Raw genomic sequence first — 540,000 nt, 5'->3', positions numbered from 1 at the left:
GAGAGAGAGAGAGAGGAAGAGAGCGAGAGAGAGGGGGAGGGAGAGAGACAGGGAAAGGGAGAGAGAGAGAGAGAGAGGGAAAGAGCGAACACAGAGCAGAAAGACAGAGGGAGAGATCACCCAGAGTAGAACGACAGAAAGAGACAGAGAGAGAGTGAGACTGAGCGAAAGAGCACACAGAGTGGGAGAGAGAGAGAGAGGGGTACAGGGACAGGGAGAGCGTGAGAGTGGGAGATAGAGAGGGAGAGAGCGAGAAAGAGAGAGGGAGAGGGAGAGATAGAGAGAGGGAGAGAGAGAGGGGGAGAGAGAGGGAGAGGGAGTAGGAGAGGGAGAGGAGAGAGAGAGGGAGAGGAGAGGGAGGGCGAGAGAGAGAGGGGGAGGGAGAGAGACAGGGAAAGGGAGAGAGAGAGAGAGAGAGGGAGACGAGTGAGAGAGGGAGGGAGAGGGAGGGAGAGATAGGGAGAGCGAGAGAGAGGGAGGGAGAGGGACAGGGAGAGGGAGAGATAGAGAGGGAAAGAGCGAGACAGCGAGAGAGAGACAGGGAGGGAGAGGGACAGGAAGAGGGAGGGAGAGACAGAGAGAGAGACAGAGAGAGAGAGAGAGAACAGAGAGCAGAAATACAGAGGGAGAGATCACCCAGAGTAGAACGACAGAGAGAGAGAGAGAGAGGGCGAGAGAGCCCACAGAGAGGGAGGGAGAGAGAGAGGGGAGAGGGAGAGGGAGAGCATGGGAGAGGGAGATAGAGAGGGAGAGAGAGAGAGAGGGGGGAGAGAGAAAGGGAGAGGGAGTAGGAGAGTGAGAGGAGAGAGAGGAAGAGAGCGAGAGAGCGAGAGCGAGAGAGGGAGAGAGAGAGAGAGGGAGACGGGTGAGAGAGGGAGAGGGAGGGAGGGAGAGCGAGAAAGAGAGAGATAGAGAGAGAGGGAGAGGGAGAAGGATAGGGAGAAGGTGAGAGAGGGAAAGGGAGAGAGAGCGAGAGGGAGAGAGGGAGGGTGGGAGAGAGGGAGGGTCGGAGGGAGAGAGAGAGCGAGAGAGAGAGGGAGAGAGCACACACAGAGCAGAAAGACAGAGAGAGAGCCAAGACAGAGTACACAAAGATAGAGAACAAAGCTAAAGAAGTCACCCAGTCCCTTGCAGAAACTTTGAGCTAATGAAGTCACCCAGTCCCTTGCAGTCACTTTGAGCTTACGAAGTCACCCAGTCCCTTGCAGTCACTTTGCCCCCAGGCAGTCTGTTGGGCCATCAGACAATCTACCCAACCCCCAGCAGTCACCCCAGCACCATGCAATCACTGTGGCACTCCAGGCAATTATTACGCCCCAAAGCAGTCACCCAGACACCAGGCAATCGCTTTGAGTCCCAGAACTCCCCCCACCCCACCCTCACAGTCACTGTTGTCCTTAGGTGGTCACTATGGCAGTTAAGCAGTCAATCAAAACCCAGAGGTAATCCCGGACCCCCAGCAGTCACCCCAACACCAGGTACCCCTCATCTCTACTTACCAGAAGCTTGGTTGACCTTTAGGATCTGAGCTGAGGGTTCGGGGTCTTCCTCCACAGAGTCGAGGTCAGCCTGCTCGTCGGGCTCTCCTCCTATCAAAACAGGATCTGATCATGTGACTTAGACATTAAGAAATGAAACAGTGACCCCGCCCCCGGCCCCACCCCCGCTTAGCGCACCCAGGTCTAGCTGGAATACTTACCAAGGTGGTGCTGGGTCTCCAAGGGTCCAGCCAGCCATCCCTGGCGAAGGCGCCAAGTGTGCACCTGGAAAAGAGGAGAGGGCCAGACTTTTGACTGTTAGGTGGCGCCATAAGCCCTGCCTATAAGCCGAAACTATTGACCCGGGCAGTGAATATATTATAGAAATTGGATGTGAGGAGTGAGTCTTGTTTGGCATTTTACCTGACCAGAGCCATGCTAGCCCCGATGCCCGTTCCCACCCACTACCTACCCCTCCCGTCCCAAACAATCATTCCTGGAACCTTCGCGCCACCAAGGGATGCCAGTGTTATTTCTAAGCAGTGTTCTGAAAAGATTCATTACAGTTGCAAGGCAGCTCCAGGTATAGTTAAAATTTCCCTTCAGTCACTTGATTTATAAGCAGTAGGTGTATTCTTACATCTGCTCCTTGCACTGACTTCTTGTTAAAAACAAGCATTGACAAAGTCATTAGTTTTGGCACTTGCATAGGCATTTCCGAGGCAATGCCATGATATGCCCAGGTGCTTGCACCATTCACCAGCTGTTGCCGTCTTACGCCAGGTTGCACAGTTATAATGGTCCTTATCACGTGCCTGTGAAAGAGACACAACTGTTAGCTTTGCCAATGCTTGTTTTGAAGAGTGTACACCTCAAACGGTGTCACTGCCAGGGGCTTACAATTTGGCAGCCAAGGCACAGTGATGTCAAATTATATACCCTGATCACACGCTTTAGAATCGTTGTGAAGTTGGGTTCTGAGCATAGCCTACAGTTTGGGGCCTTGAGAACGTCTTCCCAGGCGTACTCGGTACAGGTATGTGTCAGTGTTTGGCTTCCCAGGGCTAAAAGTAAAACAGTGCTTTATAGAGATGACTTGAAAAGTGCACAAATCACTTAACAATAAAATCTGACAAAACATATATCATTATAGTTCATTTTGAGGCAAAACGAAGACGCCCTGAAGGCAAAAATACACACAAGGAAAGGCCATTAATGAAAAGATAACTTGCTTGTAACCACTGCTTCACACAGCATGTGGGTTCAGGTACCCCTCCCGTTTCTAATCACCTAACCTTCACACTTCTGAATATGCGTCATAACCAGACCTGCTTATCTAACCAAGGCTGTAGCCATGGAGTGTCAAACACCTGCTAAAGGGACTGCTGATAAAGGGGCACCTGTTTCTTTCTTTAACTTGAAATGTACCTTTTCAGGCAGCACCCGCCCGTCTCACCTGCCCCAGGAAACAGCCCTGTCAAGACTCTCCCGCTGTACTATATAATCTCTGTAAAGCGCCTAACTGCACTATCACCAGCGCAGCACTATACTGTAATATTCACACACACGCAACTCAACACAGGAAATTTCAAAAACCTCCGGAATTTATAATGAATTTTTCACTTGTGCAGACAATGCAGCACTTTTTACAACTTTAAAAAGAATTCTACAATTCTACATAATTATGGGAAACATTGCAAACAAATCAAGACATATGGAAACAATTTTGCACATTTCACAAAAAATATAAAACATCGTTCTGCAATGTATAAAAATCTGGGATTCTCAGAGATTCTGTACATGCCTTTTTAATTATCCAGAAATCCTGACCCCATACTGTAACCGGAATCTGCACCCATGCTTGGAAAATCAAAAACAGGAGAGCAGGCCAGAAAAATGACAGCTGTGAGAAAAAGATGTTTTTCGGTGCACAAGAAATTAATGTGCTCTTTATAGCTCAGTGGGTCAATGCAATTTCTGCAGAGATCAACAAAAACTGCAGGCCAACACAGCCTTTCATCCATCTGAGACCGGTAAAAGGAGTACCAGCGAGGCAAATAGGATATTTTATGGCAACCGATAATCTAATGAGATTCTGAAGTTGATCAAATCGACACTTTTAAGTTGGATAATGGGACAACAGTCGTTTGCAGTGCTAGGAAGCTACAATACATTGATTGGAAGCGCTATGTAAAATTAAATGACTGTTATAAGTGCTGAACTATATTGGGACGTGGGTGGGCTGGTTTTCCTTTTTTATTTGCCGCCCTCGATGAAATTACCCGAGTCTCTAAGCAGCAGCTGGATCTGGGTCCCAGGTCTCTAAACAGCAGCTGGATCTGGGTCCCAGGTCTCTAAACAGCAGCTGGATCTGGGTCCGAGGTCTCTAAACAGCAGCTGGATCTGGGTCCCAGGTCTCTAGACAGCAGCTGGATCTGGGTCCCAAGTGTCTAAACAGCAGCTGGATCTGGGTCCCAGGTCTCTAAACAGCAGCTGGATCTGGGTCCCACGTCTCTAGATAGCAGCTGGATCTGGGTCCCGGGTCTCAAGTGTCTAAACAGGAGCTGGATCTGGGTCCCAAATCTCTAGACAGCAGCTGGATCTGGGTCCCAAGTGTCTAAACAGCAGCTGGATCTGGGTCCCGAGTGTCTAAACAGCAGCTGGATCTGGGTCCCAAGTCTCTAGACAGCAGCTGGATCTGGGTCCCAAGTGTCTAAACAGCAGCTGGATCTGGGTCCCGAGTGTCTAAACAGCAGCTGGATCTGGGACCCAAGTCTCTAGACAGCATCTGGATCTAGGTCCCAAAACTCTAAACAGCAGCTGAATTTGGGCCCCAAGTCTCTAAACAGCAGCTGGATCTGGGTCCCACGTCTCTAAACAGCAGCTGGATCTGGGTCCCAAGTCTCTAAACAGCAGCTGGATCTGGGTCCCAAGACTCTAGATAGCAGCTGGATCTGGGTCCCGGGTCTCAAGTGTCTAAACAGGAGCTGGATCTGGGTCCCAAATCTCTAGACAGCAGCTGGATCTGGGTCCCAAGTGTCTAAACAGCAGCTGGATCTGGGTCCCGAGTGTCTAAACAGCAGCTGGATCTGGGTCCCAAGTCTCTAGACAGCAGCTGGATCTGGGTCCCAAGTGTCTAAACAGCAGCTGGATCTGGGTCCCGAGTGTCTAAACAGCAGCTGGATCTGGGACCCAAGTCTCTAGACAGCATCTGGATCTAGGTCCCAAAACTCTAAACAGCAGCTGAATTTGGGCCCCAAGTCTCTAAACAGCAGCTGGATCTGGGTCCCACGTCTCTAAACAGCAGCTGGATCTGGGTCCCAAGTCTCTAAACAGCAGCTGCATTGGGTCCCAAGTCTCTAAACAGCAACTTGATCTGGGTCCCAAGTCTCTAAACAGCAGCTGGATCTGGGTTCCAAGTCTCTAAACAGCAGCTGGATCTGGGTCCCAAGTCTCTAAACAGCAGCTGCATCTAGGGCCCAAGTATCTAACCAGAAGCTGGATCTGGGTCCCAGGTCTCTAGACAGCAGCTGGATCTGGGTCCCAAGTCTCTAAACAGCAGCTGCATCTGGGTCCAGAGTCACTAAACAGCAACTGGATCTGGGTCGCTGCCTTGGCATTGTGTTTGATGACACGCTGTTCCATGTTCCTGATTCCCCCATCACCCCCTAGACTTCTTCCCTGCCACGCCCCATTCATCGTTTAATGTGCAGAGCTATCCTTACCCTGAGTCCTTACGCCCTAATTTAGTAACCGCTGCCCAGACGTTTTATCCTCACATCAAAATCCTGAGACTGTCTCTATGAATGCATGTGGTTTATGGTTACAAACACTTTAATGCTAGGGTGGGGTTGTGTAAAATGAATTGCGCCTCAAACCCAGTGCGCACTATGCACTTAGACAAGCGTTTAACCCTTATCACAAATCTATTTGTCAAATATAAAGATGTGTGGTCATTTTTAAGTTCCCGAAGATTTTATGCAAAGCAGCCACAAACCTTCATTGCTTCTATTTGTATTTGTATTTTATTTATATTTTATTTAGCACCTTAAGGCAAAGCGCTTTTCTTAGGATACAAACGGTTACAAAATACATGGAAAAACAATCACATCCAGAGAAAAATCACTCAAATGTTTTGAAGCAGATGCGATTTCAGAGAACCACGAAACAAGGAGTAGGTAGAAATAGAGCGAAGAGAAAACGGGAGAGCGTTCCAATGGAGAGGAGCAAGACGCTCAAAGGAACGAAAATGGACTGAGCACATGGGGGACGAGGATCCAAGAGTAAAAAGTGAACTAAGAGATTGTGTAGGGATATAGAAAGATATTAGTGCAACAAGATACCCAAGAGCAAGACCATGAAGGGATTTAAGTACAAGACACAGAAAGTTACATTTAATTTGAGAATGAAAATATAACCAACCAAATGTTTTAAGAGATGCAGCAATAGAGTCCCGCCATGAGAGAAGACACAAAAGACGAATAGAAGAGTAGAAGACTGATTTAAGTCGGGTAAAATGAGAGTTAGGGAGGCCAAATAGGACCTGATAAGCAATAGAAAAGTCGAGAAAAAATTAAAGAAGAGATTAGTAGTTTGGATGCCTGAAAAGTACAAAATGGACGAGCCTTATGAATATTGTAGAGGTGAAAGGGACGAGAACAGGCCGTTAGTGAGATGTGGTGAGAACAGGAGTGATTTGTATCAAATTAGAGCCCAAGATTACGAGCTGTAGATGAAATTGGAAGCTTAGAAGATGGAAAGGAAATAAAGGAGGGTGTAAAATGAGGAGAAAGATTGTTTGCAGGGAAAACAGTACCTCAGTCTTTGTAGCATTAAGGGTGAGATAATGGGAGCACATCCAAGATTTGATTGCAGCCAGACAAGCGGATAGATTAGGCTGGATTTCAGGAGAGAAAGAGGAGAAGGAAAGAAATAGTTGGGTGTTGTCTGCATAGAAGCGGTGGGACAGCCCAAAGCAGGAAATAACAGCTGCAAGATGTGATGTGTAGAGCGAGAATAGAAAAGGGCGCAGACCTGATCCTGGAGCCACACCGTGGGCAAGCGAGAATAATTCAGAAGACTTGCCCACCCAAGAGACCGAGAATGTTTTGTTAGGCAGAACTGGACCTGAGAGGCCAAAAGCAGAAAGTGAAGTTAGAAGTAGGGAATGGTCGACCATATCGAGAGCCGCCGATAGATCTAGAAGAATAAGAAACGATGAGTGATTAGAGTAACGTGCCGAAAGGAGAGAGTTCAACACCGAAAGGAAAGCACTTTCTGTGGAATGAAAAGGACGGAAACCAGACTGAATTTTGGGAGAACAGAAGAATCAGAAACATAGATGGAGATCAGAGAATAGACAAGCCTTTCGAGAAGTTTGGAGAGATAGGGAAATAGAGAAATAGGAGTGAAATTTGAGACAAGCAGAGGATCAGCACTAGGTTTCTTCAGAATTGGAATAATGGAAGCGTGCGTAAATGAATTGGGAAAAGCGGAGGTAGAGAGACAGATGTTGAAGAAAGAGGCAAGATCGGGTACAAGAAAAAGGAAGACCTTAGGGATGAGCGTAGAGGGAATAGGGTCAGTAGGGGAGGCAGTAGGGTCCTCAGCATTGGAGACAGGGGTAAAGCGAGCGAGCAGGAGAAGCGAGGGACCGCTGCAGTGGATTAGATGATGCAGTGTCATGAGGAAGAGACAGCACTTTTGAAGGAAGTCTCCTCTTCCTCATAGAATGATTGTGAGCGAGTGCAATAGGACTGCACCAGAGCGTCCATCTTGCAATGGAAGCCTTCTATCAGAAAATGCTCGATGGTTACTCTAGGGTTTGCAAATGTGCTTTGCTCAGTTTACAGAATATACCGGAAGTGATCTTTAGAAATCAACATTGTGCAATTTTAAAAGGAGCCAGTTTACAATGTTAGTAAAATTAAATAAATGCCTTTTTTTGAGGTTTCAAGATATCTGTTTTTTGTTCACTCTTACACATAAGCTGTCAGCAACGGCTGGGGTGCGTCGAATACACGCACACATAACAAAGTAACCCCCGCCCTGTGTGAGAGGAAGAGGGGGGCAGAGAGGGAGAGGAATAAAACAAAGAGAGAGAAAAGAGAGAAAAGGAGAGAGTGTTGGAGATCAGTGTTTGAAATGAGAGAGAGGGAGAAAAGGAGAGAGTGTGAGAGGTCGGTTTTTGAAATGTGTAAGAGAGAGGGAGAGCATGAAAGGGGGAGGGAGAGACAGTTCTTTAAGTGGTGTGAGAAATCGAGGGCTGCTGCAAGGGGGGAGGGTGGGCTAAATGATGGGGGTGGCCTGAAGGGTCCCCAGGACAGGACAATAAAAAAGAAGAGTCGGGTACTTTTTTTTGTTTAAGTGTGCCTACTGGGGATTGGAACTCAAACCCGAGCCCTGGCAGTGACACAGCAGTGTCGCACGGCACTGTGCTATTTGTAGGTGCAATTGCATTTGATGTATTCAATAGACTGCTTGATACAGTGGGGGGAGAGCATTACAAGTGAACTCATTAAATCATTCATCCAATGTGATGAGTGCCCTGAGAGTCTCAGACAGTATTTGCATGTTCTGAATCCAGCTGGCTCACAATGCCCCAGAGTGCCATGAAGGCGGCATGTTGGCGCTATACATATGAACATCTTACAGAGGTCCTCGCAGCATTCTATCCGTTAAGCTCACTACTCACCTGCCCAGCGCGTTCCCGCAGCGGGACGGCATAGAGGGTGGCCGGCAGCGCCGAGAGGAGGACGCTTAGGAGCAGGAGCTTCATAGTGCCTGGAGGAGCAGCTGGATTCCGAGGCACTTCAGGAGTGCTGCTCTTTATACCCTCGATCAGAGGCGGGCACAGGCAGTAGCAGTCCTTGGGCAACTCTGTGGCTAAACAGATTGGCCCATCTGCGGCTGCTAACCGTCGGGAGCGCCGCGGGGGTCAGCAGGGAGGGGAGATATTATCCAATGTGTTGGCATTCAATGTATCAAACTCCAACGTTTGAACTTCTGGGTTCCCAGCTTGTGTGTGCGGGTTACACACAGAACGGGAGGGCAAGTGAATGCTATCCTGGCAGCTACTCATACAGCATAGCGCTTCATGAAGGACTACTCCAGTTTCAAAGCACTGTAAGACCAGGTGTCATTGTTACCCTTTTTTAATGGTGCTCAGTTTATCACGCTCTGACGGATGAAAGGTGGAGTCAGGACACGCCTCGGGATTCAGACTTGCATGGACAAGTATTGACAAGGCCAATGGTTTTTGGCTTTTGTATAGTGAACATTTTGAGGGTCATTACGAGTTGGGTGGTATACAGTAAAAAGGGCCGTAATGCCGTTTACCAGCGCTTTTACTGGACCGGCAAGTACCAGTTTGCTGGAACCAAGTGTTAGGGGGAATTCTGGGATCGGCAGAGCCGTACCTAGGGTCCGCGGACCTCCAGCTCACGGAGGGCCCTAACTCCTTTCAATGTCCCATAGAAGTCAAGGTCCACACAAGGAGCAAAGGTTAACTGCCGTTTTTATGATATCAAACGAGCAGGGACAACATACGCGGCATCAAACTTCATCCAAGCACACCTCTCGACAATTTCAGGCTTGCAGGCCCTTTTGTACACTTGTGACGTCACAATTGTCGTCACTTTCCAAAATTCTTCCCCGGACCTAATGCCACCTTGGGTTGGCTCCCAGAGACATATGGGGTGCCTCGTTATTGGCGGGCACGCTATCAGGTTGCGTACTTGGTCCATCCCTAAAAGTTGCTTCCTGACAATTGTTACATTAGAACCCTTGATGATTGGCTGGAGATTCTGGCCGCCAACCCCTGTGCCCCAGTGTACTGATTGGTCAGGCTGCGGGCCCCCAGTGTACTGATTGGTCAGGCTGCGGGCCCCTAGTGTACTGATTGGTCAGGCTGCGGGCCCCCAGTGTACTGATTGGTCAGGCTGCGGGCCCCCAAGCCTGCGACCAATGTCGTTGCCAGCCCGCGAGACACCTGCTCTCGTATTCTGTGTATGAACAAGATGTGACTATGTGACAGTGTGTAACAATGAGCTCTTTGCTAAGGCCATGAGAGCAGTCCAGTCCCCGGCGCATATTGTAGATGGATTGTTGCAATTTATGTGGCAAGGTTCAGTCTCAGACGTAAGACGGCTGCATCTTCCCAGCTTCCAGGTTTTGGCATCATGTCAGGTCGGCTGGATCACGTGTGAGGAGACCGCTAGAGACGTCGAATTACTTTGATTTGTATTTTAGCTTGAGGTGTCCTGCCTTGTTGCCGGCTCATCGTGGCACCATGAGTCAGGAATGTCAAGTTGCAACATTATGATCTTGGTGGTGGCAGTCCCTTCCAGGGCGATTCTGCTCGCTCAGCAGTTTGCAGCATCGAGATCTATTCAAAAGGAGTTTCGTGGGCTAGATTGATCCGAGGCCTACCTAAATTTTGGTTATTCTTCTAATATGGTTGCTCAGGTTTAAAAACATGCAATGAATGGTCAGGTCCTCTGAGTGCTCCTGTCCATCCATAGAGTAATTAGCGAGTAGCATCTGCAAGCATATACACAAGCTCTTCTGGCATCTTGCGTTTCTGCGGTGAGATAGCGGGTCTATATGAAAAATAACAAACGTGCAGACAGAGTGTGTGTCACTGTCCTCTATCTCATAAAACTGTACGCGTATGTTCTTCATGTGGATTGGTGTATGAGTGGCCTGATTGCGCCGACTGCACATGTGCTTCTTGTCTAACGTGGCTATGTCGTCATGGAGTCTCTAACGACCTGCAACATGGTTTGTGGGGACATCAATCGAGTTGGTCCATATAGTCGCCTCCAGCTCGGTCTTGGTTGTCCTTGGTTGTGTTGGCTAAGGCTCGTGCCATCATGGGATTGATCGGGCGGATGGATGGATGTCTGTCATGATGTGAGCTTGCGTTGGGAGCAGTGGGTCTGGGTGCAGTCTCTGATAGTCGATAGTTGTTCTGTCGGGAGTGCTTATTCCGGTTAGGGGCCCCATCAGGAGGGAAGGGACACTCGGATTTTCCCTCTTCACAAGTTTGCCGTAATTACTGACGCAAGTATCAATTCATCCAGAATTACTGCGCCAGTAATGCCGGCAACAGAAATTCCAGATGGGCCGGAAACCTGCAGCGGTAATTCCGGCACAATGGTATCAGCGGCACGTTATGAGATTGGATTTGCTGGTAATACCAGCAAAAGCAAGACAGAGATAACTACACCTGAAAGCAGGCGGTAAATGCATACAGGTGTGGGAAAGGAACAAGTTACTTACCTGTAACTGTTGTTCTCCAGCATGGGTCTGGCATGGATTCACATGCTCATGAATATTCCCCGTCGTCAGGCTGGGAATCCTCGGTAAAGAAAAAATCAGTATCAGTTTCGTTTCTGATCTGTCTTTCTTAGTAGTAACCAATCACTGATCTCTGGGTCATACTGCCCCCAGCCAATAACTGCCCTCTCCCTAAGCCCCACCCCTGGCAGCCATCCTCAGATTTGGTAGCACGTAAAGTGGCCGTATGACCAAGTGAAGAGCCGCAGAGGGGAAGGAGGGAGGGTTTGCATGTGAATCCATGCCAGACCCATGCTGGAGAACAACAGTTACAGGTAAGTAACTTGTTCCTTCTCCAGCATGGGGTCTGGCATGGATTCACATGCTCATGAATATAAGAATACATAGCAGTCTACACATGCACAACCACGGGAGGTGGCAACAGGCTCAACATTAAGCAATACAACAACTCAACATTAAGCATCTCTTACCTCCTCACCAGGCTCACCTTAAGCGAACAGGTTGCGCAGCACTGCTTGGCCGACCCTGGACTCCTCCCTGGAGTCCCGATCGACGCAGTAGAATCTTGTGAAGGTGTGCGTCGACCTCCATGTAGCAGCCATGCAGATGTCCAGCAGGGGCACACCAGACAGGAACGCTGTGGTAGCAGCGATCGCTCTGGTCGAATGGGCTCTCGGACGGCCAGGCAGCGGTCAGTTTGCCAACCGGTGACAGTGCATGATGCAGCCGGAGAGCCATCTGGAAATGGAAGCCTTCGAGAGGGCCTTCCCTTGATTCACAGGTCCAAAGTTCACAAACAGCTGTGATGTCTTCCGAAAACTCTTCGTGCGGCCCACGTAGAACTTCAGCGCTCCAGCTACTTCCAGCAAGTGCAGAGTCCTCTCGGCCTGCGACTAAGGCGACGGGAAGAAAACTGGCAACACCAAGGGCTCGTTGAGGTGGAAGTCCGACGGCACCTTGGGCATAAAGGAGGGGTGCGGCCTCAGCACCACCCTTGTGTCGTTAAAAAGTCAAGCATGGAGGCTTGCAAGATAGGGCCTGGATCTCTCCCACTCGTCGTGCGGAGGTGATGGCCACGAGAAATGCTGTCTTCCACGACAGGAACTTCAACAGCGCCGAATGCATAGGCTCAAATGGGACCCCCATGAGCCTGGTCAGCACCACGTTGAGCTCCCACGCCAGGGCAGGGGCCTCCACTGGCGGGAATGATCAGAATAGTCCCTTCATAAATTCCTTCACCAGGCGATGAGACCACAAGGATGCCGTCCTGTAGTTCTGGTGTATGGGGTGATGGCAGCCAGATGTATCTTGATGGAGGCGTGAGCCAGTCCAGCTCTGGCCAGTGACCGTAGGTACGGCAATACTTGAGGGGCCGTAATCCGCAGAGGGTTAATCTTCTGTGGACGGCACCAGACAGAGAACCTCTTCCACCGATGTCCATAGCACTTGAGAGTTGAGGACGCCCTAGCTTTTGCAAGAACCTCTCTGCAGTCAGCCGGGATACCGTATCCTCCAAGCTCTAGTGCTGCAGGAGCCAAGCCTGCAAGTTGAGCGACTCTGGGTCGTGATGAAGAATGGCGCCTCCTTCTCTGGAGAGAAGATCCGTGTCCGTCGCTAGCTTGATAGGTGGGGACGTTGACAAGTCCAGAAGGTCCGGGAACCAGATCTGTCTCAGCCACACCGGTGCGACGAGGATCATCCTGCACCAGGACCTCTTGAGCTGGTTGATGAGCTGGTTGATGAGACGGAGCAGCAACGGCAACGGAGGGAACGCATACAGGAACAGGCCGTCCCAAGGGAATGAGAAAGCATCGCCCATGCTCCTCGGCTGTGTGAACCTGCTGGCGAACCTCTGGCACTTGTGGTTCATCACCGTCGGAAAAAGGTCGATCTGGTGTTTGCCCCATCGTTGAAAGAGCCGATCCACCTGGTCCTGGCGTAGTTCCCACTCATGGCACGAGCGCAGCTCCCTGCTGAGTGAGTCGGCGATGGTGTTTTTTATTCCTGCCAAGTGGAAGGGAACCAGAAATATCCCCTGGGTGACGGCCCAGTGCCACAGATCCTGGGCCTCCTTGGATAGGGCTGGGGATCTGGTGCCTCCCTGCTTCCGGATGTAGAACATCGTGGTGGTGTTGTCAGTGAAGATCCATCACTTTGTCCTTGAGGGATGGAAGGAACGATTTGAGCACCCAGAACACGGCTCGTAGCTCCAGGATGTTGATGTGGAGAGACCTCTACTCCTCCTCCGGGAGCCAAAGGCCTCTTGCTTGGAGATCTCCGGTGTGGGCCCCCCATCCCTCCAGGGAGGCGTCCGTCGTCACCGTCTCTTGATACGCCGGGGTCTGAAAGTCCGTGCCTGCCGTGAGGTGCGCACGGGTACCCCACCATAGTCACGCGGGATCCTGTGTTCGAAGCTGCCCGCCACTTGAATCCAGCAGGCGTCGAGGAACTCTTGTAGCGGACGCATCCAAAGTCTGCAAGGTACGAACCAGAGTGCTGGCTCGCAGTTGATCGTGCCAGGGAAGTCGCGCCCTGCTTGCCAGCCGAAGAGCCCGACCTTTCGGCGCTCCCGGTGCTCGCGGACTCGTGGTGCTCGGCCTTCTGTTGGGCCCCCGTCGCCGGGGCACCCTCACAGGACTTAGAAGACCACTTAGACCTTTTCTTCGCCTTCTCACCTGCTGTGCCCTTCTCCAGCCAGGGAACGACGATCTTGCTTGGTCCATTCTGACAGGTTCTTGCAGAACGCACAGTCGTTTTCCACGTGCGTCTTGTCCTCATGAAGGCAGTAGAGACATCTCGAATGCTCGTCCTCCTTGAAAACATTTTGCAATCTGCATCCCGGGCAGCTCCTGAACAGCTTGGATCCGGGAGTCAAGCTTCCATTGTCCTGGGCCATGTCCGTTGAGGTAGGCCTCAGATCTTCTGGAACCTCGACGAAAACTTTACCCTTGAGGGGTGTAGAAGAATTCCGAAATGGGTCCCCGTTATCGGAAGTGGAAACGGTGGAGCTTGAGGCTCGATTAAACCGAAAAAATGAGAAAATCTCCTGAAAAAGCACGAAAACGCAGTAAAGGCTCGAGAGCTAAAGCACGAGGACTCCCAACACATGCCTTTAATACCATAGAAACTTTGGCCAAAATTAGAAGGGCAGTTCTGGAAGGCGGTTCTGTCTCTTCCACAATCAACATCCATGGCTGCAATACGGCGAGAATTTAGCCTTCTATTGCTTATGGAAACAGTAAACATCAATGCTTTACACTTATACTGAAAATGCATTACTGAAGAAGGCAAAGAACTCTACGGTCTGCTAAACAAAGAATTACAAGCAGACAAAGAGAAAATGCTATCAGTTTGAAAATTGGCCAACAGGGCCTTACTGGAGTCGGTCGCCTGCTCCGAAGATGACCTCATCACCAATCCAACAAGAGTGACCAAAAAATGGAAAGATCTAGACTGGATCCAAACACAAGAGACAGCCACAAAAAACAAATTACTCAACCGTGCAGCAATTTAAATGATCCAATGAGATTTCTAAACCAATTTCCAAGCAGGGTGGCTCGTAACTCTCTACTAAGGATAAGGCTCAACTTATTGGACACAAATGAAATCCGTTCCATTAGTGGGCTCTCAAAAACAAACAAATGCCGCCTGTGTGACAACAGCATTGAATCAATTCGTCATCTTCTTATGTCGTGCCCTGAAAATCAACATCTCCAAGTACCTCAATCACCTTCGAGCTGAAGAACGCGGGTGGGACGAAGAAAAATGGTGGCTCAGACTGATAGGAGGAGACCGAACAACCTGGCTATTAGCAACAGTAAAAATCCTGGAGCACACAATGAAACTGCTAACATAACCAGGATCCCACCCTGCTCAGCTATTTGTAATCACAAACACATACTTCTTCTTTTTGTAAAGTTCCTTTGGGGGACACACAAATAAATTAAAATTAATAAATAAATAAATACATGCATATCTCGTGGATTTGACTTGCCATCTTCATTACTCAATAGTTAACTCAGGGATCAATACATGCATATCTCGTGGATTTGGCTTGACATCTTCATTAATTTATAGTTAACTCAGGGATCGATACATGCATATCTCGTGGATTTGGCTTGCCATCTTCATTGCTCTATAGTTAACTCAGGGATCAATACATGCATATCTTGTGGATTTGGTTTGCCATTTTCATTACTCTATAGTTAACTCAGGGATCGATATACACATATCTCGTGGATTTGGCTGGCCATTTTCCTTAATCTGTAGTTATCTCAGTGATCGATACACGCATATCTCATGGCTTTGGCTTGCTATCTTCATTACTCTACTGTTATCTCAGGGATCGATACACGCGTATCTCATGGATTTGGCTTGCCATCTTGATTACTCTATATTTAACTCAGGCATCGATACATGCATATCTCATGGATTTGGCTTGCCATCATCATCACTCTATAGTACACTCAGGGATCAATACATCCATATCTCGTGGATTTGGATTGCCATCTTCATTACTCTATAGTTAACTCAGGGATCGATACACACATATCTCGTGAATTTAGCTTGCTATCTTCATTACTCTATAGATAACTCAGGGATCGATTCACACACATATCTCGTGGATTATACTTGCCATCTTCATTACTCTACAGTTAACTCGGGGATCGATGCACGCATATCTTGTGGATTTGGCTTGCCATCTTCATTACTCTATAGTTAATTTAGGGATCGATACATGCATATCTTGTGGATTTGGCTTGACATCTTCATTAATTTATAGTTAACTCAAGGATTGATACAAGCATACCTCGTGGATTTGGCTTTCTATCTTCATTACTCTATATTTAACTCAGGGGTCAATAAACGCATATCTCGTGGATTTGGCTTGCCATCTTCATTACTCTATAGTTAACTCAGGGATGGATACACGCACATCTCATTGATTTGGCTTGCCATCTTCATTACTCTATAGTTAACTCAGGGATCGATACAGGCATGTTTTGTGGATTTGGCTTGGTGTCCTTCATTAATGTTCAGAGTTCTTCCACATTCAGTGGTCTCCACTTTCTTTGGGCGATGGTGACTTGTCCTTTGTGGGTTGGCAGCCTGACAGCTGGTGTGTTGATAACATACGGTTCTTGCTCCAAAGAACGTGGATGGGAGGGGCTGGAGTAGCCAGTCCTTTGTCTGGTGTGGTCCCAGCTGAGAATGCTACTCAATTTACCATTTGTCTAAGGTGAAAAGTGGACCTTTTTTATCAATCCACATATGGAAATCCGCAAGAATGATTAGGTGCTGGTGTCCCACCACGAGGTGGGCCACTATATCCATATGATTTTCTTTGAAGGTGGGATTGTACGAGGGCGGCCTTTACATGAGCTGGAATTAGAGGTGGGTTGGGTGGTTTGTGGTAAGATGGATGAGGGATATCCATAGGCAGCGCTGTTGGGATTGTACGAAGGCGGCCTTTACATGAGCTGGAAGTAGAGGTGGGTTGGGTCGTTTTGGGTAAGATCAATGAGGGATTCCATAGGTGTTGGGATTGTGAGGTGTTCCCATATGGCGCGGCTGCCCCTCCCCCTCTTTCACCTCCTCGGTTGGCTTTGAGGTTGCTCTGGATCACCTCATCTGCTATCACTTTGCAGTCGTCTGCTGACCATGTTTCAATAATGTTTTAATTTCATCAAAATATTATTGTTTGCGCTTTCTTTCAACCTTTTATATATTAAAGGTTGAAAGAAAGCGCAAGCAATAATATTTTGATGAAATTAAAACAAAAGAAGGTAGCTTCTGCAAGGAGCAAGGAGTGAGCACTGGGTTCACAGGGTGGATCCCACTCTGTGCTTTCGGTTTCGCTAGATTAGATATAGCCCTGGTATAAATGGGCTATTGTTTAACCTGGGAGCTCAATGTATAAACATAAGTCTATGAAAGTGACAGATGATTGATGCAAAAGAAAAATTCAACAGTGCAACAAAGTGGTGCCCACCTCTCTTCTATTTTTTCATGTTTCAATAATGAGCAGAATGTCGGCGCCTCCTTTGCTGAGGATGTTGTGGGTCTCCGCTCTGTGCTTAGACAGGAAGCGAGCATTCACTAGGGTCCAGTGTTTCTTAGGTTCATCCTCTGGGTCCCATTTTGGTGTAATTTGCAGACCTGTGGTCGTTCCGTCGTTGGGGTTTTTCTTCTAATCTGTTTTGGCGGAATCCGGATTTGCAAAGGTTGTGGGGGGGGGCTATGCATAAAATGAATATGGCTACTACAATCGCGCGCCCTGTGCATACGAATTAAACTGGAAACAGCCATGAGTACAGCGGCGCATGCAATCGGGCAATGCCAGCATAATACATCTGCAGTAATTATGTAACGGTGCATAAGATCAAACTGGCAGGAGCAATCAGCCCTGCTCTGTGTGAAAGTCGAGCTGTGCCGTACGCTCGAGTAGCAGCACTGATACTTCTGGTACTGGGAAGCAGCGTAGGATGCAGTAACCATGGCAACAGATAGCCAATGGCGGCAATACCAGAGTTCCAGAGCATATCGTGCCAATAAGTGGCGTGTGCTGGCAATACCAGGCAAGTGGTGCGAGCACCTGGGCACATGATGCCAATACCTGGCAAGATAGAACATATTTCCATCAGTGATGTCATTTAGGGTTTGCCAGGGGTCGCACTTGTGACCCCTGAGGTCTCCCTTGCTACCCCTGAAGAAATTGAAGCTCCTGGGCTGTCGCCAATGCCATGTGGCTCTTTGTTTCTGGAGTGGCTGGCGTTCTTGTTCAGGCTTCTTAAAAAAAACAGGGGGTTCCACAAGTGTACCACTTTGATCAGTGACCCCAAATAAGAAAGAATATGAATAACAAATAATTTGTGTTCTGGAATTCTATACAATAATTGCTAGACTCATTAAAGGTTTATTTCAGGCACACTTCAGGGGGTGAGTCACTGATTTAGTCTGTTCTTAAACACCTCAAATTCATAATGAAGACAAAATCCTCCAAAAAGCATTTCGAGAATAATAAGCACCCATTTCAGACTATGTATGTTGCTTTTCGCAATTTGCAGTTATAACATGTTTTTTTCTGCCGATACATATGGTTATCCATTCTTGTATGAAGTGTATATCACGTTACCATATTTTTCATAGTGTACTTAAGAACAATGCTATGTGTGACCACTTTCTGTTTTGTCAAGGTGTAAACGGTTGTGTTCCATCTCTTGCGGTGATGTCACTTCTGGGTGGGGTCAAATTACATCACTTCCTGCGATGTCATCAGAGGTCAAGGGTCATGTGATGTCACTTCTGCTACCCCTGCAATTTTGGTGACATTCCGTCCCTGATTTCCATCATGCGAAAGCCCAAATGACTGTCTTTGCCAATGCTTGCTCTATGTAACGAGGGCTTCTGACTTTGCTCAAGAGGAAGCTCATTATTGCGAAATCAAAGCCTAAGAAACTCCCCTGGGCTGCAGCACAGGGCAGGCAGTTTGAAGAAGGCCAGAGTCATGCTGTGGGGGAAGAGGGCCCTGAAGCGAGGCCCGGCAGTTACACTTTCACAACACCTTCTAGGAACTATTTATTTTATTTTTATTGCATTCATTTTATGCCCAAACCCGGAGGTACCACAGCGCAGATTACAGAATACTTAGTCTTGGTTTTTACATTACATCAATAAAGCCGTAGAGTTAGCAATTGAACACATTGGGGGTCATTACATGATAGGAGGTAACCATGCTGCTATTAGCAGCATGGCTACCCCCTTACTGGGTACCGGGTCCGGGTTCCTTGAATGAGGAATTACCGGGCCATTCCGATCTTGGAGGGCCCGGTAATTCCTCATTCAAGAAACCCAGACCTTGAACATCCCCATTCCCATTCGAGCCCCCAACGGCTCAATGGGAATGGGGAGCATGCTAATAACGGGCCTGTTAATATGCTGGTCTCCTCGTGGGACCCGCTAAGAACGCCTGGTTTTACCAGACGTCCTTACCGAGTCCCGCGAGGAGACCTCGTAATAGGGCGGTAAGGGGTTTGACGGCTCCGGCACCTTTACCAACACCATTAAGCCCTTACTGCCTACCTCGTAATAACCCCCATAGTCTTGGTCATTACATTTACATCCATAGAACAGTAAGGCTTACAGTTTGGTTTTGTGCTAAACTTATGACAGTCACGGAGGCGTATATAGCACGTATACAGACATATAAAGTAGCCATCTATACACAAGGCAGGTAAATAGGTAGGGAGCAGTGGGTCCATTAGCAGTTGTAATTATTAGAAAGGACAGGGGTCAGGCATCAGGTTAGTATTTATCGAAAAGCCAGGTTTTGATGAGTTTCTTGAATTTGTTCAATGAGGGTTCATTTGTGATGTTGGCTGGGAGTGTGTTCCAGATTCTAGGGGCTGCTACAGGGAAGCTGGATCTGCCTGATCTAGTGTTCTTGAATTGTGGGATGAACAGATGTTTGTGGGCATTTGATCTAAGTGTTCTGGTGGTGTTTTTCTGGCTTAAACTTTGGTTGAGGTAGCTGGGTGCAGTGCCTGCAATGCATTTATGGGTTAGGGTGAGAGTTTTGTGAATTATTCTTGCTTCGATGGGAAGCCCGTGTGCTTCCCTTCTATGTTGTGATATGTGATCTCTTTTCTTCATGCCTAGTGCTGCTCTCAAGGCTTTATTTTGGATAAGTTGCATTTTATTAAGGTTTTTTTTTGAGGTGCCTAATAGCAGTATATTACAATAGTCTACCTTAGATGGTATAAGGGCTCTGGCCACAGTAATACAACTTTGTTGTGTGAGAAATGGTCTACTTAGAGTGATACGTTTAGCCGTGTACACTGAGGAGCAAGCAAGGGTGTTTATGTGTTTACCCATGGTGAGGCTGGAGTCCAGATAGAATCCTAAGGTTTTTACTTGTTTAGAGATGGTGATGGGGGTACCATCAATATTAATTTCAGTGTATTGTGGGGGAGCGTTGCTAGTTGGGTTGGAAAGCCTACAATAAGGATCTCTGTTTTTTCTCAATTTAAGCAAAGCCTATTTGCTGCCATCCAGTTCTGGATGATGGAATACATTTTATTTACCTCAATGGTATCCTGTTCAAGGTTTCCTGATCTGGGAATGAGTATTTGCGTATCGTCCACAAAGTTTGTATAGATTACTCCCATTGCGTCTAATGCTGCAAAGAGTAATTTAGTGTATGCATTATAAAGTGTTGGGGAGAGGCAGGAGCCTTGGGGAACTCCGAGTGGGACTGGGATGGGGTCTGCTGCTACATCACCTCTGGCTACTCTGCAGGTGCGGTCCAAGAGGAATGAGTTGATCCAGGTAGTGGCAGCTTCAGAAAAGCTGAAGTTTCTTGCGAGCGTTTGACAGAGTTTTTGATGGTCTACTAAGTCAAATGCTGCGGACAGGTCAAGTAGTAGCAGTATGCATAGTTGACCTGATTCCCTGACAGCGTCCATCTGATTTTTGAGATCTAGTAATGCTGTCTCAGTGCTATGGCCTGGGTGGAAGCCCGACTGTCTTTCTCCTAGCAAATGCTTATTTTCAAGGTGGGATTGTACTTGAGAATATGCAATTTTGTCTATGATTTTGAGGAGGAAGGGGACAGTGGTGATGGGTTGGTAATTGGTGGGGATGGTGGGGTCTAGTGTGGGTTTTTTAAGGAGAGGGTTGACCCACGCTTCTTTGATATTAGGAGGGATGGTGTTGCACTTGATCAAAATTACAACCTAGGCGGTAAGTTCCCTACTTTACCACCATGGTGTAAACTCCGTTTACACCATGGTGGATGGCGGATTTACCGCCCCATTCCAAGGTGAGTGGGGCGGTAAATCCCCATTCCCTATTTACCCTTCCCCATTCCCATTTTTGCCCCATAGGGCATAATGGGAGTGGGGAAGGCGCTAATTACGGCACCGTAAATTACGGTGCCGTAATTAGCACCAAGGCGGGTTAGCGCCTTGCATTTTAACGCCTGCTAAAAGCAGGCGTTAAAATGGTAATCAGGCGTTAAGGGTTAACGGCGCCGACGGCGCCGTTAAACCCTTAACGCCTGGGTTGTAATGAGGCCCCTTGACTAGTTTGCAGGGAATGCGTCTCCTTTGCAATTAGAAGGTTTTAATGAGGCTATAGTTTTGAGTACTTGCTCTGTGGTGACCGTAGTGAAGTGGAATTTGGGAATGTCTGAGTTGGTATCTGCTGTGGGCAGGGCAGATGGCTCCACAGTGATAGCTAGTATTTCTTTTTGTGAGTTGATTTTATTTTGCAGGGATGTTATTTTGGTGGCCAACGCATCCTGAATGTTGGTACACCAAGCTTTATTAACTTTGGTTACACTCGGAAGGGGGATGGGGGTTTCTAGTTCCTTAATGATTGCAAGATTGGTGATGCGCATGCTTAAGGAATTTGCTTTTTGGGTGCATACTTCATCCTTGTATAATTTGGAGATACGCTGAACTTCGTTTAAGTTGTCACTGGTGTTTTTTTTCTGTAGAGATGTTCTAGTTCTCTTTTTGTTTTTCTGATTTCTCTAAGGTTATCGTTAAACCAGGTTTTATTTATTTTGGGCTTGTGTTGTTTAGGTTTGAGTAGGTCCATTTCATTTATAGCTGTCTTTAGGCAGGTATGGTAGTGCAGGGAGATGGCCTCTGGATTAACGTCTGCTGGTTGCTGCATGTTGATTAGTTTAATCAGTAGTGGCGTAAGGTTTTCCTGCGTTAGTTTCCTTGAGTCATGCATTAATGAGGGTAGAGCGATGGTGGCAAGTGGGGTGGGATCTTTACGTATGATGACATTACATCTGATAAGCCAGTGATTAGTCCAGGTCATGTCTTCTATAAGTATTTTGGAATTTAGTGTCAGGATCCTGCCTTTAGAATGTGTGGGAGCATGGACCATTTGTTTGAATTGCATTTCGAGGAAAGCATTGTGGAAGGCTGAGGCTTTAAGGTCAGTTTGGTAATTAAATCCTAAATTGATGTCTCCTAACAGTATAAACTTAGTGTTCGGTTTCAGTATTGGAGCGTTGAGCAGAGGTAATTCTAGGTCTGGATGGTTGGTGGAACTGGGTGCTCTATATACTACTAGAAAATTGAACGTGGTTTTTGGGTCGGTGGTAAGCTTGGGGCTGAGAAGGTCATAGCCTGCTAGGCTTTCTGTGATGCATTCTCTAAATTGGAGGGAGGATTTAGCTATGATAGCGACTCCACTTCTGGTGGTCTCCTGACGATCTGATCTGAGTGATGTATAATTAGGTGGTAGCGCTAGTGTGATTAGTGGGCCTGATGCTGTGTGGAGCCATGTTTCAGTTAGAGCTAGGAAGTCTAATTTATGCTCCAGAATGAGGTCATGTATATCAATGGCGTGGGCACCTAATGACCTCACATTGAGTAGGGTGCCTCTTAATGATTCTGTAGTTGGCTGGGAGCAACTAGTGGGAATGATAGAAGCTGGCTGGGGTGGCAGGTAGTGGGTTTTCTGATGTTTATATTTGATATTGGTTTCCTTGTGGTTGTTTTGGGGTTTGTGGAGTGGTGGGTGAGTGGGTCTAGGGCTGGGGTGAGTGTTGTGTTCTTGGTCCTTGGCTATGAGTCTGTAGGTGGTGGTGTGTGTCGTGTTTTTGGTGGTGCGGCAGATAATCTAGAATTTCTGGCAATACCTTGGATGGGTCTCGTGGCTCTGGTGGACTTATACATTCTAGAGGAGAGTCTGAGGTATTGGGCTGTGCCTGTCAAGAGGCAGGTGGTGTGGATTATGGCGGCTGTGGCTTGTGCCATGCTGAAGGCTGGAGTGCTGGGTAGGAATGGTGTGGGACATGGTAGTGGGTGATGTCTAGGGCAACATAGTCGAGCTAGACCTCCTTCTACCTGAATGAATGTTCCTTTGGAGCAAGATAAGGAGGCTGGGTTGACGTTCTGTATTGGTTGGGCCAGGGTAGTTGGTTGAAACTGCTGAGTGGCTAACGTAATATTAATAGTAAGGATTTGCTTTTGGTTAGGCAAAGGTATTGTTAGTGGCTATCGGGTTGTAATGATTCCCTGGCCTTCTTCCACCTGCCGTTGCTGGGGATGTGACCAAAAGCTGGAGGTTGCCTAGCAACCAGAAGCGGCCTCGCTTCAGTGCCACGATGCGCCCGCCATTTTGGAACAGGCGGCGCTCGCTTTCCATAAGGTACATCGGATACGATATAGCAAATCTCGCAAAAGGGTAAGACAGATATGATCTTACTTGCGAAGTATTTCAACGAAGAATAAAAGTGAAATTTACCAGGGGCATCAGCCATGGAACTTCAATGGCGTCGTGGTGGGGGCCATTCAAAGCAGCTGGCGTTGAAGCTATGTAAGGGAGCAGTGGGCCCAGGGGCCCCAGGACTCGACATCAGGCGCTCAGGGCCTATCTGAGGCTTGTTTGTCCAGGCATACTGATATTGATATTTTTGTTTCCATGAAACATGGAGGTCAGCGCCATGCACACGTGTGTACAGGAGTGTGCGAGAGCTGCACAGACAGGGCCTGTGGGAGGACAGGGTCTGTTTGCTTATTACTGCCCAAGGCAAGCGCAGGTCTTGCGCCACAGCCTGCCTCAAGGGATCTGTCACGTGGTTTCATCATAACCTGCCTCACAAGGTCCCTGTGAAACGTTAGGCCGCACTGGTCACGTGACGGTGCAGCGCTTGCCTTTCTTCAAATATAAACAGCGACCCTTCACAGCCAAACTAAGTGTACCTTTTAGACGTGTTCTTCAGCGTCTCGATTGTGTCCTTCGCCTCTGTCTAGCGCCCTGTGCACGCGGCCCAGTATGCAGAGGGCGAAGTGTAAAATAAAAAGTAGTGGAACTATGTCCCGGTGAGTCCCGCTTTGCCCGCAGTTCTCCCAGCCCTTCGGATTACTGCAGTGTTTTCTCTCTGTGGAAGTGTGGACTACGTCGCCCAGAAGGTGAAGAGAGTGAAGTGGACTGATTAAGAGGACTTTTAAAGTTCAGGGTGTGTATTTATATTATTATTTTCATCCTTGTAGGCACACTAACGCTTTTGTGGGCGTTGTTATAAAAACGTGCAGCTACACACACCGTGCGCGCACCCGTGTAGTCCCGGTGAGTCCCGCTTTGCCGCTTCGCCATGGCGTCGTGGCGGTGGGGCTCCCAGGGACTAGCATACCAAGCTCTAAGAAGGAGTGGGAGAAAGAACTTTATAGAACACAATGCGTCTAACTTTAAAATCGGGCATGCCGCCCCGCAATCCGCTCAGCAATCTGAATTCGGGGGGGACCCCGTAAAACTGTCAATCCCTCGCATACATGTTCCACGCCAAGAAGGGGAAGCCCAAAGGATAGTGTACTCGGAAATGGGGATATTCGAAAATTTTGTAACGGGTCTTTATCTGCATTCCGGGCTAAATCTGGGAGTACGCCGCAAAATATTGTGGATAAGGATGTACCTGAAACAGAAAATGAACTGGGGGTGTTCAAAAAAATGGATGATAGCACCACCAATCCTCAAAATTTGAGCACCCGAGGAGTCGACCACTGGAGGGCTCGTCAAGGGATGGTTCCATCTCAGACACAGCGCTTCTGGAATCAGTCCTAGTCACAGGTGCTCCAGTTCAAGGTTATTCTAAACCCACTGAACGAAAGGGGGATAAAGCTGATATTGCTGTGATTGATCTTGATGCAAATGACTCTGTCTTTTCCGATAAGCTCCTTCTGGAAAATGTATCTGCTTCTCCGGTAATGTTCTCAGAGAGCTCGATAACCCATTCTCACTCGATCAATGATGAGTGGGAAAGGGCAAAAGTCCTAGAGAGCTCAATATGTGTACCTCATGCTTTGAAAGATGGGCGGGAATTGGGAAAAGTGGCTATGTGTAACCAAAGTATGAATACATCGGTGGTGCTACAGCAGGCGGATAATGGTTGGGGAATTGCCTTGCATGCGATGAACCTAGTGCTAGCCACAATGTCTAGATCTCTGCTAGCATGTGAACAGAAACTAAGCTTGCAGACCGAATGTATGTCCAAAATCATGGAAGGGCAAGTGGCAAATCTAGAGTCTCTAGCCAAAACTTTGGATATATGTGGGTTAACAAGGGTCACCAAATCCCACATGATGACGATCACTGTCCAAACTGAGAAAGATGACGAAGGTAATCACACATTGGGTCGGGACACTAATGAAAATGTAAAACTAAATGCTGTTGAATCTGCGATCCCGTGTTTTGTAGATGTTATTTATGAAACTTCGAGAGGGGGTGGTGGACATTCGGCTGTGGGGGATGATAGTTTAAAGGTCGTGCATGCCAGCGAGGATGATTCATCTGTCGCATGTCTAAAGGACAAACATAAAAAGAGAACAGGTAAACCCGCTGCTAATGTAGCGGCCAAAAAGCTCCAGAAGAATCAATTGACTCCCAAGAAGATAGGTAAATCTTCTGTTAAACATTCTTTTAAGGCAACCGTAGTACCCAAACGTACTACTAGTGCTGCTTCTGATGCCCTTGAGCGCAGGAAAGGGGTTTTGAACTTTTGCCCACTCCATGCCTTGGAATATCCACCATTAGATACGCTGGTGGATGAGTTGCCAAAGGCTGATAATGGCGTGGGTCAAAATGGCAATCTCCCAGGTAAATAATCTGGCAAAAAAAACCTATAAAATCGAAGCCGGATTTGGGGGGCAACGACCCTGCTTTGAAGGCTCAACGTGCTGAGATCAGGAAAGCAGTGGATGAGTACATGGCGATTGTTACGCCAACGCTACTTCTTCCACCAGATAAACTGAGTGGCCATGGAGACCCAGATAAGGTACATATGGGGCAAAATGGTTGGGTTCTGGAAAGAGCAGTCAGAGCTAAGCCATTCTGGCCTAGTACACTGACTTCAAACAAATCAAGTCAGCCAATGGCCGAATGCAGAGAGCCTACAAAGACTGTGGAAGTGAATGCCACCCAAAATGGTGGCGTGGTTAATCAACCACAAGGGGTCGTGGCCATCGGGGACCTTGCCCATATATCGGGATCGATTATCTCCCTAATTGAGAGTGCGCTGAGGAAAATGCAGGCTTCTGTAGTTCCAGCAGATGAGATGCCCCCTATAATCTGGGGAAATCAGACCAAGAGTACATCGTATAGGCCCCCTTTGAGACGTAACCTTGCATCATTCCCTCTAGTTCTTTCTTGTAGGAGACCGCCTCGTATACAATACGATTTAAATAGGCGGGCGGTGATGGCGATCTTTTCCGATATTCCGCAATTACAGGATGTGGTCTCTTCAGATATGTCCTTAGTGGAATTCACTGTTAAAATCAATTAAACTCAGTAATATTGTGGTTTAAGTCTAGAGTGGTTCAAAACGTAATTAGGCAGGCCAAGGACGAGCTGTTCGCCTTGGGGTTTGTCATAGAGCCGTTATCTGACAAAACCATAAAGCAACCCTCTACGAGTGTGTATACGAATGGTGTAAGGAAAGGCATGGACGGTAATATGCATGAGCAGTTCCACCACGTTGCCTCAACGTCCGGTAATAGAGGCAGTGCTCCTATCCAGAAGTAATGGGAAGGTCAGGGGCGGGAAGAGCGGATCTCCATGTTCAGTTGGAATACCAGGGGGTTCTCTCACCTCATAAACAGTGACCAGAATGAATTGAGTAAATATGATATTGTGTTCTTCCAGGAGACATGGCTCACTAATATCCCAATTTGGGATGGTCACGAATTACATTTTAATCCGGCCATTAAACCTGTGGTAGGTCGCCCGATGTCAGGGCTGGTTCTAGCTGTCAAAATGGGCAGAGGCTTGAGTTCCGAGCTATGGGCGATACCGAATAGTTATATGTTGTTGGCAAAATGAAAGGCCGGTACCGACGTTTATGCCCCATTAAACATCTACTGGAACCCAATAGCCATGTTGGATGATTCTTTCTTTAGGGATATCAATAATACTCTAGACCTGGTAGTTCTGGAGCAGAATGTAAGAGGAATTGTAGTAGCGGGGGATCTAAATTTAAACTGTTTAAGTGAAGTGGGGTGTAAAAACAAAATGAGATGGAGAAGATGGGATGCACTTGTAAAAGCGAGAGGGTTTATAATGCTCAATGGTGCATTTAGTACTGATATCCCCCCTGCCCGACATGGCAATTGGGTGACAGTAAGTCGGTCATTGATTACATCTATGTAAATGTGGAGTTATGGGTGGCGGTAGAGAACTTCTGTGTGTTAAAATCAGAAGCCTGTGATCATAACAAGCTAGAAGCGCAATGGCGGTGTGATTTGAGTGTTGGAGGAAAGAAGTTGAAATATATGGAAACAACTTGTGCAGTGTTTGTGGGTGGAAAAAAACTCAGATGGTCGGAGAAAGAGGTACTGAACCTTAACCGACATTTAGATATCGGTCAACCGGACTATACCCTGTTGGTAAGGAATGATCCTACAAAAAGGCCCGATCTAATACAACTCAGCCATTATCCAGGTAGCAAGATTAAGCAACCTACATTTCACCTCCATGTTCTCAACAAAGAGGTAAAAGAAAAGAAAGCAAAATTGTGCGCTGATCTTAGAGCGATTCAAAACGCACCTTCATTGAGCAGGACCACTCTTGCCTCTAGATTGAAAACTGTATATAGAAACTGGGTTAGTCGTCAGCGTGCAATTCTGTTCCAAGAGGATGGTGCATGCATGTTGAAATATCTAGCCGGTAAGAATATAGCGAAAATGTGGGCGTCTATAAATCATTCTACTACAGGCTCTCAGATAAGTCTCCAGGTGAATGCAGTTCAAACTCAGAAGTGGATTGACCACTTCCCACGGCTTTATGCCCGTCCACCTCTCATGGCACTCTGTGAATAATCTAGACCTCTGGTGCATTTCCATTTAGAATTTGATTGTGAGGATATTCTACCTTTGATTAATTCTGCCTCTAATTCAAAGGCCAGAGGGCCTGATGGACTGTCCAAATTCCCTGAAGCATGGGCATCAGTCCTGTACAAAATATTTTGGTTAGTAAATGTTACCCAGGCACTCCCATGCTCGTGGACGCAAGCGATCACTATCCCTATCTATAAAAAAGGTGATAGACAAGACCCAAGCAGCTTTGTGAATTTGTGGATTGTATGGGCGATCCTCCCAGAATTGGTGTACAACAGATCGCCTACTTGTCCTGTTGTCTCAGACTCTGCAAGGTCTAAAGCGTATGTTCATACGACTCGGGGAGTATGCAGCAGAAAACAGACTGATTATTAATGTTGGTAAATCACAAGTAATAGCATGCACTCCCTCCTTGGTAACCAGGCAATCGTATCCCCTGCATTCGTGGTCGATCCAAGGTATTAATCTGGAAAAGGTGGCCCACTACAAATATTTGGAGATTGAAATCACTAATACACATAGCATGGGGGATATGAGTCTAATGAGGCATTCTAAGTTACTCCAATTGATTTCCCAGTCCACAATATTGATCAAAAAATTCGTCAAATTCTCCTTAAAACATATCGTCAATTTTTATAAAATGAAAGTGGTACCGATTTTATTGTATGGTATTGTGGGCATGGTTTTAGACAAAACCCATTCTTGGGAAGCCTTGGAATCAAAGTACTGGAAGGAGATATTAAGCCTGCCCAAAGCGGTCCCGATAGCGTTGATACGATATGGACTGGGCCTATTGTCGCTGCAGGCACAGGCTAGTTGGAGACAATGCGCCCTGTTGCGCAAGTGCATGTTAGGGGTAAATACTGGTACAGTTTTAGATGTTCTAGCCTCGGCTTTGCTAAAATCAAGAAACACATTCCCGAGGTTATGGTTGAAACATGTATTGAATTACATAGTGGATGTAAATGTAACACTTGAACTGTTGCTTCAGGATTCAGATCGCGCTAAACTGAAGAGCTATCAGGCTGATTGGGCTGGGACCTTATCTAAGTGTATACACTATAAAGATTTTAAAATCTGGGCTCATGGTGTAAAACCTTATGGAGTATTGGCCCCTTATTTGGTGAAATCACCATCACCGGTTATCCGGGCGGAGTTCCTAAGATTCAGGCTTAATTTGTGGGGTACGTGCAATATTCTGGCTAGCTGCAAAGTGATTACTCTAGACCTGAATTATTGTAGACATTGTAAAGATGTACAGCAAAAAGAAACGCTTCAACACCTGTTAGTCGAATGCCTGTCCCTAAGGTTGGTACGGGTAAAATGCTTTCAGAATGTACTGGCATGCCACACTCATTGCTCTGGAGAGTTTAAATGGCAAGTCATGTTTTCAACGTCAAGAGAAAGAGTAGGGATTGCAATAGTTCAGTTCTTGAGATTCGTCCTCCCAAGGGCCGAATACGATTATTAGGATAAATACCCCGTATGACGCTAAGGTTAAAATGAAGATCCGGTACTGATTGATGATCTGTGACTCAAGCTAATGTCAAAGCTCCCCTTGGGTGCTTCTCTGTACCATGTTTTATTCTTGTACAGGTTGCCTGAGATTCGGTTCATTTTAATTGACCGGAGCGGTTTTATTATGGGAGTGTATTGATTTAAAAATCATTTGAGATGTAAATGTAAATTGAAATTGTCCTTTTTTATGTGTTTTTAAGGGTTTGTTGAAATCTCTTAATTTGTTTTGTATTTAGTCTATAAAAAGATTTGAAAAGTTGTGTATCAACTAAATCAAATTAATAATTAAAAAAAGGAACTATGTTCCCTCTGCCCCACCCCCTTTTCTGCCCATTGCCCCCATACTCAAAGTCACGCCTACTGTCATTCCTTTCCTCCACTCCACGCTGCAACATTGGGCCTCATTCCGACCCTGGCGTTAACCAAGGCGCTATTAGCGCCTTGGTTGACGCCGTTATTTTTCCGACTCCGCCATGGTGAATGGCGGAATTACCACCCTATTCCAAGGTTGGCGGGGGCGGTAATTCCCCATTCACCATGGGCCCTTCCCCATTCCCATTTTTGCCCCATAGGGCTCAATGGGAATGGGGAAGGCGCTAATTACGGCACCGTAAATTACGGTGCCGTAATTAGCTACTAGGTCCCTTTGCGGGTTGGTTTTTTAACGCCTGCAAAAAGCAGGCGTTAAGTACCAACCCGCAAAGGGAACTCGGAATAGGGCGGTAAGGGTTTAACGGCACCAGTCTCGTTACCGGTGACCGTTAACCCTTACCGCCCTACTCGGAATGACCCCCTTGTGTTTTCCAACAGTTCTAGCAAAAGTGAAGAAAACACAATGAAAAGAAATGCATTTAAATCCCACTCCAGTGGCACCTTCATGCAGCCCCCGTCGCACCTCTTGAATAACATGGTCAGCCACAGACTCTCCCCCACATCCCCCATTACCTGGTAACAAGTCTGAGTCTGCAGCCATTCGCACACAGGTGTTTTGGCTGCTTGGGAATGAGTTTTGCAGCCCATTGAAATAAATACTGTCCTTCCAGCGCCTGAGAGCTAGTGCAGTGCAATGTTGCACTGACTTGATATCAGCAGCGCTCAGGTTCGAGTCCCCAATAGGGATAAACTATGAAAACTGTATTTTTTTAAAAAGGTTGCCGTCCTGGAACGGTATTCTGGGTCGCATAAAGTAAGGGAACGTCGTACCCTTTCGTCACCCCCACCCACACTGTGACCCCTGCCTGTATGCACGCCCACTCGCAGGCTGAAGTGTAAGCATGTATAGGCCCTCTTGATAACATTGTACATAGCTGATGTCACTATTGCCGACCTCAGTGGGATTCCTGTAATCCACTGCGCAAGAATGAAAGGCCGAACGGGTCTGGCTAGAATTCAAGGTTCTGCAGGCAGACTCCGCATAGATCAACATGCATGTGAAACTGGCCCCATGGAATGGACCCTCTGAAATAAAGGCCTTCCCCTCTTCCCAACTCTCCCCTTCCTTCTCTCCATGTATTCCCCCCTCTGTGTGCAGCGCTCCATTGTTGCCTGGTGGTTAGCGTGATGCAGTCCCCATCCTTACCAGGGGGACTGACATTAGGATGGGTAAAAGGGACAAGGGCTGCCCCGAGCCAGTGGGTGTTGGACCCAGACAATATCTATGGGCAATCCCCAGACCACTGCATCTGGGTCCCCACCCTAAGGCAAGGGGCAGTCACAGAAGCATGCCAAGCCCTCTGAACTGCAATGCCCACCCACACAAGCACCTATCGTGCAACTATGATGTTATTTACAACGCACTTCTAAGCGCAGAACTGTGTCGTCTTGTTTCCAAGGCGAGCACGTTGCCCCTGAGCCATCCTCCCGAGACTATGGTTATGTCCCAACCCTTGAAGATCCACCCAATCATAATGTTGGTATAGTTATAGAGCCACTCCACCCCCTAGCCAGACCCAAACACCCAGCGTAGGAATGACTGTCTTACCCTTTAAGGGAACAACGTTGCAACATTCTGAATGCACCAACAAACGAGAAAAAGCATGTCTTTCTTAACCACTGCTGGGTCTAAATCACCTGAAACCTCAATGTATGTGATGAGCAGGAGGGAAAAATAGACACAGTTCATCAACTACAGCGAGCATCACAGGGCTTACATTGCTGCCATGTGCCCACAATAGGAGAGTTACATTCACAGTGAATAGCTTCCATACTTAGCTACCAAAGGCTTTTCTGACTTCAGATTTGCATGCAGGGGAAACAGAGCGACCCAGAACAAAGCAGATAATGTCCATAGGAATCCAAAGGGGGGGGGAGGCGAGGAATGAGGCATCCAACATGTTCAGGATAGTTCTGGAATCCAAGATCATGCATGCCTTAAGGAAAGCCCAGGCCAACCTCCTATCAACCCACGTGAGCACTGACGCATGGCTCAAACGCATTGCAGCCCGGTCCACAACACTCAAGTGCAAACCATGTCCCTAAGCACCATCCACGAGGAAGAAAGGGCAGAGTAGTAAAGAGAGCTGGCGCACTCAGAGTGTGTGGTGTTCCCGAAGGAGCAGGAAAAGGGAGTTTGCAGGAGATGGGTAAGCTAGGAGAGAGAGAGAGAGAGAGAGAGAGAGAGAGAGAGAGAGAGAGAGAGACTTGTCATTGAGTGGACTGGAGGGAGAATACTGAGGAGAATGGGAACCAGCTGGAGAGAGCTATTGAGGAGTCCTTCTGGGTAGGACTAGACAGATCTGCACATGGATATTTCTTCTCTTGTGAGCTAAAAAAAACCTGTCCGAGTGAGAAACATCTCATGGAACAGCTTGCTATGTGGCCGTGTTTGTTCTCAGTAGAGAGGCTGCCACATGTTTGCACAGCTCTCTACTCATGCGCTGTCGGTCCTGGCATTGTTAGGTTATTGCAGTCATTTTGCATTCATGCACATCTCATTAATGCAGGACCGAAAGCACCAGAATGCACTGTGATGTGACCTGAAAGGCAAGACAAATTGATTTACCCCGGCCATGGGGCAACCTGAGACCCTGCTGAATGAGTTACGCCACTTCCAAGATTTAACACCCCACAAAAGATAACGTCGCATGCCCCTTGTGGTTCACACAGGCATGCAGCTTGTTCTTTAGGATATTGGCAGAGCCACAAAAAAGTGAAACGTGTTTGGCATCACACCTGAACATTTGAACCCTCAACATTTGTCAGGAAAAGCTGATTGGCCTTTGGAACAGCAAGTGTGGGCCTAACTCCTCGGGATAGACTCCTGTATGCTCCACTTGTCCTTACACATATACATATGATTCCTGTTGGACATGTGCAGGCACTGACTGGCCCCAGTGCGGTTCCCGCTCTCCTCCTTCAGTGGCCATGGGTCTCCAGTCTTTCAACCTCCGGCCCTGCTGTTTCTCAGCATGAGTAAAGCCCTGGAAACCTTGCTCACTGTTCTTAGAGAGGCACAGCTCCACCTCACTGATGAGGCCCAACCAGGCCGAAACACAAGTCTGGGGTTGCTGTTGGTACTCTTGTTCAGAAGAGAATTGCCAGGCAGTTCGGTGCTGGACTGCCCTTGGGCAGGACAAAGGCTGATATGTAGTGGACATTTCTCTTCTGTGAAAGGATGGTGAGCTAAATATTCTCATTGAGACTCTAACCCAGGATATAGGCCGGTAGTAGAGAAACTCCCAAAACCCACTTGTTTTTGCATATTAAGTAGCTTCGGGTTTTCACCCTAAGTTACTAGGGTAATCCAGATGTGGAACCCTTGCTCACTTTTCTTAGAGAGGCACAGCTCCACCTCACTGACAAGGCCCAACTAGGCCGAAACACATGTCTGGGGTTGCTGTTGGTACTCGTGTTCAGAAGAGAATTGCCAGGCATTTCGGAGCTGGACTGCCCTTGGGCAGGACAAAGACTGATATGTAGTGGACATTTCTCTTCTGTGAAAGGATGGTGAGCTAAAGACTCTGGTTGAGACTCAAACCCGGTAGCTGAGAAACTCCCAGAACACCCGTGTTCTCCTCCCTCCTCCTGGGCCATGGGTCTCCATTCTTTCACCATCCGGCCCTGTTGTTTCCCAGCTTTAGTAAAGCCCTGGTCTTCTCATTCCTCCTCCTGGGCCTCCAGTCTTTCACCATCCGCCCCTGCTGTTTCCCAGCTCTGGTAAAGCCATGGTGTTCTCCTCCCTCCTCCTGAGCCATGGGTCTCCAATCTTTCACCATCCATCCCTGTTGTTTCCCAGCTTGAGCAAAGCCTTGGTGTTCTCTTCCCCCCTCCTGGGCCATGGGTCTCAAATCTTTCACCATCCGGCCCTGCTGTTTCCCAGCTTTAGTAAAGCCCTGGTGTTCTCGCCTCCCTCCTCCTGGGCCATGGGTCTCCAGTCTTTCACCATCTGTCCCTGTTGTTTCACAGCTTTAGAAAAGCCCTGGTGTTCTCCTCCCTCCTCTTGGCCATGGGCCTCCAGTCTTTCATGCACTTGTCCTGCTGTTTCCTAGCTTTAGTAAAGCCCTGGTGTTCTCCTCCCTCCTCCTGGCCATGGGACTCCAGTCTTTCATACACTGGCCCTGCTGTTTCCCAGCTTTAGTAAAGCCCTGGTGTTCTCCTCCCTCCTCCTGGCTACGGACCGCCAGTCTTTCATGCACTGGCCCTGCTGTTTCCCAGCTTTAGTAAAGCCCTGGTGTTCTTCTCCCTCCTCCTGGGCCATGGGTCTCCAGTCTTTCACCATCTGTCCCTGTTGTTTCCCAGCTTTATTAAAGCCCTGGTTTTCTCCTCCCTCCTCCTGGGCCAGGGGTCTCCAGTGTTTCAACATCCAGCCCTGCTGTTTCCCATCTTAAGTAAAGCCCTGGTGTTCTCCTCCCTAGTCCTGGCCATGGGCCTCCAGTCTTTCACCATCCGGCCCTGTTGTTTCTGAGCTTTAGTAAAACCCTGGTTTTCTCCTCCCTACTCCTGGGCCATGGGTCTCCAGTGTTTCAACAGCTAGCTATGCTGTTTTCCAGCTTTGGTAAAGCTCTGGTGTTCTCCTCCCTCCCCCTGGGCCATGGGTTTCCAAGCTTTTACCATCCGTCCCTGTTGTTTCCCAGCTTTAGTAAAGCCCTGGTTTTCTCCTCCCTCCTCCTGGGCCATAGGTCTCCAGTGTTTCAACATCCAGCCCTGCTGTTTCCCATCTTAAGTAAAGCCCTGGTGTTCTCCTCCCTAGTCCTGGCCATGGGCCTCCAGTCTTTCACCATCCGGCCCTGTTGTTTCCCAGCTTTAGTAAAACCCTGGTTTTCTCCTCCCTACTCCTGGGCCATGGGTCTCCAGTGTTTCAACAGCTAGCCATGCTGTTTTCCAGCTTTAGTAAAACCCTTGTGTTCTCCTTCCTCCTCCTGGGCCATGGGTCTCCAGTGTTTCAACATCGCCCTGCTGTTTCCCAGCTTGAGTAAAGCTCTGGTGTTCTTCTTCCTCCTCCTGGGCCTCCAGTCTTTCACCATCCGCCCCTGCTGTTTCCCAGCTTTGGTAAAGCCCTGGTGTTCTCCTCCCTCCCCCTGAGCCACAGGTCTCCAATCTTTCATCCTCCAGCCCTGTTGTTTCCTAGCATGAGTGAAGCCTTGGATTTCTCCTCCCTCCTCCATGGCCATGGTTTTCCAGTCTTTTTTCCATCCGTCCCTGTTGTTTCCCAGCTTGAGTAAAGCCCTGCTGTTCTCCTCCTGGGCCATGGGTCTCCAATCTTTCACCATCCGGCCCTGCTGTTTCCCAGCTTTAGTAAAGCCCTGGTGTTCTCCTCCCTCCTCCTGGGCCATGGGTCTCCAGTCTTTCACCATCCGTCCCTGTTGTTTCCCAGCTTTAGTAAAGCCCTGGTGTTCTCCTTCCTCCTCTTGACCATGGGCCTCCAGTCTTTCATGCACTGGCCCTGCTGTTTCCCAGCTTTAGTAAAGCCCAGGTGTTCTTCTCCCTCTCCCCGGGCCTTCGGTCTCCAGTCTTTCACCATCCATCCCTGTTGTTTCCCAGCTTTAGTAAAGCCCGGGTGTTCTCCTCCCTCCTCCTGGGCCATGGGTCTCCAGTCTTTCACCATCCGTCCCTGTTGTTTCCCAGCTTTAGTAAAGCCCTGGTGTTCTCCTCCCTCCTTTTGGCCATGGGCCTCCAGTCTTTCATGCACTGGCCCTGCTGTTTCCCAGCTTTAGTAAAGCCCTGGTGTTCTTCTCCCTCCTCCTGGCCATGGGTCTCCAGTCTTTCACCATCCATCCCTGTTGTTTCCCAGCTTTAGTAAAGCCCTGGTTTTCTCCTCCCTCCTCCTGGGCCATGGGTCTCCAGTCTTTCACCATCCAGCCCTGTTGTTTCCCAGCTTGAGTAAAGCCCTGGTGTTCTCCTCCCTCCTCCTGGGCCATGGGGCTCCAATCTTTCACCACCCGGCCCTGCTGTTTCTCAGCTTTAGTAAAGCCCTGGTGTTCTCCTCCCTCCTCTTGGCCATGGGCCTCCAGTCTTTCATGCACTGGCCCTGCTGTTTCTCAGCTTTAGTAAAGCCCTGGTGTTCTCCTCCCTCCTCCTTGCCATGGGCCTCCAGTCTTTCACCATCTGGCCCTGTTGTTTCCCAGCTTGATGAAAGCCCTGGTGTTCTCCCTCCTCCTTGGCCATGGGTCTCCAGTCTTTCACCATCCGGCCCTGCTGTTTCCCAGCTTTAGTAAAGCCCTGGTGTTCTCCTCCCTCCTCCTAGGCCATGGGTCTCCAGTCTTTCACCATCCGACCATGTTGTTTCCCAGCTAGAGTAAAGCCCTGGTGTTTCACTCCCTCCTCCTGGGCCATGGGTCTCCAGTCTTTCACCACCCGTCCCTGTTGTTTCCCAGCTTTAGAAAAACCCAGGTGTTCTCCTTCCTCCTCCTGGGCCATGCGTCTCCAGTGTTTCAACATCGGCCCTGCTGTTTCCCAGCTTGAGTAAAGCTCTGGTGTTCTTCTTCCTCCTCCTTGGCCTCCAGTCTTTCACCATCCGCCCCTGCTGTTTCCCAGCTTTGGTAAAACCCTGGTGTTCTCCTCCCTCCCCCTGAGCCACGGGTCTCCAATCTTTCACCCTCCAGCCCTGTTGTTTCCCAGCATGAGTAAAGCCTTGGATTTCTCCTCCCTCCTCCATGGCCATGGTTTTCCAGTCTTTTACAATCTGTCCCTGTTGTTTCCCAGCTTGAGTAAAGCCCTGCTGTTCTCCTCCCTCCTCCTGGGCCATGGGTCTCCAATCTTTCACCATCCGGCCCTGCTGTTTCCCAGCTTTAGTAAAGCCCTGGTGTTCTCCTCCCTCCTCCTGGGCCGTGGGTCTCCAGTCTTTCACCATCCGTCCCTGTTGTTTCCCAGCTTTAGTAAAGCCCTGGTGTTCTCCTCCCTCCTCTTGGCCATGGGCCTCCAGTCTTTCATGCACTGGCCCTGCTGTTTCCCAGCTTTAGTAAAGCCCTGGTGTTCTGCTCCCTCCTCCTGGGCCATGGGCCTCCAGTCTTTCACCATCCGTCCCTGTTGTTTCCCAGCTTTAGTAAAGCCCTGGTCTTCTCATTCCTCCTCCTGGGCCTCCAGTCTTTCACCATCCGCCCCTGCTGTTTACCAGCTCTGGTAAAGCCCTGGTGTTCTCCTCCCTCCTCCTGAGCCATGGGTCTCCAATCTTTCACCATTCGGCCCTGTTGTTTCCCATCTTTAGTAAAGCCCTGGTCTTCTCATTCCTCCTCCTGGGCCTCCAGTCTTTCACCATCCGCCCCTGCTGTTTCCCAGCTCTGTTAAAGCCCTGGTGTTCTCCTCCCTCCTCCTGAGCCATGGGTCTCCAATCGTTCACCATCCATCCCTGTTGTTTCCCAGCTTTAGCAAAGCCTTTGTGTTCTCCTCCCCCCTCCTGGGCCATGGGTCTCCAATCTTTCACCATCCGGCCCTGCTGTTTCCCAGCTTTAGTCAAGCCCTGGTGTTCTCCTCCCTCCTCCTGGGCCATGGGTCTCCAGTCTTTCACCATCCGTCCCTGTTGTTTCCCAGCTTTAGAAAAGCCCTGGTGTTCTCCTCCCTCCTCTTGGCCATGGGCCTCCAGTCTTTCATGCACTGGTCCTGCTGTTTCCCAGCTTTAGTAAAGCCCTGGTGTTCTCCTCCCTCCTCCTGGCCATGGGCCTCCAGTCTTTCATACACTGGCCCTGCTGTTTCCCAGCTTTAGTAAAGCCCTGGTGTTCTCCTCCCTCCTCCTGGCTACGGACCTCCAGTCTTTCATGCACTGGCCCTGCTGTTTCCCAGCTTTAGTAAAGCCCTGGTGTTCTTCTCCCTCCTCCTGGGCCATGGGTCTCCAGTCTTTCACCATCCGTCCCTGTTGTTTCCCAGCTTTAGTAAAGCCCTGGTTTTCTCCTCCCTCCTCATGGGCCATGGGTCTCCAGTGTTTCAACATCCAGCCCTGCTGTTTCCCATCTTAAGTAAAGCCCTGGTGTTCTCCTCCCTAGTCCTGGCCATGGGCCTCCAGTCTTTCACCATCCGGCCCTGTTGTTTCCCAGCTTTAGTAAAACCCTGGTTTTCTCCTCCCTACTCCTGGGCCATGGGTCTCCAGTGTTTCAACAGCTAGCTATGCTGTTTTCCAGCTTTAGTAAAACCCTGGTGTTCTCCTTCCTCCTCCTGGGCGATGGGTCTCCAGTGTTTCATCATCGGCCCTGCTGTTTCCCAGCTTGAGTAAAGCCCTGGTGTTCTTCTTCCTCCTCCTGGGCCTCCAGTCTTTCATCATCTGCCCCTGCTGTTTCCCAGCTTTGGTAAAGCCCTGGTGTTCTCCTCCCTCCCCCTGGGCCATGGGTCTCCAGTCTTTTACCATCCGTCCCTGTTGTTTCCCAGCTTTAGTAAAGCCCAGGTTTTCTCCTCCCTCCTCCTGGGCCATAGGTCTCCAGTGTTTCAACATCCAGCCCTGCTGTTTCCCATCTTAAGTAAAGCCCTGGTGTTCTCCTCCCTAGTCCTGGCCATGGGCCTCCAGTCTTTCAGCATCCGGCCCTGTTGTTTCCCAGCTTTAGTAAAACCCTGGTTTTCTCCTCCCTACTCCTGGGCCATGGGTCTCCAGTGTTTCAACAGCTAGCCATGCTGTTTTTCAGCTTTAGTAAAACCCTGGTGTTCTTCTTCCTCCTCCTGGGCCTCCAGTCTTTCACCATCTGCTCCTGCTGTTTCCCAGCTTTGGTAAAGCCCTGGTGTTCTCCTCCCTCCCCCTGAGCCACGGGTCTCCAATCTTTCACCCTCCAGCCCTGTTGTTTCCTAGCATGAGTAAAGCCTTGGATTTCTCCTCCCTCCTCCATGGCCATGGTTTTCCAGTCTTTCACCATCTGTCCCTGTTGTTTCCCAGCTTGAGTAAAGCCCTGCTGTTCTCCCTCCTCCTGGGCCATGGGTCTCTAATCTTTCACCATCCGGCCCTGCTGTTTCCCAGCTTTAGTAAAGCCCTGGTGTTCTCCTCCCTCCTCCTGGGCCATGGGTCTCCAGTCTTTCAACATCCGTCCCTGTTGTTTACCAGCTTTAGTAAAGCCCTGGTGTTCTCCTCCCTCCTCTTGACCATGGGCCTCCAGTCTTTCATGCACTGGCCCTGCTGTTTCCCAGCTTTAGTAAAGCCCTGGTGTTCTTCTCCCTCCTCCTGGGCCATGGGTCTCCAGTCTTTCACCATCCATCCCTGTTGTTTCCCAGCTTTAGTAAAGCCCTGGTGTTCTCCTACCTCCTCCTGGGCCATGGGTCTCCAGTCTTTCACCATCCGTCCCTGTTGTTTCCCAGCTTTAGTAAAGCCCTGGTGTTCTCCTCCCTCCTCTTGGCCATGGGCCTCCAGTCTTTCATGCACTGGCCCTGCTGTTTCCCAGCTTTAGTAAAGCCCTGGTGTTCTTCTCCCTCCTCCTGGCCATGGGTCTCCAGCCTTTCACCATCCATCCCTGTTGTTTCCCAGCTTTAGTAAAGCCCTGGTTTTCTCCTCCCTCCTCCTGGGCCATGGGTCTCCAGTCTTTCACCATCCAGCCCTGTTGTTTCCCAGCTTGAGTAAAGCCCTGGTGTTCTCCTCCCTCCTCCTGGGCCATGGGGCTCCAATCCTTCACCATCCGGCCCTGCTGTTTCTCAGCTTTAGTAAAGCCCTGGTGTTCTCCTCCCTCCTCTTGGCCATGGGCCTCCAGTCTTTCATGCACTGGCCCTGCTGTTTCTCAGCTTTAGTAAAGCCCTGGTGTTCTCCTCCCTCCTCCTTGCCATGGGCCTCCAGTCTTTCACCATCTGGCCCTGTTGTTTCCCAGCTTGAGGAAAGCCCTGGTGTTCTCCCTCCTCCTTGGCCATGGGTCTCCAGTCTTTCTCCATCCGGCCCTGCTGTTTCCCAGCTTTAGTAAAGCCCTGGTGTTCTCCTCCCTCCTCCTAGGCCATGGGTCTCCAGTCTTTCACCATCCGACCATGTTGTTTCCCAGCTAGAGTAAAGCCCCGGTGTTCTCCTCCCTCCTCCTGGGCCATGGGTCTCCAGTCTTTCACCACCCGTACCTGTTGTTTCCCAGCTTTAGAAAAACCCAGGTGTTCTCCTTCCTCCTCCTGGGCCATGGGTCTCCAGTGTTTCAACATCGGCCCTGCTGTTTCCCAGCTTGAGTAAAGCTCTGGTGTTCTTCTTCCTCCTCCTGGGACTCCAGTCTTTCACCATCCGCCCCTGCTGTTTCCCAGCTTTGGTAAAACCCTGGTGTTCTCCTCCCTCCCCCTGAGCCACGGGTCTCCAATCTTTCACCCTCCAGCCTTGTTGTTTCCCAGCATGAGTAAAGCCTTGGATTTCTCCTCCCTCCTCCATGGCCATGGTTTTCCAGTCTTTCACCATCTGTCCCTGTTGTTTCCCAGCTTGAGTAAAGCCCTGCTGTTCTCCTCCCTCCTCCTGGGCCATGGGTCTCCAATCTTTCACCATCTGTCCCTGTTGTTTCCCAGCTTTAGTAAAGCCCTGGTGTTCTCCTCCCTCCTCTTGGCCATGGGCCTCCAGTCTTTCATGCACTGGCCCTGCTCTTTCCCAGCTTTAGTAAAGCCCTGGTGTTCTGCTCCCTCCTCCTGGGCCATGGGTCTCCAGTCTTTCACCATCCGTCCCTGTTGTTTCCCAGCTTTAGTAAAGCCCTGGTGTTCTCCTCCCTCCTCCTGGGCCATGGGTCTGCAGTCTTTCACCATCCGTCCCTGTTGTTTCCCAGCTTTAGTAAAGCCCTGGTGTTCTCCTCCCTCCTCCTGGCCATGGGCCTCCAGTCTTTCATGCACTGGCCCTGCTGTTTCCCAGCTTTAGTAAAGCCCTGGTGTTCTTCTCCCTCCTCCTGGCCATGGGTCTCCAGTCTTTCACCATCCGTCCCTGTTGTTTCCCAGCTTTAGTAAAGCACTGGTTTTCTCCTCCCTCCTCCTGGGCCATGGGTCTCCAGTCTTTCACCATCCAGCCCTGTTGTTTCCCAGCTTGATTAAAGCCCTGGTGTTCTCCTCCCGGGCCATGGGGCTCCAATCTTTCACCACCCGGCCCTGCTGTTTCTCAGCTTTAGTAAAGCCCTGGTGTTCTCCTCCCTCCTCTTGGCCATGGGCCTCCAGTCTTTCATGCACTGGCCCTGCTGTTTCTCAGCTTTAGTAAAGCCCTGGTGTTCTCCTCCCTCCTCCTTGCCATCAGCCTCCAGTCTTTCACCATCTGGCCCTGTTGTTTCCCAGCTTGAGGAAAGCCCTGGTGTTCTCCCTCCTCCTTGGCCATGGGTCTCCAGTCTTTCACCTTCAGGCCCTGCTGTTTCCCAGCTTTAGTAAAGCCCTGGTGTTCTCCTCCCTCCTCCTAGGCCATGGGTCTCCAGTCTTTCACCATCCGACCATGTTGTTTCCCAGCTAGAGTAAAGCCCTGGTGTTCTCCTCCCTCCTCCTGGGCCATGGGTCTCCAGTCTTTCACCACCCGTCCCTGTTGTTTCCCAGCTTTAGAAAAACCCAGGTGTTCTCTCACCTCCTATTGGCCATGGGACTCCAGTCTTTCATGCACTGGTCCTGCTGTTTACTAGCTTTTGTAAAGCCCTGGTGTTCTCCTCCCTCCTCCTGGCCATGGGCCTCCAGTCTTTCACCACCCAGCCCTGCTGTTTCCAGGCTTGAGTAAAGCCCTGGTGTTCTCCTCCCTCCTTTTGGCCGTGGGCCTCCAGTCTTTCATGCACTGGCCCTGCTGTTTCCCAGCTTTAGTAAAGCCCTCGTGTTCTCCTCCCTCTTCCTGGGCCATGGGTCTCCAGTCTTTCACCATCCGTCCCTGTTGTTTCCCAGCTTTAGTAGAGCCCTGGTTTTCTTCTCCCTCCTCCTGGGCCATGGGTCTTGTCGTCATATATATAGCGCTTTATAAGAACAAATAGCGCTTTACTAAGTGTGATGGCATTTTTTTGTTGTTGCCAGCAATAATGTGGCACACACATATAGTTATTTTCGTGTTGCCAATATAACATGTGAATATGTTGTTGGTGGCATGCAAGGTACAGAATTCATAACACAGCAAAAGCCCAATGTGAAACTGCAGAGAATAAAGTGCACCATTTTTTTTTCTCTTGAATACCTCATGCATAGAAGACTACATTATTTATATAACTGACTAACTTTAATTAACATTTACTAAACACTAACTCTAACTCCCTTAACATTATAATGCAGTCTCATGTTCAAAATGAGGTGAAAATACATATTTTGGAATTTGTTTTTAAATGTGCATTGGCATTTTTTTTCCTTTTCTCTTTCTGTGTTAGTGCAGAAAGCAGAGAGGAAGGCAACAGGAAACCAAAGAGATACAGTTATTATGCTCTGAAGCTCTCATTGTTTGGGACATGAGGGTGGTAGCAGAACACATTTTCTGCTAATATAATTGGAAGAAAGTGTCTGCAGATATGCCACATCAAATGTGGGAAGGCTCTGAGTTTTTCTAATGGGAAAACTTACAGAGAGAAGGCAGATCGTGTTGACTGGGCTCTGAAGACAGAAGTTCATGGTGTCACTGAGAACTGGCTTGAGAATTTCTCGCCGCGCATTCCAGACACCCAATATTACAGGAGTAGTTTGTGCCGACTGGGCCTGTCTTTCTGAGACGAGCGATGCAAGGTCGTGTGGGAGCATTTCAAACACTTTTGGTAAGCAGATATGTTAAGAGAGGTCAATGTGTACGGTCGCATGGATGACTAAATTAGAATGTTGTGAAGGCAGGATAGCAAAGGAAATCCCCTGCATTTTACTTCGTCAGGTTTAGAATGTTAAAAATCAATTCATGATTTTAAAAGGCTTGCTTGCTCTGTTTCTTGTTCTTTTGTTACAGATGATGGTGCAATGTTCATGGTAAGAACTGATAATTGTGAATTATTTGTATATAATATAATCAGAATATAAAAACAAATTGTTATTGTCATTTTTGCATTTGGGACTTTATATGAGGACACAGGGGAGGTTCATTCTCTTTGGTAGTACATTTGTCAATTTGCCCATGCAGATAGAATAACAACCCAGAATAAGCTGATCATATTCAGTGATAAAACAGGTGTGTGTGTGTGTGTGTGTGTCCTCCTTGCATGTTGTTTGGAGGGAATCTAATATAATATATAGATTGCTGGAGGTCCATGAGCCAGTAATGCCTACGGGTGCATAGATCGCTGGTGTAGATGAACCAGTGATACCGGCCACAAACTGTAGGTGGCGCTCTATATACAATTGTTGGGTTTCCATCATATGCATAAATCCAAGGCTCTCTATAGATCACTGGTAGATATTCTAACAGAAAGGAAGGTTTTGTTTATGATGGGGTCATAATATAGGGAAGAAAACTATGCTCACCACTAAATACCACAAACCACATACCACCACAAAATACCACAAGAATAGATTCTCCAGTTTAATATAGCAAGGTAAGGTCACTAGAATGATATGAGGCCAAACCCAATCTAAATGCAAGGATAATTTACCACCAAACTTCTGCTCATATCTTGGCGGTAGGAAAATACCGCCAAACTCCAAATTTACACAAAATATCCTACATATATGGCGGGTCGGCCGGGAAAGTGGCTGTAGAGTACCTACTGGACGTGGCAAGTGTGTCTCACACCACCATACGTGCATTAGACGGAACCCATTTTATGAGAGCAGTGTGACACTAGAAGTGTATTTCAGAATGTCTCAAATGGAGGCCACATTCCCAGAGCTAGTGCAATATCTAGAGGCAAAGCTATATGCACATGGGACATGGTCATCAAATAATGCCACAGAATGACATGACCGCATCTATGGTGAAGTACAGAAAGAAACATTAGACAGCATTTTTGCATAAGGCAGCATAATTCAGGTCTGCCTTTTGAGACTACTAAATGCAGCTGATAAACATGCAGAGAAAGATTGTCTGATACGGCTATGCGCCAAGACATGGTTTATCCTGAATAGATCCCTGCGAATGCAAGAAAATGATACCAAGCCGATTAGCAGGTTAAAAGCTGATCTGGATGTAGCAAGTGAAAAGAGGAAAAGGTAAGAGCAGAATTGGAGGTATGTCAAAAGGACATGCAGTCAAAATATAAAAATCTCGACACTCAATTGTCTCTGAAAGCAAGAAACAGTTTGAGGATAGTGAGCAAGAATTAAAACACTTGAAAGCGTTGATAGATCATATTAGACAAGATAAAGATGAAGTTGTTTTGGAAATGCAGGTTTTGCAAAAAGAACATTTTGAGAAAGAAAGCAATCTCCAAAATGCCAAACAGGAAATGGTTAAAATGTTTCAAGAAAGAGACAAGAGAAACAAAGAATTCAATAAATGTCAAATGCAAATGAGCGTTATGCAAGAGGTAATTAATAAGATGGGTGATGAAAACAATTATTTGCATAAGGAGGCAGATGGGCTCCTTAAAAAGTGCAAGGATTTGGAACAGCAAATATGCATTTCCAGGTCCCAGGACAGTCAACAGGGCACCACATTCAATGGAGTTCAGGTGAATTCTATTTCTACCCAAAGAGCTAGTGCCCCAGTGACTGGGCCGGTGAGTGAACGTGGTTGCAGTGCTCTTGGGGATTTGTTACACCCATTGGGGGCCGCCACCAATCCCATACACCTGGAATCGGGGTTGAATCACAAAGTAGTGCAATTCCACACATAGCAACGAGTAGCCCCATAAAAATAATGAAATCAATCAAGGCTCTGTTCAAACCATTTAAAAAAGGAGGGGAGTGCTGTATAGAGGACCACTTAGAAGCGATGCACGATATATTTAGAGCCCTCCAGATACCTAAGGAACAATACAGACAATACTTTCACTTAACTCCGGACGCTCCAACAGCCAGTATCATTAGAGGATTAAATGAACAGCAGAACAAGACATGGGCAGAGTTTCAAAAAGAGATTAGATGTCATTTTTCTCCTTTCCAATCATTACAAGAGGCAAAAAAGGTGGCATATACGATTACTGCTGGGCCTAATACGTCCCCTCGCCAATTTTTGCAAGAATTAAAAAGAGCTTTTCTCGCTTTGATGTATCTTTTGACCCCAATTCCAATGAGTTTAAAACTGCCTATTTCTATGGGCTACAGAAAGACATCATATCACAGTTAGTCCATGAATTTGACCGTGACAAGTCCCTTGAATGGACTGTACACCAAAGTACAAAACTATATGAAGTACTCTATTGTCAGGGTAGAGAAAGTGATAAAATCAAAGACACTAGACCAAAATCTAAAGAATCCTCAGCAACAGTGATGGAACTGAGGTCAGCCAAAATGTCATTTGTGTCTGCTCAAAGTCCAGGTAAAAACAATGTGACACATGAACAAAGGGGCAATCAACAGAGATTGCCACTCCCTGCACCAATGTTTCAATCACATGACCCTAGTAGTAGGGAGAGCTACATTAGCCCTAGGTACTTAGGAGACAGGCCCCGGGCAGGATATCGGCCTGATATGTCAGGTATGAACAATAATCAGAGACAAGGCCAGGATACAATAAATAATGGTGCCTACCAGACATTGGGGACACAGAGCAGATTTGACCCTAACACCATGATATATGTCAATCAGGACAGATGCCGGTATGTGGATCGATTTACTGAAAATGGGAATCAGCATAGGGGACAATACTTACAAAATAAGAGACAGGACATGAGGCAGAATATGAATTATGCCCCATGTCAATACAATGAATCACCACCACCAGGGGACTACAACCAAAGGATGAGTGCACCCCGCTATCCTCCACATACAAATCAAGAGTTCAGAAACAATCCCAATAGAAATCACTCTCCTGAGAGATATCAGAATAGATTCAATCAGGGGGAAAACAACAAATTTCGACCGAGGCCACAGAGAGAAGATTCTAGAGAAATGGAAAGATTCCAGTGTCTCGAGGCCCAAGTGAAAATGTTGACTGAACAAATAAGAAAACTATGTACGGCACAAAAACAGTCATCAAAGGAGGGGGCAGAAGGCCATAGCAATGACCGGGTGCTTTCCGATAATAAGTGACTAAATCTTAATGACACCTGCAATGCTAAGAAAACAGAGTGCCCTGATTTGATTTTGCATAATGACTCTGAGATGTCTAATGATTTAAAAATGAAAATACCAGCAAATAAACATGTGACAGAAATTGCAAATACATCTAAAAAAGAAGTCCGGTTTATCCTAGAGTTAAATCAAACGTTGGAGATTTGTACAAATAAAAAAGGAAAACCTGAAATTCAAAAAGAACAAAGGGACAGATTTAAGAAAGATAAATCATGCATGGGTAATACAATTGAACAAGGAGTAAGTAGGGATGCTAGAACGCTTTCCCTAGACAATCAAAACACTAACCAAATAAAGGCAGAGAAAATAAATACTCAAAATGAGGGTACAGATCAATCACCTGAAAAGTTCTTTGAGCCACAGATGTTTGAGGAAGTTCAAAAGATTGGTATTATGCCAAATATACACAAATGGCCAGAATTAGAAAATGACAAATCACCAAGTAATGTTTCTACGCATATTCAGTTGGAGGATTGTAGTGTGAACTCTGATGATCGACGGATGGAAGGGCGAACAGTGGCCACACTCCAAAGGACCCCTGAATATGGGGAAATTAGTAAGATTTCTCACACACAAATGGACAGAAAGGAGGAAAAAATATCTTTCCATTTACCAATGTGCTTAGCCAAAAGTGAAAAAGGTGAATCCTGAAATCAGTAAGAATTCACACTTTTTGTGTGTATTAGAGGAAGTTGAAGACAGGTAGTATGCTCCTATCACTGTGGAAGAAAAATGCAGTACGTTCGTAATGATTGACACAGGCGCACAGGCCCCAATTATGTCCAAAGAGTTGGTAGAAAGTATCAATGAAGGGAGATCTCCACAGAATCAGATCACATTGAGGCAGAGTGAAGGCCCAGTACATAATTTTAATGGTGAGGAGGTACCAATTGTGGTTGTCACTGAGGTTGACATAAACATAGGAAAACATAGGATGAAACAGGAAGTATTGATCACATCTATTTGTGAAATTCCATTTATGATGGGGATAGATTACCTGAAAAGATTGTCTCCTCTCATAGATGGGGTGAATTGAGTACTGTGGTCCTTAACCAAAAAAGCATTGAGACCTAAGAAAATAAAATCACAAACCAGCAGTATAAATGAATGCCAGATGTGTATCTAGCGTTACTGTCATTTTGATGTGTCAGGATAAAATGCAAAAGGAAAAAGAAAAAACAATCTGTGCAGATTTATTTGGATCCTAGGAAGAAATGCCAAACTGAAATAGATGAGCACACATTGCACTTCTATTTAAAAGAGAAGAAATGCAAACAGAATACTATTCCTAATACAGACACAGAAAAACACATTACCACTCTTGCTGAAAAACACATGGAAGATGAGCAACCATGGGTTCACATTGGTATAAATGACCATTCTAAAGTGATAAAAGCCACCTTAGCGCTTGAAAAGGAAAGGAGCTTTATTAATGAGAAATTACTGCAGAAAATAATAGAGAGGGAGGAGATCCCACAATTTAGAATTAAAAACCAATATGTCGCTGGTTTGGACAATTCAGACTTTGAAAACCGAATTACAGGAAGATGCATGGTGAAGATTAATATTGGGCAGAAAACCATCTACCATAATGTGTGGATAGTGAGTGGAACATAAAATGATTTTTACATGGGCAATTGAATTACAGGTGAGGAAGGATACTACTATTCCTGCATTCACCAAGCAGGTTGCAATAACGCTAAAGTGCAAGAATGGACAGTAAATGAAAGATTCTGATGCATTTGTGTGCTTAAATGAGTCCATGAAGCAACAAGACCTTGATTATGAATACACCCCATTGATTGATGTTGGAGAAGGATCTGTCAAAATTATGGTGAATAATGAAGGCCATCAGGATATTCATTTAGAGGAAAATTCTTCATTAGGAATGGCCATACAAAATCCCATTATACCGCAGATTTCAATAACATGGTAATTGGAAATATTCTTGAGAGATATGTAGATGCACAGGGTGTGTTGCCAGAATATCTGGATTAGCAGCCCAAAGGGATCTTTAAAATTCAATCTGTGTACCCTTATGATTTAAATGAGACAGTGTGCTGTCACCAAGAGAATTGTATAGTATTTGACTTAAATGAAAATGAAATAGAAAATCAGCACATTCAAATGGAGGCTGATATGCCAAAATATTTAAATGTAGCAGCTTTACAGAGAGACACAGCCACAAAGTTGGAAGAAAGCACAGAGCTTCCTCCACTGGAGGATTTCCCAGAATTCTAAAGCATGGTAGAAGGGCAGATTTTGTTAGCAGATGCATGTGATAGCGACGAGGATAAAAATGAATTGAGGAAAATATTTATGGAATTTAAAGATGTTTTTTGCTAAAGATGCGTATGATTGCGGCCTAACTAATTTACATGGTGCCACATTACCGGAGGGGTGTGGTAGAAACCATTATTTGTGTGCCAATATAGATTACCGCTGGCATGTTTAGAGTCATTGGCAGAAATAATCAAAAACTTGGAGTCTCTGGGAATTATCAGGCCCATTCATAGTACATCCAACACTCCTATTTTGGGTGTGTTAAAGCCAAATGGTCAATGGCGTCTGTGTGCAGACTTGAGAGAGTTAAATAAAAGAGTGCCAGTGTCCAGATGGAAACTGCCATTCATTGATCAAGGCCTTGCTCAGGTACATGGTGTTTAATACATTTGATCTCACATCTGGATATTGGCGTGTGCCACTGGCAGAGGATATTCAGAATTTGTTTTCATTTTCATTTTATAAGATGCAATACACATGGGCTAGAACACCATTCGGGTACGTCAATAGTGGGAGTGAATTTGGCATATTTTTGAGAAAGGCTATGCCTGATGCAGCGGAAAGAGGAACTATAGTTTATGTGGATGATGTCCTAATAAAAAACGAAAACATAAAAAGCCATTTTGATGAAATTAGATATGTTCTTGGCCAATTGCAACAGGCGGGTGCCAAAGTATCTTTACAGAAAGCACAATGGTGCAAGAAAAAGGTGAATGTCAGAAGAAATCCTAGAAGCCTATGGAGACACTGGAAGATGCATAATCTGCGATATTCTCAGTGGAATCCAAGATGGCGCCTGCTTGACAGTGTTACCACTTACTAACATTTCAGGTCTAGTCTAAGTGCTTCCGAGAAGCACGCTGTTTACCATTCATTCATACTTAAGCCCCAAGAACTGACAGGTAACTGCATTGCTACTCTACTGCTACGTTTAGCATTGCTCCGCTAGCTACGCTCCCTCTTTAACCTTTCCAAAGGTTTTCCTTACTCATTTGTTGCTTTTCGCTGTTAACCTTGCTCACGGCGTCTCTGCCTCCGGAGACTTGCCCGTTCTGCTGCTTTCAGCTCCCTTCTACTTTCGGCTTCGTGCCGCTTGCTCCGCCCTCGGCTCCCTTCTACTTTTCGGTGTTCTGCCGCTTTCGACTCATTTCTAACTATCAGCTATTTTTCATTCTACACTTTTTCTCCTCGCACTCTGCACGGAGATCGTCTCCCCTACCTTCCTTCTGGCTGCATTTCTTCGCCGATCTTGGCTCTCCGTGCTACCTCACGCTTGCCTTCTTTTCTCATCTCCACTCTCCTTCCTACCTGACGTTTATCCACTTACCTTACCATTTCTCTGTCCAGTCCTGTATTTTCCTCTTCCATTGGACTCCTCAATTCCGAATAACCCTGCTGCCAATCTTCGTTCCTCCACGTGAAGATCGATAACCTTTTCCATTGGCCTCCTATTCTACTGGATACCCTTGCTGCTAATCTTTGCTACTTCACGTGGAAGATTGATATTCTTCTTGATTGGACTTCCTTCTCACATCTGAATCTGGGTTTTCTTCCCCACAAGGGTTTCCCAGGGGGTAGCCCCCTGGTCACACAGAGCACAGTTTTATGGTCTCTGGACTTCCGGGGGGACACCTCTTACCTCTCCAAGACTACCATTGAACCCGAAGACCCGTGAGTACCATCAAGGCGAAGGCAAGATTGTGGTGTTTGTAAGAGTGAATTTTCTAGGCCATGAAGTGACTGAACATGGACTTAACCCACAAAAGAAAAAGGTGGAGGCCATACAGAAATTAAAAGACCCTAGAAATGTGAAAGGTTTAAAAAGTTTATTAGGAATGACAGAATATAACAGGAAATGTATTGAAAATGATGCTGAAATTTCTCAACCATTAACTAAACTATTGAAGTTGAACACACCCTTGAAATGGGAAAAGGAGCAAGCAGAGTCAGTTGCTAAATTAAAGGAATGTTGCATAAAGGCACCATGTGTAGCATACCCCATAGAAAACAGGGATTTATTTATAGAGATAGGTTTCACTGAACAATGTATGTCAGCAGTGTTATCTCAACAACATGATTTGAATCACAAAATCATTAATTATGCAAGTAAGGCATTTTCTCAAGTTGAAATTAAATTCAGTGAATGTGAAAAGGCCCTTTTGACCACTGTGTGGGTGTTACAGCATTTCCGCCCCATTGTTCTGGGAGAAAAGGTAATCATTGAGACAAACCATCAACCATTGCAGTTTTTAGAGAGTAAAAGGATTAGGTCAGGCAACCTAGCACAGTCCAGAATTACTTCATGGACATTGGCATTGCAAGGCCTTCCTGTAGAAGTGAGGTATGGCCAAAATAAAAAAGAGCTCAGTTGCTCAAGGATTGGCAGATCTACATGACTCTGCAGCTGGACATGTATCAAACGAAGTAGAGGTGGAATCTAGCTTGGAGGAGTTTGAACAATCACCACACAAAGCTTTTGATGAAAAGACATGCAAGAATTTGCCAACTGTATATGTTGACGGTTGTGCCTTTCACATTGAAAATGACAGTAATAAACAATTGGTATCAGGAATAGGAAATGTCTGGTTGAAATGTGAAGACATTCCTAGTATAGGGATGAGAAAAAGGGGTTCTAGTAGTCAGGTATCGGAATTGGCTAGCATTTATAAAGCAATTACGACTGCAGTTGATAATGAATTCAGTGAAATTGTCCTGGTGACTGATTCTGATTATGCACGAAATAGCTTTGTGGAGTATTTGCCTGGCTGGAAAGCAAGACGCATGATTACGTACAATAAAAAGCCACTTAAACATGGACAATCGATACAAGCCATAGACAAATTAGTGTCAGAGAATGATTTAACAATATATTGGAGGAAAATTCGTGGACATTTAAAAACGCCAGGAGAAGATAAGGAGGGAAATGATAAAGCAGACAATTTAGCCAAAATTGGGGCTGGGATGGGAGAATTGCTCCCTATTAAACACTTAATTGGTGAAATACAGATTGATGCAGTTACACGGTCTAAGGCTCCGAAAGAGGTAGAACAACCAGCAGTACAATGGATTTATGATACACCAGATCAAGATCTGATTAAGACGCAAAAAGATGATCCAATATTGGGGATCTATTATAATCATTTAATGGACCCCGAACAAAATCCTTTAACTGAAAATGATTGTACGGGAAAAGAAGAGTTGAGGGTGCTATTAAAGAATAAAAAACGAATCAGACTACAGGATGGACTCATGATTAGAGAGTCCATAACAGGACAAATACAGTGGGTGGTGCCCCTTTCATTCAGAGGGTTAATGCTGCACCATGCACATGATGCCATAACTGCAGGTCACAGAGGTTCACAGAAGACATTGGAAATACTAAAAGATTATGCTTACTGGCCACATATGTCCCAAGATGTGGAATTATATAGTATGGGATGTCTAGTATGTGCCCAATTTAAACCCGCTTCACCAATGCATAGAGCCCCACTGATGAAAAAGGCATAACCCTTCCATGGTCAGATTTGCAAATATACTATGTAGGGCCTGTAAAAAGGTCGAGCAGGGGGAACCGTTATATTTTGAGCGTGGTTTGTTTGATGTCAAAATGGATTGAGTGTATTCCTACACCAGATTGTAGTGCGCAAACCGCAGCTACATTACTGGTAAATCATATATCTTCAAGATTTGGGTTGCCACAAAGAATAGAATCAGGTAGAGGAAGTCATTTTACAAGCGCTTTAATGAGTAAGGTATGGCAGATACTGGGCGTGAAAAGAAAACTGCATATTGCATAAAGACACGCCTCTTCTGGGAATATTGAATGTTGCAACAGGTCTGTTGTGGAGATATTAAAGAGGTTTGTAGCAGAGGCAGGTTCCTGCTGGGATTTACATTTACCCCTGGTTTTGATGGCAATCAGATCAATTCCTGCCAAAGCAACAGGTATATAAATTTCATTTTGGAAAAGGTAAACAGAAAAATTCTAAATTTCTGGCGGCCTGGCAAGGGCCTTTTCAAATTGTACATGCGTTGTCTCCAGTGGTGTACAAACTATTGAAGACAGAGGGTGAAACGGTAACAGAGCAGTTTTTTCATGTTAACCAAATTAAGCCCTATCATCCCAAACATGAAGTAAGGAGGCTTGAGCAAGTAGAAACAGCTTAAGTATCCTGGAGACAAGGAAGGGAAGACACGGGGACTGTGTTCATAGTACCCCACATCATAAAAAAATATACATAGTTATGGAATTATTAGTAGTAAAAGTAGATGAAAATACCATATATGGTAAACATTGACAAAAGGGGCTGGAGCAGATGGAATTATTTTAATACAATGTTGAAATATATTTAATGTATAATGATGTTTTGTGTATACGTTTGTTTTCTCTCTAACATGTGCTTAGTTTCAGAAACGAAAAGAAAAAGGGTGAAATGTTTTGGACTATATATATTTTTTTTTTTGGCAAAAAGGGTGAAGTTGGTATTGTGCTATGCACTTAATGTCTCTTTTCTATTTGATTTAGAATGACTAATAGACATTTTGGGTTGGAGGTCGCAGGACTGGAGGACACGAGAGATGATGGAGTCATGGAGTCCACAGGATGAAGATCAAGTAATGCCTTAGATCGAAATATGGAGGTGAAGACAAAGTAACCGGGACGCCAAAAGAGATGACTTCTCTGGAAAACCATCCAAGAGTGCCAGAATGAAAGAATTTCACCAAATGAACCAGATGATAAAGGCCAATGATCAGGACATCTTGACTCTGCAGCATTCTGAGTGGAGAAGATTATCCCCTATGTGACTGGAAGTATGGGCGATGGAGTACCAAAACTTTATTATTTTATTTAATAATTTTAATTAATTTTGTTAGTTCTTTGTTTTATTTATTTGTTTTATTTTATTATTGACTTCAAATATTGATTTCACAATTGAACAAAAACAATTGAACACATATACACTTCAGTTGGAAAGAAATGTGTACAATATGGTCGAAGAATGTATGGACTCATTTGAGATGATTTTTGATTTTATGGTGATTGAGCGGTGATTTATCATGAACAATTTAAATGTTCATTTTATGGAGTTGCTATGATGAAAAGAAAAAGAGAAGCACACATTTGGGTTTCCTCCAATTGTGGATTTGAGTACTGCCAAATTGTCAGAAAAGGAGGGAAGATGTAGTAATATATATATAGCGCTTTATAAGACTATATAGCACTTTACTAAGTGTGATGGCATTTTTTTGTTGTTGCCAGAAATAATGTGGCACACGCATATAGTTATTTTTGTGTTGCCAATATAACATGTGAATATGTTGTTGATGACATGCAAGGTACATAATTCATAACACAGCAAAAGCCCAATGTGAAACTGCAGAGAATAAAGTGCACCCTTTTTTTTTCTCTTGAATACCTCATACATAGAAGACTAAAATATTTATATAACTGACTAACTTTAATTAACATTTACTAAACACTAACTCTAACTCACTTAACATTATAATGTAGTCTCATGTTCAAAATGAGGTGAAAATACATATTTTGGAATTCGTTTTTAAATGTGCACTGGCATTTTTTTTTCCTTTTCTCTTTCTGTGTTAGTGCAGAAAGCAGAGAGGAAGGCAACAGGAAACCAAAGAGATACAGTTATTATGCTCTGAAGCTCTCATTGTTTGGAACATGAAGGTGGTAGTAGAACACATTTTCTGCTAATATAATTGGAAGAAAGTGGCTGCAGATATGCCACATCAAATGTGGGAAGGCTCTGAGTTTTTCTAATGGGAAAACTTACAGAGAGAAGGCAGTTTGTGTTGACTGGGCTCTGAAGACAGAAGTTCATGGTGTCACTGAGCGCTGGCTTGAGAATTTCTCGCTGCGCATTCCAGACACCCAAGATTACAGGAGTAGTTTGTGCCGACTGGGCCTGTCTTTCTGAGACGAGCGATGCAAGGTCGTGTGGGAGAACTTCAAACAAACACTTTTGGTAAGCAGATAAGTTAAGTGAGGTCACTGTGTACGGTCACATGGTTGATTGAATTAGAATGTTGTGTAGGCAGGATAGCAAAGGAAATCCCCTGCATTTTACTTTGTCAGGTTTAGAATGTTAAAAATCAATCCATGATTTTAAAAGGCTTGCTTGCTCTGTTTCTTGTTCTTTTGTTACATATGATGGTGCAATGTCCACGGTAAGAACTGATAATTGTGAATTATTTGTATATAATATAATAAGAATATAAAAACAAATTGTTGGTGTCATTTTTGTATTTTGGACTTTACATGAAAACACAGGGGAGATTCATTCTCTTTGGTAGTACATTTGTCAATTTGCCCATGCAGATAGAATAACAACCCAGAATAAGCTGATCATATTCAGTGATAAAACAGGTGTGTGTGTGTGTGTCCTCCTTGCATGTTGTTTGGAGGGAATCTAATATAATATATAGATTGCTGGAGGTCCATGTGCCAGTAATGCCTACGAGCGCATAGATCGCTGGTGTAGATAAGCCAGTGATACCGGCCACAAACTGTAGGTGGCGCTCTATATATAATTGTTGGCTTTCCATCATATGCATTGGTCCAAGGCTCTCTATAGATCAGTGGGAGATATTCTAATAGAAAGGAAGGTTTTGTTTATGATGGGGTCATAATATAGGGAAGAAAACTATGTTCACCACTAAATACTGCAAACAATATATCACCACTAAATACCGCAAATAATATATATTACTAGATTCCCCAATATAATATACCAAGGTATGGTCACTAGAATGATATGAGGCCAAACCCAATTTAAATCCAAGGATAATTTACCACCAAATAGCCACTCATATTTTGACAGTAAGAAAATACCACCAAACCCCACATTTACACAAAATATCCTACAGTTTCCAGTCTTTAACCATCTGGCCCTGCTGTTTCCCAGCTTTAGTAAAAGCCCTGGTTTTCTCCTCCCTCCTCTTGGCCATGGGCCTCCAGACTTACATGCACTGGCCCTGCTGTTTCCCAGCTTGAGTAAAGCCCTGGTGTTCTCCTCCCTCCTCCTGGCCATGGGCCTCCAGTCTTTCACCATCCGGCCCTGTTGTTTCCCAGCTTGAGTAAAGCCCTGGTTTTCTCCTCCCTCCTCCGGCTCTGATGGACCAGCCTTGGTGTCTATGCCACTTTAACCTTCTGACAATGGTCCCTACGCGGAGCTCACCAGCGAACCCCGGAAACCCCATGGACAGTCTGTGTTACTGCTTCCATACTCACTCTCTGCTTTCCGGTGCCCCTCTGCTGTGTTTTGTTCAAAGTGCTGACCCTTAGGGAGACTGATTGTCCTCTGCCTACAGATTACTGGTAGGTGCTGGAGACTAAGGGCAAGAGCACTATGGCAGGGCGACGTTGGCATCTGTTTGTGCCAATCTGGATGAGCTGGTGACCGTTGGCGAGGTTGAAGTCCATGCGAGTGGCACAGGTGTTGTGCGGGACTGTATCGAATGCTGCAGGGGTCGACCAGGGTGGGCCCTTGTGTCCAGGGTCTGTCATGTTAGCACGTTACTACAGTGCTCCTAATCAGGGCAGTGCCCCTCTGATATGCAGAGAAGGAGGCAATCCCTCTTACAGGCTGTCGCTCATATGCTACAAAGGGGCTTGCTTTAGGTAGTAGAAATGTAGCTCGGTTCTCTATGGCACACCGAGGCTTGCCCATCATAAGGACGATGGCTATCTGGGTGACCCGGGTGTCTGCTTAATATTTAACCCTGTTTGCTCAGGGCTGCACTGTTTTATGAACAGGAACTTTCTCTATGTGAGGCTTTCATCTTAGAGACATCAACTCTACAGCCTGTATTGAGGCATGTGTTGGCAACCATTGACTTTAAAAGCAAAACAGTCATTGAGGGTTCTGGGTCACCCCCTGAGCCACGTGTCGCATGTCCAGGCCAGTAAAATGATGGCTGGGGCAACTTCCTTTTCTAACTCTGAGTTTCCAATCTCAAGCAGCTGCTGATATTTGTGTTGTAAACTCACCTTTGGGCTTTATTTTTAAAATCCGGCCTTATTAATTTGAAATTACTTTAATGGACAGAATGGCACACAATGTGTGTTCATTCTGAGTTAGAATGAAAATAAATTGCCGTTCCCTTCTCTTAAGCGGGGAGGGGAAAAGACATCCCAAGTGTCTGGATGGCTTCTGCTCTGCGGGAGGGGCTGCCCGAACAAGACCAAGAGGGGAACGAAAAGGTAGCATCACCCGGGGGGAGGGGGGCTTCTGCAACCATAGGATCCGGAGAAACGGAACAAGCATCGGCCCCTCTTCTGATCCCCGTGGGAGGGGCATTTGATTAGCAAAGAAAAGAGGTGCTGAGTGACAGAGCCCTCCTGGAAATCCAATTCCATGTTGGTCTTGCTGGGTGGTCCTCTGGAGAATCAGGGTACGGGTAGAAATGGCACCGGCGACTGGGTCCCCTAGCGTCTCCGAGTGTGGGAGGGTGGAAAGCAGGGGTGTTGCTAGGTTTGGAAAAGATCCGGGGCTACGGTAATGTCGGGACTGTCGGACTCGGGGCAAGCTAGCCTTTTGGTTGCAGTCTCTGAGCTTCTATCCAGGACTACAACCAAGACCTTGGGCTATAGCCCCCTAAGATCCTCCCCACCCCTAGCAATGCCTCTGGTGGAAAGTAAATAGGAGGGTCGAGAGCCTCATCACATTATCATGAAGGGAGGGAACGGCATGGTGGGGAGCGCAGATTGCCAGGGTTTGAGTCCGGGGGTCGAGTACCACATTATTTCTATTTGGGCAGTGTTGGGTGTCCTGCTGAGATTCAGATTGTCCTTGTGCCCAGATTGTCGCCTGGGTCTGCTCCTACATACCTCTCGTTTTTGGTGGGGTGAGTTAGTAGGATGGTGAGTGTGATGCTGGAAATGCATCAGAGGGACAGTGCCTCTGAATCCTTGTCCTTTACTGCTTTTTATCGTGTGTTCTGTCATGTTTTCTGCCCAGGAGTCCATGTGGGACTCCTGGCAGTGCAGTTCTCTCTTTTGGTTTGGTGAACAGACCCATGGGATACCCTTATGGCACCCATGGGTAGGGGTACAACCCTGTGCCCCTAGTGTATGTTTTTGGGCACCTGTGGGTGGCCCACAGAGCAGGGTATGGGCTGGTGGCAGCTCCATGCTGAATTTGACAGGTGCTCTGGGTGTCCTCCATTTTGGGATACCCAGGCCCTGCCATTGGGATCAGTTGATTCCTGATAGAAAACAAGATGGCCCCTGTGGCCTCTTGCTTTCTATTGCCTGTTATCTTGTTTTCCCAAAGTCCTGGGAAGCCCTGCCTCTGTCCCTTCCCCCTGACTGGCTGTTGGGTGGAAGTTCCATATATGGTGTTGTTGTGAAGGCCCAGCTAGACTGACTGGAGCCTTCCCAGTGACTGTATGTTGTGGGTACCTCCTGTGGGTGGGACCTGGGTGAATGGAGTGTGTGACCAATATACACTCCTTGTTGTGGTTGTCTGGTTTCTGGCATGAGAGACAAAGACTGAGACAGCCCTGCCCGAAACTGGCCTGAATGCAGTGTGGTACTTGTCCCAATCCACATTCCTTGTTGTGAGTGTCTGAAAGGGAGGAGTGTGGCCTGAATGCACTGCGTGCCTGATTGGCTGACTGACTGCATGAATGCCCTTCTGTATGATTGGCTGCTGAGTGTGTGCCAGCAGTGTGGATGAGAGGCAGAATAGTATATCTGGGGACCTCTCACCACTGGTAGTTGTTCAGGAACGTTCAAAAGCGTTCAGAAGCGTTCTGGAGTTGAGTCTCCACTCTAAGAGTAACTGGAACTGCTGATCCTCGACGTCCAGCTGGAAGAAGAAGACTTGCTGTGGCATTTGCTTCGACTGATCCGAAGGCTGCCGAGATCGTCGAAGACTGACCCGAGAGAGGACCTGGTAAGGCGCCCTCTTCCCGTGCTCCCAGGGACCATCGAGCACCGCTCCATCTTCGCCGAAGCGCCCTGGAAGACAGACCCTTGAAAGGCTGCCGACCCGAGACGGGACCGCCGAGGAGATCGAAGTGAAGCACCCGGACATCGCCGCCGTCGAAGTCCATCGCCGTCGACCAGGGTTCGCAGGTTTGTGTAACCACTGGAGGCCCGTCGAAGTTGTGTTGCCCAGCCGTGGGAACCACTTGACGCCGTGCCGCCGACGACCGGAGCCGCCCGCTCCTTTGCCTAAGAACATTCGAATCGAAGGACTCCCTCGTCCGCACCGTCGACCGCTTTATCCGGCCGGAGAAAGTCGAGGACGACCAACGCGCCGAGGAGAAACCTGCCGGTGGGTTTCCCGCCACCCGAAGATCACAAAGACTCGAACGACTCGACGCCCTTGCTGGGCCTCCGTCTCCACAATCTTTGCGGTCCAGAACTATTGTCACCGAGGTGCCCCGCACGCCTCTGCCTTGCAGGACGCCGACGCTCCGACGCCGACGAGCACCGCTCGGACAAAGCTGCCGCCTCATCGACGCCGTTCTACCCTGTTTGTCGATGGACGTTCGACGCCCTTGTCTTCCGCTTGAAAGGGAAGGCATTCAAGAAGGGCCGTCGATTCCCCGTCGCCGAACGCCGAGTTCCTCGACGTTTCTCGACGCCTCTCGACGATCCGTGACTCCCGCTTGAAAGGGGGTCGCTCAAGAAGGATCTGTCGACGCCTCTTCGAAGGACTCGACTCCACCAGGTACATTGGGGGGGTAAAAACATTATAGGAGGGAATAAGACTTGCAGAACAATATATGGACTGGGCTTGTGCTATACCTTTATTTTACAGGTTGCCCAGGTGGGGGGATCTCCACACAGAACTGTGTCTAGTGGTAGGGGCCAGTATTCTGCCTATTGTTCAACCATCTTATTTTCTCTCCTCTCTCTATTGCTGGTTTCACTCTATTGATCTGTGTGACATTGTTACAGTATTGTTAATGCACTTTAATGAGATCTAATACAAAGGGTGGTACCACTTTAGAATTGTATATATTTGCCATTGTTGATTTTCCTGAGTACAAAGTGAGTTATTATGATAAGTGTACATAACCTTGAATATTGATTATATAAAGACTGTGTTCTAACCAATACAGTGTGTGGACATTCCTTTGTGGGGGCTTGGGGACTACACTGTACTTAAGAACCAGCCTGCATCACCTCCTGAGAAGCTAGGCCTTGATTGCTCGTCCATTGCTACCGTAATAGAGAATCTTGGCTGGGGTCCTCTGTGCCTCTCTTCTACCGTATAGAGAGCAGAAGTACAGACACCCCCCACCGGTCTTCTTTCACACTGGTGGCAGCGGTGGGATGCTTATGGTTTTAAGAATCAGTGTATAACCGTGCCACTTACAAAGGATATCTGCACTTTATTAAATTAAGGTTTAGTTGTGTACAAGATAACTGCATTACAAACAATGGAGTCTATTGCAAATGGCAAATTGACTCGGATGAGCTTGGAGGCTCTCCAGAGTGCTTGTGAAGCCAGGGAGTTAGACTTTGTGGATAAGTCTAGGGCTGAGCTGATAGCTGCCCTGGTGGACTACCAGACTGATGGTGAAACTCTTGATGAGGGGGGGAATGCAACCAATGAAGACTCTGCCCCTGGGGTTTCTGCTGAATCTGTTTCTGGGAATGCCGCCATTCCTGCTGCCTCTGTTCCAAACCCCAGCAATTCCTTGGAGCTTGAGTTATTAAGGATGAAATTGGCCTTTGAATACCGCAAGTTGGAAATAGATGCTGAACTTAAGAAAGAGGAGTTGGCTCAACAAGTGGAGCTCAAGAATAGGGATCTTGAACTCAGAAATAAGGACCTTGACCTCAAGAGCCAGGACACTGAATGTCAGAGAATCCAGCTAGAGAAAGCTAGAGTGGAGACTTCAGCTAAAACCAGTGAGAGTGTCAGGTCCCCAGCCACCAAGTTTATGAAAGATTTGGTTGGTGTATTTGTGGAGGGTTCAGATATCCTCCAATGGATTGAAGCGTTTGAAATGGCTTGTGCGATTCATGATGTTGATAAAAGAGATTGGGCTAAGTGTTTGTTAAGCAGAGTGCCTCAAACTGGATATGACTGTATTCTGAAGCTGAGTGCGGAAGAAAGGGGTCAGTATGAGTGTATGAAGTCTGCTTTGATTGCCAAGTTTGGCAAGACACCTACCCAATACCTTAGAAGGTTCAGGGATTTTAAGAAGAGAGAGAATGTGTCTTGGGTTGACTGGGTGAGTGCTGCGCACATGAACATGATGGGGTGGATCGATGGATACAAGGTTAAGACTTTTGTTGAATTGTCCCACCTCTTGTTTTTTGAGCATTTTTCTGAAGCCTGTTCACCAGAACTGCGTCAGTATGTGGCTGACCAGAACATTTTGGACCCCTTTAAGCTGGCTAGGTTGGCTGACAAGTGGGTCTCCCACCGGGTGTCTCCTAAGGACTCCAGTGGGAAGGACAAGGACAAGGAAAAGGGGGCCTCTCAGAAAGCTGAGGAGTCCCACAAGCAGTCACAGTCGGGTAAACCTAAACCTTCCTCTCCCAAGACCCAAAAATCTAGTGGGGATAAGTCATCTGGGGGTGGGAATAAGAGTAGTGGTCTAACTGCTGCAAAGCAGGCTCCCAGTGGTTCCAGTACTGTACCCCGCACTCCTGGCGCTTGTTGGGATTGTGGGGCTCTGGATCACAAAAGGGGTGACCCCAAGTGTAAAGGTAAGGCACTTGGAGAACAGGCTGTCAGCCTGACCTACCCTTACCCCGTGTCTGAGGTGGAGGCCACTGTCCTCCCCTCCTCTACCGGGATCACGTTCGGTGCCCCGGTAGAGATTTCCTTAGTGTCCCTTGGGGCCTGGGACCAGTATGCGGAAGTACTGGCGACTATCCCACAGAACACCCGTAGGTTTTTGAGAAGTGTCCTCTTGAATGGCCAGCCTTCTACTGGTTTGAGAGACACTGGGGCAAGCATGACAGTGGTGGACAGGACCCTGCTCAAGCCAGAGGACTATGTAGGTGCTCCTCTGAGAACCACCAGGTTAGCTGGTGGGCCTCCCAAATTATCGCCTGTAGCCTTAGTCACACTCATGATTGGAGACAAGACAGCAAAGCTTCCTGTCCTGGTTCAGGACAATGTCCCTGCTAACATTCTGTTAGGAAATGATCTAGTAGAGTTGGGGTTGATCTCGGATGGTCTTCCCATGACTGCTGCTGCAGTCACTAGGTCACAGGTGACACCGGGTCTGGCTGTGAGTCAGGTACCCGAGCCAAAGGCGAGGCCGAAGGCAAGAAGAAGGAAGACCAAGAAGGCCACCTCTGTGGAGGGAACACCTTCTCTTCCTGCTGTTCCGACAGCACCCATTGGGATCCATGCTCCGGACGGGCTGGGTCCAGTGGAAAACCCAAACTCAACTCCTGTGGGAGAAGAGACAGAAGACTCTCCTGTGGGAGAGGTTCTCAACCCGGAGGATCATCCCGACCTTCAATGCTTGTTAGCTGAAGGGGGACCCTCCCGGGCAGACTTCTGTAAGGGACAGAGAGTGTGCCACTCTCTCGAGGGACTTAGGAAACAGGCCCTGTCCCAGGCACAAGGAGAAGTGCCTAGGACATTCCGGATTTATTGGGAGGGTGAGCTCCTTGTTAGTGAGCCCACTAAGCCTGAACCTGGTGCCCTCAAGAGGTTGGTGGTACCCCAGGTTTACAGGCCCTTCCTACTACAGTTGGCGCATGAGGTGCCCTTGGCTGGTCATCTTGGGACCAAGAAGACTAAGCAGAGGCTCTCTGCCCATTTCTACTGGCCACGGATGGGAGTAGAGGTGGAGTCCCACTGCAGGACCTGCCCAACTTGTCAGTTGTCTGGCAAGACTGGAGGCAGTGTCATTGCCCCACTGCAGCCATTGCCAGTGGTTGGCACACCATTTGAGAGGGTGGGCATCGACATCGTCGGTCCCCTTGACCCTCCCACTTCAGGTGGACATCGGTTCATCCTGGTCTTGGTAGATCATGCCACCAGGTACCCTGAGGCGATACCCCTTCGGGCTGTTACTGCCAAGGTGGTTGCCAGGGCTCTCCTGGGCATTTTCACCCGTGTTGGATTCCCCAAGGAGGTTGTCTCTGACAGAGGATCCAACTTCATGTTTAGTTACATGAAAACCATGTGGAAAGAGTGCGGGGTAACCTACAAGTTCTCCACCTCTTACCACCCCCAGACCAATGGTCTGGTTGAGAGATTTAATAAAACTCTCTCTCAAGGGCATGCTAGGGGCTTTGGAAGAACCCCTAAGGAGGAAATGGGATCTCCTCCTGCCATGCCTGCTGTTTGCTTACAGAGAGGTACCTCAAGAGGGTGTTGGTTTCAGCCCCTTTGAGTTACTCTTTGGACATCCCGTGAGGGGGCCCCTCGCCTTGATCAGAGAAGGCTTGGAAGCCACCCCTCCAGGTCCCGCCAAGCAAGTGGGGGACTATGTGTTAGGCCTCAGACGGAGGATGACACAGATGATGGGCCAGGCAACAGCAAATCCCAAGGCCAGCCAGGAATTGAATAAGTACTGGCATGACCTTAAAGCCTCGCAAGTGGATTGGACTCCGGGACAGGAAATCCTTGTGATGGAGCCTACCAAGCCTAGAGCTTTGGCAGACAAGTGGACTGGACCCTTCAGGATCATCTCCAAGATGGGCGAAGTCAATTATCTGGTTGACATGGGAGCCTCTGGGCTAGCCCCTCAGATATTCCATGTCAACAGGCTCAAGCCTTTCCACCGGCGAGCAGACGTCTCATGTCTCTTGCTAGCTTCAGGGCAAGAAGAGGATGAGAGTGAGCCCCTTCCTGATTTGCTGCATAGCAACCCTCAGGATGGCTCAGTGGAGGGAGTACATCTCTCTCCAGATTTGACAAAAGAGCAACAGAGGGCCTGCAGGGCTTTGCTCCAACAGTATGCCTCTCTGTTTTCACTGACGCCAGGCCTTACACCGTGGTGTAGGCATGAAATTGACACTGGTGACAGTGTGCCTGTCAAAAGCAGGTGCTACCGTATGTCAGATACCGTCAAGAACCACATCCAGGCTGAGGTCGCCAAGATGTTGGATCTGGGTGTTATTGAACCCTCAACCAGTCCCTGGTCCAGTCCAGTGGTCCTTGTCCCCAAGGCAAGTTCCCAGGCGGGTACCAAGGATTGGAGGTTCTGTGTGGACTACCGAGGAGTCAATGCCATCACCAAAACTGACGCGCACCCATTGCCCAGGGCTGATGAGCTCGTGGACACCATAGGTGCTGCCAAATTTGTGAGCACCTTTGACCTTACCTCAGGCTATTGGCAAATAGCTCTGACGGACCATGCCAAGGAAAAGACGGCCTTCTCAACACCTGAGGGACTCTACCAGTTTAGGGTCATGCCTTTTGGGTTGAAGAATGCCCCTGTCACCTTCCAGAGATTGGTCAACCATGCGCTCAGTGGGCTGGAAGCCTTTTGTGTGGCTTACTTAGACGACATTGCCGTCTACAGTTCCACCTGGGAAGAGCATTTGACACATCTGGATAAGGTGTTGCAGGCCTTGAAAAGGGCTAACCTCACTATCAAGGCCACCAAGTGCCAGATAGCTCAGGGGAAAGTTACCTATCTTGGTCATGAGGTAGGAGGGGGTCAAATCCAACCTCTCTCCAGTAAAGTACAGGATGTACAGAACTGGGAGACTCCCACTACTCAAACCCAGGTGAGAGCCTTTTTGGGCCTCACTGGGTACTATCGCAATTTCATGGCAGACTATGGAACCATAGCTGCACCCCTGACAGCTCTAACTTCACCCAAACAGCCTAGGAAGGTTAATTGGACCAAAGACTGTCAGAGGGCCTTCGATGGCTTGAAAGAAAGTCTGTGTAGGGCACCTGTGTTGTGTGCGCCTGACTACAGCCGACCCTTTATCATCCAGACGGATGCCTGCGACATCGGAATTGGAGCTGTCTTGTCCCAGTTAGATGACAAAGGGAGAGAACATCCTATCATATTCATCAGTAGACAACTCAAGGGTAGAGAACTTAGGTGGGCTACTGTTGAAAAGGAGTGTTTTAGCATAGTTTGGAGCCTTAGGCGTTTTAGGCCCTACCTTACGGGGTCTACCTTCAAGGTCCAAACAGATCATAAGCCCCTGAAGTGGCTTATGCAGATGAAGGGTGAGAATCCGAAATTGCTCAGGTGGTCCATTAGCCTGCAAGGGCTAGACTTCACCATAGAGCACAGACCAGGGAAGAGTCACGATAATGCAGATGGCCTTTCCAGAAGGTATGTTGACCGTCTGGATGAGGGTGTCTATCCCGTGGGAGATTAGACACCCTCCACCTCAGTCTGGGGGGGGGCGACTGTGATGCTGGAAATGCATCAGAGGGACAGGGCCTCTGAATCCTTGTCCTTTACTGCTTTTTATCGTGTGTTCTGTCATGTTTTCTGCCCAGGAGTCCATGTGGGACTCCTGGCAGTGCAGCTCTCTCTTTTGGTTTGGTGAACAGACCCATGGGATACCCTTATGGCACCCATGGGTAGGGGTACAACCCTGTGCCCCTAGTGTATGTTTTTGGGCACCTGTGGGTGGCCCACAGAGCAGGGTATGGGCTGGTGGCAGCTCCATGCTGAATTTGACAGGTGCTCTGGGTGTCCTCCATTTTGGGATCCCCAGGCCCTGCCATTGGGATCAGTTGATTCCTGATAGAAAACAAGATGGCCCCTGTGGCCTCTTGCTTTCTATTGCCTGTTATCTTGTTTTCCCAAAGTCCTGGGAAGCCCTGCCTCTGTCCCTTCCCCCTGACTGGCTGTTGGGTGGAAGTTCCATATATGGTGTTGTTGTGAAGGCCCAGCTAGACTGACTGGAGCCTTCCCAGTGACTGTATGTTGTGGGTACCTCCTGTGGGTGGGACCTGGGTGAATGGAGTGTGTGACCAATATACACTCCTTGTTGTGGTTGTCTGGTTTCTGGCATGAGAGACAAAGACTGAGACAGCCCTGCCCGAAACTGGCCTGAATGCAGTGTGTAGTGTTGAATGGCTGGGTACTTGTCCCAATCCACATTCCTTGTTGTGAGTGTCTGAAAGGGAGGAGTGTGGCCTGAATGCACTGTGTGCCTGATTGGCTGACTGACTGCATGAATGCCCTTCTGTATGATTGGCTGCTGAGTGTGTGCCAGCAGTGTGGATGAGAGGCAGAATAGTATATCTGGGGACCTCTCACCACTGGTAGTTGTTCAGGAACGTTCAAAAGCGTTCAGAAGCGTTCTGGAGTTGAGTCTCCACTCTAAGAGTAACTGGAACTGCTGATCCTCGACGTCCAGCTGGAAGAAGAAGACTTGTTGTGGCATTTGCTTCGACTGATCCGAAGGCTGCCGAGATCGTCGAAGACTGACCCGAGAGAGGACCTGGTAAGGCGCCCTCTTCCCGTGCTCTGAGGGACCATCGAGCACCGCTCCATCTTCGCCGAAGCGCCCTGGAAGACAGACCCTCGAAAAGCTGCCGACCCGAGACGGGACCACCGAGGAGATCGAAGTGAAGCACCCAGACATCGCCTCCGTCAAAGTCCATCGCCGTCGACCAGGGTTCGAAGGTTTGTGTAACCACTGGAGGCCCGTCGAAGTTGTGTTGCCCAGCCGTGGGAACCACTTGACGCCGTGCCGCCGACGACCGGAGCCGCCCGCTCCTTTGCCTAAGAACATTCGAATCGAAGGACTCCCTCGTCCGCACCGTCGACCGCTTTATCCGGCTGGAGAAAGTCGAGGACGACCAACGCGCCGAGGAGAAACCTGCCGGTGGGTTTCCCGCCACCCGAAGATCACAAAGACTCGAACGACTCAACGCCCTTGCTGGGCCTCCGTCTCCACAATCTTTGCGGTTCAGAACTATTGTCACCGAGGTGCCCCGCATGCCTCTGCCTTGCAGGACGCCGACGCTCTGACGCCGACGAGCACCGCTCGGACAAAGCTGCCGCCTCATCGACGCCGTTCTACCCTGTTTGTTGACAGACGTTCGACGCCCCGTGTCTCCCGCTTGAAAGGGAAGGCATTCAAGAAGGGCCGTCGATTCCCCGTCGCCGAACGCCGAGTTCCTCGACGTTTCTCGACGCCTCTCGACGATCCGTGACTCCCGCTTGAAAGGGGGTCGCTCAAGAAGGATCTGTCGACGCCTCTTCGAAGGACTCGACTCCACCAGGTACATTGGGGGGTAAAAACATTATAGGAGGGAATAAGACTTGCAGAACAATATATGGACTGGGCTTGTGCTATACCTTTATTTTACAGGTTGCCCAGGTGGGGGGATCTCCACACAGAACTGTGTCTAGTGGTAGGGGCCAGTATTCTGCCCATTGTTCAACCATCTTATTTTCTCTCCTCTCTCTATTGCTGGTTTCACTCTATTGATCTGTGTGACATTGTTACAGTATTGTTAATGCACTTTAATGAGATCTAATACAAAGGGTGGTACCACTTTAGAATTGTATATATTTGCCATTGTTGATTTTCCTGAGTACAAAGTGAGTTATTATGATAAGTGTACATAACCTTGAATATTGATTATATAAAGACTGTGTTCTAACCAATACAGTGTGTGGACATTCCTTTGTGGGGGCTTGGGGACTACACTGTACTTAAGAACCAGCCTGCATCACCTCCTGAGAAGCTAGGCCTTGATTGCTCGTCCATTGCTACCGTAATAGAGAATCTTGGCTGGGGTCCTCTGTGCCTCTCTTCTACCGTATAGAGAGCAGAAGTACAGACACCCCCCACCGGTCTTCTTTCACAGTGAGGTGGATACATTTGGTACTTGTGGTGTTCATTTAAGAAACACATGTGGCGCAGTGACCTAACTCCATCGCATGTGAGATTTAATAAATAGGGCGTGTCCTGTGGTGCGCCAGAGCACGTGCTGAGCCCAGACAGAGAACGGTGTGCCCAGTGTCATCTGTGGGGACATGGGGCTCGAGGTGTGTATGACCTAATGTGGTCAATACAACATTGGCGACGAGGAGGTCGTCTGCTATTGCACGGACCCGCTGGGCCAGGTGGCAGTGATTCTGAGTTGTAGCTTGGGGAGGAGAACCTTCACCGGCCGCGGTGCCGATGCGTGCAGTGTAACTACCACCATCTTTGTTCTAGTCACGGACGTTGATGCTCCTTAGGGGAGTGCTGGTGCTCCTCCATGACTAATTTTTGAACCACCCATGAACACGTGGATAATTCTATGTTGTGGGTACATTTTTCCTTGACTTATTTCGTTTTGCCTAAAAGAGTGAAGAGGACACATGAGACAATACAAAAGGGCCTTACTTTTCGTTCTGGCACAAGTAAGAGACTGCTTCTTCATTGCGTCTGGAGGAAGGCCAGTGGGAAGATTTTTGATATTGGTGTTTTCTCCCGCATTATTTTCGGTGCCCCCATTTATTTCCCAGATTATCTGCGGTGTATGGAGGAAGGGCTGTCTTTTCAAGAGAACTCCAAGTGGCCAGTGAGGGAGGACGTTCCAATTTTTCTCCTGTGTGGGTTGCGGCTCCTAGACAGAGAGGGGTGCTCATGCACCTAAGTGCACAGTGAATCACACCTAGGAATAAGGTGTAGGCCAATCCACCCAACTTCCGTTGTTCGCAAGTGCCACCAACATGCTGAATGGTCAGGATAGTGGAGGCGCTGCTGGTGGAGTCGCACAGGTGGGAGCATGAGCGCTATGCCAACAGGGAGCTCTAGCCACGATGCCCGAGTTTGACGTCTCAGGGGCACCCTCCAGCCTGGGTCCAAGGAGGAACTCGTGGATTAACCGCATGGACAAGTACTTCAAGGCCACAGGGTAGACCGACAATGAAAGCAAGGTGGCGACTCTCATCTACTCAGCTGGTCCTGCGATGCACCACATTTTTAAGACGTTGCAGCCAGCGGACTGTTCCTACATTGCATCCAAGTATGTGCTGCGGGAACATTTCATGCCCCTCGCTAACATGGGTTATGAGAGATTTCTGATGTGCAATGCAAGGCAGAAAGATGATGAATCCCTAGACTCTTTTCATGGCCGTCTACGATGTATGGCGCCAACACGCACTTGGGAGAAGGAGCAAGGCATGATCAGTAAACAGTTAATCCAGGGGTGTGCATCTGGCAAGCTATGTTGTCAAGTGCTGCGGGAACCAGGCCTAACTCTGCCCTGAATCCTTGAACTTGTACAATCCCATGAGGTGGCGGAAACACGTGCTTCCAAGATGTATGCTGCGATACGCTAGCTCAAGATTGACAAGGTATGTGCAATAAGTCGTGGCCAAGGAGTGAGAGGGGCCCTGTAGGCCACAGCACAGCCGAAGAAAAGAGGAGCCAGATCACTGGAGTCATGACTGAAGTGTGGGTATGGCCTTCCACACCAAACGGAGTGCCCAGCAAAGGTCAAGGCATGTGGGAAGTGCAGGAATGTTGACCACTACGCACGTATGTGGTGGTCCAGAGAGGTCCCGTCAGAGCCAGATTTTTCAGGCAGCAACGCCCACCAAATTTAGCCCTCGCTGACCAGGAGGAGGAAGGAGGAAGCCAAGAAGTTGAAGAAGATGATGAAGAGAACTTTTTTTCATCTCTATCGTGAGTGTGCTGAACGTGAAGGCCAGAAGACAACTGAAGGGCATAGTGTGAGTAGATGAATCACCAGTTCCAGTGTTGGTGGACACAGGTGCCTCTGTCAACATCATAGCGAGAGCACACTATGACACAATGAAGGATCACTTGGTACTGAAGTGTCTGAAAGCATGAATTTTCAAATTTGGAGGAGACAAGCTGATCCCGCTAATGGGTGCATTCGTGTCACAGGTGGAACATGCACCAGTTCCATCAAGGCCAGGTTTTTCTTCATGGACTTGAGCGCCAACACCGTATTGAGCTGCGCTATAGCTGAGTCCCTGTGGATTATGGGTTTCGCATACAGTGTGTGCACAAGGTGCTTGAGAGGTTTGCAGAGGTATTCAATGGAATTGGACAGATGGTGGGTGAGCCGATCAGGCTACACATAGATGATTCCATCCGACCTGTTGGCCTGAAATATCGGAGGGTACCTTTTCACCTAAGGGAGTTGGTAGACAAAGGGCCTCATTACGACCCAGGCGGTAAGGGGTTTAAGGCAGCGTAAACAGCGCCGACCCTTACCGCCTGAGTACGAGGTCCCTTAGCGCCAAGGCGGATTTAACACCTGCTTTTAGCAGGTGTTAAAATCCATGGCGCTAAGGGACCATGGAGTTAATTACGCCACCGTAATTTACGGTGGCGTAATTAACGCCTTCCCCACTCCCATTATGCCCTATGGGGCAAAAATGGGAATGGGGAAGGGTAAATGGGGATTGGGGGCTTACCGCCCCGCCAAGGTCGGAATGGGGCGGTAAGTCCGCCAACCACCATGGCGTAAACGTAGTTTACGCCATGGTGCTAAAGTCACGGCCCAGGCGGTAACTTACCGCCTGGGTCGTAATGAGGCCCAAAGAGCTGGAGAATCTTATCAACTTTCATATCATCGAGAAGATCGAAAGTCAAACCCAGGGTGTCACCCATTGTCATTGTACGGAAACCCAAACAACCTGACTCCATCAGAATTTGCGTGGACATGCCGCTGCCCAACACACGATAAAGAGGGAGAGGCATCTAACCCCCATAATGGACAATGGGCCTCATTCCGAGTACGGCGCTAACCAATGGCGCTATTAACGCCTTGGTTGACGCCGTACCCGGACCGGCAGCGCCTTGGTGGTTGGCGGAATTACCGCCCCATTCCAAGGTTGGCGGGGCGGTAATTCCCCAATCCCCATTTACCCTTCCCCATTCCCATTCTTGCCCCATAGGGCATAATGGGAGTGGGGAAGGCGTCAATTACGCCACCGTAAATTACGGTGGCGTAATTAACATCAAGGTCCCTTAGCGCCATGGTATTTAACGCCTGCTAAAAGCAGGTGTTAAAAGCACCATGGCGCTAAGGGAACTCGGAGTATGGCGGTAAGGGATTACCGCCACCGCTCTCGTTAGCGGTGGCCGCTATCCCTTACCGCCATACTCGGAATGAGGCCCAATATCATAGCCAAGTTGCAAGGTGCAAGATTTTTCTCAAAGCTTGATCTGAGAGCTGGGCACCACCAGGTTGTGCTACACCGTGTATCCAGGTACATTGCTGCTTTCACGGCCTGTACAGACAGAAACGTCTCACCTTTAGTGTGTCATTGGCTGCCGAGGTGTTTCAAAACATCATCAGGGGCAATTTGATGACTTGGAGGGGGGTCATAAATATTGCCGATGATATCCTGGTGTTCGCAGGGTCGGAGATGGAAGACATGGCAGGATTAGTCAAGACTCTTGAACGCATCCAGGCACTAGACCTCACCCTCCACAAATAAATGTGCGAGTTTCTAAAAACCAGCATTGAATTCTTTGGCTTTGTGTTCAAGGAAGGAGGTGTGTCGCCAGATCCCTGCAAAGTTAAGGACATCATGGAGGCCAAACCTCCAGAGACAGTGACGGAGGTTCACAGTTTCTTGGGGATGGTAATGTATTGCAGGCGATTTATAAGGAACCTGGCCACATGATCAGAGCTATTGAGGGGCCCAATGAGAAAAGATTCCACCTCCCAGTGGTGTCCTCATGAACACGCCAAATTCGATGACGTGAAGATGGCCCTCAAGTCTGAAGACAGAATGGCATTCTTTGATCCATCCCTTCCATCAGAAATAGTGGTCAATGCAAGTCTGTTTGACCTTGCAGCAGTCCTGACACAGATGGACGGCAAGGCTGAGGTGAAGCCCATTGCGTTTACCAGCTGTGCCTTGTCTGATACAGAGCAAAGATATTCACAGATCGATCGCGTGGCTCTCGCTGTGCTCGGGGGGGTGCAGGCATTTTCAACCATATGTGGTGGCAGGCATGTGATGGTTGTGACAGATCACAAAACCCTGCTTGTAATCATGGAGTGGTTGTCTTCCAAGCCTCCGGCCAGGATTGAGCGGTGGATGTTGGTCCTCTTGGAATATGGAATTTCCTTGGTGTACTGACCGGGTGTGAACAATGCAGCTGACTATCTGTCCAGACACCCCCACAGGAGGGAGACTGATGGAGCGAGCATCGCGGAGGAGGCTGATGAACATGTGCAAGCAATCATTGAATTCACCACTCTGAATTCCATGCCTGTACAGGAGTTGGAGAAAGCGGCAGAATGCGATGAATGTTTAGTTTTCTCAGAGGATCCCTTCAAAAAGGGGAGTTGAAGACTGTTCTGGAAGGCCCTCACAAAAGGACTCAGGAGGCCCGCAGAATGTTGGAACAATTATAGAGGGTCCGAGATGAGTTTCCGTAGGTACATGTGGGGATTTCCCGATGTGCCATCAACATCTCCTGCACCCCTTTTTTCCAAACTAACTCATTTGCCTTGGACACTTGTATAGATTCCTTGATTTAGTGGTTGGTCCGTTCCACCAACCTGTTGGCTCTCGTGTTGTATAATGCTGTACAGTGATTCACAAAACTATGTTGTTCCAAATACTGCCACATCTCATTCGACACTAGCTGGACACCATTGCCAGATATGATAATCTTGTAGTAATCCTCTCGAATAAACAGTTTTTCTAGGTAATCAATCACTATACTAGTTGCCACACACTTAAGAAATTCCACCTCGAAACATCAAGGGGCATAATCCACTACAACTATAGCAAGCCTATTCTCTCACCCCAACATAGGCATGGGACCCATGAAGTCAATGGCAATTTTTTCCAATGCATTATCAGAAATGTCCACACTTTCAGTTTCAACTTTTAGAGTTTTGAGGGACTTGTCACTCATCGAACATGGGATGCACTGCCCTACTTCAATGTCTAGCATGGTGTCAAATCCTGGCCACCAACATCCTGATCGTACTCTTATTTTAGTTAAACTTTTTCCCATATGACATCTGTGTGCATGCTTAGTCAATTCACCCCGTAATGAAAAGGGCAGTTTCATTCTCTTCCCCCGGGCAAGTCCCCACTGTGAGCTACTGAATTCACCTCTAAATCTATAGTAAGGAGATTTAGACGATTCAACAGACTTCCATCCTTGTTCCATGTACACCATAGCCAACCACATCCCAAGGTCCTCACTGAGAGCATCCATCCAAACCTTTTTGGAGAAAACATTGCATACAGTATTACCTACTTGAGCTATCCACTCCTCTGATATGTCGTCTGTATGATCAACACTAACAAGGGGGGCCCTGGAAAGGCTGTCAGCAACAGGATTACACTTCCCTGGGACTTATTCAATGATGAAGCTGTAATTCTGCAGAGCTGCCAACCACCTGGCAATTCTGGGAGATGCCAACCCTGAACCTTTTGTGGTGAACAAATGAGCCAAGGGCTTATGATCACTCCTCACCTTGTAGGTTATGCCCCAAATGTAAGTCTTAAAATACAAGGAGGCCCAGTAGCATGCCAGCCTTTCCCGTTCAATGGTGGAATATCTGGATTCAATGTCTGTTAAAGATCTGGAAGCAAAAGCCACAGGTACTTCCTTACCCTTCCTAAACTGACTCAAGACAGCCCCAATACCAGACACACATGCATCAGATGATACTATGGTTTCAGCAGCCAGATCCAACATGTACAACGTGGGAGCATTGGCGATTTCCCCTTTAATGCTGTTAAATTAGGCTTCTTCTAGCAGCCCCCGCCTGAACGCCTTCCTGTCCTTTACCAAGACACGTAAAGGGTCACTTTTTACTGCCAGATTCTCCATAAACTTGGAATAAAATTCAATTAGCCCTAATAATGATTTTAGCTCTTCTTTGTTGGAAGGTGGATTAACATTTACAATAGTGTGCACCATTTCTGGAGTGGTACCATTCCCACCTTAGTGAGATTATGGCCCAAATAAGAAACTGGGTGTACTTTAAACGGGCATTTGGCTGACTTAACTGTCAATCCCGCCTTTTCCAATTTCCGTGAAACTTCATACACCTTGGCATTGTGTTTACTTTCACTCTTTGCCCCAATCAGGATATCGTCTTGGAAACACTGCACACCAGGTACATCCCTGTACAAATCTTCCATAACTCTTTGGAATACTGCAGATGCTGATGCTAACCAAAATGGCATCCTTTTAAAGTGATGAGGGATACTCCCTCATGGTCACGTGCATCTCATTGATCTTGGGTAGTGGATGTCTATTTACCCAAATCGACCTGTTGAAGTCTCTCAGGTCGACACATAATCTAATCCACCCATTAGAGTCGTAGAGTTACAATTGGGGATAACCACTCATGGCTCTCAATAGGCTCAATGACGCCCTACTCACATAACCCTCGTAATTCTTCTCTCACCTTCTCCCTCACTCTCCAAGGAAGATTCCTTACTTTGTGTACACAAGATCTGGCATGAGATGACAATTCAATCTTGTGGCAATATCCCTTCAATTTCCCAGTGCCATGCCCAAACACACTCTTGAATCTTGAACTCACATCCTTGGCAAACTTTTCCAACCTGTTCACCCCCACCAATCTCACTTTGAGTTCCTTGTCGAGATGCAATTCAATGGCCAACTTGCCTTGATGATGCCACCCCAGCAAACAATCCCCTTTACTAGCCACATCAATTTTTCCTCTTGGTGTCCTGTCCCCATAGGCAATATCTCCCCACATAAAACCAATAATGTCTATTTTCATGCCACCATGTGCGCATGGCCTTATATCAGTATTATGCAGCACATGACCTTTCTCACCCCAAATAATGGTGTAAGGAGACCCCGAGTCAGCTAGGGCTTTCATGGTACATCCTGCCATAATCATTTCCACTTCAGGGGGAACATATTCACCTTCGTCATCTTCTTCAATTACTCCCATGATATTGACAATCTTATTTGACCGCTCTCCCTTTTCCTCCCCCACAAACTGCACATTTCTGTTCCCTTCTAGGGATGTGTTGTTAAATCTACATAGCCTTGCGAAATGCCCCATGATTCCACAACATCTACATTTGACCCTCATTGCTGGACACTCTTTCGCGTTCATGGAGTGTTTTTTTAACACACACCTGGTACATTGCCCCCTTGTGCTTGTGGCGTGCACTAGTATTATTACCATTGGTATTAGAGGTCCATCCCCTTCCATTGTTACCCCTTGCGGGCTTGTATGCTTTTTTCATGGCACACACCAATGGTTCCTCTGCCGCACTATTGTTTCCACCTGCCTTCTTTACAATGGTTTGTGATAACTGCTTATTGTCTCTTGAATTTACTTCTGTAAGTGACATGCTAGTTAATGGCATTCCTTTGGCAATTGTCAATGCTCGATTAAGGGTGGATTCTTTGCCTACTACAACCGTTCCTGTATTTTAGGATTTGACGTATGCAACATTAACTGGTCTCGGATATACCCCTCCTCATTCCCTGTGAACTCGCATTATGACAATAACCCTAATGTCTGTCACAAAGGAGTCCACGGCTTCCCCCACTCCCTGCTTCCTTGAGAAGAACGTGTACCTTTCCAACACTATATTGGTTTGTTTTCCAAACTGTACCCGCAATGTGTTCATAGCTGTGCCACATACCCCTCACCATCCCCTCCACCCACCTCCACCTCCCCATCATCTACTACCTCTGGAAGTTCTTTGATAATCATCACTGCTTCTGCTCCCAGAAAACACATAAGGGTAGAAAATGTCTGCTCATCGGAATACCTTTCACCTGCAGATGCCACAAAGTACAATTTAAATAAATCTCTCCAATCTTCCCATGGGATTGGTGGTTTACCGGGTGTTGCTAAAGATGTGAGTGGTATCTCTAGGTTCTGCATGGTGTTCACTACTCAGAAGATCTGCCACCTGCCCCCCAATCTTCAGACAGGAGTACCCCTCACTGTCGCTTCCGGATTGAGTAAGGAAAGTCACACACAAAGTGCCACAGGTGGTAAGAGTTAATTCTGAGGTATGACACTAGATAAGATCAGCCAGCTGCCCCCACAATCTTCAGACAGGAGTACCTCCCACTGTCACTTCCAGATGGAGTGGGGACAGTCACATACAGAGTACCGCAGGTAGTGAGAGTTAATTTCAAGGTTTGTCACAATATACGATCTGCCTGCTGCCCCCACAATCTTCAGACAGGAGTACCTCCCACTGTCACTTCCAGATGGAGTAGGGACAGTCACATACAGAGTACCGCAGGTAGTGAGAGTTAATTTCAAGGTTTGTCACAATATACGATCTGCCTGCTGCCGCCACAATCTTCAGGCAGGCGTACCCCCCACTTTCGCTTCCGGATTGAATAAGGAAAGTCACACACAAAGTGCCACAGGTGGTAAGAGTTAATTCTGAGGTATGACACTAGATAAGATCAGCCAGCTGCCCCCACAATCTTCAGACAGGAGTACCTCCCACTGTCACTTCCAGATGGAGTGGGGACAGTCACATACAGAGTACCGCAGGTAGTGAGAGTTAATTTCAAGGTGTGTCACAATATAAGATCTGCCTGCTGCCCCCCAATCCTCAGGCAGGAGTACCTCCCAGTGTCACTTCCGGGTGGAGTTGGGGCAATCCCCACAGAGTACCATCAGAAATGCTGCTCAGCCCTATTGGTGATGGGTGACCTCCTCCCTGGCACACAGGGTGTGATCTCAAATGCTGGTGACGCAGTATACAGTTACTATGCCAGTTGGCACAAGAAAGCTGAAGGCGAGCGCGCCACCAAAGATCCCACACGCCTCTCAGCCTGAAGGGTGTGAGGTTATATCGGTATTTCCTGTCTGTATTCTGCACCAAATGGGCCTTACACTCGTGGAGCTGATCCCCAAAGCTGGACGTATCATCCAAAATGCCTGAATATAAATAATCGGGCTCTAGTACCCTTAAATAGCCACAGGATGGCGCAAAAGTGATTCCAGGCTGGAAGGAATATTGAAAGCTTCCACGGGATATTAAAGTCTCAAAGAAGCACCTCCTTCTTTCACGTAGATAACGTGATGCCAGATACGCGCCTTAGGGGGGACTTGGTGGGGCTGAATAATGTCCCACATCCACTCCTGGGAGGGCCGCATCCACTCCTGGGAGCGCCACATCCACTCCTGGGAGCGCTGTTGATGTCTGCTGCCCCCATGTGCCCGTAAGAAGATTAGATTTCTCTCCACACACTCTGTTGTGTCCGAACGCTGCCTCAGCAGTATCCTGCGGTGAGGTTCCCGCCACAGGACACACCTCCCCGCCACTGGGGTCTAGTCTCACCGAGTGATCCCTCCTATATTGTTTATTCGGTCACAAGGTAAGTCCAAAGGCATAAAAGACCCCAGTAAGCAGGGTGGGGTTGCCAAATGACAGTTCACAGCATCAGAGGATGTTGGCAACCGCTAACGCTTAGTTACGTCATGACCTTAGGTGCGCGAGGCGGACGCGATCTCCCTCGTGCACCCGAGACATGCAAAGGATACAACAGCGCACGAAACTGCAAAACGTGTTTCCAGGTGCAACAAGGCAAAAACGGGTGGGGAAGTGGCAGGGGGGATAACACCCCCCTTCATAAGCTCCTGGGACTGGGCCAGTGCAGGTCCACTGAGGGACTAGACCTGCAATGGCAACTGGGTCATAAACTACGGTGCTCCCTCTCTGCCCACAAACTGACCTCCTGGGATAGAATTGTGAGTGCCAGTCTACGTCAGCAGGTTGGGCTACACTGGTGTTTGCCCTGGTCTTGTTTTCTGCCATGTGGCCTGGTTTTTCCCTCTCTGCCCAGAGACTGACCTCCTGGGATAGAATTGTCTGAGTGCCAGCCTCCGTGGGCAGGTTGGGCTACACTGGTGTTTGCCCTGGTCTTGTTTTTTGCCATGTGGCCTGGTTGTTTCGTCTCTGCACAGAGTCTGGCCTCCGTGAACAGAATTGTCTTAGTACCAGCCCACGTCAGCAGGTTGGGCCAAGCTGGTGCTGGCCCTGGTCTTGTTTTCTGCCATGTGGCCTGGTTTTTCCCTCTCTGCCCAGAGACTGGCCTCCTGGGATAGAATTGTCTGAGGAGCAGGTCAAGTCAGCAGGTTGGGCCAAGCTGGTGCTGGCCCTGGTCTTGTTTTCTGCCATTTGGCCTGGTTTTTCCCACTCTGCCCAGAGTCTGGCCTCAGTGGACAGCATGAGCCTCCGTCAGCAGGGCGGTTGGGCCTCGCTGCTGATGGCACCGGTCTATTCTTCTGCAGCTGTGTTGTCGTGGGTTTAGGGTAAGGTGGTGGAGAGCCCCCCACCTACATGGCTTTTCTTAATGTTGATCTATTCGCCGTTTCTCACGGATCATAAATCTGGAAGGCTTAGTAAGAGCGTGCAGTACCTATAAGTGGTCGCCTGGTGGCAGCCGTGCGCTGTGAACATGTGTGATTCAGAGGGACAGCTCTGCTGGTTAAAGCCTGATCATGGAAGGTGCAAAATGTGTGATTCAACATGTGCGATTAAGAGTGGCAGTCCTGCTGTCTAAAGCCTGATCACATGTGGTGCAACATGTGTGATTTGGAGGGACAGCTCTGCTGTCAAAAGCCTGATCATGGAAGATGTAGCATGTGCGACTCAGAGGGACAGCTCTGCTGTCTAAAGACTGATCATGAAAAGTGCAGCATGTGCGATTCAGTGGGACAGCTCTGCTGTCTAAACCCTGATCACGTATGGTGCAACATGTGCGATTCAGGGGGAAAGCTCCGCTGTCTAAAGCCTGATCATGTAAGGTGCAGCATGTGCGATTCAGTGGGACAGCTCTGCTGTCTAAAGCCTGATCACGTGTGGTGCAACATGTGTGATTGAACATGTGCGATTCAGAGCGACAGCTCTGCTGTCTAAAGTCTGATCATGTAAGGTGAAACGTGTGGTTCAGGGGGGCAACTCTACTGTCTAAATCCTGATCACATGTGGTGCAACATGTATGATTCAGAGGCACAGCTCTGCTGTCTAAAGCCTGATCACATGTGGTGCAGCATGTGTGATTCAGAGGGACGGCTCTGCTGGTTAAAGCCTGATCATGGAAGGTGCAACATGTGTGATTCAACATGTGTGATTGAAAGGGACAGCTCTGCTGTCTGAAGCCTGATCATGGAAGGTACAACATGTGTGATTCAATATGTGCGATTCAGCGGGGCAGTCCTGCTGTCTAAAGCCTGATCACATGTGGTGCAACATGTGTGATTCGGAGGGACAGCTCTGCTGTCTAATGCCTGATCATATGTGGTGCAACATCTGCGATTCAGAGGGACAGCTCTGCTGTCTGAAGCCTGATCATGGAATGTGCAAAATGTGTGATTCAACATGTGCCTGATCACATGTGGTGCAACATGTGTGATTCAGAGGGACAGTTCTGCTGTATAAAGCCTGATCATGGAAGGGGCAGCATGTGCGATTCAGAGGTTCAGCTCTGCTGTCTAATGCCTGATCACATGTGGTGCAACATGTGTGATTCAGAGGGACAGTTCTGCTGTCTAAAACCTGTTCATGGAAGGTGCAACATGTGTGATTCAACATGTGCGATTCAGAGGGACAGCTCTGTTTTCTAAACTCTGATCATGGAAGGTACAACATGTGTGATTCAATATGTGCGATTCAGCGGGGCAGTCCTGATGTCTAAAGCCTGATCACATGTGGTGCAACATGTGTGATTCAGAGGGACAGCTCTGCTGTCTAAAGTCTGATCATGTAAAGTGAAACATGTGCGGTTCAGGGGGACAACTCTGCTGTCTAATGCCTGATCATGTAAGGTGCAACATGTGGGATTCAGGGGGACAACTCTGCTGTCTAAAGCCTGATCATGGAAGGTGCAACATGTTTGATTCAACATGTGCGATTCAGAGGGACAAATCTGCTGTCTAAAGTCTGATCATGTAAGGCGAAATATGTGCAGTTTAGGGGGACAACTCTGCTGTCTAATGCCTGATCATGTAAGGTGCGGCATGTGCGATTCAGGGGGGCAGCTCTGCTGTCTAAAGCCTGATCACATGTGGTGCAACATGAGCGATTCAGAGGGACAGCTCTGCTGTCTAAAGCCTGAACATGTAAGGCGCAGCATGTGTGATTCAGGGGGACAGCTCTGCTGTCTAAAGCCTGATCACATGTGGTGCAACATTTGTATTTCAGAGGGACAGTTCTGCTGTCTAAAGCCTGATCATGGAAGGTGCAACATGTGTGATTCAACATGTGCGATTCAGAGGGACAGCTCTGTTTTCTAAACTCTGATCATGTAAGGTGAAACATGTGTGGTTCAGGGGACAGCTCTGCTGTCTACAGCCTGATCACATGTGGTGAATCATGTGTGATTCAGAGGGACAGCTCTGCTGTCTAAAGCCTGATCATGGAAGGTGCAACATGTGTGATTCAGAGGGACATATCTGCTGTCTAAAGCCTGATCATGGAAGGTGCAACATGTGTGATTCAGAGGGACAGATCTGTTGTCTAAAGTCTGATCATGTAAGGTGAAACGTGCGGTTCAGGGGGGCAAATCTGATGTCTAAAGTCTGATCACATGTGGTGCAACATGTATGATTCAGAGGCACAGCTCTGCTGTCTAAAGCCTGATCACATGTGGTGCAGCATGAGTGATTCAGAGGGATGGCTCTGCTGGTTAAAGCGTGATCATGGAAGGTACAACATGTGTGATTCAACATGTGCAATTCAGCGGGGCAGTCCTGCTGTCTAAAGCCTGATCACATGTGATGCAACATGTGCGATTCGGAGGGACAGCCCTGCTGTCTAAAGCCTGATCATGGAAGGTGCAAAATGTCTGCTTCACCATGTGCGATTAAGAGGGGCAGTCCTGCTGCCTAAAGCCTGATCACATGTGGTGCAACATGTGTGATTCGGAGGGACAGCTCTGCTGTGAAAAGCCTGATCACATGTGGTGCAACATGTGTGATTCAGAGGGACAGCTCTGCTGTCTAAAGCCTGATCACATGTTGTGCAGCATGTGCGATTCAGAGGGACAGCTCTGCTGTCTAAAGTCTGATCATGTAAGGTGAAACATGTGTGGTTCAGGGGGACAACTCTGCTGTCTAATGCCTGATCATGTAAGGTGCAACATGTGCGATTCAGGGGGACAGCTCTGCTGTCTAAAGCCTGATCACATGTGGTGCAACATGAGCGATTCAGAGGGACAGCTCTTCTGTCTACAGCCTGATCACATGTGGTGCAACATGTGTATTTCATAGGGACAGTTCTGCTGTCTAAAGCCTGATCATGGAAGGTGCAACATGTGTGATTCAACATGTGCGATTCAGAGGGACAGCTCTGTTTTCTAAACTCTGATCATGTAAGGTGAAACATGTGTGGTTCAGGGGACAGCTCTGCCGTCTAAAGCCTGATCACATGTGGTGCATCATATGTGATTCAGAGGGACAGCTCTGCTGTCTAAAGCCTGATCATAGAAGGTGCAACATGTTTGATTCAACATGTGCGATTCAGAGGGACAGCTCTGCTGTCTAAAGCCTGATCACATGTGGTGCAACATGTGCGATTCAGAGGGACAGCTCTGCTGTCTAAAGCCTGATCACATGTGGTGAAACATGTGCGATTCAGGGGGACAGTTCTGCTGTCTAAAGCCTGATCACATGTGGTGCAACATGTGTATTTCAGAGGGACAGTTCTGCTGTCTAAAGCTTGATCATGGAAGGTGCAACATGTGCGACTCAGAGATACAGCTCAGCTGTCTAAAGCCTGATCATGGAAGATGTAGCATCTGCAACTCAGAGGGACAGCTCTGCTGTCTAAAGCCTGATCACATGTGGTGCAACATGTGCGATTCAGGGGCACGGCTCTGCTGTCTAAAGCCTGATCATGGAAGGTGCAACATGTGTGATTCAACATGTGCGATTCAGAGGGACAGCTCTGTTTTCTAAAATCTGATCACGTAAGGTGAAACATGTGCGGTTCAGGGGACAGCTCTGCTGTCTAAAGCCTGATGACATGTGGTGCAACATGTGTGATTCAGAGGGACAGCTCTGCTGTTTAAAGCCTGATCACATGTGGTGCAACATGTGTGATTCAGAGGGACAGCTCTGCTGTCTAATGCCTGATCATGTAAGGTGCAACATGTGCGATTCAGAGGGACAGCTCTGCTGTCTGAAGGCTGATCACGTGTGGTGCAACATGTGTGATTCAGAGGGACAGCTCTGCTGTCTAATGCCTGATCATGTAAGGTGCAACATGTGCGGTTCAGGGGACAGCTCTGCTGTCTAAAGCCTGATCACATGTGGTGCAACATGTGTGATTCATAGAGACATTTCTGCTGTCTAAAGACTGATCATGGAAGATGTAGCATGTGGGATTCATAGGGACAGCTCTGCTGTCTAAAGACTGATCACGTGTGGTGCAACATGTGCGATTCAGAAGGATAGTTCTGCTGTCTAAAACCGGGTCATGTAAGGTGCAACATGTGCGATTCAGAGGGACAGATTCGCTGTCTAAAGACTGATCATGAAAGGTGTAGCATGTGCAATTCAGGGGGACAGCTCTGCCAACTAAAGCCTGATCACGTGTGGTGCAACATGTGCGATTCAAGGGGACAGCTCTACTGTCTAAAGCCTGATCATGTAATGTGCAGGATGTGCGATACAGGGTGACAGCTCTGGTGTCTAATGCCTGATCACGTGTGGTGCGACCGGAGCGATTCAGGCGGACAGCACTGCCATCTAATGCCTGATTACGTGTGATGCAACATGTGCGATTCAGGGGGACACTTCTGCTTTCTATTGTCTGATCACGTATGGTGCAACATGTGCGATTGAGGGGGAAAACTCTGTTGTCTGATGCTTGATCACGAAAGGTGCAACATGGGCGAATCAGGGGACAGCTCTGCCGTCTAATGCCTGATCACGTGGGGTGCAACATTTGCGATTCAGGGGAACAGCTCTGCTGTCTAATGCCTGATCACATGTGGTGCAACATGTGCGATTCAGGGGAACAGCTCTGCTGTCTAATGCCTGATCACGTGTGGTGCAACATGTGCGATTTATGGGGACAGCTCTGTTGTCTAATGCCTGATCACGTGTGGTGCAACATGTGAGATTCAATGGGACAGCTCTGCTGTGTAATGCCTGATCACATATAGTGCAACATGTGCGATTCACAGGGACAACTCTGCCGTCTGAATCCTGATCACGTAAGGTGCAACATGTGCGATTCAGAGGGACAGCTCTGCTGTCTCAAGGCTGATCACGTAAGGTGCAACATGTGCGATTTAGGGAGACAGCTCTGCTGTCTAATGCCTCATCACGTGTGGTGCAACATGTGCGATTCAGGGTGACAGCTCTGCTGTCTAATGCCTGATCACCCGTGGTGGAACATGTGCGATTCATGGGGACAGCTCTGCTGTCTAATGCCTAATCACGTATGGTGCAACATGTGCGATTCACGTGGACAGCTCTGCTGTCTAAAGGCTGATCACGTAAGGTGCAACATGTGCGATTCAGGGGGACAGCTCTGCTGTCTAATGCCTGATCACGTGTAGTGCAACATGTGCGATTCAGAGGCACAGCTCTGCTGTCTGAAGGCTGACCACGTATGGTGCAAGATGTGCGATTCACAGGGACAGCTCTGCTGTCTGAAGGCCGATCACGTGCGGTGCAACATGTGCGATTCAAGGGGACAGCTCTGCTGTCTAATGCCTGATCACATATGGTGCAACATGTGCGATTCAGGGGGCCAGCTCTCCTGTGTAATGCCTGATCACGTATGGTGCAACATGTGCGATTCAATCGGACAGCTCTGCTGTGTAATGCCTGATCAGGTGTGGTGCAACATGTGCGGTTGTGAGGGACAGCTCTGATGTCTGAAGGCTGATCACATAAGGTGCAACATGTGTGATTTAGGGAGACAGCTCTGCTATCTAATGCCTCATCACGTGTGGTGCAAAATGTGCGATTCAGGGGGACAGCTCTGCTGTCTGAATTCTGATCACGTAAGGTGCAACATGTTCGATTCAGGGGGACAGCTCTGCTGTCTAAATCCTGATCATGTGTGGTGCAACATGTGCGATTCAGTGGGACAGCACTGCTGTCTAAAGCCTGATCATGTGTGGTGCAACATGTCCGATTCAGGGGGACAGCTCTGCTGTCTAATGCCTGATCACGTGTGGTGCAACATGTGCGATTCAGGGGTTCAGCTCTGCTGTCTAAAGCCTGATCATGTGAGGTGCAACATGTGCGATTCAGCGGGGCAGCTCTGCTGTCTAAAGCCTGATCATGTGTGGTGGAACATGTGCGATTCACGGGGACAGCTCTGCTGTCTAATGCCTGATCACGTGTGGTGCAACATGTGCGATTCAGGGGGACAGCTCTGCTGTCTAAAGCCTGATCATGTGAGGTGCAACATGTGCGATTCAGCGGGACAGCTCTGCTGTCTAAATCCTAATCACGTGTGGTGCAACATGTGCGATTCAGGGGGACAGCTCTGCTGTCTAAAGCCTGATCATGTGAGGTGCAACATGTGCGATTTAGCCAGACAGCTCTGCTGTCTAATGCCTCATCACATGTGGTGCAACATGTGCAATTCATGGGGACGGCTCTGCTGTCTAATGCCTCATCACATGTGGTGCAACAAGTGCGATTCAGGGTGACAGCTCTGCTGTCTAATGCCTGATCACGTATGGTGCAACATGTGTGATTTAAGGAGACAGCTCTGCTGTTTAATGCCTCATCACGTGTTGTGCAACATGTGCATTTAAGGGGGACGGCTCTTCTGTCTAATGCCTGATCATGTAAGGTGCAACATGTGCGATTCAGAGGGACAGCTCTGCGGTCTGAAGGCTGATCACGTGTGGAGCAGCATGTGTGATTCAGGGGAACAGCTCTGCCGTCTAAAGCCTGATCATGTAAGGTGCAGCATGTGCGATTCAAAGGGACAGCTCTGCTGTCTAATGCCTGATCACGTATGGTGCAACATGTGTGATTTAAGGAGACAGCTCTGCTGTTTAATGCCTCATCACGTGTTGTGCAACATGTGCATTTAAGGGGGACGGCTCTTCTGTCTAATGCCTGATCATGTAAGGTGCAACATGTGCGATTCAGAGGGACAGCTCTGCTGTCTGAACGCTGATCACGTGTGGTTCAACATGTGTGATTCAAGGGGACAGCTCTGCCTTCTAATGCCTGATCATGTATGATGCAGCATGTGCGATTCAAAGGGACAGCTCTGCTGTCTAATGCCTGATCATGTATGGTGCAACATGTGCGATTCAGGGTGACAGCTCTGCTGTCTAATGCCTGATCACGTATGGTGCAACATGTGCGATTCAGGGAGACAGCTCTGCTGTCACGTGTGGTGCAATATGTGCGATTCAGGGGGACAGCTCTGCTGTCTAAAGCCTGATCACGTGTGGTGGAACGCCTGATCACGCGTGGTGGAATATGTGCAATTCAGGTGGACAGCTCTGCTGTCTAAAGCCTGATCACGTGTGGTGCAACATGTGCGATTCAGGGGGACAGCTCTGCTGTCTAATGCCTGATCACATGGGGTGCAACATGTGCGATTCAGGGGGACAGCTCTGCTGTCTAATGCCTGATCATGTGTGGTGCAACATGTGCGATTCAGGAGGACGGCTCTGCTGTCTAATGCCTCATTACGTGTGGTGCAACATGTGCGATTCAGGGTGACAGCTCTGCTGTCTAATCCCTGATCACGTATGGTGCAACATGTGTGATTCACGGGGGCAACTCTGCAGTCTGGATCCTGATCACGTAAGGTGCAACATGTGCAATTCAGAGGGACAGCTCTGCTGTCTGAAAGCTGATCACGTAAGGTGCAACATGTGTGATTTAGGGAGACAGCTCTGCTGTTTAATGCCTCATCACATGTTGTTCAACATGTGCATTTAAGGGCGAAGGCTCTTCTGTCTAATGCCTGATCACGTATGGTGCAACATTTGCGATTCAGAGGGACAGCTCTGCGGTCTGAAGGCTGATCACGTGTGGTTCAACATGTGTGATTGAACAGGACACCTCTGCTGTCTAATGCCTGTTCACATGTGGTGCAACATGTGCGATTCAGGGAGACAGCTATGCTGTCTGAAGGCTTACCACGTATGGTGCAATATGTGCGATTCGCGGGGACAGCTCTGCTGTCTGAAGGCTGATCACATGTGGTGCAACATGTGCGATTCAAGGGGACAGCTCTGCTGTCTAATGTCTGATCACGTATGATGCAACATGTGCGATTCAGAGGGACAGCTCCGCTGTCTAATGCCTGATCACGTAAGGTGCAACATGTGCGATTCAGGGTGACAGCTCTGCTGTCTAAAGCCTGATCACGTGTGGTGGAACACCTGATCACGTGTGGTGGAACAGCTGCGATTTAGGGGTACAGCTCTGCTGTCTAAAGCCTGATCATGTGTGGTGCAACATGTGCGATTCAGGGGAACAGCTTTGCTCTCTAATGCCTGATCACATGTGGTGCAACATGTGCAATTCATGGGGACAGCTCTGCTGTCTAATGCCTAATCACGTGTGGTGGAACATGTGCTATTCCCGGGGACAGCTCTGCTGTCTAGAGCCTGATCATGTATGGTGCAAAATGTGCGGTCCAGGGGCGGCTCTGCTGTCTAAATCCTGATCACGTAAGGTGCAGCATGTGTGATTCAGAGGGACAGCTCTGCGGTCTGAAGGCTGATCACGTGTGGTGCAACATGTGTGATTCAGGGGAGCGGCTCTACTGTCTAAATCCTGATCACGTAAGGTGCAGCATGTGCAATTCAGGGGGACAGCTCTGCTGTCTAATGCCTGATCACGTGTGGTGCAACATGTGCGATTCAGGGGGACAGCTCTGCTGTCTAAAGCCTGATCACGTGTGGTGGAACGCCTGATCACGTGTGGTGGAACATGTGCGATTCAGGGGGACAGCTCTGCTGTCTAAAGCCTGATCACATGTGGTGGAACATGTGCGATTCATGGGGACAGCTCTGCTGTCTAATGCCTGATCACATGTGGTGCAACATGTGTGATTCAGGGTGACAGCTCTGCTGTCTAATGCCTGATCACGTATAGTGCAACATGTGCGATTCAGGGGGACATCTTTGCTGTCTAATGCCTGATCACGCGTGGTGGAACATGTGCGATTCAGGGGGACAGCTCTGCTGTCTAATGCCTGATCACGTATGGTGCAACATGTGCGGTAAGGGGGACAGCTTTGCTGTCTAATGCCTGATCACTTGTGGTGGAACATGTGTGATTCAGGGGGACAGCTCTGCTGTCTAAAGCCTGAACATGTAAGGCGCAGCATGTGCGATTCAGGGGGACAGCTTTGCTGTCTAAAGCCTGATCAGGTATGGTGCAACATGTGCGATTCAGGGGGACAGCTCTGCCATCTAAAGCCTGATCATGTAAGGTGCAGCATGTGCGATTCAGGGTGACAGCTCTGCTGTCTAAAGCCTGATCACGTGTGGTGCAACATGTGCGATTCAGGGGGCCAGCTCTCCCATCTAATGCCTGATCACGTGTGGTGCAACATGTGCGACTCAGGGGGACAGCTCTGCTGTCTAGTGCCTGATCATGTAAGGTACAACATGTGTGATTCAGGGGGAAAACTCTGCTGTCTGATGCTTGACCACGAAAGGTGCAACATGTGCGAATCAGGGGGACAACTCTGCTGTCTAAAGCCTGATCATGTATGGTGCAACATGTGCGATTCAGGGGAACAGCTCTGCTGTCTAATGCTTGATCACGTGTGGTGCAACATGAACGATTCAGGGGACAGCTCTGCCGTCTAATGCCTGATCACGTGGGGTGCAGTATGTGCGATTCATGGGGACAGCTCTGATGTCTAATGCCTGATCACGTGTGGTGCAACATGTGCGATTCAGGGGGACAGCTATGCTGTCTAATGCCTGATCACGTATGGTGCAACATGTGCGATTCAAAGGGACAACTCTGAAGTCTGAATCCTGATCACGTAAAGTGCAACATGTGCTATTTAGGGAGACAGCTCTGCTGTCTAAAACCTGAAAACGTGTGGTGCAACATGTGTGATTCAGGGGGACAGCTCTGCTATCTAAAACCTGAAAACGTGTGGTGCAACATGTGTGATTCAGTGGAACAGCTCTGCTATCTAATGCCTGATTACATGTGGTGCAACATGTGCAAATCAGGGAGACAGCTCTGCTGTCTAAGCCTGATCATGTGTGGTGGTACATGTGCGATTCAGGGGACAGCTCTGCTGTCTAAGCTTGATCACGTCTGGTGGAACATGTGCGATTCAGGGGGACAGCTTTGCTGTGTAAAGCCTGATCACGTATGCTGGAACGCCTGATCACGTGTGGTGGAACATGTGCGATTCATGGGGACAGCTCTGCTGTCTAAAGCCTGATCAAATGTGGTGGAACATGTGCGATTCACGGGGACAGCTCTGCTGTCTAGAGCCTGATCACGTATGGTGCAAAATGTGTGATTCAGGGTGACAGCTCTGCTGTCTAATGCCTGATCCCATGTGGTGCAACATGTGTGATTCAGGGGGACAGCTCTGCTGTCTAATGCCTGATCACGTATAGTGCAACATGTGCGATTCAGGGGGACATCTTTGCTGTCTAATACCTGCTCACGCGTGGTGGAACATGTGCGATTCAGGTGAACAGCTCTGCTGTCTAATGCCTGATCACGTATGGTGCAACATGTGCGATTCAGGGGGACAGCTTTGCTGTCTAATGCCTGATCACGCGTGGTGGAACATGTGCGATTCAGGGGGACAGCTCTGCTGTCTAATGCCTGATCACGTATGGTGCAACATGTGCGATTCAGGGGGACAGCTTTGCTGTCTAATGCCTGATCACGCGTGGTGGAACATGTGCGATTCAGGGGGACAGCTCTGCTGTCTAAAGCCTGATCATGTGAGGTGCAACATGTGCGATTCAGCGGGACAGCTCTGCTGTCTAAATCCTAATCACGTGTGGTGCAACATGTGCGATTCAGGGGGACAGCTCTGCTGTCTAAAGCCTGATCATGTGAGGTGCAACATGTGCGATTTAGCCAGACAGCTCTGCTGTCTAATGCCTCATCACATGTGGTGCAACATGTGCAATTCATGAGGACGGCTCTGCTGTCTAATGCCTCATCACATGTGGTGCAACAAGTGCGATTCAGGGTGACAGCTCTGCTGTCTAATGCCTGATCACGTATGGTGCAACATGTGTGATTTAAGGAGACAGCTCTGCTGTTTAATGCCTCATCACGTGTTGTGCAACATGTGCATTTAAGGGGGACGGCTCTTCTGTCTAATGCCTGATCATGTAAGGTGCAACATGTGCGATTCAGAGGGACAGCTCTGCGGTCTGAAGGCTGATCACGTGTGGAGCAGCATGTGTGATTCAGGGGAACAGCTCTGCTGTCTAAAGCCTGATCATGTAAGGTGCAGCATGTGCGATTCAAAGGGACAGCTCTGCTGTCTAATGCCTGATCACGTATGGTGCAACATGTGTGATTTAAGGAGACAGCTCTGCTGTTTAATGCCTCATCACGTGTTGTGCAACATGTGCATTTAAGGGGGACGGCTCTTCTGTCTAATGCCTGATCATGTAAGGTGCAACATGTGCGATTCAGAGGGACAGCTCTGCTGTCTGAACGCTGATCACGTGTGGTTCAACATGTGTGATTCAAGGGGACAGCTCTGCCTTCTAATGCCTGATCATGTATGATGCAGCATGTGCGATTCAAAGGGACAGCTCTGCTGTCTAATGCCTGATCATGTATGGTGCAACATGTGCGATTCAGGGTGACAGCTCTGCTGTCTAATGCCTGATCACGTATGGTGCAACATGTGCGATTCAGGGAGACAGCTCTGCTGTCACGTGTGGTGCAATATGTGCGATTCAGGGGGACAGCTCTGCTGTCTAAAGCCTGATCACGTGTGGTGGAACGCCTGATCACGCGTGGTGGAATATGTGCGATTCAGGTGGACAGCTCTGCTGTCTAAAGCCTGATCACGTGTGGTGCAACATGTGCGATTCAGGGGGACAGCTCTGCTGTCTAATGCCTGATCACATGGGGTGCAACATGTCGATTCAGGGGGACAGCTCTGCTGTCTAATGCCTGATCATGTGTGGTGCAACATGTGCGATTCAGGAGGACGGCTCTGCTGTCTAATGCCTCATTACGTGTGGTGCAACATGTGCGATTCAGGGTGACAGCTCTGCTGTCTAATCCCTGATCACGTATGGTGCAACATGTGTGATTCACGGGGGCAACTCTGCAGTCTGGATCCTGATCACGTAAGGTGCAACATGTGCAATTCAGAGGGACAGCTCTGCTGTCTGAAAGCTGATCACGTAAGGTGCAACATGTGTGATTTAGGGAGACAGCTCTGCTGTTTAATGCCTCATCACATGTTGTTCAACATGTGCATTTAAGGGCGAAGGCTCTTCTGTCTAATGCCTGATCACGTATGGTGCAACATTTGCGATTCAGAGGGACAGCTCTGCGGTCTGAAGGCTGATCACGTGTGGTTCAACATGTGTGATTGAACAGGACACCTCTGCTGTCTAATGCCTGTTCACATGTGGTGCAACATGTGCGATTCAGGGAGACAGCTATGCTGTCTGAAGGCTTACCACGTATGGTGCAATATGTGCGATTCGCGGGGACAGCTCTGCTGTCTGAAGGCTGATCACATGTGGTGCAACATGTGCGATTCAAGGGGACAGCTCTGCTGTCTAATGTCTGATCACGTATGATGCAACATGTGCGATTCAGAGGGACAGCTCCGCTGTCTAATGTCTGATCACGTAAGGTGCAACATGTGCGATTCAGGGTGACAGCTCTGCTGTCTAAAGCCTGATCACGTGTGGTGGAACACCTGATCACGTGTGGTGGAACAGCTGCGATTTAGGGGTACAGCTCTGCTGTCTAAAGCCTGATCATGTGTGGTGCAACATGTGCAATTCAGGGGAACAGCTTTGCTCTCTAATGCCTGATCACATGTGGTGCAACATGTGCAATTCATGGGGACAGCTCTGCTGTCTAATGCCTAATCACGTGTGGTGGAACATGTGCTATTCCCGGGGACAGCTCTGCTGTCTAGAGCCTGATCATGTATGGTGCAAAATGTGCGGTCCAGGGGCGGCTCTGCTGTCTAAATCCTGATCACGTAAGGTGCAGCATGTGTGATTCAGAGGGACAGCTCTGCGGTCTGAAGGCTGATCACGTGTGGTGCAACATGTGTGATTCAGGGGAGCGGCTCTACTGTCTAAATCCTGATCACGTAAGGTGCAGCATGTGCAATTCAGGGGGACAGCTCTGCTGTCTAATGCCTGATCACGTGTGGTGCAACATGTGCGATTCAGGGGGACAGCTCTGCTGTCTAAAGCCTGATCACGTGTGGTGGAACGCCTGATCACGTGTGGTGGAACATGTGCGATTCAGGGGGACAGCTCTGCTGTCTAAAGCCTGATCACATGTGGTGGAACATGTGCGATTCATGGGGACAGCTCTGCTGTCTAATGCCTGATCACATGTGGTGCAACATGTGTGATTCAGGGTGACAGCTCTGCTGTCTAATGCCTGATCACGTATAGTGCAACATGTGCGATTCAGGGGGACATCTTTGCTGTCTAATGCCTGATCACGCGTGGTGGAACATGTGCGATTCAGGGGGACAGCTCTGCTGTCTAATGCCTGATCACGTATGGTGCAACATGTGCGATAAGGGGGACAGCTTTGCTGTCTAATGCCTGATCACTTGTGGTGGAACATGTGTGATTCAGGGGGAGAGCTCTGCTGTCTAAAGCCTGAACATGTAAGGCGCAGCATGTGCGATTCAGGGGGACAGCTTTGCTGTCTAAAGCCTGATCAGGTATGGTGCAACATGTGCGATTCAGGGGGACAGCTCTGCCATCTAAAGCCTGATCATGTAAGGTGCAGCATGTGCGATTCAGGGTGACAGCTCTGCTGTCTAAAGCCTGATCACGTGTGGTGCAACATGTGCGATTCAGGGGGCCAGCTCTCCCATCTAATGCCTGATCACGTGTGGTGCAACATGTGCGACTCAGGGGGACAGCTCTGCTGTCTAGTGCCTGATCATGTAAGGTACAACATGTGTGATTCAGGGGGAAAACTCTGCTGTCTGATGCTTGACCACGAAAGGTGCAACATGTGCGAATCAGGGGAACAGCTCTGCTGTCTAATGCTTGATCACGTGTGGTGCAACATGAACGATTCAGGGGACAGCTCTGCCGTCTAATGCCTGATCACGTGGGGTGCAGCATGTGCGATTCATGGGGACAGCTCTGATGTCTAATGCCTGATCACGTGTGGTGCAACATGTGCGATTCAGGGGGACAGCTATGCTGTCTAATGCCTGATCACGTATGGTGCAACATGTGCGATTCAAAGGGACAGCTCTGAAGTCTGAATCCTGATCACGTAAAGTGCAACATGTGCTATTTAGGGAGACAGCTCTGCTGTCTAAAACCTGAAAACGTGTGGTGCAACATGTGTGATTCAGGGGGACAGCTCTGCTATCTAAAACCTGAAAACGTGTGGTGCAACATGTGTGATTCAGTGGAACAGCTCTGCTATCTAATGCCTGATTACATGTGGTGCAACATGTGCAAATCAGGGAGACAGCTCTGCTGTCTAAGCCTGATCATGTGTGGTGGTACATGTGCGATTCAGGGGACAGCTCTGCTGTCTAAGCTTGATCACGTCTGGTGGAACATGTGCGATTCAGGGGGACAGCTTTGCTGTGTAAAGCCTGATCACGTATGCTGGAACGCCTGATCACGTGTGGTGGAACATGTGCGATTCATGGGGACAGCTCTGCTGTCTAAAGCCTGATCAAATGTGGTGGAACATGTGCGATTCACGGGGACAGCTCTGCTGTCTAGAGCCTGATCACGTATGGTGCAAAATGTGTGATTCAGGGTGACAGCTCTGCTGTCTAATGCCTGATCCCATGTGGTGCAACATGTGTGATTCAGGGGGACAGCTCTGCTGTCTAATGCCTGATCACGTATAGTGCAACATGTGCGATTCAGGGGGACATCTTTGCTGTCTAATGCCTGCTCACGCGTGGTGGAACATGTGCGATTCAGGTGGACAGCTCTGCTGTCTAATGCCTGATCACGTATGGTGCAACATGTGCGATTCAGGGGGACAGCTTTGCTGTCTAATGCCTGATCACGCGTGGTGGAACATGTGCGATTCAGGGGGACAGCTCTGCTGTCTAATGCCTGATCACGTATGGTGCAACATGTGCGATTCAGGGGGACAGCTTTGCTGTCTAATGCCTGATCACGCGTGGTGGAACATGTGCGATTCAGGGGGACAGCTCTGCTGTCTAATGCCTGATCACGTATGGTGCAACATGTGCGATTCACGGGGACAGCGCTGCTGTATAAAGCCTGATCACGTGTGGTGGAACATGTGCGATTCAGGGGGAAGGCTCTGCTGTCTAAAGCCTGGTCACGTGTGGTGCAGCATGTGTGATTCAGGGGGACAGCTCTGCTGTCTAATGCCTGATCACGTATGGTGCAACATGTGTGATTCAGAGAGACAGATCCGCTGTCTAAAACCTGATCATGGAAGGTGCAACATGTGCGACTCAGAGATACAGCTCTGCTGTATACAGCCTGATCATGGAAGATGTAGGATGTGGGATTCATAGGGGCATCCCTGCTGTCTAAAACCTGATCATGGAAGGTGCAACATGTGTGATTCAACATGTGCGATTCAGAGGGGCAGTCCTGCTGTCTAAAGACTGATCACATGTTGTGCAACATGTGTGATTCAGAGGGACAGCTCTGCTGTCTAAAGTCTGATCACGTAAGGTGCAACATGTGCGATTCACGGGGACAGCTCTGCTGTCTAAAGCCTGATCAGATGTGGTGCAACATTTTTGATTCAACATGTGCGATTCAGAGGGACAGTTCTGCTGTCTAAAGCCTGATCATGGAAGGTGCAACATGTGCGATTAAGAGGGACAGCTCTGCTGTCTAAAGCCTGATCACATGTGGTGCAACATGTGTGATTCAGTGTGACAGCTCTGCTGTCTAAAATCTGATCATGTAAGGTGAAACATGAGCGGTTCAGAGGGACAGCTCTGCTAGCTATAGCCTCATAACATGTGGTGCAGCATGTGTGATTCAGAGGGACAGCTCTGCTGTCTGAAATCTGATCATGTAAGGTGAAACATGTGTGATTCAGGGTGACAGCTCTGCTGTCTAAAGCCTGATCACATGTGGTGCAACATGTGTGATTCAGTGTGACAGCTCTGCTGTCTAAAATCTGATCATGTAAGGTGAAACATGTGTGATTCAGAGAGACAGCTCTGCTGTCTAATGCCTGATCATGGAAGGTGCAACATGTGCGACTCAGAGATACAGCTCAGCTGTCTAAAGCCTGATCATGGAAGATGTAGAATGTGGGATTCAGAGGGACAACTTCGCTTTCTAAAGACTGATCATGAAAGGTGCAGCATGTGCGATTCAGTGGGACAGCTCTGCTGTCTAAAGCCTGATCACATCTGGTGCAACATGTGTGAATCAGGGGGACAGCTCTGCTGTCTAAAGGCGGATCACGTAAGGCGCAGCATGTGCAATTCAGGGGGACAGCTCTGCTGTCTAAAGCCTGATCAGGGTTGGTGCAACATGTGCGATTCAGGGGGACAGCTCTGCCATCTAAAGCCTGATCATGTAAGGTGCAGCATGTGCGATTCAGGGTGACAGCTCTGCTGTCTAAAGCCTGATCACGTGTCGTGCAACATGTGCGATTCAGGGGGCCAGCTCTCCCATCTAATGCCTGATCACGTGTGGTGCAACATGTGCGACTCAGGGGGATAGCTCTGCTGTCTAGTGCCTGATCATGTAAGGTACAACATGTGTGATTCAGGGGGAAAACTCTGCTGTCTAATGCTTGACCACGAAAGGTGCAACATGTGCAAATCAGGGGGACAACTCTGCTGTCTAAAGCCTGATCATTTATGGTGCAACATGTGCGATTCAGGGGAACAGCTCTGCTGTCTAATGCTTGATCACGTGTGGTGCAACATGAACGATTCAGGGGACAGCTCTGCCGTCTAATGCCTGATCACGTGGGGTGCAGCATGTTCGATTCATGGGGACAGCTCTGATGTCTAATTCCTGATCACGTGTGGTGCAACATGTGCGATTCAGGGGGACAGCTATGCTGTCTAATGCCTGAATACGTATGGTGCAACATGTGCGATTCAAAGGGACAACTCTGCAGTCTGAATCCTGATCACGTAAGGTGCCACATGTGCTATTTAGGGAGACAGCTCTGCTGTCTAATGCCTCATCACGTGTGGTGCAGCATGTGCGATTCAGGGTGACAGCTCTGCTGTCTAATGCCTGATCAGCCGTGGTGGAACATGTGCGATTCAGGGGGACAGCTCTGCTGTCTAATGCCTAATCACGTATGGTGCAACATGTGCGATTCAGGGGGACAGCTCTGCTGTCTGAAGGCTGACCACGTATGGTGCAAGATGTGCGATTCACAGTGACAGCTCTGCTGTCTGAAGGCTGATCACATGCGGTGCAACATGTGCGATTCAAGGGGACAGCTCTGCTGTCTAATGCCTGATCATGTGTGGTGCAACATGTGCGATTCAGGGTGACAGCTCTGCTGTCTAATGCCTGATCACGTATGGTGCAACATGTGCGATTCAGAGGGACAGCTCTGCTGTCTGAAGGCTGATCACGTAAGGTGCAACATGTGCAATTTAGGGAGACAGCTCTGCTGTCTAATGCCTCATCACGTGTGGTGCAACATGTGCGATTCAGGAGGACAGCTATGCTGTCTCATGCCTGATCACGTATGCTGCAACATGTGCGATTCACAGGGACAACTCTGCTGTCTGAATCCTGATCACGTAAGGTGCAACATGTGCTATTTAGGGAGACAGCTCTGCTGTCTAATGCCTCATCAAGTGTGGTGCAACAGTTGCGATTCAGGGGGACAGCTCTACTGTCTAAAGCCTGATCATGTAATGTGCAGCATGTGCGATTCAGGGTGACAGCTCTGCTGTCTAAAGCCTGATCACGTGTGGTGCAACATGTGCGATTCAGGGGGCCAGCTCTCCCATCTAATGCCTGATCACGTGTGGTGCAACATGTTTGACTTAGGGGGACAGCTCTGCTGTCTAGTGCCTGATCATGTAAGGTACAACATGTGCGATTCAGGGCGACAGCTCTGCCTTCTGAAGTCTGATCACGTAAGGTGCAACATGTTCGATTTAGGGAGACAGCTCTGCTGTCTAATGCCTGATCACGTGTGGTGCAACATGTGCGATTCATGGGGACAGCTCTGCTGTCTAAAGGCTGATCACATAAGGTGCAACATGTGTGGTTCACGGGGACAGCTCTGCTGTCTGAAGGCTGATTACATGTTGTGCAACATGTGCGATTCAGTGGGACAGCTCTGCTGTATAATGCCTGATCACATGTGGTGCAACATGTGCGATTCAGAGGGACAGCTCTGCTGTCTAATGCCTGATCACGTGTGGTGCAACATGTGTGATTCAGGGGTACCGATCTGCTGTCTGAAGTCTGATCACGTAAGGTGCAACCTGTTTGATTTAGGGAGACAGCTCTGCTGTCTAATGCCTGATCACGTGTGGTGCAACATGTGCGATTCATGGGGACAGCTCTGCTGTCTAAAGGCTGATCACGTATGGTGCAACATGTGCGATTCACGGGAACAGCTCTGCTGTCTAAAGGCTGATCACGTGTAGTGCAACATGTGCGATTCAGAGGCACAGCTCTGCTGTCTGAAGGCTGATCACATGTGGTGCAACATGTGCGATTCAGGGGGACAGCTCAGCTGTCTAATGCCTGATCATGTGTGGTGCAACATGTGCGATTCAGGGGGACAGCTCTGCTGTCTAATGCTTGATCACGTGTGGTGCAACATGTGCGATTCAAGGGTACAGCTCTGCTGTCTAATGCTTGATCACGTGTGGTGCAACATGTGCGATTCAGAGGGACAGCTCTGCTGTCTAATGCCTCGTCACGTGTGGTGCAACATGTGTAATTCAGGGGGACGGCTCTGCTGTCTAATGCCTCATCATGTGTGGTGCAACATGTGCGATACAGGGTGACAGCTATGCTATCTAATGCCTGATCACGTGTGGGGCAACATATGCGATTCAGAGGGACAGCTCTGCTGTCTGAAGGCTGATCACGAGTGGTGCAGCATGTTTGATTCAGGGGGACAGCTCTGCTGTCTGAAGGCTGATCACGTGTGGTGCAACATGTGTGATTCAACGGGACAGCTCTGCTGTCTAATGCCTGTTCACATGTGGTGCAACATGTGCGATTCATGGGGACAGCTCTGCTGTCTAAAGCCTGATCATGTGTGGTGGAACATCTGATCACGTGTGGTGGAACAGGTGTGATTTAGGGGGATAGCTCTGCTGTCTAAAGCCTGATCATGTGTGGTGCAACATGTGCAATTCATGGGGACAGCTCTGCTGTCTAATGCCTGATCACGTGTGGTGCAACATGTGCGCTTCAGGGGGACTGCTCTGCTGTCTAAACCCTGATCACGTGTGGTGGAACATGTGCTATTCCCAGGGACAGCTCTGCTGTCTAGAGCCTGATCACGTATGGTGCAAAAAGTGCGATTCAGGGGGCGGCTCTGCTGTCTAAATCCTGATCACGTAAGGTGCAGCATGTGTGAATCAAAGGGACAGCTCTGCTGTCTAATGCCTGATCACGTGTGATGGAACATGTGCGATTCAGGGGGACAGCTCTGCTGTCTAATTCCTGATCACGCATGGTGCAACATGGGTGATTCAGGGGGACAGCTCTGCTGTCTAATGCCTGATCACGCATTTTGGAACATGTGTGATTCAGGGGGACAGCTCTGCTGTGTAATGCCTGATCACGTATGGTGCGATATGCGCGCTTCACAGGGACAGTTCTGCTCTCTAAAGCCTGATCACGTATGGTGCAACATGTGCGATTCAGGGGGACAGCTCTGCTGTCTAATGCCTGATCACGTGTGGTGCAACATGTGCGATTCAGGGAGACAGCTCTGCTGTCGAATGCCTGATCACGTGTGGTGCAACATGTGCGATTCAAGGGGACAGCTTTGCTGTCTAAAGCCTGATCATGTGTGGTGGAACACCTGATCACGTGTGGTGGAACAAGTGCGATTCAGGGGGACAGCTGTGCTGTCTAAAGCCTGATCACGTGTGGTGCAACATGTGTGATTCAGGGGGACAGCTCTGCTGTCTAAAGCCTGATCACGTGTTGTGCAACATGTGCGATTCAGGGGGACAGCTCTGCTGTGTAATGCCTGATCACGTATGGTGCAATATGCGCGCTTCACAGGGACAGTTCTGCTCTCTAAAACCTGATCACGTATGGTGCAACATGTGCGATTCAGGGGGACAGCTCTGCTGTCTAATGCCTGATCACGTGTCGTGCAACATGTGCGATTCAGGGGGACAGCTCTGCTGTCGAATGCCTGATCACGTGTGGTGCAACATGTGCGATTCAGGGGGACAGCTCTGCTGTCTAAAGCCTGATCACGTGTTGTGCAACATGTGCGATTCAGGGGGACAGCTCTGCTGTCTAATGCCTGATCACGTGTGGTGGAACGCCTGATCATGTGTGGTGGAACATGTGCAATTCAGGGGAGAGCTCTGCTGTCTAAGCCTGATCATGTGTGGTGCAACATGTGCGATTCAGGCGACAGCTCTGCTGTCTAAAGCCTGATCACGTGCGGTGGAACATGTGCGATTCACGGGGACAGCTCTGCTGTCTAGAGCCTGATCACGTATGGTGCAAAATGTGCGATTGAGGGGGGTGGCTCTGCTGTCTAAATCCTGATCACGTAAGGTGCAGCATGTGCGATTCAAGGGGACAGCTCTGCCGTCTAATGCCTGATCACGCGTGGTGGAACATGTTCGATTCAGGGGGACAGCTCTGCTGTCTAATTCCTGATCATGTGTGGTGCAATATGTGCGATTCAAGGGGACAGCTCTGCTGTCTAAAGCCTGATCACATGTGGTGGAACATGTGAGATTCAGGGGGACAGCTCTGCTGTCTAATGCAGGATCACGTATGGTGCAACATGTACGATTCACAGGGACAGCTCTGCTGTCTAAAGCCTGATCATGTGTGGTGCAACATGTGCGATTCAGGGGGAAGGCTCTGCTGTCTAAAGCCTGATCATGGAATGTGCAACATGTGCGACTCAGAGATACAGCTCAGCTGTCTAAAGCATGATCATGGAAGATGTAGGATGTGGGATTCATAGGGGAATCTCTGCTGTCTTAAGACTGATCATGTAAGGTGCAACATATGAGATTCAGAGGGACAGTGCTGCTGTCTAAAGCCTGATCATGTAAGGTGCAACACAGGTGATTCAGAGGGACAACTTTGTTGTCTAAATCCTGATCATGTAAGGTGCAGCATGTGTGGTTCAGGTGAGAGATCTGCTGTCTAAATCCTGATCACATGTGTTGCAACATGAGTGATTCTGAGGGACAGCTCTGCTGTCTATAGCCTGATCACATGTGGTGCAACATGTCTGATTCAGGGGGACAGCTCTTCTGTCTAAACCCTGATCATGTAAGGTCCAACATGTGCGATTCAGGGGGACAGCTATGCTGTCTAAAGCCTGATCACATATGATGCAACATGTGCGATTCAGGGGGACAGCTCTGCCGTCTAAAGCCTGATCATGTATGGTGCAGCGATTCACGGGGACAGCTCTACTTTCTAAAGCCTGATCATGTAAGGTGCAACATGTGTGATTCAGAGGGACAGCTCTGATCACGTATGGGTCAACATGTGCGATTAAGAGGGACAGCTCAGCCGTCTAAAGCCTGATCACGTATGGGTCAACATGTGCAATTCAGAGGGACGGCTCTGCCATCTAAAGCCTGATCACATATGGGTCAACATGTGCGATTCAGAGGGACAGCTCTGCCATCTAATGCATGATTACGTGTGGTGCAACATGTGCATTTCAGGGGGACGGCTCTGCTGTCTAAAGCCTGATCACGTGTGGTGCAACATGTGCGATTCAGGTTGACAGCTCTGCTGTCTAATGCCTTATAATGTAAGGTGCAACATGTGCGATTCAGAGGGACAGTTCTGCTGTCTAAAGCCTGATCATGTAAGGTGCAACATGTGCGATTCAGGGGGACGGCTCCGCTGTCTAAAGCCTGATCACGTATGGGGCAACATGTGCGATTCAGGGGGACAGCTCTGCTGTCTAATGCCTGATCACGTATGGGGCAACATGTGTGATTCAGGGGGACGGCTCTGCTGTCTAATGCCTGATCATGTAAGGTGCAACATGTGTGATTCAGGGGGACAGCTCTGCTGTCTAATGCCTGATCATGTAAGGTGCAACATGTGCGATTCAAGGGGACAGCTCTGCTGTCTAATGCCTGATCACGTATGGGGCAACATGTGTGATTCAGGGGGACGGCTCTGCTGTCTAATGCCTGATCATGTAAGGTGCAACATGTGTGATTCAGGGGGACAGCTCTGCTGTCTAATGCCTGATCACGTGTGGTGCAACATGTGTGATTCAGGGGGACAGCTCTGCTGTCTAATGCCTGATCATGATGCTGGGACAGCACATATACATAACGAAGGGTTGAAAGGGCATTCCCAGTAGCTCAGCACCTGCCATGCAATACATAGTTTTAATGTTACCACCCTGGGGTGTGGAGCTGCCCACTCCAGCATTTCCCCAAAGGGGGTGAAAATCTCTAGCCCCTTGCATCAGACAGTGCCACCAGCAGAAAACACACCTCTAATCTATGTAGCAGGTGCATTAACCTGGTACAGTATCTTAGAATAACAAAAAGTTCACTCAGGGGTGGGCTGGCTGTAGGGAACTCTGGAGATTTTCCTAAAGGCCTCTGCGCCCTGGGCAGTGGTGGGCTGGCCTATAGGGAACTCTGGAGATTTCCCGGTGGGCCTCTGCACCCTGAACCTCTTTTGTGTGGCAACGTATTTAATTTCCACATTTTCACATAGGTAAAGTGTTGGATTTCCTGAAATAAGATGGTGCCTCTTTGCCAATTTTTTCCAGGGCCTCTTGTGGTTCCCAGTCCACCCCAGAGCTGCTTTCAGGCTAACTGCACCCACCCCATCCTCCGATTGTTGACTGGTGTGCAAGATGGCCCTCTGCTCATGTGCGATTCAAGGGGACAGCTCTGCTGTCTAAAGCCTGATCACCTAAGTTGCAAAATGTGCGATTCAGGGGGGCGGCTCTGCTGTCTAAATCCTGATTACGTGTGGTGCAGCATGTGCGATTCAAGGGGACAGCTCTGCCGTCTAATGCCTGATCACATGTGGTGGAACATGTGCGATTCAGGGGGACAGCTCTCCTGTCTAATGCAGGATCACGTATTGTGCAACATGTGCGAATCACAGGGATCAGCTCTGCTGTCTAAAGCCTGATCACGTGTGGTGCAACATGTGTGATTCAGGGGGACAGCTCTGCTGTCTAATGCCTGATCATGTAAGGTGCAACATGTGCGATTCAAGGGGACAGCTCTGCTGTCTAATGCCTGATCACGTATGGGGCAACATGTGTGATTCAGGGGGACGGCTCTGCTGTCTAATGCCTGATCATGTAAGGTGCAACATGTGCGATTCAGGGGGACAGCTCTGCCGTCTAAAGCCTGATCATGTATGGTGCAGCAATTCACGGGGACAGCTCTACTTTCTAAAGCCTGATCATGTAAGATGCAACATGTGTGATTCAGAGGGACAGCTCTGCTGTCTAAAGACTGATCACGTATGGGTCAACATGTGCGATTAAGAGGGACAGCTCTGCCGTCTAAAGCCTGATCACGTATGGGTCAACATGTGCAATTCAGAGGAACAGCTCTGCCATCTAAAGCCTGATCAAGTATGGGTCAACATGTGCGAATCAGAGGGACAGCTCTGCCGTCTAAAGCCTGATCACATATGGGTCAACATGTGCATTTCAGGGGGACGGCTCTGTTGTCTAAAGCCTGATCACGTGTGGTGCAACATGTGCGATTCAGGGTGACAGCTCTGCTGTCTAATGCCTTATAATGTAAGGTGCAACATGTGCGATTCAGGGGGACAGTTCTGCTGTCTGAAGGATGATCTCGTGTGGTGCAACATGTGCGATTCAGGGTGACAGCTCTGCTGTCTAATGCCTGATCACGTGTGGTGCAACATGTGTGATTCAGGGGGACAGCTCTTCTGTCGAATGCCTGATCACGTGTGGTGCAACATGTGCGATTCAAGAGGACAGCTCTGCTGTCTAATGACTGATCACATCTGGTGGAACACCTGATCACGTCTGGTGGAACATGTGCGATTCAGGGGGACAGCTCTGCTGTCTAAAGCCTGAAAACGTGTGGTGCAACATGCGTGATTCAGGGGAACAGCTCTGCTATCTAATGCCTGATTACATGTGGTGCAACATGTGCGATTCAGGGGGACAGCTTTGCTGTGTAAAGCCTGATCACGTGTGGTGGAATGCCTGATCATGTGTGGTGGAACATGTGCGATTCTCTGGACAGCTCTGCTGTCTAAGCCTGATCACGTGTTGTGCAACATGTGCTATTTAGGGGGACAGCTTTGCTGTGTAAAGCCTGATCACGTGTGGTGGAATGCCTGATCATGTGTGGTGGAACATGTGCGATTCAGGGGACAGCTCTGCTGTCTAAGCCTGATCACGTGTGGTGCAACATGTGCTATTTAGGGGGACAGCTTTGCTGGTTAAAGCCTGATCACGTGTGGTGGTATGCCTGATCATGTGTGGTGGAAAATGTGCGATTCAGGGGACAGCTCTGCTGTCTAAGACTGATCATGTGTGATGGAACATGTACGATTCAGGGGGACAGCTCTGCTGTCTAATGCCTGATCACGTATGGTGTAATATGTGCGATTCACAGGGAGAGCTCTGCTCTCTAAAGCCTGATCATGTATGGTGCAACATGTGCGATTCAGGGGGACAGCTCTGCTGTCTAATGCCTGATCACGTCTGGTGCAACATGTGCGATTCAGGGCACAGCTCTGCTGTCGAATGCCTTATCACGTGTGGTGCAACATGTGCGATTCAAGGGGACAGCTCTGCTGTCTAAAGCCTGATCACGTGTGGTGGAACACCTGATCACGTGTGGTGGAACATGTGCGATTCAGGGGGACAGCCCTGCTGTCTAAAGCCTGATCACGTGTGGTGCAACATGTGTGATTCAGGGGAACAGCTCTGCTGTCTAATGCCTGATCACGTGTTGTGCAATATTTGCGATTCAGAGGGACAGCTCTGCTGTCTAATGCCTGATCACGGATTGTGCAACATGTGCGATTCAGGGGGACAGCTCTGCTGTCTAATGCCTGATCACGTATTTTGCAACATGTGCGATTCAAGGGGACAGCTCTGCTGTCTAATGCCTGATCACGCGTGGTGGAACATGTGCGATTCAGGGGGACAGCTCTGCTGTCTAATGCCTGATCACCTATGGTGCAATATGTGCGATTCTCGGGGACAGCTCTGCTGTCTAAGCCTGATCACGTCTGGTGGAACATGTGCGATTCAGGGGGACAGCTTTGCTGTGTAAAGAATGATCACGTATGCTGGAACGCCTGATCACGTTTGGTGGAACATGTGCGATTCAGGGGGACAGCTCTGCTGTCTAAAGCCTGATCACATGTGGTGGAACATGTGCGATTCACAGGGACAGCTATGCTGTCTAGAGCCTGATCACGTATGGTGCAAAATGTGTGATTCAGGGTGACAGCTCTGCTGTCTAATGCCTGATCACATGTGGTGCAACATGTGTGATTCAGGGGGACAGCTCTGCTGTCTAATGCCTGATCACGTATAGTGCAACATGTGCGATTCAGGGGGACATCTTTGCTGTCTAATGCCTGTTCACATGTGGTGCAACATGTGCGATTCATGGTGACAGCTCTGCTGTCTACTGCCTGATCACGTGTGGTGCAACATATGCGATTCAGGGGGACAGCTCTGCTGTCGAATGCCTGATCACGTGTGGTGCAACATGTGCGATTCAAGGGGACAGCTCTGCTGTCTAAAGCCTGATCACGTGTGGTGGAACATCTGATCACGTGTGGTGGAACAAGTGCGATTTAGGGGGACAGCTCTGCTGTCTAATGCCGGATCACGCATGGTGCAACATGCGTGATTCAGGGGGACAGCTCTGCTGTCTAATGCCTAATCACGTATGGTGCAACATGTGCGATTCAGGGGGACAGCTCTGCTGTCTGAAGGCTGACCACTTATGGTGCAAGATGTGCGATTCACAGCGACAGCTCTGCTGTCTGAAGGCTGATCACATGAGGTGCAACATGTGCGATTCAAGGGGACAGCTCTGCTGTCTAATGCCTGATCATGTGTGGTGCAACATGTGCTATTTAGGGAGACAGCTCTGCTGTCTAATGCCTCATCACGTGTGGTGCAACATGTGCGATTCTGGGGGACAGCTCTACTGTCTAAAGCCTGATCACGTGTGGTGCAACATGTGCGATTCAGGGGGCCAGCTCTCCCATTTAATGCCTGATCACGTGTGGTGCAACATGTGTGACTCAGGGGGACAGCTCTGCTGTCTAGTGCCTGATCATGTAAGGAACAACATGTGTGATTCAGGGGGAAAGCTCTGCCGTCTAATGCCTGATCAGGTGGGGTGCAGCATGTGCGATTCATGGGGACAGCTCGGTTGTCTAATGCCTGATCACGTGTGGTGCAACATGTGCGATTCAGGGGGACAGCTATGCTGTCTAAAGCCTGATCATGTAAGGTGCAACATGTGCGATTCAGGGGGACAGCTCTGCTGTCTGAAGGCTGACCATGTATGGTGCAAGATGTGCGATTCACAGCGACAGCTCTGCTGTCTAATGCCTGATCATGTGTGGTGCAACATGTGCGATTCAGGGTGACAGCTCTGCTGTCTAATGCCTCATCACGTGTGGTGCAACATGTCCAATTCAGGGGGGACGGCTCTGCTGTCTGAAGTCTGATTACGTAAGTTGCAACATGTTTGATTTAGGGAGACAGCTCTGCTGTCTAATGCCTGATCACGTGTGGTGCAACATGTGCGATTCATGGAGACTGCTCTGCTGTCTAAAGGCTGATCACATAAGGTGCAACATGTGTGGTTCACGGGGACAGCTCTGCTGTCTGAAGGCTGATTACATATTGTGCAACATGTGCGATTCAGTGGGACAGCTCTGCTGTCTAATGCCTGATCACGTGTGGTGCAACATGTGTGAATCAGGGGTACGGATATGCTGTCTAATGCCTCATCACGTGTGGTGCAAAATGTGCAATTCAGGGCGACAGCTCTGCTGTCTGAAGTCTGATCACGTATGGTGCAAAATGTGCGATTCACGGGAACAGCTCTGCTGTCTAAAGTCTTATCACGTATGGTGCAACATGTGCGGTTCACAGGGACAGCTCTACTGTCTGAAGGCTGATCACATGTGCTGCAACATGTGCGATTCAGGGGGACAGCTCAGCTGTCTAATGCCTGATCACGTGTGGTGCAACATGTGCGATTCAGAGGGACAGCTCTGCTGTCTGAAGGGTGACCACGTAAGGTCCAACATGTGCGATTTAGGGAGACAGCTCTGCTGTCTAATGCCTCGTCACGTGTGATGCAACATGTGCAATTCAGGTGGACGGCTCTGCTGTCTAATGCCTCATCATGTGTGGTGCAACATGTGCGATTCAGGGTGACAGCTCTGCTATCTAATGCCTGATCACGTGTGGTGCAACATATGCGATTCAGAGTGACAGCTCTGCTGTCTGAAGGCTGATCACGTGTGGTGCAACATGTGTGATTCAGGGTGACAGCTCTGCTATCTAATGCCTGATCACGTGTGGGGCAACATATGCGATTCAGAGTGACAGCTCTGCTGTCTGAAGGCTGATCACGTGTGGTGCAACATGTGTGATTCAATGGGACAGCTCTGCTGTCTAATGCCTGTTCACATGTGGTGCAACATGTGCGATTCATGGTGACAGCTCTGCTGCCTAATGCCTGATCACGTGTGGTGCAACATATGCGATTCAGGGGGACAGCTCTGCTGTCGAATGCCTGATCACGTGTGGTGCAACATGTGCGATTCAAAGGGACAGCTCTGCTGTCTAAAGCCTGATCACGTGTGGTGGAACATCTGATCACGTGTGGTGGAACAGGTGCGATTCATGGAGACTGCTCTGCTGTCTAAAGGCTGATCACATAAGGTGCAACATGTGTGGTTCACGGTGACAGCTCTGCTGTATAATGCCTGATCACATGTGGTGCAACATGTGCGATTCAGAGGGACAGCTCTGCTGTCTAATGCCTGATCATGTGTGGTGCAACATGTGTGATTCAGGGGTACGGATATGCTGTCTAATGCCTCATCACGTGTGGTGCAACATGTGCGATTCAGGGGGACAGCTCTTCTGTCTGAAGTCTGATCACGTAAGGTGCAACCTGTTTGATTTAGTGAGACAGCTCTGCTGTCTAAAGGCTGATCACGTATGGTGCAAAATGTGCGATTCACGGGAACAGCTCTGCTGTCTAAAGGTTTATCACGTATGGTGCAACATGTGCGGTTCACAGGGACAGCTCTACTGTCTGAAGGCTGATCACATGTGCTGCAACATGTGCGATTCAGGGGGACAGCTCAGCTGTCTAATGCCTGATCACGTGTGGTGCAACATGTGCGATTCAGGGGGACAGCTCTGCTGTCTAATGCTTGATCACGTGTGGTGCAACATGTGCGATTCAGAGCGACAGCTCTGCTGTCTGAAGGGTGATCACGTAAGGTCCAACATGTGCGATTCAGGGAGACAGCTCTGCTGTCTAATGCCTCGTCACGTGTGGTGCAACATGTGCGATTCAGGGTGACAGCTCTGCTATCTAATGCCTCATCATGTGTGGGGCAACATATGCGATTCATGGTGACAGCTCTGCTGCCTAATGCCTGATCACGTGTGGTGCAACATATGCGATTCAGGGGGACAGCTCTGCTGTCGAATGCCTGATCACGTGTGGTGCAACATGTGCGATTCAAAGGGACAGCTCTGCTGTCTAAAGCCTGATCACGTGTGGTGGAACATGTGCGATTCAATGGGACAGCTCTGCTGTCTAATGCCTGTTCACATGTGGTGCAACATGTGCGATTCATGGTGACAGCTCTGCTGCCTAATGCCTGATCACGTGTGGTGCAACATATGCGATTCAGGGGGACAGCTCTGCTGTCGAATGCCTGATCACGTGTGGTGCAACATGTGCGATTCAAAGGGACAGCTCTGCTGTCTAAAGCCTGATCACGTGTGGTAGAACATCTGATCACGTGTGGTGGAACAGGTGCGATTTAGGGTTATAGCTCTGCTGTCTAAAGTCTGATCATGTGTGGTGCAACATGTGCGATTCAGGGGAACAGCTCTGCTGTCTAATGTCTGATCACATGTGGTGCAACATGTGCGCTTCAGGGGGACTGCTCTGCTGTCTAAAGCCTGATCACGTGTGGTGGAACATGTGCTATTCCCGGGGACAGCTCTGCTGTCTAGAGCCTGATCACGTATGGTGCAAAATGTGCGATTCAGGGGGCGGCTCTGCTGTCTATATCCTGATCACGTAAGGTGCAGCATGTGTGGTTCAAAGGGACAGCTCTGCTGTCTAATGCCTGATCACGTGTGATGGAACATGTGCGATTCAGGGGGACAGCTCTGCTGTCTAATGCCTGATCACGCATGGTGCAAAATGTGTGATTCAGGGGGACAGCTCTGCTGTCTAATGCCTGATCACGCATTGTGGAACATGTGTGATTCAGGGGGACAGCTCTGCTGTGTAATGCCTGATCACATATGGTGCAATATGCGCGATTCACAGGGACAGCTCTGCTGTCTAGAGCCTGATCACGTATGGTGCAAAATGTGCGATTCAGGGGGCGGCTCTGCTGTCTATATCCTGATCACGTAAGGTGCAGCATGTGTGGTTCAAAGGGACAGCTCTGCTGTCTAATGCCTGATCACGTGTGATGGAACATGTGCGATTCAGGGGGACAGCTCTGCTGTCTAATGCCTGATCACGTATGGTGCAATATGCGCGATTCACAGGGACAGTTCTGCTCTCTAAAGCCTGATCACGTATGGTGCAACATGTGCGATTCAGGGGGACAGCTCTGCTGTCTAAAGCCTGATCACATGTGTTGCAACATGAGTGATTCTGAGGGACAGCTCTGCTGTCTATAGCCTGATCATGTAACTTGCAGCATGTGTGATTCAGGGGGACAGCTCTGCTGTCTAAAGCCTGATCACATGTGGTGCAACATGTGTGATTCAGGGGGACAGCTCTTCTGTCTAAACCCTGATCATGTAAGGTGCAACATGTGCGATTCAGGGGACAGCTATGCTGTCTAAAGCCTGATCACATATGATGCAACATGTGCGATTCAGGGGGACAGCTCTGCCGTCTAAAGCCTGATCATGTATGGTGCAGCGATTCACGGGGACAGCTCTACTTTCTAAAGCCTGATCATGTAAGGTGCAACATGTGTGATTCAGAGGGACAGCTCTGCTGTCTAAAGCCTGATCACGTATGGGTCAACATGTGCGATTAAGAGGGACAGCTCTGCCGTCTAAAGCCTGATCACGTATGGGTCAACATGTGCAATTCAGAGGGACAGCTCTGCCGTCTAAAGCCTGATCACATATGTGTCAACATGTGCGATTCAGAGGGACAGCTCTGCCGTCTAAAGCCTGATTACATATGGGTCAACATGTGCGATTCAGAGGGACAGCTCTGCCATCTAATGCCTGATTACGTGTGGTCCAACATGTGCATTTCAGGGGGACGGCTCTGCTGTCTAAAGCCTGATCACGTGTGGTGCAACATGTGCGATTCAGAGGGACAGTTCTGCTGTCTGAAGGCTGATCACGTGTGGTGCAACATGTGCAATTCAGGGAGACAGCTCTGCTGTCTAATGCCTGATCACTTGTGGTGCAACATGTGTGATTCAGGGGGACAGCTTTGCTGTCGAATGCCTGATCACGTGTGGTGCAACATGTGCGATTCAAGGGGACAGCTCTGCTGTCTAAAGCCTGATCACATCTGGTGGAACACCTGATCACGTCTGGTGGAACATGTGCGATTCAGGGGGACAGCTCTGCTGTCTAAGCCTGATCACGTGTGGTGGAACATGTGCGATTCAGGGGGACAGCTCTGCTGTCTAAGCCTGATCATGTGCCGTGGAACATGTGCGATTCAGGGGACAGCTCTGCTGTCTAAGCCTGATCACGTGTGGTGGAACATGTGCGATTCAGGGGGACAGCTTTGCTGTGTAAAGCCTGATCACGTGGTGGTGGAACGCCTGATCATGTGTGGTGGAACATGTGCGATTCAGGGGACAGCTCTGCTGTCTAAGCCTGATCACGTGTGGTGCAACATGTGCTATTTAGGGGGACAGCTTTGCTGTGTGAAGCCTGATCACGTGTGGTGGAACGCCTGTTCATGTGTGGTGGAACATGTGCGATTCAGGGGACAGCTCTGCTGTCTAAGCCTGATCATGTGTGGTGCAACTTGTGCGATTCAGGTGGACAGCTCTGCTGTCTAATGCCTGATCACGCGTGATGGAACATGTACGATTCAGGGGGACAGCTCTGCTGTCTAAAGCCTGATCACGTGTGGTGCAACATGTGTGATTCAGGGTGACAGCTCTGCTGTCTAATGCCTTATAATGTAAGGTGCAAGATGTGCGATTCAAGGGGACAGCTCTGCTGTCTAAAGCCTGATCACGTGTGGTGGAACGCCTGATCACGTGTGGTGGAACATGTGCGATTCAGGGGGACAGCTTTGCTGTGTAAAGCCTGATCACGTGTGGTGGAACGCCTGATCATGTGTGGTGGAACATGTGCGATTCAGGGGACAGCTCTGCTGTCTAGGCCTGATCACGTGTCGTGCAACATGTGCTATTTAGGGGGACAGCTTTGCTGTGTAAAGCCTGATCACGTGTGGTGGAACGCCTGATCATGTGTGGTGGAACATGTGCGATTCAGGGGACAGCTCTGCTGTCTAAGCCTGATCATGTGTGGTGAAACATGTTCGTTTCAGGGGGACAGCTCTGCTGTCTAATGCCTGATCACAAGTGGTGCAACATGTGTGATTCAGAGGGACAGCTCTGCTGTCTAATTCCTGATCACGCGTGATGGAACATGTACGATTCAGTGGGACAGCTCTGCTGTCTAATGCCTGATCACGTATGGTGCAATATGTGCGATTCACGGGGACAGCACTGCTCTCTAAAGCCTGATCACGTATGGTGCAACATGTGCGATTCAGGGGGACAGCTCTGCTGTCTAATGCCTGATCACGTGTGGTGCATCATGTGCGATTCAGAGGGACAGCTCTGCTGTCGAATGCCTGATCACGTGTGGTGCAACATGTGCGATTAAAGGGGCAGCTCTGCTGTCTAAAGCCTGATCACGTGTGGTGGAACACCTGATCATGTGTGGTGGAACACGTGTGATTTAGGGGGACAGCCCTTCTGTCTAAAGCCTGATCACCTAAGTTGCAACATGTGCGATTCAGGGGGACAGCTCTGCTGTCTAAACCCTGATCACCTATGGGTCAACATGTCCGTTTAAGAGGGACAGCTCTGCCGTCTAAAGCCTGATCACGTATGGGTCAACATGTGCAATTCAGAGGGACAGCTTTGCCATCTAAAGCCTGATCACGTATGGGTCAACATGTGCAATTCAGGGCACAGCTCTGCCATCTAATGCCTGATCACGTATGGTGCAACATGTGCGATTCAGGGGGACAGCTCTGCTGTCTAAAGCCTGATCACGTGTGGTGCAACATGTGTGATTCAGGGGGACGGCTCTGCTGTCTAATGCCTGATCACGTGTGGTGCAACATGTGTGATTCAGGGGGACGGCTCTGCTGTCTAATGCCTGATCACGTGTGGTGCAACATGTGTGATTCAGGGGGACAGCTCTGCTGTCTAAAGCCTGATCACGTGTGGTGCAACATGTGTGATTCAGGGGGACAGCTCTGCTGTCTAATGCCTGATCATGATGCTGGGACAGCACATATACATAACGAAGGGTTGAAAGGGCATTCCCAGTAGCTCAGCACCTGCCATGCAATACATAGTTTTAAGGTTACCATCCTGGGGTGTGGAGCTGCCCACTCCAGCATTTCCCCAAAGGGGGTGAAAATCTCTAGCCCCTTGCATCAGACAGTGCCACCAGCAGAAAACACACCTCTAATCTATGTAGCAGGTGCATTAACCTGGTACAGTATCTTAGAATAACAAAAAGTTCACTCAGGGGTGGGCTGGCTGTAGGGAACTCTGGAGATTTTCCTAAAGGCCTCTGCGCCCTGGGAAGTGGTGGGCTGGCCTATACGGAACTCTGGAGATTTCCGTGTGGGCCTCTGCACCCTGAACCTCTTTTGTGTGGCAACGTATTTAATTTCCACATTTTCACATAGGTAAAGTGTTGGATTTCCTGAAATAAGATGGTGCCTCTTTGACAATTTTTTCCAGGGCCTCTTGTGGTTCCCAGTCCACCCCAGAGCTGCTTTCAGGCTAACTGCACCCACCCCATCCTCCGATTGTTGACCGGTGTGCAAGATGGCCCTCTGCTCATGTGCGATTCAAGGGGACAGCTCTGCTGTCTAAAGCCTGATCACGTATGGTGCAAAATGTGCGATTCAGGGGGGCGGCTCTGCTGTCTAAATCCTGATCACGTGTGGTGCAGCATGTGCGATTCAAGGGGACAGCTCTGCCGTCTAATGCCTGATCACGTGTGGTGGAACATGTGCGATTCAGGGGGACAGCTCTGCTGTCTAATGCAGAATCACGTATTATGCAACATGTGCGAACCACAGGGATCAGCTCTGCTGTCTAAAGCCTGATCACGTGTGGTGCAACATGTGCGATTCAGGGGGAAGGCTCTGCTGTCTAAAGCCTGATCATGGAAGGTGCAACATGTGCGACTCAGAGATACAGCTCATCTGTCTAAAGCCTGATCATGGAAGATGTAGGATGTGGGATTCATAGGGGCATCTCTGCTGTCTAAAGACTGATCATGTAAGGTGCAACATATGAGATTCAAAGGGACAGTGCTGCTGTCTAAAGCCTGATCATGTAAGGTGCAACACATGTGATTCAGAGGGACAACTCTGCTGTCTAAATCCTGATCATGCAAGGTGCAGCATGTGCGGTTCAGGTGAGAGCTCTGCTGTCTAAATACTGATCACATGTATTGCAACATGAGTGATTCGGAGGGACAGCTCTGCTGTCTATAGCCTGATCCTGTAACTTGCAGCATGTGCGATTCAGGGGGACAGCTCTGCTGTCTAAAGCCTGATCACATGTGGTGCAACATGTGTGATTCAGGGGGACAGCTATGCTGTCTAAAGCCTGATCACATATGATGCAACATGTGCGATTCAGGGGGACAGCTCTGCCGTCTAAAGCCTGATCATGTATGGTGCAGCAATTCACGGGGACAGCTCTACTTTCGTAAGCCTGATCATGTAAGGTGCAACATGTGTGATTCAGAGGGACAGCTCTGCTGTCTAAAGCCTGATCACGTATGGGTCAACATGTGCGATTAAGAGGGACAGCTCTGCCGTCTAAAGCCTGATTACGTATGGGTCAACATGTGCAATTCAGAGGAACAGCTCTGCCATCTAAAGCCTGATCAAGTATGGGTCAACATGTGCGAATCAGAGGGACAGCTCTGCCGTCTAAAGCCTGATCACATATGGGTCAACATGTGTGATTCAGAGGGACAGCTCTTCCATCTAAAGCATGATCAAGTATGGGTCAACATGTGCATTTCAGGGGGACGGCTCTGCTGTCTAAAGCCTGATCACGTGTGGTGCAACATGTGCGATTCAGAGGGACAGCTCTGCTGTCTAATGCCTTATAATGTAAGGTGCAACATGTGCGATTCAGGGTGACAGCTCTGCTGTCTAATGCCTCATCACGTGTGGTGCAACATGTCAAATTCAGGGGGGACGGCTCTGCTGTCTGAAGTCTGATTACGTAAGTTGCAACATGTTTGATTTAGGGAGACAGCTCTGCTGTCTAATGCCTGATCACGTGTGGTGCAACATGTGCGATTCATGGAGACTGCTCTGCTGTCTAAAGGCTGATCACATAAGGTGCAACATGTGTGGTTCACGGGGACAGCTCTGCTGTCTGAAGGCTGATTACATATTGTGCAACATGTGCGATTCAGTGGGACAGCTCTGCTGTATAATGCCTGATCACATGTGGTGCAACATGTGCGATTCAGAGGGACAGCTCTGCTGTCTAATGCCTGATCACGTGTGGTGCAACATGTGTGAATCAGGGGTACGGATATGCTGTCTAATGCCTCATCACGTGTGGTGCAAAATGTGCGATTCACGGGAACAGCTCTGCTGTCTAAAGTCTTATCACGTATGGTGCAACATGTGCGGTTCACAGGGACAGCTCTACTGTCTGAAGGCTGATCACATGTGCTGCAACATGTGCGATTCAGGGGGACAGCTCAGCTGTCTAATGCCTGATCACGTGTGGTGCAACATGTGCGATTCAGAGGGACAGCTCTGCTGTCTGAAGGGTGATCACGTAAGGTCCAACATGTGCGATTTAGGGAGACAGCTCTGCTGTCTAATGCCTCGTCACGTGTGATGCAACATGTGCAATTCAGGTGGACGGCTCTGCTGTCTAATGCCTCATCATGTGTGGTGCAACATGTGCGATTCAGGGTGACAGCTCTGCTATCTAATGCCTGATCACGTGTGGTGCAACATATGCGATTCAGAGTGACAGCTCTGCTGTCTGAAGGCTGATCACGTGTGGTGCAACATGTGTGATTCAGGGTGACAGCTCTGCTATCTAATGCCTGATCACGTGTGGGGCAACATATGCGATTCAGAGTGACAGCTCTGCTGTCTGAAGGCTGATCACGTGTGGTGCAACATGTGTGATTCAATGGGACAGCTCTGCTGTCTAATGCCTGTTCACATGTGGTGCAACATGTGCGATTCATGGTGACAGCTCTGCTGCCTAATGCCTGATCACGTGTGGTGCAACATATGCGATTCAGGGGGACAGCTCTGCTGTCGAATGCCTGATCACGTGTGGTGCAACATGTGCGATTCAAAGGGACAGCTCTGCTGTCTAAAGCCTGATCACGTGTGGTGGAACATCTGATCACGTGTGGTGGAACAGGTGCGATTCATGGAGACTGCTCTGCTGTCTAAAGGCTGATCACATAAGGTGCAACATGTGTGGTTCACGGGGACAGCTCTGCTGTATAATGCCTGATCACATGTGGTGCAACATGTGCGATTCAGAGGGACAGCTCTGCTGTCTAATGCCTGATCATGTGTGGTGCAACATGTGTGATTCAGGGGTACGGATATGCTGTCTAATGCCTCATCACGTGTGGTGCAACATGTGCGATTCAGGGGGACAGCTCTGCTGTCTGAAGTCTGATCACGTAAGGTGCAACCTGTTTGATTTAGGGAGACAGCTCTGCTGTCTAAAGGCTGATCACGTATGGTGCAAAATGTGCGATTCACGGGAACAGCTCTGCTGTCTAAAGGTTTATCACGTATGGTGCAACATGTGCGGTTCACAGGGACAGCTCTACTGTCTGAAGGCTGATCACATGTGCTGCAACATGTGCGATTCAGGGGGACAGCTCAGCTGTCTAATGCCTGATCACGTGTGGTGCAACATGTGCGATTCAGGGGGGCAGCTCTGCTGTCTAATGCTTGATCACGTGTGGTGCAACATGTGCGATTCAGAGCGACAGCTCTGCTGTCTGAAGGGTGATCACGTAAGGTCCAACATGTGCGATTTAGGGAGACAGCTCTGCTGTCTAATGCCTCGTCACGTGTGGTGCAACATGTGCGATTCAGGGTGACAGCTCTGCTATCTAATGCCTCATCATGTGTGGGGCAACATATGCGATTCATGGTGACAGCTCTGCTGCCTAATGCCTGATCACGTGTGGTGCAACATATGCGATTCAGGGGGACAGCTCTGCTGTCGAATGCCTGATCACGTGTGGTGCAACATGTGCGATTCAAAGGGACAGCTCTGCTGTCTAAAGCCTGATCACGTGTGGTGCAACATGTGTGATTCAATGGGACAGCTCTGCTGTCTAATGCCTGTTCACATGTGGTGCAACATGTGCGATTCATGGTGACAGCTCTGCTGCCTAATGCCTGATCACGTGTGGTGCAACATATGCGATTCAGGGGGACAGCTCTGCTGTCGAATGCCTGATCACGTGTGGTGCAACATGTGCGATTCAAAGGGACAGCTCTGCTGTCTAAAGCCTGATCACGTGTGGTAGAACATCTGATCACGTGTGGTGGAACAGGTGCGGTTTAGGGGGATAGCTCTGCTGTCTAAAGCCTGATCATGTGTGGTGCAACATGTGCGATTCAGGGGAACAGCTCTGCTGTCTAATGTCTGATCACATGTGGTGCAACATGTGCGCTTCAGGGGGACTGCTCTGCTGTCTAAAGCCTGATCACGTGTGGTGGAACATGTGCTATTCCCGGGGACAGCTCTGCTGTCTAGAGCCTGATCACGTATGGTGCAAAATGTGCGATTCAGGGGGCGGCTCTGCTGTCTATATCCTGATCACGTAAGGTGCAGCATGTGTGGTTCAAAGGGACAGCTCTGCTGTCTAATGCCTGATCACGTGTGATGGAACATGTGCGATTCAGGGGGACAGCTCTGCTGTCTAATGCCTGATCACGCATGGTGCAAAATGTGTGATTCAGGGGGACAGCTCTGCTGTCTAATGCCTGATCACGCATTGTGGAACATGTGTGATTCAGGGGGACAGCTCTGCTGTGTAATGCCTGATCACATATGGTGCAATATGCGCGATTCACAGGGACAGCTCTGCTGTCTAGAGCCTGATCACGTATGGTGCAAAATGTGCGATTCAGGGGGCGGCTCTGCTGTCTATATCCTGATCACGTAAGGTGCAGCATGTGTGGTTCAAAGGGACAGCTCTGCTGTCTAATGCCTGATCACGTGTGATGGAACATGTGCGATTCAGGAGGACAGCTCTGCTGTCTAATGCCTGATCACGTATGGTGCAATATGCGCGATTCACAGGGACAGTTCTGCTCTCTAAAGCCTGATCACGTATGGTGCAACATGTGCGATTCAGGGGGACAGCTCTGCTGTCTAAAGCCTGATCACATGTGTTGCAACATGAGTGATTCTGAGGGACAGCTCTGCTGTCTATAGCCTGATCATGTAACTTGCAGCATGTGTGATTCAGTGGGACAGCTCTGCTGTCTAAAGCCTGATCACATGTGGTGCAACATGTGTGATTCAGGGGGACAGCTCTTCTGTCTAAACCCTGATCATGTAAGGTGCAACATGTGCGATTCAGGGGACAGCTATGCTGTCTAAAGCCTGATCACATATGATGCAACATGTGCGATTCAGGGGGACAGCTCTGCCGTCTAAAGCCTGATCATGTATGGTGCAGCGATTCACGGGGACAGCTCTACTTTCTAAAGCCTGATCATGTAAGGTGCAACATGTGTGATTCAGAGGGACAGCTCTGCTGTCTAAAGCCTGATCACGTATGGGTCAACATGTGCGATTAAGAGGGACAGCTCTGCCGTCTAAAGCCTGATCACGTATGGGTCAACATGTGCAATTCAGAGGGACAGCTCTGCCGTCTAAAGCCTGATCACATATGGGTCAACATGTGCGATTCAGAGGGACAGCTCTGCCGTCTAAAGCCTGATTACATATGGGTCAACATGTGCGATTCAGAGGGACAGCTCTGCCATCTAATGCCTGATTACGTGTGGTCCAACATGTGCATTTCAGGGGGACGGCTCTGCTGTCTAAAGCCTGATCACGTGTGGTGCAACATGTGCGATTCAGAGGGACAGTTCTGCTGTCTGAAGGCTGATCACGTGTGGTGCAACATGTGCAATTCAGGGAGACAGCTCTGCTGTCTAATGCCTGATCACGTGTGGTGCAACATGTGTGATTCAGGGGGACAGCTTTGCTGTCGAATGCCTGATCACGTGTGGTGCAACATGTGCGATTCAAGGGGACAGCTCTGCTGTCTAAAGCCTGATCACATCTGGTGGAACACCTGATCACGTCTGGTGGAACATGTGCGATTCAGGGGGACAGCTCTGCTGTCTAAGCCTGATCACGTGTGGTGGAACATGTGCGATTCAGGGGGACAGCTCTGCTGTCTAAGCCTGATCATGTGCCGTGGAACATGTGCGATTCAGGGGACAGCTCTGCTGTCTAAGCCTGATCACGTGTGGTGGAACATGTGCGATTCAGGGGGACAGCTTTGCTGTGTAAAGCCTGATCACGTGGTGGTGGAACGCCTGATCATGTGTGGTGGAACATGTGCGATTCAGGGCACAGCTCTGCTGTCTAAGCCTGATCACGTGTGGTGCAACATGTGCTATTTAGGGGGACAGCTTTGCTGTGTGAAGCCTGATCACGTGTGGTGGAACGCCTGTTCATGTGTGGTGGAACATGTGCGATTCAGGGGACAGCTCTGCTGTCTAAGCCTGATCATGTGTGGTGCAACTTGTGCGATTCAGGGGGACAGCTCTGCTGTCTAATGCCTGATCACGCGTGATGGAACATGTACGATTCAGGGGGACAGCTCTGCTGTCTAAAGCCTGATCACGTGTGGTGCAACATGTGTGATTCAGGGTGACAGCTCTGCTGTCTAATGCCTTATAATGTAAGGTGCAAGATGTGCGATTCAAGGGGACAGCTCTGCTGTCTAAAGCCTGATCACGTGTGGTGGAACGCCTGATCACGTGTGGTGGAACATGTGCGATTCAGGGGGACAGCTTTGCTGTGTAAAGCCTGATCACGTGTGGTGGAACGCCTGATCATGTGTGGTGGAACATGTGCGATTCAGGGGACAGCTCTGCTGTCTAGGCCTGATCACGTGTCGTGCAACATGTGCTATTTAGGGGGACAGCTTTGCTGTGTAAAGCCTGATCACGTGTGGTGGAACGCCTGATCATGTGTGGTGGAACATGTGCGATTCAGGGGACAGCTCTGCTGTCTAAGCCTGATCATGTGTGGTGAAACATGTTCGTTTCAGGGGGACAGCTCTGCTGTCTAATGCCTGATCACAAGTGGTGCAACATGTGTGATTCAGAGGGACAGCTCTGCTGTCTAATTCCTGATCACGCGTGATGGAACATGTACGATTCAGTGGGACAGCTCTGCTGTCTAATGCCTGATCACGTATGGTGCAATATGTGCGATTCACGGGGACAGCACTGCTCTCTAAAGCCTGATCACGTATGGTGCAACATGTGCGATTCAGGGGGACAGCTCTGCTGTCTAATGCCTGATCACGTGTGGTGCATCATGTGCGATTCAGAGGGACAGCTCTGCTGTCGAATGCCTGATCACGTGTGGTGCAACATGTGCGATTAAAGGGGCAGCTCTGCTGTCTAAAGCCTGATCACGTGTGGTGGAACACCTGATCATGTGTGGTGGAACACGTGTGATTTAGGGGGACAGCCCTTCTGTCTAAAGCCTGATCACCTAAGTTGCAACATGTGCGATTCAGGGGGACAGCTCTGCTGTCTAAACCCTGATCACCTATGGGTCAACATGTGCGTTTAAGAGGGACAGCTCTGCCGTCTAAAGCCTGATCACGTATGGGTCAACATGTGCAATTCAGAGGGACAGCTTTGCCATCTAAAGCCTGATCACGTATGGGTCAACATGTGCAATTCAGGGCACAGCTCTGCCATCTAATGCCTGATCACGTATGGTGCAACATGTGCGATTCAGGGGGACAGCTCTGCTGTCTAAAGCCTGATCACGTGTGGTGCAACATGTGTGATTCAGGGGGACGGCTCTGCTGTCTAATGCCTGATCACGTGTGGTGCAACATGTGTGATTCAGGGGGACGGCTCTGCTGTCTAATGCCTGATCACGTGTGGTGCAACATGTGTGATTCAGGGGGACAGCTCTGCTGTCTAAAGCCTGATCACGTGTGGTGCAACATGTGTGATTCAGGGGGACAGCTCTGCTGTCTAATGCCTGATCATGATGCTGGGACAGCACATATACATAACGAAGGGTTGAAAGGGCATTCCCAGTAGCTCAGCACCTGCCATGCAATACATAGTTTTAAGGTTACCATCCTGGGGTGTGGAGCTGCCCACTCCAGCATTTCCCCAAAGGGGGTGAAAATCTCTAGCCCCTTGCATCAGACAGTGCCACCAGCAGAAAACACACCTCTAATCTATGTAGCAGGTGCATTAACCTGGTACAGTATCTAAGAATAACAAAAAGTTCACTCAGGGGTGGGCTGGCTGTAGGGAACTCTGGAGATTTTCCTAAAGGCCTCTGCGCCCTGGGAAGTGGTGGGCTGGCCTATACGGAACTCTGGAGATTTCCGTGTGGGCCTCTGCACCCTGAATCTCTTTTGTGTGGCAACGTATTTAATTTCCACATTTTCACATAGGTAAAGTGTTGGATTTCCTGAAATAAGATGGTGCCTCTTTGACAATTTTTTCCAGGGCCTCTTGTGGTTCCCAGTCCACCCCAGAGCTGCTTTCAGGCTAACTGCACCCACCCCATCCTCCGATTGTTGACCGGTGTGCAAGATGGCCCTCTGCTCATGTGCGATTCAAGGGGACAGCTCTGCTGTCTAAAGCCTGATCACGTATGGTGCAAAATGTGCGATTCAGGGGGGCGGCTCTGCTGTCTAAATCCTGATCACGTGTGGTGCAGCATGTGCGATTCAAGGGGACAGCTCTGCCGTCTAATGCCTGATCACGTGTGGTGGAACATGTGCGATTCAGGGGGACAGCTCTGCTGTCTAATGCAGAATCACGTATTATGCAACATGTGCGAACCACAGGGATCAGCTCTGCTGTCTAAAGCCTGATCACGTGTGGTGCAACATGTGCGATTCAGGGGGAAGGCTCTGCTGTCTAAAGCCTGATCATGGAAGGTGCAACATGTGCGACTCAGAGATACAGATCAGCTGTCTAAAGCCTGATCATGGAAGATGTAGGATGTGGGATTCATAGGGGCATCTCTGCTGTCTAAAGACTGATCATGTAAGGTGCAACATATGAGATTCAAAGGGACAGTGCTGCTGTCTAAAGCCTGATCATGTAAGGTGCAACACATGTGATTCAGAGGGACAACTCTGCTGTCTAAATCCTGATCATGCAAGGTGCAGCATGTGCGGTTCAGGTGAGAGCTCTGCTGTCTAAATACTGATCACATGTATTGCAACATGAGTGATTCGGAGGGACAGCTCTGCTGTCTATAGCCTGATCCTGTAACTTGCAGCATGTGCGATTCAGGGGGACAGCTCTGCTGTCTAAAGCCTGATCACATGTGGTGCAACATGTGTGATTCAGGGGGACAGCTATGCTGTCTAAAGCCTGATCACATATGATGCAACATGTGCGATTCAGGGGGACAGCTCTGCCGTCTAAAGCCTGATCATGTATGGTGCAGCAATTCACGGGGACAGCTCTACTTTCGTAAGCCTGATCATGTAAGGTGCAACATGTGTGATTCAGAGGGACAGCTCTGCTGTCTAAAGCCTGATCACGTATGGGTCAACATGTGCGATTAAGAGGGACAGCTCTGCCGTCTAAAGCCTGATTACGTATGGGTCAACATGTGCAATTCAGAGGAACAGCTCTGCCATCTAAAGCCTGATCAAGTATGGGTCAACATGTGCGAATCAGAGGGACAGCTCTGCCGTCTAAAGCCTGATCACATATGGGTCAACATGTGTGATTCAGAGGGACAGCTCTTCCATCTAAAGCATGATCAAGTATGGGTCAACATGTGCATTTCAGGGGGACGGCTCTGCTGTCTAAAGCCTGATCACGTGTGGTGCAACATGTGCGATTCAGAGGGACAGCTCTGCTGTCTAATGCCTTATAATGTAAGGTGCAACATGTGCGATTCAGGGTGACAGCTCTGCTGTCTAATGCCTCATCACGTGTGGTGCAACATGTCAAATTCAGGGGGGACGGCTCTGCTGTCTGAAGTCTGATTACGTAAGTTGCAACATGTTTGATTTAGGGAGACAGCTCTGCTGTCTAATGCCTGATCACGTGTGGTGCAACATGTGCGATTCATGGAGACTGCTCTGCTGTCTAAAGGCTGATCACATAAGGTGCAACATGTGTGGTTCACGGGGACAGCTCTGCTGTCTGAAGGCTGATTACATATTGTGCAACATGTGCGATTCAGTGGGACAGCTCTGCTGTATAATGCCTGATCACATGTGGTGCAACATGTGCGATTCAGAGGGACAGCTCTGCTGTCTAATGCCTGATCACGTGTGGTGCAACATGTGTGAATCAGGGGTACGGATATGCTGTCTAATGCCTCATCACGTGTGGTGCAAAATGTGCGATTCACGGGAACAGCTCTGCTGTCTAAAGTCTTATCACGTATGGTGCAACATGTGCGGTTCACAGGGACAGCTCTACTGTCTGAAGGCTGATCACATGTGCTGCAACATGTGCGATTCAGGGGGACAGCTCAGCTGTCTAATGCCTGATCACGTGTGGTGCAACATGTGCGATTCAGAGGGACAGCTCTGCTGTCTGAAGGGTGATCACGTAAGGTCCAACATGTGCGATTTAGGGAGACAGCTCTGCTGTCTAATGCCTCGTCACGTGTGATGCAACATGTGCAATTCAGGTGGACGGCTCTGCTGTCTAATGCCTCATCATGTGTGGTGCAACATGTGCGATTCAGGGTGACAGCTCTGCTATCTAATGCCTGATCACGTGTGGTGCAACATATGCGATTCAGAGTGACAGCTCTGCTGTCTGAAGGCTGATCACGTGTGGTGCAACATGTGTGATTCAGGGTGACAGCTCTGCTATCTAATGCCTGATCACGTGTGGGGCAACATATGCGATTCAGAGTGACAGCTCTGCTGTCTGAAGGCTGATCACGTGTGGTGCAACATGTGTGATTCAATGGGACAGCTCTGCTGTCTAATGCCTGTTCACATGTGGTGCAACATGTGCGATTCATGGTGACAGCTCTGCTGCCTAATGCCTGATCACGTGTGGTGCAACATATGCGATTCAGGGGGACAGCTCTGCTGTCGAATGCCTGATCACGTGTGGTGCAACATGTGCGATTCAAAGGGACAGCTCTGCTGTCTAAAGCCTGATCACGTGTGGTGGAACATCTGATCACGTGTGGTGGAACAGGTGCGATTCATGGAGACTGCTCTGCTGTCTAAAGGCTGATCACATAAGGTGCAACATGTGTGGTTCACGGGGACAGCTCTGCTGTATAATGCCTGATCACATGTGGTGCAACATGTGCGATTCAGAGGGACAGCTCTGCTGTCTAATGCCTGATCATGTGTGGTGCAACATGTGTGATTCAGGGGTACGGATATGCTGTCTAATGCCTCATCACGTGTGGTGCAACATGTGCGATTCAGGGGGACAGCTCTGCTGTCTGAAGTCTGATCACGTAAGGTGCAACCTGTTTGATTTAGGGAGACAGCTCTGCTGTCTAAAGGCTGATCACGTATGGTGCAAAATGTGCGATTCACGGGAACAGCTCTGCTGTCTAAAGGCTGATCACATAAGGTGCAACATGTGTGATTCAGGGGTACGGATATGCTGTCTAATGCCTCATCACGTGTGGTGCAACATGTGCGATTCAGGGGGACAGCTCTGCTGTCTGAAGTCTGATCACGTAAGGTGCAACCTGTTTGATTTAGGGAGACAGCTCTGCTGTCTAAAGGCTGATCACGTATGGTGCAAAATGTGCGATTCACGGGAACAGCTCTGCTGTCTAAAGGTTTATCACGTATGGTGCAACATGTGCGGTTCACAGGGACAGCTCTACTGTCTGAAGGCTGATCACATGTGCTGCAACATGTGCGATTCAGGGGGACAGCTCAGCTGTCTAATGCCTGATCACGTGTGGTGCAACATGTGCGATTCAGGGGGACAGCTCTGCTGTCTAATGCTTGATCACGTGTGGTGCAACATGTGCGATTCAGAGCGACAGCTCTGCTGTCTGAAGGGTGATCACGTAAGGTCCAACATGTGCGATTTAGGGAGACAGCTCTGCTGTCTAATGCCTCGTCACGTGTGGTGCAACATGTGCGATTCAGGGTGACAGCTCTGCTATCTAATGCCTCATCATGTGTGGGGCAACATATGCGATTCATGGTGACAGCTCTGCTGCCTAATGCCTGATCACGTGTGGTGCAACATATGCGATTCAGGGGGACAGCTCTGCTGTCGAATGCCTGATCACGTGTGGTGCCACATGTGCGATTCAAAGGGACAGCTCTGCTGTCTAAAGCCTGATCACGTGTGGTGCAACATGTGTGATTCAATGGGACAGCTCTGCTGTCTAATGCCTGTTCACATGTGGTGCAACATGTGCGATTCATGGTGACAGCTCTGCTGCCTAATGCCTGATCACGTGTGGTGCAACATATGCGATTCAGGGGGACAGCTCTGCTGTCGAATGCCTGATCACGTGTGGTGCAACATGTGCGATTCAAAGGGACAGCTCTGCTGTCTAAAGCCTGATCACGTGTGGTAGAACATCTGATCACGTGTGGTGGAACAGGTGCGATTTAGGGGGATAGCTCTGCTGTCTAAAGCCTGATCATGTGTGGTGCAACATGTGCGATTCAGGGGAACAGCTCTGCTGTCTAATGTCTGATCACATGTGGTGCAACATGTGCGCTTCAGGGGGACTGCTCTGCTGTCTAAAGCCTGATCACGTGTGGTGGAACATGTGCTATTCCCGGGGACAGCTCTGCTGTCTAGAGCCTGATCACGTATGGTGCAAAATGTGCGATTCAGGGGGCGGCTCTGCTGTCTATATCCTGATCACGTAAGGTGCAGCATGTGTGGTTCAAAGGGACAGCTCTGCTGTCTAATGCCTGATCACGTGTGATGGAACATGTGCGATTCAGGGGGACAGCTCTGCTGTCTAATGCCTGATCACGCATGGTGCAAAATGTGTGATTCAGGGGGACAGCTCTGCTGTCTAATGCCTGATCACGCATTGTGGAACATGTGTGATTCAGGGGGACAGCTCTGCTGTGTAATGCCTGATCACATATGGTGCAATATGCGCGATTCACAGGGACAGCTCTGCTGTCTAGAGCCTGATCACGTATGGTGCAAAATGTGCGATTCAGGGGGCGGCTCTGCTGTCTATATCCTGATCACGTAAGGTGCAGCATGTGTGGTTCAAAGGGACAGCTCTGCTGTCTAATGCCTGATCACGTGTGATGGAACATGTGCGATTCAGGGGGACAGCTCTGCTGTCTAATGCCTGATCACGTATGGTGCAATATGCGCGATTCACAGGGACAGTTCTGCTCTCTAAAGCCTGATCACGTATGGTGCAACATGTGCGATTCAGGGGGACAGCTCTGCTGTCTAAAGCCTGATCACATGTGTTGCAACATGAGTGATTCTGAGGGACAGCTCTGCTGTCTATAGCCTGATCATGTAACTTGCAGCATGTGTGATTCAGGGGGACAGCTCTGCTGTCTAAAGCCTGATCACATGTGGTGCAACATGTGTGATTCAGGGGGACAGCTCTTCTGTCTAAACCCTGATCATGTAAGGTGCAACATGTGCGATTCAGGGGACAGCTATGCTGTCTAAAGCCTGATCACATATGATGCAACATGTGCGATTCAGGGGGACAGCTCTGCCGTCTAAAGCCTGATCATGTATGGTGCAGCGATTCACGGGGACAGCTCTACTTTCTAAAGCCTGATCATGTAAGGTGCAACATGTGTGATTCAGAGGGACAGCTCTGCTGTCTAAAGCCTGATCACGTATGGGTCAACATGTGCGATTAAGAGGGACAGCTCTGCCGTCTAAAGCCTGATCACGTATGGGTCAACATGTGCAATTCAGAGGGACAGCTCTGCCGTCTAAAGCCTGATCACATATGGGTCAACATGTGCGATTCAGAGGGACAGCTCTGCCGTCTAAAGCCTGATTACATATGGGTCAACATGTGCGATTCAGAGGGACAGCTCTGCCATCTAATGCCTGATTACGTGTGGTCCAACATGTGCATTTCAGGGGGACGGCTCTGCTGTCTAAAGCCTGATCACGTGTGGTGCAACATGTGCGATTCAGAGGGACAGTTCTGCTGTCTGAAGGCTGATCACGTGTGGTGCAACATGTGCAATTCAGGGAGACAGCTCTGCTGTCTAATGCCTGATCACGTGTGGTGCAACATGTGTGATTCAGGGGGACAGCTTTGCTGTCGAATGCCTGATCACGTGTGGTGCAACATGTGCGATTCAAGGGGACAGCTCTGCTGTCTAAAGCCTGATCACATCTGGTGGAACACCTGATCACGTCTGGTGGAACATGTGCGATTCAGGGGGACAGCTCTGCTGTCTAAGCCTGATCACGTGTGGTGGAACATGTGCGATTCAGGGGGACAGCTCTGCTGTCTAAGCCTGATCATGTGCCGTGGAACATGTGCGATTCAGGGGACAGCTCTGCTGTCTAAGCCTGATCACGTGTGGTGGAACATGTGCGATTCAGGGGGACAGCTTTGCTGTGTAAAGCCTGATCACGTGGTGGTGGAACGCCTGATCATGTGTGGTGGAACATGTGCGATTCAGGGGACAGCTCTGCTGTCTAAGCCTGATCACGTGTGGTGCAACATGTGCTATTTAGGGGGACAGCTTTGCTGTGTGAAGCCTGATCACGTGTGGTGGAATGCCTGTTCATGTGTGGTGGAACATGTGCGATTCAGGGGACAGCTCTGCTGTCTAAGCCTGATCATGTGTGGTGCAACTTGTGCGATTCAGGGGGACAGCTCTGCTGTCTAATGCCTGATCACGCGTGATGGAACATGTACGATTCAGGGGGACAGCTCTGCTGTCTAAAGCCTGATCACGTGTGGTGCAACATGTGTGATTCAGGGTGACAGCTCTGCTGTCTAATGCCTTATAATGTAAGGTGCAAGATGTGCGATTCAAGGGGACAGCTCTGCTGTCTAAAGCCTGATCACGTGTGGTGGAACGCCTGATCACGTGTGGTGGAACATGTGCGATTCAGGGGGACAGCTTTGCTGTGTAAAGCCTGATCACGTGTGGTGGAACGCCTGATCATGTGTGGTGGAACATGTGCGATTCAGGGGACAGCTCTGCTGTCTAGGCCTGATCACGTGTCGTGCAACATGTGCTATTTAGGGGGACAGCTTTGCTGTGTAAAGCCTGATCACGTGTGGTGGAACGCCTGATCATGTGTGGTGGAACATGTGCGATTCAGGGGACAGCTCTGCTGTCTAAGCCTGATCATGTGTGGTGAAACATGTTCGTTTCAGGGGGAAAGCTCTGCTGTCTAATGCCTGATCACAAGTGGTGCAACATGTGTGATTCAGAGGGACAGCTCTGCTGTCTAATTCCTGATCACGCGTGATGGAACATGTACGATTCAGTGGGACAGCTCTGCTGTCTAATGCCTGATCACGTATGGTGCAATATGTGGGTGCGATTTCTCGCCGTCCATAACCAGTACAAGAGGGACCCTGCAATAACTCAGACAGAAAAGAGCCAAGTTAACATTACTTTATTAATGCACAAGCATTCGCGAATGGGCAGCAAGTTCAAACGTCTCGCAAAGCAAGTCGTCAAAGTGCCGCGCTTTGCCCTGCACATCGTGGTCCTTTTATACCCATCTGTTTTACATTGTCATACATTGCTGCACATAGATTATGTCCACCACAAGGCGGTTCCTCCCAGTCATGACTTTGCATCAAGGTCAACAGTTCAACATCTGCTATTGTGGTTTCCTGTTATCTGTTATTCGCTCTCTCTCGTGCCCCTCTGTGTATCTCTGTGCACGAGGCTGTGCTTACTCATTCCTTCCCCACCCGTAATCTGCAGATAGTTTTAGCAGGCTCAACATGCTTCGACATACAGTGACCAAACACAATTCTTCTGTTAAAAACAAGTTCTTGCCAGGTCAGCAGGTCTCTTTCTAGTTTGCAATTGCTATTCATATATGGCCATTAAACGCCACCGTATAAAAGAGAAGGCCTCTTCTTTTAGCAAAAAGTACATTCTTTTAACGCATATGATGATTAGTACAAACTCCAAGTGTGAGCACAACATTACATATGTATGCGTACCTTCAATCCACCCTTTGCTCACACTTGAGCATCAATCTAAACCTTCCTAGCATAAGCAGATGGCAGGAAAGCAACATCATCACATACTGTATGTACCATAATCTTCTCCAGGCCTCCCATGTCAAAAAATTCCTGTTGTACATGGCTTTTATCCATTGGATTTAGGCGCGTTATGCTGGAAGAACACATGGAAACACAGCACGACACACATACCGGGAAACATTGGATGCAGAGACAAATACCTACAACTATTGCCGCTAGAACCAGTATAGGCGTAAGAAGTTGCCATCCAATTTCTTTCAGGAGCTTCATCCACCAGCTATCTCCTGACCCTTCCTCCTGGTGGATGCTATCCGCCACTTTATGCAGTTTGTTTACTCCATCCAGGATTCCTGTACTCCCTTCTGGTATGTAAACACAGCATTGGGATCCCACCAAAAAACAGACTCCGCCCCTTTCTGCAGTGAGTATGTCTAAGACATACCTATTTTGGAGAGCCACTAGCCGAATTGCTTTCATTTCATAAGTGATGTTTTCCATTAGGTCTGCAGATTCTTCGATTACGAACTCAAGGGCCCTGCTTAGCTTTTGGATTTCTTGACTGTTCATAAAGATGCCCGCTGGAGGAACCAGGACCCCCATCAGATCTATAAACGTTTCCCATCCTGTAGGTTGATACGTAGGAATTTTTGGGTTTACTGCTCGTTTATTTCTGCTGTGTATTTCTTTATGCAGAGTAGACGGGGCATATACCATCACAGCCGGCATTATTCTGGCTATGTAACATACCCCAACAAAATCTTTGGCTAACCACAAATAAGCCCTCTTGTTACAGACGTAGGCATGTCCTTCAATCTGTAACAATCCCTTCGTGTAGTTATTTAGATTCACCATTTGACTGCACCCCGAGATCATTCTTTGATTACCTCTTGCGCTCCTCTTAAAACATATATTCTTTGGCCTAAACTCTTGTGTGATGGTGATAGGGGGAGGAGGTTCTCTTACTATCTGTACCATAGCAGGTGCAAGCCCGATTCCCTCAGTTTTGATTTTATAGCGTATCTTTTCCTTTAGAAGGGTTTTGTTCTCTCCTCTAACATAACAAGCGGTATTCGGTATCATATATTGCTGTGCTGACACTATTCTCATGTAAATTAATGTACACCCCGCATCCTCAGTAACTGGCGATGCGTACACTGGGATGCCTTCACTGCTATGTCGGGGCATGTGGGTGCAGATCCAGCAATCAGTTTTATTCACTACCCCATATGTTGTGTTTATTATCTTCACGTATTCATTTTTAGCATAGTCTTCCGGGTCGTGTTGGTCATAGGCATCTCGATTCCTGCTCTTGACCCAATCTGTTCTCCCTGTTTCATTTGACTCGGGCAACAGGTTCTTTAATTCATATCTAGATGGATGTTCCAGATACCAGAATATTATGGCAAATGCTATTAGTACTACTATCGTGCATACAGAAAACAAAATTTTGCCTCTTGTGGTACAAACTGGTATTTTCCTCTTACCTTCTGTGTTTGAGGAGCATACACTTATCCGTTCAGGGACTAAACCAGCATACACGGGTGTAGACATAGTTCAGTATATGGCTCAGTATACAGCGTATATCAGTTGCAACCTAGCGATATAGCAATATCCCCTATTTAAAGCACCAGTGTCCTTATTACTCTAGTAGTGGTAGGTCTCACTGAAAACCTTCATCCGATCTGTCCCACGTCTCGTAGTGCCTGTCCCAGGAGGGGAACGCCGAAGGCCCTTCAGGCTACAAGCCCGTCGTCTTCAGTAAGGCACAATTCTGCTAAAACCAACAAGAGAGTCCAAATGTTCATCTCCCTAATGATCAAAGTTCAAAACAGTGTCCTTACACGTTGCTTGGCACATACACGTCACGGGATCGGAGGCGATGGGCACACCTGTCACTGGCATCTGGCAGTACACTTGCAACCTGCGGTTTGTCGGTTCCCTTTTCTGGAGGAATCAATAGTGGCAGCGTCTTCTTGACGTGATTCACGTGGTACCAGTGCGGTTTGCCATCAACTTTTACCGCAGTTTGTGTTGCGAGGAGAACCTGAAACGGGCCCCTCCATCTGGGTTGCAGTCCGCTGGTGCGATCGAAGGCTTTTATAACAACCCAGTCACCGGGCTGCACGTCGTGACCTTCTCCTATCAGAGGAGATGGAGCTACTGCGTTCACCTGTGCATTAATAGAAATCAGTCTATTAGTTAACCCAATACAGTACTGTTGTAATGCAGGCCATGCTTGCTCAGACAATCTCTTAGGTGATATGGGGGTCCCAATACTTGGTGGACGCCCCATAACAATTTCGAAAGGAGATAAACCATGTGTACGCTTAGGCATAGTACGCATACTCAATAATGCAATAGACAATGCATCCGGCCATTTCAGTCAAGGGCATCCAGTGTTTCAATCTGCATTGTGCTGTGGAGGTGGCACTATTGTCCCGCAGGGGATATGCTTCCACCCATCCTGAGAACCCACATGTCATCACCAAACAGTAGGAATGTTTATTTACAGGCTCCAGCTGTATAAAGTCCATATACACCACCTCAAAAGGGCAGGTGGGTAACTTACTGTGGCCTGCCGGGGCTGGTACACCTTTCCCCACATTATATAAAACACATATTTCACATTGTTTTGCCCATTGGCGACAATACATTCCCAATCTTTTGTTGTACCACACAGTACTTAAAACTTCTTCCATAGTTCTTGCGTTAACGTGGGTTGGACCATGAGCCACGCTCACTATCACAGGTAAGTATGCGTCAGGTAGTACCCAAGTATTCGTATTGGTATGTGCCCATAGCCCATCTACCGTCTCCTCGTATTGATCATCCTTGTGCCAAGATAGTCTTTCTTCAATGGTTGCATCTGCTTGGATTTCCTTTACGCGCTCCTTCGTCCCTTCCATAGTCACATCCCTCCCCACTATGAGCTGTCGGGCTTCCCACCGAGTGTCCCTTGTGGCAGCTAGTTTAGCCATCTGGTCAGCCAAAGAATTTCCCTGCGTGACATAATCCAGTGTTTTTTTATGCGCTGAGCACTTCACTACGGCCACCATTTTGGGCAGCGTAAGGGCTTGCAATAATTCAGCAATCAATCGGGCATGTTTAATAGTATCACCTTGGGAGGTTAAAAACCCACGCTCTCCCCAGAGTTTACCAAAACTGGAAACCACCCCGTGCGCGTAGGCTGAATCAGTATAAATTGTCACTTTCATGCCGCTGCTTAACACTAATGCTCTAGTTAGCGCAATCAATTCTGCCGCCTGCGCCGATTTCTCACACACTTTCCCACTCTCAATCAACTGTTCCCCTGTAGTTACTGCATACCCTGCTGTTGTCTCCCCATTTGGCAGTTTGAAACAGGAACCATCACAGAATAATATACCCTCATTATCAACCAGCGGGGTGTCTTGCAGGTCTGCTCTACCCTTAGTGTGTTCTTCCATTTGAATCACACAATCATGCCTAATGTCATCAGGTGAGGTGGGCAAAGGAAGCAGTGTCGCTGGATTCAAAGTGTTACACCGTTCAATTTTTACATTACTGGCAAACAGGATCATCTCATACTGTGTGAGTCTAGCTGTAGTCAAATGCTGTGTATGCACTCTATTCAGAAGAACATCTACCGTATGTGGAACTTTTACTGTTACTTCACTCCCTAGGATGATACCTGCACTTTGTTTTAGGGCTGTCGCTGCTGCAGCTACTGCTCTCATGCATGGGGGTAGGCCTCGAGCTACTGAGTCCAGAGTGCTAGAAAAATATGCACATGGTCTCTGTTTACCCCCTTGTTCCTGTGTCAAGACTGACACAGCGCAACCTTCCTGTTCATCAACAAAAAGGCAAAATCTCTTAGTATAATCAGGTGTGCCTAAGGCCGGTGCGTGGCATAGAACATCTTTCATAGCTGTCAGGGCTTTTTCCATCTCAGGTGTCCATTCTAATGGGCCGTTTTCTTGTACTTCTTTTAAGGCTTTTAGCATGGGCTGGATCAATACAGAGAATTCAGGAATCCAGTGCCTACAGTAGGATAAAACACCAATTATCCTTCGGAGACCCTTTGCCGTGTCTGGACCTTTTATGGACTGTATCAAAGCAATGCGATCAGTAGACAGGGTTCGCCCCTCTTCGGACAGCTCAAAGCCTAAATAATGGACCTTTTGTTTTACATACTGCATTTTGGCTAGGGCTACCTTGTGCTTATTCTCTGCTAAGTGCATTAGCACCAATCTGGTCACATAATGGCATTCCTCTTCGGTGGCTGCACATAATAGCAAATCATCAACATATTGTATCAGAGCAGTGTTAGCGGGTAGGGCTAGGTTATCCATCTGTGTTTTTAGTGCTTGGCTGAATATGGCGGGACTTTCTGTATATCCCTGCGGGGCTCTAGTAAATCGATACTGTCTATCTCGAAGAGTAAAACTAAACAGGTACCTGCTTTCTTCGGCAATAGGAATGCTGAAGAAGGCATTTTTCAAATCAATTACCGTAAACCATTTTGCTGTTTTGGGAATTAAAGTGAGTACACTTGAAATATTAGGGACAACTGGATATCTGGGTTCTACTATTTTGTTTATTTCTCTTAAATCAATAATAAAACGATAGGGTACGGCTTCATCACCTTTCTTGTGTACTGGAAGGATCGGAGAGTTACAAGGGCTATCATTTGTTGGCTCTACCACCCCTAACCGTATCATGTCCTGTACTATTTGATATAGTGCCTGCTCTCCCTCGTGTGATATGCGATATTGTTTTATCCTGGGCAACCTGGCACCGGGCTTTAGTTTGATTACTACTGGGGAAACATCCAATACTCCTACATCATTCCCATGAGTGGCCCATAGTTCATTCGGGATGTCTTGGAGTTCCGGGGGCAGGGTTTGCATTACTCCTATCATACTCATAGGTTTGCTTATGGTCATTCTCACTCCCTGGGGGGAGCAATATATTGTGGCCCCTAGCGTTTTTAATGCATCAATACCTAACAAGTTTTCTGGGCAGTGATTGGTCAACAGCCACCCATTCTCCCATTTTACCCCATGAAGTTCCGCTTCTACTATTTCACTTACAGGAGTCTTTATTGGATTTCCCCCAAATCCAACTGATACCTTGCTTTTATCCGATAATGGGACAGCGGGGACGGCTCTGATATTCACGGAACTGTTTCCAGCTCCTGTGTCTACCAGACATCTCAAGTTTCGGTGGGGGCCGATCCTAATAGAGGCATAAGGCCCCCTTTGGTCTATAGGAACCTGCACCACTCCCGCTATCTCATTCCGGCATCCTCAGGACATATCGCTTGTGTTATCCTGAAAATCATCGCTATAGTATACCCCTTCTCCACATTCTTCACCCTGGCATACACCTTGTACTTGTGGTGTTTGTTGTGGCTGATACAGTAGATTGGGGGGAGGCGGGGCCGGCCAGGGAACATCCCCTCTTGCTTGTCCGTCAAAGGCATTGGGTTGAGGGGGTTTAAACATTCTATTGTCTTGGTTGCCGTACCCACCAGTCCTATTTCCTGGGGCAAATGTTGTCTGTGAAGGGGGCCGTACGCCCCTTCCTCTCCCACCACTCTGGGGACACTGGGATTTCCAGTGTCCGGGTCTCTTGCAGAAGGCACATACATCTTGGGGTAGCCCATCCCTCCTCCCATATAGCGCACCTTCTTGCACTGTACCTCTTCCTGTCCCTTGGCCCCCTATCATGTTGCTACTATAGCCCTGTGACGGGCCGTTATAATTGTAGTTATACCTGCCTTGGGGCCCTTGATGCAACTGTTGCATCAACACTTTGGTTTTTAAATCCTTCTCTTGTCGTGCCTTTTGTTGTCCCTTCACTCTTTCCCCTCTTTCGTAATACCTAGCCATTTCGAGGAGATCCCGGGGGTTCCTAGTCATCCATGTACTTTCTGCCCTCCTAATGTTCTCCTGAATTGGCCCGTGGAGCCCCTCTACAAAGTTTGTGGCAAAGTACCGTTGGCCCGTTTCAGACCCTATCTCTAGCCCACTGTGCGCTTTGAATGCTGCTTCATAACGCAGAAAGTACTGTGCTACCTCCTCACTTGCACCCTGTATCACAGCGGACAGTTTCTCCACATTCACATCAAATGGGGGTAACACCTTTTCTAGAGCCCTCAGGACTGCCATGCCATGCCCCCTTAGGGGTTCAGGATATTCCTCATGCAGTTTTCTATTTTTGCTCGCATCCATTACATCTTTCCATTTTATTGTTTCATTGTCTTTGGCACGAAAGGGGGTCCATATTTCTTCTGGGACAATGGCTAACAATATGTTATCTACATCCTCTACGGTAAATAACCCTGGTCTGAATAACTTTCCTACTTCTTTGTAGAATCCTGCCGGGTCTATACGGGGGTCGGGGATGGACTTAGTGATATGCATTAATTCAATTCGGGATAAAGGGACATACACATAGGTGCGCATCATGTTACCAGTGGCTGCCTCTATGGTGGGTTGGCACTCTCTCATTGGCATTAATAGTGACTTTTCTGTATTTGTTTGTTCACTCACAAGGGCCTGCACTGGTGATGAAGCAGAGGACTGGTGACTAAGAGTTTTCTCTTTTATTTTTTTATAATCTTTTAATAGTTTCTCCACCTTAGCCATCCTCCATTCTTCCGCCCCTGAATCATCCACTCTTATATTAGATAGCAGTTTCTTATCCAATTCCGTCCTAATCCTATTCCACTGGGACACATATCTAGGCTCCTTTTCCTCTTCTATATCATCCACCCTAATAAGAAGATATTTAATTACGTTTACTTGTATAGGCCAGCCAAGGCCCTCCATCAGACTCACCAGGGTGGACATGGACTGTGAGTGTATGGATGCTATCATACGATTAGCTACGTTTTGGCCCGCCTGGTCTGCATCTTTGAGTTTAGCCTCTCTTTCCCTCACCTCTCTTTCCCATGCCCTCTTTTCCTTCTCCCATTCAACACTGCCCCTTATGACTTCCTCTATTATGTCTGACATACATCCCCATAACTGAACACTGGACGCAGTCACTGGTAGTAACGCGACAGCGTCCTGATATGCTGAGGGCAGATCCGCAGTACTCTGTCCTCTCAATTTACAGTTACCCTCATGAAAGGTATATAGTTTAGTGGCCACTGTCCTAAATTCCAAAGGTGTCAAACACCCCAATTGGTCCCGTAGGCTGTCATTGAGGGGTGTGCCATACAGCCCGGTCATAAGGATTTGCAAGTCTCCATCTCTATCCTTTTCTACAGTAGTCGTTCTCCTATGGTCTATCAACCTATCTGGGTCCCCATACTTCATTGGGAATTCCACCCTTTCACCCTCACTGTCTGCCGGTGGAGCTGTAGCTCCTGGAAACAATAATTCAGTCGTTGTTTGTTCTGCTTCTAGCCCTATCACATCTTCATATCGAGGCACCGGCACGGCAGGATACATACCCCCACTGTTCTTAATCATCATATGTCTATCCAACTGATCTAGCCTCTCACCCTTCTCTTTTATCTCTAGATCATGTAATTTTTGATTTACCGTTCTCTTCTGCTCCTTTGCTTTTTGTTTATTCTGAGCATTGCGCCTGCGCATTGCTTCTACCCTCCATAGTCGTATAGCCTCAAACTGTGCGGGTCTAACCCGTCTTTTTACTAACTCTATTTCTACTTTGGATATGCGGTCCACATCAAAGGACCCGGTGTCTGGCCATTTATGCTCAATCAAATCTTTTGTGTATTCGGACCATTCTTTTAAGAACAATGTTGAATTCAATCCATGTTTAATCAACATATCAAATGCAGGGGTTCCTTCAAGAGGGGCATAGTGTCTCTTGCCTATACCACTCTTGCTGGAAGCCGCTTGACCCATTTTGTTGGTATACCACAATTGCCTAAAACACTCACCTTTCCCAAATATGCACCTATTGGCTAACAATAATAATACATCCTCCTGGCGTATCTAACATATCATATCATCATTTCAACATTACTTCTTCATAGACGGACTTACCACCGTCCTCTTCACAAACCCTGAATCATTATTTCCTTATTCCATCATGCATCCGTCCATACCACTTATCTTAAGGGTCCCGCCAGAGTGTTCCGGACCCGAAGGGCGACAGCCTGCTGTTCCACCGCCGACGGAGCCGGAAAAACAAGGATGACGCGTTGGTTGCAATCAAAGGTGCGGATTCAGTTGTTGGGGCCCCGTGATCAATTCCTTCTCCGGTTCCGCCGCGGCGTTCCTCACCCAGTGACGGACTGTCGCTCCTTCGCGTCCCACTTCTGACACCAAAATTGTGGGTGCGATTTCTCGCCGTCCATAACCAGTACAAGAGGGACCCTGCAATAACTCAGACAGAAAAGAGCCAAGTTAACATTACTTTATTAATGCACAAGCATTCGCGAATGGGCAGCAAGTTCAAACGTCTCGCAAAGCAAGTCGTCAAAGTGCCGCGCTTTGCCCTGCACATCGTGGTCCTTTTATACCCATCTGTTTTACATTGTCATACATTGCTGCACATAGATTATGTCCACCACAAGGCGGTTCCTCCCAGTCATGACTTTGCATCAAGGTCAACAGTTCAACATCTGCTATTGTGGTTTCCTGTTATCTGTTATTCGCTCTCTCTCGTGCCCCTCTGTGTATCTCTGTGCACGAGGCTGTGCTTACTCATTCCTTCCCCACCCGTAATCTGCAGATAGTTTTAGCAGGCTCAACATGCTTCGACATACAGTGACCAAACACAATTCTTCTGTTAAAAACAAGTTCTTGCCAGGTCAGCAGGTCTCTTTCTAGTTTGCAATTGCTATTCATATATGGCCATTAAACGCCACCGTATAAAAGAGAAGGCCTCTTCTTTTAGCAAAAAGTACATTCTTTTAACGCATATGATGATTAGTACAAACTCCAAGTGTGAGCACAACATTACATATGTATGCGTACCTTCAAATATGTGCGATTCACGGGGACAGCACTGCTCTCTAAAGCCTGATCACGTATGGTGCAACATGTGCGATTCAGGGGGACAGCTCTGCTGTCTAATGCCTGATCACGTGTGGTGCATCATGTGCGATTCAGAGGGACAGCTCTGCTGTCGAATGCCTGATCACGTGTGGTGCAACATGTGCGATTAAAGGGGCAGCTCTGCTGTCTAAAGCCTGATCACGTGTGGTGGAACACCTGATCATGTGTGGTGGAACACGTGTGATTTAGGGGGACAGCCCTTCTGTCTAAAGCCTGATCACCTAAGTTGCAACATGTGCGATTCAGGGGGACAGCTCTGCTGTCTAAACCCTGATCACCTATGGGTCAACATGTGCGTTTAAGAGGGACAGCTCTGCCGTCTAAAGCCTGATCACGTATGGGTCAACATGTGCAATTCAGAGGGACAGCTTTGCCATCTAAAGCCTGATCACGTATGGGTCAACATGTGCAATTCAGGGCACAGCTCTGCCATCTAATGCCTGATCACGTATGGTGCAACATGTGCGATTCAGGGGGACAGCTCTGCTGTCTAAAGCCTGATCACGTGTGGTGCAACATGTGTGATTCAGGGGGACGGCTCTGCTGTCTAATGCCTGATCACGTGTGGTGCAACATGTGTGATTCAGGGGGACGGCTCTGCTGTCTAATGCCTGATCACGTGTGGTGCAACATGTGTGATTCAGGGGGCCAGCTCTGCTGTCTAAAGCCTGATCACGTGTGGTGCAACATGTGTGATTCAGGGGGACAGCTCTGCTGTCTAATGCCTGATCATGATGCTGGGACAGCACATATACATAACGAAGGGTTGAAAGGGCATTCCCAGTAGCTCAGCACCTGCCATGCAATACATAGTTTTAAGGTTACCATCCTGGGGTGTGGAGCTGCCCACTCCAGCATTTCCCCAAAGGGGGTGAAAATCTCTAGCCCCTTGCATCAGACAGTGCCACCAGCAGAAAACACACCTCTAATCTATGTAGCAGGTGCATTAACCTGGTACAGTATCTTAGAATAACAAAAAGTTCACTCAGGGGTGGGCTGGCTGTAGGGAACTCTGGAGATTTTCCTAAAGGCCTCTGCGCCCTGGGAAGTGGTGGGCTGGCCTATACGGATCTCTGGAGATTTCCGTGTGGGCCTCTGCACCTTGAACCTCTTTTGTGTGGCAACGTATTTAATTTCCACATTTTCACATAGGTAAAGTGTTGGATTTCCTGAAATAAGATGGTGCCTCTTTGACAATTTTTTCCAGGGCCTCTTGTGGTTCCCAGTCCACCCCAAAGCTGCTTTCAGGCTAACTGCACCCACCCCATCCTCCGATTGTTGACCGGTGTGCAAGATGGCCCTCTGCTCATGTGCGATTCAAGGGGACAGCTCTGCTGTCTAAAGCCTGATCACGTATGGTGCAAAATGTGCGATTCAGGGGGGCGGCTCTGCTGTCTAAATCCTGATCACGTGTGGTGCAGCATGTGCGATTCAAGGGGACAGCTCTGCCGTCTAATGCCTGATCACGTGTGGTGGAACATGTGCGATTCAGGGGGACAGCTCTGCTGTCTAATGCAGAATCACGTATTATGCAACATGTGCGAACCACAGGGATCAGCTCTGCTGTCTAAAGCCTGATCACGTGTGGTGCAACATGTGCGATTCAGGGGGAAGGCTCTGCTGTCTAAAGCCTGATCATGGAAGGTGAAACATGTGCGACTCAGAGATACAGCTCAGCTGTCTAAAGCCTGATCATGGAAGATGTAGGATGTGGGATTCATAGGGGCATCTCTGCTGTCTAAAGACTGATCATGTAAGGTGCAACATATGAGATTCAAAGGGACAGTGCTGCTGTCTAAAGCCTGATCATGTAAGGTGCAACACATGTGATTCAGAGGGACAACTCTGCTGTCCAAATCCTGATCATGCAAGGTGCAGCATGTGCGGTTCAGGTGAGAGCTCTGCTGTCTAAATACTGATCACATGTATTGCAACATGAGTGATTCGGAGGGACAGCTCTGCTGTCTATAGCCTGATCCTGTAACTTGCAGCATGTGCGATTCAGGGGGACAGCTCTGCTGTCTAAAGCCTGATCACATGTGGTGCAACATGTGTGATTCAGGGGGACAGCTATGCTGTCTAAAGCCTGATCACATATGATGCAACATGTGCGATTCAGGGGGACAGCTCTGCCGTCTAAAGCCTGATCATGTATGGTGCAGCAATTCACGGGGACAGCTCTACTTTCGTAAGCCTGATCATGTAAGGTGCAACATGTGTGATTCAGAGGGACAGCTCTGCTGTCTAAAGCCTGATCACGTATGGGTCAACATGTGCGATTAAGAGGGACAGCTCTGCCGTCTAAAGCCTGATTACGTATGGGTCAACATGTGCAATTCAGAGGAACAGCTCTGCCATCTAAAGCCTAATCAAGTATGGGTCAACATGTGCGAATCAGAGGGACAGCTCTGCCGTCTAAAGCCTGATCACATATGGGTCAACATGTGTGATTCAGAGGGACAGCTCTTCCATCTAAAGCATGATCAAGTATGGGTCAACATGTGCATTTCAGGGGGACGGCTCTGCTGTCTAAAGCCTGATCACGTGTGGTGCAACATGTGCGATTCAGAGGGACAGCTCTGCTGTCTAATGCCTTATAATGTAAGGTGCAACATGTGCGATTCAGAGGGACAGTTCTGCTGTCTGAAGGGTGATCTCGTGTGGTGCACCATGTGCAGTTCAGGGAGACAGCTCTGCCGTCTAATGCCTGATCACGTATGGTGCAACATGTGCGATTCAGGGTGACAGCTCTGCTGTCTAATGCCGGATCACGTGTGGTGCAACATGTGTGATTCAGGGGGACAGCTCTGCTGTGGAATGCCTGATCACGTGTGGTGCAACATGTGCGATTCAAGGGGACAGCCCTGCTGTCTACTGACTGATCACATCTGGTGGAACACCTGATCACGTCTGGTGTAACATGTGCGATTCAGGGGGACAGCTCTGGTGTCTAAAGCCTGATTACATGTGGTGCAACATGTGCAATTCAGGGAGACAGCTCTGCTGTCTAAGCCTGATCATGTGTGGTGGAACATGTGTGATTCAGGGGACAGCTCTGCTGTCTAAGCCTGATCACGTGTGGTGGAACATGTGCGATTCAGGGGGACAGCTTTGCTGTGTAAAGCCTGATCACGTGTGGTGGAACGCCTGATCATGTGTGGTGGAACATGTGTGATTCAGGGGACAGCTCTGCTGTCTAAGCCTGATCACGTGTTGTGCAACATGTGCTATTTAGGGGGACAGCTTTGCTGTGTAATGCCTGATCACGTGTGGTGGAACGCCTGATCATGTGTGGTGGAAAATGTGCGATTCAGGGGACAGCTCTGCTGTCTAAGCCTGATCATGTGTGGTGCAACATGTGCGATTCAGGGGGACAGCTCTGCCATCTAATGCCTGATCACATGTGGTGCAACATGTGCGATTCAGGGGACAGCTCTGCTGTCTAATGCCTGATCACGCGTGATGGAACATTTACGATTCAGGGGGACAGCTCTGCTGTCTAATGCCTGATCACGTATGGTGCAACATGTGCGATTCAGGGGGACAGCTCTGCTGTCTAATGCCTGATCATGTGTGGTGCAACATGTGCGATTCAGGGGGACAGCTCTGCTGTCGAATGCCTGATCACGTGTGGTGCAACATGTGCGATTCAAGGGGACAGCTCTGCTGTCTAAAGCCTGATCACGTGTGGTGGAACACCTGATCACGTGTGGTGGAACATGTGCGATTCAGGGGGCAGCCCTGCTGTCTAAAGCCTGATCACGTGTGGTGCAACATGTGTGATTCAGGGTAACAGCTCTGCTGTCTAATGCCTGATCACGGATGGTGCAACATGTGCGATTCAGGTGGACAGCTCTGCTGTCTAATGCCTGATCACATATGGTGCAACATGTGCGATTCAAGGGGACAGCTCTGCTGTCTAATGCCTGATCACGCGTGGTGGAACATGTGCGATTCAGGTGGACAGCTCTTCTGTCTAATGCCTGATCACCTATGGTGCAATATGTGCGATTCACGGGGACAGCTCTGCTGTCTAAAGCCTGATCACGTGTGGTGGAACATGTGCGATTCAGGGGGACAGCTCTGCTGTCTAATGCCTGATCACGTATGGTGTAACATGTGCGATTCACGGGGACAGCTCTGCTGTATACAGCCTGATCATGCAACATGTAAGATGTGGGATTCATAGGGGCATCTCTGCTGTGTAAATCCTGATCATGTAAGGAGCAGCATGTGCGGTTCAGGTGAGAGCTCTGCTGTCTAAAGCCTGATCACATGTGGTGCAACATGTGTGATTCAGGAAGAGAGCTCCGCTGTCTAAAGCCTGATCATGTAACGTGCAGCATGTGCGATTCAGGGCGACAGCTCTGCTGTCTAAAGCCTGATCACATGTGGTGCAACATGTGTGATTCAGGGGGACAGCTCTTCATTCTAAACCCTGATCATGTAAGGTGCAACATGTGCGATTCAGGGAGACAGCTCTGCTGTCTAAAGTCTGATCATGTATGGTTTAGCGATTCACGGGGGCTAGCTCTACTTTCTAAAGCCTGATCATGTAAGGTGCAACATGTGTGATTCAGAGGGACAGCTCTGCTGTCTAAAGCCTGATCACGTATGGGTCAACATGTGCAATTCAGAGGGACAGCTCTGCCATCTGAAGCCTGATCACGTATGGGTCAACATGTGTGATTCAGAGCGACAGCTCTGCCATCTAATGCCTGATCACGTGTGGTGCAACATGTGCAATTCAGGGGGACAGCTCTGCTGTCTAAAGCCTGATCACATGTGGTGCAACATGTGCGAATCAGGGGGACAGCTCTGCTGTCTAAAGCCTGATCACATGTGGTGCAACATGTGTGATTCAGGGGGACAGCTCTTCATTCTAAACCCTGATCATGTAAGGTGCAACATGTGTGATTCAGAGGGACAGCTCTGCTGTCTAAAGCCTGATCACCTATGGGTCAACATGTGCGATTAAGAGGGACAGCTCAGCCGTCTAAAGCCTGATCACGTATGGATCAACATGTGCAATTCAGAGGGACAGCTCTGCCATCTAAAGCCTGATCACGTATGGATCAACATGTGTGATTCAGAGGGACAAGTCTGCTGTCTAAAGCCTGATCACCTATGGGTCAACATGTGCGATTCAGAGGGACAGCTCTGCCATCTAATGCCTGATTATGTATGATGCAACATGTGCAATTCCGGGGGACAGCTCTGCTGTCTAATGCCGGATCACGTAAGGTGCAACATGTGCAATTCAGGGGGACAGCTCTGCTGTCTAATGCCTGATCACGTGTGGGGCAACATGTGCGATTCAGGGGGACAGCTCTGCTGTCTAATGCCGGATCACGTAAGGTGCAACATGTGCAATTCAGGGGGACAGCTCTGCTGTCTAATGCCTGATCACGTGTGCGGCAACATGTGCGATTCAGGGGGACAGCTCTGCTGTCTAAAGCCTGATCATGTGTGGTGCAACATGTGCGATTCAGGGGGACAGCTCTGCTGTCTAATGCCTGATCACGTATGGGGCAACATGTGCGATTCAGGGGGACAGCTCTGCTGTCTAAAGCCTGATCACGTGTGGTGCAACATGTGTGATTCAGGGGGAGAGCTCTGCTGTCTAAAGCCTGATCATGTAAGGTACAGCATGTGCGATTCAGGGGGACAGCTCTGCTGTCTAAAGCCTGATCACATGTGGTGCAACATGTGCGATTCAGGGGGACAGCTCTGCCGTCTAAAGCCTGATCATGTATGGTGCAGCGATTCACGGGGACAGCTCTACTTTCTAAAGCCTGATCATGTAAGGTGCAACATGTGTGATTCAGAGGGACAGCTCTGCTGTCTAAAGCCTGATCACGTATGGGTAACATGTGCGATTAAGAGGGACAGCTCTGCCGTCTTAAGCCTGATCACGTATGGGTCAACATGTGCGATTAAGAGGGACAGCTCTGCCGTCTAAAGCCTGATCACGTATGGGTCAACATGTGCGATTCAGAGGGACAGCTCTGCTGTCTAAAGCCTGATCACGTATCATGCAACATGTGCGATTCAGGGGGACAGCTCTGCCGTCTAAAGCCTGATCATGTATCATGCAACATGTGCGATTCAGGGGGACAGCTCTGCCGTCTAAAGCCTGATCATGTAAGGTGCAACATGTGTGATTCAGAGGGACAGCTCTGCCGTCTTAAGCCTGATCACGTATGGGTCAACATGTGCAATTCAGAGGGACAGCTCTGCCATCTAAAGCCTGATCACGTATGGGTCAACATGTGCGATTCAGAGGGACAGCTCTGCCGTCTAAAGCCTGATCACATATGGGTCAACATGTGCGATTTAGAGGGACAGTTCTGGCATCTAATGCCTGTTCACATGTGGTGCAACATGTGCGATTCAGGGGGACAACTCTGCAGTCTGGATCCTGATCACGTAAGGTGCAACATGTGCGATTCAGAGGGACAGCTCTGCTGTCTAAAGCCTGATCACGTATGGTGCAACATGTGCGATTCAGGGGGACAACTCTGCAGTCTGGATCCTGATCACGTAAGGTGCAACATGTGCGATTCAGAGGCACAGCTCTGCTGTCTAAAGCCTGATCACGTATGGTGCAACATGTGCGATTCAGGGGGACAACTCTGCAGTCTGGATCATGATCACGTAAGGTGCAACATGTGCGATTCAGGGGGACAGCTCTGCTGTCTAAAGCCTGATCACGTATGGTGCAACATGTGCGATTCAGGGGGACAATTCTGCAGTCTGGATCCTGATCACGTAAGGTGCAACATGTGCGATTCAGGGGGACGGCTCTGCTGTCTAAAGCCTGATCACGTAAGGTGCAACAGGTGCGATTCAGGGGGACGGCTCTGCTGTCTAAAGCCTGATCACGTGTGGTGCAACATGTGTGATTCAGGGGGACGGCTCTGCTGTCTAAAGCCTGATCACGTGTGGTGCAACATGTGTGATTCAGGGGTACGGCTCTGCTGTCTAAAGCCTGATCACGTATGGTGCAACATGTGCGATTCAGGGGGACAGCTCTGCCGTCTAAAGCCTGATCACGTGTGGTGCAACATGTGTGATTCAGGGGGACAGCTCTGCTGTCTAATGCCTGATCATGATGCTGGGACAGCACATATACATAACGAAGGGTTGAAAGGGCATTCCCAGTAGCTCAGCACCTGCCATGCAATACATAGTTTTAATGTTACCACCCTGGGGTGTGGAGCTGCCCACTCCAGCATTTCCCCAAAGGGGGTGAAAATCTCTAGCCCCTTGCATCAGACAGTGCCACCAGCAGAAAACACACCTCTAATCTATGTAGCAGGTGCATTAACCTGGTACAGTATCTTAGAATAACAAAAAGTTCACTCAGGGGTGGGCTGGCTGTAGGGAACTCTGGAGATTTTCCTAAAGGCCTCTGCGCCCTGGGCAGTGGTGGGCTGGCCTATAGGGAACTCTGGAGATTTCCCGGTGGGCCTCTGCACCCTGAACCTCTTTTGTGTGGCAACGTATTTAATTTCCACATTTTCACATAGGTAAAGTGTTGGATTTCCTGAAATAAGATGGTGCCTCTTTGACAATTATTTCCGGGCCTCTTGTGGTTCCCAGTCCAGCCCAGAGCTGCTTTCAGGCTCACTGCACCCACCCCGCCCCCCGGTTGTTGACCAGTGTGCAAGATGGCCCTCTGCTCAGAGCTGCCCAGGGCCCGGGGCTAGCAAATGCACTGCTTTCATTCAGTCCCCTTCAGGGGGGGGGGGCTGGGAAGGAAGCAACAATATACTCTTGCTTTTGTGGTGACTAAGATTTACAGCCTCGAGTTGTGTCACTCCGCGGATGTGGTAAGCGCCCACAAAGAGGAAGAGGCGACAGAGCCTGGAGCCGCCCCCACCGTGGCCCAGGACCAGCCCGGCAGAGTGGAGCGCATATCGCAGGAGTACCCGCCGCCCCAGCCACCAACCGCCAGCATGGGGCCTCTCTGGATTTGGACAGGTGAGCTTTTTGGGAGTTGCCCCTAGTATTTGTTATTTTAGTTATATTCTCCTTATACTATCTCCAAGGGGGTAGAGATACAGGGAGGGGCGAGTCATAGACAGGACCATATCTTGGCCAGTCCTGATTCACGCTGGATTCCTGTTTTAGCAGCGCCTAGAGGCAGGGTTTTCATGCGGGGAGAAGGGGCCTGCTTTAAGGACCGCCCTGACAAGGATAATACTCGATGCTGGACACCCCCCAGTCCTGCTCCGAAGTGCAGAGGAACGTGTCTGGGGACGACCCCCCTTTTCTATACCAGTGAGATAAAAAAAGATCTTGAGGTGGTGTATGGCAGTTCATTTTTTTTTTTTAAACAAGCATTGGCAAAGCCAACAGTTTGGGGTTTTGCCAGGCGCTGCTCTAGTAGTATTAACGGCCCATCAATGTTACCATGTACCAGGTACAAAATGGTGCGAGTACAAGGTCTGGCAAATGCCTAATACTACACAAGCCAAAACTGTTGGCTTTGCCAATGTTCGTTTTTAATAGGAGCTTAGTAAAGGGCACGCCCAGTGCTTATAAATCGAGTGGCTAAAGGCCGACATGGTATAGACATTTTCATTCAAGGGTGATACCACGTTCAGGGTGATGGACAGACTCTTCGGTGAACATGCAGTCAACCTCCTCACGCACCGGGAGGATTGGCAATTGATGCCCCGACACCTGGGGGGGGGGGGTTTATGATACCCTCCTCAGAGGGCCGTAGTCAGTCCAATTCCTCGATGCCAGCCAGAGAGTCAAAGCGGTTTGAGGTGAAAATTGCCCCCTTGTCCGTCCACACACCTCTTGAACCCGTATTAGAAGGGAGTATTGGGCCACCCCTCCACCTTGCCATCTTCCATCCAGCCTGCTGAGAAGTTAAGGGATTGCAGTGCACAGGGTAGTGTGCGGCTGAGGGGAGGACCGTGCTTACGCTCATATTAATGCTGTTCCCCATCGTCTGTCCCGTGGGAGTCAGTGCAGTAGTCAGATAGTGCAGCATGGCCGGGGCCACTGCTGTGCCCATTACGCAATCCCCCTCTCCCCGTTTAGGGGTATTCTCTATCCAAGAGATGCTTCTGGACATCAAGATACCCCTTGGAATAATGGTGCCCGGTAGGCGAGGTGTTCATCCTTTGGGGCGTTTTATTTATTAGGGAGCTTGTGGTTTCTACCACCCCTTCCGCCAACCAGGGACACCCGTAATAACTCCCCCCAGAGAAGCAGCTTCAGGCGGGAGGTCAATAACAGGATTTTTGGGGCGTAGTATCGCACCGTTGCTCTGTGCAATAGATTCATGAGGGAGGGATGTCTTCGAGCCTTGGCCTCAAATGAATCGGTCACTTGTGTGTAGGCGCGTTATAAATGCCATGTCTTACCATATGATATGATATGGCATTTGTAACGCGCCTATACACAAGTGTTTCAAGGCGCGACGTGGCGGGAGTGGGGGGAACATGGCGAGACAGACAACGATCCTACTAGGCCAGGGGTCATTCAGATCGCGCAAGTGCATGGGTAGAGGGGAGAGGGAGAAGTGCAAGGGGAAAAGGGAGCGGGGAAAGTGCAGTACAGGGATAATAGCAGGGGCCAGCTAGTGGCAAGTGCGAGGTAAGTGCAGACAAGTGCTGGGAAGGGGGGCTGTAGGGATACAGGCACAGTCCCGCAGTGCAGGGGGTGCCAGGGAGGCAGTGCAGGGGAGAGTGGCTGGGCCAAGGACCGAGAACGGGGAGTGGCCCAGTTGCAGATTCAGTGCAGTTTCAGTAGTATTAGAAGGGGAGGGGGGGAGAGAAAGCGGAGGCAAAGAGGAAGGTTTTGAGGTGCTTCCGGAACCGGTGATCGTTCTCCTCAAGTTTCAGGGAGGCAGGAAGGCTGTTCCAGAGGGAGGCCCCTGCAGAGGAGAGAGATCTGCCCCCAAATCGTTGTTTGTTGTTCATATCATATCATGCTACTTCTCAGCCTAGTGTGGTGGGTGTGCATTGGGACTACTAGGGTGGCAGGTTGTGTATTCCTCTGGGCCTCATTCTGGGGTGCTAAGTGGATCAGATTTACGGGGCTTGGGGGCTTTAGCCCCTGAAGAGGCCGCACAGTTTTGGATACTGTTCGTTCAAGTTCCAGGACATCCTTTTTCATTCCCCTAATCAGATGGTCCACAATGGTGAGGGAGATACTGAGTGAGTCTTTAAGAGATCCGATGCCAGTGAGGACAGGGGTAGCTTCTCATCTAAGACTTCTCCAAGATCCTGAAAGCACTGGAAGTGGAGCTCATGGAATTATCGCCCTGTTCAAGTAATGGCTGGGTCAGTTCGCTACCCCCAGTGCCCGCTTCTGGTACACTATGTCCAGTCGTAACAGAGTCCATCGCGGGCCTGCAAGGGAGGTTTAGTCCCCCTGCCCCCACCAATTCACCTGAATTAATGTGGCCCAATGCAATAGTGGGGCTCGTGTTTGAGCATGATGAAGTACTGAAGTGCCCACCAAGGCACCTGTTTGTGAAAATGCACCCTCAATTGCCCTTTCAGTATTGAGGGTTCTCTCCTCAATGTTGCCCGCCATTTGTTTTAGATTGTCGTTCCAAAAGGTTGGGTGGGAAGTTTGAGCCCCCTTCAATTTTGGGCAGATGTGACTTGGTTTACTCTTCTTAGTTTTATTGATGGCCTGTGGGGGGTCTCTGACATGGTGAAACGCAAGACAGCTGCTTTGAAAAAACACGGGCAGGCACTTTGAGTGCAAAGTTTGATGGTAAGTCTTGAAAAAGTGAGCTCAAAGAGTTCCAACGTGGAGGTGTTTTGGGTGGGGAGGGGCAGGAATTGGGTGGGAAGGACCAAAGGGATTAGCATGGCCATGGACAGTCAATGGGTGGGCAAATAACCAAACAACACCTCCAAGCTGTGTGTCCCTCCTTATATGCCAAACTAGAAACAAATGGGTACGCTTTGGTTGGCACCACAGTCTGTCAACAGAAAAACACGTTAAAAACACGTTTTTTGGCACCCGTCATCTTTAATTTGTATATTTCAGATGTGACAACAAACTAAAATCTGGTAAGGGGATTCCCTCCGAAGATCAATGGGATCCCAGTACCAGGGATCATATATGCAGACGATCTGATCTTGATTGATAAAACCAATATAAGACTGCAAAGGTGCTCAGAGGCCCTCCATCTGTATATGAACCAGAATGACACGTGAGTCAATGATAAAAAATCAAAATTCATGGTTTTGAATAATAACAGGCGAAAGCAAAATCTGAAATTTAGATGGCGATTGTCGAGAGAACCGTTGAAATGCGTTGGCTCTATCAGATATCTGGGAGTCTGTGTTAACCAGAACATGTACGGATACCCCTTGGGCTAATCTATTACGATCAATAGTCAGAAACCTGTCTGCTCAGGGAATGATCCCACATTGACGATTAGGAAAATTTTCCATGATTCCACTACTCCCTATTCTCTCATACCGGGCCGAGGCGGGTTTCAATCTCCAGTGGCAAATATGGGGAATCCTAGAAGGGGCTTTTTGGAAGCAAGTCCTCCTGCTTCTGAGAAGCCTACCGATGGCCTGTTTTAGGTTTGAATTAGGCCTCTTGTCCCTCTATTCTGTTTCGCTTTGGAAGACCTTGGGCCTCATTAGGAGGCTGGCTCCTGTGGAATGAAGGGGGCCGGTAAGGGGCGGCCACTGTTCATTCCGGGCCGCCACATTACGGTCTTGCAGCAGGTCCCGCTCTGGACGCCTGGCAAGAACAGATGTGCAGAGCGCGACCCTCTAGCAGACCAGGATGCTAACAACAGGCCTGACATTAACAGCCCTTAGTTAGCATCCTCCCTTTGGGGGCTCAAAGGGGAATGGGGATGTACCGGGTACAGGTACCAAGAAAGGGAATTACTGGGCCTGCTAAAGTCGGCATGGCCCAGTAATTCCCTATTTTTGGGACCCAGTACCCGGTTTGGGGGTAGCCATGCCGGTAAGAACGGTATGGCTACCTCCAAACTCCTAATGAGGCCCCTTGACCTTGTTTTGGAAATCCCTGTTGGCTTATATTGCCCCCCAGCTGAACATCTTGGGAGATAGGGTGCTGGGGACAGGAGCAGGACCCTTTGCTCCTTGGAAAGAGAAGTGTGCTAGCTGTCTGACAGAATGAGCCACCTCCACGGACCTCCTGATATCCAATCCTGCGAGAGTGATAAAGAAACTCCAGCAACAGGATTGGGTATTGACCCAGGAGAACAGACACCAGATATCCCGGAGGAAAGACTATTCAGCCCAATGTCGGGCGTTAATAGTGACCCCCTAAGTACTCGAAGAGGTTTCTGTGCCCCTCATTCAGAGGGTACTTTATGGGAATGCCTGTGAACCTTTATCGCACTAAAGAGGTGCTGGTGGCACGGAAGCAAATTGCTAAGCGCCCTATTAGATGGAGGTTTTACCTCAAACTAGAGGAACCAGAAACATTGAAACATTTGATAACCTTGCGTGCAGGATTTACAGCACCCCAAACCTACTAGTTCAGCTGTTGTACTGGAGATGCTCCTACGCTAACAGTAGATGAGTGGTGAGTGCGGATTTTAGTGGGTGGGTGACAATTCCTCGTTAGTATTTGTAGTTGTGACGTTTTTAAAGAAACTTTTGAGCGAGGATTTGATGTGATTTAATCGGTCGCAGCAAAAATTGCTGTTTACACAAATAATTGCGGCAAAAGGTCTGTGGTTTTGCATCGCAATCCATGTAATGGATGCGGGGGGGCACCCACGCTACCCCGGCTCCCCTTAAATGGTATAATGGGGTTCACCTTGACTGGGTGAAATCACTGCATTTTTTCAGCGATTTTTTTGTGCAGACAACTTTTTTGCTGCGATTTTATTACTGCATAGCATTTAATCTGAGAGAGAAGGGTCCAGACAAAATGGGACGGGAAATGTTTGTGTCAAAGGGCTGTGACGGGTCATCAGGATGTGGATTATGGTGATGTCTGGATATTTGTTAAAGGTTTGTAATAAACTAATTAAAAAAAAAAAAACGTTAAAACAGATTTTCACTAAACATTGTTAGGTTGGGAGGATAGCTCAGGGGCAACGCAACTAAAGTAACCCAGGTTTAAATCCCGCTCTCGCGGTATTAAGCACGTTATAAAAGAACAATTATAATGTTAGGGTGTGGCCTGGGTCTGTAGCCAATCAGGCTGCGGGAATGTGGCCTTTTTCCCAGCTCCTATCCAGTGGATTCCTGCCCTCATTGTGCTCTCACTTCTGCACAGTCCTGGTCTGCAGCTTAGAGCCCCCCAGGCCCAGGCCTCAGCCTGAGCCCCACCTAAGCCTCTTCTCTCTGTTTCTTCTCAGGTCTTTCAGCCTTGGCGGTGCTTCAGTGCTGTGAGTACTCATTTTACTTTACTATCCAGTGGTGATGTGTGTGTCTGCCAGCTCCCCGTGCCATCAACAGATGGCGCAGCCAGGACGGCGGATGCACCGGGCATCCCGGCACCCCCCCTGCTACAGACACTGGGAAATGTCTGTTGAGCTCCATGTACCCAGAAACACTACATGCGCACAGCTGAAGGGGTGTATCAGGACATCCTACGTGCATATATCATTCTCCAGGATGTCTGTGTCGTGAGGGCTGGGCACGCTCACACCCGTCTGACCTTCTAAGCCTCTCCACTTCTAAAATTCTGCCTCACTTGAGCTCTCGCAGCCTTTTGATCAACACATCCCAATTCCGAGGCTCTCACAATGAGTATATATATAGTTCATGGTTACACATACTTTAATTTTAGACTGAGTGCTGTGAAAAAGAAAATGAGTGTAAAGCAGAGTACCCATTATGTACTTATTAACTCAGGCATCCAGACCTTTAATCAAGCACATATGTACCAACTTTAAAGGTCTTGGGTTATCGTAACGTTTGCAAAATGCTCTTTGATTTTTCTGCGTAGCGGCCAGAAGCCCTCATTGATGCTGTTTGTCTCCTTCCCCTTTCTCACAGCAGCATTTCTCAAAGTGCAACTTTGAGCAAATAATGTATACAGTCATTGTAGGTTTTGTCACTCATCTTAGTTCAGTAATGCAAGTGTAACATTCTGACTGTGACTACAGCATAGACTGGAAGTCATCATTAGACATCTACATTGTAAAAAGCCACTTTGCACTGTTATTACAATTAAATGATGTCCTTTTTTGATTTCTTCTTTTGTCGAGATATACATGATTTTGTCTGTCACAGATTCCTTCCTCCTGGAAAAGAAAACAATGTGCCGAGGCAATGTTTAATGGGCATGCTAGCCTCAGACTGAAAACAGACACGAATAATTATCAAACTTAGAAAATGAGAACAGCGTAGACCCTGCAGCCTGGTGCTGAAGTCCCTTACAAGGTCGGAAAGAACTCCAGCACCCCCACCTGGAGCCTGTCTGCATGCCTCCCACGTCTCCTGCCCCCATTGCGATGTAGAAATTCCTGAAGGACACACCGAATGACAATGTAGGTCTTCAAATACCAGGCCAGTCCCCCCCACAGGGGATGGCTCTGTGGCTGCTGCGCTCATTCTGCCCTTAATGATACCCCTTCAAGCTATCTGTGTGCTCTCTGGTTGTGCTATCAGCAATGACCAAACACGCACTTGACAACGTAACTGTGAAGCACAGAATGAGAGACATTGGGCCTCGTTATGAGTGTGCCGGTCCAGAAACAAGGATGCCGATATGCTTACCGGCAGCCTTCTTTTCGACCGCCACACTACAAGTCTGCCTGCTGGAGCCGCCACACCCGGCAGGTCTGACCCTAACAGGTGCAACAGCTCCGGTAGGCAGAGTTGTCATGGAAGCACCAGCCCCGTTAGCACTGTGTCGGTGCTTCAGAGTCCCGATTCCCATGGAGTTCTATGGGATTCCACGGGAATGGGGATTTACTGAATCCCCTGCCTGACTTCCCACTCCACCGGGACTTGTAATGTCGGATTTGGTGTTTTGCGGTCGGCGTCAACCCATGGGTAGCACCGGCAGGTTACCCCCGACCTCGTAATTAGGCTCATAGAGACAGAGAGGGAATAGTCACACACAGCTATATTGTTAGGTAAATGACTTACAATACTTCTACTGCCCCACCTTAGTGGCAACAAAATATCACACTGCCATTGTATAGTAGTAGTATAGAAGTGGGCCGTGCATAGGTATCAGACGACTGGGAATTCTAAATCTAATACTCGGCAGACAGCATCACCCAGTCAGCTTTTCCTAACAATTTAACGGAGAGGTCTGGCAGTCAGGCTCTATTATTGCAGGTCCCACTGATGTGCAGAAGAAAGGAGCAGCAATGAGGCTCTTGAGTTAACATAAGAAGCACATATAAGCACTGGCAAGGTCCAGCAGTGAGGATCATTGAGTTCATCCAAGACCCACTGATGAGTGCTAGAGAGGTCACACAGTGAGAGTCCTTGAGTTAAGTCAAGTCCTACTGATAAGTACTAGGGATGACCAGCAGTGAGGGCCTTTGAGTTCATCCAAGTGCCACTGATGAGTACTAGAGAGGACCAGCAGTGAGGGTCCTTGAATTAAGTCAAGTCCTACTGATGAGTACTAGAGAGGACCAGCAGTGAGGGTCCTTGAGTTAAGTCAATTTCCACTGATGAACACTGGTGAGGCCCAGCAGTGAGGGTTCTTGAGTTCATCCAAGACCCACTGATGAGCGCTAGAGAGGTCAAACAGTGAGGGTCTTTGAGTTAAGTCAAGTCCTACTGATGAGTATTAGAGAGGACCAGCAGTGAGGGTCTTTGAGTTCATCCAAGTGCCACTGATGAGTACTAGAGAGGACCAGCAGTGAGGGTCCTTGAGTTAAGTCAAGTCCTACTGATGAGTACTAGAGAGGACCAGCAGTGAGGGTCCTTGAGTTAAGTCAATATCCACTGATAAACACTGGCGAGGCCCAGCAGTGAGGGTCCTTGAGTTCATCTAAGACCCACTGATGAGTGATAGAGAGGTCAAACAGGGAGGGTCCTTGAGTTAAGTCAAGTCCTACTGATGAGTACTAGAGAGGACCAGCAGTGAGGGTCCTTGAGTTAAGTCAATATCCACTGATGCCCACTGGCGAGGCCCAGCAGTGAGGGTCCTTGAGTTCATCCAAGACCCACTGATGAGCGCTAGAGAGGTCAAACAGTGAGGGTCTTTGAGTTAAGTCAAGTCCTACTGATGAGTACTAGAGAGGACCAGCAGTGAGGGTCCTTGAATTCAACCAAGACTCACTGATGAGTGCTAGAGAGGTCAAACCATGAGGGTCTTTGAGTTAAGTCAAGTCCTACTGATGAGTACTAGAGAGGATCAGCAGTGAGGGTCCATGAGTTAAGTCAAGTGCCACTGATGAGTACTAGCGACGACCAGCAGTGAGGGTCCTTGAGTTAAGTCAAGACCCACTGAGGAATACCTGATAGGTCCGGCAGCGAGCACCTTCGTGATTAATCTTCTCCCGCTTGGGAGTACCTCAGAGGTCCTACAGCAAGGGTCTTTGACAAGAGCCAAATCCAACTGAAGGTTGCGTGAGAGATTCCACACCGAGGGTCCATGAGGTAAGCCAAATCTCACTGAATGCTGTGTAAAAGATTCCACAGCGAGGGTCCTCACGATAAGCCAAGTCTCACTGAAGGCTAGGTGAGAGACTCGACAGCAAGGCTCCTCAAGATAAGCCAAATCTCACTGAAGGCTGAGTGAGAGATTCTACAGCGAGGGTCCTCGAGATAAGCTAAATCTCACTGAAGGCTAGGTGAGACATTCTACAGCGAGGGTCCTCGAGATAAGCTAAATCTCACTGAAGACTATCTGAGACATTCCACAGCATGGGTCCTTGAGATGAGTCAAATCCAACTGATGGCTAGGTGAGAGGTTCCTCAGTGAGAGTCCATGAGATAAGCCAAATCTCATTGAAGGCTGAGTGAGAGATTCTACAGCGAGGGTCCTCGAGATAAGCTAAATCTCACTGAAGGCTAGGTGAGAGACTCCACAGAGAGGGTCATCGAGATAAACCAAATCTCACTGAAGGCTGGGTGAGAGTCTCTACAGTAACGGTCCTCAAGATGAGCCAAATCTCACTGAAGGCTAGGTAAAAGATTCCACAGCGAGGGTCCTCACGATAAGCCAAGTCTCACTGAAGGCTAGGTGAGAGACTCGAGAGCAAGGCTCCTCAAGATGAGCCAAATCTCACTGAAGGCTAGGTGAGAGATTCCTCAGTGAGAGTCCATGAGATAAGCCAAATCTCATTGAAGGCTGAGTGAGAGATTCTACAGCGAGGGTCCTCGAGATAAGCTAAATCTCACTGAAGACTAGCTGAGACATTACACAGCATGGGTCCTTGAGATGTTGTCAAATCCAACTGATGGCTAGGTGAGATGTTCCTCAGCGAGGGTGCATGAGGTAAGCCAAATGTCACTAAAGGCTGAGTAAGAGATTCTAGAGCGAGGGTCCTCGAGATAATCCCAATCTCACTGAAGGCTAGATGAGAAATTCCACAGTGCGGGTCCTCAAAATGAGCCAAATCTCACTAAAAGCTAGGTGACAAGTTCCTCAGCGAGGGTCCATGAGATAAGCCAAATCTCATTGATGGCTCAGTGAGAGATTCCACAGTGAGGGTCCCCGGTAAAAGCTAAATCTCACTGAATGCTGTGTAAAAGATTCCACAGCGAGGGTCCTCACGATAAGCCAAGTCTCACTGAAGGCTAGGTGAGAGATTCCACAGTGAGGTTCCTTGAGATAAGCCAAATCTCACTGAAGGCTGGGTGAGAGATCCACAGCGAGGGTCCTTGAGATAAGCCAAAACCAACTGAAGGCTGGGTGAGAGATTCCACAGCGAGGCTCCTCGATATAAGCCAAATCTCACTGAAGGCTGGGTGAGAGATCCACAGCGAGGGTCCTCGAGATAAGCCAAAACCAACTGAAGGCTGGGTAAGAGATTCCACAGAGAGGGTCATCGAGATAAACCAAATCTCACTGAAGGGTGGGTGAGAGACTCTACAGTGACGGTCCTCAAGATGAGCCAAATCTCACTGAAGGCTAGGTAAAAGATTCCACAGTGAGGGTCTTCAAGATAAGCCAAATCTCATTGAAGATTCGATGAGAGATTCCACGGCAAAAGTCCTCGAGATAAGCCAAATCTTACTGAAGGCTGGGTGAGAGATTCCACAGCAAGTGTCCTTGACATGAGCTAAATCCAACTGAAGGCTAGTTGAGAGATTCCTCAGTGAGGGTCCATGAGGTAAGCCAAATCTCATTGAAGATTGGGTGAGAGATTCCTCAGTGAGGGTCCATGAGGTAAGCCAAATCTCATTGAAGATTGGGTGAGAGATTCCTCAGTGAGGGTCCATGAGGTAAGCCAAATCTCACTGAAGGCTGGGTGAGAGACTCCACAGCAAGTGTCCTTGACATGAGCTAAATCCAACTGAAGGCTAGTTGAGAGATTCCTCAGTCAGGGTCCATGAGGTAAGCCAAATCTCATTGAAGATTGGGTGAGAGATTCCTCAGTGAGGGTCCATGAGGTAAGCCAAATCTCATTGAAGATTGGGTGAGAGATTCCTCAGTGAGGGTCCATGAGGTAAGCCAAATCTCACTGAAGGCTGGGTGAGAGACTCCACAGCAAGTGTCCTTGACATGAGCTAAATCCAACTGAAGGCTAGTTGAGAGATTCCTCAGTGAGGGTCCATGAGGTAAGCCAAATCTCATTGAAGATTGGGTGAGAGATTCCTCAGTGAGGGTCCATGAGGTAAGCCAAATCTCATTGAAGATTGGGTGAGAGATTCCTCAGTGAGGGTCCATGAGGTAAGCCAAATCTCACTGAAGGCTAGGTGAGAGACTCCACAGCAAGTGTCCTCAAGATAAGCCAAATACAACTGAAGGATGGGTGAGTGATTCCACAGAGAGGGTCCTGGAGATAAGCCAGATATTGCTGAAGGCTGGGGGAGATATTCCATAGCAAGGGTCCTTCGAGATAAACCAAATCTCAGTGAAGGCTGGGTGAGAGACTCCACAACGAGGGACATCGAGATAAACCGAATCTCACTGAAGGCCGGGTGAGAGATTCCACAGTGAGGGTTATGCCAAGTCTCACTGAAGGCTGTGTGAGAGGCTCCACAGCGAGGGTCATCGAGATAAGCCAAATCTCACTGAAGGCTGGGTAAGAGATTCCACAGCGAGGGTTCTCGAGATAAGCCCAACATTACTGAAGGCTGGGTGAGAGATTCCACACCGAGGGTCATCGAGATATGCCAAGTCTCACTGAAGGCTACGTGAGAGGCTCCACAGCGAGGGTCATCGAGATAAGCCAAATCTCACTGAAGGCTGGGTAAGAGATTCCGCAGCGAGGGTTCTCGAGATAAGCCCAACATTACTGAAGGCTGGGTGAGAGACTCCACAGCGAGGGTCATCGAGATATGCCAAGTCTCACTGAAGGCTACGTGAGAGGCTCCACAGCGAGGGTCATCGAGATAAACCGAATCTCACTGAAGGCCGGGTGAGAGATTCCACAGTGAGGGTTATGCCAAGTCTCACTGAAGGCTACATGAGAGACTCCACTGTGAGGGTTATTGAGATAAGCCAAATCTCACTGAAGGCTGGGTGAGAGATTCCTCAGCGATGGTCCTTGAGATAAGCCAAGTCTCACTGAAGGCTGGGTGAGAGACTCCACAGCGAGGGTCCTTGAGATCATCATTTTCTCACTGAGGAGCACCTGAGTGCGTTCTACAGCAAGTCCCTTGTGCAAATCTTCTCACACTTAGGAGAACCTGACAGTTCCTGCAGAGAGGGGGTTCATACTTACGAGCCCCCAAGAAGTCCTACAGCAGCAGTCTTTGTGACGCGCAGGAACATTGTCTCATTAAGGGGCAGGCTGCCATGGCATGCACGGTCTAAATTCTAAGACCACAATGCAGCATTTATTTTTCACTTTGCAAAACCGAAAGTCTTGTGCATGTTTCAGGCCACCATTATAATAATACTAAATCTTTATGTAGTGCACACCACAAACTGAACCTTCTCCTTGCCTTTTAATATTAGATGTGTGTGCCCAACTAAACAATGCCTTTTATCCACCTCAGAAGGATGGACAGCTGAGTCTTCCTTGTAGACATTGAAACGGGTCACTTGCAGGTAACACTAGTGTTACACTGTGCAGCAGGCGCTCAACCCATTCAGCTGCCTTGCTATTGGAGTTGCATTATTTTGTTTAAATATAATCGTGTCAAGGTTACACTGAGAGGGGCGGAGGCCCTGGAAGTGCCTATGTTTACTATAAGCCTGAACATATGTGACACTGTCTCCTCCCCTCTTGCGCCCCCTGTGGAGTGCTCCTGTGTGTAACTCTTTGCAGATGTCTGTGTTTTTTCCCTTTCTGTTCCTACAGGCTCTGCCACAAAGCTGATTTGCTACTACACCAACTGGTCTCAGTACCGGGCTGGGGTGGGCAGGTTCACCCTACAAAACATCGACCCTTCCCTATGCACCCACTTCATCTACAGCTTCGCCAACATCAGTAGCAGCCACCAGTTGGCAACCTTAGAATGGAACGACGAAGCCATCTACAGCGGGTTCAACAGGCTCAAACTCAAGTGAGTGCATTCCAGGGAGGAGAGAAATGGGGCTGGGCATTTACCCTAAAGGCACTCAAACTCAAGTGAGTGCACTCAATGTTAATGTTAAAGGATATTTGTACTGTGCACTATCACCACCGGAGTGGTCCCCTGGCGCTCTGGCAGAGCAGAAAAGGAAAGGGGGTGGGGGTGAGTTAGTGGGAGCGAGCGGGAAAAGTGCAAGAGAGCAGTGATGTGCTGTTGGCAGCTTCAGTTCAGTTAACACTGTTTGCTGAGCTTGGGGGCGCTTTCCGGTTGGTATCTACTGTGTTCTGTTGTGCGAAGCTATCGGTGACTTGTTTTGTTGTTGCGGTGAAGTGAAGTTCTTAGTGGATTGGTTAGTGGCATCGCTATCTAGACGTGATGTATGCTCATTTCCAAGTTCTTTCTAGATGTGCCGCAGGCTAATATTCACTATCCTGTCTAGATGTGAGGCAAGCTAATACAATCCTGTCTAGATGTGCCGCAGGCTAATACTCACAATCCTGTCTAGATGTGAGGCAAGCTAATACTCACAATCCTGTCTAGATGTGCCGCAGGCTAATACTCATATTCCAATCTAGATGTGAGGCAAGCTAATACTCACAATCCTGTCTAGATGTGCCGCAGGCTAATATTCACTATCCTGTCTAGATGTGCCGCAGGCTAATATTCACTATCCTGTCTAGATGTGCCGCAGGCTAATATTCACTATCCTGTCTAGATGTGAGGCAAGCTAATACTCACAATCCTGTCTAGATTTGACGCAAGCTGGTATTCACAATCCTGTGTAGAAGTGACGCAAGCTGGTATTCACAATCCTGTCTAGATGTGATACAAGCTGGTATTCACAATCCTGCCTAGATGTGATGGTATTCACAATCCTGTCCAGATGAGACGCAAGCTAGTATTCACAGTTCTGTCTAGATGTGATGCAGACTAATGCTCACTGTTTTTTGTGGGTGGCTAGCATAGTTCGGGTACAGTTCCTCTAAATGCGAGAGATAGATGGACAATACAGTTGACAGCTTAGTGGATGTATGTGTGGTTAACAGTTGCCAAAGGGACTTTTGCATCGTGCAGGCTTCAAGGTAATGGGTGGCGGGAGGATATGATAGGAGAGAGGTGGGCCAGTTTAGTGGCCGCAGTGGTTGCTGTGCCCCCTGTCTCCACCACACCTACTATGTCTGTCGCTGCTGGTTGATGGCTGCCTGCTTCCTGCGTTCCCTGCTGACACCTGCAGACATCATCTGGCGCTCCTTCTGTGGGAGCTGCCGTTTGCCTGGGGGCCCTTAGCCACAGAGTCGTTGGATGACAATACTTACCTGAGTTTTTCATTGCTTAGAGTGTATTCAAAGGCCGAATAAATAATTGTATATTTGTATACATCTTCGGTCTACCTTTAATTAATGGGGTGCTTGTTATGACTGATTTTGTATATTCTGGTCTGGTGGACAGATATATAGAAGGCAAACCTGTATTGTGACAGGGACATCTCTGGGGTGCCAGTTCAAGGTAGCAAGACAAGTGGTCTAGGCTACGTCTCAAGAGGTGGTGAGCTTGTAAGGGGTCTACAATGAGTACACACAGTGCAGCAGTCAAATATTACACTTAGACAAACAGGTATAAAAATACTTCTTTACTTATGGCCAAAACAGACAGTGAAAACTGACTACAAACAGGTAATATTAATAAGCATATTAGATACATATATACAATTACTGGTGTAGGGAAAAATACATATAAAACCCCTGAAAAGAAAGGTACAGGTAAGTATTAGCACTACAAGTCCACAGAGAATCAACCCTGACTACAAAGGTCCAACCCTAAGAGTCTGGGGCCTTGTGCCCGAAAGTTCAGCAAAGTTTCCACACAGTTTGTGAAGCTTGAAAAAATGAAGGTAGGGTCTCTGGGGTGCAGTGAACAGTTCCAAGTGTCAGGGGATGAGTTAAACTAGCTAACAAACGTGTTCCCAACTTTCGGAGTGCTTGTGTGAACAAGCGGTGGCAAAGCCAAAGTTTTAGAAACGTTTTTATAAAAGATAGCAAACTTTTAAAAGGAGTTTGGGGAGCAGGTAAGTAATGCTGTAACTCACCCCTTGCATTACGATTCAGCCTCAGCTCTTGGTCTCTAGGGGTTGCAGGTGCGAGCAGATCTCCGGTCGATGTCTGATGCTGGTGCAAGGACTCTCAGTGGAAGAATTCAGCAAAACTCGATGCAGGGCCCCTCTCGGGACAGGAATGGATGCAGGTAAGCACTTTTGGACGACGGCCATGGATGCACAGCGATGCAAAGGGACTCACTTGTTGCGGTCAGACTTTCCCTCCTATCTCTAGTCCCCTTGATGCTATGACCAAGCAGAGGATTCCCCCAAGATCTTGCCTCAACTCGGAACAGCGACGTCTGCCGCCTAGTAGCCCAAACTCAGACCTGGTCAGCCACAGGGCGGTCATGAGCACTTCCGAAGTCTCTTCTTCGTAGGACTCCAAGCTGACGTCGAGAATGGATGTTCCCTCCACTCGAAGGGTTGCAGCTCCTTCACAGGACTGCTGGAGATCTTCCACAGGACAGGGCTCTACCAGGGCAGCAGCAGAAGTTGGGCACCAAGCCTTCTTGCGACAGGTCCACGGTCTCCTCACAGTCTTGTAGCTGGACAGGAGTCTTGGCTCCTTCAGTTTCTTCAAGGGTCTCTCTGGAGTGGGTGACAGGGTCCTCTTCTTATCCTAAAAGACAGGTAAGAGCAGCAGCTCCCCCTAGCCAATGACAAATCTGCCCCAAACACACACACTCCAGCAGTGGTTGCGGAAAAACTCATTCATTCCACCCAGACACATTGGCACCAGTATGTGAATTGTGTGAAACACCAGAGGTTGTTTCACAATCTAGTCGCCGGGGATCCCATACTCGGGTGGCCAGGGAAAGGCCATTGCTTTTGGATCCTGACCCTGGGGGTGGACAAGCGAGGGAGGATCACCTGGGTAGGAGTCGTCAGGGAGTGGGGGAGAGGCACCCAATGGTGAGACATGGTATCCCCTTTTTCTTCAGCCTGCCTGATCCCTAATCCTGTTTATTTTATGGGAAACTACAACTGACATAAATACTCCCTACTTTGACTCGACAAAAGTACTGCACCAAGGAAGAGGAGGAATGAGGTCAGAAGGATTACCTCCCCTGACCTGCATTGGCTTTGTCCCTCTAATGAGACCAGGCAGAGTCAGGCACATAGTTCTAATGATGTACACCTGCCACTTATTAAGACTCCCTGTGAAAATAAAAGATGGCGCGCACCGTCATACTTTGAGCGAGGCTGGGTACGAGAAGGAACAAATCTTCCGAGGCTGATGCAAACCAGGCTGTGGAAGGTGGAAGGCCAACAGGCTGAACAACAATTGAGAGGATCGAGAAAAAGCCAGGCAAGATTCCCAAGCTTTTGGGAAGCCGTGAATGTTTGTCAAGCAGATCCGAGCGGGTGGAGGAAAGAAACATTCAGAGTGCCAGGAAACGGCCTGTAACTCGCCCGGGTGAACGGCAGAGTTGGGGAGGAGCATAGGAGGCGTTGGTAATGGCCTTGAGTTGCGAGTGAAAGCCAAAGAAGATGAAAGAAGTTCATTTAACGCAAGCAGTGAGTTATCGGGGGCAACAAAAGTCTGGTTGTTGTTAAAGGTAAGGTAACTGTAATATGCAAAGTTGAAGTTTATGCGTGTGCCGATAGAATGCAAATGAAGAGGACAATTGTTAGAAGTGAAGGATACAAGTAGCAGTGGTCCTGCGAGAGAAAGTCGCACATTCAAAAGTCTCTGTGAAATGTTATGAATTTATGAAATATATTGCGAGCAGAGATCAAAGGAAAGAAAGTTGAATAAGAGGAACATGAACTATGTGAAATGTGAAACATGCCAAGAGGGAAAAAGTAATATATAAGAATTTGGAAAAGGCTAAGGAGGCAAGTGAAAGAGAATAAGAACTACAAGTACCAAGAGGCATTGGTGCCACAAGAGAAGATAGTGAATATAAGGAATATGGAAAGAGAGGTCAAAGTGGTCATGCAGCGGTTTATGTAAATTCCTTGCAGTTTCGAAAGTCTTTGACGGTGAAAGATATCTGAGGTAAAAACGTTGGGAAGGAAACCCCCACAAACAGCAAGATAGGCTCGAGCTGGCAGAGGGAAGCCTGTGCAGAACTGTAAGAAATTGTGTGATAAAGTGAAACAAGGCAGGCTCAAGCCCGGGAGAGGGAAGTCTGTGCAGAACTGTGAAAAATTGTGTGATAAAGTGAAACAAGGCAGGCTCAAGCCCGGCAGAGGGAAGCCTGTGCAGAACTGTGACAGGTTGAAAGCATATGAACTGAGTGTTGATGTCAAGGCGGTGAAGCCTAAGGAAGTGATTTCAACTATCAGAAGTTGAAAGCCTAAGATTGAACTGTTGAATTGTACCAGTAGGCCAAAGTGTGCAGGACTGATAAAGCTGTGCCATCATCCTAGCCTTTGTTTATTAAGAGTCTCTCTAAACCATGTGGCGTCGAATCGGGAGAAGGGAGTGAGCACTGAAGCCTTTCTGACATTTCCTTTTACGCACTATTGTCCTTTTTGTATTCCCTTAACACACATGCTATCTTGAGAAGGATGGCAAGGTTAGGTTCTTAGTATAGGCATTTTTATTTTGACCAAACTGACTTGTGCCTGCTGGGTAGGGCCTGCTTCAGGCCCTTCCTGTGCCAGCTGGGTATGGTCTGTTTCTACCTATTCCTGTGCCAGCTGGGTACGGCCTGCTTCAGGCTATTTCTGTGCTAGCTGGTACTCTCTGTTTCTACCCATTCCTGTGCCAGCTGGTACTGTCTGCTTCTACCTATTCTTGTGCCAGCTGGTACTCTCTGCTTCTACCTATTCCTGTGCCAGCTGGTACTGTCTGCTTCTACCTATTCCTGTGCCAGCTGGTACTGTCTGCTTCTACCTATTCCTGTCCTGTGCCAGCTGGTACTCTGTGCTTCTACCTATTCCTGTGCCAGCTGGTACTGTCTGCTTCTACCTATTCCTGTGGCAGCTAGTACTCTCTGCTTCTACCTATTCCTGTGCCAGCTGGTACTGTCTGCTGCTACCTATTCCTGTGCCAGCTGGTACTCTCTGCTTCTACCTATTCCTGTGCCAGCCGGTACTGTCTGCTTCTACCCATTCCTGTGCCAGCTGATACTTTCTGCTTCTACCTATTCCTGTGCCAGCTGGTACTCTGTGCTTCTACCTAGTCCTGTGCCAGCTGGTACTGTCTGCTTCTACCTATTCCTGTGCCATCTGGAACTGTCTGCTTCTACCTATTCCTGTGCCAGCCGGTACTGTCTGCTTCTACCCATTCCTGTGCCAGCTGGTACTGTCTGCTTCCACCTATTCCTGCGCCAATTGGTACTGTCTGCTTCTACCTATTCCTGTGCCAGCTGGTACTGTCTGCTTCTACCTATTCCTGTACCAGCTGGTACTCTCTGCTTCTACCTATTCCTGTGACAGCTGGGTACGGCCTGCTTCAGGCTATTTCTGTGCCAGCTGGTTATGGTCTGTTTCTACCTATTCCTGTGCCAGCTGGGTACGGCTTGGTTCAGGCTATTTCTGTGCCAGCTGAGTATGGTCTGTTTCTACCTATTCCTGTGCCAGCTGGTACTCTCTGCTTCTACCTATTCCTGTGCCAGCCGGTACTGTCTGCTTCTACCTATTCCTGTGCCAGCTGGTACTGTCTGCTTCTACCTATTCCTGTGACAGCTGGGTACGGCCTGCTTCAGGCTATTTCTGTGCCAGCTGGGTATGGTCTGTTTCTACCTATTCCTGGACCAGCTGGTACTCTCTGCTTCTACCTATTCCTGTGCCAGCCAGTACTGTCTGCTTCTACCTATTCCTGTGCCAGCCTGTACTGTCTGCTTCTACCTATTCCTGTGCCAGCCGTTACACTCTGCTTCTACCTATTCTTATGCCAGCTGGTACTGTCTGCTTCTACCTATTCCTGTGCCAGCCCGTACTGTCTGCTTATACCTATTCCTGTGCAAGCTGATACTGTTTGCTTCTACCTATTCCTGTGCCAGCTGGTACTGTCTGCTTCTACCTATTTCTGTGCCAGCCGGTACTGTCTGCTTCTACCTATTCCTGTGCCAGCCCGTACTGTCTGCTTCTACCTATTCCTGTGCAAGCTGATACTGTTTGCTTCTACCTATTCCTGTGCCAGCTGGTACTGTCTGCTTCTACCTATTCCTGTGACAGCTGGGTATGGCCTGCTTCAGGCTATTTCTGTGCCAGCTGGGTATGGTCTGTTTCTACCTATTCCTGTGCCAGCTGGTACTCTCTGCTTCTACCTATTTCTGTGCCAGCCGGTACTGTCTGCTTCTACCTATTCCTGTGCCAGCCCGTACTGTCTGCTTCTACCTATTCCTGTGCAAGCTGATACTGTTTGCTTCTACCTATTCCTGTGCCAGCTGGTACTGTCTGCTTCTACCTATTCCTGTGACAGCTGGGTATGGCCTGCTTCAGGCTATTTCTGTGCCAGCTGGGTATGGTCTGTTTCTACCTATTCCTGTGACAGCTGGGTACGGCTTCGTTCAGGCTATTTCTGTGCCAGCTGGGTATGGTCTGTTTCTACCTATTCCTGTGCCAACTGGTACTCTCTGCTTCTACCTATTCCTGTGCCAGCCGGTACTGTCTGCTTCTACCTATTCCTGTGCCAGCTGGTACTGTCTGCTTCTACCTATTCCTGTGACAGCTGGGTACGGCCTGCTTCAGGCTATTTCTGTGCCAGCTGGGTATGGTCTGTTTTTACCTATTCCTGTCACAGCTGGGTACGGCTTGGTTCAGGCTATTTCTGTGCCAGCTGGGTATGGTCTGTTTCTACCTATTCCTGTGCCAGCAGGTACTGTCTGCTTCTACCTATTCTTGTGCCAGCCGGTACTGTCTGCTTCTACCTATTCCTGTGCCAGCCGGGACTGTCTGCTTCTACCTATTCCTGTGCCAGCCGGTACTCTCTGCTTCTACCTATTCCTGTGCGAGCCGGTACTGTCTGCTTCTACCTATTCCTGTGCCAGCTGGTACTCTCTGCTTCTACCTATTCCTATGCCAGCTGGTACTGTCTGCTTCTACCTATTCCTGTGACAGCTGGGTACGGCCTGCTTCAGGCTATTTCTGTGCCAGCTGGGTATGGTCTGTTTCTACCTTTTCCTGTGCCAGCTGGTACTCTCTGCTTCTACCTATTCCTGTGCCAGCTGGTACTCTCTGCTTCTACCTATTCCCGTGTGTGCCGGTACTGTCTGCTTCTACCTATTCCTGTGCCAGCTGGTACTGTCTGCTTCTACCTATTCCTGTGCCAGCTGGCACTCTCTGCTTCTACCTATTCCTGTGCCAGCTGGTACTCTCTGCATCTTCCTATTCCTGTGCCAGCTGGGTACGGCTTGGTTCGGGCTATTTCTGTGCCAGCTGGGTATGGTCTGTTTCTACCTATTCCTGTGCCAGCTGGTACTCTCTGCTTCTACCTATTCCTGTGCCAGCCGGTACTGTCTGCTTCTACCTATTCCTGTGCCAGCCGGTACTGTCTGCTTCTACCTATTCCTGTGCCAGCTGGTACTGTCTGCTTCTACCTATTCCTGTGACAGCTGGGTAGGGCCTGCTTCAGGCCATTTCTGTGCCAGCTGGGTATGGTCTGTTTCTACCTATTCATGTGACAGCTGGCTACGGCCTGCTTCAGGCTATTTCTGTGCCAGCTGGGTATGGTCTGCTTCTACCTATTCCTGTGCCAGCTGGTACTGTCTGCTTCTACCTATTCCTGTGCCAGCTGGTACTATCTGCTTCTACCTATTCCTGTGCCAGCTTGGTAGGGCCTGCTTCAGGCTATTTCTGTGCCAGCTGGGTATGGTCTGTTTCTACCTATTCTTGTGCCAGATGGTACTCTCTGCTTCTACCTATTCCTATGCCAGCTGGTACTGTCTGCTTATACCTATTCCTGTGCCAGCTTGGTAGGGCCTGCTTCAGGCCATTCCTGTTGCAGCTGGTACTCTCTGCTTCTACCTATTCCTGTGCCAGCTGGTACTCTCTGCTTCTACCCATTTCTGTGCCAGCTGGTACTGTCTGCTTCTACCTATTCCTGTGCCAGCTTGGTAGGGCCTGCTTCAGGCCATTCCTGTTGCAGCTGGTACTCTCTGCTTCTACCTATTCCTGTGCCAGCTGGTACTCTCTGCTTCTACCTATTTCTGTGCCAGCTGGTACTGTCTGCTTCTACCTATTCCTGTGCCAGCTGGTACTGTCTGTTTCTACCTGTTCCTGTGCCAGCTTGGTAGGGCCTGTTTCAGGCCATTCCTGTGCCATCAAAGGACTTCTGGTTTCTGTTTCCTCGTGGATAGCCGTTTCTTCGAGCCTAGGGTCCTGCAACTGGTCCTGTTGCTGGCATTTCATGTTGCCTCTTTCCTGGGATTTTTCAATTCCCTGTGGTGCCTCCTCATCTTCTTCATTGCTTTCCTGTGATTACGTGACTTCCCTAAAGACCCTCTTAACACAAGCCCCCTCACCAGCTTCCTTTAATTGTTCTCTTCCCTGGCATACACCCTTCCCTCCTCTTGTTTGCCCCAGACCTATGGCGGGGCACTGCACTCGCACCACCATCTAAATTCCTGTGGTGCTCTTCCGACCCTTCACCTCTCCCGCTTCTGTTTTTCAGGAATCCCAGACTGAAGACTCTGTTGGCTGTCGGAGGATGGAATCTTGGAACGCAATCGTAAGTTAAAACATGAGGTGGGTGTGGAAGTCTGATCTAGTGATGCTGAGGCCCTGATCTCTAATTATAATGCGTGGGATATTCTGGGGATAGAATTTTGTCCCCGGAGCGATCCGCAACAATGACCCTGTTGGTCGTTTACCTCTTTTCTCAGCCAACTGCTGTGCCGCCGCTGTGTGTAGATACGGCTCTGTGACTAATATAAGATGTGCCGCTAGCCCTGCGTTTCCAGGAACTTGCCTGCGCTTATGCATTGAATCTGCGGTGGGGTGTGGCAATGGCAGGGCCCATCATTGCAATGCCACACCTACAGCTTGTTATTATGACTGTTAAAACGGATTTCTGAACTCTGACCTGGTGGGCAGAGGTTCAGAAGGCCAGCCTAGTTTCTTGGAACAGGGTAATCTTCTGGAAAAGCCAGACCAATCAAGGTAGCATTGGCGGCAGTCAACGCTAGGTCTCAGGAGAGGTGAGGGTGGCTGAAAGCCCACAATGAGCACACACAGTAAACAACACCACAAATTACTCTCAGTCCGGTGTATATATAAAACGTATATGTACATTTATTTCAAGGCCTTTGAAAGTTAACCACACAATAATAATCACAGTAATACTTTTAGATCAATACAATCCTATCTAAATACATATATACAAGACTAAGGGGCCTAAAGGGTTAATGCACTGAAAGGGTCCACAACCTTAAAGTGGAAGGAAGCAGGTAGTGCAGAGAGTCTTTAGGCAATTCTTCATCAATCACAATCCTAACTAAAAGGCAGTCCAGTCCCTAAAATGAGGGGAGCCTAGTGCTCAAAAGTACTTGTAATGCTGGTGTACGTGGTAGTGCAGATGGGCACAACAGGGTCTCTTCAGGGGGCTGCAGCAGCTCAGGAAGGTGGGTGAGGCGAAGAAGAATAAGTTCCCACTATTTGAGGAGGGTCCCCCCAACAGGTCAGAGTAGGTTCCAAGACTTGGGTATAGTTCGTTAGTTTGCACTAGCAGTGGAAAGGAGAGGGGCCTTCAGGGGCCACTCGTGCATCAAAAGGGTTGGATGCACTAGGGGCCACCGGTAAGGGCTATTGTTATTTACCGCCACTAGGCGCACCCCGGACCAAACTTCGGCAGTCGAGTCCACTTTGGTTGCAGGTTCAAATGCGACAATTTCTGCGGCACTGCGGCGTTCAGCGGTGAAGATACAGTGATGATTCCCAAATGGGACAGTGGTGATTTCTCCACTCCTGGTGGATGGATCAGGCCAGTTTCACTGAAGCAGGCTTCAGGGGCAAGAGGCACACAAATGCAGCGCATCTGCAAAGTTCGTCACCACGGCTGGGCAACACGGTAACCGGGTTCACTTTGGTTCAGGCTCTTGTTCTTTACTCCAGACTTGGGATTGCCAAGTATACTAAATTTGGTGTGAGAGTACCAAGTTTCAAGGGTCTCCTTGAAACGGTGGCAGTATCAGGACAAATGTCCTGCGTAAGCTCGTCAGCCCCCTGGTTGGCCCAGGGACACTTTCGAGAAGGTTTACTTACAGGGTTTGATGACGGTGCTGAGAATAGTTGGTCCCACTATTCCAATGGGTCGAAGCATCTTTGCAGACCTTCTAGGACGATCAGATGCAGAGGGGTCCAGCGGGATGACACTGGGCTCAGCATGCCAAACCTTCCAGCGGGTCACCAGTGGTTCCTCGACTCAGCTTCTTAGTTTCAGGCTACTTGGATCCTATCCTTTGTTCAGGGAGAACTCCAGAGATCGACATGGTACAGCTGTTTGGGGATCTCTCTTATCCAAAGTCTCCTTCGCGCCAAAACAAAGGCGATCCAATGAGAGATCTGCAAACATACAGGCACACCATACATTCACCACAGTCTCCAGACTCTCTGGCACCCAGGATGTGCATTGGACTCAGACAGTCCAGCCCACATCCTGGGAGCACACACACAAGGCATGCAGAATCCTGCAAAAGCTTGGCATTTCGCGGGAGAATGCATGCCCAAATAAGGACTGACCTGGGTCGACTCGACCTGGGGAAGGTTAAGGGACAAGATTGCCAAAGGACAGGACAAAGAACCGCGTGGCATGGCCATTTTGGAGCCAGGACAACCTTCTGTGCCAAACGCAGTAAACGTAGTTAACATGGTTAACATGGCAAGAAGGGGTTAAAAATATATGAAAAGATAAGCTGCTACCATCCCTGTCCATAGCACATCTGCACTTCTCCTAAAAAATCCTTCGAGAGTATTTGGGGCCTTTGGAAATGACTAAGAGACCCAAGTGCACTGTATGTTAAGATACTTGTGCACTTGCAACATGTTGCTAAAAAGTTGCAACACTGACAAGGACTAAGGGAAACTAAATCTCCCAGCACTGACTGTCTTAAGGGCATGTCAGTTTCCCCATAACAAAGTGAGCAAAAAGCCCAGAGGAGTGCAGCAGAAGGATGGGCCCCCCTGGCATAAATCAGACTATGGTGTTTAAAACTAACCAAAAAGTTGGGGGGCTCACAACTGGAGGGAAAATTACACATTACATGGAAATCTTTCCTAACACTCGCCCTTCCCAGACTAAGGACAGGGGGAACTAATCCACCCCTGGATGCGTCTCTTGTTCAGGTTGGTTAAACATTCTGGACAACCCATCAGCATTGCTATGTTGGACACCGGGCCTATGCTCAATAGTGAAGTCGAAGCCTTGTAGACTTATGGACCACCTAAGCAACTTTGGATTCTCTCCCTTCATGTCCATTAGCAACTTTAAGGGCTTATGGTCAGTTTGCACAGTGAAGTGGGTCCCATAGAGGTAGGGCCTCAGCTTACTTAGGGCCCACACAACAGAGAGACACTCTTTCTCTACTGTGGACCATCTGAGATCTCTGTCCTTAAACTGACGACTGATGAAGCCAATAGGGTGTTCCTTACCCTTCTCATCTACTTGTGATAGTACAGCTCCTATCCCAGTGTCAGAGGCATCTGTCTCCACAATAAAAGGTCTTTGGTAATCAATGGCCTAGAGTCCCTAAATTGAGGGGAGCCTAGTGCTCAAAAGTATTTGCAATGCTGGCGCAAGCAGTAGTGCAGATGGGCGAAACGGGGTCCCTTCAGGGGGCTGTAGCAGCTCAGGAAGGTGGGTGAGGCAATGAAGAAAAAGTTCCTACTATTCGGGGAGGGTCTCCCAACAGGACAGAGCAGGTTCCAAGACTTGGGAATAGTTTGCTAGTTCGCAGTAGTAAGGGACAGGAGAGGGACCCTCAGGAGCCACTCGTGCGTAAAAAGGGTTGGATGCGCTAGGGGCCACAGGTAAGGGCTGTTGTTACTTACCGCCCCTAGGCGCACTCCAGACCACACTTCGGCAGTCAAGTCCACATCAGTTGCAGGTTCAAATGCGACAATTTCTGCGGCTCTGCGGCTTTCACCGGCGAAGATACAGTGATGATTCCCAAATGGGACAGTGGCGATTTCTCTGCTTCTAGCGGGTCACCAGTGGTTCCTCGACTCAGCGTCGTAGTTTAAGGATACTTGGATCCTATCCTTCATTCAGTGAGAACTCCAGAGATCGACATGGTATGGATGTTTGGGGGCCTCTCTTATCCAAAGTCTCCTTCGCGCCAAAACGAAGGTGATCCAATGGAAGATTTGCTCACATACAGGCACACCATATGTGGACCAATCACGGACCATGATGGTACCAGGCATTCACCACACTCCAGACTCTCTGGCACCCAGGATGTGTATTGGACTCAGACAGTCCAGCCCACATCCTGGGAGCACACACACAAGTCACGCAGAAGCCTGTGAAAGCTTGGCGTTTCGCGGGGGAATGCATGCCCAAATAAAGACTGACCCGGGTCGACTCGAACTGGGGAAGGTGAAGGGGCAAGATGGCCAATGGACAGGACAAAGAAACTTGTGGCATGGCCATTTTGGAGCCAGGCCACCCTTCTGTGCCAAACACGGTTAACGCGGTTAACATGGCAAGAAGGGGATACAAAATATGAAAAGATAAGCTGCCACCAGCCCTGTCCATAGCACATCGGCACTTCTACAAAATCCTTCGAGAGTATCTAGGGACTTTGGAAATGACTAAGAGATACATTGTGCATTTGCAACATGTTGCTAAAAAGTTGCAACATTGACAAGGACTAAGGGAAACTAAATCTCCCAGCACTGACCTTAAGGGCATGTCAGTTTCCCCATAAAAAGTGAGCGAAAGCCCGGAGGAGTGCAGCTGAAAGCTGTGCTTCTCTGGCAAAGTCAGACTATGGTGTTTAAAACTAAGCAAAAAGTTGGGGGGTTCACAACTTGAGGAAAAATTATACACTAAATGGAAATCTTTCCTAACAGTGACTTGAAAGTCGTCAACTGTAACAAAAACTGTTGCTATCTACCCTATCCTAACTGGTGATGTCACTACAATGCGACCCAGTAGGATTCTGGGAAGGCACTTCAGCCTAGGAATCCATGGCCTGTCCTTTAAATGGAATCATCCTTCTACCTGCACTTTAATCTTTAATTCCCTCTCACACGACGCAGAAGACTTGGGCAACTCCCAAATGAACACAACTCAAAGATTCCCCTTCAGCCAGTCTCATGTTTCACATAATTAACCTTTTCCATCTGTGACGATGTTTTTATGATTCTATTATGTTATGTTAGTTAATTTTTGTACTGTGCAACACGCCCTGAGGCCTCAGCGCGCAGAAGAGAAGAAAAGACAACAAAAAAGTCCTGAATAGCAAGAGAGCCCATGTAGAAATAAGAAGTACTTTTGAATTGCCTTCTTAAAACATTGTAGAGATAGAGCATTACGGAGTGAATTAGAATTGGGGCACAATAGGAGACACCAGTGCCCCTGAGGTTTTTCCAGATAAAGCGTGGAATGTTGAGTTTATGTTGAGTTTACTTCCATCACTGCTTCGGAGAGTATGAGTGAAAGGGGCCCCTTGTGGCTGATTAATGAGCTAGTCTGGGGCCCCGCTTGTCATGCATTTATATGTTTAATATTTAGGAAGCAGGTGACCAATGAAGAGACTTTCTGTACTCGGAAACATGCTCATGAGGGCCAAGATTACAGACTTCTCGGACAGCTCTGCTCTGCACTGTTTCTAAAGTAAATAGAGCAATTTGCGTGCCATTCTGCCCGCAAATCCCCATTCGTCAAATATCCCCGTTCTACACGCAAATAATTCCATGAATCAGGGCCTTAATGTTCGCCTTTGATGTGCCAGCCAGAATGCTGGTGCAGTAATCAAGACGCAAGGTCATAAGAGCTGTGGGAACAGAGGAGCGATTCTCACGAGACAAGTGAGGGCCAATGTGACTAAGTCATTGGTTTATATGTATACATGAAGTTTTAACTTGTGAGGTCAGCTGATGCCAGAGCCGAGACTAACACCCAAGGTTTTAATTGAGGAACTAACTGGGACGAGAGAACCGGCAATTGAAAAATTGATATATTGATTGTCAAGTTTTCCAATCCTTTGACGAGATCCAACAATCAGAATTTCAGTTTTGCTATTGTTTACTGCTAACAAATTGGCTAGCAACCAATCCTGGAACATAGCAAAGGTGTTGTTGATAAGTTCATGATCAGAAGCATAATTACCAGAGAGCTCGAGAACGCGCTGGGTATCATCAGCATAATTAGTAAAGACGATACCCGCATGGTCAAGCATATCAAAGAGTGGCCAGTGTAAACGTTGAACAGGGTCCGCCAGAGACACGCCCCCTGGGGAACACCGCATAAGAAGGGCCCTGACGCAGACTTAAAATCTCCTGCAAGACTTGTGTTTACTCACAAAAAGTGGTATAAGTTACAATGCCAAAAACAAACAGATGGTGGACTGCTCGACAGGTGCCACGTATCCGCTAGACCCCACTTACATTACAGCGTGGAGGAAGCTTTGGTACTCACAGGGGACCCCATTTTGCAATGCGGAAATTCAATTTTCACTAAGTCCACTAGCATTTTCTGACTGCATTTTGCTTAAATGTATCATTTGAATTCAAACATCATGTTTTTCTGCCTCTAGATTTTCAGCTATGGTTTCGACAGACAGCAACCGCCGCTCCTTCATCAGCACGGTGGCCCCCTTCCTGCAGCGGCATGGCTTTGATGGACTGGACTTAAGCTGGCAGTTCCCGGGGTCCAGAGGGAGCTTGCCTGAGGACAAGCAGCGCTTCACTCTGCTCGTTCAGGTATCACGCCCGGCCGTGGCCCCATCAGATAGTTTACTTGGCCATCCACTAACCTCTTTGCACTAATCTTCTCCCCCTCTACCCTCAAACAAACTATACGCATACAAAGTAAGCCACTTGCACACAGCAATTGAATAACCCTCCCAGCAGACATCAAACCACAGAATGCTACACCTATGCAATGAGCTTAAATATCTCATTCCTGGTGAATGCACCCCAACACCACAGAGATATGGGACACCCATCTAAACACAAATATGTCTATGCTCTCAACACAGAACACCTAGAAACAGACCCACAGGTGGAGCTCAGGATACTTCTGCACTCCTCGCATTAACACAACTACAGGGCTCTGCCCTGTTTCCTCCTCTGGTTGCTTGTAGATCTCTTGCTGCCAATTGCCCGCCTCCACCCTCCCCAGTTACCTCCCCGCCCCCCTGTATCTCTTCTTCTCCCACTGTGTTGTTTCTCTGATGATTTATGAAGCGCTCCGTTGCCTCACAAAGGTAGGTCCGCGATCAATACATACCCTCATAATAATAATAATAATAATATGAATATTAATAATGATAAGCTATCTTGCATTTTCCTCTCTCACCGTTCACCTAGCCCACCCCCTTCCCTTTCAGATCTGCTAGAGCGCCTGGAGACCATGCAAAAGGCTGCTGTGAGCAATGTACATCGCAGTCACAGTTCATTTTCCAATGAGTTTTTTGCCAACTGTTTTTTGCTGAAAAAAACTCATAGAAAAATAAGAAGGGGAGGGGTGGGTAAGGGCATAAAGGTTGGTGGAATAAGGAGTATATAATAGGGGAGGAGGGACTTGGGGGGAACACCCCTAAAATAAAAAGAAACATTTTTTATGATTTTTTTTGGCAAAAAAACTGTCGGCAAAAAAAACGAATCGAAAAATGAACTGTTGATGTAGGGACATAGAACCCTTCCCCAGCGGGCGAGGGGCAAGGGAACAGCCGGGTGATTTGGTAGAAAGGCGTTGCAAGGCAGGGCTAGAACAGAGGGGACTGGGAAGGGAGGGCAGGATATGGGTGCAAGAGAGCGGGGGTAGGATATTACACACAGTATGAACTAACGCAGGCAGATCCGAGTCCTCTTTTCTGCGGCATCCTTTTAAAGACTCCCCTTTTACCCGCTGTCCTTCTGCTCCCTGAACACATTGTGCCCCAGTTGTTTTTATTAAGTCTGCCTCGTAAAGGGGAAACCCCCCATTATGCCAATTTTTATAATGGAAAGGGGGCAGTAAGCCCATTAAAGGAATGTTGCATTAAGACGACCCTCCCACAAGCACCTACCCAGCCAAGGCTCCAGTTTGCTTTCTAGCAAGAGTTAAGTGCCTACTGACTGCTCCAGTTCACTTTATGTTACATATCAAGCTAGGCGGTGAATGGGAGTCTTGGGTCCCTTTTTCAATTGTACGGTGCTCTTGTTCTTTCAGGAATTGATGGCTGAGTTTCGCGCAGAAGCTCAGCGTACAGGGAAGGAGCGGCTGCTCCTGAGCGCAGCAGTGTCTGGGGAGAGAGGAACCATCGATGCGGCGTACGAAATCAGCACCATCGCCAGGTGAGTGCCGGAAGCAAGGTCCAAGATGTGCAGAAGAGCAGGTGCCCTCAAAAGTGAGACGGCCCCAAAACTCCCAAACGCAGGCCAGATACATGCGCTCAGGGCATGGCTTGCGACCGTCTTTAGATCACAGTGATGCTGGTTGTGGGCAGTGATCAAACGGGGCGGGAGCGACTGGGAGCGGTGCTCCTCTACTTTTTTTAATTACATTTTACTGTTGTATACTTTTATTTTAAACATAAACCGTTCCGGAAAGGTTTCGTTTTACAATAAAAGTGTAGGAAGGAGTTGAAACTTGCACTTTCAGTGCACAGATCTGAGTGTTCCCTTAAACAGTAGGCACATGTGTTTGGGGGTTTGTATTGTGTGTGGGAGGGGGCATGGTGATGGGGTTTGTGGGGCCCAGAGGCAGGCCAGTTGGGAAATTAGTTCCACTACTTCTTTTTGTACTCTTCGACCATTGGTTGAGTGTTTTGAAGGAATCCCACACCTGGTACATCTCACTCAGACCCATTCCGTCCCCCGCTTCCCCCCACTGGCACCCCAGGAAGGGAAACAGGGCTTTTGAGTCTGGAACACTGGGTGGAGCTGATGGCGACTCTGCTGCAGGGCAGGGGAAAGCTTGCACCTGCAAGTGCTACATTGTTTCAGAGCGCTGGGAGCCACTGCGGTGCCAGACAGTCTCCAGGGCTTCCATGCAGGCCTTGAGCACTCATCGGCTGGGAGTGCAGCCTGTGTGAGGGAGGGGGATCAACAATAAAAGCAGTATGGAATGCATGAGAGCAGAGTGTCCTGTTCAATTGCCTTTCGAGGCCTTGTTCACTTCACGGGTTTTCCAAAAGAGGTCAAGGAACACCCAGTAACCAGCAGCACTAAGCGTGACTTAGAGGTGGTTAGAGGCATCAGATGGAATGAGTCCTTCTCACCATTTGGGTACGCTGAGCCCAGCTGTGTCCCTCCTGGCCAATGACTGACTCGGCTACTCCGTTTCCGCAACAGCCGACCATGTTCACCTCCTGAGGCCAAAGTCTCCAGCGCCATCAGACGGTTGGCAGTTCTCCAGCATCTTCCGTTGAAGGCCCAACAAAACGCAGGTTAAAATGTGGTCATTTTTTTAAATACATTTGGCAATTACTGGCGTCATTGCTTGCATAAGGCGGTCCGCTTACTTTTTTAGATACTTATAGTTACGCTGTTCCTAGGTTCTTTGGAATTTTGAGCGCTAGTGGAATTAGACCATGCAGGGAAATACACATTTGTCCAGAACAACCAGATTTGTTCAAGCTGGAACATCTAACTAGGTCCCCGAGCTCTAGTTCCTGAGTCAAGGACTATGTCTCCTTCAAGACCATACTCGCCTCTAGGCCTCTCCATAAGACTCCTCGGCAGACCGCTGGAGTCCTTGCTTTTATTCCCTGTTATAGTGGGCCCTTCTTGTCGTTTCTTCTTACTTCCTCAGCCCCACTGGCAGTGCAGACTTTACGTTGTTGGCGTACCTTCGCGTCTAAAGGTAGCCAAGAGTCAGGGCGCTTGTGGTGGGGGATGGGGGCTTGCAGATGTGAGTTGGGAAAATTGACATCTTCTTTTGATGTGGCGGCTTTTGCTTCACTTAAAGGAGAGAATATGGGGGAAAGGGGGCCATCTCTGAATATTTTACTGGGGGGCCCTCACTCAGGATACTGCTTAAATTGACTCTTCAATTGTTTATTTCTGAAGGGCAAAAATGTAACTTTAAAGCAATGAAAAATAAAGAAAAGGCCCCTTCTTAAGTAGGATTAATGCTTTCAGGAAATACAGTGTCAAGTTTAAGGAACTGTCCGGCTGACATTCTGGGGCGTGGGCTGCCGTGCATGCAGGCTCCTGCTTGCACAACTGTGTTAAGATGGCCTGGGAAGTCCCAAATTACATAGAGGTTCTGGAGCCAGATCAAACCGGACTCAATATCGGAAATAGACAACGTGCAGGCAGAGGCCAGATTTATTATCATTAATAAATGATGACACGGACCGACACCGTGATCACTGGACACACACAAGGACGTCTGTGGGCCCGACCCCCATGAGTCACACTGGGATGGGGACATGGAGGCCCCCTCCACACCAGCACACCACACTGGCCCCTGCCCTTGGACACCCTGCCATGTACTGGGCAGGGACTGCCCACCCCATCACCCTCAGAGTACCCCCTCCCACCTGCCCCCATTGCTGCCATCAATATGTGAGCAGCCCGTTGTGATCCGGAGTGAGCCTGCAGGCTACTGCTTACACAGTTGGCATTGTGGGGCCTGTGCTACCCTAGTGTGTGAGAATGCAGGCTATTGCTTCATGACTGACATTCTGGGGCCTGTGCTAACCTTGGGAGGGAGAATGCAGGCTATTGCTTGCACGGCTAACATTCTTGGGCCTGTGCTATCATGGCGAGTGAGCATGCAGGCTATTGCTCCATGACTGACATTCTGGGGCCTGTGCTACCCTCGGAAGTGAGCATGGAGCCTAGTGCTTGCACAGTTGATATTATGGGGCCTGTACTATCCTAGGGAGTGGGAATGAAGGCTATTGCTTGCACTGCTGTTATGTGTTGGCCTGTGCTACCCTAGGGGATGAGCCTGCAGTCTGCTACTTGCATAGCTGACATTCTTGGGTCTGTGCTACCCTAGGGAGTGAAAAAGCAGGCTATTGCTTGCACGGGTTACATTCTGGGGCCTGTGCTACCGTAGGGAAGGAGCATGCATGCTATTGCTTCATGGCTGACATTCTGGGGCCTGTGCTACCCTGACATTCTGGGGCCCGTGCTACCCTGGGGAGTGAGAATGCAGACTATTGCTAGCACTGCTGACATTCTGGGGTCTGTGCTGCCCTGGGGAGTGAGAAAGCAGGCTGTTGCTCGCTGACTGACATTCTGGGGCCTGTGCTACCCTGGGAAGTGAGCATGCAGGCCATTGCTTGCATGGCTGACATTCTGGGGCCTGTGCTACCCTAGGGAGTGAGCATGCAGGCAATTGCTTGCATGGCTGACATTCTGGGGCCTGTGCTATCCTAGGGAGTGAGAATGCAGGCTTCTGCTTGCACAGCTGACATTCTGGGGTCTGTGTTACAATAGGGAGTGTGAATGCAGGCTATTGCTTGCAGGGCTGACATTCTGGGGCCTGTGCTACACTGGGGAGTGAGCATGCAGGCTACTGCTTGTAATGCCCACATTCTGGGGCCTGTGTTACACTGGGGAGTCTGCCTACAGGCCATTGCATGGCTGACATTCTGGGGTCTGCTCTATCCTTGGGTGTGATAATGCAGGCTATTGCTTGTATGGCTGACATTCTGGGGCCTGTGCTATCCTGGGGGTGAGAATGCAGGCTTCTGCTTGCACAGCTGACATTCTGGGGACTGTGTTACAATAGGGAGTGTGAATTCAGGCTATTGCTTGAGGGTTGACATTCTGGGGCCTGTGCTACCCTGGGGAGTGAGAATGCAGGCTATTGCTTGTACGTCTGACATTCTGGGGCCTGTGCTACACTGGGGAGTGAGCATGCAGGCTACTGCTTGCAATGCCCACATTCTGGGGCCTGTGTTACACTGGGGAGTCTGCCCACAACCATTGCATGGCTGACATTCTGGGGCTTGCCCTATCCTAGGGAGTGAGAATGCAGGCTACTGCTTGCATGAATGGTATTCTGCGGCTTGTGCTTCCCTGGGGAGTGAGGATGCAGCCTACAGCTTGCACGAATGGCATTCAGGGGCCTCTGCTACCCTAGGGAGTGAACATGCATGCTATTGATTGCACAGTTGACATTGCGTGGCCTGTGCTACTCTGGGGAGTGAGAATGCAGGCTATTGCTTGTACGTCTGACATTCTGGGGCCTGTGCTACCCTAGGTAGTGAGCATGCAGGCTATTGCTTGCAAGGTTGACATCCTGGGGCCTGCGCTATCCTGAGGAGTGCACATGCAGGCTATTGCTTGCAAGGTTGAAATTCTGAGGCCTGTGCTACCCTGGGAGTGCACATGCAGGCTATTGCTTGCAAGGTTGACATTCTGAGGCCTGTGCTACCCTGGGGAGTGCATATGCAGGCAATTGCTTGCAAGGTTGACATGCTGAGGCCTGTGCTACCAAAGAGAGTGAGCATGCAGGCTATTGCTTGCAAGGTTGACATTCTGAGGCCTGCGCTACCCTGGGGAGTGCACATGCAGGCTATTGATTGCAAGGTTGACATTCTGAGGCCTGTGCAACCCTGGGGAGTGCACATGAAGGCTATTGCTTGCAAGGTTGACATTCTGAGGTCTGCACTACCCTAGAGAGTGAGCATGTAGGCTATTGCTTGCACAGCTGAGATTCTGGGGCCTGTGCTACCCTAGGGAGTGAGCATGCAGACTATTGCTTGCACAGCTGATACTCTGGGGCCTGTGTTACCTTGGGGAGTGAGCATGCAGGCTATTGCTTGCACAGCTGACATTCTGGAGCCTCTGCTACCCTAGGGAGTGAGCATGCAGGCTATTGCTTGCACGGTTGTCATTCTGCGGCCTGTGCTACCCTAGGGAGTGAGCATGCAGGCTATTGCTTGCACAGCTGACATTCTCGGGCCTCTGCTACCCTGGGTAGTGAGCATGCAGTCTATTGCTTGCAAAGTTGACATTCTGAGGCCTGCGCTACCCTGGAGAGTGCACATGCAGGCTATTGCTTGTACAGCTAACATTCTGAGGCCTGCGCTACCCTGGAGAGTGCACATGCAGGCTATTGCTTGTACAGCTAACATTCTGAGGCCTGCGCAACGCTGGGGCGTGGGCATGCAGGCTATTGCATGCAAGGTAGACATTCTGAGGCCTGCGCTACCCTGGGGAGTGGGCATGCAGGCTATTGCTTGCAAGGTTGACATTCTGAGGCCTGCGCTACCCTGGGGAGTGGGCATGCAGGCTACACACTTGCAAGGTTGACATTCTGAGGCCTGCGCTACCCTCGGGAGTGGGCATGCAGGCTATTGCTTGCAAGGTTGACATTCTGAGGCCTGCGCTACCCTGGAGAGTGCACATGCAGGCTATTGCTTGTACAGCTAACATTCTGAGGCCTGCGCTACGCTGGGGCGTGGGCATGCAGGCGATTGCATGCAAGGTAGACATTCTGAGGCCTGTGCTACCCTGGTGAGTGGGCATGCAGCCTACTGCTTGCAAGGTTGACATTCTGAGGCCTGCGCTACCCTAGGGAGTGAGCATGCAGGCTATTGCTTGCAAGGAAGACATTCTGAGGCCTGCGCTACCCTGGGGAGTGAGCATGCAGGCTAGTGCTTGCAAGGCTGACATTCTAAGGCCTGTGCTACCCTGGGGAGTGAGCATGCAGGCTATTGCTTGCACAGCTGATATTCTGAGGCCTGTGCTACCCTGGGGAGTGAGCATGCAGGCTATTGCTTGCAAGGTAGACATTCTGAGGCCTGCGCTACCCTGGGGAGTGAGCATGCAGGCTACTGCTTGCAAGGCTGATATTCTGAGGCCTGTGATACCCTGGGGAGTGTTCATGCAGGCTATTGCTTTCAAGGTTGACATTCTAAGGCCTGCGCTTCCCTGGGGAGTGGGCACGCAGGCTACTGCTTGCAAGGTTGACATTCTGAGGCTTGCGCTACCCTTGGGAGTGGGCATGCAGGCTATTGCTTGCAAGGTTGACATTCTGAGGCCTGCGCTACCCTGGGGAGTGGGCATGCAGGCTATTGCTTGCAAGGTTGACATTCTGAAGCCTGCGCTACCCTGGGGAGTGGGCATGCAGGCTACACACTTGCAAGGTTGACATTCTGAGGCCTGCGCTACCCTCGGGAGTGGGCATGCAGGCTATTGCTTGCAAGGTTGACATTCTGAGGCCTGCGCTACCCTGGAGAGTGCACATGCAGGCTATTGCTTGTACAGCTGACATTCTGAGGCTTGCGCTACCCTGGGGAGTGGGCATGCAGGCTATTGCTTGCAAGGTAGACATTATGAGGCCTGTGCTACCCTGGTGAGTGGGCATGCAGGCTACTGCTTGCAAGGTTGGCATTCTGAGGCCTGCGCTACCCTGGGGAGTGAGCATGCAGGCTATTGCTTGCAAGGTAGACATTCTGAGGCCTGCACTACCCTGGGGGGTGGACATGCAGGCTATTGCTTGCAAGGAAGACATTCTGAGGCCTGCGCAACCCTGGGGAGTGAGCATGCAGGCTAGTGCTTGCAAGGTTGACATTCTGAGGCCTGCGCTACCCTGGGGAGTGAGCATGCAGGCTATTGCTTGCACAGCTAATATTCTGGGGCCTGTGCTACCCTGGGGAGTGAGCATGCAGGCTATTGCTTGCAAGGTAGACATTCTGAGGCCTGCGCTACCCTGGGGAGTGAGCATGCAGGCTACTGCTTGCAAGGCTGATATTCTGAGGCCTGTGATACCCTGGGGAGTGCGCATGCAGGCTATTGCTTGCAAGGTTGACATTCTGAGGCCTGCGCTACCCTGGGGAGTGGGCATGCAGGCTATTGCTTGCAAGGTTGACATTCTGAGGCCTGCGCTACTATGGGGAGTGGGCATGCAGGCTATTGCTTGCAAGGTTGACATTCGGAGGCCTGCGCTACCCTGGTGAGTGGGCATGCAGGCTACACACCTGAAAGGCTGACATTCTGAGGCCTGAGCTACCCTGGGGAGTGTGCATGCAGGCTACTGCTTGAAAGGTTGACATTCTAAGGCCTGCGCTACTCTGGTGAGTGCGCATGCAGGTTACTGCTTGCAAGGCTGACATTCTGAGGCCTGCGCTACCCTGGGGAGTGCGCATGCAGGCTATTGCTTGTAAGGTTTACATTCTGAGGCCTGCGCTACCCTGCGGAGTGCGCATGCAGGCTACTGCTTGCAAGGATGACATTCTGAGGCCTGCGCTACCCTGGGGAGTGGGCACGCAGGCTACTGCTTGCAAGGTTGACATTCTGAGGCCTGCGCTACCCTGGGGAGTGCACATGCAAGCTATTGCTTGCAAGGTTGACTTTCTGAGGCCAGGGCTACCCTGAGGAGTGTGCATGCAGGCTATTGTTTGCAAGGTTGACATTCTGAGGCCTGCGCTATCCTGGGATGTGGGCATGCAGGCTATTGTTTCCGAGGCTGACACTCTGAGGCCTGCGCTACTCTGGGGAGTGCACATGCAGGCTATTGCTTGCAAGGTTGACATTCTGAGGCCTGCGCTACCCTGGGGAGTGGGCATGCAGGCTACACACTTGCAAGGTTGACATTCTGAGGCCTGCGCTACCCTCGGGAGTGGGCATGCAGGCTATTGCTTGCAAGGTTGACATTCTGAGGCCTGCGCTACCCTGGAGAGTGCACATGCAGGCTATTGCTTGTACAGCTGACATTCTGAGGCCTGCGCTAGCCTGGGGAGTGGGCATGCAGGCTATTGCTTGCAAGGTAGACATTATGAGGCCTGCGCTACCCTGGTGAGTGGGCATGCAGGCTACTGCTTGCAAGGTTGGCATTCTGAGGCCTGGGCTACCCTGGGGAGTGAGCATGCAGGCTATTGCTTGCAAGGTAGACATTCTGAGGCCTGCACTAACCTGGGGAGTGAACATGCAGGCTATTGCTTGCAAGGAAGACATTCTGAGGCCTGCGCAACCCTGGGGAGTGAGCATGCAGGCTAGTGCTTGCAAGGTTGACATTCTGAGGCCTGCGCTACCCTGGGGAGTGAGTATGCAGGCTATTGCTTGCACAGCTAATATTCTGGGGCCTGTGCTACCCTGGGGAGTGAGCATGCAGGCTATTGCTTGCAAGGTAGACATTCTGAGGCCTGCGCTACCCTGGGGAGTGAGCATGCAGGCTACTGCTTGCAAGGCTGATATTCTGAGGCCTGTGATACCCTGGGGAGTGCGCATGCAGGCTATTGCTTGCAAGGTTGACATTCGCAGGCCTGCGCTACCCTGGTGAGTGGGCATGCAGGCTACACACCTGAAAGACTGACATTCTGAGGCCTGAGCTACCCTGGGGAGTGTGCATGCAGGCTACTGCTTGCAAGGTTGACATTCTAAGGCCTGCGCTACTCTGGTGAGTGCGCATGCAGGTTACTGCTTGAGAGGCTGACATTCTGAGGCCTGCGCTACCCTGGGGAGTGCGCATGCAGGCTATTGCTTGTAAGGTTTACATTCTGAGGCCTGCGCTACCCTGCGGAGTGTGCATGCAGGCTACTGCTTGCAAGGATTACATTCTGAGGCCTGCGCTACCCTGGGGAGTGGGCACGCAGGCTACTGCTTGCAAGGTTGACATTCTGAGGCCTGCGCTACCCTGGGGAGTGCACATGCAGGCTATTGCTTGCAAGGTTGACTTTCTGAGGCCAGGGCTACCCTGAGGAGTGTGCATGCAGGCTATTGTTTGCAAGGTTGACATTCTGAGGCCTGCGCTATCCTGGGGTGTGGGCATGCAGGCTATTGTTCCCGAGGCTGACACTCTGAGGCCTGCGCTACTCTGGGGAGTGCACATGCAGGCTATTGCTTGCAAGGTTGACATTCTGAGGCCTGTGCTACCCTCGAGAGTTAGAATGCATACTATTGCTTGCATGGCTGCCATTCTGCGGCCTGCGCTACCTTGGGGAGTGCGCATGCAGGCTATTGCTTCCAAGGCTGACATTCTGAGGCCTGCGCAACCCTCGAGAGTGAGAATGCATACTATTGCTTGCATGGCAGCCTTTCTGAGGCCTGCGCTAACCTGGGGAGTGCACATGCAGACTACTGCTTGCAAGGTTGAAATTCTGATGCCTGCGCTACACTGGGGAGTGCACATGCAGGCTACTGCTTGCAAGGCTGACATTCTGAGGCCTGCGCTACCTTGGGGAGTGGGCATGCAGGCTATTGCTTGCAAGGCTGACATGCTGAGGCCTGTGCTACCCTGTGGAGTGCACATTCAGGCTATTGGTTGCACACCTGACATTCTGATGCCTGCACTACCATTGGGAGTGCACATGCAGGCTGCTGCTTGCAAGGCTGACATTCTGAGGCCTGCGCTACCTGTGGAGTGCAGATGCAGGCTATTGCTTCTACACCTGACATTCTGAGGCCTGCGCTACCCTGGGAAGTGTGCATGCAGGTTATTGTTTGCAAGGCTGACATTCTGAGGCTTGCGCTTCCCTGGGGAGTGGGCATGCATGCTATTGCTTGCAAGGTTGACATTCTGAGGCCTGTGCTACCCTGGGGAGTAGGCATGCAGGCTACTGCTTGCAAGGTTGACATTCTGAAGCCTGCGCTACCCTGGGGAGTGCGCATGCGGGCTATTGCTTGCAAGGTTGACATTCTGAGGCCCGGGCTAACCTGAGGAGTGTGCCTGCAGGCTATTGCTTGCAAGGTTGACATTCTGAGGGCTGCGCTAACCTGGGGAGTGGGCATGCAGGCTACTGCTTGCAAGGTTGACATTCTGAAGCCTGCGCTACCCTTGGGAGTGCGCATGCAGGCTATTGCTTGCAAGGTTGACATTCAGCGGCCTGCGCTACCCTGGGGAGTTTGTTTGGACTGTGGCTGTGGATGACCCTTGTACACAGGACACGTTGTGCATCTCATCTCAGAAGTTACAGCATAGAGGGAATGGTGTAAAAGAGGAATGGTTTTGTCTCATGAGGACATCGTTTCCTGGCCACAAGTTCCTAAATCTGTTGCCCTCTGTCGGCTCGGAAGGAAGAAAGAGTGCAGTGGGTAAAGCGGGCAAGTCACCGCAGGTTATTATCTATGTCTGGTGCCCAGGCTTTCACATCTATCATGCCGACTGGATACCCTGCTGCAGTGCTGCTTGCAGCTGTGGGAGGGGGTGGGCTGTGGGACGGGGAGACCTCTGTCTGGGTTCACAGGAGCCTCTGCTGGGTGCTTCTGAGGGAGAGGCAAGGGTTCTAAGCGTGTGCGGGGTCTGTTGGCATTGATGGGTGCTTTTGGCGAGTGGTAGTGGCTTAGGTGCCTAAGGGTGGCATGGGGGAGGGGGTAAAGCGAGGGTGACTCTGCCAGGCATTTCTGGGAGGGGAACCGGGGCTCTAGCCAGGAGCTTTTGGTGCCTCAGGAGCGTGTGAGGAGAGGTTAGGCAGATGACTCTACTGGGCGCTCCGGGCAGGTGGGGCCACATTTGCATTGCTGCATTCTCACCCTCGTTAGTGCATGCACACTGTCAGCTGAAGAACGGCAGAGCTGGAAATGGAAATGATTAACTGTGGGATCCCACCAGCCTCCGGCGCTGGGGCAGGCGGGGCAGGGGAGAGGGAGTTAGGAGCATGGGGGTTGTAAATTAGGGGGGACTTGGGAGATTATTCACAACCCCCCCCCCCCCCCATGAATAAATGTTTACATCTCAGGAATAATTCATGGACTATTAAAGGAAGGAGGAGTTTCCTGTAATGGTGCACAACATCTCTGGAATAGGTCATACATTATTAAAGGAAGGATGTGTTTCCTGAAATGGTGCACAACATCTCAGGAATAATTCATACATTATTAAAGGAAGGATGAGTTTCCTGTAATGGTGCACAACATCTCAGGAATAATTCATACACCATTAATGTAAGGAGGAGTTTCGTGTAATGGTGCACAACATTTTATGAATAATTCATACACCATTAATGGAAGGAGGAGTTTCCTGTAATAGTGCACAACATCGCAGGAATAAGTCATACATTATTAAAGGAAGGATGAGTTTCCTGTAATGGTGCACAACATCTCAGGAATAATTAATAATTCATGCACTATTACTGGAAGGAGGAGTTTCCTGTAATGGTGCACAACATCTCAGGAATAATTCATACACTATTAAAGGAAGGAGGAGTTTCCTGTAATGGTGCACAACATCTCATGAATAATTCATACACTATTAAAGGAAGGAGGAGTTTCCTGTAATGGTGCACAACATCTCAGGAATAATCCATACACTATTAAAGGAAGGAGGAGTTTCCTGTAATGGTGCACAACATCTCAGGAATAATTCATGCACTATTACTGGAAGGAGGAGTTTCCTGTAATTTTGCACAACATCTCAGGGATAATTCATACACTATTACTGGAAGGAGGAGATTCCTGTAATGGTGCACAACATCTCAGGGATAATTCATACACTATTAAAGGAAGGAGGAGTTTCCTGTAATGGTGCACAACATCTCAGGAATAATGTATACACTATTAAAGGAAGGAGGAGTTTCCTGTATTAAAGGAATGAGGAGTTTCCTGTATTAATGGAAGGATGAGTTTCCTGTATTAAAGGAAGGAGGAGTTTCCTGTAATGGTGCACAACATCACAGGAATAATGTATACACTATTAAAGGAAGGAGGAGTTTCCTGTATTAAAGGAAGGAGGAGTTTCCTGTATTAATGGAAGGATGAGTTTCCTGTATTAAAGGAAGGAGGAGTTTCCTGTAATGGTGCACAACATCTGTGGAATACTGTATACACTATTAAAGAAAGGAGGAGTTTCCTGTATTAAAGGAAGGAGGAGTTTCCTGTAATGGTGCACAAAATCTGTGGAATAATGTATACACTATTAAAGGAAGGAGGAGTTTCCTGTATTAATGGAAGGATGAGTTTCCTGTATTAAAGGAAGGAGGAGTTTCTTGTAATGGTGCACAACATCTGTGGAATAATGTATACACTATTAAAGGAAGGAGGAGTTTCCTGTATTAATGGAAGGATGAGTTTCCTGTATTAAAGGAAGGAGGAGTTTCCTGTAATGGTGCACAACATCTCAGGAATAATGTATACACTATTAAAGGAAGGGTGAGTTTCCTGTATTAAAGGAAGGAGGAGTTTCCTGTATTAATGGAAGGATGAGTTTCCTGTATTAAAGGAAGGAGGAGTTTCCTGTAATGGTGCACAACATCTATGGAATAATGTATACACTATTAAGGGAAGGAGCAGTTTCCTGTATTAAAGGAAGGAGGAGTTTCCTGTATTAATGGAAGGATGAGTTTCCTGTATTAAAGGAAGGGGGAGTTTCCTGTAATGGTGCACAACATCTGTGGAATCATGTATACACTATTAAAGGAAGGAGGAGTTTCCTGTATTAAAGGAATGAGGAGTTTCCTGTAATGGTGCACAACATCTGTGGAATAATGTATACACTATTAAAGGAAGGAGGAGTTTCCTGTATTAAAGGAAGGGGGAGTTTCCTGTAATGGTGCACAACATCTCAGGAATAATGTAAACACTATTAAAGGAAGGAGGAGTTTCCTGTATTAAAGGAAGGAGGAGTTTCCTGTAATGGGGCACAACATCTGTGGAATAATGTATACACTATTAAAGGAAGGAGGAGTTTCCTGTATTAAAGGAAGGAGGAGTTTCCTGTATTACTGGAAGGAGGAGTTTCCTGTATTAAAGGAAGGAGGAGTTTCCTGTAATGGTGCACAACATCTGTGGAATAATTCATACATTATTAAAGGAAGGAGGAGTTTCCTATAATGGTCCACACCATCTGTGGAATAATGTATACACTATTAAAGGAAGGAGGAGTTTCCTGTATTAAAGGAAGGAGGAGTTTCCTGTATTAATGGAAGGAGGAGTTTCCTGTATTAAAGGAAGGAGGAGTTTCCTGTATTAATGGAAGGAGGAGTTTCCTGTAATGGTGCACAACATCTGTGGAATAATTCATGCACTATTAAAGGAAGGAGGAGTTTCCTGTAATGGTGCACAACATCTCAGGAATAATGTATACACTATTACAGGAAGGAGGAGTTTCCTGTATTAAAGGAAGGAGGAGTTTCCTGTATTAATGGAAGGAGGAGTTTCCTGTAATGATGCACAACATCTGTGGAATAATTCATACACTATTAATGGAAGGAGGAGTTTCCTGTATTAAAGGAGGGGGAGTTTCCTGTAATGGTGCACAACATCTCAGGAATAATGTATACACTATTAAAGGAAGGAGGAGTTTCCTGTATTAAAGGAAGGAGGAGTTTCCTGTAATGGTGCACAACATCTGTGGAATAATGTATACACTATTAAAGGAAGGAGGAGTTTCCTGTATTAAAGGAAGGCGGAGTTTTTGTATTAATGGAAGGAGGAGTTTCCTGTATTAAAGGAAGGAGGAGTTTCCTGTATTAATGGAAGGAGGAGTTTCCTGTAATGGTGCACAACATCTGTGGAATAATACATACACTATTAAAGGAAGGAGGAGTTTCCTGTAATGGTGCACAACATCTCAGGAATAATGTATACACTATTAAAGGAAAGAGGAGGTTCTTGCATTAAAGGAAGGAGGAGTTTCCTGTATTAATGGAAGGAGGAGTTTCCCGTTTTAAAGGGAGGAGGAGTTTCCTGTATTAATGGAAGGAGGAGTTTCCTGTAATGGTGCACAACATCTGTGGAATAATTCATACACTATTAAATGAAGGAGGAGTTTCCTGTAATGGTGCACAACATCTCAGGAATGATGTATACACTATTAAAGGAAGTAGGAGTTTCCTGTATTAAAGGAAGGAGGAGTTTCCTGTATTAATGGAAGGAGGAGTTTCCTGTATTAAAGGAAGGAGGAGTTTCCTGTATTAATGGAAGGAGGAGTTTCCTGTAATGGTGCACAACATCTGTGGAATAATTCATACACTATTAAAGGAAGGAGGAGTTTCCTGTAATGGTGCACAACATCTCTGGAATAATGTATACACTATTAAAGGAAGGAGGAGTTTCCTGTATTAAAGGAAGGAGGAGTTTCCTGTATTAATGGAAGGAGGAGTTGCCTGTATTAATGGAAGGAGGAGTTTCCTGTAATGAGTCACAACATCTGTGGAATAATTCATACACTATTAAAGGAAGGAGGAGTTTCCTGTATTAAAGGAAGAGGGAGTTTCCTGTAATGGTGCACAACATCTCAGGAATAATGTATACACTATTAAAGGAAGGAGGAGTTTCCTGTATTAATGGAAGGAGGAGTTTCCTGTATTAAAGGAAGGAGGACTTTCCTGTATTAATTGAAGGAGGAGTTTCCTGTAATGGTGCACAACATCTGTATAATCATTCATACACTATTAAAGGAAGGAGGAGTTTCCTGTAATGGTGCACAACAACATCTGTGGAATAATGTATACACTATTAAAGGAAGGAGGAGTTTCCTGTATTAAAGGAAGGAGGAGTTTCCTGTATTAATGGAAGGAGGAGTTTCCTGTATTAAAGGAAGGAGGAGTTTCCTGTATTAATGGAAGGAGGAGTTTCCTGTAATGGTGCACAACATCTGTGGAATAATGTATACATTATTAAAGGAAGGAGGAGTTTCCTGTAATGGTGCACAACATCTCAGGAATAATGTATACACTATTAAAGGAAGGAGGAGTTTCCTGTATTAAAGGAAGAAGGAGTTTCCTGTATTAATGGGAGGAGGAGTTTCCTGTATTAAAGGAAGGAGGAGTTTCCTGTATTAATGGAAGGAGGAGTTTCCTGTAATGGTGCACAACATCTCAGGAATAATGTATACACTATTAAAGGAAGGAGGAGTTTCCTGTATTAAAGGAAGGAGGAGTTTCATGTATTAATGGAAGGAGGAGTTTCCTGCATTAAAGGAAGGAGGAGTTTCCTGTATTAATGGAAGGAGGAGTTTCCTGTAATGGTGAACAACATCTGTGGAATAACGTATACACTATTAAAGGAAGGAGGAGTTTCCTGTATTAAAGGAAGGAGGAGTTTCCTGTATTAATGGAAGGAGGAGTTTCCGGTATTAAAGGAATGAGGAGTTTCCTGTATTAATGGAAGGAGGAGTTTCCTGTAATGGTGCACAACATCTGTGGAATAATTCATACACTATTAAAGGAAGGAGGAGTTTCCTGTATTAAAGGAAGGGAGAGTTTCCTGTAATGGTGCACAACATCTCAGGAATAATGTATACACTATTAAAGGAAGGAGGAGTTTCCTGTATTAATGGAAGGAGTAGTTTCCTGTAATGGTGCACAACATCTGTGGAATAATTCATACACTATATAAGCAAGCAGGAGTTTCCTGTATTAATGGAAGGAGGAGTTTCCTGTATTAATGGACGGATGAGTTTCCTGTTTTAAAGGAAGGAGGAGTTTCCTGTAATGGTGCACAACATCTGTGGAATAATGTTTACACTATTAAAGGAAGGAGGAGTTTCCTGTATTAAAGGAAGGAGGAGTTTCCTGTATTAATGGAAGGATGAGTTTCCTGTTTTAAAGGAAGGAGGAGTTTCCTGTAATGGTGCACAACATCTGTGGAATAATTCATACACTATATAAGGAAGCAGGAGTTTCCTGTATTAATGGAAGGAGGAGTTTCCTGTATTAATGGACGGATGAGTTTCCTGTTTTAAAGGAAGGAGGAGTTTCCTGTAATGGTGCACAACATCTGTGGAATAATTTATACACTATTAAAGGAAGGAGGACTTTCCTGTATCAAAGGAAGGAGGAGTTTCCTGTAATGGTGCACAACATCTGTGGAATAATGTATACACTATTAAAGGAAGGAGGAGTTTCCTGTATTAAAGGAAGGAGGAGTTTCCTGTATTAATGGAAGGAGGAGTTTCCTGTATTAAAGGAAGGAGGAGATTCCTGTATTAATGGAAGGAGGAGTTTCCTGTAATGGTGCACAACATCTGTGGAATAATTCATACACTATTAAAGGAAGGAGGAGTTTCCTGTAATGGTGCACAACATCTCAGGAATAATGTATACACTATTAATGGAAGGAGGAGTTTCCTGTATTAAAGGAAGGAGGAGTTTCCTGTATTAATGGAAGGAGGAGTTTCCTGTATTAAAGGAAGGAGGAGTTTCCTGTATTAATGGAAGGAGGAGTTTCCTGTAATGGTGCACAACATCTGTGGAATAATTCATACACTATTAAAGGAAGGAGGAGTTTCCTGTAATGGTGCACAACATCTCAGGAATAATGTATACACTGTTAAAGGAAGGAGGAGTTTCCTGTATTAAAGGAAGGAGGAGTTTCCTGTATTAATGGAAGGAGGGGTTTCCTGTAATGGTGCACAACATCTGTGGAATAATTCATACACTATTAAAGGAAGGAGGCGTTTCCTGTAATGGTGCACAACTTCTCAGGAATAATGTATACACTATTAAAGGAAGGAGGAGTTTCCTGTATTAAAAGAAGCAGGAGTTTCTTGTATTAATGGAAGGAGGAGTTTCCTGTATTAAAGGAAGGAGGAGTTTCCTGTATTAATGGAAGGAGGAGTTTCCTGTAATGGTGCACAACATCTGTGGAATAATTCATACACTATTAAAGGAAGGGGGAGTTTCCTGTAATGGTGCACAACATCTCAGGAATAATGTATACACTGTTAAAGGAAGGAGGAGTTTCCTGTATTAAAGGAAGGATGAGTTTCCTGTATTAATGGAAGGATGAGTTTCCTGAAATGGTGCACAACATCTGTTGAATAATTCATACACTATTAAAGGAAGGAGGAGGTTCCTGTGATGGTGCACAACATCTCAGGAATAATGTATACACTATTAAAGGAAGGAGGAGTTTCCTGTATTAAAGGAAGGAGGAGTTTCCTGTATTAATGGATGGAGGAGTTTCCTGTATTAAAGGAAGGAGGAGTTTCCTGTATTAATGGAAGGATGAGTTTCCTGTAATGGTGCACAACATCTGTTGAATAATTCATACACTATTAAAGGAAGGAGGAGTTTCCTGTGATGGTGCACAACATCTCAGGAATAATGTATACACTGTTAAAGGAAGGAGGAGTTTCCTGTATTAAAGGAAGGATGAGTTTCCTGTATTAATGGAAGGATGAGTTTCCTGTAATGGTGCACAACATCTGTTGAATAATTCATACACTATTAAAGGAAGGAGGAGGTTCCTGTGATGGTGCACAACATCTCAGGAATAATGTATACACTATTAAAGGAAGGAGGAGTTTCCTGTATTAAAGGAAGGAGGAGTTTCCTGTATTAATGGATGGAGGAGTTTCCTGTATTAAAGGAAGGAGGAGTTTCCTGTATTTATGGAAGGATGAGTTTCCTGTAATGGTGCACAACATCTGTTGAATAATTCATACACTATTAAAGGAAGGAGGAGTTTCCTGTGATGGTGCACAACATCTCAGGAATAATGTATACACTATTAAAGGAAGGAGGAGTTTCCTGTATTAAAGGAAGGAGGAGTTTCCTGTATTAATGGAAGGAGGAGCTTCCTGTATTAAACGAAGGAGGAGTTTCCTGTATTAATGGACGGAGGAGTTTCCTGTAATGGTGCACAACATCTGTGGAATAATTCATACCCTATTAAAGGAAGGATGAGTTTCCTGTAATGGTGCACAACATCTCAGGGATAATGTATACACTATTAAAGGAAGGAGGAGTTTCCTGTATTAAAGGAAGGAGGAGTTTCCTGTATTAATGGAAGGAGGAGTTTCCTGTAATGGTGCACAACATCTGTGGAATAACTCATACACTATTAAAGGAAGGAGGAGTTTCCTGTAATGGTGCACAACATCTCAGGAATAATGTATACACTATTAAAGGAAGGAGGAGTTTCCTGTATTAAAGGAAGGAGGAGTTTCCCGTATTAATGGAAGGAGGAGTTTCCTGTATTAAAGGAAGGAGGAGTTCCCTGTATTAATGGAAGGAGGAGTTTCCTGTAATGGTGCACAACATCTCAGGAATAATGTATACACTATTACAGGAAGGAGGAGTTTCCTGTATTAAAAGAAGGAGGAGTTTCCTGTATTAATGGAAGGAGGAGTTTCCTGTAATGATGCACAACATCTGTGGAATAATTCATACACTATTAAAGGAAGGAGGAGTTTCCTGTATTAAAGGAAGGAGGAGTTTTCTGTATTAATGGAAGGAGGAGTTTCCTGTATTAAAGGAAGGGGGAGGTTCCTATATTAATGGAAGGAGGAGTTTCCTGTAATGGTGCACAACATCTATGGAATAATTCATACACTATTAAAGGAAGGAGGAGTTTCCTGTAATGGTGCACAACATCTCAGGAATAATGTATACACTATTAAAGGAAGGAGGAGTTTCCTGTATTAAAGGAAGGAGGAGTTTCCTGTATTAATGGAAGGAGGGGTTTCCTGTAATGGTGCACAACATCTGTGGAATAATTCATACACTATTAAAGGAAGGAGGAGTTTCCTGTAATGGTGCACAACTTCTCAGGAATAATGTATATACTATTAAAGGAAGGAGGAGTTTCCTGTAATAAAAGAAGGAGGAGTTTCTTGTATTAATGGAAGGAGGAGTTTCCGGTATTAAAGGAAGGAGGAGTTTCCTGTATTAATGGAAGGAGGAGTTTCCTGTAATGGTGCACAACATCTGTGGAATAATTCATACACTATTAAAGGAAGGGGGAGTTTCCTGTAATGGTGCACAACATCTCAGGAATAATGTATACACTGTTAAAGGAAGGAGGAGTTTCCTGTATTAAAGGAAGGAGGAGTTTCCTGTATTAATGGAAGGAGGAGTTTCCTGTATTAAAGGAAGGAGGAGTTTCCTGTATTAATGGAAGGAGGAGTTTCCGGTAATGGTGCACAACGTCTGTGGAATAATTCATACACTATTAAAGGAAGGAGGAGTTTCCTGTAATGGTGCACAACATCTCAGGAATAATGTATACACTACTAAAGGAAGGAGGAGTTTCCTGTATTAGAAGAAGGAGGAGTTTCCTGTATTAATGGAAGGAGGAGTTTCCTGTAATGGTGCACAACATCTGTGGAATAATTCATACACTATTAAAGGAAGGAGGAGTTTCCTGTAATGGTGCACAACATCTCAGGAATAATGTATACCCTATTACAGGAAGGAGGAGTTTCCTGTATTAAAGGAAGGAGGAGTTTCCTGTATTAATGGAAGGAGGAGTTTCCTGTATTAAAGGAAGAAGGAGTTTCCTGTATTAATGGAAGGAGGAGTTTCCTGTAATGGTGCACAACATCTGTGGAATAATTCATACACTATTAAAGGTAGGAGGAGTTTCCTGTTTTAAAGGAAGGGGGAGTTTCCTGTAATGGTGCACAACATCTCAGGAATAATGTATACACTATTAAAGGAAGGAGGAGTTTCCTGTATTAAAGGAAGGAGCAGTTTCCTGTAATGGTGCACAACATCTGTGGAATAATGTATACACTATTAAAGGAAGGAGGAGTTTCCTGTATTAAAGGAAGGAGGAGTTTCCTGTATTAAAGGAAGGAGGTGTTTCCTGTATTAATGGAAGGAGGAGTTTCCTGTAATGGTGCACAACATCTGTGGAATAATTCATACACTATTAAAGGAAGGAGGAGTTTCCTGCAATGGTGCACAACATCTCAGGAATAATGTATACACTATTAAAGGAAGGAGATGTTTCCTGTATTAAAGGAAGGAGGAGTTTCCTGTATTAATGGAAGGAGGAGTTTCCTGTATTAAAGGAAGGAGGAGTTTCCTGTATTAATGGAAGAAGGAGTTTCCTGTAATGGTGCACAACATCTGTGGAATAATTCATACACTATTAAAGGAAGGAGGAGTTTCCTGTTATGGTGCAGAACATCTCAGGAATAATGTATACACTATTAAAGGAAGGAGGAGTTTCCTGTATTAAAGGAAGGAGGCGTTTCCTGTATTAATGGAAGGAGGAGTTTCCTGTATTAAAGGAAGGAGGAGTTTCCTGTATTAATGGAAGGAGGAGTTTCTTGTAATGGTGCACACCATCTGTGGAATAATTCATAAACTATTAAAGGAAGGAGGAGTTTCCTGTAATGGGGCACAACATCTGTGGAATAATGTATACACTATTAAAGGAAGGAGGAGTTTCCTGTATTAAAGGAAGGAGGAGTTTCCTGTATTAATGGAAGGAGGAGTTTCCTGTATTAAAGGAAGGAGGAGTTTCCTGTATTAATGGAAGGAGGAGTTTCCTGTAATGGTGCACAACATCTGTGGAATAATTCATACACTATTAAAGGAAGGAGGAGTTTCCTGTAATGGTGCACAACATCTCAGGAATAATGTATACACTATTAAAGGAAGGAGATGTTTCCTGTATTAAAGGAAGGAGGAGTTGCCTGTATTAATGGAATGAGGAGTTTCCTGTATTAAAGGAAGGAGGAGTTTCCTGTAATAATGTTAGGAGGAGTTTCCTGTAATGGTGCACAACATCTGTGGAATAATTCATACACTATTAAAGGAAGGAGGAGTTTCCTGTATTAATGGAAGGAGGAGTTTCCTGTAATGGTGCACAACATCTGTGGAATAATTCATACACTATTAAAGGAAGGAGGAGTTTCCTGTAATGGTGCACAACATCTGTGGAATAATATATACACTATTAAAGGAAGGAGGAGTTTCCTGTATTAAAGGAAGGAGGAATTTCCTGTATTAATGGAAGGAGGAGTTTCCTGTATTAAAGGAAGGAGGAATTTCCTGTATTAATGGAAGGAGGAGTTTCCTGTAATGGTGCACAACATCTGTGGAATAATTCATACACTATTAAAGGAAGGAGGAGTTTCCTGTATTAAAGGAAGGAGGAATTTCCTGTATTAATGGAAGGAGGAGTTTCCTGTATTAAAGGAAGGAGGAGTTTCCTGTATTAATGGAAGGAGGAGTTTCTTGTAATGGTGCACACCATCTGTGGAATAATTCATACACTATTAAAGGAAGGAGGAGTTTCCTGTAATGGGGCACAACATCTGTGGAATAATGTATACACTATTAAAGGAAGGAGGAGTTTCCTGTATTAAAGGAAGGAGGAGTTTCCTGTATTAATGGAAGGAGGAGTTTCCTGTATTAAAGGAAGGAGGAGGTTCCTGTATTAATGGAAGGAGGAGTTTCCTGTAATGGTGCACAACATCTGTGGAATAATTCATACACTATTAAAGGAAGGAGGAGTTTCCTGTAATGGTGCACAACATCTCAGGAATAATGTATACACTATTAAAGGAAGGAGATGTTTCCTGTATTAAAGGAAGGAGGAGTTGCCTGTATTAATGGAATGAGGAGTTTCCTGTATTAAAGGAAGGAGGAGTTTCCTGTAATAATGTTAGGAGGAGTTTCCTGTAATGGTGCACAACATCTGTGGAATAATTCATACACTATTAAAGGAAGGAGGAGTTTCCTGTAATGGTGCACAACATCTCAGGAATAATGTATACACTATTGAAGGAAGGAGGAGTTTCCTGTATTAAAGGAAGGAGGAGTTTCCTGTATTAATGGAAGGAGGAGTTTCCTGTATTAAAGGAAGGAGGAGTTTCCTGTATTAATGTTAGGAGGAGTTTCCTGTAATGGTGCACAACATCTCAGGAATAATGTATACACTATTAAAGGAAGGAGGAGTTTCCTGTATTAAAGGAAGGAGGAGTTTCCTGTAATGGTGCACAACATCTGTGGAATAATGTATACACTAGTAAAGGAAGGAGGAGTTTCCTGTATTAAAGGAAGAAGGAGTTTCCTGTATTAATGGAAGGAGGAGTTTCCTGTATTAAAGGAAGGAGGAGTTTCCTGTAATGGTGCACAACATCTGTGGAATAATTCATACACTATTAAAGGAAGGGGGAGTTTCCTGTAATGGTGCACAACATCTTAGGAATAATGTGTACACTATTAAAGGAAGGAGGAGTTTCCTGTATTAATGGAAGGAGGAGTTTCCTGTAATGGTGCACAACATCTGTGGAATAATTCATACACTATTAAAGGAAGGAGGAGTTTCCTGTTATGGTGCACAACATCTCAGGAATAATGTATACACTATTAAAGGAAGGAGGAGTTTCCTGTATTAAAGGAAGGAGGCGTTTCCTGTATTAATGGAAGGAGGAATTTCCTGTATTAAAGGAAGGAGGAGTTTCCTGTATTAATGGAAGGAGGAGTTTCCTGTAATGGTGCACAACATCTGTGGAATAATTCATACACTATTAAAGGAAGGAGGAGTTTCCTGTAATGGTGCACAACATCTGTGGAATAATATATACACTATTAAAGGAAGGAGGAGTTTCCTGTATTAAAGGAAGGAGGAATTTCCTGTATTAATGGAAGGAGGAGTTTCCTGTATTAAAGGAAGGAGGAATTTCCTGTATTAATGGAAGGAGGAGTTTCCTGTAATGGTGCACAACATCTGTGGAATAATTCATACACTATTAAAGGAAGGAGGAGTTTCCTGTATTAAAGGAAGGAGAAATTTCCTGTATTAATGGAAGGAGGAGTTTCCTGTATTAAAGGAAGGAGGAGTTTCCTGTATTAATGGAAGGAGGAGTTTCCTGTAATGGTGCACAACATCTGTGGAATAATTCATACACTATTAAAGGACGGAGGAGTTTCCTGTAATGGTGCACAACATCTCAGGAATAATGTATACACTATTAAAGGAAGGAGGAGTTTCTTGTATTAAAGGAAGGAGGAGTTTCCTGTATTAATGGAAGGAGGAGTTTCCTGTATTAAAGGAAGGAGGAGTTTCCTGTATTAAAGGAAGGACGAGTTTCCTTTATTAATGGAAGGAGGAGTTTCCTGTAATGGTGCACAACATCTGTGGAATAATTCATACACTATTAAAGGAAGGAGGAGTTTCCTGTAATGGTGCACAACATCTCAGGAATAATGTATACACTATTAAAGGAAGGAGGAGTTTCCTGTATTAAAGGAAGGAGGAGTTTCCTGTATTAATGGAAGGAGGAGTTTCCTGTTTTAAAGGAAGGAGGAGTTTCCTGTATTAATGTTAGGAGGAGTTTTCTGTAATGGTGCACAACATCTGTGGAATAATTCATACACTATTAAAGGAAGGAGGAGTTTTCTGTAATGGTGCACAACATCTCAGGAATAATGTATACACTATTAAAGGAAGGAGGAGTTTCCTGTATTAAAGGAAGGAGGAGTTTCCTGTATTAATGGAAAGAGGAGTTTCCTGTAATGGTGCACAACATCTCAGGAATAATGTATACACTATTAAAGGAAGGGGGAGTTTCCTGTATTAAAGGAAGGAGGAATTTCCTGTAATGGTGCACAACATCTGTGGAATAATGTATACACTATTAAAGGAAGGAGGAGTTTCCTGTATTAAAGGAAGAAGGAGTTTCCTTTATTAAAGGAAGGAGGAGTTTCCTGTATTAATGGAAGGAGGAGTTTCCTGTAATGGTGCACAACATCTGTGGAATAATTCACACACTATTAAAGGAAGGAGGAGTTTCCTGTAATGGTGCACAACATATGTGGAATAATGTATACACTATTAAAGGAAGGAGGAGTTTCCTGTATTAAAGGAAGGAGGAGTTTCCTGTATTAATGGAAGGAGGAGTTTCCTGTATCAAAGGAAGGAGGAGTTTCCTGTATTAATGGAAGGAGGAGTTTCCTGTAATGGTGCACAACATCTGTGGAATAATTCATACACTATTAAAGGAAGGAGGAGTTTCCTGTAATGGTGCACAACATCTGTGGAATAATGTATACACTATTAAAGGAAGGAGGAGTTTCCTGTATTAAAGGAAGGAGGAGTTTCCTGTATTAATGGAAGGAGGAGTTTCCTGTATCAAAGGAAGGAGGAGTTTCCTGTATTAATGGAAGGAGGCGTTTCCTGTAATGGTGCACAACATCTGTGGAATAATTCATACACTATTAAAGGAAGGAGGACTTTCCTGTAATGGTGCACAACATCTCAGGAATAATGTATACACTATTAAAGGAATGAGGAGTTTCCTGTATTAAAGGAAGGAGGAGTTTCCTGTATTAATGGAAGGAGGATTTTACTGTAATGGTGCACAACATCTGTGGAATGATTCATACACTATTAAAGGAAGGAGGAGTTTCCTGTAATGGTGCACAACACCTCAGGAATAATGTATACACTATTAAAGGAAGGAGGAGTTTCCTGTATTAAAGGAAGGAGGAGTTTCCTGTATTAAAGGAAGGAGGAGTTTCCTGTATTAATGGAAGGAGGAGTTTCCTGTAATGGTGCACAACATCTGTGGAATAATTCATACACTAGTAAAGGAAGGATGAGTTTCCTGTAATGGTGCACAACATCTCAGGAATAATGTATACACTATTAAAGGAAGGAGGAGTTTCCTATATTAAAGGAAAGAGGAGTTTCCTGTATTAATGGAAGGAGGAGTGTCCTGTATTAAAGGAAGGAGGAGTTTCCTGTATTAATGGAAGGAGGAGTTTCCTGTAATGGTGCACAACATCTCAGGAATAATGTATACACTATTAAAGGAAGGGGGAGTTTCCTGTATTAAAGGAAGGAGGAATTTCCTGTAATGGTGCACAACATCTGTGGAATAATGTATACACTATTAAAGGAAGGAGGAGTTTCCTGTATTAAATGAAGAAGGAGTTTCCTGTATTAAAGGAAGGAGGGGTTTCCTGTATTAATGGAAGGAGGAGTTTCCTGTAATGGTGCACAACATCTGTGGAATAATTCATACACTATAAAAGGAAGGAGGAGTTTCCTGTAATGGTGCACAACATCTCAGGAATAATGTATACACTATTAAAGGAAGGAGGAGTTTCCTGTATTAAAGGAAGGAGGAGTTTCCTGTATTAATGGAAGGAGGAGTTTCCTGTATTAAAGGAAGGAGGAGTTTCCTGTATTAATGGAAGGAGGAGTTTCCTGTAATGGTGCACAACATCTGTGGAATAATCCATACACTATTAAAGGAAGGAGGAGTTTCATGTAATGGTGCACAACATCTGTGGAATAATGTATACACTATTAAAGGAAGGAGGAGTTTCCTGTATTAAAGGAAGGAGGAGTTTCCTGTATTAATGGAAGGAGGAGTTTCCTGTATCAAAGGAAGGAGGAGTTTCCTGTATTAATGGAAGGAGGAGTTTCCTACAATGGTGCACAACATCTGTGGAATAATTCATACACTATTAAAGGAAGGAGGAGTTTCCTGTAATGGTGCACAACATCTCAGGAATAATGTATACACTATTAAAGGAAGGAGGAGTTTCCTGTATTAAAGGAAGGAGGAGTTTCCTGTATTAATGGAAGGAGGAGTTTCCTGTATTAAAGGAAGGAGGAGTTTCCTGTATTAATGGAAGGAGGAGTTTCCTGTAATGGTGCACAACATCTGTGGAATAATTCATACACTATTAAAGGAAGGAGGAGTTTCCTGTTATGGTGCACAACATCTCAGGAATAATGTATACACTATTAAAGGAAGGAGGAGTTTCCTGTATTAAAGGAAGGAGGAGTTTCCTGTATTACTGGAAGGAGGAGTTTCCTCTATTAAAGGAAGGAGGAGTTTCCTGTATTAATGGAAGGAGGAGTTTCGTGTAATGGTGCACAACATCTGTGGAATAATTCATACACTATTAAAGGAAGGAGGAGTTTCCTGTATTAAAGGAAGGAGGAATTTCCTGTATTAATGGAAGGAGGAGTTTCCTGTATTAAAGGAAGGATGAGTTTCCTGTATTAATGGAAGGAGGAGTTTCCTGTAATGGTGCACAACATCTGTGGAATAATTCATACACTATTAAAGGAAGGAGGAGTTTCCTGTAATGGTGCACAACATCTCAGGAATAATGTATACACTATTAAAGGAAGGAGGAGTTTCTTGTATTAAAGGAAGGAGGAGTTTCCTGTATTAATGGAAGGAGGAGTTTCCTGTATTAAAGGAAGGAGGAGTTTCCTGTATTAAAGGAAGGAAGAGTTTCCTGTATTAATGGAAGGAGGAGTTTCCTGTAATGGTGCACAACATCTGTGGAATAATTCATACACTATTAAAGGAAGGAGGAGTTTCCTGTAATGGTGCACAACATCTCAGGAATAATGTATACACTATTAAAGGAAGGAGGAGTTTCCTGTATTAAAGGAAGGAGGAGTTTCCTGTATTAACGGATAGATGAGTTTCCTGTATTAGAGGAAGGAGGAGTTTCCTGTATTAATGGAAGGAGGAGTTTCATGTAATGGTGCACAACATCTGTGGAATAATTCATACACTATTAAAGGAAGGAGGAGTTTCCTGTAATGGTGCACAACATCTCAGGAATAATGTATGCACTATTAAAGGAAGGAGGAGTTTCCTGTATTAAAGGAAGGAGGAGTTTCCTGTATTAAAGGAAGGAGGAGTTTCCTGTATTAATGTTAGGAGGAGTTTCCTGTAATGGTGCACAACATCTGTGGAATAATTCATACACTATTAAAGGAAGGAGGAGTTTCCTGTAATGGTGCACAACATCTCAGGAATAATGTATACACTATTAAAGGAAGGAGGAGTTTCCTGTATTAAAAGAAGGAGGAATTTCCTGTATTAATGGAAGGAGGAGTTTCCTGTATTAAAGGAAGGAGGAGTTTCCTGTATTAATGGAAGGAGGCGTTTCCTGTAATGGTGCACAACATCTCAGGAATAATGTATACACTATTAAAGGAAGGGGGAGTTTCCTGTATTAAAGGAAGGAGGAATTTCCTGTAATGGTGCACAACATCTGTGGAATAATGTATACACTATTAAAGGGTGGAGGAGTTTCCTGTATTAAAGGAAGAAGGAGTTTCCTGTATTAAAGGAAGTAGGAGTTTCCTGTATTAATGGAAATAGGAGTTTCCTGTAATGGTGCACAACATCTCAGGAATAATGTATTCACTATTAAAGGAAGGAGGAGTTTCCTGTATTAAAGGAAGGAGGAGTTTCCTGTATTAATGGAAGGAGGAGTTTCCTGTATTAATGGAAGGAGGAGTTTACTGTATTAATGGAAGGAGGAGTTTCCTGTAATGGTGCACAACATCTCAGGAATAATGTATACACTATTAAAGGAAGGAGGAGTTTCCTATATTAAAGGAAAGAGGAGTTTCCTGTATTAATGGAAGGAGGAGTGTCCTGTATTAAAGGAAGGAGGAGTTTCCTGTATTAATGGAAGGAGGAGTTTCCTGTAATGGTGCACAACATCTCAGGAATAATGTATACACTATTAAAGGAAGGGGGAGTTTCCTATATTAAAGGAAGGAGGAATTTCCTGTAATGGTGCACAACATCTGTGGAATAATGTATACACTATTAAAGGAAGGAGGAGTTTCCTGTATTAAATGAAGAAGGAGTTTCCTGTATTAAAGGAAGGAGGGGTTTCCTGTATTAATGGAAGGAGGAGTTTCCTGTAATGGTGCACAACATCTGTGGAATAATTCATACACTATTAAAGGAAGGAGGAGTTTCCTGTAATGGTGCACAACATCTCAGGAATAATGTATACACTATTAAAGGAAGGAGGAGTTTCCTGTATTAAAGGAAGGAGGAGTTTCCTGTATTAATGGAAGGAGGAGTTTCCTGTATTAAAGGAAGGAGGAGTTTCCTGTATTAATGGAAGGAGGAGTTTCCTGTAATGGTGCACAACATCTGTGGAATAATCCATACACTATTAAAGGAAGGAGGAGTTTCATGTAATGGTGCACAACATCTGTGGAATAATGTATACACTATTAAAGGAAGGAGGAGTTTCCTGTATTAAAGGAAGGAGGAGTTTCCTGTATTAATGGAAGGAGGAGTTTCCTGTATCAAAGGAAGGAGGAGTTTCCTGTACTAATGGAAGGAGGAGTTTCCTACAATGGTGCACAACATCTGTGGAATAATTCATACACTATTAAAGGAAGGAGGAGTTTCCTGTAATGGTGCACAACATCTCAGGAATAATGTATACACTATTAAAGGAAGGAGGAGTTTCCTGTATTAAAGGAAGGAGGAGTTTCCTGTATTAATGGAAGGAGGAGTTTCCTGTATTAAAGGAAGGAGGAGTTTCCTGTATTAATGGAAGGAGGAGTTTCCTGTAATGGTGCACAACATCTGTGGAATAATTCATACACTATTAAAGGAAGGAGGAGTTTCCTGTTATGGTGCACAACATCTCAGGAATAATGTATACACTATTAAAGGAAGGAGGAGTTTCCTGTATTAAAGGAAGGAGGAGTTTCCTGTATTACTGGAAGGAGGAGTTTCCTCTATTAAAGGAAGGAGGAGTTTCCTGTATTAATGGAAGGAGGAGTTTCGTGTAATGGTGCACAACATCTGTGGAATAATTCATACACTATTAAAGGAAGGCGGAGTTTCCTGTATTAAAGGAAGGAGGAATTTCCTGTATTAATGGAAGGAGGAGTTTCCTGTATTAAAGGAAGGACGAGTTTCCTGTATTAATGGAAGGAGGAGTTTCCTGTAATGGTGCACAACATCTGTGGAATAATTCATACACTATTAAAGGAAGGAGGAGTTTCCTGTAATGGTGCACAACATCTAAGGAATAATGTATACACTATTAAAGGAAGGAGGAGTTTCTTGTATTAAAGGAAGGAGGAGTTTCCTGTATTAATGGAAGGAGGAGTTTCCTGTATTAAAGGAAGGAGGAGTTTCCTGTATTAAAGGAAGGAAGAGTTTCCTGTATTAATGGAAGGAGGAGTTTCCTGTAATGGTGCACAACATCTGTGGAATAATTCATACACTATTAAAGGAAGGAGGAGTTTCCTGTAATGGTGCACAACATCTCAGGAATAATGTTTACACTATTAAAGGAAGGAGGAGTTTCCTGTATTAAAGGAAGGAGGAGTTTCCTGTATTAACGGATAGATGAGTTTCCTGTATTAGAGGAAGGAGGAGTTTCCTGTATTAATGGAAGGAGGAGTTTCATGTAATGGTGCACAACATCTGTGGAATAATTCATACACTATTAAAGGAAGGAGGAGTTTCCTGTAATGGTGCACAACATCTCAGGAATAATGTATGCACTATTAAAGGAAGGAGGAGTTTCCTGTATTAAAGGAAGGAGGAGTTTCCTGTATTAAAGGAAGGAGGAGTTTCCTGTATTAATGTTAGGAGGAGTTTCCTGTAATGGTGCAGAACATCTGTGGAATAATTCATACACTATTAAAGGAAGGAGGAGTTTCCTGTAATGGTGCACAACATCTCAGGAATAATGTATACACTATTAAAGGAAGGAGGAGTTTCCTGTATTAAAAGAAGGAGGAATTTCCTGTATTAAATGAAGGAGGAGTTTCCTGTATTAATGGAAGGAGGCGTTTCCTGTAATGGTGCACAACATCTCAGGAATAATGTATACACTATTAAAGGAAGGGGGAGTTTCCTGTATTAAAGGAAGGAGGAATTTCCTGTAATGGTGCACAACATCTGTGGAATAATGTATACACTATTAAAGGGTGGAGGAGTTTCCTGTATTAAAGGAAGAAGGAGTTTCCTGTATTAAAGGAAGTAGGAGTTTCCTGTATTAATGGAAGGAGGAGTTTCCTGTAATGGTGCACAACATCTGTGGAATAATTCATACACTATTAAAGGAAGAAGGAGTTTCCTGTATTAAAGGAAGGGGGAGTTTCCTGTAATGGTGCACAACATCTCAGGAATAATGTATACACTATTAAAGGAAGGAGGAGTTTCCTGTATTAAAGGAAGGAGGAGTTTCCTGTATTAATGGAAGGAGGAGTTTCCTGTATTAAAGGAAGGAGGAGTTTCCTGTATTAATGGAAGGAGGAGTTTCCTGTAATGGTGCACAACATCTGTGGAATAATTCATACACTATTAAAGGAAGGAGGAGTTTCCTGTAATGGTGCACAACATCTGTGGAATAATGTATACACTATTAAAGGAAGGAGGAGTTTCCTGTATTAAAGGAAGGAGGGGTTTCCTGTATTAATGGAAGGAAGAGTTTCCTGTATTAAAGGAAGGAGGAGTTTCCTGTATTAATAGAAGGAGGAGTTTCCTGTAATGGTGCACAACATCTGTGGAATAATTCATACACTATTAAAGGAAGGAGGAGTTTCCTGTAATGGTGCACACCATCTCAGGAATAATGTATACACTATTAAAGGAAGGAGGAGTTTCCTGTATTAAAGGAAGGAGGAGTTTCCTGTATTAATGGAAGGAGGAGTTTCCTGTATTAAAGGAAGGAGGAGTTTCCTGTATTAATGGAAGGAGGAGTTTCCTGTATTAAAGGAAGGAGGAGTTTCCTGTATTAATGGAAGGAGGAGTTTCCTGTAATGGTGCACAACATCTGTGGAATAATTCATACACTAGGAGTTTCCTGTATTAAAGGAAGGAGGAGTTTCCTGTATTAAAGGAAGGAGGAGTTTCCTGTATTAAAGAAGGAGGAGTTTCCTGTAATGGTGCACAACATCTGTGGAATAATGTATACACTATTAAAGGAAGGAGGAGTTTCCTGTTTTAAAGGAAGGAGGAGTTTCCTGTATTAATGGAAGGATGAGTTTCCTGTATTAAAGGAAGGAGGAGTTTCCTGTAATGGTGCACAACATCTGTGGAATAATGTATACACTATTAATGGAAGGAGGAGTTTCCTGTATTAAAGGAAGGAGGAGTTTCCTGTAATGTTGCACAACATCTGTGGAATAATGTATACACTATTAAAGGAAGGAGGAGTTTCCTGTATTAATGTTAGGAGGAGTTTCCTGTAATGGTGCAGAACATCTGTGGAATAATTCATACACTATTAAAGGAAGGAGGAGTTTCCTGTAATGGTGCACAACATCTCAGGAATAATGTATACACTATTAAAGGAAGGAGGAGTTTCCTGTATTAATGGAAGGAGGCGTTTCCTGTAATGGTGCACAACATCTCAGGAATAATGTATACACTATTAAAGGAAGGGGGAGTTTCCTGTATTAAAGGAAGGAGGAATTTCCTGTAATGGTGCACAACATCTCAGGAATAATGTATACACTATTAAAGGAAGGAGGAGTTTCCTGTATTAAAGGAAGGAGGAGTTTCCTGTATTAATGGAAGGAGGAGTTTCCTGTATTAAAGGAAGGAGGAGTTTCCTGTATTAATGGAAGGAGGAGTTTCCTGTAATGGTGCACAACATCTGTGGAATAATTCATACACTATTAAAGGAAGGAGGAGTTTCCTGTTATGGTGCACAACATCTCAGGAATAATGTATACACTATTAAAGGAAGGAGGAGTTTCCTGTATTAAAGGAAGGAGGAGTTTCCTGTATTACTGGAAGGAGGAGTTTCCTCTATTAAAGGAAGGAGGAGTTTCCTGTATTAATGGAAGGAGGAGTTTCGTGTAATGGTGCACAACATCTGTGGAATAATTCATACACTATTAAAGGAAGGCGGAGTTTCCTGTATTAAAGGAAGGAGGAATTTCCTGTATTAATGGAAGGAGGAGTTTCCTGTATTAAAGGAAGGACGAGTTTCCTGTATTAATGGAAGGAGGAGTTTCCTGTAATGGTGCACAACATCTGTGGAATAATTCATACACTATTAAAGGAAGGAGGAGTTTCCTGTAATGGTGCACAACATCTAAGGAATAATGTATACACTATTAAAGGAAGGAGGAGTTTCTTGTATTAAAGGAAGGAGGAGTTTCCTGTATTAATGGAAGGAGGAGTTTCCTGTATTAAAGGAAGGAGGAGTTTCCTGTATTAAAGGAAGGAAGAGTTTCCTGTATTAATGGAAGGAGGAGTTTCCTGTAATGGTGCACAACATCTGTGGAATAATTCATACACTATTAAAGGAAGGAGGAGTTTCCTGTAATGGTGCACAACATCTCAGGAATAATGTTTACACTATTAAAGGAAGGAGGAGTTTCCTGTATTAAAGGAAGGAGGAGTTTCCTGTATTAACGGATAGATGAGTTTCCTGTATTAGAGGAAGGAGGAGTTTCCTGTATTAATGGAAGGAGGAGTTTCATGTAATGGTGCACAACATCTGTGGAATAATTCATACACTATTAAAGGAAGGAGGAGTTTCCTGTAATGGTGCACAACATCTCAGGAATAATGTATGCACTATTAAAGGAAGGAGGAGTTTCCTGTATTAAAGGAAGGAGGAGTTTCCTGTATTAAAGGAAGGAGGAGTTTCCTGTATTAATGTTAGGAGGAGTTTCCTGTAATGGTGCAGAACATCTGTGGAATAATTCATACACTATTAAAGGAAGGAGGAGTTTCCTGTAATGGTGCACAACATCTCAGGAATAATGTATACACTATTAAAGGAAGGAGGAGTTTCCTGTATTAAAAGAAGGAGGAATTTCCTGTATTAAATGAAGGAGGAGTTTCCTGTATTAATGGAAGGAGGCGTTTCCTGTAATGGTGCACAACATCTCAGGAATAATGTATACACTATTAAAGGAAGGGGGAGTTTCCTGTATTAAAGGAAGGAGGAATTTCCTGTAATGGTGCACAACATCTGTGGAATAATGTATACACTATTAAAGGGTGGAGGAGTTTCCTGTATTAAAGGAAGAAGGAGTTTCCTGTATTAAAGGAAGTAGGAGTTTCCTGTATTAATGGAAGGAGGAGTTTCCTGTAATGGTGCACAACATCTGTGGAATAATTCATACACTATTAAAGGAAGAAGGAGTTTCCTGTATTAAAGGAAGGGGGAGTTTCCTGTAATGGTGCACAACATCTCAGGAATAATGTATACACTATTAAAGGAAGGAGGAGTTTCCTGTATTAAAGGAAGGAGGAGTTTCCTGTATTAATGGAAGGAGGAGTTTCCTGTATTAAAGGAAGGAGGAGTTTCCTGTATTAATGGAAGGAGGAGTTTCCTGTAATGGTGCACAACATCTGTGGAATAATTCATACACTATTAAAGGAAGGAGGAGTTTCCTGTAATGGTGCACAACATCTGTGGAATAATGTATACACTATTAAAGGAAGGAGGAGTTTCCTGTATTAAAGGAAGGAGGGGTTTCCTGTATTAATGGAAGGAAGAGTTTCCTGTATTAAAGGAAGGAGGAGTTTCCTGTATTAATAGAAGGAGGAGTTTCCTGTAATGGTGCACAACATCTGTGGAATAATTCATACACTATTAAAGGAAGGAGGAGTTTCCTGTAATGGTGCACACCATCTCAGGAATAATGTATACACTATTAAAGGAAGGAGGAGTTTCCTGTATTAAAGGAAGGAGGAGTTTCCTGTATTAATGGAAGGAGGAGTTTCCTGTATTAAAGGAAGGAGGAGTTTCCTGTATTAATGGAAGGAGGAGTTTCCTGTATTAAAGGAAGGAGGAGTTTCCTGTATTAATGGAAGGAGGAGTTTCCTGTAATGGTGCACAACATCTGTGGAATAATTCATACACTAGGAGTTTCCTGTATTAAAGGAAGGAGGAGTTTCCTGTATTAAAGGAAGGAGGAGTTTCCTGTATTAAAGAAGGAGGAGTTTCCTGTAATGGTGCACAACATCTGTGGAATAATGTATACACTATTAAAGGAAGGAGGAGTTTCCTGTTTTAAAGGAAGGAGGAGTTTCCTGTATTAATGGAAGGATGAGTTTCCTGTATTAAAGGAAGGAGGAGTTTCCTGTAATGGTGCACAACATCTGTGGAATAATGTATACACTATTAATGGAAGGAGGAGTTTCCTGTATTAAAGGAAGGAGGAGTTTCCTGTAATGTTGCACAACATCTGTGGAATAATGTATACACTATTAAAGGAAGGAGGAGTTTCCTGTATTAATGTTAGGAGGAGTTTCCTGTAATGGTGCAGAACATCTGTGGAATAATTCATACACTATTAAAGGAAGGAGGAGTTTCCTGTAATGGTGCACAACATCTCAGGAATAATGTATACACTATTAAAGGAAGGAGGAGTTTCCTGTATTAATGGAAGGAGGCGTTTCCTGTAATGGTGCACAACATCTCAGGAATAATGTATACACTATTAAAGGAAGGGGGAGTTTCCTGTATTAAAGGAAGGAGGAATTTCCTGTAATGGTGCACAACATCTGTGGAATAATGTATACACTATTAAAGGGTGGAGGAGTTTCCTGTATTAAAGGAAGAAGGAGTTTCCTGTATTAAAGGAAGTAGGAGTTTCCTGTATTAATGGAAGGAGGAGTTTCCTGTAATGGTGCACAACATCTGTGGAATAATTCATACACTATTAAAGGAAGAAGGAGTTTCCTGTATTAAAGGAAGGGGGAGTTTCCTGTAATGGTGCACAACATCTCAGGAATAATGTATACACTATTAAAGGAAGGAGGAGTTTCCTGTATTAAAGGAAGGAGGAGTTTCCTGTATTAATGGAAGGAGGAGTTTCCTGTATTAAAGGAAGGAGGAGTTTCCTGTATTAATGGAAGGAGGAGTTTCCTGTAATGGTGCACAACATCTGTGGAATAATTCATACACTATTAAAGGAAGGAGGAGTTTCCTGTAATGGTGCACAACATCTGTGGAATAATGTATACACTATTAAAGGAAGGAGGAGTTTCCTGTATTAAAGGAAGGAGGGGTTTCCTGTATTAATGGAAGGAAGAGTTTCCTGTATTAAAGGAAGGAGGAGTTTCCTGTATTAATAGAAGGAGGAGTTTCCTGTAATGGTGCACAACATCTGTGGAATAATTCATACACTATTAAAGGAAGGAGGAGTTTCCTGTAATGGTGCACACCATCTCAGGAATAATGTATACACTATTAAAGGAAGGAGGAGTTTCCTGTATTAAAGGAAGGAGGAGTTTCCTGTATTAATGGAAGGAGGAGTTTCCTGTATTAAAGGAAGGAGGAGTTTCCTGTATTAATGGAAGGAGGAGTTTCCTGTATTAAAGGAAGGAGGAGTTTCCTGTATTAATGGAAGGAGGAGTTTCCTGTAATGGTGCACAACATCTGTGGAATAATTCATACACTAGGAGTTTCCTGTATTAAAGGAAGGAGGAGTTTCCTGTATTAAAGGAAGGAGGAGTTTCCTGTATTAAAGAAGGAGGAGTTTCCTGTAATGGTGCACAACATCTGTGGAATAATGTATACACTATTAAAGGAAGGAGGAGTTTCCTGTTTTAAAGGAAGGAGGAGTTTCCTGTATTAATGGAAGGATGAGTTTCCTGTATTAAAGGAAGGAGGAGTTTCCTGTAATGGTGCACATCATCTGTGGAATAATGTATACACTATTAATGGAAGGAGGAGTTTCCTGTATTAAAGGAAGGAGGAGTTTCCTGTAATGTTGCACAACATCTGTGGAATAATGTATACACTATTAAAGGAAGGAGGAGTTTCCTGTATTAAAGGAAGGAGGAGTTTCCTGTATTAATGGAAGGAGGAGTTTCCTGTATTAAAGGAAGGAGGAGTTTCCTGTATTAATGGAAGGAGGAGTTTCCTGTAAAGGTGCACAACATCTGTGGAATAATTCATACACTATTAAATGAAGGAGGAGTTTCCTGTAATGGTGCACAACAACATCTGTGGAATAATGTATACACTATTAAAGGAAGGAGGAGTTTCCTGTATTAAAGGAAGGAGGAGTTTCCTGTATTAATGGAAGGAGGAGTTTCCTGTATTAAAGGAAGGAGGAGTTTCCTGTATTAATGGAAGGAGGAGTTTCCTGTAATGGTGCACAACATCTGTGGAATAATTCATACATTATTAAAGGAAGGAGGAGTTTCCTGTAATGGTTCACAACGTCTCAGGAATAATGTATACACTATTCAAGGAAGGAGGAGTTTTCTGTATTAAAGGAAGGAGGAGTTTCCTGTATTAATGGGAGGAGGAGTTTCCTGTATTAAAGGAAGGAGGAGTTTCCTGTATTAATGGAAGGAGGAGTTTCCTGTAATGGTGCACAACATCTCAGGAATAATGTATACACTATTAAAGGAAGGAGGAGTTTCCTGTATTAAAGGAAGGAGGAGTTTCCTGTATTAATGGAAGGAGGAGTTTCCTGTAATGGTGAACAACATCAGTGGAATAATTCATACACTAATAAAGGAAGGAGGAGTTTCCTGTAATGGTGCACAACATCTCAGGAATAATGTATACACTATTAAAGGAAGGAGGAGTTTCATGTATTAAAGGAAGGAGGAGTTTCCTGTATTAATGGAAGGAGGAGTTTCCTGTATTAAAGGAATGAGGAGTTTCCTGTATTAATGGAAGGAGGAGTTTCCTGTAATGGTGCACAACATCTGTGGAATAATTCATACACTATTAAAGGAAGGAGGAGTTTCCTGTATTATAGGAAGGGGGAGTTTCCTGTAATGGTGCACAACATCTCAGGAATAATGTATACACTATTAAAGGAAGGAGGAGTTTCCTGTATTAATGGAAGGAGGAGTTTCCTGTATTAAAGGAAGGACGAGTTTCCTGTATTAATGGAAGGAGGAGTTTCCTGTAATGGTGCACAACATCTGTGGAATAATTCATACACTATTAAAGGAAGGAGGAGTTTCCTGTAATGGTGCACAACATCTCAGGAATAATGTATACACTATTAAAGGAAGGAGGAGTTTCTTGTATTAAAGGAAGGAGGAGTTTCCTGTATTAATGGAAGGAGGAGTTTCCTGTATTAAAGGAAGGAGGAGTTTCCTGTATTAAAGGAAGGAAGAGTTTCCTGTATTAATGGAAGGAGGAGTTTCCTGTAATGGTGCACAACATCTGTGGAATAATTCATACACTATTAAAGGAAGGAGGAGTTTCCTGTAATGGTGCACAACATCTCAGGAATAATGTATACACTATTAAAGGAAGGAGGAGTTTCCTGTATTAAAGGAAGGAGGAGTTTCCTGTATTAACGGATAGATGAGTTTCCTGTATTAGAGGAAGGAGGAGTTTCCTGTATTAATGGAAGGAGGAGTTTCATGTAATGGTGCACAACATCTGTGGAATAATTCATACACTATTAAAGGAAGGAGGAGTTTCCTGTAATGGTGCACAACATCTCAGGAATAATGTATGCACTATTAAAGGAAGGAGGAGTTTCCTGTATTAAAGGAAGGAGGAGTTTCCTGTATTAAAGGAAGGAGGAGTTTCCTGTATTAATGTTAGGAGGAGTTTCCTGTAATGGTGCACAACATCTGTGGAATAATTCATACACTATTAAAGGAAGGAGGAGTTTCCTGTAATGGTGCACAACATCTCAGGAATAATGTATACACTATTAAAGGAAGGAGGAGTTTCCTGTATTAAAAGAAGGAGGAATTTCCTGTATTAATGGAAGGAGGAGTTTCCTGTATTAAAGGAAGGAGGAGTTTCCTGTATTAATGGAAGGAGGCGTTTCCTGTAATGGTGCACAACATCTCAGGAATAATGTATACACTATTAAAGGAAGGGGGAGTTTCCTGTATTAAAGGAAGGAGGAATTTCCTGTAATGGTGCACAACATCTGTGGAATAATGTATACACTATTAAAGGGTGGAGGAGTTTCCTGTATTAAAGGAAGTAGGAGTTTCCTGTATTAATGGAAGGAGGAGTTTCCTGTAATGGTGCACAACATCTGTGGAATAATTCATACACTATTAAAGGAAGGAGGCGTTTCCTGTAATGGTGCACAACTTCTCAGGAATAATGTATACACTATTAAAGGAAGGAGGAGTTTCCTGTATTAAAAGAAGCAGGAGTTTCTTGTATTAATGGAAGGAGGAGTTTCCTGTATTAAAGGAAGGAGGAGTTTCCTGTATTAATGGAAGGAGGAGTTTCCTGTAATGGTGCACAACATCTGTGGAATAATTCATACACTATTAAAGGAAGGGGGAGTTTCCTGTAATGGTGCACAACATCTCAGGAATAATGTATACACTGTTAAAGGAAGGAGGAGTTTCCTGTATTAAAGGAAGGATGAGTTTCCTGTATTAATGGAAGGATGAGTTTCCTGAAATGGTGCACAACATCTGTTGAATAATTCATACACTATTAAAGGAAGGAGGAGGTTCCTGTGATGGTGCACAACATCTCAGGAATAATGTATACACTATTAAAGGAAGGAGGAGTTTCCTGTATTAAAGGAAGGAGGAGTTTCCTGTATTAATGGATGGAGGAGTTTCCTGTATTAAAGGAAGGAGGAGTTTCCTGTATTAATGGAAGGATGAGTTTCCTGTAATGGTGCACAACATCTGTTGAATAATTCATACACTATTAAAGGAAGGAGGAGTTTCCTGTGATGGTGCACAACATCTCAGGAATAATGTATACACTGTTAAAGGAAGGAGGAGTTTCCTGTATTAAAGGAAGGATGAGTTTCCTGTATTAATGGAAGGATGAGTTTCCTGTAATGGTGCACAACATCTGTTGAATAATTCATACACTATTAAAGGAAGGAGGAGGTTCCTGTGATGGTGCACAACATCTCAGGAATAATGTATACACTATTAAAGGAAGGAGGAGTTTCCTGTATTAAAGGAAGGAGGAGTTTCCTGTATTAATGGATGGAGGAGTTTCCTGTATTAAAGGAAGGAGGAGTTTCCTGTATTTATGGAAGGATGAGTTTCCTGTAATGGTGCACAACATCTGTTGAATAATTCATACACTATTAAAGGAAGGAGGAGTTTCCTGTGATGGTGCACAACATCTCAGGAATAATGTATACACTATTAAAGGAAGGAGGAGTTTCCTGTATTAAAGGAAGGAGGAGTTTCCTGTATTAATGGAAGGAGGAGCTTCCTGTATTAAACGAAGGAGGAGTTTCCTGTATTAATGGACGGAGGAGTTTCCTGTAATGGTGCACAACATCTGTGGAATAATTCATACCCTATTAAAGGAAGGATGAGTTTCCTGTAATGGTGCACAACATCTCAGGGATAATGTATACACTATTAAAGGAAGGAGGAGTTTCCTGTATTAAAGGAAGGAGGAGTTTCCTGTATTAATGGAAGGAGGAGTTTCCTGTAATGGTGCACAACATCTGTGGAATAACTCATACACTATTAAAGGAAGGAGGAGTTTCCTGTAATGGTGCACAACATCTCAGGAATAATGTATACACTATTAAAGGAAGGAGGAGTTTCCTGTATTAAAGGAAGGAGGAGTTTCCCGTATTAATGGAAGGAGGAGTTTCCTGTATTAAAGGAAGGAGGAGTTCCCTGTATTAATGGAAGGAGGAGTTTCCTGTAATGGTGCACAACATCTCAGGAATAATGTATACACTATTACAGGAAGGAGGAGTTTCCTGTATTAAAAGAAGGAGGAGTTTCCTGTATTAATGGAAGGAGGAGTTTCCTGTAATGATGCACAACATCTGTGGAATAATTCATACACTATTAAAGGAAGGAGGAGTTTCCTGTATTAAAGGAAGGAGGAGTTTCCTGTATTAATGGAAGGAGGAGTTTCCTGTATTAAAGGAAGGGGGAGGTTCCTATATTAATGGAAGGAGGAGTTTCCTGTAATGGTGCACAACATCTATGGAATAATTCATACACTATTAAAGGAAGGAGGAGTTTCCTGTAATGGTGCACAACATCTCAGGAATAATGTATACACTATTAAAGGAAGGAGGAGTTTCCTGTATTAAAGGAAGGAGGAGTTTCCTGTATTAATGGAAGGAGGGGTTTCCTGTAATGGTGCACAACATCTGTGGAATAATTCATACACTATTAAAGGAAGGAGGAGTTTCCTGTAATGGTGCACAACTTCTCAGGAATAATGTATATACTATTAAAGGAAGGAGGAGTTTCCTGTAATAAAAGAAGGAGGAGTTTCTTGTATTAATGGAAGGAGGAGTTTCCGGTATTAAAGGAAGGAGGAGTTTCCTGTATTAATGGAAGGAGGAGTTTCCTGTAATGGTGCACAACATCTGTGGAATAATTCATACACTATTAAAGGAAGGGGGAGTTTCCTGTAATGGTGCACAACATCTCAGGAATAATGTATACACTGTTAAAGGAAGGAGGAGTTTCCTGTATTAAAGGAAGGAGGAGTTTCCTGTATTAATGGAAGGAGGAGTTTCCTGTATTAAAGGAAGGAGGAGTTTCCTGTATTAATGGAAGGAGGAGTTTCCGGTAATGGTGCACAACGTCTGTGGAATAATTCATACACTATTAAAGGAAGGAGGAGTTTCCTGTAATGGTGCACAACATCTCAGGAATAATGTATACACTACTAAAGGAAGGAGGAGTTTCCTGTATTAGAAGAAGGAGGAGTTTCCTGTATTAATGGAAGGAGGAGTTTCCTGTAATGGTGCACAACATCTGTGGAATAATTCATACACTATTAAAGGAAGGAGGAGTTTCCTGTAATGGTGCACAACATCTCAGGAATAATGTATACCCTATTACAGGAAGGAGGAGTTTCCTGTATTAAAGGAAGGAGGAGTTTCCTGTATTAATGGAAGGAGGAGTTTCCTGTATTAAAGGAAGAAGGAGTTTCCTGTATTAATGGAAGGAGGAGTTTCCTGTAATGGTGCACAACATCTGTGGAATAATTCATACACTATTAAAGGTAGGAGGAGTTTCCTGTTTTAAAGGAAGGGGGAGTTTCCTGTAATGGTGCACAACATCTCAGGAATAATGTATACACTATTAAAGGAAGGAGGAGTTTCCTGTATTAAAGGAAGGAGCAGTTTCCTGTAATGGTGCACAACATCTGTGGAATAATGTATACACTATTAAAGGAAGGAGGAGTTTCCTGTATTAAAGGAAGGAGGAGTTTCCTGTATTAAAGGAAGGAGGTGTTTCCTGTATTAATGGAAGGAGGAGTTTCCTGTAATGGTGCACAACATCTGTGGAATAATTCATACACTATTAAAGGAAGGAGGAGTTTCCTGCAATGGTGCACAACATCTCAGGAATAATGTATACACTATTAAAGGAAGGAGATGTTTCCTGTATTAAAGGAAGGAGGAGTTTCCTGTATTAATGGAAGGAGGAGTTTCCTGTATTAAAGGAAGGAGGAGTTTCCTGTATTAATGGAAGAAGGAGTTTCCTGTAATGGTGCACAACATCTGTGGAATAATTCATACACTATTAAAGGAAGGAGGAGTTTCCTGTTATGGTGCAGAACATCTCAGGAATAATGTATACACTATTAAAGGAAGGAGGAGTTTCCTGTATTAAAGGAAGGAGGCGTTTCCTGTATTAATGGAAGGAGGAGTTTCCTGTATTAAAGGAAGGAGGAGTTTCCTGTATTAATGGAAGGAGGAGTTTCTTGTAATGGTGCACACCATCTGTGGAATAATTCATACACTATTAAAGGAAGGAGGAGTTTCCTGTAATGGGGCACAACATCTGTGGAATAATGTATACACTATTAAAGGAAGGAGGAGTTTCCTGTATTAAAGGAAGGAGGAGTTTCCTGTATTAATGGAAGGAGGAGTTTCCTGTATTAAAGGAAGGAGGAGTTTCCTGTATTAATGGAAGGAGGAGTTTCCTGTAATGGTGCACAACATCTGTGGAATAATTCATACACTATTAAAGGAAGGAGGAGTTTCCTGTAATGGTGCACAACATCTCAGGAATAATGTATACACTATTAAAGGAAGGAGATGTTTCCTGTATTAAAGGAAGGAGGAGTTGCCTGTATTAATGGAATGAGGAGTTTCCTGTATTAAAGGAAGGAGGAGTTTCCTGTAATAATGTTAGGAGGAGTTTCCTGTAATGGTGCACAACATCTGTGGAATAATTCATACACTATTAAAGGAAGGAGGAGTTTCCTGTATTAATGGAAGGAGGAGTTTCCTGTAATGGTGCACAACATCTGTGGAATAATTCATACACTATTAAAGGAAGGAGGAGTTTCCTGTAATGGTGCACAACATCTGTGGAATAATATATACACTATTAAAGGAAGGAGGAGTTTCCTGTATTAAAGGAAGGAGGAATTTCCTGTATTAATGGAAGGAGGAGTTTCCTGTATTAAAGGAAGGAGGAATTTCCTGTATTAATGGAAGGAGGAGTTTCCTGTAATGGTGCACAACATCTGTGGAATAATTCATACACTATTAAAGGAAGGAGGAGTTTCCTGTATTAAAGGAAGGAGGAATTTCCTGTATTAATGGAAGGAGGAGTTTCCTGTATTAAAGGAAGGAGGAGTTTCCTGTATTAATGGAAGGAGGAGTTTCTTGTAATGGTGCACACCATCTGTGGAATAATTCATACACTATTAAAGGAAGGAGGAGTTTCCTGTAATGGGGCACAACATCTGTGGAATAATGTATACACTATTAAAGGAAGGAGGAGTTTCCTGTATTAAAGGAAGGAGGAGTTTCCTGTATTAATGGAAGGAGGAGTTTCCTGTATTAAAGGAAGGAGGAGGTTCCTGTATTAATGGAAGGAGGAGTTTCCTGTAATGGTGCACAACATCTGTGGAATAATTCATACACTATTAAAGGAAGGAGGAGTTTCCTGTAATGGTGCACAACATCTCAGGAATAATGTATACACTATTAAAGGAAGGAGATGTTTCCTGTATTAAAGGAAGGAGGAGTTGCCTGTATTAATGGAATGAGGAGTTTCCTGTATTAAAGGAAGGAGGAGTTTCCTGTAATAATGTTAGGAGGAGTTTCCTGTAATGGTGCACAACATCTGTGGAATAATTCATACACTATTAAAGGAAGGAGGAGTTTCCTGTAATGGTGCACAACATCTCAGGAATAATGTATACACTATTGAAGGAAGGAGGAGTTTCCTGTATTAAAGGAAGGAGGAGTTTCCTGTATTAATGGAAGGAGGAGTTTCCTGTATTAAAGGAAGGAGGAGTTTCCTGTATTAATGTTAGGAGGAGTTTCCTGTAATGGTGCACAACATCTCAGGAATAATGTATACACTATTAAAGGAAGGAGGAGTTTCCTGTATTAAAGGAAGGAGGAGTTTCCTGTAATGGTGCACAACATCTGTGGAATAATGTATACACTATTAAAGGAAGGAGGAGTTTCCTGTATTAAAGGAAGAAGGAGTTTCCTGTATTAATGGAAGGAGGAGTTTCCTGTATTAAAGGAAGGAGGAGTTTCCTGTAATGGTGCACAACATCTGTGGAATAATTCATACACTATTAAAGGAAGGGGGAGTTTCCTGTAATGGTGCACAACATCTTAGGAATAATGTGTACACTATTAAAGGAAGGAGGAGTTTCCTGTATTAATGGAAGGAGGAGTTTCCTGTAATGGTGCACAACATCTGTGGAATAATTCATACACTATTAAAGGAAGGAGGAGTTTCCTGTTATGGTGCACAACATCTCAGGAATAATGTATACACTATTAAAGGAAGGAGGAGTTTCCTGTATTAAAGGAAGGAGGCGTTTCCTGTATTAATGGAAGGAGGAATTTCCTGTATTAAAGGAAGGAGGAGTTTCCTGTATTAATGGAAGGAGGAGTTTCCTGTAATGGTGCACAACATCTGTGGAATAATTCATACACTATTAAAGGAAGGAGGAGTTTCCTGTAATGGTGCACAACATCTGTGGAATAATATATACACTATTAAAGGAAGGAGGAGTTTCCTGTATTAAAGGAAGGAGGAATTTCCTGTATTAATGGAAGGAGGAGTTTCCTGTATTAAAGGAAGGAGGAATTTCCTGTATTAATGGAAGGAGGAGTTTCCTGTAATGGTGCACAACATCTGTGGAATAATTCATACACTATTAAAGGAAGGAGGAGTTTCCTGTATTAAAGGAAGGAGAAATTTCCTGTATTAATGGAAGGAGGAGTTTCCTGTATTAAAGGAAGGAGGAGTTTCCTGTATTAATGGAAGGAGGAGTTTCCTGTAATGGTGCACAACATCTGTGGAATAATTCATACACTATTAAAGGACGGAGGAGTTTCCTGTAATGGTGCACAACATCTCAGGAATAATGTATACACTATTAAAGGAAGGAGGAGTTTCTTGTATTAAAGGAAGGAGGAGTTTCCTGTATTAATGGAAGGAGGAGTTTCCTGTATTAAAGGAAGGAGGAGTTTCCTGTATTAAAGGAAGGACGAGTTTCCTTTATTAATGGAAGGAGGAGTTTCCTGTAATGGTGCACAACATCTGTGGAATAATTCATACACTATTAAAGGAAGGAGGAGTTTCCTGTAATGGTGCACAACATCTCAGGAATAATGTATACACTATTAAAGGAAGGAGGAGTTTCCTGTATTAAAGGAAGGAGGAGTTTCCTGTATTAATGGAAGGAGGAGTTTCCTGTTTTAAAGGAAGGAGGAGTTTCCTGTATTAATGTTAGGAGGAGTTTTCTGTAATGGTGCACAACATCTGTGGAATAATTCATACACTATTAAAGGAAGGAGGAGTTTTCTGTAATGGTGCACAACATCTCAGGAATAATGTATACACTATTAAAGGAAGGAGGAGTTTCCTGTATTAAAGGAAGGAGGAGTTTCCTGTATTAATGGAAAGAGGAGTTTCCTGTAATGGTGCACAACATCTCAGGAATAATGTATACACTATTAAAGGAAGGGGGAGTTTCCTGTATTAAAGGAAGGAGGAATTTCCTGTAATGGTGCACAACATCTGTGGAATAATGTATACACTATTAAAGGAAGGAGGAGTTTCCTGTATTAAAGGAAGAAGGAGTTTCCTTTATTAAAGGAAGGAGGAGTTTCCTGTATTAATGGAAGGAGGAGTTTCCTGTAATGGTGCACAACATCTGTGGAATAATTCACACACTATTAAAGGAAGGAGGAGTTTCCTGTAATGGTGCACAACATATGTGGAATAATGTATACACTATTAAAGGAAGGAGGAGTTTCCTGTATTAAAGGAAGGAGGAGTTTCCTGTATTAATGGAAGGAGGAGTTTCCTGTATCAAAGGAAGGAGGAGTTTCCTGTATTAATGGAAGGAGGAGTTTCCTGTAATGGTGCACAACATCTGTGGAATAATTCATACACTATTAAAGGAAGGAGGAGTTTCCTGTAATGGTGCACAACATCTGTGGAATAATGTATACACTATTAAAGGAAGGAGGAGTTTCCTGTATTAAAGGAAGGAGGAGTTTCCTGTATTAATGGAAGGAGGAGTTTCCTGTATCAAAGGAAGGAGGAGTTTCCTGTATTAATGGAAGGAGGCGTTTCCTGTAATGGTGCACAACATCTGTGGAATAATTCATACACTATTAAAGGAAGGAGGACTTTCCTGTAATGGTGCACAACATCTCAGGAATAATGTATACACTATTAAAGGAATGAGGAGTTTCCTGTATTAAAGGAAGGAGGAGTTTCCTGTATTAATGGAAGGAGGATTTTACTGTAATGGTGCACAACATCTGTGGAATGATTCATACACTATTAAAGGAAGGAGGAGTTTCCTGTAATGGTGCACAACACCTCAGGAATAATGTATACACTATTAAAGGAAGGAGGAGTTTCCTGTATTAAAGGAAGGAGGAGTTTCCTGTATTAAAGGAAGGAGGAGTTTCCTGTATTAATGGAAGGAGGAGTTTCCTGTAATGGTGCACAACATCTGTGGAATAATTCATACACTAGTAAAGGAAGGATGAGTTTCCTGTAATGGTGCACAACATCTCAGGAATAATGTATACACTATTAAAGGAAGGAGGAGTTTCCTATATTAAAGGAAAGAGGAGTTTCCTGTATTAATGGAAGGAGGAGTGTCCTGTATTAAAGGAAGGAGGAGTTTCCTGTATTAATGGAAGGAGGAGTTTCCTGTAATGGTGCACAACATCTCAGGAATAATGTATACACTATTAAAGGAAGGGGGAGTTTCCTGTATTAAAGGAAGGAGGAATTTCCTGTAATGGTGCACAACATCTGTGGAATAATGTATACACTATTAAAGGAAGGAGGAGTTTCCTGTATTAAATGAAGAAGGAGTTTCCTGTATTAAAGGAAGGAGGGGTTTCCTGTATTAATGGAAGGAGGAGTTTCCTGTAATGGTGCACAACATCTGTGGAATAATTCATACACTATTAAAGGAAGGAGGAGTTTCCTGTAATGGTGCACAACATCTCAGGAATAATGTATACACTATTAAAGGAAGGAGGAGTTTCCTGTATTAAAGGAAGGAGGAGTTTCCTGTATTAATGGAAGGAGGAGTTTCCTGTATTAAAGGAAGGAGGAGTTTCCTGTATTAATGGAAGGAGGAGTTTCCTGTAATGGTGCACAACATCTGTGGAATAATCCATACACTATTAAAGGAAGGAGGAGTTTCATGTAATGGTGCACAACATCTGTGGAATAATGTATACACTATTAAAGGAAGGAGGAGTTTCCTGTATTAAAGGAAGGAGGAGTTTCCTGTATTAATGGAAGGAGGAGTTTCCTGTATCAAAGGAAGGAGGAGTTTCCTGTATTAATGGAAGGAGGAGTTTCCTACAATGGTGCACAACATCTGTGGAATAATTCATACACTATTAAAGGAAGGAGGAGTTTCCTGTAATGGTGCACAACATCTCAGGAATAATGTATACACTATTAAAGGAAGGAGGAGTTTCCTGTATTAAAGGAAGGAGGAGTTTCCTGTATTAATGGAAGGAGGAGTTTCCTGTATTAAAGGAAGGAGGAGTTTCCTGTATTAATGGAAGGAGGAGTTTCCTGTAATGGTGCACAACATCTGTGGAATAATTCATACACTATTAAAGGAAGGAGGAGTTTCCTGTTATGGTGCACAACATCTCAGGAATAATGTATACACTATTAAAGGAAGGAGGAGTTTCCTGTATTAAAGGAAGGAGGAGTTTCCTGTATTACTGGAAGGAGGAGTTTCCTCTATTAAAGGAAGGAGGAGTTTCCTGTATTAATGGAAGGAGGAGTTTCGTGTAATGGTGCACAACATCTGTGGAATAATTCATACACTATTAAAGGAAGGAGGAGTTTCCTGTATTAAAGGAAGGAGGAATTTCCTGTATTAATGGAAGGAGGAGTTTCCTGTATTAAAGGAAGGATGAGTTTCCTGTATTAATGGAAGGAGGAGTTTCCTGTAATGGTGCACAACATCTGTGGAATAATTCATACACTATTAAAGGAAGGAGGAGTTTCCTGTAATGGTGCACAACATCTCAGGAATAATGTATACACTATTAAAGGAAGGAGGAGTTTCTTGTATTAAAGGAAGGAGGAGTTTCCTGTATTAATGGAAGGAGGAGTTTCCTGTATTAAAGGAAGGAGGAGTTTCCTGTATTAAAGGAAGGAAGAGTTTCCTGTATTAATGGAAGGAGGAGTTTCCTGTAATGGTGCACAACATCTGTGGAATAATTCATACACTATTAAAGGAAGGAGGAGTTTCCTGTAATGGTGCACAACATCTCAGGAATAATGTATACACTATTAAAGGAAGGAGGAGTTTCCTGTATTAAAGGAAGGAGGAGTTTCCTGTATTAACGGATAGATGAGTTTCCTGTATTAGAGGAAGGAGGAGTTTCCTGTATTAATGGAAGGAGGAGTTTCATGTGATGGTGCACAACATCTGTGGAATAATTCATACACTATTAAAGGAAGGAGGAGTTTCCTGTAATGGTGCACAACATCTCAGGAATAATGTATGCACTATTAAAGGAAGGAGGAGTTTCCTGTATTAAAGGAAGGAGGAGTTTCCTGTATTAAAGGAAGGAGGAGTTTCCTGTATTAATGTTAGGAGGAGTTTCCTGTAATGGTGCACAACATCTGTGGAATAATTCATACACTATTAAAGGAAGGAGGAGTTTCCTGTAATGGTGCACAACATCTCAGGAATAATGTATACACTATTAAAGGAAGGAGGAGTTTCCTGTATTAAAAGAAGGAGGAATTTCCTGTATTAATGGAAGGAGGAGTTTCCTGTATTAAAGGAAGGAGGAGTTTCCTGTATTAATGGAAGGAGGCGTTTCCTGTAATGGTGCACAACATCTCAGGAATAATGTATACACTATTAAAGGAAGGGGGAGTTTCCTGTATTAAAGGAAGGAGGAATTTCCTGTAATGGTGCACAACATCTGTGGAATAATGTATACACTATTAAAGGGTGGAGGAGTTTCCTGTATTAAAGGAAGAAGGAGTTTCCTGTATTAAAGGAAGTAGGAGTTTCCTGTATTAATGGAAGGAGGAGTTTCCTGTAATGGTGCACAACATCTGTGGAATAATTCATACACTATTAAAGGAAGAAGGAGTTTCCTGTATTAAAGGAAGGGGGAGTTTCCTGTAATGGTGCACAACATCTCAGGAATAATGTATACACTATTAAAGGAAGGAGGAGTTTCCTGTATTAAAGGAAGGAGGAGTTTCCTGTATTAATGGAAGGAGGAGTTTCCTGTATTAATGGAAGGAGGAGTTTACTGTATTAATGGAAGGAGGAGTTTCCTGTAATGGTGCACAACATCTCAGGAATAATGTATACACTATTAAAGGAAGGAGGAGTTTCCTATATTAAAGGAAAGAGGAGTTTCCTGTATTAATGGAAGGAGGAGTGTCCTGTATTAAAGGAAGGAGGAGTTTCCTGTATTAATGGAAGGAGGAGTTTCCTGTAATGGTGCACAACATCTCAGGAATAATGTATACACTATTAAAGGAAGGGGGAGTTTCCTGTATTAAAGGAAGGAGGAATTTCCTGTAATGGTGCACAACATCTGTGGAATAATGTATACACTATTAAAGGAAGGAGGAGTTTCCTGTATTAAATGAAGAAGGAGTTTCCTGTATTAAAGGAAGGAGGGGTTTCCTGTATTAATGGAAGGAGGAGTTTCCTGTAATGGTGCACAACATCTGTGGAATAATTCATACACTATTAAAGGAAGGAGGAGTTTCCTGTAATGGTGCACAACATCTCAGGAATAATGTATACACTATTAAAGGAAGGAGGAGTTTCCTGTATTAAAGGAAGGAGGAGTTTCCTGTATTAATGGAAGGAGGAGTTTCCTGTATTAAAGGAAGGAGGAGTTTCCTGTATTAATGGAAGGAGGAGTTTCCTGTAATGGTGCACAACATCTGTGGAATAATCCATACACTATTAAAGGAAGGAGGAGTTTCATGTAATGGTGCACAACATCTGTGGAATAATGTATACACTATTAAAGGAAGGAGGAGTTTCCTGTATTAAAGGAAGGAGGAGTTTCCTGTATTAATGGAAGGAGGAGTTTCCTGTATCAAAGGAAGGAGGAGTTTCCTGTACTAATGGAAGGAGGAGTTTCCTACAATGGTGCACAACATCTGTGGAATAATTCATACACTATTAAAGGAAGGAGGAGTTTCCTGTAATGGTGCACAACATCTCAGGAATAATGTATACACTATTAAAGGAAGGAGGAGTTTCCTGTATTAAAGGAAGGAGGAGTTTCCTGTATTAATGGAAGGAGGAGTTTCCTGTATTAAAGGAAGGAGGAGTTTCCTGTATTAATGGAAGGAGGAGTTTCCTGTAATGGTGCACAACATCTGTGGAATAATTCATACACTATTAAAGGAAGGAGGAGTTTCCTGTTATGGTGCACAACATCTCAGGAATAATGTATACACTATTAAAGGAAGGAGGAGTTTCCTGTATTAAAGGAAGGAGGAGTTTCCTGTATTACTGGAAGGAGGAGTTTCCTCTATTAAAGGAAGGAGGAGTTTCCTGTATTAATGGAAGGAGGAGTTTCGTGTAATGGTGCACAACATCTGTGGAATAATTCATACACTATTAAAGGAAGGCGGAGTTTCCTGTATTAAAGGAAGGAGGAATTTCCTGTATTAATGGAAGGAGGAGTTTCCTGTATTAAAGGAAGGACGAGTTTCCTGTATTAATGGAAGGAGGAGTTTCCTGTAATGGTGCACAACATCTGTGGAATAATTCATACACTATTAAAGGAAGGAGGAGTTTCCTGTAATGGTGCACAACATCTAAGGAATAATGTATACACTATTAAAGGAAGGAGGAGTTTCTTGTATTAAAGGAAGGAGGAGTTTCCTGTATTAATGGAAGGAGGAGTTTCCTGTATTAAAGGAAGGAGGAGTTTCCTGTATTAAAGGAAGGAAGAGTTTCCTGTATTAATGGAAGGAGGAGTTTCCTGTAATGGTGCACAACATCTGTGGAATAATTCATACACTATTAAAGGAAGGAGGAGTTTCCTGTAATGGTGCACAACATCTCAGGAATAATGTTTACACTATTAAAGGAAGGAGGAGTTTCCTGTATTAAAGGAAGGAGGAGTTTCCTGTATTAACGGATAGATGAGTTTCCTGTATTAGAGGAAGGAGGAGTTTCCTGTATTAATGGAAGGAGGAGTTTCATGTAATGGTGCACAACATCTGTGGAATAATTCATACACTATTAAAGGAAGGAGGAGTTTCCTGTAATGGTGCACAACATCTCAGGAATAATGTATGCACTATTAAAGGAAGGAGGAGTTTCCTGTATTAAAGGAAGGAGGAGTTTCCTGTATTAAAGGAAGGAGGAGTTTCCTGTATTAATGTTAGGAGGAGTTTCCTGTAATGGTGCAGAACATCTGTGGAATAATTCATACACTATTAAAGGAAGGAGGAGTTTCCTGTAATGGTGCACAACATCTCAGGAATAATGTATACACTATTAAAGGAAGGAGGAGTTTCCTGTATTAAAAGAAGGAGGAATTTCCTGTATTAAAGGAAGGAGGAGTTTCCTGTATTAATGGAAGGAGGCGTTTCCTGTAATGGTGCACAACATCTCAGGAATAATGTATACACTATTAAAGGAAGGGGGAGTTTCCTGTATTAAAGGAAGGAGGAATTTCCTGTAATGGTGCACAACATCTGTGGAATAATGTATACACTATTAAAGGGTGGAGGAGTTTCCTGTATTAAAGGAAGAAGGAGTTTCCTGTATTAAAGGAAGTAGGAGTTTCCTGTATTAATGGAAGGAGGAGTTTCCTGTAATGGTGCACAACATCTGTGGAATAATTCATACACTATTAAAGGAAGAAGGAGTTTCCTGTATTAAAGGAAGGGGGAGTTTCCTGTAATGGTGCACAACATCTCAGGAATAATGTATACACTATTAAAGGAAGGAGGAGTTTCCTGTATTAAAGGAAGGAGGAGTTTCCTGTATTAATGGAAGGAGGAGTTTCCTGTATTAAAGGAAGGAGGAGTTTCCTGTATTAATGGAAGGAGGAGTTTCCTGTAATGGTGCACAACATCTGTGGAATAATTCATACACTATTAAAGGAAGGAGGAGTTTCCTGTAATGGTGCACAACATCTGTGGAATAATGTATACACTATTAAAGGAAGGAGGAGTTTCCTGTATTAAAGGAAGGAGGGGTTTCCTGTATTAATGGAAGGAAGAGTTTCCTGTATTAAAGGAAGGAGGAGTTTCCTGTATTAATAGAAGGAGGAGTTTCCTGTAATGGTGCACAACATCTGTGGAATAATTCATACACTATTAAAGGAAGGAGGAGTTTCCTGTAATGGTGCACACCATCTCAGGAATAATGTATACACTATTAAAGGAAGGAGGAGTTTCCTGTATTAAAGGAAGGAGGAGTTTCCTGTATTAATGGAAGGAGGAGTTTCCTGTATTAAAGGAAGGAGGAGTTTCCTGTATTAATGGAAGGAGGAGTTTCCTGTATTAAAGGAAGGAGGAGTTTCCTGTATTAATGGAAGGAGGAGTTTCCTGTAATGGTGCACAACATCTGTGGAATAATTCATACACTAGGAGTTTCCTGTATTAAAGGAAGGAGGAGTTTCCTGTATTAAAGGAAGGAGGAGTTTCCTGTATTAAAGAAGGAGGAGTTTCCTGTAATGGTGCACAACATCTGTGGAATAATGTATACACTATTAAAGGAAGGAGGAGTTTCCTGTTTTAAAGGAAGGAGGAGTTTCCTGTATTAATGGAAGGATGAGTTTCCTGTATTAAAGGAAGGAGGAGTTTCCTGTAATGGTGCACAACATCTGTGGAATAATGTATACACTATTAATGGAAGGAGGAGTTTCCTGTATTAAAGGAAGGAGGAGTTTCCTGTAATGTTGCACAACATCTGTGGAATAATGTATACACTATTAAAGGAAGGAGGAGTTTCCTGTATTAATGTTAGGAGGAGTTTCCTGTAATGGTGCAGAACATCTGTGGAATAATTCATACACTATTAAAGGAAGGAGGAGTTTCCTGTAATGGTGCACAACATCTCAGGAATAATGTATACACTATTAAAGGAAGGAGGAGTTTCCTGTATTAATGGAAGGAGGCGTTTCCTGTAATGGTGCACAACATCTCAGGAATAATGTATACACTATTAAAGGAAGGGGGAGTTTCCTGTATTAAAGGAAGGAGGAATTTCCTGTAATGGTGCACAACATCTGTGGAATAATGTATACACTATTAAAGGGTGGAGGAGTTTCCTGTATTAAAGGAAGAAGGAGTTTCCTGTATTAAAGGAAGTAGGAGTTTCCTGTATTAATGGAAGGAGGAGTTTCCTGTAATGGTGCACAACATCTGTGGAATAATTCATACACTATTAAAGGAAGAAGGAGTTTCCTGTATTAAAGGAAGGGGGAGTTTCCTGTAATGGTGCACAACATCTCAGGAATAATGTATACACTATTAAAGGAAGGAGGAGTTTCCTGTATTAAAGGAAGGAGGAGTTTCCTGTATTAATGGAAGGAGGAGTTTCCTGTATTAAAGGAAGGAGGAGTTTCCTGTATTAATGGAAGGAGGAGTTTCCTGTAATGGTGCACAACATCTGTGGAATAATTCATACACTATTAAAGGAAGGAGGAGTTTCCTGTAATGGTGCACAACATCTGTGGAATAATGTATACACTATTAAAGGAAGGAGGAGTTTCCTGTATTAAAGGAAGGAGGGGTTTCCTGTATTAATGGAAGGAAGAGTTTCCTGTATTAAAGGAAGGAGGAGTTTCCTGTATTAATAGAAGGAGGAGTTTCCTGTAATGGTGCACAACATCTGTGGAATAATTCATACACTATTAAAGGAAGGAGGAGTTTCCTGTAATGGTGCACACCATCTCAGGAATAATGTATACACTATTAAAGGAAGGAGGAGTTTCCTGTATTAAAGGAAGGAGGAGTTTCCTGTATTAATGGAAGGAGGAGTTTCCTGTATTAAAGGAAGGAGGAGTTTCCTGTATTAATGGAAGGAGGAGTTTCCTGTATTAAAGGAAGGAGGAGTTTCCTGTATTAATGGAAGGAGGAGTTTCCTGTAATGGTGCACAACATCTGTGGAATAATTCATACACTAGGAGTTTCCTGTATTAAAGGAAGGAGGAGTTTCCTGTATTAAAGGAAGGAGGAGTTTCCTGTATTAAAGAAGGAGGAGTTTCCTGTAATGGTGCACAACATCTGTGGAATAATGTATACACTATTAAAGGAAGGAGGAGTTTCCTGTTTTAAAGGAAGGAGGAGTTTCCTGTATTAATGGAAGGATGAGTTTCCTGTATTAAAGGAAGGAGGAGTTTCCTGTAATGGTGCACATCATCTGTGGAATAATGTATACACTATTAATGGAAGGAGGAGTTTCCTGTATTAAAGGAAGGAGGAGTTTCCTGTAATGTTGCACAACATCTGTGGAATAATGTATACACTATTAAAGGAAGGAGGAGTTTCCTGTATTAAAGGAAGGAGGAGTTTCCTGTATTAATGGAAGGAGGAGTTTCCTGTATTAAAGGAAGGAGGAGTTTCCTGTATTAATGGAAGGAGGAGTTTCCTGTAAAGGTGCACAACATCTGTGGAATAATTCATACACTATTAAATGAAGGAGGAGTTTCCTGTAATGGTGCACAACAACATCTGTGGAATAATGTATACACTATTAAAGGAAGGAGGAGTTTCCTGTATTAAAGGAAGGAGGAGTTTCCTGTATTAATGGAAGGAGGAGTTTCCTGTATTAAAGGAAGGAGGAGTTTCCTGTATTAATGGAAGGAGGAGTTTCCTGTAATGGTGCACAACATCTGTGGAATAATTCATACATTATTAAAGGAAGGAGGAGTTTCCTGTAATGGTTCACAACGTCTCAGGAATAATGTATACACTATTCAAGGAAGGAGGAGTTTTCTGTATTAAAGGAAGGAGGAGTTTCCTGTATTAATGGGAGGAGGAGTTTCCTGTATTAAAGGAAGGAGGAGTTTCCTGTATTAATGGAAGGAGGAGTTTCCTGTAATGGTGCACAACATCTCAGGAATAATGTATACACTATTAAAGGAAGGAGGAGTTTCCTGTATTAAAGGAAGGAGGAGTTTCCTGTATTAATGGAAGGAGGAGTTTCCTGTAATGGTGAACAACATCAGTGGAATAATTCATACACTAATAAAGGAAGGAGGAGTTTCCTGTAATGGTGCACAACATCTCAGGAATAATGTATACACTATTAAAGGAAGGAGGAGTTTCATGTATTAAAGGAAGGAGGAGTTTCCTGTATTAATGGAAGGAGGAGTTTCCTGTATTAAAGGAATGAGGAGTTTCCTGTATTAATGGAAGGAGGAGTTTCCTGTAATGGTGCACAACATCTGTGGAATAATTCATACACTATTAAAGGAAGGAGGAGTTTCCTGTATTATAGGAAGGGGGAGTTTCCTGTAATGGTGCACAACATCTCAGGAATAATGTATACACTATTAAAGGAAGGAGGAGTTTCCTGTATTAAAGGAAGGAGGAGTTTCCTGTATTAACGGATAGATGAGTTTCCTGTATTAGAGGAAGGAGGAGTTTCCTGTATTAATGGAAGGAGGAGTTTCATGTAATGGTGCACAACATCTGTGGAATAATTCATACACTATTAAAGGAAGGAGGAGTTTCCTGTAATGGTGCACAACATCTCAGGAATAATGTATGCACTATTAAAGGAAGGAGGAGTTTCCTGTATTAAAGGAAGGAGGAGTTTCCTGTATTAAAGGAAGGAGGAGTTTCCTGTATTAATGTTAGGAGGAGTTTCCTGTAATGGTGCACAACATCTGTGGAATAATTCATACACTATTAAAGGAAGGAGGAGTTTCCTGTAATGGTGCACAACATCTCAGGAATAATGTATACACTATTAAAGGAAGGAGGAGTTTCCTGTATTAAAAGAAGGAGGAATTTCCTGTATTAATGGAAGGAGGAGTTTCCTGTATTAAAGGAAGGAGGAGTTTCCTGTATTAATGGAAGGAGGCGTTTCCTGTAATGGTGCACAACATCTCAGGAATAATGTATACACTATTAAAGGAAGGGGGAGTTTCCTGTATTAAAGGAAGGAGGAATTTCCTGTAATGGTGCACAACATCTGTGGAATAATGTATACACTATTAAAGGGTGGAGGAGTTTCCTGTATTAAAGGAAGTAGGAGTTTCCTGTATTAATGGAAGGAGGAGTTTCCTGTAATGGTGCACAACATCTGTGGAATAATTCATACACTATTAAAGGAAGAAGGAGTTTCCTGTATTAAAGGAAGGGGGAGTTTCCTGTAATGGTGCACAACATCTCAGGAATAATGTATACACTATTAAAGGAAGGAGGAGTTTCCTGTATTAAAGGAAGGAGGAGTTTCCTGTATTAATGGAAGGAGGAGTTTCCTGTATTAAAGGAAGGAGGAGTTTCCTGTATTAATGGAAGGAGGAGTTTCCTGTAATGGTGCACAACATCTGTGGAATAATTCATACACTATTAAAGGAAGGAGGAGTTTCCTGTAATGGTGCACAACATCTGTGGAATAATGTATACACTATTAAAGGAAGGAGGAGTTTCCTGTATTAAAGGAAGGAGGGGTTTCCTGTATTAATGGAAGGAAGAGTTTCCTGTATTAAAGGAAGGAGGAGTTTCCTGTAATGGTGCACAACATCTGTGGAATAATGTATACACTATTAATGGAAGGAGGAGTTTCCTGTATTAAAGGAAGGAGGAGTTTCCTGTAATGGTGCACAACATCTGTGGAATAATGTATACACTATTAATGGAAGGAGGAGTTTCCTGTATTAAAGGAAGGAGGAGTTTCCTGTAATGGTGCACAACATCTGTGGAATAATGTATACACTATTAATGGAAGGAGGAGTTTCCTGTATTAAAGGAAGGAGGAGTTTCCTGTATTAATGGAAGGAGGAGTTTCCTGTAATGGTGCACAACATCTGTGGAATAATTCATACACTATTAAAGGAAGGAGGAGTTTCCTGTAATGGTGCACAACATCTGTGGAATAATGTATACACTATTAAAGGAAGGAGGAGTTTCCTGTATTAAAGGAAGGAGGGGTTTCCTGTATTAATGGAAGGAAGAGTTTCCTGTATTAAAGGAAGGAGGAGTTTCCTGTATTAATAGAAGGAGGAGTTTCCTGTAATGGTGCACAACATCTGTGGAATAATTCATACACTATTAAAGGAAGGAGGAGTTTCCTGTAATGGTGCACACCATCTCAGGAATAATGTATACACTATTAAAGGAAGGAGGAGTTTCCTGTATTAAAGGAAGGAGGAGTTTCCTGTATTAATGGAAGGAGGAGTTTCCTGTATTAAAGGAAGGAGGAGTTTCCTGTATTAATGGAAGGAGGAGTTTCCTGTATTAAAGGAAGGAGGAGTTTCCTGTATTAATGGAAGGAGGAGTTTCCTGTAATGGTGCACAACATCTGTGGAATAATTCATACACTAGGAGTTTCCTGTATTAAAGGAAGGAGGAGTTTCCTGTATTAAAGGAAGGAGGAGTTTCCTGTATTAAAGAAGGAGGAGTTTCCTGTAATGGTGCACAACATCTGTGGAATAATGTATACACTATTAAAGGAAGGAGGAGTTTCCTGTTTTAAAGGAAGGAGGAGTTTCCTGTATTAATGGAAGGATGAGTTTCCTGTATTAAAGGAAGGAGGAGTTTCCTGTAATGGTGCACAACATCTGTGGAATAATGTATACACTATTAATGGAAGGAGGAGTTTCCTGTATTAAAGGAAGGAGGAGTTTCCTGTAATGTTGCACAACATCTGTGGAATAATGTATACACTATTAAAGGAAGGAGGAGTTTCCTGTATTAAAGGAAGGAGGAGTTTCCTGTATTAATGGAAGGAGGAGTTTCCTGTATTAAAGGAAGGAGGAGTTTCCTGTATTAATGGAAGGAGGAGTTTCCTGTAATGGTGCACAACATCTGTGAAATAATTCATACACTATTAAAGGAAGGAGGAGTTTCCTGTAATGGTGCACAACAACATCTGTGGAATAATGTATACACTATTAAAGGAAGGAGGAGTTTCCTGTATTAAAGGAAGGAGGAGTTTCCTGTATTAATGGAAGGAGGAGTTTCCTGTATTAAAGGAAGGAGGAGTTTCCTGTATTAATGGAAGTAGGAGTTTCCTGTAATGGTGCACAACATCTGTGGAATAATTCATACATTATTAAAGGAAGGAGGAGTTTCCTGTAATGGTTCACAACGTCTCAGGAATAATGTATACACTATTCAAGGAAGGAGGAGTTTTCTGTATTAAAGGAAGGAGGAGTTTCCTGTATTAATGGGAGGAGGAGTTTCCTGTATTAAAGGAAGGAGGAGTTTCCTGTATTAATGGAAGGAGGAGTTTCCTGTAATGGTGCACAACATCTCAGGAATAATGTATACACTATTAAAGGAAGGAGGAGTTTCCTGTATTAAAGGAAGGAGGAGTTTCCTGTATTAATGGAAGGAGGAGTTTCCTGTAATGGTGAACAACATCAGTGGAATAATTCATACACTAATAAAGGAAGGAGGAGTTTCCTGTAATGGTGCACAACATCTCAGGAATAATGTATACACTATTAAAGGAAGGAGGAGTTTCCTGTATTAATGGAAGGAGGAGTTTCCTGTAATGGTGCACAACATCTGTGGAATAATTCATACAATATTAAAGGAAGGAGGAGTTTCCTGTATTAAAGGAAGGGGGAGTTTCCTGTAATGGTGCACAACATCTCAGGAATAATGTATACACTATTAAAGGAAGGATGAGTTTCCTGTATTAATGGAAGGAGGAGTTTCCTGTATTAATGGACGGATGAGTTTCCTGTATTAAAGGAAGGAGGAGTTTCCTGTAATGGTGCACAGCATCTGTGGAATAATGTATACACTATTAAAGGAAGGAGGAGTTTCCTGTATTAAAGGAAGGAGGAGTTTCCTGTATTAATGGAAGGATGAATTTCCTGTATTAAAGGAAGGAGGAGTTTCCTGTAATGGTGCACAACATCTGTGGAATAATGTATACACTGTTAAAGGAAGGAGGAGTTTCCTGTATTAAAGGAAGGAGGAGTTTCCTGTAATGGTGCACAACATCTGTGGAATAATGTATACACTATTAAAGGAAGGAGGAGTTTCCTGTATTAAAGGAAGGAGGAGTTTCCTGTATTAATGGAAGGAGGAGTTTCCTGTATTAAAGGAAGGAGGAGTTTCCTGTATTAATGGAAGGAGGAGTTTCCTGTAATGGTGCACAACATCTGTGGAATAATTTATACACTATTAAAGGAAGGAGGAGTTTCCTGTAATGGTGCACAACATCTGTGGAATAATGTATACACTATTAAAGGAAGGAGGAGTTTCCTGTATTAAAGGAAGGAGGAGTTTCCTGTATTAATGGAAGGAGGAGTTTCCTGTATTAAAGGAAGGAGGAGTTTCCTGTGTTAATGGAAGGAGGAGTTTCCTGTAATGGTGCACAACATCTGTGGAATAATTCATACACTATTAAAGGAAGGAGGAGTTTCCTGTAATGGTGCACAACATCTCAGGAATAATGTATACACTTTTAAAGGAAGGAGGAGTTTCCTGTATTAAAGGAAGGAGGAGTTTCCTGTATTAATGGGTTGAGGAGCTTCCTGTATTAAAGGAAGGAGGAGTTTCCTGTATTAATGGAAGTAGGAGTTTCCTGTAATGGTGCACAACATCTCAGGAATAATGTATACACTATTAAAGGAAGGAGGAGTTTCCTGTATTAAAGGAAGGAGGAGTTTCCTGTATTAATGGAAGGAGGAGTTTCCTGTAATGGTGCACAACATCTGTGGAATAATTCATGCACTATTAAAGGAAGGAGGAGTTTCCTGTAATGGTGCACAACATCTCAGGAATAATGTATACACTATTACAGGAAGGAGGAGTTTCCTGTATTAAAGGAAGGAGGAGTTTCCTGTATTAATGGAAGGAGGAGTTTCCTGTAATGATGCACAACATCTGTGGAATAATTCATACACTATTAATGGAAGGAGGAGTTTCCTGTATTAAAGGAGGGGGAATTTCCTGTAATGGTGCACAACATCTCAGGAATAATGTATACACTATTAAAGGAAGGAGGAGTTTCCTGTATTAAAGGAAGGAGGAGTTTCCTGTAATGGTGCACAACATCTGTCGAATAATGTATACACTATTAAAGGAAGGAGGAGTTTCCTGTATTAATGGAAGGAGGAGTTTCCTGTATTAAAGGAAGGAGGAGTTTCCTGTATTAATGGAAGGAGGAGTTTCCTGTAATGGTGCACAACATCTGTGGAATAATACATACACTATTAAAGGAAGGAGGAGTTTCCTGTAATGGTGCACAACATCTCAGGAATAATGTATACACTATTAAAGGAAAGAGGAGTTTCTTGCACTAAAGGAAGGAGGAGTTTCCTGTATTAATGGAAGGAGGAGTTTCCCGTTTTAAAGGGAGGAGGAGTTTCCTGTATTAATGGAAGGAGGAGTTTCCTGTAATGGTGCACAACATCTGTGGAATAATTCATACACTATTAAATGAAGGAGGAGTTTCCTGTAATGGTGCACAACATCTCAGGAATGATGTATTCACTATTAAAGGAAGTAGGAGTTTCCTGTATTAAAGGAAGGAGGAGTTTCCTGTATTAATGGAAGGAGGAGTTTCCTGTATTAAAGGAAGGAGGAGTTTCCTGTATTAATGGAAGGAGGAGTTTCCTGTAATGGTGCACAACATCTGTGGAATAATTCATACACTATTAAAGGAAGGAGGAGTTTCCTGTATTAAAGGAAGGAGGAGTTTCCTGTATTAATGGAAGGAGGAGTTGCCTGTATTAATGGAAGGAGGAGTTTCCTGTAATGGTGCACAACATCTCTGGAATAATGTATACACTATTAAAGGAAGGAGGAGTTTCCTGTATTAAAGGAAGGAGGAGTTTCCTGTATTAATGGAAGGAGGAGTTGCCTGTATTAATGGAAGGAGGAGTTTCCTGTAATGAGTCACAACATCTGTGGAATAATTCATACACTATTAAAGGAAGGAGGAGTTTCCTGTATTAAAGGAAGAGGGAGTTTCCTGTAATGGTGCACAACATCTCAGGAATAATGTATACACTATTAAAGGAAGGAGGAGTTTCCTGTATTAATGGAAGGAGGAGTTTCCTGTATTAAAGGAAGGAGGACTTTCCTGTATTAATTGAAGGAGGAGTTTCCTGTAATGGTGCACAACATCTGTATAATCATTCATACACTATTAAAGGAAGGAGGAGTTTCCTGTAATGGTGCACAACAACATCTGTGGAATAATGTATACACTATTAAAGGAAGGAGGAGTTTCCTGTATTAAAGGAAGGAGGAGTTTCCTGCATTAATGGAAGGAGGAGTTTCCTGTATTATAGAAAGGAGGAGTTTCCTGTTTTAATGGAAGGAGGAGTTTCCTGTAATGGTGCACAACATCTGTGGAATAATGTATACATTATTAAAGGAAGGAGGAGTTTCCTGTAATGGTGCACAACATCTCAGGAATAATGTATACACTATTAAAGGAAGGAGGAGTTTCCTGTATTAAAGGAAGAAGGAGTTTCCTGTATTAATGGGAGGAGGAGTTTCCTGTATTAAAGGAAGGAGGAGTTTCCTGTATTAATGGAAGGAGGAGTTTCCTGTAATGGTGCACAACATCTCAGGAATAATGTATACACTATTAAAGGAAGGAGGAGTTTCCTGTATTAAAGGAAGGAGGAGTTTCATGTATTAATGGAAGGAGGAGTTTCCTGCATTAAAGGAAGGAGGAGTTTCCTGTATTAATGGAAGGAGGAGTTTCCTGTAATGGTGAACAACACCTGTGGAATAACGTATACACTATTAAAGGAAGGAGGAGTTTCCTGTATTAAAGGAAGGAGGAGTTTCCTGTATTAATGGAAGGAGGAGTTTCCGGTATTAAAGGAATGAGGAGTTTCCTGTATTAATGGAAGGAGGAGTTTCCTGTAATGGTGCACAACATCTGTGGAATAATTCATACACTATTAAAGGAAGGAGGAGTTTCCTGTATTAAAGGAAGGGAGAGTTTCCTGTAAGGGTGCACAACATCTCAGGAATAATGTATACACTATTAAAGGAAGGAGGAGTTTCCTGTATTAATGGAAGGAGTAGTTTCCTGTAATGGTGCACAACATCTGTGGAATAATTCATACACTATATAAGGAAGCAGGAGTTTCCTGTATTAATGGAAGGAGGAGTTTCCTGTAATGGTGCACAACATCTGTGGAATAATGTATACATTATTAAAGGAAGGAGGAGTTTCCTGTAATGGTGCACAACATCTCAGGAATAATGTATACACTATTAAAGGAAGGAGGAGTTTCCTGTATTAAAGGAAGAAGGAGTTTCCTGTATTAATGGGAGGAGGAGTTTCCTGTATTAAAGGAAGGAGGAGTTTCCTGTATTAATGGAAGGAGGAGTTTCCTGTAATGGTGCACAACATCTCAGGAATAATGTATACACTATTAAAGGAAGGAGGAGTTTCCTGTATTAAAGGAAGGAGGAGTTTCATGTATTAATGGAAGGAGGAGTTTCCTGCATTAAAGGAAGGAGGAGTTTCCTGTATTAATGGAAGGAGGAGTTTCCTGTAATGGTGAACAACATCTGTGGAATAACGTATACACTATTAAAGGAAGGAGGAGTTTCCTGTATTAAAGGAAGGAGGAGTTTCCTGTATTAATGGAAGGAGGAGTTTCCGGTATTAAAGGAATGAGGAGTTTCCTGTATTAATGGAAGGAGGAGTTTCCTGTAATGGTGCACAACATCTGTGGAATAATTCATACACTATTAAAGGAAGGAGGAGTTTCCTGTATTAAAGGAAGGGAGAGTTTCCTGTAATGGTGCACAACATCTCAGGAATAATGTATACACTATTAAAGGAAGGAGGAGTTTCCTGTATTAATGGAAGGAGTAGTTTCCTGTAATGGTGCACAACATCTGTGGAATAATTCATACACTATATAAGGAAGCAGGAGTTTCCTGTATTAATGGAAGGAGGAGTTTCCTGTATTAATGGACGGATGAGTTTCCTGTTTTAAAGGAAGGAGGAGTTTCCTGTAATGGTGCACAACATCTGTGGAATAATGTTTACACTATTAAAGGAAGGAGGAGTTTCCTGTATTAAAGGAAGGAGGAGTTTCCTGTATTAATGGAAGGATGAGTTTCCTGTATTACAGGAAGGAGGAGTTTCTGTAATGGTGCACAACATCTGTGGAATAATTTATACACTATTAAAGGAAGGAGGACTTTCCTGTATCAGAGGAAGGAGGAGTTTCCTGTAATGGTGCACAACATCTGTGGAATAATGTACACACTATTAAAGGAAGGAGGAGTTTCCTGTATTAAAGGAAGGAGGAGTTTCCTGTATTAATGGAAGGAGGAGTTTCCTGTATTAAAGGAAGGAGGAGATTCCTGTATTAATGGAAGGAGGAGTTTCCTGTAATGGTGCACAACATCTGTGGAATAATTCATACACTATTAAAGGAAGGAGGAGTTTCCTGTAATGGTGCACAACATCTCAGGAATAATGTATACACTATTAATGGAAGGAGGAGTTTCCTGTATTAAAGGAAGGAGGAGTTTCCTGTATTAATGGAAGGAGGAGTTTCCTGTATTAAAGGAAGGAGGAGTTTCCTGTATTAATGGAAGGAGGAGTTTCCTGTAATGGTGCACAACATCTGTGGAATAATTCATACACTATTAAAGGAAGGAGGAGTTTCATGTAATGGTGCACAACATCTCAGGAATAATGTATACACTGTTAAAGGAAGGAGGAGTTTCCTGTATTAAAGGAAGGAGGAGTTTCCTGTATTAATGGAAGGAGGGGTTTCCTGTAATGGTGCACAACATCTGTGGAATAATTCATACACTATTAAAGGAAGGAGGAGTTTCCTGTAATGGTGCACAACTTCTCAGGAATAATGTATACACTATTAAAGGAAGGAGGAGTTTCCTGTATTAAAAGAAGCAGGAGTTTCTTGTATTAATGGAAGGAGGAGTTTCCTGTATTAAAGGAAGGAGGAGTTTCCTGTATTAATGGAAGGAGGAGTTTCCTGTAATGGTGCACAACATCTGTGGAATAATTCATACACTATTAAAGGAAGGGGGAGTTTCCTGTAATGGTGCACAACATCTCAGGAATAATGTATACACTGTTAAAGGAAGGAGGAGTTTCCTGTATTAAAGGAAGGATGAGTTTCCTGTATTAATGGAAGGATGAGTTTCCTGAAATGGTGCACAACATCTGTTGAATAATTCATACACTATTAAAGAAAGGAGGAGGTTCCTGTGATGGTGCACAACATCTCAGGAATAATGTATACACTATTAAAGGAAGGAGGAGTTTCCTGTATTAATGGAAGGATGAGTTTCCTGTAATGGTGCACAACATCTGTTGAATAATTCATACACTATTAAAGGAAGGAGGAGTTTCCTGTGATGGTGCACAACATCTCAGGAATAATGTATACACTGTTAATGAAGGAGGAGTTTCCTGTATTAAAGGAAGGATGAGTTTCCTGTATTAATGGAAGGATGAGTTTCCTGTAATGGTGCACAACATCTGTTGAATAATTCATACACTATTAAAGGAAGGAGGAGGTTCCTGTGATGGTGCACAACATCTCAGGAATAATGTATACACTATTAAAGGAAGGAGGAGTTTCCTGTATTAAAGGAAGGAGGAGTTTCCTGTATTAATGGAAAGAGGAGTTTCCTGTAATGGTGCACAACATCTCAGGAATAATGTATACACTATTAAAGGAAGGGGGAGTTTCCTGTATTAAAGGAAGGAGGAATTTCCTGTAATGGTGCACAACATCTGTGGAATAATGTATACACTATTAAAGGAAGGAGGAGTTTCCTGTATTAATGGAAGGAGGAGTTTCCTGTATTAAAGGAAGGAGGAGTTTCCTGTATTAATGGAAGGAGGAGTTTCCTGTAATGGTGCACAACATCTGTGGAATAATTCATACACTATTAAAGGAAGGAGGAGTTTCCTGTAATGGTGCACAACATCTCAGGAATAATGTATACACTATTAAAGGAAGGAGGAGTTTCCTGTATTAAAGGAAGGAGGAGTTTCCTGTATTAATGGAAGGAGGAGTTTCCTGTATTAAAGGAAGGAGGAGTTTCCTGTATTAATGGAAGGAGGAGTTTCCTGTAATGGTGCACAACATCTGTGGAATAATTCACACACTATTAAAGGAAGGAGGAGTTTCCTGTAATTGTGCACAACATATGTGGAATAATGTATACACTATTAAAGGAAGGAGGAGTTTCCTGTATTAAAGGAAGGAGGAGTTTCCTGTATTAATGGAAGGAGGAGTTTCCTGTATCAAAGGAAGGAGGAGTTTCCTGTATTAATGGAAGGAGGAGTTTCCTGTAATGGTGCACAACATCTGTGGAATAATTCATACACTATTAAAGGAAGGAGGAGTTTCCTGTAATGGTGCACAACATCTGTGGAATAATGTATACACTATTAAAGGAAGGAGGAGTTTCCTGTATTAAAGGAAGGAGGAGTTTCCTGTATTAATGGAAGGAGGAGTTTCCTGTATCAAAGGAAGGAGGAGTTTCCTGTATTAATGGAAGGAGGCGTTTCCTGTAATGGTGCACAACATCTGTGGAATAATTCATACACTATTAAAGGTATGAGGAGTTTCCTGTAATGGTGCACAACATCTCAGGAATAATGTATACACTATTAAAGGAAGGAGGAGTTTCCTGTATTAAAGGAAGGAGGAGTTTCCTGTATTAATGGAAGGAGGAGTTTACTGTAATGGTGCACAACATCTGTGGAATAATTCATACACTATTAAAGGAAGGAGGAGTTTCCTGTAATGGTGCACAACATCTCAGGAATAATGTATACACTATTAAAGGAAGGAGGAGTTTCCTGTATTAAAGGAAGGAGGAGTTTCCTGTATTAAAGGAAGGAGGAGTTTCCTGTATTAATGGAAGGAGGAGTTTCCTGTAATGGTGCACAACATCTCTGGAATAATTCATACACTAGTAAAGGAAGGATGAGTTTCCTGTAATGGTGCACAACATCTCAGGAATAATGTATACACTATTAAAGGAAGGAGGAGTTTCCTATATTAAAGGAAAGAGGAGTTTCCTGTATTAATGGAAGGAGGAGTGTCCTGTATTAAAGGAAGGAGGAGTTTCCTGTATTAATGGAAGGAGGAGTTTCCTGTAATGGTGCACAACATCTCAGGAATAATGTATACACTATTAAAGGAAGGGGGAGTTTCCTGTATTAAAGGAAGGAGGAATTTCCTGTAATGGTGCACAACATCTGTGGAATAATGTATACACTATTAAAGGAAGGAGGAGTTTCCTGTATTAAATGAAGAAGGAGTTTCCTGTATTAAAGGAAGGAGGGGTTTCCTGTATTAATGGAAGGAGGAGTTTCCTGTAATGGTGCACAACATCTGTGGAATAATTCATACACTATTAAAGGAAGGAGGAGTTTCCTGTAATGGTGCACAACATCTCAGGAATAATGTATACACTATTAAAGGAAGGAGGAGTTTCCTGTATTAAAGGAAGGAGGAGTTTCCTGTATTAATGGAAGGAGGAGTTTCCTGGATTAAAGGAAGGAGGAGTTTCCTGTATTAATGGAAGGAGGAGTTTCCTGTAATGGTGCACAACATCTGTGGAATAATTCATACACTATTAAAGGAAGGAGGAGTTTCCTGTAATGGTGCACAATATCTGTGGAATAATGTATACACTATTAAAGGAAGGAGGAGTTTCCTGTATTAAAGGAAGGAGGAGTTTCCTGTATTAATGGAAGGAGGAGTTTCCTGTATCAAAGGAAGGAGGAGTTTCCTGTATTAATGGAAGGAGGAGTTTCCTATAATGGTGCACAACATCTGTGGAATAATTCATACACTATTAAAGGAAGGAGGAGTTTCCTGTAATGGTGCACAACATCTCAGGAACAATGTATACACTATTAAAGGAAGGAGGAGTTTCCTGTATTAAAGGAAGGAGGAGTTTCCTGTATTAATGGAAGGAGGAGTTTCCTGTATTAAAGGAAGGAGGAGTTTCCTGTATTAATGGAAGGAGGAGTTTCCTGTAATGGTGCACAACATCTGTGGAATAATTCATACACTATTAAAGGAAGGAGGAGTTTCCTGTTATGGTGCACAACATCTCAGGAATAATGTATACACTATTAAAGGAAGGAGGAGTTTCCTGTATTAAAGGAAGGAGGAGTTTCCTGTATTACTGGAAGGAGGAGTTTCCTCTATTAAAGGAAGGAGGAGTTTCCTGTATTAATGGAAGGAGGAGTTTCGTGTAATGGTGCACAACATCTGTGGAATAATTCATACACTATTAAAGGAAGGAGGAGTTTCCTGTATTAAAGGAAGGAGGAATTTCCTGTATTAATGGAAGGAGGAGTTTCCTGTATTAAAGGAAGGACGAGTTTCCTGTATTAATGGAAGGAGGAGTTTCCTGTAATGGTGCACAACATCTGTGGAATAATTCATACACTATTAAAGGAAGGAGGAGTTTCCTGTAATGGTGCACAACATCTCAGGAATAATGTATACACTATTAAAGGAAGGAGGAGTTTCTTGTATTAAAGGAAGGAGGAGTTTCCTGTATTAATGGAAGGAGGAGTTTCCTGTATTAAAGGAAGGAGGAGTTTCCTGTATTAAAGGAAGGAAGAGTTTCCTGTATTAATGGAAGGAGGAGTTTCCTGTAATGGTGCACAACATCTGTGGAATAATTCATACACTATTAAAGGAAGGAGGAGTTTCCTGTAATGGTGCACAACATCTCAGGAATAATGTATACACTATTAAAGGAAGGAGGAGTTTCCTGTATTAAAAGAAGGAGGAGTTTCCTGTATTAATGGAAGGAGGAGTTTCCTGTATTAAAGGAAGGAGGAGTTTCCTGTATTAATGGAAGGAGGCGTTTCCTGTAATGGTGCACAACATCTCAGGAATAATGTATACACTATTAAAGGAAGGGGGAGTTTCCTGTATTAAAGGAAGGAGGAATTTCCTGTAATGGTGCACAACATCTGTGGAATAATGTATACACTATTAAAGGGTGGAGGAGTTTCCTGTATTAAAGGAAGAAGGAGTTTCCTGTATTAAAGGAAGTAGGAGTTTCCTGTATTAATGGAAGGAGGAGTTTCCTGTAATGGTGCACAACATCTGTGGAATAATTCATACACTATTAAAGGAAGGAGGAGTTTCCTGTATTAAAGGAAGGAGGAGTTTCCTGTATTAATGGAAGGAGGAGTTTCCTGTATTAAAGGAAGGAGGAGTTTCCTGTATTAATGGAAGGAGGAGTTTCCTGTAATGGTCCACAACATCTGTGGAATAATTCATACACTATTAAAGGAAGGAGGAGTTTCCTGTAATGGTGCACAACATCTGTGGAATAATGTATACACTATTAAAGGAAGGAGGAGTTTCCTGTATTAAAGGAAGGAGGGGTTTCCTGTATTAATGGAAGGAAGAGTTTCCTGTATTAAAGGAAGGAGGAGTTTCCTGTATTAATAGAAGGAGGAGTTTCCTGTAATGGTGCACAACATCTGTGGAATAATTCATACACTATTAAAGGAAGGAGGAGTTTCCTGTAATGGTGCACACCATCTCAGGAATAATGAATACACTATTAAAGGAAGGAGGAGTTTCCTGTATTAAAGGAAGGAGGAGTTTCCTGTATTAATGGAAGGAGGAGTTTCCTGTATTAAAGGAAGGAGGAGTTTCCTGTATTAATGGAAGGAGGAGTTTCCTGTATTAAAGGAAGGAGGAGTTTCCTGTAATGGTGCACAACATCTGTGGAATAATGTATACACTATTAAAGGAAGGAGGAGTTTCCTGTTTTAAAGGAAGGAGGAGTTTCCTGTATTAATGGAAGGATGAGTTTCCTGTATTAAAGGAAGGAGGAGTTTCCTGTAATGGTGCACAACATCTGTGGAATAATGTATACACTATTAATGGAAGGAGGAGTTTCCTGTAATGGTGCACAACATCTGTGGAATAATTCATACACTAGGAGTTTCCTGTATTAAAGGAAGGAGGAGTTTCCTGTATTAAAGGAAGGAGGAGTTTCCTGTATTAAAGAAGGAGGAGTTTCCTGTAATGGTGCACAACATCTGTGGAATAATGTATACACTATTAAAGGAAGGAGGAGTTTCCTGTTTTAAAGGAAGGAGGAGTTTCCTGTATTAATGGAAGGATGAGTTTCCTGTATTAAAGGAAGGAGGAGTTTCCTGTAATGGTGCACAACATCTGTGGAATAATGTATACACTATTAATGGAAGGAGGAGTTTCCTGTATTAAAGGAAGGAGGAGTTTCCTGTAATGTTGCACAACATCTGTGGAATAATGTATACACTATTAAAGGAAGGAGGAGTTTCCTGTATTAAAGGAAGGAGGAGTTTCCTGTATTAATGGAAGGAGGAGTTTCCTGTATTAAAGGAAGGAGGAGTTTCCTGTATTAATGGAAGGAGGAGTTTCCTGTAATGGTGCACAACATCTGTGGAATAATTCATACACTATTAAAGGAAGGAGGAGTTTCCTGTAATGGTGCACAACAACATCTGTGGAATAATGTATACACTATTAAAGGAAGGAGGAGTTTCCTGTATTAAAGGAAGGAGGAGTTTCCTGTATTAATGGAAGGAGGAGTTTCCTGTATTAAAGGAAGGAGGAGTTTCCTGTATTAATGGAAGGAGGAGTTTCCTGTAATGGTGCACAACATCTGTGGAATAATTCATACCTTATTAAAGGAAGGAGGAGTTTCCTGTAATGGTTCACAACGTCTCAGGAATAATGTATACACTATTCAAGGAAGGAGGAGTTTTCTGTATTAAAGGAAGGAGGAGTTTCCTGTATTAATGGGAGGAGGAGTTTCCTGTATTAAAGGAAGGAGGAGTTTCCTGTATTAATGGAAGGAGGAGTTTCCTGTAATGGTGCACAACATCTCAGGAATAATGTATACACTATTAAAGGAAGTAGGAGTTTCCTGTATTAAAGGAAGGAGGAGTTTCCTGTATTAATGGAAGGAGGAGTTTCCTGTATTAAAGGAAGGAGGAGTTTCCTGTATTAATGGAAGGAGGAGTTTCCTGTAATGGTGCACAACATCTGTGGAATAATTCATACACTATTAAAGGAAGGAGGAGTTTCCTGTATTAAAGGAAGGAGGAGTTTCCTGTATTAATGGAAGGAGGAGTTGCCTGTATTAATGGAAGGAGGAGTTTCCTGTAATGATGCACAACATCTGTGGAATAATTCATACACTATTAATGGAAGGAGGAGTTTCCTGTAATGGTGCACAACATCTCAGGAATAATGTATACACTATTACAGGAAGGAGGAGTTTCCTGTATTAAAGGAAGGAGGAGTTTCCTGTATTAATGGAAGGAGGAGTTTCCTGTAATGATGCACAACATCTGTGGAATAATTCATACACTATTAATGGAAGGAGGAGTTTCCTGTATTAAAGGAGGGGGAATTTCCTGTAATGGTGCACAACATCTCAGGAATAATGTATACACTATTAAAGGAAGGAGGAGTTTCCTGTATTAAAGGAAGGAGGAGTTTCCTGTAATGGTGCACAACATCTGTGGAATAATGTATACACTATTAAAGGAAGGAGGAGTTTCCTGTATTAAAGGAAGGAGGAGTTTCCTGTATTAATGGAAGGAGGAGTTTCCTGTAATGGTGCACAACATCTGTGGAATAATACATACACTATTAAAGGAAGGAGGAGTTTCCTGTAATGGTGCACAACATCTCAGGAATAATGTATACACTATTAAAGGAAAGAGGAGTTTCTTGCACTAAAGGAAGGAGGAGTTTCCTGTATTAATGGAAGGAGGAGTTTCCCGTTTTAAAGGGAGGAGGAGTTTCCTGTATTAATGGAAGGAGGAGTTTCCTGTAATGGTGCACAACATCTGTGGAATAATTCATACACTATTAAATGAAGGAGGAGTTTCCTGTAATGGTGCACAACATCTCAGGAATGATGTATACACTATTAAAGGAAGTAGGAGTTTCCTGTATTAAAGGAAGGAGGAGTTTCCTGTATTAATGGAAGGAGGAGTTTCCTGTATTAAAGGAAGGAGGAGTTTCCTGTATTAATGGAAGGAGGAGTTTCCTGTAATGGTGCACAACATCTGTGGAATAATTCATACACTATTAAAGGAAGGAGGAGTTTCCTGTATTAAAGGAAGGAGGAGTTTCCTGTATTAATGGAAGGAGGAGTTGCCTGTATTAATGGAAGGAGGAGTTTCCTGTAATGGTGCACAACATCTCTGGAATAATGTATACACTATTAAAGGAAGGAGGAGTTTCCTGTATTAAAGGAAGGAGGAGTTTCCTGTATTAATGGAAGGAGGAGTTGCCTGTATTAATGGAAGGAGGAGTTTCCTGTAATGAGTCACAACATCTGTGGAATAATTCATACACTATTAAAGGAAGGAGGAGTTTCCTGTATTAAAGGAAGAGGGAGTTTCCTGTAATGGTGCACAACATCTCAGGAATAATGTATACACTATTAAAGGAAGGAGGAGTTTCCTGTATTAATGGAAGGAGGAGTTTCCTGTATTAAAGGAAGGAGGACTTTCCTGTATTAATTGAAGGAGGAGTTTCCTGTAATGGTGCACAACATCTGTATAATCATTCATACACTATTAAAGGAAGGAGGAGTTTCCTGTAATGGTGCACAACAACATCTGTGGAATAATGTATACACTATTAAAGGAAGGAGGAGTTTCCTGTATTAAAGGAAGGAGGAGTTTCCTGCATTAATGGAAGGAGGAGTTTCCTGTATTATAGAAAGGAGGAGTTTCCTGTTTTAATGGAAGGAGGAGTTTCCTGTAATGGTGCACAACATCTGTGGAATAATGTATACATTATTAAAGGAAGGAGGAGTTTCCTGTAATGGTGCACAACATCTCAGGAATAATGTATACACTATTAAAGGAAGGAGGAGTTTCCTGTATTAAAGGAAGAAGGAGTTTCCTGTATTAATGGGAGGAGGAGTTTCCTGTATTAAAGGAAGGAGGAGTTTCCTGTATTAATGGAAGGAGGAGTTTCCTGTAATGGTGCACAACATCTCAGGAATAATGTATACACTATTAAAGGAAGGAGGAGTTTCCTGTATTAAAGGAAGGAGGAGTTTCATGTATTAATGGAAGGAGGAGTTTCCTGCATTAAAGGAAGGAGGAGTTTCCTGTATTAATGGAAGGAGGAGTTTCCTGTAATGGTGAACAACACCTGTGGAATAACGTATACACTATTAAAGGAAGGAGGAGTTTCCTGTATTAAAGGAAGGAGGAGTTTCCTGTATTAATGGAAGGAGGAGTTTCCGGTATTAAAGGAATGAGGAGTTTCCTGTATTAATGGAAGGAGGAGTTTCCTGTAATGGTGCACAACATCTGTGGAATAATTCATACACTATTAAAGGAAGGAGGAGTTCCTGTATTAAAGGAAGGAGAGTTTCCTGTAATGGTGCACAACATCTCAGGAATAATGTATACACTATTAAAGGAAGGAGGAGTTTCCTGTATTAATGGAAGGAGTAGTTTCCTGTAATGGTGCACAACATCTGTGGAATAATTCATACACTATATAAGGAAGCAGGAGTTTCCTGTATTAATGGGAAGGAGGAGTTTCCTGTAATGGTGCACAACATCTGTGGAATAATGTATACATTATTAAAGGAAGGAGGAGTTTCCTGTAATGGTGCACAACATCTCAGGAATAATGTATACACTATTAAAGGAAGGAGGAGTTTCCTGTATTAAAGGAAGAAGGAGTTTCCTGTATTAATGGGAGGAAGAGTTTCCTGTATTAAAGGGAAGGAGGAGTTTCCTGTATTAATGGAAGGAGGAGTTTCCTGTAATGGTGCACAACATCTCAGGAATAATGTATACACTATTAAAGGAAGGAGGAGTTTCCTGTATTAAAGGAAGGAGGAGTTTCATGTATTAATGGAAGGGAGGAGTTTCCTGCATTAAAGGAAGGAGGAGTTTCCTGTATTAATGGAAGGAGGAGTTTCCTGTAATGGTGAACAACATCTGTGGAATAACGTATACACTATTAAAGGAAGGAGGAGTTTCCTGTATTAAAGGAAGGAGGAGTTTCCTGTATTAATGGAAGGAGGAGTTTCCGGTATTAAAGGAATGAGGAGTTTCCTGTATTAATGGAAGGAGGATTTTCCTGTAATGGTGCACAACATCTGTGGAATAATTCATACACTATTAAAGGAAGGAGGAGTTTCCTTGGTATTAAAGGAAGGGAGAGTTTCCTGTAATGGTGCACAACATCTCAGGAATAATGTATACACTATTAAAGGAAGGAGAGTTTCCTGTATTAATGGAAGGAGTAGTTTCCTGTAATGGTGCACAACATCTGTGGAATAATTCATACACTATATAAGGATGCAGGAGTTTCCTGTATTAATGGAAGGAGGAGTTTCCTGTATTAATGGACGGATGAGTTTCCTGTTTTAAAGGAAGGAGGAGTTTCCTGTAATGGTGCACAACATCTGTGGAATAATGTTTACACTATTAAAGGGAAGGAGGAGTTTCCTGTATTAAAGGAAGGAGGAGTTTCCTGTATTAATGGAAGGATGAGTTTCCTGTATTACAGGAAGGAGGAGTTTCCTGTAATGGTGCACAACATCTGTGGAATAATTTATACACTATTAAAGGAAGGAGGACTTTCCTGTATCAGAGGAAGGAGGAGTTTCCTGTAATGGTGCACAACATCTGTGGAATAATGTACACACTATTAAAGGAAGGAGGAGTTTCCTGTATTAAAGGAAGGAGGAGTTTCCTGTATTAATGGAAGGAGGAGTTTCCTGTATTAAAGGAAGGAGGAGATTCCTGTATTAATGGAAGGAGGAGTTTCCTGTAATGGTGCACAACATCTGTGGAATAATTCATACACTATTAAAGGAAGGAGGAGTTTCCTGTAATGGTGCACAACATCTCAGGAATAATGTATACACTATTAATGGAAGGAGGAGTTTCCTGTATTAAAGGAAGGAGGAGTTTCCTGTATTAATGGAAGGAGGAGTTTCCTGTATTAAAGGAAGGAGGAGTTTCCTGTATTAATGGAAGGAGGAGTTTCCTGTAATGGTGCACAACATCTGTGGAATAATTCATACACTATTAAAGGAAGGAGGAGTTTCATGTAATGGTGCACAACATCTCAGGAATAATGTATACACTGTTAAAGGAAGGAGGAGTTTCCTGTATTAAAGGAAGGAGGAGTTTCCTGTATTAATGGAAGGAGGGGTTTCCTGTAATGGTGCACAACATCTGTGGAATAATTCATACACTATTAAAGGAAGGAGGAGTTTCCTGTAATGGTGCACAACTTCTCAGGAATAATGTATACACTATTAAAGGAAGGAGGAGTTTCCTGTATTAAAAGAAGCAGGAGTTTCTTGTATTAATGGAAGGAGGAGTTTCCTGTATTAAAGGAAGGAGGAGTTTCCTGTATTAATGGAAGGAGGAGTTTCCTGTAATGGTGCACAACATCTGTGGAATAATTCATACACTATTAAAGGAAGGGGGAGTTTCCTGTAATGGTGCACAACATCTCAGGAATAATGTATACACTGTTAAAGGAAGGAGGAGTTTCCTGTATTAAAGGAAGGATGAGTTTCCTGTATTAATGGAAGGATGAGTTTCCTGAAATGGTGCACAACATCTGTTGAATAATTCATACACTATTAAAGAAAGGAGGAGGTTCCTGTGATGGTGCACAACATCTCAGGAATAATGTATACACTATTAAAGGAAGGAGGAGTTTCCTGTATTAATGGAAGGATGAGTTTCCTGTAATGGTGCACAACATCTGTTGAATAATTCATACACTATTAAAGGAAGGAGGAGTTTCCTGTGATGGTGCACAACATCTCAGGAATAATGTATACACTGTTAATGAAGGAGGAGTTTCCTGTATTAAAGGAAGGATGAGTTTCCTGTATTAATGGAAGGATGAGTTTCCTGTAATGGTGCACAACATCTGTTGAATAATTCATACACTATTAAAGGAAGGAGGAGGTTCCTGTGATGGTGCACAACATCTCAGGAATAATGTATACACTATTAAAGGAAGGAGGAGTTTCCTGTATTAAAGGAAGGAGGAGTTTCCTGTATTAATGGAAAGAGGAGTTTCCTGTAATGGTGCACAACATCTCAGGAATAATGTATACACTATTAAAGGAAGGGGGAGTTTCCTGTATTAAAGGAAGGAGGAATTTCCTGTAATGGTGCACAACATCTGTGGAATAATGTATACACTATTAAAGGAAGGAGGAGTTTCCTGTATTAAAGGAAGAAGGAGTTTCCTGTATTAAAGGAAGGAGGAGTTTCCTGTATTAATGGAAGGAGGAGTTTCCTGTAATGGTGCACAACATCTGTGGAATAATTCATACACTATTAAAGGAAGGAGGAGTTTCCTGTAATGGTGCACAACATCTCAGGAATAATGTATACACTATTAAAGGAAGGAGGAGTTTCCTGTATTAATGGAAGGAGGAGTTTCCTGTATTAATGGAAGGAGGAGTTTCCTGTATTAAAGGAAGGAGGAGTTTCCTGTATTAATGGAAGGAGGAGTTTCCTGTAATGGTGCACAACATCTGTGGAATAATTCACACACTATTAAAGGAAGGAGGAGTTTCCTGTAATTGTGCACAACATATGTGGAATAATGTATACACTATTAAAGGAAGGAGGAGTTTCCTGTATTAAAGGAAGGAGGAGTTTCCTGTATTAATGGAAGGAGGAGTTTCCTGTATCAAAGGAAGGAGGAGTTTCCTGTATTAATGGAAGGAGGAGTTTCCTGTAATGGTGCACAACATCTGTGGAATAATTCATACACTATTAAAGGAAGGAGGAGTTTCCTGTAATGGTGCACAACATCTGTGGAATAATGTATACACTATTAAAGGAAGGAGGAGTTTCCTGTATTAAAGGAAGGAGGAGTTTCCTGTATTAATGGAAGGAGGAGTTTCCTGTATCAAAGGAAGGAGGAGTTTCCTGTATTAATGGAAGGAGGCGTTTCCTGTAATGGTGCACAACATCTGTGGAATAATTCATACACTATTAAAGGTATGAGGAGTTTCCTGTAATGGTGCACAACATCTCAGGAATAATGTATACACTATTAAAGGAAGGAGGAGTTTCCTGTATTAAAGGAAGGAGGAGTTTCCTGTATTAATGGAAGGAGGAGTTTACTGTAATGGTGCACAACATCTGTGGAATAATTCATACACTATTAAAGGAAGGAGGAGTTTCCTGTAATGGTGCACAACATCTCAGGAATAATGTATACACTATTAAAGGAAGGAGGAGTTTCCTGTATTAAAGGAAGGAGGAGTTTCCTGTATTAAAGGAAGGAGGAGTTTCCTGTATTAATGGAAGGAGGAGTTTCCTGTAATGGTGCACAACATCTCTGGAATAATTCATACACTAGTAAAGGAAGGATGAGTTTCCTGTAATGGTGCACAACATCTCAGGAATAATGTATACACTATTAAAGGAAGGAGGAGTTTCCTATATTAAAGGAAAGAGGAGTTTCCTGTATTAATGGAAGGAGGAGTGTCCTGTATTAAAGGAAGGAGGAGTTTCCTGTATTAATGGAAGGAGGAGTTTCCTGTAATGGTGCACAACATCTCAGGAATAATGTATACACTATTAAAGGAAGGGGGAGTTTCCTGTATTAAAGGAAGGAGGAATTTCCTGTAATGGTGCACAACATCTGTGGAATAATGTATACACTATTAAAGGAAGGAGGAGTTTCCTGTATTAAATGAAGAAGGAGTTTCCTGTATTAAAGGAAGGAGGGGTTTCCTGTATTAATGGAAGGAGGAGTTTCCTGTAATGGTGCACAACATCTGTGGAATAATTCATACACTATTAAAGGAAGGAGGAGTTTCCTGTAATGGTGCACAACATCTCAGGAATAATGTATACACTATTAAAGGAAGGAGGAGTTTCCTGTATTAAAGGAAGGAGGAGTTTCCTGTATTAATGGAAGGAGGAGTTTCCTGGATTAAAGGAAGGAGGAGTTTCCTGTATTAATGGAAGGAGGAGTTTCCTGTAATGGTGCACAACATCTGTGGAATAATTCATACACTATTAAAGGAAGGAGGAGTTTCCTGTAATGGTGCACAATATCTGTGGAATAATGTATACACTATTAAAGGAAGGAGGAGTTTCCTGTATTAAAGGAAGGAGGAGTTTCCTGTATTAATGGAAGGAGGAGTTTCCTGTATCAAAGGAAGGAGGAGTTTCCTGTATTAATGGAAGGAGGAGTTTCCTATAATGGTGCACAACATCTGTGGAATAATTCATACACTATTAAAGGAAGGAGGAGTTTCCTGTAATGGTGCACAACATCTCAGGAACAATGTATACACTATTAAAGGAAGGAGGAGTTTCCTGTATTAAAGGAAGGAGGAGTTTCCTGTATTAATGGAAGGAGGAGTTTCCTGTATTAAAGGAAGGAGGAGTTTCCTGTATTAATGGAAGGAGGAGTTTCCTGTAATGGTGCACAACATCTGTGGAATAATTCATACACTATTAAAGGAAGGAGGAGTTTCCTGTTATGGTGCACAACATCTCAGGAATAATGTATACACTATTAAAGGAAGGAGGAGTTTCCTGTATTAAAGGAAGGAGGAGTTTCCTGTATTACTGGAAGGAGGAGTTTCCTCTATTAAAGGAAGGAGGAGTTTCCTGTATTAATGGAAGGAGGAGTTTCGTGTAATGGTGCACAACATCTGTGGAATAATTCATACACTATTAAAGGAAGGAGGAGTTTCCTGTATTAAAGGAAGGAGGAATTTCCTGTATTAATGGAAGGAGGAGTTTCCTGTATTAAAGGAAGGACGAGTTTCCTGTATTAATGGAAGGAGGAGTTTCCTGTAATGGTGCACAACATCTGTGGAATAATTCATACACTATTAAAGGAAGGAGGAGTTTCCTGTAATGGTGCACAACATCTCAGGAATAATGTATACACTATTAAAGGAAGGAGGAGTTTCTTGTATTAAAGGAAGGAGGAGTTTCCTGTATTAATGGAAGGAGGAGTTTCCTGTATTAAAGGAAGGAGGAGTTTCCTGTATTAAAGGAAGGAAGAGTTTCCTGTATTAATGGAAGGAGGAGTTTCCTGTAATGGTGCACAACATCTGTGGAATAATTCATACACTATTAAAGGAAGGAGGAGTTTCCTGTAATGGTGCACAACATCTCAGGAATAATGTATACACTATTAAAGGAAGGAGGAGTTTCCTGTATTAAAAGAAGGAGGAGTTTCCTGTATTAATGGAAGGAGGAGTTTCCTGTATTAAAGGAAGGAGGAGTTTCCTGTATTAATGGAAGGAGGCGTTTCCTGTAATGGTGCACAACATCTCAGGAATAATGTATACACTATTAAAGGAAGGGGGAGTTTCCTGTATTAAAGGAAGGAGGAATTTCCTGTAATGGTGCACAACATCTGTGGAATAATGTATACACTATTAAAGGGTGGAGGAGTTTCCTGTATTAAAGGAAGAAGGAGTTTCCTGTATTAAAGGAAGTAGGAGTTTCCTGCATTAATGGAAGGAGGAGTTTCCTGTAATGGTGCACAACATCTGTGGAATAATTCATACACTATTAAAGGAAGGAGGAGTTTCCTGTATTAAAGGAAGGAGGAGTTTCCTGTATTAATGGAAGGAGGAGTTTCCTGTATTAAAGGAAGGAGGAGTTTCCTGTATTAATGGAAGGAGGAGTTTCCTGTAATGGTCCACAACATCTGTGGAATAATTCATACACTATTAAAGGAAGGAGGAGTTTCCTGTAATGGTGCACAACATCTGTGGAATAATGTATACACTATTAAAGGAAGGAGGAGTTTCCTGTATTAAAGGAAGGAGGGGTTTCCTGTATTAATGGAAGGAAGAGTTTCCTGTATTAAAGGAAGGAGGAGTTTCCTGTATTAATAGAAGGAGGAGTTTCCTGTAATGGTGCACAACATCTGTGGAATAATTCATACACTATTAAAGGAAGGAGGAGTTTCCTGTAATGGTGCACACCATCTCAGGAATAATGAATACACTATTAAAGGAAGGAGGAGTTTCCTGTATTAAAGGAAGGAGGAGTTTCCTGTATTAATGGAAGGAGGAGTTTCCTGTATTAAAGGAAGGAGGAGTTTCCTGTATTAATGGAAGGAGGAGTTTCCTGTATTAAAGGAAGGAGGAGTTTCCTGTATTAATGGAAGGAGGAGTTTCCTGTAATGGTGCACAACATCTGTGGAATAATTCATACACTAGGAGTTTCCTGTATTAAAGGAAGGAGGAGTTTCCTGTATTAAAGGAAGGAGGAGTTTCCTGTATTAAAGAAGGAGGAGTTTCCTGTAATGGTGCACAACATCTGTGGAATAATGTATACACTATTAAAGGAAGGAGGAGTTTCCTGTTTTAAAGGAAGGAGGAGTTTCCTGTATTAATGGAAGGATGAGTTTCCTGTATTAAAGGAAGGAGGAGTTTCCTGTAATGGTGCACAACATCTGTGGAATAATGTATACACTATTAATGGAAGGAGGAGTTTCCTGTATTAAAGGAAGGAGGAGTTTCCTGTAATGTTGCACAACATCTGTGGAATAATGTATACACTATTAAAGGAAGGAGGAGTTTCCTGTATTAAAGGAAGGAGGAGTTTCCTGTATTAATGGAAGGAGGAGTTTCCTGTATTAAAGGAAGGAGGAGTTTCCTGTATTAATGGAAGGAGGAGTTTCCTGTAATGGTGCACAACATCTGTGGAATAATTCATACACTATTAAAGGAAGGAGGAGTTTCCTGTAATGGTGCACAACAACATCTGTGGAATAATGTATACACTATTAAAGGAAGGAGGAGTTTCCTGTATTAAAGGAAGGAGGAGTTTCCTGTATTAATGGAAGGAGGAGTTTCCTGTATTAAAGGAAGGAGGAGTTTCCTGTATTAATGGAAGGAGGAGTTTCCTGTAATGGTGCACAACATCTGTGGAATAATTCATACCTTATTAAAGGAAGGAGGAGTTTCCTGTAATGGTTCACAACGTCTCAGGAATAATGTATACACTATTCAAGGAAGGAGGAGTTTTCTGTATTAAAGGAAGGAGGAGTTTCCTGTATTAATGGGAGGAGGAGTTTCCTGTATTAAAGGAAGGAGGAGTTTCCTGTATTAATGGAAGGAGGAGTTTCCTGTAATGGTGCACAACATCTCAGGAATAATGTATACACTATTAAAGGAAGGAGGAGTTTCCTGTATTAAAGGAAGGAGGAGTTTCCTGTATTAATGGAAGGAGGAGTTTCCTGTAATGGTGAACAACATCAGTGGAATAATTCATACACTAATAAAGGAAGGAGGAGTTTCCTGTAATGGTGCACAACATCTCAGGAATAATGTATACACTATTAAAGGAAGGAGGAGTTTCATGTATTAAAGGAAGGAGGAGTTTCCTGTATTAATGGAAGGAGGAGTTTCCTGTATTAAAGGAATGAGGAGTTTCCTGTATTAATGGAAGGAGGAGTTTCCTGTAATGGTGCACAACATCTGTGGAATAATTCATACACTATTAAAGGAAGGAGGAGTTTCCTGTATTATAGGAAGGGGGAGTTTCCTGTAATGGTGCACAACATCTCAGGAATAATGTATACACTATTAAAGGAAGGAGGAGTTTCCTGTATTAATGGAAGGAGGAGTTTCCTGTAATGGTGCACAACATCTGTGGAATAATTCATACAATATTAAAGGAAGGAGGAGTTTCCTGTATTAAAGGAAGGGGGAGTTTCCTGTAATGGTGCACAACATCTCAGGAATAATGTATACACTATTAAAGGAAGGAGGAGTTTCCTGTATTAAAGGAAGGAGGAGTTTCCTGTATTAATGGAAGGAGGAGTTTCCTGTATTAAAGGAAGGAGGAGTTTCCTGTATTAATGGAAGGAGGAGTTTCCTGTAATGGTGCACAACATCTGTGGAATAATTCATACACTATTAAAGGAAGGAGGAGTTTCCTGTAATGGTGCACAACATCTGTGGAATAATGTATACACTATTAAAGGAAGGAGGAGTTTCCTGTATTAAAGGAAGGAGGGGTTTCCTGTATTAATGGAAGGAAGAGTTTCCTGTATTAAAGGAAGGAGGAGTTTCCTGTAATGGTGCACAACATCTGTGGAATAATGTATACACTATTAATGGAAGGAGGAGTTTCCTGTATTAAAGGAAGGAGGAGTTTCCTGTAATGGTGCACAACATCTGTGGAATAATGTATACACTATTAATGGAAGGAGGAGTTTCCTGTATTAAAGGAAGGAGGAGTTTCCTGTAATGGTGCACAACATCTGTGGAATAATGTATACACTATTAATGGAAGGAGGAGTTTCCTGTATTAAAGGAAGGAGGAGTTTCCTGTATTAATGGAAGGAGGAGTTTCCTGTAATGGTGCACAACATCTGTGGAATAATTCATACACTATTAAAGGAAGGAGGAGTTTCCTGTAATGGTGCACAACATCTGTGGAATAATGTATACACTATTAAAGGAAGGAGGAGTTTCCTGTATTAAAGGAAGGAGGGGTTTCCTGTATTAATGGAAGGAAGAGTTTCCTGTATTAAAGGAAGGAGGAGTTTCCTGTATTAATAGAAGGAGGAGTTTCCTGTAATGGTGCACAACATCTGTGGAATAATTCATACACTATTAAAGGAAGGAGGAGTTTCCTGTAATGGTGCACACCATCTCAGGAATAATGTATACACTATTAAAGGAAGGAGGAGTTTCCTGTATTAAAGGAAGGAGGAGTTTCCTGTATTAATGGAAGGAGGAGTTTCCTGTATTAAAGGAAGGAGGAGTTTCCTGTATTAATGGAAGGAGGAGTTTCCTGTATTAAAGGAAGGAGGAGTTTCCTGTATTAATGGAAGGAGGAGTTTCCTGTAATGGTGCACAACATCTGTGGAATAATTCATACACTAGGAGTTTCCTGTATTAAAGGAAGGAGGAGTTTCCTGTATTAAAGGAAGGAGGAGTTTCCTGTATTAAAGAAGGAGGAGTTTCCTGTAATGGTGCACAACATCTGTGGAATAATGTATACACTATTAAAGGAAGGAGGAGTTTCCTGTTTTAAAGGAAGGAGGAGTTTCCTGTATTAATGGAAGGATGAGTTTCCTGTATTAAAGGAAGGAGGAGTTTCCTGTAATGGTGCACAACATCTGTGGAATAATGTATACACTATTAATGGAAGGAGGAGTTTCCTGTATTAAAGGAAGGAGGAGTTTCCTGTAATGTTGCACAACATCTGTGGAATAATGTATACACTATTAAAGGAAGGAGGAGTTTCCTGTATTAAAGGAAGGAGGAGTTTCCTGTATTAATGGAAGGAGGAGTTTCCTGTATTAAAGGAAGGAGGAGTTTCCTGTATTAATGGAAGGAGGAGTTTCCTGTAATGGTGCACAACATCTGTGGAATAATTCATACACTATTAAAGGAAGGAGGAGTTTCCTGTAATGGTGCACAACAACATCTGTGGAATAATGTATACACTATTAAAGGAAGGAGGAGTTTCCTGTATTAAAGGAAGGAGGAGTTTCCTGTATTAATGGAAGGAGGAGTTTCCTGTATTAAAGGAAGGAGGAGTTTCCTGTATTAATGGAAGGAGGAGTTTCCTGTAATGGTGCACAACATCTGTGGAATAATTCATACATTATTAAAGGAAGGAGGAGTTTCCTGTAATGGTTCACAACGTCTCAGGAATAATGTATACACTATTCAAGGAAGGAGGAGTTTTCTGTATTAAAGGAAGGAGGAGTTTCCTGTATTAATGGGAGGAGGAGTTTCCTGTATTAAAGGAAGGAGGAGTTTCCTGTATTAATGGAAGGAGGAGTTTCCTGTAATGGTGCACAACATCTCAGGAATAATGTATACACTATTAAAGGAAGGAGGAGTTTCCTGTATTAAAGGAAGGAGGAGTTTCCTGTATTAATGGAAGGAGGAGTTTCCTGTAATGGTGAACAACATCAGTGGAATAATTCATACACTAATAAAGGAAGGAGGAGTTTCCTGTAATGGTGCACAACATCTCAGGAATAATGTATACACTATTAAAGGAAGGAGGAGTTTCCTGTATTAATGGAAGGAGGAGTTTCCTGTAATGGTGCACAACATCTGTGGAATAATTCATACAATATTAAAGGAAGGAGGAGTTTCCTGTATTAAAGGAAGGGGGAGTTTCCTGTAATGGTGCACAACATCTCAGGAATAATGTATACACTATTAAAGGAAGGATGAGTTTCCTGTATTAATGGAAGGAGGAGTTTCCTGTATTAATGGACGGATGAGTTTCCTGTATTAAAGGAAGGAGGAGTTTCCTGTAATGGTGCACAGCATCTGTGGAATAATGTATACACTATTAAAGGAAGGAGGAGTTTCCTGTATTAAAGGAAGGAGGAGTTTCCTGTATTAATGGAAGGATGAATTTCCTGTATTAAAGGAAGGAGGAGTTTCCTGTAATGGTGCACAACATCTGTGGAATAATGTATACACTGTTAAAGGAAGGAGGAGTTTCCTGTATTAAAGGAAGGAGGAGTTTCCTGTAATGGTGCACAACATCTGTGGAATAATGTATACACTATTAAAGGAAGGAGGAGTTTCCTGTATTAAAGGAAGGAGGAGTTTCCTGTATTAATGGAAGGAGGAGTTTCCTGTATTAAAGGAAGGAGGAGTTTCCTGTATTAATGGAAGGAGGAGTTTCCTGTAATGGTGCACAACATCTGTGGAATAATTTATACACTATTAAAGGAAGGAGGAGTTTCCTGTAATGGTGCACAACATCTGTGGAATAATGTATACACTATTAAAGGAAGGAGGAGTTTCCTGTATTAAAGGAAGGAGGAGTTTCCTGTATTAATGGAAGGAGGAGTTTCCTGTATTAAAGGAAGGAGGAGTTTCCTGTGTTAATGGAAGGAGGAGTTTCCTGTAATGGTGCACAACATCTGTGGAATAATTCATACACTATTAAAGGAAGGAGGAGTTTCCTGTAATGGTGCACAACATCTCAGGAATAATGTATACACTTTTAAAGGAAGGAGGAGTTTCCTGTATTAAAGGAAGGAGGAGTTTCCTGTATTAATGGGTTGAGGAGCTTCCTGTATTAAAGGAAGGAGGAGTTTCCTGTATTAATGGAAGGAGGAGTTGCCTGTATTAATGGAAGGAGGAGTTTCCTATAATGGTGCACAACATCTCTGGAATAATGTATACACTATTAAAGGAAGGAGGAGTTTCCTGTATTAAAGGAAGGAGGAGTTTCCTGTATTAATGGAAGGAGGAGTTGCCTGTATTAATGGAAGGAGGAGTTTCCTGTAATGAGTCACAACATCTGTGGAATAATTCATACACTATTAAAGGAAGGAGGAGTTTCCTGTATTAAAGGAAGAGGGAGTTTCCTGTAATGGTGCACAACATCTCAGGAATAATGTATACACTATTAAAGGAAGGAGGAGTTTCCTGTATTAATGGAAGGAGGAGTTTCCTGTATTAAAGGAAGGAGGACTTTCCTGTATTAATTGAAGGAGGAGTTTCCTGTAATGGTGCACAACATCTGTATAATCATTCATACACTATTAAAGGAAGGAGGAGTTTCCTGTAATGGTGCACAACAACATCTGTGGAATAATGTATACACTATTAAAGGAAGGAGGAGTTTCCTGTATTAAAGGAAGGAGGAGTTTCCTGTATTAATGGAAGGAGGAGTTTCCTGTATTATAGGAAGGAGGAGTTTCCTGTATTAATGGAAGGAGGAGTTTCCTGTAATGGTGCACAACATCTGTGGAATAATGTATACATTATTAAAGGAAGGAGGAGTTTCCTGTAATGGTGCACAACATCTCAGGAATAATGTATACACTATTAAAGGAAGGAGGAGTTTCCTGTATTAAAGGAAGAAGGAGTTTCCTGTATTAATGGGAGGAGGAGTTTCCTGTATTAAAGGAAGGAGGAGTTTCCTGTATTAATGGAAGGAGGAGTTTCCTGTAATGGTGCACAACATCTCAGGAATAATGTATACACTATTAAAGGAAGGAGGAGTTTCCTGTATTAAAGGAAGGAGGAGTTTCATGTATTAATGGAAGGAGGAGTTTCCTGCATTAAAGGAAGGAGGAGTTTCCTGTATTAATGGAAGGAGGAGTTTCCTGTAATGGTGAACAACATCTGTGGAATAACGTATACACTATTAAAGGAAGGAGGAGTTTCCTGTATTAAAGGAAGGAGGAGTTTCCTGTATTAATGGAAGGAGGAGTTTCCGGTATTAAAGGAATGAGGAGTTTCCTGTATTAATGGAAGGAGGAGTTTCCTGTAATGGTGCACAACATCTGTGGAATAATTCATACACTATTAAAGGAAGGAGGAGTTTCCTGTATTAAAGGAAGGGAGAGTTTCCTGTAATGGTGCACAACATCTCAGGAATAATGTATACACTATTAAAGGAAGGAGGAGTTTCCTGTATTAATGGAAGGAGTAGTTTCCTGTAATGGTGCACAACATCTGTGGAATAATTCATACACTATATAAGGAAGCAGGAGTTTCCTGTATTAATGGAAGGAGGAGTTTCCTGTATTAATGGACGGATGAGTTTCCTGTTTTAAAGGAAGGAGGAGTTTCCTGTAATGGTGCACAACATCTGTGGAATAATGTTTACACTATTAAAGGAAGGAGGAGTTTCCTGTATTAAAGGAAGGAGGAGTTTCCTGTATTAATGGAAGGATGAGTTTCCTGTATTACAGGAAGGAGGAGTTTCTGTAATGGTGCACAACATCTGTGGAATAATTTATACACTATTAAAGGAAGGAGGACTTTCCTGTATCAGAGGAAGGAGGAGTTTCCTGTAATGGTGCACAACATCTGTGGAATAATGTACACACTATTAAAGGAAGGAGGAGTTTCCTGTATTAAAGGAAGGAGGAGTTTCCTGTATTAATGGAAGGAGGAGTTTCCTGTATTAAAGGAAGGAGGAGATTCCTGTATTAATGGAAGGAGGAGTTTCCTGTAATGGTGCACAACATCTGTGGAATAATTCATACACTATTAAAGGAAGGAGGAGTTTCCTGTAATGGTGCACAACATCTCAGGAATAATGTATACACTATTAATGGAAGGAGGAGTTTCCTGTATTAAAGGAAGGAGGAGTTTCCTGTATTAATGGAAGGAGGAGTTTCCTGTATTAAAGGAAGGAGGAGTTTCCTGTATTAATGGAAGGAGGAGTTTCCTGTAATGGTGCACAACATCTGTGGAATAATTCATACACTATTAAAGGAAGGAGGAGTTTCATGTAATGGTGCACAACATCTCAGGAATAATGTATACACTGTTAAAGGAAGGAGGAGTTTCCTGTATTAAAGGAAGGAGGAGTTTCCTGTATTAATGGAAGGAGGGGTTTCCTGTAATGGTGCACAACATCTGTGGAATAATTCATACACTATTAAAGGAAGGAGGAGTTTCCTGTAATGGTGCACAACTTCTCAGGAATAATGTATACACTATTAAAGGAAGGAGGAGTTTCCTGTATTAAAAGAAGCAGGAGTTTCTTGTATTAATGGAAGGAGGAGTTTCCTGTATTAAAGGAAGGAGGAGTTTCCTGTATTAATGGAAGGAGGAGTTTCCTGTAATGGTGCACAACATCTGTGGAATAATTCATACACTATTAAAGGAAGGGGGAGTTTCCTGTAATGGTGCACAACATCTCAGGAATAATGTATACACTGTTAAAGGAAGGAGGAGTTTCCTGTATTAAAGGAAGGATGAGTTTCCTGTATTAATGGAAGGATGAGTTTCCTGAAATGGTGCACAACATCTGTTGAATAATTCATACACTATTAAAGAAAGGAGGAGGTTCCTGTGATGGTGCACAACATCTCAGGAATAATGTATACACTATTAAAGGAAGGAGGAGTTTCCTGTATTAATGGAAGGATGAGTTTCCTGTAATGGTGCACAACATCTGTTGAATAATTCATACACTATTAAAGGAAGGAGGAGTTTCCTGTGATGGTGCACAACATCTCAGGAATAATGTATACACTGTTAATGAAGGAGGAGTTTCCTGTATTAAAGGAAGGATGAGTTTCCTGTATTAATGGAAGGATGAGTTTCCTGTAATGGTGCACAACATCTGTTGAATAATTCATACACTATTAAAGGAAGGAGGAGGTTCCTGTGATGGTGCACAACATCTCAGGAATAATGTATACACTATTAAAGGAAGGAGGAGTTTCCTGTATTAAAGGAAGGAGGAGTTTCCTGTATTAATGGAAAGAGGAGTTTCCTGTAATGGTGCACAACATCTCAGGAATAATGTATACACTATTAAAGGAAGGGGGAGTTTCCTGTATTAAAGGAAGGAGGAATTTCCTGTAATGGTGCACAACATCTGTGGAATAATGTATACACTATTAAAGGAAGGAGGAGTTTCCTGTATTAATGGAAGGAGGAGTTTCCTGTATTAAAGGAAGGAGGAGTTTCCTGTATTAATGGAAGGAGGAGTTTCCTGTAATGGTGCACAACATCTGTGGAATAATTCATACACTATTAAAGGAAGGAGGAGTTTCCTGTAATGGTGCACAACATCTCAGGAATAATGTATACACTATTAAAGGAAGGAGGAGTTTCCTGTATTAAAGGAAGGAGGAGTTTCCTGTATTAATGGAAGGAGGAGTTTCCTGTATTAAAGGAAGGAGGAGTTTCCTGTATTAATGGAAGGAGGAGTTTCCTGTAATGGTGCACAACATCTGTGGAATAATTCACACACTATTAAAGGAAGGAGGAGTTTCCTGTAATTGTGCACAACATATGTGGAATAATGTATACACTATTAAAGGAAGGAGGAGTTTCCTGTATTAAAGGAAGGAGGAGTTTCCTGTATTAATGGAAGGAGGAGTTTCCTGTATCAAAGGAAGGAGGAGTTTCCTGTATTAATGGAAGGAGGAGTTTCCTGTAATGGTGCACAACATCTGTGGAATAATTCATACACTATTAAAGGAAGGAGGAGTTTCCTGTAATGGTGCACAACATCTGTGGAATAATGTATACACTATTAAAGGAAGGAGGAGTTTCCTGTATTAAAGGAAGGAGGAGTTTCCTGTATTAATGGAAGGAGGAGTTTCCTGTATCAAAGGAAGGAGGAGTTTCCTGTATTAATGGAAGGAGGCGTTTCCTGTAATGGTGCACAACATCTGTGGAATAATTCATACACTATTAAAGGTATGAGGAGTTTCCTGTAATGGTGCACAACATCTCAGGAATAATGTATACACTATTAAAGGAAGGAGGAGTTTCCTGTATTAAAGGAAGGAGGAGTTTCCTGTATTAATGGAAGGAGGAGTTTACTGTAATGGTGCACAACATCTGTGGAATAATTCATACACTATTAAAGGAAGGAGGAGTTTCCTGTAATGGTGCACAACATCTCAGGAATAATGTATACACTATTAAAGGAAGGAGGAGTTTCCTGTATTAAAGGAAGGAGGAGTTTCCTGTATTAAAGGAAGGAGGAGTTTCCTGTATTAATGGAAGGAGGAGTTTCCTGTAATGGTGCACAACATCTCTGGAATAATTCATACACTAGTAAAGGAAGGATGAGTTTCCTGTAATGGTGCACAACATCTCAGGAATAATGTATACACTATTAAAGGAAGGAGGAGTTTCCTATATTAAAGGAAAGAGGAGTTTCCTGTATTAATGGAAGGAGGAGTGTCCTGTATTAAAGGAAGGAGGAGTTTCCTGTATTAATGGAAGGAGGAGTTTCCTGTAATGGTGCACAACATCTCAGGAATAATGTATACACTATTAAAGGAAGGGGGAGTTTCCTGTATTAAAGGAAGGAGGAATTTCCTGTAATGGTGCACAACATCTGTGGAATAATGTATACACTATTAAAGGAAGGAGGAGTTTCCTGTATTAAATGAAGAAGGAGTTTCCTGTATTAAAGGAAGGAGGGGTTTCCTGTATTAATGGAAGGAGGAGTTTCCTGTAATGGTGCACAACATCTGTGGAATAATTCATACACTATTAAAGGAAGGAGGAGTTTCCTGTAATGGTGCACAACATCTCAGGAATAATGTATACACTATTAAAGGAAGGAGGAGTTTCCTGTATTAAAGGAAGGAGGAGTTTCCTGTATTAATGGAAGGAGGAGTTTCCTGGATTAAAGGAAGGAGGAGTTTCCTGTATTAATGGAAGGAGGAGTTTCCTGTAATGGTGCACAACATCTGTGGAATAATTCATACACTATTAAAGGAAGGAGGAGTTTCCTGTAATGGTGCACAATATCTGTGGAATAATGTATACACTATTAAAGGAAGGAGGAGTTTCCTGTATTAAAGGAAGGAGGAGTTTCCTGTATTAATGGAAGGAGGAGTTTCCTGTATCAAAGGAAGGAGGAGTTTCCTGTATTAATGGAAGGAGGAGTTTCCTATAATGGTGCACAACATCTGTGGAATAATTCATACACTATTAAAGGAAGGAGGAGTTTCCTGTAATGGTGCACAACATCTCAGGAACAATGTATACACTATTAAAGGAAGGAGGAGTTTCCTGTATTAAAGGAAGGAGGAGTTTCCTGTATTAATGGAAGGAGGAGTTTCCTGTATTAAAGGAAGGAGGAGTTTCCTGTATTAATGGAAGGAGGAGTTTCCTGTAATGGTGCACAACATCTGTGGAATAATTCATACACTATTAAAGGAAGGAGGAGTTTCCTGTTATGGTGCACAACATCTCAGGAATAATGTATACACTATTAAAGGAAGGAGGAGTTTCCTGTATTAAAGGAAGGAGGAGTTTCCTGTATTACTGGAAGGAGGAGTTTCCTCTATTAAAGGAAGGAGGAGTTTCCTGTATTAATGGAAGGAGGAGTTTCGTGTAATGGTGCACAACATCTGTGGAATAATTCATACACTATTAAAGGAAGGAGGAGTTTCCTGTATTAAAGGAAGGAGGAATTTCCTGTATTAATGGAAGGAGGAGTTTCCTGTATTAAAGGAAGGACGAGTTTCCTGTATTAATGGAAGGAGGAGTTTCCTGTAATGGTGCACAACATCTGTGGAATAATTCATACACTATTAAAGGAAGGAGGAGTTTCCTGTAATGGTGCACAACATCTCAGGAATAATGTATACACTATTAAAGGAAGGAGGAGTTTCTTGTATTAAAGGAAGGAGGAGTTTCCTGTATTAATGGAAGGAGGAGTTTCCTGTATTAAAGGAAGGAGGAGTTTCCTGTATTAAAGGAAGGAAGAGTTTCCTGTATTAATGGAAGGAGGAGTTTCCTGTAATGGTGCACAACATCTGTGGAATAATTCATACACTATTAAAGGAAGGAGGAGTTTCCTGTAATGGTGCACAACATCTCAGGAATAATGTATACACTATTAAAGGAAGGAGGAGTTTCCTGTATTAAAAGAAGGAGGAGTTTCCTGTATTAATGGAAGGAGGAGTTTCCTGTATTAAAGGAAGGAGGAGTTTCCTGTATTAATGGAAGGAGGCGTTTCCTGTAATGGTGCACAACATCTCAGGAATAATGTATACACTATTAAAGGAAGGGGGAGTTTCCTGTATTAAAGGAAGGAGGAATTTCCTGTAATGGTGCACAACATCTGTGGAATAATGTATACACTATTAAAGGGTGGAGGAGTTTCCTGTATTAAAGGAAGAAGGAGTTTCCTGTATTAAAGGAAGTAGGAGTTTCCTGTATTAATGGAAGGAGGAGTTTCCTGTAATGGTGCACAACATCTGTGGAATAATTCATACACTATTAAAGGAAGGAGGAGTTTCCTGTATTAAAGGAAGGAGGAGTTTCCTGTATTAATGGAAGGAGGAGTTTCCTGTATTAAAGGAAGGAGGAGTTTCCTGTATTAATGGAAGGAGGAGTTTCCTGTAATGGTCCACAACATCTGTGGAATAATTCATACACTATTAAAGGAAGGAGGAGTTTCCTGTAATGGTGCACAACATCTGTGGAATAATGTATACACTATTAAAGGAAGGAGGAGTTTCCTGTATTAAAGGAAGGAGGGGTTTCCTGTATTAATGGAAGGAAGAGTTTCCTGTATTAAAGGAAGGAGGAGTTTCCTGTATTAATAGAAGGAGGAGTTTCCTGTAATGGTGCACAACATCTGTGGAATAATTCATACACTATTAAAGGAAGGAGGAGTTTCCTGTAATGGTGCACACCATCTCAGGAATAATGAATACACTATTAAAGGAAGGAGGAGTTTCCTGTATTAAAGGAAGGAGGAGTTTCCTGTATTAATGGAAGGAGGAGTTTCCTGTATTAAAGGAAGGAGGAGTTTCCTGTATTAATGGAAGGAGGAGTTTCCTGTATTAAAGGAAGGAGGAGTTTCCTGTAATGGTGCACAACATCTGTGGAATAATGTATACACTATTAAAGGAAGGAGGAGTTTCCTGTTTTAAAGGAAGGAGGAGTTTCCTGTATTAATGGAAGGATGAGTTTCCTGTATTAAAGGAAGGAGGAGTTTCCTGTAATGGTGCACAACATCTGTGGAATAATGTATACACTATTAATGGAAGGAGGAGTTTCCTGTAATGGTGCACAACATCTGTGGAATAATTCATACACTAGGAGTTTCCTGTATTAAAGGAAGGAGGAGTTTCCTGTATTAAAGGAAGGAGGAGTTTCCTGTATTAAAGAAGGAGGAGTTTCCTGTAATGGTGCACAACATCTGTGGAATAATGTATACACTATTAAAGGAAGGAGGAGTTTCCTGTTTTAAAGGAAGGAGGAGTTTCCTGTATTAATGGAAGGATGAGTTTCCTGTATTAAAGGAAGGAGGAGTTTCCTGTAATGGTGCACAACATCTGTGGAATAATGTATACACTATTAATGGAAGGAGGAGTTTCCTGTATTAAAGGAAGGAGGAGTTTCCTGTAATGTTGCACAACATCTGTGGAATAATGTATACACTATTAAAGGAAGGAGGAGTTTCCTGTATTAAAGGAAGGAGGAGTTTCCTGTATTAATGGAAGGAGGAGTTTCCTGTATTAAAGGAAGGAGGAGTTTCCTGTATTAATGGAAGGAGGAGTTTCCTGTAATGGTGCACAACATCTGTGGAATAATTCATACACTATTAAAGGAAGGAGGAGTTTCCTGTAATGGTGCACAACAACATCTGTGGAATAATGTATACACTATTAAAGGAAGGAGGAGTTTCCTGTATTAAAGGAAGGAGGAGTTTCCTGTATTAATGGAAGGAGGAGTTTCCTGTATTAAAGGAAGGAGGAGTTTCCTGTATTAATGGAAGGAGGAGTTTCCTGTAATGGTGCACAACATCTGTGGAATAATTCATACCTTATTAAAGGAAGGAGGAGTTTCCTGTAATGGTTCACAACGTCTCAGGAATAATGTATACACTATTCAAGGAAGGAGGAGTTTTCTGTATTAAAGGAAGGAGGAGTTTCCTGTATTAATGGGAGGAGGAGTTTCCTGTATTAAAGGAAGGAGGAGTTTCCTGTATTAATGGAAGGAGGAGTTTCCTGTAATGGTGCACAACATCTCAGGAATAATGTATACACTATTAAAGGAAGTAGGAGTTTCCTGTATTAAAGGAAGGAGGAGTTTCCTGTATTAATGGAAGGAGGAGTTTCCTGTATTAAAGGAAGGAGGAGTTTCCTGTATTAATGGAAGGAGGAGTTTCCTGTAATGGTGCACAACATCTGTGGAATAATTCATACACTATTAAAGGAAGGAGGAGTTTCCTGTATTAAAGGAAGGAGGAGTTTCCTGTATTAATGGAAGGAGGAGTTGCCTGTATTAATGGAAGGAGGAGTTTCCTGTAATGATGCACAACATCTGTGGAATAATTCATACACTATTAATGGAAGGAGGAGTTTCCTGTAATGGTGCACAACATCTCAGGAATAATGTATACACTATTACAGGAAGGAGGAGTTTCCTGTATTAAAGGAAGGAGGAGTTTCCTGTATTAATGGAAGGAGGAGTTTCCTGTAATGATGCACAACATCTGTGGAATAATTCATACACTATTAATGGAAGGAGGAGTTTCCTGTATTAAAGGAGGGGGAATTTCCTGTAATGGTGCACAACATCTCAGGAATAATGTATACACTATTAAAGGAAGGAGGAGTTTCCTGTATTAAAGGAAGGAGGAGTTTCCTGTAATGGTGCACAACATCTGTGGAATAATGTATACACTATTAAAGGAAGGAGGAGTTTCCTGTATTAAAGGAAGGAGGAGTTTCCTGTATTAATGGAAGGAGGAGTTTCCTGTAATGGTGCACAACATCTGTGGAATAATACATACACTATTAAAGGAAGGAGGAGTTTCCTGTAATGGTGCACAACATCTCAGGAATAATGTATACACTATTAAAGGAAAGAGGAGTTTCTTGCACTAAAGGAAGGAGGAGTTTCCTGTATTAATGGAAGGAGGAGTTTCCCGTTTTAAAGGGAGGAGGAGTTTCCTGTATTAATGGAAGGAGGAGTTTCCTGTAATGGTGCACAACATCTGTGGAATAATTCATACACTATTAAATGAAGGAGGAGTTTCCTGTAATGGTGCACAACATCTCAGGAATGATGTATACACTATTAAAGGAAGTAGGAGTTTCCTGTATTAAAGGAAGGAGGAGTTTCCTGTATTAATGGAAGGAGGAGTTTCCTGTATTAAAGGAAGGAGGAGTTTCCTGTATTAATGGAAGGAGGAGTTTCCTGTAATGGTGCACAACATCTGTGGAATAATTCATACACTATTAAAGGAAGGAGGAGTTTCCTGTATTAAAGGAAGGAGGAGTTTCCTGTATTAATGGAAGGAGGAGTTGCCTGTATTAATGGAAGGAGGAGTTTCCTGTAATGGTGCACAACATCTCTGGAATAATGTATACACTATTAAAGGAAGGAGGAGTTTCCTGTATTAAAGGAAGGAGGAGTTTCCTGTATTAATGGAAGGAGGAGTTGCCTGTATTAATGGAAGGAGGAGTTTCCTGTAATGAGTCACAACATCTGTGGAATAATTCATACACTATTAAAGGAAGGAGGAGTTTCCTGTATTAAAGGAAGAGGGAGTTTCCTGTAATGGTGCACAACATCTCAGGAATAATGTATACACTATTAAAGGAAGGAGGAGTTTCCTGTATTAATGGAAGGAGGAGTTTCCTGTATTAAAGGAAGGAGGACTTTCCTGTATTAATTGAAGGAGGAGTTTCCTGTAATGGTGCACAACATCTGTATAATCATTCATACACTATTAAAGGAAGGAGGAGTTTCCTGTAATGGTGCACAACAACATCTGTGGAATAATGTATACACTATTAAAGGAAGGAGGAGTTTCCTGTATTAAAGGAAGGAGGAGTTTCCTGCATTAATGGAAGGAGGAGTTTCCTGTATTATAGAAAGGAGGAGTTTCCTGTTTTAATGGAAGGAGGAGTTTCCTGTAATGGTGCACAACATCTGTGGAATAATGTATACATTATTAAAGGAAGGAGGAGTTTCCTGTAATGGTGCACAACATCTCAGGAATAATGTATACACTATTAAAGGAAGGAGGAGTTTCCTGTATTAAAGGAAGAAGGAGTTTCCTGTATTAATGGGAGGAGGAGTTTCCTGTATTAAAGGAAGGAGGAGTTTCCTGTATTAATGGAAGGAGGAGTTTCCTGTAATGGTGCACAACATCTCAGGAATAATGTATACACTATTAAAGGAAGGAGGAGTTTCCTGTATTAAAGGAAGGAGGAGTTTCATGTATTAATGGAAGGAGGAGTTTCCTGCATTAAAGGAAGGAGGAGTTTCCTGTATTAATGGAAGGAGGAGTTTCCTGTAATGGTGAACAACACCTGTGGAATAACGTATACACTATTAAAGGAAGGAGGAGTTTCCTGTATTAAAGGAAGGAGGAGTTTCCTGTATTAATGGAAGGAGGAGTTTCCGGTATTAAAGGAATGAGGAGTTTCCTGTATTAATGGAAGGAGGAGTTTCCTGTAATGGTGCACAACATCTGTGGAATAATTCATACACTATTAAAGGAAGGAGGAGTTTCCTGTATTAAAGGAAGGGAGAGTTTCCTGTAATGGTGCACAACATCTCAGGAATAATGTATACACTATTAAAGGAAGGAGGAGTTTCCTGTATTAATGGAAGGAGTAGTTTCCTGTAATGGTGCACAACATCTGTGGAATAATTCATACACTATATAAGGAAGCAGGAGTTTCCTGTATTAATGGAAGGAGGAGTTTCCTGTAATGGTGCACAACATCTGTGGAATAATGTATACATTATTAAAGGAAGGAGGAGTTTCCTGTAATGGTGCACAACATCTCAGGAATAATGTATACACTATTAAAGGAAGGAGGAGTTTCCTGTATTAAAGGAAGAAGGAGTTTCCTGTATTAATGGGAGGAGGAGTTTCCTGTATTAAAGGAAGGAGGAGTTTCCTGTATTAATGGAAGGAGGAGTTTCCTGTAATGGTGCACAACATCTCAGGAATAATGTATACACTATTAAAGGAAGGAGGAGTTTCCTGTATTAAAGGAAGGAGGAGTTTCATGTATTAATGGAAGGAGGAGTTTCCTGCATTAAAGGAAGGAGGAGTTTCCTGTATTAATGGAAGGAGGAGTTTCCTGTAATGGTGAACAACATCTGTGGAATAACGTATACACTATTAAAGGAAGGAGGAGTTTCCTGTATTAAAGGAAGGAGGAGTTTCCTGTATTAATGGAAGGAGGAGTTTCCGGTATTAAAGGAATGAGGAGTTTCCTGTATTAATGGAAGGAGGATTTTCCTGTAATGGTGCACAACATCTGTGGAATAATTCATACACTATTAAAGGAAGGAGGAGTTTCCTGTATTAAAGGAAGGGAGAGTTTCCTGTAATGGTGCACAACATCTCAGGAATAATGTATACACTATTAAAGGAAGGAGGAGTTTCCTGTATTAATGGAAGGAGTAGTTTCCTGTAATGGTGCACAACATCTGTGGAATAATTCATACACTATATAAGGATGCAGGAGTTTCCTGTATTAATGGAAGGAGGAGTTTCCTGTATTAATGGACGGATGAGTTTCCTGTTTTAAAGGAAGGAGGAGTTTCCTGTAATGGTGCACAACATCTGTGGAATAATGTTTACACTATTAAAGGAAGGAGGAGTTTCCTGTATTAAAGGAAGGAGGAGTTTCCTGTATTAATGGAAGGATGAGTTTCCTGTATTACAGGAAGGAGGAGTTTCCTGTAATGGTGCACAACATCTGTGGAATAATTTATACACTATTAAAGGAAGGAGGACTTTCCTGTATCAGAGGAAGGAGGAGTTTCCTGTAATGGTGCACAACATCTGTGGAATAATGTACACACTATTAAAGGAAGGAGGAGTTTCCTGTATTAAAGGAAGGAGGAGTTTCCTGTATTAATGGAAGGAGGAGTTTCCTGTATTAAAGGAAGGAGGAGATTCCTGTATTAATGGAAGGAGGAGTTTCCTGTAATGGTGCACAACATCTGTGGAATAATTCATACACTATTAAAGGAAGGAGGAGTTTCCTGTAATGGTGCACAACATCTCAGGAATAATGTATACACTATTAATGGAAGGAGGAGTTTCCTGTATTAAAGGAAGGAGGAGTTTCCTGTATTAATGGAAGGAGGAGTTTCCTGTATTAAAGGAAGGAGGAGTTTCCTGTATTAATGGAAGGAGGAGTTTCCTGTAATGGTGCACAACATCTGTGGAATAATTCATACACTATTAAAGGAAGGAGGAGTTTCATGTAATGGTGCACAACATCTCAGGAATAATGTATACACTGTTAAAGGAAGGAGGAGTTTCCTGTATTAAAGGAAGGAGGAGTTTCCTGTATTAATGGAAGGAGGGGTTTCCTGTAATGGTGCACAACATCTGTGGAATAATTCATACACTATTAAAGGAAGGAGGAGTTTCCTGTAATGGTGCACAACTTCTCAGGAATAATGTATACACTATTAAAGGAAGGAGGAGTTTCCTGTATTAAAAGAAGCAGGAGTTTCTTGTATTAATGGAAGGAGGAGTTTCCTGTATTAAAGGAAGGAGGAGTTTCCTGTATTAATGGAAGGAGGAGTTTCCTGTAATGGTGCACAACATCTGTGGAATAATTCATACACTATTAAAGGAAGGGGGAGTTTCCTGTAATGGTGCACAACATCTCAGGAATAATGTATACACTGTTAAAGGAAGGAGGAGTTTCCTGTATTAAAGGAAGGATGAGTTTCCTGTATTAATGGAAGGATGAGTTTCCTGAAATGGTGCACAACATCTGTTGAATAATTCATACACTATTAAAGAAAGGAGGAGGTTCCTGTGATGGTGCACAACATCTCAGGAATAATGTATACACTATTAAAGGAAGGAGGAGTTTCCTGTATTAATGGAAGGATGAGTTTCCTGTAATGGTGCACAACATCTGTTGAATAATTCATACACTATTAAAGGAAGGAGGAGTTTCCTGTGATGGTGCACAACATCTCAGGAATAATGTATACACTGTTAATGAAGGAGGAGTTTCCTGTATTAAAGGAAGGATGAGTTTCCTGTATTAATGGAAGGATGAGTTTCCTGTAATGGTGCACAACATCTGTTGAATAATTCATACACTATTAAAGGAAGGAGGAGGTTCCTGTGATGGTGCACAACATCTCAGGAATAATGTATACACTATTAAAGGAAGGAGGAGTTTCCTGTATTAAAGGAAGGAGGAGTTTCCTGTATTAATGGAAAGAGGAGTTTCCTGTAATGGTGCACAACATCTCAGGAATAATGTATACACTATTAAAGGAAGGGGGAGTTTCCTGTATTAAAGGAAGGAGGAATTTCCTGTAATGGTGCACAACATCTGTGGAATAATGTATACACTATTAAAGGAAGGAGGAGTTTCCTGTATTAAAGGAAGAAGGAGTTTCCTGTATTAAAGGAAGGAGGAGTTTCCTGTATTAATGGAAGGAGGAGTTTCCTGTAATGGTGCACAACATCTGTGGAATAATTCATACACTATTAAAGGAAGGAGGAGTTTCCTGTAATGGTGCACAACATCTCAGGAATAATGTATACACTATTAAAGGAAGGAGGAGTTTCCTGTATTAATGGAAGGAGGAGTTTCCTGTATTAATGGAAGGAGGAGTTTCCTGTATTAAAGGAAGGAGGAGTTTCCTGTATTAATGGAAGGAGGAGTTTCCTGTAATGGTGCACAACATCTGTGGAATAATTCACACACTATTAAAGGAAGGAGGAGTTTCCTGTAATTGTGCACAACATATGTGGAATAATGTATACACTATTAAAGGAAGGAGGAGTTTCCTGTATTAAAGGAAGGAGGAGTTTCCTGTATTAATGGAAGGAGGAGTTTCCTGTATCAAAGGAAGGAGGAGTTTCCTGTATTAATGGAAGGAGGAGTTTCCTGTAATGGTGCACAACATCTGTGGAATAATTCATACACTATTAAAGGAAGGAGGAGTTTCCTGTAATGGTGCACAACATCTGTGGAATAATGTATACACTATTAAAGGAAGGAGGAGTTTCCTGTATTAAAGGAAGGAGGAGTTTCCTGTATTAATGGAAGGAGGAGTTTCCTGTATCAAAGGAAGGAGGAGTTTCCTGTATTAATGGAAGGAGGCGTTTCCTGTAATGGTGCACAACATCTGTGGAATAATTCATACACTATTAAAGGTATGAGGAGTTTCCTGTAATGGTGCACAACATCTCAGGAATAATGTATACACTATTAAAGGAAGGAGGAGTTTCCTGTATTAAAGGAAGGAGGAGTTTCCTGTATTAATGGAAGGAGGAGTTTACTGTAATGGTGCACAACATCTGTGGAATAATTCATACACTATTAAAGGAAGGAGGAGTTTCCTGTAATGGTGCACAACATCTCAGGAATAATGTATACACTATTAAAGGAAGGAGGAGTTTCCTGTATTAAAGGAAGGAGGAGTTTCCTGTATTAAAGGAAGGAGGAGTTTCCTGTATTAATGGAAGGAGGAGTTTCCTGTAATGGTGCACAACATCTCTGGAATAATTCATACACTAGTAAAGGAAGGATGAGTTTCCTGTAATGGTGCACAACATCTCAGGAATAATGTATACACTATTAAAGGAAGGAGGAGTTTCCTATATTAAAGGAAAGAGGAGTTTCCTGTATTAATGGAAGGAGGAGTGTCCTGTATTAAAGGAAGGAGGAGTTTCCTGTATTAATGGAAGGAGGAGTTTCCTGTAATGGTGCACAACATCTCAGGAATAATGTATACACTATTAAAGGAAGGGGGAGTTTCCTGTATTAAAGGAAGGAGGAATTTCCTGTAATGGTGCACAACATCTGTGGAATAATGTATACACTATTAAAGGAAGGAGGAGTTTCCTGTATTAAATGAAGAAGGAGTTTCCTGTATTAAAGGAAGGAGGGGTTTCCTGTATTAATGGAAGGAGGAGTTTCCTGTAATGGTGCACAACATCTGTGGAATAATTCATACACTATTAAAGGAAGGAGGAGTTTCCTGTAATGGTGCACAACATCTCAGGAATAATGTATACACTATTAAAGGAAGGAGGAGTTTCCTGTATTAAAGGAAGGAGGAGTTTCCTGTATTAATGGAAGGAGGAGTTTCCTGGATTAAAGGAAGGAGGAGTTTCCTGTATTAATGGAAGGAGGAGTTTCCTGTAATGGTGCACAACATCTGTGGAATAATTCATACACTATTAAAGGAAGGAGGAGTTTCCTGTAATGGTGCACAATATCTGTGGAATAATGTATACACTATTAAAGGAAGGAGGAGTTTCCTGTATTAAAGGAAGGAGGAGTTTCCTGTATTAATGGAAGGAGGAGTTTCCTGTATCAAAGGAAGGAGGAGTTTCCTGTATTAATGGAAGGAGGAGTTTCCTATAATGGTGCACAACATCTGTGGAATAATTCATACACTATTAAAGGAAGGAGGAGTTTCCTGTAATGGTGCACAACATCTCAGGAACAATGTATACACTATTAAAGGAAGGAGGAGTTTCCTGTATTAAAGGAAGGAGGAGTTTCCTGTATTAATGGAAGGAGGAGTTTCCTGTATTAAAGGAAGGAGGAGTTTCCTGTATTAATGGAAGGAGGAGTTTCCTGTAATGGTGCACAACATCTGTGGAATAATTCATACACTATTAAAGGAAGGAGGAGTTTCCTGTTATGGTGCACAACATCTCAGGAATAATGTATACACTATTAAAGGAAGGAGGAGTTTCCTGTATTAAAGGAAGGAGGAGTTTCCTGTATTACTGGAAGGAGGAGTTTCCTCTATTAAAGGAAGGAGGAGTTTCCTGTATTAATGGAAGGAGGAGTTTCGTGTAATGGTGCACAACATCTGTGGAATAATTCATACACTATTAAAGGAAGGAGGAGTTTCCTGTATTAAAGGAAGGAGGAATTTCCTGTATTAATGGAAGGAGGAGTTTCCTGTATTAAAGGAAGGACGAGTTTCCTGTATTAATGGAAGGAGGAGTTTCCTGTAATGGTGCACAACATCTGTGGAATAATTCATACACTATTAAAGGAAGGAGGAGTTTCCTGTAATGGTGCACAACATCTCAGGAATAATGTATACACTATTAAAGGAAGGAGGAGTTTCTTGTATTAAAGGAAGGAGGAGTTTCCTGTATTAATGGAAGGAGGAGTTTCCTGTATTAAAGGAAGGAGGAGTTTCCTGTATTAAAGGAAGGAAGAGTTTCCTGTATTAATGGAAGGAGGAGTTTCCTGTAATGGTGCACAACATCTGTGGAATAATTCATACACTATTAAAGGAAGGAGGAGTTTCCTGTAATGGTGCACAACATCTCAGGAATAATGTATACACTATTAAAGGAAGGAGGAGTTTCCTGTATTAAAAGAAGGAGGAGTTTCCTGTATTAATGGAAGGAGGAGTTTCCTGTATTAAAGGAAGGAGGAGTTTCCTGTATTAATGGAAGGAGGCGTTTCCTGTAATGGTGCACAACATCTCAGGAATAATGTATACACTATTAAAGGAAGGGGGAGTTTCCTGTATTAAAGGAAGGAGGAATTTCCTGTAATGGTGCACAACATCTGTGGAATAATGTATACACTATTAAAGGGTGGAGGAGTTTCCTGTATTAAAGGAAGAAGGAGTTTCCTGTATTAAAGGAAGTAGGAGTTTCCTGCATTAATGGAAGGAGGAGTTTCCTGTAATGGTGCACAACATCTGTGGAATAATTCATACACTATTAAAGGAAGGAGGAGTTTCCTGTATTAAAGGAAGGAGGAGTTTCCTGTATTAATGGAAGGAGGAGTTTCCTGTATTAAAGGAAGGAGGAGTTTCCTGTATTAATGGAAGGAGGAGTTTCCTGTAATGGTCCACAACATCTGTGGAATAATTCATACACTATTAAAGGAAGGAGGAGTTTCCTGTAATGGTGCACAACATCTGTGGAATAATGTATACACTATTAAAGGAAGGAGGAGTTTCCTGTATTAAAGGAAGGAGGGGTTTCCTGTATTAATGGAAGGAAGAGTTTCCTGTATTAAAGGAAGGAGGAGTTTCCTGTATTAATAGAAGGAGGAGTTTCCTGTAATGGTGCACAACATCTGTGGAATAATTCATACACTATTAAAGGAAGGAGGAGTTTCCTGTAATGGTGCACACCATCTCAGGAATAATGAATACACTATTAAAGGAAGGAGGAGTTTCCTGTATTAAAGGAAGGAGGAGTTTCCTGTATTAATGGAAGGAGGAGTTTCCTGTATTAAAGGAAGGAGGAGTTTCCTGTATTAATGGAAGGAGGAGTTTCCTGTATTAAAGGAAGGAGGAGTTTCCTGTATTAATGGAAGGAGGAGTTTCCTGTAATGGTGCACAACATCTGTGGAATAATTCATACACTAGGAGTTTCCTGTATTAAAGGAAGGAGGAGTTTCCTGTATTAAAGGAAGGAGGAGTTTCCTGTATTAAAGAAGGAGGAGTTTCCTGTAATGGTGCACAACATCTGTGGAATAATGTATACACTATTAAAGGAAGGAGGAGTTTCCTGTTTTAAAGGAAGGAGGAGTTTCCTGTATTAATGGAAGGATGAGTTTCCTGTATTAAAGGAAGGAGGAGTTTCCTGTAATGGTGCACAACATCTGTGGAATAATGTATACACTATTAATGGAAGGAGGAGTTTCCTGTATTAAAGGAAGGAGGAGTTTCCTGTAATGTTGCACAACATCTGTGGAATAATGTATACACTATTAAAGGAAGGAGGAGTTTCCTGTATTAAAGGAAGGAGGAGTTTCCTGTATTAATGGAAGGAGGAGTTTCCTGTATTAAAGGAAGGAGGAGTTTCCTGTATTAATGGAAGGAGGAGTTTCCTGTAATGGTGCACAACATCTGTGGAATAATTCATACACTATTAAAGGAAGGAGGAGTTTCCTGTAATGGTGCACAACAACATCTGTGGAATAATGTATACACTATTAAAGGAAGGAGGAGTTTCCTGTATTAAAGGAAGGAGGAGTTTCCTGTATTAATGGAAGGAGGAGTTTCCTGTATTAAAGGAAGGAGGAGTTTCCTGTATTAATGGAAGGAGGAGTTTCCTGTAATGGTGCACAACATCTGTGGAATAATTCATACCTTATTAAAGGAAGGAGGAGTTTCCTGTAATGGTTCACAACGTCTCAGGAATAATGTATACACTATTCAAGGAAGGAGGAGTTTTCTGTATTAAAGGAAGGAGGAGTTTCCTGTATTAATGGGAGGAGGAGTTTCCTGTATTAAAGGAAGGAGGAGTTTCCTGTATTAATGGAAGGAGGAGTTTCCTGTAATGGTGCACAACATCTCAGGAATAATGTATACACTATTAAAGGAAGGAGGAGTTTCCTGTATTAAAGGAAGGAGGAGTTTCCTGTATTAATGGAAGGAGGAGTTTCCTGTAATGGTGAACAACATCAGTGGAATAATTCATACACTAATAAAGGAAGGAGGAGTTTCCTGTAATGGTGCACAACATCTCAGGAATAATGTATACACTATTAAAGGAAGGAGGAGTTTCATGTATTAAAGGAAGGAGGAGTTTCCTGTATTAATGGAAGGAGGAGTTTCCTGTATTAAAGGAATGAGGAGTTTCCTGTATTAATGGAAGGAGGAGTTTCCTGTAATGGTGCACAACATCTGTGGAATAATTCATACACTATTAAAGGAAGGAGGAGTTTCCTGTATTATAGGAAGGGGGAGTTTCCTGTAATGGTGCACAACATCTCAGGAATAATGTATACACTATTAAAGGAAGGAGGAGTTTCCTGTATTAATGGAAGGAGGAGTTTCCTGTAATGGTGCACAACATCTGTGGAATAATTCATACAATATTAAAGGAAGGAGGAGTTTCCTGTATTAAAGGAAGGGGGAGTTTCCTGTAATGGTGCACAACATCTCAGGAATAATGTATACACTATTAAAGGAAGGAGGAGTTTCCTGTATTAAAGGAAGGAGGAGTTTCCTGTATTAATGGAAGGAGGAGTTTCCTGTATTAAAGGAAGGAGGAGTTTCCTGTATTAATGGAAGGAGGAGTTTCCTGTAATGGTGCACAACATCTGTGGAATAATTCATACACTATTAAAGGAAGGAGGAGTTTCCTGTAATGGTGCACAACATCTGTGGAATAATGTATACACTATTAAAGGAAGGAGGAGTTTCCTGTATTAAAGGAAGGAGGGGTTTCCTGTATTAATGGAAGGAAGAGTTTCCTGTATTAAAGGAAGGAGGAGTTTCCTGTAATGGTGCACAACATCTGTGGAATAATGTATACACTATTAATGGAAGGAGGAGTTTCCTGTATTAAAGGAAGGAGGAGTTTCCTGTAATGGTGCACAACATCTGTGGAATAATGTATACACTATTAATGGAAGGAGGAGTTTCCTGTATTAAAGGAAGGAGGAGTTTCCTGTAATGGTGCACAACATCTGTGGAATAATGTATACACTATTAATGGAAGGAGGAGTTTCCTGTATTAAAGGAAGGAGGAGTTTCCTGTATTAATGGAAGGAGGAGTTTCCTGTAATGGTGCACAACATCTGTGGAATAATTCATACACTATTAAAGGAAGGAGGAGTTTCCTGTAATGGTGCACAACATCTGTGGAATAATGTATACACTATTAAAGGAAGGAGGAGTTTCCTGTATTAAAGGAAGGAGGGGTTTCCTGTATTAATGGAAGGAAGAGTTTCCTGTATTAAAGGAAGGAGGAGTTTCCTGTATTAATAGAAGGAGGAGTTTCCTGTAATGGTGCACAACATCTGTGGAATAATTCATACACTATTAAAGGAAGGAGGAGTTTCCTGTAATGGTGCACACCATCTCAGGAATAATGTATACACTATTAAAGGAAGGAGGAGTTTCCTGTATTAAAGGAAGGAGGAGTTTCCTGTATTAATGGAAGGAGGAGTTTCCTGTATTAAAGGAAGGAGGAGTTTCCTGTATTAATGGAAGGAGGAGTTTCCTGTATTAAAGGAAGGAGGAGTTTCCTGTATTAATGGAAGGAGGAGTTTCCTGTAATGGTGCACAACATCTGTGGAATAATTCATACACTAGGAGTTTCCTGTATTAAAGGAAGGAGGAGTTTCCTGTATTAAAGGAAGGAGGAGTTTCCTGTATTAAAGAAGGAGGAGTTTCCTGTAATGGTGCACAACATCTGTGGAATAATGTATACACTATTAAAGGAAGGAGGAGTTTCCTGTTTTAAAGGAAGGAGGAGTTTCCTGTATTAATGGAAGGATGAGTTTCCTGTATTAAAGGAAGGAGGAGTTTCCTGTAATGGTGCACAACATCTGTGGAATAATGTATACACTATTAATGGAAGGAGGAGTTTCCTGTATTAAAGGAAGGAGGAGTTTCCTGTAATGTTGCACAACATCTGTGGAATAATGTATACACTATTAAAGGAAGGAGGAGTTTCCTGTATTAAAGGAAGGAGGAGTTTCCTGTATTAATGGAAGGAGGAGTTTCCTGTATTAAAGGAAGGAGGAGTTTCCTGTATTAATGGAAGGAGGAGTTTCCTGTAATGGTGCACAACATCTGTGGAATAATTCATACACTATTAAAGGAAGGAGGAGTTTCCTGTAATGGTGCACAACAACATCTGTGGAATAATGTATACACTATTAAAGGAAGGAGGAGTTTCCTGTATTAAAGGAAGGAGGAGTTTCCTGTATTAATGGAAGGAGGAGTTTCCTGTATTAAAGGAAGGAGGAGTTTCCTGTATTAATGGAAGGAGGAGTTTCCTGTAATGGTGCACAACATCTGTGGAATAATTCATACATTATTAAAGGAAGGAGGAGTTTCCTGTAATGGTTCACAACGTCTCAGGAATAATGTATACACTATTCAAGGAAGGAGGAGTTTTCTGTATTAAAGGAAGGAGGAGTTTCCTGTATTAATGGGAGGAGGAGTTTCCTGTATTAAAGGAAGGAGGAGTTTCCTGTATTAATGGAAGGAGGAGTTTCCTGTAATGGTGCACAACATCTCAGGAATAATGTATACACTATTAAAGGAAGGAGGAGTTTCCTGTATTAAAGGAAGGAGGAGTTTCCTGTATTAATGGAAGGAGGAGTTTCCTGTAATGGTGAACAACATCAGTGGAATAATTCATACACTAATAAAGGAAGGAGGAGTTTCCTGTAATGGTGCACAACATCTCAGGAATAATGTATACACTATTAAAGGAAGGAGGAGTTTCCTGTATTAATGGAAGGAGGAGTTTCCTGTAATGGTGCACAACATCTGTGGAATAATTCATACAATATTAAAGGAAGGAGGAGTTTCCTGTATTAAAGGAAGGGGGAGTTTCCTGTAATGGTGCACAACATCTCAGGAATAATGTATACACTATTAAAGGAAGGATGAGTTTCCTGTATTAATGGAAGGAGGAGTTTCCTGTATTAATGGACGGATGAGTTTCCTGTATTAAAGGAAGGAGGAGTTTCCTGTAATGGTGCACAGCATCTGTGGAATAATGTATACACTATTAAAGGAAGGAGGAGTTTCCTGTATTAAAGGAAGGAGGAGTTTCCTGTATTAATGGAAGGATGAATTTCCTGTATTAAAGGAAGGAGGAGTTTCCTGTAATGGTGCACAACATCTGTGGAATAATGTATACACTGTTAAAGGAAGGAGGAGTTTCCTGTATTAAAGGAAGGAGGAGTTTCCTGTAATGGTGCACAACATCTGTGGAATAATGTATACACTATTAAAGGAAGGAGGAGTTTCCTGTATTAAAGGAAGGAGGAGTTTCCTGTATTAATGGAAGGAGGAGTTTCCTGTATTAAAGGAAGGAGGAGTTTCCTGTATTAATGGAAGGAGGAGTTTCCTGTAATGGTGCACAACATCTGTGGAATAATTTATACACTATTAAAGGAAGGAGGAGTTTCCTGTAATGGTGCACAACATCTGTGGAATAATGTATACACTATTAAAGGAAGGAGGAGTTTCCTGTATTAAAGGAAGGAGGAGTTTCCTGTATTAATGGAAGGAGGAGTTTCCTGTATTAAAGGAAGGAGGAGTTTCCTGTGTTAATGGAAGGAGGAGTTTCCTGTAATGGTGCACAACATCTGTGGAATAATTCATACACTATTAAAGGAAGGAGGAGTTTCCTGTAATGGTGCACAACATCTCAGGAATAATGTATACACTTTTAAAGGAAGGAGGAGTTTCCTGTATTAAAGGAAGGAGGAGTTTCCTGTATTAATGGGTTGAGGAGCTTCCTGTATTAAAGGAAGGAGGAGTTTCCTGTATTAATGGAAGGAGGAGTTGCCTGTATTAATGGAAGGAGGAGTTTCCTATAATGGTGCACAACATCTCTGGAATAATGTATACACTATTAAAGGAAGGAGGAGTTTCCTGTATTAAAGGAAGGAGGAGTTTCCTGTATTAATGGAAGGAGGAGTTGCCTGTATTAATGGAAGGAGGAGTTTCCTGTAATGAGTCACAACATCTGTGGAATAATTCATACACTATTAAAGGAAGGAGGAGTTTCCTGTATTAAAGGAAGAGGGAGTTTCCTGTAATGGTGCACAACATCTCAGGAATAATGTATACACTATTAAAGGAAGGAGGAGTTTCCTGTATTAATGGAAGGAGGAGTTTCCTGTATTAAAGGAAGGAGGACTTTCCTGTATTAATTGAAGGAGGAGTTTCCTGTAATGGTGCACAACATCTGTATAATCATTCATACACTATTAAAGGAAGGAGGAGTTTCCTGTAATGGTGCACAACAACATCTGTGGAATAATGTATACACTATTAAAGGAAGGAGGAGTTTCCTGTATTAAAGGAAGGAGGAGTTTCCTGTATTAATGGAAGGAGGAGTTTCCTGTATTATAGGAAGGAGGAGTTTCCTGTATTAATGGAAGGAGGAGTTTCCTGTAATGGTGCACAACATCTGTGGAATAATGTATACATTATTAAAGGAAGGAGGAGTTTCCTGTAATGGTGCACAACATCTCAGGAATAATGTATACACTATTAAAGGAAGGAGGAGTTTCCTGTATTAAAGGAAGAAGGAGTTTCCTGTATTAATGGGAGGAGGAGTTTCCTGTATTAAAGGAAGGAGGAGTTTCCTGTATTAATGGAAGGAGGAGTTTCCTGTAATGGTGCACAACATCTCAGGAATAATGTATACACTATTAAAGGAAGGAGGAGTTTCCTGTATTAAAGGAAGGAGGAGTTTCATGTATTAATGGAAGGAGGAGTTTCCTGCATTAAAGGAAGGAGGAGTTTCCTGTATTAATGGAAGGAGGAGTTTCCTGTAATGGTGAACAACATCTGTGGAATAACGTATACACTATTAAAGGAAGGAGGAGTTTCCTGTATTAAAGGAAGGAGGAGTTTCCTGTATTAATGGAAGGAGGAGTTTCCGGTATTAAAGGAATGAGGAGTTTCCTGTATTAATGGAAGGAGGAGTTTCCTGTAATGGTGCACAACATCTGTGGAATAATTCATACACTATTAAAGGAAGGAGGAGTTTCCTGTATTAAAGGAAGGGAGAGTTTCCTGTAATGGTGCACAACATCTCAGGAATAATGTATACACTATTAAAGGAAGGAGGAGTTTCCTGTATTAATGGAAGGAGTAGTTTCCTGTAATGGTGCACAACATCTGTGGAATAATTCATACACTATATAAGGAAGCAGGAGTTTCCTGTATTAATGGAAGGAGGAGTTTCCTGTAATGGTGCACAACATCTGTGGAATAATGTATACATTATTAAAGGAAGGAGGAGTTTCCTGTAATGGTGAACAACATCTCAGGAATAATGTATACACTATTAAAGGAAGGAGGAGTTTCCTGTATTAAAGGAAGAAGGAGTTTCCTGTATTAATGGGAGGAGGAGTTTCCTGTATTAAAGGAAGGAGGAGTTTCCTGTATTAATGGAAGGAGGAGTTTCCTGTAATGGTGCACAACATCTCAGGAATAATGTATACACTATTAAAGGAAGGAGGAGTTTCCTGTATTAAAGGAAGGAGGAGTTTCATGTATTAATGGAAGGAGGAGTTTCCTGCATTAAAGGAAGGAGGAGTTTCCTGTATTAATGGAAGGAGGAGTTTCCTGTAATGGTGAACAACATCTGTGGAATAACGTATACACTATTAAAGGAAGGAGGAGTTTCCTGTATTAAAGGAAGGAGGAGTTTCCTGTATTAATGGAAGGAGGAGTTTCCGGTATTAAAGGAATGAGGAGTTTCCTGTATTAATGGAAGGAGGAGTTTCCTGTAATGGTGCACAACATCTGTGGAATAATTCATACACTATTAAAGGAAGGAGGAGTTTCCTGTATTAAAGGAAGGGAGAGTTTCCTGTAATGGTGCACAACATCTCAGGAATAATGTATACACTATTAAAGGAAGGAGGAGTTTCCTGTATTAATGGAAGGAGTAGTTTCCTGTAATGGTGCACAACATCTGTGGAATAATTCATACACTATATAAGGAAGCAGGAGTTTCCTGTATTAATGGAAGGAGGAGTTTCCTGTATTAATGGACGGATGAGTTTCCTGTTTTAAAGGAAGGAGGAGTTTCCTGTAATGGTGCACAACATCTGTGGAATAATGTTTACACTATTAAAGGAAGGAGGAGTTTCCTGTATTAAAGGAAGGAGGAGTTTCCTGTATTAATGGAAGGATGAGTTTCCTGTATTACAGGAAGGAGGAGTTTCCTGTAATGGTGCACAACATCTGTGGAATAATTTATACACTATTAAAGGAAGGAGGACTTTCCTGTATCAGAGGAAGGAGGAGTTTCCTGTAATGGTGCACAACATCTGTGGAATAATGTACACACTATTAAAGGAAGGAGGAGTTTCCTGTATTAAAGGAAGGAGGAGTTTCCTGTATTAATGGAAGGAGGAGTTTCCTGTATTAAAGGAAGGAGGAGATTCCTGTATTAATGGAAGGAGGAGTTTCCTGTAATGGTGCACAACATCTGTGGAATAATTCATACACTATTAAAGGAAGGAGGAGTTTCCTGTAATGGTGCACAACATCTCAGGAATAATGTATACACTATTAATGGAAGGAGGAGTTTCCTGTATTAAAGGAAGGAGGAGTTTCCTGTATTAATGGAAGGAGGAGTTTCCTGTATTAAAGGAAGGAGGAGTTTCCTGTATTAATGGAAGGAGGAGTTTCCTGTAATGGTGCACAACATCTGTGGAATAATTCATACACTATTAAAGGAAGGAGGAGTTTCATGTAATGGTGCACAACATCTCAGGAATAATGTATACACTGTTAAAGGAAGGAGGAGTTTCCTGTATTAAAGGAAGGAGGAGTTTCCTGTATTAATGGAAGGAGGGGTTTCCTGTAATGGTGCACAACATCTGTGGAATAATTCATACACTATTAAAGGAAGGAGGAGTTTCCTGTAATGGTGCACAACTTCTCAGGAATAATGTATACACTATTAAAGGAAGGAGGAGTTTCCTGTATTAAAAGAAGCAGGAGTTTCTTGTATTAATGGAAGGAGGAGTTTCCTGTATTAAAGGAAGGAGGAGTTTCCTGTATTAATGGAAGGAGGAGTTTCCTGTAATGGTGCACAACATCTGTGGAATAATTCATACACTATTAAAGGAAGGGGGAGTTTCCTGTAATGGTGCACAACATCTCAGGAATAATGTATACACTGTTAAAGGAAGGAGGAGTTTCCTGTATTAAAGGAAGGATGAGTTTCCTGTATTAATGGAAGGATGAGTTTCCTGAAATGGTGCACAACATCTGTTGAATAATTCATACACTATTAAAGAAAGGAGGAGGTTCCTGTGATGGTGCACAACATCTCAGGAATAATGTATACACTATTAAAGGAAGGAGGAGTTTCCTGTATTAATGGAAGGATGAGTTTCCTGTAATGGTGCACAACATCTGTTGAATAATTCATACACTATTAAAGGAAGGAGGAGTTTCCTGTGATGGTGCACAACATCTCAGGAATAATGTATACACTGTTAATGAAGGAGGAGTTTCCTGTATTAAAGGAAGGATGAGTTTCCTGTATTAATGGAAGGATGAGTTTCCTGTAATGGTGCACAACATCTGTTGAATAATTCATACACTATTAAAGGAAGGAGGAGGTTCCTGTGATGGTGCACAACATCTCAGGAATAATGTATACACTATTAAAGGAAGGAGGAGTTTCCTGTATTAAAGGAAGGAGGAGTTTCCTGTATTAATGGAAAGAGGAGTTTCCTGTAATGGTGCACAACATCTCAGGAATAATGTATACACTATTAAAGGAAGGGTGAGTTTCCTGTATTAAAGGAAGGAGGAATTTCCTGTAATGGTGCACAACATCTGTGGAATAATGTATACACTATTAAAGGAAGGAGGAGTTTCCTGTATTAAAGGAAGAAGGAGTTTCCTGTATTAAAGGAAGGAGGAGTTTCCTGTATTAATGGAAGGAGGAGTTTCCTGTAATGGTGCACAACATCTGTGGAATAATTCATACACTATTAAAGGAAGGAGGAGTTTCCTGTAATGGTGCACAACATCTCAGGAATAATGTATACACTATTAAAGGAAGGAGGAGTTTCCTGTATTAAAGGAAGGAGGAGTTTCCTGTATTAATGGAAGGAGGAGTTTCCTGTATTAAAGGAAGGAGGAGTTTCCTGTATTAATGGAAGGAGGAGTTTCCTGTAATGGTGCACAACATCTGTGGAATAATTCACACACTATTAAAGGAAGGAGGAGTTTCCTGTAATTGTGCACAACATATGTGGAATAATGTATACACTATTAAAGGAAGGAGGAGTTTCCTGTATTAAAGGAAGGAGGAGTTTCCTGTATTAATAGAAGGAGGAGTTTCCTGTATCAAAGGAAGGAGGAGTTTCCTGTATTAATGGAAGGAGGAGTTTCCTGTAATGGTGCACAACATCTGTGGAATAATTCATACACTATTAAAGGAAGGAGGAGTTTCCTGTAATGGTGCACAACATCTGTGGAATAATGTATACACTATTAAAGGAAGGAGGAGTTTCCTGTATTAAAGGAAGGAGGAGTTTCCTGTATTAATGGAAGGAGGAGTTTCCTGTATCAAAGGAAGGAGGAGTTTCCTGTATTAATGGAAGGAGGCGTTTCCTGTAATGGTGCACAACATCTGTGGAATAATTCATACACTATTAAAGGAAGGAGGAGTTTCCTGTAATGGTGCACAACATCTCAGGAATAATGTATACACTATTAAAGGAAGGAGGAGTTTCCTGTATTAAAGGAAGGAGGAGTTTCCTGTATTAATGGAAGGAGGAGTTTACTGTAATGGTGCACAACATCTGTGGAATAATTCATACACTATTAAAGGAAGGAGGAGTTTCCTGTAATGGTGCACAACATCTCAGGAATAATGTATACACTATTAAAGGAAGGAGGAGTTTCCTGTATTAAAGGAAGGAGGAGTTTCCTGTATTAAAGGAAGGAGGAGTTTCCTGTATTAATGGAAGGAGGAGTTTCCTGTAATGGTGCACAACATCTCTGGAATAATTCATACACTAGTAAAGGAAGGATGAGTTTCCTGTAATGGTGCACAACATCTCAGGAATAATGTATACACTATTAAAGGAAGGAGGAGTTTCCTATATTAAAGGAAAGAGGAGTTTCCTGTATTAATGGAAGGAGGAGTGTCCTGTATTAAAGGAAGGAGGAGTTTCCTGTATTAATGGAAGGAGGAGTTTCCTGTAATGGTGCACAACATCTCAGGAATAATGTATACACTATTAAAGGAAGGGGGAGTTTCCTGTATTAAAGGAAGGAGGAATTTCCTGTAATGGTGCACAACATCTGTGGAATAATGTATACACTATTAAAGGAAGGAGGAGTTTCCTGTATTAAATGAAGAAGGAGTTTCCTGTATTAAAGGAAGGAGGGGTTTCCTGTATTAATGGAAGGAGGAGTTTCCTGTAATGGTGCACAACATCTGTGGAATAATTCATACACTATTAAAGGAAGGAGGAGTTTCCTGTAATGGTGCACAACATCTCAGGAATAATGTATACACTATTAAAGGAAGGAGGAGTTTCCTGTATTAAAGGAAGGAGGAGTTTCCTGTATTAATGGAAGGAGGAGTTTCCTGTATTAAAGGAAGGAGGAGTTTCCTGTATTAATGGAAGGAGGAGTTTCCTGTAATGGTGCACAACATCTGTGGAATAATTCATACACTATTAAAGGAAGGAGGAGTTTCCTGTAATGGTGCACAATATCTGTGGAATAATGTATACACTATTAAAGGAAGGAGGAGTTTCCTGTATTAAAGGAAGGAGGAGTTTCCTGTATTAATGGAAGGAGGAGTTTCCTGTATCAAAGGAAGGAGGAGTTTCCTGTATTAATGGAAGGAGGAGTTTCCTATAATGGTGCACAACATCTGTGGAATAATTCATACACTATTAAAGGAAGGAGGAGTTTCCTGTAATGGTGCACAACATCTCAGGAACAATGTATACACTATTAAAGGAAGGAGGAGTTTCCTGTATTAAAGGAAGGAGGAGTTTCCTGTATTAATGGAAGGAGGAGTTTCCTGTATTAAAGGAAGGAGGAGTTTCCTGTATTAATGGAAGGAGGAGTTTCCTGTAATGGTGCACAACATCTGTGGAATAATTCATACACTATTAAAGGAAGGAGGAGTTTCCTGTTATGGTGCACAACATCTCAGGAATAATGTATACACTATTAAAGGAAGGAGGAGTTTCCTGTATTAAAGGAAGGAGGAGTTTCCTGTATTACTGGAAGGAGGAGTTTCCTCTATTAAAGGAAGGAGGAGTTTCCTGTATTAATGGAAGGAGGAGTTTCGTGTAATGGTGCACAACATCTGTGGAATAATTCATACACTATTAAAGGAAGGAGGAGTTTCCTGTATTAAAGGAAGGAGGAATTTCCTGTATTAATGGAAGGAGGAGTTTCCTGTATTAAAGGAAGGACGAGTTTCCTGTATTAATGGAAGGAGGAGTTTCCTGTAATGGTGCACAACATCTGTGGAATAATTCATACACTATTAAAGGAAGGAGGAGTTTCCTGTAATGGTGCACAACATCTCAGGAATAATGTATACACTATTAAAGGAAGGAGGAGTTTCTTGTATTAAAGGAAGGAGGAGTTTCCTGTATTAATGGAAGGAGGAGTTTCCTGTATTAAAGGAAGGAGGAGTTTCCTGTATTAAAGGAAGGAAGAGTTTCCTGTATTAATGGAAGGAGGAGTTTCCTGTAATGGTGCACAACATCTGTGGAATAATTCATACACTATTAAAGGAAGGAGGAGTTTCCTGTAATGGTGCACAACATCTCAGGAATAATGTATACACTATTAAAGGAAGGAGGAGTTTCCTGTATTAAAAGAAGGAGGAGTTTCCTGTATTAATGGAAGGAGGAGTTTCCTGTATTAAAGGAAGGAGGAGTTTCCTGTATTAATGGAAGGAGGCGTTTCCTGTAATGGTGCACAACATCTCAGGAATAATGTATACACTATTAAAGGAAGGGGGAGTTTCCTGTATTAAAGGAAGGAGGAATTTCCTGTAATGGTGCACAACATCTGTGGAATAATGTATACACTATTAAAGGGTGGAGGAGTTTCCTGTATTAAAGGAAGAAGGAGTTTCCTGTATTAAAGGAAGTAGGAGTTTCCTGTATTAATGGAAGGAGGAGTTTCCTGTAATGGTGCACAACATCTGTGGAATAATTCATACACTATTAAAGGAAGGAGGAGTTTCCTGTATTAAAGGAAGGAGGAGTTTCCTGTATTAATGGAAGGAGGAGTTTCCTGTATTAAAGGAAGGAGGAGTTTCCTGTATTAATGGAAGGAGGAGTTTCCTGTAATGGTCCACAACATCTGTGGAATAATTCATACACTATTAAAGGAAGGAGGAGTTTCCTGTAATGGTGCACAACATCTGTGGAATAATGTATACACTATTAAAGGAAGGAGGAGTTTCCTGTATTAAAGGAAGGAGGGGTTTCCTGTATTAATGGAAGGAAGAGTTTCCTGTATTAAAGGAAGGAGGAGTTTCCTGTATTAATAGAAGGAGGAGTTTCCTGTAATGGTGCACAACATCTGTGGAATAATTCATACACTATTAAAGGAAGGAGGAGTTTCCTGTAATGGTGCACACCATCTCAGGAATAATGTATACACTATTAAAGGAAGGAGGAGTTTCCTGTATTAAAGGAAGGAGGAGTTTCCTGTATTAATGGAAGGAGGAGTTTCCTGTATTAAAGGAAGGAGGAGTTTCCTGTATTAATGGAAGGAGGAGTTTCCTGTATTAAAGGAAGGAGGAGTTTCCTGTATTAATGGAAGGAGGAGTTTCCTGTAATGGTGCACAACATCTGTGGAATAATTCATACACTAGGAGTTTCCTGTATTAAAGGAAGGAGGAGTTTCCTGTATTAAAGGAAGGAGGAGTTTCCTGTATTAAAGAAGGAGGAGTTTCCTGTAATGGTGCACAACATCTGTGGAATAATGTATACACTATTAAAGGAAGGAGGAGTTTCCTGTTTTAAAGGAAGGAGGAGTTTCCTGTATTAATGGAAGGATGAGTTTCCTGTATTAAAGGAAGGAGGAGTTTCCTGTAATGGTGCACAACATCTGTGGAATAATGTATACACTATTAATGGAAGGAGGAGTTTCCTGTATTAAAGGAAGGAGGAGTTTCCTGTAATGTTGCACAACATCTGTGGAATAATGTATACACTATTAAAGGAAGGAGGAGTTTCCTGTATTAAAGGAAGGAGGAGTTTCCTGTATTAATGGAAGGAGGAGTTTCCTGTATTAAAGGAAGGAGGAGTTTCCTGTATTAATGGAAGGAGGAGTTTCCTGTAATGGTGCACAACATCTGTGGAATAATTCATACACTATTAAAGGAAGGAGGAGTTTCCTGTAATGGTGCACAACAACATCTGTGGAATAATGTATACACTATTAAAGGAAGGAGGAGTTTCCTGTATTAAAGGAAGGAGGAGTTTCCTGTATTAATGGAAGGAGGAGTTTCCTGTATTAAAGGAAGGAGGAGTTTCCTGTATTAATGGAAGGAGGAGTTTCCTGTAATGGTGCACAACATCTGTGGAATAATTCATACATTATTAAAGGAAGGAGGAGTTTCCTGTAATGGTTCACAACGTCTCAGGAATAATGTATACACTATTCAAGGAAGGAGGAGTTTTCTGTATTAAAGGAAGGAGGAGTTTCCTGTATTAATGGGAGGAGGAGTTTCCTGTATTAAAGGAAGGAGGAGTTTCCTGTATTAATGGAAGGAGGAGTTTCCTGTAATGGTGCACAACATCTCAGGAATAATGTATACACTATTAAAGGAAGGAGGAGTTTCCTGTATTAAAGGAAGGAGGAGTTTCCTGTATTAATGGAAGGAGGAGTTTCCTGTAATGGTGAACAACATCAGTGGAATAATTCATACACTAATAAAGGAAGGAGGAGTTTCCTGTAATGGTGCACAACATCTCAGGAATAATGTATACACTATTAAAGGAAGGAGGAGTTTCATGTATTAAAGGAAGGAGGAGTTTCCTGTATTAATGGAAGGAGGAGTTTCCTGTATTAAAGGAATGAGGAGTTTCCTGTATTAATGGAAGGAGGAGTTTCCTGTAATGGTGCACAACATCTGTGGAATAATTCATACACTTTTAAAGGAAGGAGGAGTTTCCTGTATTATAGGAAGGGGGAGTTTCCTGTAATGGTGCACAACATCTCAGGAATAATGTATACACTATTAAAGGAAGGAGGAGTTTCCTGTATTAATGGAAGGAGGAGTTTCCTGTAATGGTGCACAACATCTGTGGAATAATTCATACAATATTAAAGGAAGGAGGAGTTTCCTGTATTAAAGGAAGGGGGAGTTTCCTGTAATGGTGCACAACATCTCAGGAATAATGTATACACTATTAAAGGAAGGATGAGTTTCCTGTATTAATGGAAGGAGGAGTTTCCTGTATTAATGGACGGATGAGTTTCCTGTATTAAAGGAAGGAGGAGTTTCCTGTAATGGTGCACAGCATCTGTGGAATAATGTATACACTATTAAAGGAAGGAGGAGTGTCCTGTATTAAAGGAAGGAGGAGTTTCCTGTAATGGTGCACAACATCTGTGGAATAATGTATACACTGTTAAAGGAAGGAGGAGTTTCCTGTATTAAAGGAAGGAGGAGTTTCCTGTAATGGTGCACAACATCTGTGGAATAATGTATACACTATTAAAGGAAGGAGGAGTTTCCTGTATTAAAGGAAGGAGGAGTTTCCTGTATTAATGGAAGGAGGAGTTTCCTGTATTAAAGGAAGGAGGAGTTTCCTGTATTAATGGAAGGAGGAGTTTTTTCCTGTTATGGTGCACAACATCTGTGGAATAATTTATACACTATTAAAGGAAGGAGGAGTTTCCTGTAATGGTGCACAACATCTGTGGAATAATGTATACACTATTAAAGGAAGGAGGAGTTTGCTGTATTAAAGGAAGGAGGAGTTTCCTGTATTAATGGAAGGAGGAGTTTCCTGTATTAAAGGAAGGAGGAGTTTCCTGTGTTAATGGAAGGAGGAGTTTCCTGTAATGGTGCACAACATCTGTGGAATAATTCATACACTATTAAAGGAAGGAGGAGTTTCCTGTAATGGTGCACAACATCTCAGGAATAATGTATACACTATTAAAGGAAGCAGGAGTTTCCTGTATTAAAGGAAGGAGGAGTTTCCTGTATTAATGGGTTGAGGAGTTTCCTGTATTAAAGGAAGGAGGAGTTTCCTGTATTAATGGAAGGAGGAGTTTCCTGTAATGGTGCACAACATCTCAGGAATAATGTATACACTATTAAAGGAAGGAGGAGTTTCCTGTATTAAAGGAAGGAGGAGTTTCCTGTATTAATGGAAGGAGGAGTTTCCTGTATTAAAGGAAGGAGGACTTTCCTGTATTAATGGAAGGAGGAGTTTCCTGTAATGGTGCACAACATCTGTGGAATAATTCATACACTATTAAAGGAAGGAGGAGTTTCCTGTATTAAAGGAAGGGAGAGTTTCCTGTAATGGTGCACAACATCTCAGGAATAATGTATACACTATTAAAGGAAGGAGGAGTTTCCTGTATTAATGGAAGGAGTAGTTTCCTGTAATGGTGCACAACATCTGTGGAATAATTCATACACTATATAAGGAAGCAGGAGTTTCCTGTATTAATGGAAGGAGGAGTTTCCTGTATTAATGGACGGATGAGTTTCCTGTTTTAAAGGAAGGAGGAGTTTCCTGTAATGGTGCACAACATCTGTGGAATAATGTTTACACTATTAAAGGAAGGAGGAGTTTCCTGTATTAAAGGAAGGAGGAGTTTCCTGTATTAATGGAAGGATGAGTTTCCTGTATTACAGGAAGGAGGAGTTTCCTGTAATGGTGCACAACATCTGTGGAATAATTTATACACTATTAAAGGAAGGAGGACTTTCCTGTATCAGAGGAAGGAGGAGTTTCCTGTAATGGTGCACAACATCTGTGGAATAATGTACACACTATTAAAGGAAGGAGGAGTTTCCTGTATTAAAGGAAGGAGGAGTTTCCTGTATTAATGGAAGGAGGAGTTTCCTGTATTAAAGGAAGGAGGAGATTCCTGTATTAATGGAAGGAGGAGTTTCCTGTAATGGTGCACAACATCTGTGGAATAATTCATACACTATTAAAGGAAGGAGGAGTTTCCTGTAATGGTGCACAACATCTCAGGAATAATGTATACACTATTAATGGAAGGAGGAGTTTCCTGTATTAAAGGAAGGAGGAGTTTCCTGTATTAATGGAAGGAGGAGTTTCCTGTATTAAAGGAAGGAGGAGTTTCCTGTATTAATGGAAGGAGGAGTTTCCTGTAATGGTGCACAACATCTGTGGAATAATTCATACACTATTAAAGGAAGGAGGAGTTTCATGTAATGGTGCACAACATCTCAGGAATAATGTATACACTGTTAAAGGAAGGAGGAGTTTCCTGTATTAAAGGAAGGAGGAGTTTCCTGTATTAATGGAAGGAGGGGTTTCCTGTAATGGTGCACAACATCTGTGGAATAATTCATACACTATTAAAGGAAGGAGGAGTTTCCTGTAATGGTGCACAACTTCTCAGGAATAATGTATACACTATTAAAGGAAGGAGGAGTTTCCTGTATTAAAAGAAGCAGGAGTTTCTTGTATTAATGGAAGGAGGAGTTTCCTGTATTAAAGGAAGGAGGAGTTTCCTGTATTAATGGAAGGAGGAGTTTCCTGTAATGGTGCACAACATCTGTGGAATAATTCATACACTATTAAAGGAAGGGGGAGTTTCCTGTAATGGTGCACAACATCTCAGGAATAATGTATACACTGTTAAAGGAAGGAGGAGTTTCCTGTATTAAAGGAAGGATGAGTTTCCTGTATTAATGGAAGGATGAGTTTCCTGAAATGGTGCACAACATCTGTTGAATAATTCATACACTATTAAAGAAAGGAGGAGGTTCCTGTGATGGTGCACAACATCTCAGGAATAATGTATACACTATTAAAGGAAGGAGGAGTTTCCTGTATTAATGGAAGGATGAGTTTCCTGTAATGGTGCACAACATCTGTTGAATACTTCATACACTATTAAAGGAAGGAGGAGTTTCCTGTGATGGTGCACAACATCTCAGGAATAATGTATACACTGTTAATGAAGGAGGAGTTTCCTGTATTAAAGGAAGGATGAGTTTCCTGTATTAATGGAAGGATGAGTTTCCTGTAATGGTGCACAACATCTGTTGAATAATTCATACACTATTAAAGGAAGGAGGAGGTTCCTGTGATGGTGCACAACATCTCAGGAATAATGTATACACTATTAAAGGAAGGAGGAGTTTCCTGTATTAAAGGAAGGAGGAGTTTCCTGTATTAATGGAAAGAGGAGTTTCCTGTAATGGTGCACAACATCTCAGGAATAATGTATACACTATTAAAGGAAGGGGGAGTTTCCTGTATTAAAGGAAGGAGGAATTTCCTGTAATGGTGCACAACATCTGTGGAATAATGTATACACTATTAAAGGAAGGAGGAGTTTCCTGTATTAAAGGAAGAAGGAGTTTCCTGTATTAAAGGAAGGAGGAGTTTCCTGTATTAATGGAAGGAGGAGTTTCCTGTAATGGTGCACAACATCTGTGGAATAATTCATACACTATTAAAGGAAGGAGGAGTTTCCTGTAATGGTGCACAACATCTCAGGAATAATGTATACACTATTAAAGGAAGGAGGAGTTTCCTGTATTAAAGGAAGGAGGAGTTTCCTGTATTAATGGAAGGAGGAGTTTCCTGTATTAAAGGAAGGAGGAGTTTCCTGTATTAATGGAAGGAGGAGTTTCCTGTAATGGTGCACAACATCTGTGGAATAATTCACACACTATTAAAGGAAGGAGGAGTTTCCTGTAATTGTGCACAACATATGTGGAATAATGTATACACTATTAAAGGAAGGAGGAGTTTCCTGTATTAAAGGAAGGAGGAGTTTCCTGTATTAATGGAAGGAGGAGTTTCCTGTATCAAAGGAAGGAGGAGTTTCCTGTATTAATGGAAGGAGGAGTTTCCTGTAATGGTGCACAACATCTGTGGAATAATTCATACACTATTAAAGGAAGGAGGAGTTTCCTGTAATGGTGCACAACATCTGTGGAATAATGTATACACTATTAAAGGAAGGAGGAGTTTCCTGTATTAAAGGAAGGAGGAGTTTCCTGTATTAATGGAAGGAGGAGTTTCCTGTATCAAAGGAAGGAGGAGTTTCCTGTATTAATGGAAGGAGGCGTTTCCTGTAATGGTGCACAACATCTGTGGAATAATTCATACACTATTAAAGGAAGGAGGAGTTTCCTGTAATGGTGCACAACATCTCAGGAATAATGTATACACTATTAAAGGAAGGAGGAGTTTCCTGTATTAAAGGAAGGAGGAGTTTCCTGTATTAATGGAAGGAGGAGTTTACTGTAATGGTGCACAACATCTGTGGAATAATTCATACACTATTAAAGGAAGGAGGAGTTTCCTGTAATGGTGCACAACATCTCAGGAATAATGTATACACTATTAAAGGAAGGAGGAGTTTCCTGTATTAAAGGAAGGAGGAGTTTCCTGTATTAAAGGAAGGAGGAGTTTCCTGTATTAATGGAAGGAGGAGTTTCCTGTAATGGTGCACAACATCTCTGGAATAATTCATACACTAGTAAAGGAAGGATGAGTTTCCTGTAATGGTGCACAACATCTCAGGAATAATGTATACACTATTAAAGGAAGGAGGAGTTTCCTATATTAAAGGAAAGAGGAGTTTCCTGTATTAATGGAAGGAGGAGTGTCCTGTATTAAAGGAAGGAGGAGTTTCCTGTATTAATGGAAGGAGGAGTTTCCTGTAATGGTGCACAACATCTCAGGAATAATGTATACACTATTAAAGGAAGGGGGAGTTTCCTGTATTAAAGGAAGGAGGAATTTCCTGTAATGGTGCACAACATCTGTGGAATAATGTATACACTATTAAAGGAAGGAGGAGTTTCCTGTATTAAATGAAGAAGGAGTTTCCTGTATTAAAGGAAGGAGGGGTTTCCTGTATTAATGGAAGGAGGAGTTTCCTGTAATGGTGCACAACATCTGTGGAATAATTCATACACTATTAAAGGAAGGAGGAGTTTCCTGTAATGGTGCACAACATCTCAGGAATAATGTATACACTATTAAAGGAAGGAGGAGTTTCCTGTATTAAAGGAAGGAGGAGTTTCCTGTATTAATGGAAGGAGGAGTTTCCTGTATTAAAGGAAGGAGGAGTTTCCTGTATTAATGGAAGGAGGAGTTTCCTGTAATGGTGCACAACATCTGTGGAATAATTCATACACTATTAAAGGAAGGAGGAGTTTCCTGTAATGGTGCACAATATCTGTGGAATAATGTATACACTATTAAAGGAAGGAGGAGTTTCCTGTATCAAAGGAAGGAGGAGTTTCCTGTATTAATGGAAGGAGGAGTTTCCTATAATGGTGCACAACATCTGTGGAATAATTCATACACTATTAAAGGAAGGAGGAGTTTCCTGTAATGGTGCACAATATCTGTGGAATAATGTATACACTATTAAAGGAAGGAGGAGTTTCCTATATTAAAGGAAAGAGGAGTTTCCTGTATTAATGGAAGGAGGAGTGTCCTGTATTAAAGGAAGGAGGAGTTTCCTGTATTAATGGAAGGAGGAGTTTCCTGTAATGGTGCACAACATCTCAGGAATAATGTATACACTATTAAAGGAAGGGGGAGTTTCCTGTATTAAAGGAAGGAGGAATTTCCTGTAATGGTGCACAACATCTGTGGAATAATGTATACACTATTAAAGGAAGGAGGAGTTTCCTGTATTAAATGAAGAAGGAGTTTCCTGTATTAAAGGAAGGAGGGGTTTCCTGTATTAATGGAAGGAGGAGTTTCCTGTAATGGTGCACAACATCTGTGGAATAATTCATACACTATTAAAGGAAGGAGGAGTTTCCTGTAATGGTGCACAACATCTCAGGAATAATGTATACACTATTAAAGGAAGGAGGAGTTTCCTGTATTAAAGGAAGGAGGAGTTTCCTGTATTAATGGAAGGAGGAGTTTCCTGTATTAAAGGAAGGAGGAGTTTCCTGTATTAATGGAAGGAGGAGTTTCCTGTAATGGTGCACAACATCTGTGGAATAATTCATACACTATTAAAGGAAGGAGGAGTTTCCTGTAATGGTGCACAATATCTGTGGAATAATGTATACACTATTAAAGGAAGGAGGAGTTTCCTGTATTAAAGGAAGGAGGAGTTTCCTGTATTAATGGAAGGAGGAGTTTCCTGTATCAAAGGAAGGAGGAGTTTCCTGTATTAATGGAAGGAGGAGTTTCCTATAATGGTGCACAACATCTGTGGAATAATTCATACACTATTAAAGGAAGGAGGAGTTTCCTGTAATGGTGCACAACATCTCAGGAACAATGTATACACTATTAAAGGAAGGAGGAGTTTCCTGTATTAAAGGAAGGAGGAGTTTCCTGTATTAATGGAAGGAGGAGTTTCCTGTATTAAAGGAAGGAGGAGTTTCCTGTATTAATGGAAGGAGGAGTTTCCTGTAATGGTGCACAACATCTGTGGAATAATTCATACACTATTAAAGGAAGGAGGAGTTTCCTGTTATGGTGCACAACATCTCAGGAATAATGTATACACTATTAAAGGAAGGAGGAGTTTCCTGTATTAAAGGAAGGAGGAGTTTCCTGTATTACTGGAAGGAGGAGTTTCCTCTATTAAAGGAAGGAGGAGTTTCCTGTATTAATGGAAGGAGGAGTTTCGTGTAATGGTGCACAACATCTGTGGAATAATTCATACACTATTAAAGGAAGGAGGAGTTTCCTGTATTAAAGGAAGGAGGAATTTCCTGTATTAATGGAAGGAGGAGTTTCCTGTATTAAAGGAAGGACGAGTTTCCTGTATTAATGGAAGGAGGAGTTTCCTGTAATGGTGCACAACATCTGTGGAATAATTCATACACTATTAAAGGAAGGAGGAGTTTCCTGTAATGGTGCACAACATCTCAGGAATAATGTATACACTATTAAAGGAAGGAGGAGTTTCTTGTATTAAAGGAAGGAGGAGTTTCCTGTATTAATGGAAGGAGGAGTTTCCTGTATTAAAGGAAGGAGGAGTTTCCTGTATTAAAGGAAGGAAGAGTTTCCTGTATTAATGGAAGGAGGAGTTTCCTGTAATGGTGCACAACATCTGTGGAATAATTCATACACTATTAAAGGAAGGAGGAGTTTCCTGTAATGGTGCACAACATCTCAGGAATAATGTATACACTATTAAAGGAAGGAGGAGTTTCCTGTATTAAAAGAAGGAGGAGTTTCCTGTATTAATGGAAGGAGGAGTTTCCTGTATTAAAGGAAGGAGGAGTTTCCTGTATTAATGGAAGGAGGCGTTTCCTGTAATGGTGCACAACATCTCAGGAATAATGTATACACTATTAAAGGAAGGGGGAGTTTCCTGTATTAAAGGAAGGAGGAATTTCCTGTAATGGTGCACAACATCTGTGGAATAATGTATACACTATTAAAGGGTGGAGGAGTTTCCTGTATTAAAGGAAGAAGGAGTTTCCTGTATTAAAGGAAGTAGGAGTTTCCTGTATTAATGGAAGGAGGAGTTTCCTGTAATGGTGCACAACATCTGTGGAATAATTCATACACTATTAAAGGAAGGAGGAGTTTCCTGTATTAAAGGAAGGAGGAGTTTCCTGTATTAATGGAAGGAGGAGTTTCCTGTATTAAAGGAAGGAGGAGTTTCCTGTATTAATGGAAGGAGGAGTTTCCTGTAATGGTCCACAACATCTGTGGAATAATTCATACACTATTAAAGGAAGGAGGAGTTTCCTGTAATGGTGCACAACATCTGTGGAATAATGTATACACTATTAAAGGAAGGAGGAGTTTCCTGTATTAAAGGAAGGAGGGGTTTCCTGTATTAATGGAAGGAAGAGTTTCCTGTATTAAAGGAAGGAGGAGTTTCCTGTATTAATAGAAGGAGGAGTTTCCTGTAATGGTGCACAACATCTGTGGAATAATTCATACACTATTAAAGGAAGGAGGAGTTTCCTGTAATGGTGCACACCATCTCAGGAATAATGTATACACTATTAAAGGAAGGAGGAGTTTCCTGTATTAAAGGAAGGAGGAGTTTCCTGTATTAATGGAAGGAGGAGTTTCCTGTATTAAAGGAAGGAGGAGTTTCCTGTATTAATGGAAGGAGGAGTTTCCTGTATTAAAGGAAGGAGGAGTTTCCTGTATTAATGGAAGGAGGAGTTTCCTGTAATGGTGCACAACATCTGTGGAATAATTCATACACTAGGAGTTTCCTGTATTAAAGGAAGGAGGAGTTTCCTGTATTAAAGGAAGGAGGAGTTTCCTGTATTAAAGAAGGAGGAGTTTCCTGTAATGGTGCACAACATCTGTGGAATAATGTATACACTATTAAAGGAAGGAGGAGTTTCCTGTTTTAAAGGAAGGAGGAGTTTCCTGTATTAATGGAAAGATGAGTTTCCTGTATTAAAGGAAGGAGGAGTTTCCTGTAATGGTGCACAACATCTGTGGAATAATGTATACACTATTAATGGAAGGAGGAGTTTCCTGTATTAAAGGAAGGAGGAGTTTCCTGTAATGTTGCACAACATCTGTGGAATAATGTATACACTATTAAAGGAAGGAGGAGTTTCCTGTATTAAAGGAAGGAGGAGTTTCCTGTATTAATGGAAGGAGGAGTTTCCTGTATTAAAGGAAGGAGGAGTTTCCTGTATTAATGGAAGGAGGAGTTTCCTGTAATGGTGCACAACATCTGTGGAATAATTCATACACTATTAAAGGAAGGAGGAGTTTCCTGTAATTGTGCACAACATATGTGGAATAATGTATACACTATTAAAGGAAGGAGGAGTTTCCTGTATTAAAGGAAGGAGGAGTTTCCTGTATTAATGGAAGGAGGAGTTTCCTGTATCAAAGGAAGGAGGAGTTTCCTGTATTAATGGAAGGAGGAGTTTCCTGTAATGGTGCACAACATCTGTGGAATAATTCATACACTATTAAAGGAAGGAGGAGTTTCCTGTAATGGTGCACAACATCTGTGGAATAATGTATACACTATTAAAGGAAGGAGGAGTTTCCTGTATTAAAGGAAGGAGGAGTTTCCTGTATTAATGGAAGGAGGAGTTTCCTGTATCAAAGGAAGGAGGAGTTTCCTGTATTAATGGAAGGAGGCGTTTCCTGTAATGGTGCACAACATCTGTGGAATAATTCATACACTATTAAAGGAAGGAGGAGTTTCCTGTAATGGTGCACAACATCTCAGGAATAATGTATACACTATTAAAGGAAGGAGGAGTTTCCTGTATTAAAGGAAGGAGGAGTTTCCTGTATTAATGGAAGGAGGAGTTTACTGTAATGGTGCACAACATCTGTGGAATAATTCATACACTATTAAAGGAAGGAGGAGTTTCCTGTAATGGTGCACAACATCTCAGGAATAATGTATACACTATTAAAGGAAGGAGGAGTTTCCTGTATTAAAGGAAGGAGGAGTTTCCTGTATTAAAGGAAGGAGGAGTTTCCTGTATTAATGGAAGGAGGAGTTTCCTGTAATGGTGCACAACATCTCTGGAATAATTCATACACTAGTAAAGGAAGGATGAGTTTCCTGTAATGGTGCACAACATCTCAGGAATAATGTATACACTATTAAAGGAAGGAGGAGTTTCCTATATTAAAGGAAAGAGGAGTTTCCTGTATTAATGGAAGGAGGAGTGTCCTGTATTAAAGGAAGGAGGAGTTTCCTGTATTAATGGAAGGAGGAGTTTCCTGTAATGGTGCACAACATCTCAGGAATAATGTATACACTATTAAAGGAAGGGGGAGTTTCCTGTATTAAAGGAAGGAGGAATTTCCTGTAATGGTGCACAACATCTGTGGAATAATGTATACACTATTAAAGGAAGGAGGAGTTTCCTGTATTAAATGAAGAAGGAGTTTCCTGTATTAAAGGAAGGAGGGGTTTCCTGTATTAATGGAAGGAGGAGTTTCCTGTAATGGTGCACAACATCTGTGGAATAATTCATACACTATTAAAGGAAGGAGGAGTTTCCTGTAATGGTGCACAACATCTCAGGAATAATGTATACACTATTAAAGGAAGGAGGAGTTTCCTGTATTAAAGGAAGGAGGAGTTTCCTGTATTAATGGAAGGAGGAGTTTCCTGTATTAAAGGAAGGAGGAGTTTCCTGTATTAATGGAAGGAGGAGTTTCCTGTAATGGTGCACAACATCTGTGGAATAATTCATACACTATTAAAGGAAGGAGGAGTTTCCTGTAATGGTGCACAATATCTGTGGAATAATGTATACACTATTAAAGGAAGGAGGAGTTTCCTGTATCAAAGGAAGGAGGAGTTTCCTGTATTAATGGAAGGAGGAGTTTCCTATAATGGTGCACAACATCTGTGGAATAATTCATACACTATTAAAGGAAGGAGGAGTTTCCTGTAATGGTGCACAATATCTGTGGAATAATGTATACACTATTAAAGGAAGGAGGAGTTTCCTATATTAAAGGAAAGAGGAGTTTCCTGTATTAATGGAAGGAGGAGTGTCCTGTATTAAAGGAAGGAGGAGTTTCCTGTATTAATGGAAGGAGGAGTTTCCTGTAATGGTGCACAACATCTCAGGAATAATGTATACACTATTAAAGGAAGGGGGAGTTTCCTGTATTAAAGGAAGGAGGAATTTCCTGTAATGGTGCACAACATCTGTGGAATAATGTATACACTATTAAAGGAAGGAGGAGTTTCCTGTATTAAATGAAGAAGGAGTTTCCTGTATTAAAGGAAGGAGGGGTTTCCTGTATTAATGGAAGGAGGAGTTTCCTGTAATGGTGCACAACATCTGTGGAATAATTCATACACTATTAAAGGAAGGAGGAGTTTCCTGTAATGGTGCACAACATCTCAGGAATAATGTATACACTATTAAAGGAAGGAGGAGTTTCCTGTATTAAAGGAAGGAGGAGTTTCCTGTATTAATGGAAGGAGGAGTTTCCTGTATTAAAGGAAGGAGGAGTTTCCTGTATTAATGGAAGGAGGAGTTTCCTGTAATGGTGCACAACATCTGTGGAATAATTCATACACTATTAAAGGAAGGAGGAGTTTCCTGTAATGGTGCACAATATCTGTGGAATAATGTATACACTATTAAAGGAAGGAGGAGTTTCCTGTATTAAAGGAAGGAGGAGTTTCCTGTATTAATGGAAGGAGGAGTTTCCTGTATCAAAGGAAGGAGGAGTTTCCTGTATTAATGGAAGGAGGAGTTTCCTATAATGGTGCACAACATCTGTGGAATAATTCATACACTATTAAAGGAAGGAGGAGTTTCCTGTAATGGTGCACAACATCTCAGGAACAATGTATACACTATTAAAGGAAGGAGGAGTTTCCTGTATTAAAGGAAGGAGGAGTTTCCTGTATTAATGGAAGGAGGAGTTTCCTGTATTAAAGGAAGGAGGAGTTTCCTGTATTAATGGAAGGAGGAGTTTCCTGTAATGGTGCACAACATCTGTGGAATAATTCATACACTATTAAAGGAAGGAGGAGTTTCCTGTTATGGTGCACAACATCTCAGGAATAATGTATACACTATTAAAGGAAGGAGGAGTTTCCTGTATTAAAGGAAGGAGGAGTTTCCTGTATTACTGGAAGGAGGAGTTTCCTCTATTAAAGGAAGGAGGAGTTTCCTGTATTAATGGAAGGAGGAGTTTCGTGTAATGGTGCACAACATCTGTGGAATAATTCATACACTATTAAAGGAAGGAGGAGTTTCCTGTATTAAAGGAAGGAGGAATTTCCTGTATTAATGGAAGGAGGAGTTTCCTGTATTAAAGGAAGGACGAGTTTCCTGTATTAATGGAAGGAGGAGTTTCCTGTAATGGTGCACAACATCTGTGGAATAATTCATACACTATTAAAGGAAGGAGGAGTTTCCTGTAATGGTGCACAACATCTCAGGAATAATGTATACACTATTAAAGGAAGGAGGAGTTTCTTGTATTAAAGGAAGGAGGAGTTTCCTGTATTAATGGAAGGAGGAGTTTCCTGTATTAAAGGAAGGAGGAGTTTCCTGTATTAAAGGAAGGAAGAGTTTCCTGTATTAATGGAAGGAGGAGTTTCCTGTAATGGTGCACAACATCTGTGGAATAATTCATACACTATTAAAGGAAGGAGGAGTTTCCTGTAATGGTGCACAACATCTCAGGAATAATGTATACACTATTAAAGGAAGGAGGAGTTTCCTGTATTAAAAGAAGGAGGAGTTTCCTGTATTAATGGAAGGAGGAGTTTCCTGTATTAAAGGAAGGAGGAGTTTCCTGTATTAATGGAAGGAGGCGTTTCCTGTAATGGTGCACAACATCTCAGGAATAATGTATACACTATTAAAGGAAGGGGGAGTTTCCTGTATTAAAGGAAGGAGGAATTTCCTGTAATGGTGCACAACATCTGTGGAATAATGTATACACTATTAAAGGGTGGAGGAGTTTCCTGTATTAAAGGAAGAAGGAGTTTCCTGTATTAAAGGAAGTAGGAGTTTCCTGTATTAATGGAAGGAGGAGTTTCCTGTAATGGTGCACAACATCTGTGGAATAATTCATACACTATTAAAGGAAGGAGGAGTTTCCTGTATTAAAGGAAGGAGGAGTTTCCTGTATTAATGGAAGGAGGAGTTTCCTGTATTAAAGGAAGGAGGAGTTTCCTGTATTAATGGAAGGAGGAGTTTCCTGTAATGGTCCACAACATCTGTGGAATAATTCATACACTATTAAAGGAAGGAGGAGTTTCCTGTAATGGTGCACAACATCTGTGGAATAATGTATACACTATTAAAGGAAGGAGGAGTTTCCTGTATTAAAGGAAGGAGGGGTTTCCTGTATTAATGGAAGGAAGAGTTTCCTGTATTAAAGGAAGGAGGAGTTTCCTGTATTAATAGAAGGAGGAGTTTCCTGTAATGGTGCACAACATCTGTGGAATAATTCATACACTATTAAAGGAAGGAGGAGTTTCCTGTAATGGTGCACACCATCTCAGGAATAATGTATACACTATTAAAGGAAGGAGGAGTTTCCTGTATTAAAGGAAGGAGGAGTTTCCTGTATTAATGGAAGGAGGAGTTTCCTGTATTAAAGGAAGGAGGAGTTTCCTGTATTAATGGAAGGAGGAGTTTCCTGTATTAAAGGAAGGAGGAGTTTCCTGTATTAATGGAAGGAGGAGTTTCCTGTAATGGTGCACAACATCTGTGGAATAATTCATACACTAGGAGTTTCCTGTATTAAAGGAAGGAGGAGTTTCCTGTATTAAAGGAAGGAGGAGTTTCCTGTATTAAAGAAGGAGGAGTTTCCTGTAATGGTGCACAACATCTGTGGAATAATGTATACACTATTAAAGGAAGGAGGAGTTTCCTGTTTTAAAGGAAGGAGGAGTTTCCTGTATTAATGGAAGGATGAGTTTCCTGTATTAAAGGAAGGAGGAGTTTCCTGTAATGGTGCACAACATCTGTGGAATAATGTATACACTATTAATGGAAGGAGGAGTTTCCTGTATTAAAGGAAGGAGGAGTTTCCTGTAATGTTGCACAACATCTGTGGAATAATGTATACACTATTAAAGGAAGGAGGAGTTTCCTGTATTAAAGGAAGGAGGAGTTTCCTGTATTAATGGAAGGAGGAGTTTCCTGTATTAAAGGAAGGAGGAGTTTCCTGTATTAATGGAAGGAGGAGTTTCCTGTAATGGTGCACAACATCTGTGGAATAATTCATACACTATTAAAGGAAGGAGGAGTTTCCTGTAATGGTGCACAACAACATCTGTGGAATAATGTATACACTATTAAAGGAAGGAGGAGTTTCCTGTATTAAAGGAAGGAGGAGTTTCCTGTATTAATGGAAGGAGGAGTTTCCTGTATTAAAGGAAGGAGGAGTTTCCTGTATTAATGGAAGGAGGAGTTTCCTGTAATGGTGCACAACATCTGTGGAATAATTCATACATTATTAAAGGAAGGAGGAGTTTCCTGTAATGGTTCACAACGTCTCAGGAATAATGTATACACTATTCAAGGAAGGAGGAGTTTTCTGTATTAAAGGAAGGAGGAGTTTCCTGTATTAATGGGAGGAGGAGTTTCCTGTATTAAAGGAAGGAGGAGTTTCCTGTATTAATGGAAGGAGGAGTTTCCTGTAATGGTGCACAACATCTCAGGAATAATGTATACACTATTAAAGGAAGGAGGAGTTTCCTGTATTAAAGGAAGGAGGAGTTTCCTGTATTAATGGAAGGAGGAGTTTCCTGTAATGGTGAACAACATCAGTGGAATAATTCATACACTAATAAAGGAAGGAGGAGTTTCCTGTAATGGTGCACAACATCTCAGGAATAATGTATACACTATTAAAGGAAGGAGGAGTTTCATGTATTAAAGGAAGGAGGAGTTTCCTGTATTAATGGAAGGAGGAGTTTCCTGTATTAAAGGAATGAGGAGTTTCCTGTATTAATGGAAGGAGGAGTTTCCTGTAATGGTGCACAACATCTGTGGAATAATTCATACACTTTTAAAGGAAGGAGGAGTTTCCTGTATTATAGGAAGGGGGAGTTTCCTGTAATGGTGCACAACATCTCAGGAATAATGTATACACTATTAAAGGAAGGAGGAGTTTCCTGTATTAATGGAAGGAGGAGTTTCCTGTAATGGTGCACAACATCTGTGGAATAATTCATACAATATTAAAGGAAGGAGGAGTTTCCTGTATTAAAGGAAGGGGGAGTTTCCTGTAATGGTGCACAACATCTCAGGAATAATGTATACACTATTAAAGGAAGGATGAGTTTCCTGTATTAATGGAAGGAGGAGTTTCCTGTATTAATGGACGGATGAGTTTCCTGTATTAAAGGAAGGAGGAGTTTCCTGTAATGGTGCACAGCATCTGTGGAATAATGTATACACTATTAAAGGAAGGAGGAGTGTCCTGTATTAAAGGAAGGAGGAGTTTCCTGTAATGGTGCACAACATCTGTGGAATAATGTATACACTGTTAAAGGAAGGAGGAGTTTCCTGTATTAAAGGAAGGAGGAGTTTCCTGTAATGGTGCACAACATCTGTGGAATAATGTATACACTATTAAAGGAAGGAGGAGTTTCCTGTATTAAAGGAAGGAGGAGTTTCCTGTATTAATGGAAGGAGGAGTTTCCTGTATTAAAGGAAGGAGGAGTTTCCTGTATTAATGGAAGGAGGAGTTTCCTGTTATGGTGCACAACATCTGTGGAATAATTTATACACTATTAAAGGAAGGAGGAGTTTCCTGTAATGGTGCACAACATCTGTGGAATAATGTATACACTATTAAAGGAAGGAGGAGTTTGCTGTATTAAAGGAAGGAGGAGTTTCCTGTATTAATGGAAGGAGGAGTTTCCTGTATTAAAGGAAGGAGGAGTTTCCTGTGTTAATGGAAGGAGGAGTTTCCTGTAATGGTGCACAACATCTGTGGAATAATTCATACACTATTAAAGGAAGGAGGAGTTTCCTGTAATGGTGCACAACATCTCAGGAATAATGTATACACTATTAAAGGAAGGAGGAGTTTCCTGTATTAAAGGAAGGAGGAGTTTCCTGTATTAATGGGTTGAGGAGTTTCCTGTATTAAAGGAAGGAGGAGTTTCCTGTATTAATGGAAGGAGGAGTTTCCTGTAATGGTGCACAACATCTCAGGAATAATGTATACACTATTAAAGGAAGGAGGAGTTTCCTGTATTAAAGGAAGGAGGAGTTTCCTGTATTAAAGGAAGGAGGAGTTTCCTGTATTAAAGGAAGGAGGAGTTTCCTGTATTAATGGAAGGAGGAGTTTCCTGTAATGGTGCACAACATCTGTGGAATAATTCATACACTATTAAAGGAAGGAGGAGTTTCCTGTATTAAAGGAAGGGAGAGTTTCCTGTAATGGTGCACAACATCTCAGGAATAATGTATACACTATTAAAGGAAGGAGGAGTTTCCTGTATTAATGGAAGGAGTAGTTTCCTGTAATGGTGCACAACATCTGTGGAATAATTCATACACTATATAAGGAAGCAGGAGTTTCCTGTATTAATGGAAGGAGGAGTTTCCTGTATTAATGGACGGATGAGTTTCCTGTTTTAAAGGAAGGAGGAGTTTCCTGTAATGGTGCACAACATCTGTGGAATAATGTTTACACTATTAAAGGAAGGAGGAGTTTCCTGTATTAAAGGAAGGAGGAGTTTCCTGTATTAATGGAAGGATGAGTTTCCTGTATTACAGGAAGGAGGAGTTTCCTGTAATGGTGCACAACATCTGTGGAATAATTTATACACTATTAAAGGAAGGAGGACTTTCCTGTATCAGAGGAAGGAGGAGTTTCCTGTAATGGTGCACAACATCTGTGGAATAATGTACACACTATTAAAGGAAGGAGGAGTTTCCTGTATTAAAGGAAGGAGGAGTTTCCTGTATTAATGGAAGGAGGAGTTTCCTGTATTAAAGGAAGGAGGAGATTCCTGTATTAATGGAAGGAGGAGTTTCCTGTAATGGTGCACAACATCTGTGGAATAATTCATACACTATTAAAGGAAGGAGGAGTTTCCTGTAATGGTGCACAACATCTCAGGAATAATGTATACACTATTAATGGAAGGAGGAGTTTCCTGTATTAAAGGAAGGAGGAGTTTCCTGTATTAATGGAAGGAGGAGTTTCCTGTATTAAAGGAAGGAGGAGTTTCCTGTATTAATGGAAGGAGGAGTTTCCTGTAATGGTGCACAACATCTGTGGAATAATTCATACACTATTAAAGGAAGGAGGAGTTTCATGTAATGGTGCACAACATCTCAGGAATAATGTATACACTGTTAAAGGAAGGAGGAGTTTCCTGTATTAAAGGAAGGAGGAGTTTCCTGTATTAATGGAAGGAGGGGTTTCCTGTAATGGTGCACAACATCTGTGGAATAATTCATACACTATTAAAGGAAGGAGGAGTTTCCTGTAATGGTGCACAACTTCTCAGGAATAATGTATACACTATTAAAGGAAGGAGGAGTTTCCTGTATTAAAAGAAGCAGGAGTTTCTTGTATTAATGGAAGGAGGAGTTTCCTGTATTAAAGGAAGGAGGAGTTTCCTGTATTAATGGAAGGAGGAGTTTCCTGTAATGGTGCACAACATCTGTGGAATAATTCATACACTATTAAAGGAAGGGGGAGTTTCCTGTAATGGTGCACAACATCTCAGGAATAATGTATACACTGTTAAAGGAAGGAGGAGTTTCCTGTATTAAAGGAAGGATGAGTTTCCTGTATTAATGGAAGGATGAGTTTCCTGAAATGGTGCACAACATCTGTTGAATAATTCATACACTATTAAAGAAAGGAGGAGGTTCCTGTGATGGTGCACAACATCTCAGGAATAATGTATACACTATTAAAGGAAGGAGGAGTTTCCTGTATTAATGGAAGGATGAGTTTCCTGTAATGGTGCACAACATCTGTTGAATACTTCATACACTATTAAAGGAAGGAGGAGTTTCCTGTGATGGTGCACAACATCTCAGGAATAATGTATACACTGTTAATGAAGGAGGAGTTTCCTGTATTAAAGGAAGGATGAGTTTCCTGTATTAATGGAAGGATGAGTTTCCTGTAATGGTGCACAACATCTGTTGAATAATTCATACACTATTAAAGGAAGGAGGAGGTTCCTGTGATGGTGCACAACATCTCAGGAATAATGTATACACTATTAAAGGAAGGAGGAGTTTCCTGTATTAAAGGAAGGAGGAGTTTCCTGTATTAATGGAAAGAGGAGTTTCCTGTAATGGTGCACAACATCTCAGGAATAATGTATACACTATTAAAGGAAGGGGGAGTTTCCTGTATTAAAGGAAGGAGGAATTTCCTGTAATGGTGCACAACATCTGTGGAATAATGTATACACTATTAAAGGAAGGAGGAGTTTCCTGTATTAAAGGAAGAAGGAGTTTCCTGTATTAAAGGAAGGAGGAGTTTCCTGTATTAATGGAAGGAGGAGTTTCCTGTAATGGTGCACAACATCTGTGGAATAATTCATACACTATTAAAGGAAGGAGGAGTTTCCTGTAATGGTGCACAACATCTCAGGAATAATGTATACACTATTAAAGGAAGGAGGAGTTTCCTGTATTAAAGGAAGGAGGAGTTTCCTGTATTAATGGAAGGAGGAGTTTCCTGTATTAAAGGAAGGAGGAGTTTCCTGTATTAATGGAAGGAGGAGTTTCCTGTAATGGTGCACAACATCTGTGGAATAATTCACACACTATTAAAGGAAGGAGGAGTTTCCTGTAATTGTGCACAACATATGTGGAATAATGTATACACTATTAAAGGAAGGAGGAGTTTCCTGTATTAAAGGAAGGAGGAGTTTCCTGTATTAATGGAAGGAGGAGTTTCCTGTATCAAAGGAAGGAGGAGTTTCCTGTATTAATGGAAGGAGGAGTTTCCTGTAATGGTGCACAACATCTGTGGAATAATTCATACACTATTAAAGGAAGGAGGAGTTTCCTGTAATGGTGCACAACATCTGTGGAATAATGTATACACTATTAAAGGAAGGAGGAGTTTCCTGTATTAAAGGAAGGAGGAGTTTCCTGTATTAATGGAAGGAGGAGTTTCCTGTATCAAAGGAAGGAGGAGTTTCCTGTATTAATGGAAGGAGGCGTTTCCTGTAATGGTGCACAACATCTGTGGAATAATTCATACACTATTAAAGGAAGGAGGAGTTTCCTGTAATGGTGCACAACATCTCAGGAATAATGTATACACTATTAAAGGAAGGAGGAGTTTCCTGTATTAAAGGAAGGAGGAGTTTCCTGTATTAATGGAAGGAGGAGTTTACTGTAATGGTGCACAACATCTGTGGAATAATTCATACACTATTAAAGGAAGGAGGAGTTTCCTGTAATGGTGCACAACATCTCAGGAATAATGTATACACTATTAAAGGAAGGAGGAGTTTCCTGTATTAAAGGAAGGAGGAGTTTCCTGTATTAAAGGAAGGAGGAGTTTCCTGTATTAATGGAAGGAGGAGTTTCCTGTAATGGTGCACAACATCTCTGGAATAATTCATACACTAGTAAAGGAAGGATGAGTTTCCTGTAATGGTGCACAACATCTCAGGAATAATGTATACACTATTAAAGGAAGGAGGAGTTTCCTATATTAAAGGAAAGAGGAGTTTCCTGTATTAATGGAAGGAGGAGTGTCCTGTATTAAAGGAAGGAGGAGTTTCCTGTATTAATGGAAGGAGGAGTTTCCTGTAATGGTGCACAACATCTCAGGAATAATGTATACACTATTAAAGGAAGGGGGAGTTTCCTGTATTAAAGGAAGGAGGAATTTCCTGTAATGGTGCACAACATCTGTGGAATAATGTATACACTATTAAAGGAAGGAGGAGTTTCCTGTATTAAATGAAGAAGGAGTTTCCTGTATTAAAGGAAGGAGGGGTTTCCTGTATTAATGGAAGGAGGAGTTTCCTGTAATGGTGCACAACATCTGTGGAATAATTCATACACTATTAAAGGAAGGAGGAGTTTCCTGTAATGGTGCACAACATCTCAGGAATAATGTATACACTATTAAAGGAAGGAGGAGTTTCCTGTATTAAAGGAAGGAGGAGTTTCCTGTATTAATGGAAGGAGGAGTTTCCTGTATTAAAGGAAGGAGGAGTTTCCTGTATTAATGGAAGGAGGAGTTTCCTGTAATGGTGCACAACATCTGTGGAATAATTCATACACTATTAAAGGAAGGAGGAGTTTCCTGTAATGGTGCACAATATCTGTGGAATAATGTATACACTATTAAAGGAAGGAGGAGTTTCCTGTATTAAAGGAAGGAGGAGTTTCCTGTATTAATGGAAGGAGGAGTTTCCTGTATCAAAGGAAGGAGGAGTTTCCTGTATTAATGGAAGGAGGAGTTTCCTATAATGGTGCACAACATCTGTGGAATAATTCATACACTATTAAAGGAAGGAGGAGTTTCCTGTAATGGTGCACAACATCTCAGGAACAATGTATACACTATTAAAGGAAGGAGGAGTTTCCTGTATTAAAGGAAGGAGGAGTTTCCTGTATTAATGGAAGGAGGAGTTTCCTGTATTAAAGGAAGGAGGAGTTTCCTGTATTAATGGAAGGAGGAGTTTCCTGTAATGGTGCACAACATCTGTGGAATAATTCATACACTATTAAAGGAAGGAGGAGTTTCCTGTTATGGTGCACAACATCTCAGGAATAATGTATACACTATTAAAGGAAGGAGGAGTTTCCTGTATTAAAGGAAGGAGGAGTTTCCTGTATTACTGGAAGGAGGAGTTTCCTCTATTAAAGGAAGGAGGAGTTTCCTGTATTAATGGAAGGAGGAGTTTCGTGTAATGGTGCACAACATCTCAGGAATAATGTATACACTATTAAAGGAAGGGGGAGTTTCCTGTATTAAAGGAAGGAGGAATTTCCTGTAATGGTGCACAACATCTGTGGAATAATGTATACACTATTAAAGGAAGGAGGAGTTTCCTGTATTAAAGGAAGAAGGAGTTTCCTGTATTAAAGGAAGGAGGAGTTTCCTGTATTAATGGAAGGAGGAGTTTCCTGTAATGGTGCACAACATCTGTGGAATAATTCATACACTATTAAAGGAAGGAGGAGTTTCCTGTAATGGTGCACAACATCTCAGGAATAATGTATACACTATTAAAGGAAGGAGGAGTTTCCTGTATTAAAGGAAGGAGGAGTTTCCTGTATTAATGGAAGGAGGAGTTTCCTGTATTAAAGGAAGGAGGAGTTTCCTGTATTAATGGAAGGAGGAGTTTCCTGTAATGGTGCACAACATCTGTGGAATAATTCACACACTATTAAAGGAAGGAGGAGTTTCCTGTAATTGTGCACAACATATGTTGAATAATGTATACACTATTAAAGGAAGGAGGAGTTTCCTGTATTAAAGGAAGGAGGAGTTTCCTGTATTAATGGAAGGAGGAGTTTCCTGTATCAAAGGAAGGAGGAGTTTCCTGTATTAATGGAAGGAGGAGTTTCCTGTAATGGTGCACAACATCTGTGGAATAATTCATACACTATTAAAGGAAGGAGGAGTTTCCTGTAATGGTGCACAACATCTGTGGAATAATGTATACACTATTAAAGGAAGGAGGAGTTTCCTGTATTAAAGGAAGGAGGAGTTTCCTGTATTAATGGAAGGAGGAGTTTCCTGTATCAAAGGAAGGAGGAGTTTCCTGTATTAATGGAAGGAGGCGTTTCCTGTAATGGTGCACAACATCTGTGGAATAATTCATACACTATTAAAGGAAGGAGGAGTTTCCTGTAATGGTGCACAACATCTCAGGAATAATGTATACACTATTAAAGGAAGGAGGAGTTTCCTGTATTAAAGGAAGGAGGAGTTTCCTGTATTAATGGAAGGAGGAGTTTACTGTAATGGTGCACAACATCTGTGGAATAATTCATACACTATTAAAGGAAGGAGGAGTTTCCTGTAATGGTGCACAACATCTCAGGAATAATGTATACACTATTAAAGGAAGGAGGAGTTTCCTGTATTAAAGGAAGGAGGAGTTTCCTGTATTAAAGGAAGGAGGAGTTTCCTGTATTAATGGAAGGAGGAGTTTCCTGTAATGGTGCACAACATCTCTGGAATAATTCATACACTAGTAAAGGAAGGATGAGTTTCCTGTAATGGTGCACAACATCTCAGGAATAATGTATACACTATTAAAGGAAGGAGGAGTTTCCTATATTAAAGGAAAGAGGAGTTTCCTGTATTAATGGAAGGAGGAGTGTCCTGTATTAAAGGAAGGAGGAGTTTCCTGTATTAATGGAAGGAGGAGTTTCCTGTAATGGTGCACAACATCTCAGGAATAATGTATACACTATTAAAGGAAGGGGGAGTTTCCTGTATTAAAGGAAGGAGGAATTTCCTGTAATGGTGCACAACATCTGTGGAATAATGTATACACTATTAAAGGAAGGAGGAGTTTCCTGTATTAAATGAAGAAGGAGTTTCCTGTATTAAAGGAAGGAGGGGTTTCCTGTATTAATGGAAGGAGGAGTTTCCTGTAATGGTGCACAACATCTGTGGAATAATTCATACACTATTAAAGGAAGGAGGAGTTTCCTGTAATGGTGCACAACATCTCAGGAATAATGTATACACTATTAAAGGAAGGAGGAGTTTCCTGTATTAAAGGAAGGAGGAGTTTCCTGTATTAATGGAAGGAGGAGTTTCCTGTATTAAAGGAAGGAGGAGTTTCCTGTATTAATGGAAGGAGGAGTTTCCTGTAATGGTGCACAACATCTGTGGAATAATTCATACACTATTAAAGGAAGGAGGAGTTTCCTGTAATGGTGCACAATATCTGTGGAATAATGTATACACTATAAAATGAAGGAGGAGTTTCCTGTATCAAAGGAAGGAGGAGTTTCCTGTATTAATGGAAGGAGGAGTTTCCTATAATGGTGCACAACATCTGTGGAATAATTCATACACTATTAAAGGAAGGAGGAGTTTCCTGTAATGGTGCACAATATCTGTGGAATAATGTATACACTATTAAAGGAAGGAGGAGTTTCCTATATTAAAGGAAAGAGGAGTTTCCTGTATTAATGGAAGGAGGAGTGTCCTGTATTAAAGGAAGGAGGAGTTTCCTGTATTAATGGAAGGAGGAGTTTCCTGTAATGGTGCACAACATCTCAGGAATAATGTATACACTATTAAAGGAAGGGGGAGTTTCCTGTATTAAAGGAAGGAGGAATTTCCTGTAATGGTGCACAACATCTGTGGAATAATGTATACACTATTAAAGGAAGGAGGAGTTTCCTGTATTAAATGAAGAAGGAGTTTCCTGTATTAAAGGAAGGAGGGGTTTCCTGTATTAATGGAAGGAGGAGTTTCCTGTAATGGTGCACAACATCTGTGGAATAATTCATACACTATTAAAGGAAGGAGGAGTTTCCTGTAATGGTGCACAACATCTCAGGAATAATGTATACACTATTAAAGGAAGGAGGAGTTTCCTGTATTAAAGGAAGGAGGAGTTTCCTGTATTAATGGAAGGAGGAGTTTCCTGTATTAAAGGAAGGAGGAGTTTCCTGTATTAATGGAAGGAGGAGTTTCCTGTAATGGTGCACAACATCTGTGGAATAATTCATACACTATTAAAGGAAGGAGGAGTTTCCTGTAATGGTGCACAATATCTGTGGAATAATGTATACACTATTAAAGGAAGGAGGAGTTTCCTGTATTAAAGGAAGGAGGAGTTTCCTGTATTAATGGAAGGAGGAGTTTCCTGTATCAAAGGAAGGAGGAGTTTCCTGTATTAATGGAAGGAGGAGTTTCCTATAATGGTGCACAACATCTGTGGAATAATTCATACACTATTAAAGGAAGGAGGAGTTTCCTGTAATGGTGCACAACATCTCAGGAACAATGTATACACTATTAAAGGAAGGAGGAGTTTCCTGTATTAAAGGAAGGAGGAGTTTCCTGTATTAATGGAAGGAGGAGTTTCCTGTATTAAAGGAAGGAGGAGTTTCCTGTATTAATGGAAGGAGGAGTTTCCTGTAATGGTGCACAACATCTGTGGAATAATTCATACACTATTAAAGGAAGGAGGAGTTTCCTGTTATGGTGCACAACATCTCAGGAATAATGTATACACTATTAAAGGAAGGAGGAGTTTCCTGTATTAAAGGAAGGAGGAGTTTCCTGTATTACTGGAAGGAGGAGTTTCCTCTATTAAAGGAAGGAGGAGTTTCCTGTATTAATGGAAGGAGGAGTTTCGTGTAATGGTGCACAACATCTGTGGAATAATTCATACACTATTAAAGGAAGGAGGAGTTTCCTGTATTAAAGGAAGGAGGAATTTCCTGTATTAATGGAAGGAGGAGTTTCCTGTATTAAAGGAAGGACGAGTTTCCTGTATTAATGGAAGGAGGAGTTTCCTGTAATGGTGCACAACATCTGTGGAATAATTCATACACTATTAAAGGAAGGAGGAGTTTCCTGTAATGGTGCACAACATCTCAGGAATAATGTATACACTATTAAAGGAAGGAGGAGTTTCTTGTATTAAAGGAAGGAGGAGTTTCCTGTATTAATGGAAGGAGGAGTTTCCTGTATTAAAGGAAGGAGGAAATTCCTGTATTAAAGGAAGGAAGAGTTTCCTGTATTAATGGAAGGAGGAGTTTCCTGTAATGGTGCACAACATCTGTGGAATAATTCATACACTATTAAAGGAAGGAGGAGTTTCCTGTAATGGTGCACAACATCTCAGGAATAATGTATACACTATTAAAGGAAGGAGGAGTTTCCTGTATTAAAAGAAGGAGGAGTTTCCTGTATTAATGGAAGGAGGAGTTTCCTGTATTAAAGGAAGGAGGAGTTTCCTGTATTAATGGAAGGAGGCGTTTCCTGTAATGGTGCACAACATCTCAGGAATAATGTATACACTATTAAAGGAAGGGGGAGTTTCCTGTATTAAAGGAAGGAGGAATTTCCTGTAATGGTGCACAACATCTGTGGAATAATGTATACACTATTAAAGGGTGGAGGAGTTTCCTGTATTAAAGGAAGAAGGAGTTTCCTGTATTAAAGGAAGTAGGAGTTTCCTGTATTAATGGAAGGAGGAGTTTCCTGTAATGGTGCACAACATCTGTGGAATAATTCATACACTATTAAAGGAAGGAGGAGTTTCCTGTATTAAAGGAAGGAGGAGTTTCCTGTATTAATGGAAGGAGGAGTTTCCTGTATTAAAGGAAGGAGGAGTTTCCTGTATTAATGGAAGGAGGAGTTTCCTGTAATGGTCCACAACATCTGTGGAATAATTCATACACTATTAAAGGAAGGAGGAGTTTCCTGTAATGGTGCACAACATCTGTGGAATAATGTATACACTATTAAAGGAAGGAGGAGTTTCCTGTATTAAAGGAAGGAGGGGTTTCCTGTATTAATGGAAGGAAGAGTTTCCTGTATTAAAGGAAGGAGGAGTTTCCTGTATTAATAGAAGGAGGAGTTTCCTGTAATGGTGCACAACATCTGTGGAATAATTCATACACTATTAAAGGAAGGAGGAGTTTCCTGTAATGGTGCACACCATCTCAGGAATAATGTATACACTATTAAAGGAAGGAGGAGTTTCCTGTATTAAAGGAAGGAGGAGTTTCCTGTATTAATGGAAGGAGGAGTTTCCTGTATTAAAGGAAGGAGGAGTTTCCTGTATTAATGGAAGGAGGAGTTTCCTGTATTAAAGGAAGGAGGAGTTTCCTGTATTAATGGAAGGAGGAGTTTCCTGTAATGGTGCACAACATCTGTGGAATAATTCATACACTAGGAGTTTCCTGTATTAAAGGAAGGAGGAGTTTCCTGTATTAAAGGAAGGAGGAGTTTCCTGTATTAAAGAAGGAGGAGTTTCCTGTAATGGTGCACAACATCTGTGGAATAATGTATACACTATTAAAGGAAGGAGGAGTTTCCTGTTTTAAAGGAAGGAGGAGTTTCCTGTATTAATGGAAGGATGAGTTTCCTGTATTAAAGGAAGGAGGAGTTTCCTGTAATGGTGCACAACATCTGTGGAATAATGTATACACTATTAATGGAAGGAGGAGTTTCCTGTATTAAAGGAAGGAGGAGTTTCCTGTAATGTTGCACAACATCTGTGGAATAATGTATACACTATTAAAGGAAGGAGGAGTTTCCTGTATTAAAGGAAGGAGGAGTTTCCTGTATTAATGGAAGGAGGAGTTTCCTGTATTAAAGGAAGGAGGAGTTTCCTGTATTAATGGAAGGAGGAGTTTCCTGTAATGGTGCACAACATCTGTGGAATAATTCATACACTATTAAAGGAAGGAGGAGTTTCCTGTAATGGTGCACAACAACATCTGTGGAATAATGTATACACTATTAAAGGAAGGAGGAGTTTCCTGTATTAAAGGAAGGAGGAGTTTCCTGTATTAATGGAAGGAGGAGTTTCCTGTATTAAAGGAAGGAGGAGTTTCCTGTATTAATGGAAGGAGGAGTTTCCTGTAATGGTGCACAACATCTGTGGAATAATTCATACATTATTAAAGGAAGGAGGAGTTTCCTGTAATGGTTCACAACGTCTCAGGAATAATGTATACACTATTCAAGGAAGGAGGAGTTTTCTGTATTAAAGGAAGGAGGAGTTTCCTGTATTAATGGGAGGAGGAGTTTCCTGTATTAAAGGAAGGAGGAGTTTCCTGTATTAATGGAAGGAGGAGTTTCCTGTAATGGTGCACAACATCTCAGGAATAATGTATACACTATTAAAGGAAGGAGGAGTTTCCTGTATTAAAGGAAGGAGGAGTTTCCTGTATTAATGGAAGGAGGAGTTTCCTGTAATGGTGAACAACATCAGTGGAATAATTCATACACTAATAAAGGAAGGAGGAGTTTCCTGTAATGGTGCACAACATCTCAGGAATAATGTATACACTATTAAAGGAAGGAGGAGTTTCATGTATTAAAGGAAGGAGGAGTTTCCTGTATTAATGGAAGGAGGAGTTTCCTGTATTAAAGGAATGAGGAGTTTCCTGTATTAATGGAAGGAGGAGTTTCCTGTAATGGTGCACAACATCTGTGGAATAATTCATACACTTTTAAAGGAAGGAGGAGTTTCCTGTATTATAGGAAGGGGGAGTTTCCTGTAATGGTGCACAACATCTCAGGAATAATGTATACACTATTAAAGGAAGGAGGAGTTTCCTGTATTAATGGAAGGAGGAGTTTCCTGTAATGGTGCACAACATCTGTGGAATAATTCATACAATATTAAAGGAAGGAGGAGTTTCCTGTATTAAAGGAAGGGGGAGTTTCCTGTAATGGTGCACAACATCTCAGGAATAATGTATACACTATTAAAGGAAGGATGAGTTTCCTGTATTAATGGAAGGAGGAGTTTCCTGTATTAATGGACGGATGAGTTTCCTGTATTAAAGGAAGGAGGAGTTTCCTGTAATGGTGCACAGCATCTGTGGAATAATGTATACACTATTAAAGGAAGGAGGAGTGTCCTGTATTAAAGGAAGGAGGAGTTTCCTGTAATGGTGCACAACATCTGTGGAATAATGTATACACTGTTAAAGGAAGGAGGAGTTTCCTGTATTAAAGGAAGGAGGAGTTTCCTGTAATGGTGCACAACATCTGTGGAATAATGTATACACTATTAAAGGAAGGAGGAGTTTCCTGTATTAAAGGAAGGAGGAGTTTCCTGTATTAATGGAAGGAGGAGTTTCCTGTATTAAAGGAAGGAGGAGTTTCCTGTATTAATGGAAGGAGGAGTTTCCTGTTATGGTGCACAACATCTGTGGAATAATTTATACACTATTAAAGGAAGGAGGAGTTTCCTGTAATGGTGCACAACATCTGTGGAATAATGTATACACTATTAAAGGAAGGAGGAGTTTGCTGTATTAAAGGAAGGAGGAGTTTCCTGTATTAATGGAAGGAGGAGTTTCCTGTATTAAAGGAAGGAGGAGTTTCCTGTGTTAATGGAAGGAGGAGTTTCCTGTAATGGTGCACAACATCTGTGGAATAATTCATACACTATTAAAGGAAGGAGGAGTTTCCTGTAATGGTGCACAACATCTCAGGAATAATGTATACACTATTAAAGGAAGGAGGAGTTTCCTGTATTAAAGGAAGGAGGAGTTTCCTGTATTAATGGGTTGAGGAGTTTCCTGTATTAAAGGAAGGAGGAGTTTCCTGTATTAATGGAAGGAGGAGTTTCCTGTAATGGTGCACAACATCTCAGGAATAATGTATACACTATTAAAGGAAGGAGGAGTTTCCTGTATTAAAGGAAGGAGGAGTTTCCTGTATTAATGGAAGGAGGAGTTTCCTGTATTAAAGGAAGGAGGAGTTTCCTGTATTAATGGAAGGAGGAGTTTCCTGTAATGGTGCACAACATCTGTGGAATAATTCATACACTATTAAAGGAAGGAGGAGTTTCCTGTATTAAAGGAAGGGAGAGTTTCCTGTAATGGTGCACAACATCTCAGGAATAATGTATACACTATTAAAGGAAGGAGGAGTTTCCTGTATTAATGGAAGGAGTAGTTTCCTGTAATGGTGCACAACATCTGTGGAATAATTCATACACTATATAAGGAAGCAGGAGTTTCCTGTATTAATGGAAGGAGGAGTTTCCTGTATTAATGGACGGATGAGTTTCCTGTATTAATGGAAGGAGGAGTTTCCTGTAATGGTCCACAACATCTGTGGAATAATTCATACACTATTAAAGGAAGGAGGAGTTTCCTGTAATGGTGCACAACATCTGTGGAATAATGTATACACTATTAAAGGAAGGAGGAGTTTCCTGTATTAAAGGAAGGAGGGGTTTCCTGTATTAATGGAAGGAAGAGTTTCCTGTATTAAAGGAAGGAGGAGTTTCCTGTATTAATAGAAGGAGGAGTTTCCTGTAATGGTGCACAACATCTGTGGAATAATTCATACACTATTAAAGGAAGGAGGAGTTTCCTGTAATGGTGCACACCATCTCAGGAATAATGTATACACTATTAAAGGAAGGAGGAGTTTCCTGTATTAAAGGAAGGAGGAGTTTCCTGTATTAATGGAAGGAGGAGTTTCCTGTATTAAAGGAAGGAGGAGTTTCCTGTATTAATGGAAGGAGGAGTTTCCTGTATTAAAGGAAGGAGGAGTTTCCTGTATTAATGGAAGGAGGAGTTTCCTGTAATGGTGCACAACATCTGTGGAATAATTCATACACTAGGAGTTTCCTGTATTAAAGGAAGGAGGAGTTTCCTGTATTAAAGGAAGGAGGAGTTTCCTGTATTAAAGAAGGAGGAGTTTCCTGTAATGGTGCACAACATCTGTGGAATAATGTATACACTATTAAAGGAAGGAGGAGTTTCCTGTTTTAAAGGAAGGAGGAGTTTCCTGTATTAATGGAAGGATGAGTTTCCTGTATTAAAGGAAGGAGGAGTTTCCTGTAATGGTGCACAACATCTGTGGAATAATGTATACACTATTAATGGAAGGAGGAGTTTCCTGTATTAAAGGAAGGAGGAGTTTCCTGTAATGTTGCACAACATCTGTGGAATAATGTATACACTATTAAAGGAAGGAGGAGTTTCCTGTATTAAAGGAAGGAGGAGTTTCCTGTATTAATGGAAGGAGGAGTTTCCTGTATTAAAGGAAGGAGGAGTTTCCTGTATTAATGGAAGGAGGAGTTTCCTGTAATGGTGCACAACATCTGTGGAATAATTCATACACTATTAAAGGAAGGAGGAGTTTCCTGTAATGGTGCACAACAACATCTGTGGAATAATGTATACACTATTAAAGGAAGGAGGAGTTTCCTGTATTAAAGGAAGGAGGAGTTTCCTGTATTAATGGAAGGAGGAGTTTCCTGTATTAAAGGAAGGAGGAGTTTCCTGTATTAATGGAAGGAGGAGTTTCCTGTAATGGTGCACAACATCTGTGGAATAATTCATACATTATTAAAGGAAGGAGGAGTTTCCTGTAATGGTTCACAACGTCTCAGGAATAATGTATACACTATTCAAGGAAGGAGGAGTTTTCTGTATTAAAGGAAGGAGGAGTTTCCTGTATTAATGGGAGGAGGAGTTTCCTGTATTAAAGGAAGGAGGAGTTTCCTGTATTAATGGAAGGAGGAGTTTCCTGTAATGGTGCACAACATCTCAGGAATAATGTATACACTATTAAAGGAAGGAGGAGTTTCCTGTATTAAAGGAAGGAGGAGTTTCCTGTATTAATGGAAGGAGGAGTTTCCTGTAATGGTGAACAACATCAGTGGAATAATTCATACACTAATAAAGGAAGGAGGAGTTTCCTGTAATGGTGCACAACATCTCAGGAATAATGTATACACTATTAAAGGAAGGAGGAGTTTCATGTATTAAAGGAAGGAGGAGTTTCCTGTATTAATGGAAGGAGGAGTTTCCTGTATTAAAGGAATGAGGAGTTTCCTGTATTAATGGAAGGAGGAGTTTCCTGTAATGGTGCACAACATCTGTGGAATAATTCATACACTTTTAAAGGAAGGAGGAGTTTCCTGTATTATAGGAAGGGGGAGTTTCCTGTAATGGTGCACAACATCTCAGGAATAATGTATACACTATTAAAGGAAGGAGGAGTTTCCTGTATTAATGGAAGGAGGAGTTTCCTGTAATGGTGCACAACATCTGTGGAATAATTCATACAATATTAAAGGAAGGAGGAGTTTCCTGTATTAAAGGAAGGGGGAGTTTCCTGTAATGGTGCACAACATCTCAGGAATAATGTATACACTATTAAAGGAAGGATGAGTTTCCTGTATTAATGGAAGGAGGAGTTTCCTGTATTAATGGACGGATGAGTTTCCTGTATTAAAGGAAGGAGGAGTTTCCTGTAATGGTGCACAGCATCTGTGGAATAATGTATACACTATTAAAGGAAGGAGGAGTGTCCTGTATTAAAGGAAGGAGGAGTTTCCTGTAATGGTGCACAACATCTGTGGAATAATGTATACACTGTTAAAGGAAGGAGGAGTTTCCTGTATTAAAGGAAGGAGGAGTTTCCTGTAATGGTGCACAACATCTGTGGAATAATGTATACACTATTAAAGGAAGGAGGAGTTTCCTGTATTAAAGGAAGGAGGAGTTTCCTGTATTAATGGAAGGAGGAGTTTCCTGTATTAAAGGAAGGAGGAGTTTCCTGTATTAATGGAAGGAGGAGTTTCCTGTTATGGTGCACAACATCTGTGGAATAATTTATACACTATTAAAGGAAGGAGGAGTTTCCTGTAATGGTGCACAACATCTGTGGAATAATGTATACACTATTAAAGGAAGGAGGAGTTTGCTGTATTAAAGGAAGGAGGAGTTTCCTGTATTAATGGAAGGAGGAGTTTCCTGTATTAAAGGAAGGAGGAGTTTCCTGTGTTAATGGAAGGAGGAGTTTCCTGTAATGGTGCACAACATCTGTGGAATAATTCATACACTATTAAAGGAAGGAGGAGTTTCCTGTAATGGTGCACAACATCTCAGGAATAATGTATACACTATTAAAGGAAGGAGGAGTTTCCTGTATTAAAGGAAGGAGGAGTTTCCTGTATTAATGGGTTGAGGAGTTTCCTGTATTAAAGGAAGGAGGAGTTTCCTGTATTAATGGAAGGAGGAGTTTCCTGTAATGGTGCACAACATCTCAGGAATAATGTATACACTATTAAAGGAAGGAGGAGTTTCCTGTATTAAAGGAAGGAGGAGTTTCCTGTATTAATGGAAGGAGGAGTTTCCTGTATTAAAGGAAGGAGGAGTTTCCTGTATTAATGGAAGGAGGAGTTTCCTGTAATGGTGCACAACATCTGTGGAATAATTCATACACTATTAAAGGAAGGAGGAGTTTCCTGTATTAAAGGAAGGGAGAGTTTCCTGTAATGGTGCACAACATCTCAGGAATAATGTATACACTATTAAAGGAAGGAGGAGTTTCCTGTATTAATGGAAGGAGTAGTTTCCTGTAATGGTGCACAACATCTGTGGAATAATTCATACACTATATAAGGAAGCAGGAGTTTCCTGTATTAATGGAAGGAGGAGTTTCCTGTATTAATGGACGGATGAGTTTCCTGTTTTAAAGGAAGGAGGAGTTTCCTGTAATGGTGCACAACATCTGTGGAATAATGTTTACACTATTAAAGGAAGGAGGAGTTTCCTGTATTAAAGGAAGGAGGAGTTTCCTGTATTAATGGAAGGATGAGTTTCCTGTATTACAGGAAGGAGGAGTTTCCTGTAATGGTGCACAACATCTGTGGAATAATTTATACACTATTAAAGGAAGGAGGACTTTCCTGTATCAGAGGAAGGAGGAGTTTCCTGTAATGGTGCACAACATCTGTGGAATAATGTACACACTATTAAAGGAAGGAGGAGTTTCCTGTATTAAAGGAAGGAGGAGTTTCCTGTATTAATGGAAGGAGGAGTTTCCTGTATTAAAGGAAGGAGGAGATTCCTGTATTAATGGAAGGAGGAGTTTCCTGTAATGGTGCACAACATCTGTGGAATAATTCATACACTATTAAAGGAAGGAGGAGTTTCCTGTAATGGTGCACAACATCTCAGGAATAATGTATACACTATTAATGGAAGGAGGAGTTTCCTGTATTAAAGGAAGGAGGAGTTTCCTGTATTAATGGAAGGAGGAGTTTCCTGTATTAAAGGAAGGAGGAGTTTCCTGTATTAATGGAAGGAGGAGTTTCCTGTAATGGTGCACAACATCTGTGGAATAATTCATACACTATTAAAGGAAGGAGGAGTTTCATGTAATGGTGCACAACATCTCAGGAATAATGTATACACTGTTAAAGGAAGGAGGAGTTTCCTGTATTAAAGGAAGGAGGAGTTTCCTGTATTAATGGAAGGAGGGGTTTCCTGTAATGGTGCACAACATCTGTGGAATAATTCATACACTATTAAAGGAAGGAGGAGTTTCCTGTAATGGTGCACAACTTCTCAGGAATAATGTATACACTATTAAAGGAAGGAGGAGTTTCCTGTATTAAAAGAAGCAGGAGTTTCTTGTATTAATGGAAGGAGGAGTTTCCTGTATTAAAGGAAGGAGGAGTTTCCTGTATTAATGGAAGGAGGAGTTTCCTGTAATGGTGCACAACATCTGTGGAATAATTCATACACTATTAAAGGAAGGGGGAGTTTCCTGTAATGGTGCACAACATCTCAGGAATAATGTATACACTGTTAAAGGAAGGAGGAGTTTCCTGTATTAAAGGAAGGATGAGTTTCCTGTATTAATGGAAGGATGAGTTTCCTGAAATGGTGCACAACATCTGTTGAATAATTCATACACTATTAAAGAAAGGAGGAGGTTCCTGTGATGGTGCACAACATCTCAGGAATAATGTATACACTATTAAAGGAAGGAGGAGTTTCCTGTATTAATGGAAGGATGAGTTTCCTGTAATGGTGCACAACATCTGTTGAATACTTCATACACTATTAAAGGAAGGAGGAGTTTCCTGTGATGGTGCACAACATCTCAGGAATAATGTATACACTGTTAATGAAGGAGGAGTTTCCTGTATTAAAGGAAGGATGAGTTTCCTGTATTAATGGAAGGATGAGTTTCCTGTAATGGTGCACAACATCTGTTGAATAATTCATACACTATTAAAGGAAGGAGGAGGTTCCTGTGATGGTGCACAACATCTCAGGAATAATGTATACACTATTAAAGGAAGGAGGAGTTTCCTGTATTAAAGGAAGGAGGAGTTTCCTGTATTAATGGAAAGAGGAGTTTCCTGTAATGGTGCACAACATCTCAGGAATAATGTATACACTATTAAAGGAAGGGGGAGTTTCCTGTATTAAAGGAAGGAGGAATTTCCTGTAATGGTGCACAACATCTGTGGAATAATGTATACACTATTAAAGGAAGGAGGAGTTTCCTGTATTAAAGGAAGAAGGAGTTTCCTGTATTAAAGGAAGGAGGAGTTTCCTGTATTAATGGAAGGAGGAGTTTCCTGTAATGGTGCACAACATCTGTGGAATAATTCATACACTATTAAAGGAAGGAGGAGTTTCCTGTAATGGTGCACAACATCTCAGGAATAATGTATACACTATTAAAGGAAGGAGGAGTTTCCTGTATTAAAGGAAGGAGGAGTTTCCTGTATTAATGGAAGGAGGAGTTTCCTGTATTAAAGGAAGGAGGAGTTTCCTGTATTAATGGAAGGAGGAGTTTCCTGTAATGGTGCACAACATCTGTGGAATAATTCACACACTATTAAAGGAAGGAGGAGTTTCCTGTAATTGTGCACAACATATGTGGAATAATGTATACACTATTAAAGGAAGGAGGAGTTTCCTGTATTAAAGGAAGGAGGAGTTTCCTGTATTAATGGAAGGAGGAGTTTCCTGTATCAAAGGAAGGAGGAGTTTCCTGTATTAATGGAAGGAGGAGTTTCCTGTAATGGTGCACAACATCTGTGGAATAATTCATACACTATTAAAGGAAGGAGGAGTTTCCTGTAATGGTGCACAACATCTGTGGAATAATGTATACACTATTAAAGGAAGGAGGAGTTTCCTGTATTAAAGGAAGGAGGAGTTTCCTGTATTAATGGAAGGAGGAGTTTCCTGTATCAAAGGAAGGAGGAGTTTCCTGTATTAATGGAAGGAGGCGTTTCCTGTAATGGTGCACAACATCTGTGGAATAATTCATACACTATTAAAGGAAGGAGGAGTTTCCTGTAATGGTGCACAACATCTCAGGAATAATGTATACACTATTAAAGGAAGGAGGAGTTTCCTGTATTAAAGGAAGGAGGAGTTTCCTGTATTAATGGAAGGAGGAGTTTACTGTAATGGTGCACAACATCTGTGGAATAATTCATACACTATTAAAGGAAGGAGGAGTTTCCTGTAATGGTGCACAACATCTCAGGAATAATGTATACACTATTAAAGGAAGGAGGAGTTTCCTGTATTAAAGGAAGGAGGAGTTTCCTGTATTAAAGGAAGGAGGAGTTTCCTGTATTAATGGAAGGAGGAGTTTCCTGTAATGGTGCACAACATCTCTGGAATAATTCATACACTAGTAAAGGAAGGATGAGTTTCCTGTAATGGTGCACAACATCTCAGGAATAATGTATACACTATTAAAGGAAGGAGGAGTTTCCTATATTAAAGGAAAGAGGAGTTTCCTGTATTAATGGAAGGAGGAGTGTCCTGTATTAAAGGAAGGAGGAGTTTCCTGTATTAATGGAAGGAGGAGTTTCCTGTAATGGTGCACAACATCTCAGGAATAATGTATACACTATTAAAGGAAGGGGGAGTTTCCTGTATTAAAGGAAGGAGGAATTTCCTGTAATGGTGCACAACATCTGTGGAATAATGTATACACTATTAAAGGAAGGAGGAGTTTCCTGTATTAAATGAAGAAGGAGTTTCCTGTATTAAAGGAAGGAGGGGTTTCCTGTATTAATGGAAGGAGGAGTTTCCTGTAATGGTGCACAACATCTGTGGAATAATTCATACACTATTAAAGGAAGGAGGAGTTTCCTGTAATGGTGCACAACATCTCAGGAATAATGTATACACTATTAAAGGAAGGAGGAGTTTCCTGTATTAAAGGAAGGAGGAGTTTCCTGTATTAATGGAAGGAGGAGTTTCCTGTATTAAAGGAAGGAGGAGTTTCCTGTATTAATGGAAGGAGGAGTTTCCTGTAATGGTGCACAACATCTGTGGAATAATTCATACACTATTAAAGGAAGGAGGAGTTTCCTGTAATGGTGCACAATATCTGTGGAATAATGTATACACTATTAAAGGAAGGAGGAGTTTCCTGTATTAAAGGAAGGAGGAGTTTCCTGTATTAATGGAAGGAGGAGTTTCCTGTATCAAAGGAAGGAGGAGTTTCCTGTATTAATGGAAGGAGGAGTTTCCTATAATGGTGCACAACATCTGTGGAATAATTCATACACTATTAAAGGAAGGAGGAGTTTCCTGTAATGGTGCACAACATCTCAGGAACAATGTATACACTATTAAAGGAAGGAGGAGTTTCCTGTATTAAAGGAAGGAGGAGTTTCCTGTATTAATGGAAGGAGGAGTTTCCTGTATTAAAGGAAGGAGGAGTTTCCTGTATTAATGGAAGGAGGAGTTTCCTGTAATGGTGCACAACATCTGTGGAATAATTCATACACTATTAAAGGAAGGAGGAGTTTCCTGTTATGGTGCACAACATCTCAGGAATAATGTATACACTATTAAAGGAAGGAGGAGTTTCCTGTATTAAAGGAAGGAGGAGTTTCCTGTATTACTGGAAGGAGGAGTTTCCTCTATTAAAGGAAGGAGGAGTTTCCTGTATTAATGGAAGGAGGAGTTTCGTGTAATGGTGCACAACATCTGTGGAATAATTCATACACTATTAAAGGAAGGAGGAGTTTCCTGTATTAAAGGAAGGAGGAATTTCCTGTATTAATGGAAGGAGGAGTTTCCTGTATTAAAGGAAGGACGAGTTTCCTGTATTAATGGAAGGAGGAGTTTCCTGTAATGGTGCACAACATCTGTGGAATAATTCATACACTATTAAAGGAAGGAGGAGTTTCCTGTAATGGTGCACAACATCTCAGGAATAATGTATACACTATTAAAGGAAGGAGGAGTTTCTTGTATTAAAGGAAGGAGGAGTTTCCTGTATTAATGGAAGGAGGAGTTTCCTGTATTAAAGGAAGGAGGAGTTTCCTGTATTAAAGGAAGGAAGAGTTTCCTGTATTAATGGAAGGAGGAGTTTCCTGTAATGGTGCACAACATCTGTGGAATAATTCATACACTATTAAAGGAAGGAGGAGTTTCCTGTAATGGTGCACAACATCTCAGGAATAATGTATACACTATTAAAGGAAGGAGGAGTTTCCTGTATTAAAAGAAGGAGGAGTTTCCTGTATTAATGGAAGGAGGAGTTTCCTGTATTAAAGGAAGGAGGAGTTTCCTGTATTAATGGAAGGAGGCGTTTCCTGTAATGGTGCACAACATCTCAGGAATAATGTATACACTATTAAAGGAAGGGGGAGTTTCCTGTATTAAAGGAAGGAGGAATTTCCTGTAATGGTGCACAACATCTGTGGAATAATGTATACACTATTAAAGGGTGGAGGAGTTTCCTGTATTAAAGGAAGAAGGAGTTTCCTGTATTAAAGGAAGTAGGAGTTTCCTGTATTAATGGAAGGAGGAGTTTCCTGTAATGGTGCACAACATCTGTGGAATAATTCATACACTATTAAAGGAAGGAGGAGTTTCCTGTATTAAAGGAAGGAGGAGTTTCCTGTATTAATGGAAGGAGGAGTTTCCTGTATTAAAGGAAGGAGGAGTTTCCTGTATTAATGGAAGGAGGAGTTTCCTGTAATGGTCCACAACATCTGTGGAATAATTCATACACTATTAAAGGAAGGAGGAGTTTCCTGTAATGGTGCACAACATCTGTGGAATAATGTATACACTATTAAAGGAAGGAGGAGTTTCCTGTATTAAAGGAAGGAGGGGTTTCCTGTATTAATGGAAGGAAGAGTTTCCTGTATTAAAGGAAGGAGGAGTTTCCTGTATTAATAGAAGGAGGAGTTTCCTGTAATGGTGCACAACATCTGTGGAATAATTCATACACTATTAAAGGAAGGAGGAGTTTCCTGTAATGGTGCACACCATCTCAGGAATAATGTATACACTATTAAAGGAAGGAGGAGTTTCCTGTATTAAAGGAAGGAGGAGTTTCCTGTATTAATGGAAGGAGGAGTTTCCTGTATTAAAGGAAGGAGGAGTTTCCTGTATTAATGGAAGGAGGAGTTTCCTGTATTAAAGGAAGGAGGAGTTTCCTGTATTAATGGAAGGAGGAGTTTCCTGTAATGGTGCACAACATCTGTGGAATAATTCATACACTAGGAGTTTCCTGTATTAAAGGAAGGAGGAGTTTCCTGTATTAAAGGAAGGAGGAGTTTCCTGTATTAAAGAAGGAGGAGTTTCCTGTAATGGTGCACAACATCTGTGGAATAATGTATACACTATTAAAGGAAGGAGGAGTTTCCTGTTTTAAAGGAAGGAGGAGTTTCCTGTATTAATGGAAGGATGAGTTTCCTGTATTAAAGGAAGGAGGAGTTTCCTGTAATGGTGCACAACATCTGTGGAATAATGTATACACTATTAATGGAAGGAGGAGTTTCCTGTATTAAAGGAAGGAGGAGTTTCCTGTAATGTTGCACAACATCTGTGGAATAATGTATACACTATTAAAGGAAGGAGGAGTTTCCTGTATTAAAGGAAGGAGGAGTTTCCTGTATTAATGGAAGGAGGAGTTTCCTGTATTAAAGGAAGGAGGAGTTTCCTGTATTAATGGAAGGAGGAGTTTCCTGTAATGGTGCACAACATCTGTGGAATAATTCATACACTATTAAAGGAAGGAGGAGTTTCCTGTAATGGTGCACAACAACATCTGTGGAATAATGTATACACTATTAAAGGAAGGAGGAGTTTCCTGTATTAAAGGAAGGAGGAGTTTCCTGTATTAATGGAAGGAGGAGTTTCCTGTATTAAAGGAAGGAGGAGTTTCCTGTATTAATGGAAGGAGGAGTTTCCTGTAATGGTGCACAACATCTGTGGAATAATTCATACATTATTAAAGGAAGGAGGAGTTTCCTGTAATGGTTCACAACGTCTCAGGAATAATGTATACACTATTCAAGGAAGGAGGAGTTTTCTGTATTAAAGGAAGGAGGAGTTTCCTGTATTAATGGGAGGAGGAGTTTCCTGTATTAAAGGAAGGAGGAGTTTCCTGTATTAATGGAAGGAGGAGTTTCCTGTAATGGTGCACAACATCTCAGGAATAATGTATACACTATTAAAGGAAGGAGGAGTTTCCTGTATTAAAGGAAGGAGGAGTTTCCTGTATTAATGGAAGGAGGAGTTTCCTGTAATGGTGAACAACATCAGTGGAATAATTCATACACTAATAAAGGAAGGAGGAGTTTCCTGTAATGGTGCACAACATCTCAGGAATAATGTATACACTATTAAAGGAAGGAGGAGTTTCATGTATTAAAGGAAGGAGGAGTTTCCTGTATTAATGGAAGGAGGAGTTTCCTGTATTAAAGGAATGAGGAGTTTCCTGTATTAATGGAAGGAGGAGTTTCCTGTAATGGTGCACAACATCTGTGGAATAATTCATACACTTTTAAAGGAAGGAGGAGTTTCCTGTATTATAGGAAGGGGGAGTTTCCTGTAATGGTGCACAACATCTCAGGAATAATGTATACACTATTAAAGGAAGGAGGAGTTTCCTGTATTAATGGAAGGAGGAGTTTCCTGTAATGGTGCACAACATCTGTGGAATAATTCATACAATATTAAAGGAAGGAGGAGTTTCCTGTATTAAAGGAAGGGGGAGTTTCCTGTAATGGTGCACAACATCTCAGGAATAATGTATACACTATTAAAGGAAGGATGAGTTTCCTGTATTAATGGAAGGAGGAGTTTCCTGTATTAATGGACGGATGAGTTTCCTGTATTAAAGGAAGGAGGAGTTTCCTGTAATGGTGCACAGCATCTGTGGAATAATGTATACACTATTAAAGGAAGGAGGAGTGTCCTGTATTAAAGGAAGGAGGAGTTTCCTGTATTAATGGAAGGATGAATTTCCTGTATTAAAGGAAGGAGGAGTTTCCTGTAATGGTGCACAACATCTGTGGAATAATGTATACACTGTTAAAGGAAGGAGGAGTTTCCTGTATTAAAGGAAGGAGGAGTTTCCTGTAATGGTGCACAACATCTGTGGAATAATGTATACACTATTAAAGGAAGGAGGAGTTTCCTGTATTAAAGGAAGGAGGAGTTTCCTGTATTAATGGAAGGAGGAGTTTCCTGTATTAAAGGAAGGAGGAGTTTCCTGTATTAATGGAAGGAGGAGTTTCCTGTTATGGTGCACAACATCTGTGGAATAATTTATACACTATTAAAGGAAGGAGGAGTTTCCTGTAATGGTGCACAACATCTGTGGAATAATGTATACACTATTAAAGGAAGGAGGAGTTTGCTGTATTAAAGGAAGGAGGAGTTTCCTGTATTAATGGAAGGAGGAGTTTCCTGTATTAAAGGAAGGAGGAGTTTCCTGTGTTAATGGAAGGAGGAGTTTCCTGTAATGGTGCACAACATCTGTGGAATAATTCATACACTATTAAAGGAAGGAGGAGTTTCCTGTAATGGTGCACAACATCTCAGGAATAATGTATACACTATTAAAGGAAGGAGGAGTTTCCTGTATTAAAGGAAGGAGGAGTTTCCTGTATTAATGGGTTGAGGAGTTTCCTGTATTAAAGGAAGGAGGAGTTTCCTGTATTAATGGAAGGAGGAGTTTCCTGTAATGGTGCACAACATCTCAGGAATAATGTATACACTATTAAAGGAAGGAGGAGTTTCCTGTATTAAAGGAAGGAGGAGTTTCCTGTATTAATGGAAGGAGGAGTTTCCTGTATTAAAGGAAGGAGGAGTTTCCTGTATTAATGGAAGGAGGAGTTTCCTGTAATGGTGAACAACATCTGTGGAATAATTTATACACTATTAAAGGAAGGAGGAGTTTCCTGTAATTGTGCACAACATCTCAGGAATAATGTATACACTATTAAAGGAAGGAGGAGTTTCCTCTATTAAAGGAAGGAGTAGTTTCCTGTATTAATGGAAGGAGGAGTTTCCTGTATTAAAGGAATGAGGAGTTTCCTGTATTAATGGAAGGAGGAGTTTCCTGTAATGGTGCACAACATCTGTGGAATAATTCATACACTATTAAAGGAAGGAGCAGTTTCCTGTATTAAAGGAAGGTGGAGTTTCCTGTAATGGTGCACAACATCTCAGGAATAATGTATACACTATTAAAGGAAGGAGGAGTTTCCTGTATTAATGGAAGGAGGAGTTTCCTGTAATGGTGCACAACATCTATGGAATAATTCATACACTATTAAAGGAAGAAGGAGTTTCCTGTATTAATGGACGGATGAGTTTCCTGTATTAAAGGAAGGAGGAGTTTCCTGTAATGGTGCACAGCATCTGTGGAATAATGTATACACTATTAAAGGAAGGAGGAGTGTCCTGTATTAAAGGAAGGAGGAGTTTCCTGTATTAATGGAAGGATGAATTTCCTGTATTAAAGGAAGGAGGAGTTTCCTGTAATGGTGCACAACATCTGTGGAATAATGTATACACTGTTAAAGGAAGGAGGAGTTTCCTGTATTAAAGGAAGGAGGAGTTTCCTGTAATGGTGCACAACATCTGTGGAATAATGTATACACTATTAAAGGAAGGAGGAGTTTCCTGTATTAAAGGAAGGAGGAGTTTCCTGTATTAATGGAAGGAGGAGTTTCCTGTATTAAAGGAAGGAGGAGTTTCCTGTATTAATGGAAGGAGGAGTTTCCTGTTATGGTGCACAACATCTGTGGAATAATGTATACACTATTAAAGGAAGGAGGAGTTTCCTGTAATGGTGCACAACATCTGTGGAATAATGTATACACTATTAAAGGAAGGAGGAGTTTCCTGTATTAAAGGAAGGAGGAGTTTCCTGTATTAATGGAAGGAGGAGTTTCCTGTATTAAAGGAAGGAGGAGTTTCCTGTGTTAATGGAAGGAGGAGTTTCCTGTAATGGTGCACAACATCTGTGGAATAATTCATACACTATTAAAGGAAGGAGGAGTTTCCTGTAATGGTGCACAACATCTCAGGAATAATGTATACACTATTAAAGGAAGGAGGAGTTTCCTGTATTAAAGGAAGGAGGAGTTTCCTGTATTAATGGGTTGAGGAGTTTCCTGTATTAAAGGAAGGAGGAGTTTCCTGTATTAATGGAAGGAGGAGTTTCCTGTATTAAAGGAAGGAGGAGTTTCCTGTATTAATGGAAGGAGGAGTTTCCTGTAATGGTGAACAACATCTGTGGAATAATTTATACACTATTAAAGGAAGGAGGAGTTTCCTGTAATTGTGCACAACATCTCAGGAATAATGTATACACTATTAAAGGAAGGAGGAGTTTCCTCTATTAAAGGAAGGAGTAGTTTCCTGTATTAATGGAAGGAGGAGTTTCCTGTATTAAAGGAATGAGGAGTTTCCTGTATTAATGGAAGGAGGAGTTTCCTGTAATGGTGCACAACATCTGTGGAATAATTCATACACTATTAAAGGAAGGAGCAGTTTCCTGTATTAAAGGAAGGTGGAGTTTCCTGTAATGGTGCACAACATCTCAGGAATAATGTATACACTATTAAAGGAAGGAGGAGTTTCCTGTATTAATGGAAGGAGGAGTTTCCTGTAATGGTGCACAACATCTATGGAATAATTCATACACTATTAAAGGAAGAAGGAGTTTCCTGTATTAAAGGAAGGGGGAGTTTCCTGTAATGGTGCACAACATTTCAGGAATAATGTATACACTATTAAAGGAAGGAGGAGTTTCCTGTATTAATGGAAGGAGGAGTTTCCTGTATTAATGGACGGATGAGTTTCCTGTATTAAAGGAAGGAGGACACAAAGACTGGATTCGTTACACTCATCACTGGTTGACGAGGACTCTGTGCTCCAGTTCGACTGCGTAAGAGCATTACTGCTCGTGCCCAGTGCAGCAATAGAGTCTATGTCGCGCTTCTTGGCGTGCGCAGGGTCGCAGGTAAGGTTTTGTCTAGTCTCCCCTCCGGGAGACTGCGACTCGGCCAGTTTCACTGCTCCGTGTGTTGCCACAGAAAGCGCTTTGATTCGTGTAATCTCAGCTGTGACCTGGTTCTCCCCCCCCCCCCCTGGTCGTTTCCTTAGCCACCCCTGAGCATGCTAAATCAATGGGGATGGCACTCAGTTTACCGTTTTTTGGGGGGGTGGTGGAGCTGGTGATGGCATCCCCCACTCTCGTCACTTGTGGACTGGGTGTGCATGGGGTATGAGGACGTGGGATGTGCTTTATAACGGGCCTTATGTCCTCATTGATTTGGCACTCTTCCCCTTGTTTGGAGCTTCGCAAGCGCATGTCTTCATCCATACACAGCGCTGGAGATGCGGTATAGAGATCAATTACTTACGCCGTGTCTACTTACCACGTGCGTCTAAATCTGTAGAATGTCTTTGTGGATCACGGTTCCCACTGCGATGTTAAATGGGCAGTTGCTGCAGCTCCTCTGATGACAAGTATGTATACCTCTGCTGTACCGTTATAATATATTCTGATGACGCAGGGTATGGTGCGCTTTGTATTCAGGCCAGGATCAATGAGGTTACCCCTCCGCAGACTCCCAGTCACTGGTCACGCCGTCAGCGCCGAACAGCCGTTGAACAGCCGGCGCCCTTTGCACCTGTCGGGCTTAGCGCCGCAAGGGTAGTGGCCTCTGTGTTTTCTAGCAGCAAAAAGTCACGTGCCAGGTCACATGACCAACCCAGCTCCGCCTCCTCCAGGAAGTGCGTGAGACAGCTGGTGAGAGCCCTTCGGTGGCTCGCAGTGCAAGCGTTCAGGTTTACCACTCGTCGGAATGAGATACACCGCTCTGCTGGTGGCCTCGGTGTTTTCTAGCAGCAAAAAGTCACGTGCCAGGTCACGTGACCAACCCAGCTCCGCCTCCTCCAGGAAGCGTGTGAGACAGCTGGTGAGAGCCCTTCGGTGGCTCGCAGTGCAAGCGTTCAGGTTTACCACTCGTCGCAATGAGATACACCGCTCTGCTGGTGGCCTCGGTGTTTTCTAGCAGCAAAAAGTCACGTGCCAGGTCACGTGACCAACCCAGCTCCGCCTCCTCCAGGAAGCGTGTGAGACAGCTGGTGAGAGCCCTTCGGTGGCTCGCAGTGCAAGCGTTCAGCTTTACCACTCGTCGCAATGAGATACACCGCACTGCTGGTGGCCTCTGTGTTTTCTAGCAGCAAAAAGTCACGTGCCAGGTCACGTGACCAACCCAGCTCCGCCTCCTCCAGGAAGCGCGTGAGACAGCTGGTGAGAGCCCTTCGGTGGCTCGCAGTGCAAGCGTTCAGGTTTACCACTCGTCGCAATGAGATACACCGCTCTGCTGGTGGCCTCGGTGTTTTCTAGCAGCAAAAAGTCACGTGCCAGGTCACGTGACCAACCCAGCACCACCTCCTCCAGGAAGCACGTGAGACAGCTGGTGAGAGCCCTTCGGTGGCTCGCAGTGCAAGCGTTCAGGTTTACCACTCGTCCCAATGAGATACACCGCTCTGCTGGTGGTCTCAGTGTTTTCTAGCAGCAAAAAGTCACGTGCCAGGTCACGTGACCAACCCAGCTCCGCCTCCTCCAGGAAGCGCGTGAGACAGCTGGTGAGATCCCTTCGGTGGCTCGCAGTGCAAGCGTTCAGGTTTACCACTCGTCGCAATGAGATACCTATTAAAGGAAGGAGGAGTTTCCTGTATTAAAGGAAGGAGGAGTTTCCTGTAATGGTGCACAACATCTGTGGAATAATTAATACACTATTAAAGGAAGGAGGAGTTTCCTGTAATGGTGCACAACATCTCAGGAATAATGTATACACTATTAAAGGAAGGAGGAGTTTCCTGTATTAAAGGAAGGAGGAGTTTCCTGTATTAATGGAAGGAGGAGTTTCCTGTATTAAAGGAAGGAGGAGTTTCCTGCATTAATGGAAGGAGGAGTTTCCTATAATGGTGCACAACATCTGTGGAATAATTCATACACTATTAAAGGAAGGAGGAGTTTCCTGTATTAAAGGAAGGGGGAGTTTCCTGTAATGGTGCACAACATCTCAGGAATATTGTATACACTATTAAAGGAAGGAGGAGTTTCCTGTATTAATGGAAGGAGGAGTTTCCTGTATTAAAGGAAGGAGGAGTTTCCTGTATTAATGGAAGGAGGAGTTTCTTGTAATGGTGCACAACATCTGTGGAATAATTCATACACTATTAAAGGAAGGAGGAGTTTCCTGTATTAAAGGAAGGGGGAGTTTCCTGTAATGGTGCACAACATCTCAGGAATAATGTATACACTATTAAAGGAAGGAGGAGTTTCCTGTATTAAAGGAAGGAGGAGTTTCCTGTATTAATGGAAGGGGGAGTTTCCTGTAATGGTGCACAACATCTCAGGAATAATTCATACACTACTAAAGGAAGGAGGAGTTTCCTGTAATGGTGCACAACTTCCCAGGTTCACGCCTCTGCCCCTGCATGACTGCGGGCACAGCCTCATTCGTACGTGGCCTAGTCGCTCACACTGGGCCAGCGGCCTGTGGTTGCGGAGCTTAGGTCGCACAGTGGTTACATGATGCCAGTGCATCCGCTCCACATCCCACAGCTGGCATCGGAGAATTCACCCTTGTGGAGAGGCCATGCCCGAAAGGCTCTTGCAGTGGGTTCCTCCCTCTTCCTTTCCTCCATTGGGGTCCCCGGCATTGCCCTTTTTTTACGCTGCCTACCCATGGCACTTCCGGCAGTCGGCTTGGCATTCCCAGATGAGAGACCTGGCATTTCCAGAGATAGCCTAAGAAGCGCTGCCTGGCTACTTTGGCCCCCACACTTCCTAAGAAATGCTGCCTGGCTACTCTGGCCCCCGCACTTCCTAAGAAACGCTGCCTGGCTACTCTGGTCCCCGCACTTCCTAAGAAACGCTGCCTGGCTACACTGGCCCCCGCACTTCCTAAGAAACGCTGCCTGGCTACTTTGGCCCCCGCACTTCCTAAGAAACGCTGCCTGGCTACTCTGGCCACCCGCACTTCCTAGGAAACGCAGCCTGGCTACTCTGGCCCCCGCACTTCCTAAGAAGCGCTGCCTGGCTACTCTGGCCCCCGCACTTCCTAAGAAATGCTGCCTGGTTACTCTGGCCCCCGCACTTCCTAAGAAACGCTGCCTGGCTACTCTGGCCCCCGCACTTCCTAAGAAACGCTGCCTGGCTACTCTGGCCCCCGCACTTCCTAAGAAACGCTGCCTGGCTACTCTGGCCCCCGCACTTCCTAAGAAACGCTGCCTGGCTACTCTGGCCCCCGCACTTCTTAAGAAACGCTGCCTGGCTACTCTGGCCCCCGCACTTCCTAAGAAACGCTGCCTGGCTACTCTGGCCCCCGCACTTCTTAAGAAACGCTGCCTGGCTACTCTGGCCCCCGCACTTCCTAAGAAACGCTGCCTGGCTACTCTGGTCCCCGCACTTCCTAAGAAACGCTGCCTGGCTACACTGGCCCCCGCACTTCCTAAGAAACGCTGCCTGGCTACTCTGGCCACCCGCACTTCCTAGGAAACGCAGCCTGGCTACTCTGGCCCCCGCACTTCCTAAGAAGCGCTGCCTGGCTACTCTGGCCCCCGCACTTCCTAAGAAATGCTGCCTGGCTACTCTGGCCCCCGCACTTCCTAAGAAACGCTGCCTGGCTACTCTGGCCCCCGCAATTCCTAAGAAACGCTGCCTGGCTACTCTGGCCCCCGCACTTCCTAAGAAACGCTGCCTGGCTACTCTGGCCCCCGCACTTCCTAAGAAACGCTGCCTGGCTACTCTGGCCCCCGCACTTCCTAAGAAACGCTGCCTGGCTACTCTGGCCCCCGCACTTCCTAAGAAACGCTGCCTGGCTACTCTGGCCCCCGCACTTCCTAAGAAACGCTGCCTGGCTACTCTGCCCCCCCCCCACACTTCCTAAGAAACGCTGCCACACTTCCTAAGAAACACTGCCTGGCTACTCTGGCCTCCACACTTCAAGGGCTTCCCGAGCACATAGCGGGGGGGAGGGGGGGGCATCACACACCTGTGCTTCCACTAGTTCTAGTACCACTCGCACGGTGCTAGAAACCCCATGGCGGGAAAATGCTTCTGGCCCCAGGTTTTATGTTCCCTCTTCCTAGACCAGCATTGCGCCTTGTCCACTGCCTCCCATTGGACACGCCCCCCTACTTATGCAATCATATTCTCTCTACTGCACCCCATCATATCTTCCCGATCTGTTAGTTGTGTGGGTCCCTCGATCCTAGTCCTGCTGCTTCCCCCCTCCCCTTTTGCCCCGTTTTCCGTTTTAGTCTTCCACGCGACACCATACGGCATTTACTGGCAAGTTACTAGTGGCGTAGACCAGTACGGTGGCGAGTCACGCAATAATCGCAAGTCAGGCATGCCTGGACATATTGAAACCGCTAAAGAACAGAATGAGTGCCTTCGCACTGAGCGCGAAACACTGATACACGACCTTTCCGCTAGGAGGAGAGACCAACCAGGGAGATAACCTGGGCACTTGCCCACATATTATACCATAATACTTGCACATCTCCATTTCGTACCCATGTACTCCTCACTGTATCACAGAACTGCTGGAAACAGTTGTGTCTTTGTGGCATAAAAGGCTGTGGGTTAATTATAACAAAACACATCACTCATCACTTCAACACTACGTGGTTGTCATCACAGTAAAACACTCTTGTGGAATTGTTCTCCTGGTGCGGCGACGGGCAGACTGCCCCTTCTCTTTCTTGCTTCCCCCATTTTCCAACCAACTCTACTCTAGGCCAAAGCTCCCCATACGCTCTTGTCTGTGATGCACCTGACCCTGCTGGCGGTCCGAGGCTGGAGGGATGGGAGTTTCTGCTGGGGGAAGCTGAGCCCTCTCACATACATCAAGCACCCTCGCCGCTAGGCCTCAGAGGTGGTGCTGGTCCTTGGATGAGCAAAAACACCTCCTGATGTTCCGTACCTATTATTAGTCCTTACAGTGCCACTGGTCGCATACACACCGCCCAAGGTGTGGCCTCTAGCTCCAGTAGCTTTGTGCATCAGTTCCAGAAGAAAAGATCCATGCCGGCTTTTGATAGGTGCACCCTGTCCCTCTCGTAGTATTCGGGTGACGTCATATTGATAAGGCCATGTCTGATCTGTGTGAACCCCCTGCAAAACCTGGCCATTGATCTGTTCAACTTTCTCCTGGACTTCTCTCCTGCTGATTGAGAATCTGCTCCCCTCCATGCTTGTCTTGGTATGATGACAGACCACAAGATATCGGTCTCCTCCAACCGGGCCCCAAAATTCTTGCAGGGTGCCCATCATCTCCCTCATTAGCACTCCTCTGCCCATTCTTGTGAAATCGTTTCCCCCTCGATGGATCAGTAAGATTTCGGGTTTGGGGTGTCTTGCCAGTAGCCTTTGCACCTGCTCTTCCAACGGCCCCCATCTCATCCCTGGCACTCCATGCCACTCGATCTTGAAATGTCTTGCTGTCGCTTGTTCCCTTTCCGGTGTCCACCTTGCCTTGGCCCTCGTCACAGGCGAGTGACCCACCACCCACACCGTACCTCTGCCCCTTTTTGCAGCTGTTTGGTGCAGAGAGATGGGGAATGGGTATGAATTAGTGTCACATGTTTTCCCGCCTTATGCATCTCCATCCCCCTATCCTTTTAATAGCTTCTGGCGCCATGCCAACCCCTGCAGCGCAGGTGGCTGCTCCAATTATGCCAACCCCTGCAGCTGAGGTGGCTGCTCCAATTATGCCAACCCCTACAGCTGAGGTGGCTGCTCCAATTATGCCAACCCCTGCAGCGGAGGAGGCTGCTCCAATTATGCCAACCCCTGCAGCTGAGGTGGCTGCTCCAATTATGCCAAACGCTGCAGCTGAGGTGGCTGCTCCAATTATGCCAACCCCTGCAGCTGAGGTGGCTGCTCCAATTATGCCAACCCCTGCAGCTGAGGTGGCTGCTCCAATTATGTCAACCCCTGCAGTGGAGGTGGCTGCTCCAACTCTGAAGGAGTGTGTTCCAAAGACCTCTTCTGTCGCTCCGATGTCCTTTAGCACCAGTTTCATCACGCTTTTAACTGGAACCCGCTCAGGGCTGACCAGTCAGTGTGTAAAAAGAGTGGTGCTCCCGTCCTTCCTGAGGGTCTTATGTTTTCGATATGTCGCTTGGCATGCCACGGGGCAGCATGGTCTTCCCTTGATGCCGTGGAGGGGGATTATTTTTCCTTGCCCGCTCTGAACTGTTTTGGACTTTCTTAGATGTAGCTGTGCCCACTCCTCTGCCACCGTTACATCCCCTGACCTTTAAGACCCCTCCCCCGCCTTCTTGTCCAGAACCAGGTCAGTGGTCCTGAAGGCCCCAAAGAAGGCCAGGTAGAAGGCTGCTCTGAACATGGCAGCCTCGAAAGTGTCTCTGGATGTCCCTGCCAGTCCTCTCATTAAATTGTGAAGCTTCAACCTGTCTAGCGGGCGCCTAGGGTCCTCCTTCCTCTCAGTATGTTTAGCCCATCCTTTCATCGCCACCCTGACACAATGCTCCTTGGTAGGGTCCGCCATGCCCCCTAGTTTGTGATAATGTGTTATTGCTGCCCGATGGGATGACGCCCATGTTCTGGTCTTCTGCGATTGCCAAGCCCACCCGATGAAGGCACGCACCAGAGATCCTCCCTGGGGCACTGCAAGAAACCCTTCCCTGCATTTTATAACTCTCTCCCATCATGCTTTATATCTCCTTTCCGTGGTGGGTGCAAGAGCCGTACTGACGAGTGTGCTTACATTTTCCCAATCATGTCCCACCAATGGCTCATCTTCTCGTTTGCGTCTGCTTTTTCCTCCTGAAATTTCCCAAACTGTAAATGAGAGAGAGCGTCAGCTGCTATATTCCTCACCCCTGACATATGTCTTGCTCCTAATTCTGTGTTCCCCTTGGGAAGGCTCGCGAACAACTCCCTGAGCCGTAGTATCCTCCTGTTGCTCGATGGTCCCTGATTTATTATCTGCTCTACTGCCCGATTATCCGACCAAAGAATCACCCTTTTGTTCGCAAGCGAGGTCTCCGATAGGTGGAAGGCCACTATGATGGGAAACAGCTGTAGAAGCATGATATCTCATGTCACACGCTCCTTGTGCCATGGGGATGGTCATGCCTCTGCACACCAATCCTTCCCCAGTATTGCACCAATGCCGTGTGAACCTGATGCATCAGTGTAGAGCCTTATGCACTCCATACTCGCCCATAGCTTCCTCCAAAGAAGTACCCTGTTAAATCTGTCCAGGAACATGTCCCACATCTTCAACTCCTCTTTTACTTCTGAGCCCAGGCATACGTGTTCAGATGCATGTTGCAGGCCCACTGTCTTAAGTGATATGCTCCTTGCGAATACCCTGCCTGATGGTTTGACCCTGCCTGCAAAGTTTAGTTTCCCTGCTAATGGCTGCAGCTCCCCCAGAGTGGCTTGGTTCCTGCCCAACAGTCCTTTGATTGTTTCTTTTAGGTCGTCCACCTTATCCTTTGGTAGCCTGGTCTTACCCTCCTCAGAATCGATCTCTATCCATAAGAATGTTAATCTGGGGAGAGGGCCAACTGTCTTCCCTTCCGCCAAAAATACCCCAAGTTCCTTTGCTAATTTCAAGAACTGCCCCATTAATGCACTGCATTCCTCTGTCCCTTTCCTCCCGATGAACAGGAAATCATCCAGGGAGTGCATCACTTTCCCCGCCCTGGTCCTCTCTTTCAGTGCCCACTCCAGGAAGGTATGCACGAGAGATTGAGCAACCCATGGGCAAGCATCTGTCATGGTACGACTGTCCCTCGAATTTGAGGGCCAATATGTTGTAGCTTCCTCTGTCAGTTGGTGAGAGCCTGAAAGCTGACTCTATGTCGGCCTTCCCCGTAAATGTCCCTTTGCCAGCGGCCCTCAATAGTTCCACCACGTCATCGCAGGACGCGTAGGTCACCCTGCACCTCTCCTCTGCTATGCCATCATTTCTTGATTCCGCCTCCGGGAAGGATGGGTCAGGCAAAATTGTCCCTTCTCCTTTTTTAGTACCAGTCCCAAAGGTGAAACTTTGACATTTATTAGCAGGGTGCGCAGACCTCCTCACACTGAGTTCTTTGGCAATTTTTCCTTTGACCACTTCTAGAGATTTTATTGCAGATTTCAGGTTCTCTGCCTCCTTGTTGCCAGTTGGCCCGAGTAGTGAGTCACAACCACCCCCCTCCCCCGGAAACCCTTCCCAAATTATCTTTGTGTCAGCAATGGTGTGGTAAGAATTTAATTGGGGCAGTATTTTGGGCAGTATTATTGGAGAGGGCAGTGTGCTGTTAAGAAAAGGCAAACTCAGCTCAACTCCGCTTTGGTGTCTCCTTTTGTTTTGCGCTCGAGGTCTTTTTCCCCCATCACAGGATCCCATGCTATGCCCCCCTGCACTCCTGCACATTGGTGTATGAAGGCTTAAATCTACATGATTTAACAAAGGGACAGACACTCTGCTCAAACTTCCAGCATGTGGCCTGCTCTCCCTGCTGATAGCTGGACCTGTTGCTCCAGGAAGAGCGCCCGCGAAAGGACCCTCTCTTCCTATGCCCATAAGACCACTGTTCTCTTTTGTAATAAGGCTTCTCCCCCTGCGCCCTGCTCCGCACTCCCTTGGCAGCCACCATCTTTTCAATGAAACCTGTGACATCCACTTCATCCCATGCCATAGCTGGTAACATCTGCATTTTAAGCCTGAAACCCCTGTCATACTTCAGCGAGGCGTCTCGCCACATGTTAGGTACGCGTTGTGGATGTGCTACTCATATGCCCATCAAGCACCCACACCATCGGGGTATTTCTCTACCATAGTGGATACCAGCATCCTGAAACCAGCCAACCAATTATGAATTGTCTCTCTCTTTTTTCTCCCTCTCCTTCTCGGATATTTGACGCATGTTTAGGCCCGTCTGTTCCAGCTCCCGCAGGGTGGACAGGGATATGCCAATCTAAAGCATTACGTCTGGACCGCAATGGTGCGAACCCTGGCATCCCTCTCCCGTAGCTAGTACCATTTCCTGAACTGTCCCCTTGCGCAATGCATTGGGGAGCCCAAATCCGCACCCACGAAATTTGCGAAACCTACTAACAGTCGGATGGCCCCAAACAGCAGCAAGGAGGGGGGCGATCAGCTAAGCCTCACGGGCCAATTGTAGACTGGACTTTGCTTCCAACACGAAGAAGCGTCCATGGAAAGAACTGTGCCCGGTGCTGTGCCGCTCTGCATCACGTCCCTCACCGAGCCGTACCCTCACCGAGCCGTAGTGGGCGTTTGCTGTCCCTCGTTGCTCCTCGTATCCCTCTCCACATACTCAGGTCAGGTTGTTCGCCGCTTCCCCACCTGCTCCGGGCTCTCCGGGGTCCTGGTACTGGCACTCAGGACTCATACAGCAATGCAGATGCCTTATGTGCAGTGCCAGTGGGCTCCACAGCACTGGCGCTGCCCTCTCCTGGTGCAAGGAACTCGCAAACCAAGACTGCAACTATGCGTCCCTGGCAGCGGCCACGCAGGCACACGCACTGCCCTGCATGGCGCCGCAACCTTAAAGATCTCCGGCGCTAGAATTAAGAAAATGATCTAAATTTCTCTGCTTCCATCATCTGCAGCAAACTGATGTTTGTTGTTCGCTTGCGGCCGGCCCCTCATATTGCCGGCGCTTCCTGTTGTTGTCCCCCTTCCCTTTCCTTTGTCTCCCCTTTTCCCGGGCTTGCTGCCCATTTTCCTGGCTTTTTCGCGCCCCAAGGATTTCGTGGACTTTGAGTCTGATTTCGCATGGCTTTACCTGCATCCCTTAACAGGGGGGAGGGAAGGGACACAGCCCTGTTATCTGTGTGCCTCCAGAAGTGGGGGGTGGACCCCCGTTGTCAATGCCAGGTTAGCAGCTGACGTTGATGTCCAATGTGAACATGTAACAGAACTGAAAGCTGGTTTCATGCATTAAATATTGTTTGTGGTTTCGCAATCTGTTAACAGCCTTCCGTGTTACGTGCAGAGTTAATCAATGAACTTCCTGATATCATTTAAAATTAGCTGAATAAAACATTCATGACAACCAACAATGCGACAACTTGATTTCTACAGCAAACTGATTTACAAGCTGGAAAAATAAAATTGGAAGGCAATGAAAACATACTTGTGCGATGAGAAAGAAGAGAGGACCAAAGCTGCAATGAGGGAGAACAGTTTTACACAATTGTACAATTTCCAATCAAATTGCAACAAAACTAAATTAAATGTTTAAGGATGTCCACGGCACTGTTGGCTGATTTTGTTGCCTTTTGCCAACTCATTTACCAGAGCATGGCAATTCTGTTCAACAGAGAATTTTCTATTGTGATGATGGAGACATTGGCCTGGCGCGGCCTAGTGGTAATAGTGCAGTAGTCAATCCAAGGAGTCATCCCTGATCTCCCGGTGGAGACCTCCTCCAATGTGGCCATGGAACGGCAGCCGCTACCTGATCCTGACCCTGGGGGTGGCTATATGAGGGAGGATCACATGAGAGGAGACAACTGGCGGGGAGATGTCATGGATTCATTGAATGAGACATATATCCCCCTTTTGCCCTTAAAGATAATCCTCTTATACCCAATACCCTCATGGCCTATTGCCACATGTCCACACCTCCCCCTAGGAAGAATAAGGAACCCCTGTGCCCAAATTACAGAGACCAAACTTCCAACGTTTAGTACCTTGTGGAAATTACAAGACCACCTTCTCCAGTTCTGTTTTTCCATCATCCAAAACTAATTTACCATTTAGAACTCCTGAAAGTGGCTATTCAAGATTTTCAAACCAACCGTCAAAATGGCTTCTTTTCCCAGAATCACCCGAATACTGGGACGAGGATGAGGGAAAGAGCAATGCAGAGCAGAAGAAGCTACAAGCCCAGCGAACGCTCTAGTTGTTTGCCGAAAGCACCTCTGCCCAAGAAATTAAAGATAAGAAGCAAATTGGTAGAGGTTGCTGCTGAAGAGAGAAGGTATCCGCGAGGCTTGAGGATCTCAAAGGTTCATAGACGGGTGGTGGAGCGGGGCAGCTCACCACCCATGAAGAAGGGATACACTGTGGGAACGAGAAGGCTGCAGAAACGCAAGGAGTAGGTGAAAGACTCCTGGGGGTTCGCCGACCACAGAAAGCATCACTTGCTTACCTGAGCCTTAAGCAAAGCAGGTATGCCAAAGAGAAGCTGTGGGAGATGAAAGAATGAAGGGAACACAGTCACAAGTGGAAACTAGGCGGTGTACCTTTGCTGGTCGACCGTGAACGAGCCGAGAACACCAACAAGGGCCGGTGAGTCAACCCAAGAATAGTAGCGATGGAGCTAAATGCAAATGATAATAAACCAAACAGAAGAAAGAGAGAAAGCAAACAGACATTGTAAAAAGAGGAAGTGAATTGCAATCAATGTCCTTATCAGTATGTGAATGCATGGAATGCAAATCCACCGGGATATCAAATCTAATAATAAATCAAGAGGATATATTATCCAACCAAGTAAATGTGCAATTGTGGAAGTGGATAGAAGCACCGAGTGAATACAAGAAGTCCTGGCAGGAGAATATACCAGGCAACTACAAGTGCATGAATACAAGAAACCCTGGCACGAGAGAATACCAGCACATTATCAGTGTATGAATATAAGAAGCCCTACAGGAAAGCACACTAGGACATGTGAGAAACCTGAGGCTGTCCTCACATCTACTCCCACTGGATCCTCTTCTCAGGTGGCCAGGGAAAGGCCATCGCTTTTGGATCCTGACCCTGGGGATGGAAAAGCGAGGGAGGATCACCTGGGTAGAGGGTGCTTGGTGGTTGGGGAGAGAGCATCCTCAGGGGAGACACAATATTCCCCCTTCCCATTCTATGATGAACCCATACTCCCAGGTGTGTTTATGGGCTATTGCTACCCCATTTCCTCTAACCAGGGTATTAGCAGACGCTATTATGAATCTAGAAATTACCGAAAGAGGGTAAGAGAGAAGATCACCACAGGCGAGACATGGTATCCAACTTTCTCTTATGAAGACCAGCCCAACCCTCCCCCAGCCTTTATAAGATATTGTAACACATCTCCTCACCACATTCAATCTACTACAGTACTGGGACAAGGAAGAGGCAACTAAGAGTGGTGAACACTAGTAAATCATTTCACCACTCTAGTACTGAGACGAGGAAGAGGCCTGCAGAGTATTATAAAGGTCAGGCATGTCCCTTTAACTAAAGTCAGGCAATTGAACTAAATGGCCACCACCTGTGGTCACTTAGTGAGCCCAACAGAAATATGAATGTGGTCTGTTCATACAGAAGGGGGGATGCACAGCAGGCTGGAGTGTGGAGTCGGCTGGAGCTGCAAGCTGGTGACCCGGAGCAACAGGAGCAGGAGACACGAGTGTGGGGTCCGTGTTAGGCAAGGACTAGAGATGCTGAGGCAGGCCCAGAGAAGGTCGGGAAGTACTTTGCACCCTGTGTGTCAGGCGCAAGTAGGAGCTGTGGGGCGCCTAAGCACTCCGGTCATCGCAGACCTATGGAAGAGCAAGCAGCACTCTCCCCGACCTCCACGAGAGAAGACCAGCAATAAGCCTTTCTTGAATGTTGAAGGTTGTGGAACTTGTCAAAAGCACTGTTAATACGGACGTGAGGGATTACAATTGTGAACTAAAGTGAAGGTAGTTTCAAGAGTGAAACGCATGAATTCTGAATACCGAACGAACTGAAAACATTATTGAATACAGTACAGAATTAAAGCAACATTAAAGTATGATTGAATAAGCATTTCTGAATGCCGTAAAGAGATGAGCATGTTTTGAGTGGAATAAAAGCAACATTGTGCAGGTCGCAAATACAACAGAGTCAATTGAGTGAAATACAAGTGTTGGCAAAGCAAATAAAATCCCAAGAAGGGTGTGAGAAGAGAATCAAGTATTGATATAAACGAAGAGGTCAAGAAATTACAGGTTAAGAAGAAACCTGGATTGGTAAGAGCCAGAGAAGTATAAAGAGTGTAACCAAGTGAATGGTGGCCAAGTGATCCACGATAAAGTTTTGGAGGAAAATAATCCTGATACAAGAAATCATTTTCACTGTCAAGGGAAAAGAGTGGACAATTGCTGGTAAAGCAGATGGAAAAGGGGTATCGGTTGCGATGGGTGGACCATGTGGTCTGACAACAGTGCCTAAACCGAGTTCCCTGAATGAAAAGCAAGTGAAAGGAGAAGTCAAGAGTGTGAATCTCAAAAGGAGCACGTCAATGAAAATATACATGGAAAGACTTGTGTTGTAACAAACGTGCATTGGTGAACCAGTGTGAGGGTTGGCGAGGATCCCAATCCTCTGATAACTGTTTTGTTTTGCACTTTGAACCTTCTGTCTTCAACTTGGGGAAGGGAACTCCAAGACTGTGTGGAACTTCTTGAATTTAGGATGGGAGCCCCAAGAGTTTTGTGGAACTACTTTGAGCGTGGGAAGGGAAGCTGAAGAATAAGCCGGGAGCTGGAAGAAGCTCAGAACTTTGTTTGAAACACTAATTATTTTATTATTGACATCCCTACACATTGTATAGTTTAGTTGTGAGGGCAAGTATAAGTTTTGGACACAGACAGATGTTTAAGTAAAATGTTCCTTAGTTTCTTTAGGTAGAGAAATCCCAATTTCTTTTAGGGCAAGTTAAGCCTTCATCCATCCTGACATTTAAGTTAAATAAAGCAAGTTTGCTTTAACTTTGAATCTGTTGTCTGTGTCTTGCTTCATGAGCCTTAATAGCAATTATAAGTAAATTAACATAAGACGTTCTGGCAGAAGAGTATACCAGGCAAGTGCAAGTGTGTGAATACGAGAAGCCCTGGCAGGAGAGTATACCAGGTAATCAGGAGTGTGTGAGTACAAGAAGCCCTGGCAGGAGAGTATACCAGGCAATTGCAAGGGGTGTGGATACAAGAAATCATAAGAAGGAATATTAGAACTGTGTTGACCAAGACAAGAAGAAATAACTTGCTGGCAGAAAGGAAAACCAGGAATTCTGAGAGAAACAGAATTATAAGGCTGAACAGCTTTGTATGTGACAGTATTGTTGTGGGCCAAGAAATATACAAGGAAGTGTTGTATACAGAACTATTTGTATTAAATAGGAATCCAGGGGAAGGGAGCTACCCTGGAAACAAGGACTCTTTATCCTGGGCTAACTGTTTGTTTTGTTGGAACTATTTGTTCTTCCATTATTAACACTTTTTTCAAAAGCATCAAAAGTCATAGACACCATCCCTCTTTCACCTTATATTTTGATTGATAGTGTGGGTGTAGGAATTGAACTTTCGGACACAAGGACAGTTTTGATTTTGACATCCTGACACAGACCAATCCTTAGTTTTGGTTTAGGCAGGGAAATTACTCTTAGAGCAGGCTCAGAGAGGCCCTTTTCCAACCCTTTTATTTTTAATAAGTCTTTCACCAAAAGCATGACAAACCTGTCTTGAGTTTCATTCCCGACTCTTCACATAATGGAACCAACTGTATATACGTGGTGCTTATTGCTCTTCTACATTAAATGTGTTACCTACCAGTCCCTAATAGAAGCACACCCTTTCCCTGTGTGGGGGGTTCGTCCCTAGGAGAGAGGTGACACGCCGCCTATCTAAAAGGGAAAGAGAAAAGAGAGCGGTCCCTGAGTCTAAAATGTTTTTCACTGTTTGTGATTCTTAATAAAAATAAGAGCAATGTCTCAATCAACAGAGCAACATTTCTAAGAGGAGCTATTTCAACACGGGCGCCGAGGCACTATACAGTTTAATTGACCTTCAAAGAAGTGTGTTAGCACTAAATTGTAGACCAATTGCTTTAATAACCTTTTATTAAACGTAAGCCTAGTATAGAAGGAAATGCTATAAAAACCAGAAAGTGAAGGGTTAACTATTCACGTTGCTTCTGTGCATCACTAATGGATTCAAATTTCTTGAACAGCTTTGTCAATTAGTGAAGGGTTGGAGAAAAGCTGTTCTCCATTACGATGACATCACTTCTATCCCGTATCCCACGTATTCTTGGGGATATCGTGCATCCAGATGGTTGACCTGTTTCGATGACTTCCCAAGGTGTGTCATCTTCTTCAGGACCAAGTTGTTTTGTTCAGTCTAGATCAGGTCAGCATTCCCTATGGATATGGAGGTGAATCACCACATCTACCTAGGAAAAAGTATTAAAGACTAGTTTTGGACTAGGTCCGGTAGGTAAATAATTGCTTTGTTATGTGCATATTAGCATTGATCTGCATTGCTTAGGTTGGTATGGTAAAGACCATTACTATTGCTGTTGCAAAGAGAGGGACTCAATCTGATGCCCCATGGCACCCCTACATCACCCCAGTGCTCTGTATTTCAACAAATCAGTTGAATCCCAACCATGGTTGAGTATTAACCTTCAACCCAGACAAATAGGTGGTGTCTGGGTAGTCTTTGGCTATCCCAGTCTCCCGTCGTTGCTCGAGATCCAAGGGATTCCTGTATTGGTCGTGGGTCTCCTAGGGGTTTAAGGAACGGTTGTTTGTTAGTCGTAACCCTATGGTTATGGTGGTTGTCTGAGCCAGTCCCCATTAAACACTGGAGGACTGCATCTTTTTATTTTATTTATTTAATTTGCAGGGCTAACCATTGATGCACATCTGGATGTGGTGTGGAAAGCGGCTGGCTGGCAGGATGCTTAGCCGGAGTGCCGAGTGTGGTGTCAATTCATGCATATTGGGTATTTCACTAATATAATTGTTTTCATGGCATCCTGGAGGATTTACTTTTACAGTTTTAAGGTTGGTTCTTGTGGACTATGTCCAACCCACGTCCAGTGTACACTTAATAGGCAATTCTAATGCCAATCCCATTTGTTAAAAAGTTTCAGACCGGAGCTGTGTGGTGCCTGCGTTTTTCTTCCAAGTCAAGTGCCACCTGTACTGACTTCTGCGCCTAATACATCTCATGTCGCTACCATGAGGGAATGTTGGCTGTTCTCCAGTATTCTATTGTAAAAATACGTGGAGTCTTGCCAGGTACTTAATTAGGCTGATGTCAAATCATGTTCTATGCAGGAGAGTTCTGCCCGAATTGTGCGTTCTAATCACAGACAATCAACGTATACAATGTTCCTTAAAGAGGATACGTGATTGTTCAAATAAATACTACGCCCGTGAGCTCGATTCAGGAAAACAGGGTGCCAGTCTTGGAATGTTGTCCTCGAGCTGGTATCGCGCGCTCTCGGGATTCTATGCTGTGAGAGCCGCGTGACCAAAGGGGAACGGTTAGGGAGAGAGTTTGAAATATTCAGCGCTGTGTTGGGGCTCCGGGGAGCTCCGTGGAATTAAAGTATTCACTTTAAACTTACCTTGTCTTCGCATCTCTTCATATGGCGACGAGGAACGGAGCTCGCCACGGAGCCAGCGGGGTGTCCCAGTGAAGCAGAGCATTGTGTCGGGACATCCACGGTGCCGACCCCAACAACCGAAGAGGGCCGCGCAGCTCGGCAGAAAGAGAGGTGTGGGGGCCGCAGGGAGACTGTCTCAGCAGCGGAGTTTCGGAGTTGCAAGGAGACGGTCTCCGCGGCGGCCGCAGGGGGACTGTCTCAGCAGCTGTTGGAGTTAGGAGCTGCAGAGAGACGGTCTCTGCGGCGGAGGAGGAGTGTGGAGCAGGAGCTCTTCACTCTCCCCACCTCACCGAGTGAAGCCAGGTTGGTGCCGCCCACCCCAGACCCCTGTGGACATAAAGGTGAGGAGGAAGAATTAAGGGGGAGAGGAGACTGGGACAGGGAGTGAGCACAACCAGAAGGGGAGGAGGCACATTTCAAATACAGTGCCATCTAGAGGGTCCCAGAGGAAAATTATTGAACAAAGTGAGCACCACCATAAAGGAAGGCACATTCAAAGGAAAATAGGAATTGATACAGTGCCACCTAGAGGATCCCAAAGAAATGTATTTAGAAGGGTGAGGTGCCACCCAAAGGAGAGAACCTGTTTGAAGGTTATTATTAAGTAAGTGACTGTTGAACTTACTTTTGAAGATTTGGACAGTGTGAAGGGAGGAGCCAAAAGGTCAGAATAAGAGGAAGACTGGCAGAGATTAGAGGAGGACTGTTAAGAATAAATAAGGTATAATAAGAAATACGCCTGGGGTGCAACAGTGCATACAGAGCATATTGGTTGAATAAATTGGCTTATACAACACAAAGATGGCAGCGGCGAGTATGTCACCACCACCCCCATTCCTGTCAGAACCCGGTACTCTGCAAATAAGATGGGACAGGTGGAAAAAGTTGTTTGATACTTACCTGATTGCCGTAGGGGGTGATAAGTTTGCATCGGCGAGAAAAGAAACAATTTTACTCCATAACTTAGGAACTGAAGGCAGAAGTGTTTATGATGGCTTGCCTGATCTTATGCAGCAAGGCCAAGGGGAAATCGATCAATATTCGATGGCAGAAAGAAAGTTGGAGATCCATTTTGAAGCTAAGAAAAACATAACGTTTGAGAGGCATAAGTTCTTCCAAAGGGTAAAAGATCCACAGGAACCGGTGGAGAACTTTATTGCGGCACTAAGGTCATTGAGCCATACATGCGAATTTGGGCTGCTCACAGACTCTCTTATAATAATAATAATAATAATAATAATTTGGCATTTATATAGCGCTACGAACCCTCAGGTATCTGAGCGCTGCTTATTATTACCCACGGTGTGTGGTGCTCATTTATCGACCTCGGAAGGATAAAAGGCTGAATTTGGTCCCGCCGGGATTCGAACCTGCGTTAGCAGGGTCTGCACGAATGTCAAAGTGAGCGCTCTACTCACTGTGCCACTGTGCCACTTGACCGGCTTATAAGAGACCAATTGGTCCGATGCACGAATAATGTGAAAATACAGGAGAGACTATTGTCAAAAGGATGCATCACTGGAATCAGCCATTGATACGGCAAGGAGTATGGAACAAACCCATAAATATATGTCAACTATGAAGGGAGACAAGCGAGAAGGAGAAGTAGCTGCAGTGAAGGGATTCTGCAAGAGCGTCCCGAACAAAGAAATAAGGTGTTACAAATGTGGGAGTAACTGTCACATTTCCACAAGTATGTTTTGTCCCGCCAGGAATATCTCGTGTTTGAAATGCAAGAAGAAGGGCCATTTCGCGAGGGTGTGTCGGGAATCAGGTGTGGTGCAGAACATTGAAGCAGGAGGAAGAGTACCAGAACAAGCAGAGGATCAAGTAATGCAACTGTACAGCCAGACAAAGCATGTGCTAGAAGTCTCGGAGGTCTCAAGCAAAGGAGGTGCACCCACAGACGTATTCATGATGAATGGGAGAGTAGTGACAATGAAGGTGGACCGTTGTTCACCGTGGACTTTGATGTCGAAGGCAACATTTCTGAGTTGCATGGAGGCAGACGTGAAAATATTGAAAAAACACAATATTGAGCCTTATGCATATGGGAACGTGAAAACTGATAGGGATGTTCCAGGCCTCCATAAAATATAAAGGGAGAAGCTGTGAATCAGAAATATATGTGACACAAGAAGGGTCATCACTCCTGGGGTGGGGTGAACAATGGAAATTAGGGATCAGAATCCACGCGAATGCAGAGAGACCTATTGATGTGGCTGAATTGAAGGACAAGTGGGAGAAGGAGTATCCTATGGTATTCAAAGATGAATTGGGAATGTTGAAAGGATTTGAGCACCAAATTCAGCTGAAGACAGGCGCAAGCCCAAAAGTGCATAAGGTGAGGCCAGTGCCTCATGAATTGATCGAGAAACTGAAAGTGGAGGTAGAGTCGTTGCTTCAAAAGGGAATAATAGAAAAGAGTGAAAGCTCGGAATGGTTGTCGCCGGTGGTGGTAGCCGCAAAGGCAAGTGGAGACATTAGACTATGTGTAGACCTGCGAGATCTGAATAGAAGCATCTTAGTAGATAGACATCCCCTGCCGATAATTGGTGACAAATTATCTGTGCTAAACAACGCCAAAGTATTTTCAGTCATTGACCTTTCTCAGGCATACCATCAGATTCAATTGAAGGAGGATTGTCAACATTTGACAGCATTTATTACAGTATTTGGAACATTTAAGTATTGCAGGATGCCGTTTGGACTCGCCTCGGCGGCGGCTGTATTCCAAAGGGTGATGGAGACAGTACTGGATGGAGTAAAAAACATTATTGTGTTCCAAGATGATGTTCTGATATATGCTAGTTCCACTAGGGAACATGATGAAGTGTTGAAACATGTGTTGAACAGATTGGGTGAGGCAGGGTTAAAGGTAAAAAGGAGTAAATGTAATATTGCGGTGAGCAGAGTGGAGTACCTGGGACATGAAATTGACGAGCAAGGAGTGAGACCTAAGAGGAATTTAGTGGAAGCATTGAAGGATGCACCGGTACCAAAAGATAAGGAACAAGTCAAATCATTTTTAGGATTGGCCGAATATTATCATAGATTCGTGAAGGATTTTGCCAAGGTGTCAACTCCTCTTAGAATGTTGCTCAAGAAGGGTGCGAGATTCGAATGGTCAACAGAATGTGATGTGGCTTTTGAGTGCATTAAGCAAGCAGTGAGTGCGGCACCATCCATAGGAAGATTTGATTCTAAGGATAGAAGTGTGTTGGTGGTTGATGCGAGTATGTTGGGGTTGGGTGCAACATTGGTGCAGTATGACAGGGACAATACAGAGAGAGTTATTGCATTTGCGTCTAGGACGCTGAGAGATGCAGAATGCAAATATTCCGTCATCGAAAGGGAAACATTGGCCATGTTCTGGGCTGTGAATCACTTTAAGTATTTCTTGTGGGGGAGAAGATTCGTGGTCAGGTCAGACCACAAACCCATGGTGCAGCTCTTCGAAAGTGGAAGGTGGGCTTTGGGTTCTCCAAGAATAAGCAGGTGGGGTTTAGGACTCCAAAATTTTAACTTTGATGTGAGCTACTTGCCTGGAAAGAGGTATGTGGTTGCGGACTGCCTGTCCAGGCTGCCAATGGAAGGTAATGGGGTAGAAGAAAGAGAAGTAGAAGAGGAGTCAGTAGTGGCGGAAATACAGAGTGCAGTTAGTAGAGAAGAGTGGACACAAGAAGAATATTCTGATGAGGACCTCAAACTTGTAAAGGGTTGGACAGTGGAAGGGTGGCCAGCTAAAAGAGATTTGGATAGCAAATTCAATACCTGGTGGGAGATAAGAGATGAATTGATTTTGTGTGAAGGCAGGTTGAGGAGGGGTAGGTATATTGTTCCCCCACAGCCTATTAGGTCAGTGTTGGTGAGATTGGCACATCAGGGTCATCCGGGGGAAGCTGCCATGAAAAGGAAGTTGTGGCAGAACTATTGGTGGCCGGGAATTGACAAAAGTGCTGAAAGGTATGTTAAAGATTGCTGGAAGTGTCAAACAAGTGACAAATGCAGAGTGGTAAGAGAGGCCCCATTAATACCTAATGTGATACCAGATCAACCTTGGAACAAGTTGGCAGTGGACATTATGGGCCCTGTGGCAGGCCTGGGAGAAGGACTTAAATTTCTATTTGTGGTAGTAGACCTCCATTCCAAATGGTTCGAATGGGAAGCGGTGAAAGAAGTCACGACTAAGGAATTGATTGGTTTCTTGGAAAAGGTCTTTCTTAAGGAAGGTCTTCCTGAGGAAATTGTGTCTGATAATGGAGTACAATTTGTGTCTGTGGCAATGAGAACATTTCTTGCGGGTTATAGCATAAAACACACGAGGACCGCACTGTATAATCCCAAAGCGAATGGTCTGGTTGAAAGAATCAACAGGTACATACAAGGGGGCTTACAATTAGCTATGAAGTCGGGACAACCATGGAGGGAGGTGTTGAAGATGTTAACATGAAGTTATGTCACTACACCACACTCTGTGACTGGTGTATCTCCATTTGTGTCTTTGAAAGGCAGGGAACCTGGTACAAGGCTTTGTCCAGGATGGCTAGGTATGGCCAAGGTGGTCAATGTGGATCGGGATCGCATAATGAGATTAATTAAATTGAGTCAGGAAAAGAACAAAGAACTGTTTGATGACAGGATGAGGGTGAAAGAACAGGAATGGAAGGTCGGGGAGATGGTGTATGTTAAAAATCCCAGGTTGGTGTACAAATGTGTGGAAAGTAAGTTCCTAGGACCGAAGAAGATAAGTGCAGTTAAGAGCAATGTTGTTGTCTTGGAGGGAGGAGAAGTTTGGTCAAAGGGAAGGTTGGCAAGAGCGGGAAATGAGAAAGAGAATACATTGGAGGAGAAATGGAAGGGAAGACAAGTGAGTGTGGACAATAACAAAAAAGAGGAAGAAGAGGTGAAAGGAAGAGTTGTTGATGAGGAAGTGAAAGGAGGAGTTGTGGATGTGAAAAATAATGATACTGGTGTAAGAGTAAATGAAGAAGGTTCACATAGGCATAGGTCAAGGCCTGTGTGGATGAGGGATTATGAAACTGAAACTTAATATTAAAATGAAATGAAAGTCAAGATTTATATGCTCAAAATTTAAGATTTATTTTTTGCTGTGGTTTATTTATATGTTATTATTGTTTAGGCTTAAGTGGGTAATGTAGTTTAAATTATTTATGTTTTCCTATTCATAGTTCATACTTAGAATATTTCTGCATAAGGGGGAAGATGTGTAGAGTTCAGTCTTGGAATGTTGTCCTCGAGCTGGTATCGCGCGCTCTCGGGATTCTATGCTGTGAGAGCCGTGTGACCAACGGGGAACGGTTAGGGAGAGAGTTTGAAATATTCAGCGCTGTGTTGGGGCTCCGGGGAGCTCCGTGGAATTAAAGTATTCACTTTAAACTTACCTTGTCTTCGCATCTCTTCACAAAGGCTTACTGTTACTTTGGATGTGTTTCCAGCCTGCAGGATCAGCGGAACGCCGAGTAGCTCGAGCTCTGTCCAGCTAAACAAAGAGTCTCTAGGCAACCCGGCAGGAGCTTATTTGGGACATCATCAGTTTCAATGTCCTTGGCTCTGCTGTCGGCCATTTTTGAGTGGACATGAAGTACATCTATTTGCATGCCAGTTCATGTCATGATGTCTCTAATGAGTACAGGATGTGATATCCCTCATTATTCCATGAATGTAAGCACGGCCTGTATCAAGAGCGGGGGGCTCTAAATTGATTAAGCTCTGATCGTTTAGGCAGAACAGTTGCTCAGCAACATGGTGCTGGGTATTAGGGTCCATCACTAGTTGCTGTAATATTGGATCAATAGCCTGCCATTTTAGAGTGGGATGGTGGCTCCCAATGGTTTGTCATGGGCTGTGTGTCACTTAATATAATGCCTCATATTTTTTGGTCACATATTCATTTAAATTCTTCCAATATTGTCTGGTACACCATGGGCGCAGTGTGTAGTCTCAGCATGAGACATAACCAGAGATGTATCCAGTACTGTAAAAGGAGCCCAGTCTTTTCTGGTAGATTGTTTCTTTTCATAAGGGCAAGGTCGTGCCACTGGATCTCCTCGTTGTGGCCATTCCTAACTGTGTCCAGGTGAAATATCCACAACCGCTCTCGTTTAAGTAGCATTTCGCGGGCATGGTTGTGCCACTGGATCTCCTCATTGAGGCCATTCCTAACTGTGTCCAGGTGAAATATCCACAACCGCTCTCGTTTAAGTAGCATTTCGCGGGCAAGGTCGTGCCACTGGATCTCCTCGTTGAGGCCATTCCTAACTGTGTCCAGGTGAAATATCCACAACCGCTCTCGTTTTAGTAGCATTTCACGGGCATGTTCGTGCCACTGGATCTCCTTGTTGAGGCCATTCCTAACTGTGTCCAGGTGAATTATCCACAACCGCTCTCGTTTTAGTAGCATTTCGCCATAGTTTCCTCCTCTTCGTGGATTTCTCACCTTTTCAAGAATGGTCCATTTGAAATAATCCTGTGTGTGACCATATGTTTGAAAATGGTCAACCAGGGGTGCTGAGAGTTTTTTGTTCGTATGCAAGACTTGTGTTCAATTAATCTTTTCTTTACTTCTCTCACTGTCATGCCCACATACCGTAGTTCACAGGGACAGGTGTTAATGGATATGACCCCTTTGGTCTTGCAATTGGTTAAGTGCATCTGTTCCCAAGGAGTTCGCCACCCTATTTCAATGCTTCTGCTCCTGGTGGTTTGGGCACACACGGTGCATCCTCCACATGGAGTGTGGCTAATCGGTTTGGTTATTCCCCAGATCGTGGGGTCCCTTGATGTCAAGTCATTTTCTTTGAGCGTGTGTACTAGGCAGTCTCTTATGTTCCTTTGCCTCTTTATAGCAAAGGAAGGCATGGGTAGAGAACTAGAGCCTTTGTTAAGAATAGGCCAAAGTCTTTTGATTTCTCTCTTCAAGGAATTGAACACTGGTGAGTATCTCATCACAGCTGTGATTTTCTCTCTTTCGGTAGCCTTCGTGTGTTGTTGTAGTAGTGCGATTTCCCTTGGTTTGTTCCTGGCTCGCTTGAATTTGTCATTGATGATTTTCTTGGGGTAACCTCTATTCTTTAGTTGTTTTTTTAAAGCTCCTGCTTGCATGTTGTAATCATCAGCCAATGTACATGTTCTTCGATGCCTCAGGAACTGTCCAAAGGGTAGATTGTCCCTCAGTGCTTTAGGATGGTTGCTGTTATACTGTAATAATGAGTCCTATCAGTATCTTTTTTGTATACTTTTGAGATCAGTCTTCCTTCCTGGACCAATATATGAACATCCAAGAAGTGAGTTTCCATTCTGCTGGAGTCCATAGTGACTTTTATATGGATGTTGCAGGTGTATAGCCAAAGGTGGAAAGCTGTTAGTTCTACACCTGTGCCTTGAAAGATTAAAAGCACATGTATCTCTTCCAAATATTGATGTGGGCCAAGAAAGGATTAGTTCTTGCATAGATGTGCTCAATTTCAAAATATTCAACGTACAAATTAGCCAGGCTAGGGGCAAAAGTTGCCCCCATGCCCGTGCCGGATATCAGTAAAAACTGTAAAAGTATATCCTCCAGGATGCCATGAAAACAATTATATTAGTGAAATACCCAATATGCATGAATTGACACCACACTCGGCACTCCGGCTAAGCATCCTGCCAGCCAGCCGCTTTCCACACCACATCCAGATGTGCATCAATGGTTAGCCCTGCAAATTAAATAAATAAAATAAAAAGATGCAGTCCTCCAGTGTTTAATGGGGACTGGCTCAGACAACCACCATAACCATAGGGTTACGACTAACAAACAACCGTTCCTTAAACCCCTAGGAGACCCACGACCAATACAGGAATCCCTTGGATCTCGAGCAACGACGGGAGACTGGGATAGCCAAAGACTACCCAGACACCACCTATTTGTCTGGGTTGAAGGTAATACTCAACCATGGTTGGGATTCAACTGATTTGTTGAAATACAGAGCACTGGGGTGATGTAGGGGTGCCATGGGGCATCAGATTGAGTCCCTCTCTTTGCAACAGCAATAGTAATGGTCTTTACCATACCAACCTAAGCAATGCAGATCAATGCTAATATGCACATAACAAAGCAATTATTTACCTACCGGACCTAGTCCAAAACTAGTCTTTAATACTTTTTCCTAGGTAGATGTGGTGATTCACCTCCATATCCATAGGGAATGCTGACCTGATCTAGACTGAACAAAACAACTTGGTCCTGAAGAAGATGACACACCTTGGGAAGTCATCGAAACAGGTCAACCATCTGGATGCACGATATCCCCAAGAATACGTGGGATACGGGATAGAAGTGATGTCATCGTAATGGAGAACAGCTTTTCTCCAACCCTTCACTAATTGACAAAACTGTTCAAGAAATCCGAAACCATTAGTGGTGCACAGAAGCAACGTGAATAGTTAACCCTTCACTTTCTGGTTTTTATAGCATTTCCTTCTATACTAGGCTTACGTTTAATAAAAGGTTTTTTTATGGTTTCCCCAAACCAAGCAATTGGTCTACAATTTAGTGCTAACACACTTCTTTGAAGGTCAATTAAACTGTATAGTGCCTCGGCGCCCGTGTTGAAATAGCTCCTCTTAGAAATGTTGCTCTGTTGATTGAGACGTTGCTCTTATTTTTATTAAGAATCACAAACAGTGAAAAACATTTTAGACTCAGGGACCGCTCTCTTTTCTCTTTCCCTTTTAGATAGGTCTCGCGTCACCTCTCTCCTAGGGACGAACACCCCAGACAGGGAAAGGGTGTGCTTCTATTAGGGACTGGTAGGTAACACATTTAAAGTAGAAGAGCAATAGGCTCCACGTATATACAGCTAGCTCCTTAAAGTGTTCGTATTTGTGTGACAACCAGTGACTTTAACTAACACTTAAGGTTGAATGTTGGACTGTCAGTCAGTTTCCCTGTTTGTTTTTCTGTCTTCACATAATGGAAAAGGCAATTGGCAGTTGGCAAATGTCTTTCTAATACTTACACACAGACCACAATTACTGACTTTGAAAAGGTAATCCGAGCGAGCAACAGGTATAAATCAAGTGGCTACAGGCACACTTGGTTAAGACATTTTTGTTATGCCAGGAGTGCTCTTACAGCTGCATTAACTCTCAGGAAACTACTTAAAAATACCATTGGCGGGCCAACGTTTGATGTTACTGCTTGACAGATCTAGTTCAAACAGATCCCAGGATAATGTTTTGTGGGTGGGGATGAGCAGGCATAGGGTGGGAATAGTCACAAAGTTTAACGTGACCCACACTAAAATAATTTTAAGCCAGTACGCAATGTATTTATTTAATTACAGTTTCCCATGATGCACTGGGAGCCACCATGAAGTAGTAATGCCTGTGTTCTCCTGTCACTACTTCACTTGCAGGGACCTTGATTTCATCAACGTTCTGGCCTACGACTTGCACGGTTTCTGGCAAGACAGGACCGGTCACGGCAGCCCTCTGTATGGCGATCGGGCGGAGACAGAGTCCATGCCGTATAACAGCGTGGTGAGTACCCTGTGCAGATCTGTCACTCAGCCACCTCCATACCCTGTGAGGAGAGGGGATTAAGAGGCACCGCTACACAACATTGCTGGTATGTTTGCCTTGTATCAGTGGGGACCATGCTTCCTTCTTTCCAGAATGCACTCCTCCTGACGGGTCCCTTCTTCATGGGTCTCCCTCGTGACCACACTGCCCAAGAAAGTCATCATGACTGGGCAAAGGATTGCACAGCATAGAAACCCATCTCCCGTGCGGCCCGAGGGAGCCACAGGTCACACGCTTGTGCTTTATCTGACTCTAGTTTAGCAGCGCCTCTTAGTCCAGAGTCCTGGCCTTATTCCACAGCATGTCAGCTCAGCTCCCTAACATTTAAAGCAAGTGTCGTGCAGTTGTGCTGTAGTGTGAGTTTAGGCATAATTACTAGTCAGGTGACCTTTGCTTTACGGAAAAAGTTAATTTTGACAAAGTGAATGTTCCTAAATATTGCTATTCACAACATTTGTAAATGTGACCTCTTTCTGCAAGTAACCTTAACACGTTCTTTTTCTTCACTGGAGATAAGTACTTTCTATAATGTTCTAGCAGTGATGCTATACTTAGGCTCTGTTGCTTCCTGACGCTGGTTCCTCACTCAATAAATGCCCTGATGATAGTAATAATAGTAATAATAGTAATAATAATAATAGTGACACTATAGTTAAGGGGGGTAATTCATAGAATTTGGCGCACATGTGGCGTACGCGGCTGGCGCACACAGTGCGCGTGCGGCAGTCTGCGTCAGCCGCATGCGCCAAAACCCATTTCAGCGCACAGCGTATTCATGGATTTGAACATCCATAACCAGCCGTGGCGCAGAGCGGCGGAGTGACCCTGCATCAGCGCCAGTTACGCCCCCAACCCCGCCCCATGCGCCAAAAATATCACACAAATCCCCTACATGGCGCAAAGGCCAGTGGACCAGCATACAGCCCCCCAACCATGAAAATGCATGGAAAACTCCCTGCGCACCCCTCGGAATACGAGTACCCCACTCGCGCTAGTGAAAACGCATGTAAAAGTCCACGCACCCCTCAGAATACGTGTACCCCATTTGCGCTAGCAAAAACGTGTGTAAAAGTCCACACGCACCCCTCGGAATACGCGTACCCCACTCGCGCTAGTAGAAACATGTGTAAAAGACCACATGCACCCCCGGAATATGCTTAACCCACCCGTGCTTGCAAAAACGTGTGTAAAAGTCCACATGCACCCACGGAATACACGTATCCCGCTCGCGCTAGCTTGAAAATGAAAGTATATACAAGTCTTCAACTATCTACAATCCAAGTCCAAAGGGTCCAAAATCCCCAAAACAAATGAAACCTACAAAAAACTCCTATTAATAAAAAACTATTTACATGAAGTGGAGCAAAGTCCATTAACTCCAAAATAAAAGAAAAAACAAAGGAAACCTAACACTAATGAACTATGTACAATGGTGGCCGGCAAGTCCAATGGCTCACTTGTTGAACTCCATGTCGATGTCCCGGAGGCGGGCCTCTTCCCTGGTCTTGAGGTCTCGCAGGGATGCAGTCATGGCATCCTCCAACTCTCTGCCAGTTGCCTCGAGGCACTCAGCCCACCTCAGTGCCCTGCGCATGGAGTTCTCCGCCCTGACCATAGTGAGCCGTGCCTCCTCCGCCCGCTGCCGCTCCACATCTATCCTCTGGCCCAACCGCTGCCACATGGAAGACACGCCAAGTCCAGGGTCCACCTGCCCTCTGGCCGATTCCTGCCCCTGTAATGTTGAAGGCCCCGAGCCATCATGGCTCCCACCCCGAGCCTGCTGCTGCCATGCATTTGCCCTGCTGGTCGATGCCTGCATGTCCTCCTCTTGCTGGGTCCAGTTTTGGGGTGGCCACCCCTGCTGGACATCCCACTCCCGATTGTGGCAGGGATGTGTCCTCCAACAGCCTGGCCATTGGGTCAGGGGCAGCTCCACAGGGTGCCCAGGTGATACTTGGGCAGGAAGATGGCACGGAGGGCGACTGGCGCATAGGGGGTTCAGTTGAGGGGGTCGCTAGAAGATCCGGCACACGGAGGAACCCATCCTGGGTGACCTGTCCTAGTAGGCCGACGCGGTCAATGAGGTATTCAAAATGACGTGCATTGTCCTCACGAGAACTCTGCACGTCATCCCGAATACCACGTTGACACAACGCCTCCCCAGCTAGGACAGGCTAAACCCGGTCCCGGATTGCCACGTCTGCAGGGAGAGGAGGCCAGTTTTTGTTTGCGCATCCCCTCCCTGAAAACGGGTCTGGACAAAGGCATCCCTGCTGGTGCGAGATGATGCAGTCACAGGATCAGGGACAGGATTACACACAGGCACCTCCGCGGCGGCCTGTGCTACCTCCTGCCCCTGCCCCTGCACTGCACCACTAGCACCAGTGGTATCCCCCTCTCTAGGCTTCATGTGTGGGCCTTCCAAAGCCTCCTCCTCAACCATACTCCCACCCAACATGGATGACTCTGTGCCATCTTCCTCCATAGGCCCCTGTGGGGGCTCAGCAGCCCCTAATGCTGCTGAGGAGTCCACCTCCAACCTCCGCCTCTTGAACCTTCTCTTGGCAGCTGCGGCCATGGAAGTGGCACCAGACTCCTCACTCCCGGAAGAGATGACAACGTGGGAGGAGAGCTGGGCCTTGCGTCTCCGGCTGGAGGTGGGATCCCTGCCGCTGTGCTCCACAGCACCGTCTCCGCCCTCTTCATCAGTTGATGCTGCAGACAGGGAGAGACAGAACACAGGCATCAGGGCACTGTACAATGGTCGGATACGCACATGACAGTTGCACATGAGTGGCAGTGTCAAACTTCACAGATGCCATCACACTCCCCAACACTCATATAATTTGAGCCCACACATATGCACAAATTTACATGAATCGTGCAGCAGGCAGCAGCATCCATACACCCACACCAGCATGAACATCCGAAGGTTGGCATGACGTCACAAGCAACATGGGGAGTGCCAACACCAGACAGACATGCATCTGTACATCTCCACTACCTGTCACAGTGCAATCATCGGCAACTATGTCACATCTGCCAATCGCATTCATACATGTCCGTGTCACATGCATCCATGTTGTCTCACTGTCGCACACGTGCAACCCACACATGCACATGTATGCCGTGCACATACATGAAGGTGTAATCAGCATCCATGTGTCACACCCCAACCATGCCATAGTACATACACAGAAATACCAACATGTGTGCATCTCCACATGCAATTGGGCATCATGCTTTGTAACACGTACACTATTGATGTGCATCACTCATAACAGGACTCACAAGCAGCATGGTCATGTCCCTGCACATACACATCCATAAATGGACCTTTTCAGACATATGTCCAAGCTGCACACTCCTTGCACACCTCAACATGAACTGCGTCCAATAAGTATGCATGGACACTCACGGCTCGACTCCGGACCGCTCTCCCCCACGAGGACCTGACGGTGAAGCGCTGTGTTAATACGTTCCAGGACCCTCATGTCATTGGTGGTAAGGTGGACCCAGCGCCTCACTGCATCCGCTGCTTTCAAGAGGCGCCAGGTGTTCCGGAGGGCGCTTGACCTGAAGTCCTCCCAGCACTTACGGACGTGTTGTATGTCGTGGGTTGCCACCCCCTCCGTGTTGATGACAACCACGATGTCCAGCCAGATCCTCTCCTGTCCATCCTTGTTGGTGCGTCTTCTTCTGTAAAGGGCATCATAATGCCCCAGGACTTGCTCCACCAGGATGCCAACCTCTCCTACTGAGAAGCTGGCAGTCCTCTGCCTCTCTGCCTGCGGGTTGCCAGTGGTGTCTGATGGTGTTTCCCCCGACATGGCAACCCCCGAGGCAGGTGTGGGTGGGCAACTGGGTCCTGGGGCTGGGCTGTGGAGCGATGGTACAGCAGTCGGGAGTCTTCTGTTCCAGCAGGGGTGGTCACAGCAACTGGACCCCTGCAGATGGTTGACGTGCAGGCACCAAATGGCAGGGCACGTGGCCGACAGGCCGGCAGGCAGCAGCAGCTGGCAGGTGGGAGTCTGCTTGGGGTTATGGGGGCAGGATAATGGCCTTCTGGGCAGGAGCATTGTCTTCCATGTGTTGTCGTGTGGCCAGCTTGATACAGAGTGATTTGGCACATGAAAAAACAGCATGTCAGCATGTAATACGAGGAAAGTCCCTTTGTGCGTAAGCGCGTATGTGACGTAATATGCACAGGCGTTTCCCTCAGCACGGGTGCATCCGCACGTGCAAGGAAATCACGTCCGTGTGTGGATGCGTGTAATTCAAGGAAAGGGCCTTAGAGCGTAAGTGATGTTACGCGTGCCTTCAGCAAAGGTTAAAGGTGAGCACGGGCCTATTGACCACTGTACGTGCTGTTCGTGGAGACCGACGCTTGTGTTTACTCTGCTGGAATGAGACGCGATTACTTCACAGCATCTGAAGTACCTCTTCTTTTGGCGGTGAGTCGCGTATGCTATTTTTCCCACTGTGGTTCCCCCTGTGCATGCATACCATTTTCAAGGTCATAGTAGCCCACGTGTTCCACGCGTACGTGTTTTTTGTGTTCCTGGGTGCTACACTGTACTGCTGCAGGTAAAATCCATGCACGTAGGCTACCAGGGTCGCGTTCACGCATTTTTTTTCTTCCAATTTCCTGAGCTTACATTTCTTTTTCTTTTTTCTTTTTTAATTTTTTAATTTTTTTCTTTTCTTTTTGGGGGTGCCTGAGCGTTGTGTGACCCGTCATTTCTCCCCAGGGGTCACAGACAGTCTTGCAGGGGAACTGGGGTACCTATTCCATCAAGTACCTGTCAAACGAGAAATTATATCGTGCCTCCTATTGTAATTAATATATGTATATTGGCCTAAGCCAAGCTGCTTATAAGTCACTTGCGAAGAAATCCGTGTCACAAGGTCCTGACCTTAAAATCAATGTAAGCCGCCATTTTAGGTCAATTCGCCATTTTAGGTTTGCTTTGTAAAGTCACCCTGTGAGTTAAAATGGTGGACAATGTCATTCCAAAATACAACATGGCCGTCTTGACCTCTACATGTAGCTAATATATAACTTGCCTGCAGGCCACTTGTTGAGGTCGTGAACTGAGACCTTGTCCTTCCTTGACCTGTGTGTAAAGGATTACTCGTGCAATGGAACTAATCCGCGAGCATATGTTGAGAACAATGTATTCAAATACTGAACTTTGAACACTTGTTTAACTACACTGTATTAATGTTTGAGAAGATTTGCATGGGAAATCCCAGAATACACAGTTGCCATGTAGGCTTGTTGATATATGTATTAAAAGCAAACCAGTTACATGTGGACATGCGAACTCGTCATGAACCCTAGATACGTAATGTATTAGAGGAATATTGACCCGAAGTAGGGTTGGACATCGTGTTCGCAAATAGTATAAAAGAGCAATGAATTCTAATGTACAGCGTCCCTCACTGAACACACTGAAACACGCTGGAGTTTGTTGTGTTGCACTGAGGGCCGATAGCTATCTGATTTTGTTCTGTTCTTTACAACTGAATTCAGTATAAAATAAAGTACTTTGTATGTTCCTTTGTAACCCGTGTTTGGTGTATTTCCTTTTGGGGTACTCAGCCTCGATATTTTGATTTGGTTTTCACAATTGGCGCCCGAATAGGGACCCTCAGGATTGATGCCGGATTGTCGAAGGTTGACGCAGGCTATCGGACCGGGATCGGACGGTGTGACAAAATAAGGGGCCCCTTCTGAACGAGACGCGACACCTCAGCAGCGCTGCACGACCCGATCCCTGGACGATTCAGCTTGTGGTCCGAGACGGCATCTTGACGAGGATCCACTTATGGAGGCGGGCAGATTTGCCGAAATCACCACACACGAGGTAAGATTAGTTAAGTAAGATTCTTTGAAATCCGATCGGACCTCCTTAGGCTTGATCAGGTGAGTCATGACCCGACTCTTAATTTAATCCTGATAATTTGATTTTGGCGTATTGTATCTGCAGACACAAATATTGACCAGGTAACACCAATAATTTGATATGCCTGGGAAATTGTCTACCTGCTTCAGGGCGTTGTTCAGCAGCGATAGACAATCTTTGGAATTTAGCCGTCCCGCACCACAGGAGGGGTCGCTGGCGTGTACAATGTACTGTAAGCATGGCATTGGAAGTATAGTGTTTAATGACATTTGGCACAGACAAACCAGACATGCCTCCGAACTTCAGTGGTCAAGCAATGGAAGTTTTGAAATCTCTCGTATTGAGTATTTAGAGTCAATTCTTTTAAAGAAAAAGGCTAGACCTGCAGCATTTGATGTTTTGCGGAATTGGAAAAAAGAAGCGTTGAAGCAACTTAAAAGTAGAGAAAAACATGCGAGCCGTCATAAGACAAACGCCGAAAAAACATTATTGTATGACCAAGATAAACATTCTGAATCGATTAGGAATATGGATAGGGCTTTCTCACTTGGAATTCAGAAAATCTATCCTTCTAAAGACCTTCATGTTTCCCACAAATTCATAGACAAATTGTTAAATGAATGAAGGCCTGGTGCCTCTGCACCAACTCCGTATGTTCCTCTTCCTGCTGCTTTGCCTCTTCCTCCTGCTATTCCTGCTCTACCTGCTGTTGTTCCCGTTGTTCCTGCTCCTCCTAATGTTCCTCTTCCTCCAGCTCCTCCACCTCTTCTTATCGCACCAGTAACAGTACCTCCATTGAATTTGCCTGCCCCCACCCTCTTCCAAGTGGTCCTGTGCCGCTTGTAGTCGACCAAGGTGCGGGGTCGAAGGTTGTCACTCGCAATACTATACCACATGAGAAGAAACGCGAGTTGATTGCATGGGCTAGGCATTGTATGGAGAGGGATGATCAAGCTAATGTTTTTGCTACACTTTATAATATGGATACATTTCCTGAGAAAAATGTTTTTATTGAAGGTTTAGGGATTCATTTATGTGTGATGTGGGGAAAATTAAATAATACAGATCTCCCGCAAGAGTTAAGGGATCTAAACACTTTAGCGTTTTCAAGAGACACTGTGGAGAAAGTAAATGAACATGTCGAGAGGTTATTTGAGTATAGAAAGGAGTTGGAAAGGTCACAGAATGAGGATGATGAGGGGGAAAGTATGTATGTACAGAAACGGTTCCTTCCTTGTTGTAAATCGATATCTGAGGAAGCACGAATTTGTACGAAGGACGCGCTTAGATGGATTTCAGATATGTCGATAACTCCAGTTGAAGTATATGACACATATAGTCAGTATACGCCAGAAATGCAGAGGAAAGTGATACAGGTAATGATAGAGTACCTACAGGATGATTGTGTAAAAAGAAAGATTAGTTGTCCCACAGACTTACTGGGTATTTATAAGAGAGCTTTTTCACTTGACACTCCTTTGACTGCTTTAGTGCTCGACTTAGCTCTGTTGCTTAGTAAGCATTCGGAGTCACCTACTTCTCAATTGCCTATGAGAGAGGTCCCTCCGACATTTGTCCCAAAGGTCGGGATTTCGGCCGATGCTGCACGGGGTATAGTTGCTGTGGACATTCCTGCACATTATGTATCACAGTTTGTCCACGTCCCGTTTTCAAGACAGGAAGTGGATACTATTAGACAATCTATTCCTGATATTAGGAAGGATCCGACAGGATTCTATAAAGAAATAGAGTCCGTCTTGCAGTCCTCAGTGTTCACCTTAGGCAATATCGATTTGTTATTTCCTGTACTCCTGCCCGTAGATTTGTGGAAAAAAGTTAGGACTATAGACAACGTGCCTGGGTTGGGAGATACATGGCCGAATATAATTAGATTCGATGGGGAAAGACCAGCTGGTGGAAGACCGCCCCAGGTGATACTGACTTTGCCTGATTGAATTATTGCAAAATTAAAAACCATAATCCCGAGAAAATAATTATTTGGGACAAATTTATGGCCTGTGTCGAGGGGAAGTCTGAGGGTGCTACCGAGTTCTTTAATCGGTTCAAACAGGTATTCTCAGATTTCAGCGGACAAGACCTAGGCACAGAGTCTGGGAAAAGGTTATTTGTGGACAAATTTGTGCGTGGATTGCTGCCTGACATCCAGTCACAGATTATGTCCTCTGAGAGTGCTTGGCAGGCGAAGTCCCAATCAGGAGTACTGCATATGGCTCAGTACTATGAGAATCATGTCAATAATGAAAAAGAGAGAGTTGAAAAACGAAAAGGTGATTTGAAAACTAAAGTACTATTACAGCAAATTGTTAGAGGCCCCAGAGGGGGTAGTTCGCAGATTAGAGGTCAGTCTGTTTTCCACAAGGAGATGTGCCCTTGGGTCCTGTGAACATTAACCAGTGTGCCTATTGTCGACAAGAGGGTAATTGGCGTGCACAATGGCCCGTCCTTCGACAGAGGTCGAATAACACATTTGGGAATATGGGTAGACGATCCAGAGGTTGTTCGGGTGTAGGGGGCCCTGGTAGAGGTCAGTTTGCACAGGATACTCAGCAACCTTTTTCACAGTATAATCAGACTTCAAGTGTGGATTCTAGGAACATATTTGATCATCCTTCTGCTGCATATTTATCTGAAGAGCTTCCTTTTGATTATATTCTGTTTCGTTAGGATTGCCCAAAGCAGGGTTTGGAACCTACACCTATTCCCTTCAATCAGAAAGGTCCCTACATTGAAATGGTGGTGGGAAATAGGAAACATCAGTTTTTGATAGATACTGGAGCACAGAAGTGTTCCATTGATCATTCACGGGTTCCAAACATTCCACTGTCAGGGCAAACTAATGTTTCTGTAGGGTTTTCTGGCACACCAGTTTTTTATCCAGTTTCTTCGCCGGTACCCATTTCTTTGGGTCCCTTTACGGACCACTGTCCATTTCTGTTGACTTCGAATTGTGGAGAAAATTTGCTGGGGTTGAATCTGTTAAAAGAATTAAATGCAGTGATTTATTGTTCTTCTGATGGAGGGCGCTTAACGATTTCACCACAGCAATATTCTGTCTCACAATTCTTGACTAGACCTTTGCCGCCAGAATTCATTGAAGTACCAGAGAGCTTATGGGCTGTTGATGACAATGATGTCTGTATTTTGAAGATTGAGCCTGTTAAGATAGTTTTGAAACATGGATTGAGCTGCCACGCATTCCCCAGTATAAGACTTCAGCTGAGGGCGAGCGAGCTTTGAAATGCATTGTTTCCGATTTTGTGCATCGCGGGGTGATTGAGGAAATTGCAGGAAGTTTGTGCAATAGTCCGATTTTACCCGTGTACAAGAAAGGCGATAATGCAATTCCATTCCGTTTCATAATTGATTTACGTGCCATTAATAAAGTCTTCGCTCCGCAATTTCCAATTGTGCCTGATGTGACGACAATATTAACCATGATTCCAGCTACAGCTACTTACTTTAGTGTTGTGGATCTAAAGAATGCTTTCTTTAGTATTCCTATACACAAAGATAGTAGATACTTGTTCGCGTTCACCTTAGGGGGACGCTCGTTCACATTTACTCGTGCACCTCAAGGGTACACAGAGAGTCCTAGCATCTATAGTAGGGCTTTGAAAGAACAGCTTGATACCCTTGAATTGCCCTCTACTTGTACATTGCTTCAATATGTTGATGACTTGCTTTTAGCTGCTGACTCTGAAAGCACCTGTAAGGAGGGCACTGTGTTATTGCTTATTCATCTAGCTAAGCATGGTCACAAAGCTTCGCTTAAAAAGTTTCAATATTGTTGCCAGGAGGTCGCCTATTTAGGCTATCTCCTGTCAAAGGAGGGAAGAAGATTGACACCTGAACGTATAAAGCACATTTCTGGCATGTCTGTCCCAAATACATGGAAGGAAGTTAGAGCCTTGCTAGGTATGGCTTCTTACTGTAGGTTGTGGATCCCAAATGTTTCACTAGTGATCAAACCGATGTTGGCTTTGCAAAGAAGGGCATTTCTTCGCCATTGCTGTGGAACGCGGAACACCAGCAATCGTTTGCTCTGCTCAAGACTGCATTATGCTCTGCACCAGTTTTGGGCACACCAAACTATGAAAATGCCTTTGTTTTGTTTGTGCATGAATGTGATGGATGTGCTTTGGCTGTATTAATGCAGGAACATGGAGGGAAGAATAGGCTGTGCGCTTACTTTTCTTCCGCCCTTGATCCTGTAGCATGCGCTTTGCCAAGATGCTTGCGAGCTGTCGCTGCGTCTGTAAAACAGAGTGAGGGAATGGTCCTACGCCATGATCTAACCCTGATGGTGCCTCACTCTGTAGATGTTCTACTGAACCGAACCCAAACGCAACACCTCACTTCTGCACGGTTGATGAGATATGAATGGATCTTGCTTGCTCCTCACATTCAAATTAAGAGGTGTTGTGTTCTTAATCCGGCTGAACTCCTACCTTTCCCGCAAGATACTAGTTGCGGTGATGAAGAGTCACATGACTGTCTGTATACTACCGAACAACAGACAAAGGGTAGAATTGATTTGAAAGACACTCCTTTAGATAATCTGCAAGGAGAGCTGTTTTGTGATGGCTCCTGCTTTAAACTTCCGGATGGTACATCCACAGCTGCTTATGCAATCACCACATTAAGCACGGTCGTGGAAAGCAAGAGAATCACGCATAACTCTGTGCAGGCCGCAAAGATTATAGCATTGACCCGAGCTTGCAAACTTTCCGAAGCGCTTGCACTAAACATATATACTGATAGTCAGTATGCCTTTGGGGTGGTTCACAACTTTGGGAGACTTTGGTCAGAGAGAGGGTTCTTAACTTCACATGGCACTAAAATCCAGCATGGCTCCCTAATAGAACAACTACTCTCAGCGCTTGCGCTCTCTACTCAGTTAGCCGTTATGAAATGTGCAGCACATCGAAAGATTACAGATGACATAGGAAAAGGGAATGCTTTCGCTGATCAGATAGCTAGACAAACTACTACCGATCCCTTTACGGAGATGTATGTTTCAAGGGAGACTGTAAATGCTTATGCAATGGATGAGGGTGTTGGGTCTGTATGGGATATCCAAGCTGATGCCACATTAGAAGAATCCAAGAAGTGGGCTGAAGGCTTGGGGAAACTTGATGATGTCGGTTGTTGGATGGACATAGTTGAAGGGAAATGGCTACTCCCTGACGCGTATGTAATAATGATGGTCATCATGGCCCATGGTCCTACGCATGTATGTGCCCAGAAAGTGACAAAATGTTAGAGAAAGTTTGGGCAAATGACATTTCGAAAATTGCCCAGTGCTATGTTCAGGGTTGCATGATTTACCTACAACACAATGTGGGAAAGGGGACAGCAACTCCAAGGGGAAGTTTTGGGCCACCCTCTGTCCCCTTTGAAGTTATCCACTTTTATTTTATTGAAATGGAGCGGTGCAACACGATGAAGTACGTGCTGGTGGTCATCTGTGCTTTTAGCAAATGGGTTGAGGCCTTCCCTGTCAAAGATGCACCAGCCATGACTACTGCGAAAACCATGTTAAAAGAGTACTTCCCACGGTTCGGGCCACCAAAAGTTATCTGGTCGGACAATGGTCCACATTTTGTTGCTGTTGTAATTCTGCAGATATGTGTGGCATTACAGATTGACAAATGGTTCCATTCGGCCAGGCATGCTCAGAGCGCCAGACTAGTAGAAAGACACAACGGTATAATCAAGAACAAGCTTGCTAAGACGTGTGCCTGCACTAAATTAAAATGGCCGGACGCTTTTCCGATCGTGTTATTATCCATGCGTACAACCCCTCAAACTAAGACTGGGTTCTCTCCATTTGAGGTGGTAATGGGGAGACCTGCCAATATTTGGAACCTTCCTAAATGCAGATCGTTAAGAGATGTTGAAAATGTATTGCTTTCAGATTATTGCAGCCAGTTGACTAAAAGCCTGTATTCGATTTATCATCAGGTGCGAGAGGCTTTACCTGTGCAATACGAGCGCCCGGGCCACAGCATACAGCCTGGAAGCTGGGTGCTCATCAAGGCATTTGAGCGCTCTTCCTGCCTTGCACCTCGCTGGCCGGGCCTGTTCCAAGTCCTGTTGGTCACAAAAACAGCGGTGCGGGTTTCTGGAAGAAAGAACTGAATCCACGCATTGCACGTCAAGAAACTTCCTCACCCTGTGCCATACGATACAGAAGAAACAGAACCCCTCGCTAACGCTGCAACCAACGATCCCAAAGCAGTACATAGCGCTGAGAGTGTGTCAGAGAATCTTTCTGAGCCTGTGAAGCTTGGGGAAACAGTCATTTTGTCTCCACTCTCTCCAAAAGTTTTGCATCCGTAAACTGCTGTTTCAAATTCGGCATCTTCACTTGCCTCTGATACGTTGCTTCCAACTGGAAGTCACGAACAATTTGTTTCCGGATCAATCAGTACCGGGAAATGCAAGGTACAATCTGCGTCCAAGAAAATAGACTTACGGCATGGTTCTGCTGTGCATCTGATAGACTTACGGCACGGTTTGGCTGTGCATTCGGAGAAGGAAAGGATCATCGAGGGCTTGTTTTTGCCCAAATTTGAGAAAAGGGATTCTCTTGGCTAGGGTTGTGGAAGGACTAAGAAGTCGCGTGGCTGGGAGGTTGCCAGCAACGAACCTTGGGGGTTTCCGTTTGAAGACTACAATGCCTGCCACCGCTACCGCTCGTATGGGACTTGTAAATGATGGGGTGACCAACCGGGACAAAGGACAATGCACCTGGGCCCCGAAAACGTATTGCTGTGTTTTTATAATGATATTTGGTTTCATAATAGTCACTGTTTTAGGATTGTGGTACCTCGAGGAAACGCACCCTTTAGAATCTTTGTTGCCTACTGAAAATGTACCTACTGTTCCTACTCCTTTTGTACATTTGCATACTCTGTCCCCTAGGGACTCTCAGCATAGACAAAGGTACCACAGTAATACTCTGCTACTTATCATGAATGCTATGCATGTCATTTTTAATAAGTCTAACTGTTGGGTCTGCTCACATTTACCGCAACACAGGGATAAGGGGCTAGGTTGGTATATTCATCCTTTACCTTTGACAACTTCTTGTTATGCTTCTCTTAGAGCACTGTTCTTTGGCCGTTGGAATGATAGCATCTCAGGGAACTTTGACAGCACTAATTTGAATAGTTTTGAGAAACGTGTTTTGACTCCCCTGGGATGCTCGCTTTTCGCAAACAGGAGTAAGATAAACGTTGCTTCTATTAGGCCTTCTGACAGACTGTCTCGTCCCTTCCAACCTTTCATTTCCTTTAAGATGGCTCTGATAGGCAATAAGGATGTCATGTCTCCTTCTTATACTGTTAATCATAGCCCCAATTCAGTTTCTTTTTGCATACAGAGGAATGGCACTCAGTCAATGGGAGATTTTCTAGGTTGTGCCAACGTTGCAAATTTGACTGGGGAAAACAGACCTTTGTATGTAGGCGAACCTGCCTACTTTGTCTGCGGTAATGTAGCATTTCCATGGTTGCCCAGGTATTGGCAAGGAGCTTGTTATTTAGGGATTGTGTTACCTGGGGTGTTTATAGCTAGTACAATAGAAGTTTCAAAGGCTTGTCCACGGCGGGACGAGAACGGTGACACTCCAGCACAAATCTTGGGAGATATAGCAAAATCAGTTGTGCCATTTTGGGGGCAGATAGCGAATTCCAAAGATATCAGAAGACTAGCGAGAGTACTGGAGAGAACCATCAACCGGACCATGGACATATTCTATAATATGACATTAGAACAGAAGGCGATAAGATTAGTAGCGCTTCAGAACCGGATGGCATTAGATGTCATTCTGGCTGAACGTGGTGGAGTGTGTAAATTAGTGGGGTCTGCTCGCTGTGTTTTCGTGCCAGATTCCTCCCCAACTATCTTCAAGGCAATACAGAATTTGCACGTCCTTAGTTCAGAAGTGCATGTTCCCGAGGAAAACTGGGATTTTAGCGCTTGGTTCTGGGACTTCTTGCGATCTTGGGGTTGGAAGGTACTTTCGGTCTTGCTGATTATTTTGGGAATTCTGTTGTTTCTTTGTTGCTGTATTCAGTGTCTACCTAGTATATGTTCGATGCTAGGGGGATGTTGCGCACAAGCGATAGGTACGATAGGACATAAAGTGTATGCCCCAGATAAAACTTCTAAAGAATATGTGTTGAAAGAAATTCTAGCGAATGACCTAATGGAAATAGATATTTCCGACAGCGATTCAGGGTGCATGGACGATGATGCATGGAATTATTTGCAAGGAGATAAGAAGTAGTTTAGCACTTGGCATAGACCAAAAGGAGGGTTTGTCAAACGAGAAATTATATTGTGCCTCCTATTGTAATGAATATATGTATATTGGCCTACGCCTAGCTGCTTATAAGTCACTTGCGAAGAAATCCGTGTCGCAAGGTCCTGACCTTAAAATCAATGTAAACTGCCATTTTAGGTCAATTTGCCATTTTAGGTTTGCTTTGTAAAGTCACCCTGTGAGTTAAAATGGTGGACGATGCCACTCCAAAATACAACACGGCCGTCTTGACCTCTACATGTAGCTAATATATAACTTGCCTGCAGACCATTTGTTGAGGTCGTGAACTGAGACCTTGTCCTTTGTTGACCTGTGTGTAAAGGATTACTCGTGCAATGGAACTAATCCGCGAGCATATGTTGAGAACAATGAATTCAAATACTGAACGTAGAACACTTGTTTAACTACATTGTATTAATGTTTGAGAAGATTTGCATGGGAAATCCCAGAATACACAGTTGCCGTGTAGGCTTGTTGATGTATGTATTAAAAGCAAACCAGTTACATCTGGATATGTGAACTCGGCATGAACCCTAGATCAGTAAAGTATTAGAGGAATATTAACCCGAAGTAGGGTTGGACATCGTGTTCGCAAATAGTATAAAAGAGCAATGAATTCTAATGTACAGTGTCTCTCACTGAACACACTGAACCACGCTGGAGTTCGTTGTGTTGCTCTGAGAGCCGACAGCTATCTGATTTTGTTCTGTTCTTTGCAACTGAATTCAGTATAAAATAAAGTACTTTGTATGTTCCTTTGTAACCCTTGTTTGGTGTATTTCCTTTTGGGGTACTCAGCCTCGATATTTTGATTTTGTTTTCACATACCCTGCCCCCTTCTAGCCAATTGCCCAAGACAATTGTTGAGTGAACCTCCCATAGCTTATTTTCCATCGGTGCCATAGTTGGGAGACCACCAAAGGCTAAGGGTGGCAAAGTTGGGTGTCCTCCCAGGGCTGGGCGTGGTCGGGTATGTGGGCGCGGAGACCAGGGAGGACAGGGAGTCCAGGGTGGCTACAGGGGGGAAGAGGCAGGGGTGCCCCTCTGGGACGGCATGCCCAGCCACATGCTGGTGCAGACATGCCGCCACCCCCTGTGGCTCCTGGTGATGCAACTGTTGCATCACAACCTGGCGCCCATATCACCCAACAGCAATTTACATCTGCTGTCATGGGCCCACCGGTGGTGGTAGCTGCGGGTGCAGCTTTGGGTACTTCCACCCAGGCTCTGGGTCAGGCAGCGCATGCTGCCTTGTGTGACGAGGACTCCAAGGACGATTTCCATCTTGTCCGGAGGTTGGGGTCATGTGTGTCCACTGTGGCTGTGACTGTGGCACAAATATCTGGGGCAGTTATGACATCTGCTGCCCCAAGCAGTCGGTGGTGGTAACTGCATGTGCAGATGCAGCCAACACTACCCTAGCAGTGACTCAGACCCAAGCCAGACCTTCTGTCCTCATACCAACACCCACTGCCTTGGTCCATTCCACCAGCGCCACAGCCCCCACTGATCAGGGCCACATTGCCCACTCAGGGTCAGTACCACTGGCCAAAAGGAGGAAGCGTGCTCCTGCACAAGAGGCTGGGACCCCTGATACGGCTCCAGCCTCCGGCACGTCAAGGAAGAAGGCTTTCTGCAGGCAGGAATTGGACTTCCTTGTGGACTATGTGTCGGAACACCAACGCGATATGCTTGTGGGCCAACAGTGCCATACAACGCATCACCAGCGTTGGGTCCACTGGCAGCATGTTTCGGAGGGTGTGACATCCATGGGATTCCAGGTGTGCACAGCTCAGGACTGCCACAAGCACTGGAATGACCTCGGATGCAGTGCTAAGCAAAAGCTTGCCTCCATTTACTCCATGTCTCCGGTGACTGGTGGTGGGCCACCACCATAGGAGGATGAACTCACTCATCATGAGGAGATCGCTTCAGAGTTCTTCCCGGAAGAACAAATCTGTGGAGTGGGAGAGAGGATGAATTATGATGCATCATCTGGTGAGTATCGATGCGTGTAACTCAATAACATGTGTGTTTGGCATGTGTGACCCGTCCAGCTACAAGTTGACTCTTTCCTATCTTCAATCTCCCTCTCCACCTGTGTTGTTCACCAGGGGTCTAACCTCTCTGCCTCAATTCACAAAGAGCACCTGGCAGCTCTTTACTACTGCTTTATCGGTTTTTTGTTTGAGTTCCGGTGCTATGCTGATGACAACTATCTCGTTTCCTGGCTGCCCTTGGCCACCTCTTGTCCCTCCCTTATTTCCGATAGCCTCATTGCCATTTACTTTTGGTGTACTACCAACGGTCTCTATCTGAATGCCAGCAAGACTGACATCCTCCTCATTGATACACCTTCACCATCCTTTGCCATCAATCTCTGGCCAGCCCCACTTGGCCCTCCTCCTGCCTCCACCTGCAAGGCCAAGAACCTCAGGGTCACCTTTGACTCAACACATTCATTTTACACACACAGTTGTGACGTATCTTGAAATGGATTAACTTCTTGCTTCTATTCCTTAAGGGTACTGTGCCTTTCCTAACATTCTCCTACATGCTCACAGTCTGCCAAGCTCTGGTTTACTCAAGGTTGGGGTACTGTGACAGTCTCTTTCAATATTCGACCTGCCTCCACACTCCACCCTCCACCACTAATCCAGTACAGGACTGCAAGACTTGTCCTTGGCCTCAAGACCTGGGATCCTAACTTTCCAGCTCTGTAATCCCTTCATTGGCTACCATTGGATGCAAGGATGATACTTCAGACCCTCTGCATTGTGCACAAGGATTTTTTGGGACTGGGTACAGAATACCTTCAACAATCCGACTACCAATTCCTCCCCTCTTGAGTCCTTTGCTCCTCTACCTCACACTCCCTCCAGGTCAGTCGTTAATTGAATAAATAAGTATAGGAGCAGATCTGTGTGTACGGCTAGGAGCTCCCATTGGAACAGTCAACTGGCCATGTTGAAACTTGAGGAGAAACAGCTCTGCTTCTGGAAGCACCTCAACACCTTCCTACTTGCTCCCGCTTTAGCCCCTCTTCTCCCCAGCTAAACAATTTCCTCTGTTGGCCCTGTGCCCCTGCACACACTCTGTCCATCGGATCAAGTACCTGCTCACCCTGCCTCCCTGCTGCACTGCCTACAGGCCTCCCATATCAATGGGTCCAGTGTGTGTACCCATACAGTCCCCCACTCTTCGTCTGCACTCATCAGATTTGCCCTATCCAAATCATCTTGCACTTGCCACTTGCTGGCTGCACTACCACTTTTTGAATGGACATTCTATCATTGGACTTCATAATCCTTCTTTGGTTTCCTCTGTTTGGCACGTTCCCCTTCTCCCCCTTCCTGGATCTTCAACCCTTTATCCCTTCTCCATGCACTTGCGTGTTCTCAATGTCACTGTGCCCAGTATGATGTTTGTTTCGAATTCCTTTTCTCCCTTGTTCCCCTCTCATTGCTTGTTTGCGCTCTGAGCCACTTGTGTACGAGTGCAATCTTGATGAGTCGTCACATCATGTCATATACATCCTTTGTCCTTGGTGAAGTGTGGCTCACTCTGAGTGTGCTGATGGCAGAGGCTCTCCATGCACATATGTGCACAATCATGTTCCATGTGCATTCCATGTATGCCCCTAGGTGTCCTTGACAACCTGCTCATTGTTGTATTTGTCCATGATGATCAAAGTGTCATCTCATTTGGTAAGTCATGTCATGCTCACTGTAGGTCTGTGTATCATCATGCACGACTTTAGGCTGTGCACATCTGTATCATGCACATGGCTCCCCCTGTTACAGGCCCACGGCCTCTTTTCAACTGGTGTTGTCTTCTACACGCATGGATGTACTATGGATGGTTCCTCAACTCTCCTCCATCAAGTCCAATTCTCATCGGCTGTAGTGACATTTGAATGACGAAATGCAATAAACGCACGTCTACACTGTCTGGCAATGCACAGTCCTGAGTGGAACATCTCATTGCCATGCAGTGCCTCCCTGCTATAGGCCAGAGAGTGGGTGTTTCACGGAAACCATGCACCTGGTGCATGCCATTTGCACATGATGGCTGCAATTGCCGTTACACTGCCATAATGTTTTGAATATTGTCATCACTACGTACGTGTTGATGTTGTAAATTGAGGGGCTACACATGCACCGCACACACCACTCCTGTGCCAAGTTAAGCCCTTCAACATACAATCATGATGGTGCTGTGTGATGTTGACCTGACATGTATGTACCCATGTCCCTCCTTTCACAGTATGGAAAGGCACTAGTGTAGATGCCTCCTATGAAACATGTACTGTGCATAGTTGATGGTAGTTAAGTGCTGCACATGAACATGCATGTTACATGTATCATGGTGTGTTAGGTTAGATTTCTAGCTGTGTCTATTTGTGTGTTCACACATACTTATGCTAGGTGCCAACTATTTGTTCCCATCTCTCATTTTGGCATTGGATATGTGCCTGCTAGAGGTGGTGTGTGATGCAGGTGATGTGCAACATGAAATACATGTGTTCCATTCACATTTTGCACACATCCTTTTTTGCTTTTGGGATACCCTTGCATTGCAATGCCACTGGATGCATGTTGGGGTTTAGTTGCCTGTGACATGGCTGTTTCATTATTTGGTTGTGAACTGTATGTGTGTGGTATGTGCTACTGACATGCGTGTCCTTGTGTCTTTTCTTTATGTTGCAGGTGATGACGCTCTGGCGGCAGAGGATGAAGATGTCATCCCAGACATGGTGGTCAGTTCACATGACCAACCAAGCACCAGTGGTGGTCGTGAGGTGGCAGCCCACGAGAACCCACAGGTGCTCCTGGCCATCATGTCCAGAGCTGACTCTGAGTCAGGCTCTGATGTATCCTCTGACCACTATGTTGAGCCGGATCTGCATCATGACGTGTCGTCGCCGGTGAGTGATCCTGTGTTGGATGATCTTCTATCTGCGACACCTGCAGAAGGGGGCCAGGCAGTGGTAGAATGTCCGCCTGTGGTGGTTACGGGTGCACGGTCACACTCGACACCAGTTGGCCATGTTCCTGGGGCATCGGGACGATGGAGGGATGCAGTCCTGCAGCCGCGGGCGGCACCAACACAGCAAGGACCACGGCTCCTTGGGCCCAGCAGGTGTGGTGTCCGGTAACGCGGTGGCTGTGTGCCACCGGGGTCAACTGAGTGTTAGCGTTCCATGATTGTCATAGGACAGCAACAGGGGGGAGAAGTTGAGATGATTGCTCAAGGTATGGAAAGTGTGGCCCATTCCATCCTCCCCTCTGTAAGGCAAATAGTGCTCCAGCAGCGGGCTACGCAGTCCACGTACTGCTCACTCAGGCTGGGCATGGTGGTGTCTGACAGGGTTTCGGGCTGAAATGGTGGTTCTGCATGAAACACTTAATGCTCAAGCAGAGGCACACCATGAGGCCCTGAGGGTGGAACAACAAGCCCTCCAATCTACTATAGCTGACCTCATGATGGATGTAGGCGGACAGAAGACAGGATGTTACAGCTTGAAAGGACCATCTCGGCTGAACTCCATGCAAGCCGGGAGTCACTCCATTTGTTATGTGAGGCCATGCAGGCAGAATTCCGTCTCACACGTCAGTCCCTGCAGGAGGAAGCACATGTGACACATGAGGTAATGCATGCTGACCTCAGTCTCATTGCCCACCAGGACCTGGCTTACAGAACCCGCATGCTTGCTGCCATTGAAGGGCAAAGGCGCGGCTAGGTGTCGTGAGTTAGTCAACAGCACCACGTCCACCTTCTGATTTCCATCCAGAGGGTGGTGATGACAACCCATCTCCCACATAGGTCGGGCCGTGCAGGCCCTGAGCCCAGTGAGTTTCTTTTAAATCTCTCAACATCTACACATGTGGGTGTTGAGGTGCACCCTGTACCTCCACCCTCCTGGGTGCCCCCTGACCCCACCGGTCATATTTGCCCATTTTTGATTATTTGTTTTTCCTGCAATTTTGTTTTTGAGCAGTTTTTTTTCTACAAATATTTTTGGTTTTTCATCCAAATTGTATGGTTTTTTGTAAGTATGTTATCTTATTTTTTTCATTTTTCATTTTATTTTTTTTCCTTTATTTTGTTCTTTTACAATGATTTCACTTTGCTTTTTATTTTTTATGATTTCTTTCTGGTTTTCTTAAATTTTATTGATTTTGTTTTTCTTTGTTTCATTACTTTTTTCATTTTTTTATTTCAATTGATTGTTTGATTTAATTTGTATTTTCCTTAGAATTCTTTTTTTTCGAATGTTATTTTGTCTATTGTGCATACATGTGCATTATTAGCATTATTATTATTATTTTTATTTTTATTTTTATTATTATTATTAATATTAATATTATTTGGTATTTATTCAACATGGACCTAGCATCAGGAAACAACAGAACTTAACTATAGTGTTACTATTATTATTATTATTTGTATTTGTATTATTATTATTATTATTATTATTATTATTATTATTATTATTATTATTATTATTATTATTGTATTTATTGAGTGTGGACCTAGCTTCAGGAAGCAAAAGAGCTTAACTATAGTGTCACTTTTATTATTATTATTATTATTATGATTATTATTATTATTATTATTATTATTAGGCTATTTATTCAGCCTGGGCCTAGCTTCATGAAGCAACGGAACTTAACTATAGTGTCACTATTATTATTATTATTATTATTATTATTATTATTATTATTATTATTTGGGTATTTATTGAGTGTGGACCTAGCATTAGGAAGCAAAAGAGCTTAACTACAGTGTCACTATCATTATTATTATTATTATTATTATTATTATTATTATTATTAGGGTATTTTTTAGCATGGGCCCAGCTTCAGGAAGCACAGGAACTTAACTATAGTGTCACTATTATTATTATTATTATTATTATTATTATTAGGGTATTTATTGAGCATGGACATAACTTCAGGACGTAACAGAGCTTAACTATAGTGTCACTATTATTATTATTATTAGGGTATTTATTGAGCGCGGCCCCAGCTTCAGGAAGCAACAGAGCTTGGGGGTAATTCATGGAATAAATGTGCGCCGAAATTACTGGCGCAAGCTGGCACGAGCGTGAAAAAACCGTCACAGGCATGCGAATCGCATGTGTGCAATTCATGGAAGGTCCTGCGTGTGTATTTTCCGGGATGTGCGGCAAATCCGCGCGTGGAGCCCACCGGCTGACACGTCACTTCCACATCCCGAATGCTGCGCGTGATGCGCACAGCGAAAGTGCACAACATCAGCGCACAAATCAAAAACGGGGCTTGAACAAGGGGCGGAACACTCGGAATGGGGAACAACGCGTGAAAATAAGGGCGTAACTGGGGAAGTACCACTGGGAAGTACACGGAACGCCCACACACACGCGAACTACACAAATTCTTGGATTCCAATAGGGAAAACCCACGCACATCAAAACACACGCACAATTACGTCCGCCACAGGAAAGCAGGCAGAATCACCCCTGCGCAGCATAAAAGTGCATGCAAACAACAAATAAGCATATACAGCTACGATGAATGTCCCGTTCCTCGCAGCAGTGATCGTGGGACACCGCAGGAGGAGGAGAATAGCCAGGTCCCGCATTTTTTTGCCCTGGACCAGCCTTGTTGGGATGCCTGATGACCAGGTCTATGGCAGGTAGAGGTTTCCACCTTGTATCATCCTAGAGCTGGTCAGGGAGTGGGAGGATGAACTCACATCACCCACCCTGTGCTCCCAAGCATTGAGCCCCTTGGAGAAGGTGCTCAATGTACTGCATTTTTTGGCCATTGGGTCATTTCAGCGGACAACTGCCATAGTCGGGGGCGTCTCACAAGCCACGCAGTCACGTTGCCTACACCAGGTGTTGGCAATCATCACTGCGCGCCTCTCAGTCCGCAGGCACATATACATGCCCAGAACACTTGCCAAAAGGCAGGCTGTGGTGCTGGAATTCTACAGGGTGGCACACTTCCCTAAAGTGCTCAGTGCCATAAATTGCACCCATGTGGCCCTACGCCCACCTAAGGCCACTGAGCACATCTATCGGAACCGCAAGCACTGGCATTCCATCAACGTGCAGGTGGTATGCGATGCCAAGGTAATCATCACCTCTGTCTATGCAAACTATCCTGGATCCACCCATGATAGTTTCATATACAGAATGTCTGCCCTGAGCCTGACCTGGAAGCTGGGAAGCATGGCAACGCATGGCTCATTGGTGAGTACAAATGCCTGTGCACATGTATACATGTCACACACAGACAAATACACAAGCCCAACTAATGACAACCATTATCACCTTACCAGGGGACAGTGTCTACCCTCTGAGCACCTACAGGTAAGATACAACGCAGCCCATATTGCAACCAGGGCCATAGTGGAGCGCACATTCGGAGTGCTCAAGTCACGCTTCCGCTCCCTTGACCGCTCTGGTGGGCAGCTACTATATGCACCCCCAGTAGTGGGCAGGATCATTGTGGCAGCATGTGTCCTGAACAATGTTTCAACATGGCATGGCGTACCGGTGGATATGGTGGTGCCCCCAAAGCCCAACCACACGCACGGCCGCTGCGCATGGGAGGGGAAAGGGCATGTGGAGAGGTAGCCCGTACCAAGCTTGTGGCCACATTTTTCACCTAAACTCCAATCCCTGCGGAGTGCACACAGGCCTGGCCCATACCAGGTCACAATCGATGATGAGAAAGGGACAGTCAACTGTCACTACCTTACCACCCTGAGAATGTGTACACGGAAGTGCCACATTGTGTGCACCCCTAGCTAATTAAACACAACCCATCCCATGTGACCAACGCGAACACATGCAAGGTATCCCCCCCCCTTGCTAAACAGGGCATGAAAGGACTAGTATGCCACCCAAACCCTCCCAACACCCCTGACCCTGTCTGCATACATGTGACAGTGTGGTGCTTTGTGGCATTGGAAGGCATCCACTGTGTGTTCCAGCTGGGCTTATTCAGGCTTGTCTTGTGTATGTGTTTTGCTTGGGGTGCTGAGACATATGCTACTCCTGCTTCCCTTTTCCATGGGCTCGCAAGGATGGCTCGCTGTAACAGCATATCACACATGGGCATTGGGCTTCCGTCATACCTGTGGCCAGCCTGCAGTTCTACTTGTGTGTACACCCCTAGTGGAAATTCCAGATGGTTTCTCCAATGGTCCAAACGGCATACCATGGTATGCAACGGCAAAACATTCAACCATATGCACAACACATGACACAATAGTCATGAAGTGCCACATGAGAAATGTAAATAGGCACCAGACAATTATACCTGACATGGAGTCAGAAGAAATGACTGACCAAAACCTCACACCATGAAAATGGTGGCACAAATGCATGCCACCAGTGGTGCAACCAACAAAAGTCAGAATACCTGTTGCCATGCACATTGGATAATTGCAAATTGCCATATCAAACACTGCACACCGGACAGCACAGTGAGTGTGCATTGCATTGGTGAAAACCCTTCTGCATCATTTTAAAAAATGGCATTCAACCAATAACAATAATAATAATAATAATAATAATAATAATAATAATAATGACAGTGACACTACAGTTAAGCTCTGTTGATTTTTGGATGCTAGGCCCATGCTCAATAAATACCCAAATCATAATAATAATAATAATAATAATAATAATAATAATAATATTAATAATAATAATAATAATAATAATAATAACAGTTACACTCTGGGGGTAATTAATAGAATTTGGCGCAGAAGCAGCGCACACGGCTGGCGCAGAGAGGGAGCGTGCGCCAGCACCACGTATTCATGGATTTCCCAAGCCATTTTGAGTCGTGGCGCAGCGAACATCCTGAAGCGCCAGTTACGCCCCCAAGAACGCCCTTTGCGCAAGGAAAAGCCATCCAAATCCCCAATACGGCGCAAAGGGCCGCACTAACCCTGGGCCAGCTTACAGGCCCGCTACACTGTAATTGCGTGAAAAACTACGCATACCCCGCTCACTACAGCCAAAACGCGTGAAAATCTCCCCACGCACCTCCTTCGATACGAGTACCCCGTTCACGGCAGCCAAAATGCATTAAAATGTACTTGCGCACACCCTTTTATATGGGTACCCCGCTTGTGGCAGCCAAAACGCGTGAAAATGTACTCGTGCACCCCCTTGAATACGAGTACCCCCCTCGTGGCAGCCAAAACGCGTGAAAATGTACTCGCGCACCCCCTTGAATAGGCGTACTCCGCCTGTGCCAGGCGAATTGCATGGAAAATGTCCCCACTGTGGTGTGGGCTGCATGCGGGTCATGGTCAGGGGTGATGGGCTGCCTGCGGGTCATGGTCTGGGGTGATGGGCTGCCTGCCAGGCATGGGGAGGGTGGATGGGCTGCCTGCGGGGCATGCAAAGGGTGGATGGGCTGCCTGTGTGTATTCCGGGGGTGCGCGTGGAGTTTCATACACGATTGGCCTGGCGCGAGCTGGGTACACGTATTCTGGGGGTGCGCGTGGAGTTTCACACACGATTGGCCTTGCGCGAGCGGGGTCCGCGTATTCCGGGGGTACGCATGGAGTTTCACATATGATTGGGCTAGCACGAGATTGGGCACGCATATTCCGGGGGTGCGCATGGAGTTTCACACGTGACTGGGCTGGTGCGAGCGGGGTACGCATATTCCAGGGGTGCGCGTGGAGTTTCACACGCGATTGGGCTGGCGCGAGCGGGTTACGCATATTCCAGGGGTGCACGGGGAGTTTTACATGCAATTTGGCAGTGTGGGCCTTCCCGGGTGTGCCCCTCCCACGCTCCCCATGCCCTGCAGGCACCCCACACCACAGGGGACCACACTACACCCCTGGGCCTCCCCCGCAGGCAGCCCATCACCCCAGACCATGACCCACATGAAGCCCATCACCCCAGACCATGACCCGCAGGCAGCCCATCACCCCAGAGCTTGACCCGTAGGCAGCCCATCACCCCTGACCATGACCCCTAGGCAGCCCATCACCCCAGACCATGACCCGTAGGCATCCCATCACCTCAGACCATGACCAACAGGCAGGCCACATGGCACCATGCACTTGGGAGCCCCGACACATGTCCCCCCATACCACCCTGTGAGGGCACCTGCCAGCAGGCCCCGACTCATGTCCCCCACACCACCCCCAGTGACGGGCACCTGCCAGCAGGCCCCAACTCATGACCCCCACACCACCCCCAGTGACGGGCACCTGCCAGCAGGCCCTGACTCATGTCCCCCACCCAACACGTCATCACAATCCAGACCCATGGCCCTTATGGCCACCCAAATCCCACCCCACCCCACCCCAGTCCAAACACCCAACCAAGCATTCCATCCAGTCCACATCGAATTCCCCATGTCATGATACAAATAACCAGTATGCCCATGAATACATGTGTGTCAGAGCCCCACAATGCCGACACATGACTGAGAAAACCCACATTGTGACATGCACGTAAACAATGAGAGAACACCACACAAATAAAGTAAAAATAAATATGTATTAAATACAAAAATGAATGAATGAAAGGAAATCACACAAGGAAACAAATAATGAATACAAGTCTGGATGTCCAGAAATAAGCTAAAAAAAATGAAGGCTGAAATCAATAAAATCCAAAGTAAAATGGCTTAAAACCGTCCGTCCATGAAACAAAATCCAAAGTTAAAAAAAAAGCAAAGCATTCCTCCATGGGTAAGAAAAAAAAAGTAAAACCAGGTCCATAACTGCATACATATGAAAAATCAAGGGTCCATGAGCCCAACAATCCAAAGGAAACCTAACCAAAAACTTACCTAATAAATAACTATTTACAAAAAGGTGTGGCATAGTCCATGCGCCCCAAAGAAAAATAAAAAAGAAAAGAAACCTACACCTACATAACTATTTACAAAGGCGGCGGGCCAGTCCCACAGCTCATTTAGCGATGTTCCGGGCCAGGGCATCATCGAACTCCACGTCCATGTTCCGGAGGCAGGCCTGTTCCCGGGCCTTGAGGTCTCGCAGGGATGCAGCCATGGAATCCCTCAACTCCCTGCGAGTTTCCTCGAGGCCCTCTGCCCGCCTCAAAGCCCGGTGCATGGAGTTCTCCGCCCTGACCCTCCTGAGCCGTGCCCTCTCCGCCCGCCGCCTCTCCGCATCTATTTGCTGGCCCAACCGCTGCCACACGGAAGACACTCCCAGTTCGGGGTCCTCCTGCCCCTCGGCCGATACATGCCCCCGGGGTGTTGATGGCCCGAGTCATGATGCCTCCCATGCTGAGACTGCTGCTGCCTCCGACGCAACTGCCTCTGCCACCACGACGGCTTCCGGGCTGATGGAATCCTCTGGCGCCATTGTGCACATGCCCTACTCAATGATGCCTGCACATCCTCCATCTGCTGGGGTCCAGTTGGTGGGGTGGCCACCCCTGCTGGACCTCCGACTCCCGACTGTGGCAGTGATGGGATCTCCACCAGGCTGGCTGCGTTGGTTGGGGCAGGTCCACAGGGGGCCCTGGTGGCATCTGCCCGGAAGACGGCACGGAGAACAACTGGCGTATAGTGTGCACAGAGTAGGAGAGGGCCGCAAGACTGGCTGACACATGGAGGATACCCACGACCATGATCCCTCCCAACTGGGTCACGTTGCCACACAGCTCTTCATGATGACGTGCATGGTCCCCCCAGGAACTACGCACGTCATCACGAATGTCACGTGTGCGCAACGCGACACCAATCAGGACGGACTCAATCCTGTCATGGGTCCCCACGTTTGCAGGTAGAAGAGTGCCAGATGAAGTGAACCTCCCCCCTACCTGCGGACAGGCGTGGGAAGGGGCATTCCTGCTGGTGCATGGTGATGCAATCACAGTGTCAGGGACAGTGATGTGCACAGGCCCCTCCCCGGCGACCTGTGCTGCCTCCTGCCCCTGCCCCTGGACTGCACCACTGCACCAGTGGTACCACCCCCACCAGGCCCCATGTGCGGCTCTGTAGCGGCCTCCTCCTCCTCCATACACACCACCAACTTGGATGGCTCTGCACCGTCGTCCGCCATCGCAAGCCCCTGTGGGGGCTCACCCGCCCCTTCCACTGCAGCCATAGTGGCAGACACGGCACCAGTCCCCTCGCTTCCGGATGATGGAATTTCCTGGGAGCGTACTGGGCCTTGCATCGCCGGCCGGTGGAGGCATCCCTGCTGCTTTCCTCCACAGCGCCGTCTCTGCTCTCTTCTTCACTCTCCACTGTGTAAAGGGAGACATTGAACACAAGCATCAGGGTACTGTACAATAGTCCCCTAGACAGAAAGCAATAGCACATGACTGGCTCTGTCAAACGTCACTTCCATCATGTGCCTCCACAACACATGAGCCAGTGCAGGCAACACACATGCAGGAACCTGCGTATGCTATCGGAAACAAGTCTATGCATCTCCTGTATTTCCCTCTTGTCCCATCTGTCAGTGCCTGTTCCGCTATCTCCTTTAACCTTTCATCCACACCACCAATGCCCAGAGCTGCTCGTCGAATGGTGTCATTGCCCCATCCACCTGGGGACATGCTTGTCTGAATCTCTCTATCTGTGAACGAGAAAGTGCATCAGCGGCCGTATTCTGTAAACCTGGCACATGTCTTCCTCTTACCTCCATATTCAAGTGCAGCCCCGCCCGTAGTAAGTGGCAGATCAACCCCATTGTTACCGGACATTGTGCCGTCTGGTTGTTGATCGCCTGCACTACTCCTCTGTTGTCCGACCACACTGTCACACGTCTATTAGCTAGTTCTGTACTCCATATGTTCAGTGCCGCTACCACCAGGAAAAGTTTGAATGTGTTTGTGTTTTTTTCCAACTCTTCCTGTGCCACTTGTTAAGCCATGCTGCCCCGGCACCATGCTCTCACTAATATCGTCCCAAACCCCCATCTCCCAGATGCATCTGTGAATAGTCTCTCCTGCCCGTACTGTGCCCAAGGTGTCCTCCACACCTGTACCCCATTAATGTTCATCATGAAACTATGCCACATTCTCAAGTCTTCCCCCAATCCCCTATTTGACCTGATGTAGTGCCTTTGTTCTGTCACACCGGCAATCGCCCCCCGCTGGTCTCCTTCCGAATGCCCTCCCTGCCCGCACATTTGTTCCTGCAAAGTTCATTGTCCCCAGCAACACCTGAATCGCCTTCAGTGTTGCTTTCCCTGTCCCCAGTATTTCCTGAATGCTGGCTGCACATTCCTTCCCTTTCTCTGGAGGTAGCCTGCTCAGTCCTGCAACTGTGTCTATTTCTACTCCCAGGTATGTCAGCCTCATACACGGCCCTGGATCTTTTGCGCTGCTAGCGGGACCCCTAACTCTGTTGCAAGTTTGCTAAAAAAGGACAATAACCCAGCGCATGATGCTGCCCCTTTCTCGCCTACAAATAGGAAATGGTCCAAATAGTGTTTTTTTCCCCCTTCGGGCACCCTCTCATTCAGTGCCCACTCCAGGAAAGAGCTGAATTACTCAAAGTAAGAACTGGAATTCTGAGCAACCCATTGCCATGGCACAGTCAATGTAGATTGCCATTTGAAATTGGAATCCTAACAAGTGGAAACTCTTTGGGTGTACCTGTAATAGGCAGAAAGCAGCCGCTGTGTCGACTTTAGCCAGCAGAGACGCCGCGCGCCCTCTGAGTTAGGGTGACTGCCTCGTCAAAGGAAACGTAGCTCACAGATCAATCCCTGGCATCCAACCAATGATTCACTGAGTCCCACTTAGGGTACGATAGGTTGTGAACTAATCTGAATGCCACCAATGCCTTCTTAGGTACCACCCCTTCCGTGTTCTATCCATCTCTTTGCGCACGGCCCAACTACCCTCCCCAGCTTCAACTAGTTTTCTATCTTATTTTCTGCCCATCTTTCTACTCTAGGGCACCTATACGGATGTCAAACCCCATCGTGAAACCCTTAACTAATGCGTCCCGTCCCTTCCTGAGAGGCTATCTCTGCAACCATGCTAGACCCTTCCCTACCCGTATGCAGACATGCCAACATTCCGAAGCCCCTGAGAAGGAGGTTTCAGCACCGAAGAGAATGCATTTTCCCCATAGGAATGCATTGGGGATATTGTTATTTTAAATTGGGAGGGTTGGCATGTATGCGTATGGGTGACGTGCCCTTGGTGCTCAGGGCCAGTGGGCACCCCTCTGGCATGGTGTTGTCAACCTCCGCCCTACCCTTTCCCTGTTCACCTTCCCCTGATCTGCCTCCCCTATCCCCCGCCCTGCTCCCCAATGACCTTCCCTGTGCAGTCCCCTGTGTCCCCCCTTCATTACCATTTCTACTCAATGCTTGCTACGCCTCTCGTTGGTCACACGGGCACCCCGTGTCTGCCCATTCTCAGCATTCCCGCTCTTTCTCGTGCCTGGGAATCACAAAGCATCAACACATTCTTCACAGAGTACAAATCATGTTCTCCCATCCCGCCATGCTTGCCCCTGCCCCCGTGCGGGGGGCGTTACTCCCCTTCCCTTAACTCTCCCAGATTCCCCTCCCACCGCTCAGCTATCCCTCACCAGACTGAGCCTCTGTTTGCCCCATTTCCCTTCCTGCATGCCTCCGCTCTGTGATCGGGCCCCACCTGCATGTCCTCCCCATTGATTAGCCTGCAATCTCCTCTCTCCTGCCCCCTTACTCTGTACGCCTGCTGCCTCATCATGTCCCCTTGCCATTGTACCCCCTTGTTAGCTTGCGGGTAAACCAGATGGCCCCGCCCTCATGGCCCATTGGTTGCGTCCTGCTTGTAAAGGACCCCTCCACTGGCCAATCCAGCTCCTTACTATTCCTGACCCACCAGTCTGAGCGGGCCCCCATATGCTCCATCCAATTGTCTATGATTTTATTAGGTCATAACATCTTGGCATCCGATTCCATCTTTAATCTGAACCTTTGGTCGTATAAAAGCCACCCCAGTCCACCCTCCCTCCTTCCGTTCTCCATGATACCATTAGTAAACCTGTGCATCAGTAGCACCTTCTCCGGCTATTTCTGCATTATAATCTGTGGCAGGCTAGCGAATGCGTCAAGCCAATTCTCCAGTGCTTGTGCTGGCCTCATCCGTTTCTTCCCCTTCCGTACTTCCTTCTTGTGATCCTGGAGCGTGTCTAAGCCCTCCCATTCATGCTCTAACAAGGAGAAGATGTCTATGAACCCCTGTCTCCATATCCTTTCCTTCACTGCTATTGATATGTGCCAACTCAAGTGCTTCTGGTGAGTGATATCCAGTGAGGAAACCCCCTCCACACTTTGCTGCAACTCAACTATGACCCCCAACTCCCCTTAACCCATCCCTTGACCCATTGTCCTGCTATCCCCTAAAATGATTCTTCTCCCTTCTGATGCCGTAGCCCGATCCATCCAACCCAGTCGGCCGCTTCCGTCCCATACCCCACCTGCCGTTGCCACACTCACCCCCCCTTCCTTTCCGCCACCCATAGCCCCTGTTCCATCATGTTCAGTTGTCACCTGCCCCATTGCATTCCCCCCTTAGCTCCTGTCACCACACCATCAATTTTCCCAACAATTCCTTTACCAACTCACGCCAATGTTCTATTCCACATGGTGCCATTGTGACTATGTCCATTGCCTGCCCTCTGCTCTGCTCCTTCCTGGCTCCTTCCGTTCCTGACACAGGAGACCCGTTTGCCGCACCACCTCCTTCGTTTCCCTCTTCCTTATGACCCATGTGGGCCCTTGCCGCTAATGCATCCTCCAGGTCCTTACTGCCCCTGCTCCCCCCAATAAATGCAGCCCCAATCAATGTAGACTGCCTTTTCCGTACAACCTCTCTGTCATCCTTAGGAAGACGAACGTGCTGGTTCTGGGACATTTGCTGGACAATTTATGAAAACGTAACACACAAAAATCTTGTCAATGGAAAAAATCCCCAACGCCGTTAAATATATTGATGTAGAATTTAAGGAACTATATAATTAATATGTTACTTAGCAATCAGTCTAATATTAGCAGAGAGTTGGCTGCAGTGTGGAGTTGATGGCAGAGGAGTCTTTTTCCCCTGACTGTCCCTGAGAGGCGGAGCACAACTGGCAAACTTGCCTCACCTGACGCAGCGGCGTCGCTGAGTGTTGGCAGAGTGTTAGCAGAGTGGCTACGGTATTCGTCCTGGAGCTGATGGAAGCCGCGTCGGAGGTCGGCTGCACCAGAGAACAAGACGTCAGGGCCGCCTACAATTGATGGTGGAACTTGGGGACTCTACAACCTCTCCTGCAAGATGGCTGGCAGCTACTGCTAACCCAGCGGGAGTCCCGGACTCACAAGGTAACCTTTCTGTAGTTCCCAGTATTCGTCCTGGAGCTGATGGAAGCCGCGTCGGAGGTCGGCTGCCACCAGAGAACAAGACGTCAAGGCCGCCTACAATTGATGGTGGAACTTGGGGACTCTACAACCTCTCCTGCAAGATGGCTGGCAGCTACTGCTAACCCAGCGGGAGTCCCGGACTCACAAGGTAACCTTTCTGTAGTTCCCAGTGATCCTCAAACCCACGCATCAACCCCTCGTGCCCAATTGCCCCCCAACCTCCAAATTTCAATACCTGCACCAACCAGATCATAATATCCATGCCAAATAATGTCAATCAACTTGGTTTTATGGATGGCAGGGTCGAAGAGGGTGGGAGCGTTAACAGCACGGTTTCTGATTGCACAACCTACAAACAGAACCTTGATACCACTGTATCTGACTCCCTTAAGAATCCTGACTCTCCCAAGAACACTTCCTTTGCACACAGACAATCCTGAGAGAACAGGGTGGCTCCCATATTCAAAAAGAGAAATAAATCAGTGGCGGAAGCGGCGAAGTTAAAATGGCTTTTTAAGCGACAGGATTTTCTGGGCACTTGCGTAACGGCGAATTCATCCATGGCTGAGGGTCACTCCATTAAGGAGCGGGAACCTACGGGAACCACAGGACGCATGGGAACTACTGAAAAAGCAGAGGTTGTAAACAATGGTTTAACCACTGCATGGGGTGACCTCTCTGATGCTGACCTGTTGGAAAGTGCAGAGTCGCGGACAGCTCACTTTTCTACTTCTGGACCCCAATATCATCTATGCCTTAGGACCCAACGGGTGATGTAATCTGCACCCCTGAAGCAGAGAGGCTGAGGGGCTCTGACCAAATGAATTATGAGTCATCGGCAGTAAATGACATTGAGGCTTGTAAACCTGCCCAGCAGCAACAACTGTTAAATCCAGGAAGGACCTGCTCAACTGAGCCAGCATATCATGGGAGAAGGAGCCAACCTACATGAGAATTCAGCGTTGGCTGCAAAGCTAACTACGGACAATGCAAATATGACTTTATGTCTGAGCATGGAAGCCAGCAGCCATGGTGGAAAGCGTCCGAGCTCTGAAACAGGAAAAGAATTGGACTTAGATCACGTGATCCCAGCAAAAAAGCTCAGAAATGATGCCCACCTTGAGGCACCTCACATATTGGCATCAGCAGCGAACACCTCACTGGCTGTCTTTCCCAAGCCGAACGAGACTCGCCTATGTGGTGGTGGCCAATCAGGAAAGTGTGATCAGCCTAGGATCCCGCTGAGTATGAGTGAAGGCTCTCGCGATGAATCCTTCTCTGATTCTTCTCTGGATTCAACTCGCTAGTCTAAGGCCAGAGAAATCCAAACCCCGGAAAATCAAACTAAAGAAGAAAAATCAAACTCAGTGGAGTGGCGGCGAGTGGCAGTCCTGCAGATTACCCTGTGAATCAGAGTCTGTTTTTGCTGCCCTTCACTGGAGGAGGAGTGACTCCAGCTACCCATAAAATCCTCAACAGCCCGCGCAGCGGACGCGGAGTGGCAGCGAGTGGCAGTCCTGCAGGTTACCCTGTGAATCAGAGTCTGTTTTTGCTGCCCTTCACTGGAGGAGGAGCGAATCCAGCTACCCATAAAATCCTCAACAGCCCGTGGAGTGGACGCGGAGTGGACGCGAGTGGCAGTCCTGCAGTCATGGCATCGAGGCTGCGAGGACTGCCGTAAACTCCCCCCCACACGAAGAAAGGCGTTGGCTGCGAAGTTCGCGGCCTCATCTGGACTTAGATGGACCCACGCTGTTGGAGCTCTCCCAAGACCAACTCGACCAAAGAAGAGCTGCCGTGAAGAGCCCAAGGGGCAAAAAAGGAAAATTCACTAAATCGACCCCCTTCAGCTCACGAAGGTCTTGAACGCTGAAACCCTACCCAACCGGCATCACGTGGCTTTCAGCCACGACTCCGAAGTCCAACCCGACTTCGTGTCGGACTACGAGAGACAAGAGCACATCGATGCTCCATTGCCAACCCACGCGCACCCAGAGTCACCGCCCCCTTTGGCCCGCCTACCTGGTACTCACGGAGGGGTGACCGGATCAGCGTCGCCTGGCGGGGAGCAGCCGAGGCTTCCTTCCGGAGCACTAAGCGCCCCTGTGATCGAGGAGGAAGAAGGGAGTGACGCGCCAGGGGAGGACGACGGCGGCCGCGTCTGGGCAATACAGGCTCTCGAAACTGAGAAAACAGGGGCGGGGCCTGGAGTCGCGGTCCCGAGCCCCCTCATCTCAGTCCGAGCACTCGTTCACTGCGATACCGACGTCCCCAAATGATCAATTGCCTGGAGGAGCCTCCTGCTCTTCCGCAGAGCATGGCTCTGGACTATTTTTTCAGTGACGAAAGTTCTGTGGTCGTAGGGACGCTTCCTCATCACTCCCAGCCCTGCTGAAAACCTCTAATCATAAGAAAAGACTTAGACCTCACCTCTCCGTTTCTCAAAACAGGAAAATCTGCCGTCGTACTACAAAGGAACCTGCAAAGCAAGCACGCCTCATGACGACTCAGCCCCTCGGCAAAGCTATTGGCAAAGTTGTCTTGTTTTTGTCATCGAAAAGGGGGAAGGCCAAAAATCAACCAACTGCTCAGTCTTCATTAAGGACCTTTTTTAAATCTTCTAATGTTTGCCGAGCCCCTCGAGGAGACAAACTAACTGATATGGAAATCCTGGAAGCTATCCAGGACTGCCCTCCCATGTCTAAACACAGAAGACTGGACCATCAAGCTGAGTCCTATCCACCAGTATTACCTTTCCACTCGATGTTCCAGGATCAATCCCTCGGAAATACACATAGTAGGGAGCCTAATGAGCTGCAGCAACTTGTGGACAAAGAACACCCTCAAAGTAGAGACCTTGAAGAACTTATACTATTAGAGACCCCAAAAATAACGGTGGAAGCCCCAATTGAACAAACTCAAAGTGCGACCAAAGTCCCAGTTCCATCTAAAGAGGCCGAAATGCTCTTAAATAGAACACCTCTTCCGAGATTGGCAGAACATACATCAGAGACCGCTGCCATGGTTTTTTTAAAGGACGGCCGTTTTACAGATGCCACCACAACTAAATCACCCAACTTCGTTAAGGTATCTCCCTCTCTAATAGAGAACGAAAACCTAGACACTCCACCAAGGGAGGCCAACCCGCCATCCTTAGTCCTGGACATTGAGTCTATGCCGGATTCGACTTCTAATGCCTGTGGCAGTAGTGGTGGGGACAGACCAGATGAGCGCCCACCCACTCCCCACAAGCGAGCTCTGCTAAGAGGTCTCTCACTAGATCATTCTGCAAACAACCAGCAACGAAGATTATCGAGTGCAGTTCCCCCACCTTCGTCTACACCAAGGAAAACCAACAACCCTGGCTATTTTTTTGTAACTGAGACACCTTCCAAAAAACCGGACGTTTTTGCCATTATGTCAGCCATTACAATAGCTTTAGCACCGTTCACAAAACATTATGAATACATGAACGACACTTTAAAGGACCACACGACACTTCAAGCTATGATTCATACAAAGCTGACCTTCCTTGAAGGCCACATAACGGCACAGAAGACCTGCCTTAAACAGAACACAGTTCAAACTCACCAGACTAAGTCTACACAATGTTTCCGAGGCCCAGTCGGCATTCAAGAGGAGGGGCGGCTAAAATCTAAAATACTGATAGACAAGGCAGTACAAACAATTCCAACTATTGATCTAACTTCTTTAACAAACTTGTAAGAGCCGTCCAGGAATATAACTCCACCACTGACCAAAAGGTCCGAAATAGGAGAATGTAACAGTAGGAAAACGGAAGTGCTACTAATTGTTGATGGGCCCACCACCACACATTTGGAGCCTAAAAACCAACCTTTCCAGATTTTTACAAAAAAGGCTTCCCACCCAGAAAGAACTAAAATTGTTGGGAACAGGGACACAAACCCGCTGACATCTCTTATCGGATCAACCGGCTCTAACAGAAGCAAAAACGAAGTCCACCTTTCAGAGGTCTACCCACCATCAAGCCACCCAGGAACTTGGATAAAAACACCTGGGGAGCTAAACAAAGACTTCCAATCACTGACACCCATAGACGACTCTTCGAGTAATGAGTGTCTTATGAACATTAGTCAACACCTGGACGAACCAGCTTCACAAGGCCCTGCTAGTAAGCTAAGGGCTCCCACGGAACGAAAGGTGACATTCGTCTTTTCTCCAGATAGTCCCCCCACTACCATAGCAGAAGCTGAGGGGGCTCAATCTCCCCCTTTTGTAACGTTGGAAGAGCGCCGCAAAACCACACTACTAATAAACAACTCTGATAAAGAAAGAGTGAAAACGGAAAAATCCTATGATAACGCGCAGTGCACCTCGCCGCTAAGGTCCCGTCGTTCTGTCCAGGAACACTCAGGGGAGCGAGCCCCCCCGACTAAGCCTAGGGCCAAAAGCCATAGAGAAAGTCTCAACCAAGAAAAAGAGAGAAATATACCTTCAAATCACTTTCTCTCTCGCAAACTGCTAACTGATGAACACCAACACCATTCCTACTCGGAAAACAAAACTCAAAAACTAATCCCCGAGCGATGGCGACGTTTTAAACTAGAACAAGTCAAGGGAAATTATAATGAAGTGATTCTAAACAGAAGCTCTGTACTAACCCTGTTCCACTACGTACCCAACCTGAGGGTCATAAGAACTGAAGATCTAAAAATAGTTGACCCAAGTCACAAAAATGGCAGAGCACAAACCTATTTACATACCTCTTCCAACACAGTTGAAGATTTGCTAAGAAAAGAAGCAAGCAAACTGCTTAGATTAGGTTACGATCTAACATATCCTAAAGAAACCAGACACGCCGCTCGACCCGGGACACGAGCTTCGATAACCCCTAATAGCCCTCTTGCTAATCACTCAAATAGAGAGGATAGAACTCATAAGTTCCCTAAGACTCACTCGAGAGGACCAGTGAGGCGGTCCCGGGACAGCGGCGATCGAGACACAGCCACTCCATTAAGTTCTCAGACCAAAGACCAAAGATCGGAGCAGAAAAACAAGATACAACCCGACCGAAAAAATGTGCCTGATGCAAGAGAAACTTAGTCCTCTCTCCAACCGACGACTATAAATTCCACCTTTCCCGCCCTTCTGAGCAAAACCATTAGCCAAGAGGTCATATAGCTCTTCCTGAAGCAAACCCTAGTTCAAAAACTTCGCCTGCCTCGGGTCTTTGGGCTTGGCTTCCAAAAGCCCTCATAGCAAGAAAGCTGAAATAGCAATCCAAGACTCAACGCCCTGCCAACGGAGAACTCTACAAGTCTACAACAAGCGACATAATACTTGGTTCCTGGAACACCAGGGGCTTTCAACACCTTACAGACGCAGGGTATGTCAACCTGGGTGACTTCGACATCCTCTGCTTACAAGAGACATGGCTCACGAAAACCCTGACTCTTGATGGATACGAAGTAATTTTAGCTCCGGCAAATAAAAGTACAATGGGTCGCCTATCATCAGGTCTTTTAACAGCAATTCGCATCGGTCAAGGCCTACAACTGGATAGAATATTAGCAGCAAACCAATCTCTCCTGACTGTCCTCTTAACTTGGAAAACTAATCTGGAACCCAATCAGAAACACGCTATGCCAATCGCTATTTTAAATACCTACTGGAACCCAGTAAAAACTGAACCCGAAATTTTTTGGAAAGAACTGGAGAGCGCTTTGACGAAATACTGGAGACTTATCAAGTAGTGAACATACTGATATGCGGAGACCTAAATCTAACAGTTCCCCCACAAAAAGTAAAAAATAAACCTACGCCAGCAGATCATAGAGGAGCGAAATGGCTAGAGCTAATGAACTCGAGAAAACTGCAAAATCTTGACAAAGTTTTCCCTAACCCGGATCGCCTTCCGACTTGGTCTAATGGGTCATCAAACTCTACCATCGACTATTCACTTCAAGATTATTCCTGAACCTGCTCATATCGTTCGAGGTTATCCAAACCAAGGAAAGTGACCATAACCTTCTAGTTGCTACTTGGGAGAGCTCAAACGAGCCCGAAGATAAACTCGACTTCCAGCCAGAAAGAAACACACAAGGGAATAGACTTTGTCTTTCTTTCGGCTAAAGAGATCAACGACCTGGCGAATAACTACAAAAAAAGTAGAGACGAAAACAACTCCAACATGACCGACTATGGTCCTCTGCTTACAGTGTATAAAAAGCCCGGCCTAAAGTCACACACATCTGCTGAACCTGCTAAACATACCTATGGCATAACGTTAGTCGAGAAAAGACGGACCTATCGAAAAACGCTGAGAAATGCTGCAAAACTAAATAGCGACCTAGCGGAAATGGCCCGCCGAGCAGCGAAGTCCACATACCGTGTGTGGCTAAGAGCCTATCGACTAAACTTACATCAACAAGACTCAGAAGCTATAATTAAGTCGATCTGCACCAAGAACCCGCGAGAATTTTGGTCGCTACTTAATTCTACATCATCAACCAAATTTAGCAACATTGAAAATGTAATCCGCGAAAGATCTTGGAGGAAACACATTGAGGGAACTTTTAAGTTCTCGAGCATTGGCCTATTACCGAACTGCGAAGGAAACCCAAGTGATTGGGACAAACTTGATGACCTAAGAGAAATTACTGATCTAATAACTTCCCTGAAAAATTCTAGAGCCCCGGGACCAGAGGGCATCACCAACATCGATCTAAAAGCACACCCGGACGCCTGGGCCTCATTCATCAGACAAGTATTCGCTTGATGCGCCGAGTCAAAATCAATACCTATTTCATGGATGACTGGAATTATAATTCCAATCTACAAAAAAGGCGACCTCACCAATCCTTCGAACTATCGCCCAATAGCCTTGCTTGACCCAATCGGAAATATCTACGGCTCCCTATTGCTGAAAAGATTTCAAACTTGGGCCAATGACGCACCCTGCCATGACCCCTTTCAATCAGGGTTTAAGAAAAGTATGGAAACTTCGGTAAACATCTTGTCGCTAAGTATCCTAAAAAGCAGAACAATGGAAGGTGGTCCGAGGCTCTATTTGGCGTTCATAGATTTTACCCAAGCTTTTGACAGAGTTGACAGGACGCTTCTATGGAACAATCTGGAAGCTTGGTCCTGTCCCCAAGGTATTTTGTAGCCTATTAAAGCCCTCCATACTGACACCTTCGTCAGAGCCTGATTAAACTCTAAAGGCTCGCTGTCATCCACTATTAAGACCCATAGAGGAGTCAAGCAAGGGTGCCCGTTGGCCCCTGCCATTTTCCTGGCATACATAGGAGATTACCAGTTCTCAGAAGCTTCAGTAAGATCTTTTCCTCCGAAGCTAGGATATCAAAGCTTAAGCAGACTACTCAATGCGGATGACTGGATCCTTGTTGACCAGACACCTGTAGGCCTGCAACGTCAACTGGATAACCTTTTAATATACGCCTCAACTAACCACCTGGAAGTAAACAAGGGGAAAACAAAAATACTTACCCTTGAAAGAACAGCAAGAAAATCAGACAGAACTAAGTGGTTCTACCAATCGTCGGAGATTGAAAAGGTGCAAAGCTTTAAATACCTGGGTATAACACTGGACAGTTCTAAAAAAGAAACAGCCATGCAGGAAGCTCTTTACCTAAAAACCAAACAACTGGCGACCAAGGGCAAGGCGATCGACCAAAAATCTGGTCGCTTTTCAACAATTCCAGCTATACATTTCTATAAAATGAAAGCTGTGCCTTCCATAACTTATGGAACTGAAGCTATGCTACTGCTTCCGCCTGACATCTGGCCGAAACTGGAAGCCCTCTTCTGGAGAACAGTACTTAGCCTACCTTCCTCAACACCAATAGCATCGATTCGAAGACAGTTGAGCCTTCTATCCTTACAAGGGACTATGAATTGTAATTCCCTGAGTTTATACAGGAAATGCCTAAATCCTTCGAGCCCACTGCTGTATAAACTAATACAAACGGAAATGTTATCTGGCAGAAACAAGGTGCTCCAAACCTGGCGAAAAGACAACCTCACCCTCCTAAAATCAATTGAGAGTGATGAGGAGGAACTGCTTCGAAATCCGGCCAGGATTCTGAGGAAAATCAAAGACCTAGATTGGATATCGACCTTGTCAAAAGCATCAGAAAAGAAGCTAACTCTCCACTTGCCTCCGAATATAAAAAAATTGAAGAACTACAGAGTTATATTAGACAATTTCCTAACAAACAAGCCAGAAACTGCATCCTGCGTGCAAGGCTCAACCTCCTCTCAACAAATGAAATCAAAGCAATAAGAGGACTCTCAGACACAAGTGACTGCAGACTTTGCCACAAGATAAATGAAAAAGAAACAATATGCCATCTTCTCCTCAATTGTGTGACAGCAGAGGAAATAAGGACAACCTACATGCAATATTTTGCGTCAGACCCCACGCTGGACTCAGAATCTTGTTGGTGGTCGCGGATGATCAGTGGCCTAGGTGGTTAATGGCGACAACAAAAATATTACAACATGTGATGACCGAACTAGATCACCTTTCATAAACAACGACGTAACAAAGGGCATTTGTAACTCCTCGTGAATTCTTGACAAACAAGACACTTTGAATGGGTAGACGTACCCAAACGAGAAATTAGAAATAAGGGTCGAGGGCTGGCTGAATTGCCCTAGTCTCTCCCAAGAAACCTTTTTTAGAGTAACGTCAACGCTTTGTAAAAATCATTCATTTGATTAAAACAAATAATAAAAAAATAAAAAATGTTTAAAAAAACTCAACCAGACTCGGATGATCGTAGTCAGGGCTCATGGATAACCAAGCTGAAAGCCAATCATTTCGCAGCAGTTACTATCACACTGGTTCCTTTCCTCAAGCTCTACAGAAAGGTAAGTGGCAACTCTAAAGCTCAAGCTACCCTGATAGCACTGATGGACGCCAAATTCATCCACGTAGAATCATGTATAGAGCCAATTAAGGAACGAAGAATGAGGGAAAAGAAAATGGGTGGTGTGATTCTAAAAATCCTTATTGACCTCACGCCGGAGGCTACGACTGACAAAAGAATCTTCCTCGAAAGTGTTCCAGAGATTGCTCTGCAGACCAAACTCCAGGATCCCAATATTAGGAAAAAAACTGCTGATCTCCAAAGAGACACCGATTTAGTCCCTAAGCCTCCAACTGCCCCTGCTAGTCTCAACCGTAATCCTCAGGCAGTTTGTCTGGAAGCCTCTTTGACTGCCCCATTGATGGAAAACCGGGAAAGGGCTCAAAGTGATCGGGCAGTAGAAACGCACCAAGTGATAACAGTGGCTCCAATTCAAGCCCATCGGCCTGCAGGCGAGGAGTCAATACAGGTGTTGGAGTCCAATGAGATCCAGAGTGTACCCGAGTCTGCAGTTATAATTGAAGATGACTGTGAACATGAAAACGGCGAAACTTCTGTAAAGGTAAACCATTTTTTTATCTTTTAACAAAATAAAATGGCTTTGGCTAAAACAAACAAAACAGAGCAACCTAGGAAACCTAAAAATATGTCAAAAATACAACCGGGGAGAGCTTGTGGATCAAGGAGCTTCCTAAGAAACCTCAAAAGTGGTTTTTGGGGTACATTTCCAGCTCCAGCGAAATATCGAAAAATGGCACGGAACAAGAAAACATTTGCTAATGAAAGTGTAATTGACAACACAGGAAACACATCTTTGAGATCAGAAGACCCGGTTGAGTTGAAAAGCTCTGAGGATCCATTGCTGCAACTGTCTACATACGAACAGAGCGAATCGGCTGTTCCCCAAGTAGAGACTTTATCGGTAAGCATTGCCTCAAAATCGAAACCTCAAATGGAGGAAAGGCAGAGAGACCATTCGGTTCAAGAGAACTGTAATAATTCTCCTTTTTTCACCCTGGCTGAGAGACGAGCCCGGGTGATAGGAATGCGGGATGAACCTCCTAAATGACCCTCTGTTATGGAAAAAATTATCAAGAAATCCAGACTGGATCGATCGCCTGATCTTCTCGCTTGTGGATGAAGGTGTGCTTCAAGGTCGTAGCCAGTAATGAAGAACCCATCACGGAACCGACAGGCTCAGTGATGTGACCAATGTTCACCACAACACAGTTCTAGAACAAGTACTAAGGGCAGACAACAGACAAATACTAAATCGTTCCAACATTCTGTGCCTATTTCATCGCGTACCTAGATTGCGGGTGATTGACTCGAAAGACATTAAAATGGTTGGCTTCTTAAACGAGAAAGTTAACGACCGAGTGTATCTGCACATGGGCTCTGCCGCTTTGATTGTGTTGCTCTTGGATAGAAGTGATGAGCTTTGCTCTCTGTGTTTTGACTTAAGGAAGGGCGATAAGCTATTAAGAAAAATTCCTCAGAGGGGGGAATCTGCTAAATAACGCGGGAAGCCTGCGATGAGTAGTATTACAGGAGGTGGCATGAACGAAAAGGAAAGATCCTCACGGGCTGGATCCCCTAATAAGACTACATGGGAAATGGTTGCCCCTGTGAATGGTCACATTTCAGTAAAGGTTACCACAAGTGGGGTAAATGATCACAATGAGGATAAGAGAGAGGACCTCCAAGAAAGGTGCGAGAAGTCAATCTTGGAGGGTGAGCAATCCTGGGACTGCTTGGCAAAGGCATTGGTCCTCCTGGGTAAAGAATAGAGACAGGGCGACGAGGGCCCCACAGGTTAGACGTTGGCTCTTGGAACACCAGGGGCTTTGCCCCCCTCTTTCACAGTATGGATCCTGTTGTTGCTGGGTTAGATAAAATATGCCTGCAAGAAATGTGGCTACTGGAGACCCCACTTTTAGGCGTTTTTCCCTGTATTTAAATAAAGCTAAAAAGGGCAGGCATGGTTGGCCCTGCTCGGGTCTCTTGGCAATACTAAGACCAGGTTCCTTGCCAAACTCATTGACCGAACCGCCTACTCCCAACTAAATGCCTTTGTCGAAGCCAACAATCTCCTAGACCCTGTACAATCAGGTTTCAGAGCTCAACACAGAACTGAAACCACCCTAACCTCAATCTGGAATGACGTTAAAATCACAGCAGACTCTGCGGGATGCGCGGCATTAATCCTTCTTGACCTATCTGCCGCCTTTGATACAATCAATCACTCAATCCTCCTTGACCGCCTTCACTCCCTAGGAATTCTTGGAACCGCTGTCAAATGGATAGCTTCATTCCTCAAAGATAGGTACCAAATAACGCTACACTCCACCTATTCCTCCCAAGCCCGACAAGTCGACACGGGAGTTCCACAAGGAGCATGCCTATCAACCCTCCTGTTCAATCTCTACTTGGTCACCCTCCCATGAATAATTAGTTCTCACAACATCCTGTGTTACAACTACGCTGATGACACTCATCTAATTCTAAAACTCCTGAACTGAAAATCCAACTTCCGACCTGACCTCGCTTCCTGCCTCCTCGACATAGAGCTCTGGATGACCAGAAACCACCTCTTGCTAAACCCCTCCAAAACCGAAATCATGGTATGTGGCAACGCCGAACTTCTTCCACACACACTACCCTGGCCATCTGCCATGGGCAAGTCACCGACTACCTCTAATTCAGTAAAAAACCTTGGATGCACCCTTGACTCTGACCTAACACCCTCGCGCCAAGTCAACAATGTCTGAAAGTCCTGCCACTACCACCTTAAAACTCTTAGGTGCATCTTTCCATACCTCTCCTTTCCCAACAGACTCTCCGTGGTCCAATCAATTGTTATATCAAGCCTGGACTACGCTAACCCCCTCTACGCATACCAACCTTCTAAACTACAAAGAGCACAAAACGCTGCAGCCAAACTGCTACTAGCGCTCGGCCCGAGAGACCACATCTTCCCAGCCCTCAAAACTCTGCACTGGCTTCCGGTTGCCCGAAAGGTGACCTTCAAAACCTTATGCATTTCTCACCGAGCACTGCATAAAACCGGCCCTCAATATCTGCAAGACAAACTAAAACCCTATCACCCTCCACGTACTCTAAGATCAAGCTCAGCCGGCCTCCTAGTCATACCTAAAACAAACTCAGTCAGATTAGGCAGATCATCATTCTCAGCCTTGGCCCCCACGCTGTGGAGCGCACTCCCACCCCACATCCGCCTTACTGAAGACCTCTTGTTTTTCCGCAAATTACTGAAAACTTGGCTCTTCCCCTAAAAGCAACCCCGTACTCAAACTAACTCAAACTGAATAACAGCATCTCAATGACAGCAACTCAACAAACTACTGGATCTTAAATAACAATAAGACAAATAACAATACAACATCAAGATCCAAGCGAGAAATCGGCAACTAATAACCGCTTATGTAAACTTAAAGGACAAACAGAATAGAATGAGTAAAGTAGATCAAAGCAGTGAAGTGGATAAAAATAATAAATCGTACGAAAATAGTAATGCGATTGAAATTAATGAAATGTATGAAATGATTCCAATGGACATTATGAACAAAATGGACAAAATGAATAAAGAGAAGAGGATGGAAAGATGAATACAGGAGCCGGATGAGTACACGGACAGATGGCATGGAATGTATGAGTGCATGGCATAAATGGAAAGTACAGAATAGACGATTCAAGTAAATGAGACGGGTGTAGTGCATGAGACAGATGGAGGGCACGGAACGGATTGAGTGCGTATGACAAGTGACATGGCCTCAACCGATAATGCAGGATGAATGAACGAAGTGAGTGGAGCGGATGAAATCGGTAGAGTGGATGAAGCGCGTGGAGTGGATGACTGCATTGAGTGGATGAATGCGTTGAGCAGATGGGTGTGTAGAGCGGATGAGTGTGTAGAGCGAATGAGTATATAGAATGGATGAGTGTGTAGAACGATGAGTGTGTAGAATGGATGAGTGTGTAGAGCGGATGATTGCGTAGAGCAGATGAGTGCGTAGAGCGGATGAGTGCATAGAGCGGATGAGTGTGCAGAGCGGAAGCGTGCTTAGAGCGGAAGGGTGCTTAGAGCGGATGAATGCATAGAGCGGACGATTGTGTAGAGCAGATGAGTGTATAGAGCGAATGAGTGTGTAGAGCGGATGAGTGAGTAAGAGCAGATGAGTGCGTAAAAACGGAGGAGTGTGTAGAGCAGAGGAGTGCGTAGAGCAGACAAATATGTATAGAGCGGATGAGTGTATAGAGCGGATGAGTTTATAGAGCGGATGAGTGAGTAAGAGCAGATGAATGCGTAAAAGCGGAGGAGTGTTTAGAGCAGATGAGTGATTATTGCAGATGAGTGCATGGAAAGGACAAGTGCATAGAGTGGATGAATGCGTAGAGCGATGGGTGCGTAGAGAGGATGGGTGCATAGAGCGGATGGGTGTGTAGAGCGGAGGTGTGAGTAGAGCGGATGAGTGCATTGAGCGGATGAATGCGTAGAGCAGATGGGTGTGTAGAGCGGATGAGTGCGCAGAGCGGAAGGGTGCTTAGAGCAGATGAATGCGTAGAGCGGACGAGTGTGTAGAGCGGACGAGTGTATAGAGTGGATGAGTGTGTAGAGCTGATGAGTGTGTAGAGCGGATGAGTGTGTAAGAGCGGAGGAGTGTGTAGAGTGGAGGAGTGTGTAGAGCGGATGAATGAGTAGAATGGACGAGTGTGTAGAACGGATGAGTGTATAGAGCGGATGAGTGTATAGAGCGGACGAGTGTGTAAGAGTGGATGAGTGCGTAAGAGCGAATGAGTGCGTAGAGCAGATGAGTGTGTAAAGCGGATGGGTGCGCAGAGCGGATGGGTGTGCAGAGTGGATGAGTGTCTAGAGCGGGAGAGTGCGCAGAGCGGAAGGGTGCTCAGAGCAAATGAATGCGTAGAGCGGACGAGTGTGTAGAGAGGACGAGTGTGCAGAGTGGATGAGTGTATAGAGTGGATGAGTGTATAGAGCGGATGAGTGTATAAAGTGGATGAGTGTGTAAGAGGGGATGAGTGCGTAAGAACGGATGAGTGCATAAGAGCAGAGGAGTGCCTAGAGCAGATAAGTGCGTACAGCGGATGGGTGCGCAGAGCGTATGGGTGCGTAGAGCAGATGGGTGCATATAGCGGATGAGTGCGTAGAGCGGAAGACTGTGTAGAGTTGAAGAGTGTGTAGAGCGGAAGAGTGCGTAGAGTGGAAGGGTGCGTAGAGCGGGTGAGTGCATAGAGCTGGCGAGTGCGTAGAGCGGGCGAATGCGTAGAGCGGGCCAGTGCGTAGAGTGGGTGAGGGCGTAGAACGGGCGATTGCGTATAGCAGATGAGTGTGTGGAAAGGACGAGTGCGTGGAGCGGATGAATGCGTGAAGCGGATGAGTGCCTCGAGCGGACGAGTGAGCAGAGCGGACGAGTGCCTAGAGCGGATGAGTGCGTAGAGCGGATGTGTGCATAGAGCAGATGGGTGCATAGAGCGGATGATTGCGTAGATCGGATGAGAGCGCAAAATGAATGAGGGCATGGAGCGGATGAGAGCGGGGAACAGATAGAAGCGTGGTGCAGATGTAGGTTGTGGTGCGAATGTAGGTTGTGTGAGTGGTTAATAGAGTGGAGCGGATGTAGAGTGTCAAACAGATTTAGGGTGATGAGAGGATGTAGAGCGTGATGGTCTTGAACAGACCTAGGGTGTTGAGCGGATGTAGTGTGCGGTGGTGTTCAGCTGATGTAGAGTATGTGTGGGTGCGGAGCACGTGTTGAGTGCAGAGCGGGAGTTGAGTGCGGAGCTGGTGTAGAGTGCGGAGCGGGTGTAGAGTGCGGAGTGCAGAGCGGGTGTTGAGTGCTGAGCGGGTGTAGAGTGCGGAGTGGGTGTAGAGTGCGGAGCGGAGGTCGAGCGTGGAGCAAACGGGTGATGTATGCGGATGAACGGGTGAAGTGGTTGGAAGGAACGGGCGTAGTAAAAGGAAGAAACGGGTGTAGTGGGTGGCAGGAACGGAGGATGGATCTGGAAGAAAGGGTGATGTATATAGATGAGACGGGTAAAGTATGAGGAAGGAACGGGTGAAATGTGAGGACAAAATGGATCAAATATATTGAATAGAACGATAGAAGTATGTGGATGGAATGGGTTAAGTGGATCGATCAAATGAAAAATACAGTTGGAACGGAGGAAGTATGGAAGTATGGGGTTGGAACAAGTGTACTATGTGAGTGGAACGGATGAACTAGGTGGAACGGATGAACTGGGTGAAACCAATGAACCAGGAGAAAAGGATGAACCAGGTGGTACGGATGATCTGGGCGGAATTGATGAACCGGGTGGCATTGATGAACCGGGTGGAACGGACGAACTGGGTGGAACAAACGAACCGGGTGGAACGAACAAACCGGGTGGAATTGATGAACCGGGTGCAACGGATGAACCGTGTGGAACGGAGGAACCGGGTGGAACAGATGAACTGGGTGGTGTGGATGAACTGGGTGATATGGATGAACTGGGTGGAATGGATGAACAAGACAGAAATGATGAACAGGGTGTGATAAGTGAAAAGGATGGAACTGGTGAAATATCTGGACAGAAAGGCTGAAGTATGAAGAATGGAAAGGGGAATTATGTGGATAGAACGCGTGAAGTATGTGGATGGAACGGGTGAAGTATGTGGATGGTAGGGGTGACGTATGTGGATGGAACGGGTCAAGTATGTGGATGGAACGGGTCAAGTATGTGGATGGAACGGATGAACGGGTGTAGAATAGGTGAAGTGAATGGTATGTGGTAGAACGGATGAAGTAGGTAGATGAACAGGTGATGCGTTTGGAACCGGTGAAGTGGGTGGAACCTGATGGAACGTGTGAAGTGGATGGAACGTGTGAAATGGATGGAACCAGTGAAGTGGATGGAACGTGTGAAGATGACGTACTTGGATGGATGATGCCTGGAGAAATGATAACCTGGGTAGAACGAATGAAAGAAGCATTGCATAAAATAGTTGGAGTTCATAAAATGGTTGGAGTGCGTAAAATAGCTTAGAATACACGGAATGGATCGGAGTATGATATTTATTTGTATCGCGCTCGTACACAAGTGTTTCAGAGCGTGACTAGGCAAGGGAGGGGAACAAGGGAGTACACAGCACAACATAAAAACGATCTTTCTAGGCCCAGTGACATTGAGAACGCGCAAGTGCATGGGAGGGTGAGAGTGGAAAGTGCAGAAGTCGAGGAGCGCAGATAAATAAAATAAATAGAAAATTGAGGCAAACTGTGGTAGTGCAGCCAGCAAGTGGCAAGTGCTGTGTTCAAGGCAGCAGACTGGGTAAGTCTGAATAAGTGCAGAAAAGAAGAAAAATGGGGGGGGGGCTGTATGGGTACAGATACAGTCCCCAGTACAAGGGGTGGCCAGGAGGCAGTGCAGGAAGGTAGCAGGGTGAGCAGGTACCTGGGCCCAGGGGACAGAGGGTGGCCAGGTGCACAGTGCCAAGAGAGCAGGTCAGCAGGGGAGAAGGGGAGCGAAGGCAGAAGCAAAGAGGAACATTTTGAGGTGCTTCCGGAACCAGAGATGGTTCTCCTCAAGTTTTAGAGTGGCAGGGAGGCTGTTCCAGAGGGAGGCCCCAGCCGAAGATAGAGATCTACCCCCAGCTTGTTTCTTTGAAAAACGACTGACCCTGAGGGAGTTAGAGGTAGAGGAGCAAAGAGCTTGAGAGGGGAGGTATTTGCAGAGGGATAGCTGAAGGTATTTTGGACCCAGGCCCCAGAAAGCCTTGTGGACAATGCAGAGGGTTTTGAATGTAATCCTTGCATCCACTGGGAGCCAATGGAGAGATTGCAAAGCTGGAGAGATACGATCCCAGGGCTTGAGGCCAAGGACAAGTCTCGCAGTCCTGTTCTGGATAAGTTGTAGAGGGCGGAGAGTAGAGGCAGGTAGATTTAGAAAGAGGCTGTTACAATAGTCCAAGCTAGAGAGAACCAGAGCTTGGGATACCATGAGCTTCTGGGGGAAGGAGAGGAAAGGCAGAATACCTCTGAGGAGGTGCAGTCGGAAGTTTGACTTTTTAGAGACATCAGAGATATGGGCCGAGAAGGAAAGTGTGGAGTCAAAGATGACGCCAAGATTCTTAGCCTCGCAGGTGGGGGTAGGAGGAGGGCCAAGGGAGGCCAGCAAGACAGTGAGGGAAGAGGATGGAGATGGTGTGCCGATGAGGAGGATCTCCGTCTTGCTGGCATTCAGACAAAGATCATTGGCGGCACACCAATCTTGAATGGCGGTCAGAGATGAGAGAGGGAGAGGAGGTGGCCGAGGGCAGCCGCAAAATGAGTTTAGTGTCATCAGCGTAGCACTGGAAATTTGAGCAGAAAATGGCAATGCAGTGAGCAAGAGTTGCCAGGTATTGGTACATGGAGTACATGGAACAGATTAGAGTGCATGGAACGGATTCGAGTGCATGGAACGGTTTCAAGTGCATGGAACGGATTGAAGTGCATGGAACGGATTGGAGCACATTGAACGGATTGGAGTGCATGGAACAGATTGGAGCGCATAGAATTGCGCGACTTACATGAATGGTTTGGAGTGCATGGAACGTTTGAAAGAGCATGTAAACCATCATATCACATCGCCACGCTTACTCTCTTCTTTACACCACCACTCAACTAGAACACAGAGATACTATGACACCATTCGGTGTAACTGTTCTCATACCAACATCCGCCTCATACTCCCCATCACTCTAACTAAACACTGCTGGTTACACACCCTCCAGCCTAGGCTTTTCTCCTCAGGCCTAACGCAGCCAAAATCGGTCTGGATAAAACCTGCCAGAACAAACACATACTCTTGATTTCTCAACCACCACACCTACCTCTAATAAGCAGCTATCACATGAATGCCACACCACCTGCACACATATCCGGTGCTCAGACGCACCTTTGACTCTCTCTACCCTCTCTACTGACTTGAACTTCGGTTTCCGAGGGTGTTCAACCTACCAGCGCCTTGAGACAATACCAATGGTACATAAGGCGCTATGTAAATGCAAAGTAACATAACATAACATAACTTTGATTTGGTCTCAATTACAAACAATTTTTCATTTATCAGAACCCTTAACAATTGCCAACCTAATGATTTGAACTATTGTTAATCCTGACATCAGTTGCATTGAACCTCCCCCGCTATTTAATGTGTTCATTAGTATTGCTTTTAAGAATATTTCTTTTAACTGGAAAAATACAGCCAATTTATCTTATAATATTTGGTGGAACTCCATTTGCTCCATCCACCGGATCGAAAAATGCTATGCCAATACTTTTGATGTTATGCACAAGTTTAACAAAAAATTGAATTTATTTAATCAATATCTTAATTCTCAAAATTAGTATTTAATTGCATATTGATATTTTATCGTTATTTTCTCTCCTTCCCTCGTGTGTCCTGTCATGTCCTTTTCCCCTGTATTCGTCTCCCCTTTGCACAATTATAATAGGATTATTGACTTCGATTTAAATAACGCTTATTGACTCTCCGTTTTACTCGGTTCTGACATGTTCTTTGAATATTTGATGTACTTTTCCCAGTTCATTGATTTGTTCTACATCATTGTGTTCTTACTTAAAATGAATACACATTTTAAACAGTAAAAAGCTTCATCCAGTCCCTCCATTATTTATGCACGTTAGTGTTCCTGCTGTTAAATGGTTGCCTTTTAATACACAAAGTTTCATGGTGTGTTAAATTCTGAAGCAATAATGGCTGCTAGCAGAGTTTGTCAAGTGTCTGTTTTGTAACCCCCCACCCACCTCGCCCCATTCGATGCCTCATCCCACTTAAAGCACCGGCGTTCTGGCTGCTGTGAGCCTAACCCCGGCGCATCTGATTCCCCCCACAGGACGCCACCATGCGGTACTGGAGGGACAGCGGCGCCCCGGCAGACAAGCTGATCATGGGCATTGCCGCCTTTGGGCAAACCTTCACACTGGCATCACCCTCCAACACTGGCATCGGGGCACCGATCAAGGGTGCTGGAACCCCCGGTCCTATCACCAAGGAAGGAAGTAGCTGGTCCTACTACGAGGTACGTCCCGGCTTCACAAGGGTCTCTGCTGCAGGTGCACACACCCACCGAGCTGCTTTACAGCTGAAGAAAGCACCCCTCTGCGCACACAGGTAGGTGCTGCTAGTATGAGTCACAGTGAGCAGCACACTCATACCAGCAGGGTGCAACATCTCTCATGCCCACAGGTGCAACTCTTACTCCCACCCATCTTACTTCTGTGAATGGAGACTCTTACCAGTTCAGCACCAATTGGTTTTAGGGTCGCCACAAAACTCCCCTTTCCGCCACGGGTTCACCTCAAATAGGCAACAGGCGATGGAAAGCATGTGTATGTTTTTCTGGCTAATCCTTGCACTCACATATCCTACAGTCAGAAAACCAAACCTTGAGTCAAAGTGCCCTCTCCACCCCCCCTCCCCTTCTGAAACTTTGAAGAGTGCTGTGAGATCTTAACAGCAAACGAAAAGGGGGGCTGAAAAGGGGGGCGCACGAACAGCAACTCTGTCCACGAGACAGCAATGCCTGGTGCCGGCTACATTCAGAGTGCTTTGCATAAGGACTGGGCGATGCAGGGCCAGGCTCGGACTGGCCTATAGGGCAATAGGGCAACAACGCCTGAACCAAGAACTCAAAATGCTGGTGTGGGCCAGTATTCTTGGTCAAACTGGGCCCTTTGTTTGGCCAGTGTGGGCCAGTTTGATGACTTAGTTTACTATGCGGCTGTTAGTTTGACCAGTTTTGCTGAATAAATATTCTTTAAAATGCACAATTTGCAGCACAAGTTATCAAAAAACTCCCCTTTGGTTACTATTCAAACAATCTGTCACTAAAGGAATGAATTGCCATTTGCAACTGTGTGCCACTTTTTCATTCGTGCCGAGACAATGTTATGCCCCAGTCCGACCATGTACAGGGGTAGTTTGTGGGCCCGTTAGTGGCGTTGAGGACAGTAGTGGATACATCGGCCCGGGAAAGGGTGCATAAAAATTATTGTTAGGCAGAATCCTGTGCAGTTCCCTTAGGGAGCACTACAGAAGATTAGGACTACAGGTATAGGCAATACATCCCCTTTGGTATCAGTCTGACCCACAGAGATTTAGTTGGTAGCTATGGCTGAGCAGTCAGACTTATCTCAAGAGGGAGATGAGCAGTATTCAGGGTTTACACAATAGGCCTACAGTACTATGGCACAAGGAAACACTGACCAAAACATTGTATCAAAAAGCATATATATATTTATTTTACACACTCTGATGTTCACACACAAATCACTATTATCAAAGTAAGTTAAAACAGTCAAGGAAAGTATACACAACTCCCTAATTAAATTGTAGACAAGTTTGAGCAACAGTGAAAACTGAGCAAAACGGCACAGTGTAAACTAAGCAGAAATGGCACTCTAATAATTTCTTCAGAGGGAGGGAAAGGACAAGTCATACAGAGTTAGACTCCAAAACACACCAGCAACACTTCCCAATTAGATTGTGAACAAGTTAGGCAAGGCAATACTTTAGTATCAGCAATACTTTGATGTAAACCGAGCAAAATGGCACTTCAGCAATATAGAAAGGGGAAGGAAAAGTGCTTATAATAGTTTTGGTGAAGCCCACCAAAAGGACGAACAAAGGATCCCCGACAGGGTTAGGATTTCAGAGAAAGACACGAGAAAGAAATATTAACAAAGATCTGGCAATAAAAACCTACCGGAGTAAAGTTATATTAAAATAAACCGGCAGTATGTTAGAGGCTGTCAGTAAAAGTGGTAGCCTCTAACAATGGGAAAATCCCATAGGGAAATATTTGCGATTGAATATTTACGGAAGTAACCACTACCACCAGCCAGAAACTTTGGAGAGAGGGACTGTACGGTAGCTTCTCGAAAATGTACACCAGGGAAAAACTATTAACCCTTTCCAGTACTTCCATAGTAAGATGGGGTGTACTGGTTTAGTTCATAATTGTTGACTAGTAAAGTCAATGGGACTTTACATGCCCTGGGAGACAGTAGTCAGTTCCAGTTTATGGAGTCTATGTTTGGGGGTCACTATGACACCCCTGTGTCACTGCACTGAGGGTGCTGTGTAACACACATGTTAAAAAGATTATTCCTATGAGGGTGAGAAAAACCCCATAGGCCATAACACAAGATAGCCTAAAACACACACTAGCAATCTGTATAAGAGTGGGAAAAGGAGTCTCACTCTTAGCAGGAGAGACAAATAAACCCTTCAAATCCAGCAAAGCTGCTGGGGGACTCTATAGGTAAGGGAAATTAGCCCTAGAAGAGAATTCTCCCTAACACCCCCCCACCCCCAGACTAAGGGACAGGAGGATCTAATCCACTCCTGGATGAGACTCTTACCTCTAATCGGTTAAAAACATCCTAGAGAGACCAACAGCATTTTGGTGGTGACATCCTGACCTGTGCTCAATGGTAAAATCAAACCTCGAGGCAGATTGACCATCTTAACAGTTTTGGGTTTTCCCCTTTCATTTGCATCAACCATCTCAAAGGTTGGTGGTCAGTCTGAATAGTGAAAGTAGAACCATACAGGTATGGCCTAAACTTCTTCAGAGAGCACACAATGGCAAAACATTCTCTCTCAATAGTTGCCCACCTTGTTTCCGGTACCTTCAGTTTCCTACTGATGAAGCAAATGGGGTGTTCCCTACCTTTCTCATCCAGTTGACTAAGGACTGCACCTATACCTGTATTGGAAGCATATGTTTGCACAGTGAAGGGTTGGTGGTAGTCGGGAGCTCTTAGAACTGGAGCTTGACAAAGGGCTCTTTTCAGGCTTTCAAAGGCGTGATTGCACTTCTCATTCCATTTTACCTTTTTGGGGAATTTTGGAGAGGAGATTACATTCAGTGGAGAAGCTATGGTCCCATAGTTCTCAATGAAATTCCTGTAATACCCAGTGAGGCCTAGGAAGGCTCTCACCTGGGTTTGAGTAGTAGGTGTTGTCCAATTTTGCACAGCTTCAATTTTGCTGAGCAATGGCATTATTTCACCACCTCCTACCTCATGACTAAGGTTGACCACTTTACTCTGACCAATTTGACATTTGCTTGCCTTTATGGTCAGTTGGGCCTGCTCAAGAGCCTGCAAAACATATCCTAGTTGGTCAACATGTTCTTTCCAAGTAGGGCTAAACACTGAAATGTCATCCAAGTATGCCATGCAGAAGTCCTCCATCCCATTCAGAACCTGATTAACCATCCTTTGGAATGTAAAAGGTGCATTCTTTAATCCAAAAGTCATGACCTTGACCTGGTATAAACCAACTGGGGTGGAGAATGCACTTTTCTCCTTGGCATGGTCTGTCAGGGCTATTTGCCAATAGCCTCACGTGAGATCAAATGTGCTGAGGTATTTGGCTGAACCAAGTCTATCCACCAGCTCATCTGTCCTTGGCAAAGGATGGGCATCAGTCTTAGTGACTGCATTTAGAGCTCTATAGTCCACACAGAATCTCATCTCCTTGGATCCTGCATTTGATACTAACACAACTGGGCTAGACCATGGACTAGTAGAGGGTTCTATTACCCCGAGATCAAGCATCTTGTTGACCTCTCCTTCGATGTGGGTTCTTGCATTCTCTGACATTCCGTAACCCCTGCTTTTGACAGGTAAACAGTCACCAGTGTTGATATCATGCTGGCCCCAAGGGGTCAAGCCTGGTGAAAGTGAAAACAAGGGGGAAAATTGATTTAATAAAACTTTGCACTCCTCCTGTTGTTCAGAAGTCAGATTAGAAGAGAGATTAACTCCTTCTATTTGCTCGTCTAAAGGCTTGCCTCTGAGAAGGTCAGGCAGAGGTTCACTCTCCTCCTACTCTTGAGCTGAAGCTAGAAGCAAAGCTCCCAGTTCCGGTCTCGAGACATTAGGTTTTAGACGGTTGGTGTGCAAGACTCTGGGAGCCTCCTTAGGATTGCCTAAGTCCACCAGATAGTTCACCTCTCCAAGTTTTCCCACAATCTTGAAGAGTCCTATCCACTTGTCCTGCAAGGCCCTCTGCCTTGTTGGCACCATAACAAGAACTAGCTGGTCTTGAGCGAACTCAACCATGTTGGCCTTCTGGTCATGCCAATGCTTAACTAGAGCCTGACCTGCTTTCAAGTTATCACTTGCCTCAGCCATCATGTGTGACATTCTCCGCTGGAGTCCTATCACATAGTCAGTCACTCTGACTGGCTTGGGGGAAGGAACACTCTCCAACTCCTCCTTAATCAGGGCCAATGGACCTCTGACTGGATGGCCATAGAGAAGTTCAAAGGCACTGTAACCCACTCCCTCCTGAGGGACTTCTCCATATTGAAAGAGAAGGCATGGCAGTAGAAGATCCCACTTTTTCTTATGGGGGTCTTCTAAAGCTCCTATCATGCTCTTCATGATTCTGTTGAACCTTTCTACCAATCCATTTGTCTGAGGGTGGTATGTGGTTGAGAACTTGTAGGTAACACCACAGTTTTTCCACATGGCCTTCATGTAGTGGGACATAATATTTGACCCCACTGTCGGATATTACCTCCTTTGGATACCCAAACCTGGTAAAAATACCAAGGAGGGCCTTAGCCACAGCCTGAGATGTAACAGTCCTCATAGGAATTGCTTCAGGCTACCTAGTACCATGGTCTACTACAACAAGGATGAACCTGTTGCCTGAAGAGGTTGGAGGGTCAAGAGGACCGACAATGTCGATTCCCACCCTCTCAACTGGTACTCCCACCACAGGGAGAGGCACTAAAGGTGCCACATTCTTGGAACCACTCTTACCAAAGGTTTGGCAGGTGTGGCAACTCTTGCAATACATATCTACCTCAGCCCCCATTTTAGGACAATAAAAGTAGAGAGAGAGCCTTTCCTTGGTGTTTGTGAAACTCAAGTGACCAGCCACAGGTATCTCATGGGCTAGTTGCAAGAATTGGAGTCTGTTGTCTTGGGGAACTACAAGTCTTTAGTAGTCTCCAGGGATTGACTCAGTCGGTTCACTGCAGAAGAGGCCATCTTCTCAGTGCAACCTATACTTTTCAGGCTCTTGCCCTTCAAGCTGAGAAGCTGCCTGGTGGCGAATACCTTCCAGAGTTGGACATTCTCTTTGCCCCTTACTGAAGTCTGCCCTGTTGGGGCCACCTTCTACCAGTAAAGACTGCAGCTCAGGATGGTCCAAAGAGTCCAGATCTCCAATAAGATCCTGGCCTTCTACTAGATCTGAATCCTCAGGCTCCAGTTCACCCACACAGGGTTGTACCTCACTCTCAGCCTCAGCTGGAGGAGGAATCACAGGTGTGATTTTGGACAACCTAGGAGATTTCCTGGTTGGAAGCACAGGAGTGCTTTCTGCTGATTTCTTCTTAGAAGTATTGAGTTTCCCCTTTGCTTCTGGTTGCTTAGAAATTGCAGTTAGTAACTCCAGTGGAGTAGGAGTGATGTCCTTTTCTATCATCTCCTCAGGAGAGCCTCTCAAGGTCCTCTCCCTTGCAGGTCTGGTGAGCTCCTATAATCTTTTACTAGGAGGTCTGGGAGTACTTGAGACTACTCCAAGATCTTTAAGATCATTGCCCAACAACACCCTTCCAGGTACTTCAGATTGCACACTAAAAGGTATCCTGACAGTCATCTCATTGCACTGGATGAGAGCTGGTAACTGGGGAAGCATCTGCACAGGCCCTCAAGCTAACCTGGTGAGGCGTTTGGCTGCCTTAGCAACATCCTCCACCTTGAAAAAAGATTCATCCACCACAGTTATGCTGGCTACAGTGTCTCTAATGGCAGTGGTCTCCTGACCATTCACTAGGACACTGTCTTTATAATACTCTTTAGTATTATTTGGGATAGAATTAAACACATCTAAATTCTGTTGTTCCCACAACCCCAATGATACTAAAGATACACTAGCTGAGACTCGGATGGGGTCTTCAGCCAGTAGTTGAAAGTTTCCACTGACCATTTGTACTTCCTCCTCTGGAGCGAAGGCTAAGGAGACAGTGTGGACCCCTGAAGGTTTATCGTTACATCTGGGATCCCCTTTCACATGGTCAGTTGAACCACAAACATAACATTTTCCAAATGTCTTTATGAATGGTGGTTTGTTCTGACCTCCTTCTGGTCTGGGACCAGACGGTACACTAGCCTGATTCGGTTTCCCTTGTGGCTTACCCTTAGAGTTTTGTATGTGGCCCTCTTTGGAATTGGAATTATTTGAATTCTCTTTGTTGTCTTTCTTAGGCTGCTTTTCCTCATCCTTTTTCTGAGTGACCCCTGAATCCTTGTGAGTCGCCCTGTTTATTTATTTTATTTATTTACATTTATAGAGCGCACTGCAGCCCATAGACATCGAGGCGCTATTACATGAAGGCGTAAGCAGCAAGATTGTGTCAACATAGGAAACATAGGGTACTTAGTTACAGAGAGAAGAGCGGAGCATAGTTACAAATGACGTTCGTAAGCCTGTAAATATAAAGGCAGGAAGGTTTAGACAAACAGCCTGGTTTTTAAGGCTTTGCGGAAGGCTAGGTGAGAGTCAATCCCCCTGAGGAGCGAAGGTAGGGCGTTCCAGTGTGAGGCTGCTAGGGCTGAGAAGCTCGAGCCGCCCGCACGTACTCTACAAGTCTTGGGAGTAGAAATCAGGTTGGTGTAGGCAGATCTGGTGGGCCTGGCCGAGGTGGGTCGTGAAATTCTCTGGGCAAGGTAGGGGGGAGCAAGGTCATGGAGGCATTTATGGGTGAGGGAGAGGATTTTAAAGATGATCCTCTGCCTAATGGGCAGCCAGTGGACCTGCCTCCTAAGGTCAGAAATGTGGTCTTTCCTGGAAAAACCTGTAGCGGCCCTGAGGGCGTTGTTCTGGGCAAGCTGGAGTTTAGCGATGTTTTTTCCGGAGGTCCCACCAAGGAGTGCGTTGCAGTAGTCCAACCTAGATCCTATGATGGCCCTAGCAATAGTGAGGCCATTTTGTGAGGATAGGAAGGGTCTTGCTGCGTAGATGAGCTTGGAGTAGTATGCTGATGAGGAGGCTATGGCATTAACATGCTTGTCCATGGTGAGATTAGAGTCGAGGTAGACTCCTAGAGTCTTGACTGATTGGGATACCGCAATCGGTATGTTGTCGATGGTAAAAGAGGTGTATTGTTTGTCAAGGTTGCCTAGAATGGTTGGTGACCCAATAAGTAAAAGCTCGGTCTTCTCGCTATTGAGACAAAGCCAATTGTCAGCCATCCAGGCTTGGATGGTGGCGTAGATGGAGTTGAGGGTGTTCTTGTCCAGCTCATAGTCACCTGTAAGCGGGATGAGTACTTGGGTGTCATCCGCATAATTCGTGTATGAGATGCCCATAGAATCAAGGAGATTGAAGAGAGGACGTGTGAACAGGTTGTAGAGGGTGGGTGCTATGCAGGAGCCCTGGGGCACCCCACATTTGATGTGACTAGGAGATGCACATGCTGAGTCCGAGAAGACTTTCATGGCCCTTTCCTGTAGGAATGAGGTGATCCATGCGCATGCTTTTGGGGAGAAGTTGGCTGCTATAGAGAGATGGTGGCAGAGTGTGTTGTGATCAACGAGGTCGAATGCTGCTGATAGATCAAGGAGGAGCATGAGCGCTGGTTTGCCTGCGTCACGAATGTCATCCATTTGATTTTTTAGGTCAAGTAGGGCTGTTTCCGTCCCATGACGAGGTCTGAAACCAGACTGCCGAAGGCCGAGAAGGCGGTGCTCTTCGAGGAATTTTTGGACTTGATGGTAGGCCGCTTTGTCCAAAATTTTCAATAGAAAGGGGACAGTAGTGATGGGTCTGTAGTTCCCTGGTACTGATGGGTCAAGTGAGGGCTTTTTGAGGAGCGGACGGACCCAGGCTTCCTTAAGGTCAGTTGGAACATGGCCAGACTGAAAGGATGCATTTATGAAGGCTGTGAGGAAGGGGGCCAGGGTAGGACCGCAGTCTTTGACTAGCTGTGCAGGGCATACATCGCCTTTACAGTTAGATGGTTTGATGGTTTTTAAGAGCGTGATGACCTCAGATTCAGTGATGTCTTTGAAGTCGAAAGGCGGGCAGGAGTGGCCTTTGGTCTCCTTGTTAGTGTTAGTATTCTGGTTGGCGATTAGGAGGGTCATAGCTTTTTGGTGTGCCTGGATTTTAGTTTGCAGGGTATTTAGTTTATTAAACATGGCGGTTTGGATGTCATTACACCATTTTTCATCTTTCTGGATGGTGGATGGTGGGGTGGACGGAGTTTCAAGTTCCCTGAAGATGGTGAAGATTTCTTTGGTAGTAGATTTGGCGTTGGCAATCCTATTGTTGAAGGAGTTAGCTTTAGCGAAGATAATAGCTGTTTTGTAGTCCTTAGAGATAGTCTTAAAGGAGGATTTGGTAGCGTCGTTTGGTTTATTTCTCCAGGCTGAGAGGGCAGCTCGTTTCTTGGAGCGAAGCTGAAGAAGCTCTTGGGAGAACCGTTGGCAACCCACAAGTCAGCAGCCTTATCTAGCTTCTTGGAATCTATTTCCTTTGAATCAGCCAAGTATTGTCTGAGCTCAGGAGAGCAGGCATCATAGATAGACTCCAACATGACAAGATTTCTCATTCCTTCATAAGTGTTCACTCTGTAACCCTTAATCCATCCCTCTAAAAGTTTTTCAAACATTCATTCACCCAAGTAGCCCAAGCGGTACTATCATGCTTTTTGAGGGTTCTAAACCTCTTAAGGTACTGGGAAAGGGTCTTCCCAAATCTAGCTATCAAAGCTAGCTTCACACATTCATAATCCATCCTATCCACCACCTCCAACTCCATTACCACATCCGATGCAACAGGGGGGAGCCTAGAGAACCACCAGAGGATCAACTGATTCCCTGTGATTTTCTGGAGCCCATGATTGTTCTCAAACATAGCTAGCCAATCTAACACATCCAACTTAGGTTCATACGTACCCACAATCTCTTTAGGCATCCAGGGTCTTTTTGGACTGGAGGATCTAGAGGATTCGGGGAGAGAAGCATTTTCCAAAGACAATTTCTTCATCTCTAGCACGTGATTGAGCTCCATTTCTTTGAGCCTTAGTTCTTGATGTTTCTGTTCAGTTTGGGCACTAATTCCTTTGAATTCAAGTTCAAGCCTCATTTTTTCTAGAGATATAAATTCAGGACTTAATGTGGGACCTGACAATGGCCCAGTAGCCAAAGGTTGAGGCCTTTGAGCAGGCAGAGGGCCAGAGGGGTTTACTTTGTCAGCCTCCTCTTCCTCATCTGCTTCAACAATAACATCATCAACATTATCATCCTCAATGTTTGCTACATTTGCTGGAGGGGTAGGCACTACAGCCCACCTCTCCAGTCTTTGTTGTATTAACAATCTTTCAATCATTTCTGATTTCTTGCCTTTGACAGGAAGACTTTTCTGTCTGCACAGATCCCTTAAATAATCAGCAGTATTTACAAGGAGGGTCTCCTGGCTATAGCTTTCCATCTTTAGACTTTTTTTAAAAATTAACTTTATGTGATTGCTAACCTTGTGGTTAGTTGCACCAAGGTACTAGCAGCACTCTAAAATGTAAATCCAATACTTTTATCCTCACCGCTGTACACCAGTGTTAGGCAGAATCCTGTGCAGTTCCCTTAGGGAGCACTACAGAAGATTAGGACTACAGGTATAGGCAATACATCCCCTTTGGTATCAGTCTGACCCACAGAGATTTAGTTGGTAGCTATGGCTGAGCAGTCAGACTTATCTCAAGAGGGAGATGAGCAGTATTCAGGGTTTACACAATAGGCAGTACAGTACTATGGAACAAGGAAACACTGACCAAAACTTTGTATCAAAAAGCATATATATATTTATTTTACACACTCTGATGTTCACACACAAATCACTATTATCAAAGTAAGTTAAAACAGTCAAGGAAAGTATACACAACTCCCTAATTAAATTGTAGACAAGTTTGAGCAACAGTGAAAACTGAGCAAAACGGCACAGTGTAAACTAAGCAGAAATGGCACTCTAACAATTTCTTCAGAGGGAGGGAAAGGACAAGTCATACAGAGTTAGACTCCAAAACACACCAGCAACACTTCCCAATTAGATTGTGAACAAGTTAGGCAAGGGAATACTTTAGTATCAGCAATACTTTGATGCAGACTAAGCAAAATAGCACTTCAGCAATATAGAAAGGGGAAGGAAAGGTGGTTATAAGAGTTTAGGTGCACCAACACATTTCTTAGTGAGAATCAATCTAGAGAAGGCAGTTGTAACAGATTTAGCTAGAGTCAATAGGCCTGTGCCAGAGTCAATGGTACAAGGCAAGTGCCCAGGATCAAACTGTTCTAGTAGCTGCAGTCAAGTCTATGGTTAACGAGTTGAAAAGGCGATTGCAGATGTAAAAAGATAATGTTAGACGAAAGAGGTGGCCATCCCAGAAGGTAAGTAAAGGATTTAAAACACCTTTAGCAGTACCCAACGAAACGGGAGGCCTGGCGGAACAATTTACCTTTAAAGTGGAAGAGGCTCCTGCGGTGGCGGTAGTTCCTGGCAGTTCCTGCAGTTCGGGAGATCCAGCAGAGGAAGAGAGGCTCTCGTCGTGGAGGAAGATTCGAGTTACTGCACTGCCCAGGGATGAAACCAGCCGCGGTGATGCCAAGATGAATAAGAGGTACGCTCCTTTAAATCGTCGTTGTGGTGGACGGGTGCCTGGCTATCCGGTCTCCTAGTGCTTGGCACTGGAGATTCGACCAAGGCAGGTCCTGGAAGGCGAATGACGAACTGGTTGGCCCCACCAGCTCAAGGGAAGAAGACTCTTGCAGAGGAAGATCTTCTCAAGTTGTTGGAGAAAAGTGGTGAGGATCTGCAGCAGGGCTTCACTGGTGGTTCAGTCGTTGCAGATGTCTTCAGCTTCTCTCCTCTTCGGTTTCTTAGTTCCAGTGGCGACGTCTTGTCCTCCAGTCCTCAGAGCCCTGCTTTTATGCAGAAAAACCCCCATTCATAGAGCCTAGCTGTCACTCACACAGTGGAGTGGCTATCCTGGCGGGATAACCCCCCAGCCTATCAGGGCAGAGTGCGACTTGGGTTGCCTAGGTCCCCCTGTCCAGGGTGCCTATTCCCCCTCCCACACATCCTGTCAACTCCAGACTGAGTGGCGCAGAGAGAAGGGCTTCTGTGCAGAAGCCCACCAAAAGGACGAACAAAGGATCCCCGACCCAGGTTAGGATTTCAGAGAAAGACACGAGAAAGAAATATTAACAAAGATCTGGCAATAAAATCCTACTGGAGTAAAGTTAATATTAAAATAAACCGACAGTATGTTAGAGGCTGTCAGTAAAAGTGGTAGCCTCGAACAATGGGAAAATCCCATAGGGAAATATTTGTGGTCAAATATTTGCGGTAGTAACCACTGCCACCAGCCAGAAACTTTGGAGAGAGGGACTGTACGGTACCCTCTCGAAAATGAACACCAGGGAAAAACTATTAACCCTTTCCAGTACTTCCATAGTAAGATGGGGTGTACTGGTTTAGTTTATATTTGTTGACTAGTAAAGTCAATGGGGACTTTACATGCCCTGGGAGACAGTAGTTAGTCCCAGGGTATGGAGTCTATGTGTGGGGGTCACTGTGACACCCCTGTGTCACTGCACTGAGGGTGCTGTGTAACACACATGTTAAAAAGATGATTCCTATGAGGGTGAGAAAAACCCCATGGGCCATAAGCACACACTAGCAATCTTTATAAGAATTGGGAAAAGGAGTCTCACTCTTAGCAGGAGAGAAAAATAAACCCTTCAAATCCAGCAGAGCTGCTGGGGGACTCTATAGGTAAGGGAAATTGCCCTAGAAGAGAATTCTCCCTAACACCCGCCCCACCCCCCCCCAGACTAAGGGACAGGAGGATCTAAACCACTCTTGGATGAGTCTCTTACCTCTAGTCAGTTAAAAACATCCTAGAGAGAACATCAGCATTTTGGTGGTGACATCCTGACCTGTGCTCAATGGTAAAATCAAACCCTTGGAGGCAGATTGACCATCTTAGCAGTTTTGGGTTTTCCCCTTTCATTTGCACCAACCATCTCAAGGGTGGGTGGTCAGTCTGAATAGTGAAGGCAGAACCATACAAGTATGGCCTAAACTTCTTCAGAGAGCACACAATGGCAAAACATTCTCTCTCAATAGTTGCCCACCTTGTTTCCGGTTCCTTCAGTTTCCTACTGATGAAGCAAATGGGGTGTTCCCTACCTTTTTCATCCAGTTGACTAAGGGCTGCACCTATACCTGTATTGGAAGCATCTGTTTGCACAATGAAGGGTTGGTGGTAGTCGGGAGCTCTTAGAACTGGAGCTTGACAAAGGGCTCTTTTCGTAGATTATTCTTATGTGGGTGAGAAAAACCCCATAGGCCATAAGCACACAAGATAGCCTAAAACACACACTAGCAATCTGTATAAGAGTGGGAAAAGGAGTCTCACTCTTAGCAGGAGACAAAAATAAACCCTTAAAATCCAGCAAAGCAGCTGGGGGACTCTATAGGTAAGGGAAATTAGCCCTAGAAGAGAATTCTCCCTAACAAGTATAAGTTACTGTATGTAGAGAATACACAGGTAGATATGTACACACCGATGAAAAGTACAGAATGCACAGGGAGATGATGAGATCAGAGGAGTGGAGCTATTTGCCAGGCAGAAGTGGTGACACTTGGAAGCAGAGGGGAGGGGGAGTTTTAGAGAGGTATAAGAAAGAGACCTCTAGAGAATCACCAGGGGTCACCACACTGCTGACCTTCAGGCCCCAGTGTCCACACTGTCTTCCTAGATCTGCCCGTTCCTCTAGAGAATCACCACCATGCACGCTGCTGACCCTCTGACACCAATGTCCACACTGTCTTCCTAGATCTGCCCATCCCCGTAGAGAACCACCAGGGGTCACCATGCTGCTGATCCTCAGACCCCAATGTCCACACTGTCTCCCTAGATCTGCCCATACCTGTAGAGAAACACCACCATACATGCTGCTGACCCTCAGACCCCAATGCCCACACTGTCTTCCTAGATCTGCCTGTTCCTCTAGAGAACCACCACCATGCATGCTCCTGACCCTCAGACCCCAATGTCCACACTGTCTTCCTAGATCTGCCCGTCCCTCTGGAGACCCATCACGATCACGCTGCTGACCCTCAAACCCCTAATGTCCACACTGTCTTCCTAGATTTGCCCTTCCCTCTGGAGACTCATCACTATGAAAACTGCTGACCCTAACGGGCCACTGTCCCACTGTCTCCCTAGATCTGCCAGTTCCTACAGGGAGCCACGACCATCTGGATCGAGGAGCAGAAGGTGCCTTATTCCTTCAAAAATGACCAGTGGGTCGGATACGAAACCCCGCAGAGCATAAACGCCAAGGTAAGACCCACAGGAAGTCACTAATGTTGAAATATTCTGGCAAAGTTGGAGGATGAGGCCTTAACAGTTACTGGGATTTGTGTATTTGAAAATGGCTGCCCAAGCTCCAAGCCACTTGGCACCACATCTCCAGCCTCATGTTTACTACCAGCTTTAGTCTGGTTCTTTAGTCCAATTGGTTTTAATGAAGAAAACCAAGGTTGCACTTCCTAGAATGCAAAAGATCAGGTCAGGACGAAAGGCATGGCACCCCACAACATGAAACCATCCTGTCACACTACTTTCGATATCCACCAGTACCACAAGCCTAGCTACCGCTAGTTGCCAACATGCGGTCTTCACCTCTCTCCACAAAATCACAGGCATTCATGTTTTAAATACGCTACCACACTCCACTAATGCCTCCTTCCTCCATGGCAGGTGGAGTACCTGAAGGGCCAAAGTTTCGGAGGAGCCGTCTTGTGGGCCTTGGACTTGGACGACTTCACGGGTGAGAACTGCAAGCAAGGAAAGTACCCGCTTCTGCAGGCCCTCTACACCCAGCTGAAACCTGGTAAGGAACGTTACAGCTTTCTGATTGGCTTGAATTCACGCTCTTTTTTTTTACATATGAAAGCTGCTTTATCCAATTGTGAATATTGGGGCTATATGCGGTGGAGTGTCCCCAGACAACTCGGGTAAAAAATGATCAGAATTGGACATTTTGGGGCAAAGGCCATTGTGACAAATTGAGGGAATTCGTCCCTTTTCCCCCAACGGGGAGCCTCCCCCTTTCAGGCTAAGGAAGTGAGTCTGATTCGCAAGACCCTCCCTAGGGGTTTGGGCAAGCGAGAGCTCGCTGGGAGAGACTGGCCCTTAGGTGGCAAGACACTCCCTAGGGGTTTGAGGAACTCCCTAAGCCATTCCCCATGGCAGCATACATGGGACTGTCTGACCTGCAGAGCAATATAAAATCCTTACGCTTGGCTGGAGGCAAAGCAGACATATGTTACTGCTACCAGGAAAGGGGCTCTCTCTCTTTAAAGAGAGACATCCACACAAAAAAAGACAAAGAGGACACGCTGAGCCAAGGCGAAGAATAGAGATGCATACGCAAGCAGGGGAGGCCTACTAAACGCGTAACAGCTGAGAGAGGTAGAGTCGAGGAGCGCCACAGAGCCAGCGACTTTCAGAAGTGTTCTGATAGCCAAACCGGAGCACTGGAGGCACAGCGTTTGCCCGCAGCAAGAAATGGGAGAGAAGGGGATACCTATTCCGGTGGTGGTTTGACGACGACGACTTTGTGGTGGGTCGTACACCCATCCAACGATACTGAAACCACCAGGCTGAGAATTCAGCATACAAACAGCTTACCCACAGTGATAATGGGATGGCGAGCAAGAGAGGTCTGCAAGTGGTGAACCCGTGGAAATGGACAGACAGAGAGGCAGAACAAATGAGAAGTACCCAAGCGAGTGCAGGCCCCGTAGAATTTCCCCTGCAAGACCAGAGTTAACAGGGAGAACCAAGATGCCGCCGGAGAATCGTTATTCAATAGAAGAATCCCGTCCTAGTCAAATTGACGAAGTATTGAATGTAAATTTGAAGAAGGTCAATTTTAGTAATGTGAGAAACCGAACCACAATTAAATCTGAGAAAGAGATCATTAATCATTAATATCTGGCGACCAAGACCTTGGCAAGGAGGGAAAGTATTCTGTAGTATAGGGGAACAATTGCTCGAAGAGATAACAGGAGAAGGGAAGCATTCTCCTGACCTTAAGTTTGTTAGAATTATGGTCGGGTCCGTTACACTTCAATTTTGGACAGTAGACTTATTCATTTGGACATTTCCTGACAACTGACAAGCTTCTTAGTTATTTACATAGGCAGGGAACACCCACATAGAAATAGGGATGTATAGGCCTTTGCTTATAAGTTAATAAAACACTTATTAGAAATGCCATCACTGTGTCCGCGTCCTCCTTCTGACCCACCACACATTCTTCTTGACATCATCACCCTGCAAAGTTCTAAGGAGGCTCCTCTGCCATCCAAACGAACATTGCCTGAGGGTGGTGTGGGGTGTCTAATTTACCACGGGGCCCATACAGAGCCCTGCCTAATGGTTTGTTCACTCAACCCTAATTGCACCCACTCTTCAGTCTGTTGGGGATCTTCTGATCTCTCTTATCAGACCAGTCTTATTGTGACTAATTAACTTCCAGGGCAGCAGTGGTTCAGGGATGAATATCGGTTTATAAATCATCAATCAGCCCCACACCTCTAGTACACCAGAAGGGATCTGAACAGATTGGAAACACAAGTAAATTCTAAACCTCTTTGTCCAATTTTGGTAACATGGACTGAACGGCAGGCTTATCTCTGCAAGGTTGTGGATTTTTGGTTAGTTGTAACACCCTGAAAATACAATTATTACGCAATGATAAAAGGGACTGTCCAGTCAAGGTTGTATACAAATATCTACTTTATTGCTACAACAGACAGTTCTAGCACACTACAAATAAAACCCACACTGCAAAGGAATGCAGAGGATGGACAGTTTCACTAAGCAAAGGGATGCACTCTGGATACTGACAGGGAGGTTGTCGGTAGCAATCAGTCTTTACTATTCAAGGTTATTTAGTTTCAGCACTATGGGAGCAAGGGGTCGTAAATGTCACTAGGGGCCTTTGGAGAAGAACCAGGGGGACAGAACTACAATGTACCTGGTGCTTGAGATGATCTTGATGCTCGACAGTGTCAACTGTCAAGTCAGTTCTAGGACGCTTTGCAGCTCCTGCGACAGAGTTCAAGACAGGAGACAGCTGTGGGATCAGGCGAAAGGCAGTTCGGCAAGCGAGGCTGGACGGACGGCTGCAGGCTGACCTACATGGCAGCTTGGGGTCAAGAATCATTGTCTCTGTGCTGGTTGGCAGATCTGGAACGCTGGTCGGGGCGTCTCAGATGGCTTTAGTGACAGCAGCACGTGGTGCAGCCAGTCGCCGTTTGAGGGCTTGACTGCCTCGAAAATGTCCTTAAAAGATGGACGCTGGTTGATGCTTGTTGTGGCACTCCTGCTAGCTTCTTTGATGGGCTCATGTCATCATTTAAGGAGGACAGCCCAAAGCTGAGGAGAGTGTTTGCAGGCAACTGCCTTGTCCGTTGGTCATTGGCTCTCTGGCACTTCGCACCTAGGAAGCTTGCTGGCAGAACCTAGCAGGGCACGCTGTGTGCTTGCTGGGCAATGGTTCAGGATCTGATGGACGGGTCCTCTGAGGTTGGTATCTCCCTCTGTTCCTTGGGAGATGTTTAGGGGAGGGAGCTTGCTTCCCTCTTGGAAATCTTGGCCTTCCTTCCCTGGTGGAAGCTGTAAGGCAGACAGACCTTCAGCCAGGTTCCAAATGAGTCCTTCTTCTTACTCCTTTCAAAGTCGTGAGATGATCTGCTAAGAGAAGGGCTCAGCCCTCTTTTAAAGCCAACTGGGCCTCAGTGATTGGTGCAGGCTAAGCCTACATTAATTAACCAATCCTGGCACCACACCAACAGTCTTCTCTTCCTGTCTGTTGTGGATCAAAGGGTCTCCCTGGTTAATTGAGCTGTCTGTGGTCCCTGATAAAGGCGCAGGTCTCCCTTGAAGCTATGGTGAGAAGAGACTTTCTATCTCCATCAAATCACATACTTCTTCCCCCTGAAAGGAGGTCCTCCTGCAGGGGTTGCCTACTGTAAACAGTTGTCCCAGACATGACATTCACTGCCCTTCATACTAATAGTTGGGAGCTGACTTCAAGTTGACACAGACGCATATCAAAAAGGTGTTGGGTTTCCTGCCCTTTGTTAGTTCTGTGATCAGGCCTCTAGCAGGCCTGCTTCAATTAACTCTCATCAGTATGCACTGCCACCAGCAGAACTGACAATGAACAGGGCGGATCCATGGAGCCTTTGATAGTTAATTAGGCTGGCCATGGCAGGAGGAAGGTGTTGCCTTCCCCCTTCCTGAGATGCTTTGATGTATCCGTGACTGTCACATTCGAGCTGAACAGAACAGGAGGACTGTGCCTGTAGGCTGTATCCTCCGAGAGTACACTTGACTATGTGTTTGTTGTGCAGCGAGCATAGGAAAATATGTGCTGATTAGCCCCACACATTTTCCGCATGTTCATCTCCAAACATTCCATTTCATTACAAACTTTGTAAAAAGCCTCACATGCCCTCCAGCCCCAACATGTGAACCACCACCCTACTGAGGGTCTGGTTCATCATCAACGCGAAAGTACAGGCTGAAGCCATCTGCATTTCCATGCTGGGATCGTGGCTTGTGCTGGATGTCCATATCTAATCCCTGTAAGAATATGGCCCAACGCAGAAGCTTAGGGTTCTCCCCTTGCTTGGCTATTAACCATCGCAGAGGCTGGTAGTCCGTCTGGATCGTAAAGTGAGACCCAAAAATGTAGTGTCTCAGCTTCTTTACAGCCCAACGACCGTGTATGCCTCTTTTTCTACAACAGCCCAATTATTTTCCCTTTCTGTCAACCACCTGCTAATGTAGGCGACCGGTTGCTCTACTACTTCAGAGTTCAGCTGCGCTAACACTGCTCCAATCCCAAAATCACAGGCGTCTGTCTGTTTAATGAACTCCTGACCATAGATTGGCACTTTCAGAACTGGGGCCTGCACAATCCATCCTTTAAATCCTGTAAGGAGGTTTGACAGGTGGGGGCCGAAGTTACCTTCTTTGGCCTCTTTCTGTACGTTACATCATTCAGGGGCATGGCACTGGTCCCATACCCTCTGAGGAACGACCGGTAGTACCCGGTGAGACCTAGAAAGGCTCTCACCTGCATCAGTGTGGTGGGGATGTCCCAATCCTTCACAGCCCGTACCTTCAATTCGAGAGGTTTGGTTCTTGCCTCCACCGACCAGGTGGCCCTGGTAAGTCACTGTGCCCTGCGCTATCTGGCCCTTCGTGGCCTTGATAGCCAGACCTGCATTCTGGAGCACCTGAAGCACTTGTTTCAGGTGGGATATGTGATCCTCCCAGGTGTGGCTGAATGCAGCAATGTTGCCTAAATAGGTTGAACTGAAGTTTTCCAGACCAGAAAAAAATCTGGTTACCCATCTGCTGAAAGTGGCAGGGGCATTATTCAATCCGAAGAGCATCACAGTGAAATGATAATGTCGGAGTGTTAGCAGAGTGTTTGGTGCCTGTGCCTGGAAGCTACACTGTTGGACCCTGAGGATCTTTTCTCTTTCTACTACCTGGAGGTGGTGCCTGGAGGTGGTGCCTGAACATAAGCTTCACTCTAGACGCGGAGCGTCCGCGGAGTGTTAGCAGAGTGTTCGCAGAGAGGGCGCAGAAGGCGCCATGGACACAAGACAAACAGCATTAACCCACCCAAAGAAACAAGCACCTCATACACGGAGCCGCTCAAAAATGACCGATGCCTTGCATGAAGTAGACGAGGCGTCCTGCCTTATGCCTACCGATGAAACGCAGATCGACAAAAACAACATTTGGAATGAACATGTCATTGGCACTGGCATGCCACCACGCAATGGCCTCCAACGCGTTAGTGTTGAGCATAATGGAGAGTCAGAGGATACTATCTCCGCCTCCGCAGTTGGCCTATCGGAAACAGGTTCCCTGCGGTTGGCGGCTTCTCCCAATATGGAAACCGTGGTTAACGGAACTAAAGGTATGTGCCAAATAACTTGCTCCCCAGCTTCGAAAGTCCTTAAGGCCTCCTCCTTTACGAGGTGCCTCTCCTTACCGGCGGCCGCCGTGCGGCTCGTTGAGTCTGGAGTGGCTCCGTTGGCCCGCTGTTCCGGCCGCTCGTTGCGAGGGGCGGGTGGGAGAGACTTTGGGGGCGCGGTCGGCGTGTCGGGGGGTGTCCCGGGGCCGGGGGGTGGACTGCCCCTGCCGGGGGTTTGCGGGGAGCGTGCCCTCGAGAGCCCTGGTGCTGGCGACCGTCCCCCGACCGCTGGAGGTGGAGGCGGTGGCGCGGTGGGGGGAGAGGGAGCGGGCGTGGCCAGAAGGGCTGTGTGTATGGATGATACTCCCACTGCTCCGCGGTCTGGAGATGCGGCCCCAACAGAGCCGCAAAAGGAGGAGGACTGGATACAAACTTTCGTTGGAGTCGAAGAGCCAAGGAGCGTGGAAAAATCTGCTTTCTGCGCACCATGTGAAGAGGCCTTCTTTGTGTTTCCACAGATACACCTAAATAAAGGAATTGAAGTGTTAGGTGAAAGCCCAACTTCTCCTGCATATGTGGATGCCATGGGAGACCTCTGGAACGATCATGAACTTTCCCCGAACCCATGTTCACCCACTAAAAAACAAAGTCTGGCCCGTTCTCAAAAAGTACGTGAGTCCCTGACCTTTGCTGAGCCCTTGAATCAAAAAGGTCAAAACCAAAACTGCAGCTCAAAGCCACCAGCGAAATCAACTATGTGCAAAAACATCAAATCAACAAGTCCACTAGCTGCAAAAAAGGATTTACTCAGAACAAACAAAGGCCATACCCAAAATCTTACTCAAAAGAGTAAAACAAGAGCAAATTCGCTCTCGGACATAAAATCAATCAGATGGCACTTCAACAAAAAAGAGCTTGGAACAGCAACAAAAGCCGCCTCCGGTATCATCGGGGAACAATGTTCAATGACAGCTGAACTAGAAGTCACTGATCAAGAATTACTTCAAGCAACTGGAACCGGAGAACCAGTTGTAAACGTGAGGAATCAGACACCAGTAAAGGCTGGAGATCGGAGGAGTCCGTTCCTAGAAAATCACAGACCATGCAATCCTGCTCGCATAGAGCTACCGCTAACTGTAGCTGGACCAGCCCCCAGCCAAGACTGCTCCTCGAAGCCACAAGATGCACATAATGGACAAACACCAACTATTTTAACTATAGAAGCTGAGCCCCTGGAGGTGTTTACCAGTCCAACAAAAACCTCAACCCCTCATCTAAATAGAGCGAAACGAGGTTTGGGAGAAGAAGTAATAACCCCAGCTAATTTCAAAACAGCCCCAGAAACAAAATCTAAATGTGCATTGACGCAGTCAAGCCATATGAAAGAGTTCTCCAATGAATTGCTGTTTCCAGCCACAGCAAATAACAGTTCGCAGAAACAAGCAGGGCAAACGAAAAGAAAGGACAGTGACATCGAGCCAACCTTAATTGAAAGCTCAGATGAAGAAAATGATATTTTGCCTGCTAAAGCGCCTTTAAAGCACAACCAGGCAGAGATTGCCTATGACAAAATTGCAGAGATCGCCTATGATAAAATTGCACCAGCAATATTAAAAGCTAATGCAGAAGCTTGCGCTTACCTACAAGCTGCAGTGGGATCTATGATGTCAATAACCATGGCACCGTTCCTTAAATTATATGAAGTACTTTATGAAAACTACAAGGACCAATCAACTCTTCTGACTCTAATTCAATCTAAATTAATATACATAGAATCGTATATTGCGACTATTAAAGAGAAGAGAGCAAGAGAGGAAGAAACAGAACATGTAATTTTCAAAACTCTCTTTGATCTGATGAAAGATGCCAGAGAAGACAAGAAGGCGTTTCTCCATTGTTTCAGTGATACAATAACAATGATGAAACCGGATGTATTCAGGTATCAAGGTCAAACTATGGAAAAATTTACATCTACAGAAAACGCATGGAGCTGTGCGAACGAAAGGGATAATATGACGGATAAAACATTAGTCATTGACAGTCGACCAGAACAGGTGAGGCCGGAGTCATCAAAGGGACAACATAACACCATCTGTAAAGAAAATCCTGTGAACGCCTCCGTAGCTGGTCCTGTTGCACAATCGGAAATACAGGATGTGATAATAAATCCATCGACAGGCCATGTTGATAACTGTCTTAAGGTAGATAAAAATAAAGCTTTATTTCCTTTATTTGCTACAGAAAGTCTACTTGCATCAAAGGAAAAAGAAATGGGTGGTCAACCTAAACATACTGCTGCGAAATTCTCCAAAAAAAAGGAAATTGCTTTGGGGACAACAGCTAAGAAGTTAAAAAATCTTCCACTGCCAAAACACATCTCGGCAGAAGGAACTCGTTATTTCATTCGTAACTTGAATTCTATTGGAACCGTGCCGCATAATGGTGAAAGAAGTTTCCAACTAAACGGCTCACAAAAACGCCAAAACTATAAAAATCGAGAATCCGTTCCAAAATCGATAACTGTAGACACAGATGAAGACGTTTCCAATACTAGTGAAGACATAGATGCCCTCTTGCAACTCTCGGTCCACGAGTGCGATAGATCCGTAGATTATACTAGTCAAGAAGGCCCAGCGAACATCGGCCAACAGGACGAAGAGATCGAGGAACTAAACCACAGTGAGATCCAATCACCAGCATTTAAAACTTTACAGGAAAAAAGGGATTTGCTAGAACGCAAAAGCATAAACGAAATGAGAAAAAAACAAGTATTGGACGCTATGTTGGACCATTCAAATCAGGAGAACCAGAAAAAGAAAGATCTGCCTCGACGAGAAACTATAAGGAAAGAAACAAAAAAACAATCTGATCGATTCCGAGCCGATACGGCAACGGAAAAGCGAGGTAAAATGGAGGAGAAAGGCCATATACTCATAGTCGAACGAGTGTTGAAAGCTAGAGATGGTCTGATCCTAAACAGATCAAATCTTATGAGACTTTTGCATAATGTACCACAACTTCGTGTCATTGAGCCAAAAGACATCAAGATAGTGGCTTTTCCCAAAGAAGATGAAACCGATCGAATTTGCCTCCATCTGTTTTCAAAAGCAATCATGAATCTTATTTGGTTAGCTGCCGATGCACTCAGATCTCTTGGCTTTGACATCAAATTGGATGCATCTAAAAACCAAGAACAAGGTTCAAATCAGTCGCATAATTTGCCACGGTTCCAGAGCCACTCTCCACCAAGGGCTGCCCAGACAACAGACGATTTGAATGCAAAACCAATAAGGTTCTCTCCAACAATTTTGCGAGGACCCACTGCTCTCAGAATGAGAATAAAAGGAAACGTAGGATGCAAGGCGATGTGTCCCTCATCTGGAAGCGAAGCTGTTCTTGTGACAAAAATCGACACAACTAAATCCTGGAATTGGCTGGCTGGAACATTATCCACAAAAAACAACCTCTAGATCGACTGTGGAGATATCTCAAATAACCTGCGAATAGTGTCATGGAATATTCGTGGGCATCGACATTTGCTAGATCATTTGAATAAGGAATTACAATCGTCAGACATTATTTGCATCCAAGAATGCTGGCTTTTAGAACCCCCAGTCATGGGGGGGTCCATATGTCTCCTTAACAAAGGATACAAAGGTCTGAAAGGGAGACCTTCTGCAGGACTGTTGACAGTGATAAAAAACGAATACAAAGGAAATATATTCCGGGTTATGACCCCCTCCCCACTAATACAAATAACTATAATTCAAGAGTACAATGGAGGCTTTCATCAATCCAAAAAGCATTATCAAATTATTATTAATCTTTACTGGAATTCCAAAGCCAAGGATGGAGAGAAGTTCCTAGGAACTGTGCTCCAACACATTAACGAGCTAAGAGCTGAATTTGAGAAACCCACATTAATCATCTGTGGTGATCTCAATATAGACTGTATAAAGAAGCCTCATGTCGAACAAAGAGGAGTTTCACAACAGAGAGCTACGCGTACAAAAAGATGGTTAGCGGAAATGAATAGTCGAGACCTTTTGCAGGTAAACGGAAATGTGAACGGCGACCGACAAGGAGCAGTCACATGGGCGTCATATAATCAAAACGCAACCCTTGACTACTTTTTTGTGGATAGGGAAACGTTCAAAACTATCTATTCGCTGAATATAATTCCAACAAGCAAAAGCGACCACAAAATACTTCTCCTGACGTGTGTACCTACAATCAAGCCACAGGAAAGTGCATCAACTTACCAAAAAAATTGGCCTCATAAGGTCGTAACGAACAATGGCCTTAATAGATTACGAATAGCACCAAAAATGACATCGAAGCTCAAAAAAACCATAGAACGATGGAAACTAACGACAAACATGGGAGTCGAATACGAAACATGTCTTTCCACCTTCAGAGTAAAATCAGGCTACAAGATACAGCCAAAAATTCCTCGATTACATAAATATAACTCTGAATTGGCTGAAAGAAAATCAAACCTAGCAACAAAGCTAAGAGCTCTAAACAAATTGAACACCGAGGGGGCACGTGAAGAAAGAGCAACGTTAAAAAAAGCCTACCGTAATTGGGCTAAATCTCATAGGGCTTTACTGTTTCAAAGAGACTCTGAAGAGATGCTGTCAGTTACCGTTAATAAAAACGCTAAATTCATGTGGGCTCTAATGAATCAAACAAGCGTATCACAAGGAACAGAACAGTTAAACCCGATTCACAAAGGAAAATGGATCCAATATTTCCAAAAGGCGTATAGCCAAGAGATGCAAGAAGAGGTCCAAATGCAAATAACCATGGATAAGACTCCTTGGAACATTTCATTCGAGAAGTCGGAAATCATTACACTAATCAATAAGGCAAGCAGCTCGCGGGCACCTGGGCCCGATGGCCTAACAAACGCCATATTAAAACAATCACCTGAAGTGTGGGCTGACATGTGCTATGAATTGTTTAAACGAATCATCAAAACCAAACAAATACCGGAATCATGGACCAAAGCGATTATTATTCCCATTCACAAAAAGGGAGATAGATGCAAGCCTGAGAATTATCGTCCAATATCTCTGTTGGACGTAATAGGCAAAATATTTGCAGGTATCCTCTTAAAGAGATTAAAGGAATGGATTATATACTCAAGAAACTACGACCATCGACAAACAGGGTTTGTTGAAAAAGTCGACTGTGGGCTAAATTTGCTCATACTCAACCTATTAAAGGCTAAAACCATCTGCGAAAAACAGAACCTTTTCCTGGCGTGCATAGATATGGCCGCCGCTTTTGATAAAGTGGATAGACAAATCCTGTGGAAAAAGCTAAAGCAAAGAGGATGTCCTGAAGATCTCGTGGACGCTATTAAAGCCATGCATACTGACACATACATCCAAGTAAGGTTAAATCAAAAAGGTAACCTAACCAAACCAATCCCAACAACAAGAGGCCTGAAGCAAGGGTGCCCGATGGCAGCGATCCTTTACAACTTTTACATCCTGGAGATAGGGGACCGGCTTGTCACACCAAGAGGCTGTTCGCCTAAAATAAGCACCATAGCAGTGGGCCATCTGCTGTACGCAGATGATTTGATCATCCTGGATAAAACCCCAATCGGTTTGCAGAAAAAACTGGAGGCCCTAGAAACATATGTCAAAGAAAATAATCAAGAAATAAATCCCGAAAAATCTGAAATCCTAATAATGAAAACATCAAGAGCCAGAGAGAAAAAGTCTTTCAAATGGTATGTCGGGAACAAAGTTATTCCAATAACAACGAGCGCAAAATACCTGGGAGCAATGATAAGTGCAGACTGGAATGACCAACCGTGGATAGAGCACATAATGCGTAAAATGAGTCAACTAACGGCACAAGCACTTATACTGAAACAAAAATTCGGAAAGTTTTCGATCCAACCAACAGTTGACTTTTATAATACAAAAGTTATTCCGTCTGTTGCTTATGCTGGAGATACAGCACTCAGAATACCATCAGAATTTTGGGGCAAGGTTGAAGCTACATTCTGGAGAAGACTAATGAGATTACCTCAATGCGTCCCAATGATCATAATACGACATGAATTGGGCCTGTACTCCCTGCAGGCCACAATCATATGGAAAGCTCTATTAACATTCAGAAAGACACTAATCAAAGATTGCCCACCACAATATGAAATCTTAAAGGACGAAAACATTAAAGCACAATTCTGGCCACTGTCTAGCTGGAAAGAAAAATGTAAAGATCTTTTACAGAACTTAAATATGTCTGAGGACACATTATGCAATAACCCAAAAAGGGTGAAGACTGCGTTACTGTGTGCTGACTGGGATAAAACAGAAACTGCTCGCGCCAATTCCAAATCTCATACTCTCTCAAATAATCTTAGATCAGCTCCAAAAACTCTACCTAGTTATCTGAAAAAGAGTGGCAACCCAATTCATCGGGATCTAATTTTACGATTTAGATTAAATATCTTAAGAACAAAAACAAATTTGATAAAATACGGCACAGTAAGTGATAACATATGCCGGCTTTGTGAGCAGGAAGTGGAATCCTTAAAACACTTAATAATGTTTTGCCCTGAACTAAAATCAGCAAGAGATTTATATTTACATCCAGCATTAACGCCGACATGTGGGCTGGATTCCGATTTATGGTGGGAAACCTTGTACGATTACCCAAATCAGAAAACCACGAGAGCTCTTGGAATTTTTCTCCAAACGATGATGGTCAAATTGGAAAATAAACAAGAATCTCACAGTGAAATAGTAAAGGATCTTATGACGAAGGAAAAAGCATAACCTCTGATATATGCCTATATTTAGGCCAAACCAAAGAGGACTTGAATAAACAATTAAAAAGGTGGCAAGTATGAGAGGAATTGCCATAAGAAATATAAAGAAGACTTCAAGATATGGTTTGGCCTTGTAAGTGAGCGAAATAAGCAAAGGTTTGTATTTATCTACTCTACACGCTTAATAAAAAAAAAAAAAAAAAAAAAATAATGTCCTTCCGGGGTTGAGAACAGCGACCTCTATCTTGCTCCATCTGTCAAGTCGACTTACCAATACCCCGCTGTGAGGTCAAAGGTACTCATGTACTTGGCAGCGCCGAGCTTGTGAATGAGCTCATCTGCCCAAGGAAGGGGGTGAGCATCTGTCTTTGTGACAGAATACTGCCCCCTGTAGTCCACATGAAAGCAAACTTCAGTTTTCCCACCACTGATCTTTTTAGGGACCAGTACCACTGGGCTAGCCCTGGGGCTGTGGAATGGCTCGTTCACTCCTAGGGGCAACATATTGGAAACTTCCTCCTTGATGGTGTCCCTGACCTTATCGGACATCCAGTAAACTCTACTCTTCACCGGCTTACTGTCTCCAGTATCCACATCATGGGTGCACCAATCTGCACGACCTGTAGTCAGCGAAAACAGACCGGCAAACTGTTCTGGTAAACGGCGACAGTCTGCCTGTTGCTGTGCTGACAGTTCCGTTGCAAAGTTAACACCTTCAAGTGATCCGTCTGTGGCTTCAGTGTGCAAGAGGTCTGGGAGGCGATCAGTCTCCTCCTCAGTTTCTCTGTCAGTCACTAATGCCATGACCAAGTCATCCCGACTATAATAGGGTTTTAGCCGGTTGACGTGAAAGACCCTGCACATCTGTTTATATCCTTTCACATCAATGAGATAATTCACCACATTGAACTTTTCCAGCAAACACTAAGGCACGGTCCACTTGTCCTGAAGGGCAGTGGGTTTGACATGCTCCATAATCCACACCCACTAGCCTGGAGAATAGACTGTCACTGTGGCCTGCTGGTTGTGCCAGTGCTTCATCAACTCCTGACTGGCCTTTTGGTTCTTTGTCGACTGTTCCATGTGCTTGGCCATTCTAGACCAAAGACCAAGTACATAGTCCACCACATCTCGTGTAGTGGATGAGGGTTTGCTTTCCTATCTCTCTTTTACTAGAGTGAGGGGACCTTGTACAGGGTGCCCAAACAGAAGCTCAAAGGGGCTAAACCCTACTCCTTTCAGTGACATCTCCCTGTGGGCGAACAGAAGGCATGGCAGGAGAATATCCCATTTTCTCCTCAGGTGCTCTTCCAAGCCACCCATCATGCCTTTCAAGATCTTGTTGAACCGCTCAACAAGCCCATTTGTTTGTGGATGAACCTATAGGTGACTCCACACTGTTCCCACATGGCCTTGATATAGGCTGACATGAAGTTTGATCCCCTGTCAGAAACGAATACCTTGGGTAATCCAACACAGGAGAATATCCCAATTAGAGCCTTTGCAACCACGGGGGCTTTGATGCTACTCAGAGGGACAGCCTCAGGGTATCTTGTGGCATTTTCTACCACCACCAAGATGTATCTGTTGTCTGAGCTGGTTTGTGGATCCAAAGGACCAACAATGTCCGTGCCTATTCTCTCGAAAGGCCGCCCAACCATGGGTAGTGGCATTAAGGGGGCCTCTGTGGCACCACCTGGCTTGACAGAAGCTTGACAATAAGGGCAGGACCAGACAAATTCCTTAAACTGTACGCCAAACTGTAGCCAGCAAAAGTGCGCAGACAACTGGTCTGATGTCTTGGTCACTACCAGGTGACCCACTAGACCAAAATCATCTCAAGCGCCAGGTACATTGTGATTCTGTCCCTCTGGTTCAAATCCAACCCCAATTCATTAGTGGATACTTTCACCTCCGTCCTGTCTAGTGCGGTGAACACCATAGCCCTCCTAGCTCCTCACAAATCCAAAAAGTCAGACACTCAAACTCCTGGTTTACCCCCAACCTCTTGGAACTGCGTACACAGAAATGACAGGCTCAGCTAACCTCGCTAAAGGATCCCACTGATACCCGAAAAAAGGAGTTCAACAATATATCCAGACTCTACAAATCTGCCACTATCGCAGCCAAATCGAACTCCTTCAAATCTAGAATTACCAATTAGAATTTTCACCATCTTCAGAGACCTTGAATCTCCGGCCCAACCTCCCACCACCCTCACCAAAGACATAACATGGTTCTCAAACAACCAGGCAGCACTATTAGGTCAAATCGATACCCTGAACTCGAAAATCCTCCCTCAACAAGCGACCATCACCAAACACCCCACAACTGTTAGTATCAGCTGCTCTCCTCCCTCCTTCTCCCCCACCACCACCCAGTTCTTCTTCAGAGACCTCTCTGAAAGTGAAGTCCTAAAGCTGATCAAAAGCCTGAAACCATCTAAATGCAAAGGCAACATTTGCCCTGCCTCACTCATTAAAGACTGCGCAGACATGCTTGCCGTCATCACAGCCTTCATAAAGGCGTCTTTTGCGAAAAGCACCGTTCCATCCAGCCTCAAAGAAGCGTGGGTCCTCCCTCTCCTAAGAAAAATATCATTAAACCCAGCCATCCCATCCAACTACAGGCCAATCACCACTGTCCCCTTCCTATTAAAAATCCTTTACCGCGTAGCCTACCGGCAAGTTCAGCAGTTCCTGGAGGAAAATGAAATCCTAAGTATGCGTCAATCTGATTTCCGCCCACGGCACGGGACAGAATCTGCTCTTCTAGACCTTAAGAATCAGCTAGATAAGATTGATGATGGAAACTCCACCCTGCTCCTCCTCCCAGACCGATCTGCGGCATTCAACTTGGTTAACCAGCAAATCCTCTGCCACCACCTCATCACGTATGCTACCTTCTCTCCACCCACCTCTGCCTGGATTGCTTCCTTCTTGGAAGGTAGGGTCATGAGGTTCTTTTCAGAGACGACCAAACCCTCACCCTCGCCCATCACCCGTGGCGTTCCTCAAGGGTCTTACATTTCTCCTACCCTTTATGACATCTTTTCCAGGCCACTTTTTAACATCCTAGAGTCCCTCGGCATAACCTACACCAACTATACCAGTGATACTCAAATCCTGATCCCACTCTCAGGCAACTACTCAGATGACTCCACCACACTGAACAACATCTACTCAACTATACAGGCTTGGATGGCAGCTAATCCCTTATGCCTCAACTGCGACAAGACAGAAATACTAATTGTCGAGTCACCAAATTCCCTCAAATCTCTCAACAATAGTTACACTGCTTTCCAGATTGACAATTGCAAAATGTCAGTCTCTACCTCTGCAAAAACGCTTAGAGTTTACCTCGACGCTTCACTCACTATGTCTAGAAAGAGCATCTCGAGCAGACAGAGGAGTCTGTTTTTGCTTCCTTGACACACGGGAGGCTCTTGGAAGTCGAACACAAGAAATCACTGCTATTTCGAGGAGCGTAAGACCAGTTCGGAAGAAGATCCAGGAGACCAGACTGCAAGTGGTCCAGGCCTGGAGACCTGCGAATGAGCAAGTGACCAGGGAGCTTACAAAATGCTTGCTGCACCTGGAAGGAATTGGAAGGCCTAAGCCTGAGGCTGTCCACCAGCAACCCCAAGATAATGAGAGACCTGGCCCATGGAAGGTGGGTGTCGTAATATTGACTGCTTGACACAAATGAGCAGGGAGTCATGCCCACCTGTTCAGCTGTGAGACCGCTTGCAAATCCTGAGTAAGCCAAGGTCTTGGTAGAAGACATCTTGTGAATCCCCTGAGGTGCCAGGGTTATGGTGAGTCTAAGAAAAGAAGATTTCAGAAGTCTGAACCTTTGCAGAGGACATGAAATACGATGTGAAAGCACAGAGGCCCCCGGGAGAGACCAGACTGAGTAACACGAGCATTGCAACAAGGTGCTCATGTTTTGTGATATTAGAACAGAGGCTCACTTTTGAAGAGCAGGTTGTGAACTTTTTTTCTTTTAGCCAAACTTTTGGGACATTTACGCTATCATCTAAGGGTATCCTGGAGGCTGTGGACGCACTAAGAACAGGTTTTGGAACTTTTCGTTGCCCATCCTTTTGAGACTTTGTTTAGTAGGATAGGGGTCTTCAGAGAGACAAGGACTTGTTAGTATAATGTGAGAACTTCACATTTGATTTGATTTCATTTGATTTATTTCTTATATAGCGTAACATGCCTATAGGCCTCTGTGCGCTTACAAAAAAGACAGACACAATACAAACATGACATGAAATAAACTTAATAAGACCAATAATAATAACATCACAAAAGGAAGACAAGTTATGAAAACATATATAGCCAGGAGAAAAGTCAATTGACAGCAATTCTCAGTTTAGTGAATGATGACATGTTCTGTAGGTGAGAATTTTTGCTCAAGAACAGGGGTAAGCTACTCGATCGACATACGACAACATTACAATCTGTGATATCCAAAGAACACCAGCCATGAATCTGAATCCTCCGGAGGACTTTCAAGTCTTGAGTTCTGACACAGTTACGGCCCACTCTTTGGTTAAGCCATTTGAACCAGAACTTCTGAAGGTTTGAGGCACTGCTAAGGAAATTGAATTATATAAGACATCCTGTGTAAGGGTTGACTCTAGTTTGGCCCTAGAGCCCACGGGAATTCATCCAACCACTGCACGGATAATAAAAGACATTCTGTTGCCACCCAAACGGAGTGTTACACATTGTTATCATGTGTGTCCTGCAGAAATGTTGTCATCACATTGTCTGTTTAGGGGGAGGTGAGGGGAACTCGGTTAGGTTCCGCAAGCACTGCTGAGTTCCCGAAAAATCTTGTAAGGGGTCAGACTGCAGGGTTTACGATTGTGTTTATTCTCTTTTATGGAAATTATAGAATTTACATATTCTAATAAACGTGCATGGTAAGAAGCATTACAAACCAATCAGTGACCAGCAAACAAAATGAATCATTACCTTGGTGCTCACAGAAGAAACAGATAATTGCTTTAAGGCTGAGCATGACCCCTTCAGAAAAAGGCCATTTTGAGAGAAAATGGTGTGCAGTCTTGGCAAAAGAAGCTATCATAAAAAAAGACTCATATTCATTGAATTCAAATAGAAAACCACCTCTTTTAAATGATCACTTTCAGTATATGTAGATGAAATAAGAATGTGGCACGTGTTTTACAGGGCAAAACATGTCCTAAAAACCTTGAATAACCATATAATATTATTTTCTGATTGAAGATCATCATTTCAAGATGTACAGTCTGCTGGATAAATAGCACCAATGAGGGATCCCGGCTGCTCAGCATAAAACGAAAGAGCATTTTGGGAACATAAGAATAACCACATATATTTATATTCTACAACTATTTATTTATTTATTTGACATTTGTAGACCGTGCCTAACCCGTGGGTATCTGGGCGCTGGAGAAAACATAAAGTTGCACAATTTACATAGGATACAAAAATGGAGGAAAGATACATTTATTCACTTTATACGGTATTTACAGATAACAGTGTGATCATCAGTGCTTAGTCATATCGCAAGATACATGTCCATGTGTGTTGCTACCGCTCGCGTGTCAGGAGCCAGGATTTGAGTTTTCTGCGGAAGGATGAGTGGGAAGGGTCCGATCTAGTGACTAAGGGGAGGCTATTCGAATCTTTGGCCGCTACTACTGGGAAACTGTGACCTCCAGCTTTGGTTCTTTTAAATTTGGGCATCGTGAGGAGGTGAGTCGTGGTGGCGCGTGTAGGTTTGATTGTTTGTGTCGAGGTGAGTAGATTACACAGATATTTAGGGCAGTGTTGTTTAGGCACTTGTGAGTTATCGACATGGTTGTGAATCTGATCCTGTCCTGGACCGGTAGCCAGCGACCTTTGCATCTTGTATCAGAGATGTGCTCTCTCTTAGGGATATTTAGGTCTGCTCGTAGGGCATTGTTTTGAGTGACCTGGAGTTTTCTGATGTTTCTGGTTGAAGCGCCAGCGAGGAGGGGATTGCAATAATCAAATATGGACACGATTAGGGCTCTAGCTAGAGTCATGCAACTGGCAGTTGAGAGGTATGGTCTACATGCGTTGATAAGCTTGGCAGTGTACACTGCTGATGAGATTGTTGCATTGACTTGTCTCACAAGTCTAAGTTATTAATCAAGGTACACACCCAAGGTCTTGACCTCTTTCAAGACAGTGACAGTGTTCCCGTCTATTGTGAAGGTTTTGTATTTAGGGTGATGTTTTTTGAGGCAGGTTTGGGTACCAACCAGTAGTAACTCAGTTTTATCATCGTTAAGATAGAGGTCATGCTGTGCCATCCACATTTGGATGATCTGGTAGATGTTATTGAGTGTGGTTGAATCTTTTTCGTAATTACCTGTGAGGTATAGAAGGATCTGCGAGTCATCTGCGTAGTTGGTATAGGATACTCTGAGTTCGTACAGGCGGTGAAACAAGGGCTTGGCAAAAATGTTGTATAATGTAGGTGACACGCAGGAACCTTGGGGTATGCCGCAAAGTACTGAGGCCGGGGAGGCATTTGGTATGTTTGAAAAAACTCTCATTTTGTGTTCTGAAAGGAATGATTCAATCCAGGAAATGGCTGCCTCCGAGAATTGGGCAGTGCTAGATAGATGGGAGCTCAGGATTTTGTGGTTCCCAAGATCAAAGGCCGCAGAGAGGTCAAGAATAAGTAGGATAGCTGGGTTTCCATTGTCAATGATGCGGTCCATTTGTTTTTTAAGGTCGAGGAGTGCTGTTTCCGTGCTGTGTCCAGGTTGGAAGCCCCATTGGCGTAGGCCCAGTAGGCTGTTTGTTTCAAGGTGTTCTTGAATTTGAAGGTAGGCAGCTCGGTCCAGGATTTTTAGGAGGAAGGGGACTGTTGTAAAGGGGCTGTAGTTGGTCGGAACGTTGGGGTCAAGTGAGGTTTTTTTTAAGAGTGGGAGGACCCAGGCACTCTTTAGGTTGTTAGGGACAGTGGTTGATGAGCGAGGTGATATTATGAGAGGGTTGTTTGCTTGAAACACTAAGTACAAAATGCACACCGGATTTGGTGCTCCTTTCACTTTTCCAACAATCACCCTAACACTTGAGTGTTTGCAAACCAGGATTCCTATGTCAGCCTCAGGTTTTGGATGCAAGGATAAAATGGCAGTGACATCTGTCAAGCATAGTAATGCTTCTCGTTTCTAGGGATGATGAATGATTCTTCCCTCCAAAACGGGGATGACATTGAGTTTGGGAGCCACCCCGATTTTGAGAAGAGGATGGGCAGAGGGGAAGCAGGGTCTCAGAGTAAGGGTGTCTGTGTGTGTGTTAGGCGGAAACCTGTGCAGTTCCCTCTGGGACCACTGCAAAATATTTAGGACTACAGGTGTTTGGCAGTAAACCCACTTGGTAGCAGTCTGTACCACACAGATTCACTTGGTAGCTGTGGCTGAGAAGTCTGACTTCCCTCAAGAAGAGTTAAGCAGTATGTGGAGTACACAATATAGGGCAATCTACACAGCAGAACAAGCAAACACGGACAGAGTTTAGGTGTAAAGATATATAGGTATTTATTTATAACAACACATCTATGGAAAACACTCTGGCACTAATATGGCAAACACTTCAATCACAATTACTACAAGTAGATCAATCCCCGTAATAATAGTTCGACGGCACCACTTATTTGCAGACAGAGGTGAATGCTTTAACCTAGATGGCACTCTAGTATTCGTTAGGATGGGAGAGAAAAGAAGGCAGGTTATGAAATCAACTCGGTACCAATACTTTTACGAACAAATGCAAGGCAAGTAAGGCAGGGTCTACTGTAGATCGTAAAGTTCAGAGGCCAGGGCCACTCGGAGAGAGGCAAGGCGATATGTCCCAAAAAGTATCACAGTGGAAATGCACTTCGAGTCTTTGTCGCAAATTGTTATAGAAAGATTGGAACAGTTCAGAACAGAAAGTTAAGAAAGCTTGTAGGCGACCCAATGTAGAGGCGAGGATTAAGACACCTCACTCTATCCGACACAAGGGAAGCAAGGCGGACACGGTACCTTGTTTGTGTAGAGACAGCTCCAGCGGGGGCAGTTGTTCCTGGTGGTGGATGCACGTCGGGTCTTTGACAAGAGAAGAGATGATCTCGTCGTCGAAGGAAAGTTGAAGATCGTTGCACCACCAGGGAAGAGACCAGCCGCGGAGTGCTCCGTCACAAGGCACCACCTTTTGGTCGCGGTTCAGGGGTAGTGGCTATCTGGTTGCCGGGGTGCTCTGCACGGACAATTTGACCACTACGTCCTGGAACGAAGAAAAAGCAAAGGGTACTGGTTGTTCCCACCAGTCAGGGGAAGAAGACTCTCCGGCCGGGAGATCTCCTCTGTCGTCGGGAAGTAGTGAGTCGGTTCAGCAGGGCTCCACCGGAGGTGTCGTCGTTGCAGGTCGGCTCAGCGTTACCCTCGTCGGAATCTTAGGTCCTGTGGCGACTTCTGAAGATCCAGTCCCAAAAGCCCTGCTTTTATGCAGAAAACCCCCATTCATTCAGCCTAGCTGTCAATCAAAATATGCTAAGTGGTGAGCGGGGTGGCTCACCACTTGGGCCAATCACACCAGAGTGCGACTTGAGTTGGCAAGGCAACTCAGTCCAGGGTGCCTAAACCCCCTCCCACACCCCCTGTGGTACCCAGACAGAATGGCACCACTTTGGAGGGCCTCTTTGTAGAGGCCCGCCAAAAGTGGAACAAAGGGCTCAACCTTTGGTTTAGGAGTCACAGAGACGAACACAGACGCCATTTTAAAAACCGAGTTCTGGCAGAAAATACCAACCGATAGATTTATTTAAGATAAATAAACCGGTGGTATGTTATAGATTAACGAGAAAAAGTATTAACCTCCAACAATGGGAAGAATCCCATAGGGTTACATTCGGGTCGAATATAACAAGTAGTTTCCACTGCCACCAGCCAAAACTCGACGAGGGGGGATAGGACAGTGCTCCCTCGAATAACAGACCCAGGAGTAATCGAATTACCCCTACTATTACGTCCACAATAGGATGGTTTGTACTAGTTCTGTTAGTAAATTTAGGTCTAGTAAAGCCAATGGTGACTTTACATTCCCGGGGAGACAGTAGTCAGTCCCCGGGTATGGAGTCTATGGTGGAGGTCCGCTAGGACGCCCCAGTGTTACGGCACGGAGGGCGCGTTGTAACACACATAGCAAAACATATGAGACCCTATGGAGTAAAAGACCCCATAGCCCATAGAACACATTGACATTCAAAGGAATTACACACATTCATGTCCAAGAGTGGGAGAAAAAGAGTCTCACTCTTGGCAGGATGGAAAAAAACAAACTCAAGAAATCCAGCAAAGCTGCTGGGGGACTCACTAGGTTAGGAAATTCAGCCTAAACAAAGAATTCTCCCTAACACTCGCCCCCCTCCAGACTAAGGGACCGGAGGATTTAATCCACTCCTGGATGAATCTCATACCTCTAGTCGATGACATACATCCTAGAGAGACCATCAGCATTTTGGTGGTGACACCCTGACCTGTGCTCAATAGTAAAATCAAACCCTTGCAGGCAGATCGACCATCTCAGTAGTTTTGGGTTTTCCCCTTTCATTTGCATTAACCATCTCAAGGGTTGGTGGTCAGTCTGAATGACAAAAGTAGAACCATACAAGTATGGCCTAAACTTCTTCAGAGCCCACACAATAGCAAAGCACTCTCTTTCAATTGTTGCCCACCTTGTTTCAGGATCCTTCAGCTTGCGGCTGATGAAGCAAACGGGGTGCTCCCTGCCTTTCCCATCCAGTTGACTGAGTACGGCACCTATTCCTACATTTGAAGCATCTGTCTGCACAATGAAAGTTTGGCGGTAATCAGGAGCTCTGAGTACTGGGGCTTGGCAAAGAGCCTTTTTCAGGTTTTCAAAAGCCTGATTGCACTCCTCGTTCCATCTAACCTTTTTAGGAAATTTGGGCGAGGAGATGACATTCAGTGGAGAAGCTATGGTCCCATAGTTCTCGATGAAATTCCTGTAATACCCAGTGAGGTATAGGAAGGCTCTCACTTGGGTCTGAGTAGTAGGTGTTGTCCAATTTTGCACAGCTTCAATCTTACTGAGCAAAGGCCTTATTTCTCCACCTCCTACCTCATGTCCAAGATAGACTACCTTACTCTGTTCAATTTGGCATTTACTCGCCTTTATGGTCAGATTGGCTCGTCCAAGAGCCTGCAAAACATCTCTCAGGTGGGTTACATGTTCTTCCCAGGAATTGCTGAACACTGCTATGTCATCCAAGTATGCCATGCAGAAGTCCTCCATCCCATTCAGAACCTGGTTTACCATCCGGTGAAATGTAGCAGGTGCATTTTTCAATCCGAAAGGCATTACCTTAAACTGGTATAAGCCAACGGGGGTAGAAAATGCAGTTTTCTCCTTGGCATGGTCGGTCAGGGCTATTTGCCAATAGCCTGACGTCAAGCCAAATGTGCTGAGGAACTTGGCGGCGCCAAGTTTATCCACCAACTCATCTGTCCTTGGCAAAGGGTGGGCATCAGTCTTGGTGACTGCGTTAAGAGCTCTATAATCTACGCAGAATCTAAGTTCTTTAGTTCCGGCCTTTGGTACAAACACAACTGGGCTAGACCATGGACTAGTAGAGGGCTCTATTACCCCGAGATCAAGCATCTTGCTGACCTCACCTTTGATGTGGGTTTGTATGTTTTCTGACATTCGGTATCCTCTGCTTTTGACAGGCAGACAGTCACCAGTGAGTATGTCGTGCTGGCCCCAAGGGGTCAAGCCTGGTGAAAGCGAGAACAGGGAGGCAAACTGATTCAACATAGATTTGCACTCTTCTTGTTGCTCGGGTGTCAGATTTGAAGAGAGATTTACTCCTTCAATTTTTTCGTCTAAATGTAAGCCTCTGAGGAGATCCGGAAGAGCTTCACTCTCTTCTTCTTCCTCGGATGATGCTAGAAGCAACGCTCCTACATCAGGTCTTGAGACATACGCTTTGAGTCGGTTGGTGTGGAAGACCGTCGGAGCCTCCTTGGGATTGCCCAAGTCCACCAGATAGTTGACCTCTCCGAGTTTACCCACAACTCTGAAGGGTCCCATCCATTTGTCTTGCAAGGCCCTCTGCCTTGTTGTGATCATAACGAGAAAGAGCTGGTCTTGAGCGAACTCAACCATGTTAGCCTTTTGATTGTGCCAGTGCTTGACCAATGCTTGTCCAGCTTTCAAGTTATCGCTTGCTTCTGTCATCATGTGCGACATTCTCCTCCGGAGACCTATCATGTAGTCAGTCACTCTGACTGGCTTGGGGGAAGGAGCACTCTCCAACCCCTCCTTAATCAGGGCCAATGGACCTCTGACGGGATGACCATAGAGAAGCTCAAAGGGAGAATGACCTACTCCCTCCTGAGGGACTTCTCTATAAGCAAAGATAAGGCATGGCAGTAGAAGGTCCCACTTTCGTTTAAGGGGTTCCTCTAAAATACCTATCATGCTCTTCATGGTTCGGTTGAACCGTTCTACCAACCCATTGGTTTGTGGGTGGTAAGCGGTTGAGAACTTGTAAGTAATTCCACAGGTTTTTCACATGGCTTTCATGTAGTGGGACATAAAGTTTGACCCCCTGTCAGAGATTCTTTCCTTAGGAAACCCGACCCTGGTAAAAATACCAAGGAGGGCCTTAGCCACAGCCGGAGCTGTAACAGTCCTCATAGGAATTGCCTCAGAATACCTAGTAGCATGGTCTACTACAACAAGTATAAACCTGTTGCCTGAGGAGGTTGGAGGATCAAGGGGACCAACAATGTCAATCCCTACTCTCTCAAATGGGACTTCCACGACTGGGAGAGACACTAAAGGTGCCACATTCTTGGAGCCAACCTTACCAGAGGTCTGGCAGGTGTGGCAGCTCCTGCAGTGTTTTTCTACTTCGGCCCCCATCTTTGGCTAATAAAAGTAGAGAGAGAGCCTTTCCTTAGTCTTCTTGAAACTCAAGTGACCAGCCAAAGGAATCTCGTGGGCTAACTGCAAGAACTGTGGTCTGTTCTCTTGGGGTACTACAAGTCGTTTGTAGTCTCCAGGTGCAGACTTGATCAGTTCACTGTAGAAGAGGCCATCTTCCCAGTGCAACCTGTATTTCACAGTCTCTTGCCCTTCAGCCTGAGATTCTGCCTGTTGGCGAAGACCTTCCAGATTTGGACATTCCCTCTGTCCCTTACTGAAGTCTGCCCTGTTGGGTCCACCTTCTGCCAGTAACGACTGCAGCTCAGGATGGTCAACAGGATCCAGATCTCCAATGAGTTCCTGGCCTTCCATTAGCTCGTCTTCAGAGTCTAATTCTACCACGCAGGGTTTTACCTCCCTCTCAGTCGCAGCTGGAAGTGGAGTTACGGGTGTAACTTTGGACAACCGCGGGGAAGTCCTTGTTGGCTGCACTGAAATGCTGGCTGCTGGTTTCGGTATAGAAGTCTTAGGTTTCCCTTTCGCTTCTGATTTCTTTGAGACAGCGGCCGACATTTCCAGTGGAGCAGGAGTGATTTCTTTCTTCATCATCTCCTGGAGAGTACCGCGCATGGTCCTCTCTCTTGCAGGTCTGGTTAGCTCCTGTAACCGTTTACTAGGAGGTCTGGGGGTTTGCGATACAACTCCGAGAGTTTTCAAATCGTTGCCCAACAGAACGCGTCCTGGTACCTCACTCTGTATGCTGACAGGTATCTTCACAGTCATGTCGTTACACTGGATGAGAACTGGTAATTGGGGAAGCATCTGCACAGGCCCTCCAGCTAACTTGGTGAGGCGTTTGGGTGCCTTAGCAACATCCTCAGCCTGAAAAAACGATTTATCCACCACAGTTATGCTGGCCCCAGTGTCCCTAATGGCAGGAGTCTCCTGACTATTCACCTGGATACTGTCCTTATAATACTCTTTAGTATTATCGGGGATAGAATTATAGACATCTAAATTCTGTTGTTCTCACAACCCCAGAGATACTAAAGAAACACTGGCTGAGACTCCAATGGGTTCATCAGCCAGCAGTAGAAAGTTTCCACTTGCCATTTGGACTTCCTCCTCTGGAGCGAAGGCTAAGGAGACAAGCTGGACCCCTGAAGGTTTACCCTTACATCTGGGATCTCCTTTCACGTGGTCAGTCGAGCCACAAACAAAGCATTTACCGAATGCTTTCTGGAATGGTGGCTTGTTCTGGCCTCCTTCCGGTTTGGCACCAGAAGACACAATATTCTGCTGCGGTTTTCCTTGTGGCTTACCCTTCTGGTTTTGTTTGGGGCCCTCTTTGGAATTTGAGTTATTTGAATTCTCTTTTGAGTCTTTCTTAGGCTGTTTTCCCTCATCCTTTTTCTGAGTTGCCCCAGAATCCTTATGAGTAGCCCTGTTGGCAACCCACAAGTCAGCAGCCTTAGCTAGCTTCCTGGAATCCAATTCCTTTGAATCAGCCAAGTGCTGTCTGAGCTCAGGAGAACAGGCATCATAAATAGACTCCAACATAAAAAGATTCTTCATACCCTCATAAGTGTTCACTTTGTAACCCTTAATCTATCCCTCTAAGTTTTTCAACCCTTCACTCACCCAGGTATCCCAAGGGGTACCATCATGCTTTTTGAGGGTTCTAAACCTCTTAAGATACTGGGAAGGGGTCTTCCCGAATCTAGCTATCAAAGCTAGTTTCACACTTTCGTAATCCGTTTTATCCGCCTCCCCCAACTCCATTACCACATCAGTCGCAACAGGGGGGAGCCTAGAGAACAACCAGGGAAGTAAATCATTCCCGGTGATGTCCTGGAGCCCATGATTGTACTCAAACAGTTTTAACCAATCCAAAACATCCAATCTCGGTTCATACATACCCACTAATTCCTTCGGCATCCGGGGTCTTTTGGGACTGGAGCTTCTAGAGGAACCAGAGGAGAGAGAAGCATTTTCCACAGACTACTTTTTCATCTCTAACTCGTGATTAAGTTCTATTTCTCTGAGCCTTAACTCAGTTTGCTTCTGCTCAGCCTGGGCATTCATTCGTCTGAACTCGAGCTCTTGGTTTCTTTCAGATTGAGCCAAGAACCGTTTGTATTCTAATTCGAGCTTCATTTTTTCAAGTTCAAAATAAGCAGGGTTACATGTGGGACCTGGTATGGGCCCCGTAGGTACAGCTGGTAAGGCAGACAGAGGAGCAGGGGAGGCAGTTTCGTTAGCCTCTCCTTCCTCTTCAGCCTCTTCATCACTATCATCACTTTGATTTAGATCAACACCATTACTGTTATCTACATTTGCTGGAGAAGTCGGTTCCTCTGAACCAGTACCCAGACTTTGGTTCGCCAGCAATCTCGCTATCAGTTCTACTTTCTTCCATCTTACAGACAGATTCTCTTGTCTACAGAGGGCTCGTAAACTCTCAGTATTTTCACCGGACAAGGACTCTTGACTGTAAACTTCCATAGTAGACATGTTTTTGAAAGTTGCTTTTTAGTGCTAAGCTTTGTGGTTAGTTATCCTAAAGTGTTGAAAAGCACTCTAAACTGTATACTCAATACAAATCCCACCGCTGTACACCAGTGTTAGGCGGAAACCTGTGCAGTTCCCTCTGGGACCACTGCAAAAGATTTAGGACTACAGGTGTTTGGCAGTAAACCCACTTGGTAGCAGTCTGTACCACACAGATTCACTTGGTAGCTGTGGCTGAGCAGTCAGACTTCCCTCAAGAAGAGTTAGGCAGTATGTGGAGTATACAAAATAGGGCAATCTACACAGCAGAACAAGCAAACACGGACAGAGCTTCGGTGTAAAGATATATAGGTATTTATTTATAACAACACATCTATGGAAAACACTCTGGCACTAATACGGCAAACACTTCAATCACAATTACTACAAGTAGATCAATCCCCCTAACAATAGGTTGACATGTCTAGGTTCAACGGCACCACTTATTTGCAGACAGAGGTGAATGCTTTAACCTAGATGGCACTCTAGTATTCGTTAGGATCGGAGAGAAAAGAAGGCAGGTTATGAAATCAACTCGGTACCAATACTTTTACGAACAAATGCAAGGCAAGTAAGGCAGGGTCTACTGTAGATCGTAAAGTTCAGAGGCCAGGCCCCCTCGGAGAGAGGCAAGGCGATATGTCCCAAAAAGTATCACAGTGGAAATGCACTTCGAGTCTTTGTCGCAAATTGTTATAGAAAGATTGGACCAGTTCAGAACAGAGAGTTAAGAAAGCTTGGAGGCGACCCAATGGAGAGGCGAGGATTAAGGCACCTCACTCTATCCGACACAAGGGAAGCCAGGCGGACACGGTACCTTGTTTGTGGAGAGACAGCTCCGGCGGGGGCAGTTGTTCCTGGTGGTGGATGCACGTCGGGTCTTTGCCAAGAGAAGAGATGATCTTGTTGTCAAAGGAATGTTGAAGATCGTTGCACCACCAGGGAAGAGACCAGCCGCGGAGTGCTCCGTCACAAGGCACCACCTTTTGGTCGCGGTACAGGAGTAGTGGCTATCCGGTTGCCGGGGTGCTCTGCACGGGCAATTCGACCACTACGTCCTGGAATGAAGAAAAAGCAAAGGGGACTGGTTGTTCCCACCAGTCAGGGGAAGAAGACTCTCCGGCCGGGAGATCTCCTCTGTCGTCGGGAAGTGGTGAGTCGGTTCAGCAGGGCTCCACCGGAGGTGTTGTCATTGCAGGTCGGCTCAGCGTTACCCTCGTCGGATTCTTAGGTCCTGTGGCGACTTCTGAAGATACAGTCCCAAAAGCCCTGCTTTTATGCAGAAAACCCCCATTCATTCAGCCTAGCTGTCAATCAAAACACACTTAGTGGTGAGCGGGGTGGCTCACCACTTGGGACAATCACACCAGTGTGCGACTTGAGTTGGCAAGGCAACTCAGTCCAGGGTGCCTAAACCCCCTCCCACACCCCCTGTGGTACCCAGACAGAATGGCACCACTTTGGAGGGCCTCTTTGTAGAGGCCCGCCAAAAGTGGAACAAAGGGCCCAACCTTTGGTTTAGGAGTCACAGAGACGAACACAGATGCCATTTTAAAAACCGAGTTCTGGCAGAAAATACCAACCGATAGATTTATTTAAGATAAATAAACCGGTGGTATGTTAGAGATTAACGAGAAAAAGTATTAACCTCCAACAATGGGAAGAATCCCATAGGGTTACATTCGGGGTCGAATATAACAAGTAGTTTCCACTGCCACCAGTCAAAACTCGACGAGGGGGGACGGGACAGTGCTCCCTCGAATAACAGACCCAGGAGTAATCGAATTACCCCTACTAGTACGTCCACAATAGGATGGTTTGTACTAGTTCTGTTAGTAAATTTAGGTCTAGTAAAGCCAATGGTGAATTTACATTCCCGGGGAGACAGTAGTCAATCCCTGGGTATGGAGTCTATGGTGGAGGTCCGCTAGGACGCCCCAGTGTTACGGCACGGAGGGCGCGTTGTAACACACATAGCAAAACATATGAGACCCTATGGAGTAAAAGACCCCATAGCCCATAGAACACATTGACATTCAAAGGAATTACACACATTCATGTCCAAGAGTGGGAGAAAAAGAGTCTCACTCTTGGCAGGATGGAAAAAAACAAACTCCAGAAATCCAGCAAAGCTGCTGGGGGACTCACTAGGTTAGGAAATTCAGCCTAAACAGAGAATTCTTGCTAACAGTGTGTAGTCCCTAATGCAGACATCTTTAGGGAACTATATGTGTAGGCGCAGAATCAGAAAACTTGGCTTATACAAACTACCCTCAAAACAATAATATCCCAAGCTGATGTCTCGTGGTAACAAGAACTTCCTGTTGAGCAACAACGGTACAGAAGTGGTGAGCGCTTCCACACAGTGCGTGCTCGGGAACAAATTGTACATATCAACACACCGCCCACGTTCCTGCTTTATGCAATAAAAGATTACAAAACATAATTGAAAAAAGAAGTTAATGACAGGAAGGAAATGCCGCAAAAGGGATACAAAGTCTGAAATGTAAGCAAATGTTGTCCTAAAGGTGCCATTATAATCAGTGTTGTGAAAATAACATTATTTCGCTGATCAATGAATTACAAAAAAATCAATTACAATGCCCCTTAACACAACCTCATATGTCATATTTGGTAGAAGGTATCGGCAACCTTTTGCTCTCCAGGTGTTTTGCACTACAATGACCATCAGGCCTAGCCATCATATTTAATGGTGAGGAATCATGGGAGTCGTAGTTCAAAACGGTGTGCAAAATGTGCATAGGTCGGGAGGTTGGGTCACACAATTTCAAGCAGTTACCTAGGGCACCACCTGCAGGACAGCCCCAGGAGGGGAGGGGAAGATTATTTTCACGCATGCCAAAATGCTTCCCCACATTCAAGACGACAGCCAGGTCATGTGTTTCCTTTGCATTCTGGGATATCTGATCCTGGTTGGCAGCATTATGATTCCAGGACTACTAGCCCCAGAATGCAATGAAAAAAACAGGCGTGGACAAGCATCTACCAAATGGAGTTGGCATGTGCTGGTCCAAAAAATATAATCTGCCCCCTTTACGAGGTTGGGGCAAATTGGCTTTTGCTTGGGGCAGAATGACCGCATGAAACTGCCCTGGGGGAGGTGACTTACCTGAGCATGCAGGCCCATCTCATCACAGAGCAACATTATTTTAGGCTTCGCCGCCTCCCCGGTTTTCCGCACCCTTCTTTGTGGGGCCAGTAAGAGGGGACAGGTCTGGGAGGGTTTGCAGCTCTTTCTTCTGTTTTGCAAAAGCTAAAAGGGATGGGGGCGACCCGGGGATCCTCAGATCTGGCCTTTCTTCTTTGATACAGGGCGATGCCGCCTGTGGGCCTTGGTGGGGCCCTGGTCTGGGCTCTGCAATCTTTATTCCCCCAAGAGTGCACAGGCCGGGTCCCTACTATATGCCATCCCCTTTCATGACCACAAAGTGTCTTTCCAGCAGTGAGACCCTCTTAGAGTCTTGGGTGGGCTATGGCTGGGTTCCTTCCAGCAGTAAGACTCCCCCTGGAGAGTCTTGGGTGTGCTATGGCTGGGTTGCTTCCAGCAGTAAGACCCCCCCTGAAGAGTCTTGGCTGTGCTATGGCTGGGTTTCTTTCAGCAGTGAGACCCTCTTAGAGTCTTGGGTGGGCTATGGCTGGGTTCCTTCCAGCAGTAAACCCCCCCCTAGGAGAGTCTTGGCTGTGCTATGGCTGGGTGTCTTTCAGCAGTGAGACCCTCGCCCCCCCCCCCAAGGGTCTTGGGTGTGCTATGGCTGGGTTTCTTTCAGCAGTGAGACCCTCTTAGAGTCTTGGGTGGGCTATGGCTGGGTTCCTTCCAGCAGTAAGACTCCCCCTGGAGAGTCTTGGGTGTGCTATGGCTGGGTTGCTTCCAGCAGTAAGACCCCCCCTGAAGAGTCTTGGCTGTGCTATGGCTGGGTTTCTTTCAGCAGTGAGACCCTCTTAGAGTCTTGGGTGGGCTATGGCTGGGTTCCTTCCAGCAGTAAACCCCCCCCTAGGAGAGTCTTGGCTGTGCTATGGCTGGGTGTCTTTCAGCAGTGAGACCCTCGCCCCCCCCAAGGGTCTTGGGTGTGCTATGGCTGGGTTTCTTTCAGCAGTGAGACCCTCTTAGAGTCTTGGGTGGGCTATGGCTGGGTTTCTTTCAGCAGTGAGACCCTCTTAGAGTCTTGGGTGGGCTATGGCTGGGTTCCTTCCAGCAGTAAGACTCCCCCTGGAGAGTCTTGGGTGTGCTATGGCTGGGTTGCTTCCAGCAGTAAGACCCCCCTGAAGAGTCTTGGCTGTGCTATGGCTGGGTTTCTTTCAGCAGTGAGACCCTCTTAGAGTCTTGGGTGTGCTATGGCTGGGTTTCTTTTCAGCAGTGAGACACTCTACGAGTCTTGGGTGTGCTATGGCTGGGTTCCTTCCAGCAGTAAGACCCCCCCTGAAGAGTCTTGGCTGTGCTATGGCTGGGTTTCTTTCAGCAGTGAGACCCTCTTAGAGTCTTGGGTGAGCTATGGCTGGGTTCCTTCCAGCAGTAAGACCCCCCCCCCTGGAGAGTCTTGGCTGTGCTATGGCTGGGTGTCTTTCAGCAGTGAGACCCTCGACGAGTCTTGGGTGTTCTATGGCTGGGGTTTCTTTCAGCAGTGAGACCCTCTATGAGTCTTGAGTGTGCTATGGCTGGGGTTCATTCTAGCAGTGATACCCCTAAGAATCTTGGGTGTGTCATGGCTGGGTTTCTTTCAGCAGTGAGACCCCCCCCAAGGGTCTTGGGTGAGCTATGTCTGGGTTTCTTTTCAGCAGTGAGACCCCCCGAAGGGTCTTGGGCGTGCTATGGCTGGGTTTCTTTACGCAGTGAGACCCCCCCCATGGGTCTTGGGTGTGCTATGTCTGGGTTTCTTTTCAGCAGTGAGACCCCCCCAAGGGTCTTGGGTGTGCTATGTCTGGGTTTCTTTCAGCAGTGAGACCCCCCCATGGGTCTTGGGTGTGCTATGGCTAGGTTTCTTTGCGCAGTGAGACCCCCCATGGGTCTTGGGTGTGCTATGTCTGGGTTTCTTTTCAGCAGTGAGACCCCCCCAAGCGTCTTGGGTGTGCTATGTCTGGGTTTCTTTTCAGCAGTGAGACCCCCCACCACGCCCAAGGGTCTTGGGTGTGCTATGGCTGGGTTTCTTTCAGCAGTGAGACCCTCTACGAGTCTTGGGTGTGCTATGGCTGGGTTTCTTTCAGCAGTGAGACCCTCTACGAGTCTTGGGTGTGCTATGGCTGGGGTTCTTTCTAGCAGTGATACCCCTAAGAGTCTTGGGTGTGCTATGGCTGGGTTTCTTTCAGCAGTGAGACCCTCTACGAGTCTTGGGTGTGCTTTGGCTGGGTTTCCTTTCCGCAGTGAGACCCCCTCAAGGGTCTTGGGTGTGCTATGGCTGGGTTTCTTTACACAGTGAGACCCCCCATGGGTCTTGGGTGTGCTATGGCTGGGGTTTCTTTTCAGCTGTGATACCCCTAGGGGTCTTGGGTGTGTCATGGCTGGGTTTCTTTTCACCAGTCAGACCCCTAAGGGTCTTGGGTGTGTCATGGCTGGGTTTCTTTTCACCAGTCAGACCCCTAAGGGTCTTGGGTGTGCTATGTCTGGGTTTCTTTCCAGCAGTCAGACCCCTAAGGGTCTTGGGTGTACTATGGCTGGGGTTCTTTCAGCAGTGAGATCCTCTACGAGTCTCGGGTGTGCTATGGCTGGGGTTCTTTCAGCTGTGAGACCCTCTACGAGACTTGGGTGTGTCATGGCTGGGTTTCTTTCAGCAGTGAGACCCCCCCCAAGGGTCTTGGGTGAGCTATGTCTGGGTTTCTTTTCAGCAGTGAGACCCCCCGAAGGGTCTTGGGCGTGCTATGGCTGGGTTTCTTTACGCAGTGAGACCCCCCCCATGGGTCTTGGGTGTGCTATGTCTGGGTTTCTTTTCAGCAGTGAGACCCCCCCAAGGGTCTTGGGTGTGCTATGTCTGGGTTTCTTTCAGCAGTGAGACCCCCCCATGGGTCTTGGGTGTGCTATGGCTAGGTTTCTTTGCGCAGTGAGACCCCCCATGGGTCTTGGGTGTGCTATGTCTGGGTTTCTTTTCAGCAGTGAGACCCCCCCAAGCGTCTTGGGTGTGCTATGTCTGGGTTTCTTTTCAGCAGTGAGACCCCCCACCACGCCCAAGGGTCTTGGGTGTGCTATGGCTGGGTTTCTTTCAGCAGTGAGACCCTCTACGAGTCTTGGGTGTGCTATGGCTGGGTTTCTTTCAGCAGTGAGACCCTCTACGAGTCTTGGGTGTGCTATGGCTGGGGTTCTTTCTAGCAGTGATACCCCTAAGAGTCTTGGGTGTGCTATGGCTGGGTTTCTTTCAGCAGTGAGACCCTCTACGAGTCTTGGGTGTGCTTTGGCTGGGTTTCCTTTCCGCAGTGAGACCCCCTCAAGGGTCTTGGGTGTGCTATGGCTGGGTTTCTTTACACAGTGAGACCCCCCATGGGTCTTGGGTGTGCTATGGCTGGGGTTTCTTTTCACCAGTCAGACCCCTAAGGGTCTTGGGTGTGTCATGGCTGGGTTTCTTTTCACCAGTCAGACCCCTAAGGGTCTTGGGTGTGCTATGTCTGGGTTTCTTTCCAGCAGTCAGACCCCTAAGGGTCTTGGGTGTACTATGGCTGGGGTTCTTTCAGCAGTGAGATCCTCTACGAGTCTCGGGTGTGCTATGGCTGGGGTTCTTTCAGCTGTGAGACCCTCTACGAGACTTGGGAGTGCTATGGCTGGGTTTCTTTCAGCAGTGAGACCCTCTACTTGTGTTGGGTGTGCTATGGCTGGGTTTCTTTCCAGCAGTCAGACCCCTCAGGGTCTTGGGTGTCCTATGGCTGGGTTTCCCTTCAGCAGTGACACCCCTAAGAGTCTTGGGTGTGCTACGGCTGGGGTTCTTTCAGCAGTTAGACCCTCTACGAGTCTTGGGTGTGCTATGGCTGGGGTTCTTTCAGCAGTGAGAACCTCTACGAGTCTTGCATGTGCTATGGTTGGGTTTCTTTCCAGCAGTGAGACCCTCTACAAGTCTTGGGGGTGGTATTCAGGCTTCTTTTCAGCTTTGAGACCCTCTACGAGTCTTGGGTGTGCTATGGCTGGGGTTCTTTCAGCAGTGGGACCCTCTACTTGTCTTGGGTGTGCTATGGCTGGGTTTCTTTTCACCAGTCAGACCCCTAAGAGTCTTGGGTGTGCTATGGCTGGGTTTCTTTCAGCAGTGAGACCCTCTACGAGTCTTGGGTGCGCTATGGCTGGGTTTCTTTCAGCAGTGAGACCCTCTGCGAGTCTTGGGTGTGCTATGGCTGGGTTTCTTTCAGCAGTGAGAACCTCTACGAGTCTTGGGTGTGCTATGGCTGGGGTTCTTTCAGCAGTGAGACCCTCTACGAGTCTTGGGTGTGCTATGGCTGGGTTTCTTTCACCAGTCAGACCATCTACGAGTCTTGGGTGTGCTATGGCTGGGTTTCTTTTCACCAGTCACACCCTTAAGGGTCTTGGGTGTGCTATGGCTGGGTTTCTTTCAGCATTGAGACCCTCTATGAGTCTTGGGTGTGCTATGGCTGGGTTTCTTTCAGCAGTGAGACCCTCTACGTGTCTTGGGTGTGCTATGGCTGGGTTTCTTTCAGCAGTGAGACCCTCTTCGAGTCTTGGGTGTGCTATGGCTGGGGTTCTTTCAGCAGTGAGACCCTCTACGAGTCTTGGGTGTGCTATGGCTGGGTTTCTTTCAGCAGTGAGACCCTCTACGAGTCTTGGGTGTGCTATGGCTGGGTTTCTTTCAGCAGTTAGACCCTCTACGAGTCTTGGGTGTGCTATGGCTGGGTTTCTTTCAGCAGTGAGACCCTCTACGAGTCTTGGGTGTGCTATGGCTGGGTTTCTTTTCACCAGTCAGACCCTTAAGGGTCTTGGGTGTGCTACGGCTGGATTTCTTTCAGCAGTCAGACCCTCTACGAGTCTTGGGTGTGCTATGGCTGGGTTTCTTTTCAACAGTCAGAACCTTAAGGGTCTTGGGTGTGCTATGGCTGGGTTTCTTTTCAGCTGTGATACCCCTAGGAGTCTTGGGTGTGCTATGGCTGGGTTTCTTTTCAGCTGTGATACCCCTAAGAGTCTTGGGTGTGCTATGGGTGGGTTTCATTTCACCAGTCAGACCCTTAAGGGTCTTGGGTGTGCTATGGCTGGGTTTCTTTTCATCAGTCAGACCCTTAAGGGTCTTGGGTGTGCTATGGCTGGGTTTCATTTCAGCAGTGAGACTCCCTCAGGGTCTTGGGTGTGCTATGGCTGGGTTTCTTTTCAGCTGTATTACCCCTAGGAGTCTTGGGTGTGCTATGCATGGGTTTCTTTTCAGCTGTGATACCCCTAAGAGTCTTGGGTGTGCTATGGGTGGTATTCGTTTCACCAGTCAGACCCTTAATGGTCTTGGGTGTGCTATGGCTTGGTTTCTTTTCACCAGTCAGACCCTTAAGGGTCTTGGGTGTGCTATGGCTGGGTTTCATTTCCGCAGTGAGATCCCCTCAGGGTCTTGGGTGGGCTATGGCTAGGTTTCTTTTCACCAGTCAGACCCTTAAGGGTCTTGGGTGTGCTATGGCTGGGTTTCATTTCCGCAGTGAGACCCCCTCAGGGTCTTGGGTGTGCTATGGCTGGGTTTCATTACTACAGTGAGACCCCCTCAGGGTCTTGGGTGTGCTATGGCTGGGTTTCATTTCCGCAGTGAGACCCTCTACGAGTCTTGGGTGTGCTATGGCCGGGGTTCTTTCAGCAGTGAGACCCTCTAAGGGTCTTGGGTGTGCTATGGCTGGGGTTCTTTCAGCACTGAGACCCTGCAGGGTCTTGGTGGTGCTACAGCTGGGTTTCTTTCCAGCAGTGAGACCCTCTACGAGTCTTGAGTGAGCTATGGCTGAGTTTCCTTTCCACAGTGAGAACCCTCTACGAGTCCTGGGTGTGCTATGGCTGGGTTTCCCTTCAGCTATGATACCCCTAAGAGTCTTGGGTGTGTCATGGCTGGGTTTCCTTTCTGCAGTGAGAACCCTCAGGGTCTTTGGTGGGCCATCGCTAGGATTATTGGCAGCAGTGAGACCATCTTAGAGAGTCTTCATATGATATGATATGGCATTTATAACGCGCCTATACACAAGTGTTTCAAGGTGCGATGAGGCAAGGGAGGGAACAGAGGGAGGACAGAGACAACTATCTTACAAGACTAAGTGACATTGAGATCGCGCAAATGTAAGGGAAGGAAAGGGGAAAAGTTCCAGGGGAAGGAGCGTGGGGGGTTAAGTGCTGCACATGGGATCAGAAACAATAACAAGAAGTGCAGCCAGCAGGTGGCAGGTGCATGGGTAAGTGCAGACAGCAGGTGTCCAAAAGTTCAAGTAGGGGGACTGTAGGTTTACAGATACAGACACAAGTGCAAGGGTTGCCGGGAGGCAGTGCGGGTGTGCAACTGGGTTTGCAGAGACCTGGGCCCGAGATCAGAGGGTAGCCAGGTAACCAGTGCAATATCAGACAGGAATTCAGCAGGGGAGAGGAAGAGAGAAGGCAGAAGCACAGAGGTAGGTCTTGAGTTTCTACCGGAAGCGGAGATGGTTCTCCTAATGTTTCAGAGAGTCAGGGAGGCTGTTCCAGGGGGAAGCCCCAGCCGAAGAAAGAGATCTACCACCAACTCATTGCTTGTAGTGGTGATCGACCCTGATGGAGTTGGAGGTGGAGGAGCGAAGAGCTCAAGTAGAAGGGAATTTACGAAGAGAGAATTGGAGGTACTGAGGACCCAGCCCCAGAAGGCCTTGTGGACAATGCAGAGGGTCATGAACCCAATCCTCGCAGCCACTGATGCCAATGCAGGGATATCAGTGCTGGAGAGATATTATCCCTGGGTTTGAGGCCAAGGACAAGTCTCGCAGTCCTGTTCTGGATGAGTTGCAGAGGGTGGAGAGTAGAATCAGGCAGATTTAGAAAGAGGAGCTCTGAAGACAGTGAGCTTGTGGGGGAAGGAGAGGAAAGGAAGAATACCTCCGAGGAGGTGCAGTTGGTAGTTTGACGTCTTAAAGATGTAAGATATGTGAGGAGAAAAGGAGAGCGTGGATTTGAAGATGACCCCAAGGTTCTTAGCCTCACAGGTGGGAGCAGGAAGAGGGCCGAGGGAGGCCAGCCAGAGAGTGAGAGGAAAGGAAGGTGCAGGTGTGGCATTAAGGCAGAGATCATTGGCAGCACACCACTCCTGGATATCAAACAGAGAGAAGAGAAGGAGAAGAGGTGGCAGAGGGGAGCCTGGAAATGAGCTGAGTGTCATCCGCATAGCACTGAAAGTTGGAGCAGAGAGCGGCAATGTGGTGGCCGAGAGGTGCTAGGTATTGGCTAAACAGCCAGGGAGAGAGGTTAGACCCATGGGGAACACCACAGGTAGAGAGTGAGATAGAGGAAAGGAAGGACTCAGGTTGGACCTGGAGGGTCGATCAGAGAGACTGATTGATTGATTGATTGATTGATTGATATTTTATTTCTATTGCGCTCGTACACAAGTGTTTCAAGAAGTCAGCCAGGCCAGGGCCTGATCAGTGATACCCAGGTTATCACAGAGACAATTGAGCAGGATGGCATGGTTGACAGTGCCGAAGGCAGAAGAGAGATTAGAATCAAGGTCAGAGAGCAGGCCTTCATGGATGTTCAGGAGAGCAGTTTCCGTGCTTCTGGCTGCTCTGAAGCCAGACTGATGGTCATGGAGACAACCAACAGATTCAGTGTGAAGATTAAGCTGGGAGATGGACAGTTTTTCCAGGAGTTTGCCCAGGAAAGGAGTGATGCAGATCGGGCGCTAGTTATCAGGGCAGGAGGGGATGGCTGAGGGTTTCTTGAGAAGAGGGTGTCCAAGAGAGGGCTTCAGGGGGGACGGGAAGGCTCCAGTGGCAAACAAGTGGTTGCAGAAGTCATCCAGGGCAGGAGCCAGGGTGTCAATGTGGTCCTTGATGGTTTTGGAAGAACAGGGAAGAACCTGTTTTGATGAGTCTTTCATAGATCGGACTTATCTAGCTACCTCGTCAGGGGAGAAAAGAGGAAAGGCAGAGAAAGAGGGAGGAGAGGTGGCCACTGGGGGGCCGGAGGTAGAGGAGAGAGTAGAGGGAAGAGGAGGAGAGGACGAGAGGGTGGACAGGATGTCCTGGGCTTTAGAGATGAAATGAGAACCCAGGGCCATGCAGAGGTCCTGGGAGGGGACAGGAGAGGTAGAGATTGCAGCAGGATTGGCCGTCTCCTTGCAGATTTTAAAGAGTTCAGCCGAGTTGTTAGATGTCGCAGAGACGCGGGCTTGGATGTGAGCTCTCTTCTTGGCCAGTTTGTCAGAGAAGGCACAAGATGCTAGACATTTCGTCTCAACCACCCTGCACTTGCGTTTAAGAGTGACAAGGTCTGAGTCGTACCAAGAGTTGCACTTGGCTTTAGGCTTCAAGCGGATCCTCGTGAAAGGGGCAAAAACATCGAGAGTATCAGATATAGCAGAGTGGAGCATGGAAAGGGCTGTGTCGGATGTGAGTCAGCCAAGGGGGGAGGGGAGAATGAGAAAGTGGTGGCAAAAGCCTCAACTGACAAACACTTCATGGATCGAATGACTTAGAAGGTAGGTGCCAGTGCTGGAGTTGGCTTGGCATGAGGGGTTGAGAGGGAGAGATGGGAGGAAAGGAGATGGTGAGCACTCCAGGAGAGAGGAGTGTTGAAAGAGATAGAGAGGGGGAGGTGTGAGGGGATCAGAACAACCAGAGTGTGTCCTGCAGAGTGAATTGGGCCAGAGGGGAGAATAGAAAGAGAGAGAGAGTAGCATAGGTTGCGAAAGAATGCAGAGGAGGGAGCATCCAGGTGGATGTTGAAGTCACCATGAAGGAGGAGTTGAGTGGTCGAGGTCAGGAGGGAAGAGGAGAGGTCCGCCCACTCAGAGAGGAAGGAGGTGATCTGACCAGGCGGCCGATAGATAGTAGCCCTGGTAAGAGAGGCCAGGAGAGCGGTGCACTCGAGAGACCCCTGACCGGCCCATAGAGTCAGAGTTTGCTCTGTAGTACTTTAAGACGAGATAGCAGCACCTTGAGGTGGATAGGAGTGTAGGACTTCTTAGTCCAACACCAATCAATAAGGACAACTCAATGGTTTGGCAAAGGGGAGTCTGTTTAATGACAAGTACAAAAAAAACGGGGAAACATGGAAATCAACAGTGATGCGATAGCCCGTCTCGCTTCAACTACCAACAACTTCATGCAAACAGTGACAGTTATACCCAAAATTCGTCATCATTGACGTCTCACACTCAAAAGTTATCATGCAATTCTATTGGTTGGAAAAGGTAACTTAAATATAGGTGCTATATCTGTATATGATATCGGAGTGTGAGGATTGGATAAACATTATCAGGTGGGCGTCTAAGCCCATCCTTCAAAATGACTATGGTGGACGTCACCAAAAGTACGACATCCCATTGGTTCTACTATCTATAGGACCCCAATATTATTTGGTCCATCGTGATTGGGTTGGCTTCGACCCCATGCATAAATCTCCACTTTAATTAGCAGCACGCAGAATGGTCAACCAGGTTCAGGATGCCCCAAGATTCACCCGGCCTCCCTTCCATCAATCAGTACTTTAGTGGCTATGTGTCAATTAGTTGGCTGTGGTCGGCCTCAAAACTGTAGCTTCTTGTCAGAGAACGTTATGGTATCTTTTGTTTTGGAGACAGCCAGGCGTAGGTGCCTCTTCTCGCTCGGCTGGTCATGTGCTAGCACACTGTGAATCTGCTTAGTTTTCCTTCTATTTGCGCATTTAATTCTTATTTGGCTCGCCACCTACATGGGCCTCCTTATCTCAGCCTTCCTGGGGCAGGCTGTTCAGTTCTTAAGTTTTGATTCCACAAAGCTACTGTTTGCCTCCCTCTCTTGGTCTGACCTCGACTTCCCAGGCACGGGCTGCTCCTGCTGAGTTTCGATTCAGCCGTCTCTTCTCGTTTTAGCTGGAACACGAATCCTGTCCTGTTTGACCCCTAGTAACCTGAGTTAATCCTGCTTTTGTGTAATGTGGACTTGCACTGATATAGTGTGCTTCGTTGAGGTAGATATATATTAAGTTTCCTTATATTTCAACATCGTCTCTCCTTCTAGGTTCATGCAATTCCTAAGCATGGCGTTTTGTCTCTGTGTGTCATCCTTTGGTTGTAGTTTCTTTCATCTGTGAGCCTGTCCGGGCCCTCGTGTCATCACCATCCGTCTTCAATTAAGGCCTTTTGAGTTTCTTTTGGGACAGTGTTTAAGCAGTCTTTATTTCGTGTCATTTGCTGGTAGGGTTGTCTCAATGGATACCTTACTGTCCATGGTTGTCTGGTTATTGCTACTTCAATAGGTATTGTTCTTCTGATAGGCACTGGGTGGAGCCCTACTGCGGCTCTCTGCTGGTTTATTTGCTCATCATACGTCACATATCTCGGTGTGAATGTTCCTGGTACTTCAAAATGGGCGACTGGAGTGCAGGCCATATTTGGGACCTCCTCTACACTACCCCCTCTGGTCGGTTCATCGAGCACTTCTGCTTCCTCTTTTGGATTTGTCTTACTTGGTTCTTCTGTATCCATTTCTTCTTCATCTTCTGGGTTTGTACATGATGGTTTGAAGAAGTGTCTCTTTGGAGTCCATATTTTTATCACTCCCTTCAGGCTTCCTGTTGTTTTTACATGTTTGTCTTTGTTCCATGTCATTAGCTGAAATTGTCCATTTGGGCTGCAATAGATCCAGTTTCCTTCATAATTTCTGCATTTCCTGGGATAAAGAAACTTTGTACCTTCTGGTGCATGTTCGCTTGCCTTCACAAAGTCTCTTATTTCATTGTCAGTTAGATCTCCGGGCTTCCATCCTGTTTTGACATCAATCATGATCTTCATCACTATGGCTTTCTTTGCAGTTTTCTGGCATTGCGAGATTATTATCTTGATGACACAAAACCCCAGTAATATCATTACTAGCAGGGCTCCTAGGAACTTGAATGCATCCGCCATCTATTGCGGTACCCATGAAAACAGTGATCCAAACCAGCTGTCATCATCAACTTTGTCGGTTTCATTGATCATCTTGTTCTGTAGGTTTGTCAGCATACCTATGGCCTCTTTTCAAGTTACATTTTCTTCGTCGTGTGAAGGTATAAATGTGCAACATGATTCTCCAATTTTTGCACAAACTTCTCCATCCATAGGTGTGATCATGTCAAGTACATATCTGTTCTGGAGAGTCATCAGTTGGATGGCTCTTAACTCTTTCTTGATCGCATTGAATCCTTTTATTGTCGAGTTGATGGTTTGCAGTAACTCCCATCTGGTTATCTGCAACCATTTAGTATTTGCTCCAACTTGGAAACTTGGCATGAGGATTGTCGCGAACACTGATGATGTGAAGCTGAACAGCCTGTGTTCATATGGGATTGCATGAAATGCTTCTTCTGATTTGGCAGAGAAATAATTTTCTCTCTTCACTCGAGTTGTCAGTTCCACAGATCTCCTCTTCCTCAGGTGAGTATCTGCTTTCGGGAAACTATCAATATTCAGGTCACCTTTCGGGATCACTAGTGCTGGGTGGACATTCACTATTGTGCATATGCCACCCCAGTTTTTTGGCAGTCTGATGTATGCTTTGGATCCAAATGCCCAATAATGATCCATAATTACTGCAGTTCCATGAGTCATTCCTGGAGCCTCAAAAATATATCCGCAGTTCTGATTGTCTCCCATCTTCCTTGTGCCATTGTTCCTGAAGCACAATTTCGGGCTTTCTAGTGTTACTATCTGCAAGGGTCCTCCTCTGTCTTCGACCCATGTCAGTAATTTTGTAAGCTTTGGCCATAGTGGCTTGCACAGTCTCTGTGAGTTCTCTATTGCTTCCTTGCAGGCTCCAAGGACCATCCATGCTTGGCAGATCACTACTCCTTATTCCCATCCGTTTGGTGAAAGCACTGTTCCCCAAATCTGCATTTGCCTCTGTTTTTCCAAATTTGAGCCTCTTCTGGAGTTTTTCCTTGAACGTTCAGTCTTGGGTTTACTTCCCATCTTATTCCTGCTCCTTTATCTTCAGGTTTCTCGTACCTGATCACGTGATTCCTATTATGGGCTCTATTTCTCGTCTTAATGTCCTGAACATAGACATCTTCATCGGGATAATCTGTTTCAGTTGCCCATATCAATAAGGCATCACTTCCCATGAACTGGTCTCTGGTGTTGCACATTGCTACCTGTGACAGACAGTGTGCTGTCGGGACTTCAATTTCTACAGCCACGAAGATCTTGGATTTTCCCATGCTGTACAGTAGAAGTGCACAAACGAAGCACTCTCCTTCTGAATTTCGTCTTACAACTTCTTTCATGTGCTGGTGCCAAATGTTGTTCCCTTGATGTGCTGTGCTGTCCAGATAGTCATTCAGTTCATTATTATCTTCATGTGGGCTTCCCTTGATTCTTAATGTTTTCCTGTAGTTTGCTATAACTACATCCCGGACTGCCTCTGTATGGCTTTTTCTTGCTGGTGGGTTCTCAGGTATCCTGGTCCATGGTGCAGGCTTCCGCGTCTGCTCCATTTGAGTGGACAAGGGTCTGGCAGCTCTTTCCTGGTCCTCATGCATCTTTTCTCTGCTGCGTGCAAGTGCCCATGCCATGGTATATGGCTGTATTGTAGGTCTGGTACTTATCCCTTGTGTTGGAATACGTCTGCTGGGTAATATAGCCTCTGTCATTTTGTCCTTCATTTCCTCTTGTTGTTTTCTCGCTCTGATTATGTGCGGGAAGAGAAAGTTTACTAACATTTGTGTCCTTGCAGAGAGTTTTTCTGAGGCCGCTTCAGTTCTCTTAAGAGCTTCTGATATGACTGCTTCTGTTGGTCTTTCTCTTAATTTTTCTTGTTTTCTCTCCTGTGAAGGGTTTTTATGGTGGCAGTCTCATCTGCTCTGCTGCTTTCATTTGAGGTTCTGTGGTCATTGACATTCGGCCTGGTTCGTGTGCATTTAGTGTGTGTGTGCGCGTGTAGTTGTCAGTACTTTTCCTTCATTCTTCTCGTGCAGACCCTGTCTCCGGCTTTCCTGCTCATTCATTACCATGTATGCGTGTATATCACTATTAATCACATTAATTTCAAGTTCATTCACTCCACCATCAGATCTTCTAGGGACTGGAATGACTATATAAGGTCTGGGTGCTTTTGTGGGTTTCATGCATGTATCATCAGGTGGGTGCACTGAAATTGGAACGCTCTGTGCACCAATAAAAAATGCAGTTCTGATCATTAATGACAGTAAAATAATGATAAATACAATGCATAAGTACATCATGGTTCGATATGTGAGGTGACAACCTTTTCTTCCAGAGAAGCGGAGATGTCTCTCTGCTTGTGGGGGGACCAGGTTACTGTTCTGGGCCCCCATCTCGATCATCTGCCAAATTTCAATGTTATTGTTCCCCCACCCAATATCGTTTTTCCAGTTCTGTGTTCAAAAGTCTCAGGTGCTTCACAAGTGGCCCCCCTCTTGCGAGTGATGATTGTCTCTTATTACAGGATGCAGTTCCTCTGCTAAACTATGGACAAAAATAGATGACAATAATGCTTCGATGAGTCGCATTTACTGTGCATTTTCAAAGTACGTGAGTTCCCAGTCCACTCCTCGAATCTGCTTCAGGGCTGAGGACATATTGGGCACTGATCAGTATGAAGCAATAGGGAAAAATGACAACAAATATACCAAATAAGGTTCTTGACTCTGCTCCCTCGATCTGTCCCTCGGCGGAAAGTCTACTTAGAATCTCCTCAGATAATCTCTCTGATGGTTGGAAAGTTCCACTTGGAGCATGATTCCATGCAGGAGCATTCCCATCTGTGCGACATTAGCTGGATCTCTGATGAAAGTGAGGACGTCAACCTCGATAGGTCTCCCCACCAATTCTGGAAAGTCAGTAACTAGGCGAAAAAGGACATTGTGCGCCAATCAACTGTCTTCTGGTGACAGGGACATTTGTCCTGTCTTTGTTGAGATTCAGGATTGTACGTTTTTTCTTGGATGTGAACAATGTTTACACTGTCCGGTCGCGTGGAGTGCAACTAAGATAATGATTTTATTCAAAAGATGGCTTAAATGTTCAGTGTTTGCTGGATTTCGAAGGAATGTTAACGTGTCAGTTGTTCTCCCGACAATAGATGGACATTCTTCGATTATGCGAAAGAAAAGTGTATTGATGAGTTCATCTATTTCCGCCTGTGGTGGAAGCATTTGTTTCCTTCTCACTGTACTCAGGGAGTATGATGAATAGTTCATCAATGACAGTGAGCAGTTGTCTTATTATTTTTCATTTTCAGGATCTTGGAGAAAGTCTGGGGCGCTGGTGAGCCTCCCTATCAGTGACGGGTATAATATTAACACTAGGTTGAAATATGTGACCACGTCCTTTGTGATGTCTCTACTGTGGGACACCATAAGTGCTTCCAAACAAAGTCCCGGTTTGCATGAATCGGGTATCTATTTCCAAGGTAAATATCCTCGATCAAAGTTTGTCATAGTCTTTTTTTCTCCTCATGGCTTGAGAGTGCCTCAGTTCAAGAGTTCAAATCAACAGTACATGTTGTGGCTTATACGTGCAATTTCCTTCTTCACCCTCCAACTAGGATGCACAGAGTGTCCGTTTTTTTATGTCCTTACCCCCTTTTTTGCTTAGAGGACATGTCCAAGTTAAGCCACAACTTGCAAAAAGTTCTTTGTCTCTACTTTGCTGGTCATGCGTCCTTCTTCCTCATCATGGATCTTGTCTGCACGTGCTGTGGTTCTTCCCCGTTGTCTGTAGTCTCTTTGAGGTGGGGTGCCAGCAGGGGGGTTCCTCCGATGTATGGTTTGATATCGCCCAGGAAGATCCAAGCTCTTCTTCCTTGCAGCTTGACTGCGGATGGAGTAACTTCTTCAACTGTGAACGGACCGTTGAACCTTGGCTCGTCCCACTTTTTCCTTGTGTGATTCGTCACCAAGTCGGTGTCTCCAGGGAAGATGAGTGGAACATGTAGACCCTGAGCTGAGTCTGGTGTAGTGTCTCCTTCTGTGTTCTGCGCTGCACCCTTTTCGTCATTGCTGCAGCTGGTCTGAAATTACAGTAAGGCAAGATGTCATAGAGTTGAGATAATTTTGCATTTCAGAACCTAGAACCTCTCCTGTCGACTGGGTGTAACATCTAGCTCTATCTCGGGGTGTGAGGGGAGTTCTCATTCTTCTTCCTGTGGCTATCTCGTGTGGCGTAAAATGATGGTCGGAGACAGGTTGGTTCCAAAGAGCATACAGTGCCAGTGGAAAGCAGTGCAACCATCCCCTCTTCAGAGTTAGCTTCAACTTGGCTATCCTTTCCTTTAACAAGCCGTTGAGCCTCTCACAGATCCCATTACTTTCTGTATGATACGCCGGCGAGAACTTGTGCTTTATACCAAGCAGCACGCTAATCTGCTCAAAGATCGCATTTACAAAATGAGCCCCATTATCTGATCTCATTACTTCGCACACCCCACACCTGGGGAACACTTCCCTCACAAAAAATGTGGCCGCACAGGTAGAGTTTGGGTGTGTACATGGACCTGCTTCTATCCATCTAGAGAATGGACACACCAAGACAATTAAATATCTGTACCCGTTGCATACTTGAATCATGTCGACGTAATCGACATGCAAGTGCTGAAAAGGCCCATTTGGCCTGGGGATGACTCCTCTCATTACTTTTAATGTGTGCCCAGTGGTGAATTGCTGGCAGATTATGCAGCTCACCATAAAGAATGCAACATGCTCAGCTAAATTCGGTATGAACCAGTCTTCCGTGAGCGTTGCTGCTAGATTCTCTTTTGACATATGCGCTGGGTAATGTAATTGCTCCAGTGCTATTTTTGGTAGGGCTACAGGCATTACTGGTTTACCAGTGCTGTCTTGTCGCCACAAGCTGTCAAAGGGGTTTAAAGAACACCCTCGACGTTTCCACAGGTTTTTCTCTTCCTGTGGTACCTCCCCTTGGAGCTCCATTAGTTGCGTTTGCCGAAGATCGTTAGAGGCTTCTGGTGTGGTTCGTGCAACCATCATTCTTTCATGGGTGCACACCACTTCTACTTCCATAACCGTCTCACTTTTGGATGCCATATGATAGGCTTCGTGTCCGTGTCTGCTGCGTGATTTCTGTGTGAGACAAAATCTGTCCCTTTCATGTGGCGGCGCATTTCACGACCGCTATACCACTGGGAACTGTAGTGCCTTTATCAGCCTGTCCAATGAGGCTGCGTGCTCCACTGGAGTGCCGTCCGTTCACAGGTAGCCCCTCCTTTTCCAGCACGCTAAGCCTGCGTGTACCGTTGCTGTCACATAGGTGGAGTCACTATACACCGTTACTTCCTGGTCTGTGTGATTCTCAAAGGTCAATAATTCTGCAGACTGTGCTGAATAGTGAGATGGTATTCGCGTGCTGACAAGTAATCGAAATTATCCATTTGCTGTGTGTTTCATCACAGTGATGCCTGTGTATCTTTGCCAATCACTTTGGTCGATCCTCGAAGACCCATCAATAAAGACGATCTCTCCTCCTGCCAAGGCATTTTCTTTTTCCCTGGGGATTTCATCATAGAATTCTTCATGATTCATGCAGTCATGTATCGGCTCTCCTTCAGTGACTGGTTCTGCTATGAACATAGCAGGGTTCACTATCTTACATCGGACTATTTTAATCAATGGGTTTGATATGATTACTTCACAGGCAGAAGCTCTCTGAGATGTCAATGTGCCCCTTGGTTTCTCTAAAATGGCAAATAATGAGTGCGCGACGTATAATGTCATGGACCATCCCATTACAATGGTTGTCACTTTCTCCATGGCGAACGCTGCAGCAGCTAAGCTTTGTTTGCATGGGAAGTGGCTTCTCATTACTGGGTACAGATTCCCACTGTAGTATGCTAGGGGCTTGTACCCCAATGAGGTTCTTTGAGCGAGCACTGCTGTCATAACGCTGCCATCTGTATGTGAAAACAGGTAGAATTCCTCTGCATAATTGGGAATTCCGAGAACTGGAGCTGTACAAATTGCTCTCTTGAGTTCAGTAAACCCTTTCTCCATTGTCTCAGACCATTCAATCTTTTTCTTTGTCACTTGTGCCTTCTTTAGGGCCTGAAGTAAAGGCTTAGTATAAGAGCTGTAATCAACAACCCATGCCCTAACATAGTTGCATAGGGCTAGAAAGCTCTGCATTTTCTTTATCGTGTGTGGCTTAGCCATGTTCAATGTGGCTTCAGCCCTTTCTGGGGTCACCTTCTTGCCTTCATGTGAGATTAGCTGGCCTATGTACAGCACCTCCTGTTGACAATATTGTAACTTTTCCTTGTCAACCTTATGCCCCTTCTCAGCCAGTATAGTCAATAGCTGAACAGAATCGTGCCTGCATTGCTCCTCTGTGGTGCTGCAGATTAAGATGTCATCCACATACTGCAGGACAACACTTTTTAATGTAATATTGCTCAAGTCCATCTGCAGGTCTCTGTTGAAAATAGACGGAGACTCACAGTACCCCTGGGGTAACCTCGTGCTTTTCAGATGCATTTGCATGAACGTGAATGACGTCAGATCTTGTGAGTCACGGTGCAACAGGATTGAGAAAAAGGCATTTTTCAAGTCAATCACCGTGAAATATTTTGCCTCGACAGGTATATTGCATAGAATTGTAGCTGGGTTAGGGACTAGAGGGAACTCGGCCACAACAATGTCATTTATTGGTCGTAAATCCTGAATTAAACCGCAAGACCCCCCCCCTTCGATTTCTCGACAGGATAAACTAACGTATCACATGGTGACTCTGACGTCACTAAGATGCCCTGGTCCATCATGGCAGAAATTGTCTTAGCAATTCCTTCATCTGCCTCTCTGGACATGGGATATTGTCAGGCTTTTGGTAAAATTGCTCCTGGTTTCAGTTTAATCTTTACTTCTCCAACCCCCTTCAAGAGGCCTATGTCATACGGTCCTGTAGTCCACACTGAGATAGGCACTTTAGCTATATCATCATCAAAATATTCAGGACGTTTTAGTGCCAACAACATTCTCTGTGGTACTTCTCTTTTAATCATCTTTACCCAAAAGGTGAGACTTACTTCCACCATTGTCTCTCCCGTGTCTGCTTGTTCTTCAAACAGATCGTCATCGGTGACGTCAGTCACTCGATATCCTTCTTCGATGGTGTCATCATCGTAACCATCAACCAATACTACTTTCCCTCGCACTGCTGCTGTGTGTATCATCAAGGGAAATACTTGTCCATCCTCTTCATGCATAGGTATTCTCGGTCTGAATAAAAACTCATCAGGGGTTCTCATGGTTCTGTCTTCAAGGCCTGGCAATCCCACCATAAGCACACGCATGCCATATGCGAAAACTTCTGGCTCCAATGGTATGGCCCTCATGGCTATGTGTCCTGAGTTTGCTCTAATCATTTTGCATACATTTGAATAGTGCATTCCTGGAGTGGAGCATACTATGCCCTCCTCCGTGAACAAAATTGTCATGTTCAACTTTGTCATTAAGTCTCGACCCAAAATGTTTACTGGGGTCTGACGCGAATACAATGAAGGTACGTTCATTTCGCACTCTCCTATGGAGACTGGGAGTGCATTTGTAAAGGGAACTCGACTGTGAGCTCCTGTAAAACTCTGAGTATCTATGGCCTCGCGGACAAGGAAAACTTGCCTTCATGTATACACAAGCATGTTGCACCCATGTCCACTAGGAAGGAATATTCTATACCCCCTATAACAACATCGACTCTATGTTCCTTATGGAGGTCTGGTGTCACTGATAGGATAGTGCACATCAGGGTCCCTGTCCTAGTTTATATATAAGTTTGTCCCACTGTGCACTTGCAGATTTTCCCCATTCCTAGTATTGCTTCTCCTTCCAGGGTGCTGGGTCTGTGGTAGTTGCAGCGGTGCCTGTTGGGATTGTCCTTGTGGAAAATTCCCCATGCTTTGTGGTTGCGCCCCTTGTTGCGCTCCTGGTGCTTGTTGCTGCACTGTGTAATTCCGTGCAATGCCCTGTTGTAAAACTGCAGGTGGATTCTCCGTGCCTGCTCCCATTCCTTGGCCGTTCTGCATCATGCCTTGACTTCTGCATGTGCGCGGCAAATGCCCTGTCATTCAACACAGCCAACATACTGGCGGTGGTCGGATTATTTGTCCATTTGACATATCCGGGTTACCATTTTGCATGTTTTGAAAGCCTCCTCGATTATTTTGGAAACCTCCCTGATTGCTCTGCCATCCTCTTCCTCTAAATCCTCTTCCCCATAGGTAAAAACCTACGTTACCCTGATTATTCTGTTGTGGACTAGCCACCTGCTGCATGCTTTGTTCAGCTGCGTTAGTTATCATGGCTCCTTCAAGAGCATACTTTGATCATTTCTTTTGCACCAGCTTCGCTTCCTCACCCTTTTGAGTGGCCTCCTTTTTGCGATTCTTTTCTTGCAACAGTCTACAGTAATGTGCGATAGTCACCTGTATTTCAGCCCAAGGCTTAGCCTCAACTCCTACCAATTACTTGAGTTGTTTTTGCACCGGTTCTGGCAACCCTTGGCACAATAAATGGCAAAACACAGGTATTGATTTCGTCTAAGATTCGTGCGTTTCGAGCACCCACGCGTCTTGGAAATTCTGTATATAAATTAGCGGATCCTCAGAATCCTTCATTTTTTGAGTCATTATAGCTCCCATATCGGAAGTGTCTGGGTAAAGCACTCGTAGTGCTTTCCATACTGCTGCTCTGCAATTGTTAAATGGAGCTCTGTCATGCATGGTGTTAATTGTGGTTACACCAGGGTAGCCTGCCCGTGTCCACACATCGTCTGCTCTCTCACCAAGTATGGCGATCAGGAGACCTTTAATGTCCCCTATAACTAGTGTGTTTCCTCCTGTCATTTTTTCTAACTCGTGTATCCATTTTCCGGCTCCCGATGTCAGCATTGGAAGCTTGTTTTTCAGGTTTGGCCGTGAAATATACTGTGGGCTTTTCTAGTAGCGGAAATTGAAATGCGCAGCCCTCTTTTTCTTCTCTCATAGTTCTCCTGTCTATTGCAGGGGTAATATTCCCACATCGCCGTCTACCTGGTAATGTCCTCAGTCCGTCTACATAGGGCGGTGACAACACCCCCCTCTGACCGTGAGGTACTCCTTCTTGTCGGTCAGATTGTGCGGCTGACTCTGATGCCCTAGGTGCTGACTCACTGGTGTCTGACCATCGTTTCCCTCTTTCCCATGGGAGTGGTCTTTCGTGCCATCTCCCTTCCTCATTTTCCTCGATCTCCTCCCTTTTGGAGGCGGACATTGTCTGTTCCCAATTCACGCAACTTCTTGTGTCTTCATTGTTTCTACTGATTTCTAATCTATCCAGGGACAGTTTCCTATTACCACTACTTCGGGTGACATCCTCAGTGTCATATAGTTGAGTGCTTTCCAAGCGCTGGTCATCCCCCTCTCATTGGGGTATTTGTTCTAGCCCCATTCATCATACACTCTATCGATTGTTTCCCCGATGCTTCTGGTGTCGAAGTTATCTTTAATATTTGCCCTAGACTCGACTGGTACTGAATCATACGCAGGAATGAATTCATCGATGTCTTCCCAGTCTACAACTGGATCAGGCTTTTTAACTTCCCTCTCCAAATATTCAAGATCACGTGCCCTCTGTCTTCATTTACGTTCGATATCGTCATCAAATTCTTTGCGCTTCCTCGCCTCTTCTCTGACCCTCTCTACTTCCCTTCTCTTTTCATTTCTACGTTCATCTGCCCTTCGAATTTCCTCATCTCTTTGTCTCCTTATCCTTTTTTCACGTACCCTTTGTTCTTCTAACCTTTGCTGTATCTATCTGTCTTGATCAGAGGCTGCTCTCGGGCTGGGATCAAGCTGCTTTTCTTGCTCCTCGTGATTTAGCTGTTGTCGCCTTAGTCTATCTTTCCTTCTTATCCCTTCGCCTCTTAACTCCTTCTCTTTCTCCTTTCTCTGTGCCTCATCTAACCTCTCCTTTCGTCTCACATCATCACTGCCTTTCCCATCGAGTTTCAATAAGATTTGTCCTCCCATCCATTCGTCTTTTGCAAATGCTGTCCCATCATTTCTATCTTCACTCCCTTTCCATTTCTTTCCCTCTCTCTCCTTGTCGAGAGATGCGCTTGTCTGTGCCTGATCCTTCCTTTCGTCATTGTGTCTCCCTTTGTCCCTTGGGACTGCAGAAGCAAGATTCTTGTCCTTTTCCTTCCCTTGATTTTCGTCACTACTATATGTGGGTGACTCATATGTGGGGTTGCTATACCCCGTGGCTGCCTTAAGTTCTCTCATTGGGTATAAATCCTCGTTCTTACTTCCTTCACTTGAAGTTTCAGGCGGGGCAGGTGGCGCGGTAGGCGTCCCACCCCCCTCAGTACATACATTAAGTATCCAATCTGTAGGAGGCTCTCCCTCCTTTGTCTGTTCGTACATCTTCCAAAGTTCTAGAACAGCAAGGTGTTTTTCTATCTTTTTGCCTGTGTATGTGGTGTGCAAATATGTCGTCATATGTTGTAAAACGGCTTTAGATAAAGACCTATTTTGTGGTCATGGCATAAACATCTTGTGGGCCGTAACTTTAACCCACTCCGTGCTATACTTCTTTACCTTGGGTGCGTGTTTTGGCAATTGCTTGCATAAGTGTGCTAATGAAGTTATGTCTTCCATGTTTAAATCTGTACCCTTTCTTCTTATATAACACTTGTTAATGATTTCATTTGGTTCAAACACCTTGTGACAATATGAGCGAGCACCAAACACTGCAAGCTCCAATCAAAATTTTCCACCAAAACATTTTATATTACCATTTTGTTCAAAAAACATCCATTCATGTGCGATTCCGTCTCATCTATCGAATCGCGCAAAAGTTTTAATACGTCACAACATAACATGTAAGACAGACACTTGATAAACTAGACGGACACCAGCTGGACACAGATATCTCTGCCTCTTATCATTACCCCTTCATGGAGTGTAAACGAACCCCTTTCACGACGTCTTTAAACGTGGTGGTAGTCTAATTGTTCCGTATTATGTGGGACTCTGAGTTCACGTTTCTTCTGACCGCTATATTTAAAGCTCAAGAATAAGGCGAATCCTCTCACTTCTCAGGTGTCCGCCCTGGTAACCTCTCTCTTCTCGAGTGTCCACTCTGGTAACATCTATTTATTCAATTATGCTCGAGTCATTATCCCCTTACATATATACAGCCTTCTCTACTCTAACTATATTTTGTTTTTTTCCTCCTCCCTCTGTTACCTTTTCCCTTTACTTGTTACTAAAGCATGCACGTTTGCCAGAACATTAGTCTTTTTCACTCACCGTTCGCATTGTTCCTCTCTGGACACTTGGAATCACCGCCTTCGTTACTGCCTTCTTCAGATTTTCACCCGATCGGCTACCCATAGGAATGGGAAGGGATGTAGGGATGTGTTGGGAAAACGGGTCCCTTCAGGCCCTGACTGCAGTCTTACTTTATACTACCATTGTCTGCGGGGAGCTTCAGGGTCTACTCACCTGAATAGCAAAGGACTTGTGATATTGCTGAAGACCTGAAGTTACTTTATGTCGATGGTCAATAGGTGTCTTATTTTAATCAATAATCAATGGTCACCAACCATCCTCTGCTACCAAGTGTACTAGAGAGACCCCCGACGGCCCATAGAGTCAGAGTTTGCTCTGTAGCACTTTAAGACGAGATAGCAACACCTTGAGGTGGATGGGGGTGTAGGATTTCTTACTCCAACACCAATCAATAAGGACAACTCAATGGTTTGGCAAAGGAGAGTCCTTTTAATGACAAGTACAAAAAACGGTGAAACATGGAAATCAACAGTGATGCGATAGCCTGTCTCGCTTCAACTCCCAACAACTTCATGCAAACAGTAACAATTATACCCAAAATTCGTCATCATTGACGTGTAACACTCAAAAGTTATCATGCAATTCTATTGGTTGGAAAAGGTAACTCAAATATATGTGCTATATCTGTATATGGTAACAGAGTGTGAGGATTGGATAAACATTATCAGGTAGGCGTCTAAGCCCATCCTTCAAAATGACTACGGTGGACGTCACTAAAAGTACAACGTCCCATTGGTTCCACTATCTATAGGACCCCAAGATTATTTGGTCCATCGTGATTGGGTTGGCTTTGACCTCATGCATAAATCTCCACTTTCATTAGCAGCACGCAGAATGGTCAACCAGGTGCAGGGTGCCCCAAGATTCACCCGTCCTCCCTTCCATCAATCAGAAAGTTATGGTATCTTCTGTTTGTGAGACAGCGAGGCGTAGGTGCCTCTTCTCGCTCGGCTAGTCACATGCTAGCACACCGTGAATCTGCTTAGTTTTCCTCCTATTTGCGCATTTAATTCTTATTTGGCTCGCCACCTACATGGGCCTCCTTATCTCAGCCTTCCTGGGGCAGGCTGTTCAGTTCTTAAGTTTTGATTCCACAAAGCTACTGTTAGCCTCCCTCTCTTGGTCTGACCTCGACTTCCCAGGCACGGGCTGCTCTTGCTGAGTTTCGATTCAGCCATCTCTTCTCGTTTTAGCTGGAACACAAATCCTGTCCTGTTTGACCTCTAGTAACCTGAGTTAATCCTGCTTTTGTGTAAAGTGGACTTGCACTTATATAGTGTGATTCGTTGAGGTAGATATATACTTATGGGTGGCGCTTGCCGCTCTATTTCTCTACTAAGCATAGCAAGCCGCACTGTTTTCTTAGCTTCTTGCGGTTACAATCATATGTACAGGCCTTATCTGGTTGAATATCTTCATCCTGCTTACGGCTTAAATTTCCTTATAATTCAACATCGTCTCTCCTTCTAGGTTCATGCTATCCTTACTCATGGCGTTTCGTCTCTGTGTGTCATCCTTTGGTTGTAGTTTCTTTCATCTGTGAGTCTGTCCAGGCCCTCGTGTCGTCACCATACGTCTTCAATTAAGGCCTTTTGAGTTTCTTCTGGGACAGTGTTTAAGCAGTCTTTATTTCGTGTCATTTGCTGGTAGGGTTGTCTCAATGGATACCTTACTGTGCATGGTTGTCTGGTTATTGAAGCTACCCTAACCAAAGGCGTGACATAGGGTCACAAAAAATGGCAGCGGAGCTAGGTTGCTACTAGCTCGAGAAAAAACACCTTTAGAAATAGAGATATCAAAACAAAACTTTAATTTAGACTAACAGATAAACAAAAGACATATTTACAAACTGCGTCATGGCGCTGAAGATGTGCATGATTGAGTACATTATTATCTGCATATTTGTGGGTTAGTAAGCAGAGTGACAGAGGTATTGTATGTATTGCTTGAAATGGCAAGCTACAGGTAAGTAGACGCCTAGGTTCAGGTGTTCATGGTCCAATAATTGATGTGGACTGGAAGGCAAAAGTAAGGAGCCTGGAGCCGGGTTCAGGTATTGATGGTCCAGTAATTATGGACTGAGAGGTTGTCTGCAAAAAGTCAGGAGCCTGGAGCTGCTGAGTAGATTCAAGCTGAGCAGACGGCAGGAGCTTTTCCTCGAGGAGTAGGAAAGGGCTGTGTCATGCAGGGATGCAAGACCATCAACACCTGAACCTAGGCGTCTACTTACCTGTACATGGTGGACGCATTCCCTTTAACTTCGACCCGACCACAAAGAATCTGTCCTGAAGACAGTTCGGTACTACTCAGCAGCGCTGCTCTACTCTATACAGCCACTGCCATCTGACATCTGAATACTGAACCAGAAACACCTAATTGTGTGTCGACAAAGTTAATGTATTGCCATTTCAAGCAATAAATACAATACCTCTGTCACTCTGCTTACTAACCCACAAATATGCAGATAATAATGTACTCAATCATGCACATCTTCAGCGCCATGACGCAGTTTGTAAATATGTCTTTTGTTTATCTGTTAGTCTAAATTAAAGTTTTGTTTTGATATCTCTATTTCTAAATGTGTTTTTTCTCGAGCTAGTAGCAACCTAGCTCCGCTGCCATTTTTTGTGACCCTATGTCACGCATTTGGTTAGGGTAGCTTCGACGCACTCTTGCTCTTACTGTACTTCCTACTCTCTTGAGTCAAGCCCCCTCCAAAAAAGAGGGTTCCGCCCACCCACTTCTCATGTCTGGTTATTGGTACTTCAATAGGTATTGTTCTTCTGATAGGCACTGGGCGGAGCCCTACTGCTGCTCTCTGCTGGTTTATTTGCTCATCATACGTCACATATCTTGGGGTGAACGTTCCTGGTACTTCAAAATGGGTGACTGGAGTGCATATTTGGGACCTCCTCTACAGCGGGAACGCCTGCATATAATGCAATCTAAAGAGGAGTAGGCCTGCATAGGAATGACAGAGGCAGGAATCCACTCTGGGAAGATCAAGGCTACACCCGCTCCGGAACCGTTGGATCTGGGTGCGGAGAAGATCTTGTAGCCATCAGTAGGAGAGTGTCAAAGCATGTGACAGAGCTGGCCGTGAACCATGTCTCGGTGAGACTGAGGACATCAAGGTCAAGTTCTTCCAGGAGGCGGCAGATGTCAGAGGAGTGCTTGACAGCTGAGTGAGAGTTCAGACTTCCCAGCCTTGAAAGACTTCCGACGAGGGGTACAATTCAGAGGTATGCCCTGCGGAGGTGTAGAAGGAGCCCGAGGGGGTGCAGAAGAGGAAGGAGGAGAGGGCAAGGTAGCCAAGGAGGAGGCAGAGGAGGGAGGCAAGTAAGCCGAGGAAGGGAGAGAAGGGACAGCAGAAGATAAGAAATTGATGAGGCGAGGGAAACGTTTATCAAAGAGGAGAAGGTTGGCCTGAGGGCCTTGGACCAAGATGGTGCCATTCAGGTAAACATTAATGATGACCTTTGAGGAGTGGAAGGAGGCCAGGAGGGCCTCCCACAGGGTGCCACCATTAATGGATGTGCCATGGCTGGATTTCTTTGCAGCAGTGAGACCCCCATGGGTCTTGGGTGTGTCATGGTTGGACTTCTTTCTAGTAGTGTGACCCCTAAAAGTTTTGGGTGTGCTATGGCTGGGCTTCTTTCCAAAAGTGGTGTCTTAAAGCAATGCAACACTTGTGGTGTGATGCCACTGTGCTTATGTAGTTGGAATACCTTGCTTAGTGACAAACAATCGGCACATGTAAAGAACATTGTGAGGCAGCTTGGGATTTCAGGCATGATTAGTTCACAGATTAATGAGGGGTGTCATTCTTTTAATCCTTCCCCACCCGGGGATTGCTTTTCCTGCGATCTCCTGTTAGTTTTGTTTCTAAGGAGCTCCCTCTCAGCATCTGGAGAAAGTGCATTTCGGTTGCCTCTCCTTCACAAGTTTACTTCTGGTCGCCATTTCTTGTATTTGTTGACGGGCCCTGTGCGGTTACTACACCAAGCTTTGTTCTTCCATCGGGACAAGTTGTGTGCAGAAGCACCTGGAGCATTCCAAGTGCCAGGTGTAATTACCAATAAACAATCTCAGACCCAAATTACCGGACAGACTCAAAGAATATGGCAAAATACTACTTTATCGTCTGCTCAAATAAAGTAGGGAAATCTGGTGACCATACGAATTGCAGCTCACACTCTCAGTTACTTTCCATTATACAAAGACTTTTTACTGACTTCATCCTACGTGGCAAACAGTAAAACCTATCGAAAGGAGGGATGGTTTAGGGGAACATATATACTTATACTTTAAGTGTTAGTAACATAATTGGCTGCCCCATATCTGGTAGGCACGCCTCGAACTACCTCAAAATATGTATAATACAGATTACTAGCAGAATAACAGCAGCGGATTGGCTTCTGGAACAATGTATGGTACTCTCCTACATAAGCCCTCATGATTGGTTGGCATTCTCTCCCAACCTTGGACATTCATCTCGGTAGCAGCACATGAGCAAAATTAAACCCAGGTGCGGGGAACAACGTCAGACAACTACCCACTTGGTCAATTAGCCTTACCATTGCTCATCAGTTAGGCCCTAAGCCAAGGGCTCTTCTCTGTAGTTGACCTTGCTGACGGTTCTCTTCTCTGGGGCTTTAAGGGAGTGCAGGCACATTGCTATCTTCATCTCAAGTGTTATGAATAGGCCTTCTTTTCTGGTCTTGCACTACGTGTGAGGAGACCACGATTTTGTCAGTTTTTACCTTTTATTCAGTGCCGTTTATTTCAATTAAGCTGGGTGTCATTACTCCTCTTGGTATCTGGAGACTTGGTTGGTCTGTCTTGCACATGCTTCCTTCACTTTTAATTGTCAAATACTTGCACTCGTAAATGTTTACTCCTTTGCTTACACTAAGAAAAATATGTCTTAGGTACATGGCTTATCCTCTTTGACTCCCCTTATGCCTTGCAATTTTCCCTTGATGTGGCCTCCTTGATCCCAGGCCAATAGATATTCTTTGTTCCTCACACAAAGTTGTTTTCCAACCCCTTTCAGCTCTGCGGACCTGGTCCACGGACGTCATTAGTGGTCGCCAGCAGGGGTGCTGAGTATGCAGGTGCTCCGGGGCTCGGGCACCCCCCAGGAAAGGCCATTTATGTAAAAGTCCATATACTTTAAATGGGACTTTTTTCCGGCACTGGCACCCCCCTTGGGAAAACCTGAAGTTGGTTACCCTGGTCACCAGGGGACGCACCTGTGACTCCTGTGGTCTCCCTTGCTACCCCTGTGGTATCCCTGGCTACCCCTAAAAAAACAAAATAGTTAAAACACGTATTTTTGTTCTTTTCGTTTTTTTTCTCAATTAAATTGAGGCTCCTGGGCTGTGGACAGCAGCATGTGACTCTTTGTTTCTGGAGTGTCTGTTTTTTTGATAGCTATACCAGTTAAGATAGCTCAGTAGGTTGAGTGCTCACTGCTGCAATGTGTGTGATCTGCAAGTTGCAGGTTCAACTCCCGGCAAGGTCAACCCAGCCTTTCATCTTGCTGAGGGTGATAAATGAGTACCAACACAGATCGGGTGATATTGTATGTATATCTGTTCTATATGAAGTCCTTTAAGTGCTATTTATTGTTTGGCCTTGGACGTCTGCGTGCATTCACAGTGATTTGGTAATATAGGCCTATACGCACTGATATTAATGATACATATGGTGATCAATTCTCGTATAAATGTATATCACTTTACAGTGATATCGTAACCATATTTTTCATAGTGTACTTAGAAACAATGCTATGTGATGCCATTTCCTGTTTTTTTGCTTCCTGTGATGTCACTTTGGGGAGGGGTCAAATGACATCACTTCCTGGGATGTCATCAGAGGTCAAGGATCGTGTGATGTCACTACCGCTACCACAGGCATGTTGTTGAAATGACGTCCCTGCCCTTTCTCTCCCTTCAAGGCTTCTTGCTTATTATTTATACATAGTCGACTTCCATATTTTCATCATGGTCGCTTTACTCGCGTTGTATTTTCTCCAGCAGCAAGGTTCTATATCTCTCATCTAACTTGCGTTTCTGCCTATTTGCATTCATTGATTCTCTTCTAGATTCTCTTCTTTATGGATATGATTTCTTTGTATTCGCATGTATGCTTCTCTTGTTACTTCAATTACATCTTCATTCATTAAGTATTTGCATAGTGTCTCAGTGCGTCCTCGTGTCTTCTCTTCATGACGTCACTGTACTCCGGTCTGATTTCACTTGTAGCTATCTATGTCAAGTGGTGTGTGCAGACATCCTTCCACCACGTCAGTGTGAGGGTACATTCGATACGGTTGTCTGAGTGCATAATGTCTCTCGTATCTTCGATGCAGTATTGGGATAATACCTGGTGTCACACATAGTGCTCCTTTGCTGCTATTCCAGTATGACTATGGTGAGGATGCGGACACTAGAGATGACCTATACATTTGCCTTTCTACAGTTGCGATCTACTTTCTGAGGTAGTCAGCCTTTTCATTCCCCTTCATTTTCTGGTCTCCAGATCCCTCCCATACCTGGTCTGCATACCAAAGAACTATGTTTTATAATAAGGTATATTTGATGGTATATGTACTGCCTTGCATTGTTTATTATTTGCTTCTATAAATAAAACATAATATGTTTTAACAAGTAAACAAATCAACTTTAATGAATTATGTCAAAGGTCACTAGTAATGTTATAATGAACCTCATGCTCAGGTCATTATGAAGGTGCATCTTTGCAACACGATTATTGACAAAATATTTGGCACATTATTGAGTTGGGCACCACCCTATAGGCCGATGGCTCTGTGAGAGCTCAAATAACGCATATTAGTATCCCTCGGGGGGCGCAGGGGCCAATCATGTTGGTCCAAACCTGGGCTGAATCTACTGATGCAAGCCCGGGTTGGGAGCAACTCGAGTGCTCCATGCACCCGCCCTCCAACGGTGCAACAATTTCCCTCCTCCCCTGTCTCCCACCCCCAAATCCAGTCCCTCACACCCCCACTCTTCCCATCCTGAACCAATTTACCTGAAATTGGCTCCTCCACCTTGATCTACCGCTCTTCTCTGCACTGTTACTTTGACTTCCTGGAAGGCCATGGAAATGGAAGAGGGGCTGCAAGCAGAGCTACACCTTCCATTCCCATGGCAACACTGGCTCTCCTAGGCCACTGCTGTGAATGAAGCAGCGCGTCCGGGTCGGCCAATATAGACCACAGAACGCGGGATTATTGCTATATTAATGCTTGCTCTCATGACTTGCTTAATGTACCCCATTCAACTTCTCTTATCCATTTCCCCCCCAACAGGCTGGTGCTCGGAAAAGGTTGATGATCTCTACGAGGACCCCCAGAACCCTGCAAAGTTCTACATCTGCTCTGATCAAACGGGAGCCAGCTTCTTCTGTCCCCAAGGGATGCTCTTCTCCAAGATGTGCAATTGTTGCCAGTGGCCCCGGCGGGGCGGCTTGTGAGTAGCGTGCTCCAGATTCCAGGCTCGCTGCGGGTGAAAGTGTCTGGAAGTCGCTGACTAGCAAGTATTGAAAGCTCCTTCTAGCTCTTCTTTCGAAATCCAATAAAAGGAACACCGGACTCAGCAATCGGACAGTCTGGCGTGAAAGGCAGGCTGGCCTGTGGGAGGCAGAGGCTGACAGGACCCACACTTCGCCAGCACGCCTTCAGAGTCTCAGACCTCAGCCGCTTCGGACACTATGGCACACACTTTGGCACCTGAAGCCGCTTGTAGCATTAGCAACCTGCGGGGTGAGCAAGCTGCATATTCCGAGGGCCAGTAGCACCATAAATGATGCCTCACACTGGGACTCAGGCACACAAATCTGACCTAAACCAGGGAATAGGTAGTCAGGTAGGACTTGTGCTGCTGGAAAGGATGTTTATGGATTGTACAAGTGTCCTTGAAGAAGCCACAGTGAATGTAGAAATAAAATACAACCTACCTTAACTGTGTCTGGTGCCTTTTTGTTGTGGATCTTACAGTAAGGCGAGAAACCTAGAAATTGCAGAATTCCATGCCCGTGTACAGAATCCAAGCCTATCCCCCCTTGAACGGACAGGGGAAGGTGGAGAAGAGAGAGATTGAGCAGGGCTGTACGAGACATAGCGTGCCCCTGTGGACATCTAGAGGGAGGTTTGGACCAGGCCTCTCCAACGCTGCAGAAACTCACGCCTATTCTTAGAATTGATAGAAGTCCTCATTATTGAGGCTTCACGCAGAGACATTAACTAGATGGGACTAATAGTCATGTAGTGAGGAGTCATGCAAGCACTCGGGGGCAGTCGCAGATAAAGAGAGCTTCAGGGAGCTACATCCTGTGTACCTGTGTTTACGGAGACTCTGTGGTTTCTTCATCCACATTACTCTACCACTGCTGAGCAGGCAGATTCTTGAACTCCTCCAGGACAGGAAAGACACTGGTCATCATTGTGTAGTAAAGGGAGGTGCTCATTTCAAACATGCACAACTCCCACACCCTGCCTCTGGGGTAGGACTGGCTCTGGTACACATCCTGGTAGGCATGCCTTCCAGGGTGTGCACGAGAACACTGCTTTTCTGAACACTCGTGAAGATTTGCTCTCTAACCTTGATTCCAGCATTCCTTCTGTCCTCATCCTCCTTGATCTTTCCTCTGCTTTCAACACGGTGAACTACGACATCCTGATCAATTGACTCCGTGATAACCTGGGCATCACGGATCAGGCACTGGAGTGGCTGACCTCCTTCATCTTGGACCGCCCCTCCCAGATACAACTTGGTCCCTTTCTCCCCACCACCTCTCTCTCTCTCTCTACCTGTGGCGTTCCCCAGGGCTCTAACCTCTCACCCTGTCTCTTCAACCTCTACTTGGTCCCTTTGGCCCACCTGATCCCTACCTTCTCCTCTAACTTTCAGTGTTATGCAGATGACACTCAGATTTCCTTCAGCCTCCCCTCAGCCTCCTCTCCCGCTCATTCCTCAATGTCTATCAGCAATTCAGGATTGATACACCTCCAACGATCTCTGCCTTAATGCCAGTAAGACGGAAATCCTTCTCATTGGGACCCCTGCTCCCGTTATCCTCTTTCACTCTGGCTGCCCGCCTTGGTACCTCTTCCTTCATCTTCCTGCGAGGCAAAAAAACTTGGTGTCATCTTCAACTCCATTCTCTCTTTCTCTCCTCACATCTCAGACCTCGCCAAGAAGGCCCACTACCAGCTGCACCTCCTCAAAGGAACTCTTCCCTTTCTCACTTTCCCCCATTACTGTCTCCAGAGCCCTGGTTCTCTCCGCTGTGGCTGCAAGGATCAAGTTCAAACCCCTTTGCATTGTCCACAAGGCTTTCTGAGGCTGGGGCCCATACTATCTACAACACTCTCTTCCAAAATACCTTCCTTCTTGAGCCCTTCGCTCAGCTACCTCCAGTTCTCCAAGGGTTAAATGCTTCTCTAGGCAAATAGTAGGGGGTAGATCTCTCTCCTCTACAGGTGCCTCCCTCTCAAATGGCTTGCCTGCCCCTCTCAAACTTGAGCCGGACCACCTGAAGATCTGCAAGCAGCTCAAAGCGTTTCTCTTCTCCTCTGCTTTCTCTCTCTTCCTCCCCTACTGACCTACCTGACTTACCTGTCTGCTGTACTGACTGGTTGCTTGGCTATCCTCAGGGTCTGACTGGGTACCAGGCTCTTTCTTGATCAGTCGCCCCTGCACTGCCTGAGTGGCTACCACACACTTAGGGGCTGTTACTCTATTCCTACAGTTCCTTGTTCTCCTTGCACTGCCCAGAGCCGCGCTGCCCTGGCTGCACTTACTCAGAGCATTGCTGCCCTGTTTTCCCCTCCCCAGTCCCTTGCACCCCCCTCCCTTTCCTTGCACTTCTCGTTCTCGCACTTGCACGATTTGAATGACACAAGGCCACAAGGCCTAGTAAGATTGTTTCTAGTAGAAATAATAACAGCCTTTTGAACAGTGATGGCACCCTCCAATAATATTTTCAAAAAGTATGTTGTACGGAGAGACAGAAAAGTGCTTCAACCCGGACTTACTCAGTGGCTGGCCTGGACTATGTCAACATGCAGAAAAAAATATGAAGTCCTTGGGTTGCGCTTTTTCTTAAATAAACAGAGTGCAAATCTTAAGGGTTACAATGTTTTCATAATTTTCAAGGAAAGAAACAATTATCTGTATTTTCTTTAGACAATATAGTTAAGATTCACTCATTGTCAGATAGTTCCACTTTAGTCCTCAGTTCCACTTTAGTCCTCACAATATAGTTAAGATTCACTAATTGTCGGATAGTTCCACTTTAGTCCTCAGTTCCACTTTAGTCCTCACAATATAGTTAAGATTCAATAATTGTTGGATAGTTCCACTTTAGTCCTCAGTTCCACTTTCGTCCTCACAATAGATAAGATTCAATAATTGTCGGATAGTTCCACTTTAGTCCTCAGTTCCACTTTCGTCCTCACAATAGATAAGATTCAATAATTGTCGGATAGTTCCACTTTAGTCCTCTTAGTCCTCAACACGTGTTTCCCCGCTCTGTGTCATGAGCGGTTCATCGGGAGGTGTGTTGGTCAATAGAACTCCTCATAAACTATGTCATTGCAATAGTAAAGATCCTTAGTCATTCAAACATTTTCCAATTGTTCATTCACATTTCTCAATGGCTCCTTTTGAGTTACTATCACAATTGTGCCCTAAAAAGCAAGACATAAAATATGTGAAGTGTGTGTGTATTGTGTAATGAAGGAAGATTAGTTAAAAGTGAGAAATAGTACTCACTTTTTTGAATAGGCTTGATGGTCCTCAACTGGTAAATAGGCTTGCAAACAATGTTAGATGGAATTTCAATAAATAAATAAACAAAACCTCTGGGAGTTTGTAGGGGAGATAAAAACTGGAGGTGCATTTTGGGGTGTGTGAAACGCAAAATCAGGCGTTATATACTGCAAGCGATATTGACTCAAATACCACATGCAGTAAATATCCCACACATCATAATCAGGCGGAGGAATAAAAATGGCGGTATTCGGTAACAGCACCCGTTTTTTTTTTAATCAAACCTTTACAATTTACAGCCTACAAAAAGATTAGATAAATACATAATTCAATTTTAAAAAAAGAAAAAAAAACAATCAGGAGAGAAATAAAATTGCAAATCAGGTAACACCAATCCATTCAACAGTTCTCCACATTCTGTGAAAATTATCATGGGAACAAATTAAAATCATTGAAATCAATTTCAAGACACAGGGATCAAAATCGAAATAAGTCAATCACTATTGAGGGTTAACCAGGAAGGAGAAAAGGAAAAGGAACAGCTATTCATTTTATAGTTGTTACCATATCCTAACCCATCTTAATACTCTTCAGAAAACCCGAAAGGGCCAGGCCCGTCATGAGTATTTTGGATATTAAGGCAACGGCTCCATACTATATCAGCAAGCAATAGGCAAAATAGTTTTTTAGAGTACTCAAATAAACCTGCCTTAAATCTTTCAATGCCCCACATTTTAGATAGGACTGAACACATCAGGTATCCCAGTGGGCTGTCCTATTATGGGTACAGTTTCACTCCATCACTCGTCAATGGATTTCCTACATCAACAGTGACAGCTCCTATTCTATGCGTCATTGGCGATTCTGTGTTTGTGTTCTGCTGAAGTTGCTGCGATTGTCCTTGCAGTTGGTTACCTGTCACTTGCTGTGATTGCAAGCCTTGCTGTACTCCTGGCGCTTGCTGCTGCACTGTTTGATTCTGCGCAAATCCATTTCCACTCTGCTGCGAATATGCAGGTGGATTTGGCATTCCCTGTCTCAAAAACTGATCATTTTGCACCATTCCTTGGCTTCTACACATTCCAGCCATGTTCCCTATCATTCCACATGTCCAACATATAGGAGGTGGTCTCCCCATCTGCCCATATTACATGTTCTGATTACCATTTTGCATATTCTGAAAACCTCCCTGATTATTCTGCCAATTCCTTTGATGACCTTGCCAACCTCTTCCGCGATATCCCCTTCCTCGTGGAGCATATCCATTATTTTTCTGATTGAACTGTCTTTGGTTATTTACTTGTGGTATGTTCACTGCCTGCTGCGAATTTGATCCGCCTACACTAGTTAACATTGCCCCTTCAGCGGGCGTACTTGGACAGTTGTTTCTGAACCAATTCTGCTTCTTCACCTTTTCGCATATCGTCCTTTTTGCGATTCTTTTCATGCCGGAGTCTGCAGTAATGTGCAATAGTTAACTGGATTTCCGACCACGGTTTGGCTTCTATACCCAATAATTTCTTGAGCTGCTTCTGTACTTGCTCTGGCAGCCCTTGGCATAATATATGATAAAATGCAGATATAGATTTCCCCCAAGCCTCACGAGTCTCAATCATCCAGGCGTCCTGAAAACTCTGAATGTAAAGTAGCGGAACCCTCCTTCTTTCATCTTTCTTGTCATTATAGCTCCCATATCAGACATGTCCGGATATAGCACTCAAAGTGCTTTCCAAATAGCTGCTCTACAATTGTTAAACAGCACTCCATCGTGCGTGGTGTAGACTGCAGTCACACCAGGGTAACCCGCCTGTGTCCATACATCATCAGCTCTCTCACCAAGTATGGTGATTAGAAGAACTTTAATATCCCCTATAGCTAATGTATTCCCTCCCATCAATTTCTCTAACTCATGTATCCATTTTCCAGCGCCAGAAGTTAAACTTGGGAGTTTACATTTTAAATTATCTCTGTGCATCTGGGGCCACGGTATATACAGCAGCCTGGCTCCTCCCTTTTCTAACAAGGGGAACTGTGACGCTCCAAACTCATTCTCATCTCTCATCATTTGTCTATCTACTGCCCGAGTAATATTCCCACATCGCCGTCCACCTGGCAATGATCTTAGCCTGCTTACATAAGGTGGGGACTCCCCCCTCTGACCGCGGGGTTGCCACTTATGGCGATCTGACTGTGTCAGTGGCTCTGGTGCCTTAGACATAGGTATTCTCAAATCTGACCATCTTACTCCCTTATCCATAGGCGAATATTACTCTGGATCACATACATCACTTCTCTCTTCCCTTGGGAAGGTTTTCCTGTCTTCCTCTGATACTTTTTGTGGCCATCTCGTGCAACTTCTCTCATCATCATGTCTATTTAATGTTAGTCTGTCTAAAGACAGCTCCTTTTGTCTTGCACTACTCCTCCGTGTCATACAACTGAGTGCTCTCAAGACAATCATTTTTTTCCTCCCCTTGTGATACTTTCTGGGCTTGCATTTCGTGGTATACTTTATCGATCGTTTCCACAATACTCTGCGAGTCAAACTCGTCTTCTAGATTTACTCTAGCCGTAACTGGTAATGACTCGGATTCGGAAAATATTTCCTCCATGTCTTCCCATTCCACCTGTGGATTGGGATTTCTTACTTCCCTTTCCAAATAATCGAGATTGCGTGCCCTCTGTCTTCTTTTGTGTTCCATGTCGTCATCGACTTCTCTGCGCTTTCTCGCTTCCTCTCTTACTGTCTCTTCCTCTTTCTTTTTCATATCCCTTACTTCATATGCCCTTCATATATCCTCATCCCTTTATCTCTGTATTCTTTTCTCTCTTATCCTTTCCTGTTCATCATCTTCTAATCTTTTTCTGTTGTCACGTTTTCTTTGCTCCTCTACTCTCTCCTGTTTTTTAGCTTGCTCATCTTGAAATAACTGTTCTCGTCTTTGTCTATCTTTTCTTTTTGCTCCTTCATCTTTTAATCGTTTCTCCCTTTCTTTGTACTTTCTGTCTTGTTCATCTTGATCTCCCCTTTGTCTTACATCTTCCATACATTTGCCATCAAGTTTAAGTAAAATCCATTTGCCCTGTAAGAGCGCTATCTCATCAGTCAGTTTTATCATTTCTCCTTTCCATCTCTTTATTTCTCTCCTTGTATCTAGAGATGTACTTGCTCGATCACTTCTCTCCTTATTGCATATCTCCTTGTCCCTATGGACTTTGGAGGTTGTATCTTTCTTAGTATTTTTCTCTGGGCCCTCGTCACTACTTTGCTTAGGTGAGTCATATGACGGATTGCTATATCCCGCCGCTGTTTTAAGTTCCCTTAATGGGTATAACCCTTCGTCATTCTTAGTTTCGTCTTTTATTTCAGATGGGGTGGGCAGAGCAGAAGGCTATTCACCCCCCTCTTTGCATATGTTTAGTATCCAATCTAAAGGAGGCTCCTCCCCCTTTTCGTGTTCATACATTTTCCAAAGTTCTAAACTCACTAGGCGCTTTTCTAAATTTTTTCCTGTGTATGCAGCATGCAAATATGTCATCATATGCTTTCGATAATGATCTGCCTTGTGGCCATGGCATAGACATTTTGTCTTCGGTCCCCTAAACCCACTATGCACTGTATTGTTTAAGTTTAAGTGCGTGCTTCGGTAGCTGTTTGCAGAGATGCACTAATGAAGTAACATCTTCCATTTCTAACCTTCACTTTTCTCTTTGCTACCACTCGCTTATGCTTTAGTTACAGTTTCCAATTTGCTTCTCAATCAAAATACACTTATGAGCGAGCACAAATCGTTGCAAGCTCCAATCCCGTCACAACACAATTATTTACTTTAATCTTGCTAAAAACAACCATCAAAGTTTAATCTTAAAGCAATCAATTTTCGCGGCTCAACTTCCCGCTTTTCTATTACTTAAAATATGTTTTCTTTCAACTCTGACGTCATCACACCTTTCAATCACATAAAACAAACAGACAGACTTGACCAGCCACATGTACTACTCACAATCTTTTCTTAAGACTCGTCTTATCCTCTAAATCTGCTCTGATTTGAACTTAAGCTAATTCCTTTAAGACTGTCTTCAACAAGTCTTGTCTTCTATACGTCTCACTAAGGGGCTCTGAATTAAAGCTTCTGCTAGCACTCTTTAAAGTGTAGGAACAGGGCGTATCCTCATAGCGTGGTCACACTCACGACTATTCTTCCTTATATATTGCTTGGCCACACTCAAGTCAATGGGCCTCATTACACGGACGGCGGTAAGGGTTAACGGTCACCGTTAATGGCAACGGTGACCGTTAACCCTTACCGCCGTACTACGAGGTGCCTTTGCGGGTTGGAGGATTTAACGCCTGCTTCTTGCAGGCGTTAAAATCCAACCCGCTAAGGGACCTCGGAGCTAATTACGGCACCGCAAAATTGCGGTGCCGTAATTAGCGCCTTCCCCATTTCCATAGAGCCCTATGGGGCAGAAATGGGAATGGGGAAGGGCAATGGCGGAAAGGGGATTTACCGCCCCTCCAACCTTGGAATGGGGCGGTAAATCCCCTTTCCGCCAAGGCGGTGCCGGTATTTTACCGGCATGAGCCATGGCGCTAATAGCGCCATGGCTCACCGCCTACCGTGTAATGAGGCCCAATATCTTCTTTCCCATATGCATATATATTACACTCTTATCTCTTTGTTATATTTTATCCCACTTCCCTCCATTACTCTTCGTTATTTACTATGCATGCTTCCCTTTGCCACACCCTTTGGTCTACTTACTCATCGTTTGTATCTTTTTCCGTCTTCGGTCCCTCGGGGTCACCGCCTTCGTTAAAGCTTCTTTGAGCCGTTTTTCAATCCACTTCGTGTAGATGTGGGAGGGGTTTCTATCTTAAAATAGGGGTCCCGTCAAACCATCCCTTGCAATGAGTTGCCTACTCTAACCACTTCTACAGGGAACTTCACGTCCTGTCAGCCGAATGGCAAAGGTCGTGCGATATTGCAGCGAATCTAAAGTTACTTATGTCCACGGCCGATGGTTTATCTTATCTAACCATCCTCTGCTAACAAGTGAGCTGGGTGTGTCCCCAAAAAGCCCTTTAAGATGAGTAGCAGTACCCTGAGATAGATGGGGGTGCAGATTCTATTCATATATCTCCCGAGAGGATAGCTCAGCGGTACTGTGTTCGCCTTGGAAGCACGACGACATGAAGCAGCACAGGTTCGATCCCCGGGTCTGCGGTTAGAAACTTCTGGGTATTTAAGTGCGTTATAAATACGCAACTAAGAAAAGAAAAAAAAACAATTCCTGTAACAGCGCCTCGATGCCTGTGGGCTGTGTCAGTGCTTTAAAAATAAAAATAAATAAATATATCAATAATCAAGAAGACACAAATAGTTTGGCAAAGGTTTGTCTGTTTTAATGTCAAGTATCTAAAACAGGTAGTACAGCGAACATCAGCAATCGCTCGATGCTAACTATTTTATAAAAAAAACTGGGTCCTTATACCCATAACTGGTCATTACTGACATGTTGACCTGCGTCATTACCAACACCATCTTACGTGGCAAACTACAAAAACCGGGAGATGGGATTGGCCCTAAGTGAATAACTAAGCATAGGTTATACATCTGTATGGAGTAACGGAGAGAAACAATTGGATATTTAACATCAGGTGGGGAAACTAAGCCCTCTCTTCAAAATGGCCACTATGAATGTCACTAAATGTATGACTTCCCATTGGCTACACAAACTATAAGACCCCCAACTACGTTGTCCCCTATAATTGGTTGGCTTCTAACCCCCGTCAGTACTTTTCAACCTAGGTTAGCAGCACGCAGACTGAAGGTGCGGGTGAGCTCGTATTTGCACCAGCTTCCCACCAATTAGCATATCATCCATCATCACCTCAATGCTCCAGTGTCAATTAGTGCTTTGAAGTTGGCCTTGAGTTTGTAGTGTTCTCTGAGAATTTTTAAGGAGTATGGGCACTATCCGGCTTCCATGCATAGGTGTGATCTTCTCATCCGTCCAACTTTCTTCCATCACGTGACTGGAAACCATGAAATTAAGCCTTTTAGTGTATTTGATTTTATTCTCAATAGTCCTCTGACGTTTTTGTTTTTGCTTGAACTCTCTGAACAGGAGCTTCTGTTCTTTCACGTTAATTGCATCCAATGTCAGCCAATTCCAGTTTGATAAGACCTTGTCTTTCTTGACTCAGTGAACTCCTTAGCTGAGCTCTTATTTTGTTTAATTCAATTGCTCTTTTTAACTGCGACACTGAAATGAGGCCTTCTTGCTTTCTTCAGTACTGCTTTATATGTAGCGGAAACATCCATCTTTTCTTAGTCCATATGTATCTATAGAGGTATATATGTGTATATTGGTGGCACTTGCTGCGGTCTAACTATTTAAAAGCATGTGGCTAGCTTCATGATTGCTTTGCTGCTTGCGTTTCATTGCATCTGTACACGTTTAAACTAAGTATTTTCAGCAGGTTTATGGCATAAGTCTCTTCATCTTGATCCCAAGATGTCACTTATCCTTAGTACTTCTTTGTTCTTTATAAATCGTCTGCCTCTCTGGTTATCTTTCTATATGGAGTCGATTCAACTTTGTATGACGTCACCATTCATCCTGGTCATTCAGTTTCTTTGCTTCTTCAGAAATCTCGTTCAAATGGCCATCATATTGTCTTGGATGCAAGTATGGTTTCCTCAATGGGTACTTTACTTCCCATATTCTCTTAGGTATTGTTATTCTTATGGGTACTGCACAGTGCCCACGCTCGTCTTTGCTGGTTTACGTGTTCAGTATACGTCACATACTTTAGTTCATACGTTTCAGGTAATGTAGGTGGGGTAGTTGAAGTGGGGGTACTTGGCTCCTCCTCTACACAGTTATGTTCTAAAGTAAAAGAGAAAAGGTCAGCATTAAATTAGTGTCCCAAATGTCTGTAGAGAAGTTGACAGAGTTGTTGGACACCAAAATGCATACCATTCAGCATCAAGGGTCCAGGGGCTTAATGACACTCACCACAGTATGCGGCAATGCACACAACTTCCTGTTTTTATAGACAGTTGCAGGTAAAAGGGACAGGGCTAGTCGCGCGTTAGCAAAAAACTGTATTTTCTTCCAAAATGCAATGCAGTTATGCTCATTCAGCAGCAAGGGTCCAGAAGTTTAACTGCACTCACCAAAGCACTCTGGAATGCGCTCACTGATGCTTTTGAATGCCCGTGTTGTGCTCAGAGCGAGAGCAACCACAAGCATCCAGAAGGAGCGCTTCATCTGGTTCCAAGATGCAGTCCTTCCTATGGTGCAGCAAGAGATGTTGCGATGGCCGAAAAGCGCGGAATCAAGTTGCCCTTCCAGCGCTTGGAAAAGCCACTGCACGTGCAAAAGACACAGCAGCAGAATGTGAAGCCCTTTGGGTTCCTCGTTGTTTCAGCCACCGAGAGATTGGCTCGGTCAGTGTCACTACACACTGGTGCAGAACCGTGGCAGCTGCTGCAAATGACGAAGTCGGGTGGCCTACATGCGCCAACATCATGCCATCTACCTCACCAGCAGCAAAATGATGGAGACAAGGCATCTTGGCCGTTTGCAATGAAATCGCTATTAATAGATTCAGAGAAGAGCAAGAGATGGGGCCGGGCTGGTGGTATGCTGGGGAAACTGCACGCAAGAGATGGGGCCAGGCAGCTGGGGAAACTGCAAGCAAGAGATGGGGCCAGGCTGGTGCTATGCTGGGGAAACTGCAAGCAAGAGATGGGACCAGGTTGGCGCTATGCTGGGGAAACTGCAAGCAAGAGATGGGGCCAGGCTGGTGCTATGCTGGGGAAACTGCAAGCAAGAGATGGGACCAGGTTGGTGCTATGCTGGGGAAACTGCAAGCAAGAGATGGGGCCAGGCTGGGGAAACTGCAAGCAAGAGATGGGGCCAGGCTGGGGAAACTGCAAGCAAGAGACGGGGCCAGGCTGGGGAAACTGCAAGCAAGAGATGGGGCCAGGTTGGTGGTATGCTGGGGAAACTGCAAGCAAGAGATGGGGCCAGGCTGCTGGTATGCTGGGGAACCTGCAAGCAAGAGATGGGGCCAGGCTGGGGAAACTGCAAGCAAGAGATGGGGCCAGGCTGGGGAAACTGCAAGCAAGAGACGGGGCCAGGCTGGGGAAACTGCAAGCAAGAGATGGGGCCAGGTTGGTGGTATGCTGGGGAAACTGCAAGCAAGAGATGGGGCCAGGCTGGTGGTATGGTGGGGAAACTGCAAGCAAGAGATGGGGCCAGGCTGGGGAAACTGCAAGCAAGAGATGGGGCCAGGTTGGTGGTATGCTGGGGAAACTGCAAGCAAGAGATGGGGCCAGGCTGGGGAAACTGCAAGCAAGAGATGGGGCCAGGCTGAGGGTAGGGGAGGGGTGAAGGTGCTGCTGCTTTGAGAACGAGCCAGGTAGAAACCGTGGATCGAGGACATCCGTGGGTGGGCATGATCCCGAGAAGAGTGTGGGGACCCTGGCTTCAAGGGACTGCAGTAAACTAATCCATAGGCTCTACATTGAAATCTCCAGACCAATGAAAGGCTCCTAGCGACAAACTAACTGGTCTCTAGATACTTTGGATGGGTTTGCCAGGCGGTGAGGGGTTAGTGAAGTGGGGGTTGGGTTCAAGGATGTGGGCGAGGTTTGCATCTGAGCAAGACGAAAGGGTCACAATGACCAGGACTGACCATGCAGTGTTCTTTGCTTGTTGACCAACAAACATGAGCTAGGGAGACCGGGGCACAGACCCCAAGCACCCAGATTCTTCTTGCACACTAATAAGCACGCTTCTTATAACCTGAAGGTGAACTTCTCCTGTAGGCCCCCCTCGCTGTCTCCGGGGACTGTGGCGCGCCCTCTGTGAGTATATCCAATTCTCTAGAGGTCACTCTGATAAACTCTATAAATGCTCCTGTAATCTGCCTTTTGTCTGCACTTGGGATCGTGGAATCAGCTAAAGTCAACGCATATAATGGCTGATTATCAAACTAAAGACCTATTAATACCCGGGGGTAGACAGATTCCGATAGCGAGAGTGGAGTCTGGCTACTTGCGGTAACGCCCACAAGCCTACCGCCTGCTAACAGGCTGGCACGGGTATTATTTAGATACACATCATATCTGAGCAGTGGGGTGTTAGCGATGGTGTTTCCTGGGGCAGTCACTCCCCCACCCCCTCTTCCAAGGCCCTCTAGGGTTTGGGTGGTTGGGATCTTGAGTTTTACAGAAGGTTATCTCTGTTACTTGAGTGCCAGCTTACAGCGATTCTCTGCTCAGAACTAAAAAGCACCATTACATTTTCAAATGTAAGAAATTCTATAAAAAGGATGTCAAATGTTGCACATTAAGGACTCCAAATGATAACCGTATATATGTGTTGGGATAGCTGATGCACAGTGTGACAGTGTCCCCGTGACACAATCATGATTTTAACATTCACAGCATCTCTTTAAAAAATTGCCTTCAAACAGTTGGGCACAGGAAACACGAGGAGTGAGACTTCTTAGCTAATTATCGTAAGGAACTCTCTAGTGCAGAAATACCAGCGCCTTAGCACCCTCATTCTCCGCAATGGGTTTGTAGAGGTGCAGGTGCATGCCTCTGCAGGAGGGCCCGCCCCCCGCCTCCTGTAGGTTGGAAGCCTGAGATTGTGGCATGCTTGACACCAGCAGTTGTGACCATTCCACAGGGAGTGTTTGAGAGAAGATACCCTCTGAGAAAACCATATCAAATGTATTCCTGAAGAGACGACAATCTGAGGAACTCCCTGAAGGAATATGAAGAAGAGCGAAAGAGGATCTGGTGACGTCACAGGAAAAGGACAGTGACACACTAAAATGTCTGGCAGAAGAGAATACATGGACCTTATAGAAACTGATGATGAAGTTGAGAATCGAGTAAACTTTCAAATACAAAAAGAAGATTGCACCTGTGCGAAGCACTGCAGAAAATGCAAGCCGTTCAATAACTGTACAGATGCTGTAACACAAGTAGATTAAGTAATCTTAAAGGCTGGCTATACATAGTGAATAGAATGCAGGCGGAGCCGCCATTGTATAGGAACTGGACATCGGTGTCCAGGACCCCAGAGGTGCAGGAGCACCCACCACTGCAGGAGCAGTGGTGCCAGCATCCCAGCTGTTTTACGTGGTTTAAGGTAGGCACCTTGCCTAAATTCCTGACCCCGACAGCATTAATAGCCCCAAAACGGAGACCACTGCATTGTGCTGCATAATTTGTGGCTGACAAGGATAAAATCCTTTCTGGCTCCGAACCGAGCCCAAAAGCTTCATTTGCACATTATTTTCCGGCCACCATTGTAACACACGAGGTGTTCCAGATCCAAGATGGCAGCCGGCACCTTCTCTGCCTTCCCTGCGTCCACCTGACCGAAGCACATGATTCTATTGGCCAGCCTCCACTTCACAAGGCCTATCACGCGCCGGCAGGCGAACGCCGGCCCTCTCCCAAAGGATCCTCTCCACAAGGATCTTACCCTTTCTGGAGCCTGTCCGGAGGCTTCCGAGGCCTGGGCCATGCACTCTGCCCATTTTCTGGTAAGACTTCTCTGACCCTGCATTCTGTCTGCATCCTTACAGACCCCTATCACCCCATCGTCAGATCCCTTCATGCAGTAAGCACCACTGTTGTCAGACAATTGCTCGCACTCCTTGTGGTTTGTTGATGAGTTGTAACATTTCATTATGCTGTAAAGTGCATTTACCAGCAATGTCGACTTGTATTGTAATGCTTCCTCTTGTGCAGCCAAACCTACCTTGTACGCTGACATCTGCCTACTAGGCCCTTTCTGCCTAGCATGTGCTGAGCCTTGCTGTCATGTCTAGCCTAGCACTCTTTGTACTACCGCTATTGCGATTGCCGTCTTCCTACTGCGACATTTCACTATGCTCCCACTCGCCCTCCTTATCTTGGAGCCTGGTGCACTTCTGACATGGTATCTAGTATAATCCTGCATTTAGCCCTGACCTCGCATCTTCTATGCCTGCCATGTTAGTGACAGCCATGATTGATAGTATTAGACATTGCATTTTCAGCTAAAACTATTTTTTGTCTCGTGCCATGCCTGCATTGTAATCAACCTTGCCGTATGACTAATGCTATCATTGCTCCAACCTTGCCTTTTGTTAGTTGTTGCGCCGCATTACTGTTAGCTCCCTGCCTTTGGCACGTCATTGCACTGACATCAATATGCTTCATGCCAATCACTAGGCCATATCAATGCTATTAGCCAGAGGTATGTTACAGCCTGCCAGCTGTTGCGCCATAGCACCGTAATTTGCTTAATCTTAGGTACGTCACTGTATTCGCATTAGCATGCTCCATGCTACTCATTGTGCCACATTATTGCAATTGCCTAGCGCTAGATATGCTATTACCTTGTTAGCAGATGCGTCGTATCATAGCTGTTGCCCAGCCTAAGATATGCTACTGCCATTATATTAACACTGTCCCCAATACTTCTGTTGCCTCAATGACTGTGGCTGCCACTGCCATAGCCTGACTCTTGCCTGCCGCAGTGCCCTATTGCCTTAGCTTACTACCATCCTGCCTTCACTCTTTGATGTGCCTTACTACATCAGCCTAGCCTTACGTTAACTGATGCACCCTGACGCATCAGTATAGAATAAAGTAACCTGCCCAACTGTGCCCCATAGTGACTATAATAGGCGCCAATTCGGATATACCTATACCAGCCCATTCATTCCGCACTCCATCGCACTGTGTCCTGGAATTAGCCGACTAGCAGCCTTTCGGCTTCAGCCAGGACTGTTTACTACCCTTGCCAGCATGTACATTCACGGTCTAGGCAGACTCCCAACGGGTGCCTTATCTAAGATAGCTTGGTTAACGCTCCACATTGCCTTCTCCTGCCTACTAGCACTACAGACCAACAGCCTGCCTACCACAGCTATCACCAATAGGCTCTCTTGTACAATGACCCTACCCAATACTGATACCTGACCTACAATGACAAACACACAAAAATATAAAACTGCCCACAAAACTAGCCAGCAAATAGACTTCTCTATCGCACAGGCACCATGTAGCACTGCTGACAGAAATGTAAGATTGCATGCTCGCCCATCCAAACTGTATGAACTACCGGCAAAAATAATGGAGCAACTCAATTGCCTAAAAAAGTGCCTACTTCAGAAAGTAGCGACAGAACCTAATATAAGTCTCACTAATTACAAAATACCTATATTGAACCGTACTAAACGGACGACTAAAGATAGTCCTAGCACCACCCCCGCTTCAGAAAGCCCCCCACCGAGCCTTAAAGGAGCCCTCATAAATGCCAGGTCTCTAGTTGCGCATGCAAAGGAAATATCGGACATTATACCAACAGATAACCTTGACTTCCTGGCCATCGCAGAATCATGGCTACATGATGCTTCAGGCCCTGCCCTATCACTGGCAGTTCCAGATAACTATACTATCTTGCGAGCAGACAGACACATCTCTTGAGGTGGAGGACTAGCAATTATAGCCAAGACTAACCTAGATATGAGAATTGTCACCACACCCACTATGAAATCCTGTGAATGCCTCACGGTCAAAGTCGCCACCGCCAACTCCCAAACGCTGAATGTCTTTCTCATCTATAGACCACCAGGTCCCACTGGAACCTTCGCAGAAGATATATCTATGGCCCTGTCCAAGAATCTAAAAAACCCCTCCCAAACCTTAGTGTTAGGTGATTTTAATTGAGGCTACAATGACACCAAGGATACCCACTCCACTGCCATTGCTATGACTTTGAAAGAGCTTGGCTTCTCTCAGAAAGTTAACTCACCCACGCACATCAAAGGTCGAACCCTCGACTGGATAGCAGAACTTCACTATTGATGGAAATAACATAAAAGTAGCAAAGGAAGTGAAGACCTTAGGCTTCTATCTAGACGATACCCTGAACTTCACCAAACAAGTTAATTCCCTAGCCTCTGATACCGCGTAGACGTGCAAACTAATCAGAGCCAGAAAACAATTCCTCTCTACTGACAGTTGCCTTACTCTCGCTAGAGCTCTCATACTTTCCAAATTGGATTACTGCAACCTGCTATACATTGGTGTGCGAATAAACAGATTATCCATAAAATACAAGTTCTCCAGAACAATGCCCTGAGAGCAGCACTTAAGATCAACAGAAATGAACATATTTCCTCCACTAGAAGAAAATTCCAATGGCTATCCACCTTTCATAAAATCCAACTTAAAATGGCCTCCCTCACATACAAGTGCCTCAACAATAGACCACCGCCATTCCTTACCAACAGAATCTGTAGAAAAACCTCTTTCAGACCGACCAGAACAGCCAACTCCAACTGCCTCCAAGTACCACGATTCAAGCTCTCCACTATCGGAGGACATAGCTTCCCAGTTAAGGCTGCACAATTGTGGAACTGCCGACCTCCTGGTATTAGAGAACCTCAGTCCTTCTCTAAATTCAGACAAAATCTAACTAACTGGCTAAAAGAAAATGATAAATAATCGCTTGATAATCACTCCTTTGACACCCTATTCCCCCTATCAAGTACTCCCTTCTGCACATCAACTCGCTCATCATATGTCAGTCCCCCGGGACACCCTCTCTGATGTACTCTGATCACTTTAATTCTATTTGCTCATGTAGGTTACATTGCATATATGCCGATGTACCTCATGTACCTTTCGTTGCCTATGCATTCATGTCCCATGTAACCATATTGTATATATGCTAATGTATTTCATGTACCTTTCGTTGCCTATGCATTCATGTCCCATGTAACCATATTGTATATATGCTAATGTATTTCATGTACCTTTCGTTGCCTATGCATTCATGTCCCATGTAACCATATTGTATATATGCTAATGTATTTCATGTACCTTTCGTTGCCTATGCATTCATGTCCCATGTAACCATATTGTATATATGCTAATGTATTTCATGTACCTTTCGTTGCCTATGCATTCATGTCCCATGTAACCATATTGTATATATGCTAATGTATTTCATGTACCTTTCGTTGCCTATGCATTCATGTCCCATGTAACCATATTGTATATATGCTAATGTATTTCATGTACCTTTCGTTGCCTATGCATTCATGTCCCATGTAACCATATTGTATATATGCTAATGTATTTCATGTACCTTTCGTTGCCTATGCATTCATGTCCCATGTAACCATATTGTATATATGCTAATGTATTTCATGTACCTTTCGTTGCCTATGCATTCATGTCCCATGTAACCATATTGTATATATGCTAATGTATTTCATGTACCTTTCGTTGCCTATGCATTCATGTCCCATGTAACCATATTGTATATATGCTAATGTATTTCATGTACCTTTCGTTGCCTATGCATTCATGTCCCATGTAACCATATTGTATATATGCTAATGTATTTCATGTACCTTTCGTTGCCTATGCATTCATGTCCCATGTAACCATATTGTATATATGCTAATGTATTTCATGTACCTTTCGTTGCCTATGCATTCATGTCCCATGTAACCATATTGTATATATACTAATGTATTTCATGTACCTTTCGTTGCCTATGCATTCATGTCCCATGTAACCATATTGTATATATACTAATGTATTTCATGTACCTTTCGTTGCCTATGCATTCATGTCCCATGTAACCATATTGTATATATGCTAATGTATTTCATGTACCTTTCGTTGCCTATGCATTCATGTCCCATGTAACCATATTGTATATATACTAATGTATTTCATGTACCTTTCGTTGCCTATGCATTCATGTCCCATGTAACCATATTGTATATATGCTAATGTATTTCATGTACCTTTCGTTGCCTATGCATTCATGTCCCATGTAACCATATTGTATATATGCTAATGTATTTCATGTACCTTTCGTTGCCTATGCATTCATGTCCCATGTAACCATATTGTATATATGCTAATGTATTTCATGTACCTTTCGTTGCCTATGCATTCATGTCCCATGTAACCATATTGTATATATGCTAATGTATTTCATGTACCTTTCGTTGCCTATGCATTCATGTCCCATGTAACCATATTGTATATATGCTAATGTATTTCATGTACCTTTCGTTGCCTATGCATTCATGTCCCATGTAACCATATTGTATATATGCTAATGTATTTCATGTACCTTTCGTTGCCTATGCATTCATGTCCCATGTAACCATATTGTATATATGCTAATGTATTTCATGTACCTTTCGTTGCCTATGCATTCATGTCCCATGTAACCATATTGTATATATGCTAATGTATTTCATGTACCTTTCGTTGCCTATGCATTCATGTCCCATGTAACCATATTGTATATATGCTAATGTATTTCATGTACCTTTCGTTGCCTATGCATTCATGTCCCATGTAACCATATTGTATATATGCTAATGTATTTCATGTACCTTTCGTTGCCTATGCATTCATGTCCCATGTAACCATATTGTATATATGCTAATGTATTTCATGTACCTTTCGTTGCCTATGCATTCATGTCCCATGTAACCATATTGTATATATGCTAATGTATTTCATGTACCTTTCGTTGCCTATGCATTCATGTCCCATGTAACCATATTGTATATATGCTAATGTATTTCATGTACCTTTCGTTGCCTATGCATTCATGTCCCATGTAACCATATTGTATATATGCTAATGTATTTCATGTACCTTTCGTTGCCTATGCATTCATGTCCCATGTAACCATATTGTATATATGCTAATGTATTTCATGTACCTTTCGTTGCCTATGCATTCATGTCCCATGTAACCATATTGTATATATGCTAATGTATTTCATGTACCTTTCGTTGCCTATGCATTCATGTCCCATGTAACCATATTGTATATATGCTAATGTATTTCATGTACCTTTCGTTGCCTATGCATTCATGTCCCATGTAACCATATTGTATATATGCTAATGTATTTCATGTACCTTTCGTTGCCTATGCATTCATGTCCCATGTAACCATATTGTATATATGCTAATGTATTTCATGTACCTTTCGTTGCCTATGCATTCATGTCCCATGTAACCATATTGTATATATGCTAATGTATTTCATGTACCTTTCGTTGCCTATGCATTCATGTCCCATGTAACCATATTGTATATATGCTAATGTATTTCATGTACCTTTCGTTGCCTATGCATTCATGTCCCATGTAACCATATTGTATATATGCTAATGTATTTCATGTACCTTTCGTTGCCTATGCATTCATGTCCCATGTAACCATATTGTATATATACTAATGTATTTCATGTACCTTTCGTTGCCTATGCATTCATGTCCCATGTAACCATATTGTATATATGCTAATGTATTTCATGTACCTTTCGTTGCCTATGCATTCATGTCCCATGTAACCATATTGTATATATGCTAATGTATTTCATGTACCTTTCGTTGCCTATGCATTCATGTCCCATGTAACCATATTGTATATATACTAATGTATTTCATGCAGCCATGTAACCAAGCTGAACATATCCTTGTATCTTGCGCCCTGATAATCTTGGGTCTGGTGCGCATTATAAATAATAAACTAAACTAAACTATGAATTTAGTAAGGCCAGACCCATGGAGAGAAGTTTCTGAGAACTGTGTCGTAGCAAGAATTAGCGGAGTTCGTGGTTACGAGTGGCAAGGCTGTCTGGCCTGGTACCAAAGCTAAAGGCAGCCAAGACCGGTTATCTATTCTTGAAGGCGGAGAAGGTGAGAAGCTGAATCATACCTTATTAAGGTGCAAAGAAAGAACATCAAGCGTGCCCAGTTTTATTCATTTAAGAAATTGAAATGCTGCAAAATAGTCCAAATCATGCTGTCTTGTTACGTGAGCCAAGGATGAAAATAGAGTTGAGTATTGAGTTGCAGAACTCTGGTAGTGCGGGCTTGCACTCCCTTATATTCCCAGAGACAAGAATACTCTGCAAGGCCAAGTTCAAAGACAATCTTCATGGCAGAAGGCATGGGTGATGAGAGATGTTGGGCTAATTGGGTGGGGAGGTAGAGTCAAGTCCACCTCCTGGTAACTGGGTCTGAGTTCACGCGCTGGTAAGTGAACCGAATGTTCCAGACATGGCACGAGCATGCCAACCAATTGTAGAGGGCAGTATAACAAAGGGCCTTATAGTTTGAGAGTCAATGATATACCGTGTACTTAATAGTGATGAAGATGACACATTTTAGAGGTAGGCATAGGTTGTCCACCTGACAGTAGACAGCCAGTCACAATCCCATCCCTTCTAGAAAGTACACTTAGATGTTCCCCTTGATTTTATCACAACTCCTCTTAGGTTTTTCTCATTTACCACGTAGTATGACATCACTTATGACAAGTTTTTGTATGTAAATGTTTTTTATGGATATGTGTGAGAGACTCGATTGAACGTCTGTTGATGTCTGCTGTTTATCCCTGTGGTAGACAATTGATATTAAAACAGTAACCTTTGCCATCTTCCTGAGTTGGTTCAATTATTTGGACTCAGAGTTATTCTGCAACCCCATCCACTGCATGCGTGTTACCCAAAGGGCTCTAAACTCAGGTTGGGTGAAAAGATTAATGGAATATGTGATGGTATGTGTAAGGTGGCAGCGAGAAGCAGCCTTTCATTCCTTGTTTAATGCTTGGTTGAGAGTTCCAGAGGATTGGTCCTACCGATGAGACGCCACCTCCTTTGCTCAACATATGCGAGAGGTGGAGGGGCCCAAGTATGGCGAGAAATCGAGGCTAATGAGGCTAAACACTTGCTGGACTACCTTTGGTGATCCTGCCTCGGGCAAAGCCCATAAAATACCCTACCGACTACAGACTTACATGCCACTCCTTGACACCAGTAGGGGGCGCTCTGGGTGGAACAATATGTGTACATCTGTCCCCCAGGATGTGCAGTCGGGTAATTCTGCTCTGCCCGCTTTGAAGCAGACCAAGATAGTGGGGTGCACCGATAGTGGTGTGCCCATGATCCATTTGTTTGACTAGTCAAGATAGCTGGAAAGTGCTGCCTTCATTAGAGAAATGAGGACTGAAGCCTCCATTATAATAATAATATCTTTAATGTGATTTAGTTTAAAAAATAAACTTTACACATATACACCAGCATATAAAAAAGACATAAAATCAGACAAAATTCATACATTGGTAAAATACACTTATTACAAAAAATCCAACCATTAATCATCCTACATTACTAAAATACAGTTCTATCGATTCCTGGCATTAATCATCGTATGCCAATATCTTAACCGAATGATCCTATTATTTCAAGTTGCGTATTAGACCTCATTCTTCATACTCATGCCAGCCATTGATACCAATATTATCCAACTTACGCTGGCCTCGGCTAATACATCATGTCTGACCTCACAAGAAAATGCCCAGTTTGGTTTCCACTTTCAAACAAATATTGTAAATTGCAGTTAACAGACGCATGCTTTCAGTGTTGACACAATGGTTCCAAAAGGACCTCTCCTTGATCGTATCATTCTTATGCACATACATTCCCAAAGGATATTCTATTATATCTCTCATTTCATAGCATTCGGTCAGGACATGTTTGGCAGTCTCCGGGATATCCCTATTCTTACAAAGGCGACAACATTGCAGTTCTCTAGGAGTCTTATCTAACACCCAAGCCTCCATTCCGCACACGCGCCCCCTTATCTCCACACCTTTCGCATGGAGCAGGATCCTGAAGTGAAAATGACCTGGGGGTCCACTGCTGGCTTCCTCCAGGGACCAGCATATCATGTGGATATGGGGGTGCTACGCCTAAACGCCGCTTCATTCAGTTCATCAGGAGACTGAATGGAGAAACGGGGTCCACGGTTGCCATGGTAATGTCCGGGGTAGACCCCAGTAAGGGTTGAGACATTAACTTGATGTGACTAATAGGCACATAGTGAGGAGTCACGCAAGTTCCGGGGGCAGTCACAGATAAAGGAAGCTTCAGGGAGCTACATCCCATGTGTTTACGGAGACTCTATGGATTGTTCATTCACATTACTTCAGAGGGGAGGGTCGCAGTGGCCAACTCCCTAGAGGCCACCTAGCCAGCCCAAACAAGGATAAGTGGAGGCACTAATCATAACAACATTCAATGTCCTGCTATTTGCTCATGTAGGTATAGTGCCAAACTTCATTGACAAGTTACACTTACATACTAAACTTCCAAACGGGTGGAATACTGCCTTCAAATCCTATGCTACACAGAGGTTTAACAGCCAAAAAGGCGAAGTGCAAGTCAAGTGCAGTCTGAGGCAGAGGAGCACTGCAGAACGATCTCACTAACCCCTACAGTAGTGACTTGAGTGCTTTGCGGGTGTCCTCGGCGTCTGGCTGGAGGATCTTTCTTCTCGTCCACCCGTGTGTCTAGGGGAGTCTTTTCTCTGTGTTGCTGCAAGGTCTGGGGGTGGCCCTTTAAAAACTATACTGCAGCGTGAAGCGCACATCAAGTGCAGTCTGAGGGAGTCTACTGGAGTCTGCGGGGCCTGCTAGGTGACAACGTTCATCTCCACTTTTTCTAATTTAAACTGTGTACTAGCTTTATAGTAAAACCTTGCAGCAGCTCCCGGTACCCATAATGGTCACCCCACTCTCCTATTTCCCAGACCAGCCCCGTCGCCTCCATTTTGCTGACCTCTCCTTCTAAGCTGTCTTCTGTTTATGCAAAAGTGCAGATCTCCTCAGACCCTCCTCACATGTCTTCCTCCTGGATTACTGACTACTATGATATGATATGGTATGGCATTTATAACGCGCCTACACACGAGTGTTTCAAGGCGCGACGAGGCAAGGGAGAGGGATCAGAGGGAAGACAGACAACGATCCTACTGGGCCAAGTGTCATTCAGATCGCGCAAGTGCATGGGAAGGGGGAAAGTGCAGAGGGTGGGGCAAGAATAGAAAATAAAAAATAAAAAATAAAAAAGAACTCGTCCCAAGCTGTGCAAGAATCCAGCTCATCCCTCATTAATCAGCATTTACCTGGGCATCCTGAGTCAGAGGGCGACCCTGCTCAGAATAATCCTTTAGTGCATGGTGTTGCCTCTTCGGAGCCCTACCCCCATCTATTAGCCGGCAATAACTCCTGAACAGTTGTGCCAGTCATCTTTGTATCCAATATCTCCAATGCCCACGCTTGTCGGTTGGCAAAGGCTCTTGATGACTCTTTAGAGGCCGCGCTTTCATGCAAAGCGGGCAGACGGCTTCCGCCTTCACATTTCACGAAGCCTCTATCGGATTCTCCTTTTGATATCTCAAATGGACCGCGTTTGAGCACTGGCCCCCCAGAACATCTCTCATCCCCGCACTTGCTGCAGTCCTCTTCGGTGGTTCCCAACCTAGGCTCTGACTCCATCACGGCCCTGAACTACTGTATGACCACATTAAGGATGAGATGACGTTGCAGCAACAAGCTCTCAAGGCTGTGAACTCGAAACTCTCAGTAATAGGAGGGCTAATCTTGCAAAATAGCAAACAGCAAAAGGATGACTCTATTTCGAGGCCAGTAGAGCTCAGTGATGAACCATCAATTAAAGAGAGTCACGATGATGTAAAGATAGAGATGAGGATTGCACCAGGTGTGGTCACTCCCACACCCATTCCTGAGTACAGACAAAGATACAAACTGAGGACCATTCTATAAACAGTTAGTAAAACACTAAGAGACATGTAGTTACCATTGAGTGAAAAAGAGATTGTGGTTAAGTAGGGCAAAAGGTAGATTGCATTTCGTTGCACACAATGGTAGGGGATAATCAAATGGTGGCACGTGTAGACACGAAGAGCACTTCCACGTAGACATGAAGAACACTGATATGCTAGAAACACAGGAACTAACATGGCGGCGAATGAACCGAAATGTCCCTGCTTACACCAAACACTGCTAGGCCTCAATTCCGAAAAACTGCAACCTGACATAAAATCACTTAAAAACAAGTTTCCAGGCCTCACGATGCTCGACGAGCCCCAGACACCAAGGTCAGTGCCCCGAGGGGAGTTCTGCTTAGCACGCTGAAACCACACCAGATAACGTTTCCCAGGGCATACAGCTACAATTATTAAGGTTAATTAGGTTCACTTGGTAGCAGTGAGAAAATGCACATATCCTTGAATGCCAGGTGCAAGTGGCTATGAAAGCCTGAATGGCTGCCGAAGGAAGCACACACACATTAGAATAGCAGAATATCCAAATCCGACCAAGAGATGCATTTGAGTTCTGAACTGTGGTCCTCAACCACGTCATTCCAACAATGACCATTCATTCCCGACCCAATTAGATAGTGTGCTTGTCACTCCCTTAGCACAGCCAGACACAGAGACGACAGCCGAGGCCATGAACAAAGCTGATCGATAAAACTTCATTCCTGGGAACAGAGGGGAGTAACTTCTTTAAACTAGATCCTAACAGTTCACCCATCTCTCCTTTCCCATCACGTAACTTGGCACACTGCAAGGTGTTTGAGGTCAGGTGAGAAAACGACCGACCATTTGAAGTCTGGTCCTCTTATAAACCAGTGTATTAGAATGTCAACCAAGTGTGCTTTATATTTAAATGTATTATCTGTAGGGGGTTTACCCTAGGAGGTTTATGAATTGTAGAAGGACCAGCTGCACTACTGCACTGGACTACTGCAACAGCCTCTTTCTAAATCTACCTGCCTTTACCCTTCACCCCGTGCAACTAATCCAGAACAGGACTGCGAAACTTGTCTTGGCCTCAAGCCCAGGGATCATATCTCTCCAGCCTTGAAATCCCTTCATTGGCTCCCAGTGGGTGCAAGGATCAAGTTCGAGACCCTCTGCATTGTCCACAAGGCTTTCTGGGGCCGGGGACCACACCACATCCAACTCTCTCTTACTAAGCACTTTCCTTCTTAAGCCCTCTGCTAATACACCTCCAACTCTGTGAGGGTCAGATGCTTATCCAGGCTGAGAGTAGGGGCAGATCTCTCTCCTCGGCTTGTGCCTCCCATTGGAACAGCCTCCATGCCTTTCTCAAACTTGAGCAGGACCACCTCAGGTTCCAGAAGCACTCAAGACCTTCCTTGTCGCCTCTGCTTTCTCTCTCTCTCTCCCTTGCTGATTTTCTTGTCTGCTGCAGTAACTGGTTTCTTGGTCTCCCTCTGAACCTTACAGGGACCAGGCTCCTTCACGACCAGCAGCCCCATGCACTGCCTCCGGGCCTACCTCGCACTAGGGACTGTATCTTCAACCCTACAGTCCCCTGACTGCTTGCACTTACTTAGAACCAGCCACCCTGGCGGAACTTACTTGAGCTTTGCTATTTCACTCTCCCTTCTCCTTGCACGATTTGAATGACACAAGGCCTAGTAAGATCGTTTGTTTTGTTCGCCTTTGTGTTCCCCTTCCTTGTCTTGTCGCGCCTAGAAACGCATGTGTACAGGCACGTTAAAAATGACTTATATCCAGGGGTCCAGTCCTAAAAATTAAAGTGGGGGGACTCATCAACAAATACAATGGGATGTGACAGCCAGAAAGTAGCACATCAAGCTGAAATAGACGCATTTCATTAAATTGGCTTTGCATAACCTCTCAAATTGCACAGGAGGAATGGCATTTGCCTTTCATAAAATCAACACACACACAAAAACCAAGAGAGATATTTTCTTCTAATAGTGTTTTTGAAAACGTTAAAAGGTGTGCATGTTTTAAACTCCTAGAACCAATCCAAAAGTTTTTGCTGGAACTTTCAATACCGAAATGGGACATTTCACCTTGTGTTGTGTCATTTTCCGTCAGGTTATAAAGTGCAGTGGGGAAGTGTCTCGCCTGCAAACCTATCAACTGTGGTTCGATCACTGAGCTCGGATTTAATTAATAATTTCAAAGAGGACTTCCAATGTTTCCCTTTTAGCTTGGGGGGGGGCTGAGTCCACCCTCTGAAAAAAGTGGGTGGACTCTGTCCACCCGCGTGTATCCTCGACTTGAGCCCTGCTTATATCATATCAATTATAAAGAGGTCACTTATAGATAAATATATATCCTATACTCTACTGCCCAATCAAATATGAGAATAGACGTTTGTTGTGATTGTACTAACAAGGACGTCAATTATGACACTTTCCTCTGTTAAAAATGGTTGTTTCTAACACCATTTTGAGATTGTTCTTTGTACGCTCTCCCAGCGGCCGTTTGTTTTGGAATAAAGCTAGGTTTTCTCGTGCACCTGGAGTTGCTCCGTTATTGAGTATTTATTTTCTTACTGGTACCTTTGGGCCTATCTTAACAATGAAGATCAAGGTCCTGTAACTGAAGCAGTGTGTACACATTGGGCTTCCACTGAGGATGCCCCTTCCAAAGTGGGGAGGGTCCAAAAGTCAAAAGAATCAATAGGAATGCACTGAAAAAATCTAAAAGTGTGAAGGCAAAGAACCATAACAACAACCGTGGCTCCAGAAGATTTCTGCACCTTCTTCTCGTGCAGTATCTTTAATCAATGAGCCTCTCTTGGCAGAAGCCGATGAACCCTCAAATGTTAAGACTCTTAAACCTACAAAGAACAAGAAGAAGAAATCGGAAAGAAAGCATCGAAACTCCAGCTGCTTCTGACTCTGATTGCAACATACTTCCATGACCGAGCCGTGGCCCAAATACGTGGAAACCCATTCCAGCTGAGGAAGTGGATTTAAGTTCCGACTTACTTCTTCATGTTTCTGTGTACGATTCTGATTCCTCAGTTCTTGTACTTGATAATAATTAGACCAATTCTTTTTTGCATCACCCGAGAATCATGGTCAATCCAACATGTAGCAGTTGTCCATGATCCCCACTCTCGCCTCCTGCTGCTAGATTTGATCAGGGTGACCCTATATTCACTAATCAAACTACCAAAGTTCCTAAGAGCCATTACCCTTTCTCAAAAGCGGACATAAAACATGGCTATCAATTCAGCTTATTAGCACGCTTCAGTATGGTCAAGTTCCTTTCCCTACATCATCATTTAATGGGTTAATCCCTGGCCACGCTGTTCACGGAGACAGCCTCCTTGCGTGTGTTCCTCTAGTGTTGGCAAGATGTTGGGAAAGGAACTTGACTATACTGAAGCATGCTCATATGCTAATAAACTGAATTGGTTGCCATATTTTATGTCCGGTTTTGAGAAAGGCTTAATGCCGAAACACGTGTCAACCAGGACCTCTTGGAACTAATATCTAGAGGATGTTTTTGAACTATTAAAACTATCCATTCTGAATCTTATCATTATCATTGCGGGAACTGGCTTTATAACTGGTGTGATGAAACTTGTCAATTTTTAATCTTAATTTTTACATTAATTCAGGGTTGTACTGTTTTATATTTAGTGCTCTAAATATTTTCAATTTCTTTTTCCGTTTTCTTCTTTCTTTAAATGCTTAATAAAGTGTGGGAAACGTTTAATTTTCTTTTAACTAAATAACACAATTAAAAAAAATGTTTAAATTTGGCAATAGTGCTTAGTTGTATGAGCTCAGGGACAACGTGCTCGCCTTGAAAGCAAGACGACACGGAGCACCACAGGTTCGAACCCCGGGTCCACGCTTAGAAGCTCTGGGTATTAAGTGCGTTATAAATAACCTCATATCATATCATATGCTGCGGGGGAGGGGTGGTTGCCCTTTATTCGACAATTCAAGCATATCTTCCTTTTTTATCACAAGGGGAAAATGAGGGTAAGGGCTTTTGTAAAAGGTTTTATCAGTTTGTGCAGTGGCGCGTGGAGCGCGGCCTGACCCTATTCCTTGATAGCAAATAAATGTGCCCGGGGGAGCAGATTAGAGAATGCCCCGCGTGCAGGTAGTCCGCAGGTAAAGAGAAGGTCGTGCTTAATCCTTGGCACGTGTGGGGAGGTTGGGTGATGGTCCAGTCCATATAAAAGGAAGGAAGCAGGGCAGTGAAGCCAGTACAGAGGTACAACAAGGTGCCAACATGGGAAAGATGCTGCTCCTCACAGGTGAGTGCTGCTCGCAGGTGAGTGCTGCTCCGCGTGGCAGGTGTGTTGCTCTAGTGGGCCACACGCTCCTCAGGAGTGACTGCTCTTCATGTAGGACATATCCATCGCAATGGTTTGCATTTCCAACTCACCAGTGCACAACCATCTGGCAAGATGCATGTGTATGACTGTGCACCCTAAAGATGCATGACTGCTGGGTCTGCATACCCAGAAAAGCATTCCCCAGACCAAGTGTGAGTGTGCACCCGACAGCAGCTATGGCACTGGGTGTGGCTGCGTACCCAGAAAAGCATCCCCCAGACCAAGTGTGAGTGCGCACCCGACAGCAGCTATGGCACTGGGTGTGGCTGCGTACCCAGAAAAAACATGCACCAGCCCAAGTGTGAGTGTGCACCCGACAGCAGCTATGGCACTGGGTGTGGCTGCGTACCCAGAAAAGCATGCCCCAGACCAAGTGTGAGTGTGCACCCGAGAGCAGCTATGGCACTGGGTGTGGCTGCGTACCCAGAAAAGCATGCCCCAGACCAAGTGTGAGTGTGCACCCGAGAGCAGCTATGGCACTGGGTGTGGCTGCGTACCCAGAAAAGCATGCCCCAGACCAAGTGTGAGTGTGCACCCGAGAGCAGCTATGGCACTGGGTGTGGCTGCGTACCCAGAAAAGCATGCCCCAGACCAAGTGTGAGTGCACACCCGACAGCAGCTATGGCACTGGGTGTGGCTGCGTACCCAGAAAAGCATGCCCCAGACCAAGTGTGAGTGCGCACCCGAGAGCAGCTATGGCACTGGGTGTGGCTGCGTACCCAGAAAAAACATGCACCAGCCCAAGTGTGAGTACACCCCACAGCAGGTATAGCGTACCCCAGAAACACATGCACCAGCCCCAGTGTGAGTGCACCCCACAGCAGCAATGACACTAGATGTGGCTGAGCACCCCAGAAAAAAATACACCAGTCCCAGTGTGAGTGCACCCCACAGCAGCTATGACACTGGGTGTGGCTGCATACCCCAGAAACACATGCACCAGCCCCAGTGTGCGTGTGCACCCCACAGCAGCTATGACACTAGGTGTGGCTGCATACCCCAGAAAAACATGCACCAGCCCCAGTGTGAGTGCACACCACAGCAGCTATAGCATACCCCAGAAACACATGCACCAGCCCCACAGCCCCAGTGTGAGTGCGCACCACAGCAGCTATAGCATACCCCAGAAACGCATGCACCAGCCCCAGTGTGAGTGTTCACCCCACAGCAGCTATGACACTAGGTGTGGCTGCATACCCCAGAAACACATGCACCAGCCCAGTGTGTGTGCACCCCACAGCAGCTATAGCATACCCCAGAAACACATGCACCAGCCCCAGTGTGAGTGCGCACCACAGCAGCTATAGCATACCCCAGAAACACATGCACCAGCCCCAGTGTGAGTGCACCCCACAGCAGCTATGACACTAGGTGTGGCTGCATTCCACAAAAACACATGCACCAGCCCCAGTGTGAGTGTGCACCACAGCAACTATAGCATACCCCATAAACACATGCACCAGCCCCAGTGTGAGTGCACCCCACAGCAGCTATGACACTAGGTGTGGCTGCATACCCCAGAAACACATGCACCAGCCCAGTGTGAGTGCACCCCACAGCAACTATGACACTAGGTGTGGCTGCATGCCACAGAAACACATGCACCAGCCCCAGTGTGAGTGCACCCCACAGCAGCTATAGCATACCCCAGAAACACATGCACCAGCCCAGTATGAGTGCACCCCACAGCAGCTATAGCATACCCCAGAAACACATGCACCAGCCCCACAGCCCCAGTTTGAGTGCGCACCACAGCAGCTATAGCATACCCCAGAAACGCATGCACCAGCCCCAGTGTGAGTGTTCACCCCACAGCAGCTATGACACTAGGTGTGGCTGAATACCCCAGAAACACATGCACCAGCCCAGTGTGAGTGCACCCCACAGCAGCTATAGCATACCCCAGAAACACATGCACCAGCCCCAGTGTGAGTGCGCACCACAGCAGCTATAGCATACCCCAGAAACACATGCACCAGCCCCAGTGTGAGTGCACCCCACAGCAGCTATGACACTAGGTGTGGCTGCATGCCACAGAAACACATGCACCAGCCCCAGTGTGAGTGTGCACCACAGCAACTATAGCATACCCCATAAACACATGTACCAGCCCCAGTGTGAGTGTGCACCCCACAGCAGCTATGACACTAGGTGTGGCTGCATACCCCAGAAACACATGCACCAGCCCAGTGTGAGTGCACCCCACAGCAACTATGACACTAGGTGTGGCTGCATGCCACAGAAACACATGCACCAGCCCCAGTGTGAGTGCACCCCACAGCAGCTATAGCATACCCCAGAAACACATGCACCAGCCCAGTGTGAGTGCACCCCACAGCAGCTATAGCATACCCCAGAAACACATGCACCAGCCCCAGTGTGAGTGCGCACCACAGCAGCTATAGCATACCCCAGAAACACATGCACCAGCCTCAGTGTGAGTGTTCACCCCACAGCAGCTATGACACTAGGTGTGGCTGCATACCCCAGAAACACATGCACCAGCCCAGTGTGAGTGCACCCCACAGCAGCTATGACACTAGGTGTGGCTGCATGCCACAGAAACACATGCACCAGCCCCAGTGTGAGTGCACCCCACAGCAGCTATGACACTAGGTGTGGCTGCATGCCACAGAAAAACATGCACCAGCCCCAGTGTGAGTGTGCACCACAGCAGCTATAGCATACCCCATAAACACATGCACCAGCCCCAGTGTGAGTGTGCACCCCACAGCAGCTATGACACTAGGTGTGGCTGCATACCCCAGAAACACATGCACCAGCCCAGTGTGAGTGCACCCCACAGCAGCTATGACACTAGGTGTGGCTGCATGCCACAGAAACACATGCACCAGCCCCAGTGTGAGTGCACCCCACAGCAGCTATGACACTAGGTGTGGCTGCATGCCACAGAAAAACATGCACCAGCCCCAGTGTGAGTGTGCACCACAGCAGCTATAGCATACCCCATAAACACATGCACCAGCCCCAGTGTGAGTGCGCACCACAGCAGCTATAGCATACCCCAGAAACACATGCACCAGCCCCAGTGTGAGTGCACCCCACAGCAGCTATGACACTAGGTGTGGCTGCATGCCACAGAAACACATGCACCAGCCCCAGTGTGAGTGTGCACCACAGCAACTATAGCATACCCCATAAACACATGCACCAGCCCCAGTGTGAGTGCACCCCACAGCAGCTATGACACTAGGTGTGGCTGCATACCCCAGAAACACATGCACCAGCCCAGTGTGAGTGCACCCCACAGCAACTATGACACTAGGTGTGGCTGCATGCCACAGAAACACATGCACCAGCCCCAGTGTGAGTGCACCCCACAGCAGCTATAGCATACCCCAGAAACACATGCACCAGCCCAGTGTGAGTGCACCCCACAGCAGCTATAGCATACCCCAGAAACACATGCACCAGCCCCCCTGTGTGTGTGTACCATAGCAGCTATAGCATACCCCAGAAACACATGCACCAGCCCCAGTGTGAGTGTTCACCCCACAGCAGCTATGACACTAGGTGTGGCTGCATACCCCAGAAACACATGCACCAGCCCAGTGTGAGTGCACCCCACAGCAGCTATGACACTAGGTGTGGCTGCATGCCACAGAAACACATGCACCAGCCCCAGTGTGAGTGCACCCCACAGCAGCTATAGCATACCCCAGAAACGCATGCACCAGCCCAGTGTGAGTGCACCCCACAGCAGCTATAGCATACCCCAGAAACACATGCACCAGCCCCAGTGTGACTGTGCACCAGAGCAGCTATAGCATACCCCATAAACACATGCACCAGCCCCAGTGTGAGTGTGCACCCCACAGCAGCTAAGACACTAGGTGTGGCTGCATACCCCAGAAACACATGCACCAGCCCAGTGTGAGTGCACCCCACAGCAACTATGACACTAGGTGTGGCTGCATACCCCAGAAACACATGCACCAGCCCAGTGTGAGTGTGCACCACAGCAGCTATAGCATACCCCATAAACACATGCACCAGCCCCAGTGTGAGTGTGCACCCCACAGCAGCTATGAAACTAGGTGTGGCTGCATACCCCAGAAACACATGCACCAGCCCAGTGTGAGTGCACCCCACAGCAACTATGACACTAGGTGTGGCTGCATGCCACAGAAACACATGCACCAGCCCCAGTGTGAGTGCACCCCAAGGCAGCTATAGCATACCCCAGAAACACATGCACCAGCCCAGTGTTAGTGCACCCCACAGCAGCTATAGCATACCCCAGAAACACATGCACCAGCCCAGTGTGAGTGCACCCCACAGCAGCTATGACACTAGGTGTGGCTGCATACCCCAGAAACACATGCACCAGCCCCAGTGTGAGTGCACCCCACAGCAGCTATAGCATACCCCAGAAACACATGCACCAGCCTCAGTGTGAGTGCACCCCACAGCAGCTATAGCATACCCCAGAAACACATGCACCAGCCCCAGTGTGAGTGTGCACCCCACAGCAGCTATGACACTAGGTGTGGCTGCATACCCCAGAAACACATGCACCAGCCCAGTGTGAGTGCACCCCACAGCAACTATGACACTAGGTGTGGCTGCATGCCACAGAAACACATGCACCAGCCCCAGTGTGAGTGCACCCCACAGCAGCTATAGCATACCCCAGAAACACATGCACCAGCCCCAGTGTGAGTGTGCACCCCACAGCAGCTATGACACTAGGTGTGGCTGCATACCCCAGAAACACATGCACCAGCCCAGTGTGAGTGCACCCCACAGCAACTATGACACTAGGTGTGGCTGCATGCCACAGAAACACATGCACCAGCCCCAGTGTGAGGGCACCCCACAGCAGCTATGACACTAGGTGTGGCTGCATACCCCAGAAACAAATGCACCAGCCCAGTGTGAGTGCACCCCACAGCAACTATGACACTAGGTGTGGCTGCATGCCACAGAAACAAATGCACCAGCCCAGTGTGAGTGTGCACCCCACAGCAGCTATGACACTAGGTGTGGCTGCATGCCTCAGAAACACATGCACCAGCCCCAGTGTGAGTGCACCCCACAGCAGCTATAGCATACCCCAGAAACACATGCACCAGCCCCAGTGTGAGTGCGCACCACAGCAGCTATAGCATACCCCAGAAACACATGCACCAGCCCCAGTGTGAGTGTGCACCCCAGAGCAGCTATGACACTAGGTGTGGCTGCATACCCCAGAAACACATGCACCAGCCCCACAGCCCCAGTGTGAGTGCGCACCACAGCAGCTATAACATACCCCAGAAACACATGCACCAGCCCCAGTGTGAGTGTGCACCCCAGAGCAGCTATGACACTAGGTGTGGCTGCATACCCCAGAAACACATGCACCAGCCCAGTGTGAGTGCACCCCACAGCAGCTATGACACTAGGTGTGGCTGCATACCCCAGAAACACATGCACCAGCCCCCCTGTGTGTGTGCACCACAGCAGCTATAGCATACCCCAGAAACACATGCACCAGCCCCAGTGTGAGTGCACCCCACAGCAGCTATGACACTAGGTGTGGCTGCATACCCCAGAAACACATGCACCAGCCCAGTGTGAGTGCACCCCACAGCAGCTATGACACTAGGTGTGGCTGCATGCCACAGAAACACATGCACCAGCCCCAGTGTGAGTGTGCACCACAGCAGCTATAGCATACCCCAGAAACACATGCACCAGCCCCAGTGTGAGTGCACCCCACAGCAGCTATGACACTAGGTGTGGCTGCATACCACAGAAACACATGCACCAGCCCAGTGTAAGTGCACCCCATAGCAACTATGACACTAGGTGTGGCTGCATACCCCAGAAACACATGCACCAGCCCCAGTGTGAGTGCACCCCACAGCAGCTATGACACTAGGTGTGGCTGCATGCCACAGAAACACATGCACCAGCCCCAGTGTGAGTGTGCACCACAGCAGCTATAGCATACCCCAGAAACACATGCACCAGCCCCAGTGTGAGTGCACCCCACAGCAGCTATGCCAGTGGCTGCATACCCCAGAAAAACCCAACATGCACCAGCCCCAGTGTGAGTGCACCCCACAGCAGCTATGACAATGGGTGTGGCTGCGTACCCAGAAAAACATGCATCAGCCCAAGTGTGGCTGAGCACCCCAGAAAAAGATACGGATCTACGTGATTTCATCGAACAATGTTTTAAAGAAGAAAATGTTAACGACGCTGAAATACCGACAAAAATGTCGATTTTTTATTTTTTATTTGGGGGACCTTCCCCTGACTCCCTTTTCTCTTTGTTTATAAAACGACCGCAACCCCCTCCCCACACCTTGTAATCCCTGACCCCACCCCCCCATCTATATGTTTAATAAATGATGTGTTTTTTCGGTATGTGTGCGTCGTTAAGCGTTGGATCCGTTAACATCAATTGGCTATTTTCCCTGGACCCCAAAGATGCGGCGGTGGCCGCGTGGCCCCTAAGCGGAATGAGGTGCTCGCCACGTGGTGGCCGTGGCCTGATCTCTCAAAGGGAAAGTGGGAGAAGATGACATGCTTGCTCTGCACTTTATGACCGAGGCATTAACAGTGACCTTCCTTCTCCCCCACAGGCCTGGCGCTCCTGCTCTCGCTGCAGGCGGGTAAGTGACTCTCCGCTCCTCTTCCCAGACCAGTTCTCCTGCAGGATTCTGTGGCCTTCTCTGTGGGGTAAGGGGAGGCCCTGTCCTTGGGGGGCGGGGGGCTTGGCTGCCAGCTCGCCCACGCCTCTGCGTTGAGGGAGAGGGCATTCAGCCCCCCCCCCCCCTGCCGCTCCTCCCTCCCCCCTTGGTGTTGGCTGTAATGAGTTTGAGCCCTTGCTTGTGTGGAATAGACAGTGATGGGGAGCCCATCTCAATGGTAACAGGAGGGGGGCGGGGGAGTTAGTGAGCGTCACCCCTTACCTGTGGGGCATGGGGGCCGGCCATCTGTCTCTGGAGGCAGGTAAGGGGTATTGGGTGCCGGCCATCTGTCTCTGGAGGCAGGTAAGGGGTATTGGGTGCCGGCCATCTGTCTCTGGAGGCAGGTAAGGGGTATTGGGTGCCGGCCACCTGTCTCTGGAGGCAGGCACGGAACTGCAGCCGCTGTCTTTGCAGAGTGCAGTGAGTGCAAGCTCATGTCTCTGAGGTTAGATACACGTATCATGGACTCCCAGGGTCTCATCAGCAAAGCATCTAACAGGGACAGCCCATGGCTCACACTATACATGTCATGTTATGTAGCTGAGATTTAACCATGCACTGCTGCCGTGTTCAGGGGGATATGAAAAGGAAGGGGGGCTGGGGAGGGGCGGGATGGAGAGCGCTAGCACTTGAGAGTATTTGGCTGTGCTGGTGGCAGCTTCAGTGTGGAAACTCTGGTGGCAGTGTGCTGGGCTTGCTTCTGGATAGGACGGGTCAGGGCTTGCTTTGATGGGTGGGTCTATATGGGATGTTCTTGGGTGCTGTGGTAGTGCTGTGAGTCTGCTGTATTTGGAGGCTGAGGAGTGAGGTTTTAGGAAAGTGGAATGTGTTTAGTAGGATAGTGCTGAGCCAGGGTTTCGTAGTTTTCTGAATTGCATTTATATAATGTGTCTGCTGTTTCCATTTCCACTATAGCCTCCTCCTTCAAGCTTGTGTGTTACTTCACCAACTGGGCTCAGTACTACCCCAGCCCTGCAACCTTCATGCCCGACAATGTGGACCCCTGTCTCTGTACTCACCTGATCTACGCCTTCGCCACCATGACCAACAACGAGATTGCCACCTTCGAATGGAATGACGTCACCCTCTACGGCACCTTCAATGCCCTGAAGAACTAGTGAGTAGAGATAGAGTCATCCACCCACTCTCTGACCAACCATCTCCTCTGCACCCAACCCACCCTCCCATACATACAGGCAGCTGCGCCGTCGCGATTCGACTCCGCCGACACTAAACGCGCGACCCCTACACATCCAGGCGCGCCTCCTTCTCAGCACACATCTACACGCTTCAGATTCAGAAGTCATCCCACTCCCAAGCGTCTCAATAAATAGGGCAGGTGCAGTGTCCAGGGTGGTTCTTCAAAGAGGACCACCTCCTTCAAACATGGTGGCAGCACAGATGTGCAGGGAAACACAGAGGCAGTGGCCAGGGTAGTCTCTCCTGGGAATCCAAGCTCTGTAGTAACCTTTCCTTTACCAGTACTACAGGGGCAAGAACGCTGATGGCAAACACTACCCCTTGTTACACACTATTGAGACATATCGCATTGTATTTGGTGGGAAGGGCCCCCATAGAAGAATATTCAGCTGACTAGCCCAAGTCCCCTCCAGGAATCACCAAGCTTAGTGGCGTTTCCAAGCCTCCTCTGGACAGGGAGGTTGGCACTCAGCACCATGGGCCCTATGGCTTCACTCCTCAGCCTACGTCACCCCTGGTCCCGCGCCCTGCACTCTCCAAACATCCGCCAGCAGCCCCTAATGTACTAACTGGATTGAATGTTGCCAACTGGCAAAGGCCCTGGGTAGTCGCAGCCATTGTGTGCTTCTTTCTTTCACAGTAACCCGGAACTGACCACGCTGCTCTCCGTCGGCGGATGGAATTACGGGACATCAGGGTAAGGTCATGCAAAGCCATGAGAGAGGAGCACTGACGGATGGCGGGGGGCTTTCAGGAAGGAGGCTCGCTGCTTCTCAATTGCGCAGCTGTTTGTTTGCCCTGTGAATGAAGGCCACACATTTCACAGAATCTCCTAGTAACTTCGTGAGTCTCAGACAGTATGTGCTTATCTGGGGGAGCTGGATGAAATATGAGGGTGCACGACAGATATATATATATGTGTGTTTGTTTCCATGGAGGCCCTTATTGCAGAAGGGGCCGATGCAGAAGGGGAAGGGGGCATACGCGCATTCTGCGTCTTTTCATGTAGTGTCCCTCCCTTCAGGGTGGCCGGATTTCTCATGAATGTGTCCACTTTACCTGTACCACAGAAATCAGTGGACAATGGCGGCCGCCATGTTTATCATGACCAATACGATTAATGATCTCCGGTGGGGATCTCTTGACTCACAGCATCTTTGCAAAACCCTGAGCAGCCTCTGGCTCCCTGGCCTTTGGCATCCAAGACGCATTGACTCGGACCCAATGCGCCCTAGGGCGGACGGATCAGAATGAGGGTGAAAGAGCTCGGCCTATGCCTCTATTTGTACCCCAACCAGAAGGGGATCCCGGGGGGTACGCGCAAGCGCTTCCCTCCGGGGTGATTTTGGGCGAGCTGCCCTGCGTACAGCGAACCCCCTTCCAGAATATAGAATGGGCAGGGAAGTTTCGGGGGCATGCAACGGTTGGCAACGTTACATTCGGTAAGATAGCTCAGCGGGTTGAGCGCTCGCTGCTGCGATCTGAGCGTGATCTGCAGGTCGCAGGTTAGAATCCCAGCAAGGCCAACTCAGCCTTTCATCCTTCCGAGGTCGATAAATGAGTACCAGTTTCGGGTGGGTGATATTGTATGTAAATATGTGCTCTGTAAAGCGCTTTGGAGTAAGGCGCTATATAAATAACACATTATCATCATTATTCGTCCCCGCCCTTCTGCCCGTTGTTTTTATCTGTAGGTGGGGTCTGTTTTTTCAAGTTTTTCCCCTGTTTTTTGTTTGTTTTCAGGTAATGAGGGGATTAGGGTTGATTGAGTATAAAGGGGGCGGGATGGTGGCGCTGTGTGACAGGCCGGGGCAGTTAGACTTGGATAATGGTTATGTTAAAGGTTTCGTGTTGTTGTTGATGTGGCAGGTCAGCTGTGCTGCAGGTCATTAGAGTAGGTTGGAGGAAGATTGGTGTTGAAGGAGGAAAGGGGAAAGGAACAGGAATGAGGGGTTGCCAGGGACATTGCCCTTTGGAGGAGGGGTGGGGGAAGCAAAAAGGGGTACTAGCGCATTGAAGGAGTTGGGTGGCGCTGTTTGCACGAACAGGCTAGCCCAGGGGTACAAACATTGGGAAGAGTATTGAAGAAGGAGGGCCGTGGCCTCGGTGAGAAGATAGGGGGAGAAAGCGTGAATGAAGGTTGAGAGGAATTGAGGGGGGAGGGGAGGGAGCAAGGGGCAGGAAGGGATGAATAGTACATTGTTTAATTATTTAAATTGTGTAATTATTTAATTCAATTAACAATGGCAATTGTTAACTGATACATTAGTCTGTAAGGCCAGGGAGCCAGGTTGGTGTGTTTTTTCAAGCTGTGGTCTGTCACATTAAAGCAACCTTTTCCATTTTATGCAAGTCTGGGATTTTCGTGCAGTTACCACAAATTAATCTGTTTGTGTTAAAAAAAAAACAGTGATCATGGGCTTAAATAGACCCCTTTTATTTTACTTTACAGCTTTCAGAATAGAAAATGCATTCTTGTGTCTTTACGTATCATAGTCTAGGCGCACTGCCTCAAAGCACTAGTAGCTTGTCTGGAACCTACAGTAGGACTGATTCTGCCAATTGTGTATCCCAGGAGTACACAGTTCTTGCATTGTATCACTTATTTCAGAACAAATATGCTAGCGGAGATCACAGCCTGACTTCATCAAGTAAAAGGAAAATTCCATTGACTCCGAACTACTCAAGGTTGCTGCGAAATGCCATGATTTTGGCCTCTCCCGATTGATCTCCTACTTCTATCGCAATCTTTGGGAGATGGATTTCAAGTCGACTAATCTATATGTAGAGCCATATTTATGACCCTTAGACCTATGAATATTTAAATGTTTAAAAGTAAACAAAACCTCTATTTCTGAATGTTCTCACGATTACATTCACTGGTTGAATACAGTCTGTTCAAGACACTTTGAGAGTCTTCGGTGTAACTGGTCAATTTGTTTTCGTGCTTTGATAAACGCTAGGCTTTTGTAAGATAACAGAACAGTTCTGCAAACAAGTACTCTTCTGCTGGCCTGTTCACTCACAGGACCGGGGGCCTGTAACGGCAGAGTAGCGTAGACAGTTTTTACTGACTGCTCGGTTCAACAACACACAAAAGCATTTTGGTTTAACATTATTTTCCTACAGGTTTAACACCATGGTTTCCAGTTCCGCGAACCGCCAGACCTTCATCACCTCCGTCATCAAGTTCCTGCGCCAGTATGGCTTCGACGGCTTGGATATCGACTGGGAGTACCCGGGAGATTCAGACAGAGGCAGCCCCCCGCAGACACAGCAGCAATTTTCCGTTCTGCTACAGGTAAGGGCCAAGAGCCCCCCCCATATTCTTCAGCAAAAGTCAGGAGAACGCCAGCGAGTAAGACCGGGAACCCCAACAGCTCTGACGAGGATCGACTCCTGTCAGTAAATAGGAAGCACAAAGGAGCAGAGGCGTTGCTAGGGTGGGTGGGGGGAGAGAGGCTGAAGGGGCTATAGCCCCAGGTGTTTTGGTTGTAGACGTGGATAGAAGCTCAGGGGCTACAACCAAAAGGCTAGCTAGCCCCAAGTCCCAACAGTCCTGAAAGAAGCGTAGCCCCGGATCTTTTCCGGACCTAGCAGCACCCCTGCAAAGGAGAGAGGTTTTGATTCAACAAGTGGTTGGACACCTTTGTGGTCATCTCCGTCCATGACTTTACTTCTGTTGTCTGCTAAAATGAGTCTTGATTAAAAGATTTAGGACCTTATTTTCTTCAAAGTGTAAATTGCACGAAAGAGGCAGACATGTGTTCTTTGGTGCAAATCGGGCCCTTCCGTGCAGTTTTCATAATTTCCAAGGTGCAGTGGGAAAAAAACAAGTGTCAAAGCAGGCGTAATCTGCCTTTACACCGTTACTGCACTACGTGGTGGGAAAAGTGTAAATGCCTCTTGCAACTAAAAGATTGCGATGGCGATTGCTATGGTGATTGCGATGGCGATTGCGATGGCGATTTGCAGTGGGTTCACAAGGAAAAGGTGCCAAAAACAGGGGAATTCTTTATCAATTGAATTTGTTTACTCTAGCTTGAAAATATCACCCAGGTGTGAACCCACATGTTTTTGGAGGTGCAGCGGGAACGCGAGGCGAGGACTCACGTCCCGCTCAATAAACCACTCCACCAGCAAAAGCCATGAAAATCCCCACGAATGTTAGAAAAGTTGTCAAGAATCCTTTACACCCGCTCAACCCTCCTTTCCAAGACTCTGAGGGACTCGAAAACAAGCCTGGTATTCCTAATCGAGTCCACAATCCAAAGGTTCCAAAGCGCATCTGCAGACCTTCAGAGCTACCAAAGACAGCCACGCCCACCTCAGCTATGGCCGCGTACTGCTGCCATTCTCATGGTCTCCAGGCGCTCTGGTCGATCAGAAAAGGAAGGATGGCTGGGTGGAGCTTAGGTAGTGGGACGGAGAGGGAACGCGCTAGAGAGCTTTGATGCGCTGCTGGTAGCTTCAGTTCGGAAAAACCTGTCACTGTGTGCTGGTGTGCTGGGGTTGCTTTTGGTGCGGGTTAGGTTGTGTTACATTTCTGTGGCATGTTGTGTTTTGTTGGGTGTTGCTGAGAGGGTGCATTTTGTAGCTATCCAGTTCCCTTCTTGCTTCTAAACTCTAAACTCTGACCTCGTCTTTCTTCTCAGTAGTATTATTACTCAACCCATCTGCGAGAAATCGGTTTACACCGTACATCTGTCCTCCGTCTCTCGCAGACCTACCCGCGCATATGTTGTCACGTCCGTATCTGACTTTATATGGGCTGGAGCCTGGCCCGTTAAGAATGGACTCCTCTAGATCTCTGGGCTTCAAGAAAGTCATGAGTTTCTGGCCACCAGAATGTTAGCTCGGGAGATACTAAATGTATGCACCACTGGCTGGCACTAATGCATGGCAAAGAACGACTCAAGCAGGAGGGTTCCACATCATGTTGGGTACAGGTCCCAAATCTTTGTTCAGAGTGGTCATTGCTGGCCTATCCTGAACCAGCAACCAGATCCAGTCTAGCCTAAATCAGCAACCAGAGCCAGTCTAGTCTGAATCAGCAACCAGAGCCAGTCTAGCCTGAATCAGCAACCAGAGCCAGTCTAGCCTGAACCAGCAATCAGAGCCAGTCTAGCGTGAATCAGCAACCAGAGCCAGTCTAGCGTGAATAAGCAACCAGAGCCAGTCTAGCCTGAACCAGCAACCAGAGCCAGTCTAGCCTGAATCAGCAACTGAGCCAGTCTAGCCTGAATCAGCAAACAGAGCCAGCCTAGCGTGAATCAGCAACCAGAGACAGTCTAGCCTGAACCAGCAACCAGAGCCAGTCTGAGCCATTCCCTCTCCGAGCCACACATAGCGTCCTTCTTCTTTTCCAGGAAATGCATGACGCCTTCGTGCAGGAAGCCACGCAGAGCAACAAGCCACGCCTTCTCATCTCTGCAGCAGTGTCTGCTGGGAAGTCCACCATTGCTTCCGGGTACCAGGTCCCTCAGCTGTCTCAGTAAGTAAGACCTCCATGTTTCTTGACCACTGAGAATTAGGCGATGCAACCCGCCATTTTCTAGAGAATTACTGAATGCAAACAACCTTCTCTCATCTAACTGCTGAATAGTGTACACAGTCACTTAACATGACTGAACATGAGCTGCCTACCGGTAAAGATACCGGCCGCTGTGTTAAAATGCTGAAAGTAAATAGATATTTTATTTATTCAATGTCACCTCTTCCAAATGTGCTACGTGTGTGCCATTGTTTCTTATTCACTAAATGATGTGACAAGTGATATGTCTGGACCCCGGAGGCACCCGGTCCAGACACACAGTTTTTGGGTGCACCTAGCCAACACACACTATTGCAGGGATCACCCTGTAGGACCGTGGTCGCATGGTCGGATCATGGCCTGGGGGGACCCAGGCTATTCCAGCACACACAGCCAGAGGTGCCACGCAGGGGCTCTGGGACACTGATGCAGAGGTGCCACGCAGGGGCTCTGCTGGTTACAGGGGAGGGGGCAGCGTTGCGTCACAGGACACTGCCATGGTGAAGGGCACGTGCCTGGGACGCAGCACTAGAGATGCAAGGAACACACATCAGGCAGGAGTGTGGTGGAGTGGCTGTTGAGCGGGAAACCGGTAGTCTCTTTTATTATATTGGTCACATGATCACAGACATGTGACACCAGCACAAGCCCTTAAAAGGGACTTGTTATTCCTTAAAGGGGCAGAACACCACACTACGTACGAGCCCCTACACCCAACAAGTTTGCATCTCAAGTTCCTCCAACAATTGCAAACTATTGGTCAAAGGTTGGAAGAAAATGGTTTGGGAAATTCAGAAAAATGCACCAGACTCAAACTCTCCTGTTTTTTTCCACAATAGGTACTTGGATCTGATCAATGTGATGACCTACGACCTCCGAGGCTCCTGGGAGGGGTTCACTGGGGAGGACAGTCCCCTTTACCAGGGCCCAGCCGATCAGGGAGATTATATCTACTTCAATGTGGTAAGTGTACTGTACCCTTAGCCCCACTTTTAGCAGAGGGGATACAACAGGAAGCCCCTTGCACATACCAAAAGTAGGTTTCCATGACAACGTCACGTGAGCATGAAAGGAACCAATAATGTTTGAGTTCATGAAATACCAACCGCTTAAACCCTGCGTGAGATCTTCCGTTTTGGTTGAGCTTTACCGCAGTGGCTTGTAGTTCAACCTGAAGCCCATCCTTGAAAAGAGGCACGTTTTCCCATGGGAGTCCTATTTTTATTTCTGACTCCCAATCATAAACAGAAAGAAAAGACTGTGATGGGGGCTGGGATTCAGATGCTGTCTCTGAGTGACTCTTCGGCTTACCAATGCAGGAATACGCCATGAACTACTGGAAAGACCAGGGCGCCGCACCAGAGAAGCTCATGGTTGGAATGCCAATCTATGGCCGCACCTTCACGCTCAGCAACCCCTCCAACAATGGCCTCGGAGCGCCCACCTCTGGCGGAGGCCCAGCAGGGCCCTACACACAGGAGGCTGGATTCATGGCCTATTTTGAGGTAAGCAATCTTTAAACCATTTCTAAGAGTTACCAATTTAGCAAATAATGAACGTGAGGCATAAATCCTGACGCCCTGCAGATTGCAGGCAGTGACTGGAGACGTAAGCCCTAGTACCCAGCACGCGCAAGGCAGTAACTCTAAGCACAGATTCTGGCACCCAACACCCTGTAGGCATTCAGTACCAGCTCAAATCCTGGTACACATTAGCTGGCAGACAATGACCGTAAACCATGTCCAACGAACAATCAGTTCCTACACAGCGCTGCTAGCTAGGGTTATACACAGCCCCCACATCCACATCCAGGACTCCTTAGACAGTGTTCCTCTCATATGGCCCAGCATGGGACAGGCACCCCACAGACGTCAACGTAACCTCTCGGAGCAATGCCGTTGCATAGCACTTCCACAGAAGGTCTGCAGTAGGACTTCAGGAGGCCCCGCGTGTATAACTTCCTTCTTGCATCATCCTCCGCTAACACTTCACGTTTCCTTCAGGTCTGCGATTTCCTGAAGGAAGGCGCCACTGTTGTGTGGAATAGTCCACAGGCTGTCCCCTACGCCTACAAGGGAAGCCAATGGATTGGCTACGACAACCCAAAAAGCTTCCAGCTGAAGGTAAAGTCTCTCTTCTTTCTGCTTCATACGCTTCTTTTCTACTTAAGCTCTTCTGCTCACCATCATTAGTTTTTCTTCTCTTTCCCTAAACACCATCTATGCCTTACACGTTGTCTTTCTCAAGTCTTTGTTCTCTGTCTCAAAACACTGTCTCTGCCTTAAACGTCTTTCTGAAGTCTTTCTTCTCTTTCTCAAAACACCATCTCTGCCTTACACGTCATCTTTTTCAGGTCTTTCTTCTCTTTCTCAAAACACTGTCTCTGCTTTAAACGTCTTTCTCAAGTCTTTCTTCTCTTTCTCAAAACACTGTCTCTGACTTAAACGTCTTTCTCAGGTCTTTCTTCTCTTTCTCAATACACCATCTCTGCTTTACACGTCGTCTTTCTCAAGTCTTTCTTCTCTTTCTCAAAACACCATCTATGCCTTACACGTCGTCTTTCGCAGAAGTCTTTCTTCTCATTCCCAAAACACCATCTCTGCCTTACATGTCATTTTTCTCATGTCTTTTCTCATAAGTGTTTCTCCTCTTTTCCAAAACACCATGTCTTCTTTACACGTCGTCTTTCTCAGAAGTATTTTTTCACTTTCCTAAAACATCTGTGCCTTACACGTCGTCTTTCTCAAGTCTTTCTTCTCTTTATCAAAACACCGTCTCTGCCTTACACGCCGTCTTTCTCATGAGTCTTCCTTCCATTCACATGCCTTAATTTTGCATTTTTTCATAAGTCATTTTCCGCCTTCAGTTTTTCTTCTAAACTACGGCTTCTAAATGCTTCTCTGCCTCTGAGAGCCAATGACTGTATTTTTCTCCACTTCCAACAGGCCGAGTGGCTGATGAAGAACAACTTTGGAGGTGCCATGGTGTGGGCCATCCCTCTGGATGACTTTAGTGGAAAATTCTGTGGCCAGGGCCCGTACCCTATGATGAACACCCTGAAGACAGCCCTGGGCATCAGCTCCCCAAGTAAGTGCTGTTGCAGAGTGTACTCAAGGACCGGCCATCGCGACAGGGACTTTCTACAAGTTCCTCTTGGAAATATAGTATCATTCCTGATTTGCTTTGGTAGTCATCCTGTCGCACAGTTGATGGCATTGCCAAATCCCTATTTTAGGGCAGCGAAATGGCAAAGTGCACAGAACGTTGGCATAGACAGGGAGGCTACACCCCTAAATGTTGTCTTATGCACCCTACTCTTGGAGGTACCCACCAGAGGCGTAACCAGGATTGTCTAACAAGTGGGGCCTGAAGCTAATGTAGTTGGGCCCACCGCAGTGACATTAACATCTGTAAATGCCCACACAGCGCTGCTGAATGGGCATTTTCAAATTTCTGGTGGGCCTTGCCCGCTCAGGCCCTTCCCTGTATACGCCTCTGGTACCCACCAACATTGGCCTCGATTGAAGACAAACCTTCAAACACAGCCCCAGGGGGTCACTAGCCTCCAAGTTCTAATACCTGGTTCGATCATTGCTTCATGGACCAACGTCTTTGTAATAGCAGCCTGTAAAATGAATGCCTGTTTCTCATAACTAGAAACCTCTGGCTTGGCAAAGGAAGGAGGGCAAAACATTAACCATTTCTTTTGTGTCCCTTCTTTCCAGACTGCAAGTCTCCAGCCATCACCGTGTCTCCGAACACTGCAGCCCCCACCGCAGCACCTAGTGGTGGCGGAGGCAGCAGCAGCGGGTTCTGTGTCGGCAAAGCCAGCGGCCTCTACCCAAACCCAACCAGCAAGAACAGCTTCTATAACTGCGTGAACGGAAAGACCTACTCCGAGGCTTGCGCCACCGGCCTGGTCTTCGATGCCAGCTGCTCCTGCTGCAACTGGGCCTAAGGCGCCCCGAAAGGTCACCAAGAATGATTAAGATGGGAGAATAATAAGCATTAAACGTGCATTGCATCACACCAGACTGTGTCCCCTGTGTCAGTGATTGTGCGCAGAAGCCAGGGTGTACTGTGCCAGTGGAAAGAGTTAGCTGGTGGAGTAATACACACATTCAAACATTTCTGAAACACAGCCCCACAGCCTTCTATGGTAGCAGCACATCCGTGCCACCTCTCTCCGGGAACTCACAAGTCCTGTAGCTGGAACTCACAGCAAGAAACCTACAGACATTAATATAGCCTTATAGAGTGAGACGGGGGCTGATATCACGGGATAATGACCAGCCACCAAGCTATGAGTAAAGCTCACAAAACCTATTAAATGAATTATAGTTTTATTTGGTAATATTTAAATACCTAAATTGATAGAGTAGCCGACAAACGTACACATCTTTGTGGACACATGTCAACCCATAAAGTCCCCCCCCCCCCAGGTACCAGAGTTGGTTTCTTTGATGCAGTTTGTGTTTTAAAGGTAAACTAGTGTGAAGGCCCGTGTACAGAGGCCAAAGTGCACGAGGAGAGAAATTATAATATTAAATCTGGCCTTATATATTTATAAGGTAACAGCTCTCTCTAGCGGTCACAAAAGGTGAAGTGGGCAGTCCCTACTACGCATGACTGTATCAAAACAAACATATATCTGTTTTTTTATTATATTGTATCATGTGAACAAACCAAGCTGTCTTCTCCCCAGAAATTCATAAAAGATTGGAAGACAACGATCTTAAACAACTGGTCACCTATTGAACCCCGTGACAGCGCCTCTGCCCCCCTACCCCGACCCTCTCTGTGTTATTCCTCTTTTTTGTACAGTGACACTTTTTTGTACAGTGACCCGCTGCTTGCTTTTAAGGGTCATGCTATCAATCATACACCAGAGTGCTGTGAAGGCAGTGGGTACAGCTGAGTACATAGACTGCAAACCTCTGTGCATCACCTGTGTTCTGGCTAAGAAGCCATGCCTTGGAACCGGGGGGCTGCACCCAGTTAGTTGAGCACAACGGGATGGCAGGATCCTGTATGTAACTGCAACATGCGGTGCAGCTCCCTGCCCATTCCATTAACCCCTAACTTAACAGGCAGCCACTGGCCAGCCGTGCACATACACCACAAAAAACATGCTTGAAGACCCTCCCGATACACACTGCAGCAGGCTGAACCATACCGGACTGGTGCAGAACCAGGAGAGGGGGGGGGCTTGGGCTTCTGGCAACATACACGTGACTTTGCACTGCAAAAATGCACTTTGCAGCGCTCTGTGAATCAGGGTCTCAGTCCAGGCTCTGCTCTACTGTGAAAATGAACACACCAGCTCACGCAACTCGCTTGCATCGTCCCCTTTCTTGCAGAACCCAGTACCAAGAGGTGATAGACAAACTGCAGCCACTTCACTAGGGAAGGTGTGGACGTACAGCTTTTCCTGTGTAGACTCCACATAGGAGTCGGATGCAAGCTCTGAGGCTGGTCACATCATGGGTGTGAAGGATAAAGATGTATTATTTAAGTAGCACTTTGGCCAAAGCTCCTTACCTAGAACATATTTATATACAATATCCCTCAAGTAACGTTGGTACTCATTTATCAACCTAGGAAGGATGAAAGGCTGAGTTGGACCTGCCGGGATTGGAACCTGCAGATCACACACAGATCGCAGCAGTAAGCACTCAACCTGCTGAGCTATCTGTTGATAATTCTACCTCTCACACCACGCTCCTTGCTTTGGCTTGCAGCCATCTTTGAGTGATGTTGTGTTTAATTAGAGTTCCAGCTGCATGCCCAGTGCACCTGCTGCACAACATTACAAGTGTAAATATGCATACATGTCACCAGGGGGCGAAGGGGGGCCTGAGTCTGCACAGACCTTTACCTCATCATGAGAGAGAGGGGGGGGACCACAGATATATATGTTCACAAAAGCCAGGTCAGGGAATGTATTCAAAGTGACTTATACACATGCTCTCGACCGGCCCTTCTCGATAGCTCTGGGTCATTGGGGCTTCAAGCCCTGGGATGGTAATGTCGACCCTCAAACGTGGGGTTCCCAGACCACAGATGGACTGTCCGGTGGTATCCCTCAGAGACACAATACAGCGATTACACAGGCAAACACCACCTCACACTATAAGACAGTGGTCTTCAAACTGAAGTGCTGGCCCCCAGGGGGGCACGAACTGTGGCCAAGGGCTGCATGGGACTCTTCCAAAATAGAGTATGGTAAGGGCTTTCAATAGAAAATATAAGTAGATATGGCAGCTGGGGGACCAGGCAACACTGTTTACTCATGGGGAGCGACACTATTTCTACTCAAAGGGGGGCTAGGCATAAAATGTTTAAATACCATTGTTATAAGAGGAGCGTATACTAAACAGAGCCAGTGTCTGAACAGACACTGGCTCTTTAGGCTCGGAGGAGCCTGAGAAACTCGGAAAGAAAAACCGCAGCGTTTTCCAACACAACCGCACTGGAGACCCAAAGTGAAAGCCAAGGCAGGCAGAAACACAACGCGGTTGTGTTTACATGCCGCGTAGTGTTTCTGCCTACAGCTGATTTCCCATTTGGGGCTCTCGGGCTCCCCACGGGGAGCCCGAGAGCCCCAAATGGGAAATGCTAAATGCTGTGTTGTTTCTGCCTGAATCTGTTTTCCCATTTGGGGCTCTCGGGCTCCCGTGGGGAGCCCGAGAGCCCCAAATGGGAAAGCAGATTCAGGCAGAAACACAATGCGGTTGTGTTGGAAAATGCTGCGGTTTTTCTTTCCAAGTTTCTCAGGCTCCTCCGAGCCGGAGGAGCCTGAGAAACTTGGAAAGAAAAACCGCAGCATTTTCCAACACAATAACGTTGTATTTATGTTTGCGGTCGCTTCAAAAGCGACCGCAAACATAAATACAACGTTTTTAAAGCTGCGGTTTTATTTCAAAGTTTTCCGGGCTCCTCCAGCCCGGAAAACTTAGAAAAAAAACCCCCGCTAGTGCTTATTTTTTTGCAGCTTTCCTGTTCTGGTCTCCGGTCCCCGTCCTACGCGTACAGCACTAATGAAGGGAAAGCCACCCAGCGGTAGCTTTTGTTTACTACAGCTGGCTGGCTTTTCCTTCATTAGTGCCGCAAAAGCAAAAGCCAGCACAGGAGGGCATCCATTTCACAAGATGGATGCGCCCATGTGCTTGTTTTTGCGAATTTTGACCTTGAATAGCTCAACATTTTACATAGGAAGTTTTAAAAAAGAGAATGCTAGTATTTCTTTTTTTATGTTGCCTATCTATTTTTTAAATACATATTTTTACTAGACCATGCCTTTAAGAGCGAGGGTGCCTGATGAGCGGGGACGGGAATCGGAGGGAAAGAACAGAGGAAGTGGACAGAACCAGGAGAGAAGGAGAAGGGCCATGAGGGAGCATTATGATAGAGAGGAAAGGATTCTTTATGGTCAGGGACACCTGGTACCGGGGACATTCTTTGTGACTTGCAGACCTCGTGTAACTATGACTTCAGGTGGAACCTGGCTCTGTGCTCATTGAGGGGCTAGGTGGTCATTCTCTCGAGGGAACTTGAGACTATATCACTCTTTTCTTGTGAATGAAAGGGGCAACCAGGCCTCAGAATGCATGGGAAATCTAGAAGATATCATCTCCGGAGTGGTGAACAGCACCACTAGATAACGAAGTGGTGGACAATTCAAAGTCGGAAGCAAGAAAAATAAGTACAGGAACTCGGGGGGGAAATGATCACCTTTCTTCAAGCACACCCCAAGACTTGCAGTCAAGTAGCGCAATCCTTACCAGATACTATTATGTTGGGAATGGCAAAACAAATGAACCGGGGGATAGACATTTCCTGTCCCGGCCTCAGCTTCGTAGAAAGAAGAGCAACTACGTCCCTGATGGAGGCTTGCCTGAGTCTTGAAGGTGAAACTTGCACCCTGGAGATTCCATCCACTAGGTTAAGCGTCTCTCTGAACATGTTTGACTCTCCTGCTAGAGGGGAGAACAGATCTCATGCACCGAGTACTGAGGAGAAAGGTGATGAGTGTTCTTTGGTAGGTGACCAGTCTTTGTCTGCCGGTTCATGGTGATCACATTTTTTCTCAGGATTCCTCACAATCAGGTGGTAGTTTCCTGGTGGCATTAATTCTAGTTTTACAGACATTTATAAGATTATATGACACTGTGGTCTAAGAGGATATATGTGATCTTATAAAGACTGGGAACTGTTGTTGTGAAAGGAGAAAGGTAAACGTCCACTCGGAACATTTGAATCATACATCAAGGGAAAAAGATATAAACAACACACATGTGAGATAAGCTAATCAGACCTCTCCTGTCCAGCATTATCCATAAAGAAATAAATCAAGCCTACATGTACAAACCAAAAAATCTAAAAATCTTACAAGTACGGCGAAAAACATAAATAAGAAATGGAGGAAATTCCTGGGGAATACTATGAATGCGATGCAACAAAGGGAACGGAACGCATCTAAATTGACAAATATGGTCGCTCAGGATCATGAAGCAATAATCATTAAGGACACACAGCAAGCGTTGGACGAGAACGTGACCGGGCCTGAGAAAGTGCAGTCTCCAGCGCATAGAAACAGTAATGATGAGTTGCAATCCAGGGAAGACCCAAAAACCTGGAGTGATAAAGTAACCAAAATCAAGAACAAGGAAGGGACTAAATGGACTGAGATTTTGAGATTTATCAAATGAAAAAGGATGCAAATCTGAGGACTATAGAAGTATTTATTTAGGCATTTGTAAAGCACACCTAACCCTGGAGCACCGGTGCGCTGACATTCTCAGGAGGTGCGTACACACATTGTGTTATCAATGCGTTCCATGCAGATCATCAATGTGCGATGGTTACAGTGGGGCGCTAGGATACATGGTCTTTCCTAATTTGGTAGTGCATACCTTATGATATGATTTTGTGACATACATGTTATCAAAAGGCAGTTGATTACCTGAGCACGTGTGTTGGGGTTTTCATGGCACAATTCAGCTGGCAGGTAGGGAGGGAGGGAGGGAGGGAGGGAAGGTCTGGGCAGGGGGCAATGGCTGGATTAGATATGTTAATCTAAAGTAAACAGTTGGGATTTCTGCGGAAGTTCCAGAATGAGGATTCCGGTTTTACAGCTGTTGCTAAAGCGTTCCAGTGTTTAGCAGCGAGCACTGGGAAGCTGTTGCCTTCTGCTTTCTGGAGTTTGAATTTGGGGGTAGTGAGTAGATGTGTGGATGCGCTGCGCAGGTTTTTTTTAGGTTTCTTCATTGCAAATTTGTTTGAGAAGTATTTGGGGGCAGATTGCGAGATGCCTTTATGTGTCAGGGAGGGTTTTTTTAACACAATGCGTTAATGTACTGGCAACCAGTGGGCCGAGCATCTAGTCTTTTTGATACAATTCTTTTTAGGGATATTCAGTGCAGCTCAACGCATTGTTTTTAATTAACTGCAATTTTTGTATGTTACTTTTGTTGGTCTCAATGTAAAGGGGACTACAGTAATCCAATCTGGATAGGAGGAGAGCTCAGGCTATGGTCGTGCAGCAGGCAGGGGATAGGAAGGATCTGCAAGCGTTGATGAGCTTTGATATGTAGGCCACTGCAGTGGCGTTGACTTTTTTCGTTAGGCTGAGCATAGAGTCAAGATAGAAACCTAATCTTTTTACTTCCTTTGAGACTTTGATATTGATGCCATTTATTGTGAAGGATTTATATGTCTTGTCAACATTTATTAGTCGGTGTTGAGAACCTATGAGGAGTAGCTCTTTCTTGCCGTTGTTAAGTCAGAGGCCGTGTTGGGCCATCCATGCTTGGATTGTTTGGTAAATTTGGTTGCGCGAATTCGAGTCCTGGTCATAGGATCCCGTAGAGGAATGAGGATTTGGGTGTCATCCGCATAGTTTGTGTAGGAGACACCCAAATCATCGAGGAGATCAAATAGAGGTTTAGTGAATATATTGTATAGAGTGGGCGAGATGCAAGAACCTTGCGGCACTCCGCATGATACCGGAGTTGGAGGTGCTGATGCCGAGGGGGAGAAGACTCTCATGGATCTATTGGTGAGGAAGGATTGTGGGCAGCTGAGGCAAGGTGATTGCAGAGAATGTTGTGGTCTACTTAATCAAAGGCAGCTAATAAGTCAAGTAGGAGGAGGAGTGCTAGCTTGCTGTTATCTTTGAATTCGTCCATTTGGATTTTTAAGTTGAGCAGGGCTGTTTCAGTACCATGTCCTGGTCGGAAACCTGATTGGCGGAGATCTAAGAGGTTGTTGATTTCTAGGTGCTTTTGGATTTGCAGGTATGCTGCATGATCTAGTATTTTGAGGAGGAACGAGACGATTGTTGTAGGGTGGTAATTGGTCAGGATGTTTGGGTCAAGTGTGGGCTTCTTTAAGAGTGGAAGAACCCAGGCATCTTTGAGGTTAGAGGGGACGCTGTTGCTATCGAAGGAGGCATTGACTAGTGAGGTGATGAAAGGTGTTCATTTGGACGCGCATTCTTTGATAAGAGATGCCGGACACATGTCACCTTGACATTTAGATGGTTTAAGGCTGGTAATAATATTCATTACTTCATTTGTGGAGACTGGAGCAAAGTTAAAGTAAGAGTTCGAGTTCTGTACTGGGTAAATGGGGATATGGGCTGGTTGGTTATGGGTAAGGTTCTGTTTTTTTAGTTCGATTTTGGATTGGAGCATGACTATTTTGCTGAGAAGAGCTTTTTGTATGTCTGTGCACCAGGCTGTGTCTTTAAGGTATCGTTCTTGTGGAGGTACTGGTGACTCAAGCTCGCGTAGTATTGTAAATAGTTCTTTCGTGCCAAAATTGGCTTTAGTGGTTGCATTGTTATACGTGGAGCTTTTGGTTAGGAGACGCGCCTATTTGTAATTTTGTGACATGCTAGTGAAGGTATCTTTGTTAAGATCAGTGGGTGCTTTTTTTCCAGTTGCACTCTGCTGTTCTTTTGGCACTCCTTAAGGCTTTGAGTTCGGGTGTGAATATGTATGAGGTGCACATGGGGTTTGGCTTTGCAAATGCTTAGAGGTGCTACCTCATCGATGGCAGCTCAGAGGGTTGGTTATAGAGCTCTACCATAGCGTTCAGGTTGATGCCTGTGTATTTCCGAGGGTCTGTGATTTGAGACAAGAGCAATATTTTCTCTGGTGTTTTGTTGCGAGAGTTTCTCGATGGGGATGCCGGGGGTTGAGGTGGTGGTGTGTCTTGGGTCTTGTATTTCGGGATAGTGAAGGAGATGATGTGGGGATCTGACCATGGGCAAGGGGTGTTAGAGAGGATCTTGGTCTGGCAATTGTGGTCTGCCAGCCAGTCGAGTGTTCGACCTGTAATATGGGTCGAGCCGGTGAAACGGTTAGTGAAGCAAAGTGCTTTGATGGTGTTGGTGGTGGTGTTGTCATCATAAGGGGCATACAGGCCCAGATTTAGATCTCCCCATCAGAATTATTTGAGAGGAAGGCTTGGTGTTTGTTGATATGAGGTGAGCCACGTCTTCTTCAAATGTTGAGACGGCTCCTGGGGGTCTGTAGATTAGGTGGCTGATCTCTGTGCTGGTGTGGGATAGAGTCCATTTTATGGAGAGCAATTCTCCTGACTGGAAAGATTGATCAGGAATTTCTCTAATTAGAAGATGGTTTTTGGCAATGAAAGCCACACCTCCACCTTTGGTGCCCCCTGTCTATCTGATCTGAAGATGGTGTAGTTATTGGGAGGGCCAGTGAAAGTGAAGCTCCAGCGGCCCCGTGGAGCCAGGTTTTCTTGATGGCAAGACGGTCCAAATTATTGGTCGTGATGAGGTCAGCGATGTCTAGCACATGAGCTGGGATAGATCTTGTATTAATGAGGGTGCCTTTGAGAGGGGGGCTTCCTGACTAATGGAGTCATCCAATGTCCGTAGGCTAGTCGTGGTTGCAGACATGGGGGCGGGAGAGGCAAAGAGAGAGTCATAACATGGTTGCTGTTGAATCTACGAGTGAGATTGCTGAGGTCTGACTGATTGGATGCGATAGATGTGGCTTCCCAAGTGGTGGGCGTTGTGTTTTGCTTGGTAGCTGAGTACTTCTAGAGAGAAAATCACAGTGCGCTGAGTACTCATAGAGAGGCCAATCCATCCAGTAATCACAGTGTGCTGAGTACTCCTAAAGAGACCATCCTGTTATCACAGTGTGCTGAGTACTCCTAGAAAGACATCCTGTAATCAAAGTGCCCTAAGTACTCCCACAGAGACATCCTGTAATCACAGTTTGCTTAGTACTCCTAGAGAGATTATCACAGTGTGCTGAGTACTCCTAGAGAGACATCCTGTAATCAAAGTGCCCTAAGTACTCCCACAGAGACATCCTGTAAAACACAGTGTGCTTAGTACTCCTAGTGAGATTATCACAGTGTGCTGAGTACTCCTAGAGAGACCATCCTGTAATCACAGTGTGCAGAGTTCTCCTATCACAGTGTGCTGAGTACTGCTAGAGAAACTATCCTGTAATCACAGTGTGCTGAGTACTGCTAGAGAGAAAATCACAGCGTGCTGAGTACTCATAGAGTGGCCATCCCATCCAGTAAGCACAGTGTGCTGAGTACTCATAGAGAGACCATCCTGTAATAACAGTGTTCTCAGTACTCATAGAGAGACCATCCTGTAATCACAGCGCCCTGAGTACTCCTACAGAGACATCCTGTAATCACAGTGTTCTTAGTACTCCTAGAGAGATTATCACAGTGTGCTGAGTACTGCTAGACAGACCATTCTGTAATCACAGTGTGCTGAGTACCCCTAGAGAGATAATCACAGTGTGCTGAGTACACCTATAGAGACAATCCTGTAATCAAAGTGCCCTGAGTACTCCTAGAGAGACCATCCTGTAATCAAAGTGTGCTCCGTACCACTAGAGAGATAATCACAGTGTGTTGAGTACTCATATGGAAATCATCCTGTAATCACAGTGTGCTGATTACTCCTTTCACAGCATGCTGGGTACTCCTAGAGAGAACTTCCTGGAATTACAGTGTCCTGAGAACTCCTATAGAGACAATCCTGTAATCATAGTGCCCCGAGTACTCCGACAGAGACTATACAGTAATCACAGTGTCCTGAGTACTTTTAGAGAGACTATCCTGCAGTTACAGTGTCCTGAGTACCACTAGAGAGATAATCACAGTCTGCTGAGTACTCCTATATAAACAATCCTGTAATCACAGTGCCCTCAGTACTCCTAGAAAGACTATCCTGTAATCACAGTGTGCTGAGTACTCCTAGAGAGAAAATCACTGTGTGCTCAGTACTCATAGAGTGGCCATCCCATCCAGTAATCACAGTGTGCGGGGTACTCCTATAGAGACCATCCTGTAATCAGAGCACCCTGAGTACTCCTACAGAGACATCCTGTAATCACACTGTGCTTAGTACTCCTAGAGAGATGATCACAGTGTGCTGAGTACTCCTAGAGGGACCATCCTGTAATCACAGTGTCCTGAGAACTCCTATAGAGACAATCCTGTAATCACAGTACCCTGAGTACTCCCACAGAGAGCATTCAGTAATCACAGTGTTCTGAGTACTTTTAGGGAGAATATCTTGCAGTCACAGTTTCCTGAGTGCTCCTAGAGAGACCATCCTGTAATCACAGTGTGCTGAGTACTCCTAGAGAGATGATCACAGTGTGCTGAGTACTCCTAGAGGGACCATCCTGTAATCACAGTGTCCTGAGAACTCCTATAGAGACAATCCTGTAATCACAGTACCCTGAGTACTCCCACAGAGAGCATTCAGTAATCACAGTGTTCTGAGTACTTTTAGGGAGAATATCTTGCAGTCACAGTGTCCTGAGTGCTCCTAGAGAGACCATCCTGTAATCACAGTGTGCTGAGTACCCCTAGAGAGATAATCACAGTTTGCTGAGCACACCTATTGAGAACATCCTGTAATCGCAGTGTGCTGAGTACTCTTTACACAGCATTCTGAGTACTCCTAGAGAGACTATCCTGTAATCACAGTGTCCCGAGTGCTCCTAGAGAGACCATCCTGTAATCACAGTGTGCTGAGTACCCCTAAAGAGATAATCACAGTGTGCTGAGCGCTCCTATAGAGACCATCCTGTAATCACAGTGTCCTGAGCACTCCTATGGAGACCCTCAAGTAATCACAGTTTGCAGAGTACTGTGTATATCGTGACCCTTTTCTGGTGCCACACCTCCGCTCTGCAAAGCAGGTTATTTTCTGGGGGTCTTTTTGGGGACCCCTTTCCTGACCAATCTCTGCTGTTTGAGGATTAACTAAACCCATCATTGTTTACATCATTGCCTGTGCGACAGATGTGAGGGTCTCTCCTCATGATGCGCGGTGCCAAGAGCGGCCTTAGCGGCAGCAGCGCCCTGAGCTGGTTAAAAAAGAATTGGCGCCCAACCCCTCCTCCCTGCGTGCCCGTGGTCAACTGGGGGAATGGCGGGGGGGGGGGGCAGGTGTGGCCCATTTGGTTTCTCACTCCCGCTCCGGTACCTAGCCGGGAGTTAATCACTGGAATAGGACACTCATACTAATGCAAGAGCGCCCTATTCCAATGCAAACCGCCTCGCTCCCGCGTCAGAGCCGGGAGGTAATCACCTGAATAGGACACTCATACTAATGCAAGAGCGCCCTATTCCAATGCAAACCGCCTCGCTCCCGCGTCAGAGCCGGGAGGTAATCACCTGAATAGGACACTCATACTAATGCAAGAGCGCCCTATTCCAATGCAAACCGCCTCGCTCCCGCGTCAGAGCCGGGAGGTAATCACCTGAATAGGACACTCATACTAATGCAAGAGCGCCCTATTCCAATGCAAACCGCGTCGCTCCCGCGTCAGAGCCGGGAGGTAATCACCTGAATAGGACACTCATACTAATGCAAGAGCGCCCTATTCCAATGCAAACCGCCTCGCTCCCGCGTCAGAGCCGGGAGGTAATCACCTGAATAGGACACTCATACTAATGCAAGAGCGCCCTATTCCAATGCAAACTGCCTCGCTCCCGCGTCAGAGCCGGGAGGTAATCACCTGAATAGGACACCCATACTAATGCAAGAGCGCCCTATTCCAATGCAAACCGCGTCGCTCCCGCGTCAGAGCCGGGAGGTAATCACCTGAATAGGACACTCATACTAATGCAAGAGCGCCCTATTCCAATGCAAACCGCCTCGCTCCCGCGTCAGAGCCGGGAGGTAATCACCTGAATAGGACACTCATACTAATGCAAGAGCGCCCTATTCCAATGCAAACTGCCTCGCTCCCGCGTCAGAGCCGGGAGGTAATCACCTGAATAGGACACCCATACTAATGCAAGAGCGCCCTATTCCAATGCAAACCGCCTCGCTCCCGCGTCAGAGCCGGGAGGTAATCACCTGAATAGGACACTCATACTAATGCAAGAGCGCCCTATTCCAATGCAAACCGCCTCGCTCCCGCGTCAGAGCCGGGAGGTAATCACCTGAATAGGACACTCATACTAATGCAAGAGCGCCCTATTCCAATGCAAACCGCCTCGCTCCCGCGTCAGAGCTGGGAGGTAATCACCTGAATAGGGTGCTGATGAGGAGCACCAGCACCCTATTGTTATTAAATGGGCTTTAATAACAAAAGGGTGCCTGCTGCGCCTTCTCTCACTGCGTCAGCTCGGGGGAGCCCTTGAAAGGCTCCGCCGAGCTGTTGTGGCAGGGGGCTAATGGCACCCTGGGGGAATGATGACCCGGGCAGTCACCCGGCCCGCCCTGCCCTAAGGCCAGTCTTGGCGGTGCCGCATCGCCTTTGTGAGTTTTGTTGTGAATGAACGAACACGTGTAGCACAGTCCTGCAACTGCAGCTCTTCAAGGCACTCTGCCAGAGAATCCATCCTGGCAGGCACTTGGCTGGCATTCGTGTCTGTGAATGCCTCTTGAGCACACGTGCCCCTTAGATTGAGGTGTGTATGTGAGCACACACACTCTGAGGTGTGCTGGAATGACTTGCCCCTGCTTCAAGGCACTTGCGCCTCTCGCTTCTAATCTTTTCCTCTGCTGGACCCTCATCTTCTATGGAATTCCCCCCTTTATCACTGCGATCCCTGCCTTCCAATCTGCCCGCAAACTCCATCCCATTCCCCTGGAAGGGGTCCCCCGTGCCCAAACACACCCGTTCATCTCGTGCTCTCCTCTTTTCTCCTGTTTCTTTATCATTCTCTATTATTTGTTTTGATACTATGTCCCCATTAGGCATTTAATATACCTCCTCGGCCTGTGCTGTCCCCAGTGTTTCCCTTTGGTATTATTGTTGCCCCCTCCACTCCCTGCCCCATGCCCCGCCTCTCTAGCACAGCCACCCCTTGAGAAGGACCCTTCTTAGGCAGTAGTCCGTTTTCTGTTTCTATTACCCTGTGCAGTGTTTCTGACTGAGCCCCTTATCCCCTGGTCTATAAGTAGAATCCTAGGTGACGGTAGCTTCTCCATCACTGTGAAGACCCTGTGAAACCAGCCCTACTGTGACAAGTCCACACAGACCAAGAAGAATCCTAACCCATGACTACATACTCAACCCGAGAGGATGGGGTAATGAGGCTCAAGCCTCGGTATCCAAAAATCACCCCAACCCACGACCACACACTCAACCGGAGAGGATGGGGTAATGAGGCTCAAGCCTCGGTATCTAAAAATCACCCCAACCCACGACCACACACTCAACCGGAGAGGATGGGGTAATGAGGCTCCAGCCTTGGTGTCCAATAATCACCCCAACCCACGACCACACACTCAACCCGAGAGGATGGGGTAATGAGGCTCAAGCCTCGGTGTCCAATAATCACCCTAACCCACGACCACACACTCAACCCGAGAGGATGGGGTAATGAGGCTCAAGCCTCGGTGTCCAATAATCACCCTAACCCACGACCACACACTCAACCCGAGAGGATGGGGTAATGAGGCTCAAGCCTCGGTGTCCAATAATCACCCTAACCCACGACCACACACTCAACCCGAGAGGATGGGGTAATGAGGCTCCAGCCTCGGTGTCCAATAATCACCCTAACCCACGACCACACACTCAACCCGAGAGGATGGGGTAATGAGGCTCCAGCCTCGGTGTCCAATAATCACCCTAACCCTCGACCACACACTCAACCGGAGAGGATGGGGTAATGAGGCTCAAGCCTCGGTGTCCAATAATCACCCTAACCCACGACCACACACTCAACCCGAGAGGATGGGGTAATGAGGCTCCAGCCTCGTTGTCCAAAAATCACCCTAACCCACGACCACACCCCAACCCGAGAGGATGGGGTAATGAGGCTCAAGCCTCCGTGTCCAATAATCACCCTAACCCACGACCGCACGCCCAACCCGAGAGGATGGGGTAATGAGGCTCCAGCCTCGGTGTCCAATAATCACCCTAACCCACGACCACACCCCCAACCCGAGAGGATGGGGTAATGAGGGTCCAGCCTCGGTGTCCAATAATCACCCTAACCCACGACCACACACTCAACCGGAGAGGATGGGGTAATGAGGCTCAAGCCTCGGTGTCCAATAATCACCCTAACCCACGACCACACACTCAACCCGAGAGGATGGGGTAATGAGGCTCCAGCCTCGGTGTCCAATAATCACCCTAACCCACGACCACACACTCAACCCGAGAGGATGGGGTAATGAGGCTCCAGCCTCGGTGTCCAATAATCACCCTAACCCACGACCACACACTCAACCCGAGAGGATGGGGTAATGAGGCTCCAGCCTCGGTGTCCAATAATCACCCTAACCCACGACCACACACTCAACCCGAGAGGATGGGGTAATGAGGCTCCAGCCTCGGTGTCCAATAATCACCCTAACCCACGACCACACCCCCAACCCGAGAGGATGGGGTAATGAGGGTCCAGCCTCGGTGTCCAATAATCACCCTAACCCACGACCACACGCTCAACCGGAGAGGATGGGGTAATGAGGCTCAAGCCTCGGTGTCCAATAATCACCCTAACCCACGACCACACGCCCAACCCGAGAGGATGGGGTAATGAGGCTCCAGCCTCGGTGTCCAATAATCGCCCTAACCCACGACCACACACTCAACCCGAGAGGATGGGGTAATGAGGCTCCAGCCTCGGTGTCCAATAATCGCCCTAACCCACGACCACACACTCAACCCGAGAGGATGGGGTAATGAGGCTTCAGCCTCGGTGTCCAATAATCACCCTAACCCACGACCACACACTCAACCCGAGAGGATGGGGTAATGAGGCTCCAGCCTCGGTGTCAATAATCACCCTAACCCACGACCACACCCCTAACCCGAGAGGATGGGGTAATGAGGCTCCAGCCTCGGTGTCCAATAATCACCCTAACCCACGACTACACCCCCAACCCGAGAGGATGGGTTAATGAGGCTCCAGCCTCGGTGTCCAATAATGACCCTAACCCACGACCACGCACTCAACCCGAGAGGATGGGGTAATGAGGCTCCAGCCTCGGTGTCCAATAATGACCCTAACCCACGACCACACACTCAACCCGAGAGGATGGGGTAATGAGGCTCCAGCCTCGGTGTCCAATAATCACCCTAACCCACGACCACACACTCAACCCGAGAGGATGGGGTAATGAGGCTCAAGCCTCTGTGTCCAATAATCACCCTAACCCACGACCACACACTCAACCCGAGAGGATGGGGTAATGAGGCTCCAGCCTCGGTGTCCAATAATCACCCTAACCCACGACCACACACTCAACCCGAGAGGATGGGGTAATGAGGCTCAAGCCTCGGTGTCCAATAATCACCCTAACCCACGACCACACACTCAACCCGAGAGGATGGGTTAATGAGGCTCCAGCCTCGGTGTCCAATAATCACCCTAACCCACGACCACACCCTCAACCCGAGAGGATGGGGTAATGAGGCTCCAGCCTCGGTGTCCAATAATCACCCTAACCCACGACCACACCCTCAACCCGAGAGGATGGGGTAATGAGGCTCAAGCCTCGGTGTCCAATAATCACCCTAACCCACGACCACACCCTCAACCCGAGAGGATGGGGTAATGAGGCTCCAGCCTCGGTGTCCAATAATCACCCTAACCCACGACCACACACTCAACCCCAGAGGATGGGGTAATGAGGCTCCAGCCCCGGTGTCCAATAATCACCCTAACCCACGACCACACACTCAACCCGAGAGGATGGGGTAATGAGGCTCCAGCCTCGGTGTCCAATAATCACCCTAACCCACGACCACACA

The 540,000-nt window shown here is 45.6% G+C and overlaps 3 protein-coding genes and 1 long non-coding RNA gene across 9 annotated transcripts in view; 2 read left to right on the top strand and 2 right to left on the bottom strand.

Moving 5' to 3' along the window:
• Positions 1–8,296, bottom strand: part of LOC138520769 (hatching enzyme 1.2-like) — a 76,873-nt gene extending 68,577 nt beyond the window's left edge. The window contains exons 1-3 of one of the 4 annotated variants that reach the window (XM_069633059.1): positions 8,173–8,296; positions 1,700–1,763; positions 1,500–1,604 (exon numbers count right to left, since the gene is read on the bottom strand). In XM_069633059.1, the coding sequence (XP_069489160.1) occupies positions 1,500–1,604; positions 1,700–1,763; positions 8,173–8,256 (253 nt within the window). In that variant the 5' untranslated portion in view covers positions 8,257–8,296. Of the gene's footprint in view, positions 1–1,499; positions 1,605–1,699; positions 1,764–6,294; positions 6,412–8,172 lie in introns of those variants that run through there. The other 3 variants (XM_069633060.1, XM_069633061.1, XM_069633062.1) reach the window with 3 other exon arrangements.
• A 117,093-nt stretch (positions 8,297–125,389) lies between these two features.
• LOC138520767 (uncharacterized) lies at positions 125,390–134,949 on the bottom strand. Its single transcript, XR_011282877.1, has 2 exons — positions 134,388–134,949; positions 125,390–128,178 (listed from the first exon to the last, which is right to left on the bottom strand). It is a non-coding gene; the product is annotated as an uncharacterized lncRNA (long non-coding RNA).
• Positions 134,950–142,731: 7,782 nt separating this feature from the next.
• Positions 142,732–479,411, top strand: LOC138520768 (chitinase-3-like protein 1). 3 transcript variants are annotated; one of them, XM_069633057.1, is made up of 11 exons: positions 142,732–143,017; positions 148,374–148,403; positions 155,406–155,610; positions 164,283–164,339; positions 170,368–170,533; positions 171,987–172,111; positions 354,842–354,965; positions 405,429–405,614; positions 418,854–418,970; positions 419,391–419,523; positions 478,760–479,411. In XM_069633057.1, exons 1-11 carry the CDS (start codon positions 142,747–142,749, stop codon positions 478,921–478,923), a joined length of 1,578 nt encoding a protein of 525 aa, XP_069489158.1. In that variant the 5' UTR covers positions 142,732–142,746; the 3' UTR covers positions 478,924–479,411. The 3 variants fall into 3 exon arrangements, with proteins under 3 accessions (XP_069489158.1, XP_069489157.1, XP_069489159.1); XM_069633056.1 differs by having other exon boundaries at positions 155,373–155,610; XM_069633058.1 differs by lacking the exon at positions 148,374–148,403.
• Positions 479,412–513,913: 34,502 nt separating this feature from the next.
• On the top strand, positions 513,914–524,788 carry LOC138520067 (acidic mammalian chitinase-like). Its single transcript, XM_069632594.1, has 10 exons — positions 513,914–513,945; positions 514,939–515,140; positions 515,864–515,920; positions 518,353–518,524; positions 520,593–520,717; positions 521,596–521,719; positions 522,076–522,261; positions 522,760–522,879; positions 523,702–523,843; positions 524,482–524,788. Exons 2-10 carry the CDS (start codon positions 515,007–515,009, stop codon positions 524,712–524,714), a joined length of 1,293 nt encoding a protein of 430 aa, XP_069488695.1. The 5' UTR covers positions 513,914–513,945; positions 514,939–515,006; the 3' UTR covers positions 524,715–524,788.
• Positions 524,789–540,000: the final 15,212 nt, after the last annotated feature.

Source organism: Ambystoma mexicanum, chromosome 13, assembly GCF_040938575.1.
Source record: "Ambystoma mexicanum isolate Mex_15411 chromosome 13, UKY_AmexF1_1, whole genome shotgun sequence".
NCBI classification, from domain to species: domain Eukaryota; kingdom Metazoa; phylum Chordata; class Amphibia; order Caudata; family Ambystomatidae; genus Ambystoma; species Ambystoma mexicanum.
Note: the sequence above shows the minus strand (reverse complement) of the source record. Positions and strands in the feature narration are given on the sequence as shown.

What these genes read in the sequence shown, in the direction of transcription:
- LOC138520768 (XM_069633056.1), top strand. Translation starts at nt 142,747, where the DNA reads ATGCACTGCTTTCATTCAGTCCCCTTCAGGGGGGGGGGGCTGGGAAGG. An exon ending in GCTTCACTCTGCTCGTTCAG is followed by an intron (nt 170,534 to 171,986) that starts GTATCACGCCCG and finishes TTGTTCTTTCAG; the next exon opens with GAATTGATGGCTGAGTTTCG. An exon ending in GTAGCTGGTCCTACTACGAG is followed by an intron (nt 405,615 to 418,853) that starts GTACGTCCCGGC and finishes CTGTCTCCCTAG; the next exon opens with ATCTGCCAGTTCCTACAGGG.
- LOC138520067 (XM_069632594.1), top strand. Translation starts at nt 515,007, where the DNA reads ATGCCCGACAATGTGGACCCCTGTCTCTGTACTCACCTGATCTACGCC. An exon ending in AATTTTCCGTTCTGCTACAG is followed by an intron (nt 518,525 to 520,592) that starts GTAAGGGCCAAG and finishes CTTCTTTTCCAG; the next exon opens with GAAATGCATGACGCCTTCGT. An exon ending in CAGGTCCCTCAGCTGTCTCA is followed by an intron (nt 520,718 to 521,595) that starts GTAAGTAAGACC and finishes TTTCCACAATAG; the next exon opens with GTACTTGGATCTGATCAATG.